Consider the following 510,318-nt stretch of genomic DNA (forward strand, 5'->3'; position numbering starts at 1 on the left):
CAGACCCGTAATACGGGATAAGAAGGAATTCAAATGTATACTTCGCAATACCTCGAAGCTTGATTTAAAACACGTATGGCATGATGATACATGACCCCTCAAACATGGATTCATACACACATGCTTCTACTATCTCACTAGGTCATACCTTTTTTCTCACCTTCCTCTCTTCTCCCTTACCCAATCATAGAAATGTATTTACATATGACATATATTTTTCTCTTTTTGAACTGTTTTAGGAAGTGGCAGTTATTGGTGACTGCCAAAGGGTGGACTGTCAAAGTCGGAAAAATATCATGCTACACGTTGCCATAAATTCACCTTATGCGCGTGCCTGCTGCACGTGCACATTCTCTCCCGTGCGTGCGGATACCCGCAGATGCGTAATGGAGCTTCTACGGCCGTGCGCATTGGCGCGTGGTATGTGCATTTACGGTAGAGTTTGTGTGCGTCTAGCGGGCGACTCAATCGTTAAATAATAAAACCAAATGGTATGTTTTATAGGTAATGTTCCCCTTAATGATAACTGTAAGTTTGTTTAATGTGACTTGTTCACAGACTTGGGAATCCCTCTTTACGTGGTACAAAGGGTCTGATTAAGGTTGAACAGTGGTGTCTGGCACCTAACCGAAGAGTATTTTAACAGCAACAATCCGGTGTTGGTTAGGTAAAGATTAATCGCTCCTGCATATAGTTATGCCCATTAGTAGTTTCTGGACATTTCTCATATTCGCAGTTCATTAACCATGCGGCGGGAATCCGGCGATTCCCTCCCACCTGAGCAGTTTGTAATAGCCACAGCCCACCTGTTCAAATCCACCTATGACCTTTTGTTACAGTGCAGAGAGACATTCCTGTGTCCAATGAACAATAAGATTGTAGGGCCCTTTGTAGTACACTGTATGTTGTGTATATAAGGGTCACTGTCCCCATACCGGCCAGTACTCTCTCTCTGGATTCCGGTTGCGCTTGCGAGTGTTCCCCGTATGGTATGTTTCTCTGTGGCCACTTTGTTACCCGTTTTAATGTTAGCCATTCATTTTTAGTCGATGTATTTGTGTTTGCGATCGTTCGCTATTGTGTATATTTTTGTTTAGTTATTCTGTTAGATATTAATGTTAGCCTGTAGTGTATGAACTGTTCACTGTTTTCTTTTACTTAGCTAAATATTGTTAGTAAATGTTGGAACCTTAGCAAGGTATTGTGTGTTTATTACATTGCTGAGGGTAATCGGAGCATCTCAATCGCTCAAACAGCTAGCTTACAGACCAAGGTTAAACAGCATTATATCATTGCAGTGTCTCAACACTAAGATTTACAGTATAAGCATACTCTGTGTAAGGTTTAAAAGGTTATTATCTGTGTGTACGCTCGCTGTGTGTATTCCGTACTCACAGCGCAGCGTGTACGTAACTTGCGTACCACGTGCGAGGTCTTTGTACGCAAATAGCGTACGAAGTGCGTAGCACGTGCACGAGGGACAGCGGCCATTACGGCTTCACGATATTAATAAATAGCTTGTGTTCTAAGGTAAACAAATCAGCTTTATCACATGTTATAACTTTGACCGTATGACCTTGTTACATGTTTTTCATATGTATTCTGTCTCATTATTATTGTTGTCCAATGGCTGACTAATAAAAAATTCTATAAAAAATAAATAAATAAATTGCCGCCAGAGAATGGGATCTGCATGCCCTCACCCCGCTAGATCCTTGTGTGGGATTGTTGTCCTGTACGATGTGTGGAAGTCACTTAGGTACAAGCTGGCTGTCCCATTATACCATATAATTTTATAGAATGTATTTGATAAATGCTACCTGTAAGTTGATTGGTTGCTATGGTCAACTTCTACATTAATTGATAAATCAACCCTAATGTACAGTGGGCAGGTAGGATGGTTAGATATATTGTGAATTGGGGTCACTTACTTGGTTGCCAAAACTTCTTGTGCCATGACTTAATAGGCCGGATGTATTAAAGTCTGAGCTGGCCGGAGGAGCGGGTTCCCGACTGAACTTGGATTTTTTTTGATTTTTTTTAAAGCTGCAATCATTTACAATGCATGGTTTTGCCGCTTTAAAAAAACGTCCGAGTTCAGCCGGGAACCCGAACCTCCAGCCAATCCGGACTTCATTACATCCCCATGTGTTTAACCTAAAAGTCAAATATTTAACTGACCTTGCACTTGAGTCATAAGGCCAATACCCAAACAGCCCCAGGTACCAAAGCATTGTGTGGGCACCAGTGGGCTGAGCTACTGTATAAGGGTAATGGACAGAAAACTTCTCAAATGCCTTCACTATGCAGAAAGCAGAAGTCTATAATTCCTTACAAGATGTAGTCACCAGTTGCTCTAGCAATAATGTTTATATCAGCTAATGGATGATAAAATGGCCAGTATTTATTCATCATCTTTGTGCCTCACTGATGCCATAGGGGGTAGTTCAGATCTGATCACTGGGCTGCATTTTTTGTTACCCTGCAATCAGATAGTCGCCACCTACAGGGGCAGGATATAAGCTGTGTGTAAGTGTGCATTTGCTTTGGTAGCAAAGCTGCACACAAATCAGCTTGTGCAGTCTCTGCGCAGCCCAGGACTTACTCAGCCGCTGCGATGTCTTGCTGCTGATCGGGGCCGGAGCTGGTGTCAGACACCCTACCTGAAAACGCCTGATCCCGCCTGCGTTTTTCCGGACACTCCTGTAAAACTGTCAGTTGCCACCCACAAACGGCCTCTTCCTGTCAATCTTCTTGCAAATGGCCGTGCGTTTGGAATTTTCTCACCATCTCATCGCTAGGCACCGATGCCTCAAACGCATGCGCAGTTCAGACTTGATCGCACGCTGTGCGAAAAAGCAAAGCAGCGATCCGGCCAAGCACGTCCATAACAGATTACAATTTGTGGGTATTGTGCACAATATCGTTGATGAGCAACTGTGGGTACAGGAAAAAGTGTTTACACTGGGTACTAAGGCAACTCACAGAAGAGCACAAAACTAATAGGATGGGTTTGTCTCTTGTGCACTTGTGGTACCATGAGGAGGGAGTGCCGTTCCTGCAGCGTATTGTTTCAGGCGATGAAACCTGGGTGTATCATGTGACAAAGCATGCATCCATGACATGAAAACACGCATCGTCCCCACCTTCAAAGAAATTCAAAACTTACTCCAGCAGCAAAAAAGGTCATGGCGACTGTGTTTTGGGACCACAAGGGCGTGCTTCTTTGATTTCCTCAGCAAGAGAGATACTGTGAATGCTGACCGCTATTGTGACATATTGAGCAGGTTGCAGAGTGGTAAAAAACAACCTAGGTTGATGCGAACAGGTGTCATATTGCTGCACGATAATGCCTGACAACACTCAGCCAACCACTTGCGTGAGTTGTTACAGCGCTACCATTGGGAAGTTATGGACCATCCTCCCTACAGCCCTGACTTCCATCTCTTTGGACCATTGAAGAAGCACCTGGATGAAAGGCCATTTACAACAGATGGTGAAATTCAGCAAGCCGTCATGTCCTGGCTTCAGGCACTTGGCACTAATTTCTTCTATGCCTATGGTGTAGCGTTTGAACAAATGCTTAGACAAGTATTGGGACTGTGGAAAAATAATCTGTACCAAGGCCATACTATTGATTATACGTACATGTACAAGTTGAATACATTTATGCAGTGAGGTCTTGTTACCTTATTTATTGAACCAACCTTGTATATAATTTTTCATACATTTGTAAAATGTCTGCACTCCCGTCTATAGAATACACCAATAATAATGTGCCTGGTTTTATATGCTAATAAGGTGTATCTAGGTTACAATTATTAATATGGTGTTCAGAAATGTTTGTGTGTCTGAAGGGCAATCTGCTTGATTGCACACCTTATACTGTACACACGGTGACACCAATGGTACTTTCCCTGGCCCATGTGCTAGAAATATATCCCTGGACAGGTCCCTATTTTTCAGTACAGGTTGAGTATCCCTTATCCAAAATGCTTGGGACCAGAGGTATTTTGGATATCGGATTTTTCCGTATTTTGGAATAATTGTATACCATAATGAGATATCATGGTGATGGGACCTAAATCTAAGCACAGAATGCATTTATGTTACATATACACCTTATACACACAGCCTGAAGGTCATTTTAGCCAATTTTTTGTAACTTTGTGCATTAAACAAAGTGTGTCTACATTCACACAATTCATTTATGTTTCATACACACCTTATACACACAGCCTGAAGGTCATTTAATACAATATTTTTAATAACTTTGTGTATTAAACAAAGTTTGTGTACATTGAGCCATCAAAAAACAAAAGTTTCACTATCTCACTCACAAAAGTCCGTATTTTGGAATATTCCATATTTCTGAATATTTGGATATGGGATACTCAACCTGTATTTGCAATCTACACTGAAAATAAAAATAGTATCTTACTCTTAAGCTTGGTAACCATTATACAGTTATTGGGCCAATTTGCCAATAATTGGGTGATCAACCTGTTTTATTTGGTAGTGTAGGCATGAACAGTATGGATGGTGTAAGGGTTAGCATTACTGGTTCGATTTGTCGAAGTCGAAAATATAGCCACATGCAATCACGTGCAAACACCACACAGAGTGGCCTCCGTGCGCGTGCTTGTTCTGCCGTGTGTGCGCATACCCGCACATTGCGTATATTGGCTCACGAAGTCCTGCGTATTAGCACGTGGTATGAGTAATTACGGTAGCATACGCATTCGCATGGAAAAGCCACAAAGACATATCTGATATTTAATCCACATAGTGCATAATTTACACATAGCCTACACGCACCACACCAGCAAGTTACATTTACTTTGGAAGTATAACAACAGAGGGATTCAACTTTACAAGATATGATGGGACAGAATTAGGTTAGGATGTGGTATCCAGCTGTACAGTTTTCAAGGGCAATATTCCGATGGCAGTTTGCAGAAAGTAGCACGCGGCGCAGGAATATATTATTAATATCACACACTTTACTGTACTCTTGATATTCGGCGGGAACCCAGTGGAGGAACACCTGCAAGTGCACCTGGACCAAGCATCGTCCATCTATTCAAACCAACCTATGACCCCTCATGTACTGTAAATGACCAGCCCTTTGACCTATGAAAGAAGAGATTACAGTTTCCTTTTTTTCATGCTTTGGACTATTGTATAAAAGCCAAGCCTCCTGGCCGGCCTCAGTCTATTCTCTGAAGGTCATCTTTCCAGATTGACTGAGGACTGGATCCGGGTGGCGCAGGCGAACAAATGTATGTATCCATTGGTTGTAGCTTTTCTCTTGTATTGTTGTATTTCTCTGTGAACCCCCTTTTAAGTAAATATTTGTTGCTGCATTGGACCACAACATAACATATACAATTGGTGTTGCATTCCTTTCCTGTTAGGGGTTTTAAAGTGTATTCCGCCGCACGTGTAGCTACTTTGTGCTTACAGCGTGACGGCGTGCTTACGCAATGTGTACGCATGTCATAGAGGTATAACACACACATGCATAGCGGTCGCATTTGTGCATTAAGGTATTGCTTTTTCTTCCTGTAAGTTAAACGAACTTAACAATTGGGGACTCGCCCGGTTCACCACATACTTACGGACTTGCAGGCCATAACATACTTTGGTCTATCAACAAAGGTTGGAGACGCATCTTAAGTAACCTTGCATTGTGTTTAAAACCATCTTGTGTTTTTAAACTACGTCTGTTCTGTATAGTCTTAGAGGTGCTGGTGTAACCCGAGGGACAAACAGGAAAAAAGCCGTTTATTTATTTGTGTGTAACTTTTGGCGCAAAAGCGTACACAAGGCGTACCGATACTTTGCATATATTCTTACATTGTTGCCATATGTTATAATAGTCATTATAGATCTGTGTAAAATCAGATATATTTATTTGCTATATATATATATTTGAGTTAGTGTGTTAAGGGAGTAAGTATAAAAATACGAAACGCAGTTCCGGCCTAATCGTTTAGGTATACACTTAAAAGAGGATCACCTGTGTGGGCGACTTCCGGCGAGTGTAAGGAACAACTGTGTGTTGTGTAAGTGAGCAGTAGTATTTTGTTGTTCACATTTATCGTGACATAGTGTGGTATATTTAAGTGCGAACGCACTGTGAACACGTGGCACGCTGTGTGCGGTAAGCGTATGGGAACGCGCACGTGGCGCGTGACCGCACGGTTGCATGCATACGCAGAGTTACGTGAAGCAGCGAGCGCACGTTTTAACCACATGATAGTAGCTCATGTTTAAGGCGGGGTAAAGGATTTGTAGTCATACAATAGCAAATAACTATCCGATTTTAAAAGCAGATTACTATAATATTTTGTTTAAACTGTACTACCTCTGGGATAGGCTATCAATCACAGGGAGTGATATTTTTCTGTACAGACAAACATTGTGTATTTGTGAGAGCTGAAAGTAGAAGTGGACGTATTAAACCCCGGGAAAAATCGGGATCCCGTGAGAGATGCTGAGTTAGCAGAGGCTCGCAGCATGAAAGGTTCGCAACCTTACGTATTGACTAAAGTGGACTAGGTGGTCTAAGTGGACTAGGTGTCCTAAGTGGATTATAGTGATCGTAGGGCTTATAGATAACAAGTATCTATAGGCTGTGCGATTGGACCGCACGTCTGTGTGTTATACGCGGCGCAACGTGATACCATTTGCGTTATTTTGCGCAGGTGTGTCATATGCGCTTTGTAGAGCATACGCAGACGTGATTGTGTAAACAAAGAGGTTTTTTGCTCTTCAGGAAATCTCCCTGGTGGACATTCACTGGAAAGGGTGATCGATCTCATCCTACAAAAATTCCAGTGGAAAGATACCGAAAAGGAATTTTTTTCACTGACTCTCTCAGGAAAAATATTCCAACAGAACCACCACCGAAAGAAATTACGGTACTGAAGGGTCTGATAGCAGTCCTAAGGTTGAGTACATCGCGATCCCACTATTTACAGTGGCTCGTAGTATAGGCCAGCAGGGACTGGAGTGAGTGAAAGCACTCGGTAAGAACTTTCACCGTTTTTCTTTGTGCATTTGGGGATTGTGTATAAAAGGCCCACAATGGGAGCCAAGTGCACAAAGTGAGAGGCGTTCAGCAGCCAGGGTTCAGGCTGAAGAAGAAGGGCCAAGAGGGTCTGCAAGGTTAGTAATGTGTGGTAAGTATGGTCCACGCACAGAGGCTTTTTGTGATGAATGGGTATGTATAATTGCTGTGGATAAGGCATCATTTCCTAGGATGGGTAGTTTTAAACCAGAGGTACTGCAGAATGTATGGAATAGAATATGTCTGATCAAGTCTAGGAAACTAAGCATCAGACATAACAACTGTTTAAATATGTGGCAACAATAGGGAGATGTGCAAAGGGAGCTGGCTTGCACAGCAAGTTCGAAACCTAACAGGAATGTGACTGCGAGCGCACCACCACCGCCATAAGTCGATGGAGAGAAACCGGCTACAACCAATGGTACATCGGGAAATGATAGCAAAATGCATAATCAGTGTATTAACCCTAATCCCTGCAAGTTGTATCCTGTTTTGAGTTCTCCCCAAGGTTGTGAGGAAGACGAAGAGCCTAGCATGATATCAGCACTCTCCCTAGCAGCTACCATATAGGACACTCAGGTGGGCACGGCGCAACCGGTGAGAGCAGTGGCGATGCCCCCCAGTGGAGGGGCGAGTGAGGTCGTGTCCACCGGTAAGTATGGAACCGTCCATTATGCAGAGACAATAGCTCCCCATATTATAGAGACAAATAGAAATGAAGTGGTTGAGTTAAACCCAGTCAGGGTGATTGCAGTCCCCAATGGGAGAACTGATAATCAGGGAGTAACCCCCATCAGGAACATTGCAATGCATTGTCCTTGGTCCTGAACAGAACTGAGGTCAATTATGTCAGAATTCCCTGATCCCTGAAAAGATCTAGTCGGGTGCCAGAAATTTATTAAAGAATTGGGCAATGCCCATGAGCCCACAAACAAAGATTGGCGGATAGTGCTAAGAGCGAGTCTACCCTCTAATATTGACATCCCAAAATTCATAACTGATTGCAAACTAGATGTAGAAGTGCCTCTCACTGATGAGTACACCCAGGAGAATGGAAGGCAAATTAATATACAATTAGGATTGTATTTCCCTACTGTTGTTAAGTGGAACAAAATTTTCTCTATAACACAAAAGGAAAGTGAAACGGCATCCGAGTATTTCCATAGAGCACTACAGGAAACGGCTAGATACAGGAAACTGCCAACCAAAGGGACGTAGCTCTCTCTGTACTAATGGACGGATTAAAAGAGGCATTGAGGACCAGAGTGCAGACCTCTCTGCCAAATTGGAGAGGTATCACGGTAGCTGCACTGAGAGAGTCTGCACTTGAGCATGACCGTAATATCACTAAACACAGGGTGTCGCAAGGGGATAGGTTGATGCTGGTAAGTATACAGGCGCTGGAAGGTATGTCCAACCAACCTAAACCCCAGACCCTTGATGATTGGAGGAAGACCAAGACTGTGTTACATTTGTAGGAAGGAGGGACGCTTTGCTCAAGATTGTAGGAATAATGGGACACATACTAAATATAGACCCCCTAGACCAGAATACAAACCACGGTACCAAACACGGGATCAGGGACACATAGGAGGGATTATGAGCCGCATAGAGGGGAAACAAAGGAGGTACCCACCGAGGAGGGACTGGCAGACCCCCGAAAACCCACAGTTATCCCCCGCACATATTGTAGCTGCCAATGCTCTGCGGTAGGGTCCCACAACACAATAGAGGTCAGGTCATACCTGTAGTCTGCAGCCGGTGAAATTGATTGTTGGCCTTGAAAGTGAACCTGAGGTCATGGTCAATGTAGGTGGCATACCACAACCTTTTCTTGTAGATACAGGGGCGGCCAGATCAGTGCTAAATCCCACCACAAGTGTAACAACCACGGGTAAAATGATTTTGGCAATGGGAGTAACGGGAAAGGTGCAGCAGTATCCTTTGAGTGGACCTGCAGAGATTACGATAGGGCCGTTGCATACCAAACATTCTTTCCTGTTGGCTGCATTGGCTCCGACTAATCTACTTGGCAGAGATTTGTTGTGTAAAATGCGGTGTGTCATATACTGTACCCCTGAGGATGTGTTCTTCGATATCCCTGAGAACCATGCACAGGAAGTTCAAGATATATTAGACACCCCTCAAAGGCTAATGTTACACTCTACCGTTATAGACACATGTCCATCACAGGTAGAGGAAATGATCTTGCAAATACCGGGTTCCCTTTGGACCAAAGCTGGACAAGACACTGGATTGATGGCGAATGTAGCCCCAGTAGTAGTAGTACAAATAAAAGGTGGCAGGATAGCTTCAAAAATCCCCCAGTACCCTCTGAAACCAGAGGTGGAATTAGGAGTATATACCGTAATAGAACGGCTGCTACAGCAGGGCATCCTAGTCAGGACATCCAGCACAGCCAACAGTCCCATCTTCCCCGTGAAAAAGAGTGGGGGGAGGGGTTACAGGCTAGTGCAGGATCTAAGGGGGATAAACAAGATAGTTGAGCGTCAATTCCCCGTAGTGCCCAATCCAGCCGTCCTCCTCATGCAGATTCCCTCCACCTCTAAGTACTTCACTGTCATCAACCTCTGTTCTGCTTTCTTTTCTGTCCCCCTCCACCCTGACAGCCAACACCTCTTTGCTTTCACCTACAGGGGAGTACAATACACCTGGACCCGTCTCCCCCAAGGTTTCATTGACAGCCCAAGTATTTTCTCCCAGGCCCTACATGACTGTTTGCAATCTTTTCAACCTGAGAGTGGGTCAGTGCTAATACAATATTTTGAAGACTTGTTGTTGTGCTCCGACTCAATCGAGTCATCCCTGGCAGACACTAAACAGCTTCTGTTTCATCTCTCCCAGACAGGACACAAGGTTTCAAAGGATAAGTTGCAGTTGTGCCAGACTAGGGTTAAATACTTGGGACACTGCTTGACGCAAGGACTGAGACACCTCACCACTGATAGAATACAGGCCATCCGCGACATGACTCTGCCACAAACTCAGCAATAGATCCGCACTTTCCTAGGAATGTGTGGGTACTGTCGGAACTGAATTCCGGGGTTCTCTATCCTGGCACTACCTTTGCAAGAAATGGTCTCTTCGAACAAACCAGAACGGGTCTCATACAGAAGAGTCCGAACTGGCGTTTGAGAGACTAAAACAGTGTTTGTCACAAGCACCAGCATTGGGGATGCCGGATTACGAGAAGCCCTTTGAATTGTATGGTACCGAAAGCGCTGGGTGCGTGGCAGGGGTTTTAACACAGAAACATGGTGATGCCAGCAGACCGGTAGCCTACTACAGTGCACAGTTGGACACTGTAGCACGGTCTCTCCTCACTTGTCTACGAAGTGTTGCAGCCATAACTTTGTTGGTAAGTAAAAGCAAAGATGTAGTGTTAGGACACGACCTGACCATTCATATACCACATGCAGTATCAGCCTTGCTAAACTCCGCCCAAACCAGACATGTCTCATCCGCTCGGTTTACAAAGTGGGAACTATCACTGATGGCCCCTGTAGACATCGCCATAAAGAGGTGCAGCACACTAAATCCTGCAACTTACTTGCCGAGTGTGCCTGGTCATGCACAAAGGGTGAGGATGAGAATGATGGTGAAGGAGGATTTAGTGCAGACACTAATATGCATGATTGTATGGTATATCTGAACCAGACTTTCACTGCGAGACCTGACATCAGTGACAACCCACTGGAAGGTGTAGACTTTACCTTCTACACCGACTGTAGTTGCCATAGATAGACGGACTCAGGAGACCTGTGCACCGGATACGCAGTTGTAGATGAAGAAGGTGGTATGAAGCTGAACCCCTTGGCTTACCTCACTCAGCACAAGTTGCTGTGCTGGTAGCACTGACCAGAGCATGTGAGTTGGCAAAGGGTAAGTCAGCTAATATATACATGGACTCTAGGTATGCCTTTGGAGTGGTGCATGATTTCGGGGCCCTGTGGCGCCTCAGAAATTTCATGACGGCAGCTGGCACACCTGTAGCGCATGTGTCATACATTAAGAGGCTTCTGACAGCCATACAGGAACCGGACAGAGTGGCTGTTATCAAGTGTAAAGCACACACTTACAACCAAGACCCAATTTCACTTGGTAACAGCCGAGCGGATGAAGCTGCAAAATCAGCAGCAAGCACCATCATACAAACTAACATCACACAACTGATGACATTTAACACGGTAAACATGCAACAATTAATTGAAATGCAAAGTATGTGTTCCCTACAGGAGAAGGCAGTCTGGAAGGCGAAGGGATATGGTCAGGAGTCCTCAGGACAGATGGACACTGTTAAGCCAGTGGCCCCCAGGGCATATCTCCCAAGCCTAGCTGAGGCGACACACGGTCTGACTCATCTGGGCAAGGAAGGTATGTGCAAATTGGTAAGAGCCTACTGGAGTGCACCAGGGTTCTCTTCTCATGCAGGTAAGAAAGCAATGACATGTCTTACTTGCTTGAGGAAGAAAATTGGTAAGACAATACCAACGGAGCCATATCCCTCCTACAGACGGACCTTTCCAGGTAATACAAATCGACTTCATACAGTTACCACCCTGTAGAAATTTTAAGTATGTTTTAGTATGTACCGATGTCTTTTCGAACTGGGTAGAAGCATTCCCCGCTGCTACAAATACTGGCGTGCAAAGAAAATCGTGCAGGAATTTATGTGTAGATATGGTATCCCTAAAATGATTGAAAGTGATAGGGGTACCCATTTTACAGGTGAAGTCTTTCAGGTCATGTGCAAACTGATGGGTATTAATAGTAAGCTGCATACTCCATACCGGCCACTGGCCAGTGCGAAGGTGGAGAGAATGAATAGCACTATTAAGAACAAGATGAGCAAAGTGATGGCTGAAACTGGACTGTTGTGGCCAGAAGCACTGCCACTAGTGTTGTACAGCATCAGAAGGGTGGTCTTCAGTATGCCGACTGACGGGATCCCGGCGCACAGTATACCGGTGCCGGGATACCGACACTTATTTTCCCTCGTGGGGGTCCACGACCCCCCTGGAGGGAGAATAAAATAGTGCCCGTAGCGTGGCGAGCGCAGCGAGCCCGCAAGGGGCTCATTTGCGCTCGGCACACTGTCGGTAAGCCGGCGGTCGGGCTCCCGGCGCCGGTATGCTGGTCGCCGGGAGCCCGACCGCCGGCATACCGTAGTGAACCCCATCAGAACCACTCCCAGGTCATTGCTTAACTTATCACCCTTCGAAGTTCTTTTTGGACGACAACCCCATGTAATGATAGACCCCCAGGATGATTTGAAGTGCAATAATGAGATGACTGTGCAATATTTGGTTAGGATGAGCCAGCAACTGAGAAACCAGCAAAGGAATCTAAAACTGGCGATTCCTGACCTACCAAACAGTATTGTCATGATATTGAGCCTGGGGATTATGTGATGATACAAAATTTTCTACGCTCAGGTTGCCTCATTGACAGGTGGGAAGGACCGTATCAAGTTTTGTTGACCAGCATGACAGCACAAAAGGTTGCAGAGAGAGAGACTTGGGTCCACTCGTCCCACTGCAAAAAGGTCGCTGACCCAGAGAAAACTCATGACAAAGAGAAAGGTGAAGACAACCTCGTATCACTAGAGAACCTATTTCGGGAAAGCTGAGAGGCAGGACTGTTGGACGGCACCTGAGCGTGGAGACCAGTAAAATCAAGGATGGTTGTCATAACATTTTTTATTTTATTTTTCCACCCCCCACTGCATTTTTATTTTTTTCCCCTATTCTATTTTTGCTCCTTAACTAAATGGATCCACACCAAGAGACGGTGTTCCGGCTTTTTCTTGTGACTCTGTTTTTGATCAGGACAATTTGTTTTTGTGAGGGGCCCCGAGACGTCGAGCAAGGATCTGGAATGGGTTCTGATGGGGAGTACGGATTCGTAGAGCCCCAGGATCAGCGCATCACTTTGGTCAAAGCTGGTATCAGTAAGAGATCTGGTAGTCACGGAACTCAGAGGCAATGTGAAGGGTTATTGTCTGATGAATACTGCATATGTAGGTATTGCGAAAACATAGTCGAAGATGGGTGCATCCAGAGATGTCAGTCAAACAGTAATATCGACATGAGCGGACATCATTTGAGTGATTACCACTCATTAGTGGGTACGGTCTTAAACCAAACAGAATGCTGGGTGTGCTCACAAGTACCTCAAGGACAGCGTAAATCGGGATTAGTGCCATACTCTTTAACAATAGATGAGGTACTCGAATTACGGGTGGGCACCAGTGGACAAGAAATTCAACATATCTAGGCCCCCTAGCTTGAAGCTCCACCAGTACCATGTAGGTAGGTCACTATTGTGCTTTAACGTGTCCAAATTCCGGAAAGCAGGAAATTGGGAAGTGACATGGAATAACCAGACAATGACCTTCTCACATAGAGCTGATAAAGTACCCATCAACTCTGAACTTGTACATAAGATAGCCACAAGTGGGAGGTACTTCCGATATAGGTATACACGTGGGATCAAAACCATGTGGGCTGGAAAAGTGTCGCCGGGGTACTGTGCCCACATCATCCAGCCTGATACTTGTACTGAGCAAATGGGAGAACTGGGGACCGGTTTCTTTATAAGAAAAATCTGTGATATGGTTTTGTTGCATTTTGTCCCTTATGTTTTTCCAGATGATGCCTACTTCATATGTGGAAGGAAAGCGTACAAGTGGCTTACTCTGAGTTCTGAAGGGTTGTGTTATATTGGCAGAGTACTACCAGAGGTTATGACCATTGCACATGACAAAATGAAAGATATTCACCGCAACGCTCAGACTCCTTATACTCATAACCATTATGAACACATTGTCAAGAGACACCTCATAGATAGGACAGAGCCCGCAGCCTCTGATTTGATCCATGAATCCACCTGGGATTCAACTTCTTCTCGCATTAGATATCACCCATACTGCCAGAGGAATTATAAATTATAGGTACATCCATCCGCTGGTAAACTTGATAGATAATATCACTGAGATGTATGATGACACCTTCAGGTATACGGGTAGGGAGCTACAGGCCTACAAGAAGGAGCTGGTCCAGCACAGAATGGTCTTGAATTACATCACGGCTGTGACAGGTGAGTACTATGTTACTCTGGCAACTCAATATGGTGTGAAGTGCTGTACGTATATTACGAACAGTACCGAAGACCCAACGGAGATCATCGATCAAAAGATGGACGAGATCTTGCAGTTGAAGTGGGAGTTCAGAAAGAAACACAACCTTACCTTGACGGCTGTGGGTAATGAATTGACCGGCTGGACCTCATGGTTGAACCCACTCAAATGGTTCTCTGGGTTAGGAGAGTGGGCAAAAGAAAGAAGGAACTTCAGATTCCGTGCGCACTAGATTGAAGTGCAGCTACACAATACACAGATGTGTGTATCCACCAATCACACAGAAAGCAGACAATTGGTAAAAAATGTGCACTTAACAGTAGCGCTCTCCAACCACCATATTTAGACATTCACCACCATAGTGAAACAAAAGAAATACAAATGATTCACCATGAGAATATGAGAGTACTTTGCCCTCCCTTTGCTTAAATCTGGACAGGCAATTCCACCTGCTCCTCTCTTTGGATCACAGAACAAATAGAAAATACACTCCAGAGGCCCAGAGGAAATCCACAATGGAATAGGATGTTTTTACTTCTCACTGGACAATGTGTCCAGTGAGAAGTAAAAACATCCTATTCCATTGTGGATTTCCTCTGGGCCTCTGGAGTATTTTCTATTTGTTCTGTGATCCAAAGAGAGGAGCAGGTGGAACTGCCTGTCCAGATTTAAGCAAAGGGAGGGCAAAGTACTCTCATATTCTCATGGTGAATCATTTGTATTTCTTTTGTTTCACTATGGTGGTGAAGGTCTAAATATGGTGGTTGGAGAGTGCTACTGTTAAATGCACATTTCTCTGACGTCCTAGTGGATGCTGGGACTCCGTCAGGACCATGGGGAATAGCGGCTCCGCAGGAGACAGGGCACAAAATTTAAAAGTTTGACCACTAGGTGGTGTGTACTGGCTCCTCCCCCCATGACCCTCCTCCAAGCCTCAGTTAGGTTTTTGTGCCCGTCCGAGCAGGGTGCAATCTAGGTGGCTCTCCTAAAGAGCTGCTTAGAAAAAGTTTGTTAGGTTTTTTTATTTTCAGTGAGTCCTGCTGGCAACAGGCTCACTGCAACGAGGGACTTAGGGGAGAAGAAGTGAACTCACCTGCGTGCAGGATGGATTTGCTTCTTAGGCTACTGGACACTAGCTCCAGAGGGACGATCACAGGTACAGCCTGGATGGGTCACCGGAGCCGCGCCGCCGACCCCCTTGCAGATGCCGAATAGAGAAGAGGTCCAGAAACCGGCGGCAGAAGACGTCTCAGTCTTCATGAGGTAGCGCACAGCACTGCAGCTGTGCGCCATTGCTCTCCGCACACTTCACACCAGCGGTCACTGAGGGTGCAGGGCGCTGGGGGGGGCGCCCTGGGCAGCAATGTAATATACCTATTCTGGCTAAAATATATCACACATAGCCCCTGGGGCTATATGGATGTATTTAACCCCTGCCAGGTTCCAAAAAAACTGGGAGAAGAAGCCCGCCGAAAAGGGGGCGGGGCCTATTCTCCTCAGCACACAGCGCCATTTTCCTGCCCAGCTCCGCTGCGAGGAAGGCTCCCAGGACTCTCCCCTGCACTGCACTACAGAAACAGGGTAAAAACAGAGAGGGGGGGCACTTATTGGCGATATTTATAATATTTGAGCTGCTATAAAGGGAACACACTTATTAAGGTTGTCCCTATATATATTTATAGCGCTTGGGTGTGTGCTGGCAAACTCTCCCTCTGTCTCCCCAAAGGGCTAGTGGGGTCCTGTCTTCTATCAGAGCATTCCCTGTGTGTCTGCTGTGTGTCGGTACGTGTGTGTCGACATGTATGAGGACGATGTTGGTGGAGGCGGAGCAATTGCCTGTAATGGTGATGTCACCCCCTAGGGAGTCGACACCAGAATGGATGGCTTTGTTTATGGAATTACGGGATAGTGTCAGCACGCTACAAAAGTCGGTTGACGACATGAGACAGCCGGCAAACCAGTTAGTACCTGTCCAGGCGTCTCAGACACCGTCAGGGGCTGTAAAACGCCCTTTACCTCAGTCGGTCGACACAGACCCAGACACTGACACTGAATCCAGTGTCGACGGTGAAGAAACAAACGTATTTTCCAGTAGGGCCACACGTTATATGATCACGGCAATGAAGGAGGCTTTGCATATCTCTGATACTGCAAGTACCACAAAAAGGGGTATTATGTGGGGTGTGAAAAAACTACCGATAGTTTTTCCTGAATCAGAGGAACTGAATGAAGTGTGTGATGAAGCGTGGGTTACCCCAGATAGAAAACTGCTAATTTCAAAGAAGTTATTGGCATTATACCCTTTCCCGCCAGAGGTTAGGGCGCGCTGGGAAACACCTCCTAGGGTGGATAAGGCGCTCACACGCTTATCAAAGCAAGTGGCGTTACCGTCTCCTGATACGGCCGCCCTCAAGGATCCAGCTGATAGGAGGCCGGAGAATACATTAAAAAGTATATACACACATATTATACTGAGACCAGCAATCGCCTCAGCCTGGATGTGCAGTGCTGGCGTGGCTTGGTCGGAGTCACTGTCTGAAAATATTGATACCCTGGATAGGGACAGTATTTTACTGACTATAGAGCAGTTAAAGGATGCATTTCTTTATATGCGAGATGCACAGAGAGATATTTGCACTCTGGCATCAAGAGTAAGTGCGATGTCCATATCTGCCAGAAGAAGTTTATGGACGCGCCAGTGGTCAGGTGATGCGGATTCCAAACGACATATGGAAGTATTGCCGTATAAGGGGGAGGAATTATTTGGGGTCGGTCTATCGGATCTGGTGGCCACGGCAACGGCCGGAAAATCCACCTTTTTACCCCAGGTCACCTCCCAGCAGAAAAAGCCGCAGGCTTTTCAGCCACAGTCCTTTCGTTCCTATAAGAACAAACGAGCAAAAGGACATTCCTATTTGCCCCGAGGCAAAGGAAAGGGTAAGAGACTGCAACAAGCAGCTCCTTCCCAGGAGCAGAAGCCCTCCCCGGCTTCTACAAAGGCGTCAGCATGACGCTGGGACCTTACAAGCAGACTCAGGGGCGGTGGGGGGTCGCCTCAAACATTTCAGCGCACAGTGGGCTCACTCGCAGGTGGACCCCTGGATCCTGCAGGTAGTATCTCAGGGTTACAGGTTGGAATTCGAGAAGTCCCCTCCTCGCCGTTTCCTAAAGTCTGCTTTGCCAACGTCTCCCTCCGACAGGGCGACGGTATTGGAGGCCATTCACAAGCTGTATTCTCAGCAGGTGATAGTCAAGGTACCCCTCCTACAACAGGGACAGGGATATTACTCCACGCTATTTGTGGTACCGAAGCCGGACGGCTCGGTAAGACCGATTCTAAATCTAAAATCTCTGAACCTGTACATACAAAAATTCAAGTTCAAGATGGAGTCACTCAGAGCAGTGATAGCGAATCTGGAAGAAGGGGATTTTATGGTGTCCTTGGACATCAAGGATGCTTACCTTCATGTTCCAATTTGTCCTTCACACCAAGGGTACCTCAGGTTCGTGGTCCAAAACTGTCATTATCAGTTTCAGACGCTGCCGTTTGGATTGTCCACGGCACCCCGGGTCTTTACCAAGGTAATGGCCGAAATGATGATCCTTCTTCGAAGAGAAGGCGTCTTAATTATCCCTTACTTGGACGATCTCCTGATAAGAGCAAGATCCAGAGAACAGCTGGAGGTCGGAGTAGCACTAACCCAAGTAGTGCTCCAACAACACGGGTGGATTCTGAATTTTCCAAAATCCCAACTGATCCCGACGACACGTCTGTTGTTCCTAGGGATGATTCTGGACACTGTTCAGAAAAAGGTATTTCTTCCGGAGGAGAAAGCCAGGGAGTTATCCGATCTAGTCAGGAACCTCCTAAAACCAGGAAAAGTATCTGTGCATCAATACTGGAGCTAAGAGCAATCTACAATGCTCTAAGCCTGGCAAAACCTCTGCTTCAGGGTCAGCCGGTGTTGATTCAGTCGGACAACATCACGGCAGTCGCCCACGTAAACAGACAGGGCGGCACAAGAAGCAGGAGGGCAATGGCAGAAGCTGCAAGGATTCTCCGCTGGGCAGAAAATCATGTGTTAGCACTGTCAGCTGTGTTCATCCCGGGAGTGGACAACTGGGAAGCAGACTTCCTCAGCAGACACGATCTGCACCCGGGAGAGTGGGGACTTCATCCAGAAGTCTTCCACATGATTGTGGTCCATTGGGAAAGACCAATGGTGGACATGATGGCGTCCCGCCTCAACAAAAAACTGGACAGGTATTGCGCCAGGTCAAGAGACCCTCAGGCAATAGCTGTAGACGCTCTGGTAACACCATGGGTGTACCAGTCAGTGTATGTGTTTCCTCCTCTGCCTCTCATACCAAAAGTACTGAGAATTATACGGCAAAGGGGAGTAAGAACGATACTCGTGGCTCCGGATTGGCCAAGAAGAACTTGGTACCCGGAACTTCAGGAGATGCTCACGGAAGATCCGTGGCCTCTACCTCTAAGACGGGACCTGCTTCAGCAGGGACCGTGTCTATTCCAAGACTTACCGCGGCTGCGTTTGACGGCATGGCGGTTGAACGCCGAATCCTAAGGGAAAAAGGCATTCCGGAAGAGGTCATCCCTACCCTGGTAAAAGCCAGGAAGGAGGTGACTGCACAACATTATCACCGCATTTGGAGAAAATATGTTGCGTGGTGTGAGGCCAGGAAGGCCCCGACGGAGGAATTTCAACTGGGTCGATTCCTACATTTCCTGCAAACAGGATTGTCTATGGGCCTCAAATTAGGGTCCATTAAGGTTCAAATTTCGGCCCTGGCGATTTTCTTCCAGAAAGAATTGGCTTCAGTTCCTGAAGTCCAGACTTTTGTAAAAGGAGTACTACATATACAGCCCCCGGTTGTGCCCCCAGTGGCACCGTGGGATCTTAATGTAGTTTTCTCAAATCCCATTGGTTTGAGCCACTCAAATCGGTGGATTTGAAATATCTTACATGGAAAGTAACCATGCTACTGGCCCTGGCTTCAGCCAGGAGAGTGTCAGAATTGGCGGCTTTATCGTATAAAAGCCCATATCTGATTTTCCATTCGGACAGGGCAGAACTGCGGACGCGTCCTCACTTTCTGCCTAAGGTGGTTTCAGCGTTTCACCTGAACCAGCCTATTGTGGTGCCTGCGGCTACTAGCGATTTGGAGGATTCCAAGTTGCTGGACGTTGTCAGAGCATTGAAAATATATATTTCAAGGACGGCTGGAGTCAGAAAATCTGACTCGCTGTTTATACTGTATGCACCCAACAAGCTGGGTGCTCCTGCTTCTAAGCAGACGATTGCTCGTTGGATTTGTAGCACAATTCAACTTGCACATTCTGTGGCAGGCCTGCCACAGCCTAAATCTGTCAAGGCCCATTCCACAAGGAAGGTGGGCTCATCTTGGGCGGCTGCCCGAGGGGTCTCGGCATTACAACTCTGCCGAGCAGCTACGTGGTCAGGGGAGAACACGTTTGTAAAATTCTACAAATTTGATACCCTGGCTAAGGAGGACCTGGAGTTCTCTCATTCGGTGCTGCAGAGTCATCCGCACTCTCCCGCCCGTTTGGGAGCTTTGGTATAATCCCCATGGTCCTGACGGAGTCCCAGCATCCACTAGGACGTCAGAGAAAATAAGATTTTACTTACCGATAAATCTATTTCTCGTAGTCCGTAGTGGATGCTGGGCGCCCATCCCAAGTGCGGATTGTCTGCAATACTTGTACATAGTTATTGTTACAAAAAAATCGGGTTGTTATTGTTGTGAGCCGTCTGTTCAGAGGCTCCTACGTTGTCATACTGTTAACTGGGTTCAGATCACAGGTTGTACAGTGTGATTGGTGTGGCTGGTATGAGTCTTACCCGGGATTCAAAATCCTTCCTTATTGTGTACGCTCGTCCGGGCACAGTATCCTAACTGAGGCTTGGAGGAGGGTCATGGGGGGAGGAGCGAGTACACACCACCTAGTGGTCAAACTTTTAAATTTTGTGCCCTGTCTCCTGCGGAGCCGCTATTCCCCATGGTCCTGACGGAGTCCCAGCATCCACTACGGACTACGAGAAATAGATTTATCGGTAAGTAAAATCTTATTTTTTTAGGAGAGTGGGCGCAAAATGTAATTGCAAGTGTGGGAAAGTTTCTCCTCTATATCCTGGGTGTCATCATAATTATTGGTCTGATATTCAGATGTGGTCGAATTTTGACGCGGCGCAAACATAGGACAAATTTGATGAGTCTAAGGAGCGAGGGTGTTGTAACAGCGGCAGATTTGATTTATGACCCATCCGTAGAAACTGTGTTGTGATAAGGATTGTAAATGAATTTGATGGCCTGTTTCTTTCATAATATTTCTGTTTTCCCCTCTATCCAGAGACATCCAACCGGAAAAGACTTTAGTATACCCAAATTTGTGTAAATGTATTTTTATGTGTCTTACCCCCATCTCTGCAATCTTCAGTTAATGACACACACAGTCGATAAATACACATATAATACACACATAATAGCATACACATACGTCGCCCCCACATGTATCATCAGATAAATGTGCTCCCCATTTGTTGGTATAAGAAGCCAGAAAGGTGAGGGCTAATGGCCTTTGCCAAGAAAGACCTTGTATACAGAAAAAAATGTGACACTGTGGTATGGTGCGCTAAAAATATCACTATGCAGCCAAAATATGTGAATACCAAATTAGGAGGATTCCTCCAACCTCCACCACAACATGCAAAGAACAACAATAGGTATCACTTATCCGGCGCTGTGATCTGTGGATCCGCCAGGGTAATACTGGTCAGGCTCACTTCCGGAGTGATATTGGTTATATCCGGATAATATGCAGGCAAAGAAAAAGGGTTTGTATAGTGAAGTACAGTAAAAACACCTTTTTAATTTACATATTAATACATATACAAAATCCTGCTCGACATAAAACAAATAAACAGCGAATTCATCCAGCACAGGTATAGTGAGTGCAATTACCAGAATTTTGGTTCAAAACAGCATGAATATAGGTGAGTCACGGGCACCCTCGGTGTTAAGAAATGCTGCAACCAATTGTCCGGTATCGCCGTCACACATCCGTCCTGGGTGGCCTCTGCTGTCACCTCCGACGTGTTTCCACCCCGGTCTGGGGTCTTTTACATACTCCTTGAAAAAGACCCCAGACTGGGGTGGAAACGCGTCGGAGGTGACAGCAGAGGCCACCCAGGACGGATGTGTGACGGCGATACCGGACAACTGGTTGCAGCATTTCTTAACACCGAGGGTGCCCGAGACTCACCTATATTCATGCTGTTTTGAACCAAAATTCTGGTAATTGCACTCACTATACCTGTGCTGGATGAATTTGCTGTTTATTTGTTTTATGTGGAGCAGGATTTTGTATATGTATTAATATGTAAATTAAAAAGGTGTTTTTACTGTACTTCACTATACAAACCCTTTTTCTTTGCCTGCATATTATCCGGATATAACTAATATCACTCCGGAAGTGAGCCTGACCAGTATTACCCTGGCGGATCCACAGATCACAGCGCCGGATAAGTGATACCTATTGTTGTTCTTTGCCTGGAAAGAGCTCGGTAATGTTTGTTTGCCCATGTACAGACCCTTAATACGGGATGAGAAGGATTTAATGTATACTTCGCAGTACCTCGAAGCTTACTTAGAACATATACGGCATGATGATACATGCCCCTCAGACATTTACTCATACATACACGCTTTTTCCTATCCCACTAGGCTATACATTTCCCACCTACAACTCTTCCCCTGTTACCCGAAATTTTGTACATATTGTAAAAGTAATATTTTCAGTATTATTAGTTATGTGTGGCAGTTATTGTTTACTTCCAAAGGGTGGACTGTCAAAGTCAAAAATATTATAGCCACATGCAATCACATGCAAACACCACACAGAGTGGCCTCCGTGCGTGTGCTTGTTCTGCCGTGCGTGCGCATACCCGCACGTTGCGTATATTGGCTCACGAAGTCCTGCGTATTAACGCGTGGTATGAGTAAATACGGTAGCATACGCATTCACATGGAAAAGCCACAAAGATATATCTGATATTTAATCCACATAGTGCATAATTTACACATAGCCTACACGAACAACACCAGCAAGTTACATTTACTTTGGAAGTATAACAACAGAGGGATTCAACTTTACAGGATATGAGGGGACAGAATTAGGTTAGGATGTGGTGTTTGGTATCCAGCTGTACAGTATTTCAAGGGTAATATTCCGATGGCAGTTTGCAGAAAGTAGCACGCTCCTGCGCATATCTATGCGCCGGAATATATTATTAATATCACACTGTATTTACTGTACTCTTGATATTCGGTGGGAACCCAGTGGAGGAACACCTGCAAGTGCACCTGGACCAGGCATCGCCCACCTATTCAAACCGACCTATGACCCCTCATGTACTGTAAATGACCAGTCCTTTGATCTATGAAGGAAAAGATTACAGTTTCCTTTTTTTCATGCTTTGGACTATTGTATAAAAACCAAGCCTCCTGGCCGGCCTCAGTCTATTCTCTGAAGGTCATCTTTCCAGATTGACTGAGGACCGGATCCGGGTGGCGCAGGCAAACAAACGTATGTATCCATTGGTTGTAGCTTTTCTCTTGTATTGTATTTCTCTGTGAACCCCCTTTTAAGTAAATATTTGTTGCTGCGTTGGACCACAACATAACATATACAATTGGTGTTGCATTCCTTTCCTGTTAGGGGTTTTAAAGTGTATTCCGCCGCACGTGTAGCTACTTTGGGCTTACGCAATGTTTACGCATTTCATAGAGGTATAGCACACACACGCATAGCGGTCGCAGCGGCCTGAACATTTGTGCATTAAGGTATTGCTTTTTCTTCCTTTAAGTAAAACGAACTTAACAGATTCCCACCTTGGCCCTAACTGTGCGGAGTTTGTATATTCTCCCCGTACTTGCGTGGGTTTTCTCTGGTTTCCTCCCACAATCCAAAAATATACTGGTAGGTTAATTTGCTCCCAACAATATTAACCCTAGTGTGAATGTGTCTGCGAGTACATGTGATAGGGAATATAGATTGTAAGCTCCACTGGGGAAGGGACTGATGTGAATGGACAAATATTCTTTGTAAAGCACTGTGGAATATGTGTGCGCTATATAAATAACTGGTAGTAATAATAATAATGAGCGTTTTGCCGCTAATCAGCCAGAAATGCTCGACTTTGATTATCTGATCATTCAAATTTGGTGGAAGATATCAGCCAAAAGGTCCCGATATTGGCCCTCATTCCGAGTCGTTCGCTCGGTAATTTTCTTCGCATCGCAGTGAAATTCCGCTTAGTACGCATGCGCAATATTCGCACTGCGACTGCGCCAAGTAATTTTACAATGAAGATAGTATTTTTACTCACGGCTTTTTCTTCGCTCTGGCGAACGTAGTGTGATTGACAGGAAATGGGTGTTACTGGGCGGAAACACTGCGTTTTCGGGGCGTGTGGATAAAAACGCTACCGTTTCCGGAAAAAAAGCAGGAGTGGCCGGAGAAACGGGGGAGTGTCTGGGCGAACGCTGGGTGTGTTTATGACGTCAAACCAGGAACGACAAGCACTGAACTGAACGCAGATGCCGAGTAAGTCTGAAGCTACTCTGAAACTGCTAAGTAGTTTGTAATCGCAATATTGCGAATACATCGGTCGCAATTTTAAGAAGCTAAGATACACTCCCAGTAGGCGTAGGCTTAGCGTGAGCAACTCTGCTAAATTCGCCTTGCGAGCGATCAACTCGGAATGAGGGCCATTGTGTAGTGTGTGGGCATTGTCGATAATCTGCCCATATTTCCCACTGACAAAAAATTAGCAGTGCTACCGGACTCCACCACTGGCAGATATTTGGCGCCGAGTGTTGGTTGGACAACTTTAAGCACTTTATGTACTGCTCCCTATCTGTTCCTATTCTTTAGATTATTCTCTTGTTTTTAATGATGGGAAAATGCAATGTATGTCCAATAAAGATTTATTTTGATTTATGTGTATACCTAGGGGTTAGATGGGACTACTCGGAAGCAAAGTTCCCGGTAATTCTGTAAACTAATGTATAAAGCTGCTTTTGTAGCTCACAGCGATAATGAAAGTGAGTGGACATTAGGACAGTCTTTATTACATTCATAATTTCTGTGCGTTTCAGGTTTTCTTCTTACATTGAGTGACATAGGGCCCAGTTCAGATCTGATCGCTGCTGTGCATATTGAACTTCTGCACATGCGTATGCACCGCAATGTGCAGGTGCATCGCCAAACAGCGACAGGATGGTGCAAAAATTTCAATCGCATGGGCGTTGGCAAGGTGATTGACAGGAAGAGGACGTTCGTGGGTGGTAACTGGCCTTTTTCCGGGAGTGTCAGGAAAAATGCAGGTGTTTCCAAGCGTTTTCAGGCGGGGGTGTGGCCCCGATCAGCCTGTTTTATTCGCACTGGAGGAGTAAGGAGTAAGACTGCACACTGCACAGAATGGGAAAAACATTAGATGGTGAGTGATGTGCGAACAGATTTGCAGCTGTCCTCTGACTGAGGGACATTTTCGCACGGCGTACACACGCATTCACACACTTGCACGGGGTGAATTTTCACTCCCCCTGGGCGGCGACCATCTGATTGCAGGACAGTGTAATTTGCAGCACAGTTATCAGGTCTGAATTAGGCCCATAGGCACCTACATGGGCCATACCATCTTTTGCATGGATCACTCTAATCCACACACCAGGAATTTTAGGCCTGCAATCCATGCGCATTATTAGGCTACATGAAAGACTGGAATTTTGTATTTATATTAGATGGAAATGACCCTTATTGACTGGTAATTTCTCTATGCACCATTTTTATGTTATGTAAATTAGCTCCATTTTCTATAACAACATTACCACAATCTCTATATTCCATTATAATTTGTTTATTGAACACTGGAGATGGGAAAAAAAACTTATCATTGCCAGGATAGGTGCCTTAGTGAAGTAATGCTCCCTCCTGTGTAAGGAACGCTTGTATCACTGTGACAAATTCCCTAGTGTATGATAATCCTGGATGGATTCTCCGATTACCCTCACCCATTTGGTACGTCTCCTCTGCCATGGTCTGGGTGCTGGTGGATTCAGATGTTCTATGGATGACTTTATTTAGTTGCACCCAATTGAATCCTTAACTAATCTTCACCTGAGCATGGCATTTTCCCCCGCACATCACACATGAATGACAGAGGTTTTGGACTTATCTTGCATGGTATAGTAATGTTAAATACAATGGCCCTCATTCCGAGTTGTTCGCTCGCAAGCGGATTTTAGCAGATTTGCTCATGCTAAGCCGCCGCCTACTGGGAGTGAATCTTAGCATCTTAAAATTGCGAACGATGTATTCGCAATATTGCGATTACACACCTCGTAGCAGTTTCTGAGTAGCTCCAGACTTACTTGGCATCTGCGATCATTACAGTGCTTGTCGTTCCTGGTTTGACGTCACAAACACACCCAGCGTTCGCCCAGACACTCCTCCGTTTCTCCGGCCACTCCTGCGTTTTTTCCGGAAACGGTAGCGTTTTTTCCCACACGCCCATAAAACGGCCTGTTTCCGCCCAGTAACACCCATTTCCTGTCAATCACATTACGATCGCCAGAACGATGAAAAAGCCGTGAGTAAAAATCCTAACTGCATAGCAAATTTACTTGGCGCAGTCGCAGTGCGGACATTGCGCATGCGCATTAAGCGGAAAATCGCTGCGATGCGAAGATTTTTACCGAGCGAACAACTCGGAATGACCTCCTATGTTTGTTTTCTCTAACGTCCTAGTGGATGCTGGGGACTCCGAAAGGACCATGGGGAATAGCGGCTCCGCAGGAGACTGGGCACAAAAGTAAAAGCTTTAGGACTACCTGGTGTGCACTGGCTCCTCCCCCTATGACCCTCCTCCAAGCCTCAGTTAGATTTTTGTGCCCGAACGTTCCCTTACTTGGACGATCTCCTGATAAGGGCAAGGTCCAGAGAACAGTTAGAGGTCGGAGTAGCACTATCTCAAGTAGTACTACGACAGCACGGATGGATTCTAAATATTCCAAAATCGCAGCTGATTCCGACGACACGTCTGCTGTTCCTAGGGATGATTCTGGACACAGTACAGAAAAAGGTGTTTCTCCCGGAGGAGAAAGCCAGGGAGTTATCCGACCTAGTCAGGAACCTCCTAAGACCAGGCCAAGTGTCAGTGCATCAATGCACAAGGGTCCTGGGAAAGATGGTGGCTTCTTACGAAGCGATTCCATTCGGCAGATTCCACGCAAGAACTTTTCAGTGGGATCTGCTGGACAAATGGTCCGGATCGCATCTTCAAATGCATCAGCGGATAACCCTGTCTCCAAGGACAAGGGTGTCTCTCCTGTGGTGGTTACAGAGTGCTCATCTCCTAGAGGGCCGCAGATTCGGCATTCAGGATTGGGTCCTGGTGACCACAGATGCCAGCCTGAGAGGCTGGGGAGCAGTCACACAGGGAAAAAATTTCCAGGGCTTGTGGTCAAGCATGGAAACGTCACTTCACATAAATATCCTGGAACTAAGGGCCATTTACAATGCCCTAAGTCAGGCAAGGCCTCTGCTTCAGGGTCAGCCGGTGTTGATCCAGTCGGACAACATCACGGCAGTCGCCCACGTAAACAGACAGGGCGGCACAAGAAGCAGGAGGGCAATGACAGAAGTTGCAAGGATTCTTCGCTGGGCGGAAAATCATGTGATAGCACTGTCAGCAGTGTTCATTCCGGGAGTGGACAACTGGGAAGCAGACTTCCTCAGCAGACACGATCTTCACCCGGGGGAGTGGGGACTTCACCCAGAAGTCTTCCACATGATTGTGAACCGTTGGGAAAAACCAAAAGGTGGACATGATGGCGTCCCGCCTCAACAAAAAACTGGACAGATATTGCGCCAGGTCAAGGGACCCTCAGGCAATAGCTGTGGACGCTCTGGTAACACCGTGGGTGTACCAGTCAGTGTATGTGTTCCCTCCTCTGCCTCTCATACCCAAGGTACTGAGAATCATAAGAAGGAGAGGTGTAAAGACTATACTCGTGGCTCCGGATTGGCCAAGAAGGACTTGGTACCCGGAAATTCAAGAGATGCTCACGGAAGACCCGTGGCCTCTACCTCTAAGAAAGGACCTGCTCCAGCAGGGACCATGTCTGTTCCAAGACTTACCGCGGCTGCGTTTGACGGCATGGCGGTTGAACGCCGGATCCTGAAGGAAAAAGGCATTCCGGATGAAGTTATCCCTACCCTGATCAAAGCCAGGAAGGATGTAACTGTGCAACATTATCACCGTATTTGGCGTAATTATGTTGCGTGGTGTGAGGCCAGGAAGGCCCCTACAGAGGAATTTCAACTGGGTCGATTCCTGCATTTCCTGCAAACAGGACTGTCTATGGGCCTCAAATTAGGGTCCATTAAGGTTCAAATTTCGGCCCTGTCAATATTCTTCCAAAAAGAACTAGCTTCAGTTCCTGAAGTTCAGACGTTTGTCAAGGGGGTACTGCATATACAGCCTCCTTTTGTGCCTCCAGTGGCACCTTGGGATCTCAATGTAGTTTTGGGATTCCTAAAATCACATTGGTTTGAACCACTCACCACTGTGGACTTAAAATATCTCACATGGAAAGTGGTAATGCTGTTAGCCCTGGCTTCAGCCAGGCGTGTATCAGAATTGGCGGCTTTATCCTATAAAAGCCCTTACCTAATTTTTCATACGGACAGGGCAGAATTGAGGACTCGTCCTCAATTTCTCCCTAAGGTGGTTTCAGCATTTCACTTAAACCAGCCTATTGTGGTGCCTGTGGCTACTAGAGACTTGGAGGATTCCAAGTTGCTGGACGTAGTCAGGGCCCTGAAAATATATGTTTCCAGGACGGCTGGAGTCAGAAAATCTGACTCGCTGTTTATCCTGTATGCACCCAACAAGCTGGGTGCCCCTGCTTCTAAGCAGACGATTGCTCGTTGGATTTGTAGTACAATTCAGCTTGCACATTCTGTGGCAGGCCTGCCACAGCCAAAATCTGTAAAAGCCCATATCACACGGAAAGTGGGCTCATCTTGGGCGGCTGCCCGAGGGGTCTCGGCTTTACAACTTTGCCGAGCAGCTACTTGGTCAGGGGCAAATACGTTTGCAAAATTCTACAAATTTGATACCCTGGCTGAGGAGGACCTGGAGTTCTCTCATTCGGTGCTGCAGAGTCATCCGCACTCTCCCGCCCGTTTGGGAGCTTTGGTATAATCCCCATGGTCCTTTCGGAGTCCCCAGCATCCACTAGGACGTTAGAGAAAATAAGAATTTACTTACCGATAATTCTATTTCTCATAGTCCGTAGTGGATGCTGGGCGCCCATCCCAAGTGCGGATTGTCTGCAATACTTGTACATAGTTATTGTTACAAAAATCGGGTTATTATTGTTGTGAGCCATCTTTTCAGAGGCTCCTCTGTTATCATGCTGTTAACTGGGTTCAAATCACAAGTTGTACGGTGTGATTGGTGTGGCTGGTATGAGTCTTACCCGGGATTCAAAATCCTTCCTTATTGTGTACGCTCGTCCGGGCACAGTATCCTAACTGAGGCTTGGAGGAGGGTCATAGGGGGAGGAGCCAGTGCACACCAGGTAGTCCTAAAGCTTTTACTTTTGTGCCCAGTCTCCTGCGGAGCCGCTATTCCCCATGGTCCTTTCGGAGTCCCCAGCATCCACTACGGACTATGAGAAATAGAATTATCGGTAAGTAAATTCTTATTATTTACAAACAAAGCTGCAAATCTGCACTAAACCTATAGCAACAAATCAGGGCATTCATCGTTATCTGCCCTGTGTGTGCTAGGCAATGAAAGTACATATTGGATTCATTGCTATGGGTTTAGTGCAAGGGGCAGCTTACAGCCAATGCAGTAAATTCCCTTCCTCTGACTCTTTTGCTAACAGTGGATTTGGGGGCAATACTTCTAGTACACTCTAGCAACAATCAGTTATTAACATTGGACTGATAAAAGCTAATTGCTTATTGTTTTCTATGGTTCCGTGAAAGATCCCCGCCTAAATGTAATGCTAGTGAATGGGCCTGACTGTCAGAAGTGACAAGTTTCAAGGTATTCTAACGATAACATTATGTCTGTGTGTAGTCCGGCTTCTCTTTTGTAAACGTAGTCAATCATGTCATTTCTTTATATGAACCTGAAATGTCACTTGTACTTTTACCTTTACACCCAGCTGCAGATGTACTGTCACTATCTGTGTCACTGATAATCTATGGAAAGCTTACGTAAACAAAGATACCAGAAATACAGTGTAATATAGATATGACAAAAGGGAGATGTATTTAAGATGTCGACATGTTCAATATGTTGACTGTCACAGTGTCGACACATGACATTAGGGTTAGACATCCTGAATGTTGACACCGAACCATGTTGACAGTATGGGTGGTGGCAGGAGGGAACAGTCCTCCTTACATCTGTATAGCATTGGGGGAAGAAGAGAAGCTGTATCAGTGTATCCAATAGCCAGTGAGGGGTGGAAGCTGCTGGGAGCATTTCTGATTATGTGATTGGTAGGTTCTTATATCCAGGGATGACAGGAGATCTGTCTAGCCCGGTACTGGGGGAAGTGGTCAAGCATGTGGAGTATGCCCCTGCCACATTGGGAATGCTGCAGCCCTCATTACATGGGTATCCGGTCTCTAGGTCGACATGCATTAGGTTGACCACTATTGGTTGACATGCATTAGATCAACATGGTTTCTAGGTCAACATGGAAAAATGTCGACATGAGTTTTTCAGAATTTTTTTCCATTATTTTAAGTTTTTCATACTTTACGATTCACGTGGACTACATTTGGGAACGGTAACCTGTGCTGAGCGCAGCGAGGCACCTTGCCTGAAGCATGGCGAGCGAAGCGAGCTATGCAAGGGAACACGGTGCACTAATTGGGGTTCCCGGTCACTCTACGAAGAAAACAACAAATTTTTTTTTTTTAAAACCTCATGTCGACCTTTTGTCATGTAAACCTTGCTCATGTCAACCTAATGCTTATGTCGACATATTTTAGTTGTCGACTTAGTTACTTGCGACCAGTAGTGGTCGACCTAGACACTGTGAACCTAAGTGTGGTTGACCCTATGAACCACACCCCATAACATGCGGTGTCACCACTGAAGGTATTGCTACTGCCTACTGAACAGGCCCGGACCCAGGTACTTTGTCCACGCTTTCCCCCTCTTGACACACTTGCTTCTATCCCCAACACCTTCAGAACTGTGTATACACTGGCCAAGCGGGAGGGGAAGATTTTGAATCTAAAAAGGATTTTTTTTGTTGATCCTTAGTGAAATGTAGCTTAATAAGTATATGAGAAACCTGAGACTCTCTTACTATAATTATACTACTGTTAATTAAAATATGGTCCATTTGGTACAAATACATTTATCTCCCATACAAAAAAAACTCTGGTAAGATGTACAGTGCCAGACCTCTCCATAAGGTCACGTCACCCCATGTAAAAAGGTTTCTTTATGGTAAGAGCAATGAACCTGGACTGTTCTCCTGCAGGCTGCAATACCCGGTATCTGGAGAAAGGAAATCAGGGATAGGAAAAGATCATCACACATTATAGTTGCCAGTAGAGAGTAAGGAAAAATTGTCAAACTAGACTATGGTGTTTGGATTTATTATTATTTTCTATTTCAAAGGCATAGTTAGTATATCTCACAGCAATTATCCTATAAAATATGTTACATCACAGAAGAGAGCTTCTTCTCCAGGGATAACCGAATTATAAGGCCATGGGGCTTCAAGGAAGATAATGACTTGGGCCCCTCCCACCATTATTGGTCAAAAACACTGGGGTTTCTATAATGGGTGCAGTGTGTGCGGTGCACACGGGCCCCTGAGTCCAGAGGGGGCCCCCACCGTACACGCTGAACCCATTTTCTAAATACTCACCCCTCCGGAGTCCCGCGGCGACGTCCACGGTTGTATTAAAACTATGTGAAAATGGCCCAGCGGCCATTTTCACGGAGTTCTGCGCATGCGCAGCAGAGAAATCTCAGGTAAAATGGCCGCCGTGCCATTTTCCCAGAGATCTGTGCATGCGCAGTAGAGTCTGAGCGCTCTAGTGCTCAGACTCTCAGCGCTGCTGGCAGAGAGGAGGGTGCGCGAACGGAGGAGGGTGCACCCGGGCCTCCTCCTCTCTTAAAGCGCCCCCTGGTCAAAAATACACATAACACAAGGTTATAGGGCATACACACAGGGTGATTTTTTTCCTCTTATCCAAGCGATCTGCTTTGGTAATTAAGCACAAATCGTTCCGCGTGTACACCCCATAGCGAAGGCGATCAGATCTTGTGTGCATGCAGTCAAAATCTAGTCAGATCGCTCCATGTGTATAGAATGAGCAATAGTGATCGCAATCTACGTCACCCAAACCACTATTTAAAATAACTTTTTTTTTTTGGCTTAGCACTCTTTGCTACACGTGTATGGACGATCTAGACACCGGGAAGTCCAAGGGAAATCGCCTAGTCTAAATCGCTTAGCACAAAATCTCAACGTGTGAACCTTTAGGATAATCTAGACCAGTCAGTGTATACTGGGCTCTAGGAAGGAGTCTATGTTGATAATGGATGATCTGAATGGCGGGATGTGAAGCTGCTGCACATGTAAGCTTGGCATAGTCACACCTGTAACTGGAAACTCTGACACAGTACCAGGCTTGGCTCCAGGCCTACTAGCACCCTGAGCGATAACATTTCAGATAAATATATATCCCCAGTGCCAGATCCAGATATGCCCCACAGTGCCAGATACACATATGCCCCCAGTAGTGCTGCTCACCGCCGCCGGGCTCCTCCGCTGCTGGACTCCTCTTCTCCTAACACCGCTGCTGGGCTCCACGGACAAGGCATGCTGCTGGTGTCCAAGGGGAGGGGAGGAGAGCGGAACGCGTGCCTCTCCTTCCCCCTCAGTAAGTACGGTCTCCGAGTCCCCATCTCCTGCGGCAGTGCGGAGGGCATCTCAAATGTGGCGCCAGTTCATGAGGCCATCAAAGCTCGCGATCCGGCAGCCAATCTGGAGCCAGTTCGCGAGCTCTGATTGGCTAGTAACCGGCACCAAATTAGCAGTTGACAGCCGCCCTTAAAAACCCAGCGCCTTGCGTGGTCGCTCAAGACGGACGTGCCTGTAGCCGACCCTGTACAGTACTCAGAGAGAGAGCAGCATCTTATCATAGACTCAGTTCAGTGCTGAAATATATAACTGTGGTTAAATAGTAGCAACTGTATAACACGGGCCAAGTGCTGGACTCTGGCCATTTACAACGCTTACTTACGGAGTGTAAATAGATCTTACTTGGCTATTGAAAGCTTGTATATAGCTCCCTCTTATTTATATATTTATTACACACGCAGGTTGAGTATCCCATATCCAAAATGCTTGGGACCAGATATCATGGCGATGGGACCCAAGTCTAAGTACAGAATGTATTTATGTTACATATACACCTTATACACACAGCCTGAAGGTCATTTTAGCCAATATCTTTAATAACTGTGCATTAAACAAAGTGTGTGTACATACACACAATTCATTTATGTTTTATATACACCTTATACACACAGCCTGAAGGTCATTTAATACAATATTTGTAATAACTGTATTAAACAAAGTTTGTTACATTGAGCCATCAGAAAACAAAGGTTTCACTATATCAGTCTCACTCAAAAAATTCTGTATTTCAGAATATTCTGTATTTTGGAATATTTGGACATAGATAGATACTGAGTATCCTATCTATCTATCTATCTATCTATCTATCTATCTATCTAATTGTATGTTGATGGTATATGAGATGTTCAACAGCAAAGTGTGATGTATTGCTCTCTGTTATTAGCCATTTCACCGGCTGCCTTTGGATCCTGAATGAAAACTGAGAAAAGACACATTTTGAGTCAGATGAAAAGAATATATAACCTTTGGAAGAAAGTCATAAACTGTTTTTAATACTATTTTGCATAAGGACTGAATGTCTGCTACCCTCCTAAGAAATGTTATTGCTACTAGTACAAAACATTATATGTGAGTTACCATAGTGGTCTAAAGGTTTGCACTTTAGACGACTTAGGAAAATACTTTCATAAAATAGCGCCTCCTAGCTGGAGCCCAGGTGTTACTGCATGCTGCCGTTCTCAGAGCTCTGCTAGTTCTGTAAAACAGAAATTACGAATTTGTTGTGTTTTTTTTTTCTAACCATCCTTAAATGACTGTGTAGTAGGGTATTGATGGTGTGTGATTTGCCCTTCAACTAGTAAGAGATTATAGCTTGTAACTGGCCCTTTCACTAACGCCTTACTCCACAGTCTTTTTACAGGGGTTGTGAAAGAAACATAAGACCATGGGTTAGTTGGCTGCATGGAGTAGCCCCAGGGTGGCAGAACCTACAGTGGTTTCAACTTCCAGAAGCTTTGACCAAATCAGGGCCCACTTGACCAATAAGATTAAACTTTACTACTTCCATTATTTCTCATAACTCTGTATTACTGGAATTGAGATGATTAATCAGTTCCCAGATAAGATTTAGTGCATCCACTGCTGACAAATTCAGAGTCATGGCCATAACATTCATCTAGTTCCTTCCCTTCGCTTTAACTGTTGTTTTGAAATAGTGGTGATTAAATGCCCAGTCATATTTGGCCTTTGCATGCCCTTGCGACTCATTCTCACATTCTCCTTTCTTGGAATATAGAGAGATCTGATAGATGTGTTTTGGTGCATGATATCAAGGCAGTTTCCTTTTGCGTTATTGTGCTAATAGAACTACATTGTTGTCCCAACGGGATCCGGTCTCTAGGTCGACAGTAACTAGGTCGACCACTATTGGTCGACAGGTCACAAGGTCGACATGAGTTTTTCACACATTTTTCTTTTTTTTTAACCTTTTTCATACTTAACGACTCACGCGGACTACGATTGGGAATAGTAACCTGTGCCGAGTGCACCGAGGCATCTTGCCTTTGCTCGCCATGCGAGGAGACACGGTGCACTAATTGGGGTTCCCGGTCACTGTACAGAGAACACGACACCAAAAGCACATAAAAAACTAATGTCGACCTTTTGACCTGTCAACCTTGAACATGTCAACCTAGAGACCCTGTCGACCTAGTAACTGTCAACCAATAGTGGTCGATCTAGTTACTGTCGACCTTGCATACCACACCCGTCCCAACATAGAAAATAGACATTAAGGCTCATCTAGAGCTGGAGGCATGAGCTCTGACAATAAGCAGAAAAAGATAAGTGCGTATGTACTTACATATGTTCAGTCGAATACATCTCAGGATGCATCTGGCTTTGCATCAGTAGGTTATGTGTTACATTTGCTTCAGGAGTAAACAGTGTGTCATATACAGGAGAGAAAATAATTGTCATGAATTGGTCCATGGTATGCAACTACCGGTTCAGGAGTCTGGCCAAGAACCCATCAGGATGGGATCAGTTTGAGCATGTTGCAGCATCTGTTTCCGCTTTGGAAACATTGCTTAGTTGATCAGCTCCATAGGCACATGCTCACAATAGCAGCAGTTGGCATATGTGATTTTGCTAGAGCTACGTCCACAACATGCAGTATAAGGGATGGAACTAAGCTGCTGCTCATGCAGAGTGGCAGCAGCTTCTCCTACTGAGTTTCCTGTGTGTGTAGATCTGGACTCTGAGACCAGTAGCAGCTGCCAGCACAAAGTGACAGGAGTCCTAAGTTGAATTCTATCTCTTAATGGCTATGTACTGTAATGTATGTATTTTTATTATGGGACTGCTTATGTTATTTATATGTCTTAAATAAGTTTAATACAAAATAATTTCCTAAACTCTGCCATTGCAGTCCAGGTTTTAAGGATATCCATGCTTGAGCACAGGTGACTTAATTAGTACCTCAATCAATTTGATTTAACCATCTGGACTCAAGCATGCATATTTTTAAAATCTGGACTGTACTAGCTGAGTTTGAGAATCTCCGGCCTACACTATAGACCAGTGGTTCTCAACCTCGGTCCTCAATTACCCCCAGCAGTTCATGTTTTCCAGGTCACACAGCTGGTGCACAGGTGTATTCATTACTCACCGACACATTTGAAAAGACCCACAGGTGGAGCTAATTATTTCACTTGCAATCCTGTGAGGAGACCTGGAAAACATGAACTGCTGGGGGTACTTGAGGACTGCGGTTGAGAAACACTGCTATAGACCACTGTTATCCTTAAATTGGTTTACAGGGAACCCTAAGGGCTGTAACACACTGGCCGGTTTCTCCCGGATGGCAAAAAGCCAGACAAACTTTGTCCGGCTTTTTGCCATCCGGGAGAAACCGGCAGAGTCTGTCACACAGGACGGCTTTGAGCCGTGTGTGATGCTGTGCGCATGCGCAGCATCAGACACGGCTTGAGAAAAAAACGTTGTGTGTGAAAGCTCCCCTTCACACACACGGTTTACTGGCTGCAAAGACGGCCCGGCAGCCGGACCTTCCAGTGGATAGTTCCGGCTGCAACCCGGCAGCCGGGCCGGGGCCATACAGTGTGAAAGGACCTGTTGCCTCACACTGTTCATTACAATGCCGGCACGGGAAAAAGCCATCCGGCTTTTTCCCGGCCTGCAAATGCCGGCTCGTGTGTTTTAGCCCTAACTGTGCAAGTTTTACAAATCTCCTTAGTTAGGTCTTTATTGAAATAACAGTTGAAATAATTAGCACCACCTGATCTTGTAAAATGTGTCAGACAGTACTGAATACAGCTGTGCACCAGGTAGGAGATATGGAAAACATGCACTGTTAGGCATCTTTGATGATTGAGTATGGGAAATACTGCTATAGACCATCTATAGTGTTAATTATTAATACTGTATTACATGCGGTATCCAGAATATAAGACCAATGTGTACATATATGTTCAGGGCCAGTGCTACTCCCCAGAGTCCTGGACTTCCTCCAGTACTCCGCATAGAAGAGAGACTTGGATTGTGGACTGGGGAGACCTAATGACATTCTGATCATAGAATCAGTGGCGTCACAAGGGGGATGTGGCACACACCCGGGTGTCACCAAAATGCCGGCTCCTGCTCAGTGACAGGAGCCGGATGCTGCAGTGTAACACTATGTGCAGCACTCAGCTCCTGTCACTGTGTAGGAGCCAGCACTGTAGTCACAGCACTCCCCGGGAGCAGCCCGCATCTTCCAAACCCCCAGAGTGACAAAACCAGGGCTGGGACATGAAGGCCCGCCCCTCTGTGAAGCTCCACCCCATTCCGGCATCACTGCACCGGGTGTCACATAGGTAAGTGACGCCTCTTCATAGAATCACATAATAATAGGCCCTCCCCCTCCTCATAGATAGCAATGTGCGGCATTATGCTCCCTGTCCTCTCAATTACACAAGGATACAGTAAGCCCAGCAGGCATATGAGGACTCGGAGAATAGCACAGTATGTGAGTGACTCAGGGACGTGCAGTGAGGTAAATGGCTCAGGTGGCACTGGACAGCATGAGAGCCAGATTTACACACAATATATGTCCCAAAGGGTGCATGTGGGCATTATGCAAAGATGCAGCAGTATATACTGCTGGAAATTTGTTGAGTTTTGGTCAGAGATGTGCGAAAAAGGTAGGCGCCATAGACTTTTTTGTCTATTAAAAATGATTAGAATAATACAAAGAAGATAATTCTAATAGATTCTTTGTATTTTTCATATACTTTATATAGTCAAAACTGTGGTTTATAAGTTAGTATAGCAGGAAAGGATCTGCCTCCCCTGCCTCACCTCACTGCATGTCATGTGACTGAAGTATTACATATACTACACGTTGTATGAGGCAGACTATAGTTCAAAGTACTAATTGTCACAAATCTCATACCTATTTCGGCGGTGCTTCTTCAAGGTGAGCCATCCTGTTCCAATGTAATGTCAGTTATTCCCTTAGGTGCATAGGAGCAGCCATGATGGTTCTGATCAGCTGACCACCAATATCCAGTCACTACCTGTCTGCTGCACTCACATGACTGTTCACTCCTATCCTTTATAAGGGTGACCTATTTAAAGCTGCACCTGTCACTAGCACACGGTTTGAACAACATGGAACATTGCTACAAAATGTGCTCACTCTGCAGTTTGTGTCTTTTGTCTCCGATCTGCTGCCTGAACCTGTGCTCCTGTTCCTGAGAACTGTGCAAACTGCTTCCATCCTGCTACCGGTGAGGCTGTATATCTCACCCTGCGGTTCATCGCTGTTGCCAGTGTCCAACTTGCAGTATTCCAGCCCATGTTCATTGCCGGTTCCAGTTCGGTTCCGTCTGCTATACTCCTCCGGTTCTAGTCTGGTCCAGCTTGCTGTACTCCTTCAGTTGCAGTCTGGTCCAGCTTGCTGTACTCCTCTGGTTGCAACTTGGTCCAGCCCACTATCTTTGCAACCAGGGGGTCTTGCGGAATGTCCTACTGCCTAGGAAGATGAGATATTCAGTGTTAAATCTGGGTATTATAACTGGGCACAGAAGCCTGGCTAAGTGCTGTGGCAGGCTCCTGTCGGAAACAACAACCTCGTCTTGCCACGGGTTTCTAAGGACACTTCAGGGCTTAAATTGTAAAGCTTGAAGAGGACTAACCAAGGGTTACCTGGGGCATGTCCCTATCCCTTCGGAACTAGAGATATTCAGAGTTAAAGTTAGGTATTTTCATCAGTGGACACAGTTACAGAAGCCTGGCTAAGGGAAACAAGTATTTTATTAGGTGACCCACCAATTTCTTTGTCATCTACATGCTGACAAATGTTGTTGTTGTTTTTTTTGTCTATTTATTCTAACACTTTGGGAGATCTTTTTGATGTGCCACGCTCAGGTTAAAATGTGTCCCATATGTGGCCATTTGTCACTACTTTATGATACAGTTCCATTAAGAATGTTAACGCTGTATTAATATTTGTATTTGTTTACAATGGGCTTTTATATCACTTTTGCCTACTTTGTACTTGGATATACAATGCTTTCTGATACTGTATGTTATTGCTCTGATGAATAAAAGAAATGTAAAAAGAAAAAGCCCAGCTAAGTGCTGTGCAAAGCCGTGGTAGGAAGCGGCAAGCTCGTCTGGTAATGAGATTCTGGGGCTACATAAGGCATAAATTCTAGAGGAGAGAGAGGGTTACCTGCAGCATGCCCCTACCTCCCCAGGAAGCAGTGATATTCAGGGTTACAGTTGAGCATTTTAACTGAGGACACAGGTACAGAAGCCCAGCTAAGTGCCGTGGCAGGCTCCCGTCAGATGCAACAAGCTCACCTCAGGGGCCACTCCAGGGAATAAAAAGTAATGGTGGAAGATGGCTACCAAGGGTTACCTGTGGAATGTCCCTACCACCCCCAGAAATATCCAGCACAGGGACACAGTTACAGCAGCTCAGCAAAGTGTTGTGACAGGCTACGGTCATAAGCAACAAGCTCAACTAGCCACAGGCTTCTGGGCTCACTCCCAGATGTAAAGCTTGATGAGGGCCACCAGCGGGTTTCTGTGGCATGTCCCTAACCACCCCCGGAATACCAGAGATATTTATTGGTGAAGTTGTATATTTTACATCTTCTCTACATTATAAGCCCATGGCTGCTCAGGGTGAAGAGGGCTACCAGGGGGTACCTGCAGAATCCCCCCCCCCCCCCCCCTCAGGTTGAGTATCCCTTATCCAAAATGCTTGGGACCAGAGGTATTTTGGATATCGGATTTTTCCGGATTTTGGAATAATTGCATACCATAATGAGATATCATGGTGATGGGACCTAAATCTAAGCACAGAATGCATTTATGTTACATATACACCTTATACACACAGCCTGAAGGTCATTTTAGCCAATATTTTTTATAACTTTGTGCGTTAAACAAAGTGTGTGTACATTCACACAATTCATTTATGTTTCATATACACCTTACACACACAGCCTGAAGGTCATTTAATACAGGTTGAGTATCCCATATCCAAATATTCCGAAATACGGACTTTTTTGAGTGAGACTGAGATAGTGAAACTTTTGTTTTTTGATGGCTCAATGTACACAAACTTTGTTTAATACTCAAAGTTATTAAAAATATTGTATTAAATGACCTTCAGGCTGTGTGTATAAGGTGTAATGAAACATAAATGATTTGTGTGAATGTACAAACACTTTGTTTAATGCACAAAGTTATAAAAAATATTGGCTAAAATGACCTTCAGGCTGTGTGTATAAGGTGTATATGTGACATAAATGCATTCTGTGCTTAGATTTAGGTCCCATCACCATAATATCTCGTTATGGTATGCAATTATTCCAAAATACGGAAAAATCCCATATCCAAAATTTCTCTGGTCCCAAGTATTTTGGATAAGGGATACTCAACCTGTACCATATTTTTAATAACTTTGTGTATTAAACAAAGTTTGTGTACATTGAGCCATCAAAAAACAAAGGTTTCACTATCTCAGTCTCACTCAAAAAAGTCTGTATTTCGGAATATTCCGTATTTTGGAATATTTGGATATGGGATACTCAACCTGTATAAACTATGTTATTAGGTTTTTAAAGAACTGCCTCACTGCCACAATTCAATGACCTTACATGAGCTAAAGATGCTAATCAGATCTTATTAATTAATACAGATCACTTCTGGCATTAAATTACTGCATCGTTTTGCATTTTAAGCATGGTTTTACAGACATAATTCACTCTGACAGCTGTGTAAAGGAGGTTAGTTAGGCTGGGCAGTATAATGGGTGGCAGTGTGGCCTCCCTGTGCTGGGGTCATGGGTTCTGCGTTTATGTGGGTATTTCTCCAGGTGCTTCACATTTCTACCGGACTCTAACAACATACTGGTAGGTTAATTGGCTTCTGTGTATCCGTCCTTGTGATAGGAAATATAGATTGTGAGCTCAACTGAGGCAGGTACTGAAATGATTAATGTTTTCTGTAAATCACTACATCATATGTAGACACTATATTCATAAATGCTAATAAATGAATAAAGACTGGTCATTATCACCAATACGCTCACTACCAGTAAATGTGCAATGGAATCTAGAATGTAGTAATAGTGACAGAAACTATGCTAATGTGCCAGTTAGAGAATAATAAAATATTAGTTCCTAAGAATATGTCACTTAATGTAAAAAAAAGTATATCATACAGTAAGTATGTTTCTATTTTACATAGAAATAGAAAGAGGGCTATAGTCATTGGCGTTTCTATAATGGGTGCAATGTGTGCTGTGTGCACGGGCTCCTTGGACCAGGGGGGCCCACATTGCATCCATGATTCAGCGTTGGAGAGTCAGTCGCGGTAAAAAAAAAAATCACAGTCAATATGGCCGCTACGCATGCACTGTAGGTATTTAGTCTCCAAAGCAGGGGGGTGCCATGTTTCCGGAGACTTGCGCAGTAGACTTTGGCACAATGCCAGAGTCTACTGCGCTGTGAAGAGGAGGGGGCCCACCCAGAGTCTGCACATGGGCTTCCTCCTCTGTTAAACCGCCTCTGGCAACTATAGTATAGTACTTCCCAAGTCAGCAAGTAGTATTACTGCACAGTATAGTGTGGAACTTAGTGGGTGGCAATCTTGGCCAGAGATTTTGTAATTGAGCGTTTAGATAGTTTGCCTATTTGGAATGGTAATGCTAAGATATTTGCTAAGAGGACAGTTTGTCTATGGATCAAAGTCATACCCCTTTCACACCGCAGCTTGTACCCGGTAATTTGCCGTTTTTACTGGCTTCCTAAACGGTTCGAGCTGCGATGTGAAAGGGTCACCTTCAATTTACCGTTTACAAAATACCGGTATTTTGAAACGGTAAAAAAGCAGGGTCCTACCCGTTTCAGACCCGTTTAATTGTGCAGTGTGAAAGGGTCTGAAACGGTATTTGCAAGCCCCAGAAGGTGATCGGCTGTCTCCATGTGTGATCTCACCAGGCAGAAGCAGGAAATAAACATTTAAAATGACAACCACTGTTTTGTATGGGTGAAACGGGTTCAGTGTGAAAGGTACCAAAACGGTAATGAAATGGTAATATACTGGTTACAACATGCGATGTGAAAGGGGTTTAACTGCTCAGACCCGTTTTAAGAACCGTTTAAAGAACCGTTTCAAAAGCAGGTTTTGCGATGTGAAAGCAGCATTAGTGACTTTGGAGTGTGGGACAGAATTTCACAGAATTATGGCAACTGCATTTAACAACATCTACATAGATTGTTTGTAGTGAGTAAATAGCTATTCTATTGTCCAATGAAGGACCATTCAGTACATATTTACACATCATACTGTATTTTGCTGTATTTTAGTTGCAGAGTAAATTCATTGATGACCTTCTATAGAATTGATTTGCAAACCGATATAAGAAGGCTTTTACTTTCTCAGTCTAGTGCTTTTAATATTTTATTCAGCTCACTTATAACATGAAACATTCATTAGAAGGACAGCATTATATTATGTAGGTGGATGGTCTGTGCTTTGTGTCCGCTTTCTACTCCCATCACTCACTTGTTAGCTGATCCTGATTGCTACTCACTTCACTCTAGGATTTAGGAAATGTGTCTGACATTGTAATATCCATGAATAAATTGTGTTTCTGTGATCAGTGTAATGATATATTTATGCCACTGCACCAGGCCGATATCTATTAGAGGAGGTCATTTCAAATAATCAAATCAGATATTGCATCGACTTTGAAGCAAGGTCTGTGACATGGACGTGTCATGTAGGAGTGTTCACCAAGGCAAACACGTCACTGGGATGACTCCCTGTAGTAAATGGTATCAAGTTAGGAAATGTACAGACAAACGGGTGAATCTGATTCTGGGCACTATTATATAGTTGTGTGCTAATGCCACTGCAGCTGCGAATGTGTAAGTAGCGAATGCGCGATATATGCAAACGCTGCAGCCACCTGGATTTTTATTGAGACGCCCACTGGAGATTTTGCAAGTCCCAGCAGCTGCGTACAGAAGATTCAGCGTTGCTTACAGATCAGTCAGTTATTGGGCTTTTCAGTGCCCTATGGTCGTGTACCATGGCCACAGTAAGTGAGATGCAGGAGCCACTGTTACTGCATACAGGATTACAGATGGCGGCTGAGACACGCATCGAAAACGGTCATAACACACCTGCGTTTTTGCCACCACTCCCCTTTACATCTCCCATACAGTCCCTAACTGCGTAATAACGGGTTGGCGTATCTCTGAATAAGGCCTTCTGCTCAATAAACCACCAGACATCACCGAGGAGCCCAGCTGAGCCTATTACCCCGTGTATTACAGCACACAATCTTTGTTATAATTAGTGAAGAGTGTCTTCTCACGATTGTTCCGAAGGAACTTAATGGACATTGGCCCTCATTCCGAGTTGTTCGCTCGGTAATTTTCTTCGCATCGCAGCGATTTTCCGCTAACTGCGCATGCGCAATGTTTGCACTGCGACTGCGCCAAGTAAATTTGCTATGAAGATTGGTATTTTACTCACAGCATTTACAAGGTTTTTTCTTCGTACTGGAGATCAGAGTGTGATTGACAGGAAGTGGGAGTTTCTGGCCGTGAGTGTGTGAAAAAACGCTACCGTTTCTGGTAAAAACGCGGGAGTGGCTGGAGAAACGGAGAAGTGTCTGGGCGAACGCTGGGTGTGTTTGTGACGTCAAACCAGGAACGGCAAGCACTGAACTGATCGCACTGGAAGAGTAAGTCTCGAGCTACTCAGAAACTGCACAGAGAAGTCTTTTCACAATATTGCGAATCTTTCGTTCGCAATTTTGATAAGCTAAGATTCACTCCCAGTAGGCGGCGGCTTAGCGTGTGCAATGCTGCTAAAAGCAGCTTGCGAGCGAACAACTCGGAATGAGGGCCATTGTGCTGACATGGATCTACCCCAAATATGCATAAGACTAGAAAGGACTATACAGGACTTCAGCTGCTCCCTTGTCCTCATTGTTACACTAAACCTTCTCCACCCTGTAACTCCAGTCGCGCTCCCGAAAAAGGGGCGTGGCCTAAGGAAAAGGGTCGTGGCTTCGCGGGAGGACCCGCGATCGCGGGCCACCCCCCCATTTTCATCACTGAGGGGGCATGCCCAGCGCTCTGTGAGCCGCTGGCATGCCCCCTCTCCCTCTGGCTGCACTGAATAGACGCTGTGCGCATACGCACAGCGTCTATTCAACGCTGCTCTGCTAAGCAGGGCAGCGGGTGACAGAGCCTCCCAACTGCCCCCCCCCCCCCCCCCCACCGCGGGACACTGTGGCCCGAGGGTGGGACAGTCCCCCAAAAACGGGACTGTCCCGCGAAAATCGGGACAGTTGGGAGGTATGCCTAAAGAGAAAAATGTATCTTCCAAACGGGGCTCCTGGAAAGGCGTGTTCTGTTTAGTGTTTTACTGCTATGTATTTCATCTGTGTTCTGCTGAGATCCTTGGCTAATTAACACTGGATTTCTGTGCAAGCGCAATATATCTTTCAGTCCTGAACTACAACTGTGATTTCTTGTTCATACTTTATTACACTGCTGCTCTGATAGTAAGTGGCTGTGTATATTCCCATTCTGGGGATAGTCATTGTGGACTGCAGAAGCCATTGTTTGTGTTATATCATTGTTAATGAATTCTAAGCACTGTTTGCAAATCTGTGTTTTCAATCCTCAGGTGCATTACAGCAGTGCTTTAGGGGGTCATTCCAAGTTGATCACTTGCTAACAGTTTTTAGCAGCCGTGCAAACGCTATGCCGCCGCCCACTGGGAGTGTATTTTAGCTTAGCAGAAGTGCGAACGGTTGTTTCGCAGAGAGCCTGAAATTTTTTTTCTGTAGTTTCAGAGTAGCTCAAAACCTTCTCAGAGCTTGCGATCACTTCAGACTATTCAGTTCCGGATTTGACGTCACATACCCGCCCAGCGTTCACCCAGCCACGCCTGTGTTTTCCCTGGCACACCTGCGTTTTTCCTAACACTCCCTGAAAAGGGGCAGTTGCCACCTAGAAACGCCCACTTCATGTCATTCACTCTGCGGCAACCAGTGCGACTGAAATGCATCGCTAGACCCTGTGCAAAACTACATAATTCGTTGTGCCCGTACGTCGCGCGTGCGCATTGCGCCGCATACGCATGCACAGAACAGCCATTTCTTAGCCTGATCACTGTGCTGCGAACAAATGCAGCTAGCGATCAACTCTGAATGACCCCCTTAGTATTGTGCTGCACTTCTGAATTAACATCACTCTTGTGGTTAAAGTCTATGGGGGTAATTCAGATCTTATCGTAGATGTGCTAAATTAATTTAGCACATCTACGATCACGCACTCTGACATGCGGGGGGACACCCAGCACAGGGCTAGTCCGCCCCGAATATCAGGCTCTGTCCCCACCTCCCCCCACAGACACGCGTGCAAAAGCATCGCGCGGCGGGGATACTTTTGCACCCACCGAGTAGCTCCCTGCTTGCGCAGCCTAGCTACCCGCCTCATCCCGGGTCACAGGCTGCGGGTAAAGAGGGTTGGGGATGTTGGAGATTACGGCTAGTCTCCTTACCACCTTGGTGTCGGGTCCTGACCTTCTGGATGCCGCTGTCAGTATTTTGACTGCTGTCATCCCAAGCAATGGGATGCAGATACCATCCTCCTGGTGGCATCATATGTACCGGTGTGTACATAATACAAAAAGGGAACAACAGGAGGCTGTTGTAGGCAGAAGATCCTCACATAGGGGGTCAGGTTGGAACTGCGCATGTGTGGCAGCCACATTGCGCAGGCGCGTCGTTGCCCGGCAACAGCCGTCACCGGGCAGTGACGCCACAAACGAAGAAAGCGATTGACAAGAGGAAGGCGGACCCGGGCGGCAACTCACCGTTTTCGGTCCAGGCGTTTGGAGGGCGGATGTCTGACGTCAATTCCGGGACCTGCAATGCTGGATCGATCGCACAGGGGCCCTCATTCGCTTTTTGCTGCTCGTGCGATCAACCTGACGCCGTTTATGGGGGAGTGTATTTTAGCATAGCAGGGCTGCGATCGCTTGTGCTGCCCTGCTATGCTAAAAAAGTTTCCTGCAAAACAAGACCAGGGTAGGAGTTACTTACCCTATGCGACGGATCCAGCGACGAAGGTCCTGGGATTGACGTCAGACATCTGCCCTCAAAACGCCTGGATCCGTCTTCATGTGATCACCGCTGCGATCACTTTCTATGCCGGCAACAACACACGTGCGCATTGCGGGCACCGCGCAGCCGCAGTCCCGACCCGTTCGCACCGCAGCGAAGAACCACTGCGTGCGAATGGGTCGGAATGACCCCCAGGATAAGTAACTCATACCGTGGTCTTCTTTTACAGGAAACTTTTTTTGCATAGCAGGGCTGCACAAGCGTTCGCAGCCCTGCTATGCAGAAATACACTCCCCCATAGGCGGCGTCTAGTTGATCGCACGGGCAGCAAAAAGTTGCTACGTGCGATCAACTCGGAATGACCCCCTATGTCTCTAGGGATCTCATGCAATTGTGCTGGTGTTCTATAACAGAGATGTATCAAACCTTTAAGAGAGATAAAGTAGAGAAGTTGCCCTTAGCAATCAATAAGCTACAAGCTGTAATTTTATAGACTGCTAGATAAAAGACAGCTAGAAGCTTAGTGGTTGATATGGGCAACTTCCATTTTATCTCTCTGGAAAGCTTGATACATATCCCCAATATGATAATTCACCTTGGATCTCTACTACACCACAAACAGACACACTTGGGTCTTCAGAAGGCTGCCCTTTAGTTTTCAGTCACTTCGGATGTCTTTGACTTTACCGACATGAAACTCAACATTGTCAGATACTGCATACACTCGTACATTTCCCCTCTGCAATAAGTTTTACAGTAACCCTGTAACCCTGATCCCAGGATCACACTGCTCTCATATAGCACATTCCATGCACAGCCTTGATATAAGAAAAGATTTATATTCTACTGACACAAATACTAAAGAGAGAGGCCTAAGACAAAATAGTGAGTGGTCCACGAGCGCTGTTAGCAATAGAACGTTCAACTTCTTCTGTTGTTCTAGTAGGTTGGGTATGTGTGACCGGCAGTCACAATACCGATGTCAGGATCCCGGGTGTTACATGGCCTGCGGGGTAGTGAGCGCAATGAAGCCCCTTGCGGGCTCACTGCATTTGCCACACAGCAGGCTCGGTGGCTCTCTGCGCTCACCGCAGGCTCTATTTCCACCCTATGGGTGTAGTGAACACCCATAAGTGGGAATAGTCCCTGTTGGTCAGCATGCGGCCGGCGGGATTTTCAGATGCCAGGATCCCAGCCTTGGTATTGTGACCAGCAGTCTCCTGACCGCATCCCGTTCTAGTAGTTGAGTTGTGATAAATATTACTCCTCTCAGGGAATAGAAGAATTAAAAACACTTGGTCAGTGGTAGGCATGCACAGTACATTAGGAATCTCCCATTCAGTGACACTCAACCTAACGCAGTGAGATGCATCATCAAAAGGTTTCTTTAAATACTTCTTATCCAAATCATCATGGATAAAGGTGTATAGGATACCATTGTGACATTCTAAAGATATTACACTCACCAATTATTTAGCCGCTACGTTCCTAAAATGGTTTCTTTCACCTGAAGACCATGGGGGTAATTCAGACCTGATTGCTCACTAGCATTTTTTGCAGCGCTGCAATCAGGTCAGAACTGCGCATGCGTATGCACCGCAATGCGCAGGCGCATTGCACATGTACAAAGCTGTTCGCCGCTCAGCGATGGGTTTGTGTGAAGAATCCATTCACATGGCCGTTCGCAAGGAGATTGACAGGAAGAAGGTGTTTGTGGGTGTCAACTGACCGTTTTCAGGGAGTGGTTGGAAAAACACAGACGTGTCCAAGCGTTTGCAGGGCGGGTGTCTGACATAAATTCCAGTCCCGGACAGGCTGAAGTGATCGCAGCGGCTGAGTAAGTCCTGGGCTACTCAGAAACTACACAAACCGCTCGGCTGCACATGCGATCGCACACTTGCAAAGCAAAAATACACTCCCCTATGGGCGGCGACTATCTGTTCGCAGCAGTGCAAAAAAACCCTAGCGAACGATCAGGTCTGAATTATCCCCCATGCCCTGGAACATGCCATATGTAGCAGGGACGTGCGGTGAGCTAAATAGCTCAGGAGGCACTGGCTAGCACCAGAGCCAGATTTACATGCAATATATGAGCCAAAACGTACATCTGGGCATTATACACATGTGCAGCAATATAAACTCTTGGACATTTGGTAGGTTTTGATCAGAAATGTGCGGAAAAGTTAGCCAGGTGAGGCACTGCCTCACCTGCCATAGAATTTTTGCTCCAGAGTTTTGGCTATAAAAATTATTAGAATAATGCAAAGAAGATATTTCAAACATATGATAATTCACCTTGGATCTCTACTACACCACAAACAGACACACTTGGGTCTTCAGAAGGCTGCCCTTTAGTTTTCAGTCACTTCGGATGTCTTTGACTTTACCGACATGAAACTCAACATTGTCAGATACTGCATACACTCGTACATTTCCCCTCTGCAATAAGTTTTACAGTAACCCTGATCCCAGGATCACACTGCTCTCATATAGCACATTCCATGCACAGCCTTGATATAAGAAAAGATTTATATTCTACTGACACAAATACTAAAGAGAGAGGCCTAAGACAAAATAGTGAGTGGTCCACGAGCGCTGTTAGCAATAGAACGTTCAACTTCTTCTGTTGTTCTAGTAGGTTGGGTATGTGTGACCGGCAGTCACAATACCGATGTCAGGATCCCGGGTGTTACATGGCCTGCGGGGTAGTGAGCGCAATGAAGCCCCTTGCGGGCTCACTGCATTTGCCACACAGCAGGCTCGGTGGCTCTCTGCGCTCACCGCAGGCTCTATTTCCACCCTATGGGTGTAGTGAACACCCATAAGTGGGAATAGTCCCTGTTGGTCAGCATGCCGGCCGGCGGGATTTTCAGATGCCAGGATCCCAGCCTTGGTATTGTGACCAGCAGTCTCCTGACCGCATCCCGTTCTAGTAGTTGAGTTGTGATAAATATTACTCCTCTCAGGGAATAGAAGAATTAAAAACACTTGGTCAGTGGTAGGCATGCACAGTACATTAGGAATCTCCCATTCAGTGACACTCAACCTAACGCAGTGAGATGCATCATCAAAAGGTTTCTTTAAATACTTCTTATCCAAATCATCATGGATAAAGGTGTATAGGATACCATTGTGACATTCTAAAGATATTACACTCACCAATTATTTAGCCGCTACGTTCCTAAAATGGTTTCTTTCACCTGAAGACCATGGGGGTAATTCAGACCTGATTGCTCACTAGCATTTTTTGCAGCGCTGCAATCAGGTCAGAACTGCGCATGCGTATGCACCGCAATGCGCAGGCGCATTGCACATGTACAAAGCTGTTCGCCGCTCAGCGATGGGTTTGTGTGAAGAATCCATTCACATGGCCGTTCGCAAGGAGATTGACAGGAAGAAGGTGTTTGTGGGTGTCAACTGACCGTTTTCAGGGAGTGGTTGGAAAAACACAGACGTGTCCAAGCGTTTGCAGGGCGGGTGTCTGACATAAATTCCAGTCCCGGACAGGCTGAAGTGATCGCAGCGGCTGAGTAAGTCCTGGGCTACTCAGAAACTACACAAACCGCTCGGCTGCACATGCGATCGCACACTTGCAAAGCAAAAATACACTCCCCTATGGGCGGCGACTATCTGTTCGCAGCAGTGCAAAAAAACCCTAGTGAACGATCAGGTCTGAATTATCCCCCATGCCCTGGAACATGCCATATGTAGTAACTCTCAATATTGGGGTATGTAGCCCTCCTTGCTTTTCAATAACCACCATATCAGCAGAGGAAACTCCCAATAATCCTCACATATACACATAAAAGGTTTATTTTAAAACGGTTCACAGAAAAAGGGTTAAACACACTAATAAAAGAAATTTACCCAGTCAGTGTTTGTTCCACCTTTAGTTGAGGACCACTTACCTAGCAACAGCATAATTCAAAGCAAAGTCCTGGGATGAATGGGGTAACATGGGTAATTGATAAATGAGAAAAATAGCAAAAGTAAATCCTAACACTTTAGTAAACAGTGGAGATCTATGCAGTACTTATTACAATTATGGTGGCTTCGAGAAGTCAACTACTTCTGTGGACACTTTGATTGAATTTCTTACTGGTCTGAAACAAATGAAATTCAAGTTCATTGTTACCAAAGCCCTCAACTCAAGGCCATGAATTAATAGCCAGTTATTGTAATTATTTTGCAGTACAAAGACAAATTGACGACAACAAACTGATGCAGGAAAAGATATCTTGTTAGTGCGAGTATTTAGCTCGATTTGCAGCCATTTAAATCTTTATTTGTTACAAAAGATGCTATTTTCTTACATAATTCTGAAAAAAAAATTACAAAGGAAAATGCTCTTAAACAGAAGTTACAAAATATAGAATACTCTTGTTACAAGTGTCATATCTGCCAAAAATGGCTAACAATGTTAACGCTACTTCGCATTGAATATGACATGAAGCATCCAAGGTCAAGTACTAGGAAACTTGAAAATAAGAAAATGACAAGATGTATTATAAAAACAAAATGGATTTGGCACCACGTGGCGCTATGTTTATACCCTCAAAATAAAGGACCTTACACAATGGAGTCTGATTTGTTCTCATAGATGGTAAGGTTCATATGATGCATACAGATTTCTAGAATGCAAAAGAACACACAAACATAGTGCAACTCTGTTTTAACACCAAAAAAACACTTCAATCTGTATGGTCCCACTCACATAAGGCGGTTTTAATATTGCATGTAGATAGTCAAGGATGATGAAATGGCCACTGTACTCAGTGGGACGAGACTCCTTAATGGATGGCTTAGAAAGAAAAAAGGAAATAGTGCACTAACGTCTTAAAAGACAAACGGATTTAATAAAAAATGCACTTACAAACATTGAATAAAAATCAGCATATAGAGGATCAAATGGACTCCTGAACAGGAAAACTGCTGCCGAGAATATTCACCGCAAAGTGAGTTGGTGAGGACAAGGACGTGCGGACGGGAACTGAGGTCAATGTGCGGCTGGAGACGGCATCTCATTGGGACTTTGCGGTGAATATTCTCGGCAGCAGTTTTCCTGTTCAGGAGTCCATTTGATCCTCTATATGCTGATTTTTATTCAATGCTTGTAAGTGCATTTTTTATTAAATCCGTTTGTCTTTTAAGATGTTAGTGCACTATTTCCTTTTTTCTTTCTAAGCCATCCATTAAGGAGTCTCGTCCCACTGAGTACAGTGGCCATTTCATCATCCTTGACTATCTACATGCAATATTAAAACCGCCTTATGTGAGTGGGACCATACAGATTGAAGTGTTTTTTTGGTGTTAAAACAGAGTTGCACTATGTTTGTGTGTTCTTTTGCATTCTAGAAATCTGTATGCATCATATGAACCTTACCATCTATGAGAACAAATCAGACTCCATTGTGTAAGGTCCTTTATTTTGAGGGTATAAACATAGCGCCACGTGGTGCCACATCCATTTTGTTTTTATTACATTATTGTGAATCACGGTGAATGATTTCCTTGGTATCCAAGGGCTGCTATTAGTATTTAAGCGCACAAGGGGTCTATTTTTCTTAGTTTCAAGATGTATTATAAGTCACAGATGAACATACTGCTAGAAAACATTCCAGCCAAGTGGATCTAACAGTGATAGTAATTAGAGACCAGTGACCACCTCCAGTACAGGAGGACTTTGACGCTAATGAGATAGACACTAATGAGATAGGCACTGGTCATGTACCTGGTCCATCATGAAATGAAGACTACTGTATCCAGGGGGAAGGAGTAGTTGACGGGTAATAACTCACGGAACGTTGTGTTACATCAGAAATAAATACCACACAAACCATTTCACTGTATCCATAAAACAGGCAACTCTTTAATAACAGTTCACGGTTATCATCTCGTACATATGAATAACACTGAATCCATATGTTTGGAAAATTAACTGATGAAAACAAGAGATTATGGCCCAAATGTATTAAGCCTTAAAAAGTGATAAAGTGGAGATGGAAAAAGAGTGATAAAGTACCAGCCAATCAGCTTCCTAACTGCCAACAATGACAGTTAGGAGCTGATTGGCTGGAACTTTATCACTCTTTATCCATCTCCACTTTATCACTTGTTGAGGCTTAATACATTTGGGCCCATGGTCAGGACACCATATACCTCTGAGAGAAAATAAAATGTAATGTGGGGATGTAGTCGGGAGCACAGCGGTCACCATTCCAATAGTCACAACCCAGTCAGTGGCATCTCGATGGTAAAAATCCCAATGAATCCCAATGGTATTAGAGTCAGGATTAAGCACTAGAGGGAAAACTGGGGTTAGGCTGCAGGAAGGGTAGGTTAGGGCTACAATACTTATCAAAATCTGTCAGGATTCTACTGCTGGGATCGTGACCGCCGAGATGGTCTTCACTGGGCATTGGTGTTTAATAGTGGGTGCAATGTGTGCAGTGCATACAGGCCCCTGGGACAATTAGGACACTCACCGCACACACTGCACCCATGTTTTATTACTTAACCTTTCCGGAGGCCTGCGTCAGGTGCTGTAGCCGCTGCAATAATCACCGCCAATTGTCTGACGTGCATGCACAGTAGTAGTCTCTGGAACGTGGCGGACGCCATGTTTCCGGAGACCTGCACATGAGCAACAGACTCTGTCACTTTGTCACACGGGCCCCTTCTCTATTAAAACGCCCCTTCCACTGGGATATTGTATACACACCATTACGTGCCACTTGCCAGGCTCCATTGAAATTCAGCTCCTCGTTTTACTTGGGAGGAAAATCTTCTTTTATGAATGACGAGAGAGAAAGGGAGGATAGGGAAGGAGATGGGCACCAGGCACGTCAGTCATAGAAGAAAGAAGCTACAGCCACAGAAGAAAAGTGTGCTGGCGGCTGTTTATCAAATCTCAAATATCTCTTTCAGGTACATCCTAAATGATTATGTTAGTCAGCCTCAGCAGCGCCCCCAGGTGATGGCACCCTAGACAGTTACCTGGAACAGTGTAATGGTAGTTCTGGCCCTCAGTTTGGTAAATATACAGAAGGTAGAAAGAGATATATTTGTGACAGAGCGACGTGCAAGCAATAGAGTTTCACAAAAAATAAAGAAAATGAAGCAGAATAAAGAGGCAGAAGAATTGAGTGAAAATTATATTGAACCCAAATTTCGCAGTTCTTTGCTTTATAAAAGGGAAAGGTTAAGGGTTATAAATAAAGCTGTAAGAAGGGCTAAACATTAGTCTTCAAAAAACAAAATTGTGTTTGAATTTAAACTCATAGCGAAAGCATTAGCGCAATACATCAACATGGCAAAGTCCCCATGTACGAGTCATAGGTTTTCTTCACTTGTAAAGTTAGAAAGTTGTATTATTTGTCAGCTAACACATCACCTGACTTACGCACAGTCACATATCATACTTCAGAGTTGTCAAAGAACTTTCCAAGTTATAAACACTAATCAGTTCGGCAGAAGAATACAGTCCTTGCATTCAAGACTATGAAATGCCCAGCTTGCACATCGATATTCCCTCACCTCAGTTGGAAGTTGGCTCTTTTTAGAACTTTCAAGTGATATTAGGAATAAATGGTGCTGTGGAAAGAGACTTTATGAAGTATAGCTCAACAAATCATAATAAGAACTCAAATAGTACATTTAAAGAATATGATATCAGCAGTGTTATTTTCCAGGAGGAACGAACCTGAAAACCATTCTGAAAATTCTATTTAATAATGATTTAAACTGGAACGGATTTTCTGAGCCTTCAGAAAGTCAAAGAATCTGAAAATCTCACTGGAGTTTGGAGATGACATAATTCCGCACCCAGATGTTATGTCCCAAATAGTATTACAGCTACGATGCCTGTGTAGTGCTTGAATCTACAGGTGCCCATACACTAGTATGATTTGCCAGAGTTTGACGCATCAGGCCGAGAAATCGGATGAAAAGTGGCAATTTGCAGGTCAACCCGATCCGATGCGCAGTCCTGTGCTTATCAGATCGGAGCCTGTGGATCGCACTATAGATTTCTCAGAGGCGGCGGGCTCCGGCAGCCTTGGCTGGGATTGCATACGATACATCGTATGCAAAAGGACTGCATACGATGCCAGGCAGTTCAAGGGCAATGTATGCGATTGCTCCCCTCGGTGAAGTCGCACTAGTGTTTGGCCAGCTTAAGAGTTCTAGCAGCAGCACTGCTCAGGGTGAAAGCTAGGAAAATTAAATAATTTAAAAGGAATTTATTAACCTGCTCAGATAAGTGTTATACACCCATCAGATGTAACATTAAAACCACTGACAAGTTGGGGGCGTGGCCTAGCGGGGGAGCAGGGAAGACGTACTGCCGCCGAGCTCCCGAATCGCGGGTCCTAATTACTGCCCTGGGACTCTACCCGAAGCTTACCCGGTGCCCTGCTACATTCCCCTACCCCCCCGTGAGCCCCCTAGCACCGGGTGGTAGGTCCGCAGAGCCGGGGAACTCATGACTTGGTTCCCGCGGGCTGTGGCCTACCTTCCAGTCCCAAGCCGCGGCCTCGAGTTCAGATCACCGCCGCCGGAGACGTCCACCCACCAGCCGCCGGTATCAAAGTCGAAAAATATTGTTATGCATATACCCTGTACTAACCCCATGCACATGCCCGCTGCGCGTGCACTCAGTCTGCCGTGCGTGCACATATCCGCAATTTGCGTAAAGTAGCTTCCCACGGCCATGCGCCTTAGCGCGTGGTATGCGCATTTACGGTGGAGTTTGTGAGCGCGTAGAGGGTTATTAGAACATTACATATTTAACCAAAATAGTGCATTTTGTACCCATAGCTCCCCTGCACCACACCAGCGAGTATTAATAGTTTAAACAGTTCCAGGACTAAGGGATTCGCCTTTGCATGATAGGAAGGGTCAGATAAAAGTTGGAAGGTGATGTCTAGTATCCAGCTGTAGGGTATTTTAAGAGTAACATTCCGGTGTCGGTTAGAGAAAGATTGCATGTTCCAGCGTATAGTTATGTGCAAAAGTAGAATATAGATATTAACTGTATTTACTGTATATTATGTATGCGGCGGGAATCCAGTGGATACCACCCACCAGAGCAGTTGGGGAAAGACATCGCCCACCTTTTCAAATCAACCTATGACCTCTCCTGTAATGAAAAGACACATCTCTGTGTCCAATGGACAATGCGATTACAGTGACCATTGTATTGTGTATGTAAGTTGTGTATAAAAAGCCCATTGTTGCCTGGCTGGTCAGAAGACTCTGAACGCTATCTATGTGACGAGCGGAGGACCGGCCGGGTTGCGCTTGCGAACATTCTCACGTATGTACTTTCTCCGTAGCCATTACTCTGTTTAGATTTATCTTGTTAGCCTGTAGTGTATGATTTGTACTGTTTTACCTTTTGGAATAATCCACGGTGGCCTTAGAACCCTGTGGTTTCAACTACAAATCGGTGTTGTGTCTTCACTTTCCTGCAAGGGTTTTAAAGTATATTAATCTGTATAAGGTTTATAAGTCTTGATAAGGTGTACGCACTGTGGGTACTTTATACCGTCAGCGCTACGCAAGGATTAAGATATAACATTGTTGCAGTACTTTGCTGCTAAGGGTTTAAAGTGTAATCATATAATTGCATTGTATCACTATCAAGGTTTAAAGGTTATCAATTGTGTGTGCGTGCGCTGTGCGTACTCTGTACACTCAGCGCGGCGTGTGTACGCCAAATACGTACCACGTGCGGGACTCTGTACGCAAATAGCGCACAAAGTGCGTAGCACGTGTGTTTGGTCTAGCGGCCATAGCGGCTCCACGGTAAAAGTGTATTTAGAGGTATAGCTTTACGGTCTAAGATAATATCAACATTATCACCGGTCAGCGGTGCCTACCCCTTCAGGACGCTGCTGGGAGGTCTGTCTGGCACTCGTGGCTGCTGTGCTCCTGGGTCTGTTGCTGCATGTGGAATGGACTCCTCTGTCTTCTGCCCACCCGGGTGCTCATCACACATCCAGGCTTTCTTGGCTGTTGCTGGGGGACCTGCATGGTGCTCTGCCTCCTGTGGCCGGATTTTGTACAGTCTTGCTGCCTTTTGTGGAGAGGATTCCTCTAGCCCTCTGGCACTCCAGGTACTTTCTCACAGGGGACAACACTCTCTGCTGGGCTGTAAATCATCATGCCCCCCCCCCCTTTTCTCCTTTCACCTCTGAGTGCTAATCATTGGGGAGCAGTATATATTGTTGTGGCACAGATGGCCTACTGCTGGTCATAGTGCTGTACTGTGCTGCACTACCTTATACATTTGACAGTCCTTGGATTCCATATCTGTATATTCCATTTTAGTCTACACTTTTGAAAATGGCCTTACAGCATTCTTTTTCTATTTGTAAAGTTGATGCCTGTGATAGATAAATTTGTGGCGAGGTCTCAGAGAGGTCTTAAAGGGAACCAACAAGGTAAAGGTTGTGACAAAGATATTTCTCCTGCTTCTTCCCCTTGTTCTCCTATGTCTGGACACAGAGCGGCTTTCGGCGCTGGAGATTCGGTCCCCGCCGGATCTCCTGCTACTGATCATGTCTCCACAATAGAGATCACTGTCATACTGGCATCTTTATTAGATCAGAAACTGACACCTATTAAAGATTCCATAGACTCTGCCTTAACTCAACTCATGCAACGTGATCAGTAGATTTCTGAGGTGGAACAAAGGATCTCCGATTTGGAGGATGAACTTTCCTCCCTCAAAGCGATGGTAACAGCCTAGGAAAAGTTGGTAGCCTCTGTCCACGACAAGCTAGAAGATTTGGAGAACAGAAATAGAAGAAATAATACACGCATTATTGGTCTCCCTGAATCTGTCAAATTTGCCGACCTTATGCCCCTTGTATCCGAATGGTTGCCCTGTGAACTGGGCTGTGTATCTGCTACTGAGTCATTGCTAGTAAAGAGAGTCCATCGGGTAGGCCCGGATCGCCAACAGTCCAGAGACAGACCTCGTCCAGTTATTTTACGAATTCTCAACTATGCGGACAAAGTTCGTTTATTGGATGCATACAGGAAATGCTCTGATCTTCGCTACCATGGTGTTAAGCTTCTACTTTTTAAAGACTTTTCCTATTTGGTCGCCACTAAGCAGAGAGAATTTGCCCCCATATGCAAGAAATTGTTTGAAATGGGACGCCGCTTTGCTCTATTATACCCAGCTAAACTCCGGGTCTTTCACGACGGGAAGCCTTACTCTCTGGATTCTCCTACCAAAAAATAACCAAGGAAGGTTCAAAAGAAAGGACTCTTTTTTGGGAGCACTCTTGATTCAGAGGAAAATGCTATACTTAATAAATTTTCAAAACAACAATTAATCAATATAAATCAAATCCTAGGAGTAAATGTGTGTGAAAAACATAGCTTAGCGAAAATATTAATAATTCTAGTTATTCGTGATCTCAGATTCACGATTGATGAATTGCCGGAGAGTAGAATTCTGTGATGCCTATGTCAACAAAAATCTGCATCATATTTTTTGAAGTGTATGACCATCATTCATACTGCTGATATCCATTACGGATTATATAAGTGCAGAAAGTAAAATCATTGGTCATGCGAATCCCAATATTGCATGACATAAAGTTGAGTGCCACTGTGTCCAAAAGTCAATTTTTTGCAGTACCAGGGTGTTCAGAGGAGGTCTCCCTTCCTTGTACTAACCCGGCCTTTCACTGCTTAGCTTCCAAGTTCGGAAGAGATTGGGCATCTCCAGTGAAGTGTGACCGCAATTATTGGACTTTCCTCCTTGGTCACTCCAAATATATGTCAAATGGTTGCTGTATGTTAGGAATGGAAATAGTATGTGATTCGTAACAAATGAGTTACAAAAGAAAATTACATGCAATCAGCTAAATCATCAACATATGACACAGTGGTCACAAGGGTTAATTACATCTGCGTGACACGGCGGTCATAAGAATACATACATATGATTATGAATAATCAGCAGATGCAGTGAAACAGTCACAAAAAAGGAAGGAGAAAATAGACGTATGCAATTATCCTAACAATCACCAGCTGGTTAATCAGCATAAGACACAGTGGTCACAAAAGAAGATAATTATACATACACCCCCTGATTATGTGACTGAGTTTTGTTGATTGACCTGTAATTAGCTGACAAACAGATACATGACACAGCGGCCATATAAAGAAATTATATGCATGTAATAAAACGATCACCGACTAATTAATTAGTATATGACACAATGGTCACCAAGAGATGATTATAAACACAATTCCTTGATTATACAGCATGTGATATCAGAATCACAGAAGACATGTAGTTAAGGATAATGAATGTGGGAAATTCACAAATGCCACGTATAATTACTAAATGATTATCCTTATATCTAGGCTCAGAGCAGATCATCAGTACGGCCGTACCAATTTAGATAATTGCTTTAGATTATGCTGTAAAAGACAGCATATATGTATGGCAGAATGGCTGACAGACGGGCATAAATTATCAGGATACCCGTTCTTTATGACAGACCTGTGTGGCGTAACAGCAGGCAAACGGAATAAGTCAGTCAGAAGGTTATTGGTGATAAAGCCCCTCTGGGTCAATGGGGAAAAGAAAAAGGGGAAGGGGTAGGAAAGGAAGGGGGGAGAGAAAAAGAGGGGGGGAAAAAGGGTGGGGAGGGGGGGGCTTTTGAAATGGTAGGGAAAAGATGTGTGTAACAGCAGGTTATAATTGAACCTGCAGAGTCTGTTAAATGATTTTGTAGAAAAAAGAGGGGGATAACTGCAATTGACAGTTTAAAGCGTTACAATTAAATACTGAAAGAATGGTTGAGTTTTCTCACTGGTGTTGAGTATATACGATACCAGTACTGTTGTTTGTAATGTAGTTCCGTTTGTAGCTGAGTGGAAGCTCCGAGGATTGCAGCGGCGTGTGTCCGTATTGACGCTCCAGGGGAGCGGTAGTTTGGAGCCGTTGCTATGGGGATGCTTCAAGAGCCGCTGCCGCGTCTGTCCGTGGTCTCTCTGAAGGAGAGCGATGGCTGGGGCCGTTGCCTGGTGATGGTCTGAGCGCTCCGGCTGGCGCGGTCACGTGTGCGCAGCACGTGATCGCTATACCTCCTGACGTACGTTTCGCAAGAAAAGCTTGGTCACAGGACGTGATGAGGTCACTGAGGATTTCAGTTTATGTAGAGCAGGGCTCATAGTTGATTGGATAGAATTAATGATCGACATGCTGATCCCCCAATCATAGTTAAGTTGAGTAAATTAGGCATCGTTACTAATTGTAACCGCCTGGGTTTAATTAATTTAACATACAGATAAATTAGCTGGGTGAACTTGAGGAAATTAAAGAAAAAGAAGATATGTAGAAAAAAGTATGTAAAGAACGGGAGAAACATGTGATAAGACAGTTAGTAATAATATTAAAATTAGAAAATACAATGTATATAGAAATATATATGCATATATATATATATAGTTGATTGTGCAAGTGATCATGTTAATTATCTGTGTCAGTGATGGAGATACTTAATTGATGAATTGATTGGATAATGAGGTGTGATTATTAGTTAGGTCATTATTAAGGTATGTTATATTATGTTTGAATGAGAAGGATGAGATAAATGGGATATGAAAGAGGGAGTGGGGTGAATATGGTGAGTGAGGAACATAATTAAGGAGTGAAATGTATTAAACATATTAATGATAATTGAAGAAGGCAAGTGTAGTGCTTGTTAAGAAAACCTCCGTGAAAGAAAAAAGAGATGTGACTTTGCACTGATGTGAATGTGTGAGGTGTTAGGAAGATTATATATATATATATATATATATATATATATATGTAGCAATAGAGGAATAGGCGCCTTTGGGATGTATTTCCTCCCAATAATAAATAGGATTCAGCAGGAATCTCTAGACGTATATTAATATATGTTTGCTCAATATTTTAGAGCATAAAAATCACATTAACATGTTCCATATAAAATTTATTAAAACATAAAAACACAAGCAATGGTACAATGAATTAAGTATCCATCCTTAACAAATGACACCGAACAATTATACAGAGGACAATATATTTTTTCTATACACATATCTATATTTTAGGTTGGCTGTGAAAAGAAGAGAGGGAGCTCTATATAGGATACCAGAGGTTATAGTATGGGGACATTAATTTAGATATACCCCATAATTTATGTGTTCATTCATGCCTGCTGGTTGTAAAGATCCCATCTTAAAAATCCATTCACTTTCTCTTTGCAGTAAGTTCTCAGTTAAGTTGCCTCCTCGTATTCCGAGTTTAATTTTCTCCAAGCCGAAAATTTTTAGCTCCTCCCATCTGTTTTCATGATGGGTATGGAAGTGGCGAGCGACTGAGGTTAATTGTTTCATCTTTGCCCTGTCTGAAATGGCGTTACGTATAGATCCTACATGTTCTAGGACTCGCTGTTTAAGCGGACGCGTTGTCATGCCAATATAGTTTTGGTTACAGCTACATTTTAGGCAATAGATAACCCCTTCAGTTCGGCAGTTCATGTAGTCTTTAATTTGTATCTTCTTTCCGAATTTGTCTTCTACTTCCTTTATTGGGTAAATGTATCTGCAAGCTTTACATTTGCCACAGGGATATGTTCCAGTGACAGTTGGTTTTTTTGTAGGAAGTTTTTGAAAATGACTGCTTACGAGTCTGTCTTTAAGGTTTTTGGATCTGCGCCAACTCATGGCGACCTTAGGACCCAAATTTTCGGATAAAGTAGGGTCTGCATGTAAAATGTGCCAATGTTTTTGTATTGCTGTATTCACCTTCTTCCATTCTCGGCAGAAATCTCCGACAAAACGAATGGTATTGTCAGTGTTAGAACTCTTGGGTTTTCTCTTAAAGATTAAATCCTCTCTTTTAATAGTTTTGACCGTTTTCAAAGCTTTTTTTATGGAGGTATTGCTATATCCCCTTTCACATAGTCTGTTTGTCAGTTCTATACTTTGTGTTGTAAATTCCTTATCATCTGAACAGTTCCTACGGAGTCGGAGAAATTCCCCTTTTGGGATATTTGCAATGGTTGGGGGAAAATGGGAACTGGTTTGGTGTAGTAAGGTATTTGTTGCTGTGCTCTTCCGAAATAATTTTGTGGCAATCATTCCTTCAGAATTCTTGTAGATCATTAGGTCCAAAAATGAAAGTTCTGATTGGCTTATACTGTGTGTTAGATGAATATTCAGATCATTCTTGTTAAGATGTTCTATGAATTGGTGCAACAGATGTAGATCACCTTCCCAGATCATGAAAATGTCATCTATATATCTGTTCCACATGACGATATGAGACGTAAATCGATCATTATGGTCTTTGAAGATAATTTCCTTCTCCCACCAGCCAAGAAATATATTGGCATATGTGGGCGCACAGGCCGCCCCCATAGCCGTACCCCTTGTTTGGAGGTAGTATTTGTCGTTGAATGTGAAAAAATTGTAATGTAATACAAAATACAGTAACTTAATCAGAAAAGGATGAAAGTCATTCTTGGGTTCATTATGTAGAAAATGTTCTACTGCTCTTATTCCATCTTTATGACCTATTGATGTATATAATGCTTCGACATCTAGTGACACCAGATATTGATTTTCTTCCAATTTTAAATCATGCAGTTTCCTCAATATATCGGTTGTGTCCTGGACATATGAGGGAAGGTTCAGGACATATTGCCTGAGATGTAGGTCAAGAAAGGTACTAGCCTTTTCTGTTAGTCCCCCCAACCCAGACACAATGGGTCTCCCTGGGGGAGTTTCAATGTTTTTGTGTACTTTAGGTAGTAGGTAATAGGTTGGGATCTTGGGGTTTGGTGTCAATAGATAATCATACTCCTGTTTGGTAATTGTTCCTTGTGCTAGTGCTTGATTGAGAATATTTTCATAGATTCTTTTGTAATCTTGGAGGGGATTAAGTAGTATCCGTTTATAGCAGTTGGTGGTGTCGAGTTGTCGATGTGCTTCTTTAATATATTCTGTTATGGGCCAAAGGACAACATTACCTCCTTTGTCCGAGGATTTGATGACGACATCTTGCCAAGTCTGTATTTCCCTTAGAGCAGTTCTTTCTTGTCGGGTAAGATTAGAATTACCCCGCCATTTATGTTTGTTGATATGGATGAGGTCAAATTCTTTCGCTACAAGTTTCATGAATACCGATACCTCTGGACAGATTTGTTCCTGTGGAAAGAAGGTAGACTTCTTTTTACATTTCGGTCTGGTAGTAGGATCCACTTCCATTTGCTGATGTTGTTCTTGTTCGAGTTCCTGCAATGCGTCTAGTGCTTCTTGCTCCATCTGTGATATATCTGAAGATTGGGATTCTAAAGATAATAGTGATGTTGTTTCCTTATCAGCATATAATTTAGTTAATAGCAGTTTCCTACCAAATAACTTCAGGTCTTTTTCCCACTTGAATCTGTCGAAATGCTCTGTAGGCGAGAAAGTCAGACCTTTTTGAAGTACGGATTCTTGAGCTTGTGTAAGTTCATGATCTGAGAGATTGATAATTTTTAATTTTGAGTCTTGGTCACAGTTCTGAGTTACCACCGCTCCTGTTGGTGTTGTCGTCTGTATGTGTTGCGGGTCGTTGGTGGTGAAGAATCCCTTTGTCGCTGTCCTCTTCTTTTTGCGCCCCCGCCTCGTCTTCCCTCTCTTTGTCTTCCTCTTCCTATTCGTGAATCGCCTAAAAAAGACGCTGAATTTTGAGGGTTGGAAGGAATGTCACTTCTGGAGTTGGAACGTCTTTCTTTGGTGTAGTCTGGGGTATCCTCTGTTCCCGAGGTCTCCGCCTCAGATGATGAATATTGGCCTGTGTATTTGGGAGGATCTTTTCTCCAAGTTGGTTTTTGCCATTTGAAGATTTTCCCAGAAGCGAAATCTCTTTTATCTCTCACAAATTTGGTCTTTTTTCTGTCTATGATGGTTTGTTCATAAGTTTGGAGTTCCAATTTATTTTTCTCAAAACACCGTTGGAATTGAGGGTCTTTCTCCCAATTTTCCAATTTTTTACCCAATTCCTCTAGATTTCTTTCACACTCTTCTAGAATAAGATTATTGTGTTTAATAAGTACATTCATTAGGTCATTAGAGCATTTCAAGAGGATGTTTTCCCATTCTTTAGTCAGATTTTCACTAGCCAGATCAAAGGTCGGGAAGACTCTTGGGCGAAGGCCACGTGGAGATATTTTGTTCTTAATATAGTTTTCCAACGTCGTGAGATCCCAATTAGTCCTGATTTGTTTTCTTAATGTCAAATTCAATTTCTGAAAGTCCTCTTCCCAGCTAATGTGGGGTTCAGTGTCTACTAGATCACTTGGAAAAATATCATCCAAGTTATCCTTGTTTTTACGTCTAGAGCTAAACTCTTGTCTTAAACTGAAACTCATAGTCTGGTAAATTGTGTAAGGCACTCCTAGATTGAAAATATATGAACGGGACAGGGAGTTCTAAGAGAAGAAAACAAAGTCCCCTTGATAGTATGACTGTGCAGGTATTCCCTAGAAAGCTGAGTTATCAGCCAGAAAATGGATTGGGAAATGGGTTTAGAAGGGAACCGCACCAGTCCAAGCAATAATGTATAAATAGTTAGTAACCTCTGAAAAAAACTGAATTTAAATAGAATTTCTTCTGTATATGGCAAATATAGATGTTGTAGGAGTTTTTCCCAACACCAATGTTGCTTTCAGTGGTGCTCCCTAGAGTCAGAAAGTATCAAGTACCAAAAAATAACCAAGGAAGGTTCAAAAGAAAGGACTCTTTTTTGGGAGCACTCTTGATTCAGAGGAAAATGCTATACTTAATAAATTTTCAAAACAACAATTAATCAATATAAATCAAATCCTAGGAGTAAATGTGTGTGAAAAACATAGCTTAGCGAAAATATTAATAATTCTAGTTATTCGTGATCTCAGATTCACGATTGATGAATTGCCGGAGAGTAGAATTCTGTGATGCCTATGTCAACAAAAATCTGCATCATATTTTTTGAAGTGTATGACCATCATTCATACTGCTGATATCCATTACGGATTATATAAGTGCAGAAAGTAAAATCATTGGTCATGCGAATCCCAATATTGCATGACATAAAGTTGAGTGCCACTGTGTCCAAAAGTCAATTTTTTGCAGTACCAGGGTGTTCAGAGGAGGTCTCCCTTCCTTGTACTAACCCGGCCTTTCACTGCTTAGCTTCCAAGTTCGGAAGAGATTGGGCATCTCCAGTGAAGTGTGACCGCAATTATTGGACTTTCCTCCTTGGTCACTCCAAATATATGTCACGACGGGAAGCCTTACTCTCTGGATTCTCCGCAAGAAGCCAAGAACTTTGTTGATTCTTTATCTGCCCGCTCTTCTTCCCGCATGGACGATGCAGACTGATTTCTTCAAATACAGCTGATTTCCATATCCTTTTAACTTTGATACGTTCATTTTTTTTTATGACATATAATGTTGCTTATTTTATTTTATTAATTGTATGTTTTTCTTGGTGTTGCTTTGTCCTTGCCTTCTGCTGGCGAGACTCGTCAAATGCTGAGATATTTTTTATACTATGCATCGTAACCCCTCAAGTCTCTTTAGTTTTATTGGGTCCGCTTAGTTCTGTTACTGCTGTTGGGTTATTTATGCTAGTCATTGTATTTTCTATGTATCATTTCTATATGACATGTCTTTTTATCATATTCCCCCATATGATGCACTTATTAGATAGTATTTGTATTTGGCGGTCCTTGAGATTGCCCTCCTGGGTTCTTGAAATAGTTGAACTACTTTTGAACAGTTTCTTTGTTCAGGATGTTGTTGATTGGAGTAAGTTATGGTACACAGGTCAGATATGGCGCCTTAAGCTTTTGCTGCTTCTCCGAAGCCCGCTTGCTGGGACGGGCTGGAGATTGTTTCATTTGTCGTCTGTTTATTCATGGCCTAGGGTAGGTATTGGATAATGATGTCTACTCCTTCTAGAAGTTCCACCAGGGTTCAATCTCTGTTAAAATTTGTATCATGGAATGTTGAGGGCCTCAACTCCCTGATTAAGAGACGTAAAGTTTTGAGTAATTTAATACGCCTTAAGCTTGACGTTGCATTTCTCCAGGAGACACACTGGGATGCAAAGGATCCCAATGTGCTTAGAGATTCCTGGATAGGGGAGTTTAGGGCCGCCTCCTTTACAGCCAAACGTAGAGGTGTTCTGATACTATTCCGCAAACATTTACCTTACACTATAAGAGACACGTGGTTAGATCCGGTGGGTCATTTTTTGTTCATTAAACTTATGCTTCATGGTTCTCTTTATACCTTCGCAGCTATTTATGCCCTGATAAAGCTGATTATCTTTACAGGAATGAAAGCTATACCTTAAACATACCTTAAATACACTTTAAACCTTTAGCCGCTGCGGCCGCTATACTTAATTCACACTCTACGCACCTTTTACGCTATTAGCGTACAGAGTCCCGTACAGTGTACGGACTTTGCGTACACACGCCGCGCTGACGGTAATAAGTACTCACAGCGCATACACACCCAGAGAAACACTTTAAACCTTCTACAGCAATGCTATGCAATAATAATACACTTTAAACCTTAGCAGGGCAATGAGGACACGACACCAATTGTGATTTTACCGCTGGGTTCCGACACCACAGTGGATTATTTCTGAAAGGGGGTTTACAATACAAATTATACACTACAATACAAGACAATATAACAGAATAATGGCTACAGTCAATGTACATACGTGAGTATATTCGCGTGCGCTTCCCGGTCCGGTCCTCCGTCATCAAATAGATAACGTTGTGAGTCTTGTGTCAGGCCAGGCTGCAGCAGGCTTTATTTATACAATTCTTCCAAAAGCAATACAATAGATACTGTAATCCCTTTGTCCATTGGACACAGGAATGCACTTTTACAGTACAGGAGAGGTCATAGGTTGATTTGAAAAGGTAGGCGATGCCTTTCTCAACTGCTCTTGTGGGTGGTCTCCTCTGGATTCCCGCCGCATACATAATATACAGTAAATACAGTTTATATCTATATTCTGCTTCTGCACATAACTATCCGCAGGAATATGCGATCTTCCGCAGACCAACACTGGAATGTTACCCTTAAAATACCCTACAGCTGGATACCAAATACCACCTTATAACCTTAGTCTGTCCCCTCTTATTCTGTAAAGGTGAATCCCTTTGTTCTGCAACCATTTAAACAGCTATAACTTTCTGATGTGGTGCAAGGAGACTATGTGTACATTGTGCGCTATTTGTATTAAATATGTAATGTGTTCTGATGGCCCTTTATGCGTACACAAACTCTGCCATAAATACCAATACCACGCACCGATGCGCAGGACCGCGGGAGCGACCATACGCAAAGTGCGTATATGTGTACGCACGGCAGAACAAGTGCACGCGCAGTGGGCATGTGTGTGCAGTTTGTACGTGATGTGTGTTCTGTAATATTTTTTGACTTTGACAGTCCACACTTTGGCAGTCACCAATTACTGCCACTATCTAATCACTAAACAGAAAAATATCAATACAATATCTACAGACGATTGGATGGTCGGAAGAGAGTTGTAGGAGGGAAATGTATGACCTAGTGGGATAGTAAAAAGCATGTATGTATGAATCCATGTCTGAGGGGCATGTATCATCGTGCCGTATATGTTTTAGATAAGCTTCGAGGTATTGCGAAGTATACATTAAATCCTTCTTATCCCGTATTAAGGGTCTGTAGGTGGGCCGACAAACACTACCGAGCTCTTTTCGGCTTCTTGTTCCAACAAATGGGGTGCACATTTAGTTGATGATACATGGAGGGGGAACATATGTGAGTGCTAGTATATGTGGATATCACCTGTCGACTACGTGTGTCATTAACTGAAGGTTGTAGAGATGAAGATAAGACACATATCTAAAATACATTCACATAACATTTTCATAAACATTCTTGGGTAGGGCTGATGTCTTTTCCGGATGGGTGTATCTGGGCAGAGGGGGAGACAAAGGAAAAACGGGTGAAAGAAACAGGCCATGGAATTCATTTGCAATCCTTATCAGAACACTGTCTCTATGGATGGGTCGTAAATTAAATCTGCTGCTATAACAATGCCCTCGCTCCTTAAAGTCATCAAATTTGTGCCGTGCTTGCGCCGCGTCAGAATTCGAACACACCTAAATATCAAGCCAATAATTATGACGACTCCCAGGATACAAAAGAGAAACTTCCCTACACTCATAATAACATTTTGAGCCCACTCTCCTAATCCTGGGAACCAATTTCGTGGGTTCAACCATGAGACCCAGCCGGTCAGCTCATTACCCACAGCGGTCAGGGTAAGGTTGTGTCTCCTCCGGAACTCCCACTTCAACTTCAATATATCATCCATCTTTTGATCGATAATCTCTGTGGGGTCGTCAGTGCTGTTTGTAATATACATACAGCACTTCACACCATACTGAGTTGCCAAAGTGACACAGTACCCACCCGTCACGGCTGTTATATAATTAAGGACCATCCTGTGCTGGATCAGTTCCGTCTTGTAAGCTTGTAACTCCCTTCCTGTATACCTGAAGGTGTCGTCATACATCTCAGTGATATTATCTATCAAGTTCGCTAGCGCATGGATATACCTTTAATTTATAACTCCTCTGGCAGTACGGGTGATGTCTAATGCGAGAAGGGATTGAATCCTGGTGGATTCGTGGATCAAATCAGAGGCTACGTGCTCTGTCCTCTCTATGAGGTGTCTCTTGACGATGTGTTCATAGTGAGTATGAGTATAAGGAGCCTGAGCACTGCGGTGAACATCTTTCATCTTATCATGGGTTATGGTCATGACCTCTGGCAACACTCTTCCAACATAACACAATCCCTCTGAGCTCGGGGCAAGCCACTTGTACGCCTTCCTCCCACATATGAAATAGGCATCATCGGGGAGAACATAGGGGACAGAATATGACATTACCATATTACAAACTTTCCAAGTGAAAAACCCAATCCCTAGTTCTCCCATCTGCTCAGTAAAAGAATTAGGCTGGATGATATGAGCACAGTACCCTGGTGATACTTCTCCAACCCACATGGTCTTGCTTCCTCGAGTATACCTATACCGAAAATACCTTCCACTGTTGGCTATTTGGCGTACAAGTTCAGAGTCTATGGGTCTCCTATCAGCTCTGTGCGAAAAGGCCATTGTCTGGTTATTCCACGTCACTTCCCAATTTCCCGGTTTTCGGTAATTGGAACTATTGAAACATAATAAGGATCTATCTACATGATACTGGTGGAGCTTCAAACTAGGGGGCCTAGAAATATTGAATTTCTTGTCCACTGGTCTCCCACCCCGTAATTCGAGTACCTCATCTATTGCTAAAGGGTACGGTACTAATCCTGACTTGCTCTGACCTTGAGGTACTTGTGAGCACACCCAGCATTCTGTCTGGTTTAAGACCTTACCCACTAGTGAGTGGTAATCACTCAATGGATGACGGTCCATGTTGATATTAAGGCTGGACTGACATCTCTGGATGCACCCATCCTCGACTATGTTCTCACAATTCCTATAAATGCAATTTTCCTCAGACAATAACCCTTCACAGTGCCTCCGAGCTCCCTGACTACCAGAGTGCTTTCTGATACTCGCCTTTGCTCGAGTGATGTGTTGCTCTTGAGATTCTACAAATCCATCCTCGCCATCAGAACCCATTCCAGATCCTTTCTCGACCTCTCTGGGACACTCACCGAAACAGACTGTCCTGGTCAACAACAGGATTAACAGGAAAACCCAGAAACGCAGTCTCTTGGGGTAAGTCCATCTTGTTAAAGGAAGAGAAGGGAAACAAGAAGGGGGAGAAAGAGAAGGAGGGTAGTGGGAGATGGAGAAAATAAAAAACTGGTGCGACTACCGCCTCTGGTCTTGTTGTTCTCCGCGCTCAGGTGCCGTCTCAACAGTACTGCCTCTCAACCTTCACGGAACAGACACTCCAGTGATACGATGTTTTCTACACTCTGCTCTTTGTCACGGGTTCTCTCCGGGTCAGCGACCTTCTTACAGTGGGACGAGTGGACCCAAGTCTCTCTTTCGGCAACCTTTAATGCTGTTATGCTGGTTAGCAAGACTTGGTACGGTCCTTCCCACCTGTCAATGAGGCAACCTGAGCGTAGAAAATTTTGAATCATTACATAATCCCCAGGTTCAATGTCATGACAATTACTGTTCGGTAGGTCAGGAATCACCAGCTTTAGATTTCTATTTTGATTCCTCAGCTGCTGGCTCATCCTAACCAAATATTTTACAGTCACTTCGTTATTGCATTTCAAATCATCCTGGGGGTCTATCATTACATGAGGTTGTCGGCCAAAAAGAATCTCAAAGGGTGATAGGTTAAGGGGGGACCTGTGAGTGGTTCTGATGCTGTACAATACTAGTGGCAAAGCTTCTGGCCACAACAATCCAGTCTCAGCCATCACTTTGCTCAGCTTGTTCTTAATAGTGCTGTTCATTCTCTCCACCTTCGCACTCGCTGTGGTCGGTACGGAGTATGCAGCTTGCTATTAATTCCCATCAGTTTGCACATTACCTGAAAGACTTCACCTGTAAAATGGGTACCCCTATCGCTTTCAATTATTCTAGGGATACCATATCTACACACAAATTCCTGCACAAATTTCTTTGCAGTGAACGTAGCAGTATTTGTGGCAGCAGGGAACGCTTCTACCCAATTGGAAAATACATCAATACAGACTAACACATATTTTAAATTCCTACAGGGTGGTAACTGTATGAAATCAATTTGTATTACCTGAAAAGGGCCGTCTGTCGGAGGGATATGGGATGGCTCTGTTGGTATTGACTTTCCAATATTCTTCCTCAAGCAATTAAGACATGTCATTGCTCTCTTACCCGCATGAGAAGAGAATCCTGGCGCACACCAGTAGGCTCTCCCCAGCTTACACATACCCTCTTTACCCAGATGAGTCAGACCGTGTGCCGCCTCAGCTAAGCTTGGAAGATATGCTCTGGGGGCCACTGGCTTACCGTGTCCACCTGTCCAGAGTCCTGGGGACTCCTGGTCATACCCCTTTGACCTCCAGACCGCCTTTTCCTGGAGAGAACACAAATTTTGCATTTCAATTAATTTTTGTGTGTTGATTGTGTTGAATGTCATCAGTGATGTGATGTTCATTTGTATGGGGGTGCTGGCTGCTGATTTAGTAGCTTTGTATGCCCGGCTGTTACCAAGTGAGATTGGGTCTTGGTTGTAAGTGTGTGCTTTGCACTTGATAACAGCCACTCTGTCTGGTTCTTGTATCGCTGTTAGAAGCCTTTTTATGTGGGATGCATGCGCTACAGGTGTGCCAGCTGCCGTCATGAAATTTCTGAGGCGCCATAGGGCCCCAAAATCATGCACTACTCCAAAGGCATACCTAGAATCTGTGTATATATTGGCTGACTTACCCTTGGCCAATTCACACGCTCTGGTTAGGGCGACCAGCTCAGCAACTTGTGCTGAGTGCGGTGGGCCCAGGGGTTCAGCTTCTATGATACTTCTGTCATCTACAAATGCGTATCCAGTACACAAGTCTCCCGAGTCCGTCTGTCTGTGGCAACTACTGTCAGTGTAAAAGGTAAAGTCTACGCCTTCCAGTGGGTTGTCACTGATATCAGGTCTCGCAGTGAAAGTCTGATTCAGGTATTCCATACAATCATGCGTATCAGTATCTGCACTAAATCCTCCTTCACCATCATTCTCATCCTCCACCCTTTGTGCCTGTCCAGGCACACTTGGCAGATAAGTTGCAGGATTTAGTGCGCTGCATCTTTTAATGGTGATGTTTACAGGGGCCATCAGTGATAATTCCCACTTTGTAAACCGTGCCGATGAGACATGTCTGGTTTGGGCGGAGTTCAGTAAAGCTGATACTGCATGAGGTGTATGGATGGTCAGGTTGTGTCCTAACACTACGTTTTCGCTTTTACTTACTAGCAAAGCTATCGCTGCAACACTTCGCAAGCATGTGGGGAGAGACCGCGCTACGGTGTCCAACTGTGCACTGTAGTAAGCTACCGGCCTGCTGGCATCACCATGTCTCTGGGTTAAAACTCCTGCTGCGCACCCTGCACTTTCTGTACCGTATAATTCAAGAGGCTTCCCATAATCTGGCATACCTAATGCAGGTGCCTGTGATAGGCACTGTTTGAGTCTCTCAAAGGCCAATTCGGACTCATCTGTGTGCGAGATCCGATCTGGTTTGTTCGAGACCATTTCTTGCAAAGGTAAAGCCAGTATAGAGAATCCTGGGATCCAGTTTTGGCAGTACCCACACATTCCAAGGAAAGTGCGGATCTGTTGCTGGGTTTGTGGCAGGGTCATGTCGCGAATCGCCTGTATTCTATCAGCGGTGAGATGTCTAAGTCCTTGAGCCAAGCAATGTCCCAAATATTTTACCCTGGTCTGGCACAGCTGCAACTTATCCTTTGAAACCTTGTGTCCCGTATTGGAAAGGTGAAACAGAAGCTGTTTCGTGTCTTTCAAGGACGATTCGAGTGAATCAGAACACAGCAATAAGTCATCGACATACTGTATTAATACTGACCCGCTGTCAGGTTGAAAGGATTGTAAACAGTCATGCAAAGCCTGGGAGAAAATACTTGGGCTGTCAATGAAACCTTGGGGGAGACGAGTCCAGGTGTACTGTCCTCCCCTGTATGTAAATGCAAAGAGGTATTGGCTGTCAGGGTGCAGAGGGACAGAAAAGAAGGCAGAACAGAGGTCAATGACAGTGAAAAATTTTGCAGTAGGGGGAATTTGCATGAGGATGACAGCTGGATTGGGCACTACAGGGAATTGGCTCTCAACTATCTTGTTTATCCCCCTTATATCCTGCACTAGCCTGTAACCCCTCCCCCCACTCTTTTTCACAGGGAAGATGGGACTATTGGCAGTGCTGGACGTCCTGACTAGTATGCCCTGTTGTAGGAACCGCTCTATGACGGGGTACACTCCTAATTCTACCTCTGGCTTCAGAGGATACTGAGGGATTTTTGGAGCTATCCTACTGTCTTTTACTTGCACTACTACCGGAGCTACATTCGCCATCAATCCAGTGTCTTGTCCATCTTTGGTCCAAAGGGAACCCGGTATTTGTGAGATCATTTCCTCTACCTTTGATGTACACTTGTCTATAACGGCAGAATGCGACATTAGCCTTTGAGGGGTGTCTAATATATCTTGCACTTCCTGAACGTGATTCTCAGGTATATCCAAGAAGACACCCTCAGGAGTAGAGTATATGACACACCGCATTTTACACAATAAATCTCTTCCAAGCAGGTTAGTCGGAGCCGCTGCAGCCAGCAAAAAAGAATGCTTGGTTTGCAAGGGCCCTATCGTAATCTCTGCAGGTCTACTCAAAGGGTAGTGTTGCACTATTCCTGTTACTCCCATTGCCAAAATTGTTTTACCCGTGGTTTTCATACCTACAGTTGAATTTAACACTGACCTGGCCGCCCCTGTGTCTACAAGAAAAGGTAATGGTACACCAGCTACATCAACCGTGACCTCAGGTTCACTACCAAGGCTAGCAATCAACTTCACTGGCTACAGACTACAGGTGTGGCCCAACCCCTATTGTGTGGCGAGACCCTCCCGCAGCGCACTGGCAGCTACGATATGTGGGGGAGGTAGCTGAGAATTTCCGGATGTCTGCCCATCTCTCCTTGGGGGGTACCTCCTTGTTTCCCCTGCATGTGGCTCGTAACTTCTCCTATGTGGTCCCTGATCCCAATTATGTGAGTAGTAGTGTGGTTCGTATTCTCTGTCTAGGGTTCTATCTTGGCTATGCGCTCTACCACTCCTACAGTCTTTGGCAAAATGCCCTTCCTTCCTACAAATGAAACATGTTCTAGGTCTGTCCCAAACAACAGGGGTCCGGGTTTTCGGCTGATGGGGTTTTGCCATAAGGGCCTGTATACTTACCGTCATCAGTTTTTCCCCCTGTGACTCCCTGTGTTTAATGATGTTCCTATCATGCTTGACAGCGGACTCTCTCAATGCAGCCACTGAGATACCTCTCCAGTTTGGTAGAGAGGTCTGTACCCTTGTTCTGAGTGCCTCCTTCAACCCGTCCATTAATACTGAAACAGCTACCTCCCTATGATGTGCATTGTCTCTAATGTCCTCGATCCCAGTGTATCTAGTCATTTCCTGCAGTGCTCGATGGAAATATTCGGATGCCGTTTCACCTTCCTTTTGTCTTATGGAAAAGATTTTATTCCATTTGACAACAGTAGGGAAATATATTCCTAATTGCAGATTGATTTGTCGTACCTTCTCCTAAGTGTACTCATCAGTGATAGGTACTTCTTCGTCTAAATTGCAATCAGTTATGAACTTCGCGGGGTCAATATTGGAGGGTAAACATATCCGTAGCACTGTTCGCCAATCTTTGTTTGTGGGTTCGGTGGCGTTACCTAACTCTTTAATGAACCTCTGGCATGCGACTAGATCCTTTCTGGGATCGGGAAATTCTGACATAATTGACCTCAATTCTGTCCGGGACCAGGGACAATGCATGGCAATGTTCCTGATGGGAGTGACTCCCTGAGCGTCAGTCTTCCCATTGGGGACTGCAATCACCCTGACAGGATTTAATTCAATTACATCATTCTGGTTTGATTCTACAATGTGGGGTGCTATGGTTTCTGCATAATGTACGGTACCGTACTTACCTGTGGACACGACCTCACTTATCCCTCCGCTAGGGGGCCTGACTACTGCTCTTGTTGGTTGGGCCGTGCCCACCTGAGTGTCTTGTATGGTGGCTGCTAGAGAGAGTGCCGATATCGTGCTGGGCTCATCTTCTTGTTCGCAGTCCTGGGGAAAATTTAAAACATGGTACAACTGGCAAGGGTTAGGGTTAGTACATTTTGCAATTACACTCATATTCTGTACCAATGTATCATTGCCTGTAGCCATTTTCTCCCCAACAATATATGGTGGTGGTGGTGCCGTCGCCATTGTTTTCCCGCTAGGTTTGGAACCTGCTGCGCGAGCTAATTCCTTTTGCATATCCTCCTCCTGTTGCCATAAATTTAAAAGGTCTGTATGTTTAATCCTTTGTTTCTTGGATTTTATCAGACACATCCTTAACCTTAAGTTCTGTAATACCTCTGGTTCAAAGCTGCCCACTCTAGGGAATGGTACCCTATCATTGTTGGTCATACACATCCACTCATTGCATAAACCTTCTGTGTGTGAACCATATTTTTCACACATGATAAACCTTGCTGAGCCTTTTGGCCACAATTCTGCCTGAACTCTGTCTAAACGCCTCTTACTTGAGCAACTGGCTCCCACATTTGTGGGTCTCTTCTAATACCTTTAAAAAATTCCCACAAACACCAAAATACTCAATATAAGTAGACGTTGGAAGTATACCTGAGCGCCTTCCACTCGCTCGTGCCCACGCTGGCCAATACAACGATACACTGTTGATAGCGGATCGCAATGTACCCAATTTAGGGCTCCTATCGGACCTTACACCGTAATTTCTTTCGGTGGAAGTTCTGTTTGGAATATTTTCCTGAGAGAGGCAGTGAAAATTTCCTTTTCGGTATCTTTCAACTGGAATTGTTTGTAGGGTGAAAAACAGAGAAATTAGATAACTATCCTTCACCCTTTCCAGTGAAGCCCACCAGGGAGATTTCCCGAAGTTATCAAAGAAAAACCCCATTGTCTATACAATCACGTCTGCGTATGCTCTTCCACAGCAAATGTGACACAATAATATCACGTTGCGCTATGCAGAACAAACGGACATGTGATGCAATAGCACAGCCTATAGATACTGGTTATCTATATGCCCTACGATTACTGTAGACCACCTAGTAGACCAACTAGAGTTGTATGGGATACCACTCAGTCCACCAAGACCACCTAGTCCACTTAGTTAATAACGCAGGGTTGCGAACCTTACGCCACCGGGCCTCTACTAACCCAGTGTGTCCACCTAGACCACCTAGCAATCCACCTAGTCCACCTAGTTCTTGGGTTCAGTATCCACTCACTCCTGCATTCGCTTACTCAAATACACTTTATTTTTCTGTACAGAAAATTATCATTCAGACAAGCAGCTTTACTCCCAGAGGCAATACAGTAAATAAGGGTTTTATACTAAACTTTGGAAAATGGGCAATCTTGTGTTATTGTAGCGTGGCTACTATCCCACCTTTAAACTATACGAACTATCGTGTGGTTTTATTATGCGCACACAACGCTACGCAAGCTTGCGTAATTACGCAACCGTGCGTACCTTTATGCCACGTGTGTGGCCTTGCGCTACGTGTACGTTTTGTGTACGCTGTCCTCACGTTCCATACCACGTGTACCAATGTGCGGACGCGATAAAACAACTCACACAATTTTCAGTGCATCCACCGACCAAGAAAAGGATACGTAGGATCCCTATCCACCCTTATGCTGATAGATTAAGTCTGCTTGTGACCTGTTAAGCAGTAAAAATGTGGAAAACCGAAGAGCCCCCAATTGATAAAGCTGATTATCTTTACAGGAATGAAAGCTATACCTTAAACATACCTTAAATACACTTTAAACCTTTAGCCGCTGCGGCCGCTATACTTAATTCACACTCTACGCACCTTTTACGCTATTAGCGTACAGAGTCCCGTACAGTGTACTCACAGCGCATACACACCCGGAGATACACTTTAAACCTTCTACAGCAATGCTATGCAATAATAATACACTTTAAACCTTAGCAGGGCAATGAGGACACAACACCAGTTGTGATTTTACCGCTGGGTTCCGACACCACAGTGGATTATTTCTGAAAGGGGGTTTACAACACAAATAATACACTACAATACAAGACAATATAGCAGAATAATGGCTACAGTCAATGTACATACGTGAGTATATTCGCGTGCGCTTCCCGGTCCGGTCCTCCGTCATCAAATAGATAACGTTGTGAGTCTTGTGTCAGGCCAGGCTTCCAAAAGCAATACAATGGATACTGTAATCCCTTTGTCCATTGGACACAGGAATGCACTTTTACAGTACAGGAGAGGTCATAGGTTGATTTGAAAAGGTAGGCGATGCCTTTCTCAACTGCTCTTGTGGGTGGTCTCCTCTGGATTCCCGCCGCATACATAATAAACAGTAAATACAGTTTATATTTATATCTATATTCTGCTTCTGCACATAACTATCCGCAGGAATATGCGATCTTCCGCAGACCAACACCGGAATGTTACCCTTAAAATACCCTACAGCTGGATACCAAATACCACCTTATAACCTTAGTCTGTCCCCTCTTATCCTGTAAAGGTGAATCCCTTTGTTCTGCAACCATTTAAACAGCTATAACTTTCTGATGTGGTGCAAGGAGACTATGTGTACATTGTGCGCTATTTGGATTAAATATGTAATGTGTTCTGGTGGCCCTCCATGCGTACACAAACTCTGCCGTAAATACCCATACCACGCACCGATGCGCAGGACCGCGGGAGCGACCATACGCAAAGTGCGTATATGTGCACGCACGGCAGAACAAGTGCACGCGCAGTGGGCATGTGTGTGCAGTTTGTACGTGATGTGTGTTCTGTAATATTTTTCGACTATGACAGCCCCTACTAGCCCGAATAAGTTATTTTTTACCTCTTTATATGCTAATTTGCTAGCTGGGGTGGAAGAAGAATTGATATTGGGGGATTTTAATTGTGTTCTCTCTGAGTGGTTGGACAGGTCGGGGAGCTGGGCTGTTAGTGGAAGGGGACGTTGACCCTCCCCTTTGACATTATTGATTGGTTCGTTGCAGCTATGCGATCCCTGGAGGTGCCAATACCCCTTATCCCAAGATTATACCTTTTACTCCCATCCCCATCTCACTTCATCCCGTATTGACTTTTGGCTGGTTTCAGTCTCTCTCTATCATCGGATTCTTGATTCAGGGGTGGGTCTTATTGATTTATCTGATCATGCTCCGATATGGTTTACATTGTCACTTCAGACTCCTCTTATTACATCATATAATTGGAGATTCCCCTCTTATTTGGCTCACTCCACTGATTTTCGGCGCCACTTAGAAACTGCTTTTCTCACTTATGCCGCTGATAATGCGCAGCATCTAGATGATATTCACTTATTTTGGGCAGCGGCCAAACCAGTTGTCAGAGGCCAAATTATGAAATATGTGACCAGGAAGCGTAAAAAAATGAATATTGTTATAGCTGATCACAGTAAACGTTTAGCATCGGCATATGACAAATTACTTTTGACCAGTAGCTAAACATACCTATGATACCTTGTGCACGGAGAGGGCCCAATTTGCACATAATATCCAGCGTAACAAATATTTTCGCGGATGTAATAAATCTGGGAGGCTACTGGCTAATTTGGTGCGTTCACAGGTTACTCCTTAACATATTTTGCAAATTGTTACCCCCTCTGGGTCTCTGGCTTCGGACACACTGGAAATTTCAGCAGCATTTCAATCTTATTATAAACATCTATATGATGCCCCTCCCGATCGACCTCTTGAGGGTTTACAATTTTTACAGAAGGCTAATTTGCCGACACTTATTGTTGAAGAAGGAGACTCTTTGATTGCCCCCGTAACTGAGCAGGAATTGTTATTACTGATTAAATCTTTTGCAAAAGGCAAATCCCCTGGCCCAGATGGCTTTGGGGCTGAATACTATCAATTGTTAAAAGATCATTTACTCCCCCACCTTCTGTCTCTATGTAACTCTTTGCTGTCTGGTACTTCACCTCCCCGTGATTTTACTGCGGCTCGTATTGTGGTGTTTCCGAAGCCGGGAAAAGATCCTACTCAAGTAAAATCTTATCGGCCTATTTCTTTATTGAACCAAGATTTGAAAATTTTCACTAAATTACTGGCCCAACGCTTACAGTCAATTTTACCTAGAATTTTACATCCTGCACAAAATGGGTTTGTGAAGGGTTGCACCTCCGTGCATAATGTACGCATGCTGATAGCGGCTATGCATCGTATCCAGCAATTGAGTAATAAGGAAGCTATAATTGTCAGCTGTGATGCGGATAAAGCTTTTGACTGCGTTTCCTGGTCCCATCTTCTCAGAATATTACAAATACAACAGTTTGGCCTTTATAGGAATTTTTAATATGTTATATTCTTCCCCGGAGGCATGTATCACGGTTAATGGCCTGAATTCCTCTTCTTTTAATTTATTTAGAGGAACTCATCAAGGATGCCCCCTATCCCCATTGTTATTTAATCCGTACTTTTTTTCACAAGGTTTCCTGGCAGGGAGTGATTTTGGGTGACGTGGAAGTGAAGGTGTCGGCTTTTGCCGATGACCTCCTGTTATATTTCAGTAATCCAAAAAGTGCCTTACCCGGTTTACAAAATGTATTGAACACTTTTCATAATATTTCGGGTTTTCTGGTTAATTTTCAGAAGACGGAGGCGTTGGCACTTCATCCTGATGCGCAGCTAGGTTGGAGATCTTCTTTCGCTGGACCTCAGAGTTCTTGGTGTACTTAGGTTTACGATTCCCTAGAAATGTTACCAACCTTTATTCGGTCAATTTTTCTCATTTTATCTCTCAGATGTCTGATTTTGATAAATGGAAACATTTACCACTCTCTTATATTGGCCGCTGCCATTTATTTAAGATGGTTTCCTTTCCGAGACTCCTTTACCCGGTCCAGATGCTGCCTTTTCTTTTGACTAAAAGTGATGTCATTATTATTAATAGGGCACTTGCTAAATTTATTTGGGCCGGCAAACGTCCCAGGATTTCTCTGCTAAAATGACAACAGTTATTATTGCTGGGAGGTATTAACCTACCATGTATTCAAGATTATGCCCTAGCCTCGAATCTAAGGTATACATTGGACTGTATAGGGGGCGCAGATAATTATGTATATAGGTCCCTAGATCAGGTGTTTCTTTCTGATATCACTGTTGATGCGTTATTGCACAAATCAATGCCATTTTTTCCAGAGGTGTTGAAGACTAACCCTTTGATCTACACCCTTTATTTAGCTTGGCGTACCTCTAGTAAGCGATTGCATTTATCGTGTACTAGGTCCATATTTTTACCTCTGATTCATAATATTGATTTTCAGGGTGGGATGGCAGACGATGTATTTACTAATTGGCACCTCCGGGGACTCCGTTTGGTTTATCAATTTCTGGTTGATGATTGTGCTTCGGTCCTCGACTTGTCTGCTCTTCGAGAATTGCACCCCCAGCTCGCTATACCTTTATTTGCATATTTCCAATCCCGTAGCTATTTTCTGACACTGCTGTCTAAATTCCCAGCACATGTGCTAACTAATTCATTTGACGCTTTAGTTATGGGCTGTAGGGGGGGGACCTATACCTACTTCTTTGCTTTATAACCACGTTCGAGTAACACTTGACCTTTCCCGGGTCACCATGGCTTGACCAAGTGGTGTGATGTTTTTTCCTGGTCTCTCAATACAATACCTTATTAAATCTTCGGTTTTACTAAATAAACAATTAATTTCTGCCTCCTTCATGGAAATGCAATTTAAGATACTACACAGAGCTTATTACACACACAAACTTCGTTATATAATTGGTATGTTGGAGTCCTCCAACTGCTTTAAATGCTCCTTTCCAGAGGCCGATATCTATCACTGTTTATGGTCTTGTGATGTAGTATGTTCATTTGGACTGAAGTACAGTGTTATATCAATAATATCCTACACATACCGTTTACAGTAAATGCTTCTTGGGCATTCTGGAATATTTATCCCCCTTTGGGTCCTACGGCACTGACGTTTGCTACTCGCTGCTTACTGGCCAAAATTGTTGCAGTAGCAAAAAACTCATACTTTCAAAATGGATACATGCTGATAAAATTTCGATACAATGTATGCTCCCCAGGCTGAGGTATATTTATCAAATGGACGGGGTTGAATGCTCATTAGATATTGAATCGCGTGCCGCTAAATTCTTTGAAATCTGGCTGCCCTATATTATTTCTAGAGATGTGCACCGGAAATTTTTCTGGTTTTGTGTTTTGGTTTTGGATTCGGTTCCGCGGCCGTGTTTTGGATTCGGACGCGTTTTGCCAAAACCTCCCTGAAAATTTTTTGTCGGATTCGGGTGTGTTTTGGATTCGGGTGTTTTTTACAAAAAACCCTCAAAAACAGCTTAAATCATAGAATTTGGGGGTCATTTTGATCCCATAGTATTATTAACCTCAATAACCATAATTTACACTCATTTTCAGTCTATTCTGAACACCTCACACCTCACAATATTATTTTTAGTCCTAAAATTTGCACCGAGGTCGCTGGATGGCTAAGCTAAGCGACACAAGTGGCCGACACAAACACCTGGCCCATCTAGGAGTGGCACTGCAGTGTCAGGCAGGATGGCACTTCAAAAAAATAGTCCCCAAACAGCACATGATGCAAAGAAAAAAAGAGACGCACCAAGGTCGCTGTGTGACTAAGCTAAGCGACACAAGTGGCCGACACAAACACCTGGCCCATCTAGGAGTGGCACTGCAGTGTCAGACAGGATGGCACTTCAAAAAAATAGTCCCCAAACAGCACATGATGCAAAGAAAAAAAGAGGCGCAATGAGATAGCTGTGTGACTAAGCTAAGCGACCCAAGTGGCCGTCACATACACCTGGCCCATCTAGGAGTGGCACTGCAGTTTTCTAGCGAGAGGATGAGTGCTTCCATCCTCATGTGAAGCTGAACCACTAGCCATGAACATAGGCCAGGGCCTCAGCCGTTCCTTGCCACTCCGTGTCGTAAATGGCATATTGGCAAGTTTACGCTTCTCATCGGACGCTTTCAATTTTGATTTTTGGGTCATTTTACTGAACTTTTGTTTTTTGGATTTTACATGCTCTCTACTATGACATTGGGCATCGGCCTTGGCAGACGACGTTGATGGCACTTTATCGTCTCGGCCATGACTAGTGGCAGCAGCTTCAGCACGAGGTGGAAGTGGATCTTGATCTTTCCCTATTTTAACCTCCACATTTTTGTTCTCCATTTTTTAATGTGTGGAATTATATGCCAGTATCAATAGCAATGGCCTACTACTATATATACTGCGCACAACTGAAATGCACCACAGGTATGGATGGATAGTATACTTGACGACACAGAGGTAGGTAGAGCAGTGGCCTTCCGTACCGTACTGCTATATATACTGGTGGTCACTGTCAGCAAACTGCAAAACTAAAATGCACCACAGGTATAGAATCTAGATGGATAGTATACTTGACGACACAGAGGTAGGTAGAGCAGTGGCCTTCCGTACCGTACTGCTATATATACTGGTGGTCACTGTCAGCAAACTGCAAAACTAAAATGCACCACAGGTATAGAATCTAGATGGATAGTATACTTGACGACACAGAGGTAGGTAGAGCAGTGGCCTTCCGTACCGTACTGCTATATATACTGGTGGTCACTGTCAGCAAACTGCAAAACTAAAATGCACCACAGGTATAGAATCTAGATGGATAGTATACTTGACGACACAGAGGTAGGTAGAGCAGTGGCCTTCCGTACCGTACTATTATATATACTGGTGGTCACTGTCAGCAAACTGCAAAACTGAAATGCACCACAGGTATAGGATCTAGATGGATAGTATACTTGACGACACAGAGGTAGGTAGAGCAGTGGCCTTCCGTACCGTACTGCTATATATACTGGTGGTCACTGTCAGCAAAACTCTGCACTGTACTCCTCCTATATAATACTGCTGGTCCCCAGTCCCCACAATAAAGCAGTGTGAGCACAGATATATGCAGCACACTGAGCACAGATATGGAGCGTTTTTCAGGCAGACAACGTATACTGGTGGTCACTGGTCAGCAAAACTCTGCACTGTACTCCTCCTATATAATACTGGTGGTCCTCAGTCCCCACAATAAAGCAGTGTGAGCACAGATATATGCAGCACACGGAGCACAGATATGGAGCGTTTTTCAGGCAGAGAACGGATAAAACTGGTGGTCACTGATCAGCAAAACTCTGCACTGTACTCCTATATAATACAGCTGCTCCCCAGTCCCCACAATTAAGCAATAAGCACAAATATTTGCAGCAACATTAATAAACGCCAGCCACGTCCTCTCCCTAACATTTCCAATGCACGAGTAAAAATGGCGGCGACGCGCTGCTCCTTATATAGAATCCGAATCTTGCGAGAATCCGACAGCGGGATGATGACGTTCGGGCGCGCTCGGATTAACCGAGCCATACGGGAGAATCCGAGTATGCCTCTGACCCGTGTAAAATGGGTGAAGTTTGGGGGGGTTCGGTTTCCGAGGAACCGAACCCGCTCATCACTAATTATTTCGTTTCCAGATGCTGAAAAAGACCATGGCCCTCATTCCGAGTTGTTCGCTCGGTATTTTTCATCGCATCGCAGTGAAAATCCGCTTAGTACGCATGCGCAATGTTCGCACTGCGACTGCGCCAAGTAACTTTACTATGAAGAAAGTATTTTTACTCACGGCTTTTTCTTCGCTCCGGCGATCGTAATGTGATTGACAGGAAATGGGTGTTACTGGGCGGATACACGGCGTTTCAGGGGCGTGTGGCTGAAAACGCTACCGTTTCCGGAAAAAACGCAGGAGTGGCCGGGGAAACGGTGGGAGTGCCTGGGCGAACGCTGGGTGTGTTTGTGACGTCAACCAGGAACGACAAGCACTGAAATGATCGCACAGGCAGAGTAAGTCTGGAGCTACTCTGAAACTGCTAACTCGTTTGTAATCGCAATATTGCGCGTACGTCGGTCGCAATTTTAAGAAGCTAAGATTCACTCCCAGTAGGCGGCGGCTTAGCGTGTGTAACTCTGCTACATTCGCCTTGCGAGCGAACAACTCGGAATGAGGGCCCATATCCGACAATTTGTTAATTTGTCCCACTTGGTACAATATGGCTGTATTGGAGGGGGGTAAACCTCCATTTTAAACTGATTATCTGACTAAATGTCTCTCTCTCTCCTTAATGTGATTGTATAGTGGAATTTATTGAGGCTATTCCCCTAACATCCCATGTCTTTTTTATTTCTGTTGCTCACTGTTGTAATACGGCTGCTTTATGCTCTTTCTTTTGCGACCCTGGATGACTATATTGTTGTATTGCCATGCCATGTCGACTTATGTGTACTTGACCTGCTGCCTACACTTGTACCGTATATGTTTCAATAAAAATATTATAAAAAAAAAACCACTGACAAGTTGAGAATAACATTGATTATCTCATTACAATGGCAGCTGGAGAATGCTCAATTCTGGATGTTGATGCGTTGGAAGCAGAAATAATGGCAAGCATTAGGATCTAAGCAACTTTGACAAGGGCTACATTGTGATGGCTAGACAAGTGGTCAGAACATCTCCAAAATGCCATGTCTTGTGGGGTGCTCTTGGTATACACTGATTATTATCTACCAAAAGTAGTCCAAGGAATAGCAACCGATGTACCTGCGACGGGGTCATGGGTGCACAAGGCTCACTGATTCGCATGGGGAGCGAAGGGTAGCCCATCTGGTCTGATCCCACAGATGTGCTACTGTAGCAGAAATTGTTCAAAAACGTAATGCTTGCTATGATAGAACACACAGTGCATTGTGTTTGCTGCCTATGGGCTGAGTAGCTGTAGACTGGTCAGAGTGCCCATGGAGACCCCTGTCCACCATCAAAGCATGTGAGCTTCAAAACTGAACCATGGAGCAATGGAAGATGGTGTCCTGGTCTAATGAATCACATTTTCATTTGCAAAATGTTTACAGTCGGTTGCATGTGTGGTGTTTACCTGGGGAAGAGATGGCACCAGGATGCACTATGGGATGAATGCAAGCCAGCAGAGGCAGTGTGATGCTTTGGGCAATATTCTACTGGGAAACAAAGTGTCCTGGCATTAAGGTGGATATTACTTTAACAAAGACCATTTACCTAAACCTTGTTGCAGACCCTTTATGGCAGCGGTATGCGATCAGGATCCCGGCTGTTCAGATCCTGCCAGCCGCCAGAATACCAATGCCGGCATCCCAAAGAGATCAGGATCCCGACAACTATGTTCCTACAGTCAGGATCCCTAAGGTAAGTATGAACTGCCTGGTTAGGATTAGCGTGCAGGTGTGAGAGGCGCGGCTGCGGTACGCGTGTGGTGCCTGCTGCCGTGCAGGTGTAGACTCTGTACTCACCAGGCACCGCTCTCTCTCACCTTCAGGTACCGGAACATTCAACGGACCTGGAATTCTTCAGTCGGATCCGGACACGGCGATTCCCTCTCGGAGCTGACCGACGACCTAGCTGAGGAGAGAAGGGTTTACATTAAAGGCGGTATCGACCCTTCTTCCGCTGGAACAGGGGATACCCCAGGGGTGGCCGCGACCTTCACCGGCTGGGTGAATGGTCATCACCGGCACAAAGCCTCAGCTACCCAGATTTCACACACTCGCGCTTTCGCACGTAGTGTGATGAAAAGGGATTCTCACGTCCGTGAGCAATCCCGATTCCGGCGCTCGGGGACAAACAAGGGACAAACGCACACGAATGCTACTCACCGTCACAAGTCTTGCACTCCGATCTTCTCCACTTACAGGTCCCTGTAAGGAGGCAAAGAGAAACAGCCGTGCAGGGCCTAACTCTACCCTAGTGTCACACCCTATACTAAATACAACGGCAGAGCCCTCAAACTAGCTCTGTGGGTGTGGTGCAACATAACTAGCACAAACCTCATAACAGCAATTTGCCCTGCACGGTAACCACACACATCGGAATACAACTTAACACGGTGTTGTCCCTTTATCTACCCGACTCAGAACACCCCGTAGTGGGGGCCGCACAGCTCACCCACCTAATTACCTCAGGGTGGCCTGGGCCTAGCGCCCAGGGCCACCTGTACTCACCTCGGGGAAAACACTGCTTCGCTGGGCCTAGCGCCCCCTAACTGCACACCGGCCGGAGGCCTGACTTCGCCCACGGGCCTAGCGCCCGCCTAACTTGCTGCCCGTTGGGTGACCTGGGCCTTGTGCCCAGGGTCACCTTAATATTCCCTAATGGCCAAAATACACTAGGGCCTAATGCCCTCTAATGCCCCACAGGCCTAGTGCCTGGCTTGTGCCCCGGGCCTAGTGCCCGCCTAACTGGTGCCCGTTGGGTGACCTGGGCCTAATGCCCAGGGTCACCTTATCTGTACCTACTTGGCCACGGGCCAGGAGGGCCCGACTATATGCCCCCACGGGCCAGGAGGCCCGACTCAATGCCCACGGGCCCGGGAGGGCCCGACTCAATGCCCACAGGCCGGGAGGGCCTGACTGTGCCCACGGGCCTATTGCCCGAACACCCGGTGGTCTAGGGAGGGGCGGGTACAGGGGCGCCTGATAAGGGCCTACCTGACCCGCTGGGAGAGGCACCAGGTGGGAGCTTCGGCAGCCCTTTGCTTCCCACCCCTGGTGACCCCCCCGGCGCTGTTCTTTAATCTTCGGCCGCTGGCCCGTCCTGGCCAGCGGCGCCGCCGTCGTCGCGCCGCGTCCAGCCGCCGCTGGACATCTTCTTTTCCGAGCCCGTCTTCTTTCTTCGCGCTCTTCTGCGAGCCCGCTCTCTTCCGCTCCCGCCCGTCGTCTCTTCTGCCGCTCTTCGGCGCGGCCTTCTCTTCACGGTCCCGCCCGGCATCTGACGTCAGACGCCGGGGGCAGGGCCTATGACGCGGCGAGCGCCGATTGGCTCGCCGCGTCCCTCTACGATTGGCTGCCGCTCCGGGAGCCGCGATTGGCTCCCGGAGGGCGCCAAGATTCAAACGCCGCGGACGGCGCTTCTGATTGGCGGCCCGAGCGGCGCCAATTTTAAAGCGCCGCCGCGCCGCTCTCTGCCGACAGCCTGGTGCAGGGAAACATCCGATCCCTGCACCAGGCACCCGCCGCCGCACACTCCGCGCTGGGGACAGACAAGCTGCCCCAGCGCTGCCCCCAGCTAGGGACCACAACATGGATGTGCCCACAGGGCACATCCTTACACAGGAGTGGGGGTAAGGTTTAGGCACTCTCCAGGGGTGGGGGGTGGGGGTAAGGGTTAGGCTGCGGGGTGGGGGAGGTTAGGGTTAGGTTGCAGAGAGGGAGGGTTAGGCACCACCGGGGGGACTGTTAGGGCACTAAGGTGGGAGGGTTAGGTTTAGGTTGCAGGAAGGGGGGGGGGGTGTTAGGTTTAGGCACCACCGGGGGGAGGTTATGGTTAGGCTGCGAACAGGGAGGGTTAGGGGGTAGGGGAGGGTGGTTAGGGTGCCCTGCGCACCCTTGATGGCATTTCAGCAATCGGGATGCTGGCATCGGTATACAGACCGCCAGCATCCCATCCGCCAGCTTCTCGTACTGAACCCATGGCAACAGTATTCCCTCATGGCAGTGGCCTCTTTGAGCAGGGTAATGTACCCTGCGACTGAAAAAATTGTTAAGGAATGGTGAAGAAACATGGCAAAGAGTTGACTTGGCCTCCAGATTTCCTGGATCTCATTCGAATCGAGCATCTGTGGGGTGCGCTGGAAAAACAAGTATGAGCATGGAGCCACCTTGCAACTTACTGGACTTAAAGGATCTGCTGCTGATGTCTTGGTGCCAGGTACCACAGGACACCTTCAAAGGTCTTTTGGAGTCCATGTCTGTTTTTCAAACAATAAGAAATGGAAAAAAAAAAAAAAAAGGACGGTACTGCAGCAGGTCACGCAGTATGTAGCTCAGCTCCTTCCTTCGTGCACTGAACTGCTCGCTGAGGGGATGGGGACTTTTGTATCTTACTATAGTACAGGCCCGATGTTCACTTGGCACACATGCGGACAACAGTGGGTACATGGCTGTTCCACAACAGGTTCTTATTCGCTGGGGCAGTTCTTTCTTGCAAGCACTGTCCTTACACAGCTTGATTGGTACATTCAGTAGATAAGTATATCACAAAGTGATACACGGCACATTTATATGTGTGAAAATGGCATTGTTTTCTGGGAATACACATCTACAGAACTGATGCTCTATACTGGGGGAGTTAGGCAGCATCAGTCATAGTTTAGCCTTTAGATTTAACCATTTTTCTGTTTGAATTCACATTACCACCTCCTAGAAATAGTAACACAGATGCAGTATGCCGGGACTGTAAGCAGTAGAGGGTGATAAAGAAGGGGTACATCCATGATTTCTTACCTGCCGTGGAGTGACTGAGGGGAGCTCGGACATAACTACATCCCGACAAGCAGACAGCATTGCTACTGTAGCATTTAATACTGCATTTGGTTCCCCATCTCTAATACACACTATGCCCGCTAGTCAACAGCTCCTGTGCAATAAGGCTGGAAAACTATACTTTATGGAACTGGCCTATTTCATGCTTGTGTGTTGTGTTCATAATTGGAGATGTCACCTTCCTATCCTTTCTCCTTCTCCCCTTTTTACTTCCCCTGCTTCCCCTATACTGGGTTATGCCTTGAAAATCTTACAATGGAATACATTATTATTAATAGTTATAATAATAATAATTAGTATTAAGTAATTAACCTATATATAGCACACACATATTGCACAGCATATAACAATAATAATAATAATAATAATAATAATAATAATAGATAGCAGCTTTGAAACAATGAAGCTTCCTCAAGCAGGAGAATAATAATAATAATAATAATAATAATAATAATAAAAAGAGATAGCAGCTTTGAAGCATTGAAGCTTTCTCAGGCAGGAGCAAGTGTTTCACATCGAGCACATACAGCGTCACAATGTACTGGGGTCTCAGCCGCAAACACACGTGCGTTCCCCTTCCCATCTTCACTTTCATTACAAAGCCTCAAGGGAACGAATGCGAAACACAATGCAGCTGTTGTTAGACCAACAGTTCATTCCCAGTGGCCGGGCTGATGTGGATGGCATTAAACCACTCACTACCTCAGGCCTACCAGGCTCAAGGTTGTTTGGAAACAACTTGCTTAGGGCTCTATTTCTGCAAAATAATCTATTTCAGACAATTTCCCCTGATGACAAACAGAAACCACAAATAACCAGTCACGTTTCCTACACAGAGACAGCAACACAGAGCAAGACTTTGACTGAGAACGTATGTTGGTGACACACCTGCTCGTTATTATTATTATCTGTATGTTATAACCTACGCAGCGGCACTTTATAGATTTTAGTCACTGCTCCATAAAATACAAAATAAATAATTAATTCATTGAGCGCATACTTATACACCCAAATTAAAATTGTTAGCGTAATCACAGCTGAATTATTTTTCCTTATGCTGTCTCCACTGATGGATGCCTTAAAGTTAAACCTTCAGGCTGACTGAAAGAACATTTGAATTGCATTTATCCTGTAGCACACAGCAATTCATCAGACAAAGTACCAGCCCGAGCTGTGGTACAGTACAGTCATTAGGAAGGAACAGGAATATAGGAAATGTTCCCTCTGACCAATAAGTGATGTATCTCTGGTCAGTCAGAGGCGTACTCTGGGCCTAACAATTGCCAGTGTTCATCCAAGTGAGCGATTACTTGCAGAATGCGCATATGTCAAGGTGCTTTGCGATTGCACTCGCACTGACATTTTTTTTTCATAGAGTGATTGACAGGAAGGGACCATTTGGTTGAGGTAATGGGCAGTGGCAGCAAAAACGCAGGCATGTCATGGCCGTTTTCGGGACATGTATCCGCCATCAGCTGCAATCATATACGTACAGAAACATGGCACCAGCTTTGTTACTGCCGCGGTCAGTCTGTGTGACCAAAGGGCAACCCTAGCAGTCAAAGTTTCTGATTTTTGCGTATAGTCTGTGTGGGTGTGGTTCATCAAATCGACAGTGTCTAGGTCGACAATGTTTAGTTCGACCACTATAGGTCGACAGTCACTAGGTCGACATGGATGGAAGGTCGACAGGGTTTCTAGGTCGACATGTGCTAGGTCGACAGGTCTAAAGGTCGACATGAGGATTTATTTATTTTTTGTGTCGTTTTCTTCGTAGAGTGACCGGGATCCCAAATTAGTGCACCGCGTCCCCTCGCATGGCTCGCTTCGCTCGCCATGCTTCAAGCATGGTGCCTTCGCTCCGCTACCGCTTCGCTCGGCACACTTTACCGTTCCAATCGTAGTCCACGTGGATCGTTAAGTATGAAAAAATTAAAAAAAAGAAAAAAAATGTGAAAAACTCATGTCGACCTTTAGACCTGTCGACCTAGCACATGTCGACCTAGAAACCCTGTCGACCTTCCATCCATGTCGACCTAGTGACTGTCGACCTATAGTGGTCGACCTAAACATTGTCGACCTAGACACTGTCGATCTTCAGACCGGATCCCAGTCTGTGTATGTGGACAGACTCCAGTTCCGAAGCCTAAAGAAAAATTCTCAGTTGTGAATGCAGTTACGTACAAACATGTATAAAGCCCTCTGTCCCACATCACATCTACTACACAGCACTGGAATGTTGAGGTGTTTGTTAAGTTTGTTAATAACTACACAGAAGAACCTTATCCCACCACTCATCCCATAGCTCTGAGATAGCAGACAATCATTTAACTGGCAGAGCAGGTTCAGTGGTATATCAGATTACTACTTTCACATGAACTAGAAACTGCTTTGAAGGACAACTGCAGAGTTATCAGGTGAAAGTCACCTAGTAACTAACACTTTGTGCTGACCGTCAAACCCCTTTAAGGGGCCGATTTCTGCACAAGGCCATTTTAGCCCTGGTAATTATTATTTGTTATAATCGCATATCGTGGCAACAAGAAATTATGTATCAGGGTTTTTTATCAATATTTTCACGTAAGTACATGGGCTCTGACAGAAGTCCGACCCTGCGAAGTCTAAAAATGAAACACTTATGTAACTGCAGGACCGGGGCGAGCCACTGCACTGGCCATGCATGCGCAACCGGTAATTACCAGAGGGAAATCCTCACAAGAAAAAATAAATAAAAAACAAATTGTAACACCTTACAAAGATTTGTGATCGCAAAGATGGGGAGCACAGCAGGTATTTCTGATATACCCCCTTGGTAAATGCCCAATACATCAGGGGCCGGCTGGCAACTTTTAGCATTGGGGCCAAATACAAGCAATACTTCCTTACCAGCGCATGGCAACGGAAAAATGGATGACAATGATAAGAAACCTGCAGCAATGGTGTAATGTCGATCCAATGTGGATGCAGTATAAGTGGCTAATGAAATATACAAAAAAATTGCTTAATTTAAGAACTATAAATTCATCACCAAGAAGCCCAGTCTGACAAAGCAGAGACTATTCTAGTGACTGAGATACACCACTGGGAGCTACATCTTTGTATGCAGTAGCTGTGCAATAATATGCTATTGCTGCAGGAGGCATCTTGTGTAAATAGACGCCTCCTGCCGGCTTCTCTGATCCGCTGCTGCACCAGAAGAAGCAGCAGCAGATCATTCTACGTGAACATCGGTCATCTGATTAAACCCCAGGTTACTCAGGATGGCTGGTGTTTCACGCTGCTAGGGCTAGTGAAGTTGCATTCAAGGACATTTTCACTCCAGCATTGGAGAGTGTAGAGAGAGGACGTGTCTCCGTCCTCAGTGTCCTCAGTGTCCGTGTCTTGTGCTGCATCAGTCCAGTCACAGTGGTTGTGTCCTCTGCTACTATATGTCCAGTGCTGCTGTATAAGTCCAGTCCAGTGGTGCTGTGTTGTGCTGCATCAGTCCAGTGGTGGTGTCTTGTGCTGCATCAGTCCAGTCACAGTGGTGGTATCCTCTGCTGCCATATGTCCAGTGCTGCTGTATAAGTCCAGTCCAGTGGTGTTGTGTTGTGCTGCATCAGTCCAGTGGCGTATATGTCCAGCGGTACTAACGTATATGTCCAGCGGTACTGCCGTATATGTCCAGTGGTACTGCCGTATATGTCCGTTGATACTGCCATATATGTCCAGTGATACTGCCGTATATGTCATACATAGTAACATAATAACATAGTAATTGAGGTTGAAAAGAGGCAAAATGCCCATCGCGTTCAACCTGTATTTTGTATTAAGTTGAGTTGATTTTACTGTACCTGCTGAAAAATGTTTTATGACTAGCTAACAACTACTAATCATGTTACACCTGGATTAACAACTTCAATATTTTAAATGTTGTAACCTTGGATATCCTTTTCAATCAGAAATTCATCCAATCCCCTTTTAAATGCATTTACAGAGTCCACCATTACCACCTTCCCTGGCAAGGAATTCCAAATCTTTATTGCCCTAACAGTGAGAACCCTTTCCTCCGTTGCGTGCTGAATTTTCTCTCCTCTATCCTCAGGGAGTGCCCTTGTGTCCTATACAGAGTTCTTTTAATTAATAATGCCTCTGATAACTCTTTGTAGTGCCCCTTTATATATTTGAAGACATTAATAATATCTCCTCTTAGACGCCTCTTTTCCAGTGTATACATGTTCAAACTAGTAAGCCTTTCCTCGTAATCCAGTCCCTCTAGCCCTTTAATCAATTTAGTAGCTCGCCTTTGAACCCTTTCGAGTTCACCGATATCTTTTTTATACAGTGGTGCCCAAAACTGAACACAATATTCTAGGTGCGGATGTACCAATGATTTGTAGAGCGGCAGAATTACATCCTCGTCCCTTGTCTCAATTCCCCGTTTTATACACGCTAACACCTTACTTGCCTTCTTTACTGCGCTTTGACACTGTATACGGTTACTAATTTTATTATCAATGAGTACCCCCAAATCCTTTTCCAAAACTGTTATACCTAGACTTTCCCCGTTTAATATGTAGGATGCAAGTTTGTTTTTAGTCCCGAAATGCATAACCTTGCATTTTTCTATGTTGAACCTCATTCTCCATTTAGACGCCCAGATTTCAAGTTTAGATAAGTCATTCTGTAGAGACTCCACATCTGTTTCTGAGTTAATTACCCTACACAGTTTAGTATCATCTGCAAAGATTGACACTGTGCTTTCCAGGCCTATTTCTAGGTCATTGATAAATATGTTGAACAGTAGTGGCCTGAGTACGGACCCCTGTGGTATTCCGCTGACTACTGGTGTCCAGCTTGAGGACTTCCCGTTGACCACTACTCGCTGTACGCTGTTGTCCAGCCAGTTACTTATCCATGTACAAACAGTTTTTCCTAGGCCATGCTCTTTTAATTTGATGATTAGTCTCCTGTGAGGCACTGTATCGAAGGCTTTTGCAAAATCTAAGTAGGCCAAATCACCTGCTTTTCCTTGGTCAAGATTGTCGCTCACTTCCTCGTAGAAGTTAACTAATGTCCATTGATACTGCCGTATATGTCCAGCGGTACTGCCGTATAAATCCATTGATCCTGCCGTATAATTACAGTGGTATAAGTCCAGTCCAGTGATACTGCCGTATATATATATACCCTGTTGCAAAGCGGATTACTGAGGCCATAACAACTATGTTGGTGTTAGACGTGCATCCGGTATACGCCATTAGTGCAGTGGGACTGCAGTGCCAACCCTAGATGGGCCAGGTGTCTGTGCCGCACACTTGTATCGCTTAGCTTAGTCATACAGCTACCTCATTGCTCTCTTTTACTTCTTGGCATGATGTGCTGTTTGGGTACTATTTTTTTTTAAGTGCCATCCTGTCTGATACTACAATGCCACTCCTAGATGGGCCAATTGTTTGTGTCGCTTAGCTTAGTCATAGTGATGAGCGGGTTTGGTTCCTCGGGATCCAAACCCCCCCCCCCCGAACTTCACCTATTTTACACGGGTCCGAGGCAGCCTCGGATCCTCCCGCCTTGCTCGGTTAACCAGATCGCGCCCGAACATCATCATCCCGCTGTCGGATTCTCGCGAGATTCGTATTCTATATAAGGAGCCGCGCGTCGCGCCATTTTCACTCGTGCTTTGGAGATTGAACGGAGATGACGTGGCTGCGTTCTCTCCCTGAAAAGCTCCGTAATCTGTGCTCAGTGTGCTGCAAATAATCTGTGCTCAGTGTGCTGAAAATATCTACGTTCTCTGCCTGAAAACGCTCCATATCTGTGCTCAGTGTGCTTCAAATATCTGATCAGTGTGCTGCATTGTGGGGACTGGGGACCACCAGTATATAATAATTATAGTAGTACAGTACAGTAGGCCATTGCTGTATCTTGCAGCTCTGTGTCACTGCAAGTATCCATTCCATATCTGTGCGGCATTTTTGTGAGCAGTATATATAGTATTACAGTGCAGCATTTTGGTGACCCGACAGTATATAGTTGTGTACAGTAGGCCATTGCTGTATCTTGCAGCTCTGTGTCACTGCACGTATCCATTCCATATCTGTGCTGCATTTTTGTGAGCAGTATATATAGTATTACAGTGCAGCATTTTGGTGACCCAACAGTATATAGTTGTGTACAGTAGGCCATTGCTGTATCTTGCAGCTCTGTGTCACTGCACGTATCCATTCCATATCTGTGTGGCATTTTTGTTAGCAGTATATATAGTATTACAGTGCAGCATTTTGGTGACCCAACAGTATATAGTTGTGTACAGTAGGCCATTGCTGTATCTTGCAGCTCTGTGTCACTGCACGTATCCATTCCATATCTGTGCGGCATTTTTGTGAGCAGTATATATAGTATTACAGTGCAGCATTTTGGTGACCAACAGTATACATATATAGTACAGTACAGTAGGCCATTGCTATTGATATATTACTGGCATATAATTCCACACATTAAAAAATGGAGAACAAAAATATGGAGGGTAAAATAGGGAAAGATCAAGATCCACTTCCACCTCGTGCTGAAGCTTCTGCCACTAGTCATGGCCGAGACGATGAAATGCCATCAACGTCGTCTACCAAGGCCGATGCCCAATGTCATAGTAGAGAGCATGTAAAATCCAAAAAACAAAAGTTCAGTAAAATTACCCAAAAATCTAAATTAAAAGCGTCTGAGGAGAAGCGTAAACTTGCCAATATGCCATTTACGACACGGAGTGGCAAGGAACAGTTGAGGCCCTGACCTATGTTCATTGCTAGTGGTTCAGCTTCACATGAGGATGGAAGCACTCATCCTCCCGCTAGAAAAATGAAAAGACTTAAGCTGGCAAAAGCACAGCAAAGAACTGTGCGTTCTTCTAAATCACAAATCCCCAAGGAGAGTCCAATTGTGTCGGTTGCGATGCCTGACCTTCCCAACACTGGACGGGAAGAAGTGGCGCCTTCCACCATTTGCACACCCCCTGCAAGTGCTGGAAGAAGCACCCGCAGTCCAGTTCCTGATAGTCAAATTGAAGATGTCACTGTTGAAGTACACCAGGATGAGGATATGGGTGTTGCTTGCGCTGAGGAGGAAATTGACAAGGAGGATTCTGATGGTGAGGTGGTTTGTTTAAGTCAGGCACCCGGGGAGACACCTGTTGTCCGTGGGACGAATATGGCCATTGACATGCCTGGTCAAATTACAAAAAAAATCACCTCTTCGGTGTGGAATTATTTTAAAAGAAATGCGGACAACAGGTGTCAAGCCGTGTGTTGCCTTTGTCAAGCTGTAATAAGTAGGGGTAAGGACGTTAACCACTAGGAACATCCTCCCTTATACGTCACCTGGAGCGCATTCATCAGAAGTAATTGACAAGTTCAAAAACTTTGGGTGACAGCGGAAGCAGTCCACTGACAACTAAATCCCTTCCTCTTGTAACCAAGCTCCTGCAAACCACACCACCAACTCCCTCAGTGTCAATTTCCTCATTAGACAGGAAAACCAATAGTCCTGCAGGCCATGTCACTGGCAAGTCTGACGAGTCCTCTCCTGCCTGGGATTCCTCCGATGCATCCTTGAGTGTAACACCTACTGCTGCTGGCGCTGCTGTTGTTGCTGCTGGGAGTCGATCATCAACCCAGAGGGGAAGTCGGAAGACCATTTGTACTACTTCCAGTAAGCAATTGACTGTCCAATAGTCCTTTGCGAGGAAGATGAAATATCACAGCAGTCATCCTGCTGCAAAGCGGATAACTCAGGTCTTGGCAGCTGCGTTGGTGTTAAACGTGTGTCCGGTATCCACCGTTAATTCACAGGGAATTAGAGAATTGCTTGAGGTACTGTGTCCCCGGTACCAAATACCATCTAGGTTCCATTTCTCTAGGCAGGCGATAATAAGATTTTAAATCTACCAGTAAATCTTTTTCTCCTAGTCCGTAGAGGATGCTGGGAACTCCGTAAGGACCATGGGGTATAGACGGGCTCTGCAGGAGACATGGACACTATAAAGAACTTTAGAATGGGTGTGCACTGGCTCCTCCCTCTATGCCCCTCCTCCAGACCTCAGTTAGAGAAACTGTGCCCAGAGGAGACGGACAGTACGAGGAAAGGATTTTGGTAATCTAAGGGCAAGATTCATACCAGCCCACACCATCCACACCGTATAACCTGGAATATACGCAACCAGTTAACAGTATGAACAAACAGTATCAGTCAACAACTGATCTTAACTGTAACATAACCCTTATGTAAACAAGAACTATATACAAGTCATGCAGAAATATGTCCGCACTGGGACGGGCGCCCAGCATCCTCTACGGACTAGGAGAAAAAGATTTACCGGTAGGTTTAAAATCTTATTTTCTCTTACGTCCTAGAGGATGCTGGGGACTCCGTAAGGACCATGGGGATTATACCAAAGCTCCAAAACGGGCGGGAGAGTGCGGATGACTCTGCAGCACCGATTGAGCAAACATGAGGTCCTCATCAGCCAGGGTATGAAACTTGTAGAATTTAGCAAAAGTGTTTGAACCCGACCAAGTAGCTGCTCGGCAAAGCTGTAAAGCCGAGACGCCTCGGGCAGCCGCCCAGGAAGAGCCCACCGTTCCTAGTGGAATGGGCCTTTACCGAATTTGGTAACGGCAATCCAGCCGTAGAATGAGCCTGCTGAATCGTGTTACAGATCCAGCGAGCAATAGTCTGCTTAGAAGCAGGAGCACCAACCTTGTTGGCTGCATACAGGACAAACAGAGCTTCTGATTTCCTAATTCGAGTCGTCCTGGTTACGTACATTTTTAAGGCCCTGACTACATCAAGGGATTTGGAATCCTCCAAATCTCCAGTAGTCACAGGCACCACAATAGGTTGGTTCATATGAAACGATGACACCACCTAAGGCAAAAATTGAGGACGAGTCCTCAACTCTGCTCTATCCACATGAAAAATGAGATAGCGGATCTTATGAGACAAGGCCGCCAATTCGGACACCCGCCCTGCAGATGCCAAGGCCAACAACATGACCACCTTCCAAGTGAGAAATTTTAACTCAACAGTTTGAAGAGGCTCAAACCAGTGAGATTTTAGGAACTGTAACACCACGTTAAGGTCCCATGGTGCCACTGGGGGCACAAAAGGAGGCTGGATGTGCAGCACTCCCTTTACAAAAGTCTGGACTTCTTCGAGAGAAGCCAATTATTTCTGGAAGAATATAGAAAGGGCCGAAATCTGTACCTTAATGGAGCCTAACTTTAGGCCCATATCCACTCCAGTCGGTAGAAAGTGGAGAAACCGGCACAAGTGGAAGTCTTCCGTAGGAGCATTCTTGGCTTCACACCAAGAAACATACTTCCTCCAGATACGGTGATAATGTTTCGCCGTCACCTCCTTCCTAGCCTTTATCAGAGTAGGGATGACTTCTTCCGGAATACCCTTCCCAGCTAGGATTTGGTGTTCAACCGCCATGCCGTCAAACGTAACCGCGGTAAGTCTTGGAACACGCAGGGCCCCTGCTGTAACAGGTCCTCCCTGAGAGGAAGAGGCCATGGATCTTCTGTGAGCAGCTCCTGAAGATCTGAATACCAGGCCCTTCGAGACCAATCTGGAACAATGAGTATTGTCTGCACTCTTTTTCGCCTTATGATTCTCAGTATCTTTGAGATGAGAGGAAGAGGAGGGAACACATAGACCGACTGAAACACCCATGGTGTCACGAGAGCGTCCACCGCTACTGCCTGAGGGTCCCTTGACCTGGCACAATACCTCCGAAGCTTCTTGTTGAGGCGTGACGCCATAATGTCTATTTGAGGAAGTCCCCAAAGATTTGTTATCTCTGCAAAAACTTCTTGATGAAGTCCCCACTCTCCTGGATGGAGATCATGTCTGCTGAGGAAGTCTGCTTCCCAGTTGTCCACTCCCGGAATGAATACCGCTGACAGAGCGCTTACGTGATTTTCTGCCCAGCGCAGAATCCTGGTGGCTTCCGCCATTGCCACCCTGCTCCTTGTCCCGCCTTGGCAGTTTACATGAGCCACGGCTGTGACGTTGTCTGAATCAGAACCGGTAGGTCGCTAAGAATATTCTCCGCTTGTCATAGGCCGTTGTATATGGCCCTCAATTCCAGTATGTTGATGTGTAGACAAGCCACCTGGCTTGACCACAGTCCCTGAAAATTCCTTCCTTGTGTGACTGCTCCCCATCCTCGGAGGCTCGCGTCCGTGGTCACCAGAACCCAGTCCTGCAGTCCTGAATGCCGAACCTGCGACCCTCTAGAAGGTGAGCACTCTGGAGCCACCACAGGAGAGACACCCTGGCCCTGGGGGACAGAGTTATTTTCTGATGTATTTGAAGGTGGGACCCGGACCACTTGTCCAGAAGGTCGCACTGAAACGTCCTTGCATGAAACCTGCCGAAGGGGATGGCCTCGTAGATCACCACCATTTTCCCCAGTACTCGAGTGCATTGATGGACTGACACTTTTTTTGGGTTTTAACAGATCTCTTACTATGTTCTGGAGTTACTGGGCTTTTTCCCTCGGGAGAAAAACCCTCTTTCGTTCTGTGTCCAGAATCATGCCTAAGAAAGACAGCCGAGTCGTTGGAACCAACTGCGACTTTGGTAGATTTAGAATCCATCCATGTTGCTGTAGCACTCCCAGGAAGAGCGGCACGCTTTTCTGAAACTGTTCCTTTGATCTCGCTTTTATCAGGAGATCGTCCAAGTACGGGATAATTGTGACTCCCTGCCTGCGTAGGAGCACCATCATTTCCGCCATTACCTTGGTGAACACCCTCGGGGCCGTGGAAAGCCCAAACGGCAACGTCTGAAACTGGTAATGACAGTCCTGTACAGCGATTCTCAGGTATGCCTGATGAGGAGGATATATGGGGACGTGAAGGTATGCATCCTTTATGTCTAATGACACCATAAAATCCCCCCTTCCAGGCTGGAGATGACTGCCCTGAGCGATTCCATCTTGAACTTGAACCTTTTTAAGAACAGGTTCAGGGATTTTAGATTTAGAATGGGTCTGACCGAGCCATCCGGTTTCGGGACCACAAATAGGGTTGAATAGTACCCTTTCCCCTGTTGTGTTAGGGGAACCTTGATAATCAATTGCTGTTGACACAGCTTTTGTATTGCAGCTAAAATTATCTCCCTCTCTGGGGGAGAAGCTGGTAAAGCCGATTTGAAGAATCGATGAGGAGGCACGTCTTCGAATTCCAGCTTGTAACCCTGGGATATAATTTCCATCATCCAAGGATCCTTGTCCGACTGAACCCAGACGTGGCTGAAGAGTCGAAGATGTGCCCCCACCGGTGCGGCCTCCCTCAGTGGAGCCCCAGCGTCATGCGGTGGATTTAGTAGAAGCCGGGGAGGACTTCTGTTCCTGGGAACTGGCCGTAGCATTCATTCTTTTCCCTCTACCCTTACCTCTGGCGAGGAAGGAAGAGCCCCGACATCTTCTGGACTTATGCGACCGAAAGGACTGCATCTGATACTGTGGAGTTTTCTTTTGCTGTGGGGGAACATAAGGCAAAAAGGTAGATTTACCCGCGGTTGCTGTGGAAATAGGTCCGCGAGACCTTCCCCAAATAAAACCTCACCCTTGTAAGGTAAAACTTCCATATGCCTCTTTGAGTCGGCATCACCCGTCCATTGGCGGGTCCACAGTGCTCACCTAGCCGAGACCGCCATCGCGTTGGCCCTTGAACCTAGCAGTCCGACGTCTCTCTGAGCGTCTCTCACATATAAGACTGCGTCTTTGATGTGACCTAAGGTCAACAAAATGGTATCCCTATCTAGGGTATGAATATCAGCTGACAAGGTATCTGTCCAAGCTGCTACCGCGCTACAGACCCAAGCCTATGCTATAGCCGGTCTGAGTAAAGCACCAGTATGTGTATAAATTGATTTTAAAGTCGTTTCCTGTCTGCGATCAGCAGGATCTTTGAGAGCTGCCGTGTCTGGAGACGGTAGCGCCACCATTTTGGATAAGCGCGTCAAAGCTTTGTCCACCCTGGGCGAGGATTCCCACCGTACCCTGTCCTGTGCCGGGAAAGGATACGCCATAAGAACTCTTTTGGGAATCTGCAGTTTTTTCAAATAACGCGTTCAGCTCATGAGATGGGGGAAATGTTACCTCAGGTTTCTTTTCCTTAAACATGTGTACCCTTGTGTCAGGGACAGAGGGGTCATCTGTGATATGCAAAACATCTTTTATTGCAATAATCATATAATGAATACTTTTGGCCACCCTTGGGTGTAGCCTTGCATCATCATAGTCGACACTGGAGTCAGAATCCGTGTCGGTATCAGTGTCTGCTATTTGGGATAGGGGACGTTTTTAAGACCCTGAAGGGCCCTGTGACACCGTCAAAGCCATTGATTGACTCCCCGTATTATCCCTGGACTCTGCTTTGTCCAATCTCTTATGTAACAAGGTCACATTTGCATTTAAAACATTCCACATGTCCAACCAATCAAGTGTCGGCGTTGCCGACGGAGACACCACAATCATCTGCTCCACCTCCTCTCTAGAAGAGCCTTCCGCCTCAGACATGCCGACACAGGTGTACCGACACCCCCCACACACACAGGGATTGTATATATATATATATATATGGAGACAGTTCCCCCAATAAGGCCCTTTGGAGAGACAGAGAGAGAGTATGCCAGCACACACCCAGCGCCAATAACACTGGAAACAAAATTCCCACATAAACAGCTCTTTTATATAATCATATAGATATATCTATACACTCACTGCGCCTTACAAGTGCCCCCCCCCCTCTTTTTTGCCCTCTGTCACTGTGTCCAGCAGGGGAGAGTCCGGGGAGCCAGCTTCTGCAGTGTGCTGTGGAGAAAATGGCGCTGGTTAGTGCTGTGAGATCAAACTCCGCCCCCTCAGCGGCGGGCTTCGGTCCCGCTCAAATTTATTTATACTGGCGGGGGATTATAAAAATATACTGCCTCCGCAGCCTATATATTCATATAAGCCAGTCCTAGAGGTTTATTGCTGCGCAGGGCGCCCCCCCTGCGCCCTGCACCCATCAGTGCCTGCAGTGTGTGTAGTGTGTGTGAGCAGTGGCGCGCAGCGTTACTGCTGCGCGTTACCTCATAGAAGATCTGAAGTCTTCTGCCGCCTTTGAAGTCTTCTTTCTTCTTATACTCACCCGGCTTCTATCTTCCGGCTCTGCGAGGAGGACGGCGGCGCGGCTCCGGGATGAACGTCGAGGGTGAGACCTGCGTTCCGACTCCCTCTGGAGCTAATGGTGTCCAGTAGCCTAAGAAGCAGAGCCTATCATTTAAGTAGGTCTGCTTCTCTCTCCTCAGTCTCACGATGCAGGGAGCCTGTTGCCAGCAGTGCTCCCTGAAAATAAAAAACCTAACAAAATTATTTTTCAGAGAAACTCAGGAGAGCTCCACTGTAATGCACCCAGTCTCCTCTGGGCACATGATCTAACTGAGGTCTGGAGGAGGGGCATAGAGGGAGGAGCCAGTGCACACCCATTCTAAAGTTCTTTATAGTGCCCATGTCTCCTGCGGAGCCAGTCTATACCCCATGGTCCTTACGGAGTCCCCAGCATCCTCTAGGACGTAAGAGAAACCGAGAATGTACACAGACGTCAGAAAAAGAGTCACCAGTGTCCTAAAAAATGCAGTTGTACCCAATATCCACTTAGCCACGGACATGTGGACAAGTGGAGCAGGGCAGACTCAGGACTATATGACTGTGACAGCCCACTGGGTAGATGTATTGCCTACCGCAGCAAGAACAGCAGCGGCGGCACCAGTAGCAGCATCTCGCAAACGCCAACTCGTTCCTAGGCAGGCTATGCTTTGTATCACCGCTTTTCATAAGAGGCACACAGCTGACAACCTCTTACGGAAACTGAGGAACATAATCGCAGAATGGCTTACCCCAATTGGACTCTCCTGGAGATTTGTGACATCGGACAACGCCACCAATATTGTGCGTGCACTACTTGTGGGCAAATTCCAGCACGTCCAATGTTTTGCACATACATTGAATTTGGTGGTGCATATTTTTTTTAATAACGACAGGGGCGTGCAAGAGATGCTGTCGGTGGCCCGAAGAATTGCGGGCCACTTTCGGCATTCAGCCACCGCGTGCCGAAGACTGGAGCACCAGCAAACACTCCTGAACCTGCCCCGCCATCAGCTGAAGCAAGAGGTGGTAACGAGGTGGAATTCAACCCTCTATATGCTTCAGAGGATGGAGGAGCAGCAAAAGGCCATTCAAGCCTATACATCTACCTACGATATAGGCAAAGGAGGGGGAATGCACCTGACTCAAGCACAGTGGAGAATGATTTCAACGTTGTGCAAGGTTCTGCAACCCTTTGAACTTGCCACACGTGAAGTTAGTTCAGACACTGCCAGCCTGAGTCAGGTCATTCCCCTCATCAGGCTTTTGCAGAAGAAGCTGGAGAGATTGAAGGAGGAGCTAAAACGGAGCGATTCCGCTAGGCATGTGGGACTTGTGGCTGGAGCCCTTAATTCGCTTAACCAGGATTCACGGGTGGTCAATCTGTTGAAATCAGAGCACTACATTTTGGCCACCGTGCTCGATCCTAGGTTTAAAGCCTACGTTGTATCTCTCTTTCCGGCAGACACACGTCTGCAGATGTTCAAAGACCTGCTGGTGAGATACTTGTCAAGTCAAGCGGAACGTGACCCGTCAACAGCTCCTCCTTCACATTCTCCCGCAACTGGGGCTGCGAGGAAAAGGCTAAGAATTCTGAGCCCACCCGCTGGCGGTGATGCAGGACAGTCTGGAGCGAGTGCTGACATCTGGTCCGGACTGAAGGACCTGCCAACGATTACTGACATGTCGTCTACTGTCACTGCATATGATTCTATCACCATTGAAAGAATGGTGGAGGATTATATGAGTGACCGCATCCAAGTAGGCACGTCAGACAGTCCGTACGTATACTGGCAGGAAAAAGAGGCAATTTGGAGGCCCTTGCACAAACTGGCTTTATTTTACCTAAGTTGCCCCCCCCCTCCAGTGTGTACTCCGAAAGAGTGTTTAGTGCAGCCACTCACCTTGTCAGCAATCGGCGTACGAGGTTACTTCCAGAAAATGTGGAGAAGATGATGTTCATCAAAATGAATTATAATCAATTCCTCCGTGGAGACATTCACCAGCAATTGCCTCCAGAAAGTACACAGGGACCTGAGATGGTGGATTCCAGTGGGGACGAATTAATAATCTGTGAGGAGGGGGATGTACACAGTGAAAGGGGTGAGGAATCGGAGGATGATGATGAGGTGGACATCTTGCCTCTGTAGAGCCAGTTTGTGCAAGGAGAGATTGATTGCTTCTTTTTTGGTGGGGGCCCAAACCAACCAGTCATTTCAGCCACAGGCGTGTGGCAGACCCTGTCACTGAAATGATGGGTTTGTTAAAGTGTGCATGTCCTGTTTATACAACATAAGGGTGGGTGGGAGGGCCCAAGGACAATTCCATCTTGCACCTCTTTTTTCTTTAATTTATTTTTGCATCATGTGATGTTTGGGGCCAATTTTTTTAAGTGCCATCCTGTCTGACACTGCAGTGCCACTCCTAGATGGGCCAGGTGTTTGTGCCGGCCACTTGGGTCGCTTAGCTTAGTCATCCAGCGACCTCGGTGCAAATTTTAGGACTAAAAATAATATTGTGAGGTGTGAGGTGTTCAGAATAGACTGGAAATAAGTGGAAATTATGGTTATTGAGGTTAATAATACTATGGGATCAAAATTACCCCCAAATTCTATGATTTAAGATGTTTTTGAGGGTTTATTGGAAAAAAAAACCCCAAATCCAAAACACACCCGAATCCGACAAAAAAATTTCAGGGAGGTTTTGCCAAAACGTGTCCGAATCCAAAACACAGCTGCGGAACCGAATCCAAAACCAAAACACAAAACCCGAAAATGTCCGGTGCACATCTCTACTTAGTCATACAGCTACCTCTTTGCACCTCTTTTTCATCTTTGCATGATGTGCTGTTTGGGGCCTTTTTTGTATATCTGTCCTCCTGTCTAACACTGCAGTGCCACTCCTAGATGGGCCAGGTGTTTGTGCCGCACACTTGTGTCGCTTAGCTTAGTCATACAGCAACCTTGGTGCACCTCCTTTTCATCTTTGCATCATGTGCTGTTTGGGGCATGGTTTTTTAAAGTGTCATCCTGTCTGACACTGCCGTATAAGTCCAAGGGAACTGCTGTATTAGTCCAGGGGTACTGCCGTATAAGTCCACCAATTGCAGCCATCCTGACTGACACTGCAGTGCCACTCCTAGATGGGCCAGGTGTTTGTGCCGCACACTTGTGTCGCTTAGCTTAGTCATACAGCAACCTCTGTGCACCTCTTTTTCTTCTTTGCATCATGTGCTGTTTGGGGCCTATTTTTTAAATCTGCAATCCTGTCTGACACTGCAGTGCCACTCCTAGATGGGCCAGGTGTTTGTGCCGCACACTTGAGTCGCTTAGCTTAGTCATACAGCCACCTTGGTGCAACCTTTTGGCCTAAAAACAATATTGAGAGGTGTGAGGTGTTCAGAATAGACTGGAAATGAATGTTATTGAGGTTAATAATACCGTAGGATCAAAATTACCCCCAAATTCTGTGATTTTAGCTGTTTGTATGATTTTTTCAAAAATTATCCAGATCAAAAACCAAAACCAAAACACGAAAGGGTGGTTTTGGCAAAACCAACCCAAAACCAAAACACGAGCGGGAAATTAGAACCAAAACCAAAACACGAAAAGTGCCCGCCGCACATCTCTAGTTTTGGTTTTGCATAAACCGCCTCACTGGTTTTGGATTTTTATTTATTTTTAAAAAAATGCTAAAAATAGCTAAAATCATGTTATTTTTGCAATCCAAACCGAATCCAAAACTTGAAATTTGGATTTAAAATACGAATTCCGAACCACGGAAAGAGTCAAACCGGGACTCAGTTCAGATCGTCGACGGGATTCGGGCCGGGTTTTGGTTCCGTTCAGATCCACAAAATTCGAGTGGGTTTAGATATTTGGAGAACCGAACATCAAATCTCCACTTATAAACAATCAACTTAAAAACATGAATGCTAGCACCGGTTGCAAACAATGTGGGCCATTCAGACATGATCGCTTGCTAGGGTTTTTTTGCACTGCTGCAAGCAGATAGTTGCCGCCCATATGGGGAGTGTATTTTCGCTTTGCAAGTGTGCGATCGCATGTGCAGCCGGCCGGTACTCAAAAGTTTTGTGAAATTTCTGAGTTGCCCAGGACTTACTCAGCCGCTGCGATCACTTCAGCCTGTCCGGGGCCGGAATTGACGTCAGACACCCGCCCTGCAAACACTTGGACACGCCTGCGTTTTTCCAAACACTCCCAGAAAATGGTCAGTTGCCACCCACAAACGCCTTCTTCCTGTCAATCTCCTTGCGATCGGCTGTGCGAACGGATTCTTTGTACAATCCATCGCTGGGCAACGATCCGCTTTGTACTTGTACAACGCGTCTGCGCATTGCGGTGCATATGCATGTGCAGTTCTGACCTGATCGCAGCGCAGTGAAAAAAACTAGCATGTGATCAGGTCTGAATGACCCCAAATGACAATTTATAAAAAGTATGATTAATAAATACGGTTAGTACATTTCCATGGTCACACTATGGGGGTAATTCCAAGTTGATCGCAGCAGGAAATTTATTAGCAGTTGGGCAAAACCATGTGCACTGCAGGGGGGCAGATATAACATTTGCAAAGAGAGTTAGATTTGGGTGGGTTATTTTATTTCTGTGCAGGGTAAATACTGGCTGCTTTATTTTTACACTGCAAATTAGATTGCAGATTGAACACACCACACCCAAATCTAATAGGCCCTACACACATGCCGATATTCTGAAAGATATGAACGATCTCGTTCATAAATGAACGAGAACTCGTTCATATCTTTCAGTGTGGAGACTCCAGCGATGAACGATGCGCGGTCCCGCGCTCGTTCATCGCTGATCTCCAGTCGGCTGTGCATGCAGGCCAATATGGACGATCTCGTCCATATTTGCCTGCACTTCTATGCAGCCGGGTGACGGGGGGAGTGAAGAAACTTCACTCCCCCCGTCACTGCCCCCCCCCGCCGCCGGGTTGCTCGTCGGCCGTATCGGCCGTCGGGCACCTCGGCGGCGCATCGCCGAGTGTGTAGGGCCCCTAACTCTCTCTGCACATGTTATATCTGCCTCCCCTGCAGTGCACATGGTTTTGCCCAATTGCTAACAGAATTCCTGCTGCGATCAACTTGGAATTACCCCCGTATATGTACAATAAATGATAAATATTACTAAATACAAACATACATTTACGTAAAGCTGAAAAACAATCTACTACATGTACACCAACAATTTGAGAAAAGCACTGATAACCTTATATTAGAAAAATAAATAGTGAATTATCATTAACAATATTTTTATGCATAATAAAATTAAGACCCCAGACCAGAGCTCCACCCTCCTTTCTTGTTAAAAATCATACCTTGGATTAGGTACACTCCTTCATTAGAAATCAACCACCAGAACCATTCAAAATTAATTCTCAAATCAAAAGGCCATAGTTGGTCTATAGAACGCCCTTTGCTGGCCCTGCCCCAAACATGTGATGTGACAATGATGGGGCAGGGCCACTGGATCTAGAGGGAAGCAGAGCCTCTTGAGGGCAAAAGGATGTTTCAATCAGCAGCTTTCTAGGCTGCAGGATGTCATTCCAGACACTTGCATGCCAAACACAGGTGCCACGGGACAATGATGGTGCCGCCCCCTAACCCCTGTTCCCTGGTTGGAGGCACCACTTGCCCGCCCCTACTTACAGTCCTGCCGGATCAGACACCCACTTTTCTTATCAAAAGTCAGACCCCCAGATCCCCCACCCAAAGCACCTAAAAAATAAGACCCAGACCACAACCTCTAATTCTCATAAAAAATAAGATCATCCACCATTCTTAATTAAAATCAGAACCAAGTTCAGAACCCCCACCACCCCTTTCCCTCTTTATAAAGACAACCTCAGATCTATGGGGGTACCCCAATTCAATTACTCCCCCCCCCATCCTCCGGTCTCTCAGCAGCAGCTCACTTCCTGCACTCTGAGTGGATAGCTCCAGCCATCCACCGACTGGCAAGCCGTTAACACATACTTACCTATGTTTGAAAAAGTATTTCAGGGAGATGTGAAAGTAACACCTATCAGGGCGAGCGTGTACCGCTACATCTGAGAGGCGTGTCATGAAAATAACTTACATTCAAATGTAAATGAGCCTCAGAGTTAGTAAGATCTACTTGTTGAAGAAAAGACACTGATATTTTGCAGGATTTTTTTGTGTATTGTGTTTTACAAGAGGTTCCATATACTGTAAGTGGCCACAAGAAACCTTTACAATGCATGTAGCCATAGGGATCATTGTGCCAATGCAGGGTAATGGCACTGATGATCCCATTTGATTTTATGTATCTGTGATTTCTCTTTTTTTCAGGGAGAATGAGGGACTATTCAGGGAGTGAGGGAGATTGCTACTATTTCAGGGAGTCTCCTGCAGAATGAGGGAGGGTAGGCAACTCTGCGTTAACAGGGTATGACAGAAGACTGTCATACCATGGACGTAATACTGCATAGAAGGACTAAGGTGGCTGGCTGTGAGGCAGAGTATGCTACTTGCTTGCTCTGATGCAGTTATTACACATCCTATGACTGCCTCTCTGCAGGCAGCCCCAAAGCCATAACATTTTTAAAACCAGTGGCACCAATTCACCCTCAAAACCGTCCAAATGCTGGATGTCTTCTGGTGCCCATTTCCTATTGCATGTCACTTCTACTTACTCAGGTGCTTTATTGGACTTAATGGGGGATATTCAATTGTTTGAAAACTCGGATGGGTGTCTGTTTTTTCCTGTCTATTAGATAGGAAAAAAACAGACACCCAAGTGACATTTCAAACAATTGAATATCCCCAATGTATTTGCATTCATTGACAAACCGCACTTTGGCGGTCATTCTGCCCCTTTCGCACGCTGCAGTTTTTCGCAGCCATGCGAACGGGTCACAACTGCGCATGCGCGCGGGTGGAAATGCGCAGGTGCGTTGTTGCCTGGCGACAGCGAAGGATGCGATCGCAGCAGCAAGTGCAAGAAGATTGACAGCAGGGAGGCGGATCTGGGTGCCAACTGACCGTTTTCTGGGAGTGGTGAGGAAAACGTAGGTGCGTCGAGGCGTTTGCAGGGTGGGTGTCTGACGTCAATTCCAGGACCTGACAGGCTGAAGTGATCGCAGTGGCTGAGTAAGTACAGAGCTACACAGAAACTACACAAAGCTTTTTTGCCCCGCTCCCCTGCACATGCGATCGCACACTTACTAACCTAAAATACACTCCCCCATAGGCAGCATCTATCTGATCGCACAGGCTGCAAAAAGTTGCAGCGTGCGATCAACTCGGAATGACCCCCTTTATTATTATTATTATTTATTTATATGGTGCCACAAGGGTTCCACAGCACCTAACAAAGGGGCTAATTCAGACCTGATCGCTCGCTAGGTTTTTTTTGCAGTCCTGCGTTCAAATAGTAGCCGCAAATAGGGGAGTGATTTTTAACTTTGCAAGTGTGCGAACGCATGTGTAGCAGAGCTGTACAAATAGATTGTGTGCAGTCTCTGAGTAGCCCAGGACTTAGCCGCTGCGGACACTTCAGCCTGTCTGGGACTGTAATTGATGTCAGACACCCGCCCTGCAAACGCTTGGACAAACCTGCGTTTTTACAAACACTCCCAGAAAACGGTCAGTTGACACCCACAAACACCTTCTTCCCTGTCAATCTCCTTGCGAACGCCCGTTCGAACGGATCCTTCACACAAACCCATCGCTGAGCGGCGATTCGCTTTATACCTGTGCAATGCGCCTGCACATTGCCGTGCATACGCATGCGCAGTTTAGACCTTAACGCCCGCTGTACAAAAACGCAGCCTAGCAATCAGGTCTGAATTAGCCCCTAAGTACAGAAACATACATGCACAAAAGAAAACTGTGACTTATGTTACAAGTAATATACATGGTTAATAAACATTTCCGCATCAGTGGTTATAGCACTCTAAAAAGCAGCAGGGTGGCAGAAACCAAAGGTTAGGTGCTGTTGAAGGGAGTATTGAGTCGATGATAATGTAAGTAAGGGTAGCCAAAGCACATGTGGGAAGAGTGCCCTCCTTATGAGAGCTTATAGTCTAAAGGGGAGGGGCCGACAGACAGGGGTGATACAGATAGGGAAAGAGAATGAGCATGGAACAGAGGCCTAGGATGAGAGATGGCTGGGTTTGATGAAAAAGTGGGTCTTGAGAGCCCATTTTGAAGTTTGGTAAAGAGGTGGAGAGTCTGATAGGGAGAGGTAGAGAATTCCAGAGGTAGGGAGCAGCACGGGAAAAATCCTGGAGGCAGAAATGGGAGGAATAAATCAGTTGGCAGGAGAGGCGGCCTTCATTTGTGGAACGAAGAGGGCTAGCAGGAATGTGAACGGAGGAGGTCAGAAATGTAAACAGGACAGGAATGTGTGAAGGCTATGTAAGTGACACTGAGAAGCTTGAATTGGGTTCTGTAGGGAAAGAGGAGGCAGACGTAGTATGTTTGGATAGGAAGATGAGCCGGGCAGCACTGAGGATAGATTGGAGTGGATAGAGGTTGTAGTCAGGGAGGCCGTGACTCCCACATTGTCTGGTCGTTTCTATGTGACTAGACGCTTGTGCGCTTCCACTCCCCAGCAGCCGCTTCCTTGGTAACCGGGGATGCTTGTTAGCTCCCCAGCTGCTGGCTCCCTAGCAACCAGGGATGCTGGCGGAAGGGGTCACGCTGCTGATTTGTGGACGTGCAGGTGGACAGCTGCACAGAATTTGCAATCTAGGCAGGCTTGGCTGTGTCTGTTACCTTAACAGCTCATGCTTCCTTTATATTCTCTTTCTGCCACTCATTCCTTGCTGGTCATAGGGGTGATTCGGACCTGATCGCTAGCAGGTTATTTTTTAGCACTGCAGCGATCAGGTAGTAGTCGCTGCCTACAGGGTAGGGGGTAATTGCTGTGCAGTAGTACGAACGCTTGTGCAGAGAGCTGCACGGTCTCTGCATAGCTCAGGACTTACTCAGCTGCTGCGATGATCCTGGACGGAGCTGACGTCAGGAACCCTCCCTGGAAACGGCCGGGCACGCTTGCGTTTTCCTGGACACTCCCTGAAAACGGTGAGTTGCTGCCCACGAACGCCTTCTTCCTGTCAATCTTCTTGTGATCGCCACTGCGGTTGCTTTTTTTCGTAGAATCCGTCGCTGTCCGGTGACCCCCCTCACCAGCCAGTGACGCACCTGCGCATTGCGGCCCACATGTATGCGCTGTTCAGACCTGATCGCACGGCTGCAAAAAAAGGCAGCGTGCGATCGGGTCTGAATGACCCACATAGTTCCAGGCTACAGCGAGAGCCCTCGTTAGTTTGTTCTAGTACTAGTCCGTGGATTACTCTGGTTATCCTCCTTTCATCATCGGCATAGTACCTGTATCCAGCCCTGTGGCAGTTATATTATTGGCCACGTTTCTTGAATGTAATCTAGCTACTCACCTTTTGTCTGTTCGTTATAGTGCTGCATGCTCTCTTTTCCCGGTACCCTCACTTCCAGCTTTTCCTCCTGCTGGATTTAAACTTTCATTGTTGTGAGCACTAGTATTCTCATAACACTCCAGTCCTCAAACTCCTGTCTAGTCTCCAGTCTTAGATACTCCTGTCCTATTATTCTTGGTTTCCAGATTCTCTCCTAACCCCAGTAGTGTCCTTCTCTACTCTAGCCCTTGTCTTAGTATTTCTTCTCTCTTCTTACGGTCTCACTTTCCACCGGCATTGATTCAGGTCACTCCGGTTAATGTCCAGTGACATAAGTCTTGGTGGCATCCCAGTACCGGTAGGCAAATCATGCCTTATGGGAAAAGTGTCTATTATAGGTAAGAAGACCTACTGATGAGTTCTACGAGTCTTAATCTGGTGTGTACAAGAGTCACTGGTCAGAAGATCTACAAATCTCGCAGCTCCTTCAGAAAGAAGAGTCTTCAGACGTAATAGTGGATGAGGGTCTTAGTAGCACCCATGATGAGAAACGGTTTAATCCTGTAATTTGTTTTTATGAACATGGCAGGACTGCGAAAGATGCTGAAAGTGTGGTTTGAAGGAGAGGGAGGAATCAAGGATAACTCCAAGATAGGGAACTTGGGGGCTAGAGGAGATGGTTGTGCACTCAATAGATAATGACTGTTAGGCGCCGAGGGTCCGCCCGTCAGTGCGGCCCGGCGCCTAGCAACTAGGGACGCCGCATGCGGACAGCCGCCGGCTCCCTAGCAACGCTAGACGCCGGGCGCACGGAGCCGCTCAGACCCTAGCAACGGGGACGCCACTGTCGGACCGCGTTCCCCGTTGCTGGGTCTAGATTAATCACCTCATTGGTATCCTGGCCGTGCAGCATGCAGCTGCACGGCATGATTGTTAATTACCCTGTCTGGCTCCTGATTGGAGAGCTCCCAGTTAAAAGCACTCTCTGGACTTCTCACAGACGCCGGTAATAGCTTCCTGTTTGCTGTGTCTGTTGCAGAGAGTTTTCCAGTCCTGTCTATCCGGTCGTTCCTGTCCTCAGTGGTCCAATACTCGGAAGTTGTCATCTTTTCCTGGAGTCCTGACCGAGCACCTTTAACATCCTGTGGTGTTCGTGAGTCGCGGCGTAGCCGTGTGTTGCGGCTTGACCGCTTACTATTTATTATTTGGTTATATTGTGTTTCGGAGCTTTTGCGGAGGATTCCGCTCCCACAAATCCACTCTGGTATCCAGCGGTGCTGGATAGGAGTAACGGAGTAGTGGATTTTTGGTTGTCCTTTTCCCTGGCGGTTTGTCCGCACATACTTCTGGTTTAAGTTAGTTAGCTTGTAGCCCCTGGCCTGGTTGCTTAGTCAGAGGGCCCCTTGTTATCACCCTGTCTCGGATATCCCTTTGTCTCCCATTAAGACCTGAGGGGGCATCGGAGTTGGGCAGACATAATCCGCCCTTCAAACGCGGCTGCCATGGGCTCAAGCAACCATAGTCTCGCAGGGGATTTCTGATAACACGGGCGAGACAACGGAGTTAGGGCGCCAGGGGTTACTAGGCTTTCCTGCTCCCGTAACCAGCATTCCATTCCAGTACTCTGACCTCCGTCATAAGATCACCTCTGGTCAGACGTACTGGTATCATAACATTATTACCGGCCAGACTAAAATTTAAAATTAAACAGGGTTTGATTTTTTCCCTTATTTCAGTTTGGAAGATTTGTCGGCCTCATGAATCCCACTGGTGTAGGGCCAAATCCTGGCCAGCTTCTAGTTAGTCAGATTCAAGAACTTACTCAGATGGTTCAGGATCTATCCCTTCGGGTGAGGTCACAGGAAGATCTGTTACGGACTTCCCCGAGGGTCGTTCCTGAACCAAAAATGCATTTGCCTGACCGTTTTTCTGGGGATAGAAAGCAGTTTTTTAATTTTAAAGAGTCTTGTAAACTTTATTTTCGTTTAAGACCAGTCTCCTCAGGTACGGAATCTCAGCGGGTCGGAATTATTATTTCTTTACTTCAGGGGGATCCCCAGACCTGGGCTTTTGGTTTAAGAACTGACGATCCGGCATTGTTGTCTGTAGACGCCTTTCTGGGGTCTTTAGGGCTATTGTATGATGACCCTGATAGAGAGGCATCCGCCGAGAGTCATTTGCGTGCTCTCAGACAGGGTAAGAATCCCGCAGAGATTTATTGTACGGAGTTTCGCCGTTGGTCGAACGACTGTGGATGGAATGACCCAGCCCTGCGCAGTCAGTTTCGCCTCGGCTTATCTGAGTCTATAAAAGACAGTCTCCTTCAGTATCCCGCTCCTGAGACTCTTGATAAACTCATGGAGCTTTCTATTAAGATTGATCGTCGTCTCAGAGAGCGGAGGGCTGAAAAAGGAGCATCTGTCGGGTCTACTCCTGGTGTTTTTTCCATTCCTGTGGACATAGAGGAGCCCATGCAGATAGGTCTCTCCAAGCTGTCTCCTGAAGAAAGAACCAGAAGGCAAAATTCTGGTCTTTGTTTGTACTGTGGGAGTAAGGGACATTTTGCCCGTAATTGTCCGAACAAGTCGGGAAACGCCTCGACCAAGTGAATTGTGAGGGGGTTCACTTTGGTCTGCAGCTTATCTCCTCAAATAATTCACTGTTAGTCCCAGCTAAAGTTTCCTTTGGCAGCCTCTGTTCCTCGGTGTCGGCTTTTGTTGACAGTGGAGCTGCAGGGAACTTTATGGACTTAACGTGGGCCAAGGCCTTAGGTATTCCTCAGTTAGCCTTGGGTAGGTGTATCACCATGCATGGTTTAGATGGGAGTCCCTTGTCCAATGGGGTTATTTCTCTCTGTACACCTCCTGTACTATTTTCGGTAGGAGCTCTTCATTCCGAAAAAATTTAATTTTTCCTTACCCATTGCCCAGCAGTTCCAGTGGTTCTGGGTCACCCTTGGCTGGCCTTTCATAATCCCATCATTGATTGGCAGTCGGGGGAGATCTCACAGTGGGGTACCATCTGTAATAAGGAATGTATTACGCTTCCCATCAGAATAGCTGCTGTCATTCCCGCACCCATTCCTGTGGAATACCAGGATTTTGTTGATGTATTTTCCAAGGGCAATGCGGACATTCTGCCTCCCCATCGGCCTTATGATTGTGCTATTGAGCTAATTCCTGGTGCCACTTTGCCTAAGGGAAGGTTATATGCATTGTCCGGACCAGAAACTGTGGCCATGAATGAATATGTTAAAGAAAGCCTAGGGAAAGGATTTATCGGGCCGTCTAAATCCCCTTTAAGTGCAGGCTTCTTCTTTGTGGAGAAGAAGGATGGATCACTCAGACCTTGCATTGACTTTAGAGCCTTGAATAAAATCTCAGTAAAAAATACTTACCCTTTGCCGCTGATTTCTGTCCTCTTTGATCAGCTACGTTCGGCTGTGATTTTTTCTAAGATTGACCTGAGAGGAGCATATAACCTCATCCGAATCAAGTCAGGGGATGAGTGGAAAACGGCATTCAGTACTCAGTCGGGTCACTATGAGTATCTGGTTATGCCATTCGGCCTGTCTAACGCTCCGGCAGTTTTCCAGGATCTCATTAACGATGTGCTCCGTGATTTTCTTGGAAGATTCGTAGTAGTCTATTTAGACGATATCTTGATATATTCTGACTCTATTGAACAACACGTTACCCAGGTGCGTCATGTTCTAAAAAAATTACGTGAAAATCACCTATATGCCAAGCTGGAGAAGTGTGAATTTCATGTCACGGAGGTATCCTTTTTAGGGTACATTATTTCCCCTCGGGGATTCTGTATGGAACCGAAGAAGCTCCAAGCCATCCTTAGTTGGGCGCAACCCACCAACTTAAAAGCAATTCAGCGCTTTTTAGGGTTTGCGAATTATTATAGAAGATTTATTCACTTTTTCTCCGACCTAGTTGCTCCCATTGTGGCACTGACTAAGAAGGGAGCGGATCCAACCAACTGGTCACGTGAAGCTGAGTTATCTTTTCAGGCCTTGAAACAAGCCTTTGTCTCAGCCCCGGTCCTCAGACATCCCAACCCAGAATTGCCTTTCATTGTTGAGGTTGATGCCTCGGAGGTTGGAGTAGGGGCTATCCTATCTCAGAAGGATCTGGATTCTCTAGAATTACATCCTTGTGCCTTTATGTCCAGGAAATTCTCATCTGCTGAATCCAACTACGATGTTGGTAACCGGGAATTACTGGCTATTAAATGGGCTTTCGAGGAGTGGAGGCATTGGCTTGAGGGAGCAACACATACCATTTCAGTTTTGACTGATCACAAAAATCTTCAGTACATTGAATCAGCTAAACGGCTGAATGCCCGGCAAGCTCGTTGGGCTTTATTTTTTACTCGTTTCAAGTTTATTATCACCTTCAGGCCAGGTTCCAAGAATGCCAAGGCGGATGCCCTGTCACGCAGTTTTCTTCCAGTTCATGATAACAGTCCTGTTACTCCCATACTTCCGTCTTCAGTCATTCGGGCAGGCCTCACACAAGATTTATTTACCCAGTTAAAGCAGCTTCAACATCAAGCTCCTGGAAATACTCCTGCTGGTCGTCTTTATGTCCCTGAGTTTTTGAGAGCAACTGTTTTGACGGAGTTTCATGATAGCAAAGTTGCCGGGCATCCGGGGATCGCTAAGACTTTGGAATTAGTCTCCCGCTCAGTATGGTGGCCTGGTCTTTCCAAAGACATTAAGGAGTTTGTTTTTTCGTGTCAGGTCTGTGCACAGCATAAAGTTCCCCGTTCCTTGCCTATCGGTCAACTTATGCCCTTGAATGTTCCTCTCAGGCCATGGTCTCATATTTCCATGGATTTTGTGGTGGACCTCCCTCTGTCAGCCGGATGCCGAGTCATATGGGTGGTAGTTGACCGTTTTAGCAAGATGGCCCATTTCATTGCTCTTCCCCGATTGCCATCTGCCCAGGGATTGGCAGTTTTGTTCCTCCGCCATGTTTTCAGACTCCATGGGTTACCCACTGATATTGTTTCTGATCGGGGTCCACAATTCATTGCACAATTTTGGAAGTCTTTTTGTGCCTCTTTAAAGATGAAATTGTCTTTAACGTCTGGCTACCATCCCCAATCCAACGGGCAGACTGAGCGAGTTAATCAATCATTAAAACAATATTTGCGTTTGTACTCGGCCAAACTCCAAAATGACTGGTCCGAGTTTCTTCCGTTGGCGGAGTTTGCTTACAACAATGCCTGTCATTCCTCCACCAATGTGTCTCCATTTTTTACAGTTTTTGGTTTTCACCCCAGAGCTAATTCCTTTTTTCAACATTCCTCTGTCTCCTCACTGACCTTGACCGCTCATCTCAGACTCATTTGGAGAAAAGTGCACCTTGCTCTCAGAAAAGCGGCATTTCGGGAGAAAAATTTTTCTGACAGGCTCCGGCGGCCGTGCACTTTTAAAGTTGGAGATAGGGTGTGGTTGTCGACTCGCAACATTAGACTTCGACAAACCTCAGCCAGATTGGGCCCTAAATTTATTGGACCATTTCATATTATAAAAAAAATCAATCCAGTTGCTTTCCGGTTACGTTTACCAAGAACTCTCCGGATCGGAAATACTTTCCATTGCTCCCTGTTGAAACCATACGTTTCTTCCAGTAGATTTCCTCGGAAGATCTCTCAGGGGAAATCACCAATAGATGTACAGGGTCAGCAGGAGTTCTTGGTGGAGAAGGTTCTCGATTCCAAGTTGTCCCGGGGTCGGCTTTATTTTTTGGTACATTGGAGAGGTTATGGTCCAGAAGAAAGGTCTTGGGTCCTGGATGAGGATCTCCATGCCCCGAGGCTCAAAAAGGCATTTTTTCGAGAATTTCCTCAGAAACCTGGCCTTAGGGGTTCCTTGACCCCTCCTCAAGGGGGGGGTACTGTTAGGCGCCGAGGGTCCGCCCGTCAGTGCGGCCCGGCGCATAGCAACTAGGGACGCCGCATGCGGACAGCCGCCGGCTCCCTAGCAACGCTAGACGCCGGGCGCACGGAGCCGCTCAGACCCTAGCAACGGGGACGCCACTGTCGGACCGCGTTCCCCGTTGCTGGGTCTAGATTAATCACCTCATTGGTATCCTGGCCGTGCAGCATGCAGCTGCACGGCATGATTGTTAATTACCCTGTCTGGCTCCTGATTGGAGAGCTCCCAGTTAAAAGCACTCTCTGGACTTCTCACAGACGCCGGTAATAGCTTCCTGTTTGCTGTGTCTGTTGCAGAGAGTTTTCCAGTCCTGTCTATCCGGTCGTTCCTGTCCTCAGTGGTCCAATACTCGGAAGTTGTCATCTTTTCCTGGAGTCCTGACCGAGCACCTTTAACATCCTGTGGTGTTCGTGAGTCGCGGCGTAGCCGTGTGTTGCGGCTTGACCGCTTACTATTTATTATTTGGTTATATTGTGTTTCGGAGCTTTTGCGGAGGATTCCGCTCCCACAAATCCACTCTGGTATCCAGCGGTGCTGGATAGGAGTAACGGATTCGTGGATTTTTGGTTGTCCTTTTCCCTGGCGGTTTGTCCGCACATACTTCTGGTTTAAGTTAGTTAGCTTGTAGCCCCTGGCCTGGTTGCTTAGTCAGAGGGCCCCTTGTTATCACCCTGTCACGGATTTCCCTTTGTCTCCCATTAAGACCTGAGGGGGCATCGGAGTTGGGCAGACATAATCCGCCCTTCAAACGCGGCTGCCATGGGCTCAAGCAACCATAGTCTCGCAGGGGATTTCTGATAACACGGGCGAGACAACGGAGTTAGGGCGCCAGGGGTTACTAGGCTTTCCTGCTCCCGTAACCAGCATTCCATTCCAGTACTCTGACCTCCGTCATAAGATCACCTCTGGTCAGACGTACTGGTATCATAACAATGACATTGTGGAAGTGAGGTTATGTGGGAAAATGGGAAAAAGATCAGCTTGGACTTAGACATGTTTAGTTTAAGAAAACACTGGGACATACAGGACGAGACAGCAGGTAGACAGTTGGAGATATGAGCGAGGAGAGAGGGGGAGAGGTCAGGGGAGGAAAGGTAGATCTGGATGTCATCAGCATAGATATGACATTGGAGGTGAAAAGAGCAAATGGGATTTCTTGAGTTCAGAACAGAGGCGTGGAGTTTATCGTGCAGATAGTGTTTACCAGGGACCCCTGCAATGAGGTTTGGATTTTGCTGTGCTCCTGATATACAGGTTGTGGCCCTCTGTCTGGGTTTCTAGGTACGGAGGCTGGTATGCACTGTAGATGATATTGTTAATTCGCTGAGAGGTGTATGGACATAGGGACAACAGAATGGGTCAGAACTGGAAGGGTGGTCATGAACTGAAATAGAGAGCAGACACTAGGATGGCAGGAACCAGGAACAGAACTCAGTGAAGGCAGAAACTAGGAACGGAGCACACAAAAGGCAGGAACCAGGAAGGGGCATATGGAGGACAGGAACCAGGAACCGAGCACACAGGTAAAGCAATGAGAAGCACAGAGGTTATAACACCGGAGTACGGTATGGGAGCCTATACTCTGACATATGAGAGTGACTAGAACCACCCATTTATAGGTGGAGATCAAAGCGGTATGTGTGTCCCTATGGCAGCTGAAGGAAGCCACCTGCAGGGAGATACTGGAGTACAGGGGGACCAGCATCGTTGGATATATAGAAGGAAGACAGGAGAGGTCCCGAAACAGAAGCTTGGGGGACACCAACTGTGAGTGGAAGTGGGGGGAGGTAGAGTAATGAGAGGAGACAGAGAAGGAATGGTCAGAGAGGTAGGAGGACAGTCAGGAGAGGTCAGCATCACATAGACCAAGTGAGTGAAGGATTTGCAGGAGAGGGTGGTCCACAGTGTTAAAAGCAAAAGAGAGGTCAAGAAGAATGAGCAGAGATTACTGTCCCTTGGATTTGGCACCAAGGAGGTCATAGCTGAGAGCAGTTTCAGTGGAGTGGAGAGGAGAGAAACCCAACTGAAATGGGTCAAGCAGGGAGCGTGAGGAAAGAAAAGCAGTAAGGTGGTTGTAAATAATGCACTCAAGGAGTTTGGAGGCAAAGGGGAGGAGAGATATGTTTCGTAGTTGGAGATCAAGGGTAGTTTTTTTAAGAATAGGGGAGACCAAGGCATGCTTGAATACAGAGTAGACATGTTTTGGCCACCCCTGTCTGAACAAGAGATTATGATGCCTTGCAGCTTCCTACATGTTCTGTGTATTTAGTGTGAAAAAAGATTGTGATTAGAAGGTTAGCCTCTAACGCCTCCACTGGTGTATCTATAATGGGTGCAGGGCACTAGGTCATGTGCTAAAGAATAGTACTGTCACAACTGAGGGCCTGAGCTGACGGGAGGCAGCCTCAGTTGTAGGGGCTGAGATGTACCGGAACCTGGGAGGTTGTATCAGACCCCTGGACATGTAAGTAACATGAATAATAACTGCCCGAAGGCGTGACCACGACAACTTAGATAAAAGTCAATGATGTTTATTATGACAACTCCGCAACACAGCAGCAGTAAAAGAAAACGTAAAAGTCAGCAAATAATAAATACAGTTCCTGGGTACTACAGGATGGCAGGAGCCACAGGGCACTGGTAGTGTGAGATAGTTCTTATGATCTTCTAGATGTAAAGTCCTTACCAGGCCCGACTGTAGCAATGGAGATAACCCAGGATTGTGCCAGCTGGTGTTCCAGGAAAAGCTGGGTTGCTGAAGGTAAAACAGCTGCTGTGGATACTGGCTGGAACCAGACTGTTGTTAGCACGGAGTGGATACTGGCTGGAACCAGTTAAATAATAAATGAACTTGGGAGCGATGAAATATGAACTGAAATGTAGAACTTGAGAGCGGAGAAATAATAATACCGGTGGAGAGTGGTAAAGTGTAGAAAGGACACCGGCCCTTTAAGGGAAGCTGTACTCTGCTGGAAGCTGAGCTGGAAGCAGGTAATGTTGTAGCTGGAAACAGATGAATCCACAATGGATTGGAGAGTCAGGCTACACCGCAGGTGGAATGCTGGTGCGGGTCTCTATGGTGGAAGTCTTGAGACAGGAGCTGGAACCTGGAAGACAATCACAGGAGAGAGACAAACAGGAACTAGGTTTGACAACCAAAGCACTGACGCCTTCCTTGCTCAGGCACAGTGTATTTATACCTGCAGCAAGGAAGGGATTGGCTAGGCAATTATGCAGATTAACAATACTGACAACAGATTGGAGGAAATGATCAGCTGACAGAATCCAAGATGGCTGCGCCCATGCAGACACTTGGAGGGAAGTTTGGTTTGTAATCCATGTGGTAATGAAAACAGTAATGGCGGCGCCGGCCACTGGAGACAGGAGACGCCAGGCTGACAAGTGCACATCCAACCACGCGGACACAGCGGAGGCCGCGGCTGACGTAATCGCCACTCTGACACTCTGCATGCAGAAGCTCAGGGACGGCGGCGGAGGCCGCGGGAGACGCCACGCCAGATGTAATATGGCGTTACTGTGACAGCGTCTCAGAGAGACAGGAGAGGATACAGGAATGTACACATCAGGATAACAGATGGGATCCGGTCCTGGAGCGCTGAGCCAGCCTTAGGAGGCATCTGATGGGTAAGAAATGGCGTCCAGATAACCGGATCGTGACAGCACCCCCCCCCTTTAGGAGTGGCCCCAGGACACTTCTTTGGCTTTTGAGGAAACTTGGAATGGAATCTCCGGACCAAGGCAGGAGCATGGACATCAGAAGCATTGGTCCACGACCGTTCCTCAGGACCATAACCCTTCCAGTCAATAAGATATTGTAGTTGACCGTAACGGTGACGTGAGTCCAGGATCTTGGCCACTTCATACTCAACGCCTCGTTGAGTTTGGACTTTCGGAGTTGGAGGAAGTGAGGAATGAAACCGATTCAAGATCAGCGGTTTCAACAGGGAAACATGGAATGTCCTGGGTATTTTTAAGAAGGGAGGCAACTGGAGTCTGTAAGCAACAGGATTGATGACTTGTTCAATCTTGAAAGGACCGATATAGCGAGGTGCAAACTTCATACTGGGAACTCTTAACCTCAAATTCTTCGTGGATAACCATACCCGATCACCCACCTTGAGAGCAGGAACTGCTCGACGCTTCTTATCCGCAAACTTCTTGTACCTGAACGATGCCTTGAGCAGAGCTGATCGTACGCTCTTCCAGATATTGGCAAACTGATGCAAGGTGATATCCACTGCGGGAACCGAAGTTGCTGGAAGCGGTTGGAACTCAGGGACTTTAGGGTGGAATCCAAAGTTAGTGAAGAATGGTGTTGAAGCAGATGAAGAATGATACTGGTTGTTATGACAGAACTCGGCCCAGGGAAGTAATTGAACCCAGTCATCTTGAGAGGAGGACACATAGATGCGGAGGAAGGCCTCCAAGTCCTGATTCACCCTCTCGGTTTGACCATTGGTCTGAGGATGGTAAGCCGTGGAAAACTTTAGCTTGACTTGGAGGACTTGACATAAACTTCGCCAGAATTTGGCTGTGAATTGAACTCCTCGATCTGAGATAATTTCTTCAGGAAGACCGTGGAGTCGGAAGATCTCTTGTATGAATACTTGAGCCAACTTGGAAGCTGACGGAAGACCGGTGAGAGGAATGAAGTGTGCCATCTTGGTGAACCGGTCAACTACCACCCAGATGGTATTGAACTTGTTGCACATGGGTAAGTCTGTAATGAAATCCATCGACAAGTGGGTCCATGGTCGACGGGGAACGGATAGTGGAACCAGTTTCCCCGCAGGCGACTGGCGGGATACTTTATGTTGGGCACACTTTGGGCAAGATGCAATAAACTCCAGGACGTCTTTTTTCAGAGTTGGCCACCAATAGGACCTAGAGATAAACTCCAGGGTTTTTTGGATACCTGTATGTCCGGCAAAACGGGAAGCATGGGCCCAATGCATGAGCTTCTTCCTTAGCATCGGCTTCACAAAACTTTTCCCTGATGGGGCGTAGAGTCCATCCCTACCGTGGAGAATGCCAATGGATTTATAATAGGCTGCTTGTCTGAAGACTCTGACTCATTTTCTTGCTCCCATGAGCGGGAAAGGGCATCGGCCTTGCGATTCTGAGAGCCCGGACAGAACTGGAGTTTAAAGTCGAACCTGGAAAAGAAAAGTGCCCATCTGGCCTGACGAGGGTTGAGACATTGTGCGCCCTTCAGGCATAAAAGGTTCTTGTGGTCTGTAAGTATGGTGATTAAATGAGAAGCTCCCTCCAACAGATACCTCCACTCTTCTAGAGCGAGCTTGATGGCTAGCAACTCCTGGTCGCCAATGGCATAGTTGCGCTCAGCTGGGGAGAACTTCCGGGAGAAGAAACTGCAAGGATGTAAATGGCCATCTTTAGCCCTCTGAGATAACACCGCTCCTACTCCAACGGAGGAGGCATCCACCTCTAGGATGAAAGGAGAGTCGATGTCAGGCTGTTTCAGGACAGGCGCAGAGATGAACCTCTGTTTTAAAAGATGAAAAGCTTGCATGGCTTCTTCAGACCACTTGGACGGGTTAGCACCCTTCTTGGTGAAAGCAGTAATAGGCGCCACAATGGTGGAAAAGTCTCGTATAAACTTTCGGTAATAATTGGCGAACCCTAAGAACCTCTGGACCCCTTTGAGGGTTAAGGGTACCGGCCAATTCTGAATTGCTTGTAGTTTCTCAGGATCCATCTCTAGTCCGGAACCGGACACAATGTACCCTAGAAACGGAATGGACTTGACTTCAAAGACGCATTTTTCTAATTTGCAATAGAGATGATTGACACGGAGACGGGACAGAACCTCTTTAACCCAAAAACGATGTTCCTCTAAATCGTTGGCAAAAATGAGGATATCGTCTAGATAGACCACGACATGACGGTATAGAATGTCTCTGAAGATCTCATTGACAACATGCTGGAAGACAGCTGGAGCATTGCTCAATCCGAAGGGCATGACGAGGTACTCATAATGTCCGTCACGGGTGTTAAAGGCGGTCTTCCACTCGTCACCCTCACGGATCCGGATGAGATTGTATGCACCTCGCAAGTCCAGCTTTGTAAAGATGGTAGCTCCGCTAACTCTGTCAAAGAGCTCAGTAATCAGGGGTAAAGGATAACTGTTCTTGATGGTTATGTCGTTCAAACCTCTGTAGTCGATGCACGGCCGCAGACCACCATCTTTCTTTTTTACAAAAAAGAAGCCTGCGCCGGCTGGGGAAGAAGAAGGTCGAATGAACCCCTTTGCTAGGTTCTCTTTAATGTATTCCTCCATAGAATGCGTCTCAGGCAGAGACAACGGATAAGTTCGGCCTCGAGGTGGAACCTTCCCTGGAACGAGATCAATCGGGCAGTCCCATTCTCTATGAGGAGGAAGGATATCAGCAGAAGCTTTACTGAACACATCCGTGAAATCTTGATATGGAGGAGGTGGAACATCAGACGACCTGGGGGAGGAAGAACAGACAGGCAATACTTTAAACAAACATGTCTCTGCACAGGAGGAACCCCATGCCAGGATTTGCGTAGTCGTCCAATCAATTGTAGGATTGTGAAGACGGAGCCATGGAAGGCCCAGGACCACAGGATGTGTGGCTCTTGGAATCACTAAAAGTGAAATAAGTTCGGAATGAAGAACTCCCACTCTCAGACGAACTGGTAGAGTCCTTAGAGCAATAACAGTATCAAAAATTTTACTGCCATCCACGGCAGTTAAGGAAAAGGAGGAAGGAAGTCTCTCGGTGGGTAGGGACCACCGTTTAACATAGGCTTCAGTAATAAAGTTCCCAGCTGCTCCGGAATCAAGGAGAGCAATGACGTTCCGATAACGTTGAGCAACTTGAAGCGAGACTGGGAGATTACAATCATGAGGAGATGGAGAGGAGATCATTACTCCTAGCCGGCCCTCTCCTGGGCGAGCTAGGGTTTGGAGTTTTCCCGGACGTTCGGGACAGGCATTGATGGTGTGAGACGGAGCTGCACAGTAAAGACAAAGAGACTCAGAGAGACGTCTTCGGCGCTCAGCAGGAGTTAAACGGGAACGGCCAATTTGCATGGGCTCATCTTTAGATGGTGACAGTTGACGAGGAGGAGGAGCAGAAGATTTTGGAGCAGATGATCTTCCACGCTCAGTTGCTCTCTCTCTGAAACGTAAATCAACTTTCGTGCAGAGTGAGATTAGCTCATCTAACTTAGAAGGTAAGTCTCTGGTAGCTAACTCATCTTTAATAAGCTCAGATAAGCCATGCCAGAATGCAGCATACAGGGCCTCGTCGTTCCATGCCAGTTCGGATGCCAGGATCTGGAACTGTATCAGATATTGTCCTACAGTACGTGACCCCTGGCGTAAACGGAGAATCTCGGATGAAGCTGAGGTTACCCGGCCTGGCTCGTCGAAGATGCGCCTGAATGTTGACACGAATGCAGTGTAAGAAGATAGCAGGGTGTCGGACCTCTCCCATAACGGTGATGCCCAGTCAAGGGCGGAGCCACTGAGAAGAGAGATGATGTAGGCAATTTTTGTACGGTCACTGGGAAAATTGCCAGGTTGTAGCTCAAACTGAATCTCACACTGGTTGAGAAATCCCCTGCAGAATCTTGGAGATCCGTCAAATTTTGCTGGCGTTGGAAGATGAAGACGTGGAGCAGAAATGGGAAGGTGGGTGGGGTTATAGCTGGAGTCACTGTGGTTGACGCACCAGATGCGCCTGATCCACGGAGAGTTGTCTGAATCCCATCCAGCCGAGTAGAGAGATCCTGGAGACAGCGGATGATGTGGCCCTGTGCAGCCTCCTGATGTTCTAGTCGGGCTGCCAGTTCTTGCATCGGCCTGGCCGCTTGATCCTGGTCTCCGGCTGGATTCATTAGGTCAGTGCTTACTGTCACAACTGAGGGCCTGAGCTGACGGGAGGCAGCCTCAGTTGTAGGGGCTGAGATGTACCGGAACCTGGGAGGTTGTATCAGACCCCTGGACATGTAAGTAACATGAATAATAACTGCCCGAAGGCGTGACCACGACAACTTAGATAAAAGTCAATGATGTTTATTATGACAACTCCGCAACACAGCAGCAGTAAAAGAAAACGTAAAAGTCAGCAAATAATAAATACAGTTCCTGGGTACTACAGGATGGCAGGAGCCACAGGGCACTGGTAGTGTGAGATAGTTCTTATGATCTTCTAGATGGAAAGTCCTTACCAGGCCCGACTGTAGCAATGGAGATAACCCAGGATTGTGCCAGCTGGTGTTCCAGGAAAAGCTGGGTTGCTGAAGGTAAAACAGCTGCTGTGGATACTGGCTGGAACCAGACTGTTGTTAGCACGGAGTGGATACTGGCTGGAACCAGTTAAATAATAAATTAACTTGGGAGCGATGAAATATGAACTGAAATGTAGAACTTGAGAGCGGATAAATAATAATACCGGTGGAGAGTGGTAAAGTGTAGAAAGGACACCGGCCCTTTAAGGGAAGCTGTACTCTGCTGGAAGCTGAGCTGGAAGCAGGTAATGTTGTAGCTGGAAACAGATGAATCCACAATGGATTGGAGAGTCAGGCTACACCGCAGGTGGAATGCTGGTGCGGGTCTCTATGGTGGAAGTCTTGAGACAGGAGCTGGAACCTGGAAGACAATCACAGGAGAGAGACAAACAGGAACTAGGTTTGACAACCAAAGCACTGACGCCTTCCTTGCTCAGGCACAGTGTATTTATACCTGCAGCAAGGAAGGGATTGGCTAGGCAATTATGCAGATTAACAATACTGACAACAGATTGGAGGAAATGATCAGCTGACAGAATCCAAGATGGCTGCGCCCATGCAGACACTTGGAGGGAAGTTTGGTTTGTAATCCATGTGGTAATGAAAACAGTAATGGCGGCGCCGGCCACTGGAGACAGGAGACGCCAGGCTGACAAGTGCACATCCAACCACGCGGACACAGCGGAGGCCGCGGCTGACGTAATCGCCACTCTGACACTCTGCATGCAGAAGCTCAGGGACGGCGGCGGAGGCCGCGGGAGACGCCACGCCAGATGTAATATGGCGTTACTGTGACAGCGTCTCAGAGAGACAGGAGAGGATACAGGAATGTACACATCAGGATAACAGATGGGATCCGGTCCTGGAGCGCTGAGCCAGCCTTAGGAGGCATCTGATGGGTAAGAAATGGCGTCCAGATAACCGGATCGTGACAAGTACGCCTCCATATCACTCCCCCCCCCCCCCCCCTTCCACCCACATTTTTTGCCAGCACAATTTTTCCTGTGATTTATACTGAAATATGGCACTGGTGAAGGAGACAGTAAAGTCTTTTCCATCATCTGTGCATGGTCCATCTTCCGTAATGTTACTTGGGAGATGATGCCACAGGGAAAAGGCAGGCTTGGAGCCTTCTGCATGGAGGGTGGGCAAAGCACGTAGGGCCCCCCAGGCATAAATAAGTCTCTGGACTGCTGACCTTCCCTGAACTTTTTATCCCCTGTTATATGGCATTGTACATTTAATGAAGCCTTGTATAATGTTAACCTGATGTTATATTAAATGTGGTAAAGGACATTATTTCTACTGCAGGGTCCTAATATCATGCGACTTAGGTCAATAATCTGAGAATGGAGTCAGCTGAGTTACTGTGCCATCACTGGCTCTACCCTTGTGTATAAATCAACAAATTCACATGAAGTGAGATGTAATAACGTCCGAGAGTTCCGGAGGTGCGGGATGCTGGCTGATCTCAGACATTTATTTATTTATTTTAAAGTGGCAGTCATTTACAAGGCAAATCCATGCCTTGTAAATGACTGCCACTTTAAAAAAACGTTGGAGATCGTCCGGCATCCCACCCCTCCAGCAATTTTGGACGCTATCACATCTTGCCTATGTATTGGTGCAAAGCAAATCTGTCAGTTCGCCTGCGTCTAGTCTGAGAGCAACTACCTCCTAACATGGCAGTATGAGAGCAACTAGCTCCTAACATGGCAGTCTGAGAGCAACTACCTCCTAACATAGCAGTCTGAGAGCAACTACCTCCTAACATGGCAGTCTGAGAGCAACTACCTCCTAACATAGCAGTCTGAGAGCAACTACCTCCTAACATGGCAGTCTGAGAGCAACTACCTTCTAACATAGCAGTCTGATAGCAACTACCTCCTAACATAGCAGTCTGAGAGCAACTACCTCCTAACATGGCAGTCTGAGAGCAACTACTTCCTAACATGGCAGTCTGAGAGCAACTACCTCCTAACATAGCAGTCTGAGAGCAACTACCTCCTAACATGGCAGTCTGAGAGCAACTACCTCCTAACATAGCAGTCTGAGAGCAACTACCTACTAACATGGCAGTCTGAGAGCAACTACCTCCTAACATAGCAGTCTGAGAGCAACTACCTCTTAACATGGCAGTCTGAGAGCAACTACCTCCTAACATAGCAGTCTGAGAGCAACTAATGGGCCCTACACACTGGCCGACATCACTGCACGATATGAACGATCTCGTTCATTAATGAACGAGATAACGTTCATATCGTGCAGTGTGGAGGCACCAGCTATGAACGATGCGCGGCCCCGGCCCCGCTGTGGTATCACAAAGTTCCCCTGCATATTTCTGTAGACTTGTTGCCTCCTATTATAATATACATTTTTCTTTAGGTAGTTTCCGTCTCTTTTACTCCATGGTCTGGACACAAAAAGGTTTTGAAAATCAACGATTTATCAAGCAGCCAAAAGAGATAATTGTCAACATGGCAAATGTTTTCTCACCAAAAATGATTGCTACTCCTGAATGTCATTTATCAGTGTGAGAACTCATTAAGCAGCTAACACTACCCAGCAGTCGTCCTAGTTCTAGCTGTACCTGATCTCACTGATTCAGACAGATCAGGTTTTATTTTAGTTTAAATACAATTAAGTAACACATTATATATTTTTACAGACTACTGTTGTTTACAAGGGAGAATATAAGCAGCAATACAAAATATAACTAATGGTGCCCATACACTTGTGCGATGCCCCGCGACATGACATAGCGGGGCATTGCACCGGCAGTTCAGGTGCGATGAAATCACACCTGAACTGCCAAAGTGATTACCATGCGATAGATCGCATGGTAATCACGTGATGGGCACGTAATCGCCGAGTGGGAGCGGCCTCTGGTGGGTGCCCATCACAGTGCGATATATTGCATGTGATTAAAAAAAACCACATGCGGTCGCACTGCGATGCAATAAATATTAAGTGCAGCACATAATATCATGAGACGTGACATTCGAGCGGTGTGCCCGCGCGTCGCATGGTACCTTAAATGTGCATACAATCCTTCGATTTATCTCACAGATGTGGTCAAAATCGAAGGATTGTACCTGATATCTCATAAGTGTATGGGCAACATTACTGTGGCTATGGGGCACTTACTGATAAATAGGCTCCTAAAGTAACCACAACCCCTCTCTTATCCCTCCCTTTATTTATGATACACATCTGGTTCTTACGGCAGTCGGGATGCCGGAGGTCATGTGACAGATGCCATTCAGAATCCCGACACCACTTGGAATCCTGGTGCCAGAACACAGACTGCCAACATCCCAAAGGTAAGTATCGGGGTGACTGTTAGGGTTAGGGCCTGGGGGGGGGGGGGGGTTTAGGGTTAGGCACTGAGGGGGGGGGGGGGGGTTGGGGGTGGCTAGCCTTAGCTCGCACCACCCGAGTCTTAGCCTTGGCGCCACCTCCGGTGTCTTAGCCCTAGCCAACACCCCCCGAATCCTGGCCCTAGCCGCCACCTCTGGCGGGTTAGGGTAGGGGTCAAATAATTACCCTGTCGGCATTCTCATTGTGGGGATGCCAGTGTCGGCTATGTGACCGCCGGCATCATGTATGAACCCCCTTCCACCTCCTTTCCCTTAATGTATGCTTTTATGTAGTCCTTGACTGATCCTTATATATTTAATAGGACATACATTTACTATTTCTCTGCTGTATCGCTTATTGTACCATTTTTAAAAAATAGCATTTAAACACATCTTTAAAAAAAACAAATTGGCAAATCACTAAAATATTTAGCAATCAATTTTCTGAAAATAAGATTTTATTTACCTACTGGTAAATCCTTTTCTCGTAGTCCATAAGGGATATTGGGGTTAATTCAGAGTTGATCGCAGCAGCATATTTGTTAGCAGTTGGGCAAAACCATGTGCACTGCAAGGGGGGGGGGCAGATATAACATGTGCAGAGTTAGATTTGGGTGGGTTACATTTTTTCTGTGCAGGGTAAATACTGGGTGCTTTATTTTTACACTGCAAGTTAGATTTCAGTTTGAACACACCCCACCCAAATCTATCTCTCTCTGCACATGTTATATCTGTGCCCCCCCCCCCCCCCCCCCCATGGAGTGCACATGGTTTTGCCCATCTGCTAACAAATTTGTTGCTACAATCAGGTCTGAATTAGGCCCATTGGGGGAATCTAGTACGATGGGGTATAGACGGGGTCCAAAGGAGCAGATGCACTTTAAATTTCTTCAACTGGGTGTGCTGGCTCCTCCCCTCTATGCCCCCTCCCACAGGCAGTTATAGGTAAAATAGTGCCAGAAGGAGAAAAGACATACTTGAGAGAAGGAACATAACAAAAATGAGTGATAAGATTTACACAACAGCACACCACTTACATAAAAACGACCAGCAACGGCTGGTAACAAAACAGCAACAGCTGAACAGGTAGCCATATAAAAAATAACCTGCAGAAAAGTCAACGCACTGAGGTGGGCGCCCAATATCCCTTATGGACTACGAGAAAAGGATTTACCGGTAGGTAATTAAAATCCTATTTTCTCTAGCATCCATAAGGGATATTGGGAGAATCTAGTACGATGGGGACATCCCAAAGCTTCCAGAATGTGCGGGAATGTGCGGAGATGTCTGCAGCACCGCCTGCCAAAACTGGGAATCCTCTTTGGCCAGGGTATCAAACCTGTAGAACTTCACAAAGGTGTTCTTCCCTGACCAGGTAGCAGCTCGGCATAGTTGCAAGGCCGAGACTCCACGGGCAGCCGCCCAGGAAGACCCAATCGATCTTGTAGAGTGGGCCTTCAGAGACTGTGGAACAGGGAAGGCTGTCAACACATAGGCCCGTTGCATAGTAAGTCTAAGCCAACGGGCAATGGACTGCTTTGAAGCAGGGCAACCCTTTTTCTGCGCATCATATAGCACGAACAAGGAATCCGTCTTTCTGATCCGAGCCGTTCTCTTGACATAGATCTTCAAGGCTCTCACAGCATCCACTGCCTCCAGAGGAGCAGTAATGCCAGAACTTGACGGTACCACAATAGGTTGATTCAAGTGGAATGCAGAGACGACCTTCGACAGGAACTGCTGCTTAGTCCTGAACTCCGCTCTGTCCTCATAAAAGACCAAGTAAGGGCTTTTATACGATAAGGCCCCCAATTCTGAGACACGCCTAGCAGAAGCCAGGGCCAATAACATCACCATCTTCCACGTGAAGTACTTGTCTTCTACCATAATCAGAGGTTCAAACCAGGAGGACTGTAGAAATTCCAACACTACATTCAAATCCCAGGGTGCCGTGGGCGGCACAAAAAGAGGTTGAATGTGAAGCACCCCTTGCAAGAAGGTCTGAACTTGGAGAGAGATGAAATCTGGACCTTAATGGAACCCAGACGTAAGCCCTTATCCACACCAGCCTGCAGGAAATGGAGGAAACAGAGCCGGCCCTAGGCATATGCCTAGGGCATTTGGCATGCCTAGGGGCACAAGCAGCTTATGCTGCTTAAAATATGCGGCATGCCTATATACTGTGTGTGACTGTGGCTGTATCTGCATACAAAATGTTATGTTACAGTTTATTCCTGGAAATCACTGTAACGTAGCATTTCGTATGCAGGTACAGCCACAGTGTATGTTTATAAGGACATTAATAATGTGTGTCATATGTGTAAGGTGCATTACTGTGTTGGATTATGCGTATAAATGCATTACTAATGTGTGGCATTTTGTGTATAAGGTGCTGTACTGTGTGGCATAACGTATAGAAGGGTATGGGTCATAGGGTCGAACACTTTGGTCGACACTCATTAGGTCGACCACCATTGGTCGACTGTGACTAGGTCGACACATGAAATATGTTGACACATACATTCAGTCGACATAAACAATGATGACATGGAAAAAGGTCGACATGAGTTTTGTTTTACTTTTTTGGTGTTTGTTTTCTTCGTAAAGTGACGGAGAACCCCAATTAGTGCACAGTATCCCCTCACATGGCTCCTCGCTCCGCTACCGCAGCGCTCGGCACAAGTTACTATTCCCAATCGTAGTCCATGTGGAATGTAAAGTATGAAAAAGTAGAAAAAAATGAAAATATATTTTAAAAAAAAAATGCATGTCGACCTAGTGACCATGTCGATCTAATGCCTGTCGACCAATAGTGTTCGACCTAATGACTGTCGACCTAAGTGTTGTCGACCTAACGACCGTAACCCAGTATAGAAAGGGCACTACTGTGTGTTCTAATGTGAATAAAGAGCAATATGGTGTGTTGTAATGTGAATAAGGAACAATACTTTGTGATGTAATGTGAATAAGGGGCACTACTGTGAGGAGTAATGTATATTAGGTAAAATGGTACTACTGTGTGATGTAAGGTGAATAAGGTACACTATCGCATGATAAAATATGAGTAAAGTTGCACTACTGTGGCGTAATTTGAATTGGGGCTACTATTGCGTGGCTATGCCCCTTCCCAGCAAGAACATGCCCCTCTTTGGGCTGTGTGCCGAATGTGTGTATTGTTCCTATTTACAATATAGGGGGTAGGAGCACCAAAAATGAGAACTGCTATGAGTGAGGGGTGATGGTGCAGGGGAAAGGGTGCAGGGTCAGGGGCGGAACTAGCGGCAGTGCTAGGGGGCACCAGCCAAAATCTTGTCTAGGGCATCATATTGGTTAGGGCCAACTCTGGAAGGAAACATCCCAAAAGGAACTCCGCAGGCGGACACGTGCGGTCCTCGCACCAAAAGACATATCTTCTCCAGATATGATGATAGTGTTTTGACGTCACAGGTTTCCTGGCCTGAACCATGGCAGCAATAACCTTTTTGGAAGGGCCCTTGTGAGCTAGGATGTTCTGCTCAACCTCCATGCCGTCAAACGAAGCCACCATAAGTCCGGGTAGACCACCGGGGACCTTGTTGAAGGAGATCTCATCTTAGTGGCAGAGGCCAACGGTCTTCGATGGACATGTCCAGAAGATCTGCGTACCAGGCCCTCCGAGACCAATCTGGGGCAATCAGAATTACCTGGACTCCTTGATTCCTGATTCACTTGAGTACCCTTGGGAGCAATGCAATTGGAGGAAACAGGTAAACCAGCCGGTAAGGCCAAGGCAACATCAGTGCATCTTGCCTGAGGGTTCTATTTTTGGGCAGCCCCACCGGTTGATGATCTGCTGAAACAACTGATGGTGAAGCCCCCACTCTCCCGGGTGGAGATCGTGATGACTCAGGATGTCCGCTTCCCAGTTGTCCACTCCCGGAATGAAGATTGCAGATAGTGCTCTTGCATTTCTTTCTGCCCAGAGGAATATCTTTGACACCTCTCGCATGCAGGCCCTGCTTTTTGTTTTTCCTTGTCGATTGATGTACGCTACTGCCGTGGCGTTGACCTGGATCGCGTGATCCCTGAGCAGAGAAGAGGCCTGAATCAGAGCATTGTAGATCGCCCGAAGTTCCAGAATGTTGATCGGAAGGAGGGCTTCGTGGTCTGACCACCTGCCCTGGAACTAAGCCTCCTGAGTGACAGCTCCCCATCCTCTCAGACTTGCATCTGTCGTGAGGAGGATCCAATCCTGAATCCCGAAACTTAGGCCTTCCAGTAGGTTGGATGACTGCAGCCACCACAGGAGGGAAATCCTGGCCTGAGGTGACAGACGTATTATCTGGTGCATCTGAAGATGTGATCCGGACCACTTGCTCAGGAGATCTAATTGAAATGTTCTGGCATGGAACCTTCCATACTGGATTGCCTCGTATGAGGCAACCATCTTCCCCAACAATCTTATGCAAAGATGGATGGATATTCGAGCAGGCCGGAGAACCATGCGGACCATCTCCTGAAGTGTTCTCGATTTTTCCTCTGGGAGGAACACTTTCTGGGCCACAGTATCCAGCAACATTCCCAGGAACAGGAACCATTGAGCCGACTCCAGGTGGGACTTCTGTAAATTGAGGATCCACCCATGGTGTGACAGAAGCTGAATAGTGTGGTCCATATGGAGCAGTAAAAGCTCTCTGGATCTTACTTTTATCAAGAGATCGTCCAGATAAGGGACAATAGTGACCCCCTGGACCCGGAGTTGGAACATCATCTCCGCCATCACCTTCGTGAACACCCTCCAGCTGTGGACAGGCTGAAGGGTAGCGCCTGGAACTAGTAGTGATCGTTCAAGTAGGGCAAACCTCAGGTAAGCCTGATGAGGTGGCCAAATCAGGATATGGAGATAGGCATCCTTGATATCCAGGGAGACCATGAATTCTTGTTCTTCCAGACCCGCAATCACTGCTCACAAGGATTCCATTTTGAACCTGAAAACCTTTAGGTAAGGTTTCAAGGATTTTAGATTAAAAATAAAGAGCAATATGGTGTGTTGTAATGTGAATAAGGAACAATACTGCATGATGTAATGTGAATAAGGGGCACTACTGTGAGGAGTAATGTATATTAGGTAAAATGGTACTACTGTGTAATGTAACGTGAATAAGGTACACTATCGCATGATAAAATATGAGTAAAGTTGCACTACTGTGGCGTAATTTGAATTGGGGGTACTACTGTGTGGCTATGTCCTTCCCAGCAAGGTTCGAGTAGTAACCCTTTCCCTGATGTTGTAGTGGCACTGGAACAATGACTTGGGACTGGACCAATTTTAGGATGGCTTGTTGCAGCGTAACACGCGTATCCTCCATAGCTGGCAAGCTTGATTTGAAAAATCGTTGGGGAGGAGCACCGTCGAACTCCAGCTTGTAGCCCTGAGAAATGAGGTCCTTGACCCAGGTATCCTGGCAGGAACTTTCCCAGATGCGGCTGAAGTGACGCAGTCGAGCTCCCACCTCAAGATCCTCCTTGTCTTACCTCCAGTGCCTCTAGCCACATTGGAGGCACCTCTGGCCCTAGATCGAAATCTGTTAGACCGAAAGGACTGAGTAGATGGCCCCGGGTAAGAACATCTAGCCGACGGGGCCCCAGAGGGGAGGAATGTGGATTTCTGATTCCCCTGAAAAGAGGAGAGACTCCACACTGCGCTTGGACTCTGCGTCTACTATCCACTGATGCAACCACAAAGCCCTGCGTGCTGACAGTGCCATAGCAGATGTCCTAGCATTAATATTGCCTCTCTCCTTAAGAGAGTCACACAGGATGCGTGCAGTGTCCTGAATGTGCTTCAGGAGAGTCACTGTAGTGACCAGGGACATATCCCCCGAGAGGCTCTCCTGAATCTGAGTAGCCCACGTATGAATGGCATGAGTCATCCAGCAACCTGCTATGACCGGTCTTTGGGATATACCCGCTGCAGTGTAGATAGACTTCAGTGTAGTCTCTATTTTTCTATCCCCAAGGTCCTTTATGGTAAAGGAGCCCGGAGCTGGCTGTAACGCCTTTTTAGAGAGGCGAGATACTGATACGTCAACAGCCGGGGGTTCTTCACAGATTTTCCTGCCTTCAGGAGTAAATGGGAAAGTGTGCAAAAACCGTCTTGACACTTGGTATTTTTTATCTGGATTTTTCCAGGCTAACTTAAAGAGGTCATCTAACTCTGCAGAATCAGGGAAAGTGACACTGAGCTTGTTCTGTGTGAAGAAAAACAACTTCTGTGCCGCAGCGTCCTCTAGAGGGAGTTTTAACACTTTCATATAGCTAAAATGAGGGGTTCAATACCCTGTGCAGAAGGGGAATCCCCAGTAGCGGGATCCAATTCCTCCCCATCCTTCTGTATCTCCTCATCAGAGTCTGAGAGTAAAGCAGGTAACCCACGTTTAAGTGGTCCTGAGGTAGAGAGGGGGAACTGTGGAACATCTGCCCTTGTAGCTAGGTCTGCAACAGCCTGCTGCAGTTGTTGCGTTTTTTTAGTATTAGCAGTGAGCTGAGATGACATATCTGACATCATGGATTTTATGGTACCTAGCCAGGAAGACTCTTGACCCTCCCCCCCAGTCCCCTCACTGAGCTGTCAGGACTGACTACATTGTTCACATGATATGGAAGCAGATGTAGAGGGAGAGAATCTGGTGTGACATACACTGCATAATTGGTGTTTTACCATGTTTACAGTAAACAACACTTACATACACACAGACAAGTAATACAATAGCAAGCCTGCCTTTACTGTATGTGAGAGGGAGACAGAGAGAAGGGAACAGCACACCCAAGCTAAACAGCCCCAGTGAGGCTGCAAGCAGTTATAGCACAGTGAAAAGGAAGGAGAAAATTGCTGCGCCTGTGTCTGCCAATTAGGCGGATCTCATATCCTAAACCTGGAGTTAATAATGTCAAAAGTACGTTTGCCTCTATAAGGAGTTGTGTAATACTCCTGAACCTAGAAATCAGAAAAGAGAATAGAGGCGCTCATTTCATGAAGGTTGTGAAAGAATATAGGACTTCATGATGTCAAAATGAAATGAGCGCCTCTATTTATTCTCTTTTCTGATAGCACAGTGAAACACTGGAGTTTTGTCTTTTTCAGGTAACAGATCATGTACAATAGCGGCTCTCCCCCTTTACTACACCCCTGTACCAGTTTTCCTGCCTATCCTGAGTGTCAGGGGGAGCTGTGTGAGCCTGTTGCTGCAACTGTAAGCAGAGGAAGGCGCCAAAATGCTGCTGGTCCCGCTCTGAGGAAGCTCCGCCCCCTGTAATGGTGCCAGAGTTTCAGTTATATTTATACTGGCAAAGTCTCCCTAGGAGTGTAAAAACATCACAGCAAGTGCTAGTTTTAACCACCACTGCCAGTGTACACAGGTGGCTATAGCGGGTCACCCCCAGGAGGGTCCAGTATGCCTCCCCTGCGTTACTGCCGCACCACGAAACGGGGGACCCCCCAAGCGGGGCCCCCGGTTTGTACTCACCACTGTCACCTTCAGGCTATTGTTAGGGGTGTGCGGCGTGCTGCGATTGTGACTGCTAAGGCGCAGTGCCCCGCTGTACAACAACCTCTCAGGATGGTGGTCCTGCAGCGGGGAAGCGGCTCTGACACCTTACAGAGGCCGGTGACCGCCCCCCTCCTAACTCCCACGTTGCAGGTATGCTGTTGCCCAAACAGCATACCGAAAGTAATAAAGTTTTAAAAGAAACTGAAGAAAACTCTCTGGAGTTCCAGAGTGTGCATCCTCTCCTGAGGGCACTTTTTTCTAAACTGCCTGTAGGAGGGAGCTTGTGGGAGAGGGCATAGAGGGAAGGAGCCAGCACACCCAGTTGAAGAAATTTAAAATGCACCAGCTCCTTTGGACCCCTCTATACCCCATCGTACTAGATTCCCCCAATACCCCTTATGGATGCTAGCGAAAAATAGACACATTCATTATATCATCACTGTAATATGTTACTGCGCACTGACAGTGGGGATCCCCTACAGAACATGCATTCCACCGGGTTCTGGCCCCACGCAGTAACTATTTTTTGAGTGATGCAGAAAGTTAAGTTACAGTCACAGGTCAGTAACACTTCCTGTGTGTTTAAAGCTAAGATCTGAAAAGAAGCCATGAAACCCTATCTGGTTCCTGGAAAAACTCATGACTAGGATCACCCGGCAGTTACCTGCTGTAAGTAATTCTAGATTACCGATCACATCTCTTATCTGCCATGGAAAGACAAGCGTCATTACTGTCCGTGCACCTATCGGTTTCACACCTGCAAGTTTAATACCTTTACATGTGTCTAACATATCAATGTATTGGGTATTCAGTTTTAATTGTAAGTAAGAGGAAGTAGAGATTTACCTCATGCAAGATTAACATATCTTTAGAGGTCGGAAACAAAACGTAACTTTACGATGGACAGAATGAATATAGAAAGCTGCAGCTTGCATTAGTTCATTTTAAAAAGGTGCAATGTTTTTCATTCTCAGGGACCTGTTTATTAAGACCAAAAATGTGGTAAATCCTCCAAAAATAGTTTGCTGCATTTTTTTTTACATTGGGGTATTTACCAAATTGGTATGGTCTTTCCCATAGGTTCTCAAACTCAGTCCTCAGAACCCCAAACAGTTCATGTTTTCCAGGTCTCCTCACAGAATCGCAAGTGAAATAAATTGCTCCACCTGTGGATCTTTTAAAATGTGTCAGTATGTAATGAGTACACCTGTGTACATGCTGGGTGACCTGTAAAACATGAACTGTTTGGGATTCTGAGGACTATGGGGGTAATTCAGATCTGATCGCTGCTGTGCGTTTTCACACAGCGGGCGTTCAGCTCCGAACTGCGCATGCATATGTACCGCAATGCGCCGGCGCATTGGACGGCTACAACGGGCTTCACGATCAACGACGGGGTGGTGCGAAGGATCCATTCGCACGAATGTTCGCAAGGTGATTGCCAGGAAGAGGCCGTTTGTGGGTGGCAACTGACCGTTTTCAGGGAGTGTCCAGAAAAATGCAGGTGGGCTAAAGTGTTTTCAGGGAGGGTGTCTGACGTCAGCTCCGGCCCCGATCAGCAGGATTCAATCGCACTGGAAGAGTAATGGGCCCTACACATTGGTTGATCCGCCGCCGAGCTGCCCGACGGCGGATACGGCCGACGGAGGGGCAGTGACAGGGGGAGTGAAGTTTCTTCACTCCCCCAGTCACCCGGCTGCATTGAAGTGCAGGCAAATATGGACGAGATCGTCCATATTGGCCTGAATGTACAGCCGATGGGGGACCAGCGATGAACGAGCGCGGGGCCGCGCATCGTTCATCGCTGGTGCCTCCACACTGGAAGATATGAACGGTATCTCGTTCATTTATGAATGAGATCGTTCATATCTTTGACTGATGTCGGCCAGTGTGTAGGGCCTATGAGTCCTGGGCTGCGCAGTGACTGCACAAACTAATTTTGTGCAGCTCTGCTACACGTGATTGCACACTTGCACAGCAAAAATACACTCCTCCTGTAGGCGGCGACTATCTGATCACAGGGCAACAAAAAACGCAGCCCAGCGATCAGATCTGAATTAGGCCCTACGTTTGAAAATCTATGGTCTTCCCAATCACAAATACAGTCCCCATGGGTAAGGACTACAAAAATGCTTAATCTTAGAGCTTGGCTACATTTTATATATGAAGAGGGATCCAAAGGTAATCACAGACCCTTAAATAACATTAAAGGTAAATGCTTTATTTGAATTGGCTATTATTAAAGACTATCATTATAAGTAGGACAATGTAATAATACAATTTTGTTTTATCAGGAATGAAGTCAAATAAGTATTGCCCATGTATATTTTTTATATTCTTGTGACCTCAGAAATACATTTTGTAGGTGTTTCTGTGAACACCCAATTTTGTATCTTCACTAAATGCAACCCTAGTGAGGGAAGCTCAACATCAGCATTAATTGTGACATCACAGCCGTGTCTGTGACTAAACGTACCATCATGCACTGCAGCAGTACTAAACAGTGTTCCTGTGTTACAAGATGCTTGTAGTTTGGTTGGAGCAGCCAGTGTTGGAATCCTGCGTGTGGTTCCAAAGAAGGTAAAATAGGATGAAGTTTAAATAGTAATGCATAGCAGTGTCTGTTACCAAGATTATCCAAATCAGTTTTTCTCAACACTAGTCCTCCGGGAACCCCAACAGTGCATGTTTTCCATGCGCTGTGTTGGAGCACAGGTGTATTAATTAAGCACTAATGGTTTATTATTTCAATCTCTCATAAAAATCCCTTTTAAAATGTCCACAGGGGGTACTAATTATGATGCTTGTGATTTTGTGAAGAGACCTGGAACATATGCACTGTTAGGGCTCTTTAAGGACTGAAGTTTGGAAACATTGATCCAGACTAATGGGCCCTACACATCGGCAACCCGCCGCCGAACTGCCTGATACGGCAGACAGGCGACCTGGCAGCGGGGATTGAAGTTTATTCACTCCCCTTGTCACCCTGCTCCATAGCAGTGCAAGCTAATATGGACGAGATTGTCCATATTGACTTGTATGTATAAGCCACCCGGCACCAATGATGAACGAGCGTGGGCCGCTCATCAATGGTGCCTACACACTGAACTGTATGAACGAGTTCTCGTTCATTAATGAACGAGCGTTCATTTCGTTCAGTTATATCGCCTAATGTGTAGGGCCTATAACCAATAATACTGTACAGGAGTCCAGATAATGTTACTTTTCCATACTATAGTAATATATACCGGTACCAAGTTGTAGTAACAAATTGTATGTAGCTTTATGTAAAGGTGGATTTCACAAGACCCTACTTCCATTCTCTGACAACCTGTTGTTTACCACTTGCCTCCTACAAGACAAGCACATTTATCTCCTGAAATATTATGTGCTGCTGTGAGTTTTCTGATGGTTGTCCTGTCCTGGACGTCTTCATTACAGGGCATACTTACTGACTTTTGGAGTCCCCTCTCCAGAGAGGAGACACGGTGGGGTAGGCCTGGGCAAGAATGTCATCATTGGAAAAAGCTCTGATTTGCGGGTTCTCGGATAGGGCTAAAATCATGCCATTTAGGTCCCCCTCCTCCATACAGTGCCACGATTTCCAGGTACTGTCTCCCCAACCTGCACACTTCACTAGGAAGCAGACAGGATTTGGGAGATTTGCCTACGCAGCAGGGGATTACCCAAAAAATCGTGAGTCTCCCACAACTTCTGGGAGCATAGGTATGTATCTTACAGGGGCATACGGATGTGGAACTTGATTGGCTTACTTCACAAAAGTTCTATAAATATTCCACTTCTTCTCTAAATCTGTTTCTATCAGTTCTGTAAAACGGGCATATGCCTGTCGTAAGATGCCCTCATTAGGATTTTTTTTTATTTTTTTTTTTATAATAGTTTATTGGACATCTGTGTAATAATAACATACATACATTGTTTCCAGTTATATATAAACATGATATACATAGGCATATTAGGACATCATATAACACAATACATGTCTGAGATATTCAGTGTGAAACAGTTCAACCATGGCAGAATAAACTGACAGAGCCCTAAGGCGTCCTGCTAGTGACCTTTTTAAAAGGGTGGGTGTCCCTGTTCTAAAATTTCCAGATTATACCACGTAGTGTGAGATATGGCTTGTCGTAGAGGGGTTTTAACCAGATCATCTTGCATCTGTATGTAGGGGAGCCATATGCCAAAAAATTTACCGTAGCTATTTTATTCTCTTTATCAAGTAGCATTTCTAGCCACTCCATATGGAATAGGTATGATAGTCTTGGTAGAAATAAGGCTAGGGATAATGAGTCGGTGGCTATCCATTACGATAAAATGGTTTTCTTGCCTGCTGCTGCTACTTTGGTCAGTAACTGGCGCTGTCCTATCTGTAGCTTGTGGATGGAGTGGGTCGGGTGTATATCCCACATGACCCATTCTGGGGAAATATCTATGATGAGGTGTAGTCTGTCTTTGATGAAGGTATGTATTAAACCCCAGAATTTGCTCACTTCATGGCAACTCCACATGCAATGGTATATGTCTGTGTCTATCATGCCGCACTTGAAACATTTAGAGTCAGAGGCTGTTCCCATTTGAAGCCTTAATTTAGGTGTGATGTAGGATCGGTGTAGGATTTGATAATTCATCTCCGCATATGAAGCTGATATGAGGGTTTTATTGATCCTATTAAAAGCCTTGAGCATGGTGAAGGTGTCAAGTGAGGGGAAATCTGATAACTATTTTACCAACCCTGTCTGTGTGGACTCCCAGTCAATGGGTTTTTTGATATATGTATAGAGCAATGCAGTAGAGGGGTGTATTCTAGGCGTCGATTGCAAAGTGGTGTCTAATGCATTATTCCAATCCTCTGCAGTCATATTGGCTATAGATTTGTTCGCATAACTACGTATCTGGAAGTACACGAATAATGGTATTTTAAATTGTGGGAAACTTTCGCAAAGGTGAGAGTATGTGAAAACCTGTCTAGTATCTCTACAAATCATCTGGTATAACAACCTAATACCTCCTCCCGACAGGGCTGTTAATGTTGTGCGTGTCGCAGTCCCCTGAAAGTCTGGGTTGTGGGTCAGGGGCAGGAAAGTCGTGTTATAGCTGGAAATACCCATCCTTGAGCGCCTCTGTCTCCAAGCCGCGCAAGTCGATGCAATCAGTATGTTGTTTTTAACCTGTGGAGGAAAGTCTGATGGACGCATGTGCAGCAAACTAACAAGAGAGAGCTCGGGGCAAAAAGCCTGTTCCAAGCCGGGGTTAGCAAAGATCTCCGTCTCATGTATCCAGTCAATAGCGTATCGATAGTTCGCTGCTAGTGTTTAGCTTCTGATGCAAGGTAAGTTGACGCCTCCTAAGTTTTGTGTTTGGCTCAGTTTAAACAGGGAGATCCTAGGCTTTTTATGTGCCCAAATGAATTCACTATAGGCCTTATTTAGGGTCTTTATGTCTGTCTCCGATATTAATAAAGGCAGCATTTGGATGGGGTATAGCAGTCTCGGGAAGGAGATCATTTTAATTAGATGACAGCGTCCCAAATAAGACAGGGGCAGGTGTTTCCATGTTTGAAAATCATTCAACATGCGAGTTATTATTCGTGGAAAATTATATCTATAAAGGTCGGACGGATGGACAGGGATCTGAAGACCTAAGTACGTAATTGAATTGCTCGCCCAATGGAAAGGGAACTGTGAGCCCCATCCTCGTGTGGCCTTTGGATGTAATGCCAATGTTTCCGTCTTAGATTTATTAATTTTAAACCCTGAGATCGACTCAAAATTTGCTAACAACGATAATAGACTAGGGAACGCATGTTGAGGGTTTGAAAAGTACAATAATAGGTCATCTGCGTAAGCCGTGACCTTAAGGTTGTGACCGCCAATTCCAATCCCCTGCCAATCAGAGTTCAGATAACAATGTCTGATAAGTGGGTCTAATGCTAGGTCGAAGAGGAGTGGGGACAAGGGGCATCCCTGTCTCGTGCCTCTATGTAGTGTGAATGTGTCTGTGTTTAATCCATTCACTGTGAGGAATGCAGAGGGCGTGTCATATATAGTGCGAAAAAATCTTACAAAATCAGCTCCAAATCTCTGCCAGATGAGACCACGACACGCGATCAAACGCCTTATCGGCGTCGCAGCTCACTATCAGGGAAGTCCCGCCTGGCGATCTGGCCGATATGGTCAATGCAGCGACCAGCTGCCTGATGTTATGTACGGACGTCCTCCCTTTCACAAAGCCAGTCTGTGATGGATGTAATAGTATGGGCAGTATCACCTGTAACCTGTGTGCTATGAGTGTTGTTAATATCTTAAAATCTTGGTTTAGGAGTGAGATTGGGTGGTATGAATGAACTAAAGTAGGGTCTTTCCCTGGTTTTGGTAATACTATCACACGCGCATGATTAAAGGCGCACGGAGCAGCTCCGCCGGCCAAAATGGAATTAAATAGGGCCAAGAGGTGGGGAGTGATATGAGGCAGCAGCAGTTTGTAATATTCTGCACTCAAACCATCTGGACCTGGGGATTTTCCATTGGCTAACTGTTTAATTACTGTTGTCAATTCTAGGTCAGTAATAGGGGACATGAGGGAGTTTCTATCCTCCGTCGTCAGTGTGGGGGCCCCTGCCGAACGTAGGAAGTCCATGCCACTAATAGGGTCGTCTGGTGGCGCCGTATATAATTCCTTGTAGTAAGATAAAAAGGAATCAGCGATAACAGTCGGGTCCGAGGATAACTGTGCACTGGACTGAAGGGCGAGGATGCGTGGAGTGGGTCGTTGGCTACGTACTACATTTGCCAGGAGTTTGCCGGCTTTGTTTCCCCACTTGAAGTATTTATGCTTTTGAAAATCTAAAGCATGTTGAGCTCTCTCTGTGCATAGAGTGTCATAAAGATATTTAGTCTCTGTGTAGATTTTACGGTTATCTTCCGTCGGGGAGGTTAGTAGCGTCGCATAGGAGTTCGTCAGTGTCAGGCCAAGGTCACGAAACCTTTGATTGAGACGCTTTCGCTTACCCGCAACATACGCAATGATGTGACCCCGTACCACCGGCTTGGAAGCAGACCAGAAAAGACCAATGTCCTCTGCGTGTTGTGCATTGTCTTTGGCATAATTGAGAAAGTGAGTCTCCAAATACGACTTAAAATCAGGGGAATTATATTGGTGTGAGGGAAATCTCCAATTAAAGGAGGTCTGTTTAGGAGATTTTAGGTCTAGTGTGAACCATGTAGGTGCGTGGTCTGATATGGCCATATTTTCTATTTTTGAATCCCTTAATCTGGAGAGCAGACCCACTGGCAGCAGACAATAATCTATCCTAGTAGACGTGGCATGTGGGTGAGAATAAAAGGTGTATTCCCGGTCAACTGGGTGTTGGTGTCGCCATGGGTCTATTAAATGGAGTAAGGTCAGCCAAAGTTGCAGTGATGCTGGTGTGGAATAATGGCGTCCACCTGGGGCACCTGACCTATCCAGGGCTGGCTGTAGTGTGGAATTAAAGTCACCGCCTATGATCAGATGACCCTCCGCCCACTCCTGGAGTCGGACATAAACATCAGTAAAGAAAGCATTATGATCTGAGTTTGGTGCATATATGGATACTAATGTGTACAGTACCCCCTCCAATTGTACTTTTAGAAATAGGAACCTACCGCCTACGTCTTCCAGGGTGTCTAGTATGTTATAACTAAGAGATTTATGGAAAATAATCACTACCCCTCGTTTCTTAGAGGTTTACGATGCTGAGCTAAAACCTTGGATCCAATTGTCTCTAAGAACGTTGGGGTCCCCCGCTTTCCAATGAGTTTCCTGCAGCATCGCCACATCTGGCTGCAGGCGTTTGAGGTGCTGCAATATCTTCCTACGTTTAATCGGAGTGTTAAGACCTTCTACATTCCATGTAAGGAATTTTAGACTCGTCTTAAGCTTCAGTGAAGTTGTCATGTTGATATGTGGATCTAACCGATACCCGTCCTGTCGGACACATAGAACTTTTTTGAAATAACTTGTGGAGTCTCCCATGTCCCAGCGAGCATGGGGACCCAACCTGTCACAGAGGTGACAAATCCGCGTCCCAACATTGCCATTAAAAACATTTGCAAACATTGTGTCACAGTATGTCCATTTTTCACATTTTTTTGAACCCATAACAGTGGTCTGGAAGACTCACTATAAACTAGTGGTGTAACTTTGATCAGAATAAGGAGTAGGGGGGGTGGGGTGGGGGGAAGGGTGGGAAAACAAAGGGCAAAGGGAAGAAAAGGGAGGGGGGGAAATGAAAAGACGGGGGGGCCCAGCATCTAGCAAATTCGGGGGCAGAGAAGGCTGCAATAAACCAAACATAAAGGGCAGTAATGATCAGCAATACATTACCAATCACGACCTCCATAAGGAAGACAATACAGATGTTAGATCTATGATGGAGTTCGTGATCAGTTTCTATCCTTGGAGGCCGGTGAGGAGCGGCTCCGCACAGATTCTGCAAAAGTTTTTGCCTCTGAGGGCGTGTCAAACAGGTACGTCTTGCCGTTGTGTTGAGCACGTAGTTTCGCCGGATAGAGCAGGGCAAATCTTATGCCCTCCTCGAACAAGATCTTGCAGATAGGAGAGAATTCCCTCCTTTTCATGGCCACGCCATAGGAGAAGTCTTGGAATAGAAGCAGCTTATATCCGTGATAGAAAAGTTCTTGAGCTTTGCGATAAGCGTCCATCACCTTGACTTTGTCAGTATAGTTGAGAAATTTGAATATGACCGGTCTAGGTCTCCGCCGATCTGTCTGGAGGTCCGGGCCAATACGATGTGCTCTTTCAATTGCCAAGGATTCTCCATCTGCCAAACAACCTAACTCCATCGGCAACCAGGAAGAGACCAGAGCCATCAGTTCTTTTGGTCTAACGGATTCTGGTAAGCCGATCATACGAAGATTATTTAGACGGTTGCGATTTTCCAAATCTTCTAGCTTCTCCTGTATTGCGGAGATGGAAGACGCCTGGGAATCAATATCAGCGCGGGCTGTGGTCAGATCATCTTCCAAGTTTGAGACCCGTTGTTCGGCTTCATCAAGCCGTGTGCTGTGTTCCTTTAATTGCGTCATGGTAGATTCAATGGCGTCCTTCAGCCCCGCAAGTTTATTGTCTAGCAGTGGCGACAATATATCTGAGATTTCCTGCGCTCTGGCCACTGCGTCTGCGGTGTATCTAGCAGAATCTGGTACGCCATCTAGGACATTAGCCGGAGGCGATGGGGGCAGCGAGTTAACGGAAGCTGAGACGGATGCCCTGGTGTCTTTAGTTTTTGCAGATGCTGAGCCACGTCCCCCTCTCTGTGTCTTGGCCACGTATTTATCCATGGTGACGCAGTAGTGGCACTTTTCAATGAGTAAATAAGTATAGTGATATATCCTGCCCTGCAGGGAGTAATTGTGAATGTGTACTTGCTGCGCTCAGAGCAGTAGGTCAGTGCGCTCCAGCTTGTAGAAGGTTCTGATTTGAGCGGTTTATGTTCTGGAGGTCATGTAATATAGTGCCAGAATCAGGTTATGCAGGGTTGGTTTAATAGGAAGATATTCTGTCACCCCCGCGGCCGATGCCTGCAGGCGCCACGAGTCCCCAGGCCTCACGTTGTGTGGGCCTGTGTGAGGTGTTTGGAGGCGACTAGCGTGCTCCAGATGATTAAGGTAGCTGTGTCTCATCTATAAGGTGCCACTGTCCAGGGCAAGGGAGGTGTCTGATTCTGTGCTGGGTGATCTCCGCCGGCGGGCTGTGTGGCGCGTGTGTTTTCAGCGCGCTGACAGTGAAGGTAGCAGGGGAGGAGGGGGGGGGAGTCCGACTCGACACACTCACCCCACCTCAGGACGACTCCTCTCTCCCGACGAGCACTCGCGGGTCTCTTCTGCGCCCGTTACAGCCGCACAGAGCTCAGCGGTTTGCGGCGGCCGCGGGCAGCGTGCACTACCACTGCAGCGCAGATTCCGGTGAGACCAGGCGGTGGGGAGCCGGGGGGATGATCTCCTCTTTCCCACCAGTATCTCCGCTGGCCCCTGATATCAAATTGGGGCACAGGTCCCGGTGTAAAGACCCTCAAATCCAGCTCGAGGTGTCAGGGATCAGAGAGCTCCTCTAAAACGCGGCCTGCTGCGGGTCCGCCCACCAGTAGTCTTCTCATTAGGATTTTTATGCCTCCAATCAGATTACTTTTATGGGATCTACTCTTTTACAATGTCAACACTTTTTTTTTTCTGAATAATGTGTATGAAAATAATTGTATTGCACCTAAACAATAAGCTTATGCCACAAATACTAAGATCTTTATTTTGCTACTAGAATTGCGTAGAGTCGTGCTATTACCTCAGTAGTATCTCTAGAACATTTTCAGCTCATCTAGTGGCACTTCCATGCGTTCTGCTCCTATTTTATATCTCTGTGAGGATTGTATTGTGTGCCCTCTGTATGTTTTACTTTCTGTGCGGTGCAACCAGAATTTAATTGTACAATCATATTGTCGGGAGCTGGATATCTGTTTTAACTAAAAGAAATGTTACTGAATAGGCCACTACCATGTCCAAGGGGCCCTTGGCCCAGTTCATTTAGTTGAAATTGCCTGCTAAGAAATTGGGTTCTGCCCATTGCCCAGGCCTGAAAAGGGGAATTTGTTAGCGACGATGTCTGTCTCCCTCTCAGTAACGCTCCACACTGATATGACCCATCTCCTATATCACAATCACAGAAAAAACGCTTTGACTTGTTTACAGCCTTTGTGAAGTTGGGGGGCTTGAGCTTCAAGATTAGGATTGTCCCAGAAAGGTACAGTGGGGTAAATTTACTGAAGTGTGAATTTTTTTAGAACTGGTGATGTTGCCCATAACAACCAATCAGATTCTATTATCTTCTAGAAGCAGCTAGATAAATGTTAAGTAGAATCTGATTGGTTGCTGAGTGAAATCCCCAGTTCTAAAAAACTCCCACCTTCAGTAAATTTACCCCTGTGTGCCTAAATTAAGAATATCTCCACTCAATATGGAAAGTCCTGTATTAGTAAGTACCTCCTCAGGTAGCTGGTTGGTCTCTGTCCCCTACGTGGCATAACGTGTACTGGCAGTGATACAATGTGGCGTATTGTGAACTGGGGGAATACATTATGGCACAATAGAAACTGCTGGCACTTTATGGTATAATGTAAACTAGAACACTTCTATGGGGCATAAAATGTAATAAGGCAATATTACCATATGATGTACTGGGAAAGAGCCCTTCAAAATGTGGCTATGGGGTTCACAAAGTTCTGGGTACACCCTTGCCAGTATTGGCAGTATCTATGTCATCCATGAGGGGTAGTAGGGGTGGAGAGCGATATTCTACCCCTGGTGTTATGATAAATCCAGGGTGAATTTCATTAATTATCTGAGAGTGAGAGGACAACCCCTGGTCCTCTGACCAGCCCTGGACTCACGTGAGCATTGCTGAAAGCCTATAAGCAATTGATAGTGTTTATATGCCAAAAAAAGAGGAAAATAAAAAAAAATAAAAAAATGTGTACAATACATATACATTTTATTATGGCTCATAAATGTAGAGCAAAATCTAGTAAAACTGTCATCATTTAGATAGTTTTAACTAGTATAAGTTGCATAATAATTATTTTATATTGTTGAAAGAACAGAATCATTGTTTAGTGCAGTGGTTCTCAAGCTCGTGGCACCCTGGGGTGCCTCGGGACACTTGCAGGAGTGCCTTGGATTGGTGCTCCAGGACCAATTCAAGATTTTTATGGTCAATGTAATAGGCAAAACCAGTGCTGGCGGCTGCCAATCATAAAATATGTGGACAAACAGAAGCAAATCTTGTTCCTCACCACATCACAGAACCTAAGGATGACCTATAAACATAATTTAATATTTTTCTAAATTTCTCAATAAGAAACGTTTGGCCTAGGGGTGCCGTGACAAAAATTTGGATACTCTAGGGTGCTGTAATTCAAAAAAGTTTGGGAACCACTGGTTTAGGGTATTTGTGTTATTTGTATGCATGAAGCTTTGATTTGGTTTGTAAGCTTTTACACATGATTTTTTTTTAAACCTAAAGCTGGGCAAACACTATACAATTATCTGGCAGACCATCTGTCCAATCTGCCTGATAGGAGCGAAAATCTGGTAATGTATGAGAGCAAATGACAATTGACCATTTGCTCCAAAAGGTGTAGTACGGCTGACCGGCGGTCTCCTGACCGCCGGTCAGCTTACCGACGCCGGGATCCCGGCGGGAGGGGCGAGTGCAGCAAGCCCCTTGCGGGCTCGCTGCGCTCACCACGCTGCGGGCTCGGTGGCGACCTGCAGTCGCCACGGGTTCTATTCCCACTCTATGGGTGTCGTGGACACCCACGAGTGGAAATAGTCCCTGTTGGTCGGCATGCCGACCATCGGGACAGTGACCCGTCGGGCTGGTGGAGGAGGTCATGTGACTGTCGGTCAGCTGACCGGCGGTCACATGAATACCACCCGCTCCCAAACACTGGAAACCGGACAAAAATGGTTGTTTAGATAAATTGGTTAAATCTGTGATTTAACCAATATGTGTTTGGGAGCAAATGGTTGATTGTCATTGCTCCAATACACTACCAGATATTCATTCTTAAACTGGGCATACACTACACAATTCTCTGTCAGATCATCTGCCAGATCTGTCCGGTTGGAATTAAAATATGACAATGGATGAGAGCAAATGACAATAGGCCATTTGCACGCATACATTGAAAAATGGTCAATCATACAAATTGGTTAAATCCATGATTTCTGGGGGGCGTGGCCACGGCGGTGAACGGGTAGGAAGCAGGCTGGTGGAGCTCCCCGGACGAATTAATCCTGCATCTATCCTGGGGCCCTCTCTGAGGCTCAAACCCGGCCTAATATAGGGCGCTGTCTGTGGGGAAGCGGTGGGCAGCATTTGTGGACCTACTCCGGAGCTCCTAGCCAGCGCCAGCGGCTGCCCGACTCCTGGGCCTAGGCCGCCGACGGATCCCCGGGCTCAATTTACACTGCACTGCCGCGTGCGCGCGCACGGACCCGCGGCGATCTCGAGGATTTGGATCCCCCTGTGCCTGGGGAGAGCGGCGCCCCTCACCTGTGTCCCCTGGTGGAGTTTGCCGGCCGCTTCTGTCCCCCTGGAGCCTGGAATCGTGATCCTTGTGCTGAGAGGGGAGAGACTGCACACTCCGGCGGCCATCTTGGCTGCAGCTCTTTCTTCATACATCCTGTGTGACTCTGCACTCGTGGGGACTGCAGGGCTGAGGGATCTACTCTGGACACGGATTGTCCTGTCTCTGTGGACCACTATACAGTATATATTATACATTACATTGCCCCAGGCAACTCTGCCCCCCACCCCCTCCTCCACAGTGTTCTCCTGTTGGATGCCCTGGAGCACTGCTGCCATTATACCTTCTCCCCTCTGCTGTGCTTTCTGACACTGAATACAGGGACCTTGAGTGCTGCCTTAGCCTTGTCATCATGGTGAAGGGTGGCCAGAGTGCGGCGGCGGCTAAACTGGAGAAGTATGCCCGACAGCCGACTGCTCAGTCGGCGCCCCCGGCTGGGGCAGACCAGGGCGCGGACGTACAGCCACCTCCTCCTTCCATTCAGCAGGTCCTGGAGGCCATAGCGGCCAGCGAACAGCGTCTGTCGGACAAAATGGAGAAGGTGCAGTGTGACCTGTCCTTATTACGCCAGGATGTCCAGCGGGTCCGGGAGAGAGTGGGAGAAACGGAGACGCGGGTCTCTAATTTGGAAGACCTCAGCGGCCCCCTCCAACGGTCTGTCTCTGCGGTTACACAGCAAGTTTCTACACTGCAAACTAAACTCCTGGATATGGAGGGACGACTTCGCAGAAACAACGTCAGATTCGTGGGCTTGCCTGAGAGGGAGGAGGGGGCACATCCTGAGGAATTCCTGGAATCCTGGCTGACAGAAGCGTATGGCGCCGAATCCTTTACATCCCAGTTTGCAGTGGAGCGGGCGCATCGGGTGCCGTTCCGGCCTTTGCCCTCAGGCGCCCCCCCGCGGACATTTATAGCAAAGTTTCTACATTATAAAGACCGAGACTCTGTTCTGCGCCTGGGTCGCGCGAAGGGCCCTCTGATCCGAAATGGCGTCCGGGTGTCAGCATTTCCAGATTTCGCTGCAGATGTCCAAAAAGACCGGGCCCAGTTTATGCCTGTCAAGCGGCGACTTCGTGATCTGAATATCCCCTATTCGATGTTGTTCCCCTCTCGGCTGCGAGTGGTGGCGGACGGGGAGACTAAGTTCTTTAACACTCCGAGGGAGGCGGCGGCCTGGCTGGACAGCTATGCTCCGGCGCCCGCCAGCTGTCTCCGGACTGACGCCCAGCTACTTTTCTCCATGGGCCATAAATACGCAAGTATACGTCCGGGGAGTTTCCCCTGGTCATCATTGTTCTGGACATTGTTGAGCAGTGACTTTACATACAGTATTAAGGGTTTTTTTTTCTTTCCCTTTGGGTCTGTTTGCTGCGTATAGCGCTGCCGTAGGTTTTTTTTTGGGCTACCTGGGTTGGTGGTTTGTTAGGGATATGTGTATGCCACAGTTCGGGGAGGTATACGGGGAGGGGGGATGTTGTGGGGATGCTGTTTATTTTTCTGATCTGTTTATATTTCTGTTTTGTATTGTTTTTTGTTTTTCATATGATTGCTCATTTTTATGCGAGGTGAGGTCGTGCTATTTAAGGGGTTCCGAGTTCCGGGGTAACACTCTGCGGGGGTGGGTGGGTGCCCAGACGATGCTGCTGTTTAGGCTTTCACAGGTTGATGTGTCTCGGACCATGCACGGTGCGACATGTCTGCTTTAAAGATTTTGGCATGGAACGTCCGGGGCATCAATAATAAAGTAAAGCGATCCCTGGTATTTAAAATGATTAAGAAATATGGCCCGGACGTTGTCTGCTTAAGCGAAACTCATCTGGAGGGAAATAGGCTGCTGTTGCTCCGTAGGCCTTGGGTGGGATGGGCGTATCATTCCTTTCATTCCTCCTCTTCCAGGGGAGTGTCGGTAATGATACGGAGAACCGTACAGTTTGAATTGATCACAGTAAGCACTGATCCATACGGCAGATTTGTGTTTCTGGACTGTAAGCTAAACTCCCGTGCCTTTTTTATTTTATCTGTCTACACCCCCCCCCCCCATTTTCATATGATGTTCTGCAGAAAGCCGCATCGTTTATTGCTTCATCCCCCCATACTCCTGTTATATGTCTGGGGGATTTTAATAATGTGCTGGATGTCTCCCTGGATAGATGGAGGTCCTCTCGAGGTCCAGGGGCGGGAGGTGGGCAGCCAACTTCTCACTCTCACTCTAAGTTTGCGGATGTTATAGATAGTATGCAGTGGGTAGATGTTTGGAGAGTTCGGCACCCTACACTTAGGCAGTACTCATGCTTCTCTGGTACGCATGGCACATTCTCCAGAATCGACCTGGCCCTGGTCTCGCCCGGGCTTTTACCTAATGTGACGGATGTTCATTATGAGGCGCGCGGGGTGTCCGACCACTCGCCCATGTTGTTGTCTCTTGACGTGGAGTGCCGGAGGGGACAGTCTTATTGGAGGTTGCATCCATCCTGGCTGATTCAGTTGGGAGAATGCCCGGATTTAAAGTCCAGGTGGGAGGGATTTTTTGCGGATAATGTGGGCTCGGCTCCGGTGCATATTGTTTGGGACACATTCAAAGCATACCTGCGTGGCACACTGATTGGTAAAATTGCTACCCGCAAGTTGGAATACAGAGCGACGGAGCGACAGCTTGAGTGTGACTATAGAGATCTAGAGACCAGATACTTGGCGGAGGGCACCTCCCCTCTGAAGGTGCGGTGGATGTCAGCTAAGGAGGCTTGGCTGGCTCACCTCTCCGACAAGAATGCACGCTCCCTCCTGTTTAGGGCAACTAATATTTATATGCAGGCAGACAGGCCGGGTAGTCTATTGGCTCATCTGGTGCATTATGATCGTCCTGGGAATACGATAGTGCAGATGTCTGGCCCTGACGGTTCCATGGTGAGCAATACCCCTTACATAGTACAGCTGTTCCTTTCGTACTTTAGGGAGATTTATGATTCTCAGATGACGTGCTCCGAGGGGGACTTAGATTTGTATTTATCTGGTATACCCCTTCCGGAGCTTTCCCATGAGGCTAGGGCTTCCTTAGATGCGCCCTTGACTTTAGAGGAAGTGACTGCGGCGATAGGAATGTGTCCCGGTGGTAAGTCTCCGGGAAGTGATGGTATTCCCACTGAGCTGTACAAACAGTATGTGCAGTTCTTTGGCCCAAAACTACTTGAGATGTATTCGGATATATTTGCCTCCAATCACCTTCCTCCCTCAATGTCCGAGGCGGTTATTATTGTACTGCCAAAGCCTGGCAAGGACCCCAAACTGATGGAGTCCTATAGACCAATCTCCCTTATCCCTACCGATGCCAAGATCCTGGCTAAAATCCTCGCGGTACGGCTTAACCTGGTTATCCAAACGGTAATACATCGGGATCAAACTGGCTTTATGCCCGGGAAATCCACGTCCATCAATTTGCGTAGGCTCTATACTGTATTACAGGCTCCACACTATTTCCCCTCAGACGCGGTCGTAGTATCGCTGGACGCGGCTAAGGCCTTCGACAGCGTTGAATGGCCCTACTTGTGGGGAGTCATGAAATATATGGGCTTTGGTCCTAATTTCATACAATGGATCAAACTACTCTATCAGAATCCACGTGCCAGGATCTTGGTCAACGGTTATATATCCTCCTCTTTCACCTTGACTAGGGGCACCAGACAGGGATGCCCCCTTTCCCCCGCCTTATTTGCCATAGCCATCGAACCCCTGGCTTGTCTGGTTAGGTCGCACTCGGACATTGGGGGAGTTGTTACGGGCCCCTGCACTGATAATAATAATTAATAATAATAATTTTATTTATATAGCGCTCTTTCTCCAATAGGACTCAAGGCGCTTATAAAATAGCCCTTTATGCGGATGACCTGTTGCTGTTCTTACATGACTATGCCGTGGATATGCCTGTAGTGCTGCAGGTCATAGAGACCTTCGGCGGCTTCTCAGGTCTCCGTATAAATTGGTCCAAATCATCTATACTGCCCATCATGGGCTCTCCTCCCCAGGTCCCGAAAATATCCCTGCCACCGTGTTGGACGAGCCAGTTTAAATACCTGGGGATCCAGGTTACTAACGACCCCTCGGACTTTGTGCCCTTGAACCTTGACCCTCTTGTACACATGATTGTACGTAAGTCAAGGGCCTGGTGTAAACTTCCGCTGACAACAACGGGTAGGGTTAGCCTTATTAAAATGATAGTTTTGCCTAAGCTACTGTATGTTTTTTCACAATCGCCTGTGTATGTCTTCCCGGCCTTCTTCAAGAAGTTAAACAGTATATTGACATCACTAGTATGGGCCAATAAAAGGCCTAGAATTAAGTTGACTACCCTTACTAGACAAAAAGCAGACGGGGGACTGGCCTTGCCTCACTTTCAACTGTACTATTTTGCGGCCCAGCTAGCTCACATTGGCATTTGGTTGCGGGGGGGAGAGGAGGCCGAGTTATGTTGGGCATTTCTCAGGTGCTATTACCCGGACCTTTCCCCGGCGCAGTTATTGGTGGGAGGGAGCGCTTACTGGTTGTCTCCTCCTATTGTGTTTCAGGCCATGAAGATTTGGCTGGCCTTGACGGGCATGTTTGGATATGATGGTATGGACCCGGGTACTCCTCTCTGGCACTCCGCATCGCTTCGTGAGTTGGGGTCTTTGGAGGGCGTGTGGGTATGGGCCCCGTACTCGGTGACTTCCATGCACCAGCTGTATAGCGACGGTGCTCTAAAATCCTTTCAGCACCTGAAAGAGGAGTTTGGTCTCCCGAACTCCTACTTTTACAGGTATTTGCAACTCCGACACGCCCTACAAGCACAGTTTGGGGATTCTTCCCCGGCGCTCCTCCCCTTCCCCATTAAGACCTTTTTAAGTGCATTGGGTAGGGTCAAGGTGGTATCATTCACCTACTCGTACCTTCTTGCAACAATTCATGCAGACCCGCTCTCAAATCTTCGGGAACGTTGGGAGCACGACTTAGGCCCTATAGATGCGGAGGAGTGGGGGGTTGCGCTGGGGAACTCGGGTCAGGTCACCAAATCACTGCGGTTCCAACAAATTCAATTCTTTATACTGCACAGATCGTATATGACGCCGAGCAGATTGGCCAGATTCGGGGCTGGTGGTGCTGCCACTTGTCCTAAATGCGGGACTGCTGGCGGATCATTCTGGCATCTAGTGTGGGAGTGTCCGTCCTTGCAGGTGTTTTGGGCTGGGGTCGGGTCGATTCTGGAACATACAGGGATACCAAGAGGCATGTTGACTCCGGGATTCTGCATTTTGGGGATGGGAGAGTCTGATTCTGGGCCCCGGTGGGAGGGATTGTATGCTCGTAGCATTTGCGCCCTTGCTAAGGTATGCATAGCGCGGACATGGATGGCCCCACATTCTCCTACGATGTCTGCATTTAAAGCCTTGGTGAATGACACCGTATTGAAAGATCGGTATGTTTATATGAAAAACAATGCTCTCTCCAAATACGGGAAAATTTGGTCCTTTTGGATCAATTCTAGATATTCCACCCCTGCCCTTAAGCTTTGAGACGTATTGTGCCTTATCAGTGCCCTGATTCTCTGGGATGTGAATAGCCGACCTGGCGCCCCCGCCCCCCCCCCCCCCCCGTATAGGTATTTATATTATGTGGATTTTGTACCTCGCCTCGCATGACCACGATTGATTTGTTTTAATTTACTTATGCTTTCGTTTTGTTGTTATCATTTATATATTTTATTTATTTTGATAATTAAGGTTGTTTTAGGTATCTTTGTTTGGAGTACCAGGCCGTATCTGGCCTTATAGTTGGGGGGTTAATTGAGCTAGTTTGGGGAGAAATTAGAAAATCTATCATGAATGTGTTGGCATTTCTTTTCAGACTTCGAAAATCGCTTTGTGGGTTGTTATTAGATGGCCTTATATCCGCCGGTCATGCTCAAATATGGGTGTATATGGTGTGGTTGGGCTATGCAAATTATAAGTTATGTAATGTCACCGGATTTCCCGGCATACACGGAAAAGTCTGTAATTCTTCCATTCTGTTGAATAAAAATACTCTATTCAAAAAATAAATAAAAAAATCCATGATTTCTGTAACGTCCTAGAGGATGCTGGGGACTCCGTAAGGACCATGGGGAATAGACGGGCTCCGCAGGAGATAGGGCACTTTAAGAAAGACTTTAGGATTCTGGGTGTGCACTGGCTCCTCCCTCTATGCCCCTCCTCCAGACCTCAGTTTTAGACTGTGCCCAGAGTAGAATGGGTGCACTGCAGGGAGCTCTCCTGAGTTTCCTGCTTAGAAAGCATTTTTGTTAGGATTTTTTCTTTTTTTCAGGGAGCACTGCTGGCAACAGGCTCCCTACATCGAGGGACTGAGGAGAGAGGAGCAGACCTACTTAAATGTTAGGCTCTGCTTCCTCGGCTACTGGACACCATTAGCTCCAGAGGGAATGAACACAGGTTCGTCCTGGGCGTTCACCCCAGAGCCGCGCCGCCGTTCTCCTCACAGAGCCAGAAGAAACGAAGACAGAAGACGTGTCAGGCGGCAGAAGCCTTCGGTGCTTCACAGAGGTAACGCACAGCACTGCAGCTGTGCGTCATTGCTCCGCTACACCTCACACACTCCGGTCACTGTAAGGGTGCAGGGCGCAGGGGGCGCCCTGGGCAGCAATAAAACACCTCTCCTATGGCAAAAGTGTATATACATGTACAGGTGGGCACTGTACATGTATATAAAAGAGCCCCCGCCATTTTTTAATAAGTTTGAGCGGGATAGAAGCCCGCCGCCGAGGGGGCGGGGCTTCACCCTCAGCACTCACCAGCGCCATGTTCTCTACACAGCACCGCTGAGAGGAAGCTCCCCGGACTCTCCCCTGCTTGACACACGGTGAAAGGGGGTTTTAAAGTAGAGGGGAGGGCACATTATTGGCGTTTATACACTACAGCAGCGCTACTGGGTAAACATTCTGTGTTTTTCTCCAGGGACATATAGCGCTGCGGTGTGTGCTGGCATACTCTCTCTCTGTCTCTCCAAAGGGCCTCAGGGGGAACCTGTCTTCAGAAAAGAGATTCCCTGTGTGTGTGAACGTGTGTGTCGACATGTTTGACGAGGAAGGCTCACCTAAGGAGGAGGGGGAGTGCATGATGGTCAGGTCGCCGTCGGCAACGCCGACAACGGACTGGGTGGATATGTGGAATGTCTTGAATGCAAATTTACTGCATAAACGATAAGACAAGGCTGAAGCTAGGGATCAGTCAGGTAGTCAGACCATGCCTGTCCCTGTGGCACCAGGACCTTCGGGGTCTCAAAAACGCACCATATCCCAGATCACTGACACAGATACCGACACAGAGACTGACTCTAGTGTCGACTATGAGGATGCAAAATTACAGCCAAAGGTGGCGAAAGGTATTCGTTACATGATTATGGCCATTAAAGAGGCTTTGCATATCACTGAGGAACCCCCTGTCCCTGACACGAGGGTACACATGTATAAAGGGAAAAAGCCTGAGGTCACTTTTCCGTCCTCATTTGAACTAAGTGACTTGTGCGAAAAGGCTTGGGAATCTCCAGATAGGAGACTACAAGTTCCCAAAAGGATTCTTATGGCGTATCCCTTTCAACAAAAGGACAGGATACGATGGGAATCTTCGCCGAAGGTAGACAAGGCGCTGACACGCTTATCCAAGAAGGTGGCACTGCCTTCTCAGGATACAGCTTCCCTCAAGGATCCTGCTGATCGTAAGCAGGAGGTTACCATGAAGCACATTTACACACATTCCGGTACTATCGTTAGACCGGCTATGGCATCGGCCTGGGTGTGTAGTGCTATCGCAGCATGGACAGATTCCTTATCTACGGAACTTGAAACCCTAGATAAGGATTCCATTCTAATGACCCTAGAGCATATCAAAGATGCTGCTTTATATATGAGGGATGCTCAAAGAGACATTTGTTTACTAAGCTCCAGAATAAATGCTGTGTCTATTTCTGCTAGGCGACTCCTGTGGACCCGACAGTGGACGGGGGATGCCGACTCAAAGCGGCATATGGAGTCGTTGCCTTACAAGGGGGAGGAGTTGTTTGGAGAAGGCCTCTCGGACCTCGGCCCTCATTCCGAGTTGTTCGCGCGTTCTTTTTCATCGCATCGCAGCGATTTTCCGCAAACTGCGCATGCGCAATGTTCGCACTGCGACTGCGCCAAGTAAATTTGCTAAGAAGTTTGGTATTTTACTCACAGCATTACAAGGTTTTTTCTTCGTTCTGGTGATCGGAGTGTGATTGACAGGAAGTGGGTGTTTCTGGGCGGAAACTGGCCGTTTTATGGGAGTGTGTGAAAAAACGCTGCCGTTTCTGGGAAAAACGCGGGAGTGGCTGAAGAAACGGGGGAGTGTCTGGGCGAACGCTGGGTGTGTTTGTGACGTCAAACCAGGAACGACAAGCACTTAACTGATCGCACTGGAAGAGTAAGTCTCGAGCTACTCAGAAACTGCACAGAAAAATCTTTTCGCAATATTGCGAATACTTCGTTCGCAATTCTGCTAAGCTAAGAAAAGCGGCTAGCGAGCGAACAACTCGGAATGAGGGCCCTTGTCTCTACTGCTACGGCCGGTAAATCGAATTTCTTACCTTATGTCCCCCAGCAGCATACTAAAAAGGCACCTCATTATCAAATGCAGTCCTTTCGTTCCAATAAAAGCAAGAAGGTACGGGGATCGTCCTTCCTTGCCAGAGGAAAAGGCAAGGGAAAAAAGCTGCATGCAGCTAGTTCCCAGGAGCAGAAGTCCTCCCCTACATCTGCAAAGTCCACCGCATGACGCTGGGGCTTCCCGGGTGGAGTCAGCTCAAGTGGGGGCGCGTCTTCGATTTTTCAGCCAGGTCTGGGTTCACTCACAGGTGGATCCCTGGGCTATAGAGATTGTTTCTCAGGGATACAGGCTGAAATTCGAAGACGTGCCTCCTCGCCGGTTTTTCAAATCGGCTCTGCCAGCTTCCCCGTCAGAGAGGGAGTTCGTGTTGACTGCAATTCAAAAATTGTATCTTCAACAGGTGATAGTCAAAGTTCCTCTTCTCCAGCAAGGAAAGGGGTATTACTCAACCCTGTTTGTGGTCCCGAAACCGGACGATTCGGTCAGGCCCATTTTAAATCTAAAATCCCTGAACTTGTGCTTGAAAAAGTTCAAGTTCAAGATGGAATCGCTCAGAGCGGTCATCGCCAGCCTGGAGGGGGGGGATTGGATGCTGTCCCTGGACATAAAGGATGCATACCTTCATGTTCCGATTTTCCCTCCTCATCAGGCGTTCCTGAGATTTGCAGTACAGGACTGTCATTACCAATTTCAGACGTTGCTGTTTGGGCTTTCCACAGCCCCGAGAATTTTCACCAAGGTAATGGCGGATATGATGGTGCTCCTGCGCAAGCAGGGGGTCACAATTATCCCATACTTGGATGATCTCCTCATAAAGGCGACATCTCGGGAGAAGTTGCTGGACAGCGTGTCGCTGTCGGTGAGGATGTTGCAGGGGCACGGCTGGATTCTCAATTTACCGAAGTCCCAGCTAGTCCCTACAACGCGCCTGACCTTTCTGGGTCTGATTCTAGACACAGACCAGAAAAAGGTTTTTCTTCCGATGGAAAAGGCTCAGGAGCTCATGGCCCTGGTCAGGAACCTATTAAAGCTAAAAACGGTTTCAGTGCATCATTGCACACGTGTCCTGGGGAAGATGTTGGCATCGTACGAGGCCATCCCCTTCGGCAGGTTCCATGCGAGGACCTTTCAATGGGATCTACTGGACAAATGGTCCGGGTCCCATTTACAAATGCATTAGGGGATCACCCTGTCTCCCAGAGCCAGGGTTTCTCTCCTGTGGTGGCTGCACAGTGCTCACCTCCTAGAAGGCCGCAGGTTCGGAATTCAGGACCGGATCCTGGTGACCACGGACGCAAGCCTCCGAGGTTGGGGAGCGGTCACACTGGGAAGAAATTTCCAAGGTCTCTGGTCAAATCTAGAGACTGGTCTCCACATCAACGTCCTGGAGTTGAGGGCCATATACAACGCCCTACGCCAAGCGGAGGCATTGCTTCGGGACAAACCGGTTCTGATTCAGTCAGACAATGTCACGGCAGTGGCTCATCCCTCCTCTACCTCTCATACCCAAGGTGTTGAGAATAATAAGGCTGAGAGGAGTCAGAACGATCCTCATTGTTCCGGATTGGCCACGAAGGACTTGGTATCCGGATCTGCAAGAGTTGCTCACAGAAGATCTGTGGCCTCTTCCCCTAAGGCAGGATCTGCTGCAGCAGGGGCCCTGTCTGTTCCAAGACTTACCGCGGCTGCGTTTGACGGCATGGCGGTTGAACGCCGGATCCTAGCGGAACACCGTATATGGCGAAAATATGTGTCTTGGTGTGAGGCCAGAACTGCTCCTACGGAGGACTTCTATTTGGGCCGTCTGCTTCACTTCCTGCAAACGGGAGTGAATTTGGGCCTAAAATTAGGGTCCATAAAGGTCCAAATTTCGGCCTTATCCATTTTCTTCCAAAAAGAATTGGCTTCTCTTCCTGAAGTACAGACCTTTGTGAAGGGGGTACTGCATATTCAGCCTCCCTTTGTACCTACGGTGGCGCCTTGGGATCTTAACGTGGTATTAAGTTTCCTCAAGTCACCTTGGTTTGAACCACTCAAGACGGTGGAATTGAAATATCTCACTTGGAAAGCGGTTATGTTATTGGCCTTGGCTTCTGCAAGGCGTGTTTCGGAATTGGCGGCTTTGTCGTATAAACGCCCCTACCTGGTTTTTCATGTGGATAGGGCAGAATTGAGGACTCGTCCTCAATTTCTGCCAAAGGTGGTCTCATCTTTTCATATGAACCAACCTATTGTCGTGCCTGTGGCTACGCGGGACTTGGGGGATTCCGAGTCCCTGGATGTGGTCAGGGCTTTGAAGATTTATGTGTCCAGAACAGCTAGGATCAGGAAGACTGAAGCTCTGTTAGTTCTGTATGCGGCCAACAAGGTTGGCGCTCCTGCTTCAAAGCAGACTATTGCTCGCTGGATCTGTAACACGATTCAGCAGGCGCATTCTACGGCAGGATTACCATTGCCTAAATCGGTTAAGGCCCATTCCACTAGGTAGATGGGCTCTTCTTGGGCGGCTGCCCGAGGGGTCTCGGCATTACAGTTGTGCCGAGCAGCTACTTGGTCGGGGTCAAACACCTTTGCAAAGTTCTATAAGTTTGATACCCTGGCTGAGGAGGACCTCCTGTCTGCTCAATCGGTGCTGCAGAGTCATACGCACTCTCCCGCCCGTTTGGGAGCTTTGGTATAATCCCCATGGTCCTTACGGAGTCCCCAGCATCCTCTAGGATGTTAGAGAAAATAAGATTTTACTTACCGGTAAATCTATTTCTCGTAGTCCGTAGAGGATGCTGGGCGCCCGTCCCAAGTGCGGACTTCTTCTGCAAGACTTGTATATAGTTATTGCTTACATAAGGGTTATGTTATAGTTTCATCGGTTCGAACCGAGTCTATGTTGTTGTTCATGCTGTTAACTGGATAGTTTATCACAGGTTATGCGGTGTGATTGGTGTGGCTGGTATGAATCTTGCCCTTAGGTTAACTAAAATCCTTTATCGTACTGTCCGTCTCCTCTGGGCACAGTTTCCCTAACTGAGGTCAGGAGGAGGGGCATAGAGGGAGGAGCCAGTGCACACCCAGAATCCTAAAGTCTTTCTTAAAGTGCCCTATCTCCTGCGGAGCCCGTCTATTCCCCATGGTCCTTACGGAGTCCCCAGCATCCTCTACGGACTACGAGAAATAGATTTACCGGTAAGTAAAATCTTATTTTAACCCATTTGCCTGAACAAGCAAAGTACAGTAAGAGCATTCATACAAAGGTATATCATTGAGGCCAGCAGTAATATGCATATATGCCTGTATTAAAACGTATTTTTGCACCAACTATAAGGCAGGTGCAAATACACATAGATGATATTATAGAACCTAGGCGCGTATAGAAATCCGGATGTATCTTGAGATGTGTGCACTTCTGTATATGCAAGGGAATTCAATATTTTTGTCTCCTCTATTTTTATTTAGAGTAATTTGTGGCCATTTTAATACCATTTCTGCATCAGCTCGTAGTGTATATACAAACTGCACACTTTGATGCTTTGTAGGCATTCTGAGGGATGTTAAATAGTTAGTTCGAACCCGCTCTCCCATCTAAAGTGACGGGAGATTGCAGGCGGTAGTCAAATTTTATTTTTTTCTCGGCCAAGCAGTCTGGGTTTAGATGTGGCTAAACCAGTGGCTACTCGGCACGATGTGAAAAAAAGTGCCGTTAGGGTGCCCAAACAGCTGACTTATTGCATATTTCAGTTCACCACCTCAGGAGGTTGTGAGCTGAAATGAATCCCTCGCAGCTATTTGTGCCCAAATGGAGCAACAATTGAATTGTGCCATCTAGGGGCAGCTGAGGGGTAAAACAATTTAATTTCCCAATTTGTGCGACATCGGAGTATATTTACTAAAGTGCAGGTTTTTAGAAGTAGGGATGTTGCTCATAGCAACCAATCAGATTTTTGCTATTCTCTTCTAGTAGGTGTCCTCCTCCTGCATTCAGCCCTCGGTAAGGGTTTAATCATATCAGAGTTTGTGTCATTTTAAAAATTGTCCAGAGAGAGCCTTTATAAAAAAACAACACGCTTGTACATCCCCCAACATTTCTTGCTGGAAAAGCGGGATATTTTGGACCACACCCCCAAACTGAAGCCTATAAGATGGAACTACGAAATACATGTGGTATCTATTTAATAGAAGGCTAACGGAGCTCCTCATCCATATGGGGGGTAATTAAAGTGTTTTGTGCGCCGGCGGCCACCAGGCGGCGACCAACTGAGCAATTCATGTGTTGCTCCGTTTGGGCGCGCACACCCGCCAGCGCTGACCTGACTGTTATGTTCTGTCATTTTGACGGGCTGGTAACTAGTTTAAAATAGTTTTTCTTCCTTAAAGCAATGCTATGGTAGGGATTACAGCAATTCATAAATAATGTAGGTGATTCTAAAAGATTCAAAAGCTGTTTCACCTCTGCCAGGCACAATACTCAACATTTTGATGTAAATGGAATGTTATTATTACCTTATTTTTGGTTCCAGAAGCTTAGAGGTGTCTGTAAGCTGTTTTGTTTAATGTAAAAACATGTATAGGGTAATTACACATGACAACTTCCAGGATTGTAGTTGGGGAAAAAAGGATATATAATTACAACTTGCCACTGCCTTTGAAATTTAGCAGCATGGTATTCCTGTAACTAAAATCCTGCTTTTAGAAAAAAACAAAACTGTTATTGGCTTTTACAAATTGCAGTTCAAAAAGTGAACCGGTTTTACATGTTTCTGCTGACCACAAGTCACTGATAGAAGTGTTTCCATGACAGCATAAACTTTAGTCTACCCGTCGCCTGTGCGGCGTGGAAGCATAGAGTTTGGCTTCATCCCCTCAGAAACCAGATTCTGAGATGGACGCTAATGCAGCCGGGACTGTGTCGTAGCGCAACAGCAAACTTGTGCTAATGCAGCAGCCACTGGAAATGATACAGAGAAGTCCACCGATTGTGTCTCTAATCTGCAGCTTTGCATTGGACATTACAGAAGTCCTAAAGTTGCTCGGAATGTCCATTGGAATATGGCTGTTAGCATTACCATGGGAGCATGTGGGTGGTCCAGGTCCTCTGCAGATACATCTCCTCTCCAGTGGCAGGTACGGTGTGGGAGGCGGTGCCACTGCTGGCTGTTAGCATTACCATGGGAGCATGTCTGCCATCCGGATCCCTGCAGACATGTCTCCTCTCCAGTGGCAGGTACGGTGTGGGAGGCGGTGCCACTGCTGGCTGTTAGCATTACCATGGGAGCATGTCTGCCAGTCGGATCCCTGCAGACATGTCTCCTCTCCAGTGGCAGTGGCAGGTACGGTGTGGGAGGCGGTGCCACTGCTGGCTGTTAGCATTACCATGGGAGCATGTCTGCCAGTCGGATCCCTGCAGACATGTCTCCTCTCCAGTGGCAGTGGTGGGTACTGTGTGAGAGGCGGTGCCACTGATGGCGGTTAGCATTACCATGGAGCATGTCTGCCATCCGGATCTCTACAGACACGTCTCCTCTCCAGTGGCAGTGGTGGGTACTGTGTGGGAGGCGGTGCCACTGCTGGCTTTTAGCATTACCATGGGACCATGTCTGCCATCCGGATCACTGCAGACACATCTCCTCTCCAGCGGCAGGTACTGTGTGGGAGACTGTATTCGGCTCAGCGGCTATCACAATGGCACAGCAACAGCTGCTGTGTAAAAAGGTGGGGAAAACACTTGGGGCGGTCCCTGTTTTTGAGTCAGGGGACAAATGAGCTGACATCATGGAATTACACTATATGCTACAGACACTGAAAAGTGTTACATTAGGAAGGAATGAGACGATTGTGTTCCATTAGTAAGGAACAGTTTACTAAATATCTCCCTCGGGTGTGGTATGGTTGACAGACGGTCAGCGTACCGACACCGGGATCCCCGCGGGGGTGGGGGGAGTGCAGCAATTCCCTGGCTGTGCTCACCATGCTGCGGGCTCATTGGCGACCACAGGTTCTATTGCCACTCTGTGTGTCGTGGACACCCACAAGTGGAAATAGTCCCTGTTGGGACCATCTGGATATTGAGGGGACGGGATGTTGGAGGAGATCATGTGACCGCCGGTCACAGGAATACCACCCATCTCCTTCATGACACCCATAGAGGGAGAATAAATCCTGTGGCGAGCGCAGCGAGCCACCGTGCCCGCAAGGGGCTTGCTAGTGCTCGCACCGCTGTCGGTATACTGAGGGTCGGGATCCCAGCAGCCAGCTTTACGCACTGATCCCTTCCAAATAGTGATCTACAGATGGATCATTCAGTACTTCATAGTGTTACCGCAATGTGGCCCCATGTAAAGTGAAACCCATACAGGGAGGAAAGCCTGTGGCACCGGGATTCCGGCGTCAATATTTTGGTGCTAGTCTGGATTCCAGTATCGGCATTGTGACGTCCGGGATCCCGACTAGCGATATGGTGACCGCTTCCCATAAGAACTACGGATAACATGCCATGAATCCATCTTTAAAAAAAAACAAAAAACCACAGGTGTTTTTCAGTGGTAGCTTTTTTTAGATCTGCTCCTGCTCAAGAACTACCATCATACGATTTTACCAAATCGTCCCGTCCTTTTAACTTTAGTGATAAATTCCTCATGACCTACAGAAAGACCAAACAATTCTGATGCAGAACTGTTAGCAAAATCTGCGTATAATTAATCTTAACATATATAGCATAATTCATCTATACAGTATGCAGAGCCGTCCACAACTCCAGATATGTCCAACTCCACACCAGCAGTATACAGGTCAGGGGTGCATCTTTTATAACCTAACAAGTGTCTGTGTGCGGACGTGATTTTATTGTACTCTGACCTTTACCTCTCCAGTTATAAGATCTAAGGCACAAATGCCAGATACCCGCGGTCTGCATTGGCACATGCATATGTATACATTCTCTTTCTGGACATATGAAGTGTTATTTTACACCATTTTTAATGGGCAAACTGGCATAAGTTTAGCATCAGATCTAAACATTTCATATTTTTCCTGCAGTTTCCCAAAGGAGAAAGCAAGGAAGGTGGGCTGTAGCAAGTCATTTTTATTCCTGTCCCATCCCACCAAGTCACAAGCCCAACTGCACTAGTTTTGAACTGAGATTTTCATACTACTCAGTAAAATGATGTAGGTAAGATGACATAGCATTGGGGGCTGGCCATAAAAAAAAAAAAAAACCACAATCTATTTTGCATATATAACACAATCAAAAACAGAACTCCGAAAATGAGATATCCTAATTCTTTATTTACAATTGGCAGACAACCAGCCATGAAGGGTGCAGCACTCTGTAAGGTTAAGGTCTTTTTTGTCAGTGACAGAACAATCTATTAAATCTTAATCTCTTAAATTTAGGAGATGACTGATGGCCCTGATTCAGACCAGGATACAATGGCTAATCAGTCGCAATTGACTGTTTTTATATCTGTGCATGCGTCTTTGGACATCTGACAATCGTTTGGGGGCAGGGAGGGAGAGTGTTGCAGAATACGGGGGCGAGTCAGCCCCCTTTTTCTAGAGGATGCTGGGGACTCCGTAAGGACCATGGGGTATAGACGGGCTCCGCAGGAGACATGGGCACTCTAAAGACTTCAGAATGGGTGTGCACTGGCTCCTCCCTCTATGCCCCTCCTCCAGACCTCAGTTAGAGAAACTGTGCCCAGAGGAGACGGACAGTACGAGGAAAGGATTTTTGTTAATCTAAGGGCAAGATTCATACTAGCCCACACCATCCACACCGTATAACCTGGAATATACGCAACCAGTTAACAGTATGAACAAAACAGCATCAGCCAAAGACTGATCTTAACTGTAACATAACCCTCATGTAAGCAACAACTATATACAAGCCTTGCAGAAATATGTCCGCACTGGGACGGGCGCCCAGCATCCTCTACGGACTAGGAGAAAATGATTTACCGGTAGGTTTAAAATCTTATTTTCTCTTACGTCCTAGAGGATGCTGCGGACTCCGTAAGGACCATGGGGATTATACCAAAGCTCCAAACCGGGCGGTAGAGTGCGGATGACTCTGCATCACCGATTGAGCAAACATGAGGTCCTCATCAGCCAGGGTATCAAACTTGTAGAATTTTGCAAAGGTGTTTGAACCCGACCAAGTAGCTGCTCTGCAAAGCTGTAACGCCGAGACGCCTCGGGCAGCCGCCCAAGAAGAGCCCACCTTCCTAGTGGTATGGCTTTTACCAAATTTGGTAACGGCAATCCAGACGTAGAATGAGCCTGCTGAATCTTGTTACAGATCCAGCGAGCAATAGTCTGCTTAGAAGCAGGAGCGCCAACCTTGTTGGCCGCATACAGGACAAACAGTGCCTCTGTTTTCCTAATCCGAGCCGTCCTGGCTACGTAAATTTTTAAGGCCCTGACATCACGGGACTTGGAATCCTCCAAGTCTCCCGTAGCCACCGGCACCACAATAGGTTGGTTCATATGAAACGATGAAACCACCTTAGGCAAAAATTGAGGACGCATCTTCAACTCTGCTCTATCCACATGGAAAATCAGATAGTGGCTTTTGTGAGACAAAGCCGCCAATTCGGACACCCGCCTTGCAGATGCCAAGTCCAACAACATGACCACCTTCGAAGTGAGAAATTTGAATTCAACTGTTTGAAACGGGTTCAAACCAGTGAGATTTTAGGAACTGTAACACCACGTTAAGGTCCCAAGGTGCCACAAAAGGAGGCTGGATGTGCAGCACTCCCTTTACAAAAGTCTGGACTTCTGGGAGAGAAGCCAATTCCTTCTGAAAGAATATAGATAGGGCCGAAATCTGTACCTTAATGGAGCTTAACTTCAGGCCCATATCCACTCCTGTCTGTAGAAAGTGGAGAAAACGGCCCAAGTGGAAATATTCCGTAGGAGTATTCTTGGCTTCACACCAAAATACATACTTCCTCCAGATACGGTAATGTTTTGCCATCATCTCCTTCCTAGCCTTTATCAGAGTAGGGATGACTTCCTCCGGAATACCTTTCCCAGCTAGGATTTGGTGTTCAACCGCCATGCCATCAAACGTAACCGCAGTAAGTCTTGGAATACGCAGTGCCCCTGCTGCAACAGGTCCTCCCTGAGAGGAAGAGGCCATGGATCTTCTGTGAGCATCTCCTGAAGATCTGAATACCAGGCCCTTCGAGGCCAATCTGGAACAATGAGTATTGTCTGAACTCTTTCGTCTTATGATTCTCAATATTTTTGAGATGAGAGGAAGAGGAGGGAAACACATAGACCGACTGAAACACCCACGGTGTCACCAGGGCGTCTACCGCTACTGCCTGAGGGTCCCTTGACATGGAACAATACCTCAGAATCTTCTTGTTGAGGCGTGACGCCATCATGTCTATTTGAGGAAGTCCCCAAAGACTTGTTATCTCTGCAAAAACTTCTTGATAAAGTCCCCACTCTCCTGCTGACAGAGCGCTTACGTGATTTTCCGCCCAGCGAAGAATCCTGGTGGCTTCCGCCATTGCCACTCTGCTCCTTGTCCCGCCTTGGCGGTTCACATGATCCACGGCTCTGACGTTGTCTGATTGAATCAGAACCGGTAGGTTGTGAAGAAGATTCTCCGCTTGTAGTAGGCCATTGTATATGGCCCTTAATTCTAGAATGTTGATGTGTATACAAGCCTCCTGGCTCGACCATAGTCCCTGAAAATTTCTTCCTTGTGTGACTGCTCCCTATCCTCGGAGGCTTGCGTCCGTGGTCACCAGAACCCAGTCCTGAATGCCGAACCTGCGACCCTCTAAAAAGGTGAGCACTCTGCAGCCACCACAGGAGAGACACCCTGGCCCTGGGGGACAGGCTTATTTTCTGATGAATTTGAAGATGGGACCAGGACCACTTGTCCAGAAGGTCCCATTGAAACGTCCTCGCATGAAACCTGCCGAAGGGGATCGCCTCGTAGGTCGCCACCATTTTTCCCATTACTCGAGTGCATTGATGAACTGACACTCTGTTCGGTTTTAACAGGTCTCTGACCATGTTCTGGAGTTCCTGGGCTTTTTCCATCGGGAGAAAACCCCTCTTTTGTTCCGTGTCCAGAATCATGCCTAAGAACGATAGCCGAGTCGTTGGAACAAACTGTGACTTTGGTAGATTTAGAATCCAGCCATGCTGCTGCAGCACTCTCAGGGAGAGCGACACGCTTTTCAGCAACTGTTCTCTCGATCTCGCTTTTATCAGGAGATCGTCCAAATATGGGATAATTGTGACTCCCTGCCTGCGCAGGAGCACCATCATTTCCGCCATTACCTTGGTGAAAATCCTCAGGGCCATGGATAGCCCAAATGGCAACGTCTGAAACTGGTAATGACAGCCCTGTACAGCGAATCTCAGGTACGCCTGATGAGGGGGATATATGGGGACATGCAGGGTATGCATCTTTTATGTCCAGTGACACCATAAAATCCCCCCCCTTCCAGGCTGGAGATAACTGCCCGGAGCAATTCCATCTTGAATTTGAACTTTTGCAAGTACAGGTTTAGGGATTTTAGATTTAGAATGGGTCTGACCGAGCCATCCGGTTTCGGAACCACAAACAGGGTTGAATAGTACCCCTTCCCCTGTTGAACTAGGGGAACCTTGACAATCACTTGCTGTTGACACAGCTTTTGAATTGCAGCTAAAACTATCTCCCTTTCTGGGGGAGAAGCTGGTAAAACCGATTTGAAAAATCGGCGCGGAGGCACCTCTTCGAATTCCAGCTTGTAGCCATGGGATACAATTTCCATCGCCCAAGGATCCACATCTGACTGAACCCAGACGTGGCTGAAGAGTCGAAGACGTGCCCCCACCGGCGCGGACTCCCTCAGTGGATTTAGTAGAAGCCGGGGAGGACTTCTGCTCCTGGGAACTAGCCGTGGCAGGCATTCTTTTCCCTTTACCCTTACCTCTGGCGAGGACGGAAGAGCCCCGACCTCTTCTGGATTTATGCGACCGAAAGGACTGCATCTGATATCGTGGTGTTTTCTTTTGCTGTGGGGGAACATAAGGCAAAAAAGTAGATTTACCCGCGGTAGCTGTGGAAACCAGGTCCGCGAGACCTTCCCCAAATAACACCTCACCCTTGTAAGGCAAAACTTCCATATGCCTCTTTGAGTCGGCATCACCCGTCCATTGGCGGGTCCACAGGGCTCGCCTAGCAGAAATCGCCATGGCGTTGGCTCTTGAACCTAGTAGCCCAACGTCTCTCTGAGCGTCTCTCATATATAAGACTGCGTCTTTAATGTGACCTAAGGTCAATAAAATGGTATCCCTATCTAGGGTATCAATGTCAGCTGACAAGGTATCTGTCCAAGCTGCTGCCGCACTACAGACCCAAGCCGATGCTATTGCCGGTCTGAGCAAAGCACCCGTATGTGAATAAATTGATTTTAAGGTAGTTTCCTGTCTGCGATCAGCAGGATCCTTGAGGGTCGCCGTGTCTGGAGACGATAGCGCCACCTTCTTGGACAAGCGCGTTAAAGCCTTGTCCACTCTGGGCGAGGATTCCCACCGTACCCTGTCCTGTACAGGGAAAGGATACGCCATAAGAATCCTCTTGGGAATCTGCAGTTTTTTGTCTGCAGTTTCCCAAGCTTTTTCAAATAACGCGTTCAGCTCATGAGATGGGGGAAAGGTTACCTCAGGTTTCTTTTCCTTAAACATGCATACCCTCGTGTCAGGGACAGAGGGGTCATCTGTGATATGTAAAACATCTTTTATTGCAATAATCATATAATGAATACTTTTGGCCACCCTTGGGTGTAACCTCGCATCATCGTAGTCGACACTGGAGTCAGAATCTGTGTCGGTATCAGTGTCTGCAACTTGGGACAGGGGACGTTTTTGAGACCCTGAAGGGCCCTGTGACACAGTCAAAGCCATTGATTGACTCCCTGTTTTATCCCTGGACTCTGCTTTGTCCAATCTCTGATGTAATAAAGCCACATTTGCATTTAAAACATTCCACATATCTAACCAATCAGGTGTCGGCGTTGCCAACGGAGACACCACAATCATCTGCTCCACCTCCTCCTTAGATGAGCCTTCCGCTTCAGACATGCCGACACACACGTACCGACACCCCCACACACTCAGGGATATATCTATATGGAGACAGTCCCCCAATAAGGCCCTTTGGAGAGACAGAGAGAGAGTATGCCAGCACACACCCAGCGCCACCTGACACCGGAATAAAATCCCAGTTAGTACAGCGCTTTTAATAAGAATTTACTCATCGGTAATTCTATCTCTCGTAGTCCGTAGTGGATGCTGGGAACTCCGTAAGGACCATGGGGAATAGCGGGCTCCGAAGGAGGCTGGGAACTCTAGAAAGATTTATGACTACCTGGTGTGCACTGGCTCCTCCCACTATGACCCTCCTCCAAGCCTCAGTTAGGACACTGTGCCCGGACGAGCAGACATAATAAGGAAGGATTTAGAATCCCGGGTAAGACTCTTACCAGCCACACCAATCACACCGTACAACTCGTGATACTATATCCAGTTTGACAGTATGAAAACAACTGAGCCTCTCAACAGATGGCTCCACAATAACCCTTTAGTTAACAATAACTATTTACAAGTATTGCAGACAATCCGCACTTGGGATGGGCGCCCAGCATCCACTACGGACTACGAGAAATAGAATTACCGGTGAGTAAATTCTTATTTTCTCTAACGTCCTAGTGGATGCTGGGAACTCCGTAAGGACCATGGGGATTATACCAAAGCACCCAAACGGGCGGGAGAGTGCGGATGACTCTGTAGCACCGAATGAGAGAACTCCAGGTCCTCCTCAGCCAGGGTATCAAATTTGTAGAATTTTGCAAACGTGTTTGCCCCTGACCAAGTAGCTGCTCGGCAAAGTTGTAAAGCCGAGACCCCTCGGGCAGCCGCCCAAGATGAGCCCACTTTCCTTGTGGAATGGGCATTTACAGATTTTGGCTGTGGCAGGCCTGCCACAGAATGTGCAAGCTGAATTGTACTACAAATCCAGCGAGCAATAGACTGCTTAGAAGCAGGAGCACCCAGCTTGTTGGGTGCATACAGGATAAACAGCGAGTCAGATTTTCTGACTCCAGCCGTCCTGGAAACATATATTTGCAGGGCCCTGACAACGTCTAGCAACTTGGAATCCTCCAAATCCTTAGTAGCCGCAGGCACCACAATAGGCTGGTTCAGGTGAAACGCTGACACCACCTTAGGGAGAAACTGGGGACGAGTCCTCAATTCTGCCCTATCCGTATGGAAAATCAGATAAGGGCTTTTACATGACAAAGCCGCCAATTCTGACACACGCCTGGCTGAAGCCAAGGCCAGTAACATGACCACTTTCCAAGTGAGATATTTTAGATCCACGGTTTTAAGTGGCTCAAACCAATGTGGTTTTAAGAAACTCAACACCACGTTGAGATCCCAAGGTGCCACTGGAGGCACAAATGGGGGCTGAATATGCAGCACTCCTTTCACAAACGTCTAAACTTCAGGTAGCGAAGCCAGTTCTTTCTGGAAGAAAATCGACAGAGCCGAGATCTGTACCTTAATGGAGCCTAATTTCAGGCCCATAGTCACTCCTGCTTGTAGGAAATGCAGAAATCGACCTAGTTGAAATTCCTCAGTTGGGGCCTTTTTGGCCTCACACCAAGCAACATATTTCCGCCATATGCGGTGATAATGCTGTACAGTCACATCTTTCCTGGCTTTAATAAGCGTAGGAATGACTTCTTCCGGAATACCCTTTTCCTTCAGGATCCGGCGTTCAACCGCCATGCCGTCAAACGCAGCCGCGGTAAGTCTTGGAACAGACAGGGCCCCTGCTGCAGCAGGTCCTGTCTGAGCGGTAGAGGCCACGGGTCCTCTGAGAGCATCTCTTGAAGTTCCGGGTACCACGCTCGTCTTGGCCAATCCGGAACCACGAGAATTGTGTTTACTCCTCGCTTTCTTATTATTCTCAATACCTTTGGTATGAGAGGCAGAGGAGGGAACACATAAACCGACTGGTACACCCACGGTGTCACAAGAGCGTCCACAGCTATCGCCTGAGGGTCCCTTGACCTGGCGCAGTATCTTTTCAACTTTTTGTTGAGACGGGACGCCATCATGTCCACCTGTGGTTTTTCCCAACGGTTTACCAGCATCTGGAAGACTTCTGGATGAAGTCCCCACTCTCCCGGGTGGAGGTCGTGTCTGCTGAGGAAGTCTGCTTCCCAGTTGTCCACTCCCGGAATGAACACTGCTGACAGTGCTAGTACATGATTCTCTGCCCATCGGAGAATTCTTGTGGCTTCTGCCATCGCCATCCTGCTTCTTGTGCCGCCCTGTCGATTTACATGGGCGACTGCCGTGATGTTGTCTGACTGGATCAGCACCGGCTGGTGTAGGAGCAGGGATCTTGCTTGACTTAGGGCATTGTAGATGGCCCTTAGTTCCAGAATATTTATGTGAAGGGAAGTCTCCTGACTCGACCATAGTCCTTGGAAGTTTCTTCCCTGTATGACTGCCCCCCAGCCTCGAAGGCTGGCATCCGTGGTCACCAGGACCCAGTCCTGTATGCCGAACCTGCGGCCCACTAGAAGATGGGCACTCTGCAGCCACCACAGTAGAGACACCCTGGTTCTTGGAGACAGGGTTATTAAGCGATGCATCTGAAGATGCGATCCGGACCACTGGTCCAACAGGTCCCACTGAAAAATTCTGGCATGAAACCTGCCGAAGGGAATTGCTTCGTAAGAAGCCACCATCTTTCCCAGGACCCGTGTGCAGCGATGCACTGATACCTGTTTTGGTTTCAGGAGGTCTCTGACTAGAGATGACAACTCCCTGGCTTTCTCCTCCGGGAGAAACACTTTTTTCTGGACTGTATCCAGAATCATACCCAGGAACAGTAGCCGTGTCGTCGGAACCAGCTGTGACTTTGGGATATTCAGAATCCAGCCGTGCTGGTGCAGCACCTCCTGAGATAGTGCTACTCCCACCAACAACTGTTCCTTGGACCTCGCTTTTATTAGGAGATCGTCCAAGTACGGGATAATTAAAACTCCCTTTCTTCGAAGGAGTATCATCATTTCCGCCATAACCTTGGTAAATACCCTTGTGCCGTGGACAGTCCAAACGGCAGCGTCTGGAATTGGTAATGGCAATCCTGTACCACAAATCTGAGGTACTCCTGGTGAGGATGGTAAATGGGGACATGCAAGTAAGCATCCTTGATGTCCAGGGATACCATGTAATCCCCCTCGTCCAGGCTTGCAATAACCGCCCTGAGCGATTCCATCTTGAACTTGAATTTCTTTATGTACGTGTTCAAGGATTTCAAATTTAGAATGGGTCTCACCGAACCGTCCGGTTTCGGTACCACAAATAGTGTGGAATAATAACCCCGGCCTTGTTGAAGTAGGGGTACCTTGATTATCACCTGCTGGGAATACAGCTTGTGAATTGCCGCTAGCACCGCCTCCCTGTCTGAGGGAGCAATCGGCAAGGCAGATTTTAGGAACCGGTGGGGTGGGGACGCCTCGAATTCCAGCTTGTACCCCTGAGATACTATTTGCAGGATCCAGGGATCCACCTGTGAGCGAGCCCACTGATCGCTGAAATTTTTGAGGCGAACCCCCACCGTACCTGGCTCCGCCTGTGGAGCCCCACCGTCATGCGGCGGACTTGGAAGAAGAAGCAGGGGAGGACTTTTGCTCCTGGGAACCTGCTGTGTGTTGCAGCCTTTTTCCCCTACCTCTGCCTCTGGACAGAAAGGACCCGCCTTTTCCACGCCTGTTTTTCTGGGTTCCGAAAGGACTGAACCTGATAAAACGGCGCCTTCTTAGGCTGTGAAAGGACATGGGGTAAAAATGCTGACTTCCCAGACGTTGCTGTGGAAACTAGGTCCGAGAGACCATCCCCAAATAATTCCTCACCCTTATATGGCAACACTTCCATGTGCTTTTTAGAATCTGCATCTCCTGTCCACTGGCGAGTCCATAAGCCTCTCCTAGCAGAAATGGACAATGGACTTACTTTAGATGCCAGTCGGCAGATTTCCCTCTGTGCATCTCTCATATATAAGACTGATCTAAAGTCTTCTGCCGCCTGTGAAGTCTTCTTTTCTTCTTAATACCCACCCGGCTTCTATCTTCCGGCTCTGTGAGGAGGACGGCGGCGCGGTTCCGGGACGAACGGCGAGGGTGAGACCTGTGTTCTGACCCTCTGGAGCTAATGGTGTCCAGTAGCCTAAGAAGCAGAGCCTATCATTCAAGTAGGTCTGCTTCTCTCCCCTCAGTCCCACGATGCAGGGAGACTGTTGCCAGCAGTGCTCCCTGAAAATAAAAAAACCTAACAAAAAGTATTTTTCAGAGAAACTCAGGAGAGCTCCCCTGCTGTGCACCCAGTCTCCTCTGGGCACAGTTTCTCTAACTGAGGTCTGGAGGAGGGGAACCAAAAACTTCCCCAGCGCACAATACAGTATATAAGGGGAAAAGTACACAATGAATTTTGTTGCCACTTTCCTAACCTTTTAATGGGATATGTGAGGAAACCAAACACTAAAGAATAAAAATCCAGTTCATTCGATCTTTTATTAGGTTAGAATAATAAAACAGAATTATTAATTATCTAAAAGACAATAAATCAAGGGGTGACTGCCTATTACCGGTAAACAAAAACCAGCACAAATACAGACATGTAACATATAACATATAAAGCAGTATATTTAAAGTGGTATTTCACTATGCCCCACTGCACTTTGGTAGTCTCCAGGGCATAGATAGAAATTCAAATAGTCCTGAATAGACTGGATGCGCTGATCTGCGTCTTACTCCCTCTATATTATACAGTTAATGACCGCAGTGGTTATTTCATTGGAAGTCCTTATTAGGGAACGCACTAACGATGGTGTAAATTGTGCTGATAGCAATCTGTACTTCTCCCAATTGATATGTCCCTTTGGTCACTGTTTTTATGCTGGTTGAAGAGGGCCTTTCTTGGATAAGGAAATTACCTTATACAGATGTCCCAGGACTGTTCTTTTGAACGAAGGCTGCTCACTGGCTATCCGATCTTCCACACTAATGGGACGGGGAAGAATGGAGTCCTCCGGCGGAAATCCCGTGCACGCTGCTTGTAGCGCTACTCAGCGTGCTCGGGATCGATGATCTCTGGAATCGACGCGTTTCGCCTGCGTCAGGAATACAGAGTTATCGCTCCATCTCCCCTCATAAGATTATATAGGACGCCGGGCCGTACTTTCCTTTTCCTGTATGCGTTCCAAGTGCGTTCCAGACCAGTTCTTCCTCTTCCTGTAACCATTCTAATTGCGTTCCAATGCATAAGACACTTCCTGTTCCTCACAGATATACTCCTACTGTCTTTTTAATATTTCAACCTATACACTCTCAAACAATACAAAAAACCACCACCACAAATAACAACAACAGTGATACTAAAGGGCTAAGCAAATAATTATCACTATAATCCAGTAATTAATGCATGTAGAATGTATATAAAATATACACACATAAAAAATGTATATATAATATATGTATACACATATATATAAAAAAATCTCATATCCAGCAGAAAAAAGGGGGAAGGGGGGATAGGGGGGTTCTTGTGTTTTGACAATACAGTATTTTTTTTTATAAAAAACAATATTCTCTTAAACAGTCTCTGTTTCTAAAAAAAAAATATATATATATATATATATATATATATATATATATATATAAATAAAAATGCTAGATATCCGCATACATACGGGGGTAATAATTTAAAAGTAAATACTACTATATATATCATTATGAAAAAAATAAAAAAATAAAAAATAAATAATAAAAAAATATGTATATATATATATATATATATATACACAAGGATCTACAGGGACGTCTATAGAGAATATAATATAGTACTTCTACTCATAAAAAGGGCATTAGATCAAAATCGATATTCAAACCCCTGGGCATAAGAGTACCCAGCTGATAAATCAATTTTGTTTCTTCTCTAATCAAATATTCCTCTGTACCATTCGAAGCTGATATTACTGTTTCCACAATCTTAACTGAATTTAATCTAGTTTTTTGGCAGGCCGTACAGACACCACATCTAGAAAAACCCACTTTGCCTCCCTCCTTAGGACTTACTCCAACTTTTGAATCACTTCTAACCAAGGTGGATTTAAGAGTGGGCGCCCTCCTATAAATTATACGTGGTTTCTCAGGAAGTAATCCTTTCAACACCTCATCGGATAATAAAATATGCCAGTGTTTACGGACACTCTCTTCTATCTTTTCTAGATGTGGTGTCTGTACGGCCTGCCAAAAAACTAGATTAAATTCAGTTAAGATTGTGGAAACAGTAATATCAGCTTCAAATGGTACAGAATTCAAGATTAGAGAAAGACTGAATTGTAATAGTACTAGCGTTATTTATCTGTTATCCTGTCCATGTGGGCTACAATATATAGGCCAGACGAAGCGCAAGTTGCACGTAAGGGTACAGGAACATCTGTGCAACATAAAAAATAGGAAGAAGGATCATAGTGTACCTGCCCACTTCTTAGAAAAACATCAAGGTAATCCATATGTGCTAAAGTTTGTAGGCCTAAAGAAAGTTTCAGTACCGTGGAGAGGGGGACGTATAGAGGAATATTTGATTAGAGAAGAAACAAAATTGATTTATCAGCTGGGTACTCTTATGCCCAGGGGTTTGAATATCGATTTTGATCTAATGCCCTTTTTATGAGTAGAAGTACTATATTATATTCTCTATAGAAGTCCCTGTAGATCCTTGTATGTATATATATATATATATATATATATATACACATATTTTTTTATTATTTATTTTTATTTTATTTTATTTTTTTCATAATGATATATATAGTAGTATTTACTTTTAAATTATTACCCCGGTATGTATGCGGATATCTAGCATTTTTATTTTTTTATATATATATATATATATATCCACAAAGAAGGAGTGGCACTCGTGGGACTTCAGTCAAACAACAAAGGACACAGCGGTCACTAGTTGGGTCTAATCGACGTTTCGATAATTTAATATCGTCTTCATCCTGAAGACGATATTAAATTATCGAAACGTCGATTAGACCCAACTAGTGACCGCTGTGTCCTTTGTTGTTTGACAGAAGTCCCACGAGTGCCACTCCTTCTTTGTGGATATACATGGTCCTTGGATCACTTGAGGAGGCACCGGGGCAATTGTGTTTGTGTTTGAGAGTGCCGGTCCCCACATCGTACTATATATATATATATATATATATATATATATTTTTTTTTTTAGAAACAGAGACTGTTTAAGAGAATATTGTTTTTTATAAAAAAAATACTGTATTGTCAAAACACAAGAACCCCCCTATCCCCCCTTCCCCCTTTTTTCTGCTGGATATGAGATTTTTTTTATATATATGTGTATACATATATTATATATACATTTTTTATGTGTATATATTTTATATACATTCTACATGCATTAATTACTGGATTATAGTGATAATTATTTGCTTAGCCCTATAGTATCACTGTTGTTGTTATTTGTGGTGGTGGTTTTTTGTATTGTTTGAGAGTGTATAGGTTGAAATATTAAAAAGACAGTAGGAGTATATCTGTGAGGAACAGGAAGTGTCTTATGCATTGGAACGCAATTAGAATGGTTACAGGAAGAGGAAGAACTGGTCTGGAACGCACTTGGAACGCATACAGGAAAAGGAAAGTGCGGCCCGGCGTCATATATAATCTTATGAGGGGAGATGGAGCGACAACTCTGTATTCCTGACGCAGGCGAAACGCGTCGATTCCAGAGATCATCGATCCCGAGCACGCTGAGTAGCGCTACAAGCAGCGTGCACGGGATTTCCGCCGGCGGACTCCATTCTTCCCCGTCCCATTAGTGTGGAAGATCGGATAGCCAGTGAGCAGCCTTCGTTCAAAAGAACAGTCCTGGGACATCTGTATAAGGTAATTTCCTTATCCAAGAAAGGCCCTCTTCAACCAGCATAAAAACAGTGACCAAAGGGACATATCAATTGGGAGAAGTACAGATTGCTATCAGCACAATTTACACCATCGTTAGTGCGTTCCCTAATAAGGACTTCCAATGAAATAACCACTGCGGTCATTAACTGTATAATATAGAGGGAGTAAGACGCAGATCAGCGCATCGAGTCTATTCAGGACTATTTGAATTTCTATCTATGCCCTGGAGACTACCAAAGTGCAGTGGGGCATAGTGAAATACCACTTTAAATATACTGCTTTATATGTTATATGTTACATGTCTGTATTTGTGGTGGTTTTTGTTTACCGGTAATAGGCAGTCACCCCTTGATTTATTGTCTTTTAGATAATTAATAATTCTGTTTTATTATTCTAACCTAATAAAAGATCGAATGAACTGGATTTTTATTCTTTAGTGTTTGGTTTCCTCACATATCCCATTAAAAGGTTAGGAAAGTGGCAACAAAATTCATTGTGTACTTTTCCCCTTATATACTGTATTGTGCGCTGGGGAAGTTTTTGGTTTCTCTGTGTCTGTATTTTAGTGGAGCTTGGTAGTAGCCCCACTCCCTGCAGCAGCACATGCAGTTCTAACCTATTCTTGATCTATAGCGCAGTGCCACTCTCGTTTATTCTGGAGGAGGGGCATAGAGGGAGGAGCCAGTGCACACCCATTCTAAAGTCTTTAGAGTGCCCATGTCTCCTGCGGAGCCCATCTATACCCCATGGTCCTTACAGAGTCCCCAGCATCCTCTAGGACGTAAGAGAAAAAACATTCCAATGTGCACCTGATTTCTTCAGATTCAGATAAATCCTTGGTGCAGCACCAGAGATCTATAGCTCAGACATATCTGACACAGGACTGCGGATTGGATCGGAGGAGCCGTCTGATGTTACACTTTTCATCAGATTTTTCGGTCAGATGCGTCAAAATCTGATAAAGTGCCCAAATCTGACTAGTGAATCGGGGCCTTTACTCAGAGGTCCTATGATGTGACCAATGGTTGCTATATTGATCTGACGCTGCGCCTTCAGACGCAGGCAGCGGATCACAGAATCCGGACGTTGGTGTCTCTTTACACAAGATGCCTCCTGTGGCTTGTGCATATTTTCTCAAAGACGTAGCGACACTTGCGTCCACGTCGGAATGAGGCCCTATGTGAGCTTCATGTGATAACTAACAATAGGATCTCAGCATTCTTGGTGGCTTCTCAATAGTTGTCATTACCTCCCCTCACCAATAGATCTAGCCTGTAGCTTTCCTTCAGCAACATATCCACGCAGCTGGCAAAATGGATCCGTGGTCACCTCCTCCGGTTAGACAACACATTGGAGTATAAACCTACCCTACCTCCTTACCAAGCAGATTACTCACTTTGATCCTTGTCAAATCTCATTACTAACTAGCTTATCTACTAGTTTTCATTCTTGCGCTTATCCATAGTCCACTCTTCTCTCCCTCACCAGAAGCCTAACCACCCTTCTTAGTTGCTGGCTAACCTACTAGATAAATTTTCACCTTCTGTTCAAGATCACCCACTAGATCCCTCTCCACTTTTTTCTACTAAACTAACCATTTGGCTCCATGAGAAGATTTAGGGGTGAGGGCGCCCCTAAGCACAACAGTAACGGCCGCCCCTGTCTGCCTAATTTTATTTGATTGGCTTTAATTAAATGAGGGCTTATAACCAATTTAACAGAGTAATAATTAATTATTGTATATGTACATATTTACTAAGTAAGACAGCTTACAGGGGCAGTATGTGCATATCCTACCCATTTACACTCCATTCAAGATGGCATATGGTACAGTGCAGTGGAAATATTTGACAGTTACTTGCACTTTTTGGGCTGACAGTACCAACACAAGCCGCCCCTAGGCACATGCCTCACGTGCCTAATGGGAAATTCGCCACTGTCTAGCTCACTCTCTCCACCGTCTCCCAACCAAACCACTAGATCTTTCCACTAAACAAACTTACCAGATCCTTCTCCACCTTCTGAACAAGTTACCCCACTAGATCCCTCCACCTTGTTCCCACTAGATTGCTTTCCACTAAACTAACCCACTAAATTTCTCTGTGATTTCCACGAAACTAACCTACTACAGTCCTCTGTCTTTTGTGCACTAACTACAGTAACTCACTAAGGAGACATTTTACTAAGCGGTGATAAAAGTGGAGAAGTTGCCCATGACAAACAATCAGCATAGATGTAACATTTTAAATTTGCATACTTTAAAAATATACAGAGTAGCTAATTGGTTGCCATGGGCAATTTCCCCACTGGCTCACTTCTCCACTTTTATCACTGCTTAGTAAAGGTCACCCTGGCCTAAGGGGTCTATTTACTAAGCATTTTGGTGGATATAAAGTAGCAGCCAACCAGTTCCTGTCATTTTTCAAACCCAGCCTGTGACATGGTAGTTAGGCTTAGTAAATAGACTCCTAAATCCCTCTCACCACCTTCTCCTAATCAAGTTAACTGACTAGATCTCTCTCTTCCACCTCCCTATAAACTAACCCACTAGATTCCTTTCCAACTTCTCAGCCAACCTGACCACCATCCACACTGAGCTTACGCCCTAGATCCTTCCTTCTTTACACCAACTTTACCCACTTTCTCCACTGAGATCCCATTCCATAGTAAACAGCTGATACTCCAAGATCACTGTCTGTCCTAAGCACCCACCAGATCCCAGCAATATGCAATGAAAGCTTCCAGCACCCACTAGATCCCAGCAATATGCAATGAAAGCTTCCAGCACCCACTAGATCCCAGCAATATGCAGTGAAAGCTTCCAGCACCCACTGGATCTCGGCACCAATGATCATCCCACTCACTGAATCTCAGCCCCTGTCACTTACAGTATGTCTCCGTGCCGGAGCCCCCGGCTGTGTTTCCTATAAATGTAAATAACGGTGACTCTGCCCCGAGTGACCGGACCACACACATCCCACCTGTGGTACCGGGCCCCGGTCAGCACCACTCCCACACCAGCCTCTCCGGCCGGCCGCCACCGCCATTGCCCCGCCCTTCTCCCCTGTGACACCAGAGGCGGGGAGTACGGAACGGTGACGATTGGCCGATCCCCCGGCCGCTTCCTCCAATCGGCAGGCCGGCCTGTGGTAGTGCGAATAGCGCTGTGGGGGGATCTCAGTCAGTCAGCAGTGCTGCTGGGAGGAGGAGGTGGAGGAGGACGGCTCTCCTACCGCCAGCTCCTCCAACCGACACGGTCACACACCGGGGGCCCCGCAGGTGAGCCAAGGACGGGGGATGCTCTGGGCCGGCTAGGGATGGGCGGTGAGGGCCGAGGCGGGGCTGTTCAGAGCCGTTACTTGCATCGGGCTGTGCGCAGGCGCAGTATGGATGGTCCCGTGTCCATCAGTCAGTCCGTCTGTCTGTGTGATAATGTGCATCACGTGTTATGTGTGTGCATCCTGTGTACATGCTTGTGTCATATGTGTCTGTCTGGCTGTGTCATCTCTACCTCATCTATAGTGTCTCACTGACCTCACCTTCTCATTGTATTCTATGTGATATCTATATATACTATATCTGATTATAATCTCTCATATATGGACACCATACAAACTGTTATTTCTATACAGAGCTGTGTCATACCTTTATAATAATTCTATATGTAATAGCCATATAGACATGACAGTTTTAGTTTATAATCTATGTATTTGCTATATATGCAAGACTCACACCTAGCTAATAATGCTATAATCTATGTAATTACAGGACTGATATCCCTATGTATGTAGTACCTATATATACAGGACTGTTTATTCCCCCCCCCATGAATTCTCTATATATACAGCACTACCTTCTCTATCTAATCTATAATCTATTTAATATTTATGCATAAAGGACTATCATTCCAAATAATTCTAATATCTATAGTGTACATATGTGGGACTGTCTTCTCCATCTAATATTTCTATATCTGTATTAACTATATGTGCATACATGTGATGTCTCTATAAGCAATCTGTAATATCTACATATACAGGACTGATGGAATTCTACAAGCTATGTAATATGTATACATTATTTCTCTAACGTCCTAGAGGATGCTGGGGACTCCGTAAGGACCATGGGGGATAGACGGGCTCCGCAGGAGACATGGGCACTTTAAGAAAGAATTTACTTCCTGGTGTGCACTGGCTCCTCCCTCTATGCCCCTCCTCCAGACCTCAGTTTGATACTGTGCCCAGAGGAGCTGGGTGCTTTTCAGTGAGCTCTCCTGAGTTTACTGATAGAAAGTATTTTGTTAGGTTTTTTTTTTTCCAGGGAGCTCTGCTGGCAACAGACTCCCTGCATCGAGGGACTGAGGGGAGAGAAGCAGCCCTACTCTCTGAAGCTAGGTCCTGCTTCTTAGGCTACTGGACACCATTAGCTCCAGAGGGATTGGTACGCAGGATCTCACCCTCGCCGTCCGTCCTAGAGCCGCGCCGCCGTCCCCTTCGCAGAGCCGGAAGACAGAAGCCGGGTGAGTATGAGAAGAAAAGAAGACATCACAGGCGGCAGAAGACTTCATGATCTTCACTAGAGGTAACGCACAGCACTGCAGCTGTGCGCCATTGCTCCACACACCTCACATACTCCGGTCACTGTAAGGGTGCAGGGCGCAGGGGGGGGCGCCCTGGGCAGCATTTGGGATCTCATATTGGCAAAAAGAACACATATATACAGCTGGGCACTGTATATATGTATGAGCCCCCGCTAAAATTACTGTTTAAGCGGGACAGAAGCCCGCCGCCGAGGGGGCGGAGCTTCTCCCTCAGCACTCACCAGCGCCATTTTTTCTCCACAGCACCGCTGAGAGGAAGCTCCCCGGGCTCTCCCCTGCTGATACACGGTAGAAGAGGGTTGAAAAGAGAGGGGGGGCACATAATTAGGCGCAAAAACTATAACATACAGCAGCTACCTGGTTAACATTAAGTTACTGTGTTATTCCTGGGATATTATAGCGCTGGGGTGTGTGCTGGCATACTCTCTCTGTCTCTTCAAAGGGCCTGGTGGGGGAACTGTCTTCAGAAAGGACATTCCCTGTGTGTGTGGTGTGTCGGTATGCTTGTGTCGACATGTCTGATGAGGAAGGCTATGTGGGAGAGGAGCGGGAGCAAATTAATGTGGTGTCTCCGCCGACGGCGCCGACACCTGATTGGATGGATATGTGGAAGGTTTTAAATGATAATGTTTATTCCTTGAATAAAAGATTTGACAAGGCTGATGCATTGGGGCAGTCAGGGTCTCAACCCATGCCTGACCCTATGTCGCAGGGACCGTCAGGGTCTCATAAGCGCCCACTATCCCAAATTGTTGACACAGATACCGACATGGATTCTGACACCAGTGTCGATTACGATGATGCAAAGTTACAGCCAAAATTGGCTAAATCCCTTCGATATATGATTATAGCAGTAAAGGATGTTTTGCACATCACAGAGGAAACCCCTGTCCCTGACATAACTTTTCCACCCTCACACGAACTGAATGAGTTATGTGAAAAAGCTTGGGAATCTCCAGATAAAAAACTGCAGATTTCCAAACGGATTCTTATGGCGTATCCTTTACCGCCAACGGATAGGTTACAATGGGAATCCTCCCCTAGGGTGGACAAAGCTTTAACACGCTTATCCAAAAAGGTAGCCCTGCCGTCCCAGGATACGGCTACCCTCAAAGATGCTGCTGATCGCTAACAGGAGGTTACCCTGAAGTCCATTTATACACATTACTAAGACCGGCAATTGCGTCGGCCTGGGTGTGTAGTGCTGTAGCGGCATGGAAGGATACCTTATCTGAGGAATTGGATACCCTAGATAAGGATACTGTATTATTGACCCTGGGGCATATAAAAGACGCTGTCCTATATATGAGAGATGGTCAAAGAGACATTAGTCTACTGGGTTCTAGAATAAACGTTATGTCGATTTCTGCCAGAAGGGTCCTGTGGACTTGGCAATGGACAGGTGATGCCGACTCAAAAAGGCATATGGAGGTTTTACCTTACAAGGGTGAGGAATTGTTCGGGGAAGGTCTCTCGGACCTGGTCGCTACAGCTGTAAAGTCAAATTTTTTGCCTTATGTTCCCTCACAGCCTAAGAGAGCACCGCATTATCAAATGCAGTCCTTTCGTTCACAAAGAAGCAAGAAAGTCCGAGGTGGAATCGCTAAGAGCGGTCATCGCAAGCCTGGAAGGGGGAAATTTTATGGTGTCACTGGACATAAAGGATGCGTACCTTCATGTCCCCATTTATCCACCTCATCAGGCCACCTAAGATATGCGGTACAGGATTGTCATTACCAATTTCAGACGTTGCCGTTTGGTCTCTCAACGGCCCCGAGGATTTTCACCAAGGTATTGGCGGAAATGATGGTGCTCCTGCGGAAGCAAGGTGTCACAATTATCCCGTACTTGGACGATCTCCTCATAAAAGCGAGATCAAGAGAGCAGTTGCTGAACAGCGTATCTCTTTCACTGAAAGTGTTACAGCAACACGGCTGGATTCTCAATATTCCAAAGTCGCAGTTGGTTCCTACGACTCGTCTGCCCTTCTTGGGCATGATTCTGGACACGGACCAGAAGAGGGTTTATCTCCCGATTGAGAAGGCCCAGGAACTCATGACTCTGGTTAAGAACCTATTGAAACCAAAACAGGTGTCAGTGCATCATTGCACTCGAGTCCTGGGAAAGATGGTGGCGTCATACGAGGCCATTCCCTTCGGCAGGTTCCATGCGAGGACTTTCCAATGGGACCTACTGGACAAGTGGTCCGGGTCACCTCTTCAGATGCATCGGTTGATCACTCTGTCCCCCAGGGCCAGGGTGTCACTACTGTGGTGGCTGCAGAGTGCTCACCTTCTCGAGGGTCACAGATTCGGCATTCAGGACTGGATCCTGGTGACCACGGACGCAAGCCTCCGAGGTTGGGGAGCAGTCACACAGGGAAGAAATTTCCAGGGTCTTTGGTCAAGTCAAGAGACTTGTCTTCACATCAACATCCTGGAGCTAAGGGCCATATACAACGCCCTACGTCAAGCGGAGACCTTACTTCGCGACCGACCAGTTCTGATCCAGTCAGACAACATCACCGCAGTGGCTTATGTAAACCGCCAAGGCGGCACAAGGAGCAGAGTGGCAATGGCGGAAGCCACCAGAATTCTTCGCTGGGTGGAGAATCATGTAAGCACACTGTCGGCAGTGTTCATTCCGGGAGTGGACAACTGGGAAGCAGACTTCCTCAGCAGACACGACCTACACCCGGGAGAGTGGGGACTTCATCCAGAAGTATTCGCACAGATTGTGAGTCGGTGGGAACTGCCACAGATAGACATGATGGCGTCCCGCCTCAACAAAAAGCTACAGAGGTATTGCGCCAGGTCAAGAGACCCTTAGGCAGTAGCGGTAGACGCCCTAGTGACACCGTGGGTGTTCCGGTCAGTCTATGTATTTCCTCCTCTTCCTCTCATACCAAAGGTGTTGAGGATAGTAAGAAGAAAAGGAGTGAGAACAATCCTCATTGTTCCAGATTGGCCAAGACGGACCTGGTATGCAGATCTGCAGGAACTGCTCACAGAAGATCCGTGGCCTCTTCCTCTAAGACAGGACCTGTTGCAACAGGGACCCTGTCTGTTCCAAGACTTACCGCGGCTGCGTTTGACGGCATGGCGGTTGAACGCCGGATCCTAGCAGAAAAAGGCATTCCGGTTGAGGTTATCCCTACGCTGATAAAGGCTAGGAAGGAAGTAACAGCAAAACATTATCACCGTATATGGCGAAAATATGTTTCTTGGTGTGAGACCAAGAATGCTCCTACGGAAGAATTCCATCTAGGTCGTTTCCTTCACTTCCTACAAACTGGAGTGAATTTGGGCTTTAAATTAGGTTCCATTAAGGTCCAGATTTCGGCCCTATCCATTTTCTTTCAAAAAGAATTGGCTTCTCTCCCAGAAGTTCAGACTTTTGTAAAGGGAGTGCTGCATATTCAACCTCCTTTTGTGCCTCCGGTGGCACCTTGGGATCTTCACGTGGTGTTAAGTTTCCTAAAGTCACACTGGTTTGAACCACTTAAAAACGGTGGAGTTGAAATATCTCACGTGGAAGGTGGTCATGTTATTAGCCTTGGCTTCGGCTAGGCGAGTGTCTGAATTAGCGGCTTTGTCACATAAAAGCCCCTATTTGGTTTTCCATATGGATAGAGCAGAATTGCGGACCCGTTCGCAATTTCTGCCAAAAGTGGTTTCATCTTTTCATATGAACCAACCTATTGTGGTGCCTGTGGCTACACGTGACTTGGAGGATTCCGAGTTACTTGATGTGGTCAGGGCTTTGAAAATTTACGTAGCCAGAACGGCTAGAGTCAGGAAAACTTAAGCGCTGTTTGTCCTGTATGCATCCATCAAGATTGGTGCCCCTGCTTCAAAGCAAACTATTGCTCGCTGGATTTGTAACACGATTCAGCAAGCGCATTCTACGGCTGGTTTGCCGTTACCAAAATCGGTCAAGGCCCTTTCCACTAGGAAGGTGGGCTCTTCTTGGGCGGCTGCCCGGGGGTCTCGGCACTACAGCTGTCCCTTAAGGAGTCCCCAGCATCCTCTAGGATGTTAGAGAAAATAAGATTTTACTTACCAGTAAATCTATTTCTCGTAGTCTGTAGAGGATGCTGGGCGCCCGTCCCAAGGGCGGACTTCTTCTGCAATACTTGTATATAGTTATTGCTTCAATAAGGGTTATGTTATAGTTGCATCGGTCTTGAACTGATGGTATGTTTTCATACTGTTAACTGGGTAGTTATCACAAGTTATACGGTGTGATTGGTGTGGCTGGTATGAATCTTGCCCTTGGATTAGCAAAATCCTTTCCTCGTACTGTCCATCTCCTCTGGGCACAGTTTCTCTAACTGAGGTCTGGAGGAGGGGCATAGAGGGAGGAGCCAGTGCACACCAGGAACTAAATTCTTTGTTAAAGTGCCCCATCTCCTGCGGAGCCCGTCTATCCCCCATGGTCCTTACGGAGTCCCCAGCATCCTCTACGGACTACGAGAAATAGATTTACCGGTAAGTAAAATCTTATTTTTTTTTTTTATTCCTATAAAAAATGTGTCAGCGCTCATCTAAAGTTACAAGTTGATAAACGATTTATAGGGGAGAACTAAATTGTTTTTGGGGCGCCTAACATTCAATTGTTTTGCTGATAGGCACGATTGCCGTGGGTGCCCATTACTTGTACCACCCAAATGCACAGGTTTTAGACAATGCTAAACCCTGCAAAGTGCTGGGCACGCTGCGCTTGGGCACACAAAAGCCATACTTTGGGTAGATTTCTACTCGCCACCTCTTGAGTGTGTGAACAGAAATAATGGGTGACGCGACATTCGCACCCATTGGCATAACTAGTGAATATTGCCTGTCAGGTGCCAATTACTTATGGGTGGCCAAAAACAATTGAATTCCTCCTATAGGTATTTCCATAGTCTGGAAAAGTCGTCAGATGCTTATTTAATTGTGTAATTTTCACAGATTTCTTCCTGTTTCTGAAATCACTTCTAATAATGGGAAAAAAAAAACAAATTATACGGAGAAAAAAAATAGTTTGCAGTAATGTGTACCATTGGATGGGATTCCATTAGATAAAACACCCTGCATACAAGACTGTATCCCACTCCTATCTAATAGTTTCATAATGGGGATCCGGCAGTCGAAATACTGATGCCGACGTCCCGACACCTGGGATCCCGAATGAGACACTGCAGGGCCGCCGGAGAGGGTAAACTGTGGGGAGGGGGGTTAATTAGGTTTAGGTGCAGGAAGGGAGTTTAGGTACCACCGGGGAGGGTTAGGTTTAGGTAGCGGGAAGATAGGGTTAGGGGGCCATCGGGGGAAGATAAGTATACTTGCCTTCCCCCTTTCAGGATTCTCACTGTCTCAATACCATGGTCAGATCGCCGGCATCCCTACCGCTGACATTTCTAACCCAACCTGTAAAATGTGTGTGCAGAAAACTCCTCACCCCCACTTACAAGGCCCTCTCTAATTCCACTGCTCCCTACATCTCCAGCCTCCCCTATCTAGATCAGAGGTTTCCAAGAGCCTAATTCAGACTGGATCGCTGTAGTGGTAGCAATTGCAGTCTGAATTTTTTTTGTGGAGTGCGCTCGTGCACCCGGGAGCCCAGTGAGATGCTAAAAGCATCTCTGGGCTGCGATCGCCTCTGCCTGATTGACAGGCAGAGGCGGTCGCGGGGTGGGAAGGGGCATGCTGACGATGTTAGGACGCCGTTGGCTGCGTGCGGTCCGGACAACGCAGTCATGTCCTGACCATTTGGGGGGCGGCCCGCGACAGCTGCGTGATGTCACATGCAACCGCTGCGACACAGGACGTGGCGGGTAGCTCCTGCACGCTGGCAGGCCGCTATGCTGGCAGGGAGCTACATGCCAGGTGCTTTTGCACCTGTGCGGGTTGAAGGGGGTAGGGCCTGACATGCGGAGTGGACCAACCCTGTGCTGGGCGTCCCCCCACATGTCAGAGTAAATGATCGTAGATGTGCTAAATTTAGCACATCTACGATCAGATCTGAATTACCCCCCAAATGTGTACCTCAAGGCAACCTAATGGCCCAGGTTTTTAAGTACATCCATGCGTTGCCACAGATGACTTAAGTACCTCGGTCAATTTGATTTAATCATGTGTGCTGAGCCATGGATAACTTTAAAACCTGCACTGTTGGGGTGCCTTGAGGACAGAGTTTGGGAACCTCTGCTTTACATGCTCTCTCCGGTTGGCCAATGACAAAACCTTTGCTCTCCTCAGGACACTACATATTACGCCTGTATATCCACCACTGGAACATTCTCAGATGTTCTACAGACTATACACCAGTCTGCATAGCTTGAAACCCACTTGGTGATAAAAACATACCAGCCCACCACTTAAACTTTACCGCAGTCTCTTGCATCCTCCATGTTTCCCACTTCTGCTTTCTGCTCTTAGGGGGTTCCAGCTTCAGTGGCAAAATTGCTAAAATGCAGATGGGCTGATTTATCTGACGACTGCGCATGCACTGCGGCAGCATTGCGCAGACTTTCACAATACCCCGGCATGATGCGATCACATATTGACAGCTGGCAGACGTTCGGGAGCAGTGATGTAGCGTTGGTGGGGAGTGGTGCGGGAAACGCAGATGTCATGGCCTGGCTGCGTATGCAGGGGGGTAACTGCTATTCCTGATGTTTCTAAATTTCTGCTATGCGATCGCATTTCAAATGTGAATGCAGCAATGGGCGGCGCTTCACATGCTAGGCAGCCTTGCCCTGCGCTGGGCAGCTCTCGGCATGTGATTTGTAGCAGTTCTGCAATATTAGCAGACCTGCTGCTGAAGCTGAATAACTCCCTTTTAGCTCTTTTGCACTACACACTACGTGTGCCATCCGTTTGTCCCCCACTCCTATGTAAGCTCCAATAAGTAGGGCCCTCCTGTTCTCTTGCACACCAGCTACACTCTCCACCAGTGTTTCTCTATCGTCCTAGTGGATGCTGGGGTTCCTGAAAGGACCATGGGGAATAGCGGCTCCGCAGGAGACAGGGCACAAAAAGTAAAGCTTTCCGATCAGGTGGTGTGCACTGGCTCCTCCCCCTATGACCCCCCTCCAAGCCTCAGTTAGATTTTTGTGCCCGGCCGAGAAGGGTGCAATCTAGGTGGCTCTCCTAAAGAGCTGCTTAGAAAAGTTTAGCTTAGGTTTTTTATTTTACAGTGAGTCCTGCTGGCAACAGGATCACTGCAACGAGGGACTTAGGGGAGAAGAAGTGAACTCACCTGCGTGCAGGATGGATTGGCTTCTTGGCTACTGGACATCAGCTCCAGAGGGACGATCACAGGTACAGCCTGGATGGTCACCGGAGCCTCGCCGCCGGCCCCCTTGCAGATGCTGAAACAAGAAGAGGTCCAGAATCGGCGGCAGAAGACTCCTCAGTCTTCTAAAGGTAGCGCACAGCACTGCAGCTGTGCGCCATTTTCCTCTCAACACACTTCACACGGCAGTCACTGAGGGTGCAGGGCGCTGGGAGGGGAGCGCCCTGGGAGGCAAATGAAAACCTATTTGGCTAAAAAATACCTCACATATAGCCTCCGGGGGCTATATGGAGATATTTAACCCCTGCCAGAATCCACTAAAGAGCGGGAGACGAGCCCGCCGAAAAAGGGGCGGGGCCTATCTCCTCAGCACACAGCGCCATTTTCCTTACACAGCTCCGCTGGTCAGGACGGCTCCCAGGTCTCTCCCCTGCACTGCACTACAGAAACAGGGTAAAACAAGAGAGGGGGGGCAAAATAGTGGCAAAAATTATATTATAAAAGCAGCTATACAGGGAGCACTTATTATAAGGCTATCCCTGTCATATATAGCGCTTTGGTGTGTGCTGGCAAACTCTCCCTCTGTCTCCCCAAAGGGCTAGTGGGGTCCTGTCTTCGTTAAGAGCATTCCCTGTGTGTCTGCTGTGTGTCGGTACGTGTGTGTCGACATGTATGAGGACGATATTGGTGTGGAGGCGGAGCAATTGCCAAATATGGGGATGTCACCTCCTAGGGGGTCGACACCAGAATGGATGCCTTTATTTTTGGAATTACGGGATAGTGTCAACACGCTAAAGCAGTCGTTTGACGACATGAGACGGCCGGACAATCAATTAGTGCCTGTCCAGGCGCCTCAAACACCGTCAGGGGCTGTAAAACGCCCTTTGCCTCAGTCGGTCGACACGGACCCTGACACAGGCACTGATTCCAGTGGCGACGGTGACGAATCAACCGTATTTTCCAGTAGGGCCACACGTTATATGATTTTGGCAATGAAGGAGGCGTTACATTTAGCTGATACTACAGGTACCACTAAACAGGGTATTATGTGGGGTGTGAAAAAACTACCTATAGTTTTTCCTGAATCAGAAGAACTAAATGAGGTGTGTGATGAAGCGTGGGTTGCCCCCGATAAAAAGATGCTAATTTCAAAGAAGTTATTGGCTTTATACCCTTTCCCGCCAGAGGTTAGGGCGCGCTGGGAAACACCTCCTAGGGTGGACAAGGCGCTCACACGCTTATCTAAACAAGTGGCGTTACCCTCTCCTGAGACGGCCGCACTTAAAGATCCAGCAGATAGGAGGATGGAAAATATCCAAAAAAGTATATACACACATACAGGTGTTATACTACGACCAGCTATAGCGACAGCCTGGATGTGCAGTGCTGGAGTAGCTTGGTCAGAGTCCCTGATTGAAAATATTGATACCCTGGATAGGGACAATGTTTTACTGTCTTTAGAGCAAATAAAGGATGCATTTCTTTATATGCGTGATGCACAGAGGGATATCTGCACACTGGCATCACGGGTAAGTGCTATGTCCATTTCGGCCAGAAGAAGTTTATGGACGCGACAGTGGTCAGGCGATGCGGACTCAAAACGGCATATGGAAGTTTTGCCGTATAAAGGGGAGGAGTTATTTGGAGTCGGTCTATCAGATTTGGTGGCCACAGCTACAGCCGGGAAATCCACCTTTTTACCTCAAGTTACTCCCCAACAGAAAAAGACACCGACTTTTCAACCGCAGCCCTTTCGTTCCTTTAAAAACAAGAGAGCAAAGGGATATTCATATCTGCCACGAGGCAGAGGAAGGGGGAAGAGACAGCAACAGGCAGCTCCTTCCCAGGAACAGAAGCCCTCCCCCGCTTCTACAAAAGCCTCAGCATGACGCTGGGGCTTCTCAAGCGGACTCGGGGGCGGTGGGCGGTCGTCTCAAGAATTTCAGCGCGCAGTGGGCTCACTCGCAGGTAGATCCCTGGATCCTGCAGATAATATCTCAGGGATACAGGTTGGAACTAGAGACAGATCCACCTCGCCGTTTCCTGAAGTCTGCTTTACCAACGTCCCCCTCCGAAAGGGAGACGGTCTTGGAAGCCATTCACAAGCTGTACTCTCAGCAGGTGATAGTCAAGGTACCTCTTCTACAACAAGGAAAGGGGTATTATTCCACTCTATTTGTGGTACCGAAGCCGGATGGCTCGGTAAGACCTATTCTAAATCTGAAGTCCTTGAACCTGTACATAAAGAAGTTCAAGTTCAAGATGGAGTCACTCAGAGCAGTGATAGCGAACCTGGAAGAAGGGGACTTTATGGTATCCTTGGACATCAAGGATGCGTACCTCCACGTTCCAATTTACCCCTCACACCAGGGGTACCTCAGGTTCGTCGTACAAAACTGTCACTATCAGTTTCAGACGCTGCCGTTCGGATTGTCCACGGCACCTCGGGTCTTTACAAAGGTAATGGCCGAGATGATGATTCTTCTTCGAAGAAAAGGCGTATTAATTATCCCATACTTGGACGATCTCCTGATAAGGGCAAGGTCCAGAGAACAGCTAGAGATGGGATTAGCACTGTCTCAAGAAGTGCTAAAACAGCACGGGTGGATTCTGAATATTCCAAAATCCCAGTTAATGCCAACAACTCGTCTGCTGTTCCTAGGGATGATTCTGGACACGGTTCAGAAAAAGGTTTTTCTCCCGGAGGAAAAAGCCAAGGAGTTATCCGAGCTTGTCAGGAACCTCCTAAAACCAGGAAAGGTGTCTGTACATCAATGCACAAGAGTCCTGGGAAAAATGGTGGCTTCTTACGAAGCAATTCCATTCGGCAGATTCCACGCAAGAATTTTCCAGAGGGATCTGTTGGACAAATGGTCAGGGTCGCATCTTCAGATGCACCAGCGGATAACCCTGTCTCCAAGGACAAGGGTATCTCTTCTGTGGTGGTTGCAGAGTGCTCATCTATTGGAGGGCCGCAGATTCGGCATACAGGATTGGATCCTGGTGACCACGGACGCCAGCCTGAGAGGCTGGGGAGCAGTCACACAAGGAAGAAACTTCCAGGGAGTGTGGACGAGCCTGGAAACGTCTCTTCACATAAACATTCTGGAACTAAGAGCAATCTACAATGCTCTAAGCCAGGCAGAACCTCTGCTTCAGGGAAAACCGGTGTTGATCCAGTCGGACAACATCACGGCAGTCGCCCATGTGAACAGACAGGGCGGCACAAGAAGCAGGAGTGCAATGGCAGAAGCTGCAAGGATTCTTCGCTGGGCAGAGAATCATGTGATAGCACTGTCAGCAGTGTTCATCCCGGGAGTGGACAACTGGGAAGCAGACTTCCTCAGCAGACACGACCTTCACCCGGGAGAGTGGGGACTTCATCCAGAAGTCTTCCACATGCTGGTAACCCGTTGGGAAAGACCAATGGTGGACATGATGGCGTCTCGCCTCAACAAAAAACTGGACAGGTATTGCGCCAGGTCAAGAGATCCGCAGGCAATAGCTGTGGACGCGCTGGTAACGCCTTGGGTGTACCAGTCGGTGTATGTGTTTCCTCCTCTGCCTCTCATACCAAAAGTATTGAGAATTATACGGCAAAGAGGCGTAAGAACGATACTAGTGGTTCCGGATTGGCCAAGAAGGACTTGGTACCCGGAACTTCAAGAGATGATCACGGAAGATCCGTGGCCTCTACCTCTAAGGAGGGACTTGCTTCAGCAGGGTCCCTGTCTGTTTCAAGACTTACCGCGGCTGCGTTTGACGGCATGGCGGTTGAACGCCGGATCCTAAAGGAAAAAGGCATGCCGGAAGAAGTCATTCCTACTTTGATTAAAGCAAGGAAGGAAGTAACCGTGCAACATTATCACCGCATTTGGCGAAAATATGTTGCGTGGTGCGAGGATCGTAGTGCTCCGACGGAGGAATTTCAACTGGGTCGATTCCTACATTTCCTGCAATCAGGATTGTCTATGGGTCTCAAATTGGGATCTATTAAGGTTCAAATTTCGGCCCTGTCGATTTTCTTCCAGAAAGAATTGGCTTCAGTCCCTGAAGTCCAGACTTTTGTTAAGGGAGTGCTGCATATACAGCCTCCTGTGGTGCCTCCAGTGGCACCGTGGGATCTCAATGTGGTTTTGGACTTTCTAAAATCTCATTGGTTTGAACCACTAAAAAATGTGGATTTGAAATATCTCACATGGAAAGTGACCATGCTACTAGCCCTGGCTTCGGCCAGGAGAGTGTCAGAACTGGCAGCTTTATCTTACAAAAGCCCATATCTGATTTTCCATTCGGACAGGGCGGAACTGCGGACTCGTCCGCATTTTCTCCCTAAGGTGGTGTCAGCATTTCATCTGAACCAGCCTATTGTAGTGCCTGCGGCTACAAGTGACTTGGAGGACTCCAAGTTACTGGACGTTGTCAGAGCATTGAAAATATATATTGCAAGGACAGCTGGAGTCAGAAAATCTGACTCGTTGTTTATATTGTATGCACCCAACAAGATGGGTGCTCCTGCGTCTAAGCAGACGATTGCTCGTTGGATCTGTAGCACAATCCAACTTGCACATTCTGTGGCAGGCCTGCCACAGCCTAAATCTGTAAAGGCCCACTCCACAAGGAAGGTGGGCTCATCTTGGGCGGCTGCCCGAGGGGTCTCGGCATTACAACTTTGCCGAGCAGCTACGTGGTCAGGGGAGAACACGTTTGTAAAATTTTACAAATTTGATACTCTGGCTAAGGAGGACCTGGAGTTCTCTCATTCGGTGCTGCAGAGTCATCCGCACTCTCCCGCCCGTTTGGGAGCTTTGGTATAATCCCCATGGTCCTTTCAGGAACCCCAGCATCCACTAGGACGATAGAGAAAATAAGAATTTACTTACCGATAATTCTATTTCTCGGAGTCCGTAGTGGATGCTGGGCGCCCATCCCAAGTGCGGATTATCTGCAATAATTGTACATAGTTATTGTTAACTAATTCGGGTTATTGTTGTAGGGAGCCATCTTTCAGAGGCTCCTCTGTTATCATACTGTTAACTGGGTTTAGATCACAAGTTGTACGGTGTGATTGGTGTGGCTGGTATGAGTCTTACCCGGGATTCAAAATTCCTCCCTTATTGTGTACGCTCGTCCGGGCACAGTACCTGACTGAGGCTTGGAGGGGGGTCATAGGGGGAGGAGCCAGTGCACACCACCTGATCGGAAAGCTTTACTTTTTGTGCCCTGTCTCCTGCGGAGCCGCTATTCCCCATGGTCCTTTCAGGAACCCCAGCATCCACTACGGACTCCGAGAAATAGAATTATCGGTAAGTAAATTCTTATTTTTTTATCCCCTGTGCCGTGGCACACTAGTGTGACCTGAGCAGTCAGAAGGTGTGCCACCATAGAAGCACAGCCAGGCCCGTCAGTGTTTTTTGCAGCTACTGAGGCCCTGGAACGATCAATACTGGTGGGTTTAGTGGTTGCTGTGCTAGTTCTAATATGGGGCCTGGGCAGTGTTGGGCTCTTCTGTCTTTCTCAGATGTGTCTCAGGCGTTACCTATGGAGAAGCTGCGACATGACATCCTAGGACACGCAACTGCACCATGCATCACCATTATATTTCAGTGTGCCTTGGCAATATTTAAATCTCCTTGGACTCTGCTCTCGGGGCTCCACATCTTAGTTGTGTTTTTTTAAATTTTTTTAAATCAAGTGTATTTTATTGATTTTCTTATGAACAGACAAACCGTAACATCAACATACAAAGTACATTAAGAACACTAAACAGACAGATAACGCATGCATATCCAATGACAGCGCATGTAACAGAGCCATTAGTATAATTGTATACTGTAAAGTACACAGTACTTCTTCTCTATTAGCTCTCTAAACCTGTTTGTTGCACACACGTTATTTTGTGCAGGTTTCAGTTTACGCTATATTTCTCTTACGTCCTAGAGGATGCTGGGGACTCCGTAAGGACCATGGGGTATAGACGGGCTCCGCAGGAGACATGGGTACTATAAAGAACTTTAGAATGGGTGTGCACTGGTTCCTCCCTCTATGCCCCTCCTCCAGACCTCAGTTAGATCCTGTGCCCAGAGGAGACTGGATGCATTACAGGGAGCTCTCCTGAGTTTCTCTGAAAAAAGAATTTTGTTAGGTTTTTTATTTTCAGGGAGCACTGCTGGCAACAGGCTCCCTGCATCGTGGGACTGAGGAGAGAGAAGCAGACCTACTTAAATGATAGGCCCTGCTTCTTAGGCTACTGGACACCATTAGCTCCAGAGGGAGTCAGAACGCAGGTCTCCCCTCGCCGTTCGTCCCGGAGCCGCGCCGCCGTCCTCCTCACAGAGCCGGAAGATAGAAGCCGGGTGAGTATAAGAAGAAAGAAGACTTCAAAGGCGGCAGAAGACTTCAGATCTTCTCTGAGGTAATGCTGCGCGCCATTGCTCCCACACACAACACACACGGCAGGCACTGATGGGCGCAGGGGGGGTGCCCTGGGCAGCAATTTTAAACCTCTAGGACTGGCTAAAATGAATATATAGGCTCCGTGGGCTGTATATAGTAAATCCCACACCAGTATTTAAAGAAATTGAGCGGGACCGAAGCCCGCCGCTGAGGGGGCGGAGCTTGATCCCTCAGCACTAACCAGCACCATTTTCTCCACAGACACTGCAGAGAAGCTGGCTCCCCGGACTCTCCCCTGCTGAACCCGGTGACACAGGGCAGAAAAGAGGAAGGGTGGGGGGGGCACTTGTAAGGCGCAGTGGGTGTATTATATGCACATAATTATATAAAAGCGCTATTTAGCTGGGATTGGTTTTTCCAGTGTCGGTTGGCGCTGGGTGTGTGCTGGCATACTCTCTCTCTGTCTCTCCAAAGGACCTTTTTGGGGATCTGTCTCCATATAAATATCCCTGTGTGTGTGTGGGGGTGTCGGTACGAGTGTGTCGGCATGTCTGTAGCGGAAGGCTCTTCTAAGGAGGAGGTGGAGCAGATGATTGTGGTGTCTCCGTCGGCAACGCCGACACCTGATTGGTTGGACATGTGTAATGTTTTAAATGCAAATGGGACATTACATAAGAGGTTGGACAAAGCAGAGTCCAGGAAAAAACAGGGAGTCAATCCATGGCTTTGACTGTGTCACAGGGCCCTTCAGGGTCTCAAAAACGTCCCCTTTCCCAAATGGCAGACACTGATACCGACACGGATTCTGACTCCAGTGTCGACTACGATGATGCAAGATTACAACCAAGGGTGGCAAAAAGTATTCATTATATTATTATTGCAATAAAAGATGTTTTGCATATCACAGATGACCCCTCTGTCCCTGACACGAGGGTACATGTTTAAGGAAAAGAAACCTGAGGTGACATTTCCCCCATCTCATAAGCTGAACACATTATTTGAAAAAGCTTGGGAAACTCCAGACAAAAAACTGCAGATTCCCAAAAGAATTCTTATGGCGTATCCTTTCCCGGCACAGGACAGGGTACGGTGGGAATCCTCACTCAGGGTAGACAAGGCTTTGACGCGCTTATCCAAGAAGGTGGCGCTACCGTCTCCAGACACTGCAGCCCTCAAGGATCCTGCTGACCGCAGACAGGAAACGACTTTAAAATCAATTTATACACATATGGGTGCTTTGCTCAGACCGGCAATAGCATCGGCTTGGGTTTGTAGCGCGGTAGCAGCTTGGACAGATACATTGTCAGCTGATATGGATACCCTAGATAGGGATACCATTTTGTTGATCTTGGGTCACATCAAAGACGCAGTCTTATATATGAGGGACGCTCAGAGAGACGTCGGCCTACCAGGTTCAAGGGCCAACGCCATGGCGATTTCTGCTAGGCGAGCACTGTGGACCCGCCAGTGGACGGGTGATGCCGACTCAAAAAGGCATATGGAAGTTTTACCTTACAAGGGTGAGGTTTTATTTGGGGAAGGTCTCGCGGACCTGGTTTCCACAGCTACCGCGGGTAAATCTACTTTTTTGCCATATGTTCCCCCACAGCAAAAGAAAACGCCACAGTATCAAATGCATTCCTTTCGGTCGCATAAGTCCAGAAGAGGTCGGGGCTCTTCCTTCCTCGCCAGAGGTAAGGGTAAAGGGAAAAGAATGCCTGCTACGGCAGTTCCCAGGAACAGAAGTCCTCCCTGGCTTCTACTAAATCCACCTCATGACGCTGGGGCTCCACTGGGAGAGTCCGCTCCGGTGGGGGCACGTCTTCGACTCTTCAGCCACGTCTGGATTCAGTCGGACGTGGATCCTTGGGTGATGGAAATTGTATCCCAAGGCTACAAGCTGGAATTCGAAGACGTGCCTCCCCGCTGATTCTTCAAATCGGCTTTACCAACGTCTCCCCCAGAGAGGGAGATAGTTTTAGCTGCAATTCAAAAGCTGTGTCTACAGCAAGTGATTATCAAGGTTCCCTTAATACAACAGGGAAAAGGGTACTATTCAACCCTATTTGTGGTCCCGAAACCGGATGGCTCGGTCAGACCCATTCTAAACTTAAAATCACTGAACCTGTACTTAAAAAGGTTCAAGTTCAAGATGGAATCGCTAAGGGCAGTGATCTCCAGCCTGGAAGGGGGGGATTTTATGGTGTCACTAGACATAAAGGATGCATACCTTCATGTCCCCATTTATCCTCCTCATCAGGCGTACCTGAGATTTGCTGTACAGGACTGTCATTACCAATTTCAGACGTTGCCGTTTGGGCTTTCCACGGCCCGAGGGTTTTTACCAAGGTAATGGCGGAAATGATGGTACTCCTGCGCAGGCAAGGAGTCACAATTATCCCGTACTTGGACGATCTCCTGATAAAAGCGAGATCAAAGGAACAGTTACAGAAAAGCGTGTCGCTCTCCCTGAGAGTGCTGTAGCAACATGACTGGTACCTAAATCTACCAAAGTCACAGTTGGTTCCAACAACTCGGCTGTCTTTCTTAGGCATGATTCTGGACACAGAACAAAAGAGGGTTTTTCTCCCGATGGAAAAAGCCCAGGAACTCCAGAACATGGTCAGAGACCTGTTAAAACCAAAAAGTGTCAGTACATCAATGCACTCGGGTACTGGGGAAAATGGTGGCGACCTACGAGGCCATCCCCTTCAGCAGGTTTCATGCGAGGACTTTTCAGTGGGACCTTCTGGACAAGTGGTCCGGGTCACACCTTCAAATACATCAGAAAATAACCCTATCCCCCAGGGCCAGGGTGTCTCTCCTGTAGTGGCTGCAGAGTGCTCACCTTCTAGAAGGTCGCAGGTTCGGCATTCAGAACTGGGTTCTGGTGACCATGGACGCGAGCCTCCGAGGATGTGGAGCAGTCACACAGGGCAGGAATTTTCAGGGACTGTGGTCAAGCCAGGAGGTTTGTCTACACATCAACATACTGGAATTAAGGGCCATATACAACGGCCTACGACAAGCGGAGAATCTTCTTCGCGACCTACCGGTTCTGATTCAATCAGACAACGTCACAGCCGTGGCTCATGTAAATCGCCAAGGTGGGACAAGGAGCAGAGTGGCAATGGCGGAAGCCACCAGGATTCTGCGCTGGGCAGAAAATCACGTAAGCGCTCTGTCAGCGGGACTGGACAACTGGGAAGCAGACTTCCTCAGCAGACACGATCTCCATCCAGGAGAGTGGGGTCTTCATCAAGAAGTCTTTGCAGAAATAACAAGTCTTTGGGGACTTCCTCAAATAGACATGATGGCATCACGCCTCAACAAGAAGCTTCGGAGGTATTGGCCAGGTCAAGGGACCCTCAGGCAGTAGCGGTGGACGCTCTGGTGACACCATGGGTGTTTCAGTCGGTCTATGTGTTCCCTCCTCTTAAAAATATTGAGAATCATAAGACGAAAAAGAGTACGGACAATACTCATTTTTCCAGATTGGCCTCGAAGGGCCTGGTATTCAGATCTTCAGGAGATGCTCATAGGAGATCCGTGGCCTCTTCCTCTCAGAGAGGACCTGTTGCAGCAGGGGCCCTGCGTGTTCCAAGACTTACCGCGGTTACGTTTGACGGCATGGCAGTTGAACACCGAATCCTAGCGGGGAAGGGTATTCCTGAAGAAGTCATCCCTACTCTGATAAAGGCTAGGAAGGAAGTAACGGCGAAACATAATCACCATATCTGGAGGAAGTATGTATCTTGGTGTGAAGCCAAGAATGCTCCTACATAAGATTTCCACTTGGGCCGTTTTCTCCACTTTCTACAGACAGGAGTGGATATGGGCCTAAAGCTAGGCTCAATTAAGGTACAGATTTCGGCCCTATCTATATTGTTTCAGAAGGAATTGGCTTCTCTCCCAGAAGTCCAGACTTTTGTAAAGGGAGTGCTACACATCCAGCCTCCTTTTGTGTCCCCAGTGGCACCATGGGACCTTAACGTGGTGTTACAGTTCCTAAAATCTCACTGGTTTGAACCTCTTCAAACAGTTGAATTAAAGTTTCTCACTTCGAAGGTGGTCATGTTGTTGGCCTTGGCATCTGCAAGGCGGGTGTCCGAATTGACGGCCTTATCTCATAAGATCCCCTAACTCATTTCCATGAGGATAGAGCAGAGTTGAGGACTCGTCCTCAATTTTTGCCAAAGGTGGTGTCATCGTTTCATATGAACCAACCTTATGTGGTGCCTGTGGCTACGGGAGACTTGGAGGATTCCAAATCCCTTGATGTAGTCAGGGCCTTAAAAAATTACGTAGCCAGGACGGCTCGGGTTAGGAAAACAGAGGCACTGTTTGTCCTGTATGCAGCCAACAAGGTTGGCGCTCCTGCTTCTAAGCAGACTATTGCTCGCTGGATCTGTAACACGATTCATCAGGTTCATTCTGGATTGCCGTTACCAAATTCAGTTAAGGCCCATTCCACTAGGAAGGTGGGCTCTTCTTGGGCGGCTGCCCGAGGCGTCTCGGCCTTACAGCTTTGCCGAGCAGCTACTTGGTCGGGTTCAAACACTTTTGCTAAATTCTACAAGTTTGATACCCTGGCTGAGGAGGACCTCATGTTTGCTCAATCGGTGCTGCAGAGTCATCCATACTCTCCCGCCCGGTTTGGAGCTTTGGTATAATCCCCATTGTCCTTACGGAGTCCCCAGCATCCTCTAGGACGTAAGAGAAAATAAGATTTTAAACCTACCGGTAAATCTTTTTCTCCTAGTCCGTAGAGGATGCTGGGCGCCCGTCCCAGTGCGGATATATTTCTGCATGACTTATATATAGTTCTTGCTTACATAAGGGTTATGTTACAGTTAAGATCAGTCGTTGGCTGATACTGTTTTGTTTCATACTGTTAACTGGTTGCGTATATTCCAGGTTATACGGTGTGGATGGTGTGGGCTAGTATGAATCTTGCCCTTGGATTAACAAAAATCCTTTCCTCGTATTGTCCGTCTCCTCTGGGCACAGTTTCTTTAACTGAGGTCTGGAGGAGGGGCATAGAGGGAGGAGCCAGTGCACACCCATTCTAAAGTTCTTTATAGTGCCCATGCCTCCTGCGGAGCCCGTTTTTACCCCAGCATCCTCTACGGACTAGGAGAAAAAGATTTACGGTAGGTTTAAAATCTTATTATTCCCCTTGCATTTCTGCTTCATTAGCTGTGCTGAGAGTTGTACTGTTATTTGTTTGCTGCATTGTACTGTTTACTGTGTTGCACTATTGTACCTTGTTCTGTCTTATTTGCCCTCTGCATGGCGCTGCGGACCACTTGTGGCACCCTATAAAGTTTATTTCTCTAACGTCCTAGTGGATGCTGGGGACTCCGTCAGGACCATGGGGAATAGCGGGCTCCGCAGGAGACAGGGCACATCTAAAAAAGCTTTTAGGTCACATGGTGCGTACTGGCTCCTCCCCCTATGACCCTCCTCCAAGCCTCAGTTAGGTTTTTGTGCCCGTCCGAGAGGGTGCAATCTAGGTGGCTCTCTTAAAGAGCTGTTCAGAAAAGTTTTTTTTTAGGTTTCAATCTCAGTGATTCCTGCTGGCAACAGGATCACTGCATCGAGGGACTTAGGGGAGAGATTTCCAACTCGCCTGCGTGCAGGATGGATTGGAGTCTTAGGCTACTGGACACTTAGCTCCAGAGGGAGTCGGAACACAGGTCAGCCTGGGGTTCGTCCCGGAGCCGCGCCGCCGATCCCCCTTACAGACGGTGAAGAGACGGCAGAACGGAGGTCCGGAAAACAGGCGGCAGAAGACTCCACAGTCTTCATGAAGGTAGCGCACAGCACTGCAGCTGTGCGCCATTGTTGTCACACGGCTCACTGACTCAGTCACGGAGGGTGCAGGGCGCTGCTGGGGGCGCCCTGGGCAGCAATATAATTACCTTTAGTGGCAAAAGAAATACATCACATATACCCATTAAGGCTATATGTATGTATTTTGACCCAGGCCAGTTTCTTAAAAACCGGGAGAAAAATCCCGCCGAAAAAGGGGCGGAGCTTATTCTCCTCAGCACTCAGCGCCATTTTCCTGCTCAGCTCCGCTGGTGAGGAAGGCTCCCAGGACTCTCCCCTGCACTGCACTACAGAAACAGGGTAACAAAGAGAAGGGGGGCATAAATTGGCGATATTTATATATTAAGAGCGCATATATAGTAAACAACACCTTCTAGGGTTGTTTATATACATTTATAGCGCTTTTGGTGTGTGCTGGCAAACTCTCCCTCTGTCTCCCCAAAGGGCTAAGGGGTCCTGTCTTCGATTAGAGCATTCCCTGTGTGGCTGCTGTGTGTCGGTACGGGTGTGTCGACATGTATGAGGACGATGTTGGTGTGGAGGCAGAGCAATTGCCGATGATGGTAATGTCACCCCCTAGGGAGTCGACACCGGAATGGATGGCTTTAGTTATGGAATTACGTGATAATGTCAGCACACTACAAAAGTCAGTTGACGAAATGAGACGCCCGGCAAACCAGTTAGTACCGGTTCAGGCGTCTCAGACACCGTCAGGGGCTGTAAAACGTCCTTTACCTCAGTCAGTCGACACGGGTACCGACACAGATGAATCTAGTGTCGACGGTGAAGAAACAAACGTATTTTCCAATAGGGCCACACGTTATATGATCACGGCAATGAAGGAGGCGTTACAGATCTCTGATACTGCTGGTACCTCAAAAAGGGGTATTATGTGGGGGGTGAAAAAACTACCTGTATTTTTCCCAGAATCAGAGGAATTGAATGATGTGTGTGATGAAGCGTGGGTTACCCCCGATAGAAAATTGCTAATTTCAAAGAAGTTGTTGGCATTATACCCTTTCCCACCAGAGGTTAGGGCGCGCTGGGAAACACCCCCTAAGGTGGATAAGGCGCTCACACGTTTATCAAAGCAAGTGGCGTTGCCGTCTCCTGATACGGCCGCCCTCAAGGATCCAGCAGATAGGAGGCTGGAAACTACACTGAAAAGTATATACACACATACTGGTGTTATACTGCGACCGGCAATAGCCTCAGCCTGGATGTGCAGTGCTGGGGTAGTGTGGTTGGATTCTCTGACTGAAAATATTGAGACCCTGGATAGGGACAGTATTTTATTGACTCTAGAGCAATTAAAGGATGCTTTTCTTTATATGCGAGATGCTCAGAGGGATGTTTGTACTCTAGCATCAAGAGTAAGCGCGATGTCCATATCTGCCAGAAGAAGTTTATGGACGCGACAGTGGTCAGGTGATGCGGATTCCAAGAGGCATATGGAAGTATTGCCATATAAAGGAGAGGAATTGTTTGGGGTCGGTCTTTCGGACCTGGTGACCACGGCAACTGCCGGCAAGTCCACCTTTTTACCTCAGACCCCTTCACAACAGAAAAAGACACCGTCTTTTCAGCCGCAGTCCTTTCGCTCCTATAAAAAGCGACCAAAAGGACAGTCTTATCTGCCGAGAGGCAGAGGAAAGGGTAAGAAAGGGCAGCACGCAGCCCCTGCCCAGGAACAGAAGCCCGCCCCGGCTTCTACAAAGCCATCAGCATGACGCTGGGGCTTTACAAGCGGACCCAGGAACGGTGGGGGGTCGACTCAAGATTTTCAGCAATCAATGGGCTCACTCACAAGTGGACCCGTGGGTCCTGCAGATAATATCTCAGGGTTACATGCTGGAGTTCGAAAGGTTTCCCCCTCGCCGGTTCCTAAAGTCTGCTTTACCAACGTCTCCCTCAGAAAGGACGTCGGTTTTGGAAGCCATTCACAAGCTGTATTCTCAGCAGGTGATAGTCAAGGTACCCCTCCTACAACAGGGAAAGGGGTATTATTCCACACTATTTGTGGTACCGAAGCCGGACGGTTCGGTAAGACCTATTCTAAACCTGAAATCCTTGAACCTGTACATACAGAAATTCAAGTTCAAGATGGAGTCACTCAGAGCAGTGATAGCGAATCTGGAAGAAGGGGACTTCATGGTGTCCCTGGACATAAAAGATGCTTATCTGCATGTCCCAATTTACCCCTCACACCAAGGGTATCTCAGGTTCGTGATACAAGACTGTCATTATCAGTTTCAAACGCTGCCGTTTGGTTTGTCCACGGCCCCTCGGGTCTTTACCAAGGTAATGACCGAAATGATGGTTCTTCTACGAAGAAAAGGCGTATTAATTATCCCTTACTTGGACGATCTCCTGATAAGGGCAAAGTCCAGAGAACAGCTGGAAGTCGGTGTAGCACTAACCCAGGTAGTGCTTCAGCAACACGGGTGGATTCTGAATCTTCCAAAATCTCAATTGACCCCGACAACTCGTCTGCTGTTCCTAGGAATGATTCTGGACACGGTTCAGAAAAAGGTGTTTCTCCCGGAGGAGAAAGCAAGGGAGTTATCCGAACTTGTCAGGAACCTCCTAAAACCAGGAACTGTGTCAGTACATCAATGCACAAGAGTCCTGGGAAAGATGGTGGCTTCGTACGAAGCGATTCCATTCGGCAGATTCCATGCACGGACATTTCAGTGGGATCTGCTGGACAAATGGTCCGGATCGCATCTGCACATGCATCAGCGGATAACACTGTCACCGAGAACAAGGTTGTCTCTCCTGTGGTGGTTGCAGACTGCCCATCTGTTAGTGGGCCGCAGATTCGGCATACAGGACTGGGTCCTGGTGACTACGGATGCCAGCCTACGAGGTTGGGGAGCAGTCACAAAGGGAAGAAACTTCCAGGGCGTGTGGTCAAACCTGGAGACGTCTCTTCACATAAATATACTGGAGCTAAGAGCGATCTACAATGCTCTAAGTCTGGCAAAACCGCTGCTTCAGGGTCAGCCGGTGTTGATCCAGTCCGACAACATCACGGCAGTCGCCCACGTAAACCGACAAGGCGGCACGAGAAGCAGGAGTGCAATGGCAGAAGCTGCAAGGATTCTTCGCTGGGCGGAGAATCATGTCATAGCACTGTCAGCAGTGTTCATCCCGGGAGTGGACAACTGGGAAGCAGATTTCCTCAGCAGACACGACCTTCACCCGGGAGAGTGGGGACTTCATCCAGAAGTTTTCCACATGATTGTGAACCGTTGGGAAAAACCAAAGGTGGACATGATGGCGTCTCGCCTCAACAAAAAATTGGACAGGTATTGCGCCAGGTCAAGAGACCCTCAGGCAATAGCTGTGGACGCTCTGGTAACACCGTGGGTGTACCAGTCAGTGTATGTGTTCCCTCCTCTGCCTCTCATACCAAAGGTACTGAGAATTATACGGAAAAGAGGAGTAAGAACGATACTGGTGGCTCCGGACTGGCCAAGAAGAACTTGGTATCCGGAACTTCAAGAGATGCTCACGGAGGATCCGTGGCCTCTACCTCTAAGAAGGGATCTGCTTCAGCAGGGACCTTGTATGTTCCAAGACTTACCGCGTCTGCGTTTGACGGCATGGCGGTTGAACGCCGGATTCTAAAAGAAAAGGGCATTCCAGAGGAAGTTATTCCTACCTTGATTAAGGCTAGAAAGGAAGTGACTGTACAACATTATCACCGCATTTGGCGAAAATATGTTGCGTGGTGTGAGGCCAAGAAGGCTCCAACGGAAGAATTTCAATTGGGTCGATTCTTACATTTCCTGCAAGCAGGATTGTCTATGGGCCTAAAATTGGGGTCCATTAAAGTTCAAATTTCGGCCTTATCAATTTTCTTCCAGAAGGAATTGGCGTCAGTGCCTGAAGTACAAACTTTTGTCAAAGGTGTACTACATATACAACCCCCAATAGTGCCTCCAGTGGCACCGTGGGATTTGAACGTGGTTCTAAATTTTCTCAAATCTCATTGGTTTGAGCCGTTAAAATCGGTAGAATTAAAATACCTTACATGGAAGGTAACCATGCTGTTGGCCCTGGCTTCTGCCAGGAGAGTTTCAGAGTTGGCAGCTTTGTCATACAAGAGCCCATATCTGATATTCCATTCGGACAGGGCAGAATTGAGGACACGTCCTCAATTTCTCCCTAAGGTGGTTTCGGCATTTCACTTAAACCAGCCTATTGTGGTGCCTGCGGCTACTAGCGACTTGGAGGACTCCAAGTTACTGGACGTTGTCAGAGCATTAAAAATATATATTTCAAGGACAGCTGGAGTCGGAAAAACTGACTCGTTGTTTACATTGTATGCACCCAACAAGATGGGTGCTCCTGCGTCTAAACAGACGATTGCACGTTGGATCTGTAGCACAATCCAACTTGCACATTCTGTGGCAGGCGTGCCACAGCCTAAATCTGTAAAGGCCCACTCCACAAGGAAGGTGGGCTCATCTTGGGCGGCTGCCCGAGGGGTCTCGGCATTACAACTTTGCCGAGCAGCTACGTGGTCAGGGGAGAACACGTTTGTAAAATTTTACAAATTTGATACTCTGGCTACAGAGGACCTGGAGTTTTCTCATTCGGTGCTGCAGAGTCATCCGCACTCTCCCGCCCGTTTGGGAGCTTTGGTATAATCCCCATGGTCCTGACGGAGTCCCCAGCATCCACTAGGACGTTAGAGAAAATAAGAATTTACTTACCGATAATTCTATTTCTCATAGTCCGTAGTGGATGCTGGGCGCCCATCCCAAGTGCGGATTGTCTGCAATGCTTGTACATAGTTATTGTTACAAAATCGGGTTATTACTGTTGTTGTGAGCCATCTTTTCAGAGGCTACTTCGTTTTGTTATCATACTGTTAACTGGGTTCAGATCACAAGTTGTACGGTGTGATTGGTGTGGCTGGTATGAGTCTTACCCGGGATTCAAGATCCTTCCTTATTGTGTACGCTCGTCCGGGCACAGTACCTAACTGAGGCTTGGAGGAGGGTCATAGGGGGAGGAGCCAGTACGCACCATGTGACCTAAAAGCTTTTTTAGATGTGCCCTGTCTCCTGCGGAGCCCGCTATTCCCCATGGTCCTGACGGAGTCCCCAGCATCCACTACGGACTATGAGAAATAGAATTATCGGTAAGTAAATTCTTATTTTCTCGAACGTCCTAAGTGGATGCTGGGGACTCCGTAAGGACCATGGGGAATAGCGGCTCCGCAGGAGACTGGGCACAAAAGTAAAGCTTTAGAACTACCTGGTGTGCACTGGCTCCTCCCCCTATGACCCTCCTCCAAACCTCAGATTTTTGTGCCCGAACGAAAAGGGTGCACACTAGGTGGCTCTCCTGAGCTGCTTAGTGAAAAGTTTAGTTTTAGGTTTTTTATTTTCAGTGAGACCTGCTGGCAACAGGCTCACTGCATCGAGGGACTAAGGGGAGAAGAAGCGAACTCACCTGCGTGCAGAGTGGATTGGGCTTCTTAGGCTACTGGACATTAGCTCCAGAGGGACGATCACAGGCCGCGCCGCCGGCCCCCTTACAGAGCCAGAAGACAGAAGAGGTCCGGAAAATCGGCGGCAGAAGACGTCCTGTCTTCACCAAGGTAGCGCACAGCACTGCAGCTGTGCGCCATTGCTCCTCAGCACACTTCACACTTCGGTCACTGAGGGTGCAGGGCGCAGGGCGCTAGGGGGGGGCGCCCTGAGCAGCAATAAAACACCTTGGCTGGCGAAAATACATCACATATAGCCCCCAGGGCTATATGGATGAATTTTAACCCCTGCCAGAATCCATAAAAAAGCAGGAGAAAAGTCCGCGAAAAAGGGGTGGAGCCTATCTCCTCAGCACACTGGCGCCATTTTCCCTCACAGCTCAGTTGGAGGGAAGCTCCCCTGGCTCTCCCCTGCAGTCACTACACTACAGAAAGGGTTAAAAAAGAGAGGGGGGCACTAATTAGGCGCAGTATTAACAATACAGCAGCTATAAGGGGAAAAACACTTATATAAGGTTATCCCTGTGTATATATATATATATATCCCTGTATATATATATATATATATATATATATATATATATATATATATATATATATATATATCCCTGTGTATATATATATATATATATATATATATATATATATATATATATATATATATATATATATATATATATATATAGCGCTCTGGTGTGTGCTGGCAAACTCTCCCTGTCTCCCCAAAGGGCTAGTGGGGTCCTGTCCTCTATCAGAGCATTCCCTGTGTGTGTGCTGTGTGTCGGTACATTTGTGTCGACATGTATGAGGAGAAAAATGATGTGGAGACGGAGCAGATTGCCTGTAATAGTGATGTCACCCCCTAGGGCAGGCATTCCCAACCACGGTCCTCAAGGCACACCAACAGTGCAGGTTTTAGTGATATCCAGGCTGCAGCACAGATGGTTAAATCAAAATAACTGAGCTACTAATTAAGTCACCTGTGCTGAAGCCTGGATATCACTAAAACATGCACTGTTAGTGTGCCTTGCGGACCGTGGTTGGGAATGCCTGCCCTAGGGGGTCGACACCTGAGTGGATGAACTGTTGGAAGGAATTACGTGACCGTGTCAGCTCTGTATAAAAGACAGTGGTTGACATGAGACAGCCGGCTACTCAGCTTGTGCCTGTCCAGACGTCTCATAGGCCGTCAGGGGCTCTAAAGCGCCCGTTACCTCAGATGGCAGATATAGACGCCGACACTGATACTGACTCCAGTGTCGACGGTGAAGAGACAAATGTGACTTCCAGTAGGGCCACACGTTACATGATTGAGGCAATGAAAAATGTTTTACACATTTCTGATAATACGAGTACCACCAAAAAGGGGTATTATGTTCGGTGAGGAAAAACTACCTATAGTTTTCCTGAATCTGAGAAATTAAATGAGGTGTGTGATGATGCGTGGGTTTCCCCCGATAACAACTGATAATTTCTAAAATGTTATTGGCATTATATCCTTTCCCGCCAGAGGTTAGGGTGCGTTGGGAAACACCCCCTAGGGTGGATAAAGCGCTCACACGCTTGTAAGAACAAGGGCTCTACCCTCTCCTGAGATGGCCGCCCTTAAGGATCCTGCTGATAAAAAGCAGGAGGGTATCCTAAAATGTATTTACACACATACTGGTGTTATACTGCGACCAGCAATCGCCTCAGCCTGGATGTGCAGTGCTGGGTTGGCGTGGTCGGATTCCCTGACTGAAAATATTGATACCCTAGATAGGGACAGTATATTATTGCCTATAGAGCATTTGAAAGATGCATTTCTATATATGCGTGATGCACAGCGGAATATTTGCCGACTGGCATCAAGTCTAAGTGCGTTGTCCATTTCTACCAGTAGAGGGTTATGGACACGACAGTGGTCAGGTGATGCGGATTCCAAACGGCATTTGGAAGTATTGCCTTATTAAGGGGAGGAGTTATTTGGGGTCGGTCTTTCAGACCTGGTGGCCACGGCAACAGCTGGGAAATCCACGTTTGTACCCCAGGTCGCCTCTCAACATGAGAAGACGCCGTATTATCAGGCGCAGTCTTTTCGTGGACAAGCGGGCAAAAGGTTCCTCATTTCTGCCCCGTGACAGAGGGAGAGGAAAAAGGCTGCAGAAATCAGCCAGTTCCCAGGAACAGAAACCCTCTCCCGCCTCTGCCAAGCCCTCAGTATGACGCTGGGGCATTACAAGCAGAATCAGGCACGGTGGGGGGCCCGTCTCAATGAATTTCAGCGCGCAGTGGGCTCACTCGCAAGTAGACCCCTGGATCCTTCAGGTGATATCTCAGGGGTACAAATTGGAATTCGAGACGTCTCCCCCTCGCCGTTTCCTAAAGTCGGCTTTACCGATGTCTCCTTCTGACAGGGAGACAGTTTTGGAAGCCATTTACAAGCTGTATTCCCAGCAGGTGATAATCAAGGTACCCCTCCTGCAACAGGGAACGGGGTATTATTCCACACTGTTGTGGTACCGAAGCCGGACGGCTCGGTGAGACCGATTCTAAATCTAAAATCTTTGAACACTTACATACAGAGGTTCAAATTCAAGATTGAGTCACTCAGAGCAGTGATTGCGAACCTGGAAGAAGGGGACTACATGATGTCTCGGGACATCAAGGATGCTTACCTTCATGTCCCAATTTACCCTTCTCACCAAGGGTACCTCAGGTTTATGGTACAGAACTGTCACTATCAGTTTCAGACGCTGCCGTATGGATGGTCCACGGCACCCCGGGTCTTTACCAAGGTAATGGCCGAAATGATGATATTCCTTCGAAGGAAGGGAATTTTAGTTATCCCTTACTTGGACGATTCCCTGATAAGGGTAAGATCCAGGGAACAGTTGGAGGTCGGTGTAGCACTATCTCAGGTAGTGTTGCGGCAGCACGATTGGATTCTCAATATTCCAAAATCGCAGCTGGTTCCGACGACTTGTCTTCTGTTCCTAGGGATGATCCTGGACACAGTCCAGAAAAAGGTGTTTCTCCCGGAGGAGAAAGCCAGGGAGTTATCCGAGCTAGTCAGGAACCTCCTAAAACCGAGCCAACTCTCAGTGCATCAATGCACAAGGGTTCTGGGTAAAATGGTGGCTTCCTACGAAGCAATCCCATTCGGCAGATTCCACGCAAGAACTTTCCAGTGGGACCTGCTGGACAAATGGTCCGGGTCGTATCTTCAGATGCATCAGCGGATAACCCTGTCACCAAGGACAAGGGTGTCCCTCCTGTGGTGGTTGCAGAGTGCTCATCTTCTAGAGGGCCGCAGATTCGGCATTCAGGACTGGGTCCTGGTGACCACGGATGCCAACCTGCGAGGCTGGGGAGCAGTCACACAGGGAAGGAATTTCCAGGGCTTATGGTCAAGCCTGGAGACATCACTTCACATAAATATCCTGAAGCTAAGGGCCATTTACAATGCTCTAAGCTTAGCAAGACCTCTGCTTCAAGGTCAGCCGGTGTTGATCCAGTCGGACAACATCACGGCAGTCACCCACGTAAACAGACAGGGTGGCACAAGAAGCAGGAGGGCAATGGCAGAAGCTGCAAGGATTCTTCGCTGGGCGGAAAATCATGTGATAGCACTGTCAGCAGTATTCATTCCGGGAGTGGACAACCGGGAAGCAGACTTCCTCAGCAGACACGACCTCCACCCGGGAGAGTGGAGACTTCACCCAGAAGTCTTCCACATGATTATAAACCGTTGGGAAAAACTCGACAGGTATTGCGCCAGGTCAAGGGACCCTCAGGCAATAGCTGTAGACGCTCTGGTAACACCGTGGGTGTACCAGTCAGTGTATGTGTTCCCTCCTCTGCCTCTCATACCCAAGGTACTGAGATTGATAAGATGGAGAGGAGTATGCACTATATTCGTGGCTCCGGATTGGCCAAGAAGGACTTGGTAACCGGAACTTCAAGAGATGCTCACGGAGGATCCGTGGCCTTTACCTCTAAGAAGGGACCTGCTCCAGCAAGGACCCTGTCTGTTCCAAGACTTACCGCGGCTGCGTTTGACGGCATGGCGGTTGAACGCCGGATCCTGAAGGAAAAAAGGCATTCCGGATGAAGTCATCCCTATCCTGATCAAAGCCAGGAAGGATGTAACCGCAAAACATTATCACCGCATTTGGCGAAAATATGTTGCGTGGTGCGAGGCCAGTAAGGCCCGACGGAGGAAATTCAACTGGGTCGATTCCTACATTTCCTGCAAACAGGAGTGTCTATGGGCCTGAAATTGGGGTCCATTAAGGTTCAAATTTCGGCCCTGTCAATTTTCTTCCAAAAAGAACTAGCTTCAGTCCCTGAAGTTCAGACGTTTGTAAAAGGGGTACTGCATATACAGCCTCCTTTTGTGCCTCCAGTGGCATTTTGGGATCTCAATGTAGTTTTTGGGTTCCAAAAGTCACATTGGTTTGAACCACTTAAATCTGTGGAGTTAAAATATCTCACATGGAAAGTGGTCATGCTGTTGGCCCTGGCCTGGGCCAGGCGCGTGTCAGAATTGGCGGCTTTATCCTGTAAAAGCCCTTATCTGATTTTCCATTCTGACAGGGCGGAATTGAGGACTCGTCCTCAGTTTCTCCCTAAGGTGGTTTCAGCGTTTCACCTGAACCAACCTATTGTGGTGCCTGCTGCTACTAGGGACTTGGAGGACTCCAAGTTGCTAGACGTTGTCAGGGCCCTGAAAATATGTGTTTCCAGGACGGCTGGAGTCAGAAAATCTGACTCGCTGTTTATCCTGTATGCACCCAACAAGCTGGGTGCTCCTGCTTCTAAGCAGACTATTGCTCGTTGGATTTGTAGTACAATTCAGCTTGCACATTCTGTGGCAGGCCTGCCACAGCCAAAAATCTGTAAATGCCCACTCCACAAGGAAGGTGGGCTCATCTTGGGCGGCTGCCCGAGGGGTCTCGGCTTTACAACTTTGCCGAGCAGCTACTTGGTCAGGAGCAAATACGTTTGTAAAATTCTACAAAATTGATACCCTGGCTGAGGAGGACCTGGAGTTCTCTCATTTGGTGCTGCAGAGTCATCCGCACTCTCCCGCCCGTTTGGGAGCTTTGGTATAATCCCCATGGTCCTTACGGAGTCCCCAGCATCCACTTAGGACGTTAGAGAAAATAAGAATTTACTTACCGATAATTCTATTTCTCGTAGTCCGTAGTGGATGCTGGGCGCCCATCCCAAGTGCGGATTGTCTGCAATACTGGTACATAGTTATTGTTACCAAAAAATCGGGTTATTGCTGTAGTGAGCCATCTTTTCTAGAGGCTCCTCTGTTATCATGCTGTTAACTGGGTTTAGATCACGAGTTATACGGTGTGATTGGTGTGGCTGGTATGAGTCTTACCCGGGATTCAAAATCCTTCCTTATTGTGTACGCTCGTCCGGGCACAGTATCCTAACTGAGGCTTGGAGGAGGGTCATAGGGGGAGGAGCCAGTGCACACCATGTAGTCCTAAAGCTTTACTTTTGTGCCCAGTCTCCTGCGGAGCCGCTATTCCCCATGGTCCTTACGGAGTCCCCAGCATCCACTACGGACTACAAGAAATAGAATTATCGGTAAGTAAATTCATATTTTATATTATATCAGTTTAATACCTATATACGGTGTATCCGGAAAGTATTCATTTTGCTTAACTTTTTCCAAATTTTTTTATGATACAGCCTTATTCCAAAATGGAATAAATTCATTTTTTCCCTCAAAATTCTACACACAATACCCCATAATGACCACGTGAAAAGTTTTTTTTTTTTTTTGAGTTTTGCAAATTTATTAAAAATAAAAAACTAAGAAATCACATGTACATAAGTATTCACGGCCTTTGCTCAATACTTTGTTGATGCACCTTTGGCAGCAATTACAGCCTCAAGTCTTTTTTAATATGATGCCACAAGCTTGGCACACCTATCTTTGGCCTGTTTCGCCCATTCCTCTTTGCAGCACCTCTCAAGCTCCATCAGGTTGGATGGGAAGCGTCAGTGCACAGCCATTTTCAGATCTCTCCAGAGATGTTCAATTGGATTCAAGTCTGGGCTCTGGCTGGGCCACTCAAGGATATTCACAGAGTTGTCCTGAAGCCACTCCTTTTGATATCTTGGCTGTGTGCTTTGGGTCGTCCTGCTGAAAGATGAACCGTCGCCCCAGTCTGAGGTCGAGAGTGCTCTGAAGCAGGTTTTCATCCAGGATGTCTCTGTACATTGCTGCATTCATCTTTCCCTCTATCTTGACTAGTCTCCCAGTTCCTGTCGCTGAAAAACATCCCCACAGCATGATGCTGCCACCACCATGCTTCACTATAGGGATGGTATTGGCCTGGTGATGAGCGGTGCCTGGTTTCCTCCAAACATGACGCATGGCATTCACAGCCAAAGCGTTCAATCCTTGTCTCATCAGACCAGAGAATTTTGTTTCTCATGGTCTGAGAGTCCTTCAGGTGTATTTTGGCAAACTCCAGGCGGGCTGCTATGTGCTTTTTACTAAGGAGTGGCTTCCGTCTGACCACTCTACCATACAGGCCTGATTGGTGGATTGCTGTAGAGATGGTTGTCCTTCTGGAAGGTTCTCCTCTCTCTCTACAGAGGAATGCTGTAGCTCTGACAGAGTGACCATCGGGTTCTTGGTCACCTCCCAGACTAGGGCCCTTTCGCCCCCGATCGCTCCGTTTAGACGGCCGGCCAGCTCTAGGAAGAGTCCTGGTGGTTCCGAACTTCTTCCATTTACGAATGATGGAGGCCACTGTGCTCAGTGGGACCTTCAAAGCAGCAGATATTGTTCTGTACCCTTCACCAGATTTGTGCCTCGAAACAATCCTGTCTCAGATGTCTACAGACCATTCTATTGACTTCATGCTTGGTTTGTGCTCACAAACATGCACTGTCAAGTGTGGGACCTTATATAGACAGGTGTGCCTTTCCAAATCATGTCCAATCAACTGAATTTACCACAGGTGGACTCCAATTAAGCTGTAGGAACATCTTAAGGATAATCAGGGGAAACAGGTTGCACCTGAGCTCAATTTTGAGCTTCATGGCAAAGGCTGTGAATACTCATGTACATGTGAAAACTTGGGCAGTGCGGATGGTGTAATGGTTAGCGTTACTGTTTCGCAGCAATGAGGTCATGGGTTCAATTTCCACCATGGCCCTAACTGTGCGTAGTTTGTATATTCTCCCCGTAATTGCGTGGGTTTCCTCCGGGTGCTCTGGTTTCCTCCCACAATCCAAAAATATACTGGTAGGTTAGTTGGCTCCCAACAAAATTAACCCTAGCATGAATGTGTGCTCATGTACATGTGATAGGGAATATAGATTGTAAGCTCCACTGGGGCAGGGACTGATGTGAATGGGCAAATATTCTCTGTACAGCGCTGCGGAATATGTGTGCGCTATATAAACAACTGGTAATAAATAATAATAATAAAATCTCAAAAAAACTTTTTTTCACGTTATCCTTATGGACTATTGTGTGTAGAATTTTGAGGGGAAAAAATGAATTTATTCCATTTTGGAATAAATCTGTAACATAACAAAATGTGGAAAAAGTGAAGCGCTGTGAGTACTTTCCGGATGCACTGTACAGTGGCCACCGAGTGTATATGCAGGACCCTGACATCGCTAGCTGATTATTCAATAATCTGTCAATCGACACGCCCCTTGTTTAGTTTTGCTCAGTAGTGTCTAATGTTCGTGGGCACTGCAGTTGTGTGCAATGGTTGCAACGCAGTAACACCAAGTTACCCTCTCACCCCATCGTGGTGCATAGGAAAATGCGCAGTGTTGTGGTACTATATTACACCATGAAGTACTCAGTCGCACATTGCAGAGCATTAAATATAGGCCAAAAAAGTGTATTGTTTACTTGTTCTTTCTGTGATGCTGCTCGTCTCCTTTGGTGTGCTGTGTATGCATATTTAGAAAAATCTGCTATCTATGGCATTCCTGATATCACCAGCCAGTGTGGCTGTTTTGTTTTTCCCCATAACTATTTAGAATTCTTACCTTCCCTGTATTGTTTTATGTACAGTGTAGATGTTCGTATGAATGCGAAATAATGTGCCTTTTTTTACATTTTTTTTTTTTTTTTTTTTTAAGGATGTTTGTAGCCTGTACGTGTGTACAGCATTCTCTTTGTTTTGGGGAGAACAACGTGCTATGTGATTGCACAGTGTACTCCCCCAAAATATTTTACAGCTGGACAAGGGGGGGCGGGGGTACTGACCAGGGGGGGGGGGGGGGGGGGGGGGGCGGGGGTACTGACCCTATCGGAGGCGGTAAGCAGGGGCACACTACTGCTCCCTCTGCTGGCTGTCGCCAGTGTAATCTTGTAGGAGTTGGGCTGGTCCTGAGTGCGTGATGTCAGCTGGGCTGCTTGGGGTAAAGGCTGAGCGGAGCACCTGTAAATAGGGCGCTGGGAGAATACTGCACGTACAGTAGTGCTGGCGTCACAAGTTTTCCCTTGTACCTCTATGGGATGTGAGGGAAAACATACGATTCCAGCTTGCACTATGTCCATTCTGGAATGGCACATCACGGCTCTGTTGGGGATTTGAGTTTCCCTCCAAACTAAGTAGTGTTTCTGTAGCACACCCTATTTACTTACTTACTTACTTACTTACTTACTTACTTACTTTATTTTATTTATTTAGTAAAGGAACATTTATACACATTACAAAATAGGTCACCATTCATGTCAAACATAGGTTACAATTTTCTCTTGTATTCAGGGTTAGACTGAATAATGCTGAAGAAAATTACTTTCTTACTGTAGATTATACTTACTGTACCTGGTTTCCAGGATACTGATGCTGTTGTGCCAGCTTGAATGTCCCCTCTTACCTCATCCTTACACCTAGAAACATATGGACAGCCTTGTTTGAAAAGGAGAGCCCCCTCTTTCAATCTCCCTGCCCCTTAGATCTCATTTTTTGGTGATCAGTGGGATCACCAGACAAAAACTCCCTACACTGCAGAAAAAGACATCTGTGGGTAAAGGAGGACTTTCTTCCTTCATGGTTACCTTTAACTTAGGCGGGGAGCAGTATGAGTTACCGAAGCATGGGGTCCCGGTGCCCGAAATACCGACGCCGGGATCCTGCTGTTTACAAAGCCGACACGGGTGAGTAAGATGTGTTCTCCCCCCTCCCCAACCCCCTCCCTCCCCGTAGGTGCCTAACCCTAACCTCCCCCGTAGGTGCCTAACCCTAACCCCCTGCCTCTGCTGCCTAAACCTAACCCTCTCTGTCCTTGTCCTCATCCTCATTCGGGATTCCGGTCCCGGGATGGTATACACATTCTGGATGCCAGTGTCGGCATTCAGAACAGGGTCTGTATTCCTGCATCGGAATTCTGACTGCTGGGATACTGAGAGCCGGGATCCTGACTGCTTTCCCTTAGGGGCACTCGCATATGAAAGGCTGCAGTTCCCTTTTTCAAATGATGTGGCTCCTTAGTAGTTATTTGTCTGGTTATAATCAGACCATATCGCCCTGCTGCACCATTGTTTCTCTGACGTCCTAGTGGATGCTGGGAACTCCGTAAGGACCATGGGGAATAGACGGGCTCCGCAGGAGACTGGGCACTCTATAAGAAAGATTTGGTACTATCTGGTGTGCATTGGCTCCTCCCTCTATGCCCCTCCTCCAGACCTCAGTTAGATTTCTGTGCCCGGCCGAGCTGGATGCACACTAGGGGCTCTCCTGAGCCCCTAGAAAGAAAGTATATGTTAGGTTTTTTATTTTACAGTGAGACCTGCTGGCAACAGGCTCACTGCATCGAGGGACTAAGGGGAGAAGAAGCGAACCTACCTGCTTGCAGCTAGCTTGGGCTTCTTAGGCTACTGGACACCATTAGCTCCAGAGGGATCGACCGCAGGACCCGTCCTTGGTGTTCGTTCCCGGAGCCGCGCCGCCGTCCCCCTTACAGAGCCAGAAGCATGAAGATGGTCCGGAAAATCGGCGGCAGAAGACTTCAGTCTTCACCAAGGTAGCGCACAGCACTGCAGCTGTGCGCCATTGCTCCTCATACACACTTCACACTCCGGTCACTGAGGGTGCAGGGCGCTGGGGGGGGGGGGGGCGCCCTGAGCAGCAATAAAAACACCTTGGCTGGCAAAATAACCACAATATATAGCCCCAGAGGCTATATATGTGGTAATTACCCCTGCCAGAATCCATAAAAAAGCGGGAGAAAAGTCAGCCGAAAAAGGGGCGGAGCCATCTCCCTCAGCACACTGGCGCCATTTCTCCCTCACAGTTCCGCTGAAAGGAAGCTCCCTGGCTCTCCCCTGCAGTCTACACTACAGAAAGGGTAAAAAAGAGAGGGGGGCACTAAATTTAGGCGCAGTATAACTTATAGCAGCTATAAGGGGACATAATTCAGTTAGTCCCTGCATTATATAGCGCTCTGGTGTGTGCTGGCATACTCTCTCTCTGTCTCCCCAAAGGGCTTTTGTGGGGTCCTGTCTCCTTTAAGAGCATTCCCTGTGTGTGTGCGGTGTGTCGGTACGGCTGTGTCGACATGTTTGATGAGGAGGCTTATGTGGAGGCAGAGCAGGTGCCTATAAATGTGATGTCACCCCCTGCGGGGCAGACACCGGAGTGGATGGACTTATGGAAGGAATTACGTGCAAGTGTCGACTCATTACATAAAAAATTTGACGACATGCCAAACGCGGGACAGCCGGCTTCTCAGCTCGTGCCTGCCCAGACAACTCAAAGGCCATCAGGGGCTCTGAAGCGCCCACTACCTCAGATGGCAGACACAGATGTCGACACGGATACTGATACCAGTGTCGACGACGATGAGTCAAATTTAATGTCCACTAGGGCCATTCGTTGCATGATTGAGGCAATGAAAGAGGTATTACACATTTCTGATATAAACCCAGGTACCTCAAAAAAGGGTATTATGTTTGGGGAGAAAAAACTACCAATAGTTTTTCCCCCATCTGAAGAATTAAATGAAGTGTGTGAAGAAGCGTGGGCTACTCCCCGATAAAAAATTGGTGATTTCAAAAAAATTACTAATGGCATTCCCTTTCTCGCCAGAGGATAGGTCACGTTGGGAAACTCCCCCTAGGGTGGATAAAGCGCTCACACGTTTGTCAAAAAAGGTGGTACTACCGTCTCCGGATACGGCCGCCCTAAAGGAACCTGCTGATAGAAAGCAGGAGGCTATCCTGAAGTCTATATATATATATATATATACACACACTGGTGTTATACTGAGACCAGCTATTGCTTCAGCGTGGATGTGCAGTGCTGCTGCTGCTTGGTCAGATTCCCTGTCGGAAAATATTGACACCCTAGACAGGGACACTATATTGCTAACCGTAGAGCATATAAAAGACTCAGTCTTATACATGAGAGATGCACAGAGGAAGATCTGCCGGCTGGCATCTAGAATAAGTGCATTGTCCATTTCTGCTAGGAGAGGCTTATGGACTCGGCAGTGGACAGGGGATGCAGATTCAAAAAGGCACATGGAAGTTTTGCCTTATAAGGGTGAGGAGTTATTCGGGGATGGTCTCTCAGACCTTGTTTCCACAGCAACAGCTGGGAAGTCAGCATTTTTGCCCCATGTCCCCTCACCGCCTAAGAAAGCGCCGTATTATCAGGTACAGTCCTTTCGACCCCAGAAAAACAGGCGGGGAAAAGGCGGGTCCTTTCTGTCTAGAGGCAGAGGAAGGGGAAAAAAGCTGCAACAAACAGCAGGTTCCCAGGAACAAAAGTCCTCCCCCGCTTCTTCCAAATCCGCCGCATGACGGTGGGGCTCCACAGGCGGAGCCAGGTACGGTGGGGGGCCGCCTCAAAAATTTCAGCGATTAGTGGGTTCGCTCACGGGTGGATCCCTGGATCCTTCAAGTAGTATCTCAGGGGTACAAGCTGGAATTCGAGGCGTCTCCCCCCTGCCGTTTCCTCAAATCGGCCTTACCGACAACTCCCTCGGGCAGGGAGGCTGTGCTAGAGGCAATTCACAAGCTGTATTCCCAGCAGGTGATAGTCAAGGTACCCCTACTTCAACAAGGACGGGGTTACTATTCCACACTGTTTGTGGTACCGAAACCGGACGGTTCGGTGAGACCCATTTTAAATTTGAAATCCTTGAACACATACATAAAAAGATTCAAGTTCAAGATGGAATCGCTCAGGGCGGTTATTGCAAGCCTGGACGAGGGGGATTACATGGTATCCCTGGACATCAAGGATGCTTACCTGCATGTCCCCATTTACCTTCCTCACCAGGAGTACCTCAGATTTGTGGTACAGGATTGCCATTACCAATTCCAGACACTGCCGTTTGGACTGTCCACGGCACCGAGGGTGTTTACCAAGGTAATGGCAGAAATGATGATACTCCTTCGAAAAAAGGGAGTTTTAATTATCCCGTACTTGGACGATCTCCTAATAAAGGCGAGGTCCAAGGAGCAGTTGCTGGTCGGAGTAGCACTATCTCGGGAAGTGCTACAACAGCATGGCTGGATTCTAAACATTCCAAAGTCACAGCTGGTTCCTTCCACACGCCTACTGTTCCTGGGGATGATTCTGGACACAGAACAGAAAAAAGTGTTTCTCCCGCAGGAGAAAGCCAAGGAGCTGTTATCTCTAGTCAGAGACCTCCTGAAACCAAAACGGGTATCGGTGCATCACTGCACACGAGTCCTGGGAAAAATGGTGGCTTCATACGAAGCAATTCCATTCGGCAGGTTCCATGCAAGGACCTTCCAGTGGGACCTCTTGGACAAGTGGTCGGGATCGCATCTTCAGATGCATCGACTGATAACCCTGTCTCCAAGGACCAGGGTGTCTCTACTGTGGTGGCTGCAGAGTGCTCATCTTCTAGAGGGCCGCAGATTCGGCATACAGGACTGGGTCCTGGTGACCACGGATGCCAGCCTTCGAGGCTGGGGGGGGCAGTCACACAGGGAAGAAATTTCCAGGGACTTTGGTCAAGTCAGGAGTCGTCCCTACACATAAATATTCTGGAACTGAGGGCCATTTACAATGCCCTAAGTCAGGCAAGGCCCCTGCTTCAAAACCAGCCGGTACTGATCCAATCAGACAACATCACGGCAGTCGCCCATGTAAACCGACATGGCGGCACAAGAAGCAGGATGGCGATGGCAGAAGCCACAAGGATTCTCCGATGGGCGGAAAATCACGTACTAGCACTGTCAGCAGTGTTCATTCCGGGAGTGGACAACTGGGAAGCAGACTTCCTCAGCAGACATGACCTACACCCGGGAGAGTGGGGACTTCATCCAGAAGTCTTCCAGATGCTGGTAAACCGTTGGGAAAGGCCACAGGTGGACATGATGGCGTCCCGCCTCAACAAAAAGCTAAAGAGATATTGCGCCAGGTCAAGGGACCCTCAGGCGATAGCTGTGGACGCTCTAGTGACACCGTGGGTGTACCAGTCGGTTTATGTGTTCCCTCCTCTGCCTCTCATACCAAAGGTACTGAGAATAATAAGAAGGCGAGGAGTAAGAACGATACTCGTGGTTCCGGATTGACCAAGAAGAGCTTGGTACCCAGAACTTCAAGAAATGATATCAGAGGACCCATGGCCTCTACCGCTCAGACAGGATCTGCTACAGCAGGGGCCCTGTCTGTTCCAAGACTTACCGCGGCTGCGTTTGACTGCATGGCGGTTGAATTCCGGATCCTAAAGGAAAAGGGCATTCCGGAGGAAGTCATTCCTACGCTGATAAAAGCCAGGAAAGAAGTAATCGCAAACCATTATCACCGTATTTGACGGAAATATGTTGCGTGGTGTGAGGCCAGGAAGGCCCCTACAGAGGAATTTCAGCTGGGTCGTTTTCTGCACTTCCTACAGTCTAGAGTGACTATGGGCCTAAAATTGGGTTCCATTAAGGTCCAGATTTCGGCTCTGTCGATTTTCTTCCAGAAAGAACTGGCTTCACTGCCTGAAGTTCAGACTTTTGTAAAGGGAGTGCTTCATATTCAGCCCCCTTTTGTGCCTCCGGTGGCACTTTGGGATCTCAATGTGGTGTTGAGTTTCCTGAAATCACATTGGTTTGAGCCACTTAAAACTGTGGATTTGAAATATCTCACGTGGAAAGTGGTCATGTTATTGGCCTTGGCTTCGGCCAGGCGGGTGTCAGAATTGGCGGCTTTGTCATGTAAAAGCCCTTATCTGATTTTCCATATGGATAGGGCAGAATTGAGGACTCGTCCCCAGTTTCTCCCTAAGGTGGTATCCGCTTTTCACTTGAACCAACCTATTGTAGTGCCTGCGGCTACTAGGGACTTGGAAGATTCCAAGTTACTGGACGTAGTCAGGGCCTTGAAAATTTATGTTTCCAGGACGGCGGGAGTCAGGAAAACTGACTCGCTTTTTATCCTGTATGCACCCAACAAAATAGGTGCTCCTGCTTCTAAGCAGACTATTGCTCGCTGGATTTGTAGCACAATTCAGCTGGCGCATTCTGCGGCTGGATTGCCGCATCCTAAATCAGTGAAAGCCCATTCCACAAGGAATGTGGGCTCATCTTGGGCGGCTGCCCGAGGGGTCTCGGCTTTACAACTTTGCCGAGCTGCTACTTGGTCAGGGGCTAACACGTTTGCAAAATTCTACAAATTTGATACCCTGGCTGAGGAGGACCTTGAGTTCTCTCATTCGGTGCTGCAGAGTCATCCGCACTCTCCCGCCCGTTTGGGAGCTTTGGTATAATCCCCATGGTCCTTACGGAGTTCCCAGCATCCACTAGGACGTCAGAGAAAATAAGATTTTACTCACCGGTAAATCTATTTCTCGTAGTCCGTAGTGGATGCTGGGCACCCATCCCAAGTGCGGATTGTCTGCAATACTTGTATATAGTTATTGCCTAACTAAAGGGTTATTGTTGAGCCATCTGTTGAGAGGCTCAGTTATATTTCATACTGTTAACTGGGTATAGTATCACGAGTTATACGGTGTGATTGGTGTGGCTGGTATGAGTCTAACCCGGGATTCAAAATCCTTCCTTATTGTGTCAGCTCTTCCGGGCACAGTATCCTAACTGAGGTCTGGAGGAGGGACATAGAGGGAGGAGCCAGTGCACACCAGATAGTACCAAATCTTTCTTATAGAGTGCCCAGTCTCCTGTGGAGCCCGTCTATTCCCCATGGTCCTTACGGAGTTCCCAGCATCCACTACGGACTACGAGAAATAGATTTACCGGTGAGTAAAATCTTATTTTTTGATAGATGTGGAGGGCACTAAATGTGCCATTTCTTCGCTCATACTGGCACCTGCACACTTGGGAAACCCTCATCTGAAAGAAGGCAGTCCCCTCTTTCAAGCAGTAGGCCGGCCCTAGTAATTATCTGGTGATTACATGTAATCACCCAAGCAGTGTGACCTAACTAAACAAATCATTGAATTTTCCACAGATCGAGGGATGTAATACCCAAAGTTCACCAATCCTCAGTCTTAATTTCAGGGTTCTCTTCACTTGATGCAGTAGGTATATATCTGCTGTTGTGTCCAGTTTCACCCGGGCAGATCTTCGATATTTACTGCTTTTCATTTACTGTGGTATACAGGATCGTGGTAGTATCAAGATTATTGAAGTTTAATATGATTAAATTGAAGGTGGGTTATAAGACATACGTAAACCATTTTTTTTTTAAATCTACTTAAGGATCTCTTTGTAAACCACACAGCCGGGGAACACAGTGGCCTCGATGACGTTCCTGTGGAGTGCCATCACTTGCAGCCTGGAGCAATTGCTGAGTTTGGGCAGGTTGAGATTCTGCAGTAACATCACTGGAACCCACACTTTGAGTAGAAACTTGTGGGATGGGAGGTCAGGAGTGTTGAGGAACTCCACGGGGTAGTGGACCACATCATCCATTTGTAGTCCACAGACCTGTACTCCATTTCAATTGTCTGAAGTAGCCAGATATAGGTCTTTAGCTCTTATAGTGGATGGCTTGGGTTGGGTACAGATTCCCAGCGCTTAGGATGCCAGTGCTCACAAGACAGACAGTGGCATCCCAACGTTCAGAATCCTGACACCTGGTGGAGTAAGTATACTAACCCTCCCTTCCCACGGCCTAGCCCTAACCCTCCCTGGCATTCAGGATGTTGACTGTTGCTGATTCTGGTGGGTGGAAGGATTCGGCGTACGTCTTCTGACTGACGACATTGTAAGCGTCGATGGTAGCTGAACTTTACTCTTTTAGCTCTGCTCAGGATTATTAAGGCCAGTTGCGTTCACTTTTAGAGCCCAGCCCTCTTGTCTAGTATGATGAAACAATCACATACGTTTACATCTAATCTGAGGGATAGTTACGTGTGTTTACCCCTTAGCTTGCCCCATCCCCGTCTTTTTTTTTTTTTTTTTCACCTCCCTTTTTTTTTCGGCCCCTTCATTTCTCCTATGTGTTCTCTTCCCCTAATACAGAACTTTACAGGCACAAGTTGTCCAGAATTTCTGTTGATTTATCTCAGACTGTTTTATTGATGTACCATTCTGTAATGTGTTTCCCCGCGTTTGACTCTAGATGGCACCCAACTGTACAATTCTGTTTTGGCACGAGTGCCCGTAGCGGGGACAGTGTGCAAAGAGTCTGTGGTTTGAGCACTCAAAGGAATTTAATTCCCCACAGTGTTCTTATTCAATAACAAGATGGGCAGAATTCAATTGATTTTCTGCCGGCAGCCAGTAGATGGCGCCCAAACCGAGCTATTCAATTATAGCTCTGTTTGGGCACAATAGCCGCCAGCGTCAGCTTTTCAGCTTGTACCATGTACGTCTGGCGAGCTAAAATGCGCAAAAAGTGACCTGCTTGGGTGCTGAAACTGCACTTTTCGTGATCGCGCCCAGCACTTTGGTCGGGTTTAGCTGCTTTATGCGGCTAAACCCGACCTTTATGGGTGCGATAAGTGTGAAAAAGATACAACGGACTATCACCCCATGATCTCCTGTCACTTGAATATTTGCCCGATGAATATTAAAAAGGTGTATTGTTAGAAAATGTAAAGTCTTCTGAAAACAAGCTAAAGTTTTTGTGGGTACTTTGTGCGTTATATACATATATATTTATATATCTTGCATTGATTATGGTTTGTGACCAGCTCCAAAACTTCCAAAATAGTCTCCGCACAGGAGTGTGAAACAACTCTTACCAGCGAATCGTTTAAAAGATCATTGTGGCTCCTAGATATGACTGACTCCCAATTTTGAGATTGTTTTGATAAAGGGATCATGCACACTTTGACAATCTTATACAGGAATTAAAACATGGATTCTTCACTACTAACTTTAAGGGGTAAATTTAATTAAAGTCGGATCCATTCCGACATGTAGTTGTCAAAATGGATCCGACAACCCCTATTCAATCCCATCTTAATTCGACTTTTTCCAAGTCGAATTTAGATGGGACGCAGAGGAGTAGAAGAGGGGGGTGAGCCGTGGGGGGACAGCCGGCGGGCATACAGGGAAGATTAGCGCTGCAGCTGGATGTCACTCAGCCGCCCGACCTCACGGCATCTTCCACCCGGCTCCAGCACGCTGCTGGAGCCAGGTGGAAGCTGCCTTGAGGTCAGGCGGCTGAGTGACATCCAGCTGCAGCACTACTGTAGCGCTGATCTCCCTGTATGGCCGCCGGCTCCCCGCCCCCCTCGCTTCCTCTGGGTCCGCATTTCAGTCCGACATCATTTTGATGTCGGACTGAGAAGGTCGAAAAGGGGGCCTAAACCGACAGGCACGTTTTCAACACAAGCACGTGGATTGGCAGCTATTCCGCCGATCCACGTGCTTTTCGACAAATCGAATTCATCGACTTGTTGAAAAATTTATGGAAATATTGAATAGGTCGAATCAGGATTCGACCTTAAAAAAAAAAAAAGTCGAAAACTGACGTCTTTTCGACAGACGGCAGTTTTCGACTTCAATTGAATATACCCCTAAGCATGTTTATAATCTTATAACATAATCTCATTATTTACATTGATAATGTCATAAACTGTGGTGGAAAATGTTGGGGGTGGTTGCCCTTTTGTTTCAGGCATGTGGGGGTACAACAGTACCCAAACGCACTAAGGTTTTGTTTCCACATTACGGATGTTATGGGTATACTTGGGTGTCGGCGATCCTTGCAATGAATAGGTAGAAGATCTTGTTGCCACTTAATGGGGGTAATTCCAAGTTGATCGCAGCAGGATTTTTGTTAGCAATTGGGCAAAACCATGTGCACTGCAGGGGAGGCAGATATAACGTGCAGAGAGAGTTAGATTTGGGTGGGGTGTGTTCAATCTGCAATCTAATTTGCAGTGTAAAAATAAAGCAGCCAGTATTTACCCTGCACAGAAACAAAATAACCCACCCAAATCTAACTCTCTATGTACATGTTATATCTGCCCCACCTGCAGTGCACATGGTTTCTCTAATGTCCTTGAGGATGCTGGGACTCCGTAAGGACCATGGGGAATAGACGGGCTCCGCAGGAGATAGGGCACTTTAAGAAAGCTTTGGACTCTGGGTGTGCACTGGCTCCTCCCTCTATGCCCCTCCTCCAGACCTCAGTTATACACTGTGCCCAGAGCTGGATGGGTGCACTGCAGAGAGCTCTCCTGAGTTCTCTGCCTAAAAGCATTTTTGTTTGGATTTTTTCTCTACTTTTTCTACTTTTTCACAGGGAGTACTGCTGGCAACAGGCTCCCTGCATCGAGGGACTGAGGAGAGAGGAGCAGACCTTCTTGTCTAAGATAGGCTTTGCTTCCTCGGCTACTGGACACCATTAGCTCCAGAGGGGGTGAACGCAGGTTCTTACTGGGCGTCCACCCCCAGAGCCGCGCCGCCGTTCTCCTCACAGAGCTAGAAGAACAGAAGACAGAAGTCGTCAGGCGGCAGAAGCCTTCAGCTTCACGGAGGTAACGCACAGCACTGCAGCTGTGCGTCATTGCTCCCATACACCTCACACACTCCGGTCACTGTAAGGGTGCAGGGCGCAGGGGGGGGTGCCCTGGGCAGCAATATAAACACCTCTTTTGGCAAAAGACAATATACATGTACAGGTGGGCACTGTACATGTATATAAAAGAGCCCCCGCCATATTTTTGTAAGTTTGAGCGGGACAGAAGCCCGCCGCCGAGGGGGCGGGGCTTCTCCCTCAGCACTCACCAGCGCCATTTTCTCTCCACAGCACCGCTGAGAGGAAGCTCCCCGGACTCTCCCCTGCTTACACACGGTGAATGGGTGTTTAAAACAGAGGGGGGGGCACATAATTGGCGGATAACATATTATACAGCGCTGCTGGGGAAAAACATTTTGTGTTGGTCTCCAGGATCATTGCGCTGGGGTGTGTGCTGGCATACTCTCTCTCTGTCTCTCCAAAGGGCCTTGACAGGGATACTGTCTTCAGAAAGGGGTTCCCTGTGTGTATGAAGTGTCTGTACGTGTGTGTCGACATGTTTGACGAGGAAGGCTTGCTTAATGTGGAGGGGGAGTGCTTGAATGTCATGTCGCCGTCGGCAACGCCGACACCGGAATGGGTGGATATGCTGAATGTCTTGAATGCAAATGTTAATCTATTGCATAAAAGGTTAGACAAGGCAGAAGCTAGGGATCAGTCAGGTAGCCAGTCCATGCCTGTCCCTGTGGCGCCAGGCCCTTCGGGGTCTCAGAAGCGCACCATATGCCAGATCGATGACACAGATACCGACACAGATACTGACTCTAGTGTCGACTATGAAGATGCAAAATTACAGCCGAAGGTGGCAAAAGGTATTCGGTACATGATTATTGCCATTAAAGAGGTTTTGCATATTACTGAAGAACCCCCAGTCCCTGACACGAGGGTACACATGTATAAGGGAAAAAACCTGAAGTCACCTTTCCATCCTCATTTGAACTAAGTGAATTGTGCGAAAAGGCTTGGGAATCTCCGGATAGGAGACCACAAGTTCCCAAAAGGATTCTTATGGCGTATCCTTTTCCACAAACTGATAGGATACACTGGGAACCTTCGCCTAAAGTAGACAAGGCGCTGACACGCTTGTCGAAAAAGGTGGCACTGCCTTCTCAGGATACGGCTTCCCTCAAGGAACCTGCTGACCGCAGGCAGGAAATTACCTTGAAGCACATTTACACTCATTCAGGTACTATTGCTAGACCGGCTATGGCGTCGGCCTGGGTTTGTAGTGCGGTTGTGGCATGGCAGATTCCTTATCTACGGAGATTGACACCTTAGATAGGGATGCTATTCAAATGACCATAGAGCATATCAGAGATGCTGCCTTGTATATGAGAGATGCTCAGAGAGACATTTGTTTATTAAGCTCCAGAATAAATGCTATGTCTATTTCTGCTAGGCGGCTCTTGTGGACCCGACAGTGGACGGGAGATGCCGATTCAAAGCGGCATATGGAGTCCTTGCCTTTCAAAGGGGAGGAGTTGTTTGGAGACTGCCTCTCGGACCTTGTTGCTACGGCTGGTAAGTCGAATTTCTTACCTTATGTCCCCCCGCAGCATACAAAAAAGGCACCTCATTATCAAATGCAGTCCTTTCGTTCCAATAAAAACAAAAAGGTACGGGGATCGTCCTTTGTTGCCAGAGGGAAAGGTAGGGGAAAGAAGCTGCTCACAGCTAGTTCCCAAGAGCAAAAGTCCTCCCCTGCCTCTGCATAGTCCACCGCATGACGCTGGGTCTTCCCGGGGGGAGGCAGATCTAGTGGGGGCTAGTCTTCGGTTTTTCAGCCACGTCTGGGTTCACTCGCAGGTGGATCCCTGGGCATTAGAGATTGTTTCTCAGGGATACAGGCTGGAATTCGAAGACTTGCCTCCTCGCCGGTTTTTCAAATCGGCTCTGCCGGCTTCCCCGTCAGAGAGGGAGCTAGTGTTGGCGGCAATCCAAAAATTGTATGTTCAACAGGTGATTGTCACAGTTCTTCATCTCCAGCAAGGAGAGGGATATTACTCGACCCTGTTTGTGGTTGAGTCTGTAACAGGATTCAGCAGGCGCATTCTACGGCAGGATTGTCGTTACCGAAATCGGTTAAGGCCCATTCCACTAGGAAAGTGGGCTCTTCTTGGGCGGCTGCCCGAGGGGTCTCGGCATTACAGTTGTGCCGAGCAGCTACTTGGTCGGGGTCTAACACCTTTGCAAAGTTCTACAAGTTTGATACCCTGGCTGAGGAGGACCTCCTGTTTGCTCAATCGGTGCTGCAGAGTCATCCGCACTCTCCCGCCCGTTTGGGAGCTTTGGTATAATCCCCATGGTCCTTACGGAGTCCCAGCATCCTCAAGGACGTTAGAGAAAATACGATTTTACTTACCGGTAAATCTATTTCTCGTAGTCCGTAGAGGATGCTGGGGGCGCCCGTCCCAAGTGCGGACTTCTTCTGCAAGACTTGTATATAGTTATTGCTTACATATGTTATAGTTTATCGGTTGAACCGTGGCTATGTTGTTCATACTGTTAACTGGGTAGTTTATCACAAGTTATACGGTGTGATTGGTGTGGCTGGTATGGATCTCGCCCTTAGATTTACAAAAATCCTTCCTCGTACTGTCCATCTCCTCTGGGCACAGTTTCCCTAACTGAGGTCTGGAGGAGGGGCATAGAGGGAGGAGCCAGTGCACACCCAGAGTCCAAAACTTTCTTAAAGTGCCCTATCTCCTGCGGTGCCCGTCTATTCCCCATGGTCCTTACGGAGTCCCAGCATCCTCTACGGACTACGAGAAATATATTTACCGGTAAGTAAAATCTTATTTTTGCCCAATTGCTAAAAAAAAATCTTGCTGCGATCAATTTGGAATTACCCCCAATATGCGGTTTAGAATTGTACAATCTGAGTGATGTTGTCTGTCTACCTGTGAGAGGTTTTTTCTTTTTAAAAATAAATGAAATATGATTGTGCAGTGTGTTCTTCTATTTACACTGGTTCTAAGGATCAATAATCCCCCTTTGGCTACATTATTTATTATTATTATTATTATTATTATTTATTTTTTCTATTATGTTTTGCGAAATTTAATTGCTCCTATTTTGTGTTTTTTATTTTTGGATTATTTTATTCTCACATCAAGTGTTATTATTTTTTGTGATCCTTATATTGCATGAGCATGTTCCATTGTGCTTTAAAGTAAGGAACAGACACTGATTATGTAAATACCCTGTCTTTTTATTAGACAGAGGCGAGCTTTCCCTCTCTGGAGGGAATTGGGGCAGCATTCATTGGGGCACTTATGGTAGTACCAACATTGCAAGTTTTATATTGCACCTCTTTGAAGTACGAGGGAAAACTTGATGCCTTGCGTGTTGGGTATAGAATTATTCCCTGTAAGGCTAAGTGCCACGTAATCCATATTGATCCAGCTATATTGAAAGGGTAAAAAGATCTTAGTGGGCTGTATGATCCAGTCACTCTGCAATGTAGGTCTGGGGTTAGAGCATTTTTTTTTTTTTTGTGCATCGAAAGAGAACACCTTCAAGTTCTGTGTGAACTGTGTAAAAAGATGGAAACCTGTATGGGGGTTAAGAAGGCATTTAAAACATTTTTATAAACTGAATAGCTTTCGAGGAAAGCTTGGAGGAAAGTCTTTTGTGGGTGCATCCAACAAAGAATCCTGTAACGGGGAATGGGAGCAAGTAATGGATTAGAGACTCGGATCTTGCGCAGAGTGAGGCAATGATTTTGACAATATTTTGAGACTCTGCTGATTTATAGTTGTGTGTTTTTTTTTTTTTTGGGCTGCGTGTATTAGTATTATACTGTAAGGCTCTGCAAACATTGGGGGGTATTCAATTTTTTTTCATGCTGGCAGCCACTAGATGGCGCCCAACGGAGCAGTTCAAATGGTCCTCCGTTCTGGAGCGTATAGCCTACAGCGTGGACATTTTCTTCTTGCAGCCCCCCAGCGCTGGTGAGAAGAAATGTGCAAAAGGTGACATGAGTGGCACTTTTCATGTCGCGCCCAGAACTTTAGTCTGGTTTAGCTGTTTTACACTGCGAAGTCTGGCACTTCTGGACGTGAATGGTGCAATAAAAAACAAATTAATAAAGCCCCTGATCTCCCGTCACTTTAGACGGGAGATTGGGTGCGTCTCGGTGTTCATAAACAATTATATCCCCCCCCCCCCCCCCCCCCCCATTTCCTGATTTATATACTATTCCCTAATGTGCAAACGTTTTTAACTTCCCTAGAAATATAAGGGAGGATTTCATCAGTAATACTTGCATAAACTTTGCCAGCAGTATGAAATTGAGACTAAAACTTGAATTTATTTTCCATTTTAGCTATCTTATTAAGTTGTGTGTAACTCTGGGCTGTCCTTGCACACACAGGATTGGTTTGTAGGATGAGGACTGCCATTTGTCGTGCGACCTTGTCCAAGTGACAGAAATGGACCTGGGCAATGTTTTCATTGTGTAGTGTTTTTCTCAGGGCTGTCTGTGTGTAAGTGAGGGAGGAGTGTTAGGAGATGGATGTCACAGCTTTGTGATAGTAGACGCTCATCCTTATTAGCAAAGAGGCTGTTTTGGCAGGGACTGCTAGGCTGTGTGACACACAGTAATTCTAATCAAGATTTGCATGTCAACACACAACCTTATCTATAGCAGTGCTTCTCCATATCCATTCTGTAACCCTTTACATGTCTTTATTTTGTGCAGCCATTAATGCTATGCTATAGTTTTAATTTTTTTATTCTAAATAAATCTTATATATAGTATTGATATTTTATATCCTGTATTGTTTCCTAATGTCAGATATTGCTGATTTACCCTTGTCCCTCTTTTTTTCCCCATCTTGTTGCTTCCAGGCACTGATTTGGCTCTGCGTGGGCAAGATGGCAGTCACCTTGGATAGGATCAGGAAGATGGGATTTCTTATTTTGAAAATTGTCGTACGGTTCGCCTTCATGTTCATCAATAATATGGTTGCTATTCCATCCTATGTATTATATTTAGTAGCTCTGCAACCTATCAGACTTGTAGACAGAAAACTTTTCTGGTGTATTGAAGGAGTCATGTTTAAATGGCTCTTGGCTATGGTAGCATCGTGGGGCTGGACTGCGGGGTACACAGGTAAGCCTTCCTTTTTAGGATGTTTATGACCATATGAAATCGATCTGAACAAATGCAACTGTTTAGCCAAGTAAAATGCAAATTGGCTAATATATAGGGAAGTTATTTTCCTGTGCGCTACGGACTTCCTGTTCAGCACACGTTTCCATGGAGTCAGTTATGCAACGTGAAATTACATGTGCTCTCCTCGTTCTCAGCAGAATGTCAATTATTGTGTCTCGCTATGTAATATTTACTTTTAAGTTTTGTTTTTTTGGTATTTTAGTTGTTCTGTTCATTTTAGTTTTTTTGCAATGGATTTTATTCACCTACTTCATGTGTATACAGTTTGCATGTCAGTTCATTCATCGTGATCAGTAAAGTGACAATACGTGATCAGCTGGCCCGGTCCTGTCCGTTTATTTATTTCACATGCATGCTCTGTGTTTACAAATCCATTGATTATTCCTGAAATCTGGTGGTGTAGCCGCGCAGCCTCGAGGATAGATTGGTGAAGAGCTAATAGAAGGGTGCTGATATTATAATGTGGTTATATTGAGGAGGTCACACTGATTGGCTGGTACGGCGAGTCCGCACCATTTGTCTGTGGGAATATGTAGTCCTACTCGTTGCAGTGCAGATTGTGCTTATTTTTGTTTACACATTTATTTTCAAAGTCTGAGTGTGATTTAAGTGCTGATGTTCCTTATGTAATAGTGGATTAGGTTACTGCATGGATGTCGCTGAATGAGCTTTTTGAGCAGTTGGTGAAAGCTGTACAGTCCGGCCAGTCAGCGTGGTTTCTGGGGCTGTGTGACTTTCCATTGCTCACTTTTATGAATTTCCTTCCTGCTTATTTGCACTTTCTGTTTGTTTGGAACTAATTTGAGATCGCTGAATCTGAGCATTGGAAAATCCCGCCAATATCAAGCTGCAAACATGTATTTCTAAATGTTATTATATTTGCCTCTAGATTACCTCATGTAAAACTGTTTGTTTGCCAACCAGTCTCTACATACATGGTATTGTCTGGTACCGGGAAAATGTGACCGTGTTGGCAAGATTTTATAATGTGGAACTCTGTTGTGACATTTATGCAGTGCAACGCTGTTTGTGCATGTTAATGGGAAATATGTCTATACCGGTCACCATTATAATTATTGATCAGGAAGTTGATTTTAAAATGTCCTATTGTACGGTCCTGAATATTACAGGTGGGGGGGAGGGGGGGGGGATTCAGTTCCCCGACATCTGTGCCAATTGCGTTCTTGAATGGCACATCATGTTTGCCAGCATTGCAAGTTCGTACCCTTTAGGGGTGGAGGGAACACTTACAATGTCTGCGCTATAGTAATTACCCAGTATGTGCAATGCCCGTGGCACATCATGTGTATATTAATTCTCCTGTATGAGCAGATGACATGTAGGGGGCGATTCAGTTGTTTGCGCGGGTGGCTGTCACTGCTGGGCACTCGACAGAGCAATTCCAATGTTGCTCAAATTGGCGCAAGCAGCTGCAGCCACCGGAGGTGGCAGGCTGAAATGTGCAAAAAGTCATTGCTTTGGGTGTCGAAATTGGCACTTTTCACGTTGCACCCTGAACTTTAGTCTGGTCTAGCCATTTTAGGTGGCTAAACCCAGCACTGTAGAGCGTGATCAGCATGAAAAAAAAACATTCAAATATCGCCCTCTGATTTCCCATCACTTTAGACAGGAGATCGGGCGCAAAACAACAATTGAACAGCCCCCATAGGGTCTGATTTAAGAGGTAGACGCAATGTGCAGTTGAGTGGGATTTCGTACTTTGCAGGCATAAGTCGCACTGCGCATGCTTAATAAATAGCAGTGGATGCAGTGAGGATTTATTAGCAATGTGACAGGTAGTGACAATTTGTGGGAGATAACATGGGGTGTGGATTCAGAAACGCAAGTGTGTGGCGACCGTTTTAGGGGAGTGTCTGAGCCTGCAACTGCTAACTGGTATGCATGGTTGTAAAGGCTCCAGCAGCTTACTTGCGATGGACATTCTGCTCAGAGGTCCAGTGGTACACCTGATGAGTGACTGTTGTATTGTAAGCAAGCAGTGTATCAGTGGTGCCGTCAGTGGACGTCTCTGTACCAACCCCTGCTGCAGCGGCGTTAGCATGTTTTCACAGGACCGCTGTGTGTGAAAACACAGCTGCTTCCCTGAATCAGGACACTTTCTTAGTGCTGCAAAACGCAAAAATATTCTCTAAAATGAATTTTCAACAAATACTGTACTTGTGCATCTGTCTCCTGATAGTTGTGACCCTTCCTTCAAAAGAACCAGATTAGTCCTCGGACAATTGCTTTTTGTAATTTGTCCTCTAGCTGGTGCTTTCATATCATATTTGGAGATTGTTTATGCGTTTGGTGTTTTGTAGCATACATATGTGTGCAAAGTGCATGTTGCTTTGTGGATAATGTCTTGCAAAATAATTGGGGATACTTTAACAATCCACCCTTCGCACAGTTTACCGCCGACCAATAAGTGAAACAGACGATGTAATGGTTTGGGTGAGTGAAGTCTACTGCAGGCCCAGCAGAAGTGTGAAGAAAGGCGTTCCATGTTCATTTCATAAAACCCCAAGTACATAATCAGAACAAGTCGTAATTAGAGATTATAGCGAGCTAGCGAAAGCCATGCTTGCCCCTGGAGGATATGTGAATTAACACCTTGGGTTTAGCAGTGCTAGGCTGGGGAAAAGAGCAACTGAAAACAAATGCCACAAAACCAATTACCGCAATTACCAGTCGTGCTCATTTGTTTTACATTGTATATGAAATTCAGCAGGCCTTTCTGATGTAATATTTGACAGAGGTGTAAGAAGTGTTATACACTGATAAGATTCATGTGCACACACTGGGCATCAAATTGTGACCCAACTGCCAAAACGGATTATTATTATTTTTATTATTATTATTTTTTGAACAGTAACTTGAAAATCTGGAATTATGTCGGTTGTGCAGTGCCAAGCCTCAGGCTTGCCTTCACATCTCAAATGGCAGAAGATAACGGTGGCAACTGCACCACTGTCTCTTATTTGACCTATTTTTAATGTGCTTTTCGTGTGTTTATTAATCTGAAAAGTGCTAAGAAAGCTGTGTGACCGAGCTCTCGGTCTGTGGAGGCAATAGCATTGCAGGCCAATTATTCTGGGAAATGGTGGAATGCATGCGTTTTCTAAGCCGCACTCCTTCAGAACAAAGCACCTCAGACCAGCAAGCACCTTTTTATTCTCTTCAGCAATAGAAAGTATTATGAAATCAAAAAGTTTTCAGACTGACAAGCACACACATGTAGTAATGTCCCAGTATTGGACCAAAAAGTCTGAAATAAAACTTGGTGCTCTAATTAAAAAATCTGTTATAGATGTATAAAATTGCGAATGGTCTGTCCTTTCTCCGTTATGTGCAGTGGGAGCTGCAGCACTTGGCTCCCAGTGCTACGAAGGACAGACAGGACAGTGAATGGCCAGGGGTGAGTGGGGAACTACACTGCATAGTGACTTGGCGAATGTGTATGTATGTATGTATGTATGTATGATGTCTTGATAAAAGGGATAATGGTTCCTGAAACGTTGACCGCTAATGCACCGCTGTGTTATTGCATTATTACGTGTCTGGAGTGCCAACTGTATCTGCGTATGTATGTATATATATATATATCATGTGTGTGTAAAATCTGTATCTTTATTTCTCAATAATGTGTACAAGGTCATATTAACTGCCTGTAGTGTGTATTGTTTCAAAGGTTGTATTGTCCTTCAGGAGTCTTAGGTAGGAAGTGTTGCACATTTGTGAAAATGCTTCCCCTTCCTCACATAGGCATGCACGTTATTGTCTGCTAAATATACAGTATATGTATGTACCTGATGTTATCAATGTTTAATGATCAAGTAAGATATACTATGTGGCTTGTTGTTGTAGTTACTCATCACCAATAAAGTTAATGTATTTCACTGATATGAGGTTACTTGTTGTACTGGAGTTTTTTGGGGGAGGCGGTCGTTAGGTCAACAAGCATTAGGTCGACCACTGATGGTCGACGTGGTCATTAGGTCGACATGTACTAGGTCGACATGCAAAAAGGTCGACATGAGTTTTTCACAATTTTTTTTCTTCATATTTTCACCTTTTTCATACTATCTCTATTTCGATCCACGTGGACTACAATTGGGAATGTGCCGAGCGCAGCAGTAGTGGAGCGAGGCACCTTGGCCGAAGCATGCTGAGCGAAGTACAGCATTAATTGGGGTTCCCCGTCACTTTACGAAGAAAACGGCACCAAAAACAGTCAAAAAACTCATGTCGATCTAATGGACCACACCCGTTTTTGTGCTATGAAAGTTTTTTTTTTTTTTTTTTTTTTAAAGTATGTACTATATGACTGAGTTTAATTAATATACTATTGTTGCCTCAGAGAAAGCAGAGATTGAGTAGACTGTATAGATTGGCAGATCCCAACTCATTATACAGAATACTGAAACCCAAGAGCTCCTTCTCCAGTAATTGCACTGATTTACCAGGAAGGCAAAGCCGTTATCTCATTGGCTGATGTTCGTTTTGTGATATGTGAAACTGGTGCTCACAAAGGTCATGTCTGACTTCTTTCCTCGCACCCTGCCTCTGTCACCTTCAGAAGATCACAGGCCTGTACATTATACTGGTAATCTGATCCTGTGTTTAATCATAGCAGGGAGCCAGCCTGTGTTTTTAATAGAACAATTCTTCATAGTTTTCAGTAATTCAGCACATTTATTCCCTGCGAGGGCGACTTTCCACGTCTGCAGATGTATAGGACGATACGCATAGGCAACTATGCTTCAAGCCAGATGGGCGTTATTTTATTTGTAGTAACGTGTGCATCCATTAGTTGTGCAAATGATGAATATATTACGCATGATGTGCACCGCTTATTACGTCTATTATTGCACTGTTAGGCCTTGGTGTTTTTAGTAGTAGACCTATCACTTTGGGGCTGATTTACAGTTGTACGCTTTTGCTCACCAAATATACATTGGGAAAGGCACTTTGCATATTGGTGTGCGCCCACTTAAAGACAGTATTTGTGGATGATGTCAGGCATTCACGTGTGTGTATTTACACATAATGGTTGCATAGAGACACAGCTCAGCATTGTTGGTAGCAACTGTTAAAGTCACATTACCTTTATTTGTACACAATGTAACGAAGTGTCATAATACATAAGAGAACCGTGCCTGTAAAGTTTATTTCTCTAACGTCCTTGAGGATGCTGGGACTCCGTAATTACCATGGGGAATAGACGGGCTCCGCAGGAGATAGGGCACTTTAAGAAAGCTTTGGACTCTGGGTGTGCACTGGCTCCTCCCTCTATGCCCCTCCTCCAAACCTCAGTTTTACACTGTGCCCAGAGCAAGATGGGTGCACTGCAGAGAGCTCTCCTGAGTTCTCTGCCTAGAAGCATTTTTGTTTGGATTTTTTTCTACTTTTTTACAGGGAGCACTGCTGGCAACAGGCTCCCTGCATCGAGGGACTGAGGAGAGAGGGGCAGACCTTCTTGCCTAAGATAGGCTCTGCTTCCTCGGCTACTGGACACCATTAGCTCCAGAGGGGGTGAACACAGGTTCTTACTGGGCGTCCACCCCCAGAGCCACGCCGCTCTTTCTCCTCACAGAGCCAGAAGAACCGAAGTCAGAAGACGTCAGGCGGCAGAAGCCTTCAGCTTTACTGAGGTAACGCACAGCACTGCAGCTGTGCGTCATTGCTCCCATACACCTCACATACTCCGGTCACTGTAAGGGTGCAGGGCGCAGGGGGGGGCGCCCTGGGCAGCAATATAACACCTCTATTATGGCAAAAGACAATATACATGTACAGGTGGGCACTGTACATGTATATAAAAGAGCCCCCGCCATATTTTAGTAAGTTTGAGCGGGACAGAAGCCCGCCGCCGAGGGGGCGGGTCTTCTCCCTCGGCACTCACCAGCGCCATTTTCTCTCCACAGCACCGCTGAGAGGAAGCTCCCCGGACTCTCCCCTGCTTACACACGGTGAAGGGGTGGTTAAAGAGAGGGGGGGGCACATAATTGGCGGATAACATATTATACAGCGCGGCTGGGGGAAAAACATTTTGTGTTGGTCTCCAGGGTCATTGCGCTGGGGTTTGTGCTGGCACACTCTCTCTGTGTCTCTCCAAAGGGCCTTGAAGGGGATACGGTCTTCAGAAAAGAGGTTCCCTGTGTGTGTGAAGTGTGTCGGTACGCGTATGTCGACATGTTTGACGAGGAAGGCTTGCTTAATGTGGAGGGGGAGTGCTTGAATGTCATGTCGCCGTCGGCAACACCGACACCGGAATGGGTGGATATGCTGAATGTCTTGAATGCAAATGACAATCTATTGCATAAAAGGTTAGACAAAGCTGAAGCTAGGGATCAGTCAGGTAGCCAGTCCATGCCTGTCCCTGTGGCGCCAGGCCCTTCGGGGTCTCAGAAGCGCACCATATCTCAGATCGATGACACAGATACCGACCCGACACGGATACTGACTCTAGTGTCGACTGTGAGGATGCAAAATTATAGCCGAGGGTGGCAAAAGGTATTCGGTACATGATTATTGCCATTAAAGAGGTTTTGCATATTACTGAGGAACCCCCTGTCCCTGACACGAGGGTAGGTACACATGTATAAAGGGAAAAAGCCTGAAGTCACCTTTCCGTCCTTATTTGAACTGAGTGAATTGTGCGAAAAGGCTTGGGAATCTCCGGATAGGAGACCACAAGTTCCCAAAAGGATTCTTATGGCGTATCCTTTTCCACAAACGGATAGGATACGATGGGAATCTTCGCCTAAAGTAGACAAGGCTGACACGCTTGTGTAAAAAGGTGGCACTGCCTTCTCAGGATACGGCTTCCCTCAAGGATCCTGCTGATCGCAGGCAGGGAATTACCATGAAGCACACTTACACTCATTCAGGTACTATTGTTAGACCGGCTATGGCGTCGGCCTGGGTTTGTAGTGCGGTTGTGGCATGGGCAGATTCCTTATCTACGGAGATTGACACCTTAGATAGGAATGCCATTCAAATGACCATAGAGCATATCAGAGATGCTGCCTTGTATATGAGAGATGCTCAGAGAGACATTTGTTTATTAAGCTCCAGAATAAACGCTATGTCTATTTCTGCTAGGCGGCTCTTGTGGACCCGACAGTGGACGGGAGACGCCGATTCAAAGCGGCATATGGAGTCCTTGCCTTACAAAGGGGAGGAGTTGTTTGGAGACGGCCTCTCGGACCTTGTCCCCCCGCAGCATACAAAAAAGGCACCTCATTATCAAATGCAATCCTTTCGTTCCAATAAAAACAAAATGGTACGGGGATCGTCCTTTGTTGCCAGAGGGAAAGGCAGGGGAAAGAAGCTGCACACAGCTAGTTTCCAAGAGCAGAAGTCCTCCCCTACGTCTGCAAAGTTAACCGCATGACGCTGGGGCTTCCCGGGGGGAGGCAGATCTAGTGGAGGCTCGTCTTCGGTTTTTCAGCCACGTCTGGGTTCACTCGCAGGTGGATCCCTGGGCATTAGAGATTGTTTCTCGAGGATACGGGCTGGAATTCGAAGACTTGCCTCCTCGCCGGTTTTTCAAATCGGCTCTGCCGGCTTCCCCGTCAGAGAGGGAGCTAGTGTTGGCAGCAATCCAAAAAATTGTATATTCAACAGGTGATTGTCACAGTTCCTCATCTCCAGCAAGGAGAGGGATATTACTCAACCCTGTTTGTGGTCCCGAAACCGGACGGTTTGGTCAGACCCATTTTAAGCCTAAAATCCCTGAACCTGTACTTGAAGAGGTTCAAGTTCAAAATGGAATCGGTCACGGCGGTCATCGCCAGCCTGGAGGGGGGGGGATTGGATGGTGTCCCCGGACATAAAGGATGCTTACCTTCATGTTCCGGTATTCCCCCCTCATCAGGCGTTCCTGAGATTTGCAGTGCAGGACTGTCACTACCAATTTCAGACGTTGCCGTTTGGGCTGTCCACGGCCCCGAGAATTTTCACCAAGGTAATGGCGGAAATGATGGTGCTCCTGCGCAGGCAGGGGGTCACAATTATCCCATACTTGGACGATCTCCTCATAAAGGCGAGATCTCGGGAGAAGTTGCTGGACAGCGTGTCTCTGTCCATGAAGACGTTGCAGTTACACGGCTGGATTCTCAATATACCGAAGTCCCAGCTAGTCTGACTTTTTTGGGCCTGATTCTAGACACAGACCAGAAAAAGGTTTTTCTTCCGGTCGAAAAGGTTCAGGAGCTCATAGCCATGGTCAGGAACCTATTAAAACCAAAACAGGTTTCAGTTCATCATTGCACGCGGGACCTGGGGAAGATGGTGGCTTCATACGAGGCCATACCTTTCGGCAGGTTCCATGCGAGGACTGTTCAATGGGACCTCTTGGACTAGTGGTCCGGGTCCCATTTACAAATGCATCGAAGGATCACCCTGTCTCCCAGGACCAGGGTATCTCTCCTGTGGTGGCTGCACAGTGCTCACCTACTAGAGGGTCGCAGGTTCGGCATTCAGGACTGGGTTCTGGTGACCACGGACGCAAGCCTCTGAGGCTGGGGAGCAGTCACACTGGGAAGAAATTTCCAAGGTCTCTGGTCAAATCTAGAGACTTGTCTCCACATCAACATCATGGAGTTTAGGGCCATATACAACGCCCTGCGTCAAGCGGAGGAATTGCTTCGGGAAAAACCGGTTCTGATTCAGTCAGACAATGTCACGGCAGTGGCTCATATAAACCGCCAAGGCGGAACGAGGAGCAGAGTGGCCATGGCAGAAGCGACCAGGATTCTACGCTGGGCGGAAGGCCATGTAAGCGCGCTATCAGCAGTGTTCATCCCGGGGGTGGACAACTGTGAGGCGGACTTCCTCAGCAGGCACGACCTGCATCTGGGAGAGTGGGGACTTCATCAAGAAGTCTTCGCACAGATCACGGGTCGGTGGGGACTGCCTCAAATAGACATGATGGCATCCCGTCTCAACAAAAAGCTAAAGCGGTATTGCACCAGGTCAAGGGACCCTCAGGCGGTAGCGGTAGACGCTCTGGTGACACCTTGGGTGTTCAGATCGGTCTATGTGTTTCCTCCTCTTCCTCTCATACCCAAAGTGTTGAGAATAATAAGAATGAGCAGGGTCAGAACAATCCTCATTGTTCCAAATTGGCCACGGAGGACTTGGTATCCGGAGCTGCAAGAGTTGCTCACAGAAGATACGTGGCCTCTTCCTCTAAGGCAGGACCTGCTGCGGCAGGGGCCCTTTCTGTTCCAAGACTTGCCACGGCTGCGTTTGACGGCATGGCGGTTGAACGCTGGATCCTAGCAGAAAAAGGGACTCCGGAGGAGGTCATTCCTTCCCTGATCAAGGCTAGGAAAGACGTGACGTTAAAACATTATCACCGTATATGGCGAAAATATGTTTCTTGGTGTGAGGCCAGAGCTGCTCCTACGGAGGAGTTCCATTTGGGCCGTCTACTTCACTTCCTTCAAACAGGAGTGACTTTGGGCCTAAAATTAGGGTCCATAAAGGTCCAAATTTCGGCCTTATCCATTTTCTGTCAAAGAGAATTAGCCTCTCTTCCTGAAGTACAGACTTTTGTGAAGGGTGTGCTGCATATTCAGCCTCCCTTTGTTCCTCCAGTGGCGCCTTGGGATCTTAACGTGGTGTTACGTTTCCTCAAGTCACCTTGGTTTGAACCACTCAAAACTGTGGAGTTGAAATACCTCACGTGGAGAGTGGTCATGTTGTTGGCATTGGCTTCGGCAAGACGTGTTTCAGAATTGGCGGCTTTATCACATAAAAGCCCATACTTGGTTTTTCACGTGGATAGGGCAGAGTTGAGGACTCGTCCTCACTTTCTGCCAAAAGTGGTCTCATCTTTTCAAGTGAACCAACCGATTGTCGTGCCTGCAGTTTCTTCACTTCCCCCGTCACCCGGCTCCACAGCAGAGCATGCTAATATGGACAAACTCATCCATATTGGCCTGCATGCATAAGCGACTGGGCACCAACGATGAACGAGCGTGGGGCTGTGCATCGCTCATCGTTGGTTCCTACACACTAAACGATATGAATGCGTTCTCATTCATTAATGAACGAGAACGTTCATATCGTTTATTAAAATCTAACAATATAAAAAACTAACGATATCTTTGGAATTGTCACCTTTTTTTTTATACCCCTTTCACACCACCACCCCTGAACACTAGTTTCTCTATCGTCCTAAGTGGATGCTGGGGTTCCTGAAAGGACCATGGGGAATAGCGGCTCCGCAGGAGACAGGGCACAAAAAAGTAAAGCTTTTACCAGATCAGGTGGTGTGCACTGGCTCCTCCCCCTATGACCCTCCTCCAGACTCCAGTTAGATTTTGTGCCCGAACGAGAAGGGTGCAATCTAGGTGGCTCTCCTAAAGAGCTGCTTAGAGAAAGTTTAGCTTAGGTTTTTTACTTTACAGTGAGTCCTGCTGGCAACAGGATCACTGCAACGAGGGACTTAGGGGAGAAGTAGTGAACTCACCTGCGTGCAGAGTGGATTTGCTGCTTGGCTACTGGACACTAGCTCCAGAGGGACGATCACAGGTACAGCCTGGATGGTTACCGGAGCCGCGCCGCCGGCCCCCTTGCAGACGCTGAAGAGAGAAGAGGTCCAAAATCGGCGGCTGAAGACTCCTGAGTCTTCATAAAGGTAGCGCACAGCACTGCAGCTGTGCGCCATTTTCCTCTCAGCACACTTCACACAACAGTCACTGAGGGTGCAGAGCGCTGGGGGGGGCGCTCTGAGAGGCAAATAAAAACCTTGTTAGAGGCAAAAAATACCTCACATATAGCCCACAGAGGCTATATGGAGATATTTAACCCCTGCCTAACTTCAAAAATAGCGGGAGACGAGGCCGCCGAAAAAGGGGCGGGGCCTATCTCCTCAGCACACAGCGCCATTTTCTCTCACAGAAAAGCTGGAGAGAAGGCTCCCAGGCTCTCCCCTGCACTTCACTACAGAAACAGGGTTAAAACAGAGAGGGGGGGCACTGATTTTGGCGATATTGTATATATATAAAAGATGCTATAAGGGAGAAACACTTATATAAGGTTGTCCCTATATAATTATAGCGTTTTTGGTGTGTGCTGGCAGACTCTCCCTCTGTCTCCCCAAAGGGCTAGTGGGTCCTGTCCTCTGTCAGAGCATTCCCGGTGTGTGTGCTGTGTGTCGGTACGTGTGTGTCGACATGTATGAGGACGATGTTGGTGAGGAGGCGGAGAAATTGCCTGTAATGGTGATGTCACTCTCTAGGGAGTCGACACCGGAATGGATGGCTTATTTAGAGAATTACGTGAGAATGTCAACACGCTGCAAGGTCGGTTGACGACATGAGACGGCCGACAATCTATTAGGACCGGTCCAGGCGTCTCAGAAACACCGTCAGGGGTTTTAAAAACGCCCATTTACCTCAGTCGGTCGACACAGACACAGACACGGACACTGAATACAGTGTCGACGGTGAATAAACAAACGTATTTCTCATTAGGGCCACACGTTAAGGGCAATGAAGGAGGTGTTACGTGTTTCTGATACTACAAGTACCACAAGAAAGGGTATTATGTGGGAGTGAAAAAACTACCTGTAGTTTTTCCTGAATCAGATAAAATAAAATGAAGTGTGTGATGATGCGTAGGGTTACCCCGATAGCAAATATTGGCGTTATACCCTTTCCCGCCAGAAATTAGGGTACGTTGGGAAACACCCCTTAGGGTGATAAGGCGCTCACACGCTTATCAAGTGGCGTTACCGTCTCCAGATACGGCCGCCCTCAAGGAGCCAGCTGATAGGAAGCTGGAAAAATATCCTAAAAAGTATATACACACATACGGTGGTTATACTGCGACCAGCGATCGCCATCAGCCTGGAGATGCAGTGCTGGGTTGGCTTGGTCGGATTCCCTGACTGAAAATATTTTATTCATGTAGAACATTTAATAGGATGCATTCTATATATATGTATGTGAGATGCACAGAGGGATATTTGCTCTCTGGCATCAAGATAAGTGCGTTGTCCATATCTCCCAGAAGATGTCAGGGACACGACAGTGGTCAGGTGATACAGATCCCATACGGCAGATGGAAGTATTGCTGTATAAAGGGAAGGAGTTATTTGGGGGTCGGTCCATCGGACCTGGGGACCACAGCAACAGCTGGGAAATCCAACCTTTTTTACCCCAAGTTACATCTCAGCTAAAAAAGACACCGTCTTTTCAGCCTCAATCTTTCCTTTCCCATGAGGGCATGCAGGCAAAAGGCCAGTCATATCTGCCCAGACATAGAGGTAAGGGAAGTAGACTGCAGCAGGCAGCCCTTTCCCAGGAAAAGAAGCCCTCCACCGCGTCTGCCAAGTCCTCAGCATGACGCTGGGGCCGTGCAAGCGGACTCAAGGTGGGGGGGTAGTCTCAAGAGTCTCAGGGCGCAGTGGGATCACTCGCAAGTTGACCCCTAGATCGTACGAGTATTATCCCAGGGGTAAAGATTGGAGAGTCGAGACATCTTCTCCTCGCAGCTTCCTGAAGTCTGCTTTACCAACGGCTCCCTCCGACAGGGAGGCAGCATTGGAAACAATTCACAAGCTGTATATCCAGCAGGTGATAATCAAAGTACCCCTCCTACGACAAGGAAAAGGGTATTATTTTTCCACACTATATTGTGGTACTGAAGCCAGACGGCTTGGTGACACATAGTCTAAATCTAAAATGTTTTGAACACTTACATAAAAGGTTCAAATCGAGATAAAGTCACTCAGAGCAGTGATAGCGAACCGGAAAAAAGGGGACTATATGGTGTCCCTGGACATCAAGGATTACCTCCATGTCCAAAATTTGTCCTTCTCATCAAGGGTACCTCTGGTTCGTGGTACAGAACTGTCAATATCAGTTTCAGACGATGCCGTTTGAATTATCCACGGCACCCCGGGCCTTTTTACCAAGGTAATGGCCGACAAGAAAAAAGGCATCTAAATTATCCCTTACTTGCACGACCTAAAAAGGGCAAGTTCCAGAGAACAGTTGGAGGTCGGAAGAGCACTATCTAAAGTAGTTCTTCGACGGCACGACTGGATTCTAAATATTCCAAGAATCGCAGCTGTTTTCCGACGATACGTCTGCTGTTCCTAGGGATGATTCTGGACACGGTTCAGAAAAAGGTTTTTCTTCCCGAGGAAAAAGCCAAGGAGTTATCCGACCTGTCAGGAACCTCCTAAAACCAGGAAAGGTGTCTGTACATCAATGCACAAGAGTCCTGGGAAAAATGGTGGCTTTTTACGAAGCAATTCCATTTGGCAGATTCCATGCAAGAATTTTCCAAAGGGATCTGTTGGACAAATGGTCAGGGTCGCATCCTCAGATGCACCTGCGAATAACCCTGTCGCCAAGGACAAGGGTATATCTTCTGTGGTGGTTGCAAAAGGCTCATCTATTGGAGGGCCGCAGATTCGGCATACAGGATTTGATCCTGGTGACCACGGACGCCAGCCTGAGAGGTTGGGGTGCAGTCACACAAGGAAGAAACTTCCAGGGGGTATGGACGAACCTGGAAAAGTCTATTCACATAAACATTCTGGTACTAAGAGCAATCTAAAATGCTCTAAGCCAGGCGGAACCACTCCTGCAAGGAAAACCGGTGTTGATTCAGTCGGACAACATCACGGCGGTCGCCCATGTAAACAGACAGGGCGGCACAAGAAGCAGGAGTGCAATGGCAGAAGCTGCCAAGATTCTTCGCTGGGCGGAGAATCACGTAATAGCACTGTCAGCAGTGTTCTTCCCGGGCGTGGACAACTGGGAAGCAGACTTCCTCAGCAGACACGATATACACCCGGGAGAGGGGGGTCTTCATCCAGAAGTCTTCCACATGCTAATAAACTGTTGGGAAAGACCAATGGTAGACATGATGGCGTCTCGCCTCAACAAGAAACTGGACAAGTATTGCGCCAGGTCAAGAGATCCACAGGCAATAGCTGTGGACGCACTGGTAACACCTTGGGTGTACAAATCAGTATATGTGTTTCCTCCTCTGCCTCTCATACCAAAGGTATTGAAGATTATACGGTGAGGAGGAGTAAGAAATACTAGTGGCTCCGGATTGGCCAAGAAGGACTTGGTACCCGGAACTTCAAGAGTTGGTCACGGACGACCCGTGCCCTCTACTTCTGAGAAGGGACCTGCTACAACAGGGTCCCTGTCTCTTTCAAGACTTACCGCGGCTGCGTTTGACGGCATGGCGGTTGAACGCCAGATCCTAAAAGGGAAAGGCATTCCAGAAGAAGTCATTCCTACCTTGATTAAGGCAAGGAAGGAAGTCACCGCGAAACATTATCACCGCATTTGGCGAAAATATGTCGCGTGGTGCGAGGATCGGAGTGTTCCGACGGAGGAATTTCAACTGGGTCGTTTCCTACATTTCCTACAATCAGGATTGTCTAGGGGTCTCAAATTGAGATCTATTAAGGTTCAAATTTCGGCCCTGTCAATATTCTTCCAAAAAGAATTGGCCTCAGTTCCTGAGGTACAGACTTTTGTTAAAGGAGTACTGCATATACAGCCTCCTGTGGTGCCTCCGGTGGCACCGTGGGATCTAAATGTAGTTTTAGATTTCCTCAAATCCCATTGGTTTGAACCATTGAAAAAGGTGGATTTTAAATATCTCACATGGAAAGTGACTATGTTACTGGCCCTGGCTTCCGCCAGGAGAGTATCTGAATTGGCGGCTTTATCTTATAAAAGCCCTTATCTAATCTTCCATTCGGATAGGGCAGAACTGAGGACTCGTCCGCATTTTCTCCCTAAGGTGGTATCAGCGTTTCACCTGAACCAACCTATTGTGGTGCCTGCGGCCTCTGGCGACTTGGAGGACTCCAAGTTGTTGGACGTTGTCAGAGCCTTAAAAATATACATTTCAAGGACGGCTGAAGTCAGAAAATCTGACTCGCTGTTGATACTATATGCACCCAACAAGTTGGGTGCCCCTGCTTCTAAGCAGACGATTGCTCGTTGGATTTGTAACACAATTCAACTTGCTCATTCTGTGGCAGGCCTGCCACAGCCTAAATCTGTTAAGGCCCATTCCACAAGGAAGGTGGGCTCATCTTGGGCGGCTGCCCGAGGGGTCTCGGCATTACAATTCTGCCGAGCAGCTACGTGGTCGGGGGAAAACACGTTTGTAAAATTCTACAAATTTGATACCCTGGCAAAAGAGGACTTGGAATTCTCTCATTCGGTGCTGCAGAGTCATCCGCACTCTCCCGCCCGTTTGGGAGCTTTGGTATAATCCCCATGGTCCTTTCAGGAACCCCAGCATCCACTTAGGACGATAGAGAAAATAAGAATTTACTTACCGATAATTCTATTTCTCGGAGTCCGTAGTGGATGCTGGGCGCCCATCCCAAGTGCGGATTATCTGCAATACTGTACATAGTTATTGTTAACAAATTCGGGTTATATTGTTAAGGAGCCATCTTTAAGAGGCTCTTTCTGTTATCATACTGTTAACTGGGTTTAGATCACAAGTTGTACGGTGTGATTGGTGTGGCTGGTATGAGTCTTACCCGGGATTCAAATTGCCTCCCTTATTGTGTACGCTCGTCCGGGCACAGTACCTAACTGGAGTCTGGAGGAGGGTCATAGGGGGAGGAGCCAGTGCACACCACCTGATCTGGTAAAAGCTTTACTTTTTTGTGCCCTGTCTCCTGCGGAGCCGCTATTCCCCATGGTCCTTTCAGGAACCCCAGCATCCACTACGGACTCCGAGAAATAGAATTATCGGTAAGTAAATTCTTATTTTTTGGCACATGAACGCGCAAAACCCGTGTTCATGTGCAGTGTGAAATGGGTCCAGGGTTAAAGTACCAGGTCGAGTGACCCGGTATTTCAACCCTGCTCTTCACAATCGTCATCGTTCACATCTGCAGAATATATCGTCTAGTGTGTATGGCCCTTAAGTGCGGGATTTTGTGCAATCTGGCCGGATTTTTAAAGCGGCAATCGTTTACATAGCATAACCAACCGAAAAATCCCACACTTACTGCTTCCAACAGGCTATTACATTTATCCCTAATTGTCAATGAGAAATCAATTATCAATACAGAATCAGCCAATCATAAGCAGCTAGGTAGTGCTGCCAGTTGGAAACGCGTTGCTGGCTACTGGGATCCCACGCTCGCCACAGGCTTTATTCCCACTCTGTGGTTGTAGTGGATACCCACGAGTGGGAATAGACTCTGTGGGTCGGCATTCTGTCGGCGGGCATTTAGAGTGCTTGGGATTCTAGTGTCTGCATCGTGACCACTTGGATCCCGAGCGCCGGTCACATGACCGCATCCCTGTGCTGATAGTCGCCTTTTATCCTATTCTGTACCATTGCACTAGCTATTCAGAACCAGCAAGAGATATGGCTTCTAAAGGGTGAACATGGGGGGTCATTCCGAGTTGTTCGCTCGTTTTTTTTTTTTGTCGCAACGGAGCGAATAGTCGCTAATGCGCATGCGCAATGTCCGCAGTGCGACTGCGCCAAGTAAATTTGCTATGCAGTTTGGTATTTTACTCACGGCATTACAAGGTTTTTTTCTTCGTTCTGGTGATCGTAATGTGATTGACAGGAAGTTGGGTGTTTCTGGGCGGAAACTGTCCGTTTTATGGGAGTGTGAAAAAACGCTACCGTTTCTGGGAAAAACGCTGGAGTGGCTGGAGAAACGGAGGAGTGTCTGGGCGAACGCTGGGTGTGTTTGTGACGTCAAACCAGGAACGAAACTGACTGAACTGATCGCAGATGCCGAGTAAGTCTGGAGCTACTCAGAAACTGCTAAGAAGTGTCTATTCGCAATTCTGCTAATCTTTCGTTCGCAATTTTGATATGCTAAGATTCACTCCCAGTAGGCGGCGGCTTAGCGTGTGCAAAGCTGCTAAAAGCAGCTTGCGAGCGAACAACTCGGAATGACCCCCATGGTGTAACAGTGTGCTGAATACGCTTGGTAACACCTTTTGCCTCTCCAAACGTGACGGGATACGCACTCTTATGCATCATGTAAATGTGTATCTGTTGCAAAATGATTGACTTTTATATCCAACTTTAAAGCTCGGTACACACTGGAGCGATGGGTGTTTGTTCCAACATCGGAACGAATGCCCTTGAGCCCCAGATTGAGTGTACACACTGGAACAAGTTTAATTAAGAATGGAACGATTGTGTTCCGTCCTCCATTAGCATAAACGAGGACGCTAGCAATATCGATGTGCAGCACATCAAACCTAGCTTCCGTCACGGACGTGCAGCCACCCGTACTAATCGATTCAATTCAAAACGATGTTACTAGTGCCAGGAAGGAGATCCCAGAGCTATTCAATTGCCAGTGCTATTAAGCCTGACCAGAGGATTTCTTCTTGCATCCCTCCTGAGGTGCGAGCAGAAATCCTACTAAACTAGTGCCGCAATGCGGTTTTCTGCCTTTAGTGTGACGCAGACAGCATCGCAGCAGGCACTTAAATCGAAAAATGATGGTTCTCGTGACTAAACACGCGGCCTAAGGTGCGATAACTGGCATCTCCTGACTAGCGATCAGGACAGTTGAATAGCTGTGGGACCTCCTTCCCTTCGTTATTAACATCGATTTGAATTGAATCGATCCCACGGAGTGAAGCAAGTACATCGTTAAGAAACTGCAATCCTTGTCGACATCTCTCCATTGTGTACCCAGCTTTATAGAGCCTTTTGTATCTCTGTCAGGTAATGTCACAGGTTCTTAGTTGATTAGTCAGTTGATATGCTGCATTTCCATGTTGGCAGGTATCAACTGATAAGTTGATGGAGGTCAACGCTAAGTGGTATTAGGTCGTATAATATACTGGTGCTGTGCAACTCATCTGCTAGGTGGAATGACTGATAGGAGTTTCTGCATACAAATGTGAATAAATATATATATATATGGTTAAAGTAGACAAATATGAGTATAATACAAATATAAAGGTTTTATTCGATACTGAAGTCACAATGCTTCATATGATTGGTGTGGGTACAAATCCCGATGAATCAATGATTGCACTCAAAGTTTAAAAGGTTAATTAGTTAATATGGGTATTCCGTCAATACAGTTCAAATGATGAAGTAATGATTAATCAAAAAGAATGCTGGATGTAGGGGTTCTATGTCCTGGTGGAGCAGCGTCCCGCATCCACCAGTTGCATAAAACTTACCCTTCTCCACGGCTGGTGGGCGGCTATTGCCGCCGAAAATATTCCTGTGTGTTCTCCTGGTGCCCAGTCCCTATTACTGGTGAGAGCCGGTGGTGGGGTGTGCACAGGCCTGCACTCCCGTTTACACACAGCCTGGGACCACCAGCATCCGAGACTTCCGGGTGCTACGTGCTCTACGAGAACACGCTGTTCCTAATTGTTCCTCGGCATGCTGACCGCTCAACTCTGCTCGCTGGAGAGGAGACTTGGGGTGGCGTCCAGGGGGTAGTACTGTAGATATCAGGCAAATGTTGTATGTAGCTGCTTGATCCTCAAACGCGTATCGCCCCTATGGGCCTTCCTCAGGGAGTGCGATATGAGACTGCATTTCCATGCTTATTGGACAATCCTGAAATAGCTGGCCTCCCCTGAGTACTGGTGGGAACGAAGCCTATAAAATATACAGGTTCTGTGACTGATTTGGTCTATGTGGAAGGCGGACTTAGGGCCTAATTCAGAGTTGATCGCAGCAGCAAATTTGTTAGCAGTTGGGCAAAACCATGTGCAGTGCAGGGGTGGGGCAGATATAACATGTGCAGAGAGAGTTAGATTTGGGTGGGGCGTGTTCAAACTGAAATCTAAATTACAGTGTAAAAATAAAGCTGCCAGTATTTACCCTGCACAGAAACAAAATAACCCACCCAAATCTAACTCTCTCTGCACATGTTATATCTGTCCCCACCCCTGCACTGCACATGGTTTTGCCCAACTGCTAACAAATTTGCTGCTGCAAGCAACTCTGAATTACCCCCATAGTGTCATAGAGCCACTAAATCTGTATAATTCACTAGGTAAAGAAGATAATTTTAAATTCTACCCTCAGAGATTTCTTCGCAAGTTGTCCCTCTGGTGCATTATCTGTACCTTCATCATAAATTGTTTATTTTTTTTCCCTTTGCAATAATGAAACCCTTGTGCATAAGCATATTAATTCCCAAGATAAAGATCATATTAATCAGTATTGCTTTGCAGTCAGACGTTTGCCTTCCTCCTGTGTATAATTCTGTACTAAACACTATAAGGGGAGCCCGGAATCTATTCAGAGTATTGCCCTGGTCATTCAGGCCCCGTGGTGCAGAACATCCTGTCAGTCCCCAGGAGTAATCGAACCTGAGAACAGCAGCCTTATACAGGGGAATGTTCTCTTTGTGCTTTGACATTTTGTGATCTGCAGAGGTAAGAAAAAATAGGTTATTTCGTATTGGAAAAGCGACTGATGCAGAGTTGTTGGGGAAAAAATGGGTGTAAATTTACCGTTATTTAAAAAACAAAACAAATAGAAACAGCGCTTATCAGCCCCCCAAATCCCCCCACCCCCCAACACGATCATGCAAAGCTGTACACATCTCATGATGCGTATCCCTCTGCATTGCCTGGTGCAAAAGATACAGGTCACATAGGTTGTCAGTCAGGGAGACACCTTTTAGCTCACAGCCTCCTGAGGTGCGAGCAGAGTTGTGCGTAAACTCTGTGGTTTCAGACCTGTACTTTAGATGGGTTCAGCTGCTAAACCTTGTACTAGTCGGTGCGCATATTGGGAATGCACGCTGCCCAACGGGGACAGCAACTGAATAGCCCTGGTGGACACCCACAAAACAAATCAATCGGCACCAAGGTACGATATGTTTAGCAAGCTGCCATGCTACTAGAGGAGTATCAGTCCCTAAGGGATTCAGTTATTCCTCCGTTTAGATGCTCATTAGCCGCAGGGGTGACATTTCTTCCTGCAGCCTCCTGAGGTACTAAATGCCCAGTTAGTCGAGTTTTGCCGCATAAAGCTGCTAAACACAACTAAACTAATGGGCGCCAACAGAAAGTGCTTTTTGGGTGCCCAAATAGCCAACTTTTTGCACATTTCAGCTTGCCACCTCTGGGGGTGGTGTGAGCAGAAATGTGACTGCCGCGACCAATGCGCATCTGATCAGAGCAACAGTTGAATAGCTCCGATAGACACCCACTAGTTTAGACGCCTTAAAAACAATTGAATTCCACCCTGTATAGTCTATTAACATTATTATGAATCGGTATATTAATTTTACAGACACACACGCACACATGTGCAGTATGTACCTACATGTATAGACACCTGTATCATTATTGTAGTAAGAAGTAGCCAATATGCTAACACTACCCTCCTGTCATGTCCTATGCTTTCGCCAGCTGGCTAGTATTTATAATCTCTAAACAATAGGGATTACTGTCAGGTGGTATTATTGTGGTTTTTCAGATAAGCAAGTGTGTTTCCAAATCCGGTCATCGGTATTTGAAAGGACCAATCAGATGGCATAATTTATTGTTCTCCTTTTTGGACTTAACCAGGGTCTTGTTCCTCACTGAGTACGATTATCATAGGCTAAGCTCTCACTTTACTTTAAATTCAGGAACTTGGGTAGTGCCAGGTGAAAACATTCTAGAGCTAGCATTGCTCATAGTGTGATGCACATTTATTCACACATTCTAACATCGCCATTACATGGTTTGTATGGTTTATTTCAAAAAGATCTAAAGGATCATTATGGATGTGGATCGCTGCCTCTTTTGTGGTCGCTGTACTCTGTTTAACCACAGTTAATAAGCTGCGTAGTGTTTATTGTATCACTTGTCATTGGTCCTCTGGGAGACTGATAATGTTATCCTGGCGATCGATCACCTTTTTCATGTCCAGCCTTCGTAAATGCTGTGAATATGAGAAGGGTTTATGTACTTGAGGTGTTATAAATATATTTATGGGTCAGTTCACACAGATACTTTCTCTCCTTTTCTCCACGTTTGGTGAGCATGTTGTAGCTATACTGCATCTGCATCTGAGTAACCCAACACCAGCAGGTCTATTTGCTAATAATCTGTGTCATTTCTTAGGGGAAAGTAAAGCCTCTATGGCTTTGAAAGTCCCAATTGCCTGGATATAGAGTACAGTTGGCCATACATCAGACCAACCTTCCTTCAACTGACCAACCGTCCAACTATTCTGTCCAACTAATACTCTGTCCTACACACCTACTTGGGTTAGGTATGGTATGCCGGTAGCTGGGATCCCAGCGGTCAGCATACCGAAGCCGGGATCCCGGCCGCCATAATGCTGGCAGGGGGACAAGTGCAACCAACCCCCTTGCTGCCTCTCTGTGCTTGCCACAGGTTCTTTTACCCCTCTATGGGTGTTGTGGACACCCACGATTGGGAATTGCCCCTGTAACTCTGCATTCCAAGGTGCAACTTCTCCACTGGCTCACTTTTCCACACTTCTCCCTGCTTCATGAATAGACCCCCGTGCCTGCCCGCTTCTGTATGTTATGAGTGAATAGTTTCAAAACATATCTATCAATAAAACTGGGCTTTTTCCCTTCAAGCAAAATCCAATTTATCAAATAAATTTCTTTTTTTATTATAGTGAACCTACAGGTACCAGCATGGTCAGGCTGCCAAGGCAAGATGGATCTTGGAGAACCACAAGTACAAGCTTGCTCTGGTATCTGTACTTCAGTATCTCCTGTAGTGATTTTTATTCTTGTTTTGCTATACACAGCACATCGCTATACCACACACTACTGTACACAGCACACTACTATGCACACACAACATGCTACTATACACGGCACACTTTTTTATACATACTGTATTGCTATATACAACACTACTATAGGCAACATACTGCTATACATGGGATGCGGTCATGTGATCGCCACTCGGGATTCCGGCGGTCACCATGCTGACGCCAGGATCTCAAGCGATCGAACGCCCGACAGTTGGCATGCTGACTAACGAGGGCTATTCCCACTCGTGGGTGTCCACGGCACCCATAGAGCGGGAATAGAACCTGTGTCAATTGCATCGAGCCACTGACCCCGCAGGGGCTCTGTGGCGCTCCCCCCCCCCTCCCAGCATTCGTCGGTTAGGATCCCGGGGTCGGTATGCTTACCTCCGGGATCCCCACCGCCGGTCTCGCAGCCCCAACCTCTATACACGGCCCACTGCTATTTTACAGTACTGTACTATAAACATATTGCTGTACCGGCATACTTCTATATACAGAACATGCAGGACACTACTACAGGTTGAGTATCCCTTATCCAAAATGCTTGGGACCAGAGGTATTTTGGATATCGGATTTTTCCGTGTTTTGGAATAATTGCATACCATAAGGAGATATCATGGTGATGGGACCTAAATATAAGCACAGAATGCATTTATGTCTCATATACACCTTATACACACAGCCTGAAGATAATTTTAGACAATATTTTTTATAACTTTGTGCATTAAACAAAGCGTGTGTACATTCACACAATTCATTTATGTTTCATATACACCTTATACACACAGCCTGGGGGTCATTTAATACAATATTTTTAATAACTTTGTGTATTAAACAAAGTTTGTGTACATTGAGTCATCAAAAAACAAAGGTTTCACTATCTCACTCTCACTCAAAAAAGTCCGTATTTCGGAATATTCCGTATTTCGGAATATTTGGATATGGGATACTCAACCTGTATACACAACACTAACACAACAACACTTCTATATGGAGCACACTACTATATACTCAGCGGTATTCGGTATACAGATCTACACTAAAAAGGTCTACAATCAATAGGTAGTGTAAACACCCAAAAAAACAAAAAATAAATTGTCTCCCTTTTTTTGTGTTGACCATTTCCATGTCAACCTTTTGACCCTGATGACCTAATGCATGTCTACCATTAGTAGTAAACCTACTGACTGTAGAACTTTTACCGGGGACTGTACTTCCTGTACATAGGGTTCATTCCGGCACTGCTGCTCCGGCCTAGGAGGCTGGGAGCTCACACCATTGAAGCTCCGTCTGTTGGATACAGAGAGGCAGTTCTGCGAGGTGACACTGACCAAAGTAGGAGGACACTGGCGTCCAGTGCCTGCCTGCTTATTGTTACTTTCCCCATACAGTAGAGTAAGTTTAACTTTCCCAAGTAGTTGGACCAACTGTTTTCTGCTGTGTTTCGGCATGTGGGAGCAAACAAGTGATTGACTGCTCCTACACACTTTCCAATTTTCACAACTAGTTGGCTTGTTGGAATAATATATAATGTCCTGATGTATGGCCAGTGTAACGCCATCTCAAGATGCCATTACCCAGTGACAAAAAGCTTTGATTTTTTTTCCACTTAGTTAATTACTTTGAACCTACAGAAAAGTTAAGAAAAGCCATTATTTTAGAGAAATTACTTTTCTCTGCTTAGTAAATAGAACCTTAGATTAGTGGCTCTCAATCATTATAGAACATGTGCTAAACAATGCATTTTTTATGAATATACTTTCAATAAAATGTTTATGCAACCCTTTATCTAAAAGCAATAACAGAATGTACATGTAGATTTTTTTTTACACATTACAGTCAACAAAAATGTCAAATTCACAATAAGAGGGCAATTAAATTGTATTTTCGCTTGCACTCACGCTCGATCCCACGTCACTTTAGACGGAGCGATATTCAATTGATTGTGCCAGTGGGTGCGAGTAACTGGATGCCTATTACTTTCTGTCCATGTCGTGCCCAAATGAACCTGTGTAATTACTGGGCTTGCTGATGAAATGTGACCAAAAATTAACTGAATTCCCCCCAGAACTATTTTCCATACATGTTACTTTTTACATGGATAGAAGTAAACTTTTTAATTTTACTGTGATGTGTGGCACAATGATCCATAGGGAAGGGGGGGTTTATCTGTTTTTCTCCTCTCAGGCCAACTCTATTACCTTAATTCACTGAGCAGCCATAGTAATGTTGAGGGGAACATACTATAGTTGCTAGTCTGGCCAGGCCCATAACATGAGCCTGTTCTTTCAAGAATGACAGATCCATTATTCAAAGTTTATGGAAAGTGTTGCTGACTTTGATGCATTTTGTTTTCATCCTGTGCAGCAGCTGCCCAAAGACCTCGGTGGTAACAGTGTCACCTGTAGGTTTATACAGGAACTGCACCCTACAAGGAAAAAAAGCAAGCATGTCATGTGCTTACAGTAATCAGATGTGATCAGGTCCTGATTAACAATGGGGCTGAATGGTGTATTGCCCCAGTCCTCCACATAATAATAGGCCCATCTTTAAAAGGATCAATAATGTATTTCTTATTGTCTCCTAATGTATAATAATGATTTCAGCAGGCTACATTAATGTTTCCTAATTCTGTGCTGAAAATAATCCTTGTAGTTGGCATGATCCAGAAAAGTTGCCAGTTCATTACTTTCCGACCTTTCTTTATCTATAAATTGTAATTCTAGCACTATTTGTCTACTCAAAACAGTTGTGGTTTGGCTAAATTCCCAAATCACCTAATTGTCTATCTGTCTATCCATATTTTTTGGCTATGTTTCATCTCCTTATGAATGCCAGTCAAATGGCAATAATTTTACATTAAAGCCAGGGTCATGGACAACGGTTGGATGCCTGTAATCACTGGAATTACTTGTTAATCCTCCTCAGTTGTGGTCTCCATGTTTTTTTTTATTTTACCCACGAGTTTTTTATAAGGAATGTTCTCAAAGAGAATTGGCGGCATATGTACCACTCTTTTCATTGTCCAGTCCTTGCTTTCAGTTCCTGCCCTTGAAACTTGTGGACTGCACTTCCCACAAATAGTTATGCGTGTTTGTTTCTGTTTGGTATAGAAATGATAGTCTCTTGGCCCATGACATTTTGGACGTGTATTGCCTACAGAATGTACTGACACCTTTTCCCATTGCATCTAAATGTAAATTAGCTATCTCTTTATACTGCTGCTGTTGCCTAAATGTTGAAGCATCCATTTTTCTAGACTAAGCCATTATTAATGGGACTACAACCTATTCACTGTCTCTGTGTATGTGTTCATCCAGTGGAAGGCAAAGTAAGCAGTCTCAGTCGCCGATGACTATATTATCAGTCAAATGGAAGAAAAAGAATTTGATAGTACAGGTTGAGTATCCCATATCCAAATATCCGAAATACGGACTTTTTTGAGTGAGAGTGAGATAGTGAAACCTTTGTTTTTTGATGGCTCAATATACACAAACTTTGTTTAATACTCAATGTTATTAAAATATTGTATTACATGACCTTCAGGCTGTGTGTATAAGGTGTATATGGAACATAAATGAATTGTGTGAATGTAGACACACTTTGTTTAATGCACAATGTTATAAAAAAATATTGGCTAAAATTACCTTCAGGCTGTGTGTATAAGGTGTATATGAAACATAAATGCATTCTGTGCTTAGATTTAGGTCCCATCACCATGATATCTCATTATGGTATGCAATTATTCCAAAATACGGAAAAATCCGATATCCAAAATTCCACTGGTCCCAAGCATTTTGGATAAGGGATACTTAACCTGTAATAGCTTTATTCAAGTGATTTTTGCCTTAAGAAAGAATTGGTCTCCAGCAAAATGGTGCCCCGGACACTGGTCAGACCCTTTCACATACACTTTCAGCCTGGGTTATTGCAGGGTTGGCTCCTTTTAATACCCCTTTCACACTGCCAATGCCAGCTCCCACCTTGGAATTGGAAACTGGTCCTTCCCAGGTGGGATTCAGCATTAGACGCTGCAGCTGGCTTCCCTGCCCCGGCAATATGCCGGGCGGGTTGCCATAGCGGCGAGGGGCGGAGCCGGCAGCAGGGGTGGAGGCGGCGCTGGGTGATGAGATCATCTCCATCTCCACGCCACTTCTCCCTGTTTGTAGTAAACGGGTACCGGGTCGCATTGACCCAGGAGCACGTTTACGCTGCCATTGATCGGTATTCAACCCGGAAATAACACTGCTTTTATTCCCGGGTTGAATTGCCGGCGACCCTGGATTTCGGCAATATGCTGGGTCGATACCGGGTTATTTGTGCGGTGTGAAAGGGGTATAACTCAACCTGGGTTAGCAATTAAAACACACCATGGATTTCATTTTAAATGGACTTTTAGGAGGCTCCTGTCACTGCTGCACTGCTTAGCATGAGACCACGCCCCTTTCATATAGGCTATGCCCCCTTTTCAGGCGCACCCCAAGGTCCCTCTTTGTACTTTTAATAAGTTGGGAGGTATGCAATAAGCTGCCTAGCAATCTCTGCCTCACCCCTAATTCTTAATAGCTCTAATTGGGGTCGATTTAATTCGGCAACAGTTGAATAGCGCCGGGAGTTTTCTCCCGATGCTATTCAATTCAGCTCCAGTTAAGTCGGCGATGGCCCGTTCTCGCCGACTTAACAGGTAGTTTTGTCGGGAGAACGGGCATTCTCCGACTTAACTACCCGCAGCGATGCTGATTCCCGTCAGAATCAGCCTCGCGCGGCAGCACTTTTGTCGGGTTTCGTCTCTCATCCCCCGGGGATGAGAGAAGAATTCCCAACAATTGAGGGTCAGTCGTCGCTGTATTTAATAGCGCCGGAAGTTTTCATTCAACTGTTGCTGAATTGAATCGACCCCATTCTTAATGCTCTCTGCTCAGGCTGCTGACATCATTAAGGCACACAAAGAACAGACAATCAGTACTATTACATGAATGCAGGGTTGAATAACCCAGGTTGGACACTTTATACCCCTTTCACACTGATAAATATTTCCCAGGTTATTGCACATGAACGCGCATCAACCCAGGAATTTGCTGAGTGTGAAAGGGTCCTGTAAGAATATCCCAGGTCGAGCGTCCCGGCATTTCATTCCAGGTCTCGACCTGGGTTGAATCCGGAATCGACCCGGGATGCGGTGCAGTGTCAACGGGTATGCCGGGTCAAGGTGACTCGGTATCCGTTCTCTGCATAGGAGGAGGCGGTGCTTGGAGATGATGATCTCCAAGCACCGCCTCCGGTATTGTCAGCGGTGACGTCACCAACCCGGTCGGGACGCAAGTGTGAAGGGGTCTCAAGTCGGGTCGCACCTGGGAAGCACCCGTGTACACATTCCCGGGTGCGACCCGGCTATTGTCCATCTGAAAGGGGTATAGGGGCAATTCAATTGTTTATGCACGCCTGATCTCCCGCTAAAGTGACTGGAGATCAGGGGGCGCTATTCAGTTATTTTGTTTTTATTGAGCGGACTGTGTCCTGCAGTGCTGGGTTTAGCTGCAGAAAACGGATAAACTTGATGAAAGTGCTGAGCGCGACGCGAAAAAATGCTGTATGGGTGCCCAAATCGGGTCACTTTTTGCAGCATTTCTGCTTGCTGGCACAGGTTGCTGTGAGCAGAAATGCCACAAATGGAGCTCTTTGGTTTTGTCCATAGCCACAGTATCTAAATAGAATAAGTACCAAAACAGTTTAGCACCTTCCGAGTTACTAGTTGACATTTTGGATAAAATGGCAGGATGGGAAGGTCCAGATAGCCATGTATCTTGAGCTTACTCGAAACCCAGTGACTAATATGCAAATAAGTAACCTTTCCCCAGGAGGCAAACGATATTGTGCCTGGAGCTGGGGAAAAGGGACTTAGGGGGTAATTCAGAGTTGACAGCAGCAGCAAATGTGTTAGCAGTTAGGCAAAACCATGTGCACTGCAGGGGGGACAGATATAACATGTGCAGAGAGAGTTAGATTTGGGTGGGATGTGTTCAAACTGAAATCTAAATTGCAGTGTAAAAAATAAAGCAGCCAGTATTTACCCTGCACAGAAACAAAATAACCCACTCAAATCGAACTATCTCTGCAAATGCTATATCTGCCCCCCCTGCAGTGCACATGGTTTTGTTCAACTGCTAACAAATTTGCTTCTGCGATTAACTCTGAATTAACCCCATAGGGCGGTATTCAGTTCTTATTGCGGGTCCCAAGTACATAGTCAAATTTTGGGTGTTTTAAAGGCACAATTATTGTAGTACCCCGACCTATAGTCTACAGTCCTGGCCATGTAACCAGGGGTGGTTAGCATTATTTCCAGCTGGTGTTTCTTTTCTGTTTGTATTCCTTGTACCACAAGGAAGCATCTGCATCTGCCATTCTAGTGGAGATATAGCAGAGGAATCACTTGCTTTTTCAAGATGCTCATAATCTTCTTGGATTATACCTTTTTATATGTATCTCTGGGGAGAGCTCAAAGCCTGCTGATGTCTTGTTTTGATACACAACAATATAGAATTCATTAAAATAAGGACTCGCATAAATTATCAGTCTGTATTATTCTGATCTCACTGGATGCATATCTTTGCTGGTTTCTTAAAATATCTTCCTCCCAAGTCTGAGTATTATTATTATTATTATTATTATTATTATCTTTTAGTTATATGGCGCTACTAGGGATCTGCAGCGCCTATTACAGAGTACATAAACAAATGAGCAAAACAGGAAAAAAGCCCTTACAGTCTAAGACATTATAGGACAAGTTCAAGATGCATACAGAAAGCGCCAGGGGTTAGGGCCCATCAAAGGGAGTATTGAGTATAAGATAGTGTAAGTAAGAGATGGAAAGGCGCTTGAGGGGTGAAGGCCCTAACAGAGCTTATGATCTAAGAGCATGTTTATTTACTGTTTGTGGGGTGTAGGCTATCTTGCCTGATGCCCCCTACCCCCCTATAATTTTTGTTTTCATTTTCCCCCATGGTTTCATTCTTTTTCTCTTTATATACATTAAGTTTTGTTCTTGCATATGATTTCTAGCTTGTTATGACGACTGTCTTCTCTTGTTTGAGCTCTTTTATAAAACCTCTAGGTCACCGTGCACTATATTGTAGGCAAATGTTTTTTTCTTTATTGTTCAATGAAAATGTCTCTATTTGGGTTTTTCCAGAGCAGAAATGTCACTAAAAATATAAATAAAATAAAAATTGTCCTCCTGGATGTGACTAATTCTTTCATATTCATGTCCCATCTGCGGTGAGAGGAGGTGTTTGGTCATTGTTGGTGTGGCATGGCCGACATACAGTATGGCGATTATTTATTGTTCTTCTTTCTGGTTTCCTGGGCCTTCAATATGACGCATTTCTGAAAAGAGAGAAGTGTGCAAGAAGTAGAAATACTCTTCCGAATATCGCCTACCATATTTTTGGAGGCCCTGTGCAATAAATACACATTTTCCAGCAATAATAATCTATAGTTCAGTAGTTCCTAAATAGTGAAACGCGATGCCCTAGAGTATCTGCATTTTCTTCATAGCACACCTGGGCCAATACATTGTTTATTGAGAAATTCAGCAAAAATAATTTAAATTAAGGAAATTGTGCTTACCTGTCATCTTTAGATTACGTTATGTGGTGGTGGACATGGTTGTGCCTTTTTTTTTTTTTTTGTCCACGTATTTTATGTTTGACAGCCACCAGCACTGGTTTTGCTCATTTCATTGGGCATAATACAATTCTATGACAGTTGAATAGCGCCGGGAATTAGCTCCCAGGGCTATTAAATACAGCACCCTGTGACACCCAACAATGGGATTTCCTAACGCATCCCCGGAGGGGTGCGAGCAGAAATCCGGCAAAAGGGCTGCTGCAATGCTGATTTCTGCCCCAAGTGTGGCGGAAACAGCATCACGCCGGGCACTTAAGTCTGAGAATGCCGGTTCTCCTGACAAACAACCCTGTTTAGTCCGGGAGAACGGGCATTCCTCCGACTTACCACTACACTGTATTGAATAGCCCTGGAGCTAATTCCCGGCGCTACTCAACTGTCATCGAATTGAATTGTGCTAATTGACCATAAATAATTTAAATTGGTACTGGACCATCAGCCCGTTACACCCCTGCAGCACCATATACGGGAACCACTGCTAGAGTTGGTTGCAGAGCATCACTTCATACTGCCCATAGAACAGAAGCTGGTCTCCTATTTAATGACCTTTTCTCTTACGTCCTAGAGGATGCTGGGGACTCCGTAAGGACCATGGGGTATAGACGGGCTCCGCAGGAGACATGAGCACTATAAAGAATTTTAGAATGGGTGTGCACTGGCTCCTCCCTCTATGCCCCTCCTCCAGACCTCAGTTAGATCCTGTGCCCAGAGGAGACTGGATGCACTGCAGGGGAGCTCTACTGAGTTTCTCTGAAAATACTTTTGTTATGTTTTTTATTTTCAGGGAGCACTTCTGGCAACAGGCTCCCTGCTTTGTGGGATTGAGGGGAGAGAAGCAGACCTACTTTACTGATAGGCTCTGCTTCTTAGGCTACTGGACACCATTAGCTCCAGAGGGTCGGAACACAGGTGTCGTCCTCGCTGTTCGTCCCGGAGCCGCGCCGCTGTCGTCCTCACAGAGCCGGAAGATAGAAGCCGGGTAAGTACAGGTTGAGTATCCCATATCCAAATATTCCGAAATACGGAATATTCCGAAATACGGACTTTTTTGAATAAGAGTGAGATAGTGAAACCTTTGTTTTTTGATGACTCAATGTACACAAACTTTGTTTAATACACAAAGTTATTTAAAATATTGTATTAAATGACCTTCAGGCTGTGTGTATAAGGTGTATATGAAACATAAATGAATTGTGTGAATGTACACACACTTTGTTTAATGCACAAGGTTATAAAAAAATATTGGCTAAAATTGCCTTCAGGCTGTGTGTATAAGGTGTATATGAAACATACATACATTTTGTGCTTAGATTTAGGTCCCATCACCATGATATCTCATTATGGTATGCAATTATTCCAAAATACGGAAAAATCCGATATCCAAAATACGTCTGGTCCCAAGCATTTTGGATACGGGATACTCAACCTATATGAAGTAAGAAGACAACAAAGGCGGCAGAAGACTTCAGTTCTTCAGAGAGGTACCGTGCAGCGGTCGCGCTGCGCGCCATTGCTCCCACACACACACAGGCACAGCAAGGTTTCAGGGCGCAGGGGGGGGGGCGCCTTGGGCAGCAATAATTACCACAAATAACACTGGCACCTTTGTTAGATACTGCGGAGGCAGTATATTATAAAACCCCCGCCAATATAAAAAAAAATGAGCGGGACCGAAGCCCGCCGTCGAGGGGGCGGGGCTTGATCCTCCAGCACTAACCAGCGCCATTTTCTCCACAGCATGCTGCAGAGAAGCTGCTCCCGGACTCTCCCCTGCTGAACCAAGTAACGGGACAAAAAACGAGGGGAGGGCACATTTATTTGGCGCAAATCATATACATAAAAAAGCGCTGTATAGGCTGGGACTGTGTTTTTAGTGTCTAGTGGCGCTGGGTGTGTGCTGGCATACTCTCTCTCTGTCTCTCCAAAGGGCCTTATTGGGGGGCTGTCCCTATATTCATATATCCCAGTGTGTGTGGGGGTGTCAGAACGTGTGTGTTGACATGTCTGAAGCGGAAGGCTCGTCTAGGGAGGATGCAGAGCAGATGGTGGTGGTGTCTCCGTTGGCACAGCCGACACCTGATTGGTTGGACATGTGGAATGTGTTAAATGCTAATGTGACTTTATTACATAAGAGATTGGACAAAGCAGAGTCCAAGGACAAAGCAGGGAGTCAATCCATGGCTTTGACTGTGTCACAAGACCCTTCAGGGTCCTATAAACGTCCCTTTTCCCAGGTAGCAGACACTGATAGCGACACGGATTCTGACTCCAGTGTCTACTATGATAATGCAAGGTTACACCCAAGAGTGGCCAAGAGTATTTAACATATGATTATTGCAATAAAAGATGTTTTACATATCACAGAGGATCCTTCTGTCCCTGTCACGAGGGTCTGCATGTTTAAGGAAAAGAAACCTGAGGTAATGTTTCCCTCATCTCATGAGCTGAACGCTTTATTTGAAAAGGCTTGGGAAACTCCAGACAAGAGACTGCAGGTTCCCAAGAGAATTATTATGGCGTATCCTTTCCCCTCAAAGGACAGGTTATGATGGGAATCCTCGCCCACGGTGGACAAGGCCTTAGCGCGCTTATCCAAAAAGGTGGCGCTACCGTCCCCGGTGGCCCTAAAGGATCCTGCGGATCGCAGTCGGGAAACTACCTTAAAATCAATTTACGCGCATACGGGAGCCCTACTCAGGCCTGCAGTCGCGTCGGCATGGGTTGCAGCGTGGGTAGATAACTTGTCATCGGACATTACTATCCTTATCTAAGGTGTCATTTTGTTGACCGTGGGTCACATTAAAGACGCAGCGTTATATATGAGAGAGGCTGCGCGAGATATTGGGCTGTTGGGTTCAAGAGCCAATGCCATGGCAGTTTCTGCTAGAAGGTCCCTGTGGACCAGTCATTGGACGGGTGATGCTGATTCAAAGAGACTTATGGAGGCTTTGCCTTACAAGGGTGAAGTTTTATTTGGGGAGGGCCTCGCGGACCTGGTTTCCACAGCTACCGCTGGTAAGTCTTCTTTTTTGCCTTATGTTCCCCCACAGCAAAAGAAAACACCTCAATACCAGATGCAGTCCTTTCGGCTGCATAAGTTCAGAAAGGGTCGGGGCTCTTCCTTCGCCAGAGGTAGAGGGAAAAGAACACCAGCTACAGCTAGTTCCCAGGAACAAAAATCCTCCCCGGCCTCTACAAAATCCACCGCATGACGCTGGGGCTCCGCTGGGGGAGTCCGCACCGGTGGGGGCACGTCTTCGTCTCTTCAGCCAGGTCTGGGTTCAGTTGGATTTGGATCCTCTGGTGATCGAAATTGTATCCCAAGGCTACAAACTGGAGTTCGAAGATGTGCCTCCACACCGATTTTTCAAATCGGCCTTGCCAGCTTCTCCCCCAGAGAGGGAAATAGTTTCAGCTGCCATAATACAAAAGCTGTGTCAACAGCAGGTGATTATCAAGGTTCCCCTAGGACAACAGGGAAAAGGGTTTTATTCAACCCTATTTGTGGTCCCGAAGCCGGATGGCTCGGTCAGACCAATCCTGAATCTAAAACCCCTAAACCTATATTTGAAAAGGTTCAAATTCAAGATGGAATCTCTCCGGGCTGTGATCTCCAGCCTCGAAGGGGGGGATTTTATGGTGTCGCTAGACATAAAGGATGCTTACCTTCATGTCCCCATAAATCCTCATCGGGCGTACCTGAGATTCGCTGTACAGGACTGTCATTACCAGTTTCAGACGTTGCCGTTTGGGCTTTCCACGGCCCTGAGAATTTTCACCGAGGTGATGGCGGAAATGATGTTGCTCCTGCGCAAGCAGGCGGTCACAATTATCCCATACTTGGACGATCTCCTGATAAAGGCAAGATCGAGAGATCAGTTACTAAAGAGCGTGTCTCTCTACCTGAGAGTACTACAACAACACGGCTGGATTCTAAATCTACCGAAGTCGCAGTTGGTTCCGACGACTCGGCTGTCATTTTTGGGCATGGTTCTGGACACGGAAAAATAAGAGGGTTTTTCTCCCAATGGAAAAAGCCCAGGAACTCCAGAGCATGCTGAAACCAAAAAGAGTGTCCGTTCATCAATGCTCTCGAGTATTGGGAAAGATGGTGGCGGCCTACGAGGCCATTCCGTTTGGCAGGTTCCATGCAAGAACTTTTCAGGGGGACCTTCTGGACAAATGGTCAGGGTCCCATCTACAGATGCATCAGAGGATAAGCCTGTCTCCCAAGGCCAGGGTCTCTCTCCTGTGGTGGCTCCAGAGTGCTCACCTTCTAGAGGGTCGCAGGTTCGGCATTCAAGATTGGATTCTTGTGACCACGGACGCGAGCCTCCGAGGATGGGGAGCTGTCACACAAGGAAGAAATTTTCAGGGAATATAGTCAAGCCAGGAGGCTTGTCTACACATCAATGTGCTGGAATTAAGGGCCATAATACAACGGCCTGCAACAGGCAGAGAGTTTTCTTCGCAACCTACCCGTTCTGATCCAATCAGACAACATCACAGCCGTGGCGCATGTAAACCGCCAGGGCGGGACAATGAGCAGAGCAGCAATGGCAGAAGCCACCAGGATTCCTCGCTGGGCGGAAAATCATGCAAGTGCTCTGTCAGCTGTCTTCATTCCGGGACTGGACAACTGGGAAGCAGACTTCCTCAGCAGACACGATCTCCATCCAGGAGAGTGGGGACTTCATCAAGAGGTCTTTGCAGAGATAACAAGTCGTTGGACTTCCTCAAATAGACATGATGGCGTCACGCCTCAACAAAAAGCTTCGGATGTATTGTTCCAGGTCAAGGGACCCTCAGGCAGTGGCGGTAGATGCACTAGTGACACCGTGGGTGTTTTCAGTCGGTCTATGTGTTCCCTCCCCTTCCACTCATCTCAAAAATATTGAGGATCATAAGACTAACAAGAGTGCAGACAATACTCATTGTTCCAGATTGGCCTCGAAGGGCCTGGTATTCAGATCTTCAGGAAATGATCGCGGAAGATCCGTGGCCTCTTCCTCCCAGGGAGGACCTGTTGCAACAGGGGCCCTGTGTGTTCCAAGACTTACCGCGGTTACGTTTGACGGCATGGCGGTTGAACACCAAATCCTAGCTGGAAAAGGTATTCCGGGGGAAGTCATCCCTACTCTAATCAAAGCTAGGAAGGAGGTAACGGCGAAGCATTATCACCGTATCTGGAGGAAATATATTTCTTGGTGTGAGGCCAAGCATGCTCCTACGGAGGATTTTCAGCTGGGGCGTTTTCTCCACTTTCTACAGACAGGAGTGGATATGGGCCTTAAGTTAGGCTCCATTAAGGTGCAGATTTCGGCCTTATCTATATTCTTTCAGAAGGAATTGGCTTCTCTCCCAGAAGTCCAGACTTTTGTAAAGGGAGTGCTGCACATCCAACCTCTGTGTCCCCAGTGGCACCTTGGGACCTTAACGTGGTGTTACGGTTCCTTAAATCACACTGGTTTGAACCTCTTCAAACGTTGGAGTTAAAATTTCTCACTTGGAAAGTGGTCATGTTGTTGGCCTTGGCATCTGCGAGGCGGGTGTCCATATTGGCGGCTTTGTCTCACAAGGGCCCCTATTTGATTTTCCATGTGGATCGAGCGGAGTTGAAAACTCGTCCTCAATTTCTACCTAAGGTGGTTTCGTCATTCCATATGAACCAACCTATTGGGTTGCCTGTGGCTACGGGTGACTTGGAGGATTCCAAGTCCCTTGATGTAGTCAGGGCCTTAAAAATTTATGTATCCAGGACGGCTCGGGTTAGGAAAACAGAGGCACTGTTTGTCCTGTATGCGGCCAACAAGGTTGGCGCTCCTGCTTCTAAGCAGACTATTGCTCGCTGGATCTGTAACACGATTCAGCAGGCTCATTCTACGGCGGGATTGCCGTTACCAAATTCGGTAAAGGCCCATTCCACTAGGCAGGTGGGCTCTTCTTGGGCGGCTGCCCGAGGCGTCTCGGCATTACAGCTTTGCCGAGCAGCTGCTTGGTCGGGTTCACTTCAAACACTTTTGCAAAATTCTACAAGTTTGATGAGGACCTCATGTTTGCTCAATCGGTGCTGCAGAGTCATCCGCACTCTCCCGCCCGGTCTGGAGCTTTGGTATAATCCTCATGGTCCTTACGGAGTCCCCAGCATCCTCTAGGACATAAGAGAAAATAAGATTTTAAACCTACCGGTAAATCTATTTCTCCTAGTCCGTAGAGGATGCTGGGCGCCCGTCCCAGTGCGGTCAATTTCTGCAAGGCTTGTATATAGTTGTTGCTTACATAAGGGTTATGTTACAGTTGTGATCAGTTTCTGACTGATGCTGTTTTATTCATACTGTTAACTGGTTTGTATATTCCATGTTGTACGGTGTGTGTGGTGTGGGCTGGTATGTATCTCGCCCTTAGATTAACAAAAATCCTTTCCTCGTACTGTCAGTCTCCTCTGGACACAGTTCTTTAACTGAGGTCTGGAGGAGGGGCATAGAGGGAGGAGCCAGTTCACACCCATCTAAAGTCTTAGAGTGCTGATGTCTCCTGCGGAGCCCGTCTATACCCCATGGTCCTTACGGAGTCCCCAGCATCCTCTACGGACTAGGAGAAAAAAATTTACCGGTAGGTTTAAAATCTTATTATTATTTTTTTTTTTTTTTTAGGACATGATGATATGCCGACTTTAAACCCTCTCATGATAGCAGCTATTCTCATGTTTTCTCTTAGAATAGAGAATTGAGCACATTATATTACAATAAGCATATGAGTCTTATGAAATACAAACAATAATTTAAACAGTACCATAGCTGTGCATTTTATTTTAGATCAGTCATTATAAAAGCGTTTTACCTTGCCGGCCTTCTGCTTTTCTTTAGTGAATGAAGATCTTGACAAGTCTCCTTATTGCAGACAGTGTTGGAGCCGCCACGGTCTCCTGAGACGTCCCATCTACTTGAATGCTAAGGAACTTTTCAATGTATATCTTATGATGCAGCATCATTAGATATGTTGGTTAGATGCCCAGTATTGTTGGATTCCTTTTTATTGCTGTGAGTTTGAAGAGAGATAACACAAGCCAGTCCAAAATATTAACAAGAAAAAAAAGATTGTGGTGGTGTGATGCACTTTATGCTCAAGATTTAACCTTTATTAACAATTAATTAGACTGTATATTTTGCAGTTTTAAAGACAAAGGGGTATATGCAATTGCGGGCGAATTGCGGCAATTTTTCGCCCGTTTTTTTAATTCGACACAATTCGACCGTCGAATTCCGGCAGGTGGGTACCGGAATTCGACCTATTCAATAAAAAACGGATTAGACAGTCCCGCTGTTGAAAAACGGCCGATTTGACGGATTTTGATCCGATTTTTAAAAATGGTCAAAAAACGGTAAAAAACACGAAAAAAATTGCGTGGGGTCCCCCCTCCTAAGCATAACCAGCCTCGGGCTCTTTGAGCCGGTCCTGGTTGCCAAAATATGGGGGAAAAAATGACAGGGGATCCCCCGTATTTTAACAACCAGCACCGGGCTCTGCGCCTGATCCTGGTGCAAAAAATACGGGGGACAAAAAGAGTAGGGGTCCCCCGTATTTTTTGTACCAGCACCGGGCTCCACTAGCTGGACAGATAATGCCACAGCCGGGGTTCACTTTTATACAGCGCCCTGCGGCCGTGGCATTAAATATCCAACTAGTCACCCATGACCGGGGTACCCTGGAGGAGTGGGGACCCCTTCAATCAAGCCCCCCCCCCCCCCCCAGCCACCCAAGGGCCAGGGGTGAAGCCCGAGGCTGTCGTGTCCCCCCCCCCCCCCCATCCAAGGGCTGCGGATGGGGGGCTGATAGCCTTGAGTAAAATGTAAGAATATTGGTTTTTGCAGAAGAACTACAAGTCCCAGCAAGCCTCTCCCCCCCGCAAGCCATTACTTGGAGAACCACAAGTACCAGCATGCGGGGGGACGGGGGACGGGACGGTCCCGCTGGTACCTGTAGTTCTACTGCAAAAAAAATACCCAAATAAAAACAGGACACAGACACCGTGAAAATACAACTTTTTCTCTAACGTCCTAGTGGATGCTGGGGACTCCGTAAGGACCATGGGGAATAGATGGGCTCCGCAGGAGACAGGGCACTTTAAGAAAGAATTTGGATTCTGGTGTGTTCTGGCTCCTCCCTCTGTCCCTCCTCCAGACCTCAGTTAGTTTGAATCTGTGCCCGGACGAGCTGGGTGCTACTTAGTGAGCTCTCCTGAGCTTGCTAAAAAGAAAGTATTTTGTTAGGTTTTTTATTTTCAGAGAGATCTGCTGGCAACAGACTTTCTGCTACGTGGGACTGAGGGGAGAGAAGCAGCCCTACTCACTGAAGATAGGTCCTGCTTCTTAGGCTACTAGACACCATTAGCTCCAGAGGGATCGTACACAGGATCGCACCCTTGGTCGTCCGATCCCGGAGCCGCGCCGCCGTCCCCCTCGCAGAGCTGGAAGACAGAAGCCGGTGACAGAAGCAAAATGACTTCGAAATCGGCGGCAGAAGACTCCAGTCTTCATATGAGGTAGCGCACAGTACTGCAGCTGTGCGCCATTGCTCCCACACTACACCCACATATTCCGGTCACTGTAAGGGTGCAGGGCGCAGGGGGGGGCACCCTGGGCAGCAATTAGAGACCTCTTTGGCAAAAGTTTGCATAATATACAGTTGGGCACTGTATATATGTATGAGCCCCCGCCAAAATTGTACATGAAAGCGAGACAGAAGCCCGCCGTCGAGGGGGCGGGGCTTCTTCCTCAGCACTCGCCAGCGCCATGTTTTTTCTCCACAGCACCGCTGAGAGGAAGCTCCCCCTGCAGTTACACGGTAGAAGAGGGTAAAAAGAGAGGGGGGGCACATAATTAGGCGCAAAAATCAATAAACAGCAGCTACTGGGTTAACATTAAGTTACTGTGTTATTCCTGGGTTAATAGCGCTGGGGTGTGTGCTGGCATACTCTCTCTCTGTCTCTCCAAAGGGCCTTATGGGGGAATTGTCTTCAGATGAGCATTCCCTGAGTGTGTGGTGTGTCGGTACGTGTGTGTCGACATGTCTGAGGTAAAAGGCTCCCCTAAGGAGGAGATGGAGCAAATATGTGGGTGAGAGGGTGTCTCCGTCGACAACGCCGACACCTGTTTGGATATGTGTAATTAAGTGCTAAGGTGAATTTATTGCACAAAAGATTAGAGAACAGACAGGAAATCTACCCATGTCTATCCCTATGTCGCAGAGACCTTTAGAGTCTCTCAATGCTCACTATCCAAAATAATAGACACTGATATCGACACAGAGTTTGACTCCAGTGTCGACTACGATAATGCAAAGTTACAGCCAAAATGGCAGAAAAGTATTCAATATATGATTATTGTAATAAAAGATGATTTGCATATCACTGATGACTCATCTGTCCCTGACACAAGGGTACATATGTTTAAGGGGAAGAAAGCTGAGGTAAATTTCCCTCCTCTCATGATGAAAAAGAGTGGGAATCTCCAGACAAGAGACTGCAGTTTCCCACAAAGAATTCTCAGGCAGTATCCTTTCCCCACTAGGGCCAGGATATGATGGGAATCTTCCCCTAGGGTGTCATGTTTGCCCAAAAGGTAGCCCTGACGTAACAGCTATTCTCAGGGATCCTGCAGATAGCGTGCACATTCTGGTACACTACTCAGACCGGCGATTGTGTCGGCATGGGTTTATAGCGCTGTGGCAGCGTGGACAGGTACCTTATCAGCAGAGATTCAGACCCTAGTATGTATGTGTGTGTGTGTGTGTGTGTGTGTGTGTATATGTGTATATGTGTATATATAATATATATATATATATATATATATATATATATATATATATATATATATATATTAATGATGCTGTCTTAAGAGATATGTATATATAAAACATGCCCAAAGAGACATGAGTATACTGGGTCCTAGAGTCAAAGCTATGTCGATTTCTGCTTGACGTGTCCTGTAGAATATGCAATGGACAGATGATGCAGACTTAAGAATATGGAAGGCTGAGGATTGTGTGAAGGGTTCTCGGACCTGGTATCCACAGCTATAGCTGGTAATTCTGATATTTTGCCTTATATTCCTGCACAGCCTAGGAAAGCACGACATTATCAAATGCAGCCTTTCGAATAAAGAAACAAGAAAGTCCGAGGTGCGTCCTTTCTTGCCAGAGGCGGGGGCAGAGGAAAGAAGCTGCACAACACAGCTAGTTCCCAGGAACAGAAGTCCTCCCCGGCCTCTACAACAATCCACCGCATGTCGCTGGGGCTCCACAGGCGGAGCTAGGCCCGGTGGTGGCACGCCTTCGTAAGTTCAGCCACAAGTGGGTTCACTCCCTGTTAGATCCCTGGGCAATAGATATTGTGTCTCAGGGATACAAGCTGGACTTTGAGAAGATGCCCCCTCACCGACGGCTCTGCCGGCTTCCCCCCACGAGAGGGAAACAGTGTTAATTGCAATTCACAAATTGTATCTTCAACAGGTGGTGGTCAAGGTTCCCCTCCTTTAACAAGGAGGGGGTTATTATTCGACCATGTTGTAGTCCCGAAACCAGACTGTTCGGTCAAACCCATATTGAATTTAAAATCCCTGAACATATACCTGAAAAGGTTCAAGTTCAAGATGGAATCGCTAAGAGCGGTCATTGCAAGCCTGAAAGGGGGAGATTTTATGGTGACTCGGGACATAAAGGATGCATACCTTCATGTCCCCATTTATCCACCTCATCAGGCGTACCTCAGAATTGCGGTACGGGATTGTCATTACCAATTTCAGACGACGTCGTTTGGTCTCTCCACGGCCTTGAGAATATTCACCAAGGTAATGGCGGAAATGATGGTGCTCCTGCGGAAGCAAGGTGTCACTATTATCACGTACTTGGACGATCGCCTCATAAAAGCGAGATCAAGAGAGCAGTTGCTGAACAGCGTATCACTTTCTCTGGAAGTGTAACGGCAACACGTCTGGATTCTATATATTCCAAAGTCGCAGCTGGTTCCTACAGCTCATCTGCCTCTCCTGGGCATGATCCTAGACACAGACCAGAAAAGGGTTTATCTCCCGATAGAGAGAGCTCAGGAGCTCGTGACGCTGGTCAGGAATTTATTAAAACCAGAACAGGTGTCAGTGCATCACTGCACTTGAGTCCTGGGAAGGAGGGTGGCATCATACGAGGCCATTCCCTTCGGCAGGTTCCATGCGAGGACCTTCCAATGGGACTTACTGGACAAGTGGTCTGGATCACATCTTCAGATGCATCGGTTAATCACCCTTTCCCCCAGGGCCAGGGCCAGGGCTGCAGAGTGCTCACCTTCTCGAAGGTCGCAGATTCGGCATTCAGGACTGGGTCCTGGTGACCACGGATGCAAGCCTCCGAGGGTGGGGGGCAGTCACACAGGGAAGAAATTTCCAAGGGCTGTGGTCAAGGCAGGAGACTTGCCTTCACATCAATATCCTGGAACTAAGGGTCATGTACAACGCCCTAAGTCAAACGGAGACCCTGCTTCGTGACCAACCGGTTCTGATTCAGTCAGACAATATCACCGCAGTGGCTTATGTAAACCGCAAGGCGGCACAAGGAGCAGGGTGGCGATGGTAGAAGCCACCAGAATTCTTCGCTGGGCGGAGAATCAAGTAAGCGCACTGTCAGCAGTGTTCATTCAGGGAGTGGACAACTGGGAAGCAGACTTCCTCAGCAGGCACGACCTCCACCCGGGAGAGTGGGGACTTCATCAAGAAGTCTTCATGCAGATTGCAAGTCGGTGGGAACTGCCACAGGTGGCCATGATGGCATCCCGCCTCAACAAATAGCTGCAGAGATATTGCGCCAGGTCAAGGGACCCTCAGGCGATAGCTGTGGACGCACTGGTGACACCGTGGGTGTTCCCGTCTGTCTATGTATTTCCTCCTCTTCCTCTCATACCCAAGGTGCTGAGAATCATAAGGAACCGAGGAGTGAGAACAATACTCTTTGTTCCGGATTGGCCAAGAAGGACTTGGTATCCAGATCTGCAAGAAATGCTCACAGAGGACCCGTGGCCTCTGCCTCTAGGACAGGACTTGTGCAACAGGGGCCCTGTCTGTTCCAAGAGTTACCGCGGCTGCGTTTGACGGAATGGCGGTTGAACGCCGGATCCTAGCAGAAAAAGGCATTCCGGATGAGGTCATTCCTACGCTGATAGAGGCTAGGAAGGATGTGACGGCTCAACATTTTCTTTCAAAAAGAACTGGCTTCTCTGCCTGAAGTTCAGACGTTTGTAAAGGGAGTGCTGCATGTTCAGCCCCCTTTTGTGCCTCCAGTGGCACCTTGGGATCTTAACGTGGTGTTGAGTTTTCTGAAATCACACTGGTTTGCACCACTCAAAACGATGGAAGTAAAATGTCTCACGTGGAAGGTGGTCATGCTATTAGCCTTGGCTTCGGCTAGGCGTGTGTCAGAATTGGCGGCTTGGTCACATAAAAGCCCTTATCTGGTTTTCCATGCGGATAGAGCAGAATTGCGGACCGCCCACAATTTCTGCTGAAAGTGGTTTTATCATTTCATATAAACCAACCTATTGTGGTACCTGTGGCTACTACTGACTTGGAGGATTCTGAGTCGCTGGATGTAGTCGGGGCTTTGAAGGTTTATGTAGCCAGAACAGCTAAGGTCAGGAAAACAGAATCTTTGTTTATCCTGTATGCTTCCAACAAGCTTGGGGCGCCTGCTTCAAAGCAATCTATTGCTCGCTGGATCTGTAACACGATTCAGCAGGCTCATTCTGCGGCTGGGTTGCCGCTGCCTAAATCCGTTAAGGCCCATTCCACAAGGAAGGTGGGCTCTTCTTGGGCGGCTGCCTGAGGGGTCTCGGCATTACAGCTTTGCCGAGCGGCTACTTGGTCAGGTTCAAACAACTTTGCAAAGTTCTACAAGTTTGATACCCTGGCTGAGGAGGACCTTGTGTTTGCTCATTCGGTGCTGCAGAGTCATCCGCACTCTCCCTCCCGTTTGGGAGCTTTGGTATAATCCCCATGGTTCTTACGGAGTCCCCAGCATCCACTAGGACGTTAGAGAAAATAAGATTTTACTTACCGGTAAATCTTTTTCTCGTAGTCCGTAGTGGATGCTGGGCGCCCGTCCCAAGTGCGGATTTCTTCTGCAATAATGGTATATAGTTATTGCTTAAATAAGGGTTATGTTACGGTTGCATCAGGGTTGATCTGATGCTCCGTTGTTATTCATACTGTTAACTGGGTATGTTTATCACAAGTTATACAGTGTGACTGGTATGAGTCTTGCCCTGGATTCCAAAATCCTTTCCTTGTACTGTCGGCTCTTCCGGGCACAGTTTCTCTAACTGAGGTCTGGAGGAGGGACATAGAGGGAGGAGCCAGAACACACCAGAATCCAAATTCTTTCTTAAAGTGCCCAGTCTCCTGCGGAGCCCATCTATTCCCCATGGTCCTTACGGAGTCCCCAGCATCCACTACGGACTACGAGAAATAGATTTACCGGTAAGTAAAATCTTATTATTTCACACATGCCGACACATACATACTTACCTATGTTGACACGCCGACTCTGGCCTCATCTCCAATGTCGACGTCCGGGGTACCTGAAAATAAAATTATACTCACCTGATCCAGTGTCCTGGTCTTTTATTATAATCCACGTACTTGGCAAAAAACAAACCGCGTTAACCCGAGCCAGACATGGGACCCCTTTCCCCTAATGCAGAGACCCCCCATGACTCCTGTCACAGAGAGTCTCTTTAGCCAATCAGGTAGCGCCACGTCGTGGCACTCTCCTGATTGGCTGTATGCGCGTCGGAGCTGTCAGACGCGTATCGCACAGCCCCCTCCATTATCTTCAATGGTGGTAACTTTGCGGTCAGCGGTGAGGTCAGCGGCTGACCGCGGGTAACCCCATCGCTGACCGCAAAGTTCCCACCATTGAAACTAATGGAGGGAGCTGTGCGATGCGCTGTCTGACAGCTCAGACGCGCAAAGCCAATCAGGAGAGTGCCACGAAGTGGCGCTTCCTGATTGGCTGAAGGGACATTTCTGTGACAGGAGTCACGGGGGGTCTCTGCATTCGGGGAAAGGGGTCCCATGTGTAAACATGGGACCCCTTTCAGTCCGTCTGGTTCGGGTTAATGCGATTTGTTTTTTTGCCAAGTACGTGGATTATAATAAAAGACCAGGACACTGGATCAGGTGAGTATAATTTTATTTTCAGGTACCCCGGACGTCAACATTGGAGACGAGGCCAGAGTCGGCGTGTCAACATAGGTAAGTATGTGTGTCTGCATGTATGTAATAAAGTTATACTTTCACGGTGTCTGTGTCCTGTTTTTATTTGGGTATTTTTTTTGCAGTAGAACTACAGGTACCAGCGGGACAGTTTCCCCCCCGCATGCTGGTACTTGTGGTTCTCCAAGTACCGGCTTGCGGGGGAGGCTTGCTGGGACTTGTAGTTCTTCTGCAAAAAACAATATTCTTACATTTTACTCAAGGCTATCAGCCCCCCATCCGCAGCCCTTGGATGGGGGGGACAGCCTCGGGCTTCACCCCTGGCCCTTGGGTGGCTGGAGGGGGGGACCCCTTGATTGAAGGGGTCCCCACTCCTCCAGGGTACTCCGGCCAGGGGTGACTAGTTGGATATTTAATGCCACGGCCGCAGGGCGCTGTATAAAAGTGACCCCCGGCTGTGGCATTATCTGTCCAGCTAGTGGAGCCCGGTGCTGGTACAAAAAATACGGGGGACCCCTACTCTTTTTGTCCCCCGTATTTTTTGCACCAGGCGCAGAGCCTGGTGCTGGTTGTTAAAATACGGGGGATCCCCTGTCATTTCCCCCCCCCCCCGTATTTTGGCAACCAGGACCGGCTCAAAGAGCCAGAGGCTGGTTATGCTTAGGAGGGGGGACCCCACGCATTTTTTTTTCTGAATTTTACCCCATTACATAAAAAATAAAAATAAATAAAATATATTTTTAAAAATATATAAATAATACTTGTGCCTCCTAAATAGATAAACCAAGTACCTAATCCCTTCTAATATAAATAGATATTCTATTACCAATAAAAAAAACACAAAAAAACATGTTTTTAAGTTTTTTTTTTTTATTAGATTCCGCCAGCAAAGTGTGGCGGATTGAAAATGACGTATTTACTGTCTAAAAGCACTGTTGTCGAATTTACAATCTTCAATTGAATATACTTTTGTAGAATTGACGCATTTGTACCATTGCAGAAATGTCGAATTTGACAAATGTCGAATTTCAAAAAGTCGATTTTGGAATGCCCTTTTTTTTGGCGAAAAGTACTGTATTGCATTGTCGATTTTTTTTTTTTTTGTGTGAAAATGTCCCGTTTTTCGACATTTTCGGGAATTCTACCGCAATTACATATACCCCAAAGAGAGGGAAGAATAGGGAATAAAGTAGGAATAGTGTTCTATACAGTATGTGCACGTCGTACTTTCCTAAAGTATTCAGAGCTCAGTATTCAGTACCGTGTACAGTGGATCACTTTTTAGTGAGTCATAGGCTACATTCCAATCACTGTACAGTGTTACAATTGCTATTGCCAGGACCTCCCACCGGATAGTAAATGGTTGTGTGCATTATCCCTATATTACAGGTTGAGTAGCCCTTATCCAAAAGGGTATGGGTCGTTGGGTCGACACAACTTAGGTTGACAGTCATTAGGTCGACCACTATATATCGACATGCATTAGGTAGACAGGGTCATTAGGTCGACAGGTCAAAAGGTTGACATGAATTTTTTTTACTTTTTTTGGTGTCGTTTTCTTCGTAAAGTCACGGGGGAACCCCAATTAGCGCATAGTGTCCCTTCGCATGGCTCGCTTCACTCGCCGTATTTCGGGCAAGGTGCCTCGCTCCGCTACTGCTGCGCTCGGCACAGGTTACCGTTCCCAATTGTAGTCCACGTGAATCGGAAAATACGAAAGTAAAAAAAAAAATATTTAAAAAAAAAACAAAAAACCTCCTATCAACCTAATGCATGTCGACCTATAGTGGTCGACCTAATGACTGTCGACCTAAGTGGTGTCGACCTAACGACCGTATCCCATCCAAAATGCTTGTGACCAAGAAGTATTTTGGATATCGGATTTTTCCGTATTTTAGAATAATTGCATACCATAATGAGATATCATGATGGTGGGACCCAAGTCTAAGCACAGAATGTATTTGTTTCATAAACACCTTATACACAGCCTGAAGGTCATTTTTAGCCAGTATTTTTAATAACTTTGTACATTCAACAAAGTGTGTGTACATACACACAATTAATTTATGTTTCATATACACCTTATGCACACAGCCTGAAGGTTATTTAAAGGGGTTCACTACGGCTGGCCGGCGGTCGGGCTCCCGGCACCCAGCATACCGGCGCCGGGAGCCCGACCGCCGGCTTACCGACAGTGTGGCGAGCGCAATTGAGCCCCTTGCGGGCTCGCTGCGCTCGCCACGCTACGGGCACGGTGGCGCGCTACGCGCGCCACACTATTTTATTCTCCCTCTATGGGGGTCGTGGACCCCCACGAGGGAAAATAAGTGTCGGTATGCCGGCGGTCGGGCTCCCGGCGCCGGTATACTGAGCGCCGGGAGCCCGACCGCCGGTATACAGAAGACCACCCATTTAAAGTGTGTGTACATTGAGCCATCAGAAAACAAAGATTTCACTATCGCACGCTCACTCAGAAAATTCTGTTTCGGAATATTCTGTGTTTCGGAATATTTGGATATGGGATACTCAACCTGTATTCTAAATCCTTGCTTATAGTAAATTGTATTCCCACACACTGAGATTTTATATCACTATTTCTACTTTATACACTATTCTCTCTCTTTGGGGTCGATTCAATTCGGCAACAGATGAATAGCGCCGGGAATTAGCTCCCGACGCTATTCAATTCAGCTACTAGTTACCCGCAATTGTCGGGAATTCTTATCTCGCCCCTGCTGGGGGGGGGGGGGGGGGGTGAGAAAAGAAAACAGACAAAAGTGCTGCCGGCGCAAGGCTGATTCTGTCGGGAATCAGCATCGCCGCGGGTTGGTAAGTCGGAGAATGCCCGTTCTCCCGACAAAACTACCTGTTAAGTCGACGAGGGCGGGCATTTGCCGACTTAACTTTAGCTGAATTGAATAGCGTCGGGAGCTAATTTGCGGTGCTATTCATCTGTTGCCGAATTGAATCGACCCCATTGTATATTTTACTGTTTTAAAGACATTTTAACACATGCTTTAATAAAGTTTAAATCAGCAAGCAATAAGATGCATTACACCACGACAATCTTTTTCTTCTCGTTAAGTGTACCCAATTTATTGTCATGTGATAGCACACCCCAGTCTCATGACACTTGCCTAAGTGATCAGAGGATTTAAATAGGAGTCCTCTTTCCTTTAATCATTCAGGTTTAATCATATTCCTGTGCGAATGGCTCCTCTCTTTGTAACAGTCGAAAATATTGTATGGATATATATCTTAGGATCTAATTCATGTATTTTCATATTTTTTATTTTTATTACTTCTGTATTCTGTGTAAAATGTAACAACTATCTGTCTTTTGCACTTTTTACATCCTGTTTTACGAAACAGGAAGGGTCTTTTGTGAAAAGCAGCAGGAAGCTCATAGTTTGTTCATAGTACAAAACAGTTTGTTAAATCTCAGGTTTGATACATAATACTCATGAAATGCTTTTACATACTAGAATTTGCCAGCGGCTTCGCTCGCATGGATGTCTGTTATTGCTCAACGGAACTAATTTTACAATTAAGGTAGTGGCATCTAATATTGTGATGTATATATTATATTGTACACGTGGGGGTCAATTCAATTTGCCAACAGTTGAATAGCGCCGGGAATTAGCTCCCGTCGCTATTCAATTCAGCTCATGTTAAGTCGGCGAATGCCCGTTCTCCTGGACTTAAAAGGTTGATTTGTCTGGAGAACAGGCATTCTCCGACTTACCTCCCCGGCGTGATGCTGATTCCAGACCGAATCAGCCTCGCGCCGGTCACGCGCCAGCACTTTTGTCAGATTTCTTCTCGCATCCTCCAGGGCTGAGAGAAGAATTCCCGACAATTAAGTGTCACTTGGCGCTGTATTGAATAGCATCGGGAGCTAATTTCTGGGCTATTCAACGGTCGGCAATTTGAATTGACCCCATGGATCACACAATTTCTTTATAAACCATCTTTGCAGTTTTTACTTCAGTGATTAGCACAAAAAGATGCTTGGGCCTACTAACTTGTGAGCAAGCCACATAAAGCTGCCCATATGAGAAGCAGCTTGTCCTGAGATCTACACATGCAGCCCTGAGCGTTTGTCACTGCAATCTGTTGATTGTCATAGTGAACCAAACACTTATAGGAAACTGCAGGCACTTGAATTGAAAGGAAAATTGTTGGGGAAAAGGAGTATATGTTGTATAAACACAGTGTCACCTGCGCCACATCCCAGTAGAAATTCTGTCTGTTAGGTTCCTTTGCAGAGTAGTCACCTTAAACCAGGTTCCATTACATAACTTGGAGGGGGGGGGGGGCGGCAAGCTAAAATACGGCGCTGGCAGCTGGTCATGTTCGACAAAAGCAACAAATAGCTCCGTCGGCCGCTGCCGGTGCTGACAATTGAATCCCCCTCATATAGTGATTTTGGACTTGAGGAGCCTACACATTGCAAGTGCCAAGTGTCAAGCATCTGGTTTTGCCTTTATTGCTCCTCATCCTGATGTCACAGGAAGATCATACATACCTCAGTTTCTTTCTAGGTCACTAAACTATACTAATAGTAAAAACACTATCCAATTACATCCAGTAATTTTTGCATGATGCTGGAACGAACAGACACTCAAAAATTCTGAAGATTTTTTTTTTTTTTTTTGTCTCCAAAGCTCATAGCTCTCTAAAAGTATTGCTCTGTCGGGCACCCATCCGGTCGGAATCCCACCCTACAGAATACAGATGCCGGAATCCAACACTGTTTGGAATGCTGACACCGGCTTAGGCTGCGGGGGGGGGGGGAAAGGTTAGGGTTAGGCTGCTGTACGCGGAGGGGTTAGATTGAGGTTGCAGGGGGACGGGGAGGGGGTTTAAGGTTAGACTGCGAGGGTGTGTGTTAGGTTTGGGCTGTGGGAAGAGCGGGTTAGGGTTAGGCTGCGGATAGGGGGCCTGGGGGGTAAATTTACTTGCCTTCCCCTGTAAGGATTCTAACTATCTGGATCCCACGGTCAGCAAATCAATCCTAACCTGTCCCTCCTATATGGTGTATAGACATTTGCTTTGTGTGTTTGTGGTGTGGGAGCAGTTGGACAGCGAGAAAGGACATTGGAGAAGGATGATGATGAGCCCATTGTGGAGTGAAAATGTCTTCTACCTGCGATAGAGAATAAAATAATTTTTAAATTTCTGCGCAGAGGGATTCAGATGTAAAGTATCAGCATTTGAAAATAAGGATCTAGCCTTTCCAGACTCTAGGCCTTATTCAGCATGGATCGGTAAATTGCATAATCGCAAAACGGTAGATTATTGGTAGACTACGCATACATCACGCGAGCGAAAGACAGAAATGTGATCGCAGCCGAAGTGAAATGTGATTTGCCAATTTGATTGCCAGGAAGCGACTGTTCATGGGTGTAAACATGGCGTTTGTGGGGAGTGGTAGGAAAACTGCACGCGGGTCATGGCCATTTTCGGGACATGTATATGACGTCCGTTGCAAACGCTTGAGGTTAAAAACCACATTCTCATTCTGAGTAGCCCTGGGTCAACCGCAACTGTCGATGGTACAATGCAATCACATTTGTGGGCGTGTCTTACCATTCAGGGCGGCTCTTCACATGCGATTTTCAACAGTAGCAGTTGTGAGAAGATTGCAATTTCAGTCTCAATAGTGATACAACCTGAATAAGGGCCTCTGACTTCATTAACAGTTTTATTTTGATAATCTGGGTCTGCATAGTACTCTTGGAAAATGACAAAAGATTTTGCAATAAAGACAAACATGGAGACCTTTTTCACCATGGCAAGAAGGTGAATCTGCCTAGGGAAATGTGATGTGATTAACAGTTTGACGCAGTAAGGGGCCTAGTAAGATCTGCTGAACATATTATGATGTTATTATTGGTGCTATGGATATGAAGATGTTCATTATAGAATAAAGTCTGTTCTAGGAATGGACTTTACCCCCATTCTCTGTAAAGTTTTAATTTCCCAACTTCAGCCACCAGTGCCTGGAGCCTGCAACTCCGTAAGAGGTTGGCCCTCAACATTCTCCTAATGAGCATGGATGGTGTCCTTTATACATAGAATACTTGTATTCGATGAAGAGAATATCCAGTTATCATCTATCTCTTAAGTCCTAGAGGATGCTGGGGACTCCGTAAGGACCATGGGGTATAGACAGGCTCCGCAGGAGACATGGGCACTATAAAGAACTTTTAGAATGGGTGTGCCCTGGCTCCTCCCTCTATGCCCCTCCTCCAGACCTCAGTTAGATTCTGTGCCCAGAGGAAATTGGGTGCACTACAGGGGAGCTCTCCTGAGTTTCTCTGATTAAAGAATTTTGTTAGGTTTTTAATTTTCAGGGAGCACTGCTGGCAACAGGCTCCCTGCATCGTGGGACTGAGGAGAGAGAAGCAGACCTACTTAAGTGATAGGCTCTGCTTCTTAGGCTACTGGAGACCATTAGCTCCAGAGGGAGTCGGAACGCAGGTCTCCCCTTGCTGTTCGTCCCGGAGTCGCGCCGCCGTCCTCCTCGCAGAGCCGGAAGATAGAAGCCGGGTGAGTATAAGAAGAAGAAAAGAAGACTTCAAGGCGGCAGAAGACTTCAGATCTTCAATGAGGTACTGCTGCGCGCCAATACACACACACACACACACACACACACACACACACACACACACACACACACACACACACTCTCTCTAGCGGGCACAGATGGGTGCAGGGCGGGGGGCGCCCTGGGCAGCAATAAAGCCTCTATATCTAGCATATATACTGCGGAGGCAGTATTTCTTTCAATCCCCCCGCCAGTTTGTGATTATTTTGAGCGGGACTGAAGCCCGCAGCTGGAGGGGGCGGAGCTTGGTCTCAGCACTAACCAGCGCCATTTTCTCCACAGAGATCTGCTGAGAAGCTGGCTCCCCGGTCTCTCCCCCGCTGAACACGGTGACACAGGGCTGAAAAGAGGAGGGGGGGCACTTGTAAGGCGCAGTGAGTGTATTACATAGTAATTTAATATAAAAGCGCTATTATCTGGGACATTATTTTCCAGTGTCAGTTGGCGCTGGGTGTGTGCTGGCATACTCTCTCTCTGTCTCTCCAAAGGGCCTCATTGGGGAACTGTCTCCTTATACTATATCCCTGTGTGTGTGGGGGTGTCGGTACGAGTGTGTCGGCATGTGTGATGTGGAAGGCTCAGCTAAGGAGGAGGTGGCGCAGATGATTGGTGTCGCCGTCGGCAACGCCGACTCATGATTGGATGGACATGTGGAATGTTTTAAATGCAAATGTGACCTTATTACATAAGAGATTGGACAAAGCAGAGTCCAGGGAAAGAGCAGGGAGTCAATCCACGGCTTTGGCTGGGTCACCGGGCCCTTCTGGGTCTCAAAAACGTCCCCTATCCCAGATAGCAGACACTGATACCGACACGAACTCTGACTCCAGTGTCGACTACGATGAAGCGAGGTTGCACCCAAGGGTGGCAAAAAGTATACATTATATGATTATTGCAATAAAAGAGGTTTTGCATATCACAGATGACCCCTCGGTCCCTGACACGAGGGTGCGCATGTATAAGGAAAAGAAACTTGAGGTAACCTTTCCCCCATCCCATGAGCTTAACGAGTTATTTGAAAAGGCTTGGTAAACTCCTGATAAACTGCAGATTCCCAAGAGGATTCTTATGACGTATTCTTTCCCTGCACGGGATAGGGTACGTTGGGAATCCTCACCCAGGGTGGACAAGGCTTTAACACGCCTGTCCAAGAAAATGGCGCTACCGTCTCCAGGCACGGCGGCCCTCAAGGATCCTGCTGATCGCAGGCAGGAAACTACTTTAAAGTCTATGCGCATACAGGTGCTTTGCTCAGACCGGCAATCGCATCGGCATGGATACCTTGTCAGCTGACCTTGATACCCTAGATAGGGATACCATTTTATTAACCTTAGGCCACATTAAAGACGCAGTCTTATATATGAGGGATGCTGGGTACGAGAGCCAACGCCATGGCGATTTCTGCTAGGCGCGCCCTGTGGACTTGCCAATGGACGGGTGATGCCGACTCAAAGAAACATATGGAGGTTTTGCCATACAAAGGTGAAGTTTTATTTGGGGAAGGTCTCGCGGACCTGGTTGCCACAGCTACCACTGGTAAATCTACCTTTTTGCCTTTTGTTCCCCCACAGCAAAAGAAAACTCCAAAGTATCAGATGCAGTCCTTTCGGTCGCGTAAGTCCAGAAGAGGTCGGGGCTCATCTTTCCTCGCCAGAGGTAAGGGTAGAGGGAAAAGAATGCCTGCTACGGCTAGTTCCCAGGAGCAGAAATCCTCTCCGGCTTCTACTAAATCCACTGCATGACGCTGGGGCTCCACTTAGGGAGTCCGCACCGGTGGGGGCACGTCTTCGACTCTTCAGCCACGTCTGGGTTCCGTCAGACGTGGATCCTTGGGCGATGGATATTGTATCCCAAGGCTACAAACTGGAATTTGAAGAGGTGCCCCCTCGCCGATTTTTCAAGTCTGCCTTGCCAGCTTCTCCCCCAGAGAGGGAAGTATTGTTCGCTGCAATTCAAAAGCTGTATCAACAGCAAGTGATTGTCAAGGTTCCCCTAGTTCAACAGGGGAAAGGGTACTATTCGACCCTGTTCGTGGTCCCGAAGCCGGATGGTTCGGTCAGACCCATTTTAAATCTAAAATCCCTAAACCAGTACTTGAGAAAGTTCAAATTCAAGATGGAATCGCTACGGGCTGTGATCTCCAGTCTGGAAGGGGGGATTTTATGGTGTCACTCGACATAAAGGATGCATACCTTCATGTCCCCATATATCCTCCTCATCAGGCGTACCTGAGATTTGCTGTACAGGACTGTCATTACCAGTTTCAGACGTTGCCGTTTGGGCTTTCCACGGCCCCGAGGATTTTCACCAAGGTGACGGCGGAGATGATGGTGCTCCTGTGCAGGCAGAGAGTCACAATTATCCCATACTTGGACGATCTCCTGATAAAAGCAAGATCGAGAGATCAATTGCAGAAGAGCGTGTCGCTCTCCCTGAGAGTGCTACAACAACACGGTTGGATTCTCAATCTGCCAAAGTCGCAATTGATTCCAACGACTCGACTATCATTCCTAGGCATGATTCTGGACACTGAACAGATGAGGGCTTTTATACCGATGGATAAAGCCCAGGACCTCCAGAACATGGTCAGAGACTTGCTAAAACCAAAAAGGGTGTCTGTTCATCAATGCACTCGAGTTCTGGGAAAAATGGTGGCAGCCTACGAAGCCATCCCCTTCGGCAGGTTTCATTCAAGGACGTTTCAGTGGGACCTCCTGGACAAGTGGTCAGGGTTCCATCTACTAATACATCAGAAGATAAGCCTGTCCCCCCGGGCCAGGGTGTCTCTCCTGTGGTGGCTGCAAAGTGCTCACCTTCTAGAGGGTCGCAGGTTCGGCATTCTGGCCTGGGTTCTGGTGACCACGGACGTGAGCCTCCGAAGATGGGGAGCAGTCACACAGGGAAGAAATTTTCAGGGGCTATGGTTAAGCCAGGAGGCTTGTCTACACATCAACGTACTGGAATTGAGGGCCATTATTAACGGCCTACGACAAGCGGAGGATCTTCTTCGCGATCTACCGGTTCTGATTCAATCAGACAACGTCACAGCCGTGGCTCATGTAAACCGCCAAGGCGGGACAAGGAGCAGAGTGGCAATGGCGGAAGCCACCAGGATTCTTCGCTTGGCGGAAAATCACGTAAGCGCTCTGTCTGCAGTCTTCATTCCGGGAGTGGACAACTGGGAAGCAGACTTCCTCAGCAGACACTATCTCCATCCAGGAGAGTGGGGACTTCATCAAGAAGTTTTTACAGAGATAACGAGTCTTTGGGGAATTCCTCACATAGATATGATGGCGTCACGCCTCAACAAGAAGCTTCGGATGTATTGTGCCAGGTCAAGGGACCCTCAGGCAGTAGCGGTGGACGCCCTGGTGACACCTTGGGTTTTTCAGTCAGTCTATGTGTTCCCCCCTCTTCCTCTCATCTCAAAAATATTGAGAATCATAAGACAAAAAAGGGTGAAAACAATACTCATTGTTCCAGATTGGCCTCGAAGGGCCTGGTATTCAGATCTTCAGGAGATGCTCACAGAAGATCCATGGCCTCTTCCTCTCAGGGAGGACCTGTTAAAACAGGGTCCCTGCGTGTTCCAAGACTTAACGCGGTTACGTTTGACGGCATGGCGGTTGAACGCCGAATAATAGCTGGGAAAGGTATTCCGGAGGAAGTCATCCCTACTCTGATAAAGGCTAGGAAGGAGGTGACGGCAAAACATTATCACCGTATCTGGAGGAAGTATGTTTCTTGGTGTGAAGCCAAGAATGCGCCTACGGAAGATTTCCATCTGGGCCGTTTTCTCCACTTTCTACAGACAGGAGTGGATATGGGCCTAAAATTAGGCTCCATTAAGGTACAGATTTCGGTCCCATCAATTTTCTTTCAGAAGGAATTGGCTTCTCTCCCAGAAGTCCAGACTTTTGTAAAGGGAGTGCTGCACATCCAGCCTCCTTTTGTGCCCCCAGTGGCACCTTGGGACGTTAACGTGGTGTTACGGTTCCTGAAGTCTCACTGGTTTGAACCTCTACAAACGGTTGAATTGAAATTTCTCACTTGGAAGGTGGTCATGTTGTTGGCCTTGGCATCTGCAAGGCGGGTGTCCGAATTGGTGGCCTTGTCTCACAAGAGCCCCTATTTGACTTCCCATGTGGATAGAGCAGAGTTGAGGACTCGTCCTCAATTTTTGCCTAAGGTGGTTTCTTCATTTCATATGAACCAACCTATTGTGGTGCCTGTGGCTACGATTGATTTGGAGGATTCCAAGTCCCTGGATGTAGTCAGGGCCTTAAAAATCTATGCAGATCCTGCTTCGAAGCAGACTATTGCTCGCTGGATCTGTAACACGATTCAGCAGGATTGCCGTTAAATGCGGTAAAGGCCCATTCCACTAGGAAGGTGGGCTCTTCTTGGGCGGCTGCCCGAGGCGTCTCGGCTTTACAGCTTTGCCGAGCAGCTACCTGGTCAGGTTCAAACACTTTTTTGCAAAGTTCTATAAGTTTGATACCCTGGCTGATGAGGACCTTGCGTTTTCTCAGTCGCTGCTGCAGAGTCGTCCGCACACTCCCGCCCGGTCCGGAGCTTTGGTATAAACCCCATGGTCCTTACGGAGTCCCCAGCATCCTCTAGGACGTAAGAGAAAATAAGATTTTAAACCTACCGGTAAATCTTTTTCTCCTAGTCCGTAGATGATGCTGGGTGCCCGTCCCAGTGCGGACAAAATCTGCAAGGCTTGTATATAGTTGTTGCTTACATAAGGGTTATGTTATAGTTGAGATCAGTCTTTAGCTGATACTGTTTTTTGTTCATACTGTTGACTGGTTGCGTATATTCCAGGTTACGGTGTGTGTGTGGTGTGGGCTGGTATGAATCTTGCCCTTAGATTAACAAAATCCTTTCCTCGTATTGTCCATCTCCTCTGGGCACAGTTTCTCTAACTGAGGTCTGGAGGAGGGGCATAGAGGGAGGAGCCAGTGCACACCCATTCTAAAGTTCTTTATAGTGCCCATGTCTCCTGCGGAGCCAGTCTATACCCCATAGTCCTTACGGAGTCCCCAGCATCCTCTACGGACTAGGAGAAAAAGATTTACCGGTAGGTTTAAAATCGTATTTTTACTACTGTCCAGTGGAACATCCTTGGAATATCTGACAATACATTGCAGTTAAGTCCTCGGTTCCTGTTTGCAAAGTTTTAGGGCTGACCGTACGGAGTTGCTGAAAATGCTAGATCCTTATTGTTTTGCTTCCTGGGCCATGTGTTAAGTGACCTTTATTACTTGACACTGAACTTACAAGAGCAATCTGTGGTTTACAAGTGCAAATCTGGGGTTTATGGCCACAAACTATGCAGAAGAGGAGGGGATGTTGTCCCTGAGTGCCCCTGACCAAATTAGCGTGGAAGCTGCAATTTATACTATAACAAACCAGTTAGACGATTTCATATAGTACACACAGAACACAGGAATTAAAACTCTACGTTTAAGATTCATCTCCAGTTCAAGTTAAACGCTTGTAAAGTTAATTTCTCTGACGTCCTAAGTGGATGCTGGGACTCCGTAAGGACCACGGGGATTAGCGGCTCCGCAGGAGACTGGGCACAACTAAAGAAAGCTTTAGGACTATCTGGTGTGCACTGGCTCCTCCCACTAAGACCCTCCTCCAGACCTCAGTTAGATTCTTGTGCCCGGCTGAGCTGGATGCACACTAGGGGCTCTCCTGAGCTCCTAGAAAGAAAGTATATTTAGGTTTTTTATTTTACAGTGAGATCTGCTGGCAACAGACTCACTGCAGCGAGGGACTAAGGGGAGAAGAAGCGAACCTACCTAACAGGTGGTAGTTTGGGCTTCTTAGGCTACTGGACACCATTAGCTCCAGAGGGATCGACCGCAGGACCCGACCTTGGTGTTGGTTCCCTGAGCCGCGCCGCCGTCCCCCCCTTACAGAGCCAGAAGCATGAAGAGTCCGGAAAATCGGCGGCAGAAGACTTCGGTCTTCACCAAGGTAGCGCACAGCACTGCAGCTGTGCGCCATTGCTCCTCATGTATACCTCACACTCCGGTCACTGATGGGTGCAGGGCGCTGGGGGGGGCGCCCTGAGGGCAATATATGACACCTTGGCTGGCAAATCTACATCATATATAGTCCTAGAGGCTATATAGATGTAAAATTACCCCTGCCAGTATTCCAGAAAAAGCGGGAGAAAGTCTGCCGAAAAAGGGGCGTGGCTTCTCCCTCAGCACACTGGCGCCATTTTCTCTTCACAGTGCAGCTGGAAGACAGCTCCCCAGGCTCTCCCCTGTAGTTTTCAGGCTCAAAGGGTTAAAAAGAGAGGGGGGGCACTAAATTTAGGCGCAATATATGTATACAAGCAGCTATTTGGGAAAAAATCACTCAGTTATAGTGTTAATCCCTGCATTATATAGCGCTCTGGTGTGTGCTGGCATACTCTCTCTCGGTCTCCCCAAAGGACTTTGAGGGGTCCTGTCCTCAGTCAGAGCATTCCCTGTGTGTGTGCGGTGTGTCGGTACGGCTGTGTCGACATGTTGGATGAGGAAGGTTACGTGGAGGCGGAGCAGAGGCCGATAAATGGGATGTCGCCCCCTGTGGGGCCGACACCAGAGTGGATGGATAGGTGGAAGGTATTAACCGACAGTGTCAACTCCTTACATAAAAGGCTGGATGACTTAACAGCTGTGGGACAGCCGGCTTCTCAGCCCGCGCCTGCCCAGGCGTCTCAAAGGCCATCAGGGGCTCAAAAAACGCCCGTTACCTCAGATGGCAGACACAGATGTCGACACGGAGTCTGACTCCAGTGTCGACGAGGTTGAGACATATACACAATCCACTAGGAACATCCGTTACATGATCTCGGCAATTAAAAATGTGTTACGCATTTTCTGACATGAACCCAAGTACCACATAAAAGGGGTTTTATTTTTGGGGAGAAAAAGCAGCCAGTGTTTTGTTCCCCCATCAGATGAATGAATGAATGAAGTGTGTAAAGAAGCGTGGTTTCCCCCGATAAGAAACTGGTAATTTCTAAAAAGTTACTGATGGCGTACCCTTTCCCGCCAGAGGATAGGTCACGTTGGGAGATATTCCTAAGGGTGGATAAGGCGCTCACACGTTTGTCAAAAGGTGGCACTGCCGTCTTAGGATACGGCCACCTTGAAGGAACCTGCTGATAAAAAGCAGGAGGCGATCCTGAAGTCTGTATTTACACACTCAGGTTATATACTGAAACCTGCAATTGCCTCAGCATAAATAGTGCTGCTGCAGCGTGGTCTGATACCCTGTCAGATAATATTAATACGCTAAAACAGGGATAATATTTTGATAACATTGAGCATATTTAAGACGTTGTCTTATATATAAAGGATGCACAGAGGGATATTTGCCGGCTGGCATCCAGAAGGGATATTTGCCGGCTGGCATCCAGAATTAATACAATGTCCATTCTGCCAGGAGGGTATTAGAAACCCGGCAGTGGACAGGTGAGGCTGCCTGTAAAAGGCACATGGAGATTCTGCCTTATAAGGGTGAGGAATTGTTTGGGGATGGTCTCTGGGACCTCGTATCCACAGCAACAGCTGGGAAAAAAAAAATTAATTTTATTTTTTTTACCTCAGGTTTCCTCACAGCCTAAGAAAGCACCGTATTTTCAGGTACAGTCCTTTCGGCTTCAGAAAAGCAAGCGGGTCAAAGGCGCTTCCTTTCTGCACAGAGACAAGGGAAGAAGGAAAAAAGCTGCACCAGCAGCTAGTTCCCAGGATCAAAAATCTTCCCCCGCTTCCTCTGAGTCCACCGCATGACGCTGGGGCTCCACAGGTGGAGACATGTGCGGTAGGGGCGCGTCTCGGGAACTTCAGGGACCAGTGGGCTTGCCCACAGGTGGATCTCTAGGTTCAGCAATTAGTATCACAGGGATACAGGCTGGAGTTGGAGGCGACTCCCCCTCGCCATTACCTCACATCAGCCTTGCCTGCTGCCCTCGGAGAAAGGTAGTACTGGCGGCATTTCACAAGCTGTACTTCCAGCAGGTGAAATCAAGGTACCCCTCCTTCAACAAGGCCGGGGTTACTATTCCAAAATGTTGTGGTACCGAAACCAGACGGTTCGGTGAGACCCATTCTAAAATTGAAAGCCTTGAACACTTATATACGAAGGTTCAAGTTCAAAATGGAATCGCTCAGGGCGATTATTGCAAGCCTGGAGAATTTCATGGTATCACTGGACATCAAGGATGATTACCTGCATGTCCCTATTTACCCTCTTCACCAGGAGTACCTCAATATTGTGGTACAGGATTGTCATTACCAATTCCAGACGTTGCCGTTGGTCTGTCCCCGGCACCGAGGTATTTACCAAGGTAATGGCCGAAATAATTATCCCGTACTTGGACTATCTCCTTATAAAGGCGAGGTCCAGGGAGCAGTTGTTCGTCGGAGTAGCACTATCTCGGGAAGTGCTACAACAGCACGGCTGGATTCTGAATATTCCAAAGTCGCAGCTGGTTCCTACGACGCGTCTACTGTTCCTGGGTATGGTTCTGGACACAGAACAGGATAAAAAGGGTTTCTCCCGGAGGAGAAGTCCAAGGAGTTGTTGTCTCTAGACAGAAACCTCCTAATACGTATACAGGTGTCGGTGCATCAATGCACGCGAGCCCTGGGAAAGATGGTAGCTTCTTACGAAGAAATTCCATTCGCCAGGTCCCATGCAAGGATTTTCCAGTGGGATCTGTTGGACAAGTGGTCCGGATCGCATCTTCAGATGCATCGGCGGATAACCCTGTCTCCAAGGGTCAGGATGTCGCTGTTGTGGTGGCTGCAGAGTGCTCATCTTTTAGGGGGCCGCAGATTCGGCATACAGGACTGGGTCCTGGTGACCACGGATGCCAGCCTTCGAGGCTGGGGGGCAGTCACACAGGGAAGGAACTTCCAAGGCTATGGAAAAGTCAGGAGACTTCCCTACACATAAATATTCTGGAACTGAGGGCCATTTACAATGCCCTAAGTCAGGCTAGACCCCTGCTTCAACACCGGCCGGTGCTGATACAGTCAGACAACATCACGGCGGTCGCTCATGTAAACCGACAGGGCGGCACAAGAAGCAGGATGGCGATGGCAGAAGCCACAAGGATTCTCCGATGGGCGGAAAATCATGTGTTAGCACTGTCAGCAGTGTTCATTCCCGGAGTGGACAACTGAGAAGCAGACTTTCTCAGAAGACACGACCTCCACCCGGGAGAGTGGGGACTTCATCCAGAAGTCTTCCAAATGATTGTACACCGTTGGGAAAGGCCACAGGTGGACATGATGGCGTCCCGCCTCAACTAAAAGTTACAAAGATATTGCGCCAGGTCAAGGACCCTCAGGCGATAGCTGTGGAAGCTCTGGTAACACCGTGGGTGTACCAGTCGGTGTATGTGTTCCCTTCTCTGCCTCTCTTACCCAGGGTAATGAGAATAATAAGAAGGAGAGGAGTAAGAACTATACTCATTGTTCCGGGTTGGCCAAGAAGAGCTTGGTAACCAGAACTTAAAGAAATGATCTCAGAGGACCCATGGCCTCTGCCGCTCAGACAGGACCTGCTGCAGCAGGGGGCCTGTCTGTTCCAAGACGTACCGCGGCTGCGTTGACGGCATGGCGGTTGAACACCGGATCCTGAAGGAAAAGGGAATTCCGGAGGAAGTTATCCCTACGCTATTTAAAGCTAGGAAAGAAGTGAACGCAAACCATTATCACCGCATATGGCGGAAATATGTTGCGTACTGTGAGGCCAGGAAGGCCCCAAAGGAGAAATTTCAGCTAGGTCGATTTCTGCACTTCCTACAGTCAGAGGTGACTATGGGCCTAAAATTGGGTTCCATTAAGGTCCAGATTTCGGCTCTATCGATTTTCTTCCAAAATTGAACTGGCTTCACTGCCTGAAGTTCAGACTTTTGTTAAGGGAGTGCTGCATAGTCAGCCCCCGTTTGTGCCTCCAGTGGCACCGTGGGATCTCAACGTGGTGTTGGATTTCCTGAAGTCGCATTGGGTTGAGCCACTTAAATCCGTGGAGCTATAATACCTCACGTGGAAAGTGGTCATGGTTTTCAATATATGTGTGGAATCTTGTACATATGATTTCAGATGAGGGACATATTTTTTAATGTACCAATCCACATATTCAGAGAGTTTCGATGTAGCAGACTCAATCCCTGATATTATAGGCCTCCCTGGTGGCTTATCTAGCCTTTTGTGAATCTTTGGGAGGAAGTAAAAGATTGCTATTCTAGGATTGCAGTTATAAACATAACCAATCTCCTCCTTTGAAATACAACCATTTTGGAAACCATTGTCTAGAATGGCTTTAAGACCTTCTAAGACCTTATCACTCGGATCCACACCAAGTTTTTCATAGGTGACCGTATCATCTAGCAACCTTCTTGCTTCATCTAGGTAATCAGTTCTATTCATTAAGACAACCCCTCCCCCCTTGTCAGCCATCTTAATCACCAATTCATGATTTTCTTCTAGGGTATGTATGGCATTCCTTTCATCTTTGCCCAAATTGTCTTTAAACTGTGACTCATTTTTACACATATCCTCAAAATCTTTCATTATTAATTTGGAAAAGGTCTCTATATAACTGCCCCTCGATTCTAATGGGTAATAATTAGATCCTATTTTAAGACCTGTTTTATTTACGTATTCCTTATTTAAATCAGTATTTCCTTCTTTTTTATTTTTCAAAAAATGACGTTTTAGGGTTAAATTTCTTATAAACTTATTGGCATCTATGAATAATTCAAAATTATTAGGTTTTTTATTTGGTGCAAAGGATAATCCTCTTTTTAGCAACTTTATCTCTCCTGGATCAAGGGTATGATTTGATAAATTGAATATACCAGTTATAGGTTCCCCCTCCTTAATTTGCTTCCTTTTGCCTCCTCTCTTTCCTCTCTTATTTCCTCTTGAATTTTTCTTTTTAACCCTGTCCTCGGACTGTCGCCACTCTCTGGTTCTAAAGGGGTACGTCTGTTTCTCCATCCCCAGCCTTTCTGTAAAAAACGTGACTGTTCTGCATTATTAGATTTGTACAACGGTTCATATCTATTATAAGTCTGAATCCTATAATCCTCATTTCTACGCTCAAAATTTCTATTCTTATTTCTATAGGGAACCTGTTGCCAACCATTAAATTTCTGAGGGCGGTCCTGCCATTTGTTGCCATTTTCATAAGATCTTTTGGGACCTTCGAGATTATCCTTTCTGTCCCTCCAATTCCTAACTTTCCCTTCCTTATAGTCACATAAGTCTCTTTGAAACTTTTTAACCTTAGTATCGATCACCTCTCTTTCTAATTTATTAACCCTGGTTTCACTATCTTTTTTTATTTCTATAAATTCCTTTATTTCTTTAACTGGGTCTATTTTTTTATTTAATTCACTTAATTCTACATCTACTTCCTTAATCTCCCTTTTTCTCTCATGTATTATTAGTTTAATTAGACTGAATTAGTCTAATTAAACTAATAATACATGAGAGAAAAAGGGAGATTAAGGAAGTAGATGTAGAATTAAGTGAATTAAATAAAAAAATAGACCCAGTTAAAGAAATAAAGGAATTTATAGAAATAAAAAAAGATAGTGAAACCAGGGTTAATAAATTAGAAAGAGAGGTGATCGATACTAAGGTTAAAAAGTTTCAAAGAGACTTATGTGACTATAAGGAAGGGAAAGTTAGGAATTGGAGGGACAGAAAGGATAATCTCGAAGGTCCCAAAAGATCTTATGAAAATGGCAACAAATGGCAGGACCGCCCTCAGAAATTTAATGGTTGGCAACAGGTTCCCTATAGAAATAAGAATAGAAATTTTGAGCGTAGAAATGAGGATTATAGGATTCAGACTTATAATAGATATGAACCGTTGTACAAATCTAATAATGCAGAACAGTCACGTTTTTTACAGAAAGGCTGGGGATGGAGAAACAGACGTACCCCTTTAGAACCAGAGAGTGGCGACAGTCCGAGGACAGGGTTAAAAAGAAAAATTCAAGAGGAAATAAGAGAGGAAAGAGAGGAGGCAAAAGGAAGCAAATTAAGGAGGGGGAACCTATAACTGGTATATTCAATTTATCAAATCATACCCTTGATCCAGGAGAGATAAAGTTGCTAAAAAGAGGATTATCCTTTGCACCAAATAAAAAACCTAATAATTTTGAATTATTCATAGATGCCAATAAGTTTATAAGAAATTTAACCCTAAAACGTCATTTTTTGAAAAATAAAAAAGAAGGAAATACTGATTTAAATAAGGAATACGTAAATAAAACAGGTCTTAAAATAGGATCTAATTATTACCCATTAGAATCGAGGGGCAGTTATATAGAGACCTTTTCCAAATTAATAATGAAAGATTTTGAGGATATGTGTAAAAATGAGTCACAGTTTAAAGACAATTTGGGCAAAGATGAAAGGAATGCCATACATACCCTAGAAGAAAATCATGAATTGGTGATTAAGATGGCTGACAAGGGGGGAGGGGTTGTCTTAATGAATAGAACTGATTACCTAGATGAAGCAAGAAGGTTGCTAGATGATACGGTCACCTATGAAAAACTTGGTGTGGATCCGAGTGATAAGGTCTTAGAAGGTCTTAAAGCCATTCTAGACAATGGTTTCCAAAATGGTTGTATTTCAAAGGAGGAGATTGGTTATGTTTATAACTGCAATCCTAGAATAGCAATCTTTTACTTCCTCCCAAAGATTCACAAAAGGCTAGATAAGCCACCAGGGAGGCCTATAATATCAGGGATTGAGTCTGCTACATCGAAACTCTCTGAATATGTGGATTGGTACATTAAAAAATATGTCCCTCATCTGAAATCATATGTACAAGATTCCACACATATATTGAAAACCATGAATGAAATACAATGGGAGGATGGTTTCAGTTGGTGTACAATTGATGTGGAGGCTCTGTATACGAGTATACCCCATAAGGAAGGATTAGAGGCTGTGTACTATTTTTTGAGGAAAGATGAATGTTTAAATGAAGAAATGAGGCTGTTTTTGTTACAATGTATCGAATTTGTACTTAAGAATAACTTTTTCAAATTCCAGGGGCAATTCTATAAGCAGCGCTGCGGTAGCGCGATGGGTACCCCGTATGCGCCAAGCTTTGCAAATTTATATTTGGGCAAATGGGAAGATGAGGTCATTTTTAACAATAACCCGTTTTCAGAATTTCTTCACTCTTATAATAGATATATAGACGATATATTGGTAATATGGAAGGGAAGCAAAAATGAGTTTGAATCATTTGAGACATTTAAATGATAATAGATATAATCTACGTTTCACGTCCAATTTCCAAGAAAAGAAAATTGAATATCTAGATTTAGTGATGGACACTGAAAAATGGAGCCCAGGAATGAGTATTAATACATATACATACATAAAAGAGGTTGACAGCAACAATTACATTCATTATAATAGCTGCCACTATAAAAATTGGCTGGAGAATATACCTTATTCACAATTTCTAAGAATAAGAAGGAATTGTACAGAGGAAATAATGTATGATCAACAAACGAAATTATATGAAAATAGATTCTTAGAGAAAAAATACCCCTTGAAATTGGTTAAAAAATGTAAGGAAAAGGCTGGCAATATAGAAAGGAGCAGTCTCCTAACATATAAGAAGAAGGAAACTAATAAGCACACTATGATACCCTTCATTACAGGATATAATATTCAGAACAAAAGTATTAAGAACATTCTTTCCAAACATTGGGATGTTTTGGCAATAGATCCTGTTTTAAAGGGTATGTTACCTATGAGACCGCAAGTTGTGTTTAGGAAAGCACAATGTCTGAAAAGTGTGCTAGCTCCAAGTAATCTAACACAGGTGAGGGATAATTCATGGTTGAATAAAACAACTGGATGTTTCCCCTGTGGAAAATGTAAGATGTGTGCATTTGTAAGTAAAGAACGAAGGAAAACTTGGAATAAAGAAAAAACCAAGTATTGGAATATAAAAGGATCAATTAATTGCCAGACCTCATGTGTAATATATCTAGTGGAATGTGAATGTGGTAGTAGATATGTTGGAAAAACAAAGCGGCCCTTAAAAATTAGGATGTTAGAACACACACGCAGCATAGTGAAGAAAAATGAGGAACATAGTGTACCAAGACACTTTGTAAAATGTAATAATGGGGATTTAAGTAAATTCAGTTTTAAAGCATTAGAACATGTCAAACTGGATGAGAGGGGTGGAGATATTCTTAAATTACTGAGTAAACGAGAGGTATATTGGATCCATACCCTAGAAACTATAAGCCCCTTGGGTCTTAATGAAAATTACGATATTACTCCTTTTCTGCACTAATGGTTGCCCCGGGTGGCCGTATTGTGCAGCATTGTAGTTTGGATCATTGATCCCTTTGCTGCGCTGAAAACACGGCTACCATAGGAGCAGCCGGTGTGCAGTTATTAATATCGTACGAGACAGTGTTTTATTCACGAAGGTGAATTTTTAAGGTTATATATTGTGGATTCTCAGTCTTAAATCTTAATCTTAGTTTTGTGCCAGTGTATTACGGATAACGGGGGAAAAAAAACCTGCTGGTTTGAGTATTATACTAACACCCCTTCCCGGACACGAATATGTGTTAAGCAGTGAACGGTCATATGAGCCGTTTTTTGGTATAACAGCAAATTTAGTTGAAATGGTTTTATGATAAAAAATTTTTGTCTCCTTATTGAATAAAGATCTCGTTTAGATTATTAAGTTTTTAGATAGAATGGGATTTTTTAGATATGTATTTTTTATTTTGATGTTTTATTCTTGTAAATGTGATAATGAGAAACATTTAATGTATTGTATTATATGAAGTATTTGTAAATTATGTGAATTTCTATTGCATATATAGACTAATCCACTTGCAGTGGTGATATATGTAAAGATACACACGTGTGTGTGTTTTTTAATGTTGTTCTATGGCATCAGCACTTGATTAGCAAAGATGATTCAGGTGCGTTGAAAGGTATAAATTCATCAATGCATAGGTTGTAGCCACACCCCCTGACGAAGTCCGTAGACGAAACGCGTTGGGCGTGGCTTGTGGAGCGTTAGACGTGTGAGACGTCTGAGAGTCTGGTCCCGGTGTGTCGGACGAGCAGTATCTGACCGCGGTGGGTGGTGTGCCGTCCGGAGCTATTACGAGGAGACACCCGAGGAAATCGACAGCTGTTTGTGCTGATCTTCTAAAGCTAAGATGTATGTGAGCATTATTATTGAATAAATGAATTTTTAATACTTTACTCACACCTGCGCACTCCATTCTTCTTCTATTTTTATGCACATTGGATCCGGTGGTTCCGGTCCCAAACAAGGAGGAAGCGGCGGGATACATCTTACAGAAACTGAGAGTTTTATGGACACAGACTGCTATTGACTGATACTTTATTCAAGGTGGATGTGGATGCGCAGCTATTTCTTTGCATTATATATATATATATATATATATATATTAAAAACACAATAGTATCTTTATCTCGCGCCAACCTGGGAGCGATCTTTGTTGGGAGACCTCAAAGGCATACAAGAAAAACACAAAATTCCCAAGTGCGCTAAAGTGAAACGTAATTACGCAATTCTTCTAGTGTTCGTAGGAATGTAGACTGGAGGATATTTAAATCTGGGGACCTGTAACAGACACCCCTCACCAAATAGTCACCTAAACAAGAGGCCAACAGGCCAATTAGTAAAAAGTTGTTTTAATAACATACATTTGAACATATGAATTTTTTATACACAGTCCAAAGTTTAAAATTGTCAATAAGTGCAACCAAAATATATATATATATATATATATATATATATATATATATATATATATATATATATATATATATATATATATATATATATATATATATATATATATATATATATATATATAAATAAGAAACGGGGGATGAGGGATATATAGCGACCATGGTATCAAAAAAATATCAATTGCCAATGGTAACAATAAAATTCTATTTAATATTGAACATAAAAGACACAAAAATGGGACAACAATAAAACACAGCTGAATTAAAAGCACTAAATGAAAGTACAAACTACAGTAAAGGTAAATCAAATCAAATTTTCCTTATCTTAGAATGAGGTAGGTACAGGTCAACCAACGCGTTTCGTCTAATGAGACTTCTTCAAGGGTTAGGGACAAAATGAGTCTGAGTATCTATTTATAGCCATAGTACTTGGTGGGAGGGTTATGACATCATAAAGGGAAAGGAGGTGAAAAGGTGTGGGGGTCTTTTTTTATTTTTTATGGGGAGTGACGGAGAGAACTCAAAAGTTAAATACAGTATTTTATAAAAAGGGGGCGATCTTGTAATTGTCATTGAATCCTTTCGGTTGTAATGTCTGTAGTTGGAATATCCAAAACATCTCACGACGCGATAATTTGTTGGCTAGATCTCCTCCTCTGTCTCCTAGTTTCACCAGTTTGATAGCCTTAAAGGTCAGGGCTTCCGGATTGGAGTTATGCGTAGAAATGAAATGTTTGGAGACAGCGTGACTCTCCACTTTATTCTTGATGTTTCTCACGTGCTCTTGTATCCTTAACTTCAAAGGTCTCTTCGTCTTTCCTATGTATTGTTTGCCGCAATCACATTCCAGAAGGTATATGACCGATTGGGTATTGCAATTCATATAATCTTTAATTTTGTATTCCTTTTCCTTTCCCATACCGGTAAATGTTTTTCTGTTGGGATGTAAGTACCTGCATACGTTGCGTCGCCCGCATTTGTAGGAACCCACACATTTAGGCCATGTGTGGTCTTTCTCTTGGTTGGTCTTCAGCATACTTGGGGCTAACAGATCCTTCAAGTTCCGTGATTTTTTAAAAACTATTAAGGGACGAGGAGGGAGGATTTCTTTAAGAATGGGATCCATGAGTAAGATTCTCCAATGGTTTCTAAATGGTTCCCGAATAGATTTCTCGTGCCGATTGAAAGTTGTTATAAATGCTGTGGAATTTTTAGTTTTCTCTAGTTTTGTATTCCAACAACCTTGATCTTTCAGCATCATTGGTTCTGGTGATGGCTTCTTTCAAAATGGTATCCTGGTATTCTTTCTGTTTAAATCTGTCCCGGTACATTTCCATCTGTTCCTGGCAGTCCGCTGGTTTACTACAGTTTCTTTTTATTCTGCTGAACTGGGACATTGGGCTGTTGTTCTTCCAACTTCTAAGATGGCTACTCTTGTAGTGAAGAAAACTGTTAGTATCTACATGTTTGACGAAATTTTTGGTAGTAATTTTCCCATTTTCTCCTGTAAGAACCAAATCTAAGAACTCAATGTGCTCTCTGTTTGTGTTGGATGTAAAAGCGAGATTCATTGTATTAATGCTGATATGTTTAAAAAATTGGTTAAAACGTTCCATATCTCCGTCCCAGATTATTAAAATATCTATAAACCTCCGATAAAAAATGATATTGCTGTTAAAATCATGATGGTCATATATAGAAACTTTCTCCCAACAACCCATAAAAAGATTTGCAAAACTGGGCGCGAAAATGTTGCCCATCGCGGTACCACACCTCTGTAGATAAAACTGGTCCAAAAATTTAAAATAATTGTGATGAAGAATAAAATACATGATGTCACAAAAAAAATCCTTATGGTTAGCTGTTAGTGTAGTATCATTATCCAAAAATTCCTTACTTATTTAGCTGTCACTCCCTTCTCATGCTCAATACATGTATAGAGCGATTGAACGTCTATTGCAGTGTTTCCCAACCACGGTCCTCAAGGCACACCAACAGTCCAAGTTTTTGTGATAACCATGTTTGAGCACAAATGGTTCAATCAAAATAACTGAGGTATTAAATCACCTGTGCTCAGGTATGGTTATCCTTAAAACCAGGACTGTTAGTGTGCCTTGAGGACCGTGGTTGGGAAACACTGGTCTATTGTCACCCACATATAGGAGTCCTTCCACTCAATGTCTTTTAGAAGGTTCAGTACTGACGTTGTATCTTTCAGGTATGAGGGGAGATCCTTTACATATGGTTTTAAAAAGACAGCGTATTCTGATAAGTTAGAGGTGAGTGAGTCTATACCCGCCACAATTGGTCTTCCGGGCGGGTTATCCAAGTTTTTGTGTATTTCAGTAAAAAGTAAAAGATGGGGGTAGTGGGGTCTGATCTTATTAAAAATTGGTATTTCTCTTTCGTAATGGTCCCTGTTCTTAAACCATGTAATAGGAGTGTCCTTAATTCTTCAACGTAGTCATCCTTCGGGTCTCCTGTTAAGTATATGATTGTCCATCTGAAAGTAGTCTTTCTCTGGCTGGGTCCACAGGATTATCCACAGGATAACATTGGGATATTGTCGAGCGACAGCGAAAATGGCACCAACACGGTCACGAGCTTTCTAGCCTCCCAGGATGCATTGGGGCCTCCACTATATAGTCCCGCCCACTGACTCAGTCAGATCAGTTTTTTGCTTGGTGCGGCAGGAAGCCGCATGGTCACAGGGCTGCTGTGAAAGCAGCCTTAAGTTTTTATTAATTTATTTTTATAGACTTACTGTTTTGGTTTTTGAGCGACTTCTCTTAACAGCGTCTTAAACGCATATTAGAAAGTCGCTCCAACAACTCCCCACCGGGTCGCAACAACGCTTACCTCCGCGGTACAGGCGTCTGTGTCGGATGTTCTAGAAGGTCCAGCAGACGTAACCAGGCTGTGGCCGGAGCATGGGGAGACGGTGAGTCTATGGACTTCCTCTTACTAGAGAGGTCAGGACACAGCTACACTGATTTGGTGCAGACTACAATCAGTGTGTTGATGCGCCGAACATCTCGAGTGTGACAGCGCTACGCTCCGGGGATCATAGGCGCCAGGACTAGGTAGAGGCCACGATCCTGGGAGTTTAAGTCAACAGGGGGTTTCAGACGCTCTCCTGGCCGCCCCTTTGAGTTCATGGCCAGTTCCCGCGTGTCTCTCGTTTCATGAACTGAATGACCTCACTTCCGGCTCAGACGCTACCACGAGGGTACTCAGTCGCAGCTTAGACGCTGCGGTTGTGTACACTGGATATAAACCCGCCCAGACCGAGTCGCAGGCCTTTAGCGTCTGCATGCACGTGGAGTCGCTCAGCGTCCGTGTCCGTTGGTGAGCGTCCGTGTCCGATATCAGTTACCAAGAGCGGCAGTGTACACCAGTAGCGTCTGAATCCACTCAGCGTCTTACGAGCGTCTTTGCTTGGATATGGAAGTGTGGTGAGTCTCCCTGTATCCCGCTCTCTGGAGGCAGGGTATACAGTACTAAAAATTCTCTCTACTTCTTAGTATGCATTGTTAATTTCTCTGACGTCCTAGTGGATGCTGGGGACTCCGTAAGGACCATGGGGGATAGCGGCTCCGCAGGAGACTGGGCACAAAAGTAAAGCTTTAGAACTACCTGGTGTGCACTGGCTCCTCCCCCTATGACCCTCCTCCAAGCCTCAGTTAGATTTTTGTGCCCGAACGAGAAGGGTGCACACTAGGTGGCTCTCCTGAGCTGCTTAGTGAAAAGTTTAGTTTTAGGTTTTTTATGTTCAGTGAGACCTGCTGGCAACAGGCTCACTGCATCGAGGGACTAAGGGGAGAAGAAGCGAACTCACCTGCGTGCAGAGTGGATTGGGCTTCTTAGGCTACTGGACATTAGCTCCAGAGGGACAGATCACAGGCCCAGCCATGGATAGGTCCCAGAGCCGCGCCGCCGGCCCCCTTACAGAGCCAGAAGACAGAAGAGGTCCGGAAAATCTGCTACAGAAGACGTCCTGTCTTCAACAAGGTAGCGCACAGCACTGCAGCTGTGCGCCATTGCTCTCAGCACACTTCACACTCCGGTCACTGAGGGTGCAGGGCGCTGGGGGGGGGGCGCCCTGAGACGCAATAAAAACACCTTGGATGGCAAAAAATGCATCACATATAGCTCCTGGGCTATATGGATGAATTTAACCCCTGCCAGAATACACAGAAAAACGGGAGATAAGGCCGCCGATAAGGGGGCGGAGCCTATCTCAGCACACTGGCGCCATTTTCCCTCACAGCTCCGTTGGAGGGAAGCTCCCTGGCTCTCCCCTGCAGTCACTACACTACAGAAAGGGTTAAAAAAGAGAGGGGGGCACTAATTGGGCGCAGTATTAACAATACAGCAGCTATAAGGGGAAAAACACTTATATAAGGTGTGTGCTGGCAAACTCTCCCTCTGTCTCCCCAAAGGGCTAGTGGGGTCCTGTCCTCTATCAGAGCATTCCCTGTGTGTGTGCTGTGTGTCGGTACGTTTGTGTCGACATGTATGAGGAGAAAAATGATGTGGAGACGGAGCAGATTGCCTGTAATAGTGATGTCACCTCCTAGGGGGTCGACACCTGAGTGGATGAACTGTTGGAAGGAATTACGTGACAGTGTCAGCTCTGTATAAAAGACAGTAGTTGACATGAGACAGCCGGCTACTCAGCTTGTGCCTGTCCAGACGTCTCATAGGCCGTCAGGGGCTCTAAAGCGCCCGTTACCTCAGATGGCAGATATAGACGCCGACACGGATACTGACTCCAGTGTCGACGGTGAAGAGACAAATGTGACTTCCAGTAGGGCCACACGTTACATGATTGAGGCAATGAAAAATGTTTTACACATTTCTGATAATACGAGTACCACCAAAAAGGGGTATTATGTTCGGTGAGGAAAAACTACCTGTAGTTTTCCTGAATCTGAGAAATTAAATGAGGTGTGTGAGGATGCGTGGGTTTCCCCCGATAACAACTGATAACTTCTAAAATGTTATTGGCTTTATATCCTTTCCCGCCAGAGGTTAGGGTGCGTTGGGAAACACCCCCTAGGGTGGATAAAGCGCTCACACGCTTGTAAGAACAAGGGCTCTACCCTCTCCTGAGATGGCCGCCCATAAGGATCCTGCTGATAGAAAGCAGGAGGGTATCCTAAAATGTATTTACACACATACTGGTGTTATACTGCGACCAGCAATCGCCTCAGCCTGGATGTGCAGTGCTGGGTTGGCGTGGTCGGACTCCCTGACTGAAAATATTGATACCCTAGATAGGGACAGTATATTATTGCCTATAGAGCATTTAAAAGATGCATTTCTATATATGCGTGATGCACAGCGGAATATTTGCCGACTGGCATCAAGTCTAAGTGCGTTGTCCATTTCTGCCAGTAGAGGGTTATGGACACGACAGTGGTCAGGTGATGCGAATTCCAAACGGCATTTGGAAGTATTGCCTTATTAAGGGGAGGAGTTATTTGGGGTCGGTCTTTCAGACCTGGTGGCCACGGCAACAGCTGGGAAATCCACGTTTGTACCCCAGGTCGCCTCTCAACATAAGAAGACGCCGTATTATCAGGCGCAGTCTTTTCGTGGGCAAGCGGGCAAAAGGTTCCTCATTTCTGCCCCGTGACAGAGGGAGAGGAAAAAGGCTGCAGAAATCAGCCAGTTCCCAGGAACAGAAGCCCTCTCCCGCCTCTGCCAAGCCCTCAGTATGACGCTGGGGCTTTACAAGCAGAACCAGGCATGGTGGGGGCCCGTCTCAATGAATTTCAGCGCGCAGTGGGCTCACTCGCAAGTAGACCCCTGAATCCTTCAGGTGATATCTCAGGGGTACAAATTGGAATTCGAGACGTCTCCCCCTCGCTGTTTCCTAAAGTCGGCTTTACCGATGTCTCCTTCTGACAGGGAGGCAGTTTTGGAAGCCATTCACAAGCTGTATTCCCAGCAGGTGATAATCAAGGTACCCCTCCTGCAACAGGGAACGGGGTATTATTCCACACTGTTGTGGTACCGAAGCCGGACGGCTCGGTGAGACCGATTCTAAATCTAAAATCTTGAACACTTACATACGGAGGTTCAAATTCAAGATTGAGTCACTCAGAGCAGTGATTGCGAACCTGGAAGAAGGGGACTACATGATGTCTCGGGACATCAAGGATGCTTACCTTCATGTCCCAATTTACCCTTCTCACCAAGGGTACCTCAGGTTTATGGTACAGAACTGTCACTATCAGTTTCAGACGCTGCCGTATGGATGGTCCACGGCACCCTGGGTCTTTACCAAGGTAATGGCCGAAATGATGATACTCCTTCGAAGGAAGGGAATTTTTAGTTATCCCTTACTTGGACGATTCCCTGATAAGGGTAAGATCCAGGGAACAGTTGGAGGTCGGTGTAGCACTATCTCAGGTAGTGTTGCGGCAGCACGATTGGATTCTCAATATTCCAAAATCGCAGCTGATTCCGACGACTCGTCTTCTGTTCCTAGGGATGATCCTGGACACAGTCCAGAAAAAGGTGTTTCTCCCGGAGGAGAAAGTCAGGGAGTTATCCGAGCTAGTCGGGAACCTCCTATAACCGAGCCAAGTCTCAGTACATCAATGAAATGGTTCTGGGAAAAATGGTGGCTTCCTACGAAGCAATCCCATTCGGCAGATTCCACGCAAGAACTTTCCAGTGGGACCTGCTGGACAAATGGTCCGGGTCGCATCTTCAGATGCATCAGCGGATAACCCTGTCACCAAGCACAAGGGTGTCTCTCCTGTGGTGGTTGCAGAGTGCTCATCTTCTAGAGGGCCGCACATTCAGGACTGGGTCCTGGTGATCACGGATGCCAGCCTGCGAGGCTGGGGAGCAGTCACACAGGGAAGGAATTTCCAGAGCTTATGGTCAAGCCTGGAGACATCACTTCACATAAATATCCTGAAGCTAAGGGCCATTTACAATGCTCTAAGCTCAGCAAGACCTCTGCTTCAAGGTCACCCGGAGTTGATCCATTCGGACAACATCACGGCAGTCACCCACGTAAACAGACAGGGTGACACAAGAAGCAGGAGGGCAATGGCAGAAGCTGCAAGGATTCTTCGCTGGGCGGAAAATCATGTGATAGCACTGTCAGCAGTAGTCATTCCGGGAGTGGACAACTGGGAAGCAGACTTCCTCAGCAGATACGACCTCCACCCGGGAGAGTGGGGACTTCACTCAGAAGTCTTCCACATGTTTATAAAACTCGACAAGTATTGCGCCAGGTCAAGGGACCCTCAGGCAATAGCTGTAGACGCTCTGGTAACACAGTGGGTGTACCAGTCAGTGTATGTGTTCCCTCCTCTGCCTCTCATACCCAAGGTACTGAGAATTATAAGATGGAGAGGAGTAAGCACTATATTCGTGGCTCCGGATTGGCCAAGAAGGACTTGGTAACCGGAACTTCAAGAGATGCTCACGGAGGATCCGTGGCCTCTACCTCTAAGAAGGGACCTGCTCCAGCAAGGACCCTGTCTGTTCCAAGACTTACCGCGGCTGCGTTAGACGGCATGGCGGTTGAACACCGGATCCTGAAGGTGAAAGGCATTCCGGATGAAGTCATTCCTATCCTGATCAAAGCCAGGAAAGATATAACCGCAAAACATTATCACCGCATTTGGCGAAAATATGTTGCGTGGTGCGAGGCCAGTAAGGCCCCGACGGAGGAATTTTCAACTAGGTCGATTCCTACATTTCCTGCAAACAGGAGTGTTTATGGGCCTGAAATGGGGGTCCATTAAGGTTCAAATTTCGGCCCTGTCAATTTTCTTCCAAAAAGAACTAGCTTCAGTCCCTGAAGTTCAGACGTTTGTGAAAGGGGTACTGTATATACAGCCTCCTTTTGTGCCTCCAGTGGCACCTTGGGATCTAAATGTAGTTTTTGGGTTCCAAAAGTCACATTGGTTTGAACCACTTAAATATGTGGAGTTAAAATATCTCACATGGAAAGTGGTCATGCTGTTGGCCCTGGCCTGGGCCAGGTGCGTGTCAGAATTGGCGGCTTTATCCTGTAAAAGCCCTCATCTGATTTTCCATTCGGACAGGGCGGAATTGAGGACTTGTCCTCAGTGTCTCCATAAGGTGGTTTTCAGCGTTTCACCTGAATCAACCTATTGTGGTGCCTGCGGCTACTAGGGACTTGGAGGACTCCAAGTTGCTAGACGTTGTCCGAGCCCTGGAAATATAGGTTTCCAGGACGGCTGGAGTCAGAAAATCTGACTCGTTGTTTATTCTGTATGCACCCAACAAGCTGGGTGCTCCTGCTTCTAAGCAGACTATTGCTCGTTGGATTTGTAGTACAATTCAGCTTGCACATTCTGTGGCAGGCCTGCCACAGCCAAAATCTGTAAAAGCCCATTCCACAAGGAAGGTGGGCTCATCTTGGGCGGCTGCCCGAGGGGTCTCGGCTTTACAACTTTGCCGAGCAGCTACTTGGTCAGGAGCAAATACGTTTGTAAAATTCTACAAATTTGATACCCTGGCTGAGGAGGACCTGGAGTTCTCTCATTTGGTGCTGCAGAGTCATCCGCACTCTCCCGCCCGTTTGGGAGCTTTGGTATAATCCCCATGGTCCTTACGGAGTCCCCAGCATCCACTAGGACGTCAGAGAAAATAAGAATTTACTTACCGATAATTCTATTTCTCATAGTCCGTAGTGGATGCTGGGCGCCCATCCCAAGTGCGGATTGTCTGCAATACTGGTACATAGTTATTGTTACCAAAAAATCGGGTTATTGCTGTAGTGAGCCATCTTTTCTAGAGGCTCCTCTGTTATCATGCTGTTAACTGGGTTTAGATCACAAGTTATATGGTGTGATTGGTGTGGCTGGTATGAGTCTTACCCGGGATTCAAAAATCCTTCCTTATTGTGTACGCTCGTCCGGGCACAGTATCCTAACTGAGGCTTGGAGGAGGGTCATAGGGGGAGGAGCCAGTGCACACCAGGTAGTTCTAAAGCTTTACTTTTGTGCCCAGTCTCCTGCGGAGCCGCTATCCCCCATGGTCCTTACGGAGTCCCCAGCATCCACTACGGACTATGAGAAATAGAATTATCGGTAAGTAAATTCTTATTTTTTTAGTACCTATTGCATATGAGACCTGTATATTACTGTGTTTTCTGCATGTTATGTTGAAATTAGAACCAGTTAAACAGAAGTACAATTTTCCTACTTATGTTTAAGTTATTATGGAAGTTGTATTCTCGTATGACAATGTCTAATGCTTTAACATGTGACTGACTGCTAGTATGTGTGCTGACTTTTCTGTGTTAGGTCAGTCCTGTTCTGACCCTCAAATCAGGTGCACTGTGGTCAGATTGATTTCACCTCTATATACTGATTATAGGGTGTCTTTCAGTCACAAAATTGTGTAGTCAATATCAGATAAAATGTCTGTGAGCGGCAAAAGTGATGAGGAGAATTTGTCAAGCACTCCCATAGCCCTAACATGCTTATCTTGTAAGTCAGGGGTAATTGATATGAATCAATTGGTCACTTATGAGGGTTTGTGTGCAAACTGTTTCGCTTTTCAGCGAAGTAAAAAACAGGAGTTAGTTCAACCTCCAGTAGAGCCACCATGGAATATGTTCGCAAAGACTCTGTCTTCAATAGCGGACAGGTTAGCTCCGGTAGCACCACCTCAAGGGTTAGGTTACACTATGAACCCATACATGCAGCTCCCTTCCTATGGTTTGGTTCCAGTAGCTTCTACAAGCAACCAAGGGGCAGGTAAGACTAAGACTGATACGTCTGTATGGCAGACTACACAAGATGATACATCGGATGATAATGCGGAAACAATAGATTCAACTCCGTATGATGATCAGTCGCAGAGCTTTAGTTCAGAAGATGTAGCTGAACTCATTAATGCAGTGAAGGCTGTGCTTTCTCTGGAAGAACCAGCTAAGACCGCGTTAAAAGCGAAGGCACCTGTAATCAAACGAACAAAGTCAGTGAAAGCTGAATTTCCAGCGTCAGATGAGTTGACGGAAATGATGGATGAGTCTTGGGCAGCGCCCAGTAAAAAGTATAAGATCCCTAAGAGAAATGGGATTCTTATTATCCATTTCCTGCTGGAGATTGTTCAAAGAGAGAAGTTCCTCCAAAAGTAGATGCACATGTTCTGCGACTCGTGCATAAATCTGCTTTACCACTGTCCTCTACCTCTTTGAATGATGTCACAGACAGAAGGGTAGAGAGCCTATTGAAAAATATTTTTTCTCTTGTAGGTGCAGTGGTAAGACCTGCTATGGCTTCGGCCTGGGTAGCAAAGGCAATGGGCGAATGGATAGAGGAACTAGAGAATGACATCCCCTCTCCTACTAGGGAGCAAGAGGATCGTCTTTGCCGTTTAAGACAATCTGCCCAGTATTTAGAAGAAGCAGCTATTGATGTAGGCAGTGTTGCTTCTAAAGCTTCAGCCCTGGCAGTAGTCGCTCGCAGAGCAGTTTGGCTACGGACCTGGAAGGAAGATGCGGAGTCCAAGAAAGAATTGGAAGCATTGCCTTTCGTGGGTAATATATTATTTGGAAAACCTTTATCGGATATCCTAGAATCAGAGGCTGAATCGAAAAAGGTCAGATTTCCGGCTACCTATAACCCTAAGTCCAAGGGTTTAAAATTTCGCTCATTTCGCTGGCAAAGCAAAGCGAAAGCTAAAGCGGAGCCTAAACAACCCCAGTTTAAATCCAGGGGTAGGAAGCAGTTGGCTAGCAAAAAGCCAGCTTCCAAACCTGAACAGAAACCCTCAGCCTGAAGAGACGGGCCTCCACCATGGAGGATTCCATGGTTGGGGGCCGACTCCTGCAATTTGCACACATATGGCAACAGTCAACAACAGATGCTTGGGTGCAGAAGGTAGTATCTCAGGGGTATGGGTTCCCATTCAGGAGGCAGCCTCCTCAAAGATTTTTTTGCACATCCCGTCTCGTATAGAGTCGAAGGCCAATGCCCTGCAAGAAGCAGTCCAAAAATTACTGCAGTCAGGTGTGATTGTCCCAGTACCTCCATCACAAAAGGGACAGGGGTATTACTCCAATCTGTTTCTAATCCAGAAACCAAATGGGTCTTATCGACCAATTCTAAATCTGAAGATGTTGAACAACTACATATGGATCCCGAAGTTCCACATGGAGACGTTACGCTCCATAATGTTGGCTATGGAACCGGGAGACTACATGGTATCTCTGGATGTACGGGATGCTTACCTACATGTGCCCATAGCACTGTCACATCAGTGTTACCTCAGGTTTGCCATCCTCCAGGAACATTTCCAGTTCCAAGCTCTGCCTTTCGGGCTAGCTAGTGTTTACCAAGATCATGGTGGTTATGGCAGCTTGTCTGCGCAAACAAGGGATAAGAATATTCCCATACCTAGACGACCTGTTAATCTTAGCACAGGCGCAAGATTTACTGTTGAGCCATCTCCAACAGACGATAGTTTGTTTACAGAGACACGGGTGGCTCATAAATTGGGAGAAGTCGTCCCTGAATCCGTCACAGCGGATGGTTCATTTGGGGGCCATACTGGATTCAGACCTACAGAAAGTTCTCTTACCAGAGAAAAAAATAGTCAAGGTGCAGGTTATGGCTCAGGAAGCGTTGCAAGCCCAGACAATGTCAGTCCATGCAGCAATGCGACTGTTGGGTCTGATGGTATCAACGTTCGACATGGTGGAATATGCGCAATTCCACTCCAGACCGTTGCAGCATCTCATTTTTACCAAATGGAACGGAAATCATCAAACGATAAAGAAACAGATGATAAAGATTCCAGTAAATGTAAAAAGGTCTCTAGCGTGGTGGCTACAGACAGACCATTTAAACAAGGGGAGACCCTTTTGGATAAAAGTGTCAAGTCCTGACGACAGATGCCAGCCTGCAAGGCTGGGGGGCGGTACTCGGAAGCCTATGGTTCCAGGGAAAATGGACCGCAAGGGAAAGTCGCCTGCCGATAAATCTGTTAGAAATAAGAGCCATTTACTTGGCCCTAGTTCAGGCAAAGGACAATCTACAAGGAAGACCAGTCCAGATCCGCTCAGACAATGCGACGGCAGTAGCATACCTCAATCATCAAGGAGGAACTCACAGCAAGAGTCTGATGGAGGAAGTAACTTCCATTCTAAAATGGGCGGAACTCCATCTCCCGGCATTGTCAGCAGTATTTGTCCCGGGTGTACTAAATTGGGAAGCGGATTTTCTCAGTCGGCACACCATTCAGGAAACCGAATGGGCACTACACCCAGAAGTGTTTCAGACACTGGTGAACAGATGGGGTCTACCGGAGATAGACCTTATGGCGTCTCGTCTAAACAACAAAGTTCCGAGGTACGGTTCAAGAACAAGGGACCCAGGAGCGGTCCTGGTAGACGCACTGTCAGTAGAATGGAGGTTTCAGCTGGCATATCTGTTCCCTCCAATATCTCTGTTACCCAGAGTAGTGAGAAAGATAAAACAGGCAAAATATCTATAAACCTCCGATAAAAAATGATATTGCTGTTAAAATCATGATGGTCATATATAGAAACTTTCTCCCAACAACCCATAAAAAGATTTGCAAAACTGGGCGCGAAAATGTTGCCCATCGCGGTACCACACCTCTGTAGATAAAACTGGTCCAAAAATTTAAAATAATTGTGATGAAGAATAAAATACATGATGTCACAAAAAAAATCCTTATGGTTAGCTGTTAGTGTAGTATCATTATCCAAAAATTCCTTACTTATTTAGCTGTCACTCCCTTCTCATGCTCAATACATGTATAGAGCGATTGAACGTCTATTGCAGTGTTTCCCAACCACGGTCCTCAAGGCACACCAACAGTCCAAGTTTTTGTGATAACCATGTTTGAGCACAAATGGTTCAATCAAAATAACTGAGGTATTAAATCACCTGTGCTCAGGTATGGTTATCCTTAAAACCAGGACTGTTAGTGTGCCTTGAGGACCGTGGTTGGGAAACACTGGTCTATTGTCACCCACATATAGGAGTCCTTCCACTCAATGTCTTTTAGAAGGTTCAGTACTGACGTTGTATCTTTCAGGTATGAGGGGAGATCCTTTACATATGGTTTTAAAAAGACAGCGTATTCTGATAAGTTAGAGGTGAGTGAGTCTATACCCGCCACAATTGGTCTTCCGGGCGGGTTATCCAAGTTTTTGTGTATTTCAGTAAAAAGTAAAAGATGGGGGTAGTGGGGTCTGATCTTATTAAAAATTGGTATTTCTCTTTCGTAATGGTCCCTGTTCTTAAACCATGTAATAGGAGTGTCCTTAATTCTTCAACGTAGTCATCCTTCGGGTCTCCTGTTAAGTATATGATTGTCCATCTGAAAGTAGTCTTTCTCTGGCTGGGTCCACAGGATTATCCACAGGATAACATTGGGATATTGTCGAGCGACAGCGAAAATGGCACCAACACGGTCACGAGCTTTCTAGCCTCCCAGGATGCATTGGGGCCTCCACTATATAGTCCCGCCCACTGACTCAGTCAGATCAGTTTTTTGCTTGGTGCGGCAGGAAGCCGCATGGTCACAGGGCTGCTGTGAAAGCAGCCTTAAGTTTTTATTAATTTATTTTTATAGACTTACTGTTTTGGTTTTTGAGCGACTTCTCTTAACAGCGTCTTAAACGCATATTAGAAAGTCGCTCCAACAACTCCCCACCGGGTCGCAACAACGCTTACCTCCGCGGTACAGGCGTCTGTGTCGGATGTTCTAGAAGGTCCAGCAGACGTAACCAGGCTGTGGCCGGAGCATGGGGAGACGGTGAGTCTATGGACTTCCTCTTACTAGAGAGGTCAGGACACAGCTACACTGATTTGGTGCAGACTACAATCAGTGTGTTGATGCGCCGAACATCTCGAGTGTGACAGCGCTACGCTCCGGGGATCATAGGCGCCAGGACTAGGTAGAGGCCACGATCCTGGGAGTTTAAGTCAACAGGGGGTTTCAGACGCTCTCCTGGCCGCCCCTTTGAGTTCATGGCCAGTTCCCGCGTGTCTCTCGTTTCATGAACTGAATGACCTCACTTCCGGCTCAGACGCTACCACGAGGGTACTCAGTCGCAGCTTAGACGCTGCGGTTGTGTACACTGGATATAAACCCGCCCAGACCGAGTCGCAGGCCTTTAGCGTCTGCATGCACGTGGAGTCGCTCAGCGTCCGTGTCCGTTGGTGAGCGTCCGTGTCCGATATCAGTTACCAAGAGCGGCAGTGTACACCAGTAGCGTCTGAATCCACTCAGCGTCTTACGAGCGTCTTTGCTTGGATATGGAAGTGTGGTGAGTCTCCCTGTATCCCGCTCTCTGGAGGCAGGGTATACAGTACTAAAAATTCTCTCTACTTCTTAGTATGCATTGTTAATTTCTCTGACGTCCTAGTGGATGCTGGGGACTCCGTAAGGACCATGGGGGATAGCGGCTCCGCAGGAGACTGGGCACAAAAGTAAAGCTTTAGAACTACCTGGTGTGCACTGGCTCCTCCCCCTATGACCCTCCTCCAAGCCTCAGTTAGATTTTTGTGCCCGAACGAGAAGGGTGCACACTAGGTGGCTCTCCTGAGCTGCTTAGTGAAAAGTTTAGTTTTAGGTTTTTTATGTTCAGTGAGACCTGCTGGCAACAGGCTCACTGCATCGAGGGACTAAGGGGAGAAGAAGCGAACTCACCTGCGTGCAGAGTGGATTGGGCTTCTTAGGCTACTGGACATTAGCTCCAGAGGGACAGATCACAGGCCCAGCCATGGATAGGTCCCAGAGCCGCGCCGCCGGCCCCCTTACAGAGCCAGAAGACAGAAGAGGTCCGGAAAATCTGCTACAGAAGACGTCCTGTCTTCAACAAGGTAGCGCACAGCACTGCAGCTGTGCGCCATTGCTCTCAGCACACTTCACACTCCGGTCACTGAGGGTGCAGGGCGCTGGGGGGGGGGGCGCCCTGAGACGCAATAAAAACACCTTGGATGGCAAAAAATGCATCACATATAGCTCCTGGGCTATATGGATGAATTTAACCCCTGCCAGAATACACAGAAAAACGGGAGATAAGGCTGCCGATAAGGGGGCGGAGCCTATCTCAGCACACTGGCGCCATTTTCCCTCACAGCTCCGTTGGAGGGAAGCTCCCTGGCTCTCCCCTGCAGTCACTACACTACAGAAAGGGTTAAAAAAGAGAGGGGGGCACTAATTGGGCGCAGTATTAACAATACAGCAGCTATAAGGGGAAAAACACTTATATAAGGTTATCCCTGTGTATATATATATATATATATATATATATATATATATATATAGCGCTCTGGTGTGTGCTGGCAAACTCTCCCTCTGTCTCCCCAAAGGGCTAGTGGGGTCCTGTCCTCTATCAGAGCATTCCCTGTGTGTGTGCTGTGTGTCGGTACGTTTGTGTCGACATGTATGAGGAGAAAAATGATGTGGAGACGGAGCAGGTTGCCTGTAATAGTGATGTCACCTCCTAGGGGGTCGACACCTGAGTGGATGAACTGTTGGAAGGAATTACGTGACAGTGTCAGCTCTGTATAAAAGACAGTAGTTGACATGAGACAGCCGGCTACTCAGCTTGTGCCTGTCCAGACGTCTCATAGGCCGTCAGGGGCTCTAAAGCGCCCGTTACCTCAGATGGCAGATATAGACGCCGACACGGATACTGACTCCAGTGTCGACGGTGAAGAGACAAATGTGACTTCCAGTAGGGCCACACGTTACATGATTGAGGCAATGAAAAATGTTTTACACATTTCTGATAATACGAGTACCACCAAAAAGGGGTATTATGTTCGGTGAGGAAAAACTACCTGTAGTTTTCCTGAATCTGAGAAATTAAATGAGGTGTGTGAGGATGCGTGGGTTTCCCCCGATAACAACTGATAACTTCTAAAATGTTATTGGCTTTATATCCTTTCCCGCCAGAGGTTAGGGTGCGTTGGGAAACACCCCCTAGGGTGGATAAAGCGCTCACACGCTTGTAAGAACAAGGGCTCTACCCTCTCCTGAGATGGCCGCCCATAAGGATCCTGCTGATAGAAAGCAGGAGGGTATCCTAAAATGTATTTACACACATACTGGTGTTATACTGCGACCAGCAATCGCCTCAGCCTGGATGTGCAGTGCTGGGTTGGCGTGGTCGGACTCCCTGACTGAAAATATTGATACCCTAGATAGGGACAGTATATTATTGCCTATAGAGCATTTAAAAGATGCATTTCTATATATGCGTGATGCACAGCGGAATATTTGCCGACTGGCATCAAGTCTAAGTGCGTTGTCCATTTCTGCCAGTAGAGGGTTATGGACACGACAGTGGTCAGGTGATGCGAATTCCAAACGGCATTTGGAAGTATTGCCTTATTAAGGGGAGGAGTTATTTGGGGTCGGTCTTTCAGACCTGGTGGCCACGGCAACAGCTGGGAAATCCACGTTTGTACCCCAGGTCGCCTCTCAACATAAGAAGACGCCGTATTATCAGGCGCAGTCTTTTCGTGGGCAAGCGGGCAAAAGGTTCCTCATTTCTGCCCCGTGACAGAGGGAGAGGAAAAAGGCTGCAGAAATCAGCCAGTTCCCAGGAACAGAAGCCCTCTCCCGCCTCTGCCAAGCCCTCAGTATGACGCTGGGGCTTTACAAGCAGAACCAGGCATGGTGGGGGCCCGTCTCAATGAATTTCAGCGCGCAGTGGGCTCACTCGCAAGTAGACCCCTGAATCCTTCAGGTGATATCTCAGGGGTACAAATTGGAATTCGAGACGTCTCCCCCTCGCTGTTTCCTAAAGTCGGCTTTACCGATGTCTCCTTCTGACAGGGAGGCAGTTTTGGAAGCCATTCACAAGCTGTATTCCCAGCAGGTGATAATCAAGGTACCCCTCCTGCAACAGGGAACGGGGTATTATTCCACACTGTTGTGGTACCGAAGCCGGACGGCTCGGTGAGACCGATTCTAAATCTAAAATCTTGAACACTTACATACGGAGGTTCAAATTCAAGATTGAGTCACTCAGAGCAGTGATTGCGAACCTGGAAGAAGGGGACTACATGATGTCTCGGGACATCAAGGATGCTTACCTTCATGTCCCAATTTACCCTTCTCACCAAGGGTACCTCAGGTTTATGGTACAGAACTGTCACTATCAGTTTCAGACGCTGCCGTATGGATGGTCCACGGCACCCTGGGTCTTTACCAAGGTAATGGCCGAAATGATGATACTCCTTCGAAGGAAGGGAATTTTTAGTTATCCCTTACTTGGACGATTCCCTGATAAGGGTAAGATCCAGGGAACAGTTGGAGGTCGGTGTAGCACTATCTCAGGTAGTGTTGCGGCAGCACGATTGGATTCTCAATATTCCAAAATCGCAGCTGATTCCGACGACTCGTCTTCTGTTCCTAGGGATGATCCTGGACACAGTCCAGAAAAAGGTGTTTCTCCCGGAGGAGAAAGTCAGGGAGTTATCCGAGCTAGTCGGGAACCTCCTATAACCGAGCCAAGTCTCAGTACATCAATGAAATGGTTCTGGGAAAAATGGTGGCTTCCTACGAAGCAATCCCATTCGGCAGATTCCACGCAAGAACTTTCCAGTGGGACCTGCTGGACAAATGGTCCGGGTCGCATCTTCAGATGCATCAGCGGATAACCCTGTCACCAAGCACAAGGGTGTCTCTCCTGTGGTGGTTGCAGAGTGCTCATCTTCTAGAGGGCCGCACATTCAGGACTGGGTCCTGGTGATCACGGATGCCAGCCTGCGAGGCTGGGGAGCAGTCACACAGGGAAGGAATTTCCAGAGCTTATGGTCAAGCCTGGAGACATCACTTCACATAAATATCCTGAAGCTAAGGGCCATTTACAATGCTCTAAGCTCAGCAAGACCTCTGCTTCAAGGTCACCCGGAGTTGATCCATTCGGACAACATCACGGCAGTCACCCACGTAAACAGACAGGGTGACACAAGAAGCAGGAGGGCAATGGCAGAAGCTGCAAGGATTCTTCGCTGGGCGGAAAATCATGTGATAGCACTGTCAGCAGTAGTCATTCCGGGAGTGGACAACTGGGAAGCAGACTTCCTCAGCAGATACGACCTCCACCCGGGAGAGTGGGGACTTCACTCAGAAGTCTTCCACATGTTTATAAAACTCGACAAGTATTGCGCCAGGTCAAGGGACCCTCAGGCAATAGCTGTAGACGCTCTGGTAACACAGTGGGTGTACCAGTCAGTGTATGTGTTCCCTCCTCTGCCTCTCATACCCAAGGTACTGAGAATTATAAGATGGAGAGGAGTAAGCACTATATTCGTGGCTCCGGATTGGCCAAGAAGGACTTGGTAACCGGAACTTCAAGAGATGCTCACGGAGGATCCGTGGCCTCTACCTCTAAGAAGGGACCTGCTCCAGCAAGGACCCTGTCTGTTCCAAGACTTACCGCGGCTGCGTTAGACGGCATGGCGGTTGAACACCGGATCCTGAAGGTGAAAGGCATTCCGGATGAAGTCATTCCTATCCTGATCAAAGCCAGGAAAGATATAACCGCAAAACATTATCACCGCATTTGGCGAAAATATGTTGCGTGGTGCGAGGCCAGTAAGGCCCCGACGGAGGAATTTTCAACTAGGTCGATTCCTACATTTCCTGCAAACAGGAGTGTTTATGGGCCTGAAATGGGGGTCCATTAAGGTTCAAATTTCGGCCCTGTCAATTTTCTTCCAAAAAGAACTAGCTTCAGTCCCTGAAGTTCAGACGTTTGTGAAAGGGGTACTGTATATACAGCCTCCTTTTGTGCCTCCAGTGGCACCTTGGGATCTAAATGTAGTTTTTGGGTTCCAAAAGTCACATTGGTTTGAACCACTTAAATATGTGGAGTTAAAATATCTCACATGGAAAGTGGTCATGCTGTTGGCCCTGGCCTGGGCCAGGTGCGTGTCAGAATTGGCGGCTTTATCCTGTAAAAGCCCTCATCTGATTTTCCATTCGGACAGGGCGGAATTGAGGACTTGTCCTCAGTGTCTCCATAAGGTGGTTTTCAGCGTTTCACCTGAATCAACCTATTGTGGTGCCTGCGGCTACTAGGGACTTGGAGGACTCCAAGTTGCTAGACGTTGTCCGAGCCCTGGAAATATAGGTTTCCAGGACGGCTGGAGTCAGAAAATCTGACTCGTTGTTTATTCTGTATGCACCCAACAAGCTGGGTGCTCCTGCTTCTAAGCAGACTATTGCTCGTTGGATTTGTAGTACAATTCAGCTTGCACATTCTGTGGCAGGCCTGCCACAGCCAAAATCTGTAAAAGCCCATTCCACAAGGAAGGTGGGCTCATCTTGGGCGGCTGCCCGAGGGGTCTCGGCTTTACAACTTTGCCGAGCAGCTACTTGGTCAGGAGCAAATACGTTTGTAAAATTCTACAAATTTGATACCCTGGCTGAGGAGGACCTGGAGTTCTCTCATTTGGTGCTGCAGAGTCATCCGCACTCTCCCGCCCGTTTGGGAGCTTTGGTATAATCCCCATGGTCCTTACGGAGTCCCCAGCATCCACTAGGACGTCAGAGAAAATAAGAATTTACTTACCGATAATTCTATTTCTCATAGTCCGTAGTGGATGCTGGGCGCCCATCCCAAGTGCGGATTGTCTGCAATACTGGTACATAGTTATTGTTACCAAAAAATCGGGTTATTGCTGTAGTGAGCCATCTTTTCTAGAGGCTCCTCTGTTATCATGCTGTTAACTGGGTTTAGATCACAAGTTATATGGTGTGATTGGTGTGGCTGGTATGAGTCTTACCCGGGATTCAAAAATCCTTCCTTATTGTGTACGCTCGTCCGGGCACAGTATCCTAACTGAGGCTTGGAGGAGGGTCATAGGGGGAGGAGCCAGTGCACACCAGGTAGTTCTAAAGCTTTACTTTTGTGCCCAGTCTCCTGCGGAGCCGCTATCCCCCATGGTCCTTACGGAGTCCCCAGCATCCACTACGGACTATGAGAAATAGAATTATCGGTAAGTAAATTCTTATTTTTTTAGTACCTATTGCATATGAGACCTGTATATTACTGTGTTTTCTGCATGTTATGTTGAAATTAGAACCAGTTAAACAGAAGTACAATTTTCCTACTTATGTTTAAGTTATTATGGAAGTTGTATTCTCGTATGACAATGTCTAATGCTTTAACATGTGACTGACTGCTAGTATGTGTGCTGACTTTTCTGTGTTAGGTCAGTCCTGTTCTGACCCTCAAATCAGGTGCACTGTGGTCAGATTGATTTCACCTCTATATACTGATTATAGGGTGTCTTTCAGTCACAAAATTGTGTAGTCAATATCAGATAAAATGTCTGTGAGCGGCAAAAGTGATGAGGAGAATTTGTCAAGCACTCCCATAGCCCTAACATGCTTATCTTGTAAGTCAGGGGTAATTGATATGAATCAATTGGTCACTTATGAGGGTTTGTGTGCAAACTGTTTCGCTTTTCAGCGAAGTAAAAAACAGGAGTTAGTTCAACCTCCAGTAGAGCCACCATGGAATATGTTCGCAAAGACTCTGTCTTCAATAGCGGACAGGTTAGCTCCGGTAGCACCACCTCAAGGGTTAGGTTACACTATGAACCCATACATGCAGCTCCCTTCCTATGGTTTGGTTCCAGTAGCTTCTACAAGCAACCAAGGGGCAGGTAAGACTAAGACTGATACGTCTGTATGGCAGACTACACAAGATGATACATCGGATGATAATGCGGAAACAATAGATTCAACTCCGTATGATGATCAGTCGCAGAGCTTTAGTTCAGAAGATGTAGCTGAACTCATTAATGCAGTGAAGGCTGTGCTTTCTCTGGAAGAACCAGCTAAGACCGCGTTAAAAGCGAAGGCACCTGTAATCAAACGAACAAAGTCAGTGAAAGCTGAATTTCCAGCGTCAGATGAGTTGACGGAAATGATGGATGAGTCTTGGGCAGCGCCCAGTAAAAAGTATAAGATCCCTAAGAGAAATGGGATTCTTATTATCCATTTCCTGCTGGAGATTGTTCAAAGAGAGAAGTTCCTCCAAAAGTAGATGCACATGTTCTGCGACTCGTGCATAAATCTGCTTTACCACTGTCCTCTACCTCTTTGAAGGATGTCACAGACAGAAGGGTAGAGAGCCTATTGAAAAATATTTTTTCTCTTGTAGGTGCAGTGGTAAGACCTGCTATGGCTTCGGCCTGGGTAGCAAAGGCAATGGGCGAATGGATAGAGGAACTAGAGAATGACATCCCCTCTCCTACTAGGGAGCAAGAGGATCGTCTTTGCCGTTTAAGACAATCTGCCCAGTATTTAGAAGAAGCAGCTATTGATGTAGGCAGTGTTGCTTCTAAAGCTTCAGCCCTGGCAGTAGTCGCTCGCAGAGCAGTTTGGCTACGGACCTGGAAGGAAGATGCGGAGTCCAAGAAAGAATTGGAAGCATTGCCTTTCGTGGGTAATATATTATTTGGAAAACCTTTATCGGATATCCTAGAATCAGAGGCTGAATCGAAAAAGGTCAGATTTCCGGCTACCTATAACCCTAAGTCCAAGGGTTTAAAATTTCGCTCATTTCGCTGGCAAAGCAAAGCGAAAGCTAAAGCGGAGCCTAAACAACCCCAGTTTAAATCCAGGGGTAGGAAGCAGTGGGCTAGCAAAAAGCCAGCTTCCAAACCTGAACAGAAACCCTCAGCCTGAAGAGACGGGCCTCCACCATGGAGGATTCCATGGTTGGGGGCCGACTCCTGCAATTTGCACACATATGGCAACAGTCAACAACAGATGCTTGGGTGCAGAAGGTAGTATCTCAGGGGTATGGGTTCCCATTCAGGAGGCAGCCTCCTCAAAGATTTTTTTGCACATCCCGTCTCGTATAGAGTCGAAGGCCAATGCCCTGCAAGAAGCAGTCCAAAAATTACTGCAGTCAGGTGTGATTGTCCCAGTACCTCCATCACAAAAGGGACAGGGGTATTACTCCAATCTGTTTCTAATCCAGAAACCAAATGGGTCTTATCGACCAATTCTAAATCTGAAGATGTTGAACAACTACATATGGATCCCGAAGTTCCACATGGAGACGTTACGCTCCATAATGTTGGCTATGGAACCGGGAGACTACATGGTATCTCTGGATGTACGGGATGCTTACCTACATGTGCCCATAGCACTGTCACATCAGTGTTACCTCAGGTTTGCCATCCTCCAGGAACATTTCCAGTTCCAAGCTCTGCCTTTCGGGCTAGCTAGTGTTTACCAAGATCATGGTGGTTATGGCAGCTTGTCTGCGCAAACAAGGGATAAGAATATTCCCATACCTAGACGACCTGTTAATCTTAGCACAGGCGCAAGATTTACTGTTGAGCCATCTCCAACAGACGATAGTTTGTTTACAGAGACACGGGTGGCTCATAAATTGGGAGAAGTCGTCCCTGAATCCGTCACAGCGGATGGTTCATTTGGGGGCCATACTGGATTCAGACCTACAGAAAGTTCTCTTACCAGAGAAAAAAATAGTCAAGGTGCAGGTTATGGCTCAGGAAGCGTTGCAAGCCCAGACAATGTCAGTCCATGCAGCAATGCGACTGTTGGGTCTGATGGTATCAACGTTCGACATGGTGGAATATGCGCAATTCCACTCCAGACCGTTGCAGCATCTCATTTTTACCAAATGGAACGGAAATCATCAAACGATAAAGAAACAGATGATAAAGATTCCAGTAAATGTAAAAAGGTCTCTAGCGTGGTGGCTACAGACAGACCATTTAAACAAGGGGAGACCCTTTTGGATAAAAGTGTCAAGTCCTGACGACAGATGCCAGCCTGCAAGGCTGGGGGGCGGTACTCGGAAGCCTATGGTTCCAGGGAAAATGGACCGCAAGGGAAAGTCGCCTGCCGATAAATCTGTTAGAAATAAGAGCCATTTACTTGGCCCTAGTTCAGGCAAAGGACAATCTACAAGGAAGACCAGTCCAGATCCGCTCAGACAATGCGACGGCAGTAGCATACCTCAATCATCAAGGAGGAACTCACAGCAAGAGTCTGATGGAGGAAGTAACTTCCATTCTAAAATGGGCGGAACTCCATCTCCCGGCATTGTCAGCAGTATTTGTCCCGGGTGTACTAAATTGGGAAGCGGATTTTCTCAGTCGGCACACCATTCAGGAAACCGAATGGGCACTACACCCAGAAGTGTTTCAGACACTGGTGAACAGATGGGGTCTACCGGAGATAGACCTTATGGCGTCTCGTCTAAACAACAAAGTTCCGAGGTACGGTTCAAGAACAAGGGACCCAGGAGCGGTCCTGGTAGACGCACTGTCAGTAGAATGGAGGTTTCAGCTGGCATATCTGTTCCCTCCAATATCTCTGTTACCCAGAGTAGTGAGAAAGATAAAACAGGCAAAAGGAGCAATCATTGTAATAGCTCCAGCTTGGCCAAGAAGGCATTGGTACACAGATCTGTTGAGAATGTCCGTGGAAGCACCGATACTGCTCCCTCAACGTCCAGATCTATTAATGCAGGGTCCTTGTTGTCACAGTCTTCTGGACCGTCTGTCTTTGACGGCGTGGCTGTTGAAACATCTATCCTAGAGGCTAAAGGTTTTTCGAAACAAGTAATCGAAACCATGCTTAGAGCAAGAAAGCCTTCTTCGGCTCGTGTGTATCATAGAATATGGCAAGCCTATATTCACTGGTGTACTGGAAAAAATTACAATCCAAGATCTTTTAAAGTAGCTAGGATTTTGGATTTCCTTCAGGCAGGATTGGATAAAGGGTTGAAGGTTGCTTCCTTGAGGGTGCAAGTCTCAGCGTTGACTGTATGGTTTCAGCAGAAGATTGCTGACCTACAGGATGTACATACGTTTTTCCAAGGAGTAGTACATATTCAACCTCCATTTGTTCCTCCTGCAGCTCCCTGGGATTTGAATTTAGTTCTAAAATTTCTCCAGGGTCCTCTGTTTGAACCACTTGAGAGAGCAGATCTTAAGTGGTTAACGGTTCAAGTTCTTTTTTTACTGGCAATGGCGTCAGCCAGAAGAGTGTCAGATTTAGGAGCATTATCTTGTAAGTCTCCTTTCCGAATTTTTTTTCCAGACAGAGCAGTTCTCAGAACGAGATCTAGTTATCTTCCAAAGGTGGTTTCAAAGTTTCACCTGAATGAAGAGATTGTAGTCCCAGCTTTTCAGGTATCGGGACTATCTGCGGGAGAAGCGTCGCTGGACGTGGTCCGGGCTTTAAAAATCTACATAGATCGTACTAGTGCCATCAGGAAAACAGATTCCCTCTTCATCCTCTACGGATTCCATAGAAGAGGATGGCCTGCTAGTAAACAGACGCTGGCGAGATGGCTCCGAATGGTAATATCAGAAGCTTGTTCTCATGCAGTTCTCCCTATTCCGGCTAGTGTCTCTGCTCACTCTACACATAAGGTAGGTCCTTCTTGGGCAGCACAACAGGGTGCTTCAGCAGAACAGATATGTAGGGCAGCCACTTGGTCTTCCATAAACACATTCATCAGACATTATGCCTTGGATACTTTTGCCTCTCATGACGCAGACTTTGGGGGAAAGGTCCTCCTGTGCAATCAGGAGTGTCCCCACCACTAAAATGGCTTTGGGAATCCTAATGTTATCCTGTGGATAATCCTGTGGACCCAGCCAGAGAATTGAACGTTATGGTAAGAACTTACCGTTGTTAGTGTGATTTCTCTTATGTCCACAGGTATCCACAGGGATCCCACCCTGACGCACCTGATTTGAGGATTTAGACAATCACTAAACCTCTTCCTTCTTGTATGGAAGGGTGTGCATGTGTGTTCTTATCGCCTGTACAGGTCTCTACCTAATGTTCCTGCCTAAAATCGCTGTGGACAGAACTGATCTGACTGAGTCAGTGGGCGGACTATATAGTGGAGGCCCCAATGCATCCTGGGAGGCTAGAAAGCTCGTGACCGTGTTGGTGCCATTTTCGCTGTCGCTCGACAATATCCCAATGTTATCCTGTGGATACCTGTGGACATAAGAGAAATCACGTTATCAACGGCAAGTTCTTACCATAACGTTCATTTCTGCCTCCGCGATATATTTGTCCCAATCCATGATGACCAGCCCCCCCCCCCCCCCCTTGTCAGTTTGTTTTATGACAATCCCTTTGTTTTTTTTGTAGATTTTCCAGTGCCTCACTCTCTCTATTGCTAATATTCTTCTCTTTAATCTTCTCTTGGTCCATATCGCACAGGTCCTTTTTTACTAGTTCATAAAACATACTGATGTTACTTCCTTTTGACTCTAGCGGGTAATATTTTGAAGTCGGCTTCAGGCCTGATTTAGAGCGGCTTTCATAATTGGCTATTACCGCATCTTCTTTCATTAGGAAATGTCTCTTTAGCGTTAATTTCCTAACAAATTTGTTGAGATCGATGAATGTTTCAAATTTGTTGAGACCTGCTGTTGGTGCAAAAGATACTCCTTTAGCTAAAAGAGATATTTCGGGTTCCGTTAGAACATGTTGGGATAAGTTAAAAATACCTTTGTCTCTTGGATTGGTCGTTGTTAAACTTGTCTTCTTTTGAATTCCCTCCCTCCTGCCTCCTCGTGATCCTCTTCTACAGTTAGTCTTCTTTTGAGTGGCAATGCATGACGTATATCTTCTTTCACCGAATACCTTATGGTGTTTTTTGGTCTTGCGCCCAGTCGTTGGGATAAAAAATCCTGGTCACTGTTAGAGCCAAATCTCTGCAGAGTTGTGAATCTGTTTGATGTCTTTACACTACTGGTTGGAGTGTCCCTACTTCTGTTCTGTGTAGTGTTAGTCCTTGTAGGGACGGCCTTCCCGTTCCCTCTGTCTGCTTTCTGATTAAAATGTCCAGTCGGTCTGAACCTGCTCCAATTCTTTACTCTTTCCATTTTTCATAGTCATTCTTGTCCCTTGAAAATTTATTTTCCTTCCCTTTAATAACCTCCTCCTCGATATGTTCCATCTTCTTATTAAGTACTTTTTCATTAATTCTGTAGTCCTCCTTGTCTTTGAAAGGTTCCAACTCTCTCTCCTTTAGCTTGATCTCATTCTCTATGGATGAGAGGGATTTTTTCTTTTTATCGACCAGGAGTTTCATTAGGTCTATAGAACAGGTGTGCAATATTTTGTCCCATTTTTCTATGAATGTCCTATATATTTTATATATATATACACACTAAAACAAAACCAACAGACAGACAGACCTAGAGGTAAGAAGGCCCTGCTCGCAAGCTTACACTCTATATGGAAATAGACATTGATACACAAGGATAGGTGCTACCTAATGCATAATGGTCCAGCATGATTGCAAAGGCTCTTGGGCTGTATGACACAGTACATTGTACTGGTGAGATCAGTAAGGAGACATTTGCAGTAATCAATGCGGGAGATAATGGGCGAGATTCAAAACCTATCTCGCCGGCAGCCACTAGATGGTACTATTCAATTGTAGCTCCGTTCACGCGTGGTGGCTGCCGCTGTCTGCATTTCACTTCGCACCCCCCGGGGGTGGTGAGCTGAAATGCAGAAAGAGTGACCCGTTTGGGTACCCAAACAGCACTTTATGCGATCACACCCAGCACTCTGGTCAGGGTTAGCCTCTGTACGCGGCTAAACCCAACCTCTGTGGGCGTGATAATGGGACTCAATTCAATATCACCCCCACAATCTCTCGTCACTTTAGACAGATCGGGCTCCACAATCAATTCAATTCGACCCAATGAGGCCTATTCAAATGTTTTTTTTTTTTTTACACACATTTTTTTTTCTTGCAGCCTCTTGAGGTGCGAGAAAAAAAATGTGTCAAAACCCGGCACTTTGGGCGGACGCCCAAAGCAGGAGTTTAGACGGGTTTAGCAGTTTTACGTAGCTAATCCCTGTCTGTTTGGGCACGACATGCACAATATGCATGGGCGCCCAAACAACAAATGAATAGTGACAATTGTTTGGGCATCTACTCAGTCCCATTTTTAGACAGGATTTTTAGACACCCAAATCAATTGAATTCACCCAATGAGTGCATAGATTAGAGTTCTTACAGTATCATGTGTAAGATGTAGTTGTATTCTGGATATTTTTTTTTAGAGGTGTGTAACATGATTTATTGACGGATTGAATATGGGAAACAAATGACAGGGGGCAATAACTTATTAGGCAGGATACGGTCATTAGGTCAACCACACTTAGGTCTACATGGTCACTAGGTCGATGTGGAAAAAGGTCGACATGCGTTATGGCATTTTTTTTTTCTTTTCGTTTTTTGAACTTTTTCATACTTTACGATCCACGTGGACTACGATTGGGAATAGTAACCTGCCCCGAAGCATGGAGAGCGAAGCGAGCCATGCGAGGGGACACGGTGCACTAATTGGGGTTTACCGTCACTTTACGAAGAAAGCGACACCAAAAACCCGCCACCATGTCTACCTTTTTCCATGTCGACCTAATGCATGTCTATCAATAGTGGTCGACCTAATGACCCATACCCTACTAGGCATTGTTTTGTTATGTGTTTGCCCCTTTAAAAAAAAGTCTGAATTTGGTCAGCATCCTGCACGGCTGCCAAACTCGGCCATCATTCTATCAGGCCCATCAGGTTGGTAACCATTATTGGCAGGTGGAAATAATATGAATTCCGTTTTTGGAAATATTACGTTTGAGGTGGTAAGATGACATCCAAGATGAAATGGCAGAAAGACGTTCAGTGACACGGACCAATACAGGTGGTGATAAATGTGGGGAGGATAGGTAGATTTGAGTATCGTCACATGAGCCATTTTCACTAATGAACTCCTTTTCCAATACTCTGGAGCCTACACAGGAATTCACTGAAATCAACAAAGATGTTTTCCTTGCATATGCATGGCATGAAGACTCTATTGTTTTTCTCCGCAGCCACCCGATGGAGCAGTTCAGTTTGATTAGCTGCGGTAAGACGCAATGCAGCTCACAGCCTGCCATGCTGGCAAGCAGAAATGTGCGAAGTGACACGTTTGGGCGGCCAAACAGTACTTTTTGCATCGCATCTAGCTCTTTGGTTGAGTTTAGCTATTTGATGCGGCTAAACCCGACACTTATGGGCGCATTAAGTGCAAGAAAGTCCCATCGTTTGTGAGCCCAATGCGGCCAAACCCGGATTTTCAGATTCCCAGTCAAGATCTGTAGATGGCTTTAACCACTTTGTGTCGCTGAGGATGGAGCGGTCAGGTGCGTTAACGGCTAATGGGCGTCTGATCGGAGCAACAGTTGAATAGCTCTGATAGGCGCACATTCATATAGACACTTGGGGGTAAATTTACTAAGATGAGAGTTCTATTTAGGATGGGATGTTGCCCATAGCAACCAATCAGATTCTACTTCTCATTTATCTAGCACCTTCTAGAAGATAATACCTGGAATCTGATTGGTTGCTATGGGCAACATCCCATCCTTAATAGAACTCCCATCTTAGTAAATGTACCCCCTAGCAGGGGTGCACAACAAAATTGAGTTGCACACAAAATATTGGATTTCCTGTTATGTATGCAACTTCCAGCTTTCATTGCATTCATGTTTTACATTGCTTCTTGGTTAATGAAGTCCGTGACATTTTGCAAAGCCACTCTGGAATAGAAATTTAATATAAAATGGTTTTCACGTAATTTTTAATTTTTTTTAAATCTGAAATACCAGTTGAAAAGTTGTCAACATAATTGCAACCAGTGTGGTGGGACTAGATCATATAGCACATATAGGGGTATATGCAATTGCGGTCGAATTGCCGCAAAAGTCGAAAAACGGGGCATTTTCGACAAAAAACACATGTCGAATTGGATTCGACAATGCAATACAGTACTTTTCGACAAAAAAAACGGACGTTTCAGATTCGACTTTTTGCAATTCGACATTTTTAAAATTCGACATGTCTGCAGTGGTAAAAATGCGGCTTTTCGACAAAAGTATATTCAATTGAAGAATGCCGATTCGACAATAGTGCTTTTTGACAGTAATTTCGTCAATTTCATTCCGCCTCACTTTGCTGGCGGAATCCAATAAAACATTTTAAAAACATTTTTTTGTTTTGTTGCTAATAGCATATCTATTTATATTGGAAGGGATTATGTACTTTGTTTGTCTATTAGGAGACACAAGTATTATTTATATATTTTTTAAAAGATTATTTTTTTTTAACTGACTAATAGAGAGAGCATGGTTTTCAGTGGGAAGGGGTGGGAATTGGTTAAAATCCTGAAAAAAAAAAAATGCGTGGGGTCCCCCCTCCTAAGCCTAACCAGCCTCGGGCTCTTTGAGCCGGTCCTGGTTGTAAAAATCCGGGGGGAAAATTGACAGGGGATCCCCCGTATTTTTTAGAACCAGCACCGGGCTCTGCGTCCAGTCCTGGTGCAAAAAATACGGGGGACAAAAGACGTAGGGGTCCCCCGTATTTTTAACACCAGCACCGGGCTCCACTAGCTGGAGAGATAATGCCACAGCCGAGGGTCACTTTTATACCGGTCCCTGCGGCCGTGGCATTAAATCCCCAACTAGTCACCCCTGGGCGGGGTACCCTGGAGTGGGGACCCCTTAAATCAAGGGGTCCCCCCCCGTCCAGCCACCCAAGGGCCAGGGGTGAAGCCCGAGGCTGTCCCTCCCATCCATGGGCTGCGGATGGGGGGCTGATAGCCTTGTGTAAAATAAAAGAATATTGTGTTTCACAGAAGAACTACAAGTCCCAGCAAGCCTCCCCCGCAAGCTGGTACTTGGAGAACCACAAGTACCAGCATGCGGGGGTAAAACGGGCCCGCTGGTACCTGTAGTTCTTCTGCAAAAAAAATACCCAAATAAAAACAGGACACGCACACCGTGAAAGTAAAACTTTATTACATACATGCCGACACACACATACTTACCTATGTTCACACGCCGACTCTGTCCACGTCTCCAAGTAGAATCCGGGGTACCTGAAAATAAAATTATACTCCCCTAAATCCAGTGTGTCCTGTTCTTTTTTTGTAATCCACGTACTTGGCAAAAAAACAAACCGCATACCCGATCCACGCACTGAAAGGGGTCCCATGTTTACACATGGGGCCCCTTTCCCCAAATGCTGAGACCCCCCGTGACTCCTGTCACAGAGGGTCCCTTCAGCCAATCAGGGAGCGCCACGTTGTGGCACTCTCCTGATTGGCTATGCGCGTCTGAGCTGTCAGACAGCGCATTGCACAGCCGCTCCATTATCTTCAATGGTGGGAACTTGGCGGTCAGCGGCTGACCGCGGGTAACCTCACCGCTGACCGCAAAGTTCCCACCATTGAAGATAATGGAGCGGCTGTGCAATGCGCTGTCTGACAGCTCAGACGCGCATAGCCAATCAGGAGAGTGCCACAACGTGGCGCTCCCTGATTGGCTGAAGGGACCCTCTGTGACAGGAGTCATGGGGGGTCTCAGCATTTGGGGAAAGGGGACCCCACGCAATTTTTTTTTTTAGGCTTTTTTAACCATTTTAGTGCCGTCCGAAAAGTCGAATCCAGGACGCACTTATCCGTCAATTGGTCCGTTTTTCGACAGCGGGACTGTCGAATCCGTTTTTAATTGAATATGTTGAATTCCGGCACCCGCCAGCCGGGATTCGACGGTCGAATTTAAAAACGGGCGAAAAAAAGATGCAATTCGTCCGGAATTGCATATACCCCATAGTAAGCACGTTGTCATGTTGTGATCTGGCTGGACTAAAATGCAGTCAGTCACTTACCTTTTCCTGTAGACTGTAAGCTTGTGAGCAGAACCCTCTTCCCTCTTGTTAATATTCAGCCTTGCTTTATTACTGTTTGTCCCCAAGTGTACTGCAGTGCTATGTATATGTTACTAGATGTTTGCCATGCCCTTGCTTTTGTGTGGGAGTTTGGGAAACTGCAGTTGACCCTTTTGAGCAAGTTTTAAAGGCTGTGACTAATGGTCATAGAATAGATTCATGTTTCCATATGCCCCACCCAATCTTGAATTTCAAGCAAGAGCCCTAAGTCATACTGGAGGCCTGAAACTTCTCCAGTTGTGTTTTGTTTATTTAACAGTGTCATCTACCTAATACTATTCATACAAGTACTGTTATTCAGTGAATTTTGTATGTGCCAATTTGGTACAATGATTCTTGGGGAACTGATGGACTGATTACTGGCATGACCTAAAAAATACCTTGTTCTGTTGTATGTTGTGTTCCTTTTCAAGAACTTCGCACCAGGACGCTTATTTCTATTGAGCATCCGTTCCAACTATGATAGATCTGTCTTGAGAGACAATTTGGCGCAGGGAAAGAGGCACTTTATTGGCTTGCTGGTGCTTCATTACAGTTAACCAAGTAAGTATTCTATTGGTTACGTGCACTTGTCTGCTTTATATCACATGGCTGAGCATTGCCAATGCTCATTAGTGTCATTTATAAAGTTGTTGTTTGTGGGGTCATTAATCCCTATGATAAGCAGTCCTGTTCATCTAAGGTTTAGCTAGTTTAATGTTCTCTGTGCTGCTGATAAAAGTGCTTGACTTACATAGTTCCCTCCTGAGAGAATGGCAAAGGCTTCTGTGGGGAGACTGCTTATAGCATTTTTATAGTTCTCTGTATTCTTGCATTTGTTTATTGTCCATTTGTAGATAAACATTCAGTATTCGGCCTTTGGTCTTTGTATTCCATATGGCCCCTGTTTACCTAAGGTTCTTCTGCAGCTCATTATAGAGGCATTTCCTAGGGATTCAGTTTGAAATGCTGGCTTACGGGATCCCGGCAGTCATAATACGGACGTCGGGATCCCGATGAGTGAAAGACCAACAGGGGTGAGTGTGGGCTGTTTTCCGTTCTCCCTTTCCCTCCAAACCTAACCCTCCCTCTCCGCAGCCTAACCCTAACCTACCCCACCACCACCCCGCAGCCTAACCGTAACCTTCTGCCTAGCGTCTAAACCTAACCCTCCGGCTATACTTGAATTGGGATTGTGTGTTGATCTCCTTGCCCTTTCGGAATTTCTGCGTTGGGATTCTAAACGGTGTCTGGATTCCGGCATCGGTATTTTGACTGCCGGGATGTCAACAGCCGACATCTTGACCGCTTCCTATTTTCTACAGATCGGCTCTATAACCATGGAGAACATGCAGTGCACAGTTTGCTACTTTGAGTAATAAAAGGTTTCCCTGTAAAGTAGAATATTTTAATTACTTTTATTTATAAACTTTTTTTCAATTTCAACTTTTAAAAAATATTTAAAATAATAAAAAAAAAACCTGCATTGATTACAAATCACTAGACACTGTACACACAAATGTTTCATAGAAACGTCTTCGCTTTAATATTGAATAAAAGAATAACATGGATTATATATCCTTTTAGTTCTCCCCGTGCAATACACGTGTATCCCGTCTGCTTCCACACAGTCAGCGACTTCATATTGTGTTATTTGTTTTCTGCTTTTGTTATTTTGTCCTGTATGGCGGTACAGTCACATTTTACAGGGGTAAAAGTAATAGCCTGCGACATTTGGGCACTGACTATTTTGCAGCAAGTCTGGCTGATGTTTTATGGGCGAGTTGTTTAAATGAATGTCACTTTACACCATTGGCCAGCCAATGCCTGCGAGTCGCAGACTATTACATTTACCCCTCAGTCTTATTGCACATAGGGGGAATTCAGTTCTTGGCAGCTGTACCGTTTTTGGAACGGTCTCTTTGACGATTTGTCTTTATTCATATTATTTTCTTACCCCATTGAGGTGTGCAGGAAAATGAGCAAAGCTTCCTACCTGTAACAGCGGCAATGTTTGCATCCATAGGGCTTCAATACTAAGAAAGATGAACTGCGCCGAGAATTAGCCCCCGTGGCTATTCAATGCAGCACAATGGTAAGTCGGAGAATGCCTGTTCCCCCGGACTAAACAGGGTGTTTTGTCTGGAGAACGGGCATGCTCCGACTTAAGTGCCCGGCGCTATGCTGTTTCCGCTATGCTGAGGGCAGAAATCAGCATCACGCTGGCACTTTAGTTGGATTTCTGCTTGCACCCCTCCAGGGGTGCGAGAAGAAATCTATTTGTTGTCTGTCACTGCGCACTGGGCACTATTCAATTCTCTTGCACTATGGTCAATACACTGCAATTGAGTATAGTATCCAGAGTAGAGGATTGGGGTCATGGTGGGGGGTGTTCATGTGCTGGGCTGGGCAGGGAGGCTGCTACCGCAGTGCAGCTTGAGTCTCTGCTTTATTCATGCTCTGCTGCACTGCTGTAGCCAATCACCGTAGTAGGCAGAAGTGAACTGTTACCGGCAGTATGGCATGTGGGAGGAATCGCCCCCTGATCCGCCGCGTGTCTCCTCCCATATTTGTTGCAAGAAAGTTTAGATAACCAATTTATATATTATGGGGGGAATTCAATTTCCGAGATGTGCGCTGCAGTAATGAACAGATAAGCGCTCAGATGGGCATTGCCAGCAGTTCTCACTGAATTTGATTACAAAAATAGAAATAAATGTATACACAACCTAGTTACGATCTCCTGGCAATGCCCCTCATGGTTAGGTGGCTCGTTTTTTTTATTAATAATAATAATAATAATATAATATTATTATTATTTATGTATCTTATAATACTACGTAAGATGGGTGGAAAGAGCTATGGAAATTATATATAACTTTTTGTTTTGTAATTTCTAATTGTGTAGTTTTAAAAGAGAAAAAAAAATGCTCTTCAAAATTTCTAGGTCTTTATTTATCAAAACATTTTGAATGCAGCGTTCAAGACGGGTGTGGTATGCAAGGTCGACCACACTTAGGTCAACTACTATTGGTTGACATGGTTTATAGGTCGACAGGGACTCTAGTCGACATGACATGAGGTCGACATGAGTTTTTGGTGGTGTTTTCTCTATACAGTTACCGGGATCCCCAATTAGTGCACCGTGTCCCCTCGGGCAAGGTGCTTCGTTCCGCTGCGCTTGGCACAGGTTACCGTTCCCAATTGTAGCCCACGTGGATCGTAAAGTATAAAAAAGTTCAAAAAAATTAAACCTACAACGTGTCGACCTAGAGTCCTTGTCTACCAAAAAACCATGTCGACATACTGTCGACCAATAGTGGTCGACCTAAGTATTGTCGACCTAGAGACCGGATACCGTTTCAGCCACACATTTCCTACACACGTTGTGGGCGATTCAGACCTGATCGCTGCTGTTCGTTTCCACACAGCGGACAATCGGGTCTGAACTGCGTATGCACCGCAATGTGCAGGCGCGATGATCCACCGCGACAGGGAGCTCCGGGCAGCGACAGGATGGTGCAAAAACTTCCATTGCACCGACTAATGCAAGGAGATTGACAGGAAGAGGGCGTTTGTGGGTGGCAACTGACCATTTTTGAGGAGTGTCTGGAAAAACGCAGGAGGGACCAGGCATTTGGAGGGAGGATTCCTGACGTCTGCTCCGGCCCCGATCATCGCATCGGCTGAGGAAGTCCTGGGCTGTGCAGAGACTGCACAAACTTCTGTTTGTGCAGTCTCTGCACAGCGATTTCCCCCTCCCCCTATAGGTGGTGACTACCTGATCGCAGGGATGCAATCAACGCACCTAGCGATCAGGTCTGAGTTCGTGTCAGGCTTTAATTTGGTTGTTTTGTAGTAGTCCAGCTTCTCACAACTACATATTGTCAACTTGAATGGACAGAAAAACATTTTATGTAGTCCTACTGTGCCTGACAGTAGTAGGTACTATGTAATAAAATAAAAGGTTTTCTCAAAGTCCTGTATAGAGGAAACAACTGCATTTTTCAAGTACTTTGTTATAAATGTTTTGGTGGATATTACTTGTAACGTATCTGTAGATGAGGTTTCATATTCATATGGAACATTCTTGAAGTTATCACTCGTGTGAACTATGCTAGTTTTGATTTGAGGAACAAAAAAGTTTATTATACAGCAAATCTACTAAATGTAACATGTATATTTAATTGTATTCCTATAACCCAGCGCTTCCTGTCCTTCTGACTGAAGTCGTTACAAGTAATTTGTAGCCTGAAGATTCCTTTCCAATAAGTCACCTGTTGCTCTAACCAGTAAATGATGCAGAGAAATATTCTGCTTCTTTAACATACAGCCGCCAGCCATTCTCATTGCAATAACAACAACCTTGTGCAAACATAATTACACGAGCTAATGAACTAGAAAACTCCACTTTGCACTTGTGGATGGGTGTGTCACTTCCAGGGAGTGTGAGTACTATTACCATGCTCCCTTTATGTTGATTTATTATTATTATTTTCTCCTAGTGGATGCTAGTCCTAGTGGATGCTGGGGACTCCGTAAGGACCATGGGGAATAGACGGGCTCCGCAGGAGACAGGGCACTCTAAGAAAAAATTAGGACTACTGGTGTGCACTGGCTCCTCCCTCTATGCCCCTCCTCCAGACCTCAGTTAGAATCTGTGCCCGGACAGAGCTGGGTGCATTTTAGTGAGCTCTCCAGAGCTTGCTTATAAGAAAGTATTTTGTTAGGTTTTTTATTTTCAGAGAGATCTGCTGGCAACAGACTCTCTGTTACGTGGGACTGAGGGGAGAGAAGCAAACCTACTAACTGCGAATAGGTTGCGCTTCTTAGGCTACTGGACACCATTAGCTCCAGAGGGATCGAACACGGGAACTCACCCTTGGTCGTCCGTTCCCGGAGCCGCGCCGCCGTCCCCCTCGCAGAGCCAGAAGACAGAAGACGGCGAGTAAAGCAAGAAGACATCGAAATCGGCGGCAGAAGACTCCTGTCTTCACATGAGGTAGCGCACAGCACTGCAGCTGTGCGCCATTGCTCCCACACTAACCCACACACTCCGGTCACTGTAGGGTGCAGGGCGCAGGGGGGGGCGCCCTGGGCAGCAATTAAGTACCTCCTGGCAAAAGAAAGCATATATACAGCTGGGCACTGTATATATGCATGAGCCCCCGCCATTATGTTTCACAAAATCGCGGGACAGAAGCCCGCCGCTGAGGGGGCGGGGCTTCTTCCTCAGCACTCACCAGCGCCATTTTCTCTCCACAGCTCCGCTGAGAGGAAGCTCCCCAGACTCTCCCCTGCAGATTCACTGTAGAAAGAGGGTAAAAAGAGAGGGGGGGGGCACATAAATCTAGCGCAATATCAGTATATACAGCAGCTACTGGGTAAACACTAAGTTACTGTGTGATTCCTGGGTCATATAGCGCTGGGGTGTGTGCTGGCATACTCTCTCTCTGTCTCTCCAAAAGGCCTTGTGGGGGTTCTGTCCTCAAATAGAGCATCCCCTGTGTGTGTTGTGTGTCGGTACGATTGTGTCGACATGTTTGACGAGGAAGGCTATGTGGAAGCAGAGCAGGTGCAGTTGAATGTGGTGTCTCCGCCGACGGCGCCGACACCTGATTGGATGGATATGTGGAAGGTGTTAAATGATAATGTAAACTCCTTGCATAAAAGATTGGATAAAGCTGAAGCCTTGGGACAGTCAGGGTCTCAACTCATGCCTGATCCTACAGCGCAGAGGCCGTCAGGGTCTCAGAAGCGCCCACTATCCCAGATTGTTGACACAGATATCGACACGGACTCTGACTCCAGTGTCGATGGCGATGATGCAAAGTTGCAGCCTAAAATGGCTAAAGCCATCCGCTACATGATTATAGCAATGAAGGATGTATTGCACATTTCAGAGGTAAACCCTGTCCCTGACAAGAGGGTTTATATGTTTGGGAAAAAACGTCAAGAAGTGACTTTTCCCCCTTCACATGAGTTAAATGATTTATGTGAAAAAGCTTGGGATTCTCCTGATCGGAAAGTGCAGATTCCCAAACGGTTGCTTATGGCGTATCCTTTCCCGCCAACGAACAGGTTACGCTGGGAGTCATCCCCTAGGGTAGACAAAGCTTTGACACGCTTATCTAAGAAAGTGGCCCTGCCGTCACAGGATACGGCCTCCCTAAAGGATCCTGCGGATAGGAAGCAGGAAGGTATCCTGAAGTCTGTTTATACACATTCAGGTACCATACTGAGGCCGGCAATTGCGTCGGCCTGGATGTGTAGTGCTGTAGCGGCATGGACAGATACTCTGTCTGAGGATGCATATAAAGGACGCTGTCCTATATATGAGGGATGCCCAGAGGGACATTTGCCTACTGGGCTCTAGAATAAATGCAATGTCGATTTCTGCCAGAAGGGTCCTGTGGACTCTGCAATGGACAGGTGATGCCGACTCAAAAAAGCACATGGAGGTTTTACCTTATAAGGGTGAGGAATTATTTGGGGACGGTCTCTCGGACCTAGTTTCCACAGCTACGGCTGGGAAGTCAAATTTTTTGCCATATATTCCCTCACAGCCTAAGAAAGCACCGTATTACCAAATGCAGTCCTTTCGATCACAAAAAGGCAAGAAAGTCAGAGGTGTGCGTCCTTTCTTGCCAGAGGCAGGGGTAGAGGAAAGAAGCTGCACAATACAGCTAGTTCCCAGGAACAGAAGTCCTCCCCGACTTCCACTAAATCCACCGCATGACGCTGGGGCTCCACAGGTGGAGCCGGGAGCGGTGGGGGTGCGTCTCTGAAATTTTCAGCCACCAGTGGGTTCGCTCACAGGTGGATCCCTGGGCTATACAGATTGATCGATACAAACTGGAATTTGAAGTGATGCCCCCTCACCGCTTCCTCAAATCGGCCCTGCCAGCTTCCCCCATAGAAAGGGAGGTAGTGTTAGCGGCGATTCACAAATTATATCTCCAGCAGGTGGTGGTAAAGGTTCCCCTCCTTCAACAGGGAAGGGGTTACTATTCCACAATGTTTGTGGTACCGAAACCGGATGGTTCGGTCAGACCCATATTGAATTTAAAATCCCTGAACATTTACCTGAAAAGGTTCAAGTTCAAGATGGAATCGCTCAGAGCGGTAATTGCAAGCCTGGAAGAGGGGGATTTTATGGTGTCTCTGGACATAAAGGATGCTTACCTGCATGTCCCCATTTATCCGCCTCATCAGGAGTACCTCAGATTTGTAGTACAGGACTGCCATTACCAATTCCAGACGTTGCCGTTTGGTCTGTCCACGGCACCGAGAATATTTACTAAGGTAATGGCGGAAATGATGGTGCTCCTACGAAAGCAAGGAGTCACAATTATCCCATACTTGGACGATCTCCTCATAAAGGCGAGGTCCAGAGAGCAGTTGCTGATCAGCGTAGCACACTCTCAGTAAGTGTTGCAACAGCACGGCTGGATTCTGAATATTCCAAAATCGCAGCTGATTCCTACGACGCGTCTGCCCTTCCTGGGCATGATTCTGGACACGGACCAGAAGAATGTGTTTCTCCCGGCGGAGAAGGCTCAGGAGCTCGTGACTCTGGTCATAGACCTCTTAAAACCAAAACAGGTGTCGGTGCATCAATGCACGCGAGTCCTGGGAAAGATGGTGGCGTCATACGAAGCCATTCCCTTCGGCAGGTTCCATGCGAGGAACTTTCAGTGGGACCTGTTGGACAAGTGGCCCGGATCGCGTCTTCAGATGCATCGGCTGATCACCCTATCCACCAGGGCCAGGGTGTCTCTTCTGTGGTGGCTGCAAAGTGCTCACCTTCTCGAGGGCCGCAGGTTGGCATACAGGACTGGGTCCTGGTGACCACGGATGCAAGCCTCCGAGGATGGGGGGCAGTCACTCAGGGAAGAAACTTCGAAGGGCTGTGGTCAAGTCAGGAGACTTGTCTGCACATCAATATCCTGGAACTACGGGCCATATACAATGCCCTGAGTCAAGCGGAGCCTCTGCTTCGCAACCAACCGGTGCAGATTCAGTCAGACAACATCACCGCAGTGGCTCATGTGAACCGCCAGGGCGGCATAAGAAGCAGGGTGGCGATGGTGGAAGCCACCAGAATACTTAGTTGGGCAGAGAATCACGTGCAAGCACGGTCAGCAATGTTCATTCCGGGAGTGGACAACTGGGAAGCAGACTTCCTCAGCAGGCACGACCTCCACCCGGGAGAGTGGGGACTTCATCAAGAAGTCTTCACACAGATTACAAATCGATGGGAACTGCCACAGGTGGACATGATGGCATCCCGCCTCAACAAAAAGCTACAAAGGTATTGCGCCAGGTCAAGAGACCCTCAGGCGATAGCTGTGGACGCACTAGTGACACCGTGGGTGTTCCAGTCGGTCTATGCGTTTCCTCCTCTTCCTCTCATCCCCAAGGTGCTGAGAATCGTAAGAAAATGAGTGAGAACAATACTCATTGTTCCGGATTGGCCAAGAAGGACTTGGTACCCGGAACTGCAAGAAATGCTCACAGAGGACCCATGGCCTCTGCCTCTCAGACAGGATCTGTTGCAACAAGGGCCCTGTCTGTTCCAAGACTTACCGCGGCTGCATTTGACGGCATGGCGGTTGAACGCCGGATCCTAGCGGAAAAAGGCATTCCGGATGAAGTTATTCCTACGCTGATAAAGGCTAGGAAGGACGTGACAGCAAAACATTATCACCGTATATGGCGAAAATATGTTGCTTGGTGTGAGGCCAGGAAGGCCCCTACAGAGGAATTCCAGCTGGGCCGGTTCCTGCACCTCCTACAGTCTGGAGTGACTATGGGCTTAAAATTAGGGTACATGAAGGTCCAGATTTCGGCTCTATCCATTTTCTTTCAAGAGGAACTGGCTTCACTTCCTGAGGTTCAGACATTTGTAAAGGGAGTGCTGCATATTCAGCCCCCTTTTGTGCCACCAGTGGCACCTTGGGATCTTAACGTGGTGTTGAGTTTCCTGAAATCTCACTGGTTTGAGCCACTTAAGACCGTGGAGCTAAAGTATCTCACGTGGAAAGTGGTCATGCTATTGGCCTTAGCTTCGGCTAGGCGCGTGTCAGAATTGGCGGCTTTGTCATGTAAAAGCCCCTATCTGGTTTTCCATATGGACAGGGCAGAATTACGGACTCGTCCGCAATTTCTGCCGAAGGTGGTGTCATCTTTTCATTTGAACCAACCTATTGTGGTGCCTGCGGCTACTCGTGACTTGGAGGATTCCAAGTTGCTAGATGTAGTCAGGGCTTTGAAGATTTATGTAACCAGAACGGCTGGAGTCAGGAAAACTGACTCGCTGTTTATCCTGTATGCATCCAACAAGCTTGGTGCTCCTGCTTCAAAGCAAACTATTGCTCGCTGGATCTGTAACAAGATTCAGCAAGCTCATTCTGCGGCTGGATTACCGCATCCAAAATAAGTGAAAGCCCATTCCACAAGGAAGGTGGGCTCTTCTTGGGCGGCTGCCCGAGGGGTCTCGGCATTACAGCTTTGCCGAGCAGCTACTTGGTCGGGTTCAAACACTTTTGCAAAATTCTACAAGTTTGATACCCTGGCTGAGGAGGACCTTGTGTTTGGCCATTCGGTGCTGCAGAGTCATCCGCACTCTCCCGCCCGTTTGGGAGCTTTGGTATAATCCCCATGGTCCTTACGGAGTCCCCAGCATCCACTAGGACGTTAGAGAAAATAAGATTTTACTCACCGGTAAATCTATTTCTCGTAGTCCGTAGTGGATGCTGGGCGCCCGTCTTCAAGTGTGGACTACTTCTGCAATACTTGTATATAGTCATTGCTTATTTAAGGGTTATGTTATGTTGGCATCCGTTTGTTTGATGCTCTGTTGTTGTTCATACTGTTGACTGGGTATGTTATCACAAGTTATACGGTGCGATTGGTGTGGCTGGTATGAGTCTTACTTTGGATTCCAAAATCCTTTCCTTGTAATGTCAGCTCTTCCGGGCACAGTTTCCTTAACTGAGGTCTGGAGGAGGGGCATATAGGGAGGAGCCAGTGCACACCAGTAGTCCTAATTCTTTCTTAAAGTGCCCTGTCTCCTGCGGAGCCCGTCTATTCCCCATGGTCCTTACGGAGTCCCCAGCATCCACTATGGACTACGAGAAATAGATTTACCGGTGAGTAAAATCTTATTATTATTATTATTTATCATCATCCGAGGGATTTGGTACCATCAAAGGGAGTATTGAAAAGAAGATAGGTTAGGTAAGAGATGTAAAAGCAGATGAGGGAAGAGTGCCCTGCTCGTGAAAGCTTTCATTCTAAAGACATTGTATAATGCATGGGTCTTCATCCTGTGGCCCTCCAGCTGCTGTGAAACTACACATCCCAGCATGCCCTGCCACAGTTTTGCTATTAAGGTATGCTAAAACTGAGGCAGGGCATGCTGGGATGTGTAGTTCCACAGCAGCTGGAGGGTCGCAGGTTGAAGACCCATGTTATAATGGGTTGTACAATAACCTTATTCCTAAACAGCCTTCCTCTTGTCTTTGTACACATTATAAGGGTTGATGTTGGAATACTGGGTGCCGGGATCCCGGAGGTCCGAATACGTACCACAGGATCCCGGCTGCCAGAATGCCGGCAATGGGTGAGCTGCGCTCGCCACATGTTCTGTTCCCACACTATGGGTGTCGTGGACACCCACGAGTGGGAATAGCCCTGGCACTGCTCCTGGCATTCTAAGCGATCGAGATCCCGGCGTCTGTATTCTAACCAGCGGGATATTAACTACATCCCCATTATAGTACTTCCCAAACTTTGCATTGTATTCTATACTGCAGGCCTAGGCCCTGATTCAGAGCCGCACACAGCTCTTATAGTCCAATAGTTTAGCAGCGGATTGTTTTGTTTTACTTTGCAGCTGCACATGCTAGAAAATATCTAAAACTCCTACTATGAGCTGAAATGTCCCCCTGCTGCATTCATGCCCCAGCAAAGCGACAATTGAAAATTTCCATTGGGCGCCATCTAGTGGCAGCCAGGGGGAAATAACAAATGCATTCCTCCCAAACTGTATCAGTAATGATGTGGATAAGTGATGGGCGTTCCTGAAAGCTGGCTAGAAATTCACACAGTGAGCGTGTTATGGGAGTGTTCAGACACACAGGCACAGGAGGCCATAGTCGGATGGAGAAACTGCACCTGCTGTAGGGCTGCTGCAAGTTTTCATGGTGTGACCGAAGATGGTATAATAAGATTTTAAACCTACCGGTAAATCTTTTTCTCCTAGTCCGTAGAGGATGCTGGGGACTCTGTAAGGACCATGGGGATAGACGGGCTCCGCAGGAGACATGGGCACTAAGAAAGAACTTTAGGTATGGGTGTGCACTGGCTCCTCCCTCTATGCCCCTCCTCCAGACCTCAGTTGGAAAAACTGTGCCCAGAGGAGACGGACAGTACAAGGAAAGGATTTTTGTTAATCCAAGGGCAAGATTCATACCAGCTCACACCATTCACACCGTATAACTTGCAATATACGAACCAGTTAACAGTATGAAACAACACAGTATCCGTCCGAGACTGATGAAAAACTGTAACCTAACCCTTATGTAAGCAAAACTATATACAAGTCTTGCAGAAGTAGTCCGCACTTGGGACGGGCGCCCAGCATCCTCTACGGACTAGGAGAAAAAGATTTACCAGTAGGTTTAAAATCTTATTTTCTCTTACGTCCTAGAGGATGCTGGGGACTCTGTAAGGACCATGGGGATTATACCAAAGCTCCCAAACGGGCGGGAGAGTGCGGATGACTCTGCAGCACCGATTGAGCAAACATGAGGTCCTCCTCAGCCAGGGTATCAAACTTGTAGAACTTTGCAAATGTGTTTGAACCCGACCAAGTAGCAGCTCGGCACAATTGTAATGCCGAGACCCCTCGGGCAGCCGCCCAAGAAGAGCCCACCTTCCTAGTGGAATGGGCATGAACTGATTTTGGTAACGGCAATCCAGCCGTTGAATGAGCCTGCTGAATCGTGTTACAGATCCAGCGAGCAATAGCTTGCTTTGAAGCAGGAGCGCCAATCTTGTTGGCTGCATACAAGACAAACAGTGCTTCTGTTTTTCTAACTTTAGCCGTTCTGGTGCGTGTAAATGGACTTTAATGTAGTCTCCTGCTTGCGATCAGCAGGATCCCTGAGGGTAGCCGTATCCTGGGATGGCAGTGCTACCTTTTTGGATAAGCGTGTCAACACTTTGTCTACCCTTGGGGAGGATTCCCACCGTATCCTGTCCTTGATCGGGAAAGGATACGCCATAAGAAACCTTTTGGGAATCTGAAGTTTCTTGTCTGGAGATTCTCAAGCCTTTTCAAATAACTCGTTCAGCTCATGAGAAGGAGTAAATGTTACCTCAGGTTTCTTTTCCTTATACATGTGTACCCTCGTGTCAGGGACCGGGGGTTCCTCAGTGATATGCAAAACATCCTTTATTGCAATAATCGTATATTGAATACATTTAACCAATTTTGGCTGTAATTTTGCATACTCGTAGTCGACACGAGTCAGAATCCGTGTCGGTATCAGTGTCTACTGTTTGGGATAGTGGGTGCTTTTGAGACCCCCGAGGGTCCCTGCGACATAGGGGCAGGCAGGGCCTGACTCTGTGCCTAATTCCTGGACTCGGCTTTGTCCAACCTTTTGTGCAATAAATTCACATTAGCATTTAACACATTCCACATATCCACCCAGTGAGGTGTCTGAGTTGCCGACGGAGACACCACATTTATTTGCTCCACCTCCTCACTAGGAAAGCCTTCTACCTCAGACATGCCGACACACCACACACTCAGGGAATCCTCTTATCTGAAGACCGTTCCCCCACAAGGCCCTTTTGGAGAGACAGAGAGAGAGTATGCCAGCACACACCCAGCGCCAATGACCCAGGAAAAAACACAGTATGTTTACCCAGACAGCGCTGTATTTATCTTATTCTGCGCCAAATTATGTGCCGCCCCCCTTCTTTAAAACCCTCTTTCACCGTGGATAAGCAGGGGAGAGTCCGGGGAGCTTCCTCTCAGCGTGTGCTGTGGAGAAAATGGCGCTGGTGAGTGCTGAGGAACAAGCTCCGCCCCCTCAGCGGCAGGCTTCGGTCCCGCTTAAAAATTCAAAATATGGCAGGGGATCTCTATTATATACAGTGCCCAGCCTGTATATATGTTTTTAGCCAGTTTGGAGGTCCTTATTGCTGCCCAGGGCCCCCCCTGCGCCCTGCACCCGTACAGTGACTGCTGCTTGTGTGCTGTGTGGGAGCAATGGCGCACAGCGTTACTGCTGTGCGTTACCTCTGTGAATATCTGAAGTCTTCTGCCGACTTTGAAGTCTTCTTACTTCTCATACTCACGCGGCTTCTATCTTCCGGCTCTGCGAGGAGGACGGCGGCGCAGCTCCGGGACGAACTCCAGGGTGAGACCTGTGTTCCAACTCCCTCTGGAGCTAATGGTGTCCAGTAGCCTAAGAAACAGAGCCTGACGTTAAAGTAGGTCTGTTTCTCTCCCCTCAGTCCCTCGCTGCAGGGAGTCTGTTGCCAGCAGGCTCCCTGAAAATAAAAAAACCTAACAAAATACTTACTTTTCAGGAAAACTCAGGAGAGCTCCCTATAATGCACCCAGTCTCCTCTGGGCACAGTAGTCAACTGAGGTCTGGAGGAGGGGCATAGAGGGAGGAGCCAGTGCACACCCATACCTAAAGTTCTTTCTTAGTGCCCATGTCTCCTGCGGAGCCCGTCTATCCCCATGGTCCTTACGGAGTCCCCAGCATCCTCTAGGACGTAAGAGAAAGTATGGTATGATGATGGTATGGTATACAGTATATATACATATCTCTATCTCTCTTGTCTTTGGGGGAAATTCAGTTGTTCTGAGCATCTAATTTTCCCGTTTAAACTGGACTTTTTAGATACCCAAACAATTGTCACTATTCAGTTGTTGTTTAGGCGGACATGCATGTCGCGCTCAAACAGACCAGGTTTAGTTGACTTAAACGGCTAAACCAGTCTAAACTCCTGCCAAATTTGCACACATTTTTTTTCTTGCATGTAAGGAGGCAGAAAGCTGAATTGCTACCGTTGGGTGCCATCTAGTGGCGGCTGCAAATAAAACCATTATCGGTCTATCGATCATTATCCACATGCACACACATATCACAAACATTCACTTGCCTGAGCTAGGCACTATGATAAAAAACATTTAAGACTTCTAATAACAATCTGCTGCTGCCTACATGTTTTCCCTATAAACTTCAGTTTGCTGTGGTAACGTAACAAATCCTTGTGATTCCTGCTTGGTTTTAAGTACTGCTCATATTTGACAAGTGTAGCTTATTGTCTCCCGTACATTAGATCAGAGTTAATGGTATTTGTTCTACGTATTGCAGATGATTGAGTATTGTAAAATGTAAAAAAAAAAAAAGTGCTTTTATGGTAAAACGCTGTTTATTCTGCAGAGAATGTTGGTCATGTAGCGCAGTTGTTCCCATCCTATGTATGTTGTATCCCGCCAGTGCACCTACCCCATTATTCATCTGAAGCGTCTAATAAATGCCATCTCATAACAATGCAGTGCAGAATACCATGGCTTATTATTGTGACTTTCCATTAAACTTCTGTTACAAGCCCTCACCATTACAGCTTCAATATCATCTCTTTGATCAGATATTTTACATTTCTGCAGCAGGGTACATTGTGTTCCACAGGGAAATATCGGAGTGTAGAGTGGATCTTGATCCAGAGGCACCAACAGGCTTAAAGCTTTAGGCTGTCCCAGGATGCATTGTGGCCTCCTCTATAAACCCCGCCTCCAGGCTCAGGAGCCCAGTTTCGAGTTGGTGTCTGCAGCAGCAGGTCACTTAACAGGGGGGCTGCACTGGGCAGCCCTGAAAAGCTTTCTAGATTTCTAGCCCTGAGAAGACTTCAAGGGCCGCAGCGCTGATATGTTAGTGTGACATTCTGTGCTGCGGCTCCATCACCTCCCAAGCATCGTCGCATACTCACGTGGCCTGTTCCCGGGTACTTGCGGCGAAGACGCTCCGACTTTAGTCACGTGGTTGCAGATGCTCTTCTGGTTCGCGTGGCTGCTACGGAGAGGAGGTAAGAGGGTCCCCTAGGCGGGACCCGCTATTAAATTGCATTCCTGACGCGGTCTAGGGAGACGGACCGCGACACTGACGTTTACCTCGTCACCGAGCATGGACCCCACTAGACTGCCAGGGCATAGGAGTACAGGTCGGGTGTACTAACGCCCATTTTAATAAGACTCCGTAGTACCAGGTGGTGAGGACCAGCATAGGGGAGCCGGCGCTTGACCTGTAGCCCCTCCCCCGGCCCAGGGTGCCATCTACCTCAGATTTTCCTGCCCTGGAGCTGCCTCACACTCTCCCTCACTCCCTGACTGAGATGCTGTGCGCAATCTTCTAATCATAGCTGCGGCTGGTCTCTGGGACTGCAGGGCAAGGTCTCCCTTGTAAAGCCGCCTGTATACAGCGCTGTGACTTTACAAACACTTGAGTATTTTACACTTTATACAAACCGCATTAGTTAAGAGAGAGTGCACCTATTACAGGATATATTGTACGAGTATTCTGATATGTACCCACAGTCTAGGACCGTGCTGTGTTATATAAATATCTGTACATATACTAGTCCAGTGCAGTTTTATTGTCATAATAATTATCTGCATTGCCTGTGACTGTGTGTGCCTGTATCTGCTGTGTGGTTTCACTTTCAATTTCTCTAACGTCCTAAGTGGATGCTGGGGACTCCGTAAGGACCATGGGGAATAGCGGCTCCGCAGGAGACTGGGCACATCTAAAGAAAGCTTTAGGACTATCTGGTGTGCACTGGCTCCTCCCCCTATGACCCTCCTCCAAGCCTCAGTTAGATCTCTGTGCCCGAACGAGAAGGGTGCACACTAGGGGCTCTCCTGAGCTTCTTAGTGAAAGTTTTAGTTTAGGTTTTTATTTTCAGTGAGACCTGCTGGCAACAGGCTCACTGCATCGAGGGACTAAGGGGAGAAGAAGCGAACTCACCTGCGTGCAGAGTGGATTGGGCTTCTTAGGCTACTGGACATTAGCTCCAGAGGGACGATCACAGGCCCAGCTTGGATGGGTCCCAGAGCCGCGCCGCCGGCCCCCTTACAGAGCCAGAAGGCAGAAGAGGTCCGGAAAATCGGCGGCAGAAGACGTCCTGTCTTCAACAAGGTAGCGCACAGCACTGCAGCTGTGCGCCATTGCTCTCAGCACACTTCACACTCCGGTCACTGAGGGTGCAGGGCGCTGGGGGGGGCGCCCTGAGACGCAATAATAAACACCTTGGATGGCAAAAAATGCATCACATATAGCTCCTGGGCTATATGGATGCATTTAACCCCTGCCAGAATACACAGAAAAACGGGAGATAGGCTCCGCCCCCTTCTCGGCGGCCTTATCTCCTCAGCACACTGGCGCCATTTTCCCTCACAGCTCCGTTGGAGGGAAGCTCCCTGGCTCTCCCCTGCAGTCACTACACTACAGAAAGGGTTAAAAAAGAGAGGGGGGCACAAATTAGGCGCAGTATTTACTATACAGCAGCTATAAGGGGAAAAACACTTATATAAGGTTATCCCTGTATATATATAGCGCTCTAGTGTGTGCTGGCAAACTCTCCCTCTGTCTCCCCAAAGGGCTAGTGGGGTCCTGTCCTCTATCAGAGCATTCCCTGTGTGTGTGCTGTATGTCGGTACTTTTGTGTCGACATGTATGAGGAGAAAAATGATGTGGAGACGGAGCAGATTGCCTGTAATAGTGATGTCACCCCCTAGGGGGTCGACACCTGAGTGGATGAACTGTTGGAAGAAATTACGTGACAGTGTCAGCTCTGTAAAAAAGACAGTGGTTGACATGAGACAGCCGGCTACTCAGCTTGTGCCTGTCCAGACGTCTCATAGGCCGTCAGGGGCTCTAAAGCGCCCGTTACCTCAGATGGCAGATATAGACGCCGACACGGATACTGACTCCAGTGTCGACAGTGAAGAGACAAATGTGACTTCCAGTAGGGCCACACGTTACATGATTGAGGCAATAAAAAATGTTTTACACATTTCTGATAATACAAGTACCACCAAAAAGGGGTATTATGTTCGGTGAGGAAAAACTACCGGTAGTTTTCCTGAATCTGAGAAATTAAATGAGGTGTGTGATGATGCGTGGGTTTCCCCCGATAACAACTGATAAATTCTAAAATGTTATTGGCATTATATCCTTTCCCGCCAGAGGTTAGGGTGCGTTGGAAAACACCCCCTAGGGTGGATAAAGCGCTCACACGCTTGTAAGGGCTCTATCCTCTCCTGAGATGGCCGCCCTTAAGGATCCTGCTGATAGAAAGCAGGAGGGTATCCTAAAATGTATTTACACACATACTGGTGTTATACTGCGACCAGCAATCGCCTCAGCCTGGATGTGCAGTGCTGGGTTGGCGTGGTCGGATTCCCTGACTGAAAATATTGATACCCTAGATAGGGACAGTATATTTTTGCCTATAGAGCATTTGAAAGATGCATTTCTATATATGCGTGATGCACAGCGGAATATTTGCCGACTGGCATCAAGTCTAAGTGCGTTGTCCATTTCTACCAGTAGAGGGTTATGGACACGTCAGTGGTCAGGTGATGCGTATTCCAAACGGCATTTGGAAGTATTGCCTTATTAAGGGGAGGAGTTATTTGGGGTCGGTCTTTCAGACCTGGTGGCCACGGCAACAGCTGGGAAATCCACGTTTGTACCCCAGGTCGCCTCTCAACATGAGAAGTCGCCGTATTATCAGGCGCAGTCTTTTCGTGGATAAGCGGGCAAAAGGTTCCTCATTTCTGCCCCGTGACAGAGGGAGAGGAAAAAGGCTGCAGAAATCAGCCAGTTCCCAGGAACAGAAACCCTCTCCCGCCTCTGCCAAGCCCTCAGTATACGCTGGGACTTTACAAGCAGAATCAGGCACGGTGGGGAGCCCGTCTCAATGAATTTCAGCGCGCAGTGGGCTCACTCGCAAGTAGACCCCTGGATCCTTCAGGTGATATCTCAGGGGTACAAATTAGAATTCGAGACGTCTCCCCCTCGCCGTTTCCTAAAGTCGGCTTTACCGATGTCTCCTTCTGACAGGGAGACAGTTTTGGAAGCCATTCACAAGCTGTATTCCCAGCAGGTGATAATCAAGATACCCCTCCTGCAACAGGGAACGGGGTATTATTCCACACTGTTGTGGTACCGAAGCCGGACGGCTCGGTGAGACCGATTCTAAATCTAAAATCTTTGAACACTTACATACAGAGGTTCAAATTCAAGATTGAGTCACTCAGAGCAGTGATTGCGAACCTGGAAGAAGGGGACTAAATGATGTCTCGGGACATCAAGGATGCTTACCTTCATGTCCCAATTTACCCTTCTCACCAAGGGTACCTCAGGTTTATGGTACAGAACTGTCACTAGCAGTTCAGACGCTGCCGTATGGATGGTCCACGGCACCCCGGGTCTTTACCAAGGTAATGGCCGAAATGATGATATTCCTTCAAAGGAAGGGAATTTTAGTTATCCCTTACTTGGACAATTCCCTGATAAGGGTAAGATCCAGGGAACAGTTGGAGGTCGGTGTAGCACTATCTCAGGTAGTGTTGCTGCAGCACGGTTGGATTCTCAATATTCCAAAATCGTAGCTGGTTCCGACGACTTGTCTTCTGTTCCTAGGGATGATCCTGGACACAGTCCAGAAAAAGGTGTTTCTCCCGGAGGAGAAAGCCAGGGAGTTATCCGAGCTAGTCAGGAACCTCCTAAAACCGAGCCAAGTCTCAGTGCATCAATGCACAAGGGTTCTGGGTAAAATGGTGGCTTCCTACAAAGCAATCCCATTCGGCAGATTCCACGCAAGAACTTTCCAGTGGGACCTGCTGGACAAATGGTCCGGGTCGCATCTTCAGATGCATCAGCGGATAACCCTGTCACCAAGGACAAGGGGTCCCTCCTGTGGTGGTTGCAGAGTGCTCATCTTCTAGAGGGCCGCAGATTCGGCATTCAGGACTGGGTCCTGGTAACCACGGATGCCAGCCTGCGAGGCTGGGGAGCAGTCACACAGGGAAGGAATATCCAGGACTTATGGTCAAGCCTGGAGACATCACTTCACATAAATATCCTGAAGCTAAGGGACATTTACAATGCTCTAAGCTTAGCAAGACCTCTGCTTCAAGGTCAGCCGGTGTTGATCCAGTCGGACAACATCACGGCAGTCACCCACGTAAACAGACAGGGTGGCACAAGAAGCAGGAGGGCAATGGCAGAAGCTGCAAGGATTCTTCGCTGGGCAGAGAATCATGTGATAGCACTGTCAGCAGTATTCATTCCGGGAGTGGACAACTGGGAAGCAGACTTCCTCAGCACGACCTCCACCCGGGAGAGTGGGGACTTCACCCTGAAGTCTTCCACATGATTATAAACCGTTGGGAAAAACTCGACAGGTATTGCGCCAGGTCCAGGGACCCTCAGGCAATAGCTGTAGACGCTCTGGTAACACCGTGGGTGTACCAGTCAGGGTATGTGTTCCCTCCTCTGCCTCTCATACCCAAGGTACTGAGATTGATAAGATGGAGAGGAGTAAGCACTATATTCGTGGCTCCGGATTGGCCAAGGATGACTTGGTAACCGGAACTTCAAGAGATGCTCACGGAGGATCCGTGGCCTCTACCTCTAAGAAGGGACCTGCTCCAGCAAGGACCCTGTCTGTTCCAAGACTTACCGCGGCTGCGTTTGACGGCATGGCGGTTGAACGCCGGATCCTGAAGGAAAAAAGGCATTCCGGATGAAGTCATCCCTATCCTGATCTAAGCCAGGAAGGATGTAACCGCAAAAACATTATCGCCGCAATTGGCGAAAATATGTTGCGTGGTGCGAGGCCAGTAAGGCCTGACGGTGGAAATTCAACTGGGTCGATTCCTACATTTCCTGCAAACAGGAGTGTCTATGGGCCTGAAATTGGGGTCCATTAAGGTTCAAATTTCGGCCCTGTCAATTTTCTTCCAAAAAGAACTAGCTTCAGTCCCTGAAGTTCAGACGTTTGTAAAAGGGGTACTGCATATACAGCCTCCTTTTGTGCCTCCAGTGGCACTTTGGGATCTCAATGTAGTTTTGGGTTCCAAAAGTCACATTGGTTTGAACCACTTAAATCTGTGGAGTTAAAATATCTCACATGGAAAGTGGTCATGCTGTTGGCCCTGGCCGGGGCCAGGCGCGTGTCAGAATTGGCGGCTTTATCCTGAAATAGCCCTTATCTGATGTTCCATTCGGACATGGCGGAATTGAGGACTCGTCCTCAGTTTCTCCCTAAGGTGGTTTCAGCGTTTCACCTGAACCAACCTATTTGTGGTGCCTGCGGCTACTAGGGACTTGGAGGACTCCAAGTTGCTAGACGTGGTCAGGGCCCTGAAAATATGTTTCCAGGAGGGCTGGAGTCAGGAAATCTGACTCGCTGTTTATCCTGTATGCACCCAACAAGCTGGGTGCTCCTGCTTCTAAGCAGACGATTGCTCGTTGGATTTGTAGTACAATTCAGCTTGCACATTCTGTGGCAGGCCTGCCACAGCCAAAAATCTGTAAATGCCCACTCCACAAGGAAGGTGGGCTCATCTTGGGCGGCTGCCCGAGGGGTCTCGGCTTTACAACTTTGCCGAGCAGCTACTTTGTCAGGAGCAAATACGTTTGTAAAATTCTACAAAATTGATATCCTGGCTGAGGAGGACCTGGAGTTCTCTCATTTGGTGCTGCAGAGTCATCCGCACTCTCCCGCCCGTTTGGGAGCTTTGGTATAATCCCCATGGTCCTTACGGAGTCCCCAGCATCCACTTAGGACGTTAGAGAAAATAAGAATTTACTTACCGATAATTCTATTTCTCATAGTCCGTAGTGGATGCTGGGCGCCCATCTCAAGTGCGGATTGTCTGCAATACTTGTACATAGTTATTGTTACAAAAATCGGGTTATTATTGTTGTGAGCCATCTTTTCATAGGCTCCTCTGTTATCATGCTGTTAACTGGGTTCAGATCACAGGTTATACGGTGTGATTGGTGTGGCTGGTATGAGTCTTACCCGGGATTCAAAATCCTTCCTTATTGTGTACGCTCGTCCGGGCACAGTATCCTAACTGAGGCTTGGAGGAGGGTCATAGGGGGAGGAGCCAGTGCACACCAGATAGTCCTAAAGCTTTCTTTAGATGTGCCCAGTCTCCTGCGGAGCCGCTATTCCCCATGGTCCTTACGGAGTCCCCAGCATCCACTACAGACTATGAGAAATAGAATTATCGGTAAGTAAATTCTTATTTTTTCACAGATATATCTATCACTATGGGGTCAATTTAATTTGCCGTCAGTTGAATAGTGCCGGGAATTAGCTCTCGCCGTTATTCAATACAGTGCCATGTGATGCTTAATTGTTGGGATTTCCTCCTGGGGGCTGCGAGCAAGAATCCAACAAAAGTGCTGGCGCGAGGCTGATTCTGTCGGGAATCATCATTGCGCCGGGCAGTTAAGTTGGAGAATGCCAGTTTTCCCGACAAATCAACCTGTTAAGTCTGGGAGAACAGGCATTCGCCGACTTAACATGAGCAGAATTGAATAGTGCCGGGAGCTAATTCCCCACACTATTCAACTGCCGGCAAATTGGATTGACCCCTTTATTCTATACCCTAAGGGACTAGGTGCGTCTGGGTCATATATATAGTGTGTCACGGTATTTACCCATTACGTGTATTCTACTTTGTACTCAGTAACATAATACCAGATTTATTCGCAAGTGTTGTGTACTGTGTATACAGTCACATACTAACGGATTTATTCGCAGGTATTGTACTGTCTGGCTTTAGCGTACTAAACTGCTCTGTTGTCGCATTTGTGTACAATGTCTAACAAGAAGGGCAGCAAGTCTGTGGATGCTCCTGCATCATGCAGAGCATGCGCCAAAGATTTACCAGAGGTGTAAACTGTGTATGATGGTCTGTGTACTATGTGTCATACATCTCCCAGTGAGTCCGCAGCTCCTGTAACCAATCAGGAGCCACCCTGGGCTGTGTTCACAAACCTACTAGGTACTCTGAAACGTCTCATGCCCCCTATTGGACCACCTGTGCCACTACAGCCACAAATTGTCCCTATGGTTAATCCGCCTTGGGCGGAAATTTGTATAACCAGTTGCAGCAATTAAATCAATCCTTGGTCAGATAAAATCTACTCCATATCACTCCCGTGTCTCTGGGTCATCTAAGCGGCTGTTTCCTCCTCACAATCCACGAATCTCCCAGATGTTTCATCTGAAGAGGAGGGGGAGCATACTGTCCTGTCAGACGCTGAATCAGGTGTTTCTGACGCGTTTTCTCCATTGCAAATTGATGTCCCTGCCCTAGTGGTTGCTATTAAGCAAATCACTGATGATGAGGATTCCACTACTGTGGCTAAGACAACTTCTATGTTTAAATGGCACAAGGTAGTTAAAAGTCTGTTACCCCATTCTGACCATTTGGTGGATATCAGGCAGGAACCCTGGTCTAATCCAGGGAAGAAATTCCCTATGTCTAAACGGACCTTGGCTCACTATCCTTTACCTGCAGAGTTATGTAACAAGTGGGAAAATCCACTGCTGGTGGATTCTCATGTCACCCACCTAGTGGTGTCATCCACTCTGCCTGTCACCTCTGTCACTTCACTGAAGGAACCGACAGATAAGCGCGTGGAGGATTGCCTGAAATCTATTTACTCCCTTACAGGTGCTGTACATAGACCCACTATTGCAGCCTCTTGGGCTTTAAAATGTATTGAAGCATGGGTTCAGGCTTTAGAGGAAGAGCTGCCCAAGGATATATCTGACAATGCCAGACATACCCGTGTCACATTACCATCGGCGCTTATTACATTCAGCAGGCGTCCTTTGAAGTGGGTGTGTTGGCAGCCAAGGCGTCGACTACGTCTGTCCTGGCTCGCCGTATTCTGTGGTTGAGATCATGGTAGATGGACCTAGACTCCAAAAAGATCTTGGAGGTACTCCCCTTTTAAGGGGGACATTTTGTGTTGGGAAGACCTTAATAAAATTGTATCTGAGTTGGCAGCTGCTAAGACTGCCTTTGTCCTAAATACTAATCCTTCTGCACAGAAGGCAAAAGGTACCACTTTTTGTTCCTTTCGGCCTCAAGTGAAATCAAAAGGTCAGGCATACCCGAGACAGTCTTGTGCTCCCAAAACTACAAAGCCCAAGGCCAAATAATCCCAGGCAGCCTGTTTCTAAACAAGACCAGCCTGCCCTGGGTGGGAGGCTGATTTCTGCAGTTGACCCAGGTCCGGGTGTCCAAGTTCCGTATGGAAACACTGCGCTCAATTGTACTGGCTATGGAACCCGGAGATTATATGGGATCCCTGGATATACAGGATGTGTATCTGCATATACCTATTACCATATCGCATCACCAGTATCTGTGGTTTGCTATTGGCGACCTCCACTTTCAGTTCCAGGCTCTGCCATTTGGACTGGCTACGGCTCCTCCGATCTTCACCAAGTAAATGGTTGTAATGACTGCCCATCTCCGTCGCCAGGGAGTCTGTATCCTGCCATATCTGGATGACTTGCTGATCCTGGCAAACTCCCACGATGTCCTCAGTCATCTGCAACTGACTGTAAGCTTCCTACAAGCCCACGGGTGGCTTATCAGTTAAAAGAAATCCTTGCTTGTCCCTGCTTAGAGCATGGTGCACCTGGGGGCACTCCGGGACACACACACAGTCAGCGACTGTTTCTGTCTCCAGAAAAAGTCCTGAAGCATCAGGATAGGATAAGATGCTTCCTTTCTCACCCCAGAGTGCCGATACACTCGGCGATGCAAGTACTTGGCCTCGTGGTGTCCATATTCAACATGGTAAAGTACGCTCAATTTTATGCCCGCCCGCTGCAGAGGTTAATTCTTTCAAAGTGGGACAGCCTACCTCTTCGGATTAGATCTCACATGATCATTTTGAATCCGGAGGTGCGTCTGTCGCTGACGAGGTGGCTACAGGACCAGCAGTTGAGCAGGGACCATCCCTTCTGGATCCCCGACTGGGTCCTGCTGACAACGGAGGCCAGTCTGAGGGGATAAGGTGCGGTGTTAGGGCAACGCTCTTGTTAGGGTCGATGGACCAAGGAGGAAACACTTCTCCCAATAAACATTCTGGAGTTGGGGGGAGTGTTCAATGCATTGACTCTTGCCCTGCCCCTGGTGCAGAACAGGAAGGTTCAAGTACGGTTGACAACGCTACCACGGTGGCATACATAAACCATCAAGGCGGCACTCAAAGCTGCATGGCTATGATGGAAATGTCAAAAATCCTTTTGTTGGGTGGAACGCCATCTGCCAGCAATATAGGCAGTGTCCATTACGGGCATCCCAGACGGCATTGGTTCTCAGACCTGCAGGGTCTATCGACAGAGCTTCCCCTTCTACTTCCTCAGCGCCCAGGCCTCCTCGTACAGGGTCTTTGTCTTTATCTGGACCTGGCTTTGACGGCGTTGCTCTTGAAGCATCACTTATGAGGGCCAAAGGATTCTCTGAGGCGGTTATCCAAACTATGATTCAGAACTTCCAGAATTCTGGCTTTTTTGCAACGCGGCCTGGTTTTAGGCCTTCGTCTGGCCTCCCTTAAGGTTCATTTATCTGCCTTGTCTGTTTGGTTTAAGAGAAAAATTGCATCTATACCTGACGTTCATACATTCACTCAGGGTGTCTTAGTCTCCCTATGTCTCTCCTGTGGCTCCATGGGATCTGTCTGTTGTCCTGAATGCCCTGCAAGAGTCTCCCATTTGAACCTCTTGAGTCGGTGGTCCTTAAATGGCTCTCGGCCAAGGTCTTGTTTTTACTGGCTATTGCCTCTGCTAGAAGGGTGTTGGACATAGGTGTTTTGTCCTGTCGTCCACCCTTTCTGATATTTCTTTGTGACTGGGCAGTTCTAAGAACTCGCCCAGTTTATTTACCTAAGGTGGTGTCATCTTTTCACCTTAACCAAGAGATTGTGGTTCCGGCTTTTATCTCTTCTGATTTGTCCTCCAAAGAGCGGTCATTGGATGTGATAAGGGTTCTCCTTATATATGTGGAGAGGACTGCCTCTATCAGAAGGTCAGATTCCCCTTTTTTTTTTTTTTTTTTTTTCCACAAACGTGGCTGGCCTGCGTAATAAGCAATCCTTGGCCAGATGGATGGCTAGAAGCTTATGCGCAGGCTGGAGTCCCAGCTCCTGCTGTTATTGAAGCCCATTCTACTCGGTATGTTGGACCTTCTTGGGTGGCCCACCTTGGCGCGTCCGCTGAACAATTGTGCAAGGCGACTACGTGGTCCTCAGTGAACACATTCATTAGGTTCTATGTGTGGTTTCCTTACACACTCCAATACATAATGGTTAATTGACTTATGACAGAATTAACACTGGGGTGTACCTGTGTGAGAGCAAAAAAAGGAAAATGCAGGTGTACACTCTTAAGAACCAAGAATCCAAGCAATTATAATAAACTACATTTATCATAGAGTATAAGTAGGGTGTGCCTTTGTGGTTGAGAACAACAATATGTATAAAGCTGAAGAGTGATGAAGAGGATGTTGTCATCATGTTTCACTGTAATAACAGTTGATATGAACTCTGACCCCTCCACCAGTGTTTGTGGCATAACACACATCTATCGTCTCCAAACACTTGTTATTTCCCATACTTAATCATCACATACCACCTCATGATGAAAACACAGACACTTGAAAATCAGCCAATAATAAATGACAACATTATCCACAACCACAAAAGTATAAACATCTGGTGGTAGTAATAGTACTAGTATTCATTCTCTTGTTGGATGCAAACCAGCAATGGAACCCCCACCAAAGACTTATTGGTGCCACAGGATACACTAGGGAAAGTAGGTTGTCGAACAAATATACCAACTGAGCACTATGCCTGTCTTTGGTAACCAGTGCATAGGCTCATTTTTACTGTAGGTTAATGAACTGATCTTTTTATTATTATCCTTTATATGGCGCCACAAGGGTTCCGTAGCGCCCAATTACAGAGTACATATGCACATAATCAAAACAGGAAAACAGTGACTTACAGTTGATGACAATTTAGGACAAGTACAGGGTAACTAAGCATAACTACACCAGTAAATGACAGAGAAGTTCCAGGTGGCCAAAAAACTGCTTGATTTGGGCAGTTGAGGATTATTAAAGTAAGAAAAGGATAAGCACACGAGGGAAGAGGGCCCTACTCGTGAGAGCTTACAATCTAAGGGGAGGGGTAGACAGACAGGGGTGACACAGATGGGATTTGATCTAGTTGTATGTTCTCTTATGTACGGCTAGCCAGCAACATGGCTGTGGTGGAATCTTTGTCCTGAGGTCTGTTGTGATATCTATCTTCTCTTTGAAGTGCTGAAAGCTCAAAGCTATTAGAATTCCGCCCCTCTATGTCCTATGTAATATCTGATCAGCATGGCTTACATATATTTCCGCTACTACAAAGGTCTTGCTCTCATTATAATTTAATTAACCTAGTCTCCTTTTTATCTGTATGTGAGCCAGCACGCACAAGAACGGAGAGGCCCAATGTAGAACGCTTGCATTAGTAATGAGCTTCTAAATCAAAGTATACATTCTGCTTTAATGCCCTGTATTTGTAAGTATGGTATGCTACCTTTTCTAAATTACTTTGTATTTTTCTATTATTTGGGTTATGCCCCTTCTCACACAATCTTGCAGAATTCAATTGCTTGTATAACTAAGAAATGTTGGATGACTATACTCCTAATAACGCTAATAGCAAATGTCAAACAAATCGTTTATGTAGTTTGAATATATTTTTATTTGTGGTCACTGACTTTTGTGGACTTTATTATATATAGTATTTGACCTCGGAACACATAATTTCTCTGGCTGGGTCCACAGGATTATCCACAGGATAACATTGGGATATTGTAGAGCGACAGCGAAAATGGCACCAACGTGGTCACGAGCTTTCTGGCCTCCCAGGGTGCATTGGGGCCTCTACTATATAGTCCCGCCCACTGACTCAGTCAGATCAGTTTTTTGCTTGGTGCGGCAGGGAGCCGCATGGTCACAGGGCTGCTGTGAGAGCAGCCTCAAGCTTTTATTATTTTATTTTTTATATAGACTTACTGTTGTTTTTTTGAGCGACTTCTCTTAATAGCGTCTTAAACGCATACTAGAAAGAGTCGCTCCAACAACTCCCCACCGGGTCGCAACAACGCTTACCTTCGGGTATCAGTGCTGTCTCGACGGGCGTCTGTGTCTGATGTTCTAGCAGGTCCAGCAGACATACGTAATCAGGCTGTGGCCGGAGCATGGGGAGACGGTGAGTCTATGGACTTCCTCTTACTAGAGGGGTCAGGACACAGCTACACTGATTTGGTGGAGACTACAAACAGTGTGTTGATGCGCCGAACATCTAGAGTGCGACAGCGCTACGCTCCGGGGATCATAGGCGCCAGGACTAGGTAGAGGCCGCGATCCTGGGAGTTTAAGTCAACAGGGGGATTCAGACGCTCTCCTGGCCGCCCCTCCTCCGAGTTCATGGCCAGTTCCCGTGTGTCTCTAGTTTCATGAACTGAATGACCTCACTTCCGGCTCAGATGCTACCACAAGGGTACTCGGTCGCAGCTTAGACGCTGCGGTTGTGTACACTGGAGATAAACCCGCCAGACTGAGTCGCAGGCCTTAGCGTCTGCATACACGTGGAAGTCGCTCAGCGTCCGTGCCCGTGGGTGAGCGTCCGTGTCCGTTATCAGTTATCAAGAGCGGCAGTGTACACCAGTAGCGTCTGAATCCACTCAGCGTCTTACGAGCGTATTTGCTTGGATATGGAAGTGTGGTGAGTCTCCCTGTATCCCGCTCTCCGGAGGCAGGGTATAGAGTACTAAAAATTCTCTCTACTCCTTAGTATGCATTGTTAATTTTTTGTACCTATTGCATATGAGACCTGTCTATTACTGTGTTTTCTGCATGTTATGTTGAAAAAAGAACCAGTTTAAATCAGAAGTACAATTTTCCTACTTATGTATAAGTTGTTATGGAGGTTGTATTCTCATATGGCAATGTCTAATGCTTTAACATGTGACTGACTGCTAGTATGTGTGCTGACTTTTCTGTGTAATGTCAGTCCTGTTCTGACCCTCAAATCAGGTGCACTGTGGTCAGATTGATCTCACCTCTATATACTGATATATAGGGTGTTTTTCAGTCACAAATTGTGTAGTCAATAACAGATTATTACCATGTCTGTGAGCGGCAAAAGTGATGAGAATTTATCAAGCACTCCTACAGCCCTAACATGCTTATCTTGTAAGTCAGGGGTAATTGATATGAATCAATTAGTCACTTATGAGGGTTTATCTGCAAACTGTTTCGCTTTTCAGCTAAGTAAAAAACAGGAGTTGGTTCAGCCACCAACAGAGCCACCAGACTAAGACAGATACGTCTGTGTGGCAGACTACACAAGATGATACATCGGACGATGATGATACAATAGATTCGACTCCGTATGATGATCAGTCGCAGTTTTTTAGTTCAGATGATGTAGCTGAACGGATTAATGCTGTGAAGGCTGTTCTCTCGTTGGAAGAGCCAGCCAAGACTGTGTTAAAAACTAAAGCACCTGTATTTAAACGAACAAAGTCAGTGAAAGCTGAATTCCCAGCGTCAGATGAGCTGACGGAAATGATGGATGAATCATGGGCGGCGCCCAGTAAAAAGTATAAGATTCCTAAAAGATGGGGTTCTTATTATCCATTTCCTGCTGTGGATTGTTCGAAAAGAGAAGTTCCTCCAAAAGTAGATGCACATGTTCTGCGACTCGTGCATAAATCTGCTTTACCACTGTCATCTACCTCATTGAATGATGTCACAGACAGAAGGGTAGAGAGCCTTTTTGAAAAAAATTTTTCTCTAGTAGGAGCAGTGGTAAGACCCTGCTATGGCTTCGGCCTGGGTAGCAAAGGCAATGGGCGAATGGATAGAAAATAGCATCCCTTCTCCTACTGGGGAGCAAGAGGATCGTTTTTGCCGTTTAAGACAGTCTGCCCAGTATTTGGAAGCAGCAATTGATGTAGGTACAGTTGCTTCTAAAGCTTCAGCCTTGACCGTAGTCGCTCGCAGAGCAGTTTGGCTACGTACCTGGAAGGCAGTTGCGGAATCCAAGAAGGAATTGGAAACATTGCCTTTTGTCGGTAATATATTATTTGGAAAACCTTTATTGGATATCCTAGAATCAGAGGCTGAATCGAAAAAGGTCAGATTTCCGACTACCTATAACCCTAAGTCCAAGGGTTTAAAATTTTGCTCTTTTTGTTGGCAAAGCAAAGCGAAAGCAAAAGAGGAGCCTAAACAACCCCAGTTTAAATCCAGGGGTAGGAAGCAGTGGGCTAGCAAGAAGCCAGCTTCCAAACCTGAACAGAAACCATCAGCCTGAAGAGACGGGCCTCCGCCTGGAGGATTCCAGGGTTGGGGGCCGACTCCTTCATTATGCACACATAATGGGTTCTCATTCAGGAGGCAGCCTCCTCAAATATTTTTTTGCACCAGCCCGTCTCGTATAGAGTCGAAGGCCAATGCCCTGCAAGAAGCAGTCCAAAACTTACTGCAGTCAGGTGTGATTGTCCCAGTACCTCCATCACAAAGGGGACAGGGGTTTTACTCCAATCTATTTCTAATCCAGAAACCAAATGGGTCATACCGACCAATCCTCAATCTGAAAATGTTGATCAAATACATTTGGATCCCGAAGTTCCATATGGAGACGCTACACTCCATAATGTTGGCTATGGAACCGGGAGTTTACATGGTATCTCTGGATGTACGGGATGCTTACCTACATGTGCCTGTAGCACTGTCACATCAGTGTTACCTCAGGTTTGCCCCAGGAACATTTCCAGTTCCAAGCTCTGCCTTTCGGGCTATCTACAGCACCCAGGGTGTTTACCAAGATCATGGTGGTTATGGCAGCTTGTATGCGCATACAGGGGATAAGAATATTCCCATACCTCGACGACCTGTTAATCCTAGCACAGTTGCAAGATTTACTGTTGAGCCATCTTCAACATACGATAGTTTGTTTACAGAGACACGGGTGGCTCATAAATTGGGAAAAGTGGTCCCTGAATCCGTCACAGCGGATGGTTCATTTGGGGGCCATATTTGATTCAGACCTACAGAAAGTTCTCTTACCAGAGAAAAAGATGGTCAAGGTGCAGGTCATGGCTCAGGAAGCGTTGCAAGCCCAGACAATGTCAGTCCATGCAGCAATGCGACTGTTGGGTCTGATGGTATCAACCTTCGACATGGTGGAATATGCGCAATTCCACTCCAGACCGTTGCAGCACCTTATTCTGACCAAATGGAACGGAAATCATCAGACGATAAAGAAGCAGATGATAAAGATTCCAGTAAATGTAAAAAGGTCTCTAGCGTAGTGGCTACAGACAGACCATTTAAACAAGGGGAGACCCTTTTTGGATAAAAGAGTGGCAAGTCCTGACAACAGATGCCAGCCTGCAAGGCTGGGGGGCGGTACTCGGAAGCCTATGGTTCCAGGGAAAATGGACCGCAAGGGAAAGTCGCCTGCCGATAAATCTGTTGGAGATAAGGGCCGTTTACTTGGCTTTAGTTCTGGCAAAGGGCAATCTACAAGGAAGACCAGTCCAGATCCGCTCAGACAATGCGACGGCAGTAGCATACCTCAATCATCAAGGAGGGAGAGACTGATGGAGGAAGTAACTCCCATTCTAAGATGGGCGGAACTCCATCTCCCAGCATTGTCAGCAGTATTTGTCCCAGGTGTACTAAACTGGGAAGCAGATTTTCTCAGTCGGCACATCATTCAGGAAACCGAATGGGCACTACACCCAGAAGTGTTTCAGACACTGGTGAACAGATGGGGTCTACCAGAGAATAGACCTCATGGCGTCTCGTCTAAACAACAAAGTTCCGAGGTACGGATCAAGAACAAGGGACCCAGGAGCGGTCCTTGTAGACGCACTGTCAGTAGAATGGAGGTCTCAGCTGGCATATCTGTTCCCTCCAATATTTCTGTTATCCAGAGTAATGAGAAAGATAAAACAGGCAAAAGGAGCAATCATTGTAATAGCTCCAGCTTGGCCTAGAAGGCATTGGTACACAGATCTGTTGAGAATGTCCGTGGAAGCACCGATACTGCTCCCTCAACGTCCAGATCTGCTAATGCAGGGTCCTTGTTGTCACAGTCATCTGGATCGCCTGTCTTTGACGGCGTGGCTGTTGAAACCTCTATCTTAGAGGCTAAAGGATTTTCGAAACAAGTAATCGAAACTATGCTTAGAGCAAGAAAGCCTTCTTCGGCCCGTGTGCATCATAGAATATGGCAAGCCTATATTCACTGGTGTACTGGAAAAATTTTCAATCCGAGATCTTTTAAAGTAGCTAGGATTTTAGATTTCCTTCAAGCAGAATTGGATAAAGGTTTGAAAGTTGCTTTCTTGAGGGTTCAAGTATCAGCGTTAACTGTATGGTTTCAGCAGAAGATTGCTGATTTACAGGATGTACGTACGTTTTTTCAAGGAGTAGTACATATTCAACCTCCATTTGTTCCTCCTGCAGCTCCCTGGGATTTGAATTTAGTTCTTAAATTTCTCTGACGTCCTAGTGGATGCTGGGAACTCCGTAAGGACCATGGGGAATAGCGGCTCCGCAGGAGACTGGGCACAAAAGTAAAAGCTTTAGGACTACCTGGTGTGCACTGGCCCCTCCCCCTATGACCCTCCTCCAAGCCTCAGTTAGATTTTTGTGCCCGGCCGAGAAGGGTGCACACTAGGGGCTCTCCTGAGCTTCTTAGTGAAAAGTTTAGTTTTAGGTTTTTTATTTTCAGTGAGACCTGCTAGCAACAGGCTCACTGCATCGAGGGACTAAGGGGAGAAGAAGCGAACTCACCTGCGTGCAGAGTGGATTGGGCTTCTTAGGCTACTGGACACCATTAGCTCCAGAGGGACCGAACACAGGCCCAGCCTCGGAGCTCGGTCCCGGAGCCGCGCCGCCGGCCCCCTTACAGAGCCAGAAGCAAGAAAAGGTCCGGAAAAATCGGCTGCAGAAGACATCAGTCTTCAACAAGGTAGCGCACAGCACTGCAGCTGTGCGCCATTGTTACTCAGGCACACTTCACACTCCGGTCACTGAGGGTGCAGGGCGCTAGGGGGGGGGGCGCCCTGAGCAGCAATGTAAAACACCTTGGCTGGCATAAATACACCACATATAACCCCCAGGGCTATATGGGTGTATTTTAACCCCTGCCAGAATTACCAAAAAAGCGGGAGAAAAGGCCGCCGAGAAGGGGGCGGAGCCTATCTCCTCAGCACACGGGCGCCATTTTCCATCACAGCTCCGCTGGAAGGACGTCTCCCTGACTCTCCCCTGCAGTCCTGCACTACAGAAAAGGGTAAAAAAGAGAGGGGGGGGGGCACTAATTTGGCGCAGTTTTATATTAACAGCAGCTATAAAGGAAAAGCACACTTGATAGTGGTATTCCTGTATATATATAGCGCTCTGGTGTGTGCTGGCATACTCTCCCTCTGTCTCCCCAAAGGGCTAGTGGGGTCCTGTCCTCTATCAGAGCATTCCCTGTGTGTGTGCGGTGTGTCGGTACGATTGTGTCGACATGTTTGAGGAGGAAAATGAGATGGAAGCGGAGCAATTGCCTATTATACAGTTGTCACCCCCTAGGGAGTCGACACCTGAGTGGATGAGCTTGTGGAAGGAACTGCGTGACAGTGTCAGCTCCTTACGACAGACAGTTGACGACATGAGACAGCCGGCTAATCAGCTTGTGCCTGTCCAGGGGTCTCAAACGCCATCAGGGGCTTTAAAACGCCCGTTACCTCAAATGGCAGACACAGACACGGATACTGACTCCAGTGTCGATGATGAGGAGACAAACGTGACTTCCACTAGGGCCACACGTTACATGATTGAAGCAATGAAAAATGTATTGCATATCTCTGATAATACAAGTACCACTAAAAAGGGTATTATGTTTGGTGAGAAAAAACTGCCTGTAGTTTTTCCTGTATCCGAGGAATTAAATGAAGTGTGTGATGAGGCGTGGGTTTCCCCCGATAAAAAACTGATAATTCCTAAAAGGTTATTGGCATCGTACCCTTTCCCGCCAGAGGATAGGGCACGTTGGGAAACACCCCCTAGGGTGGATAAAGCGCTCACACGCTTGTCTAAACAGGTAGCACTACCCTCTCCTGATACGGCCGCCCTAAAGGTACCTGCCGATAGAAAGCTGGAGAATATCCTAAAAAGTATATACTCTCACACGGGTGTTATACTGCGACCAGCAATAGCCTCAGCCTGGATGTGCAGTGCGGGCCTGGCGTGGTCGGATTCCCTGACTGAAAATATTGATACCCTTGATAGGGACAGTATATTATTGACTATAGAGCATTTGAAGGATGCATTTCTATATATGCGTGATGCACAGAGGGATATTTGCCGACTGGCATCAAGAGTTAGCGCGCTGTCCATTTCTGCAAGAAGAGGTTTATGGACGCGGCAGTGGTCAGGTGATGCGGATTCTAAAAGGCACATGGAAGTATTGCCTTATAAGGGGGAGGAGTTATTTGGGGTAGGTCTATCAGACCTGGTAGCCACGGCAACTGCTGGAAAATCCACATTTTTACCCCAGGTAGCTTCTCAACCTAAGAAGACGCCATATTATCAGGCGCAGTCCTTTCGGCCCCATAAGGGCAAGCGGGCAAAAGGCGCCTCATTTCTGCCCCGTGGCAGAGGGAGAGGAAAAAGGCTGCAACAAACAGCCAGTTCCCAGGAACAAAAGCCCTCTCCCGCCTCCGCAAAGTCCTCAGCGTGACGCTGGGGCTTTACAAGCGGACTCAGGCACGGTGGGGGCGCGTCTCAAGAAGTTCAGTGGGCCCACTCGCAAGTGGACCCCTGGATCCTTCAGGTGGTATCTCAGGGGTACAAATTGGAATTCGAGACGTCTCCCCCTCGCCGTTTTCTAAAGTCTGCTTTACCGACGTCTCCCTCAGACAGGGAGGCAGTATTGGAAGCCATTCACAAGCTGTATTCCCAGCAGGTGATAATCAAGGTACCCCTCCTACAACAGGGAAAGGGGTACTATTCCACACTATTTGTGGTACCGAAGCCGGACGGCTCGGTGAGACCAATTTTAAACCTGAAATCCTTGAACACTTACATACAAAGGTTCAAATTCAAGATGGAGTCACTCAGAGCAGTGATTGCAAACCTGGAAGAAGGGGACTATATGGTGTCTCTGGACATCAAAGATGCTTACCTACACGTCCCAATTTACCCTTCTCACCAAGGGTACCTCAGGTTTGTGGTACAGAACTGTCACTATCAGTTTCAGACGCTGCCGTTTGGATTGTCCACGGCACCCCGGGTCTTTACCAAGGTAATGGCCGAAATGATGATACTCCTTCGAAGGAAGGGAGTTTTAGTTATCCCTTACTTGGACGATCTCCTGATAAGGGCAAGATCCAGGGAACAGTTGGAAGTCGGGGTAGCACTATCTCAGATAGTGCTGCGCCAGCACGGTTGGATTCTCAATATTCCAAAATCGCAGCTGATCCCGACGACACGACTTCTATTCCTAGGGATGATCCTGGACACAGTCCAGAAAAAGGTGTTTCTCCCGGAGGAGAAAGCCAGGGAGTTATCCGAACTAGTCAGAAAGCTCCTAAAACCAGGCCAAGTCTCAGTGCATCAATGCACAAGGGTTCTGGGAAAAATGGTGGCTTCTTACGAAGCAATCCCATTCGGCAGATTCCACGCAAGAACCTTCCAGTGGGATCTGCTAGACAAATGGTCCGGGTCGCATCTTCAGATGCATCAGCGGATAATCTTGTCTCCAAGGACAAGTGTCTCTCCTGTGGTGGTTGCAGAGTGCTCATCTTCTAGAGGGCCGCAGATTCGGCATTCAGGACTGGGTCCTGGTGACCACGGATGCCAGCCTGAGAGGCTGGGGAGCAGTCACACAGGGAAGAAATTTCCAGGGCTTGTGGTCAAGCCTGGAGACATCACTTCACATAAATATCCTGGAGCTAAGAGCCATCTACAATGCTCTGAGCCTAGCAAGACCTCTGCTTCAAGGTCAGCCAGTGCTGATCCAGTCGGACAACATCACGGCAGTCGCCCACGTAAACAGACAGGGCGGCACAAGAAGCAGGAGGGCAATGACAGAAGTTGCAAGGATTCTTCGCTGGGCAGAAAATCATGTGATAGCACTGTCAGCAGTGTTCATTCCGGGAGTGGACAACTGGGAAGCAGACTTCCTCAGCAGACACGACCTCCACCCGGGGGAGTGGGGACTTCACCCAGAAGTCTTCCACATGATTGTGAACCGTTGGGAAAAACCAAAGGTGGACATGATGGCGTCCCGCCTCAACAAAAAACTAGACAGGTATTGCGCCAGGTCGAGGGACCCTCAGGCAATAGCTGTGGACGCTCTGGTAACACCATGGGTGTACCAGTCAGTGTATGTGTTCCCTCCTCTGCCTCTCATACCCAAGGTACTGAGGATCATAAGAAGGAGAGGAGTAAGGACTATACTCGTGGCTCCGGATTGGCCAAGAAGGACTTGGTACCCGGAACTTCAAGAGATGCTCACAGAGGACCCGTGGCCTCTACCTCTAAGAAAGGACCTGCTCCAGCAGGGACCCTGTCTGTTCCAAGACTTACCGCGGCTGCGTTTGACGGCATGGCGGTTGAACGCCGGATCCTGAAGGAAAAAGGCATTCCGGATGAAGTCATCCCTACCCTGATCAAAGCCAGGAAGGATGTAACCGTACAACATTATCACCGTATTTGGCGTAAATATGTTGCGTGGTGCGAGGCCAGGAAGGCCCCTACAGAGGAATTTCAACTGGGTCGTTTCCTGCATTTCCTGCAAACAGGACTGTCTATGGGCCTAAAATTAGGGTCCATTAAGGTTCAAATTTCGGCCCTGTCGATTTTCTTCCAAAAAGAACTGGCTTCAGTTCCTGAAGTACAGACGTTTGTCAAGGGGGTACTGCATATACAACCTCCTTTTGTGCCTCCAGTGGCACCTTGGGATCTCAATGTAGTTTTGGGATTCCTAAAATCACATTGGTTTGAACCACTTTCCACTGTGGACTTAAAATATCTCACATGGAAGGTGGTAATGCTGTTAGCCCTGGCTTCAGCCAGGCGTGTCTCAGAATTGGCGGCTTTATCCTATAAAAGCCCTTACCTAATTTTTCATACGGACAGGGCAGAATTGAGGACTCGTCCACAATTTCTCCCTAAGGTGGTTTCAGCATTTCATTTGAACCAGCCTATTGTGGTGCCTGCGGCTACTAGGGACTTGGAGGACTCCAAGTTGCTGGACGTAGTCAGGGCCCTGAAAATATATGTTTCCAGGACGGCTGGAGTCAGAAAATCTGACTCGCTGTTTATCCTGTATGCACCCAACAAGCTGGGTGCTCCTGCTTCTAAGCAGACTATTGCTCGTTGGATTTGTAGTACAATTCAGCTTGCACATTCTGTGGCAGGCCTGCCACAGCCAAAATCTGTAAAAGCCCATTCCACAAGGAAAGTGGGCTCATCTTGGGCGGCTGCCCGAGGGGTCTCGGCTTTACAACTTTGCCGAGCAGCTACTTGGTCAGGGGCAAACACGTTTGCTAAATTCTACAAATTTGATACCCTGGCTGAGGAGGACCTGGAGTTCTCTCATTCGGTGCTGCAGAGTCATCCGCACTCTCCCGCCCGTTTGGGAGCTTTGGTATATTCCCCATGGTCCTTACGGAGTTCCCAGCATCCACTAGGACGTCAGAGAAAATAAGAATTTACTTACCGATAATTCTATTTCTCGTAGTCCGTAGTGGATGCTGGGCGCCCATCCCAAGTGCGGATTGTCTGCAATACTTGTACATAGTTATTGTTACAAAAATCGGGTTATTATTGTTGTGAGCCATCTTTTCAGAGGCTCCTCTGTTATCATGCTGTTAACTGGGTTCAGATCACAGGTTGTACGGTGTGATTGGTGCGGCTGGTATGAGTCTTACCCGGGATTCAATATCCTTCCTTATTGTGTACGCTCGTCCGGGCACAGTATCCTAACTGAGGCTTGGAGGAGGGTCATAGGGGGAGGGGCCAGTGCACACCAGGTAGTCCTAAAGCTTTTACTTTTGTGCCCAGTCTCCTGCGGAGCCGCTATTCCCCATGGTCCTTACGGAGTTCCCAGCATCCACTACGGACTACGAGAAATAGAATTATCGGTAAGTAAATTCTTATTTTCTCCAGGGTCCTCTGTTTGAACCACTTGAGAGAGCAGATCTTAAGTGGTTAACGGTTAAAGTTCTTTTTTTACTGGCAATGGAGTCAGCCAGAAGAGTGTCAGATTTAGGAGCATTATCATGTAAGTCTCCTTTCCTAAGTTTTTTTTCAGACAGAGCAGTTCTCAGAACGAGATCTAGCTATCTTCCAAAGGTGGTATCAAAGTTTCACCTGAATGAAGAGATTGTAGTCCCAGCTTTTCAGGTATCGGGACTTTCTGCGGGAGAAGCGTCGCTGGACGTGGTCCGGGCTTTAAGAATCTACATCAGGCCTGGCTAACCTGTGGCTCTTCAGATGTTGTGACACTACACATCCCAGCATGCCCTGCCACAGTTTTAGCCTTCTCTAATAGCAAAACTGTGGCAAAGCATGAAGGGACTTGTAGTTTTACAACAGCTGGAGAGCCACAGGTTGTCCAGGCCTGATCTACATAGATCGTACTAGTGCCATCAGGAAAACAGATTCTCTCTTCATCCTCTACGGATTCCATAGAAGGGGATGGCCTGCTAGTAAACAGGTGCTGGCGAGATGGCTCCGAATGGTAATATCAGAAGCTTATTCTCATGCAGATCTCCCTATTCCAGCTAATGTCTCTGCACACTCTACACGTAAGGTAGGTCCTTCTTGGGCAGCACAACAGGGTGCTTCAGCAGAACAGATATGTAAGGCAGCCACATGGTCTTCCATAAACATTCATTAGACATTATGCCTTGGATACTTTTGCCTCTCATGACGCAGACTTCGGGCGAAAGGTCCTCCTGTGCAATCAGGAGCGTCCCCACCACTAAAATGGCTTTGGGAATCCCAATGTTAGCCTGTGGATAATCCTGTGGACCCAGCCAGAGAAATTTACGTTATGGTAAGAACTTACCGTTGATAACGTGATTTCTCTTATGTCCAAAGGTATCCACAGGGATCCCACCCTGACGCATCTGATTTGAGGATCTAGACAGTCACTAAAACCTCTTCCTTCTTGTATGGAAGGGTGTGCATGTGTGTTCTTATTGCCTTAACAGGTCTCTGCCTGATGTTCCTGCCTGAAATCGCTGTGGAAAGAACTGATCTGACTGAGTCAGTGGGCGGGACTATATAGTGGAGGCCCCAATGCATCCTGGGAGGCCAGAAAGCTTGTGACCGTGTTGGTGCCATTTTCGCTGTCGCTCGACAATATCCCAATGTTATCCTGTGGATACCTGTGGACATAAGAGAAATCACGTTATCTACGGTAAGTACTTACCATAACGTATATTTTGTTGTGCGTCTTGGACTCTTTGAAGTAGTCATCTTGTGGTCATTGTGGCACTTCAATGGGGGAAGTAGCGATAAAATAACTGTGAATGAGCATTTTCCTTTTGCTGGAGAACAAGACACATTATGGAGTGATGTAATGCATTGCTTAAGTATAGCCTCAGAATTTGTTCTGTTGCAGAGAAACGTACTCCCGTATTTACTAATTATTTCCAATAAGTAAAATTTTCCAGAAAATACTCCTACTAAGGGGCATAAGGGTGTTTCGTCCATTTTTAGGTCAAATTTACATTCAACCTATTTAATGCCCGTGCCGGCACCGGCGAAAACCACGTGTATCGGTGAATTCGTCGTGGACGCACGTGTTTTGCCGACTTTGCAGCCATTTTTGCCCATTTTTGGTGCAATTTTCACCCATGCTGATTCTACGAAAAAAACAAAACAGTGCAAAGGCATGGGCGAAAAATAGATTAGAAAACTGGCAAAAATGCCCGCAATTGAATACCCCGTGTCGTATTAGTGCAGATTTTTCGACTAGTCACTTAATTGAATACCCCCCATAGTATGCCATGCAGGGAAAAGCTATTCAATTAATTAGCCGTTTCCCTGCGCAGTAAATCCGTGGTTAATGTGCAGAAAGCCACTGATTCCCTGCAAACTGCAGAAAGCAATGGATTGTACCTGTGCGTTAATCCCTGATGGTGCTTTTTTTCTAGCAGACTTTTCCTCCGTTCCTGAACCTGCAATGAAAAGTACACCCTTGGGGATTAATGCGCAGGTATTCCCGCTAAATTAATTGGCTGGGCACGATAATTAGCTGCAGAGTAAACCCCGCGGCTGATGGAATATACCCCTACTAGCCCCAATGATGACTTCTCTCTGGGTCCACTTATACCGCTTTTACACTCATAGTGCGTGTCGCATCCGGGAACCTGACACTGGTGCTACTCGGCTGCGACCCGCTTCAGCCCCCTTACCCACAGCAGTCACCATGTGGGAAAGTATATTGCCGGGTTGGTGACGTTGCCGGTGATGCGGAGGGGGCGGCGCTTGGAGATCACATGATCTTCAAGTGCCGCCTGTCCATTCACTGTGAACGGGAGGCCGGGTTGATGCGACCCAGCTCCCGTTTACACAACACAGTTTGCCGGCTTGAACCCGTGTTCAACCCTGCAAACTACCCAAATTGAAATACCAGGTCACTAGACCCTGATAGTAAAAGGGTTATTAATGTGTATGTGTGGGTGTATGTATGTGACACCTTGTCCCAATTACTTGGGTATGTTATCATTTGTGTCACCTGGTCACTGTTGGAAAGAACAGACCCGTACTGGATGATTCAGCCGCATTGGCTGCTGGACACATTCTATAGATTCCACACTCTGCACCACTTTAGTAGAGAGGATTCTTAGACCTTGCTGTGTAATGTCTGGTCTGGTCTGCACTTGTATATTGCCTTTGGGAGAGTATAGAAAATAGCTGATAAGGTGATCCTGTCAGCATGAATTGTTCCTAAACCAAAATACACCCCTCACTGTGAAACAATCTGCTTGAGATGTCGAAGGATGTCAGACAGTTATGATTGCGTAACATCGATCCGGATCATTCTAGTCTATCATAGCTCCGTATATTTTGATAACCGTTTTGAATGGATAATTTTTCTAGCTGAGGCCGATGGTTGCTGTGGCCAACCAATCTTACATAATTTGTTATCACCTAGAAATATTCAGTGTGTGGCCCTGTTGCAGAGAAGCTGCAAAACTAAATTGTTATGGTGTTGTGACAAATCTTGGTTGCTAAAACCATAGACAAATTAATTTTATATGAAGGTTAAATGGTGATGAAGCTACTATTTCGTAAGTGTAGTGGATGTACTTATTATGTTAGACAATGGGCTTAATTTACTAAGCAGCGTTTTTGGTGCCTAAACTGAAACCACTGTTGATACCCGGCAGTTTCTCAGTGACAATCAGCTGTGTTGCGTTCTATGTGGCAGCGATTTCTATTGAAAGCACTGCAGATTAGAAGCTACAGGGGGATACACACGGAGAGATCCGTGCTTAAATTCTAAGCAATCTGACTAGATTGCTTAAAAATGAGGCACGTATCGCTCCGTGTGTATGCCCATAGCGATGCGCAGCCCCATGCGCCGATATCGCTGACTCTAGCGCTGTGTGCTGAGCGGTCTGTGCTAGATCGCTCGGCGCACATCTCCTCGTGTGTACGGGGCTTACTGTACTCTTATTCATTTAATGGTGCTTTTACAGAAACATCCTTCAATTGACATAATAGAAACCAACCACTGCTAAATAGAAGTTGTTCTATTCATACATATTTACAGAGGTGACCTCATACATGTGGTGGTGACAGTCAAGGCAAACAGACGCTCTTGGGACACTAGGTTTTTTTTTTTTTTTTTGGTGCTGAAAATGTTTCTAATGGGCCCTACACACCGCGTGATGCGCCGCCAAGGTGCCCGACGGCCGGTACGGGCGACCCGGCAGCAGGAAGGGGGGGTGGTGACGGGGGCAGTGGAGTTTCTTCACTCTCTCCCTCCCCCCCCCCCCCCCTCCCGTCACCCGGCCCCATATCACTGCGTGCTAATGTGGATGAGATTGTCCATATTGGCTTACATGTTTAAACGAGCCGACACCAACGATGAACGAGTCCAGAGCCGCCTGCATCATTCAGCGTTGGTGCATATACACTGAATGATATGAACGATATCTCGTTCATTAATGAACAAGATCGTTCATATCTTTCAGTGGTATCACTTAGTGTGTAGGGCTATTATTCACATAACTAAAACACTGGAAGCAGCAAAACGGATTTGCTAGATTGCACTGATCAACTTGATATGTGACTTGTACATCGGTAGCTGTGTAAGGACACATCTGTACTTGTGCTACTCTATTTGTTATAGAAAGTACCATTCAATTGATGTAATAGAATCAGACCACAGTGGATAAGAAGCTATTCTATTCACATTCATTTAATGGTGCTTTTACAGAAATAACATTCACCTGACATCATAGAAACAGACAGCTGGATACTTCAACTTTGTGGGTTTGTGAGGAGTGAAAGCAGAGAAGGACAAAGGTATTGGGAAGTATAAGCTGAGAGATATGAAGTGTTTGCTAATTTAAGTTTTTTTTATTTTTTTAGAAATTCTTGTTTCTCTATCGTCCTAGTGGATGCTGGGGTTCCTGAAAGGACCATGGGGAATAGCGGCTCCGCAGGAGACAGGGCACAAAAAGTAAAGCTTTAGGATCAGGTGGTGTGCACTGGCTCCTCCCCCTATGACCCTCCTCCAAGCCAGTTAGATTTTTGTGCCCGGCCGAGAAGGGTGCAATCTAGGTGGCTCTCCTAAAGAGCTGCTTAGGAAAGTTTAGCTTAGGTTTTTTATTTTACAGTGAGTCCTGCTGGCAACAGGATCACTGCAACGAGGGACTTAGGGGAGAAGAAGTGAACTCACCTGCGTGCAGGATGGATTGGCTTCTTGGCTACTGGACATCAGCTCCAGAGGGACGATCACAGGTACAGCCTGGATGGTCACCGGAGCCTTGCCGCCGGCCCCCTTGCAGATGCTGAAGTAAGAAGAGGTCCAGAATCGGCGGCAGAAGACTCCTCAGTCTTCTAAAGGTAGCGCACAGCACTGCAGCTGTGCGCCATTTTCCTCTCAGCACACTTCACACGGCAGTCACTGAGGGTGCAGGGCGCTGGGAGGGGGGCGCCCTGGGAGGCAAATGAATACCTATTTTGGCTAAAAATACCTCACATATAGCCTCCGGAGGCTATATGGAGATATTTAACCCCTGCCAGAATCCGTTAAGAGCGGGAGACGAGGCCGCCGAAAAAGGGGCGGGGCCTATCTCCTCAGCACACAGCGCCATTTTCCCTCACAGAAAGGCTGGAGGGAAGGCTCCCAGGCTCTCCCCTGCACTGCACTACAGAAACAGGGTTAAAACAGAGAGGGGGGGCACTAATTTGGCGATATGCTTATATATATATTAAGATGCTATAAGGGAAAACACTTATATAAGGTTGTCCCTATATAATTATAGCGTTTTTGGTGTGTGCTGGCAAACTCTCCCTCTGTCTCTCCAAAGGGCTAGTGGGTCCTGTCCTCTATCAGAGCATTCCCTGTGTGTGTGCTGTGTGTCGGTACGTGTGTGTCGACAGGTAGGAGGACGATGTTGGTGAGGAGGCGGAGCAATTGCCTGTAATGGTGATGTCACTCTCTAGGGAGTCGACACCGGAATGGATGGCTTATTTAGGAAATTACGTGATAATGTCAACACGCTGCAAGGTCGGTTGACGACATGAGACGGCCGACAAACAATTAGTACGGTCCAGACGTCTCAAAAACACCGTCAAGGGTTTTAAAACGCCCGTTTACTTTAGTCGGTCGACACAGACAGGGACACTGAATCCAGTGTCGACGGTGAATAAACAAACGTATTCCTTATTAGGGCCACACGTTAAAGGCAATGAAGGAGGTGTTACGTATTTCTGATACTACAAGTACCACAAAAGAGGGTATTATGTGGGATGTGAAAAAACTACCATAGTTTTTCCTGAATCAGATAAATTAAATAAAGTGTGTGATGATGCGTGGGTTCCCCCCGATAGAAAATTATGGGCGGTATACCCTTTCCCGCCAGAAGTTAGGGCGCGTTGGGAAACACCCTTTAAGGTGGATAAGGCGCTCACACGCTTATCAAAACAAGTGGCGGTACCGTCTATAGATAGGGCCGTCCTCAAGGACCAGCTGACAAGGCTGGAAAATATAATAAAAAGTATATACACACATACTGGTGTTATACTGCGGCCAGCGATCGCCTCAGCCTGGATGTGCAGAGCTAGGGTGGCTTGGTCGGATTCCCTGACTAAAAATATTGATACCCTTGACAGGGACAGTATTTTATTGACTATAGAGCATTTCTATATATGCGAGATGCACAGAGGGATATTTGCACTCTGGCATCATGAATAAACGCGATGTCCATAACTGCCAGAAGATGTTATGGACACGACAGTGGTCAGGTGATGCAGATTCCAAACGGCACAGTATGGCCGTATACAGGAAGAGGACTTGTTTGGGGTCGGTCCATCGGACCTGGTGGTCACGGCAACTGCTGGAAAATCCACCGTTTTTTACCCTAAGTCACATCTCTGCAGAAAAAGACACCGTCTTTTCAGCCTCAGTCCTCTCGTCCCTATAAGATCATATCTGCCCAGGGATAGAGGAAAGGGAAGAAGACTGCAGCAGGCAGCCCATTCCCAGGAACAGAAGCGTTCCACCGCGTCTGACAAGTTCTCAGCATGGCGCTGAGACCGTACAGGACCCCTGGATCCTACAAGTAGTATCCCGGGGGTACAGATGGGAATGTCGAGACGTTTCCCCTTCGCAGGCTCCTGAAGTCTGCTTTACCAAGTCTCCCTCCGACAAGGAGGTAGTATGGGAAAAAATTCACAAGCTGTATTCCCAGCAGGTGATAATTAAATTACCCCTCCTACTACAGAAAAGGGGTATTATTCCACACTATATTGTGGTACTGAAGCCAGAAGGCTAGGTGAGACTTATTCTAAAAATTTGTTTTTGAACACTTACAAAGGTTCAAATTAAGATGAAGTCACTCAGAGCAGTGATAACGAACCAGGAATAAGGGGACTATATAGTGTCCCGGGACATCAGGGATGCTTACCTCTATGTCCCAAATTTGCCCTTCTCACTAAGGGTACCTCAGGTTCGTGGTGCAGAACTGTCACTATCAGTTTCAGACGCTGCCGTTTGGATTGTCCACGGCACCCTGGGGTCTTTACCAAGGTAATGGCCGAATTGATGATTCTTCTTCGAAGAAAAGGCGTCTTAATTATCCCTTACTTGGACGATCTCCTGATAGGGGCATAGTCCAGGGAACAGTTGGAGGTCGGAGTAGCACTATCTCGGATACTGCTACAATCAGCACGGGTGGATTCTAAATATTCCAAAATCGCAGCTGATCCCGACGACACGTCTGCTGTGCCTAGGGATGATTCTGGACACAGTCCAGAAAAAGGTGTTTCTCCCGGAAGAGAAAGCCAGGGAGTTATCCGAGCAAGTCAGGAACCTCCTAAAAACAGTGCATCATTGCACAAGGGTCCTGGTAAAAATGGTGGCTTCCTACGAAGCAATTCCATTCGGCAGATTTCACGTAAGAACTTTTCAGTGGGATCTGCTGGACAAATGGTCCGGATCGCATCTTCAGATGCATCAGCGGATAACCCAATATCCAAGGACAAGGGTGTCTCTCCTGTGGTGGTTATAGAGTGCTCATCTTCTAGAGGGCAGCAGATTCGGCATTCAGGATTGGATGCTGGTAACCACGGAGCCCAGCCTGAGAGGCTGGGGAGCAGTCACACAAGGAAAAAATTTCCAGGGAGTGTGATCAAGTATGGAGACTTTTCTCCACATAAATATACTGGAGCTAAGGGTAAATTTATAATGCTCTAAGCTTAGCAAGACCTCTGCTTCAAGGTCAGCCGGTATTGATCCAGTGGGAAAAACATCACGGCAGTCGCCCACGTAAACAGACAGGGCGACACAAGAAGCAGGAGGGCAATGGCAGAAACTGCAAGGACTTTTCGCTGGGCGGAAAATCATGTGATAACACTGTCAGCAGTTTTTCATCCCGGGAATGGAAACTGGGAAGCAGACTTCCTCAGCACGACCTCCACCCGGGAGAGTGGAAACTTCATTGAGAAGTTTTTTCCACATGATTGTAAACCGTTGGGAAATACCAAAGGTGGACATGATGGCGTCCCGTCTGAACAAAAAACGGGACAGGTATTGCGCCAGGTCAAGAGACCCTCAGGCAATAGATGTGGACGTTCTGGTAACACCGTGGGTGTACCAGTCGGTGTATGTGTTCCCTCCTCTGCTTCTCATACCTAAGGTGCTGAGAATTATAAGACGTAGAGGAGTAAGAACTATACTCATGGCTCCGGATTGGCCAAGAAGGACTTGGTACCCGGAACTTCAAGAGATGCTTACAGAGGTCTTATGGCCTCTGCCGCTAAGAAGGGACTTGCTTCAGCAAGTACCATGTCTGTTCCAAGACTTACCGCAGCTGCGTTTGTCGGCATGGCGATGGAAAGCCGGATCCTAAGGGAAAAAAGGCATTCCGGAAGAGGTCATTCCTACCCTGGTCAAAGCCAGAAAGGAGGTGACCGCACAACATTATCACCACGTGTGGCGAAAATATGTTGCGTGGTGTGAGGCCAGGAAGGCCCCACAAAGAAATTTCAACTCGGTCGTTTCCTGCATTTCCTGCAAACAGGAGTGTCTATGGGCCTCAAATTGGGGTCCATTAAGGTTCAAATTCGGCCCTGTAAATTTTCTTCCAGAAAGAATTGGCTTCAGTTCCTGAAGTCCAGAAGTTTGTCAAGGGAGTATTGCATATACAAACCCCTTTTTTGTGCCTCCAGTGGCACTGTGGGATCTCAACGTAGTTCTGGGATTCCTCAAATCACATTGGTTTAAAACCAGTCAAATATGTGGATTTGAAGCATCTCACATAAAAAGTGACCATGCTCTTGGCCCTGGCCTGGACCAGGCGAGTGTCAAATTGGTGGTTTTTTCTCAAAAAAGCCCATATCTGTTTGTCCATTCGGACAGGGCAGAGCTGCGGACTCGTCCCCAGTTCTCTCCCTAAGGTGGTGTCAGTGTTTCACCTGAACCAGCTTATTGTGGTGCCTTGCACCTACTAGGGACTTGGAGGACTCCAAGTTGCTAGGAGTTGTCAGGGCCCTGAAAATATGTTCCAGGACAGCTGGAGTCAGAAAATCTGACTCGCTGTTTATACTGTATGCACCCAACAAGTTGGGTGCGCCTGCTTCTAAGCAGGCGATTGCTCGTTGGATTTGTAACACAATTCAACTTGCACATTCTGAGGCAGGCCTGCCACAGTCTAAATCGGTTAAGGCCCATTCCACAAGGAAGGTGGGCTCATCTTGGGCGGCTGCCCGAGAGGTCTCGGCATTACAACTCTGCCGAGCAGCTACGTGGTCAGGGGAGAACACGTTTGTAAAATTCTACAAATTTGATATCCTGGCAAAAGAGGACCTGGAGTTCTCTCATTCGGTGCTGCAGAGTCATCCGCACTCTCCCGCCCGTTTGGGAGCTTTGGTATAATCCCCATGGTCCTTTCAGGAACCCCAGCATCCACTAGGACGATAGAGAAAATAAGAATTTACTTACCGATAATTCTATTTCTCGGAGTCCGTAGTGGATGCTGGGCGCCCATCCCAAGTGCGGATTATCTGCAATACTTGTACATAGTTACAAAAATCGGGTTATTATTGTTGTGAGCCATCTTTTCAGAGGCTCCGCTGTTATCATACTGTTAACTGGGTTTAGATCACAAGTTGTACGGTGTGATTGGTGTGGCTGGTATGAGTCTTACCCGGGATTCATAATTCCTCCCTTATTGTGTACGCTCGTCCGGGCACAGTACCTAACTGGCTTGGAGGAGGGTCATAGGGGGAGGAGCCAGTGCACACCACCTGATCCTAAAGCTTTACTTTTTGTGCCCTGTCTCCTGCGGAGCCGCTATTCCCCATGGTCCTTTCAGGAACCCCAGCATCCACTACGGACTCCGAGAAATAGAATTATCGGTAAGTAAATTCTTATTTTCTGCTTCTGTATTTGAGGTGTGTTTTCCATATACTGTAGTTGTATCATTTTGTTTAGTTTTTTTTAAAGGTGTGTGTGTGTGTGTGTGTGTGTGTGTGTGTGTGTGTGTGTGTGTGTGTGTGTTTCTTTGTTTGTATTTTTTTTATTTTTATTGAATTTATTTATTTATTTATTTATTTATTAGTTTTTATTTGAGTCTTTTGGTGCCCGCACTAAAGACCAGCCATGTCTGGTGAGAGCCATTATAATCCTCCATAACACAATTGGATGATATTCCTGTCAATCAATTGTTGCCTGTCAAAATGAAGTAATTTATTTGCAGTTTCTGCAAACACGCCTGTCTGAGGCTAGTCATTTTTTTTTCTTTCTGGTTTTGCTGGTGACTTTATGGTTCAAAACCACTGCTTCATAAATCTGTGGCTTCTATTCTTTTCTTTTTATGGTCGAAAACATTGATAGTGCTTTGATAATCAGTACTGTAATACTCTATTCGGAAGAGTGCTTTCTCTGTGGTTTTGCCCAGATTTTTTGCCTTATATCAGCAGATTTCAAAACTCCCACAAAATCGCTGTGGTTTATGATCCACTGCTTAATAAATTTTGCCCTGTGTGTGTGTGTGTGTGTGTGTGTATGTGTGTGTGTAAGTACATACATACATACATACACTGCTGAAAAAAATAAAGGGAACACTTAAACAACACAATGTAACCCCAAGTCAATCACACTTCTGTGAAATCAAACTGTTCACTTAGGAAGCTACACTGATTGACAATCAATCTCACATGCTGTTGTGCAAACGGAATAGACAACAAGTGGAAATTATAGGCAATTAGCAAGACACCCCCAATAAAGAAGTTGTTCTGCAGGTGGTGACCACAGACCACTTCTCAGCTCCTATGCTTTCTGGCTGATGTTTTGGTCACTTTTGAAAGCTGGCGGTGCTTTCACTCTAGTGGTAGCATGAGACGGAGTCTACAACCCACACAAGTGGCTCAGGTAGTGCAGCTCATCCAGGATGGCACATCAATGCGAGCTGTGGCAAGAAGGTTTGCTGTGTCTGTCAGCGTAGTGTCCAGAGCATGGAGGCGCTACCAGGAGACAGGCCAGTACATCAGGAGACGTGGAGGAGGCCGTAGGAGGGCAACAACCCAGCAGCAGGACCGCTACCTCTGCCTTTGTGCAAGGAGGAACAGGAGGAGCACTGCCAGAGCCCTGCAAAATGACCACCAGCAAGCCACAAATGTGCATGTGTCTACTCAAACGATCAGAAACAGACTCCATGAGGGTGGTATGAGGGCCCGACGTCCACAGGTGGGGGTTGTGCTTACAGCCCAACACCGTGCAGGACGTTTGGCATTTGCCAGAGAACACCAAGATCGGCAAATTCGCCACTGGCTCCCTGTGCTCTTCACAGATGAAAGCAGGTTCTCACTGAGCACATGTGACAGAGTCTGGAGACGCCAAGGAGAACGTTCTGCTGCCTGCAACATCCTCCAGCATGACCGGTTTGGCAGTGGGTCAGTAATGGTGTGGGGTGGCATTTCTTAGGGGGGCCGCACAGCCCTCCATGTGCTCGCCAGAGGTAGCCTGACTGCCATTAGGTACCGAGATGAGATCCTCAGACCCCTTGTGAGACCATATGCTGGTGTGGTTGGCTCTGGGTTCCTCCTAATGCAAGACTATGCTAGACCTCATGTGGCTGGAGTGTGTCAGCAGTTCCTGCAAGACAAAGGCATTGATGCTATGGACTGGCTCGCCCGTTCCCCAGACCTGAATCCAATTGAGCACATCTGGGACATCATGTCTCGCTCCATCCACCAACGCCATGTTGCACCACAGACTGTCCAGGAGTTGGCAGATGCTTTAGTCTAGGTCTGGGAGGAGATCCCTCAGGAGACCATCCACCACCTCATCAGGAGCATGCCCAGGCGTTGTAGGGAGGTCATGCAGGCACGTGGAGGCCACACACAGTACTGAGCCTCATTTTGACTTGTTTTAAGGACATTACATCAAAGTTGGATCAGCCTGTAGTGTGTTTTTCCACTTTAATTTTGAGTGTGACTCCAAATCCAGACCTCCATGGGTTAATAAATTTGATTTCCATTGATTATTTTTGTGTGATTTTGTTGTCCGCACATTCAACTATGTAAAGAACAAAGTATTTAATAAGAATCATTCATTCAGATCTGGGATGTGTTGTTTAAGTGTTCTCTTTATTTTTTTGAGCAGTGTGTGTGTGTGTGTGTGTGTGTGTGTGTGTGTATATGTATGTATGTATGTGTGTGTATGTGTGTGTGTATATATATATATATATATATATATATATATATATATATATATATTTCTCTAACGTCCTAGTGGATGCTGGGGACTCCGTCAGGACCATGGGGAATAGCGGCTCCGCAGGAGACAGGGCACAAAAGCAAGCTTTTAGGATCACATGGTGTGTACTGGCTCCTCCCCCTATGACCCTCCTCCAAGCCTCAGTTAGGTTTTTGTGCCCGTCCGAGAAGGGTGCAATCTAGGTGGCTCTCTTAAAGAGTTGCTTAGAAAAAGTTTTTAGGTTCTTTATTTTCAGTGAGTCCTGCTGGCAACAGGCTCACTGCATCGAGGGACTTAGGGGAGAGAATTTCAACTCACCTGCGTGCAGGATGGATTGGATTCTTAGGCTACTGGACACCATTAGCTTCAGAGGGAGTCGGAACACAGGTCTCGCCCTGGGGTTCGTCCCGGAGCCGCGCCGCCGACCCCCTTGCAGATGCTGAAGATTGAAGAGGTCCGGAACCAGGCGGCAGAAGACTTTTCAGTCTTCCTCAGGTAGCGCACAGCACTGCAGCTGTGCGCCATTGTCTGTCAGCACACTTCCCACAGCGATCACGGAGGGTGCAGGGCGCGGGGGGGGGGCGCCCTGGCAGCAATGTATAATACCTGTATGGCGAAAAATACATCACATATAGCCCTTGAGGCTATATGGATGTATTTAACCCCTGCCAGACTTCACAATCTCCGGAGAAGAAGCCCGCCGAAAAGGGGGCGGGGCCTATTCTCCTCAGCACACAGCGCCATTTTCCCTCACAGAAAGGCTGAGGGGAAGGCTCCCAGGCTCTCCCCTGCACTGCACTACAGAAACAGGGTTAAAACAGAGAGGGGGGGCACTGATTTGGCGATATACATATATATTAAATGCTATATGGGAGGAACACTTATATAAGGGTTGTCCCTGTATAATTATAGCATTTTGGTGTGTGCTGGCAAACTCTCCCTCTGTCTCCCCAAAGGGCTAGTGGGTCCTGTCCTCTATCAGAGCATTCCCTATGTGTGTGCTGTATGTCGGTACGTGTGTGTCGACATGTATGAGGAAAATGTTGGTGAGGAGGCGGAGCAAATTGCCTGTAATGGTGATGTCACTCTCTAGGGAGTCGACACCGGAATGGATGGCTTACTTATGGAATTACGTGATAATGTCAACACGCTGCAAGTGGGTTGACGACATGAGACGGCCGGCGAACAAATTAGTACCGGTCCAGGCGTCTCAGACACCGTCAGGGGCTTGTAAAAACGCCCATTTACCTCAGTCGGTCGACATAGACCCAGACACGGACACTGATTTCAGTGTCGACGGTGAAGAAACAAACGTATTTTCCTTTAGGGCCACACGTTAAGGGCAATGAAGGAGGTGTTACATATTTCTGATACTCCAAGTACCACAAAGAAGGGTATTATGTGTGAGGTGAAAAAACTACCTGTAGTTTTTCCTGAATCAGATAAATTAAATGAAGTGTGTGATGATACGTGGGTTTCCCCCGATAGAAAATTATTGGCGGTATACCCTTTCCCGCCAGAAGTTAAGGCGCATTGGGAAACACCCCTCAGGGTGGATAAGGCGCTCACATGCTTATCAGAAAAATATCCTAAAAAGTATACACACACATGCTGGTGTTATACTGTGACCAGCGATCGCCTCAGCCTGGATGTGCAGAGCTGAGGTGGCTTGGTCGGATTCCCTGACTAAAAATATTGATACCCTTGACAGGGACAGTATTTTATTGACTATAGAGCATTTAAAGGATGCATTTCTATATATACGAGATGCGCAGAGGGATATTTGCACTCTGGCATCAAGAGTAAATGCGATGTCCATATCTGCAAGAAGATGTTTATGGACACGACAGTGGTCAGGGGATGCAGATTCCAAACGGCACAAAGATGTATTGCCGTATAAAAGGGGAGGAGTTATTTGGGGTCGGTCCATGGGACCTGGTGGCCACGGCAACTGCTGGAAGATCCACCGTTTTTTACCCTAAGTCACATCTCTGCAGAAAAAGACACCGTCTTTTCAGCCTCAGTCTTTTCGTCCCTATAAGATATCTGCCCAGGGATAGAGGAAAGGGAAGAAGACTGCAGCAGGCAGCCCATTCCCAGTAACAGAAGCCCTCCACCGCTTCTACTAAGTTCTCAGCATGACGCTGGGACCGTACAGGACCCCTGGATCCTACAAGTAGTATCAAAGGGGCACAGATTGGAATGTCGAGGCGTTTCCCCCCTCGCAGGTTCCTGTAGTCTGCTGTACCAATGTCCCCCTCCGACAGGGAGGCAGTATTGAAAACAATTCACAAGCTGTATTCCCAGCAGGTGATAATAAAATTACCCCTCCTACAACAAGGAAAGGGGTATTGTTCCACACTATAGGGTGGTACTGAAGCCAGAAGGCTAGGTGAGACCGATTCTAAATCTGAAAAATTTGAACACTTACAAGGGTTCAAATCCAGATGGAGTCACTCAGAGCAGTGATAGCGAACTGGGAACAAGGGGACTATATGGTGTCCCGGGACATCAGGGATGCTTACCTCCATGTCCCAAAATTTGCTTTTCTCACCAAGGGTACCTCAGGTTCGTGGTACAGAACTGTCACTATCAGTTTCAGACGATGCCGTTGGAGTGTCCAAGGCACCCCGGGTCTTTACCAAGGTAATGACCGAAATGAGGATTCGTCTTCAAAGAAAATGGACGACCTCCTGATAAGAACAAGGTCCAGAGAACAGTTGGAGGTCGGAGTAGCACTATCTCAAGTTGTTCTACGACAGCACGGGTGGATTCTAAATATTCCAAAACCGCAGTTGTTCCGACGACACGTCTGCTGGTCCTAGGGATGATTCTGGACACAGTCCAGGAAAAGGGTGTTTCTCCCAGAGGAGAAAGCCAGGGAGTTATCCGAGCTAATCGGGATCCTCCTAAAACCAGGAAAAGTGTCAGTGCATCATTGCACAAGAGTCCTGGTAAAAAATGGTGGCTTATTACGAAGCGCTTCCATTCGGCAGATTTCACGCAAGAACTCTTCAGTGGGATCTGCTGGACAAATGGTCCGGATCGCATCTTCAGATGCATCAGCGGATAACCCTATATCCAAGGACAAGGGTGTCTCTCCTGTGGTGATTACAGAGTGCTCATCTTCTAGAGGGCCGCAGATTCGGCATTCAGGATTGGATGCTGGTATCCACGGAGGCCAGCCTGAGAGGCTGGGGAGCAGTCACACAGGGAAAAAATTTCCAGGGAGTGTGATCAAGTCTGGAGAATTCTCTCCACATAAATATACTGGAGCTAAGAGCAAATTTGTAATGCTATAAGCTTAGCAAGGCCTCTGCTTCAAGGTCAGCCGGTATTGATCCAGTGGGATAACATCACGGCAGTCGCCCACGTAAACAGATAGGGCGGCACAAGAAGCAGGAGGGCAGTGGTCAAAACTGCAAGGATTTTTCGCTAGACGGAAAATCATGTGATAGCACTGTCAGCAGTGTTCATTCCGGGAGTGGACGACTGGGAAGCAGACTTCCTCAGCAGGCACGACCTCCACCCGGGAGAGTGGGAACTTCATCGGGAAGTTTTCCGCATGATTGTGAACCGTTGGGAAAGACCAAAGGTGGAAATGATGGCGTCCCGCCCGAACAAAAAAAGGGACAGGTATTGCGCCAGGTCACGAGACCTTCAGGCGATAGCTGTGGACGTCCTGGTAACACCGTGGGTGTAACAGTCGGTGTATGTGTTCCCTCTTCTGCTTCTCATAACCAAGGTATTGAGAATTATAAGACGTAGAGGAGTAAGAACTATACTCGTGGCTCCGGATTGGCCAAGAGGGACTTGGTACCCGGAACTTCAAGAGATGCTCACAGAGGACTAATGGCCTCGGGAGCTAAGATGGGATTTGCTTTCAGCAAGAACCATGTCTGTTCCAAGAGGAACCGTGGCATCTGCCTCTAAGAAAGGACCTGCTCCAGCAGGGACCTTGTCTGTTCCAAGACTTACCGCGACTGCGTTTGACGGCATGGCGGTTGAACGCCGGATCCTAAGGGAAAAGGCATTCCGGAAGAGGTCATACCTACCCTGGTCAAAGCCAGGAAGGAGGTGACCGCACAACGTTATCACCACATGTGGTGAAAATATGTTGCGTGGGTGAGGCCAGGAAGGCCCCACGAAAAAAATTTCAACTAGGTCGATTTCTGCACTTCCTGAAAACAGGAGTGTCTATGAGCCTCAAATTGGGGTCCATTAAGGTTCAAGTTTCGGCCCTGTAGATTTTCTTCCAGAAAAAATTGGCTTCAATTCCTGAAGTCCAGACGTTTGTCAAGGGAGTATTGCATATACAGCCCCTTGTGTGCCTCCAGTGGCACCGTGGGATCTCAACGTAGTGTTGGGATTCCTCAAATCATATTGGTTTGAACCGATCAAATCTGTGGATTTGAAATATCTCACATGGAAAGGGACCATGTTGTGGCCCTGGCCTCGGCCAGGCGATTGTCTGAATTGGGGGCTTTGTCTTAAAAAAAAGCTCATATTTGTTTTTCCATTCGGACAGGGCAGAACTGCGGACTCGTCCCCAGTTTCTTCCTAAGGTGGTGTCAGCGTTTCGCCTGAAACAACATATTGTGGTGCCTGCGGCTACTAGGGACTTGGAGGACTCCAAGTTGCTAGACGTTGTCGGGGCCCTAAAAATATATATATTTCCAGGACGGCTGGAGTCAGAAAGTCTCTGACTTGCTGTTTATATTGTATGCACCCCAAAAGATGGGTGCTCCTGCTTCTAAGCAGACTATTGCTCGTTGGATTTGTAGTACAATTCAGCTTGCACAGTCTGTGGCAGGCCTGCCACAGCCAAAATCTGTCAATGCCCATTCCACAAGGAAGGTGGGCTCATCTTGGGCGGATGCCCGAGGGGGTCTCGGCTTTAAAATTTTGCCGAGCAGCTACGTGGTCAGGGGGGAACACGTTTGTAAAATTCTACAAATTTGATACCCTGGCTGAGGAGGACCTGGAGTTCTCTCATTCGGTGCTGCAGAGTCACCCGCACTCTCCCGCCCGTTTGGGAGCTTTGGTATAATCCCCATGGTCCTGACGGAGTCCCCAGCATCCACTAGGACGTTAGAGAAAATAAGATTTTACTTACCGATAAATCTATTTCTCGTAGTCCGTAGTGGATGCTGGGCGCCCATCCCAAGTGCGGATTGTCTGCATTACTTGTACATAGTTATTGTTACAAAAATCGGGTTATTATTGTTGTGAGCCATCTTTTTTAGAGGCTACTTCATTGTTATCATACTGTTAACTGGGTTCAGATCACAAGTTGTACGGTGTGATTGGTGTGGCTGGTTTGGGTCTTACCCGGGATTCAAGATCCTTCCTTATTGTGTACGCTCGTCCGGGCACAGTACCTAACTGAGGCTTGGAGGAGGGTCATAGGGGGAGGAGCCAGTACACACCATGTGATCCTAAAAGCTTGCTTTTGTGCCCTGTCTCCTGCGGAGCCGCTATTCCCCATGGTCCTGACGGAGTCCCCAGCATCCACTACGGACTACGAGAAATAGATTTATCGGTAAGTAAAATCTTATTATATATATATATATATATATATATATACACACACAATGTGTATGTATACAATGATACTGCGGACAAAATTGATTTCCTCTTACGTCCTAGAGGATGCAGGGGTCCACATTAGTACCATGGGGTATAGACTGGTCCATCAGGAGCCATTGGCACTTTAAGAGTTTGAGAGTGTGGGCTGGCTTATCTCTCTATGCTCCTCCTACCAGATTCAGTTTAGAAAATGTGCCTGGAGGAGCCAGTCAGAGCTAGGGCAGCTCTCCAGAGTTTCTCTAGTAAAGTTTATTTTAGAGTTTATTATTTTACAGGGAGGCTGCTGGCAACAGCCTCCCTGCTTCGTGGGACTAAGGGGGGAGTAGTGTCCGCCCTGCGAGGTCTGAGCCACTATCTCCGCTGACAGTGACACTGAGTATTAACTGCGCTCCGGAGGCTCAGCTGTACATAGTGCGGTGCTGTGAGGGGCGCCCTGAGCCAGTGCCTACACCCTACACTGGTCACACAGCCTGTCGGGGTTCCGAGATCTCAGCCAGCATAAATCCTCAGGCCAGTATATTCCTATGAAGAGCGGGAAGACAGCGCCATTTTGGGAGCGGGCTTCTCCTCAGAGCGGACCCAGCAGTGTTCAGCGCCATTTTCCTGCCTGCACAACGCTGTCAGTGAAGAGCAAGTCCCTCCACAGCAACTCCAGCTATCTCACGATACCAGGGGGTTGCAGGAGGGGGGGGGGGGGGGGGGGCTGAAAAATGACTCTGTAACCTATTAAGGTGCACAGTCAGCGCTGATAGGGGTCTCCCTTTATATTAAAAGCGCTGTGTGGGTTGGCTCCAATCTCTGTGTCTCTCTTGCCTTTCTTGGTGGTGAAACGCTCTGTCCTCCCCTGTGTATGTGTGTGGAGTGTCTGTGGTCTCCATTAAGCATTGTCCAGGGACTCTGTGTCATGTGCTGCAGAGTATATGTCCTCTCAGGATGATCCCATTCCATGCAATCAGGATTGCACTGGTTTAGCACAGATACCAGCAAGGGAGTCTGAGTGGTTATCCTCTATCAAATCTATGATATCTCAGATTTCAAATAGGTTTGCACAAAATGAATCTGCAGCTCAGGCTTTACAGAACTCTATGGCCGTCTGACCCAGTTCTGGTACATCAGGGCTCCCCACTGTATATTCCCATAAACGTGCTCTTGCACAGATCATGCAGGATGACACCGATTCTGATACTGCAGACGGTGATGGGGATGTGTTGCGGGTGCAGCATCTCTTGCAAAAGGGGTGCCGTTGATGATAGAGGCTATTAGGGATGTGTTGAATATTGCTGATACAACACCTGAGCAGGTTGAGGAGGCTTACTTCACTGAAAACGAGAAAGCCGCACTAACCTTCCCTGCGTCAAAGGAATTAAATGCTATATTTGAAAAGGCTTGGGAAAACCCGGATAAAAAATTCCAGATACCCAAAGGGTTCTGGTAGCGTTTCCTTTCACAGTAGAGGATAGGAAAAAATGGGAACACCCGCCTATTGTTGACGCGTCAGTATCCAGACTCTCAAAAAAGCTGGTTTTACCTGTTCCAGGATCTACCGCCTTGAAAGAGCCGGCTGATCGTAAAATTGATAATACGCTTACATCCATATACACGGCTTCTGGGGCAGTACTACGTCCCACTATTGCCAGTGCTTGGATTGCCAAAGCTATAGTAAAGTGCTCAGGCACGTTACTTGAGATCTTGGATACTATGGAGAAATGTGATGTTGAATTGTTTTTACGTAACATTCAGGGTTCGGCAGGATTTCTGGTACAATCCATGATAGACCAGGGTTCCATAGCTGCGGGAATTTCCTCCATGTCAGTATCAGCTCGTCGAGGACTGTGGTTGCGCCAGTGGTCTGCCGACGCGGAATACAGGAGAAGTGTGGTGACCCTACCCTACACAGGTCAGGCTCTCTTTGGGGAAGCGTTAGATGCGTGGATCTCCACGGCTGGTAAGTCACCCTTTCTTCCCTTAGCTACACCTGCTCTTAAGAAACCCTTTTCTTCAGTTACATCACAGCTCTTTCGGTCTACCAAGCCCAGAAAGGTCAAGCCGTCCAACACCTTCTTTCGGTGAGGTCGGCCCAAGTCCAAGAAACCTGCGGCTGCAGGTTCCCAGGAACAGAAACCTGCTTCAGGTACACCCAAGTCCTCCGCATGACGGTGGACTGCACGCCCCGGAGGTGGGGTCGGTTGGAGCGAGACTCTGACATTTCAGTCATGTCTGGGTGTCCTCCGGCCTGGACCCCTGGGTGCAAGATATTGTGTCCCAGGGGGGTACAGGCTGGAATTTCAAAATCTCCCTCACCGATTTTTCAGATGAGGCTTGCCAGCTCTGCTGGCAGACAGGACTGTCCTGCAAGAAGCTGTCCAGAAGTTGGTGGAGGCACAGGTCATTGTGCCAGTACCACCTGATATGCAAAACAAAGGTTACTATTCGAACCTTTTCGTGGTACCGAAACCGGATGGTTCGGTCAGGCCCATTCTGAACTTAAAATCACTAAACTACTTTCTGAGGGAGTTCAAGTTCAAAATGGAGTCTCTAAGGCCAGTGATCCAGGTCTGGCGGAGGGGGAATTCCTAGTATCCCTGGATATCAAGGATGCGTACCTCCACATTCCGATTTGGCTGCCGCATCAAGCTTATCTTCGATTCGCACTGTTGGACTTTCAGTTCCAGGCCCTCCCATTCGGCCTCTCTACAGCACCGAGGGCATTCACCAAGGTGATGGCGGAAATGATGATTCTCCTCCGCAGACACTGGGTGAACATAATTCCGTATCTGGACGATCTGCCGATAAAGGCATTGTCCAAGGAGAAGCAGTTAGTCCATAGCACTCACGACCAAGCTTCTCAGGGAACATGGTTGGATCCTGACTCTCTTCCAAAATCACATTTGGAACCAAACTGGAGGTTGGCCTGTCTGGGAATGATCCTCGACACGGAGGTGCAGAGAGTATTTCTCCCAGAGGAAAAGGCGTTGGTAGTTCAATCAATGGTCCGGGATGTCCTGAAGCCAGCACGGGTTTCAGTTCATCGGTGCATTCGCCTTCTGGGGAAGATGGTGGCCTCTTACGAGGCTCTGCAGTATGGGAGGTTTCACGCTCGGTCCTTCCAACTGGATCTCCTGGACATGTGGTCGGTATCCCATCTACACATGCACCAGAGAATACATCTGTCGCCAAAGGCCAGGATTTCACTCCTCTGGTGGCTGCAATTACCTCACCTTCTGGAGGGCCGCAGGTTCGGGATTCAGGACTGGATCCTTCTAACCAAGTATGCAAGTCTCCGGGGCTGGGGCACAGTCACTCAAGGTGACTCCGTGGGTATTTCAGTCGGTGTACGCGTTTCCTCCACTTCCACTTATCCCAAGAGTTCTAAAGCTCATAAGGAGAACAAGGGTTCAAGCAATCCTCATTGCTCCAGACTGGCCAAGAAGGGCTTGGTACGCGGATCTTCTGGATCTACTGCAAGGAGAGCCGAGGCCTCTTCATCTTCGGGAGGACCTGCTGCAGCAGGGGCCATTCGCCTATCAAGACTTACCACATCTACGTTTGACGGCATGGAGGTTGAACGCCTGATACTAGCCCGGAAGGGTATTCCGAACAAAGTTATTCCTACCTTGATACAGTCTAGGAAAGGAGTACCGTCTACACATTACCATCAAATTTGGAAAAAAATATGTATCTTGGTGTGAGTCCAAGAAATTTCCTGCGGTGGAGTTTCAACTGGGACGGTTTCGCCTCTTCCTACAAGCTGGTGTGGATATGGGCCTGAAGGTTGGGATCTGTGAAGGTCCAGATTTCGTCCCTATCCATTTTCTTCCAGAAACAATTGGCTGCCCTCCCTGAGGTTCAGACCTTGAAGGGAGTTCTGCACAACCTCCCTTTGTCCCGCCTACGGCGCCTTGGGACCTTAACGTGGTGTTGCAGTTCCTCCAATCGGACTGGTTTGATCCTCTACAAGAGGTTGAGGTCAAATTTCTTACGTGGAAGGCTGTCACGTTGTTGGCCTTAGCTTCTGCTAGACATGTGTCGGAGTTTTGGGCTTTGTCCTGTAAAAGCCCATACTTGATATTCCACTAAGATAGGGCTGAACTCCGGACACGTCAGCAGTTTCTTCCGAAGGTTGTGTCGGCATTTCATATCAACCAACCTATTGTGGTGCCAGTTGCTACTGACTCCTCAGTTTCATCAAAGTCCTTGGATGTTGTGAGGGCTCTGAAAATCTATGTGAGGAGGAATGCTCGTCACAGAAAATCGGACTCTGTTTGTTCTATATCATCCCAAGAAAACTGGGTGTCCTGCTTCTAAGCAGACGATCTCTCGCTGGATCAGTTTCACTATCCAGCATGCGTATTCTACGTCTGTCAAGGCCTAATCTACTCGTAAGGTGGGGTCTTCCTGGGCGGCTGCCCGGGGTGTCTCGGCGCTACAACTTTGCCGACCTGCAACTTGGTCTGGGTCGAACACTTTTGCAAAGTTCTACAAGTTCGATACTTTGGCCTCTGATGATCTGAAGTTCAGTCAATCAGTTCTGCAGGAACCTCCGCGCTCTCCCTCCGGTTCTGGGAGCTTTGGTACATTCCAATGGTACTAATGTGGACTCCAGCATCCTCTAGGAAGTAAGAGAAAATAGGATTTTGTCTACCTACCGGTAAATCCTTTTCTCTTTCGTCCTAGAGGATGCTAGGGACTCCGTAAGGACCAAGGGGGTATAGACGGGCTCCGCAGGAGACATGGGCACTATAAAGAACTTTAGAATGGGTGTGCACTGGCTCCTCCCTCTATGCCCCTCCTCCAGACCTCGGTAAGATCCTGTGCTCAGAGGAGACTGCGTGCATTACAGGGGAGCTCTCCTGAGTTTCTCTGAAAAAAGAATTTTGTTAGGTTTTTTATTTTCAGGGAGCACTGCTGGCAACAGGCTCCCTGCATCGTGGGACTGAGGAGAGAGAAGCAGACCTACTTAAGTGATAGGCTCTGCTTTTTAGGCTACTGGACACCATTAGCTCCAGAGGGTCGGAACACAGGTCTCACCCTAGCCGTTCGTCCCGGAGCCGCGCCGCCGTCCTCCTCGCAGAGCCGGAAGATAGAAGCTGGGTGTGTATTAGAAGAAAGAAGACTTCAAAGGCGGCAGAATACTTCAGTTCTTCTCTGAGGTAACGCGCAGCCATTGCTCCAACACACACTGCAGGCACGGATGGGTGCAGGGGGGGGGCGCCCTGGGCAGCAATAATAAACCTCTAGGACTGGCTAATATATTATATAGACTGCGGAGGCAGTAGATATACAATCCCCTGCCAGTGTTTGTACATTTGAGCGGGACCGAAGCCCGCTGCTGAGGGAGCGGAGCTTGGTACCACAGCACTAACCAGCGCCATTTTCTCCACAGTACACTGCAGAGACGTTGGCTCCCCGGACTCTCCCCTGCTGAACACAGTGACAGAGGGCAAAAAGAGGGGGGGGGGGGCACTTATAATTGGCGCAGTGAGTGTATATTGTCATATACACACATATATATATATATATATATATATATATATATATGCGCTGTTTATCTGGAAATTGTTTCCAGTGTCAGTTGGCGCTGGGTGTGTGCTGGCATACTCTCTCTCTGTCTCTCCAAAGGGCCTTATTGAGGAACTGTTTCCAGATAGAAATTTCCCTGAGTGTGTGGGGGTGTCGGTACATGTGTGTCGGCATGTCTGAAGCGGAAGGCTCTTCTAGGGAGGAGGTGGAGCAGATGATTGTGGTGTCTCCGTCGGCAACGCCGACACCTGACTGGTTGGATATGTGGAATGTTTTAAATGCAAATGTGGCTTTATTACATAAGAGGTTGGACAAAGCAGAGTCCAGAGATAAAGCAGGGAGTCAATCCATGGCTTTAACTGTGTCACAGGGCCCTTCTGGGTCTCAGGAACGCCCACTGTCCCAAGTAGCAGATACTGATACCGACACGGAGTCTGACTCAAGTGTCGACTACGATGATGCGAGGTTACACCCAAGGGTGGCCAAAAGTATTCATTATATGATTATTGCAATTAAAGATGTTTTGCATATCACAGATGACCCCTCTGTCCCTGACACATGTTTAAAGAAAAAAAACCTGAGGTAACTTTCCCCCCATCTCATGAGCTGAATGAGTTATTTGAAAAAGCTTGGGAAACTCCAGACAAGAAACTGCAGATACGCAAGAGAATTCTTATGGCGTATCCTTTCCCGGCTAAGGACAGGGTACGGTGGGAATCCTCGCCCAGAGTAGACAAGGCGTTAACGCGCTTGTCCAAAAAGGTGGCGCTGCCGTCTCCAGATACAGCAGCTCTCGGGGATCCTGCTGATCGCAGGCAGGAAACTACCTTGAAGTCAATTTATACACATACGGGTGCCTTGATCAGACCGGCAATAGCGTCGGCTTGGGTTTGTAGCGCCGTAGCAGCTTGGACAGATGCCTTGTCAGCTGACATTGATACCCTGGATAGGGATACCATTTTATTGACCTTGGGTCACATTAAAGACGCAGTCCTATATATGAGAGATGCTCAGAGAGACGTTGACCTGCTGGGTTCGAGAGCCAACGCCATGGCGATTTCTGCCAGGCGAGCCCTGTGGACCTGCCAATGGACGGGTGATGCCGACTCAGAGGCATATGGAGGTTTTGCCTTACAAGGGTGTGGACTTATTTGGGGAAGGTCTCACGGACCTGGTTTCCACGGCTACTGCAGGTAAATCTACTTTTTTACCTTATGTTTCCTCACAGCAAAAGAAAACGCCACAATATCAGATGCAGTCCTTTCGGTCGCATAAGTCCAGAAGAGGTCGGGGATCTTCCTTTCTCGCCAGAGGTAAAGGTAGAGGGAAAAAACTGCCGGCTACGGCTAGTTCCCAGGAGCAGAAGTCCTCCCCGGCTTCTACTAAATCCACCGCATGACGCTGGGGCTCCACTGAGGGAGTCCGCCCCGGTGGGAGAACGTCTTCGACTCTTCAGCCACGTCTGGGTTCAATCAGAGGTGGATCACTGGGCAATGGAAATTGTATCCCAGGGTTACAAGTTGGAATTCGAAGACGTGCCTCCTCGCCGGTTTTTCAAATCGGCCTTACCAGCTTCTTCCCCGGAAAGGGAGGTAGTTTTAGCTGCAATTCAAAAACTGTGTCATCAACAAGTGGTTGTCAAGGTTCCCCTACTTCAACAGGGGAAGGGGTACTATTCAACCCTGTTTGTGGTCCCGAAACCGGATGGCTCGGTCAGACCCATTCTGAATTTAAAATCCCTAAACCTGAAAGGGTTCAAATTCAAGATGGAATCGCTCAGGGCGGTTATCGCCAGCCTGGAGGGGGGGGGATTTTATGGTATCACTAGACATAAAGGATGCATACCTTCATGTCCCCATATATCCGCCTCATCAGGCGTACCTGAGATGCGCTGTACAGGACTGTCATTACCAGTTTCAGATGTTGCCGTTTGGGCTTTCCACGGCCCCGAGGATTTTCACCAAGGTAATGGCGGAAATTATGGTGCTCCTGCGCAAGCAGGGAGTCACAATTATCCCGTACTTGGACGATCTCCTGATAAAAGCGAGATCAAGAGAACAATTGCTGAAAAGCGTGTCGCTCTCCCTAAGCGTGCTGCAGCAACACGGCTGGATTCTCAATCTACCAAAGTCACAGTTGTTTCCAACGACCCGGTTGTCTTTCTTGGGCATGATTCTAGACACGAAACAAAAGAGGGTTTTTCTCCCGGTGGAAAAAGCCCAGGAACTCCAGAACTTGGTCAGGGACCTGTTAAAACCGAAAAGTGTATCGGTCCATCACTGCACGCGAGTTCTGGGGAAAATGGTGGCGTCTTACAAGGCCAATCCCTTCGGCAGGTTCCATGCGAGGACTTTTCAGTGGGACCTTCTAGACAAGTGGTCCGGTTCCCATATACACATTCATCAAAAGATCAGCTTGTCCCCCAGGGCCAGGGTGTCTCTCCTGTGGTGGCTTTAGAGTGCTCACCTTCTAGAGGGTCGCAGGTTCTGAATTCAGGACTGGGTTCTGGTGACCACGGACGCGAGCCTCCGAGGATGGGGAGCAGTCACTCAAGGAAGAAACTTCCAGGGACTATGGTCAAGCCAGGAGGCTTGTCTACACATCAACGTACTGGAATTGAGGGCCATATTCAACGGCCTGCGTCAGGCGGAGAATCTTCTTCGCGACCTAACGGTTCTGATTCAGTCAGACAACGTCACAGCCGTGGCTCATGTAAACCGCCAAAGCGGAACAAGAAGCAGAGTGGCAATGGCGGAAGCTACCAGGATTCTTCGCTGGGCGGAAAATCTTATAAGCGCTTTGACAGCAGTCTACATTCCGGGAGTGGACAACTGGGAAGCAGATTTCCTCAGCAGACACGATCTCCATCCCGGGGAGTGGGGACTTCATCAAGAAGTCTTTGCAGAGATAACAAGTCTGTGGGGGCTTCCGCAAATAGACATGATGGCGTCATGTCTCAACAAGAAGGTGCGGAGGTATTGTGCCAGGTCAGGCAGTAGCAGTGGACGCCCTGGTGACACCGTGGGTGTTTTAGCCGGTCTATGTGTTCCCTCCTCTTCCACTCATCTCAAAGATATTGAGAATCATAAGAAGAAAAAGAGGGCAGATAATACTCATTGTTCCAGATTGGCCTCGAAGGGCCTGGTATTAGGATCTTCCGGAAATGCTCACAGAAGATCCGTGGCCTCTTCCTCTCAGGGAGGACCTGTTGCAACAGGGGCTATGTCTGTTCCAAGACATTACCGTGGCTGCGTTTGACGGCGTGGCGGTTGAACGCTGAATCCTAGCTGGGAAGGGTATTCCGGAAGAAGTCATCCCTACTCTAAGGGCTAGGAAGGAAGTGACGGCGAAGCATTATCACCGTATCTGGAGGAAGTACGTATCTTGGTGTGAAACCAAGAATGCTCCTGCGGAAGTTTTCCATCTGGGCCGTATTCTCCACTTTCTGCAGACAGGAGTGGATATGGGCCTAAAATTAGGCTCCATTAAGGTACAGATTTCGGCCCTATCAATTTTCTTTCAGAAGGAATTGACTTCTCTCCCAAAAGTCCAGACTTTTGTAAAGGGAGTGCTGCACATACAGCCTCCTTTTGTGCCTCCAGTGGCACCATGGGACCTTAACGTGGTGTTACAGTTCCTGAAATCTCACTGATTTGAGCCACTTCAAACGGTGGAATTAAAATTTCTCACTTGGAAGGTGGTCATGTTGTTGGCCTTGGCATCTGCAAGGCGGGTGTCTGAGTTGGCGGCTTTGTCTCACAAAAGCCCCTATCTGGTTTTTCATGTGGATAGAGCAGAATTGCGGACTCGTCCTCAATTTTTGCCTAAGGTGGTTTTATCGTTTCATATGAACCAACCTATTGTGGTGCCTGTGGCTACGGGGGACTTGGAGGATTCCAAGTCCTTTGACGTAGTCAGGGCCTTGAAAATTTATGTAGCCAGGACGGCTCGGGTTAGGAAAACAGAGGCTCTGTTTGTCCTGTATGCAGCCAACAAGGTTGGCGCTCCTGCTTCTAAGCAGACTATTGCTTGCTGGATCTGTAACACGATTCAGCGGCTCATTCTACGGCAGGATTGCCATTACCAAATTCAGTAAAGGCCCATTCCACTAGGAAGGTGGGCTCTTCTTGGGCGGCTGCCCGAGGCGTCTCGGCATTACAGCTTTGCCGAGCGGCAACTTGGTCGGGTTCAAACACTTTTGCGAAATTCTACAAGTTTGATACCCTGGCTGATGAGGACCTCATGTTTGCTCAATCGGTGCTGCAGAGTCATTCGCACTCTCCCGCCCGGTCTGGAGCTTTGGTATAATCCCCATGGTGCTTGCGGAGTCCCCAGCATCCTCTAGGACGTAAGAGAAAATAAGATTTTAATCCTACCGGTAAATCTTTTTCTCCTAGTCCGTAGAGGATGCTGGGCGCCCGTCCCAGTGCGGACTAAATTCTGCAAGACTTGTATATAGTTATTGCTTACATAAGGGTTATGTTACAGTTTTGATCAGTCTCTGACTGATGCTGTTTGGTTCATACTGTTGACTGGTTCGTATATTCCAGGTTATACGGTGTGGATGGTGGTTGCTGGTATGAATCTTGCCCTTGGATTAACAAAATCCTTTCCTCGCACTGTCCGTCTCCTCTGGGCACAGTTTCTCTAACTGAGGTCTGGAGGAGGGGCATAGAGGGAGGAGCCAGTGCACATCCATTCTAAAGTTCTTTATAGTGCCCATGTCTCCTGCGGAGCCTGTCTATACCCCCTTGGTCCTTACGGAGTCCCCAGCATCCTCTACGGACTAGGAGAAAAAGATTTACCGGTAGGTTTAAAATCTTATTTTCTCATAGTCCGTAGAGGATGCTGGGCGCCTACCCAACGCTTCGTTTTCCTTTTTTCGTTATTTGGTTCAGTACAACTTCGTTTTAGTTGAGTACTGCATTGTTTCTTGGTAAGTAATGTTTTAGCGGTTGCTGAGTTTTCAAGCTAAGTTAGCTTGATGTGCCTTGTATGTGTGAGCTGGTATGAATCTCGCCACCATCTGTGTTAAATCCTTCTCTCGAAGATGTCCGTCTCCTCGAGCACAGTTTCTAGACTGAGTCTGGTAGGAGGGGCATAGAGGGAGGAGCCAGCTCACACTCTCAAACTCTTAAAGTGCCAATGGCTCCTGGTGGACCCGTTTATACCCCATGGTACTAATGTGGATCCTAGCATCCACTACGGACTACGAGAAAAGGATTTACCAGTAGGTAACCAAAATCCTATTCTAAATGCTTAATTTTGGAATGAATTACTCATTAAGACTTTTGAGTATCAAATAGATGCTTGTATCACCATTCAACTTTATGGGCAAAATTATTATTAATTATTTATTTATTTATTTATTTATTTGCTAACAGTTTCTTATATAGTGCAGCAAATTCCGTTGCGCTTTACAATTGGATATTTCAATTGTTTTGTGCCCTCAATCTCCCTTCTAAAGATCGCAATTTAATTGAGGTTTTTTTCTGCGCTGATCGCACCCATAAAGGTCTGGTTTAGCTTACACTGCTAAACCCAACCAAAGTGCTCACCGAAATCGCGAAAGTGCCATTTGTGCACCCTGACTGGTCACTTTTTGTACATTTCTGCTCGCCACCCCCAGGGGGTGCGAGCGGAAATGCAGACGCCGGCAGCCATCTTGCCCGAGCGGAGCTACAATCCGCAGCCAGCGAAAAAACATTTGAATTCCGCCCTATGACTATTATATTTTATCCAATTTTATGTTGTATGGGTATTGTTGTTTTTGGTATCCGGACTCCAGATCGACAGCAAGAAGGTCGACAAACCTCAGAGTCCAGATCTTCTCCCCATTGAGAACCTCTGTTACGAATTGTAGCGACGGGTGCGTTCTAGGCCGACTTGATCTTCAGTGTCACAGTTGGTCACTGTACTTAAGGTGAAATGGCAAAACATATTGCCTGCTATTGTCCAGGAGCTTTTTGAGAGATTGCCAAAAAGGGTGTCTGTAGGTCCACCACGTGCAGTGATTACTGCAAAGTACTGACGTCAATATAATCTCATTTTTCTATTTGCTGTCAGTGTCCAACCACTTCTGTCTGCATAGTGTAGAACACAGTTTATTTTTCATGAACATGTTTCTGTAAGCTCTGCTCATGTTACATGTACTTTCACTTCATTTAGCTGACATCTCTGAGAGCTTTGTGTCCCTGAGTCCAAAGTCCATTTCCCTGGAAGCGACCACAAGTAACAGTAGCTGCCAGTTTACTGCTGCTCCTCTATGCATGATAGAAGACAGCGTGGTGCCAGCGTTGTAGTGTCAGATATTCACTACACTGTCTCCTGGCGCATTACAGCTAAACCTTCAGCAGTATTACAGTGTAGCTATGTAAATGTGATGTGTGGAAGTGAAAGCGAATTAATTCCAACTTTATACAAAATGTACATTACCAGCCACTCACAAGCCATGCGTTCTCCTTTCACATTGACAGCCCAGTATGGATTCTAGGGGACACTGCAAGATATCTTGCCAACGCTTGGAAGTGATAGTGATGTGATAGGGGAGGTCAGTCACTGATAGATGTGACTTTGAATACGTGTTTACTACTCGTGAAAAACACAATTAAGGAATGTAAATATGTTGTGAATATGTATTGTACATATGTGTGTGTGTAAATCTAACCGACCAATCACGTGGCTGCAACTTAATGTATGTAGACATAGTCAAAATGTCTAGTTGTTAATGAGTCCAGAAGCAGGAATAGCGGGAAATATGATCAGGTGTGGCATAGATGATCTGTAGGGTCTAGGTGGACATTCAATAGGGTAGACCCCAGAAAATCGGCAGGCATTAGTTTGACACTTTCAAAAGGTCGATGTGCCTTATGTCAACACTAACAAAAGGACACAACTTTTTTTTTTGGTGTAGTTTTCACCATCAGAGCACAGGGAACTCCAATCAGTGTACCGAAACCTCTCAAGGTGCCTCACTCCGCTACTCCTGCGCTCAGCCCAAGTTACTATTCCCAGTCGTAGTTCTGTTAAGTTCATTTAACTTACAGGAAGAAAAAGCACTACCTTAACAGAAATGTTCAGGCTGCTGCAACCTCTAAGCGTGTGTGTGTTTAAACCCCTATGACATGCGTACACGTTGCGTAAGCACACCGTCACGCTGTAAGCACAAAGTAGCTACACGTGCGGCCGAATACACTTTAACCCCTAACAGGAAAGGAATGCGACACCAATTGTATATGTTATGTTGTGGTCCAGCGTAGCAACAAATATTTACTTAAAAGGGGGTTCACAGAGAAATACAACACTATTACAGAGAAGAAGCTACAACCAATGGATACATACGTTTGTTCGCCTGCGCCACCCGGATCCGGTCCTCAGTCAGTTTGGAAAGATGACCTTCAGAGAATAGACTGAGGCCGGCCAGGAGGCTTGGTTTTTATACAATAGTCCAAAGCATGAAACAAAGGAAACTGTAATCTCTTCTTTCATAGATCAAAGGGCTGGTCATTTACACTACATGAGGGGTCATAGGTCGGTTTGAATAGGTGGGCGATGTCTGGTCCAGGTGCACTTGCAGGTGTCCTCCACTGGGTTCCCGCCAAATATCAAGAGTACAGTAAATACAGTGTGATATTAATAATATATTCCTGCGCATAGATATGCGCAGTAGCGTGCTACTTTCTGCAAACTGCTATCGGAATATTGCCCTTGAAATACTGTACAGCTGGATACCAAACACCACATCCTAACCTAATTCTGTCCCATCATATCCTGTAAAGTTGAATCGCTCTGTTGTTATACAGGTTGAGTATCCCTTATCCAAAATGCTTGGGACCAGAGGTATTTTGGATATTGGATTTTTCCGTGTTTTGGAATAATTAGATACCATAATGAGATATCATGGTGATGGGACCTAAATCTAAGCACAGAATGCATTTATGTTACATATACACCTTATACACACAGCCTGAAAGTAATTTTAGCCAATATTTTTTATAACTTTGTGCATTAAACAAAGTGTGTCTATATTCACACAATTCATTTATGTTTCATATACACCTTATATACACAGCCTGAAGGTCATTTAATACAATATTATTAATAACTTTGTGTATTAAACAAAGTTTGTGTACATTGAGCCATCAAAAAACAAAGGTTTCTAGTGTTCACTCTAGGAGTGAAAAGGGGCAGGGCGCCTGACTCCGGGGGCACATGTACGCGGCCACGCAAATTAGGGGGCGTGGCCACGCCTCCGTCATTTTAGGGGGCGGTGCGGCCCACAGACGCTACTATAGAGAGCGTCTGTGGCCGGCGACGTCACTGTTGGGGGCGTGCCCAGCACCTCCGTCTGTGCTGGGCTTCCCCCAGCCCTCTCCCAATGCGTGAATGGATGCCGTGCGCATGCGCACAGCATCTATACACGCCAGGAGGGCAGGGAGCGGGCGGCTGTTCTAGCAGGGCGCCGCAAAAGGGGCAGGGCGGGTTTTGCCTGTTAAAAAACGGGCAGGGCGCGGCGCCCTGCTAAAACAGCCTAGAGTGAACACTAGTTTCACTATCTCACTCAAAAAAGTCTGTATTTCGGAATATTCCGTATTTCGGAATATTTGGATATGGGATACTCAACCTGTACTTCCAAAGTAAATGTAACTTACTGGTGTGGTGCGTGTAGGCTATGTGTAAATTATGCACTATGTGGATTAAATATCAGATATGTCTTTGTGGCTTTTCCATGCGAATGCGTATGCTACCGTATTTACTCATACCACGCATTAATACGCAGGACTTCGTGAGCCAATATACGCTACCTGCGGGCATGCGCACGCACGGCAGAACAAGCACACGCACGGAGGCCACTCTGTGTGGTGTTTGCACGTGATGCGTGTGGGTGTAATATTTTCGACTTCGACAGTTCACATGGATGGCAGAGTATGAAAAAGGTGTAGAAACCCCCCCCCCCCCCTTTAAAACGCAGTGTCGATATTTATTGACCATGTTTGTCGACTATTTGAACCTGTCAACCTTGTCACTGTCGACCTAATGCATGTTGACCATATGGGGTGTGTAACATTTTATTTTGCCGTCTCCCGCGATGGTTAGCTGAAATGTGCGTAAAGTGTTCAGTGTTGTGCTGTGGGCAGTGGTTTTAATTGGGTTTAGCGCTGTTAAACCCGGTGCTCTTAACCATGTCAGAAGTAATGGCTGTCCAATCAGAGCAACAATTAAATTGCTGAGACGGGCACCCCAATAAACAATTGAGTCACCCCCTAAGTGACTATGAACTTGAAATGATTTTGGGTGTCTGAAAGGTTTCAGATCTCCTAATATTAATACACACCAATGTGGCTTAGAAATCTGGGTGTACTTGCATGTTGTAGGATTTCCCCTGTAAAATATGTTCTTTTTCACTGTGCTTGTGCTCTGATATGGCATACTTACAGACTGCTTATACCCCTTTCACACTGACCATGCCGGATCCCACCCGGGAATTGGAAGCGGGTCCTTCCCGGGTGGGATCCGGCATTGGCCACTGCTGCAGGCTTCCCTGCCCCGGCAATATGCCGGTCGTGTTGCCATAGCAGCGGGGGGCGGAGGCGGCGCTGGGAGATGAGATCATCTCCGCGCCGCCTCTCCCTGCTGTTATAAATGGGTCCCGGGACGCATTGACCCGGGAGCCCGTTTACGCAGCCACTATCCCGGTATTCAACCCGGGTATAACACTGCTTTGTTCCCGGGTTGAATTGCCGGGTCAGACGACCCGCGATTTCGGCTATAACTCTTTCACACCACATGCCGGGTCGATACCAGGTTATTTGTGCGGTGTGAAAGGGGTATAAGAGAGGCAGAGAAGGGGCATCCTGGCGTGGCCGGAATACAGAAAGGTCTGGTTAATGTACCTTATGAGATAAGAAGAGAGGTAGTAGAAGCCCCTGAGAGATGCACATCTCAGGAGACGTTTCTTTTGTGGCAACTTAACCCCCCCCCCCCCCCCCTCCCCCTCCCTTATATGCAAGATCCATGATGATGATCAGTATGGATCTTGTATCATGAGTATAGTAGGCATCCACAATCCTTGGTTTAAAAAAAGAAAAGAAAAAAAAGAACCCTGCATAAAATGAATAAAATGACACCATTGCACTAAACAACTCAGAAGTGCAATGCACGTATTTTTATACAGTGTAGTTTCCTACAGTATGGGTCAGGTCATGAGGAATCCCCGCTTTAGTACACTGAGTAACCAGAATGTTGAGCAAAACATGACTTCCAGTAATACCCCTTTCAGATCGCCTGAGGCGGGTCGTACCCGGGAGCCTGAATGGGAAAGCTCCCAGGGTGTGTGACCTGCCTGATCTTCAAGTGCCACCCGTCAATACACAGTGAACGGGAAACGTGTCACATCGACCCGGCTCCCGTTCACATCGCACAGTGAGCCGGGTTAAACAGGTGTTCAACCTGGCTAACTGCCAGAGTTGGAATACCAGGTCACTCGACCCAGTATTTCAACCCTGGCACCTTTCAGACCGCACATGAAGATAGGTTATGCGTGTTCATAGCTGGCGGTCTGAAAGAGGTATATGTGACCGTTCTGTGGGTGAAAATACCCTGTCAATGAGAGGTCAGAGGAGAATGGTCAGATTATCCTTGAAGTGGATGGGATTCAGCAGCAGAAGACCACACCGATTTGTAAAGGTGTGTTTGCATGAATCTGCACTTTGATCAGGACTTCCAGATTGTAAGTGTAATCAAAAGTTAAAATTGCATTGAAAGTATAATTTATTAAAGTGTGTACGTAGTTTAAGTAATCGGTCATTGCTCATGTAGCACAGTCTGGTTTTGTACTGTGTATTTATGTCTGATCCATCCCTTTGTGCTCCAGACACACAGAACTTTGTTGCACACTTTCCACATTTGTACTTGTCAAATGTGCTGTATGGTAAATTAATCTTTTGCATTGTCCTTGTGTTATATTCTCTTTCCAGTTCTTTCTTGTGCACGCAACGTTCCCGTGTTCTGCCCGTCTGGTCTTCCTGTAATTTACCATCTCCCACATACTGTAATATTGAGTTTCTGTGTAGTAGGCACCGCTGATCTTGCAACGGAAGATTTCTGCACAGGGCATTGTGTATTCTTATATAACAATAAATCACTCAAATGGGATTATTTCATTTTGTAAAGTGTTAAAGGTTGTATTAGTGTCTTTCAATAAAGAAACTAATCACTGAAATATATGGGTGTGTGAAATAAATACAAATTATATATAACTAGTTAATACCCTGTCAAAATGACGGACACCAGGGCTGGATTATATTAGGAGGGTGGTCGCTACTCACACTGGAGCTGCCAGGTTTCTGGAAGTCTTGCTGCTGGGAAGCGGGGCTCTGTCATGCTGAGTGTGTGAGTGTGACTCAGGGACGTGCAGTGAGGTGAATTGCTCATGAAGCACTGGCTAGTACCAGAGCCAGATTTACAAGCAATAAACGAGCCCAAGGGTCCAGTTGGGCATTATACACAGGTGAAGCAGTACACTGTATACTGCTGGAGATTTGGTGCGGTTTGATCAGAGATGTGCAGAAAATATAGGCAGGGGGAGGCATTGCCTCACCTTTCACAGACTTTTTACTCCAGAGTTTTGACTATAAAAATGATAAGAATAATACAAAAGAGATTTCTCTGGCTGGGTCCACAGGATTATCTACAGGATAACATTGGGATATTGTCGAGCGACAGCGAAAATTGCACCAACACGGTCACGAGCTTTCTGGCCTCCCAGGATGCATTGGGGCCCTCACCATATAGTCCCGCCCACTGACTCAGTCAAATCATTTTTTTGCTTGGTGCGGCAGGAAGCCGCATGGTCGCAGGGCTGCTGAGAGTAGCAGCCTCAAGCTTTTGTTACTTTATTTTTATAGACTTAATATAGTGTTTTTTTTGAGCGACTTCTCCTAACAGCGTCTTAAACGCATACTAGAAAGAGTCGCTCCAACAACTCCCCACCGGGTCGCAACAACGCTTACCTTGGGGTATTAGTGCTGTCTCGACGGGCGTCTGTGTCGGATGTTCTAGCAGGTCCAGCAGACGTAACCAGGCTGTGGCCGGAGCATGGGGAGACGGCGAGTCTATGGACTTCCTCTTACTAGAGGGGTCAGGACACAGCTACACTGATTTGGTGGAGACTACAAACAGTGTGTTGATGCGCCGAACATCTCGAGTGTGACAGCGCTACGCTCCGGGGATCATAGGCGCCAGGACTAGGTTGAGACCGCGGTCCTGGGAGTTTAAGTCAACAGGGGGATTTAGACGCTCTCCTGGCCACCCCTCCTCCGAGTTCATGGCCAGTTTCCGCGCGTCTCTCGTTTCATGAACTGAATGACCTCACTTCCGGCTCAGACGCTACCACGAGGGTACTCTGTCGCAGATTAGGCGCTGCGGTTGTGTACACTATAAATCCCGCCCAGACTGAGTCGCAGGCCTTAGCGTCTGCATACACGTGGAATCCGCTCAGCGTCCTTGTCCGCCAGTGAGCGACTGTGTACGTTATCAGTTATCAAGTGCGGTAGTGTACATCAGTAGCGTCTGAATCCACTCAGCGTCTTACGAGCGTATTTGCTTGGTTATGAAAGTGTGGTGAGTCTCCCTGTATCCCGCTCTCCGGAGGCAGGGTATACAGTACTAGAAATTCTCTCTACTTCTTAGTATGTATTGTTAATTTTTAGTACCTATTGCATATGAGACCTATATATTACTGTGTTTTCTGCATGTTATGTTGAAAAGAACCAGTTAAAAAAACAGAAGTACAATTTTCCTACTTATGTATAAGTTGTTATGGAGGTTGTATTCTCATATGGCAATGTCTAATGCTTTATCATGTGACTAACTGCTAGTATGTGTGCTGACTTTTCTGTGTAATGTCAGTCCTGTTCTGACCCTCAAATCAGGTGCACTGTGGTCAGATTGATCTCACCTCTATATACTGACATATAGGGTGATTTTCAGTCACAAATTGTGTAGTCAATAACCGATTAATACCATGTCTGTGAGCGGCAAAAGTGATGAGGAGAATTTATCAAGCACTCCTACAGCCCTAACATGCTTATCTTGTAAGTCAGGGGTAATTGATATGAATCAATTGGTCACTTATGAGGGTTTGTGTGCAAATTGTTTTGCTTTTCAGCGAAGTAAAAAACAGGAGTTGGTTCAATCACCAACAGAGCCACCATGGAATATGTTCGCAAAGACTCTATCTTCAATAGCGGACAGGTTAACTCCGGTAGCACCACCTCAAGGGTTAGGTTACACTATGAACCCATACATGCAGCTCCCTTCCTATGGTTTGGTTCCAGTAGCCTCTACAAGCAACCAAGGGACAGGTAAGACTAAGGCAGATACGTCTGTGTGGCAGACTACACAAGATGATACATCGGATGATGATACAATAGATTCGAATACTCTGTATGATGATCAGTCGCAGAGCTTTAGTTCAGAAGATGTAGCTGAACTTATTAATGCTGTGAAGGCTGTTCTCTCGTTGGAAGAGCCAGCCAAGACGGTGTTAAAATCTAAAGCACCTGTATTTAAACGAACAAAATCAGTGAAAGCTGAATTCCCAGCGTCAGATGAGCTGACGGAAATGATGGATGAGTCTTGGGCAGCACCCAGTAAAAAGTATAAGATTCCTAAGAGATGGGATTCTTATTATCCATTTCCTGCTGTGGATTGTTCGAAAAGAGAAGTTCCTCCAAAAGTAGATGCTCATGTTCTGCGACTCGTGCAAAAATCTTCTTTACCACTGTCCTCTACCTCATTGAATGATGTCACAGACAGAAGGGTAGAGAGCCTTTTCAAAAATATATTTTCTCTAGTAGGAGCAGTGGTAAGACCTGCTATGGCTTCGGCCTGGGTAGCAAAGGCAATGGGCGAATGGATAGAGGAACTAGAGAATGACATCCCTTCTCCTACTAGGGAGCAAGAGGATCGTTTTTGCTGTTTAAGACAATCTGCCCAGTATTTGGAAGAAGCAGCAATTGATGTAGGTACAGTTGCTTCTAAAGCTTCAGCCTTGACAGTAGTCGCTCGCAGAGCAGTTTGGCTACGGACCTGGAAGGCAGGTGCGGAGTACAAGAAAGAATTGGAAGCATTGCCTTTTGTCGGTAATATATTATTTGGAAAACCTTTATCGGATATCCTAGAATCAGAGGCTGAATCGAAAAAGGTCAGATTTCCGGCTACTTATAACCCTAAATCCAAGGGTTTAAAATTTCGCTCATTTCTTTGGCAAAGTAAAGCGAAAGCTAAAGAATAGCCTAAACAACCCCAGTTTAAATCCAGGGGTAGGAAGCAGTGGGCTAGCAAAAAGCCAGCTTCCAAGCCTGAACAGAAACCATCAGCCTGAGGAGACAGGCCTCCGCCTGGAGGATTCCAGGGTTGCGGGCAGACTCCTTCATTTTGCACACATATGGCAACAGTCAACAGCAGATGCTTGGGTGCAGAAGGTTGTATCTCAGGGGTATGGGTTCCCATTCAGGAGGCAGCCTCCTCAAAGATTTTTTTTGCACCAGCCCGTCTCGTATAGAGTCGAAGGCCAATGCCCTGCAAGAAGCAGTCCAAAAATGACTGCAGTCAGGTGTGATTGTCCCAGTACCTCCATCACAAAGGGGACAGGGGTTTTACTCCAATCTATTTCTAATCCAGAAACCAAATGGGTCATATCGACCAATTCTCAATCTGAAAGAGTTGAACAAATACATATGTATCCCAAAGTTCCACATGGAGACGTTACGCTCCATAATGTTGGCTATGGAACAGGGAGACTTCATGGTATCTCTGGATGTACGGGATGCTTACCTACATGTACCTATAGCACTGTCTCATCAGTGTTACCTCAGGTTTGCCATCCTCCAAGAACATTTTTAGTTCCAAGCTCTGCCCTTCGGGCTAGCTACAGCACCCAGGGTGTTTACCAAGATCATGGTGGTTATGGCAGCTTATCTGCGCAAACAGGGGATAAGAATATTCCCATACCTCGACGACCTGTTAATCCTAGCACAGTCGCAAGATTTACTGTTGAGCCATCTTCAACAGACGATAGTTTGTTTACAGAGACACAGGTGGCTCATAAAGTGGCAGAAGTCGTCCCTGAATCCGTCACAGCGGATGGTTCATTTGGGGGCCATATTGAATTCAGACCTACAGAAAGTTCTCCTACCAGAGAAAAAGATAGTCAAGGTGCAGGTCATGGCTCAGGAAGCGTTGCACGCCCAGAACAATGTCAGTCCATGCAGCAATGCGACTGTTGGGTCTGATGGTATCAACCTTCGACATGGTGGAATATGCGCAATTCCATTCCAGATCATTGCAGCACCTTATTCTGACCAAATGGAACGGAAATCATCAGACGATAAAAAAGCAGATGATAAAGTTTTCAGTAGGCGTAAAAAGGTCTCTAGCGTGGTGGCTACAGACAGACCATTTAAACAAGGGGAGAGCCTTTTGGATAAAAGAGTGGCAAGTCCTGACAACAGATGTCAGCCTGCAGGGCTGGGGGGCGGTACTCTGAAGCCTATGGTTCCAGGGAAAATGGACCACAAGAAAAAGTAGCCTGCCAATAAATCTGTTAGAAATACGGGCCGTTTACTTGGCTCTAGTTCAGGCAAAGGACAGTCTGCAGGGAAGACCAGTCCAGATTCGCTCAGGCAATGCGACGGCGATAGCATACCTCAATCATCAAGGTGGTACTCACAGCAAGAGACTGATGGAGGAAGTAACTCCCATTCTAAGATGGGCAGAACTCCATCTCCCAGCATTGTCAGCAGTATTTGTCCCGGGTGTACTAAACTCGGAAGCGGATCTTCTCAGTCGACACACCATTCAGGAAACCGAATGGGCACTACACCCAGAAGTGTTTCAGACACTGGTGAACAGATGGGGTCTACCAGAGATAGACCTCATGGCGTCTCGTCTAAACAACAAAGTTCCGAGGTACGGATCAAGAACAAGGGACCCAGGAGCGGTCCTTGTAGACGCACTGTCAGTAGAATGGAGGTCTCAGCTGGCGTATCTGTTCCCTCCAATATCTCTGTTGCCCAGAGTAGTGAGAAAGATAAAACAGGCAAAAGGAGCAATCATTCTAATAGCTCCAGCTTGGCCAAGAAGGCATTGGTACACAGATCTGTTGAGAATGTCCGTGGAAGCACCGATACTGCTCCCTCAACGTCCAGATCTACTAATGCAGGGTCCTTGTTGTCACAGTCATCTGGATCGCCTGTCTTTGACGGCGTGGCTGTTGAAACCTCTATCTTAGAGGCTAAAGGAATTTCGAAACAAGTAATCCAAACTATGCTTAGAGCAAGGAAGCCTTCTTCGGCCCGTGTGTATCATAGAATTTGGCAAGCCTATATTAATTGGTGTACTGGAAAAAATTTCAATCCGAGATCCTTTAAAGTGTCCAGGATTTTGGATTTCCTTCAAGCAGGATTGGATAAAGGTTTGAAAGTTGCTTTCTTGAGGGTTCAAGTATCAGCGTTTACTGTGTGGTTTCAGCGAAAGATTGCTGATTTACAATATGTACGTACGTTTTTTCAAGGAGTAGTACATATTCAACCTCCATTTGTTCCTCCTGCAGCTCCCTGGGATTTGAATTTAGTTCTTAAATTTCTCCAGGGTCCTCTGTTTGAACCACTTGAGAGAGCAGATCTTAAGTGGTTAACGGCTAAAGTTCTTTTTTTACTGGCAATGGCGTCAGCCAGAAGAGTGTCAGATTTAGGAGCATTATCGTGTAAGTCTCCTTTCCTAAGTTTTTTTCCAGACAGAGCAGTTCTCAGAACGAGATCTAGTTATCTTCCAAAGGTGGTATCAAAGTTTCACCTGAATGAAGAGATTGTAGTCCCAGCTTTCTAGGTATCGGGACTTTCTGCGGGAGAGCTTTAAGAATCTACATAGATCGTACTAGTGCCATCAGAAAAACAGATTCTCTCTTCATCCTCTACGGATTCCATAGAAGAGGATGGCCTGCTAGTAAACAGACGCTGGCGAGATGGCTCCGAATGGTAATATCAGAAGCTTATTCTCATGCAGATCTCCCTATTCCGGCTAATGTCTCTGCTCACTCTACACGCAAGGTAGGTCTTTCTTGGGCAGCCCAACAGGGTGCTTCAGCAGAACAGATATGTAGGGCAGCCACATGGTCTTCCATAAACACAGTCATTAGACATTATGCCTTGGATACTTTTGCCTCCAATGACTCAGACTTCGGGCGAAAGGTCCTCCTGTGCAATCAGGAGTGTCCCCACCACTAAAATGGCTTTGGGAATCCCAATGTTATCATGTGGATAATCCTGTGGACCCAGCCAGAGAAATATATGTTATGGTAAGAACTTACCGTTGATAACGTGATTTCTCTTACGTCCACAGGTATCCACAGGGATCCCACCCTGACGCATCTGATTTGAGGATCTAGACAATCACTAAAACCTCTTCCTTCTTGTATGGAAGGGTGTGCATGTGTGTTCTTATCGCCTAAACAGGTCTCTGCCTGATGTTCCTGCCTAAAATTGCTGTGGAAAGAACTGATCTGACTGAGTCAGTGGGCGGGACTATATGGTGAGAGCCCCAATGCTTCCTGGGAGGCCAGAAAGCTCGTGGCTGTGTTGGTGCCATTTTTGCTGTCGCTCGACAATATCCCAATGTTATCCTGTGGATACCTGTGGACATAAGAGAAATCACGTTATCAACGGTAAGTACTTAACATAACGTATATTTCTAATATATTCCATGTATTTTTCATATACAGTGCCTTGCTAAAGTATTTACCCCCTTTGCATTTTTCATGTTTTGTTGCCTCACAACCTGGAATTAAAATGGATTGTTTTGAAGGTTTGCATCACTTCATTCACAGAACAAGCCTACAACTTTGAAGATGGTTTTTCTTTTTTATTGTGAAACAAACAAATAGGACAAAATAACAGAAAACTTCAGCATCAATAACTATTCACCCCCCTAAAGTCAGTGCTTTGTAGAGCCACCTTTTGCGGCAATTACAGCTGCAAGTCGCTTTGGACTGCTCCAGCTCCTTCATGTTGGATGGTTTCTGCTTGTGAACAGCAATCTTCAAGTCTGACCACAGATTCTCAATTGGATTGAGATCTGGGCTTAGACTAGGCCATTCCAACACATTTAAATGTTTCCCCTTAAACCACTCGAGTGTTGCTTTAGCAGTATTCTTTGGGTCATTGTCCTGCTGGAAGGTGAACCTCCGTCCCAGTCTCAGGCAGACTGAAACAGGTTTTGCTCAAGAATATCATTTAGCACCATCCATCTTTTCCTCGATTCAAAACCGTTTCCCAGTCCCTGCTGCTGAAAAACATTCCCACAGCATGATGCTGCCACCACCATGTTTCACTGTGGGGATGGTGTTCTTGGGGTGATGGGATGTGTCGGGTTTGCGCCAGACATGCCTTTAGGCAAACTCTAAACGGGCCTTCTTATTTTTGACACTAAGTAATGGCTTTTTTCTGGCCACTTTTCCATAAAGCCCAGCTCTATGGCGTGTATGGCTTATTGTGGTCACATGTGCAGATACACCAGTCTCTGCTGTGAAACTCTGCTGCTTCTTCAGGGTTACCTTTTGGGCTCTGTGCTGCCTCTCTGATTAATGCCCTCCATGCCTGGTCTGTGAGTTTTGGTGGCCGGTCCTCTCTTGGCAGGTTTGTTGTGGTACCATGTTCTTTCCATTTGAAGAGAATGGATTTGGTGGTGCTCCGGGTAATCATCAAAGATTTGGATATTTTTTTATAACCCAACCCTGGCTTGTACTTCTCAACAACTGTGTCCCTGACTTGTTTGGAGAGCTCCTTGGTCTTCATAGTGTGATGCCTCTTAGTGGTGTTGCAGCCTCTGGGGCCTTTCAGAAAAGGTGTGTTTCTACTGACAGATCATGTGACACTTAGAGTGCCCACAGGTAGACATCATTTCACTAATTATGTGACTTCTGAAGGTAATTGGTTGCACCAGAACTTTTGAGGGGCTTCATAGCAAAGGGGGTGAATACATATGCACATGCCAATTGTCAAATTTTTATTTATTAAAAAAAAAAAAAATTCTATATATTTTTTTTCTCATTTCACTTCACCAACTTAGACTTTTTTTGTGCATATCCATCACATAAAATTCAGATGTAACAAAATAGGTAAAAAGCCAAGGGGGTGAATACTTTAGCAAGGCACTGTACTTTATGTAGTCAAAGCTCTGGTGTATACGTTAGTATGACAGAAAAGGCTCTGCATCACCTGCCTCATCTCACTGCTCGCCACTGGTGTGTGTAGCGTTAACCTTTTATAAATATACAGTAGATGGAGTATATCTGTAATGGGCAGGCTATAATGATGCTGCATTATGTACACCAGTACTGGCATGTGTTAGCTCACCAGTCCCTGCACAGTTCCCGGCCAGTCTGAGGGGTAGAGGACACAGCAGCTGGCTGGAGGGGCGAGCACAGGACCCCACCCCTCCATCACTGCGCAGTATATATAAAGCAACTGAGTCATCTGTCTCCTCACCCGCATCATCTGCAGCCCTAGCACCGTCCCCTTCTCCTCCCGGTCAACGCACTGCTCACCCATTCCAGCCGGACTGATTCACCTTCTCCCCCTGCCAGTAAGTGGCCACATGTGTCCCCGGTGCCTCTGCTCTGAGCACTGTGGGACCATCTGGTGGTTCCTGCATCCATTTCCTGGTTACTACTGCTACTTGTTGCCGAGTGCAGGGATGGCAAGCAACCTGGAGTTGCAGCATAGTATATGGAGGAGGGGGTGCCCTGTATATAGGGGGGACTATACGAAGGGGAATGGAGGTGCAGTGTGTATATAGAGGCAGTATATGGTGGGGGGAGCAATGTACATAGGGAGTGTGTGTGTGTGTGTGTGTGTGTGTGTGTGTCACACAGAGCTGACTATATTGAAACAATCTGCACCTCTCTCTCCACTGTCCCTATCTGCCCCTACCACTCCACTTTCTCCCCAGTCCATATCTAACCCAGCCCCTACCCCACCTCTTCTCAGTCTCAATCTGCACCAACCCCCCTCCCCTCTTTCTTTCTCCCCCATTCCCTATTTGCCCCTTCCCCCACTCTCTCTACCCAGCCCCCTATCTCCTTATGCAGCCTGTGTGGAACAGTCGCATCCAGTATTATTATTATTAATTGCAGCAGCAGGGTAGGAGGCTATGACATTTCACTTTGAGCTGTGTCAACAGCGCACATAACAGAGGTGAGGCGCGGACTTGGCTTTTATTATATAGGATGTGTTTATATGTGCGAATGTGTCTATTGAAGGTGGTGGGGGGAATGAATCAATTGTATTTCGGATGCCTGTTGGAGCAAGTCAGTTATTGCTCCGATTGGACGCCCATTACTTCTGACGCACCCAAAAGCACCAAGTTTACCTGCGCAAAGCAGCTATACCTGACTAAGCTCCTGCCCATAACTGGAAAAGTGACTTTTGTGCGTTCAAATGAGACATGTTTCTGCTCACCACCTTGGTAGGCTGGGAGCAGAAGTACACTCGCGCCCAACCCAATTGCATTGCTTCCCAAGGGCGCCCAAATAGCAATTGTATTGCCCCCTATGTATGTATACGTTATATATATATATATATATATATATATATATATATATATATATATATATATATATATATATATATATACATATATATATATATATATACACACACACACTCTCTCTCTCTCTCTCTCTCTCTCTCTCTCTCTCTCTCTCTCTCTCTCTCTCTCTCTCTCTCTCTCTATCTCTAATGAATATGTATTAAGTGAGCTGGAAGTATAGTGCATAACTGAAGAGAACACATTCATCAGATGTGCTTGACTCTAACCCCCCCCCCCTCCCCCCCCCCCCCCCCCCCCCCCACACACACACACACACACACACACACACACACACAATTTAGCCCTGCCTTTCAAATTCTCAATTGTATAGTGATCTCGTCCCCTTGTATCCTAGGAAGTCACTGCTGCAGTCACAGGACCCCGATTTGTGCAGTTTCTATTCTAGTTTCTGCATGAATTATCCTTTTGACCCCTACATGCTTCGTCTGACTCGATATCCTCTTACGGAGCCTTGTATGTCATCACAAAGCTGCCTGTGACAAGGGAGTGAGCAAGACAGGAACAGCTGCAGTTGCTACAAGAGGCTGTGTTTAGGCAGACAGGCATAATAAAGACGGCAGAGCACAGCTTCAAGGCCAAGAGTAAATAGGTCTCACACCAGCATTATTAACAATCCACTGCCCTGAACTGGCTAAAGTGTAAGGCCTGGAATTTTCTAGTGAAGCCAACTCTACTTTCATTAGGCCAGGTCTGTTGGATGTCAGATTTTGACCTTAAAAAACATAGGGGCAGATGTATTAAGCCTGGAGAAGTGATAAGTGGAAGGTGATAAAACAGCAGCCAGTACAGGTTTGAAAAATGACAGGAGCTGATTGGCTGGTATGTTATGGCCTTCCACTTATCACTTGTTTATCACTTCTCCAGGCTTAATACATCTGCCCCATAAAACCAAAAAAATATGTCAAGCTGTTTAAGACCATGTGTTAGAGGTTCTCCTCCATTTTTGTGATCTCTATAAGCAGAAAAGACACTTGCTGCCATATTACATCCTGTGCAGGTGACTGCATCAGTCTTGCTTAATGCTCACCAAATTGGTCTCCGATGTGGAGAGAATGTGAAGCAGACCTGGATGTATTTCTCATTGCTGGGATCGCCAAAAACCATCAAAAACTATGAAGATTCATTTCGGAACGCAGCATTCAAAAACATTTGGTGACTTTGCAGAACAGGTTCTACAGCTCAGAAATATATCCTCAGACAGATTGTGTACATTAGTACGGCAACAAAAGTACCCACATATCTAACCAGCAGAAGCACCCTCTATGTAGTAACATGTCACCATCCATCGTTCGTATCCTACACACTGTAACCCCACACCATAGCCAGTGTGCACAGGTGTTTAAGCCGATACTCTTAGCTAGCTCTTTGCTCACATGAGCAGTATGTGACGTTGCATCTGCCCCATAACCCTGACCCCATGCTTTGGTTTCATCTGGTGACCAGCTGTACATTCATGATGTTTTGCATGGCAGGGACATTGCTGCTAATGTACTATATTTTCCCAGTAACTACCTCTCAGACCTGGCTTTTATGATGATCATTTGGCGTTTGGCTTTTTCCACCTTATGAAGAACACTCATTACAGAATCCAACAGATTCTTCTTTTTGCTGCTTACTGTACTTATGTATTTCTGCAGCAGGTTACATTGTTTTCCACAAGAAAACATTGGGGTAGAGTGGATCTTGACCCAGAGGCACCAACAGGCTGTCCCAGGATGCATTGGGGCCTCTTCTATAGTCACACCTCCAGGCACTGTGATCTCAGTTTCAGTTGGTGTCTGCAGCAGCAGGTCACTTAACAGGAGGGCTGCGCTGGGCAGCCCTAAAAAGGCTTTTTCTGACAGAAAATTTCTTCAAAACTGGGCTGTCAGCGCTGTATGTCTGTGTGACATTCAGTGCTGCGGCTCTATCACCTCCCAAGTGGCGTTGCATACTCCCTCAGCCTGTTCCCGGGTACTTGCGGCGGAGACGCTCCGGCTTTAAGCACACGGTCGCAGTTGCTCTCCTGGTTCACGTGGCTGCTACGGGGAGGAGGAAGGAGGGTCCCCCAGACGGGACCCGCGATTAAATCGCGTTCCGTCCGCGACCTAGGGAGATGGGTCACGGCGCTGGTGTGGACACTGTCACCGAGCAGGGACCCCACTAGACCACCAGGGCAATAGAGCACAGGTCGGGTGTACTAATGCCGCATTTAATAAGGGTCACTAGTACCTGGAATGGAAGTCCAGCATAGGGGGGCCAGCGCTACACCTGTAGCCTCTCCCCGGCCTCAGGCGGCATCTACTGCAGATTTTCCCGCCCTGGTGCTGCCTCACACACTCCCTGACTGAGACGCTGGGCACCATTTTCTAAGGATAGTTATGGCTGGTTTCTGGGACTGCAGGGCAAGGTCTCCCTTGTATAGCCGCCTGTATGCAGCGCTGTGACTTTACAAACACTTCAGTATTCTACATGTCTTTATACAGACAGCGTTAGTTAAGAAAAAGTGTACCTATTACAGGGTATATTATACAAGTATTCTGATATATACCTCTGGTATAATATACCTATTCTGATCTATATCTCTGTACATATACTAGTCCAGTGCAGTTTTATTGTCATAATAATTATCTGCATTGCCTGTGACTCTGTGTGCCTGTATCTGCTGTGTGGTTTAACTTTTCAGTGTTTCCCAGATATACCTATCACTATATTCTGTACCCTAAGGGACTAGGTGCATCATGATTTTATATATATATATATATATATATATATATATATATATATCTTTATTGTCATTAACAAACACCAAGGGATGTCAACGAAAAAAATCAAGCAAAACCATATCACATAACATAAACGTGCAGCAAGTTACATTTCAAGTCCTAAGATTGAAACATTTTAACAATTTAGCATGCGTACTGCGCTCGGAAAGAAGCTATTATGCAGCCTCTTTGTGCGTGAGTAGACAGCCCTAAAACGTCTATTTGATGGCAATCTTGAAAAGATTGGGTAGTTTGGATGACTAGGGTCCCCCAAAATGGCCATAGATTTCTTAAGGATCCTCTTTTCATATATCTCATAAATACTGGGCAACCTGACACCAATTGCTCTACCCGCTGTCCTAACCACCCGATCCAGGGCCTTTCGTTCTGCAACAGTACAATTTCCGAACCATACGACAATCCCGGAGGTCAGTACACTCTCCACAACACTACGATAAAAATTTACCAAGGTCCCTTTACTCACACTAGCAGATTTTAATTTCCTCAAAAAGAAAAGACGTTGCTGCGCCCTCTTTATCAAAAAATGTGAGTTAAATGACCAAGACACAGAATTTGAAATAAAAATGCCTAAAAATTTAAAAGACTCCCACCTGCTCAATACCTATTCCATCCAAAAAGAACAGGAGACTTTGGGGCACTATTTTGTTTCCTAAAATCAATAATCATCTCCTTGGTTTTAGATGTATTTAAAATTAAACCATTCACCCTGCTCCACTCTAATAAACGAACGACCTCTTTTCTATATGCTGTCTAATTCTCATTGCTTATTAAACCCACAATAGCGGTATCATCCGCAAACTTAACAATTTTTACTGAATCTGATGTAGACTCACAGTCGTGGGTAAATAATAAATATAGTAGTGGACTCAGGACACATCCCTGTGGAACACCTACATTCAACACCACTTCCCCCCGAAGTTAAACCCCCCAATTTAACAACCTGAGGCCTATCCGATAAAAAGTGGAGCAACCACTTACAAGTAGAACTGTTTAGGCCCAACCTGGACAACTTAAAAACTAAAGAATTGGGCACAATAGTATTAAATGCGTCACAGTATTTACCCATTATGTGTATTCTGTTTACCCAGACACATAATACCGGATTTAATCACTGGTATTGTGTACTGTCTACAGTCGCATACTGACTGTTTTTATCGTAGGTATTGTACTCTGTCTGGCTTTATCTTACTAAATAGCTCTGTTGTTGCATTTGTGTACAATGTCTAACAAGAAGGGCTGTAAGTCTGTGGACGCTCCTGCATCATGCAGAGCATGCGTCAAAGATTTACCAGAGGAGGAAGCTGTGTATGATGGTCTATGTACTATGTATCATACATCTCCCAGTCCGTCCGCAGCTCCTGTAACCAGTCAGGAGTCACCCTGGGCTGCATTCACAAACCTACAAAGTAATCTGATGGAACACCTTACGCCCCCTATGTGACCACCTGTGCCATATCGGCCACAAATCATCCCTATGGTTAATCCGCCTTGGGTGGATCATTTGTCTAACCAGTTGCAGCAATTAACTCATTCCTTAGTCAGCCAAAAATCTGCTCCAGGTCACTCTCGTGTCTCTGGGTCTAAGCGGGCTGCTTCCTCCTCACAATCCACAAATCTCTCAATTGTTTCATCTGAAGAGGAGGGGGAGAGTACTGTCCTGTCAGACGCTGAATCAGGTGTTTCTGATGAGGATTCTCCATTGCAAATTGATGTCGCTGCCCTTGTGGTTGCTATTAAGAAAATCCTACAAATCACTGATGATGAGGATTCCACTACTGTGGCTAAGAAAACTGATATGTTCAAACGGCACAAGGTGGATAAAAATCTATTACACCATTCTGACCATTTGGTGGACATTAGGCAGGAACCCTGGTCTAATCCAGGGAAGAAATTCCCTCTCTCTAAACGGGCCTTGGTTCGCTATCCTGTCCCTGCAGAGTTATGTAACAAGTGGGAAAATCCAACACCGGTGGATTCTCATGTCACCTGCCTAGTGGTGTCATCCACTCTGCCTATCACCACTGTCACTTCACTGAAGGAACAGACAGATTTCAGGCATCCCTCCACACGCTTATCTATTTACTCCCTTACAGGTGCTGTACATAGACCCACTATTGCGGCCTCTTGGACTGCAAAAGGTGTTGAAGCATGGGTACAGGCACTTGAGGAAGAGCTGCTCGAGGATATATCTGACAATGCCAGACAGTACCTGTCTCAAATTACCACCGCTGCCTATTACATTCAGGAGGCGTCCTCTGAGGTGGGTGTTTTGGCAGCCAAGGCGTCGACTACTTCTGTCCTCGCTCGCCATATTCTGTGGTTGAGGTCATGGAAGGTGGACTTAGATTCCAAAAAAACCTTGGAGGTACTCCCCTTTAAGGAGGACATTTTGTTTGGGGAAGACCTAAATTAAATTTGTGCATGAATTGGCGGCTGCTAAGACTGCCTTTCTCCCAAATACTAATTCTTCTGCACAGAAGGCTAAAGGTTCCGTTTTTCGTTCCTTTCGGCCTCAAGGGAAAGCAAAAGGTCAGGCGTACCCAACACAATCTCGTGCTCCCAAAACCACTAAGCCCAGCGCAAAGCAGTCCTGGGCGACCCGTCAGCCTGTTTCTAAACAAGGCAAGCCTGCCGCGTGACGGGGCGGGGCCGACTTCGGCAGTTGACCCAGGTCTGGTTAAAGACCACTTCAGACGCATGGGTGCGGTAAGTTGTATCTCACGGGTACGCAGTCTCCTTCAAAATCCGTAAAAGGCGCAAGCTCTGCAAAAGGCTGTGGGTTCCTTCCTGAAAACAGGAGTGGTAGTGCCGGTTTCTCTGTCCCAGAGAGGCAGAGGTTACTACTCGACCCTGTTTCTAGTTCCGAAACCCAATGGGTCTTTCTGGCCTATACTCAAACTCAAATCACTGAACAAGTTTGTGAGAGTGTCCAAGTTCCGTATGGAAACACTGCGCTCAATTGTACTGGCTGTGGAACTATATGGTATCCCTGGATATACAGGTTGCGTACTTGCATATACCTATTGCCATGTTGCATCAGCAATATCTGCGGTTTGCTATTGGCAACCTCCACTATCAGTTCCAGGCTCTGCCATTTGGACTGGCTACGGCTCCCCTGATCTGATCTTCACCAAGGTCATGGCCGTAATGACGGCCCATCTCCGTCGCCAGGGAGTCGGGATCCTGCCGTATCTGGACGACTTGCTGATTCTGGCAGACTCCCACAAAGTCCTCCTCAGTCATCTGCAACTGACGGTAAGCTTCCTACAAGCCGACGGGTGGCTCCTCGATTGGAAGAAATCCTTGCTGGTCCGAGCTTAGAGCATGGTTCACCTCGGGACAATCCTGGACACGCACAGTCCCCGACTGTTTTTGTCTACAAAAAAAAAAAGTTCTGAGACTTCAAGACCGGATAAGATGCTTCCTTTGTTGCCCCAAAGTGTCTATACACTCGGCGATGCAAGTCCTTGTCCTGATGGTGTCGGCATTCGACATGGTACGTTCAATTTCATTCTCCCCCTCTGCAGAGGGTAATCCTTTCCAAGTGGGATAGCCTACCTCATCGGATCAGATTTCACATGATCCCTATGACGCCGGAGGTTCGTATGTTGCTGACCTGGTGGCTACAGGACCAGCAGTTGAGCGGGGGCCGTCCCTTCTGGATCCCCGACTGGGTCCTACTGACAACGGAGGCCAGTCTGAGGGGATGGGGTGCGGTGTTGGACCTACACTCTTTTCAGGGTCGCTGGACCAAGGAGGAGTCACTCCTCCCAATAAACATTCTGGAGTTGTGGGTGGTGTTCAATGCGCTATCTTTCACCCTGCCTTCCTCAGTCGCCAGGACGTGCACTTCGGCGAGTGGAGTCTTCATTCAGAAGTCTTTCAACTCCAAGTGGACAAGTGGGGCCTACCAGAAGTAGACCTGATTGCGTCTCGACACAAGCACAAGGTTCCGGTCTTCGGATCAAGGACCATAAATCCTTAAGCAGCTTGTGGATTCACTGGCAATTCCATGGCACTTTCGTCTGCCTTTCGTGTTCCCTCCAGCACTCCTCCTGCCTAGGGTCCTGCGGAAGTTCAAACAAGAAGGAGGATTTCTACTTGTAGTCGCTCCAGCGTGGTCCAGACAGCATTTGTTCTCAGACCTGCAGGGTCTATCAACAGAGTGTCCTCTTCTACTTTCTCAGCACCCAGACCTCCTTGTACAGGGCCCTTATCTTTATCCGGACCTGGCAAGGCTGGCTTTGACTGCGTGGTTCTTGAAGCATCTCTCCTGAGACCCAAAGGTTTCTCCGATGCGGTCATCCAAACTATGTTAAATGCCCGTAGACCGGCTTCAGCTCGGATTTATTGCAGGGTCTGGAATTCTTCCTTCACCTAGTGTGCTAATAAGAATTATGATGCATTCAGGTTTAGAACTCCCAGAATTCTGGCTTTTCTGCAAAGAGGCCTGGACTTAGACCTTCGTCTAGCCTTCCTCAAGGTTCACATATCTGCCTTGCTGGTATGGTTTCAGAGAAAAATTGCTCCTATACCTGACGTTCATACATTCACTCAGGGTGTCTTACGGATTCAGCCTCCCTATGTCCCTCCTGTGGCTCATGGGATCAGTTGGTTGTCCTGAATGCCCTGCAAGAGTCTCCATTTGAACGTTTTGAAATGCTGGACCTTAAATAGCTCATGGCGAAGATCTTGTTATTTCTGGCTATTTCCTCTGCGACAAGAGTGTCGGACTTAGGCTCATTGTACTGTTGTCCACCCTTTCTAATATTGCATGGTGACTGGGCAGTTCTTAGAACTCGCCTAGGTTATTTACCTAAGGTAGTTTCACCTTTTCTCTTTAACCAAGAGGTTGTGGTTCCGGCCTTTATCTCTTCAGATTTGTCCTCCAAAGAGCGGTCTTTTGATGTGATACGGGCTCTCCGTATATATGTGGAGAGGACTGCCTCAATCAGGAGGTCAGACTCCCTTTTTGTCTTGTTTGTTTTTCACAAACGTGGCTGGCCTGCGGATAAACAAACCTTGGCCAGATGGATTAGAATGGTGATTGCACAAGCTTATGTGCAGGCTGGTCTCCCAGCTCCTGCTGCTATTAATGCCCATTCTACTCTGTCTGTTGGACCTTCTTGGGCAGCACGTCCGCAGAACAATTGTACAAGGCGGCTACGTGGTCCTCTGTGAACACGTTTATTAGGTTCTATGCCTTTGACACTTCCGCCTCCCAGGAGGCTTCCTTTGGGTTCTTTTACAGGCTAAGGCGCGTCCCCTCCCTTGAGGAACTGCTTTAGCACATCCCCGATGTTTCCCTGTGGAAACTAATGTACCCTCCTGCAGAAAAGGAGAGTTATGGTAGACTTAACTTTTTTAACACTTTCTGTGAGGTACATTGGGTTCCACAGGGCGCCTGCACTGACGCACCTATCTTCTATGGGTTTGTATGCAATTAGCCGCTGGTCCCTTCTCCTGTCGTAAGAGTATGGGGGATAATTCCAAGTTGATCGCAGCAGGAATTTAGTTAGCAACTGGACAAAACCATGTGCACTGCAGGGGGGGCAGATATAACATGTGCAGAGAGAGTTAGATTTGGGTGGGTTATTTTATTTCTGTGCAGGGTAAATAGTGTCTGCTTTATTTTTACACTGCAAATTAGATTTCAGATTGAACACACCACACCCAAATCTAACTCTCTGCAAATGTTATATCTGCCTCCCCTGCAGTGCACATGGTTTTGCCCAGTTGCTAACTAAATTCCTGCTGCGATCAACTTGGAATTACCCCCACGGTTCTATGTGACTAACATCTACCTTCTCTCTTACCTGCTCCAGCATTGGACTGGTTAACAAAACTTAGCTCAAAGTGCCTGGAGGCGGGGTTATAAAGGAGGCCCCAATGCATCCTGGGACAGCCTAAAGCTTTAGCCTGTTGGTGCCTCTGGATCAAGATCACTCTACCCCGATGTTTCCCTGTGGAACCCAATGTACCTCGCAGAAAGAGAGTTATCAATGGTAAGTCTACCATAATTCTCCTTGTCTTCTTGCATTCCTTCAATCCCACCTTCCTTGTATTACAGGTGTTTAAATTTGTCAGGGATTTTACTGTATAAGTATATCTTTAATCTATTTTGTGATGCTAATTAGACTGATGTTGAGAAATGCATGCCTCCAGCCTCTGGTTGCGACAGATCATTTCCTCCTATTAATGTTAAGTGCAGGTCCGTGCTGTATACAGCACTGTATCTGATTACAGCTACAGCTGCATTTACTGTACATTCTACATCTACTTATTCCATTCCTCTCCACTCAATAAGGCTCTAGTCTCTCCTCCTTAATGTAACCCCCATGCATATGTTTGCTGGAAGTTGGGTAGTAATGAGCGACAGCCGTCTGTAGTCTCCTACTGTGTACATTAGAATAATGATCATTTCTCTGACGTCCTAGTGGATGCTGGGAACTCCGTAAGGACCATGGGGAATAGACAGGCTCCGCAGGAGACTGGGCACTCTAAAAGAAAGATTAGGTACTATCTGGTGTGCACTGGCTCCTCCCTCTATGCCCCTCCTCCAGACCTCCGTTAGAATCTGTGCCCGGCCAGAGCTGGATGCACCTAGTGGGCTCTCCTGAGCTTGCTAGAAAGAAAGTATTTGTTAGGTTTTTTATTTTCAGTGAGATCTGCTGGCAACAGACTCACTGCTACGTGGGGCTGAGGGGAGAGAAGCAAACCTACCTGCGTGCAGCTAGCTTGTGCTTCTTAGGCTACTGGACACCATTAGCTCCAGAGGGTTCGAACACAGGGCCTGACCTCGATCGTCCGTTCCCGGAGCTGCGCCGCCGTCCTCCTTGAAGAGCCAGAAGACAGAAGAAGGAGATAAAATCGGCGGCAGAAGACTCCGGTCTAAATTAAGGTAGCGCACTGCAGCTGTGCGCCATTGCTCCCACTGCACACCACACACTTCGGTCACTGCAGGGTGCAGGGGGGGGGGGGGGGGCCCTGGGCAGCAATAAGTATACCTTTTGGCAATATATACACATAATACAGTCTGGAAAACTGTATATGTGTAAAACCCCCGCCATTTTCAGTCAGAAACAGGACAGAAGCCCGCCGCTGAGGGGGCCGGGCCTTCTTCCTCAGCACACCAGCGCCATTTTCTCTTCACAGCTCCGCTGGAAGGAAGCTCCCCAGGCTCTCCCCGGCAGCATCCTGGTACACAAAGGGTGAAAAGAGAGGGGGGGGGGGGGGGGGGGGCACATAAATTTAGGCGCAAAATTTGTATATACAGCAGCTACTGGGTAAACACTAAGTTGTAGTGTAATCCCTGGGTTATATAGCGCCGGGGTGTGTGCTGGCATACTCTCTCTCTGTCTCTCCAAAGGGCCTTGTGGGGTAACTGTCCCCAAATAGAGCATCCCCTGTGTGTGTGGTGTGTCGGTACGCGTGTGTCGACATGTTTGAGGTAAAAGGCTCCTCTAAGGAGGTGATAGAGCGGATATGTGTGTGAGAGGGTGTCTCCGTCGACAACGCCGACACCTGTTTGAATATGTCCAAGTGCTAAGGTGAATTTATTGCACAAAAGGTTAGGGAACAGACAGGAAATCTACCCATGTCTGTCCCTATGTCACAGAGACCTTCAGAGTCTCTAAATGCTCACTATCCATAATAACAAACACTGGTATCGACATGGAGTTTAACTCCACTGTCGACTATGATAATGCAAAGTTACAGCCAAGATGGCTATAAGGTATTCAATATATGATTATTGAAATAATAGATGATTTGCATATCACTGATGACTCATCTGTCCCTGACACGAGAGTACACATGTTTAAGGGGAAGAATGCTGAGGTAAATTTCCCTCCTCTCATGAGGAAAAAGAGCGGCAATCTCCAGACAAGAGACGGCAGCTTCCCACAAGAGAATTCTCAGGCTGTATCCTTTCCCCACTAGGGCCAGGATATGTTGAGAATCTTCCCCTGGGGTGTCCTGTTTGCACAGACGGTAGCACTTGCTATTCTCAGGGATCCTGCAGATAGCGTGCACATTCTAGTATACTACCCAGACCGGCGATTGTGTCGGCATGGGTTTATAGCGCTGTGGCAGCGTGGACAGGTACCTTTTCAGCAGAGATGAGACCCTAGTATGCAATATAAATATATTTCTCTGACGTCCTAAGTGGATGCTGGGACTCCGTAAGGACCATGGGGATTAGCGGCTCCGCAGGAGACTGGGCACAACTAAAGAGCTTTAGGACTACCTGGTGTGCACTGGCTCCTCCCACTAAGACCCTCCTCCAGACCTCAGTTAGATTCTTGTGCCCGGCTGAGCTGGATGCACACTAGGGGCTCTCCTGAGCTCCTAGAGAGAAAGTATATTTTAGGTTTTTTATTTTACAGTGAGATCTGCTGGCAACAGACTCACTGCAGCGAGGGACAGAAGCAAGAAGTGTTCCGGAAAATCGTCGGCAGAAGACTTCAGTCTTCACCAAGGTAGCGCACAGCACTGCAGCTGTGCGCCATTGCTCCTCATGCACACCTCACACTCCGGTCACTGATGGGTGCAGGGCGCTGGGGGGGGGGGGGGGGGGGCGCGCCCTGAGCAGCAATATAAACACCTTGCCTGGCAAAATCATCACAATATATAGCCCCGGAGGCTATATATGTGATAAATACCCCTGCCAGAATCCATAAAAAAGCGGGAGAAAAGTCTGCGAAAAAGGGGCGGAGCTATCTCCCTCAGCACACTGGCGCCATTTTCTCTTCACAGTGCAGCTGGAAGACAGCTCCCCAGGCTCTCCCCTGTAGTTTTCAGGCTCAAAGGGTTAAAAAGAGGGGGGGCACTAAATTTAGGCGCAATATTGTTTATACAAGCAGCTATTGGGGGGAAAATCACTCAGTTATAGTATTAATCCCTGCATTATATAGCGCTCTGGTGTGTGCTGGCATGCTCTCTCTCTGTCTCCCCAAAGGACTTTGTGGGGTCCTGTCCTCAGTCAGAGCATTCCCTGTGTGTGTGCTGTGTGTCGGTACGGCTGTGTCGACATGTAGGATGAGGAAGGTTACGTGGAGGTGGAGCAGAGGCCGATAAATGGGATGTCGCCCACTGTGGGGCCGACACCAGAGTGGATGGATAGGTGGAAGGTATTAACCGACAATGTCAACTCCTTACATAGAAGGCTGGATGACGTAAAACAGCTGTGGGACAGCCGGCTTCTCAGCCCGCGCCTGCCCAGGCGTCTCAAAGGCCATCAGGGGCTCAAAAAAGCGCCCGTTACCTCAGATGGCAGACACAGATGTCGACACGGAGTCTGACTCCAGTGTCGACGAGGTTGAGACATATACACAATCCACTAGGAACATCCGTTACATCGGCAATGAAAAATGTGTTACGCATTTCTGACATGAACCCAAGTACCACATAAAAGGGGTTTTATTTTTGGGGAGAAAAAGCAGCCAGTGTTTTGTTCCCCCATCAGATGAATGAATGAAGTGTGTAAAGTAGCGTGGGTTCCCCCGATAAGAAACTGGTAATTTCTAAAAAGTTACTGATGACGTACCCTTTCCCGCCAGAGGATAGGTCACGTTGGGAGATATCCCTCAGGGTGGATAAGGCGCTCACACGTTTGTCAAAAAAGGTGACACTGCCGTCTTAGGATACGGCCACCTTGAAGGAGCCTGCTGATAAAAAGCAGGAGGCTATCCTGAAGTCTGTCTATACACACTCAGGTTATATACTGAGACCTGCAATTGCCTCAGCATAAATAGCGTGGTCTGATACCCTGTCAGATAATATTAATACTCTAAGACAGGGATAATAGTTTGCTAACATAGAGCATATAAAAGACGTCGTCTTAGATATAAAGGATGCACATAGGGATATTTGCCGGCTGGCATCCAGAATTAATGCAATGTCCATTCTGCCAGGAGGGTATTAGAAACCCGGCAGTGGACAGGTGATGCTGCCTATAAAAGGCACATGGAGATTCTGCCTTATAAGGGTGAGGAATTGTTTGGGGATGGTCTCTGGGACCTCGTATCCACAGCAACAGCTGGGAAGAAATTTTTTTACCTCGGGTTTCCTCACAGCCTAAGAAAGCACTGTATTTTCAGGTACAGTCCTTTCGGCTTCAGAAAAGCAAGCGGGTCAAAGGCGCTTCCTTTCTGCACAGAGACAAGGGAAGAAGGAAAAAGCTGCACCAGCAGCCAGTTCCCAGGATCAAAAATCTTCCCCCGCTTCCTTTGAGTCCACCGCATGACGTTGGGGCTCGACAGGTGGAGACAGGTGCTGTAGGGGCGCGTCTCGGGAACTTCAGGGACCAGTGGGCTTGCCCACAGGTGGATCCCTAGGTTCTGCAAATAGTATCACAGGGATACAGGCTGGAGTTCGAGGCGACTCCCCCTCGCCGTTACCTCACATCAGCCTTGCCTGCTGCCCTCGGAGAAAGGTAGTACTGGCGGCAATTCACAAGCTGTACTTCCAGCAGGTGAAATCAAGGTACCCTTCCTTCAACAAGGCCGGGGTTACTATTCCAAAATGTTGTTGTACCGAAACCAGACGGTTCCGTGAGACCCATTCTAAAATTGAAAGCCTTGAACACTTATATACGAAGGTTCAAGTTCAAAATGGAATCGCTCAGGGCGATTATTGCAAGCCTGGAGAATTTCATGGTATCACTGGACATCAAGGATGCTTACCTGCATGTCCCGATTTACCCTCTTCACCAGGAGTACCTCAAATTTGTGGTACAGGATTGTCATTACCAATTCCAGACGTTGCCGTTGGTCTGTCCCCGGCACCGAGGTATTTACCAAGGTAATGGCCGAAATAATTATCCCGTACTTGGACGATCTCCTTATAAAGGCGAGGTCCAGGGAGCAGTTGTTCGGCGGAGTAGCACTATCTCGGGAAGTGCTACAACAGCACGGCTGGATTCTGAATATTCCAAAGTCGCAGCTGGTTCCTACGACGCGTCTACTGTTCCTGGGTATGGTTCTGGACACAGAACAGGATAAAAAGGGTTTCTCCCGGAGGAGAAGTCCAAGGAGTTGTCGTCTCTAGACAGAGACCTCCTAATACGTATACAGGTGTCGGTGCATCAATGCACGCGAGCCCTGGGAAGGATGGTAGCTTCTTACGAAGAAATTCTATTCGCCAGGTCCCATGCAAGGATTTTCCAGTGGGATCTGTTGGACAAGTGGTCCGGGTCGCATCTTCAGATGCATCGGCGGATAACCCTGTCTCCAAGGGCCAGGGTATCGCTGTTGTGGTGGCTGCAGAGTGCTCATCTTCTAGGGGGCCGCAGTTTCGGCATACAGGACTGGGTCCTGGTGACCACGGATGCCAGCCTTAGAGGCTGGGGGGCAGTCACACAGGGAAGAAACTTCCAAGGCTATGGAAAAGTCAGGAGACTTCCCTACACATAAATATTCTGGAACTAAGGGCCATTTACAATGCCCTACATCAGGCTAGACCCCTGCTTCAACACCGGCCGGTGCTGATCCAGTCAGACAACATCACGGCGGTCGCTCATGTAAACCGACAGGGCGGCACAAGAAGCAGGATGGCGATGGCAGAAGCCACAAGGATTCTCCGATGGGCTGAAAATCATGTGTTAGCACTGTCAGCAGTGTTCATTCCCGGAGTGGACAACTGAGAAGCAGACTTTCTCAGAAGACACGACCTCCACCCGGGAGAGTGGGGACTTCATCCAGAAGTTTTCCAAATGATTGTACACCGTTGGGAAAGGCCACAGGTGGACATGATGGCGTCCCGCCTCAACAAAAAGCTACAAAGAATATTGCGCCAGGTCAAGGGACCCTCAGGCGATAGCTGTGGACGCTCTGGTAACACTGTGGGTGTACCAGTCGGTGTATGTGTTCCCTTCTCTGCCTCTCTTACCCAGGGTAATGAGAATAATAAGAAGGAGAGGAGTAAGAACTATACTCATTGTTCCGGGTTGGCCAAGAAGAGCTTGGTAACCAGAACTCCAAGAAATGATCTCAGAGGACCCATGGCCTCTGCCGCTCAGACAGGACCTGCTGCAGCAGGGGGCCTGTCTGTTCCAAGACGTACCGCGGCTGCGTTTGACGGCATGGCGGTTGAACGCCGGATCCTGAAGGAAAAGGGCATTCCGGAGGAAGTTATCCCTACGCTATTTAAAGCTAGGAAAGAAGTGAACGCAAACCATTATCACCGCATATGGTGGAAATATGTTGCGTGCTGTGAGGCCAGGAAGGCCCCAAAGGAGAAATTTCAGCTAGGTCGATTTCTGCACTTCCTACAGTCAGAGGTGACTATGGGCCTAAAATTGGGTTCCATGAAGGTCCAGATTTCGGCTCTATCGATTTTCTTCCAAAATAGAACTGGCTTCACTGCCTGAAGTTCGGACTTTTGTTAAGGGAGTGCTGCATAGTCAGCCCCCGTTTGTGCCTCAAGTGGCACCGTGGGATCTCAACGTGGTGTTGGATTTCCTGAAGTCGCATTGGGTTGAGCCACTTAAATCCGTGGAGCTACAATTCCTCACGTGGAAAGTGGTCATGCTGTGGGCCGTGGCGTCGGCCAGGCGTGTATCAGAATTGGCGGCTTTGTCATACAAAAGCCCTTATCTGTATTTTATATGGATAAGGCGGAATTGAGGACTCGTTCCCAATTCCTTCCTAAGGTGGTATCAGTTTTTCATGTGAACCAACCTATTGTGGTGCCTGCGGCTACTTGAGACTTGGAGGATTCCAAGTTACTGGACGTAGTCAGGGCCCTGAAAAGTATATGTTTCCAGGAGGGCTGGAGTCAGGAAAACTGACTCGATATTTATCCTGTATGCACCCAACAAGCTGGGTGCTCCTGCTTCTAAGCAGACTATTGCTCGCTGGATCTGTAGCACGATTCAACTTGCACATGCTGCGGCTGGACTGCCGCACCCTAAATCTGTAAAAGCCCTTTTACTCAAGGAAGGTGGGCTCTACTTGGGCGGCTGCCCGAGGGGTCTCGGCTTTACAGCTTTGCCGAGCTGCTACTTGGTCGGGGTCAAACAAGTTTGCTAAGTTTCTACAAGTTTGATACCCTGGCTGAAGAGGACCTTGAGTTTGCTCATGCGGTGCTGCAGAGTCATCCGCACTCTCCCGCCCGTTTGGGAGCTTTGGTATAATCCCCATGGTCCTTACGGAGTTCCCAGCATCCACTAGGACGTCAGAGAAAATAAGAATTTACTCACCGGTAATTCTATTTATCGTAGTCCGTAGTGGATGCTGGGCGCCCGTCCCAAGTGCGGACTCTCTGCAATACATGTATATAGTTATTGCTTAACTAAAGGGTTATTGTTATGAGCCATCTGTTACTGAGGCTCAGTTGTTGTTCATACTGTTAACTGGGTATGGTTATTACAAGTTGTACGGTGTGATTGGTGTGGCTGGTATGAGTCTTACCCTGGATTCCAAATCCTTTCCTTGTTGTGTCAGCTCTTCCGGGCACAGTTTCCTTAACTGAGGTCTGGAGGAGGGGCATAGAGGGAGGAGCTAGTGCACACCAGATAGTACCTAATCTTTCTTTTAGAGTGCCCAGTCTCCTGCGGAGCCCGTCTATTCCCCATGGTCCTTACGGAGTTCCAGCATCCACTACGGACTACGAGAAATAGAATTACCGGTGAGTAAATTCTTATTTTCTCCTGCAGGGTCCACAGGTTATCCACAGGATAACATTGGGATAAGAGGTAGCGACAGCGGATTGGCACCAAACGATCAAAGGTTTCAGCCTCCCAGAATGCAGTGGGCATGTCCCTATATCTCCTGGCTCAGGCAAATATTTTTTTTTGTTTGGTGTGTCAGGAGGCAGACCATGATCAACGGGCTGCTGGTTTATAGCAGCCATAAACTTTTTTTTTTATTATTTAATTTTTTATCTTACCAGTTTTTTTTTTTTTTTTTTGAACGACCCATTTAAAAAGCGTCTTATACGTACCTTAGAAAGAGTCGCTCTAACAGCTCCCCGCCGGGTTGCGACATTGCTTACCCTTGTGTGCAGTGCTGTTTCGGCAGGTGTCTGTGTAGGATGTATGTAAGGTACTGCAGTACTATGTTTCGCCTACATACTTGAAATGTATCTGTAGTTGATTATGTGCTTGTATTGCTTATTATACTATTGTATAATCTGTGACTGATTGCTAGTGTGATTGCTGACTTTACTATAATTCTGTCAGTTTCTGTGTATTCCGATCCTCAATGCTGGTGCAAGGCAGGGAAGGATCAGATTGTATGTCACTTTAACAAATTTTAAAGTGATTGCAGTCACAATTTGTGTAGTAAACACTGTACAGGTGTGTTATTTATTTATCATGTCTAAGAGAAGCAAGGGTGAGGAGGATACACTCTCCACAGCAGCACCTACACTCATTTCATGTTTGTCTTGCAAATCTGGGTTTTCCTCAGCTTTGCATGACAGGATCTGGTTCAAAATGGATTATGTGCAAATTGTTTTAGTTTTTACCAAAGCCACTTGAATAATCCAAGGCAGGCACAGTTTCAAGTTAAACCACCATGGGCTACTTTTGCACAGATATTATCCAGTATAGCTGAGCGGATAATGCCAGCTCCTATACCAGTTATAGGTTACCCTATTAACCCTTACATGCAACATTCCACCCGGGGTTTATCACATCCAGTACAGGAAACAGCAGCCTCTCAACAAAAACAGGCTGAAAGGCCAGTGGTATGTAAATCACATAGACCTCAAACAACATCTTCACAGTCTACACATGTTTCAGATGAGGACTCATCGCACTCCGGGTCAGCATTCAGAGATGAGGGTGAAGGCCTCAGCTCAGTAGACATACTGTACCTGAGCTAATTAGTGCTTTGAAAGCCATTCTATCCTTAGAGGAGACAGCAGAGCCTTTGGTCAAATCTAAGGCACCTGTGTTTAAATGTCCCAGAAGAGTTAGGACTGAGTTTCCTGGGTCAGAGCAGCTGACTGAAATTATGCAAGAGGCTTCGGTTACACCTAGTAAGAAGTTTAGAATTCCAAAGAAACGGAATTCCCATAATCCTCTTCCGGCTGGGGACTGTTTAAAAAGGGAGAGGGCTCCCAAAGTAGATATGCGTGCCATTCGATTGGTGCGAAAATCTACATTACCTCTGCCTTCAACATCATTAAATGATGTCACGGATAGGAAAATAGATGGTTTTCTGAAAACCATTTTCTCTTTGTTTGGGGCAATCATAAGACCAGCCATGGCTTCAGCCTGGATGGCAAAAGCAATGGCAGCCTGGGCTGATGCATTGGAGGATGATCTTTCAATGGCATCTAGAGAGCCAAAATCCCTTATTGCACTTATCAAACAGGCTGCTATTTTTATGAAAGAAGCAGCCTTTGATATGGGTACGATTGCCTCTCAGGCATCAGTTTCAGCAGTAGTAGCTCTCAGAGCGCTTTGGCTGACTTAGAATCCAAGAAGGTTCTGGAGTCTTTTTGCCTTTTTTACTGGAGATATTCTTTTTGGTAAAGAATTAAACAGTATTTTGGAGTCAGAAGCAGACTCCAAGAAAGTGAAGTTTCCTTCCACACACACATCTAAACCTAGATTTCCAGCTTTTCGGCACTTTCAGACTCCAGGAAAAGGAAAGGGTTATGGCAAACAGTCGCAATATGACAAGTCTGGTAAGACTAAAAAGCATTGGGCTACCAGAGGGCGGGCTTCCAAATCAGAAGATAAGCCATTAGTCTGATGGTGCGGGCCTTCACCTGGGGGACCCCAGGGTGGGAGGCTGACTTCGTTTTGCACAGATCTGGCAGCAAGAAGCGGTATCTCATGGTTATGCGTTTTCTTTCAAGGAACACCCTCCTCAATGTTTTTTTTGTACCAGCCCATCTTCAGTGGACACGAAGGCCAGGGCTTTGCAAGAGGCAGTTCAGAGGTTGCTACAGTCAGGAGTGATAACTCCAGTTCCTCCTGCGCAACAAGGACAAGGTTTTTATTCCAACCTGTTTGTAGTCCGGAAGCCAAATGGGTCGTTCCGGCCCATACTCAATCTCAAAGTGTTGAACAAGTACATTTGGGTGCCTCGGTTTCATATGGAGACTTTACGTTCCATTATTTTGGCCATGGAGCCGGAGGATTTTATGGTATTCCTGTATATCCAGGATACTTAGCTACATGTTCCTATAGCACTGTCCCATCAGTGCTATCTTGGGTTTGCTATCCTCCAGCTACATTTTCAGTTTCAGGCCATACCATTTGGACTGGCCACAGCTCCCAGAGTGTTCACCAAAATTATGGTGGTAATGGCAGCTTATCTCCGTCAACAGGGGATAAGAATTTTTCCATACCTCGATGACTTATTAATCCTGGCACAATCTTGAGAATTTCTTCAGTGTCATCTGCAACAGACAACACGGTTGGCTCATAAATGAGGCAAAGTCGTCCCTGGTTCCATCACAACGGATAACTCACTTGGGGGCTATGTTGGATTCGGATCTTCATAGAGTAATTTTTACCTCTGAATAACCAAAATTGAGTCAAGGATTCAGGAGCTGCTGCAGAGTCGAAAGGTATCCATTCACGCAGTAATACGTGTGATGGGGTTGATGGTGTCGGCATTTGACATGGTGGAGTATGCTCCGTTTCACTCGAGGCCTCTGAAACTGAATGGTTTTCATCAGACAATAAAAACACAGACTATGGTCCTTCCTCTGGAAGTAAGTAGGTCATTATCCTGGTGGCTACAGACATCCCATCTGGACAAAGGGAGACCCTTTTGGATATCAGATTGGGAAATTCTGACAACGGATGCCAGCCTTCAGGGCTGGGGAGCGGTGTCAGGAAGGAGTTGCTTCCAGGTGCAGTGGACCAAGAAAGAACATTGCCTGCCAATAAATATATTGGAACTTCGGGCAATATACATGGCACTTATTCAGGCAGGGGACATCCTTCAGGGGAAACCTGTCCAAATCTGCTCGGAAAATGCAACGTCAGTAGTGTGCCTCAACCATCAGGGAGGAACTCGCAGCCAAAACGCAATGAAGGAGGTAAGTCGCATGTTAAAGTGGGCAGAACTTCATCATCCAGCCTTGTCCGCAGTGTTCATTCCGGGAGTCCTAAACTGGAAAGCGTATTTTCTCAGTCGACACACCATTCATGCAAACGAATGGGCTTTACACCCCGAGGTCTTCCAAGTTCTGGTAGACAAGTGGGGGTTACCAGAGATGGCTCTCATGGCATCCCGTGAGAACCACAAAATTCCCGCATACGGGTCAAGAACAATGGATCCCAAAGCGATTTTTTTGGATGCCCTGTCAGTGAGATGAGACTTTCGTCTGGCCTGTGTGTTTCCACCAATCGCCCTATTACCCAGGGTAATACGAAAGGCAAAACAAGGAAGGGACACCGTGATACTAATAGGTCCGGCTTGGCCCAGAAGACATTGGTACACAGATCTGCAGATGCTGTCGATGGATGTTCCATACCTACTCCCTCACCGTTTAGATCTACTGTTTCAGGGTCCTTCTAGCACAAGCACCTGGATCGACTCTTTGACGGCGTGGCTCTTGAGACTTCCATCCTGAAAGCAAGAATATTCTCACAACAGGTAATTCAAACAATGCTCAGAGCAAGGAAACCTTCATCAGCTCGCATTTATCACCAAATATGGCAAGCCTATATTCAGTGGTGCAGTGACCGGAAATTTGACCCTAGGTCTTTCAGAGTTTCCAGAGTCCTAGCATTCCTTCAGGCAGAAATGGATAAAGGTGTAAGGGTGGCTTCCTTGAGAGTGCAAGTGTCAGCATTGACTGTATGGTTCTAAAAGAAAATTGTGCACACTTTTTTTCCCCAGGGAATGCTGCACATTCAACCTCCTTTTGTTCCTCCTGCAGTGCCTTGGGACTTAAGTGTAGTCCTAAAGTCGCTTCAAGTTGCCCCATTTGAACCACTTAAGAGTGGATCTTAAATGGTTGACAGCTAAAGTTCTATTTCTACTGGCTATTGCTTCAGCTAGAAGAATTTCAGATTTAGGGGCATTGTTATGTCACCCTCCTTTTTCTGATTTTTTTTTTTTTTTTTTAATCCAGATAGAGCAATTCTCAGAGCTAAATCTGGGTATCTTCCGAAGGTGGAATTTAGACACTACCTTAACGAAGAAATGGTAGTACCAGCCTTCCAAGGGCCGGACCTTTCTGCAGGAGATGCATCGTTAGACGTAGTCCGTGCTTTAAAGATCGTACCAGTGCCATCATAACAACAGACACTTTCTTCATTCTCTACGGATTTCACAAGAGGGGATGGCCTGCTGACAAGCAGACACTGGTGAGGTGGCTTCGAATGACGATATCTGAAGCATATTCTCCAGCTGATCTCCCTCTTCCGGCTAATGTCTCAGCTCACTCTACTTGTAAGGTAGGTCCGTTATGGGCTGCACAACGTGGTGCTTCAGCAGAACAGATATCTAAGGCAGGCACATGGTCTTCCATTAACACATTCATTAGACATTATGCCTTTGATACCGTTGCTTCTTAGGACGCTGAATTCGGGTGAAGGATTCTGCTGTCCAATCAGGAGCGTCCCCACCACTAAATTGCTTTGGAACATCCCAATGGTATCCTGTGGATAACCTGTGGACCCTGTAGGAGAAATAATCCTGATAGACTTACCGTTGATAACTCTATTTCTCCTAAATCCACAGTACCCACAGGGATACTGACGCACCTAAGTTGAGGATCCTTTCACCCAATAACCTCTTCCTTCTTGTACGGAAGGTTGTGCATGTGTGTTCTTCTCACCTGATTAGGCCTCTCTATGATAATCCTGCCTTGAGCTTTGGAAAACAACTGATTTGCCTGAGTCAGGGCTATAGGGATTGGCCCCTTGCATTCTGGGAGGCCGAAAGCTTTGATCGTTTGGTGCCAATCCGCTGTCGCTACCTCATATCCCAATGTTATCCTGTAGACTTAGGAGAAATAGTTATCAACGGTAAGTCTACCATAACGATTATTTCTCTGACGTCCTAGTGGATGCTGGGGACTCCGTAAGGACCATGGGGAATAGACGGGCTCCGCAGGAGACTGGGCACACTATAAGAAAGATTTGGTACTACCTGGTGTGCACTGGTTCCTCCCTCTATGCCCCTCCTCCAGACCTCAGTTAGATTTCTGTGCCCGGCCGAGCTGGATGCACACTAGGGGCTCTCCTGAGCTCCTAGAAAGAAAGTATATGTTAGGTTTTTTATTTTACAGTGAGACCTGCTGGCAACAGGCTCACTGCAACAAGGGACTAAGGGGAGAAGAAGCGAACCTACCTGCTTGCAGCTAGCTTGGGCTTCTTAGGCTACTGGACACCATTAGCTCCAGAGGGATCGACCGCAGGACCCGTCCTTGGTGTTCGTTCCCGGAGCCGCGCCGCCGTCCCCCTTACAGAGCCAGAAGCAAGAAGATGGTCCGGAAAATCGGCGGCAGAAGACTTCAGTCTTCACCAAGGTAGCGCACAGCACTGCAGCTGTGCGCCATTGCTCCTCATACACACTTCACACTCTGGTCACTGAGGGTGCAGGGCGCTGGGGGGGGAGCGCCCTGAGCAGCAATAAAATCACCTTGGCTGGCAAAATAACCACAATATATAGCCCCAGAGGCTATATATGTGGTAATTACCCCTGCCAGAATACAGAAAAAAGCGGGAGAAAAGTCAGCCGAAAAAGGGGCGGAGCCATCTCCCTCAGCACACTGGCGCCATTTCTCCCTCACAGTTCCGCTGGAAGGAAGCTCCCTGACTTTCCCCTGCAGTCTACACTACAGAAAAGGGTAAAAAAGAGAGGGGGGGCACAAATTTGAGGCGCAGTAAATATTACAGCAGCTATAGGGGACATAATTCAGTTAGTCCCTGCATTATATAGCGCTCTGGTGTGTGCTGGCATACTCTCTCTCTGTCTCCCCAAAGGGCTTTTGTGGGGTCCTGTCTCCTTTAAGAGCATTCCCTGTGTGTGTGTGCGGTGTGTCGGTACGGCTGTGTCGACATGTTTGATGAGGAGACTTATGTGGAGGCGGAGCAGATGCCTATAAATGTGATGTCACCCCCTGCGGGGCAGACACCTGAGTGGATGGACTTATGGAAGGAATTACGTGCAAGTGTCGACTCCTTACATAAAAAATTTGACGACATGCCAAATGCGGGACAGCCGGCTTCTCAGCTCGTGCCTGCCCAGGCAATTCAAAGGCCATCAGGGGCTCTAAAACGCCCACTACCTCAGATGGCAGACAGAGATGTCGACACGGATACTGATACCAGTGTCGACGACGATGAGTCAAATTTAATGTCCACTAGGGCCATTCGTTGCATGATTGAGGCAATGAAAGAGGTTTTACACCTTTCTGATATAAACCCAGGTACCTCAAAAAAGGGTATTATGTTTGGGGAGAAAAAACTACCAATAGTTTTTCCCCCATCTGAAGAATTAAATGAAGTGTGTGAAGAAGCGTGGGCTTTCCCTGATAAAAAATTGGTGATTTCAAAAAAATTACTAATGGCGTTCCCTTTCTCGCCAGAGGATAGGTCACGTTGGGAAACTCCCCCTAGGGTGGATAAAGCGCTCACACGTTTGTCTAAAAAGGTGGCACTACCGTCTCCGGATACGGCCGCCCTAAAGGAACCTGCTGATAGAAAGCAGGAGGCTATCCTAAAGTCTATATATACACACACTGGTGTTATACTGAGACCAGCTAATTGCTTCAGCGTGGATGTGCAGTGCTGCTGCTGCTTGGTCAGATTCCCTGTCAGAAAATATTGACACCCTGGACAGGGACACTATATTGCTAACCGTAGAGCATATAAAAGACTCAGTCTTGTACATGAGAGATGCACAGAGGGAGATCTGCCGGCTGGCATCTAGAATAAGTGCATTGTCCATTTCTGCTAGGAGAGGCTTATGGACTCGGCAGTGGACAGGGGATGCAGATTCTAAAAGGCACATGGAAGTTTTGCCTTATAAGGGTGAGGAGTTATTCGGGGATGGTCTCTCAGACCTTGTTTCCACAGCAACAGCTGGGAAGTCAGCATTTTTGCCCCATGTCCCCTCACAGCCTAAGAAAACGCCGTATTATCAGGTACAGTCCTTTCGACCCCAGAAAAACAGGCGGGGAAAAGGCGGGTCCTTTCTGTCTAGAGGCAGGGGAAGGGGAAAAAAGCTGTACCACGCAGCAGGTTCCCAGGAACAAAAGTCCTCCCCCGCTTCTTCCAAATCCGCCACATGACGGTGGGACTCCACAGGCGGAGCCAGGTACGGTGGGGGGCCGCCTCAAAAATTTCAGCGATCAGTGGGTTCGCTCACGGGTGGATCCCTGGATCCTTCAAGTAGTATCTCAGGGGTACAAACTGGAATTCGAGGCGCCTCCCCCCCGCCGTTTCCTCAAATCGGCCTTACCGACAACTCCCTCGGGCAGGGAGGCAGTACTAGAGGCAATTCACAAGCTGTATTCCCAGCAGGTGATAGTCAAAGTACCCCTACTTCAACAAGGACGGGGTTACTATTCCACACTGTTTGTGGTACCGAAACCGGACGGTTCGGTGAGACCCATTTTAAATTTGAAATCCTTGAACACATACATAAAAAGATTCAAGTTCAAGATGGAATCGCTCAGGGCGGTTATTGCAAGCCTGGACGAGGGGGATTACATGGTATCCCTGGACATCAAGGATGCTTACCTGCATGTCCCAATTTACCTTCCTCACCAGGAGTACCTCAGATTTGTGGTACAGGATTGCCATTACCAATTCCAGACACTACCGTTTGGACTGTCCACGGCACCGAGGGTGTTTACCAAGGTAATGGCAGAAATGATGATACTCCTTCGAAAAAAGGGAGTTTTAATTACCCCGTACTTGGACGATCTCCTAATAAAGGCGAGGTCCAGGGAGCAGTTACTGGTCGGAGTAGCACTATCTCGGGAAGTGCTACAACAGCATGGCTGGATTCTAAACATTCCAAAGTCACAACTGGTTCCTTCCACACGCTTACTGTTCCTGGGGATGATTCTGGACACAGAACAGAAAAAAGTGTTTCTCCCGCAGGAGAATGCCAAGGAGCTGTCATCTCTAGTCAGAGACCTCCTAAAACCAAAACTGGTATCGGTGCATCACTGCACACAAGTCCTGGGAAAAATGGTGGCTTCGTACGAAGCAATTCCATTCGGCAGGTTCCATGCAAGGACCTTCCAGTGGGACCTCTTGGACAAGTGGTCGGGATCGCATCTTCAGATGCATCAACTGATAACCCTGTCTCCAAGACCAGGGTGTCTCTACTGTGGTGGCTGCAGAGTGCTCATCTTCTAGAGGACCGCAGATTCGGCATACAGGACTGGGTCCTGGTGACCACGGATGCCAGCCTTCGGGGCTGGGGCGCAGTCACACAGGGAAGAAATTTCCAGGGACTTTGGTCAAGTCAGCAGTCGTCCCTACACATAAACATTCTGGAACTGAGGGCCATTTACAATGCCCTAAGTCAGGCAAGGCCCCTGCTTCAAAACCAGCCGGTTCTGATCCAATCAGACAACATCACGGCAGTCGCCCATGTAAACCGACAGGGCGGCACAAGAAGCAGGGTGGCGATGGCAGAAGCCACAAGGATTCTCCGATGGGCGGAAAATCACGTAATAGCACTGTCAGCAGTGTTCATTCCGGGAGTGGACAACTGGGAAGCAGACTTCCTCAGCAGACACGACCTACACCCGGGAGAGTGGGGACTTCATCCAGAAGTCTTCCTACTGTTGGTAAACCGTTGGGAAAGGCCACAGGTGGACATGATGGCGTCCCGCCTCAACAAAAAGCTAAAGAGATACTGCGCCAGGTCAAGGGACCCTCAGGCGATAGCTGTGGACGCTCTAGTGACACCGTGGGTGTACCAGTCGGTTTATGTGTTCCCTCCTCTGCCTCTCATACCAAAGGTACTGAGAATAATAAGAAGGCGAGGAGTAAGAACGATACTCGTGGTTCCGGATTGGCCAAGAAGAGCTTGGTACCCGGAACTTCAAGAAATGTTATCAGAGGACCCATGGCCTCTACCGCTCAGACAGGATCTGCTACAGCAGGGGCCCTGTCTGTTCCAAGACTTACCGCGGCTGCGTTTGACGGCATGGCGGTTGAATTCCGGATCCTAAAGGAAAAGGGCATTCCGGAGGAAGTCATTCCTACGCTGATAAAAGCCAGGAAAGAAGTAACCGCAAATCATTATCACCGCATTTGGCGAAAATATGTTGCGTGGTGTGAGGCCAGGAAGGCCCCTACAGAGGAATTTCAGCTGGGTCGTTTTCTGCACTTCCTACAGTCAGGAGTGACTATGGGCCTAAAATTGGGTTCCATTAAGGTCCAGATTTCGGCTCTGTCGATTTTCTTCCAGAAAGAACTGGCTTCACTGCCTGAAGTTCAGACTTTTGTAAAGGGAGTGCTTCATATTCAGCCCCCTTTTGTGCCTCCTGTGGCACCTTTGGATCTCAATGTGGTGTTGAGTTTCCTAAAATCACATTGGTTTGAACCACTTAAAACCATGGATCTGAAATATCTCACGTGGAAAGTGGTCATGTTATTGGCCTTGGCTTCGGCCAGGCGTGTGTCAGAATTGGCGGCTTTGTCATGTAAAAGCCCTTATCTGATTTTCCATATGGATAGGGCAGAATTGAGGACTCGTCTCCAGTTTCTCCCTAAGGTGGTATCCGCTTTTCACTTGAACCAACCTATTGTGGTGCCTGCGGCTACTAGGGACTTGGAGGATTCCAAGTTACTGGACGTAGTCAGGGCCTTGAAAATTTGTTTCCAGGACGGCTGGAGTCAGGAAAACTGACTCGCTTTTTATCCTGTATGCACCCAACAAAATAGGTGCTCCTGCTTCTAAGCAGACTATTGCTCGCTGGATTTGTAGCACAATTCAGCTGGCGCATTCTGCGGCTGGATTGCCGCATCCTAAATCAGTGAAAGCCCATTCCACGAGGAAGGTGGGCTCATCTTGGGCGGCTGCCCGAGGGGTCTCGGCTTTACAACTTTGCCGAGCTGCAACTTGGTCAGGGGCAAACACGTTTGCTAAATTCTACAAATTTGATACCCTGGCTGAGGAGGACCTTGAGTTCTCTCATTCGGTGCTGCAGAGTCATCCGCACTCTCCCGCCCATTTGGGAGCTTTGGTATAATCCCTATGGTCCTTAAGGAGTCCCCAGCATCCACTAGGACGTCAGAGAAAATAAGAATTTACTCACCGGTAATTCTATTTCTCGTAGTCCGTAGTGGATGCTGGGCGCCCATCCCAAGTGCGGATTGTCTGCAATACTTGTATATAGTTATTGCCTAACTAAAGGGTTATTGTTGAGCCATCTGTTGAGAGGCTCAGTTATATTTCATACTGTTAACTGGGTTTAATATCACGAGTTATACGGTGTGATTGGTGTGGCTGGTATGAGTCTTACCCGGGATTCAAAATCCTTCCTTATTGTGTCAGCTCTTCCGGGCACAGTATCCTAACTGAGGTCTGGAGGAGGGGCATAGAGGGAGGAGCCAGTGCACACCAGGTAGTACCAAATATTTCTTATAGTGTGCCCAGTCTCCTGCGGAGCCTGTCTATTCCCCATGGTCCTTACGATGTCCCCAGCATCCACTACGGACTACGAGAAATAGAATTACCGGTGAGTAAATTCTTATTTTTTTGTTTTTTGTCATACTTTTTGTGGTTGGAAATGGGAGCCATGATCTGCATATTATGAAGACATCCGTTTTGCGTACTTTACCAAATTGAAGCCGGAGCTACAGTAATTTATTGGGAACAAATGACATTGCTGAGACATGAGGCACCTTGTACCTCATTGTTGCTAGTAGTTCCACTTTATGTCCTTAAGTTTGATTCAGCTATCAAATTGACTGCCTCCAATGTGTTATACGACAGGTGTGCTTGAAGAGTTATGTTTTCATATCTTCATACTTATTGTCAGTGTGCCTGAGCTTCCTTGTCTGCCGGTTTAACAATGTGCTACAAATCCTTAATGCCTGTTGTAACCTAAAAATAGTTGTGTGGATTTCCTGAGAGATAATGCAGGTCTAGACTTGATTGTTTTGGCAAGTGTCAGGCAGCTGCAGTGTAGCTTTGAAATCATACTTGTACTGTTTATAATTAATTATATTTTGGCATAGAAAAACATGCCTATATTAAATGCAATAAAAGAAAATAAATGTGCAGAGTTGGACTGGCTTACCGGGGAACCGCTTCCGGGGAGAATGTTTAGAAGAACCCGGCTCTTTACACCTGCTACCTGCATCGCAGGTGATTGCAGGTGTGAGTACAGAGAACCGGTGCCTATAAACATTGTCCCGTCATAAAGGGATCGGAAGCGGTTCCCCGGTCAGCAAGTCCGATGTAATAAATGTGTATCTGTAATGTGTGTGTGTGTGTGTGTGTGTGTGTGTGTGTGTGTGAGATATATAGCCCTGATGTGCAGTATCACTGGACTCGCACACAGTATAGGGTCCAGCATTTTCAGATTTCACTCTACAGACCACATGGAATTAAATCCTGCAGTTTGAAGGTGAAAACTGCTGGCAATGTGCCAAAGAGAAAGTAACATTTGCTACTGGTCTTCGCAAGTGCTGAGGCCTCATAACATTGGTGTAATACAGGTTGAGTATCCCTTATCCAAAATGCTTGGGACCAGAAGTATTTTGGATATCGGTTTTTTCTGTATTTTGGAATAATTGCATGCCATAATGAGATATCATGGCGATGGGACCTAAGTCTAAGCACAGAATACATTTATGTTTCATATACACCTTATACACACAGCCTGAAGGTCATTTAATATAATATTTTTAATAACTTTGTGTTCATTGAGCCATCAAAAAACAAAGGTTTCACTAGCTCACTCAAAAAATTCCGTATTTCAGAATATTCCATATTTCAGAGTATTTCGGAATATTTGGATATGGGATACTCAACCTGTACTACAGATGCCTGAGATGCAGCTAATTCTGGAGGCCTTCTTTCAAGTTGTACAAAATCTGTATTTTTATTTTATCCCACTTTTCCTGCCTATTGCTCCAAATGGCAAGTACATCCATCCATCCATACATACATACATTATTAAAATGTTTCTGCAGCTATTTTCACTAGAACTATTGACTTTGCATTGTACCTAATACCTCCGTGATGTCATTGGTTCCAGGGCAACTGCTGGACTTCATTCTCATGTATATTGGTTCAGCTCACAGTATGGCTGCCTCTTGCATGCACACGACCGCTACACTTTCATACTCTGTTTGTTGTTTTGATTTTTAAATGTCAGCTTATATACTTTTTGTTACCTACAAAAACTGTTGTCCTGAGGGGCAAAGTTATGTGGTTGCCACTGCAAAAACAGAATACATATGATATCCCGGCAGACGGGATGCCGGCTCTGACTATACTGACAGCAGCATCCCGTTTGCCGTAATCCCGGCAGTGAGAACCACTCAATCATGGACCTCTTTACTGGTCACGTGAAGGCAGAGGAAGGATGGAATGTCTGCGGACAAGATAGTCATTCCAACATCTCTATGCTGTTAAATGACTGGTTACTATTGTAATCATTTGTGTGTGTAAATGTAGCATTCATGTGATTTATTCATTTTATATTAAGCAGCGCCCCACACTAACACTTGTCAAGGGTGTCAAACAATGGTGGCAAATGTTTACATGCTAGCCACTGATTTGCTTGTTAACTCCATGACCCACTGGCCTCTCATTGGAGAACTCAGGGCCTTGAATACGCTGTAGTTATCTGCTTAGCTAGTATTGTATAGAAATTAATTTGTTTGGCTCTATTTGAGGTAAGTTAGTTTGCTCGTCTGGTCTGTTCTTGCACTCGTTAACAGTCCAGGTTTTAAGGATATCCATGCTTGAGCACAAGCGACTTAACCATCTGGAGTCAATCATGGATATCCTTAAAACCTGGACTGTTATAGCAGACTTTGAGAAACTCTGTGTTACTCATTAAGGTATTAGACAATGCTTTTAATATTTATTACAAGTATTTATGGAAGAGCTCTTAAAGGCCCTAATGGTAGGATTTTCTTGTGATTGCAGTTGTTGAATGGGGCGACAACGTTCACACGATCACAGAAGATGAAGCTGTAATGTTGGTGAATCATCAAGCAACTGGAGATGTCTGCACATTAATGATGTGCTTACAGGACAAAAGCACGGTATGGTGTATCTCTCTCCCTGTGGAAACCTGTTGTGTACAGTAGACTGCAGAGGTGCTAAGTGGGGGATAAGTTGCAGCTCTTGTTCCCCAGCACAGAACACTTTGCAGTTCTTGTCTGCTAATTTAATTATTTTTAATGAAGTACCAGAAGTGTATTTCAGATTTCCATGGCCAGTGAACCACAATTGGTCTGTGTGTTTTAACTTGTCACCTGCATGCAATGGAGGCAGCCATGTTGTTGATTGTACCAATATTTGTGGCAATGCAGCCTAATATTCATTGAGAATTAGTAACGTCGTTGAGGCACTTTGTTTAATACACTATGTAGACAAAAGTGATTTAACACTGACCGCAAATAGAGGAACGAGATTTTATTAATGTCAGTACTTTGTAGGTCCACCACATGCAGTGATTACTGCAGACACTCTTCTTGGCAATCTGTCCACAAGTTTCTGGACAACAGCAGGCGTATATTTTGCCAACTGTGACGTTGAAGGTCAAGTTGGCCTAGATCGTACCCGTTGCTTCAGTTTGTCCCAGAGTTTCTCAATGGGGTTAAGATCTAGACTCTGAGCTGGCCAGTCCATCCAGGTTACTCAGTTTTCTATATACTAGTCCAGCGTCACCCTGGAAACATGACTTTGCGCAGCCTACATTGATCCCCTTTTTAAAATCTGTTAAGTCTATCTGGCAAGCCATTTAATTAGAAAATGATCTAATCAGTGCCCCTCTACCCATTTTATACCTTCACGTACACATTGCTGCCGCAGGAGCACACCATTTCACTTGCACAGGTGGGGAGGGTCCAGTCACTTTTGTCTACATAGTGTAGTCATTTTGTCCTTGTAGCATATTGAATGCCTCCCTGTAAATGAATGTTCTGTTTCGTGGTCCAGCTCACATGTCTGCCTCCACTGTATGTGTATGTCATGGCACGTTATCGCCGTAGAATGGGCATGGATGTGTGCAGTTATACCCAGTCTTTTACATGGTGAGATGTTCTAGCCACACATTTTGAAACTGCTGTTTTGTTAACTTGTTCAAAGCTACAATGCCAGGGCCCATTTTTCCTTTTTGGACAGGTGACACATCTGAATACTTCCACCCGTAATTCCCACTCTGTTGGTGGCGTGTACCCGAAGTTCACCACTGGGCCCGATGCGTAGCGAGGGGACTCTTTTTCCGGCAGACCGGATGCCTCTGTCAGGATGCTGACAGCCGGCATCCCGTCAGCCGGTATTGCATACCAGATCCATGTAACCATATGAACTTGTGCAGCGCTGTGCTCTGATAGAATCACAGCAAACAAATAACATACATGTACACAAAACAAGTGTTGGAGGTGAAGAGGATTGAGGAACGTGAGATAAAGCAGTGGCAGAACAATTGTAGCAGCTGGACAGGAACGTGTGTTCTTATGAACCTTAAGCACCATCATTGGCCAATGCCATGGGTCAAACGAGGAGAGACCGGGAAAGTTGTAAAAGCGAAACATGAACCATTCATTGTAGAGACTTTAAGACAGCCATAATTGTCCTCCACCATTCATGCTAACTAAACCTCCATGCCTCTGCCTGCGTGGGGTCTTGCTTTAATATCGTGGCCCCCGCCGGCATATTGGGGCTAATTGGATAGCCCCCGGTGAGACGGGTATCTGCGGAAATTCATACCTCCCAACTTTGTAGGTGACGGGCGGGACGCTCGTGCGACCCGAAAAAGGGGGGTGGCCTCGACATAGTGGGTGTGACGTCACGGACCTGGTTTTTAGGCATTTCGGGGGCGTGCCCAGTGCTCCCCGAGCAGCTGTGCAGCCCCTTGCTCCTCTCCCAGCATTGAATGGATGCCATGCGCGTGCGCACAGCATATATTCGCTGATCTCCCCCCCGCCCCGTAGGACACTGCGACCCGCAGGAGGTACAGCGGGACAGTGTCCGAATAGCGGTACTGTACCGCTGAAATTAGGACAGTTGGGAGGTATGGAAATTTACTGCAGGTAATTTGATACCTCCCATGCAGTTTCCCAGCCTTGTCTGTGCAGTATACGGTTCTGTATTAGTAATTTCAATGCTTGCAATATTGCAAGGTACCAATACTTGCACGTAAATCTATAGCAAGTATCTGTTTCCTTATGTGTGTGTAGTATTACATAATATTGGGCTTTTGCCATGTAAATGATTTCCACTTTATAAATACGGGCAGACTTTCACAAAGTTCCGCACAGCCTGCAACTCGCAAGCTATTCAGTTTCACCCCATGTGTTTCTTGTTTATGCTTGTTAAACACTTACAGAAATACATTTGTTCCTTATAAGCCATAGTGTGATGACTATAGATGTATAGATCCTGATATCACTGCTGGTTTGGAAGGGTTTTACTGCTGCTGGTGATATACAGTATGCCGGTTCAGATCCCATGGTCCTTTAGGTTGCAGGGTCAATGTAGGTCATGGATTCAGGAGGACTACAAAAACACAAATTTTAGGTGCTATGGTCCAGTGTAATGGGGGACTCCAGAATGAATTGTAGCAAAAGCTAACAGATTTCTGAAATTGTGTCCTAAATTTTCATGTTTGCAATGCAGATCTAAACTGAATGTGTTTGTAAAAATTATTTCCCTTTTATTGTAGGTGGTTCGGCAAATGATGTGGCTAATGGACCATATATTCCAATATACAAATTTCGGTATAGTGTCCCGTGTACACGGAGACTTTTTTATCCGGCAGGTAAGGGCCAATTTATTGTGCCACTGTATTTTTGTTTTGTTTAATAAGAAATCATGGTGTGGTATAATAGACAGTGTCTAGTTAGCCAGTCAGTAGATAGACACCACATGTTAGATGGTCAAAAGGTCGACAGGGTCAAACGTTCGACATGAAAAAAGTAGACCGTACAAAAGGTAGACAGGGTTAAAAGGTCGACATGAAAATGGTAGACACAAAATAGGTAGACACCTTTTTTTTTTTTTCCCTTTCATTTTTTGTGGATAGTTTTGTCATCTGGGACCCCTAATTGTAGAAAGGCATCCCCTCGCGGAGCTCGCATTGCTTGCCACAAGGTTTGTAACCAACTCTATATTCTGACATGGATAGAGAAGGTATAAAAAAAGTCCAAAAACATGATAAAAAAAAAACACTGTTAACCTTTTTCATGTCGATGTTTTGACCCTGTCGACCTAATGTCTATCTAACATATGGTGTCTGTCAATTAACTGTCTAACTAGACACAGTCTGTCTATCATCCAGATACCAATTATTAGAGATTGGGGTTATAAATTCAGGAAGAAATCTCTCCAACAGTGCCCCAGTCCTTGCTACAAACTCCCAACATGAAGACTGAGTTTGTAAAACGCATCAAGTGTTGTCTTCCTGTGGGTCACTCTAGACCAGTGGTTCCCAAACGCGATCTTCAAGGCACCATAGCAGTCTAGGTTTTAAGGATATCCATACTTGTGCACAAATGGTATAATCAAACTGACTGAGGTACTAATTAGTAACCTGTGCTGTAGGGATCGATCCACTATAGTGGACATTATTTATGGTGCAACTTGGTGGACATCAGTATGTTTGGACCTCTCAATCTACATAATGCTTGTAAGATGTTCTTAAGTGCACACCTATTCAGTAAAGAGGAGAGTTATATTTACAACCATTCTGCAAACCATTCTCCTCTTTACGTGTTTGGCACATTTTGCCGTTGTAATATGACCTTGCATGTTCCCAGGACTAACTACAGCACAGTGCAGGATGAATTACCTATATGGGAATTTACAAATGCAAAATGAATGGAGTAGATTTTGAATATTGTATTGCTGGATTGTCCCACCTCTGAGAAATGATCTGTACTGCAATGTCACAGCAATTTTGCACCATTCTATGGGGCTAATTCAGACCTGATCACGAGGAAATCGCTGTGCAGGGGTGCGATTGCATGTGCAGAGAGCTGTACAAATAGAAGTTTGTGCAGTCTCTGCATAGCCCAGGACTTGCTCAACCGCTGCGATCATCGGGGCCGGAGCGGACGTCCGAATCCCTCCTTCCTAACGGCTGGATCCTCCTGCGTTTTTCCGGACACTCCTCTAAAACGAGACAAAGATTAGATATCTTATGCGCCCAACATTTGATAGGATAAAACGGATACTTAATCATTTGAAAGTTCTCGTGTAGCAAGTCCAAAAGGTTCTCCTTTATCCCTCCTTTAGGTTAGAAGACCCAAGTTTTTTCCTCCAAACGAATGCTGTAGATGGTAACAGGGGAAGGCAAAAAACAAACAGAAAAAATCCAATGTGTAGTACAGTCTTTCCCACAGTCAGAAATATATATCAATTCGGGAAGATCGGGATCCTTAGAAGTAAATTCCCACTCCGTGTATGGTCTATGTTAGGGGACCACCTAAATCAACGTGATGATGTATACTAATTTGTGCTCACTTTGTAAGCTTACATAAAACACGTATTCTCATGCACATAAAGGTATCTTTTTCCTTGTTATTTACTTCTCACAGTCAGTTCCCATGTACTACCCAAATGGTCAGAAAGAGTTTCAGCTTACACGTAGCTTATTATTATTATTATTATTTTCTCTATCGTCCTAAGTGGATGCTGGGGTTCCTGAAAGGACCATGGGGAATAGCGGCTCCGCAGGAGACAGGGCACAAAAAAGTAAAGCTTTTACCAGATCAGGTGGTGTGCACTGGCTCCTCCCCCTATGACCCTCCTCCAGACTCCAGTTAGATTTTGTGCCCGAACGAGAAGGGTGCAATCTAGGTGGCTCTCCTAAAGAGCTGCTTAGAGAAAGTTTAGCTTAGGTTTTTTACTTTACAGTGAGTCCTGCTGGCAACAGGATCACTGCAACGAGGGACTTAGGGGAGAAGTAGTGAACTCACCTGCGTGCAGAGTGGATTTGCTGCTTGGCTACTGGACACTAGCTCCAGAGGGACGATCACAGGTACAGCCTGGATGGTCACCGGAGCCGCGCCGCCGGCCCCCTTGCAGACGCTGAAGAGAGAAGAGGTCCAAAATCGGCGGCTGAAGACTCCTGAGTCTTCATAAAGGTAGCGCACAGCACTGCAGCTGTGCGCCATTTTCCTCTCAGCACACTTCACACAACAGTCACTGAGGGTGCAGAGCGCTGGGGGGGGCGCTCTGAGAGGCAAATAAAAACCTTATTAGAGGCAAAAAATACCTCACATATAGCCCACAGAGGCTATATGGAGATATTTAACCCCTGCCTAACTTCAAAAATAGCGGGAGACGAGCCCGCCGTAAAAGGGGCGGGGCCTATCTCCTCAGCACACAGCGCCATTTTCTCTCACAGAAAAGCTGGAGAGAAGGCTCCCAGGCTCTCCCCTGCACTGCACTACAGAAACAGGGTTAAAACAGAGAGGGGGGGCACTGATTTTGGCGATATTGTATATATATAAAAGATGCTATAAGGGAGAAACACTTATATAAGGTTGTCCCTATATAATTATAGCGTTTTTGGTGTGTGCTGGCAGACTCTCCCTCTGTCTCCCCAAAGGGCTAGTGGGTCCTGTCCTCTGTCAGAGCATTCCCGGTGTGTGTGCTGTGTGTCGGCACGTGTGTGTCGACATGTATGAGGACGATGTTGGTGAGGAGGCGGAGAAATTGCCTGTAATGGTGATGTCACTCTCTAGGGAGTCGACACCGGAATGGATGGCTTATTTAGAGAATTACGTGAGAATGTCAACACGCTGCAAGGTCGGTTGACGACATGAGACGGCCGACAATCTATTAGGACCGGTCCAGGCGTCTCAGAAACACCGTCAGGGGTTTTTAAAAACGCCCATTTACCTCAGTCGGTCGACACAGACACAGACACGGACACTGAATACAGTGTCGACGGTGAATAAACAAACGTATTTCTCATTAGGGCCACACGTTAAGGGCAATGAAGGAGGTGTTACGTGTTTCTGATACTACAAGTACCACAAGAAAGGGTATTATGTGGGAGTGGAAAAAACTACCTGTAGTTTTTCCTGAATCAGATAAAATAAAATGAAGTGTGTGATGATGCGTAGGGTTACCCCGATAGCAAATATTGGCGTTATACCCTTTCCCGCCAGAAATTAGGGTACGTTGGGAAACACCCCTTAGGGTGATAAGGCGCTCACACGCTTATCAAGTGGCGTTACCGTCTCCAGATACGGCCGCCCTCAAGGAGCCAGCTGATAGGAAGCTGGAAAAATATCCTAAAAAGTATATACACACATACGGTGGTTATACTGCGACCAGCGATCGCCATCAGCCTGGAGATGCAGTGCTGGGTTGGCTTGGTCGGATTCCCTGACTGAAAATATTTTATTCATGTAGAGCATTTAATAGGATGCATTCTATATATATGTATGTGAGATGCACAGAGGGATATTTGCTCTCTGGCATCAAGATAAGTGCGTTGTCCATATCTCCCAGAAGATGTCAGGGACACGACAGTGGTCAGGTGATACAGATCCCATACGGCAGATGGAAGTATTGCTGTATAAAGGGAAGGAGTTATTTGGGGGTCGGTCCATCGGACCTGGGGACCACAGCAACAGCTGGGAAATCCAACCTTTTTTACCCCAAGTTACATCTCAGCTAAAAAAGACACCGTCTTTTCAGCCTCAATCTTTCCTTTCCCATGAGGGCATGCAGGCAAAAGGCCAGTCATATCTGCCCAGACATAGAGGTAAGGGAAGTAGACTGCAGCAGGCAGCCCTTTCCCAGGAAAAGAAGCCCTCCACCGCGTCTGCCAAGTCCTCAGCATGACGCTGGGGCCGTGCAAGCGGACTCAAGGTGGGGGGGTAGTCTCAAGAGTCTCAGGGCGCAGTGGGATCACTCGCAAGTTGACCCCTAGATCGTACAAGTATTATCCCAGGGGTAAAGATTGGAGAGTCGAGACATCTTCTCCTCGCAGGTTCCTGAAGTCTGCTTTACCAACGGCTCCCTCCGACAGGGAGGCAGCATTGGAAACAATTCACAAGCTGTATATCCAGCAGGTGATAATCAAAGTACCCCTCCTACGACAAGGAAAAGGGTATTATTTTTCCACACTATATTGTGGTACTGAAGCCAGACGGCTTGGTGACACATAGTCTAAATCTAAAATGTTTTGAACACTTACATAAAAGGTTCAAATCGAGATAAAGTCACTCAGAGCAGTGATAGCGAACCGGAAAAAAGGGGACTATATGGTGTCCCTGGACATCAAGGATTACCTCCATGTCCAAATTTTGTCCTTCTCATCAAGGGTACCTCTGGTTCGTGGTACAGAACTGTCAATATCAGTTTCAGACGATGCCGTTTGAATTATCCACGGCACCCCGGGCCTTTTTACCAAGGTAATGGCCGAAAAGATGTTTCTTCAAAGAAAAAAGGCATCTAAATTATCCCTTACTTGCACGACCTAAAAAGGGCAAGTTCCAGAGAACAGTTGGAGGTCGGAAGAGCACTATCTAAAGTAGTTCTTCGACGGCACGACTGGATTCTAAATATTCCAAGAATCGCAGCTGTTTTCCGACGATACGTCTGCTGTTCCTAGGGATGATTCTGGACACGGTTCAGAAAAAGGTTTTTCTTCCCGAGGAAAAAGCCAAGGAGTTATCCGACCTGTCAGGAACCTCCTAAAACCAGGAAAGGTGTCTGTACATCAATGCACAAGAGTCCTGGGAAAAATGGTGGCTTTTTACGAAGCAATTCCATTCGGCAGATTCCATGCAAGAATTTTCCAAAGGGATCTGTTGGACAAATGGTCAGGGTCGCATCCTCAGATGCACCTGCGAATAACCCTGTCGCCAAGGACAAGGGTATATCTTCTGTGGTGGTTGCAAAAGGCTCATCTATTGGAGGGCCGCAGATTCGGCATACAGGATTTGATCCTGGTGACCACGGACGCCAGCCTGAGAGGTTGGGGAGCAGTCACACAAGGAAGAAACTTCCAGGGGGTATGGACGAACCTGGAAAAGTCTCTTCACATAAACATTCTGGTACTAAGAGCAATCTAAAATGCTCTAAGCCAGGCGGAACCACTCCTGCAAGGAAAACCGGTGTTGATTCAGTCGGACAACATCACGGCGGTCGCCCATGTAAACAGACAGGGCGGCACAAGAAGCAGGAGTGCAATGGCAGAAGCTGCCAAGATTCTTCGCTGGGCGGAGAATCACGTAATAGCACTGTCAGCAGTGTTCTTCCCGGGCGTGGACAACTGGGAAGCAGACTTCCTCAGCAGACACGATATTCACTCGGGAGAGGGGGGTCTTCATCCAGAAGTCTTCCACATGCTAATAAACTGTTGGGAAAGACCAATGGTAGACATGATGGCGTCTCGCCTCAACAAGAAACTGGACAAGTATTGCGCCAGGTCAAGAGATCCACAGGCAATAGCTGTGGACGCACTGGTAACACCTTGGGTGTACAAATCAGTATATGTGTTTCCTCCTCTGCCTCTCATACCAAAGGTATTGAAGATTATACGGTGAGGAGGAGTAAGAACAATACTAGTGGCTCCGGATTGGCCAAGAAGGACTTGGTACCCGGAACTTCAAGAGTTGGTCACGGACGACCCGTGCCCTCTACTTCTGAGAAGGGACCTGCTACAACAGGGTCCCTGTCTCTTTCAAGACTTACCGCGGCTGCGTTTGACGGCATGGCGGTTGAACGCCAGATCCTAAAAGGGAAAGGCATTCCAGAAGAAGTCATTCCTACCTTGATTAAGGCAAGGAAGGAAGTCACCGCGAAACATTATCACCGCATTTGGCGAAAATATGTCGCGTGGTGCGAGGATCGGAGTGTTCCGACGGAGGAATTTCAACTGGGTCGTTTCCTACATTTCCTACAATCAGGATTGTCTATGGGTCTCAAATTGAGATCTATTAAGGTTCAAATTTCGGCCCTGTCAATATTCTTCCAAAAAGAATTGGCCTCAGTTCCTGAGGTACAGACTTTTGTTAAAGGAGTACTGCATATACAGCCTCCTGTGGTGCCTCCGGTGGCACCGTGGGATCTAAATGTAGTTTTAGATTTCCTCAAATCCCATTGGTTTGAACCATTGAAAAAGGTGGATTTTAAATATCTCACATGGAAAGTGACTATGTTACTGGCCCTGGCTTCCGCCAGGAGAGTATCTAAATTGGCGGCTTTATCTTATAAAAGCCCTTATCTAATCTTCCATTCGGATAGGGCAGAACTGAGGACTCGTCCGCATTTTCTCCCTAAGGTGGTATCAGCGTTTCACCTGAACCAACCTATTGTGGTGCCTGCGGCCACTGGCGACTTGGAGGACTCCAAGTTGTTGGACGTTGTCAGAGCCTTAAAAATATACATTTCAAGGACGGCTGAAGTCAGAAAATCTGACTCGCTGTTGATACTATATGCACCCAACAAGTTGGGTGCCCCTGCTTCTAAGCAGACGATTGCTCGTTGGATTTGTAACACAATTCAACTTGCTCATTCTGTGGCAGGCCTGCCACAGCCTAAATCTGTTAAGGCCCATTCCACAAGGAAGGTGGGCTCATCTTGGGCGGCTGCCCGAGGGGTCTCGGCATTACAATTCTGTCGAGCAGCTACGTGGTCGGGGGAAAACACGTTTGTAAAATTCTACAAATTTGATACCCTGGCAAAAGAGGACTTGGAATTCTCTCATTCGGTGCTGCAGAGTCATCCGCACTCTCCCGCCCGTTTGGGAGCTTTGGTATAATCCCCATGGTCCTTTCAGGAACCCCAGCATCCACTTAGGACGATAGAGAAAATAAGAATTTACTTACCGATAATTCTATTTCTCGGAGTCCGTAGTGGATGCTGGGCGCCCATCCCAAGTGCGGATTATCTGCAATACTGTACATAGTTATTGTTAACAAATTCGGGTTATATTGTTAAGGAGCCATCTTTAAGAGGCTCTTTCTGTTATCATACTGTTAACTGGGTTTAGATCACAAGTTGTACGGTGTGATTGGTGTGGCTGGTATGAGTCTTACCCGGGATTCAAATTGCCTCCCTTATTGTGTACGCTCGTCCGGGCACAGTACCTAACTGGAGTCTGGAGGAGGGTCATAGGGGGAGGAGCCAGTGCACACCACCTGATCTGGTAAAAGCTTTACTTTTTTGTGCCCTGTCTCCTGCGGAGCCGCTATTCCCCATGGTCCTTTCAGGAACCCCAGCATCCACTACGGACTCCGAGAAATAGAATTATCGGTAAGTAAATTCTTATTATTATCCTTTATTTATATGGTGCCACAAGGGTTCCGCAGCGCCCGATTACAGAGTACAAATGCACATAAAAAATAGGAAAACAGTGACTTACAGTTGAATACAATATAGGACAAGTACAGGGCAGCTAAGCATAACTACACCAGTAAACATAGAGATAAGTTCCAGGTGGTCAAAAAACTGTGGGATCTGGGCGGTTGAGGATTATTAAAGTAAGAAAAGTATAAGCACATGAGGGAAGAGGGCCCTACTCGTGAGAGCTTACATTCTAAGCTTACTTGTAACAAGTAGATGTAATCATATAGCAGTTTCTTTGGTCGTTTTCACACAGAAGGGATGGCGTTTTCACGAGGTCCCGTCCATGGATGTTAAAAGAAACATGAAAAAATACGAAAGCAATGTGTCGATAATCCTTATCTCTAGATTGTCACGTGGGGGTAGGATAATCTATACCCTCTCCCGCAGGGCGGAAACTACTTTCTTTAGGGATCACCAACAAAAGTGCTGGAATGGATTAATGCTCACAATGATGTGTCGATCATTTTAGACGTCGACCTTTTCTCATGTCGATTATTTGACCACGTCGACCTTTCTCAGGTTGACCTTTTCATGCGTTGACCTTTTGACCCTGTCGACCTTTGTAATGTAGATCTGGTCCACACCCGTTTAAGTTGCACTGTACACTTGTTTTATATCCTGTGTGCAGATCTTGCTGGCTCCCTGTCACACACTGGCAGACAATAGGACACTGCTTGAAGGGCAGCAGCAGCCTCTCAGGACTGACTCCCACAAGCAGCCTCGGTCAGTTGCCACCCACAAACGCCCTCTTCCTGTCAATCACCTTGCGTTCGCCCGTGCGATGGCTTTGTTCGCACCATCTTGTTGCTGCGCACCGACGCACCTGCGCATTGCGGTGCATGCGCAGTTCAGACCCGTTCGCCCGCTGTGGGAAAATGCGCAGCAGCGATCGGGTCTGAATTAGGCCCTATGTCCCAACCTCCTGGCCTGAAACTAGGGGGTTGTTTGCTAAATGAATACATTTACTGATATGCCCATGAAGGACATTAGGGTTGTAATAGCTGATCCAAATACAAGGCTGAAAGCTAGTTACAAACTTGAAAATGGCTATCTGTACTAATTACTGTACTTATGGTTAGATGTCCGTTTCAAAGGTAAAGAGCACTTTGTAGTAAATGTTATATCTGTAATATCTGGGGCATAGCCAGATTAAGGGGGGGATGCAGGGCTTACTGTACCCCGGGCCCCACTTTGTCATGGGGGCCCCTGGCCAGAGCACACTGACATCACTAGCTTTCCCTTTTAAGCAGCAGCAGAACCAGCAAGCAGAATGTGAGCAGGACAGTATGCATTATACTTGCCTACCTGACCCTCTCCATGAGGGAGAAAATGCTCTGTTCCTGGACTTTCCTGGTAATGTATGATTGCCATCACCTGTAATGAGCTAGTTAGCTAGTTAATTGATAAGAAAGGTGATTCACCACAGGTGATGGCAATCATACATTACCAGGAAAGTCCAGGAACAGAGCATTTTCTCCCTCATGGAGAGGGTCAGGTAGGTAAGTATGGTATGCATGCAGGCAGAGACACAGGGATATCATGTTTCATGAGCTACCGAAGGAGCTTTCTGACCAGATGACAGAGAGGAGGCTGGAGAGAGCTGTAAGTGACACAGGGATCCCAGCTTCTCCTTCATGCCTGGGTGTCTGAGTCCTGGGTAAACTGTTATGCAACTAAACCAATTGGGTCTAGAGATAGACACACACAGAGAGTCCTCCCGAGTCCTGTCCCAGTGTGTAAGTAGTACAGAGGCTGCTGCTATAAAATAATTATATTTTTCTATGTGTATTTTAAGGTTAAGTTGTCTTTGTTCCACTACAAGAAAAGTTTATAAAATGGTTATCTTTCAATTAGGTGGAGCTTTAAACAGTACCCAGGCATTAATAAACTATCAGTTAAAACAAATATACATCATTGGTTTAAATTTAATATACACATTAAATATTAAATTGTGCATACCTGCCACCATGACCCATTCCAGGAGGGACAAAATTCTCTCTACCTAGACTTACTTCCTAATTTATGATTGCAATCACCTGTGTTAAAATACCTTTCTTGTCAATTAAATAGTTCAACACAGGTGACGGCAATCATATATTTAGTGGGAAGTCCAGGTAGAGAGCATTTTGTCCCTTCTAGAATGGGACATGTTGGGAGGTATGCAGTTTAATATACATCCCCCACCTTCCATCGGGCCCCCCTGTCTTAAGTGGCCCAGGGCACCCCCAAGGCTTAATCCGGCCTGATCTGGGGCAATATAAAATAGGATTTTTTACTTTTTCTATTTTGTCAAACACGACCAAGACCTAACTGTGAATTCTAGGCTCCATTAACGTCTGCGTAAATGCTTTTATTTCAGATAACTTTGTTTCTTAAGGTAAGGCAGTGATGAACCATTACCAAATGAGGGGAACTGTATTCAGTAATTGTGTTTCAAGGTCAAGTGGGAATAGTAGAGTCTGATCAGGGCACAATTACCTCTACAGCTGGCAGTGTAAAAGCAGCAGGCAATATTCTTTTAAAAATGTGTTGTGTGATTTTCCTCTTATTTTGGAATTAAACAAAGGTCAGCTGAGAGATACGTTGTTACAGTGGTGCAGGTAGCATCTGTCCATACTTTCTATCCATAGAACCAGAGAGTGCATGTGCTTGTTTAGCCAATGTATGAAAACGCACACTAAGGAGAACTCACCCAGACCTGTAACTCATGTAGAGGGATGTATCAAACCTTCTAAAGAGGACAAGTCTAGCTGTTACCCATAGCAACCAGACAGCGCTTTAGCTCAAACAGCTCTACACTGCTTTTGTACAAGCACCAACTGTTGTCTGGGGTTGGGGCTGGGAGGCCGTCGCTCGGGTTCCCGGCAGTCAGTATATCAACCCCTGCGTTCACCACAGGTGCTGTTCCCACTCTATGGGTGTCGTGGACACCCACGAGTGGGAATAGTCCCTGTGGGTCAGCATTCTGTCTGCCAACATTTTGATTTGTTCGGGATCCTGGCGTCAGCATGGTGACCGCCAGGATCCGGATGCACCGGTCACATGACCGCATCCTGTTGTCTGTGCCCATCCTCTCGGGTAGATTGATGGCAGCATGAAATCTGTTCTCAGAGCTTGAAAAATGGGACAGATAATTAGTTTACATAGGGCAGTAATGAAAGCCTTCTGAAACAGATGACATTTTTTTATTTTATTTTTTCCCTCAAACCTTTTTCACACCTGCCATATTTGGAATATGGTACTCCAAAAAGTAATCTTGAAAATTAGACAGTTTGCAATATTTTAAAAGCTATGGATGGGTAACTTTGGTGATTTATTGATCATGTCTAGAGTTCTTTTAGACGTCTATTGGTAATTAGTCCAGCGTACTTGGGTTTTCCAATTTTTTTGTATTTTTTTTTTGTGAATGGTTTTGCTTTAGATTAGCTGGTGCATATTCATGATTTAACTAAATGTAAAGGTTAATGATAATAAGTGTTCAAAATCTAATCTTTATTTTGTACCACAGGGCAAAGCTCATCGTGACCAGCAGCTGATCCTTCTGAAGGACCACCTAGAAAAATATTACAGGAGTCGAGATCGAAAGTGGATCATTTTATTTCCAGAGGGTGGTTTTCTCAGGAAACGAAGGGAAACAAGCCAGTTATATGCCAAGAAAAATAACTTGCCGTTTCTTACTCATGTTACCCTTCCCAGACTGGGAGCTACAGAAGTTATCTTGAAGACCTTGCTGGCCCAGCAAGAGAATGGAACGCCGGCAGGAGGGTATTCAGGTTTAGCGGGTAAGAGAGGAGCGTCAAGTGTGATGACCTGTACATTACACTGACGTAATGGTTGGTGTGTCCTGGCTTTTATTTTTTTATCTGTCTCCACTAACCCCTGCTCTCCTCCCCAACCCTTTCTCCAACTCTTTCTCACCACTTCTTCATTTCCCGTCAAGACTGTCAATCTCTGTCACCACCCCCTCACTCTCTCCTGTGATAACTGACACTGGTGGGAGGGGTAAAAGGTTTGTCCCAGCTGTTGTTGCATTTCAGTTTGAGGACATCATTTTTATTAGCAGTCCATTTTATTATACACTGATGCAATGTTGGATTCTTATTTTACATTGATCGAAGATGCAAAGTAGTCATGCTGAGGCTGATGTTTGGCTATCAGAGGAATATGAAATATTTCAAGGTTCAATTCTTCATTTAAGGAGATGTCTGACAAAGGTCCTCTCCAGCTGCTGAATTTTGTCCTATTCACATGAAGTAGGCCATAAATTTTGTCCTATTCCCATGACGTAGGCCAGGAATAAGCATCCGTCATTGCCTCTTCATTAACTTCTGGTGTCTGAGTTTGATTTCTATGGCATTTCAAATGAGTTTTCCATCATCTTATATTCTTTATTGGCTTGAATTTGCCCGCCTGGAACACTTAGTACCACAATACGAAAAACCATAGAAATATAGAAAGGAAATGCAGTGTCCTATTAAAAACTTGAAAAGTGAGTGTTTTTTGTTTTTCTTTAATCTTAAATATTAATTGCGCTAGTATGCGACACAAAGCTGCTTCCTGTATACATTGAGGAGAGCACTACAGAACGGCATGGTGTGCTAGTGCAAAGGAACTAATGATCTAAATACAGTTACAAAAAGTGTCTACTAGCCATGAAATTAAGGCGGCCGGCTGAAGGAGGACAAAGGTGGACATTTTATTTCAATGAGAGACCGGACACACTCCGATGGAAATTTGTGATTTCTGCATATTTTAGAAATAGTTGTTTGTGTAACTGTTCCTACGGGTATGCTATAGGAGATCTACAATGTCTAGGTTGATGGTCATTAAGTTGACCACGTGCATTAGGTCGACACTGGCAAAAAGTCGACATCAAAGGTCGACACTGGAAAATGTCGACACAGAAAATGGTTGACACACAGAAGGATGACAACAGGGTTTTTGTGTAGTTTTCACAGTCTGAGCACAGAGAACCCCAATTAGTGTGCCATGTCCCTTTGTATGGCGAGTGAAGCGGATAGGTACTTTTCCCATCCGTGCTCCATATGGATGGGGTAAAGTATGAAAACGGTGTACAAAATACAAAAAAAGTAAAAGGTTGTGTCGACCATTGCCACATCAACCTTTTGTACCTGCTGACCTTTTCCAGTGTTGACCTTTCATAGGTCGACCATTTTGTCCGTTTTGAAAATATGGGGTTGACCTCCTAGACATTGTCTGTCTATACATTGGAACCCGTTCCTACTGGGAGTTGATATGAGTTCTAAAAATAAAAAAGGAAGGTTCCAGTGAAACACCCAAACTAGCAAGGCAAGGAATCCTTCAATTTGCTGTGGCAGTGCCCCCTGGTGGCAGAATGAGGGTTGCATTGTACTGCTTGTCTTCAATGTGCAAGAATTGTAAGAATAGTCTGAAACCACATTGTTGCTATTCTTATAGAAATATTTGTTACATAGTTGTTAGTTACGTAGTTGTTCTTTAAACAAAGTTTTAGCAATAGATGAACCACATTGTTATAAAATGTTCTTTTGATGTTTCTTCCCCCAGGCCATCACCTTCTGCTTTGCAGCACTCATAAATCTGTTTTCCCCTGTGGTGAAGTGTTGCTGGCAATCATATGTAAAATGTGATCTTTGATTGTTTTTTTTACTTCTGTCATTGCGTATGTGGAATTGTTTAAAACACTCAATGCGGTTGCTGGGTGACAAATAGCTGCAACAAAGACCCTGGATCTCTTCTAGGCAGTGGCAGCTCTGTGTGGGCACATAAATTGTGGCATTACCTGTGTGGCTAATCTGTCATTGCAGGTAATAAGACAAAGACAGTCTTGGACAAATAAGTCCCCCTCTATTATCTGGGTTTTATGATATCTGGGTACAGGGCCACTTTGAGATGAGCTGGATTTTCTTCCGTCACTATGCAGTTATTTTTCCTGTGCAGATATAAGCAATGCATCCTGATTGGTTTGCAGAGAAGTTTATCACACACCGATATGTCTTATGTACAGCAACAAACAATGGGCCTCATTCAGATGCGGTCGCAATGCCGATATGGCAGCAATCTTTTTTTAGTGACGGTACTACGAGGCATCGCAAGTCTAGCAGCCTCACTCAAGCGAACAGAAACGTCCACCAAAGCCGTCACAACTACCACGCAGATGCGAGTAACATTGACTCAGAGTGCTTACATGGCCGTGCGTAATAACCGTGGGAGCTGCAACACTGACGCCATGTTTTATGCGTACAAGATCGCAGTCTACACGCCTATACATGCCGCAAAATAGTCACAACATGACTGTTTTTGCAGACACTCTCCATTACCTCCCCCAAACGCATGCACAGTCTGCTGATAATCGCACAGTTGTGACGCCATCAAAGTTGTAGCCACATCTTGAGGAGGCCCAATAGATCCCCTGGACCGTCGGCCATTGTGTAAATGTGATATATCCATGAACCACATAGTTCACATGTTAGTTGTGCAGCACGGCAGATGCAGATATGTATGCAGTGGATGCGGTTATGTTACGTCCACGGACGTGCAGTGGTGTTTGTCCGAATGATATTTCGGCTGCAGAATCCATTGAATATAATGTCATAAGTTGGTGGTCATATTCTGAAGCGTTCTGGTGGTCAGACACATCAGGCGGGTGATTGGTAAATGTGTATGCCAGTGGTTCCCAAACTTTTTTGAATTGCGGCGACTCAGAGTATCAGACTTGTTTTCACGGCACCCCAGGGCCAAAAGTGTTTTTTTTTTATTGAGAAATTTAGAAATAAATATTAAATTAAGTTAATTGTCTTTAGATATCATCCTTAGGTTCAATAGAGTGCTGAGGGACAAGATTTGTTTCTGTTTGACCACATATTTTTATGATTGACCGCAATCAGCACTGGTTTTGCCTATTACATTGACTATAAAATGTTTTAATTAGTCCTGGACCACCAACCTAGGGCACCCTTGCATGTGTACTGAGGCACCCCGGTGCCATGGCACACAGTTTGAGAACCACTGGTGTATGCACAAGATTTTGTTATGCGTAAACCTTATGAAAGGGTGTCCGGACGGCTGATCCACTGGCCAAGTGTGCACCCAGCAAAACTGCCTAATGTTATTTTCTTATGCTGTTTGGAGACCTTTTTTGAGATCTGAATTTCTATCCATTTGTATTATGTATACTATTTTTATATGTGGGGATCAACTTAAAAATAATAACCTCCATTCTTCAGTGTAATGAGCATGTCTTAGCTGACGAATGTGCCTCTACTACGCAGAAGTGCTTGTAGCCATGTATAGAATGCTAGGGCATGACACAGGTGAGTTTGATTACGGCGTAGGCACATTTACAATAGTTTTCATGTTGCATTAGCTTATATACCTTAGGTAGGACTAACCTTTTAGAATAGTCCCCTTTCGAGCACATATACAAGGGACTCATATACTGTAGAAGCGCTGCTCTAGCATAACAGTGACGCAGAGCTGTGCGGTTTCAGTGCCAGGACTTAAAAATAAACAATAAAATGCAAATGTAGCTGTGTAGATAAGTGGGGTATATAGTCACTTACAGAGAAAACTAGGCGGGCTGCAAAGAATCTTGGCAGAAACCGCAGAGTAAATGATAAGGAAAAACACAGAAGAGTATCAAGGGAATGGTTCCTCTGTTTAAGCTGCTACGATTGCTTGTCGTCACACAACTTTGTACCAGCAGTGATTAAGTACATATGAACAAATCAGCTCATATGTTGCTGGTCACTAGCCGTATGAAGGACATCTAAGCAGACTTTTCATGTTATTAGGGTGAGATGTAGCACAGGTGAGACGTTGCCCATACCAACCAAACAGATTGTATCTCTCGTTTTATTGACTGTACTGGATAAATCTAAAGTTAGATGCCGACTTTTCTGTGGCCAACACTTCCTCTTGCCATCTTTAGAAAGTTTGATACATCTCCCCCATGTCCTAACATGCTATTCATGGTTAGAATCTGTTGCAGTGATAATATTTGTCTTTCATTGAGTACGTAAACTCAGCAGATTATCACAAGAGCCTACTAGGAGCGGTTAATGGGACTACAGAGCATTCGATGGAAGATTTCCTTGACAACTAATCCAGTGATACGGGAAGAGTTGCCATTTGAGGGAGGGACGTGATTCATCCCTGATTTTCATCTTATGGTTGAGAAGTACATATATTTAAAAGACGTGGGCTGGTATTCAATTAGCTGCGGTTATTTACAGTGGCTAATTTACTATTATTGTCATTTATATAGTGTCAACTCATGGAATTTTAATTTATTTTTAGTCTGTGAATTATTTGAATAAACGATTTGGCGTTATAAAGGTATTAATCATTTTATTTGTAACACCTCTGCGCTTCCTGTATTTTCTGTATGCTTAATTTTATTGTGTGGGCGTACAGTATTTTTTCTGTAGAAATCTACATTTATTTGAGTGGATATAGCATGCACAGCATGTTTTAATCACATTTTCACTCTGTCTACACACTTTCTATATCTTGTATTTTGCTGGTTTTAATACTAATTTTATTGTGTTAAACGTAACAAATGAAAGTTATATTTTATACCACTATTCTGTTTTTCCCTCCCTTTTTTATACTGCACAGTATTTCCCCCTATTGGAAGCAGCAGGGAATAGGCTGTGAATATTTATAAACATATGCCCACACGCTGTTTCTTTCTTTTTAAATTTCAAACAGTTAATTGCTGTAGACATTGATTTGGATGTTGAGCTGTATAAATGTATCCATAGGGGTAAATTCACTAAGGTGGGAGGGTTTTTTTTTTTTAGAACTTGTGATGTTTCCCATAGCAACCAATCACATTCTATCTATTATCTTCTAGAAGCTGCTAGATACATTTGAAGTAAATTTTGATTGGTTGCTATGAGCAACATCACCAGTTCTAAAAAAAAACCTCCCACCTTACTAAATTGACCCCATAGAGTATATAGTGCAGCATGACCTGGACTTGGTAAAGTGGGCACTTTGCCTATATATTGGTTCAGCCCAAAACATTGCTGCATACACAGAGAACGAACTAGTGCCGTCCCTGAGGCATGATGTGCAGCTGTCCCAGTGCATATTGATTTATTATATTGAAATGTTAACAATCTTTGAAACAACAGGGTGTGTAGCCTCCACTGTGCCCAGACGTGTCCGTTTCTCCAAGATTTCTTCCATGCTGAGCTGAAGGACGATGAGGTCTTTTGCAGAATGTCCTCTAGAACACCGGAGCAATACTCGCAGCCTCACAGCATGCCTTTATAAGATTATCATATGATCACACACAGCTGCTTAGGCTTGGCTAGGAATTTATATCCTTATACTGTTATACTGTTGCCAAGCAGTAATAGGACTGGATACTGCTTCCACATTTCCCAAACTAATAAGGTTTTTAATTTTAGTTTATTTGGAAATGAATGGAGCATTCTGAGGTTTTGCCATCTCCTTGTTTTGGTGTGTACTGTATACGGTTTGGGTATGATATGCCGGCTTCCGGGATTGACCACCCTAGCTCCCGATAGATGCACATTACAGTAGACAATATAGCAAACAAATGAATTGCCCCCATATACAGGTTGAGTATCCCATATCCAAATATGCCGAAATACAGAATCTTCTGAAATACGGAATTTTTTGAGTGAGATAGTGAAACCTTTGTTTTAGGATGGCTCAAGGTACACAAACTTTGTTTAATACACCACATAGTTATTAAAACTATTGTATTTAATGACCTACAGGCTGTGTGTATAAGGTGTATATGAAACATAAATGAATTGTGTGAATGTACACACACTTTGTTTAATGCACAAAGTTATTAAAGATCTTGGCTAAAATGACCTTCAGGCTGTGTGTATAAGGTGTATATGAATCATAAATACATTCTGTGCTTAGAGTTGGGTCCCATCTCCATAATATCTTATTATGGTATGGAATTATTCCAAAATACGGAAAAATCCCATATCCAAAATATTCTGGTCCCAAGCATTTTGGATAAGGGATACTCAATCTAGTCCCATGCCAACAGTACATCACATGTTAACATCCCGGCCTGTTTCCATGGGAAGTACAGTATATGTACGCCATTTTTTCAGCCAATTATGGTAGTTCTGTTTAAATGTGTGAGTGCGTGTATGGTAGTACAGACTTTGCTTTCAATATTTTGGGCAGACAGGGATCGAAGGTTGCAACTATTATTTTAAGATATGAACATGTGTATTGGTACTGTGGTCGGGACTTCCGAGTGAGAGTTAAGTCATTCGAAACACTGCATTGAAGAGTAATGGTAATGGTGTGTACTGTACCTGGCTTAAGTGTCATCTGTAATAAAGATCTGTTGACTTGTAATGGGATTGAATACTTTTGCAAGGCACTGTATGTGTGACCCTTATGTATATGCAGGGATATAGGGAAGCCAAACTTGTGATAGGTAAGTGGCAGAACGCCGCAAATAGAATGTGAATAGGGATGAAACACAGGAACGGCGCGAGAAGCAGCGATCCTATGACCGTAAACAAGATCATATTTGTACTCTATTAAAAAATCTATAAATTGCATTAATGAATGTTTACATTTAGTGAGCTGTGTCCAGACAGTATATTAAATAGATTTACAGTAATTGCTCAGTCCAGAATGTATCCAGCTAGTTTCACCAAGAATTTATGATCATCACTTTGCTGTCAGATCTACCTAACAGTGGTACCTAAGCCAGCCTGCACGTGTTTAATAGGAAATTAGTGATACTGTATACAAGCTACGCCTGAAGCACATTTTTTGTATATTTTTATCTCCGATTGTTGAAATATTTGTTGTTTATATGATTAATGTAACCGGCTTGCTGACGAGTAGCATATAGTGATAATACTGCTAGTTAGTGTGAGACTCGTCCTGGCTGGCTTTCTTCTGCCTTACTGTATGTTGGTCTTTGCACGTAACTATAGTTACTGGTGGAGCTACAACAATGACCAAGTGAGGCTGCTTATTGCCAAGATAACAGCTAGCGTAGCTGTAGTGGCTGGCCTCCACTCCTGATGTCACCGGTGACCATTGCATTCACACACCAGTATTAGTCGTCTTTAGCAGTTTTTTATTCTGAAAATCTAGACACCTTTTGTGAGTGGATTGAAAACAGGTCTCTTCCTCCCCCTAACGGATGTATTCTTATGAGATTTATTGCTTAAAGTTCAATTAGTTGCTTTGTTTTTCTATGCAGTTAATTATATGAGAATTAATTTCACAACTGAAAACTAGAAAAAATAAATCTGCAACGAGAGAGGCAAGATCTAGACACGGAGGGATCACCTGTAAATGAAACGTAGGGGAAATGTTTTGTCCTTGGTATGTAGCACTATCCAGTGATGACACAAAAAAATGTGGAGCTCTGCAGCTGGTCAGATGTGTATTGCAGCTGGTCATGCAGAAAGTAGGCACTAGAATTAAATCTATAGGGCCCTGAGAATTGCCTGTCTCCCAGGGATTTTTCAGCCTTGCATACTGTATTAAATAAACTATAGCATACCGTTTTTAAATGATAGAGATGTTTCTGACCCCTTTCACATAATAGGAACTCTAGTGAGGTGGGATAGTTGCAAGTGATGTAATATTTACCCCAGTCAGTAAATATTACCGGTGAGAAATTTATTTCCAGGGTCTATGTAGAGAAAAAAGCAATGTTTTTTTTTAATATGCTGTAGAATAAATACTTCACAGGAGTGCTGCAGTTCTATCCTTCATAGCATAGTGCAAAAAACACTATACTAGGCCTTTGGTCTGTTGACCGCCGGCTAACGTGGTGGCTTTGGTCTGTTGACCGGCGGCGAACATGAAAGATGTGGTCTGGTGACCACAGTGTAATTGAGGCCGGATTTCAGAGACTATAGTACAATGCCCGTATTCTTAAGAAATAGCATTAGAAAGATTCCACAATACAAGTACTTTCTGGGTTAAGTATACTTATCTGGGCACCAGCCTACTTACTGTTTGTATCAGTCAGAGGGCCTGGTATAACCTGCCCTTCTCACTTATGATTGGCTGTGCATGGTCCTCCTATGTTGTCAGTATAGCCTGGCAGGCTAAGAAGCCAATGCAGAGCTTGGAGGAGAGGGCATGCTGCTATGGGGCTCTGCCCTTCTCACTTATGATTGGCTGTGCATGGTCCTCCTATGTTGTCAGTATAGCCTGGCAGGCTAAGAAGCCAATGCAGAGCTTGGAGGAGAGGGCATGCTGCTATGGGGCTCTGCCCTTCTCACTTATGATTGGCTGTGCATGGTCCTCTTATGTTGTCAGCATAGCCTGGCAGGCTAAGAAGCCAATGCAGAGCTTGGAGGAGAGGGCATGCTGCTATGGGGCTCTGCCCTTCTCACTTATGATTGGCTGTGCATGGTCCTCTTATGTTGTCAGCATAGCCTGGCAGGCTAAGAAGCCAATGCAGAGCTTGGAGGAGAGGGCATGCTACTAAGGGGCTAATAAGTGCTGTGTCTGTTTCTTCTTTGTGGCAAGTCAGATTTAGAGTAAGTTGTGTAGAACACATGACTCATATTAAATATGTAGAATTATCTCTGTATATACAAGTATAAGAGAAAATTTTATTAGATGTTTTAATGTGGTTACAAATAGAACGCGGTAACTAATTTACTAAATGTGTAACAGCTGAGAATCCACTACTTACGGACTGCAGGATTCCACTAAGGCATTCTTTCTTGAAAAAGCCACCCATAGAGTGGTGACACATGTTGAACTGACTGCCTGTTCTACTGGGAGAAATTGGAAGCCATATTGTACTTCTTTGGCTTACTATCAGCATACCGGCTAATATCACCATTTGGCACTGAGCATCCGACTGTTAAGCTCTAGCACACTGTCTCTGCTGTTACCTACCTAGTGATAGAGTGGTGCTGGCTGCACCTTACACAGCAGCATCACCTGGCACACAGGATCCTTCATCAGTGAGCTGCTTCTTCCGGTGACCAGCCAGAGTCGAGGGGAGCCCACCGCACCTGGTTGTGCTGCAGCGACTAGATCCACGGCTACACACTGCCTGTGACAACGGGGACCACGCTCACAGGCTTCACAGCAAGGTACATCTGAATTCCCCTGCACGCTTTTCAGCGTCAGCGACCATCCTCACACACCTGCAACGGACAGTATGATCTGGGGTTATCTCTGCCGGGACCGTGCCAAGTCTCAAGTTACCAGACCCCCACCGTACAGTGTCACGGGTACGGAGTCTCTATTTACACACAGGATATTACTGTGGGTTCATCCTAAGTAAGGAGCCGAGAATCTCAATGGTCCGTACATGCGAGTCTATTAAGAATGATTAAAATCACTATATAATCTGCCTTGTCCTGTATTGGACATTTACAATCATTGAGACTGTGTGATACTATAGTAACATTAGACGTACATCATAATTAATGTTGCTGTTATTGTGTATACTAGCTGTGACTAATTAGCTCTCGTGAGTATTATTTGTATATATTGTACTTGATTTTTATATTAATAAAACACATTGTATATTTTATTGTCATGTGGATTGTGCCCTTTTTGAGGGGTCTGGGACTCTAGGTCGACAACAAAAAGGTCGACACACCTTAGGTCAACACACCTTAGGTCGACATGGAAAAGGTCGACATGAGTTTTTTATGTTTTTTGGGTGTCGTTTTCTTCGTAGAGTGACCGGGAACCCTAATTAGTGCACCGCGTCCCCTCGCATGGCTCGCTTCGCTCGCCATGCTTCGGGCATGGTGCCTTCGCTCCGCCCGGCACAGATTACCGTTCCAATCGTAGTCCACGTGGATCGTTAAGTATGAAAAGGTTCCAAAAAAGAAAAAAATTGTGAAAAACTCATGTCAACCTTTTTCCATGTCGACCTTGTTCCTGTCGACCTTTTGTCCATGTCGACCTAAGGTGTGTCGACCAATTGGCGTCGACCTAAGGTGTGTCGACCTTTTAGTTGTCGACCTGGAGTCCGGATACCGTTTTAAAGCAGACAGAAAGCTTACCTTGGAAAACCTTAATGTTCTTTCCCTAACACAAATCAAACATTCCGGCTCTGTACACACTGCGCTCCTGTCGAGTTGGTTCTCCTAGTACTAGAGATCAGATGTAAAGCGGATGTAGCCTGGTGATGAGAAGCCCTGAAAGGGGATTGAATGTTGCTTTAACATAAATGTTTGGGTTTCCATTGTCTGTTAATTTACTGATGAGTGCAGCGCCAGAATCAAACCACATCCAGCTGTCCCTCTTCAATTAAATATTTATGATCAGGGATGAGCGTTTTAGATTTAGGTTACTTGTTCGATACTTTAGTAGCTCAAAATGAGCTTTGAAGAGCTACCAGAAAAACATTTGGGATTCTCCATGTGCCCAGACGTTTACCTCCCTCAGGGACTTTGCACTGCACAGGTATTTTGGGAGTGAATGAGTACCAATAAAGAGTAGCATTGTAATCACTATACTGTAGCTAATGTTAGGCCATCCTATTGGCAGGTAGGCTATGCAAATCTGCACATTTTATTGGATACTGCACCTGCAAGATATTGTGTATTTGTCTTTAATGTTGCTTTATTTTGTATTGGGTGCCCCTGCATGCTCATTGCGAGATTTCTTGTTATCCCCGTTTCTGAAAATTTGTTAAATTGGGTTTCTCATACGTCCTAGAGGATGCTGGGGTCCATTTCATGACCATGGGGTATAGACGGTTCCGCAGGAGCCATGGGCACTCTTAAGACTTTTCAATGGGTGTGAACTGGCAACTCCCTCTATGCCCCTCCTCCAGACCTCAGTTTTAGAAATGTGCCCAGGCAGACTGGATGCACTCAAGGTTTTTTGTTTTCAGGGAGAACTGCTGGCAACAGTCTCCCTGCTTCGTGGGACTGAGGGGGCAGAAGTAGGAACCAACTTCCTGAAGCATTTCATGGCTCTGCTTCTGGCTGACAGGACACCATTAGTTCCTGAAGGGTACTGAACGCTATCCGTGTCTAGATGCTCACTCCCACAGCACGCCATCACCCCCCTCACAGAGCCAGAAGTCAGAAGACAGATCTTCTATCAAGAAAAGTAACGGCTGAGGTACAGCGCGGCTGGCGGGAGCGCAGCACGCCATTGCTGCCCACACACACAGGCACTGCAGGGTGGGGTGGGGCGGCCCTGGGCAGCAAAAACACTTCTATAAACTGGCACAAAAGGGGGCATAAGATGCCCAGGCACAGCCCTACCCCCATCAGTATAAATATTATGAAGAGTTTCTGAGGTAAGAAGGGCGGAGCTTCTTCCTCAGGCAGCCAGCACACTGCTCAGTGCCATTTTCTCCTCAGGCTGCAGAGACATCGCTGGTCCTCCTTCACTTCTGACTACAAGTATCGGGGTGCAAAACGGGGGGACACAAGCAAATTTGGTGCTTCACAAGTGTGTTTTACTGTGTAAAAAGCGCTGCATGTCAGTGGGCATTCTGTGTTCACAGGCATTAGATACTGGCGCTGGGGTTGTGAACTGGTTGCTCCTAAACTGTGTCCCTCTGACAGATTTTACTGTGGGTCTGTCCCCTACAAGTCCCAGTGTGTCTGTGTGTGGTACACGTGTGTAAGACATGTCAGAGGCAGGGAGTTCCTCCCCGGAGGAAACCATTTTAGGGACACAGAAGTGTAATGTGGTGGCTCTGCGGGCACACCCAGATCCTGCATGGGTGAAAGAAATACGTGATAGTATGCATCATATTAGATAAGAGATTAGATAAGTCTGAATCTCATGCTGAGTGCTGGAGAAAATCTGTGGAGGATGTGATTTTTCAGGGCTCTGTTCTTCCATCCGCAGGCGACTCCTCTTGGTCACATAAGAGACCATTTACGAATATTGTGAATACTGATACCGACACGGACACTGATTCTTGTGTCGACGATAGTGACTCCAGAGAAATAGATCATAAATTGGCAAAAAATATACAATATATGATTGTGGCTATAAGGGAAGTTCTGGAAGTCACGGAAGCCACTCCTGTACCTCAGGAGAAGGCTTATTTCTATAAAGAAAAGAAGTCTAAGGTTGCTTTCCCTCATTCCCACGAGCTTAATACTCTCTTTGAAGGGATGTGGGTGAATCCCGAAAAGAAATTTCGTATTCCCAAGAGAATTCAGATAGCTTATCCTTTCCCGGTGGAGGACAGAAAAAAATGGGAGTCACCCCCTGTGTTAGACAGTTCTCTGTCCAGGTTGACAAAGAAGGTAATTCTCCCTGCACCTGGCACGGCTTCACTAAAAGAGCCGGCAGACCGAAAGATGGAAACTACATTGAAATCCATTTATGTTGCCAATGTTACGCTGCTCAGGCCCACAATTGCTTGCGCGTGGGTGAGTCACGCTATTGAAAAATGGTCCGAAAGCGTGTCATCAGAAATTGACACGATTGATAAAGATGAGATGCTCCTTAAGTTAGGGAATATCAAAGACGCTGCCGCATACATGCTAGAAACGATGAAAGATATTGGACTCTTGAGTTCACAAGCCGCTACCATGGCAGTATCGGCTCGGCGGGCGTTGTGGATTCGCCAGTGGAACGTGGATACAGATTCCAAAAGAAATATGGAGGCTCTCCCATATAAAGGTGAGGCCTTATTTGGCGATGGACTGGATGCGTTAGTCTCAGCGGCTACCGCACGTTAGTCGACATTTTTGCCCTCTGCGCCTGCATCGGCAAAAAAGACACATCACCCGCATATGTAGTCCTTTCGGCCCAATAAATACAAAAAAGCGAGCGGTTCCCCCTTCTTTGCGGGTAGGGGAAGGGGAAAGGGAAAGAAGTCCACAGCAGCTATAGGTTCCCAGGAGCAGAAGTCTACCCCTACTTCTGCCAAATCTTCAGCATGACGCTGGGGCTCCTTTTGCGGGAGGCCGCTCGGGTGGGGGCACGTCTCAAACTGTTCAGCCAAGGTTGGATTCTGTCTGGCCTGGATCCCTGGGTGTTGCAAATAGTGTCCCAGGGATACAAGCTGGAGTTTCAAGACATTCCCCCATGCCGATTTTTCAAATCGACCTTGCCAGCTTCTCTTCCAGAAAGGGAAGCGGTAACAGCGGCAATCTAAAAATTGTCAGGATCAGGTCATAGTCCTGGTAGCTTTTGTCACAACAAGGGGAGGGGTTTTATTCAAGCCTTTTTGTAGTTCCGAAGCTGGACGGCTCGGTCAGACCAATCCTAAACCTGAAAAATCTGAATCTCTACTTGAAACGATTCAAGTTCAAAATGGAATCACTGAGGGCAGTGATTTCCAGTCTGGAGGAGGGGGACTACATGGTGTCTGTAGACATAAAAGATGCTTACCTGCATGTTCCCATGTATCCTTCTCACCAGGCTTATCTGAGATTCGCGGTTCAGGATTGCCATTACCAATTCCAGACGTTACCTTTCGGTCTCTCCATGGCGCCGAGGGTATTCACCAAGGTGATGGCGGAGATGATGGTTCTCCTGCATCAAAAAGGAGTCCATATAATTCCTTATCTAGACGATATCCTGATAAAGGCGAGATCCAGGGAGCAGTTGTTACAAAACATCACACTCTCCCTGTCAATACTCCAACAACACGGTTGGATCATAAATTATCCAAAGTCACAGTTGGAACCAACGATAAGATTGTCTTTTCTCGGGATGATTCTGGACACACAAGTTCAGAGAGTATTTCTTCCGATTGAAAAGGCTCTGGAAATCCAGAAAATGGTAAAACAGATATTGAAACCATCGAGTGTGTCGATCCATCAGTGCATTTGGTTGTTGGGAAAGATGGTGGTGGCCTACGAGGCCATACAGTTTGGCAGGTTCCATGCCAGGGTATTCCAGTGTGACCTGTTGGACAAGTGGTCGGGATCCCACCTACACATGCACCGGAGGATAATCCTGTCATCAAAAGCCAGGATTTCGCTCCTGTGGTGGCTACACAGTTCTCACCTACTAGAGGGACGCAGGTTCGAGATTCAGGACTGGATCCTGGTTACCACGGATGCAAGTCTCCGAGGCTGGGGAGCTGTCACTCAGGGGGAAAGCTTCCAAGGAAAATGGTCAAGTCAGGAAGCCTGCCTTCACATAAACGTGCTGGAATTGAGAGCGATTTACAACGTCCTTCAACAAGCGGCACATCTTCTTCAAGGTCATTCCGTGCAGATCCAGTCGGACAATGTAACAGCAGTCGCTTACATAAACAGGCAGGGCGGAACGAAAAGCAGAGTGGCAATGGCAGAGGTGACGAAGATCCTCCTCTGGGCAGAAAGACATGTAAAGGCTCTGTCGGCAATTTTAGTTCCGGGAGTAGACGGGGGCCGTGCGTGTTTCAAGACTTACCGCGGCTACATTTGACGGCATGGCTGTTGAGCGCCGGATCCTAGCCCGTAAGGGTATTCCCAAGGAAGTCATCCCCACCCTTATTCAGGCCAGGAAAGGAGTAACGTCGAAACATTGCCACCGTATTTGGAGAAAATATGTGTCTTGGTGTGAATCCAAGAAGGCTCCTACGGAAGAGTTTCAGTTGGGACGTTTTCTCCATTTTCTGCAGGCTGGTGTGGAGGCGGGCCTCTGATTGGGGTCAATCAATGTCCAGATTTTGGCCTTGTCAGTGTTCTTCCAAAAACAATTGGCCTCTCTTCCAGAGGTTCAGACCTTCGTGAAGGGGTTCTGCACATCCAGCCTCCATTTGTGCCTCCAGTGGCACCATGGGACCTTAATGTGGTGTTGCAGTTTCTTCAATCGTATTGGTTTGAGCCTCTACAGGAGATAGAGTTGAAGTTTCTCACTTGGAAAGTGGTGATGCTTTTGGCATCCGCACTGCGGGTGTCTGAGTTGGGGGCCTTGTCTCACAAGAGCCCTTACCTGATCTTCCACGAAGATAGGGCAGAGGGGTGTGGTTCATCAAATCGACAGTGTCTAGGTCGACAATGTTTAGGTCGACCACTATAGGTCGACAGTCACTAGGTCGACATGGATGGAAGGTCGACAGGGTTTCTAGGTCGACAGGTCTAAAGGTCGACATGAGGATTTTTTTTTTTTTTTGGTGTCGTTTTCTTCGTAGAGTGACCGGGATCCCAAATTAGTGCACCGCGTCCCCTCGCATGGTGCCTTCGCTCCGCTACCACTTAGCTCGGCACACTTTACCGTTCCAATCGTAGTCCACGTGGATCGTTAAGTATGAAAAAATTCAAAAAAAATAAAAAATTTGAAAAACTCATGTCGACCTTTAGACCTGTCGACCTAGCACATGTCGACCTAGAAACCCTGTCGACCTTCCATCCATGTCGACCTAGTGACTGTCGACCTATAGTGGTCGACCTAAACATTGTCGACCTAGACACTGTCGATCTTCAGACCGGATCCCAGGGCAGAGTTGAGAACTCGTCAACATTTTCTTCCAAAGGTGGTTTCATCTTTCTACATAAACCAACCTATTGTGGTGCCAGTAGTTACTGACACGTTCACTGAGTCAAAGTCTCTAGATGTGGTTAAGCTTTTGAAGATTTAGGTCGCTAGAACAGCTAGAAAACGGAAAACAGAGTCTTTGTTTGTCCTGTATGCTCCCAACAAGATTGGGTGTCCTGCTTCCAAGCAGACTAATTGCCCGTTGGATCAGAAGTACGATTCAGCACGCTCATACTACGGCTGGATTGCCGTTACCGACGTCGGTGAAGGCCCATTCCACTAGGAAGGTGGGCTCATCCTGGGCGGCTGCCCGGGGGGTCTCGGCATTGCAACTTTGCCGAGCAGCTACTTGGTCGGGGTCAAACACATTTGCAAAATTCTACAAGTTTGACACCTTGGCCGATGAAGACCTCAAGTTCGGTCAATCGGTGTTGCAGGGTCATCCGCACTCTCCCGACCATACTGGAGCTTTGGTATAAGCCCCATGGTCATGAAGTGGACCCCAGCATCCTCTAGGACGTATGAGAAAACAGGATTTTTATACCTACCGGTAAATCCTTTTCTCCTAGTCCGTAGAGGATGCTGGGCGCCCGTCCCAGTGCGTACTTTACCTGCAGTTTTGTTTTAGATTTACACATGTTGTGTTTTATTAGTTTCAGCATGTTTGCTGTAATTGGTTCATGCCTGTTGGCGTGTGTTATGTTGAATGCCATGTTGTGCGACATGGTTGAGGTGTGAGCTGGTATGTATGTCACCATTAGTATTAAAGTAAATCCTTTCCTCGAAATGTCCGTCTCCCTGGGCACAGTTCCTATAACTGAGGTCTGGAGGAGGGGGATAGAGGGAAGAGCCAGTTCACACCTATTGAAAAGTCTTAAGAGTGCCCATGGCTTCTGCGGAACCGTCTTTACCCCATGGTCATGAAGTGGACCCCAGCATCCTCTACAGACTAGGAGAAAAGGATTTACCGGTAGGTATCAAAATCCTGTTTGTTTGTTTGTTTGTTTGTTTTTCCTTTCAAATTTTCTTTTTTTCTTTTCTTAACTAAATATTATCCACTCTAGAAGTGCCCAGTAAAATGCCTCTGAATTGGTGACTTATTTTATTGTGTTTAATAAGTTGTTTGTAAAGAGATCTCTGATCAGCCGCTTGTGTACAAGGATGCAATCATCACACGCACATCAGTCGATCAGTGACTTTCTGATGGTCGTGTAGCATGGTGGTCGGAAGTAAGACGGCGGAGCTATTTTAACTGCGTTCGGTATCGCAAGCTGTGACATGCCCCCAAAATGATCGCCTACAAACGCTCCCTGAATGTCAGTCACTTTGCGAATAAATCTGCACTGCGACTACTGTTACAAAACCATCACTGCACATGCATCCTACATCCTATTTATGAAATCGGTTGAGATGATGTGTGCTTTGGCACCATTATCATTCTGCAAGCAACCATTCATTACAAGATGGCTGTACTGCAGCATTTCAAAGTTGCTCAGTTTGGTTTTAATAGGTTCTACTTCCACCAAGAAAACATTGCCCACAAACCATTATACCACCAGCCTGAACAATTGACACCTGGTAGGATGGATTCATGTGGATTCTTTATAACCATATGCATTTTACAAAATCTGGGTTTGTCAGACTTGCCAACATTATACTATTCTTCAACTGTCCAATCTTGGTGATGTTCTGCTCTCTGATTTTGGCTGGCAGGAGTGGAACACGATGCTACAGTAGGCCATCTACGTCAAGGTTTGAACTACTGGCATTCAGAGATACTTATCTTCATACCAACATTGTAATACATAGTTATTTGAGATACTGTGGCCATCCTGTCAGCTTGAACCAGTCTGGCCATTCTTCTCTGACCACCCTTTTTAACAACGTATTTTCACCCACAGACCATCTGCTTTCTGGATGTTTGCTTTGTGCACTATTTTCTGTAAACTCAAGAGACTATGGTGTATTTCAACGTAAGTCAGCTGACCTACTTGGTCATGTCTGCATTCTTTTATGCATGGAGTTGCTGCCACATGGTGATATAGAGACTTGCATATCGCGAAAATATAAAATGGATGTATCCATTTTGGCACTGGGTATAAGATCATGTTCATTTCCTAGAGCTTATAGGATACAAGATATAAAATACACTGACTTTCCTAATTGTATTTTACGGAATCAGTTCAACTATTTTTATGTTTTTGTGTTTCTTTTGCTTTGTTTGAAGGCCGGAAACCTAAAGGCTTACAATGGATAATAGACACCACCATTGGTTACCCCAACGCAGATCCTATGGACATTCAAACTTGGATTCTGGGCTATCGGCCACCTACTGTCACACATGTGTACTACAGGTGAGAATATGTCCTGTTTTGTGCTTTATACACTATGGAGACTCAAGTAATTGGACACCTCCCCTTCCGACGAGCTAGCAGAATGGTGTGCTCCTGCTGCAGACACATGTTTTGTGAAGGTTATAAAACATGTAGGGGGGCACTAATTAGATAATATACTAATGAACTGGCTTGGCTGAAGGAGCTAAACGAGTTTCAAAAGAGGATCACAGAAAATTTGGTAGCCCAGATGGACTGGCCAGCCCCAAGTCCAAATGTTATCCCCATTGAGAACCTCTGGAACAAATTGGAGTGACCGGTGCATTCTAGACCGACCCAACCTCTTCAGTGTCGCAGTTGGTCACTGTATTTAAAGCAGAATGGCAAAACATACGCCTGCTGTTATCCAGGAACTTGTGTACAGTTTGCCAAGAAGGGTGTCTGCAGTAATCACTGCACGTAGTTGACCTCCAAAGTTCTGATGTCTATAAAATCTCATTGATCTATTTATTGTCAGTGTCCAATCACTTTTGTCTACATATTGCATATAGTCTCTCATTCAGCTTAGATAGCTGATTACCGAAAATCACAAATGAGCGATTTTCGGAAATCTGCGTATGTGTTGTGGCAGCACAGTGCATGTGCAAACCCTCATAGTGCGATCGCATCCCTGTTAGGTAGAGATCGGGCTGTGATTGACAGTGGGGGGCGTCGACGTGGCGTTGCGGTGGCATGGTTCGGATTGTTTTCATAGTGGCTGCGTGATGTCACATGAAGCCTCTCTGAGGGAAAAAAATTGGTGGTGGTGTGGCTGCACACGCAGTCATGCTGCATATGCAGGGGGGCATCCTCAAATCCCAGGTCAGCGATGTAATTGCAATTAAATTGTCATTACAACGCTGGGCGGCACTTTGCATGCTTGGCGGCCTTGCCCTGTGCTGGGCGACCCCAGTAGCAGATTCTGCTTTAGCACAATGTAGAAAGAACATGGTTTTTCTTAGCATGTTTTTCAAGAATTTGTGCTGCTGATTCATGTATTAAGATGTGTAAAGACCCATACACACTGGGCAACATTTTCCTAATGAGCGACTAGTGCTATATCGCTGAACTGTATATGGTTCAGCAGTATAGCACATACACACGGAACAATATCATTCAGTGATGTCATCCCCCGCATTCCCGAACATGCAGCTCAATGATGTAGTCACAGTTGTACTGCATGTTCGATAGACCATAGATGAACGTGTGTGCAAATCATTCATCATTCAGAGACACACACTGGACGATATGAGTGATAGATCTTTCGAAAAAAGATTGTTATTGTTTCATATCATACAGTATTATCGCCCACTGTTTTCGGGACTTTACTAATAATTATACATTTATGATTGAAAAGTTCTTGTGTTTGTCTTTGTTTTTTTTTTCTGTAAACGTAAAATAATCTCTATTATTGGGTATTAATTAATGTCTTCTGAGAGAAGGGGAAAATATAATGATGCGTTGGGGAGATGACTTAGTGCAGATATCAAATGGTCTTACTTTTGACATTTCACCAAACTTATATTGATTCGTATTGGTCAATACTCCGGCCACTGTGCCCAGAGAAATTATAGAATACTTTATTTTACTGTTCAACCAGAATTTATTCCATCAAAGATGTTCCCATGGAAACAGAAGCATTAACAGATTGGTTATATCAGCGCTTTGTGGAGAAAGAGGAGCTATTGTCACACTTCTATGAAACAGGTACAATATAAACTAATTTCTAAGATCCTAGATTAACTTCTGCAAACAATACCCAGTGGGTACGATCAGTTTTTGGTTTAGTCAAATAAAAGGTTAAAAAGAAAGAAATCTCAGACCATTTTGGTACACTGAAATATATGTATTTCTTTAGTGGATTAATCAATGTCCGTATCCAGTGCACTTCTGCACCTGGTGAGAATCGGTGATTTAGCCATTCTTCGAAACAAGATTTTTCTTGATCAATTTCTGCAGTGATTTTGTATCCAGATTTTAGTTTGCAGATTGCTTTTAGAGCCCCCTTTCTTGTCTTTCCATGATGCAAAATAGCATTGCTGTTTACATACTTCCAAAATTTAGGAGCACATAATCCTCAAATACTCCTCATCACTCGCACATATTAAAGTGTAATTTCTAAATAAAAATGTACTGTGGGCATGCCAGTCATAAAGCTGCATAGTCATGCACTGCAGTATGATGGATGTGGCTGAGGCAATTAGCGGCTAGCAGAGTCGGATTATAGGGGCCCGGGGCACTTCAGATAATGGGGCCCCTAATAAAGGGGCAGGCAGATGAATTATATATATATAGTGGGTCGAAGTGGGAATTTTGAAGTATGTAAGTTTAAAGGAGTAAAGTGTCCACTCCGGGGTGTACTGTTGCGCACGTCAAAGGCGTGCGCGCTGAAAAGGGGCGTGTCCTTAAGAGCCACTGGATGAGAGGGAGGACACATGGTGGAGGAAGGACTGAGGAGGGGGGGCATTGGGTGGGAGGAGGACATAATAGGTAGAGGGACAGAGGAGGGGGGGGATGCTGGGTGGGAGAGGGATATATTGTTGGGGATTGGGACACGGTGGGAGAGGGACATATTGGGGATTGGGACACTGGGTGGGAGAGGGTTGCAGTGTGGGAGAGGGGCACCAGATGAGAGGTGGGATGCAGGGTGTGAATAGGACATATTGGGGACAGGATAAGAGGAAGAGGGGGGGGCACAGGATGGAAGAGGGGCGCCAGGTGAGAGTGGGGTGAGCAGTGTGGGAGAGGATGCAGGGTGTGAGAGGGGTTGTGCAGGTTGGGAGAGGACGCAGGGTGAGAGGGGGTTGTGCAGGGTGGGAGAGGACGCATGGTGAGACGGGGATGTGCAGGGTGGGAGAGGATGCAGGGTGAGGGGGGGTTGTGCAGGGTGGGAGAGGACGCAGGGTGAGAGGGGGTTGTGCAGGGTGGGAGAGGACGCATGGTGAGACGGGGATGTGCAGGGTGGGAGAGGATGCAGGGTGAGGGGGGGTTGTGCAGGGTGGGAGAGGACGCAGGGTGAGAGGGGGTTGTGCAGGGTGGGAGAGGACGCATGGTGAGACGGGGATGTGCAGGGTGGGAGAGGATGCAGGGTGAGGGGGGGTTGTGCAGGGTGAGAGGTGGTTGTGCAGGGTGGGAGAGGACGCAGGGTGAGAGGGGGTTGTGCAGGGCTGGAGAGGACGCAGGTTGAGAGGGTATTGTGCTGTACAGGTTGGTAGAGGACGCAGGGTGAGAGGGGGTTGTGCAGGGTGGGAGAGGACGCAGGGTGAGAGGGGGATTGCGCAGGGTGGGAGAGGATACAGGGTGATAGTGGGGTGTGCAGGGTGGGAGAGGATGCAGGGTGAGAGGGGGGTGTGCAGGATGAGAGGGAGATGTGCAGGGTGAGAGGTGGTTGTACAGGGTGGGAGAGGACGCAGGGTGAGGGGATTGTGCAGGGTGGGAGAGGTCGCAGGGTGAGAGGGGATTATGCTGTACAGGGTGGGAGAGGATGCAGGGTGAGAGGGGGTTGTGCTGTGCAGGGTGGGAGAGGATGCAGGGTGAGAGGGGGTTTGTGCAGGGTGGGAGAGGACTCTGTGATAGTGGGGTGTGCAGAGTGGGAGAGGACACAGGATGAGAGGGGGTTGTGCAGGGTGAGAGGCGACGCAGGGTGAGAGGAGGGGTGTATGCAGGGTGAGAGGGGAGTGTAGGGTGGGAGAGGAACATCTTTGATGATTTTGATTTAATAATAAAGCCTACCAGTGGGCGCACTGCGTGGCTCCAGTGGCGGCAGGAACCAGGTGCACCCCATGTGGGAGCCCGGCAGGAGCAGGGCGCACCCCATGTGGGAGCCCGGCGGCGGCAGGAGCAGGGCGCACCCCATGTGGTAGCCTGGCGGCAGCAGGGACTAGCGCAAGTCACATCGCACATGGGCACCCGGCGGGTCTCTGGCAGGAACGGGAGCAACATCTATAAGTGCAGCAGGCTGGCCACTTCCTCCGCCTCCTGCTGCGCACAGCTGCCCTGTCCTGTCTTCTATGCACCTCTGGCGGCTACGAGTTTGCCTGTTGAGTGCTGCAGCTCAGATTGGTGAAGATCCGACGTGGCGGCTGACGGGGCCCTTTTAGAAAGGGGGGCCCGGGGTACTTACCCCCAGGAACCCCCCCTTAATCCTGCTCTGGCGGCTAGTATGATTATGGCAACGCAACGCATAATTTATCAAAACAGGAATTGTGAATACACAATGCTGATATCAAGACACAAAGTAGAAAAACAAACATGGCCTACTCCACATAATGGTATATTTTCAGCTTTCTTTAATGATCGCCCTCGCAGCCAACAAGTACCAGAGCTGTCCTGCTCACTCACTCTGTTCCTATTAACTCGATATCCACAATATGGAATTGTTCTGAGGCATTGCAGGAAAATGAAGTTGCTTAACTCGTGTTCTTTACTAAAGCATGGGGCTTGAGTGACTGAATGCTTGGTTATCTGAAGTACACAGATTGGAGGAAGCCAGTTTGATCACTGAATTATTGGTTTAAGGATATAGGGGTATATGCAATTGCGGTCGAATTCGCGGCAATTATCGCCGTTTTTTAATTCGACCAAATTCGCCAGGTGAATCCCGGCAGGTGCCTGCCGGGATTCACCATATTCAATGAAAAACGGATTCGCCAGAATCGCGGGCGAAAATCGGCCGATTTGGCGGATTTTGCCGCGATTTTAAAAAACGGGAAAAAAGTGAAAAACCCGGAAAAAAAATGGCGTGGGGTCCCCCCTCCAAAGCATAACCAGCCTCGGGCTCTTTGAGCTGGTCCTGGTTCTAAAAATGCAGGGGAAAAATTGGCCAGGGATCCCCCGTATTTTTAAAACCAGCACCGGGCTCTGCGCCTGATGCTGGTGCCAAAAATACGGGGGACAAAAAGAGTAGGGGTCCCCCGTATTTTTAACACCAGCATCGGGCTCCACTAGCTGGACAGATAATGCCACAGCCGGGGGTCACTTTTATGCCGTGCCCTGCGGCCGTGGCATCAAATATCCAACTAGTCACCCCTGGCCGGGGTACCCTGGGGGAGTGGGGACCCCTTCAATCAAGGGGTCCCCCCCCCCCCAGCCACCCAAGGGCCAGGGGTGAAGCCCGAGGCTGTCCCCCCCCCATCCAATGGGCTGCGGATGGGGGGGCTGATAGCCTTTGTGATAATAAAAAGATATTGTTTTTTCCATTAGTACTACAAGTCCCAGCAAGCCTCCCCCGCAAGCTGGTACTTGGAGAACCACAAGTACCAGCATGCGGGAGAAAAACGGGCCCGCTGGTACCTGTAGTACTACTGGAAAAAAAATACCCAAATAAAAACAGGACACAGACACCGTGACTTGTACAACTTTATTACATACTGCCGACACACACATACTTACCTATGTTGACACGCCGACTGCCACGGTCGCCGACGATCCGAGGGTACCTGTGAAAAAATTATACTCACCTTCCAGCGTCCAGAGGTACATCCACGTCCAGAGGTAAATCCACGTTCTTGGCAAAAAAACAAACCGAACACCGATCCATACCGGACTAGAAAGGGGTCCAATGTTTTCACATAAGACCCCTTTCTCCCGAATGCCGGGACATCACGTGACTCCTGTCACTGACGTCCCTTCAGCCAATCAGGAAGCGCTACTTCCGTGGCGCTCACCTGATTGGCTGTCCGCTGTCTGTACTGTGACAGCGCATCGCAAAGCCGCTCCATTACTTTCAATGGTGGGAACTTTGCGGGTAGCGGTGGGGTCACCCGCCGGTCAGCCGCTGACCGGCGGGTGACCTCACCGCTAGCCGCTAAGTTCCCACCATTGAATATAATGGAGGGAGCTGTGCGATGCGCTGTCACAGTGCAGACAGCGCTCAGCCAATCAGGTGAGCGCAACGAAGTTGCGCTTCCTGATTGGCTTAGAGACCTGTCAGTGACAGCTGTCACTGACAGGTCTCATTCGTGGAAAGGTGTCCCATGTGTCAGCATGGGACCCCTTTCAGTCCGTTTTTGGTGCGGGTATTTGCGTTTTCTTATTTTGCCAAGTCCGTGGATTTATCTCTGGACCATGGTTGAGGTGAGTATTTTGAACTTTTCTTTACAGGTATCCGTGGATTCTACATGGAGAAGAGGACCGATGTCGGCGTGTGAACATAGGTAAGTATGTGTGTGTCGACGTATGAAATAAAGTTTTACTGTCGACGGTGTGTGTGTCCTGTTTTTATTTGGGTATTTTTTTCCCAGTAGTACTACAGGTACCAGCGGGCCCGTTTTTCTCCCGCATGCTGGTACTTGTGGTTCTCCAAGTACCAGCTTGCGGGGGAGGCTTGCTGGGACTTGTAGTACTATTGGAAAAAACAATATCTTTTTATTATCACAAAGGCTATCAGCCCCCCCATCCGCAGCCCATTGGATGGGGGGGGACAGCCTCGGGCTTCACCCCTGGCCCTTGGGTGGCTGGGGGGGGGGGACCCCTTGATTGAAGGGGTCCCCACTCCCCCAGGGTACCCCGGCCAGGGGTGACTAGTTGGATATTTAATGCCACGGCCGCAGGGCACGGCATAAAAGTGACCCCCGGCTGTGGCATTATCTGTCCAGCTAGTGGAGCCCGATGCTGGTGTTAAAAATACGGGGGACCCCTACTCTTTTTGTCCCCCGTATTTTTGGCACCAGCACCAGGCGCAGAGCCCGGTGCTGGTTTTAAAAATACGGGGGATCCCCTGTCAATTTTTCCCCCGCATTTTTAGAACCAGGACCAGCTCAATGAGCCCGAGGCTGGTTATGCTTTGGAGGGGGGACCCCACGCCATTTTTTTTAATGATTTTACCCTTCCAGCATTAAAAAAAAAAAAAAAAAATATTTTAAAAAATATATAAATAATATTTGTGCCTCCCAAAAAAAAAAAAAAAGTACCTAATCCCTTCTAATATAAATAGATCTGCTATTCCCCAAAAAAAAAACACCAAAAAAAACATGTTTAAATTTTTTTTATTTGTTTTCACCCTCCAAAGTGTGGCGGATTGAAAATGACGAATTTGCTGTCTAAAAGCCCTGCTGTCGAATTTCCAAACTTGAATTGAATATGCTTTGGTCGAATTGCAGCACTTGTATCATTGCAGAAAAGTCGAATTTGCAAAAATTCGAATTTCAAAAAGTCGAATTTTGAAAGTCCGTTTTTTGGTCGGAAAGCACTGGATTGCATAGGGGAATTTTTTTTTTTGGTCGAAAATGACCCGAAATTCGACAATTTCGTGAATTCGACCACAATTGCATATACCCCATAGTCAGTCTGTTCATTAGGGACCAGTAACATCCCTGAATCACATTTATTTGTAACTTATTTATATAGCATATACATTATAGAGTATTTCAGTAATTCACGTCCGTTCCCGCGCCAGTGGTTCTTTCCTATCACGTGAACGCACAAGAGTTAATTTTTTTGCCAGAAACCAATAAACCTACCAGTATGTTCTTGCAGTGTTTGAGGAAACCCAGACAACATTGAAGCCCATACAACCCCCACACAGATAGTTTCTTGGCCCTGACCCCCGGAACTGTGAGGTAGTAATGTTTATTATTATGTCCTAGTTTAATTTAATTTCTAGGGCATTAGTCCCAGTGATGTTGCTACTTCCTATAGATTTGATGGGCTAATACTCTGTCTTGGTCGCCAGATAATTGTGAACTGATAGCATTATAATTGTTAGTTCAGCTAATAAAATTACTACTTCCACTCTCCCAGAAAAAGAATATAACACTCCTTTATTTTGCCTCCGTCTTCCAGGTGCTTTTCCTCCCCCGCAAGGACAGAAGAAAGCCATGCCAAGAGCAATGATTCTCAACAACATCTGGCTCTTCCTTGTACAGTCGCTGGCGTTTTTGTCAGGGTACATGTGGTACTGCGTTCTTCACTATTTTTATCAATGCCTATTTTAAAAGCTCAAGGGGACCTGAGGATTAAAATGTAGGCAATTTCAAGCTCTTGTGGAAGAGCATCATGTTATATGTGTGAATGTGAATAACATCACAGTCAAGAAACTAGCTGACGTTGTTTTTCTTTTTTTTTTTCTTTTTTTTTTCTTTTTTTTTTATAAATCTCTATATAATTTTATTTTATTATGATTGGTTTTTTTTTTTTTTGCATCTTAAGCTCTAATTGGGGCTATTTTAAACTCACGTGATAATATGGATCAGTGTCGGTGACCTGCTAATGTTTTTTTTAGCAAATGGGCATGAGTCCTTCTCGATCCTTTTTTTTTTTTTCTTCAAAGATGAAGGGTTTATTCATGACAGAACGCATCAACGTTTCCTAATAATAAAAACATTTTAATGGAATACACCTCTGCAATCTTAAAATTGTAGGTTGCAGCAACCCTGCCGTTATTTGTTTCCTTTAGTAATTGGGGGTTTGCCCAAGTTACCGCCCACAATACAAGACTGTGAAACGCGTTGATAGTTTGTTTTTATTTTAATTAACGATCGCCCAAGGAACGCGTTGTCATGAAGATTCTGGTGAGATTACATAGGAATAGGTGTCTGTTCTGTCCTGTTCGGTGTCCTTCATGGCATTACGAAATCATGTATCCAACATAACGAAGATCGAGATGTGTCATTCTTGTTTTATGTTTACCACAATGCACCTGGTTTACTTGTACAAGTCTCCTTATCTCTGAGGATGTCAATTTACCTGTAAAGTTAACAAATGTTTCTTTGTGTTAGTACGACTACGCACCATTTTGTATGTGAATTTTATCATTGTAGTGTTTTTTTCTCTTTTCTTCTTTAATTGCACTTTTTTTTCCAACCGTTATAATTCTGTGGACTGTATTTTTTTCCAAATAAGTGCTAAAGCTTTTAGATCCCACATCTGATGTTATTTCATCAGGAAAGTTCCTCAGCTGAAATTTCTTGTTATATTATTGTAATTCTGTCTTTATGGCACTACATATATTTGACAAGCAATGGGACATGGCCGGGGGGATGCTATTGTATTGCCAATGCAGAAGTGACTCTGACCATATGTGTCCAATATTCTATTAATCAATCCCTTGAATCCTTCACAGGAGCACAGCAGACGGGCGCTGATCTCTGGTGTTTAAGGGCATTGCAAAGTCCAGTTTTCATAGCACAATAGACAGATGTCTTTTACTATGCTGATCGGTTATAGTAATACCATGTAGAGGATAATTTGTATTTCAGAGGCTGTTTTCATCAATGAAATCCACAGCGGAGAAGGAAAAAAAAAAATTGGTGCCAAAATCTTTTTACCTATTCACTGCCCTAGAGGCCATCAGTGTATTTATAACCATGATAACTGGTTACATTTAATTGTAATTATAAGATGAAAAGGTGGAGAGGAGGTCATTTTGAATACATTGCTATGTACCTGCTACAATTGATTTAATACAATTTTTGTTTTCTTGCTGTAATGGAACAATATATTTGGGTCAAATAAGCCAAAAATTAAAATAACATGTTTTGTTTTTAGAAATAATTTGCTGACACTGAATTTTGCAAATTGCTTGTTATCCTTATGCATAGGACATGTTTGTTATAGAGAGAATACTCATATACAGCATGGACAGAAGTGAAGATTTCATTATCACCTGATCTATCAGTTTCTTAATGAACGAACGAGAGCGTCTACAGTCAATTTTGTTTAGAGCTCTTCTTTGTGATTAGATTTTGATTGGCATCTCATATAATAATGCTGATTATAAAGTGATATAAGGATACAGCTCAGAAAATATATGGGGAGTTCAAAAAGTCCCTTAACAGTAATTGTGTGCTAAGCAAGTCTCCCCGCAGAAAAAGTGTGCTGAGTGATATGGGAACATAATTGTTATTAAACACTTCATTTACCTGAAATAAAATAATTTGTTACATGCTAATCTTCATTAAGTGTTGAAAGTTTTGTCACTCACTGGCCCCCCACAGCTACAGAGGCGTTCTGAAGCCAGAGACGGTGCTCACTGTGAAGGGACTTTTTGAACTCCCTATATTAAGAATATGGACTCTGAACAGATGTCAATGTTTTCTAAAAGTATATAAACCTAGAAATGGTCATAAATAACATGTTTTCTTATTTTTCTTAACCAGTTCTTTGAAGGTGGTTATTTCTTTTAAATTAAGACATCAGACTTTATAAAAAAAAAGCTAACATCTGCCATTTATAATACAATTTAACATGATCAGCCACTTTCTTGACTTGTAATAGCAAGCCGTATGGGTGTAGATTTAAACCCACCTAGATCTTCATAATAAGGAAAAAAAAAAATCTGGGTTGTCCATTAAAATAAAATAAATATATATAGTTTTGTATAAAAGCTTGTATTCTCTACCATTTTATAGTTTTATGCATTCACTATTCTATCCAACTCTCAAGCATCAGGGCATTTTCGTACGTTTATTTTCTTTTCATAAAATGTAAAAGGCTGTATGTACAAAATGATTAATCAAACATGATGGTGATCGTACCTAGCACCCTCTGTTATTACGTTGCTAGAACCTTGGTAAGAGTGACTGCAATGTAGATTGACAATACTAAACTGCTAGTGAGTGATAAACTAAACGGTTTAGTAGCTTAAGTAAAACTGGTTTGTGTAATGTGGTTCTATAAAAGGAAGTTATGTATAATTTTCCATATGCAAAGTGGATAGAACGGTTTTGTTACAGCTCTAGGAGATCAAATTATTGGGGTTTTGGTTTAGAAAAGCAATCAATGGATAACCATACATTATGTATCATATCTATTGGATTGGTGCATTGAGCCATTTAACAGAAGATTTGTCATACGGTGACTGTCTGACCACTTATATATATATATATGTGTGTGTGTGTGTGTGTGTGTGTGTGTGTGTGTGTATATATATATATATATATATATATATATATATATATATAGTAAAAGTAACAATGAGCGGCACTCAGCAGACTTGTAGTAGAGAAAATGCAGTTAGTTTAATTGGATTAAACTAACTGCATTTTCTCTACTACAAGTCTGCTGAGTGCCGCTCATTGTTACTTTTACTGCATACTGGGAGATTGCATTTATCTTACCTGGGAGGGCACCGCAGCCAGTTATCCACATGAGCAGGGAGTGCCGGGACTAACAATTTGGATATATATATATATATATATATATATATATATATATATATATATATATATATATATATATATATATTTTTTTTTTTTATGGGTGGTCTTCAGTTTGCCGGCTGTCGGGATCCCAGCGCACAGTATACCGGGGCCAGAATCCCGACAGCCGGCATACCAACACTTTTTCTCCCTCTTGGGGGTCCACACCCCCCTGGAGGGAGAATAGATAGCGTGGCACAAGGGGCTCATTTGCGCTCGCCCAGCTGTCGGTATGCCGGCGGTTGGGATTCCGGCGCCGGTATGCTGGTCGCCCGGAGCCCAGCCGCCGGCATACACTACTACACATACACACACATATATAAATGTGTCAAATTATAGTGTCCCCCTAATGATTGTGGTGAACCAAATGTGAGGCTGTTATAGGTGAACCGTGGCGATCATAAAATACATAGGATCTGTGGCTGGCTGACTTTTAGCTGGCATTTCACTTGGTTTTAATAAGACGCAGAACCTGTGTAATTCATGAGTGTCCCGGTTTAAAGGGATGGTATGGTAAGCCTAGGCTGTAACAATTTGCCAGTGAATGATCCTATTTCCCACGACAGATTGCCACATACATAGCAATTTGATTAGCGGTTAAGTTAATTTAGATCAATTTGGGCAGATATCAGTGGTCTTGAGTTGCAAACAATTGTACTTTGCAGTGTGGTGACCAAATTAAAACAGTCTGTGTTGCTACTTGCTGTTTGATCGAGCAGATGAAATTGTGGCTATGAGGAATTCATTGATTCCTCATAGCCACATCAGGCGTGCATCTGATGTGATCAGTTCAACCAATTGCAATCTAGTAAATCATTCAGCGTGTGGGGATGCTTTAAGCTTGTGCTGAGAAAAAGGGCCTGGCCGTTTATTACCATGATTTGAAGTTAGTAGGTATGGTGAATGTTGGCATTGTATTTTATTTAACCACTCAAAGGTGATTTTTTTTTCTAAGATTATGAAAGGGATTTCATTGTTTTAATTGTAATTGCTTTTCCCATAGTGACAATATTTAAAAAAAAAAAAATGATATATATAATATTAGTTTCTGCTGCCTTGTGGATGAAATGCTACACTTATTGCTGTTTTAAGACGCGTGCATCAAACTTGTGTATGATGTACAGTTTTTAGCATAAAATGTAGGGGAAATTTACTAAAGTGCGTTTGTAGAAGTGGAGATGTTGCCCGTAGTTGCCAATGAGATTCTAGCTATCCTCTTCTAGAAGGTGATAGATAAAGGATAAGCAGAATCTGATTGGTTGCTATGGGCAACATCTGCACTTCTTACTTCAATTGAAGTCGGAACTACCGTCTAGTCGGAAAGGCGGCAATTTTCCTACTTTTTTAGGTCGAATCGTTATTCGACCTGTTCAATGCAGCTGCTATTTTTCCGACTTATCGGAAAACACGTGGATCGGTGGATTAGCCGAGTTTTGACGGATTAGTCCCATTTTCGACAGTCAATCCACTTAAAAAAAAAAAAAAAAGTCGATTTGGCATTGTCGAAAACGGTCAAAACCAGTCTGATTTACCCACTAATTGAATACTGCATTGTCTGATCCTCTCTGTTGGAGAGGATCCGACTTGCATTGAATAGACCCCTTAGTAAATAAACCCTTAGAATCATATGACTGAGTTGTGTGGATAAAATTTTGCTTACAGCCTACATTTTTCCTCAAACCAATAAGGCTTGTCACTTTTTTCGGTTACAAGCTAAACATACTTTGTATTTAATAACAATTAACTGCTCGGGTCAAATTGACTATACAGCGTTTTTCTGTGCTGCCATGTCTTCAGCAGTGTCAGCCGCTGGATTTAAAGGGTCAACTAAATTGAGCAGCTCTTTCGATACACATTCGACCTGCATGCAAGTTATCACTTTAAGAAATGTCTTCTCTGCTTGGACTCCTTTATTACTCTGCCCCACACACTGCGATTTCAGGCAATTGGGCACCATCAAAATTTGATTGTATTATTTTGTATATGTGGAAAATGTAGTTGAAATATGATTAGCCTCCTCCTCTGACCACATAAACAGGCCACAGTGAACTGCAAAAGCTTCTGCACCCAAACTGTTGCTTGGCACTTACGCCAAGTGGCAGGATAGGTACACTTGTGGTCAGTACACATCAGACCTGAACAAGGAGCTCGCATCACTCACATTTACCTTATTACTTTTCTGATTTGCTCAGTGAAGCTGATCAGGTAAAATGAGAACTCTCAAGTGCTGCTGTTCAACCATAAGACAGCAGAACCCTTTTGTTATAATGTTCATTTATAAAATCAAAGATTAACGGAATCCCCTGCAATAATGCTGTGATATTGATACGTGTCCATTATATTGGGTTGTAGGACATAAAAAAGAAAATGATAAAAAATCTTCAAACATAAAATATATGGCTGTGTTATCAAATACCATGGGTTATATTTAAACTGCAATAGGAATCAATTCTAAACCAGGCTGGTTTAGCATTGATTTTTTTACTCTTTCAAGCTATTGGTTAAAACCTCCTATGATCAGCGACATTCAAAAACAGACATGTGGTAGTCGTGGGTCTTATCAGCTGATTCAATTCTGCATGGTGTGCCGCCGAATTTGATACCGTTTGTGGCAGCGCATATATGTGCCTATTATGGTAGGCTGTAACAGTGCTGGTGTCCTGCGCACTTCCATGGAATGCAAGAAAAAATGTGTTGACCTTTCAGAGCGGCACATCAGGGATAGCACGCAGATTTGAATTTGCCAATAAACTGGGCAATCTGGAAATGGATTTATAATCCGAAAAATAGGTTTTACAGCGTTGCACTAAACAGTACATTCTAAATGCAGCCTCTTAGAATGTATTCAGTATTAGACTTCAATTTTTCTTTTTCTCTTTCATCCACTAGGGGACACTGAAGATCTCAGACAGCTGGGGTTGTGAAGGATGCAGACCGGAGGTAGCGCAGTATAATAAAAAAAAAAAAAATATGCACAGCTGGCTCCTCCCCCCTGCACGCCCCCTAATCCCTCCAGTTTGAAAAATTGTGCTGGAGGTGGCAGGACAGGAAAGGAGCTCTTGCTCCATAAGAAGAATTTTTGTATTTCTGTAAGCCAATCCAACCTACTGAAAGGAGGGTGAAGGCTCCCAAAAACTGTGACAATAGTTTTAGTGAGATAAAGATCCCGTTGGAAGGGATCAGCATCTCACTTAGAAGATCTCAAGACTGCACTGAGTAACTTGGGCAATGGGGCAGCAGGCACCTTTATTCCCTAGTAGTAGTTTGTCCCCATAGCAGCGGGCACAGGGTGGCACCTAAAGCATAGTCACCACTGCGCGCGGAGGGTGCGGACTTAGACCCGGCGGCGCTGAGACGCATTCAGCCGGGTAGCAGGCTCCGGAGTGGCCACAGAGCAGGTAGGCAGACTCCAGCGGGAGGGACCGCAGGCAGATGGAGGCGCACTGATAGCGGTACTGAGTAATAGGGGAGGACAGGAGCGGAACAGTCCTCTCTTGGCGGGCGCTCTGACAGATTTTCTCCACACTGTATATGTTAGGAGAGGAGGAGGAGGGAGCGGTTTACAAGTCGCAATGTGACTACAAAATTTGGACAGCAGCCATCTTAGTTTTCTCTTAGGCGCGCTGTTAGAGCGGGCAGTCAGGGGGAGGTCTTATTAGTTACTCTGTCACGGACTGAGCTAGCATAGAGAATTGCAGCCAAAGACAGCTACTTCTGTAATAGCGCTGGCTCTAGGTTACAGAGAATTTTAAGCCACTGCAGAGATCTGATATAAGATATTAAATGTATATATTTTTCTACCAAAGGGCTCTGTTGACAGGTCCTGTGGAGGACAAGCACAGAATTCTCAACCCGGTTGACTCAAGCTGTATCAACAGTTGGTGGTCTGGGGGTTGTAAACGTCAAGCTTGTTAAGATTTATAAAAAAATTAATTTTTTTCTATTATTGCTAAAGTTTTTTTTAGCATAATTCCAGCTGTGTGACTATCAAACTCTTCATTGCTCCCTATATACCGAAGGTCTTTCTCTTCCTATTCTAATAGGGTGAAAGTCCTGCTGATTGGTGTGTGTGTTTTAACAAGCACCAGCCAAGACCACAAAGACTTGTTACGTATGCTCAAAATGTTAGAGCACTAATGTTGGCAGCTCCGGGGTGTGCGACACATGTTTGGGAATGGACGCACAACCTGGGTGCAGTGGTCCGTCCGGGTCATGGGAACATGCCCTGGCAGATATATCTAAGGAAATGGCAGAATCCCGCAAACATCATTTAGAATGGGCTGCAGGCTTTTCCAAAAGTATGGAGGAATTCCTAATTAGAATTACTCCACCCTGACAGGTACAAAAGAATGTGCGTAAAAAAGTTAAGAAACCCCTCCCTATGCTACAAGAGGAGGAGGGTCTCATAGAGGAAGATGAGGAGGGAGAGTCTGTAGAGGCGTTAGTGGATATAAATCCTCAGGAGGAAGATACTGAGGTCAAGGGGTTAGAATCCCTTAACTTTAAGGAAGAATACGTTAAGGAACCTGATGTCTTTGATCTATTTGAGTCTCAGAAACCGCAGACAGCAGTATTCCTGATTCCTCAGACTCTCTAAGCTCAAATGGGAGAGGCATGGAAGCAGCCAGATAGATGCTTCCAAATTCCCAAAAAGTCCACAGCTAATTATCCACTGTCCAAGGCAGTCATGTCCAAATGGGAGGTTCCTCAGATTGTAGACACCTCCCTGGCTAGACTGTCAAAGAAGATAATCTTGCCAGTACCAAATGTGACTACACTAAAGGATGTGTCAGATCGTAAGTTGGAAAAGACACTAAAATCCATCTTTGTGGCTGCAGGTGCATCACACAGACCTACGATTATCAGTGCTTGGGTAAATAAGGCTATTGTTGTATGGACTGGTCAAATTGTTCAGGCAGTGGTGGAAGATAACAGCCAGGAAGAAATATTTTGACTAGCAGAGCATATCCGAGAGTCGGCCATGTACATTTGCCAAGCTACAAAGGATGCTAGCAGGATAGCGTCACATCTTGGTTTCAGCCATATCGGCCGGAAGGATTCTGTGGCTCAGGGAATGGAAAGTGGATTCTGATTCTAAGAAGGCAGTGGATGCGATCCCCTTTTGTAGGGGAGGCTTTATTTGGTCCGGAATTAGACAAGTGGATTTCACAAGCAACAGCGGGGAAATCTACTTTTTTGCCTACCATGTATCCTAAAGCTGCGCCACCGGTCAGAAGAAGTTACTTGGTCCAGTATTCAATTCCTTTAGGTCTCAGTCCTTTCGTGCTAGAGGAAGAGGTTTTTCCGGTCACGCTCGTGAAAACAGAGGCAGAGGCCGTTCCCAGTCCACAGCCCGAGAACAGGACTCTAAACCAACAGACAAGACTGTGGCATGACTGTCTCCCAGCTCACCTTGGGTCTCCTTCTTGGTGGGCGTACAGTTGGAAAGGTTTCGGGAGAACTGGGCTGAAAACTCACCAGAAATCTGGATCAATAATTATTTCCCAGGGATACAAATTGATTTTCTGAGCCGACCTCAGTCAGTTCTTTACGACAGGCATTCCTCGATGCCCTCAAAGAGAAAAGGCATTGGACATGGCTATTCAAAAATTACTTCAGAAAGAAGTAATTATGTCTCTCCCAACTCCTGAAAGAGGAACAAGATTTTATTCAAATCTTTCTGTGGTGCCAAAGTTGGATGGATCTGTCAGGCCAGTCCTCAATTTAAAGGCATTAAACCAGTTCCTGACGGTTTACAGATTTAAGATGGAATCCATAGTGTCTATTATTGCGGGACTGGTCATCAGGAGTACATGGTGTCCATTGACATAAAGGGTGTTTACCTCCATGTCCCAATTTGGACCCCACACCAAGCCTATTTACGGTTTGCAGTGGACAGGTCTCATTACCAGTTCAGAGCTCTACCGTTCGGCCTATCAGCCCCGAGAGTCTACACAAAGGTCATGGTGGTGAAATTGAGATCGTTAGGGTTAACGATAATACCGTATCTGGACGACCTTCTGATCAAAGCTCCCTCTCAGAACCAGTTGATCCGGGATTCTCAGATCACTCATCAATTTCCGATCTGACATGGCTGGATCGTGAATTTCAAAAAATCCAATCTGCAGAGTATTCAGTTCCTGGGCCTCATATTAGATACGATACAAATGAGTGTTTCTCCCAGGAGACAAGATGCGATACATCAAAGAAATGGTACATCAGGTTCTACAGAACCAGACGGTCTCCCTACATCTTTGTGTACGGCTTCTGGGGAAGATGGTAGCATATTTCGAATCGATCCAATAAGGCGGACTGCATTCCAGACTCTTTCAGCTGAATCTATTTGCTCAGGGGGCAGGCATGTATTTACATCTTCACAGAAGGATTCGCTTGTCGCCCCAAGCCAGGACCTCCGTTAATCTGGTGGTCGGTTCACAAGAATCTAATGGTGGAAAAGAGGTTTGGAGTCCGGGACTGGAAGTTTCTGACAACAGATGCCAGTCTCAGAGGATGGGGAGCAGTGCTGGACAGCCATCAGTTTCAGGGAAGATGGACTCCACAGGAGAACAGTCTTCCAATAAATGTACTGGAACTAAGCCATTTACAATGCTCTACTTCTAGCAGAAGACCTAGTATAGGCTCAACATATGAGAGTGCAGTCTGACAATGTGACCGCGACAGCATACATAAACCGTCAGGGAGGAACAAGAAGCCGCATTGCGTTTAAAAGTGACCAAAAAGATTCCGTCTTGGGCAGAAAAGCGGAACATAATCCTGTTGGCAGTCTTCATTCCAGGAGTGGACAATTGGGAAGTAGACTACCTCAGTCGTCAAGATATGCATCCAGGAGAGTGGTGTTTACACCCACAGGTATTCAGTGTAGTGGTAAGAAGGTGGGGTTTGCCACAGATAGACCTAATGGCCTCCCGGAAAACAACCATCAGCTGCCAACACGTGTCCAGGACGCGGGATCCAGCAGTGGAGGCGATTTCCTGGACAAACTATCTAGTGTACATCTTCCCGCCGGTCCCCTTTTACCAAGAGTGTTAAAAAATGGCAAACGGGAAAGAACATGGGTCATTTTAATGGCTTAATATTGGCCTCGCAGAAGTTGGTACTCGGACCTGAGGGGACTCCTAGCAGAAGATCCTTGGAAACTGCCACAGAGGGAGGACCTGTTGTCACAAGGCCCATTCCTTCACCCAGATCTGAACCGTCTACGTTTGACGGCGTGGTTCTTTAGACCAGGATACTAAGAGACAGAGGCATCCCGAAATCGGCTATTCCTACCATGTTAGCTGCAAGGAAGCCAGTCACTGCAACACACTACTATAGAATCTGGAAGAAGTACATGGACTGGTGCCAGTCTAAGGGTTGGAATCCCTAGTAAGAGTTCCACCTTACTAGGCTTTTGAGATTTCTCCAAAATGGTTTGGTGGTTTGAGATTGGGGTCCATGAAGGTCCAGGTCTCAGCCCTCTCGATCCTTTTTCAGCAACGTCTGGCCCCGTGGGATCTAAATTTGTTAGAATTTTTGAGATCGGCAGTCTTCGAGCCTTTGGAAAAGGCAGATCTGAAATACTTGAGCTGGAAAATAGCCATGCTCCTGGCTTTAGCATAAGTGAGGAGGGCCTCAGACTTAGGGGCACTGTCGTGTTGAAGTCCTTTCTTAGTTTTTCACGAAGACAGAGCGGATCTTCGTACAAAAGCAGAGTTTCTACCTAAGGTGTTTTCTGGTTTCCACATAAACCAACAGATTGTGGTCCCCTCCTTCCATGCATCGGCAGACGGGGACTTGGCCTTGGATTTGGTCAGAGCCTTACGGATATACGTACAGGCTACAGATTCCATTAGGAAGTCAGACGCTTTGTTTGTCTTATATGATGGTCCCAGGAAGGGCTAGCCGGCTTCAAAACAATCTTTGGCCAGATGGATACGACTAGCCATAAAGCAGGCATATCACTCTAGTGGTAAGACAGTTCCATTTCTGGTAGGTGCACATACTACCAGGACAGTGGGTGCTTCATGGGCTGCGGCTAGAGGAGCTTCCACTACCCAACTTTGCAGAGCTGCAACGTGGTCATCAGCACACACGTTCATTTGCTTCTACAAGTTTGATAGATTTGACGGTTGGTTCTTCAGGCTTCAGACAGCACTCCCGCCCTTTGGGATGTCCCCAGCTCTCTGAGGTCTCTAGTGTCCCCTAGTGGATGATAGAGAAAAGAGTATTTTGGTACTTACCGATAAATCCATTTCTCTGAATCCACTCTGTGACACTGGTCGCCCGCCTCGGTGCTGTCAGCCTGCGTGTTCTTGTTAAATTCAGTTCAAACAGTTGGATTATTATGTTCATAGCTCTTGGTTGCAGTTTGACGTGTTGGTACTTGCCCATATGCCTTTGGTTTCTCATGTTCCCTCTTCTCTCCGTCAAGTTTTTCAAACTGGAGGGGATTAGGGGGCGTGAAGGGGGAGGAGCCAGCTGTGCATAATTATTATTTTTTATTATTATATAGTGCTACCTCCGGTCTGCATCCTTCACACCCCAGCTGTCTGAGATCTCCAGTGTCCCAGAGTGGATTCAGAGAAATGGATTTATCGGTAAGTACCAAAATCCTCTTTTTCAGACTCTGTGTTGAAGAAACATTGAGTCTTTGATAACGTATGCTGCTATTCAAAAGAACACTTTGAAGGATATGAGAGGTTTACATAATCTGTTCTCTTCATTTTGAGTATTAAGACTATATTGTAGATGTTTAAAATATAATGACAATCTGTAAATGACTGTTCAGCAAGCAGAATTTTTGGTTCCTTAACAACCTTTTAAATACATACACATTTTAACTAATTTGAAAGGTTATTTCAAGATTGACTGTAATGTTTTTGAGATCATGGAAATTGTTTAATAAAATGGTACTGTGTACATTTGTACTGCTACCTCTAGCAGGTAATCACCTTTGCTAGTGCACTTTTAGAAAATGAAACCTAAGTAAAATCTAACAATGTTACAGTACATTGTAGAAAGTTTGTGTGGGGTACGCAATTAGCTCCGGTAACCTTGGAGCTATTGATTTTGCCCCCCTGCCTATTCAACTTGAGGCTGTTTTCACCTGGGTTTTTTATTTTTGTGAAGTTCTTACCAATGCCTTTTTATTTTTTGTGAAAAGGCATTGGCGAAAAATGCCTCAAAATAAGCACAGGTAAGAAAGCGAGGATACACCAATCCACATGTTTTTCGCTCCTGCTGAATTTTTCGTATAGGTGAAAAAACAGCCCTGCTATTGAATATGGCGAATTCCAATTCACCCTGAAAATAGCGAGTCCAGGGTTTTTTTTATCCTAGGTGAAAAAAACTGACTCATCATTTAAATCCTTTTGTTAAAAATGTTGTAAAATATGTATTGTTTAGAAATAAACATTGAGAGAGGAAATATTAAAATAGATTCCTGTTCTGCAGGACTGCACAAAGTAAAGGCAGCCATTTTGTGAACTCGGGTAATAGTCAGACTGTCCATCTATTAGGTGCTATTGATATCACTGAGATATGACGCTGTTTTTGTTCCTTATTTTCAGTGAATTCACTAGTTCTTAAAAATCAGTAACCTAAATGCTCCTAAATATTGCTGCATCCCATAAAATGTTTGCCTAAACTATGTGTAGATGAAAAGTGCATTGTAAGGTAAGATGATGAAGTCCTTTGATCAGTGTAATGGAATACAAACTGAGAAACACATTGGGTTTTATCTAATGAAGTGTGAGTTTTAAAAATCGAAGACTTGCTGTAGTAGTTAAAGCAAAATAATGGGGGTGGGGGGGGGGGTTTAGTCAAAACCCAGCGTTTAGGGTTGGAAAATGTGTGTTTTTATTAGAGATGAGCGGGTTAGGATTTAACGCCAGTACGGTTTTATGCAGATTTTTCCTATTTGCTATCCAAACCACGTGTCATCCGTGAGCCAATAAAATGCCGTTTTGAGAACAGAGTAAAACCGAACCCGCTCATCTCTAGTTTTGATACAAAAAGGCTGGCTTTGTCTTCAGAAAAATCTACACTTTAAACTCTGTGGTGAAAATCATTTATTTTGAAAAATCTTTCCTCATTGACTACACCCCATGAGGAATATAAATTGGTCAGAAATGAGATAGGTATCCATTTCCCCCCCCCTCCCTCCTTGATTTTTTGATCAATTAAATTATAAGCCCTAGCAAGACCTGGAGATCAATATGAAGTCTGGCTTTTACTCTCGAAGTGATTGGTGTTAATTTGCAGTTGCGTGTCTTTGTCTCCTGAATTTATCAGGTGGTTTTAGTGAAACTTGTTAAAGACATTTTCTGCTGTCCAGGAATATTTTTTTTATTTGCATTAAAAAGAAAAATAATAATATATATATATATATATATAAATATAATATATACTCCTGTCTCAAAGTTGTCTATCGAACCGTTCAGAAAATCTGAAGCTCTGTTTTAGAAATCACAGAAAATTCCTGCATTTGTCATGGTTGTGGATTGGTAGATTGACAGTAGAAAGGGCAATAGGTCATAGGTTGACACCAAATGGTCGACATGGGTTAAAACGTTGGCAGGTTTAAAAGCTAGACTTCAAATGGTTGGCTCATGGTTTTTTTGTTATTTTAGCCTAACCCTCCACCTAGTGCCTAATCCTAACTGTAAACTCCCGTAGTCTAACCTTAATCCTCCCCCTAGTGCCTAACCCTAAAAACATGAAACCCCATGTGTCAACCATTTGAATGGTGACCCTTTAAATCTGTTGACCTTTTAACCTCGACCTATTGACTGACGACTGTCTGGTGTCAACCTATTGACTGTCGACCTTTTTACGGTCTATAAACCAGATACCATTTGTCCCCAAAATACTGTAAGTTAATTTCTTAGGTTTTAGATGATTTAATAAAACCATATACTGTACAGAGATATAGGATTTATACACTTAATTGTCTGTCATGGCCATCCCCGTTTGCGTAAAAGATTTTTTTTTAATGATTCTTGTAAACATTGCGCACAAATGTATCTTTTTTTCCATGCTGTTTGCACTGATTAGGAATATTCTAGGATAACTAATTTCTTCCATATTTCAAAACTGAACTATTTATTGCTATTTTTTTTATATTTTAGTATTGAATTATGCTTCTAAATAAAGCTCTGTTTGGTGTACAACATTGTAACACATGGGACCAAAGTTGCATACGTGTCCAAATTACAAAAAAAACAAAAAAAAAAAACAAAGAAAATGTAAATGATGGGTAATGTACCAGACTAAAGTGTTAGCTTTTTTTTTTTTTTTTTTTTTTACAATGTTAACTTTCCTCTGCACACAGCGGGGGCCATCTGATGGGTTGAACCAATACTTAAATCAGTGGAGGTGTCCATTTTGTGGCTTGACACAGCCTATAACTGTCAACTTTAATGATATCACATTCCTAATGATCAAATATGAATATTTCTTTATCCCACCCACAAAATGTCTGCCTCTACTGAGCTCCTCATTGGTCCCAGTGTTGCCCCTGGTTCCATGTGAATAGTAGACTGCATTTTCATGAAGCCCGCAAGCTGACTTCTGTGTGTAAGCAATAGTAGGCCAAATGAAGATCATGTTATACTGAAGCAACAAACAAATATGAAAAATTCTCTACCCCCCTCCCAAAATTGTGTTTCTTGCTATATTAAAAAGTTTAGAAATCAACAAAGCCATTGATATTGTTTAATTTTTCTTGTGTGCAGAACTGTATGCGACAAAACCTTGACTCACGCACATTTTTCATCTGGGAAGTAGTGTCTTATCGTATCAACTTAATTTTTATATTTTATTAAGACTTTGGTTTGTGAAGATTTTTAGCAGCGTTTGTTGGGTTTCTTTTCAAATTGACATTAAATGCATATGTTTGTGCAACAAATTTACTGCCACCATTTTGTTGACTTTTTAAGCGTTGTTCATTTGTTTTTGTACCTGCATGTAATGTGTGATGAATGACTGAATGTAAACTGTAGTGACTATACATTTTGTAAAGGGCTGGTCACAATTGGATTAACTTTGTATGTCGTTTAATTTTTTTTTTTTAAAGACGGAAATGTTTAGTTGTATTATATAAAACCAAAAAATATATAAATTACAAAGTCCAGCTGTTGAATATATTTTTTTAATTTCAAGAGTTTTGGTTTCTTTTCACTAAACAATCAATATGGACCCAATTTACAAAAATGATTGCTCTATCTCTCACAGTTACACAGCCTTTACGCCACACTGGCGGGAAATGTCGTCTAAGATTGTAGTTAGCTAGGTCCTATGCTTATTAATGGAGACTACTACTAGAAGGTCTCAGTACTGATGAGATGAAATGATCGTCGGCTCCTATATGAATGTCAGCAGCACTTGCCCAACAGGAGCCAGCTGCCGTTTCTACTCCTATATTCCATTCTTGATTCATTCCAGTGATTGTACATTCAGCAGATGTCCATGGTAGTTAACTCAGGAATAGCAGGGAAACCCCCACACGTATGATGAGGATCATGAGCTGCTATAGAGTTATATTAACAGATGTATAATTTTCTCACTGTGCTAGAAAATTTTTATCTCTCTGTTGCTTACATGTCGAATTACACAAATCATGGACCACCATTTTAAATATTTAGGGGTAAATTCATAAAGATGGGAGTTCTATTTAAGATGGGTGGTTGCTATGGGCAGCATATCAGATTCTACTTCTCATTTATCTAGCCCCTTCTAGAAGATAATACCTGTAATCTGACTGATTACTATGGGCAACATTCCATCTTAAATAGAACTCCCATCTTAGTAAGTTTACCCCTTAGTTGTGAATCGTTGAGGTAAAAATACATTTAGTGTTAAATGGCATTCCTGTTTAAATGTAAAATGTTGCCTTACTACTCCACTATAAACAAAAAGCTCCTCCCTCAACTTTTGGTGAGCTGTTATACAGGTCAAAGAGTTGATTCTGCAGGTAAGTGATACATGAGCGCCACCCTGTGCATGAAGCCACCAATCCACACAATTTATTGTATGAAAAGATGTTACTCTAATTCTGCCTTCTCTGATAGACAAGCAGCTCCTTCCCAACATGGCAGTTGCTTCATATAATTCATCAGAAATACTGCACATTGGTTATATATTAAGTGTCCACTAGTGGGGTCACTTGTTATGTTCAGGAAAAAGTGTGTGTGTGTGACTTTACCAGAGGAATCACATCTGCGTGTGGGGTTCATATCCCCAGATTTTACAGTGGTCTGAGAAACCTATAGCTTTTAAGCCATCATGTAACTCTGAACTTATAATGAAATGCACAAACCCTTTTTGCACATAAACTTGCACATTCTGTACACAGTCTCTGGCTGGATAGTGTTTGATGCCTCAATGATGCATGTCAGGGTTTATAAGCATGAGAGAGTTGTTGGCATTCTCCCAGCTACCTGCTCAACCCGCAATATACGGTCTGCTGTTTCAGGACCGGTATATTTTAATCCAGAGGTTTCCAAACGTTGTCTTCAAGGCAGGGTTTAAGTATATGGCTCAGCACAGATGGTTAAATCAAATTGACTGAAGTATTAATTAAGTCACCTGTGGCCAAGCATGGATATATTTAAAGCCTGGGCCAGTGGTTCTCAAACTGTGTGCCGTGGTACCCTGGGGTTCCTCGGGACACTTGCAGGGGATCCTTGGATTGAGTTCTGGACCAATTCAAATTATTTATGGTCAATGTAATAGGCAAAACCTTTGCTGGTGGTTGCCAATCATAAAATATGAGGACACACAGAAGCAAATCCTGTCCCTAACCACATAACTGAGCCTAAGGATGACATATAAACACAATTTAATGAATTTAATATTTTTTTCTTACTTTCTTAATACGAAAATTTTTGGTCCAGGGGTGCCGTGAAAAATATTCTGATATTCTACACATATTTTCTGAAGCTACCACTCCCATCGTTAACGTGTGTGAGAAAATAGATGTCTAATTTCTGCAGTAATTAATGTCCTGCTTCAGGCCTTACTATTCACTCAGAGTGTAGAAAACACACCTCCCTGAAGTCACAATTTTTAAAGGCCTCACAGGAAATGTTCATTGCATGGTTGCTTCTGGTTGTGGTTTGAGTAGACTATGGTATGGCCTAATATGTTCCAGTTTCCTCTTCTGAAATATTGAGGCATGGTGAGCAGTACAAGGTATCTAATTCAGCCCTGCTTCATCAATTTATGGTATAGGCTCTGTACCAGATCTGTTGTGAAACTACAAGTTGCAGAATGCCCTGCCACATCGATTGTGTTATATACAATGGCTTGATTCTGTTACATGGATCTGTCCCTAGAATATGTCATTATTTTATGATCTGTCTAAAGCTATAAAGTTGGCCATCACAATCTGGCTGTATCTAGGCAGTTAACTAGACAGTTCTATATAATATAATATTGTGTGCTGGCACCAGCCTGGTTATGTAACTCAACTGTTCCCAATCTGTTTTGGTGTTCTAGCGCACGCCACTGGGAAAAAAAGACACTGGAGCTACTTTTCCATCATGGTAAACTAGGGTAATGCAGAATAATTATATACAGCTACATATAAAAGATTATTTATTAACCAACATATTTTCTGTAGCGCATCCATCTTGGGGTCATGACACCAAGGTGTGTCATGTTTCTCTGTTTGGAAATTGCAGTTATGATGAGTCCTTATTTTAATGAAAATGTATAATGAAAATATGGTTATACATTTTGTGAGACTTTCTCATATCCACAATACACTTGATCTTGTCATAACATGGCTATGTACACAACAGTGTCTTTTAATACCTCGGCTACCATCTGCAATTTGACAAGTGGATGGAGACAAATGCGGGGATCATGGATGCTTAAATTGAGATGACATTAAAGTGCCTTCGGTACCTCCAGATGGATATGCCAGAGCAGGGACGGGATAATAGGACATGTTCCACCTATTCCCATCCTCTTCTCTGCTTTAGTAAATATGTTGTGTATGCAATCTACTTAAAGTTCCAAATGTATATATTGATATCTTTGAGGATCCATCTCTCCTCTGTTAATCTCTTGAGTAATGGGTGGTTATCTGATTAAAAAGACCTGTGTGTATAAACCGTGACTTGCATATCACAGATGGCCACTTTTATTTTATATATATATATATATATATATATATATATATATACACTCCTCGCTACAGTCCGGCACTCTCACTCCACCTGGGTATTTGCTCAGGTGCCTTCCTCAAGGAGTGATACTCCTTATACAGCCAAAGAAAGAAGGCGGCACTCAGAGTCTCAAGAGCTTAGTGAAAACCGACCCGTGTTTAATTCAACGTTTCGGGGGACGGACCCCCGCCTTCTTTCTTTGGCTATATATATATATATATATATATATATATAAAATATTTTTTTTATTTTTTCTTAAATGCCTTTCCATTCTTGTGACCTGTTGACATATACCAAATGGTGGTCCAGATTCCCTTTCACAACTGTTTAGATGATGAAAGAATATTGTACTTTGCAAATGTCATTCATATGATTCCAATACACCTTGCGTTGTGCTGGTTATATTCTGTGTTCGACTGAAAATAACGAAGAGGCTCTCCACCCCTAATTAATGATAAATTGATTTACTAATCCATTGTTTTCTCTTATTGTGAAAAAAACATTTGTACGTAACTTTTTGTGTGTGCACTGAGGCATACCTGGTTGTCTGTTTCCTTTACGCTAGGCCAGGTTTGTTTTTGTTTTTTTCGTAAATAGGTAAGGGAGGAGGATATGAAAGCTCACATTAAGTAACTATTTTGATACTGGTCAGCTGGATTCTCCCACATATGAATAAATGTTTAAAATGGAATTTAGCGGAATATATAGGCAATGTCTCCTGTAAACAATGATGTAGAATAGTTTTAACGGGAACTACATAATGACAAAATTCTGTAGCAGATTTGTTTATATTGATTACTCTTAAAAATACTGATCTCTTGTATTTAGTGCACAGACGGGAGCTGATCTGTTGTCGTGACCAATGGCACTGAAAATGAATAAATATGTTTGGAAAGTGTAATCTATTGAAGGTATGGTTCCCTCTTATATTGCTTCATAAGCGTGACAATATTGGGGACTACATAACTCCAACAGATGTAGGTGTGTTTGAGTGGTTTCGGGTGGGGCTTTAGTTCTGATTTTTGCACTTTTAAATGATAGGAGATATGGGATTGGAGGTAATGATTTAAATGCAAGTTCACACATTTCCTTACTATTTTGTGTCCCATTATTATTTTACAAATCCTAGATGTGATTTGGTGTATTTCTGAGGCCAGTCTTAGAAAACGTATGTAAAGAAGTATTCCGTGCTGACCAGCCCTCTATAGACCTGTATGAAAAGGCCATTGTTTTTAATTCCTGCTTGATCAATACCAGTTTGTATTTCAAATGTTTATTCTTCCTGGTACAAAAATATGTATTTTTAAAGGGGATTACCTTTTTGGCTTTGGAAAATGTCAGATGTGAGAGCGAGTATGACCATATCTTCATTCTGATCTGATAGAAATCAATAAATTTTTACTTCTCAGGACTCATAATTAATGTTTTCATTTATTTGTGTCTTGGTTTACTGAAATTTTACCTTTTTATGCCACCAAAATACTGATCATAAGATTCCTGCAGTTTTAAACGTTCTGGGACTGCGTACTCTCCCAGAAAAGTGCTGTTGTGAATAATGAAATGGAATATCATGGTAATATTGAAGGCAAAAAAGAAAGCGCTGGCATACTATATTTTAAAGTTTTATTAAACCAATAAAAAAAATACATATTTTTTAAAACATTTCCTCTCATAAAATGTGTCCGCTGATATACAACTTTTTTCAAATCTCAAGATGTTACACTTCACTTAGACCTTTAGTTTAGCTCTCCATATATCTGCTGCGGGGTATATTGGGCTCCACAAGGAATGGACAATGGGGTGTAGAGTAGGATCTTGATCCGAGGCACCAACAGGCTCAAAGCTTTGACTTCCCAGAATGCATAGCGCCGCCTCCTATATCACCCCGTCTCCCTGCACAGGATCTCAGTTTTGTAGTTGGTGCTGCAGTAGCAGGCACTTAACAGAGGGGCTGCTCCAGGCAGCCCTAAGAAGAGTTTTTTTCTGAGGAAAAAAGTGAAGACTTCAAGGGCAGCAGCAGTGTTACATGTCAGTGGACATTCACGGTTGCAGCTCTGGCTCTCCCCAGCGGTGCTGTACACTCCCGAGCCCTGGTTGCCGGGTAACTACAGCAAAAGGCTCCGGTTTTCTTCTTGTCAGGCACACACGACGGGGGCTCTCCGGGATCGCGTGGCCGCGCTTCGGGAGGTGGTAAGTGGGTCCCACGCCGGTCTATCGCGATCCGATGCGGTCAGTGGGAGGCGGGCCGCGCACGCTGGCGGTGGACACTGTGGCAGTACAGGCGATCCCACTAGATCACCAGGGCATGGGACAGGTCAGGTTTTCTCTATAAACCGTTTTATTAGAGCCCGCAGTACCCGGTGGTTTTGCCAGCAGGGGGATAGAGCTTGGACCTGAAGCCCCAGGGTGCCATTTTCTGCAAATGTTCCCGCCCTGGAGCTGCATATCTGTCTCTCCCTCACTCCCTGGCAGTGTCTGCGGCGCCATTATCCCTCAGCTCACTGTTCCTGGGAATGCTTGGGCAAATCCTCCTATGTAAAGCCGCCTGGTTGTCAGTGCTGTGACTTTACAAGACACTTAAGTATTCTACCTGCCTTTTTTAGTCAGTGTTAGTTAAGAAAGAGTGCACTTAGTCAGAGTTTTTTAGTACAATTACCCTGTGATATACATCCAGTTCTTACTGTGTACTGTTATATCTATTGTTATATAGCTGTGTAAGCTAGTCCAGTGCAGTATTATTGTTAGTAATAACCTCTGCATTGTACAGACTGTGACTATTTGTGTGTGCATTTGATAGCTGAGTGGTGTCCATTTCGTGTCTTTCACTCACCCTGCTATCCCTATATTCTATAACCTGAGGGGGCTTGGTGCGTCAGGTTTTATCTAATATAGGATTTTCACAAAGATATACTGTATAACGTATTTTTCTCTGTGATTTAGTCACCATATCTCTCCTTTATCTCTGCTGGTGCTGACTACACTGCGCAGGGGTTTGGGCTAGAGGTATTGTGCTGCTGACAAATTGTACTGTGTTACCTGATACTGCAAGATATATCATGTCCGCTTCTGAGGGTAACTGTTCTGGGGCTGGACACACGGCCGGTGTTGCTGAAGCTGCAGATACCTATAAGGAGAATATAGCAGCTTTGGGCTCTGGTTCTGGAGGCTCCTTGCCCCCAGGTGGGACGGGGGCAAATAATGACCCGCCGTGGGCCGCTTTTTCCACGCTTCTGCATACGCTAGTTCATAAACTAGCACCCCCTATGAGACCCCCAATGCAGGTGCAACCGTTTGTGGTCCCTGCAGCTAACCCGCCGTGGGTTGACTATTTATCTGCTCAAATAAAGAAGTTGAACCAGTCCCTGACTACTAAAATGTCTGACCGTCGCTCGCCTACGTCCAAGGGGTCCTCTAAGTGAGCGCTTGTCTCACAATCCACTGCTGTCACGGACACCTCGTCGGATGAAGACGGCACTTACACTGACTTCACAGGTTCTGACTCAGATACGGCTGATGGGGAGGGTGGTTCACATGTGGATGTTCCTGATCTTTTGGAGGCTATTAAGTTCATTTTACAGATTACGGATGATCCTGAGCCATCCGTTCCTCCTAAGAAACCAGATAGGTTCAAGCGTCGGAAGGTGATTAAACAAGTTTTACCTCACTCTGACCACCTAATTGATATACGTCAAGAACCCTGTGAAAACCCGGGTACGAAGTTTGTGCTTCAAAAGAAGATGCTGGCTCGCTATCTCCTTTCACCGGAGCTGTCTAAAAATTGGGAAACGCCTCCTCCAGTGGACTCTCATGTGGCTAGGATGGTGGTTTCCTCAGCTCTACCGGCCATCACCGTCACGTCTCTAAAAGAGCCTACGGATAAACGTGTGGAGGGTTGTCTGAAAGCGATTTACACCCTCACGAGTGCTGCACAAAGGCCCACTATTGCAGCTACTTGGGCTGCAGAGGCCATTGAAGCATGGGCCTTGGAGTTAGAAGCTGATATCTCTTCTGACCATGCTAGACAATGCTTGTCTTATATTGTCACAGCTTCTCGTTATATTAAAGAGGCGGTTTCTGATGCCGGTATCCTAGCAGCCAAGGTCTCTACTACATCAGTCCTGGCTCGCCGGATATTGTGGCTGAGATCCTGGTCTGTGGATCTGGACTCTAGAAAAACCCTGGAGGTACTCCCTTTTAAGAGAAATATTCTGTTTGGGGAGGATTTAAATAAGATTGTGTCTGACTTGGCTACTGCCAAAACTGCCTGTCTGCCAAGTACTGCGCCTTCTGTGTCGAAGGCTAAAGGTACTTCCTTTCGTCCTTCAGGTAAAGCAAAAGGTCAGGCGTACAACAAGCAGGCCCGCACTTCCAAACCTGGTAAGCCTAAGCCCAAAAGAGCCTGGGCGGCCCATCAGCCTGCTTCAAAGACGGATAAGCCGGCCGCATGATGGGGCGGGCCTCCCTCTGGGGGATCCCAGGGTGGGGGGTCGGCTTCTACGGTATACCCAGGAATGATTGAAGACCACTTCAGATGCCTGGGTACGGGAAGTCGTCACTCGAGGTTACGCCATAGCCTTCAAAAACCGACCCCCTCATCGATTTTGCCAGACAGATGTCCCGTTGGACAAGACAAAGGCAAACACTCTACATTCGGTGGTACAGACCCTCCTGGATACAGGAGTCGTAGTACAGGTGCCTCTTGCGCAGAGGGGCCGTGGGTACTTTTCTCTGCTGTTTCTAGTCCCGAAACCGAATGGGTCCTCGCGGCCCATTCTCAACCTCAAGGCATTGAACAGGTTTGTGAAGGTTTCCAATTTCCGAATGGAAACCCTTCGCTCTACAGTTCTGGCCTTGGAACCTGGGGACATCATGGTCTCCCTGGATATACAGGATGCTTACCTGCATATTCCTATAGCAGTGTCTCATCAGCAATATATACAAGAAATTGACGCTCTACAATACACATACACCTAATAGACTCAGACGGCAACTCACCAGTTGTGGGCGGGCAGGGCAGCCCCAACAATAAATCAAATGCGATATAGAAAGAAATGGGAGCGCTGAGTGAGTCTAAAGAGTAGATTTATTATCAAAATGAATAAAACAGTGTTTCATTGAACACATGAATAAAAATGAAAATACACATACATAAAGTGACCCATTAGTACATGAATAAAAAATAAAAATAAAAAATCACATGAATATATGATATTAAATGTGACTGCAATATAACACCTGAAAAGACATGAATGGAATAAGTCTTAATGTACTTTGCTGAAAAAGTGCAATGGTGCTTGATGATTTTTCAACCGTGCGTCCACGGATAAACATATACTGTAAACGGGAGACTTATAAGAGGTACCTCTAGTTGTAATTCACTATTGCAGATGTAGTCTCACCTCTCCTTCAAGCACATGCAAGCTGTATAGAGTGTTAGGAACGGCTCTGTTGGGCCGGGCAGGCAGTGTCCCACAGATGAAATTGCGGACACCGGCACTGTGCTGATATCTTGATTATAGGTGGAAATGATGAGGAAACCCAATTTCTCCTAAGGTGTATCACCCGATGGAAGGGGGCGCTTTCGTTTTGAGCGCTGTACTGAGCCGGGTGTACAGCGGCTCCATGCAGTCAGAGTACAGAGTGTCACGCCGCTGGAAGAATGTCCGTGTATTGCGGCTGAGCTCTAATCGATCCACACAGCTAAAAGGTGTCAGGAGAATACCGCAGTCAGACTGGATCCTTCACTGGGGTGCCTTAACGCGTTTCTCGGCCTGTAGCACTGGCCGTTTCATCAGAAGGGAAATGAATAAACAAGTGAAGACTTGTCATGGTATAAATACCATATTGATTAGAGAATCACCATCTGCTGTGCTAATTAACTGATTCTTAAACACAGGTCTCTGCTGAAATGAATTCAACCAATATAATGTGTCATCACAGTACATATAAAAGTACAATTAGTACTAAATATAATATAAATATATGGAGACTATGACAATATATACATTCTTATTAATTTAATAAATTATATAGATATAACTTTCTAAAACATATTAGTTTATTCTTAGTTCCACAGTGGTAAAAATTTCCAATGGGCTCGAATAGATGTTTTATTTAAAGCATAAGAAAAAAAGAAAGAACATGGCTATGAAAGGATCAGAAATTCATTATAAGATATTTAAAAGATAATTGACTTTATACATATTCGAGAAATACTAATAATAATTAGTATTATTCTTGTTACAAAAGAAACATGTTTTTATATAAAATTATTTATTATTAGTATCTAAGAACAAGTTAAAATGATATCTAATGAGCTTATTCAGATCATCTGTGATCGCTCATATGACTCGTAAGAGAAACTACTACATTGCAGAAGTGAGTTTTACATTATAGAGTATGCTTATATATCCATTAATTAAACAAGAAAAAAGGGGCATAATACAATCTGATAATAATGAGGAAATATTCTTTTGATTATGAAGTTGTAAATATATCCTAATAAAACTTCTTTATAGAAATACTTCACAGAAAAGAGGGAGAGCGAAGAAATTTGCGCCGTGTGCCAGTGCATCACCCAAGACCTCCAGATAAATTAAACTGGAGGCAGGTGAGACAGTGGCACACAGCACAAAAAAGGAAGTAATAATAATCTTTAAATTGGAAGATGATAAATGTATCTGATAATTCTTTCTTCAAAAGGACACTTCACAGAAGGAAAAGAAGACAGATTTGTGCTATGTGTCAGTGTGTCACCCAAGGCCTCCGGACAGTTGGGTGAGACAGTGGCACACAGCACAAATCAATGATTTGCGAAAGTGGATATAACTAAATGTCCTATGACAACCAGACTCCCTAAATGAACCAACAATGTCACAAACCTGCTCTACCCGACAACTAAACATTGTTTAATTCAACTGTGTCATTAAGACCTTCAGGGCATAATGTACTTAATTTAAAAATCCAAAAAGCCTCGTGTTTGCACAAGAGGTTATACCGGTCTCCTCCTCTTTTTGTACAATTTATTTTCTCAATTGCCATAACAGTCACATCCTCAATTGATCCCTGTGTGCATTTATATATGTGTTGAGACAAACTATGAGACAGTACACCTTTGATAATGTTTTGTCTGTGTTCCAGAAAACGGGTATTGACAGTTCTAATAGTCCTTCCTACAGATGTAGCCACCTTTATCTTGACTGTTTCTCCGCCTAGACGGGCGTTTAGTCACGCTAAGGCGATAGCTGAGTTTAATCACAGGTAGGCGCGTTGAGGCGGTTCTAGATACTCAGCATGCATTACACATCACCACTGTGTGGCTAATGCTCCACTAATCCAGTACTTTCGATCGTACAGTATAGCGGCGGATTGATCTACAGCTCTGGCAATTGGTCAGTGACGACTGTAATGTTAATACTGTAGGCGTAACGGGAGGCGGTGGAAAAAGATGGTGACCTACTGTAGAGTACTGTATGTGTATGGAGTACTGTATGTGTATGGAGACTCAACTAATTGTGTAAAAGGAAGAATGTACAGGACAATGTATAAACACCGTGCTTTTAAAATACATGAGCGTCTGAGTTCGCTAATGCATAATGGGAATGGAGGGCTAGCAGGAGGCGGTGGAAAATACCGTGCTTTACTAATGCGAGCGTCCGAGTCCTCTAAGGCATAAACCAACACCAATGGGGTGGGGGCCGGGCGCTGTTTGCAGTACTTTTACACATGAAATTGGGAATCCCTCATGAGGCGTCGTGGGCTAGGGGTGAAGGCTCCCACGCTGGGGGTCCAGCGTTCGAGACCTGATGTGCCTTTTTTTTTTTTGTTATTGTAATAATACACTGTATTATTTTATTTACATTGTAAGACAGTCAATGGAAAGGTGCACACAAGTTACATATAAATCAGAGTACATCTGCAGGAGCGATTCTTTACGCTAAATGCAACTACACAGCGGCTTATGAAATGAGTGTATTCTGACGCTACTAACTGAGCAAAACAGTACTGTAGATCTTCGGCGTTTGTGTATTGCACAGGACCTGAATTCCCTCCCTGTGCAGGCTCCCAGGGGGGAAGGGCGATGGGGGTAGGGGGAGACGATGGAAAATACTGTGCCTTTGAAATGCAATTACATGAGCGTCAGAGTCCACTACGGCATACTGTAAACCAACACCAATGGGAAGGAAGTGCCAACCTTTTTTTTTAATGTGTTCCCGTGACATTCACTTTAATATTTTTTTTTTCTCTCTAATACATCCAATGGAAGGATGCACACAGGTTTCACATAAATCAAAGTACATCTGCAGGAGCGATTCTTTACGCTAAATGCAACTGCACAGCGGCAATGAGTAGAAATGAGTGTATTCTGACGCTACTAATTGAGCAAAACAGTACTATAGATCTTCGGCGTTTGTGTATTGCACAGGACCTGAATTCCCTCCCTGTCTACTGCATGATCTGTGCAGGCTCCCAGGGGGGATGGGCTAGCAGGAGGCGGTGGAAAATACTGTGCTTTACAAATGCGAGCGTCAGAGTCCTCTAAGGCATAAACCAACACCAATGGGGTGGGGGCCGGGCGCTGTTTGCAGTACTTTCACACATGAAATTGGGAATCCCTCATGAGGCGTCGTGGGCTAGGGGTGAAGGCTCCCACCTCCCACGCTGGGGGTCCAGGGTTCGAGACCTGATGTGCCTTTTTTTTTTTTTTTTTTAATTGTAATAATACACTGTATTATTTTATTTACATTGTAAGACAGTCAATGGAAAGGTGCACACAAGTTACATATAAATCAGAGTACATCTGCAGGAGCGATTCTTTACGCTAAATGCAACTACACAGCGGGAATGAAATGAGTGTATTCTGACGCTACTAACTGAGCAAAACAGTACTGTAGATCTTCGGCGTTTGTGTATTGCACAGGACCTGAATTCCCTCCCTGTGCAGGCTCCCAGGGGGGAAGGGCGATGGGGGTAAGGGGAGACTATGGAAAATACTGTGCCTTTGAAATGCAATTACATGAGCGTCCGAGTCCACTACGGCATACTGTAAACCAACACCAATGGGAAGGAAGTGCCAACCTTTTTTTTAATGTGTTCCCGTGACATTCACTTTAATATTTTTTTTTCTTCTCTCTAATACATCCAATGGAAGGATGCACACAGGTTTCACATAAATCAAAGTACATCTAACAGTATTGCCCCTTATTCACATTACACCCCACCACATTGATCTTTATTTACATTAGACCACAGGTTCTCAAACTCAGTCCTCAGGACCCCACACAGTGCATGTTTTGCAGGTCTCACAGAATCACAAGTGAAAAAATTAGCTCCACCTACTGTATGGACCTTTTAAAATGTGTCAGTTAGTAATTAATACACCTGTGCACTTGCTGGTTTACCTGCAAAACATGCACTGTGTGGGGTCCTGAGGACCGAGTTTGAGAACCACTGCATTAGACCATGCAGTAGTGCCCTTTCCTTATGTTACACCAGAAAATATTGTAGTACACCTTATACACATACAGTACAGTAATGCCACACATTAGTAATGCATTTCATATTTACATTTTCTGATTTAATTTCATAGAGCCGCAGTCACTTACAGAATATAGGCATGTACTGTAGCATCTCATTTTATTCAGCAGAAGCTGATTATTCCCGTTTGGCTAGTTTGCCGCCTCTGTACAGTATATTACAATAGAAAAAAGTTATAGTGTCGGTGAAAAAAGCACCTCATGACAGATACTGTACACAAGCTCATGTCTAAATACTGTATACTGTGATATTAAGGGGTACAGTATATGCAATTGCGGTCGAATTCCGGCAGGAATACGGGGAAAAATGGACACGGGATCCCCCATCTTTTTAGAACCAGCACCGGGCTCTGCGCCTGGTCCTGGTGCAAAAAATATGGGGGATAAAAAGCATAGGGGTTCCACCTATTTTTTGAACCAGCACCGGGCTCCACTAGCTGGACAGATAATGCACAGCTGGGGGACACTTTTATACCGGTCCCTGCGGCCGTGGAATTAAATACCCAACTAGTCACACCTGGCCGGGGTACCCTGGAGGAGTGGGGACCCCTTTAAATCAAGGGGACCCCCCCTCCAGCCACTCGATTATCCCTATCGCCCCTGTGTATTGTAACTAGGGGATTGTGACGCTCCTTCAGCATTGCCCCGTAGCCTGCAAAATCTGTGCTGTTACTTGCTCCATAGCTGAGTGCCTCCTAGGAGCTACTGTAGGAGTAACAGGCGGTAGCCATTTCAATTGAGTCTGCCCTGCTATAGAATTGTATGTGTACCGTACGGTGCATAGAATCTTTACAGTAGAAACTCTCCTGCAGCTTTGGCCTGCTTTATGTAAAACTTGTGTTTTGTCAGTTTGCTATGCGATCGAGCCCGGTGTAACGTAATGTGCATAGACCTCGCTTATCTCTGTGTATTTTGGCTAGGGGATTGTGACGCTCCTTCAGCATTGCCCCGTAGCCTGCACAACTTATGCCATTTCTCACTCGATACCCGAGTGCTGCCTGCCACGAGGTGGGGGTTCAGGGGTAGTGGTCATTTTGCCAGTGTGCTATGCGATTGAGTCCGGTATACCGTAATACTGTATGCAGATCTAGCTTATCCCCATCGCCCCTGTGTATTTTGGCTAGGGGATTGTGACGCTCCTTCAGCATTGCCCCATAGCCTGCAAAAGGGTTCAGGGGCGGCGGCCATTTTGCCAGTGTGCTATGCGATCGAGTCCGGTGTACCATAATGTGCATACTGTACTGTAGACCTCGCTTATTCCTGTCGCCCCTGTGTATTTTAGCTAGGGGATTGTGACGCTCCTTCAGCATTGCCCCATAGCCTGTACAATCTGGACTGTTACTTGCTCCGTAGCCTAGGGCCTCTGTGGGGCAAGGAGTCATAGGTGGTAGCCATTTCTATTGAGTCTGCCCAGCTACAGAATTGTATGTGTACTGTACGGTGCATAGAACCTTAACAGTAGAACCTCTCATGCAGCTTTGCCCTGGTTTATGTGAATAAAAAAAATAATAAAGTGTCTGAAAAAAACTAACATGCATTCGTACTTTAGGAATCGAACCCGGGACTCTGAGTATAGGAAGCGGAACACTTCACCACTTCGCCGCAGACAGATGAATAAATCCATTGGTTTTGATTATGCTGTAATGGCTACGGGATTAGGACGCTAACATACTGTACAAAATTCCTAATCTTGAGAGGCAATAGTGAACTTCTAACACATCCATTTGCGACAGTGTACACTACTGGTTGTATGTTGTTTTGTCTGCGGGACTTGGACGCTCACATATTCATAAAGTACTGTAGATGGATCATATACTGTATGCTGTACTATTTGCGTCTGTGTCGTATATACTGTATTAAATAATGCAGCGTAATGAGTATTTACTGTATTAAATAATGCAGCGTAATGAGTATTTACTGTATTAAATAATGCAGCGTAATGAGTATTTACTGTATGCAGCGTAATGAGACGCCTTAGTAAAGTAGTCCTTATTATATATTTCAGTATTGTATTTTACGGGAGACCACACGCATGCGCAGTGGTGATTGTAAAAAGCGACATCTGGTGGCTGATCGCAGGTATTACACGTAAAGGTAACGCCAAACGCTCTGTCTGCCTCCGTGCGATTAGGTACGCCTCTCTGTGACTAGGCGCGCCTCCCTACGCTGCGTATGCTCGATCGGGACAAACGCCTCAGCCACTCAAGATAAAGGTGGCTACATCTGTACATACTGTATCCCGCATTTGCATTGGACCACATATATTACATATTGTGATTGACAATTTAGAAAGTCTGATATTTCAAAGGTCTCTTGAGTAGTGTAAGAAACTAATGTACTACTATTCTTAACCACATGTTTGCAGGTCATGCATTTATCTCTCCCACATTTGAAAAAGCCTTTAGGCTTGGGAGGCAACCAACTTAACTTATTTTGAGTGGTTTCAACTATGCTCAATGTATGTGGAATGAACATACTAGGAGCAAGTATCTGTTTGAGTGTCATTGCTTTTCTAAAGGTAACATTACAATGTTGAGGAAGTATTGGATTTAGAAATTTATCATTACGTAAAAGGGACCAATTTTTAGATATTATATTTTTAATTTCCTTCGAAGAGGAATTATATTGTGTAATAAAGGCTGGAGAACGTTCTACTTTGATCTTTGGATGGGGATTCTTTTTCTTAAGTAAGAGTGAATTTCTTGTAACAGTAGAGATTTCTTTCAAGGCTTCATCTAAAAAAAAAAAGACGGATAACCTTGTTTGACAAAGGACATATAGAGAAATTTGCTTTGTAACTGAAAGGCAGATTCAGTGGAACAGTTCCTCTTAAGCCGGAGGAACTGTCTTTTAGGAATATTATCCTTCCACGGTCGAAAGTGACTACTGTAATGTAAGTACAGGTTGAGTATCCCATATCCAAATATTCCGAAATACGGAATATTCCGAAATACAGACTTTTTTGAGTGAGCGTGAGATAGTGAAGCCTTTGTTTTTTGATGACTCCATGTACACAAACTTTGTTTAATACACAAAGTTATTAAAAATATTGTATTAAATGACCTTCAGGCTGTGTTTATAAGGTGTATATGAAACATAAATGAATTGTGTGAATGTACACACACTTTGTTTAATGTACAAAGTTATAAAAAATATTGGCTAAAATTACCTTCAGGCTGTGTGTATAAGGTGTATATGAAACATAAATGCATTCTGTACTTAGATTTAGGTCCCATCACCATGATATCTCATTATGGTATGCAATTATTCCAAAATACGGAAACATCCGATATCCAAAATACCTCTGGTCCCAAGCATTTTGGATAAGGGAGACTCAACCTGTAATTGTGACAATCTACAGATTTAGTGTATGTGGTGGAATTTATTATACCATCATTCATAGTAAGTAAAATATCTAGAAAGTTAATCTGACTTGTATTAAAAGAATATGTGAATTTTAAACCAAAGTTGTTAGAGTTTAATGTTCTAACAAATTCCGGTATCAGGTGACTATCCCCATCCCAAATTATAAAAATATCGTCAATGTAACGGCCATAGAAGACCAGGTTCCCCCCAAATGCGCCACCCCAAATGTGCCTCTCTTCAAAGAGGCACATATAGAGGTTCGCATAACTGGGGGCAAACCTGGTCCCCATGGCCGTCCCACACACCTGAAGAAAAAATTGTGAATTGAAAGTAAAATAATTGTGCTCAAGAATGAATCTGATTGAAAAAAGTTAAAAATCCCTCAAATTTGAATCAATATCGTGATCTCCATAAAGGTAGTGGTGAATGGCCATTAGGCCAAATTCGTGTGGAATATTACTGTAAAGCGACTCAACGTTGTAAGTAAGCAAAACATAAGAATCTTTCCAAACCATAGTTTCTACAAGCCTGAGGAAATGTGCAGAATCCTGTAAATATGAAGGAAGAGCTGTCACATATTTCTTTAGATGGGCATCAACATATGCGGAAAGATTGGTAGTTAATGAACCTATGCCCGATATAATGGGCCTACCCGGAGGGGACTTCAAACACTTGTGCACTTTCGGCA

General features: G+C 46.2%; 1 protein-coding gene and 2 pseudogenes across 2 annotated transcripts; 1 reads left to right on the forward strand and 2 right to left on the reverse strand.

Moving 5' to 3' along the window:
* Positions 1 to 57,070: 57,070 nt before the first annotated feature.
* On the reverse strand, positions 57,071 to 57,190 carry LOC134913658 (5S ribosomal RNA; annotated as a pseudogene).
* A 6,386-nt stretch (positions 57,191 to 63,576) lies between these two features.
* Positions 63,577 to 63,696, reverse strand: LOC134913659 (5S ribosomal RNA; annotated as a pseudogene).
* A 115,500-nt stretch (positions 63,697 to 179,196) lies between these two features.
* Positions 179,197 to 480,488, forward strand: LPGAT1 (lysophosphatidylglycerol acyltransferase 1). 2 transcript variants are annotated; one of them, XM_063918251.1, is made up of 9 exons: positions 179,197 to 179,569; positions 229,710 to 229,974; positions 251,659 to 251,736; positions 438,244 to 438,362; positions 440,990 to 441,085; positions 452,147 to 452,420; positions 470,273 to 470,399; positions 472,018 to 472,124; positions 478,200 to 480,488. In XM_063918251.1, the coding sequence occupies exons 2-9, from the start codon at positions 229,737 to 229,739 to the stop codon at positions 478,349 to 478,351; spliced, it is 1,191 nt and encodes a 396-aa protein (XP_063774321.1). In that variant the 5' UTR covers positions 179,197 to 179,569; positions 229,710 to 229,736; the 3' UTR covers positions 478,352 to 480,488. The 2 variants fall into 2 exon arrangements, with proteins under 2 accessions (XP_063774321.1, XP_063774322.1); XM_063918252.1 differs by lacking the exon at positions 251,659 to 251,736 and having other exon boundaries at positions 179,199 to 179,569.
* Positions 480,489 to 510,318: the final 29,830 nt, after the last annotated feature.

Source organism: Pseudophryne corroboree, chromosome 4 (genome assembly GCF_028390025.1).
Source record: "Pseudophryne corroboree isolate aPseCor3 chromosome 4, aPseCor3.hap2, whole genome shotgun sequence".
Lineage (NCBI taxonomy): Eukaryota > Metazoa > Chordata > Amphibia > Anura > Myobatrachidae > Pseudophryne > Pseudophryne corroboree.

Excerpts from the sequence above, each read along its gene's own strand:
- LPGAT1 (XM_063918251.1), top strand. The coding sequence starts at position 229,737 with ATGGCAGTCACCTTGGATAGGATCAGGAAGATGGGATTTCTTATTTTG. Across the intron at positions 438,363-440,989 it reads GCTTACAGGACAAAAGCACG|GTGGTTCGGCAAATGATGTG; the intron begins GTATGGTGTATC and ends CTTTTATTGTAG. Across the intron at positions 470,400-472,017 it reads GTCACACATGTGTACTACAG|AATTTATTCCATCAAAGATG; the intron begins GTGAGAATATGT and ends CTGTTCAACCAG.